Genomic DNA, 492782 nt, shown 5'->3' with positions numbered 1-492782 from the left:
CACTGTCCTTAGGATTGTTTATATGAGTGTGGCTCAGGGCAATGAGCTTCAAGAGCAGTTGGCTGAGGGGGCTCTTCTCTCTGGGCTCAGCTCTTGGCTCAGCAGGGCCTTGTGGTGGGAAGAGTTCTGGTTATTGTTTTTTAGGTGTAGCCATTATTTAATCTCTTTGTTCTGTATATTGATTAGCAGTGGGTAATGACCCAATTCAGTCCTGCACACATTTTTTGTATTTTTCTCTGCACATGGAGAATGTTTTTACAGAACATTCTGTAATTCTGGTGTGTGATTGGACTCCACACTTCATTGCCATATAGGGCAATGGGTTGGATTACACTTTAAAATATTTGAAGCTAGATTTCTGAGGGGGTGGGGGTTGGGGGTTGATATTGCAGAGACTCCTTCTTATGGTACACAAAAACCCTGCATGCCTTCTATTTCAAGTATCCTCACTGCCAGGTCAAAACCCTCTGATGATCTGATGTTTGATTAATGAATATCTCTGTCTTCTTCATTATTTTTGTGAACTGATTTCAATAATTAGATCTGAGCAGAGATCTGCATGTAAATAATGTCTCAAGAGTACACGATCAAATGATACCAAGGTAGGGAATGCATAGTATCTGAACACAATGTCAAGATATTTTTAGTAGTGGTGAGACCAGCCAGATGTGTTTCTGCTACTGCAAGAAGCCAAGATTGGTGCTGTCACCTAGAGTACTAGGTGAGAATATGTAATATTCTTGTTTAGAATGGTGGACAAAGAAGAAAACATTTAGAAAATGTAAAGAATTCTGAATTCTCTCAAACGTGCAAATATGTCCTTATAACATTTAGTTCATAGACTAATTATGGATTAGGGGTAAACATGATACAGTATGATAGCTTCTATGTAGGGTCAAGGGGTTTTGGATGTTGAGGTTATCTTGTCTCAAATATTGTCCCAGATATTTCTTTACCTGTAACATTCAAATCTTTATTCCAAAGAGTAAATCTGATGAAAGTTTATATGAATTAGCTATATGAGGTTTATGATCATGGAAGATCTGTGAAAGACACAGACACGCACACGCTCACTCCTAGGACCAATTTTCCCAGAAACCAATTAACTTTCCAGTATGTCCTTGGACTGTTGGAGAAAACCAGAGCAGCAGGAAACCCTTGCAAACACGGGGAGAACATACAAACTCCACACAGATAGCACACCAGGTCTGGAATTGAATCCAGGGCCCCAGTGCTGCAAGACAGCAATGCTAACCATTGTCCCACCATGCTGAAAGTATTAATTTTATTCTTAGCTATTTTAGCTTTTGTACTTCCTTTCAATATTACAATGCCATACATGCTAGTCTAGCTTGAATATTTCAAGTTTTTCTTTGGTTATACATCCACAGTAATTTACATAAAATCATATATTCCTTGGTCATACAAATGCTAGTAGTTAGGTCAATATTCAGAATAATATTGTAACTTAAAATTTTAATTACTAAGGATCTTACAGAGGAATGCTCAGAAACCTTACAGTTTAGTTTTCCCAGCCATCAAAGTTGCAGGCTTTACTACTTACCAAATTCACAAGAAAGATTACGTGGGAGGCAACATTCTGGGTTGTGGTTTCCTTCAGCTTCTGCACATGGCAATAAAACCTGATCCTGAGCAAAAGAATGTCACTTTCAAGTTCTCCAGTAAGAGTGCACTCTACATATCTCTGTCTGGGCCAGTCTCAGCCAATACTTCTTCCTGAAAATGTGATGACATGAAGAGAGACAGGCCTTAGGAAAACTAATCAAAAGAAATCTTAGTCACTCTATTATTACAGTTTTATCCTCTTACCACATGACGAAAAATATGTACATGCCACGTGCAGTTCAAAGTAGCTCTCTGACATAATGTGTCTGTAACACTAAAACAAAACACTATGCAGACTAGCAATAGGAAATCAGAAGTTCAATTATAAATGTCTTAAAAGAAATCCACTTTTCAAAATTTAAAAAACAAAAAGTGGAAAGGGGCAGTCTGGAAAATCAGTAGTGATTATTGTACCCTTGTCAGAAGAAGCTGAAACTGTCTGAAAGCATGTATGCAATACTTTTAATCACAGTCTCATGTGCAACTATTTGCAAGGAGTCAACATGGGAATACACAATAAGTCTAATTGAGAGGCACTAGCCAAAGATAGTTCAGGTGGGTAGCTGCGTCAGCATGTGTAGGTGGCAAAGGAACAAGTAATAGGTTTATTCCAAGTTAAAAAGAGAAGAAAGAAAACAAAACATTTCGGCTGTGGAGCCTACTGTGGAGCTCACACCCGAAGAAGACTTCACAGCCAAAATGTTGTGAACTAGCCAAAGATGTTGCCTTCAGTGAAGAAATAAGTACAAAGTCACATATTGGAGATCTGAATATTACTTAAGGTAAATACATCCATGGGTAAACTTCAGATCTCAAGTTTATTAGTCCACATTAATTTAGACTTCATTTTTAAGTGTGTCTGTGTACATATCAATCCATTTGTTAAATTAAGTAATGTAGGTATATACTGTAAATCTAATTCACAATGTGGTGTTTTAAATTGTGATGACTTAAATTAAACATATCACTAGATTAACCCTACAGTACTTAAACTGTTTTTTTTTTAAAGTCTCACAGCTTTCTGAGATGATCCCAAGTTTTATTTGGTACTGATTGACAGGGGCTGCTCACAGCATGCAAGATAAACCTTTGGAACTCTTTATTAGTTTACTAGAGAGACCCTGGGGGATCCTTCTGATGGCCTGGTGCTGTAGCAATAAGTAAACAGCATCAGTGATGCGCCTGAGTGTTTATTCTCTTTCTCCCACAGCACCCTATGACATAATGAGTGAAGCTTGATACCTACTCTGCTTCTAATTAATGAGCCTGGGAAATTGGTCTAGTTCTTCTCCTCCCTTATACTTACAACCTGGTGGTAAATACAAGAAAGTCTGCATGATGGCATGCAGATGACATCAGAGTGTGTATTTGTGTCTATGCTACATTATATTTCAGTTGTCTAAGAGGAAGCTACCAATTTTACCCACCCTCTTCCATTTCTTTCTTGTTCTCTGTGGGTGTATTCACTTTGAATTCAAATATATATATATATTTATTGAAGACAGTACTGTGAGTAGTAGCGTTTTTATGTGAAAAAATACTGGGTTAGTCAGCTAGTCAAAAAGTATTAATGCCAATTATTTTATTTAAGTTTCATTTTCTCCTCCACAGATGGCAAAGAATTGTAAGGAAACTGTTAGAAACATTGATATTTATGCTTTAGTTTTAAACCTTTTTTGTCACAGTAACCCATGCAATTAATTTGTAATAAACTGTCAAAGTTGTCGACAGCATTTTGACTAACCCTGTATAGGCATACCTATCTGCATACATGACAGGAATGATAATGAGGTACAGACTTACAAGACAAACGCCACTAATAAAACAAAGAAAAAGTAAACTTCAACACAAGACAGTATTAAGTTGTCCAGTTAAGTCTATGGGACTTGTTTAAACATGAGATTTTAAAAGGAACTCTCACATATTGTGCTTCAATTAATAAACAAAAAAATAATAAAATGTGCACTCCTGCACAAAACAATCACCAATCTCAGGTCTAATGGATTAAATAAAGTATTTTAAACATAAATCTAAAACATAATCAAAGAAAATGTGAATAAGAATAAAGATGAAAGCACCATGGCAAGGTTTCAGTATGAAACCTGACACTATCAAAATTAAAACATTACAACATTTCCAGATTGACTTGCGGAAACAGAGTAACTTCTCACTCAAAGACAAATGTGCTCTTGAGCTAAAGGAGATTCTTTCTCACATCATCACAACTGTAACACACAACGAGTTCGATTGAACTATGCAACAGCCACTATAGCACTCACTATTGTCTTATGTCAAATCTGTCAAGGTTAAAACAGCATTTGTCAGTGAATTAAACATACTGTATTTCCACTCTCTGCTGCCATCACACTATACTTGGGGCCACAGAAAATGTTGATTTCATATAATAATTATTTATATATTACTGTTTAACAGAAACCATGCATTCAGATAATTTTCATAATTATTTTGCAACCAACCTGTCTTTGATCATTTGAATAGCAGAAAGGCACTCTTTGTTTCTCATGTGGTACGTGGTCATGTTTTTCATTAATGTTGTGCTAGTTAAAATCACGTCTTTCTTATTGAGTATTTATATAGTCTTATCAACTCATTTGGGCAATTATAACTGAAATTAAATACCAAACAGCAAGCACCGACTCATGAAAGCACATGACATGAGCTCAGGAATTTTATTTCAAGGGACAGTATGACTCAAACAATCAATAAAGTTGTTTGCTCATTATTTTAAAATATAAATAACATTATGTTTGTGCCCAGTGAACTACTGAGGTAAACGTTTGCATTCATTTTGTACCATAAGAACGTAGGAAAAGCCTGCAAATGAGATGGGATCATTGGGATCATAGAATATTAACCAAATTCAGCTTAAGTCCAAAGTGTACAAATGTACATACAACAATTTTCAGTAATGGCTTAAGCCTGGCAGGCACATAGTCACCCTGGACATAAGACCAGTGCATTTCAGGACACACACAAACACACAAACACACAAAAAATAAGGGTGTAACATTGGAAAAGGATATTACACTCACATCTAGTAATCAGAAAATGATCTGATAGATAATGAGTAATTTACACTACAGTGTTTTTGTCATCAGTGCAGAAAAGAGAGAAGCTATTTGATGTGATTATGACTTTACTCTGAACTCAGGTACAGTGTGCAGGAAATTATAAAGTATTTAATACTATGGAAGCATTGGCTTCATCAGCCATTTGTGATTAAGGCAATGTCTGAGGGAACTGAGGTGTAGTTTTTGAATTCCATATACTGTTCTGTGTAATGTTAATGTTTTACTCACACATATGAAGAGCAAATGAGAGTGTACAGTTAATCTGTGTCGGTATAAACACACAGCTTGTGTCAAGACTGTGGGTAAAAACATGAGTACCTGGAGAAACATGAACATGTGAAGACATGAAGAACATACAAACTCCACACAGACAGAATCAGATCTGAACTCAGGACCCTGGAGCTGTTTGTACTTAGTAAGCATATATATATACAGTATAATATTGGTGTACTTCGATGCATGACATTTTGCATGATAGACCGAAATATCCACTTTCCAGCAAAAGCAAAATATTTACAAGAGGTACAAAGAACCTTTTGTGTGTCTTGGATGGGACAGGACCTGTAGGAAAAGTACATTTAAATAATAAACAGTTTATTATTGGAATCTGCTTCTGACATTTGATGGAAATTGATTCATGCTGTTGATTTTATTCAACACTCCAGAAACATAATCTAGCCACATGAAATTGGACTGCTGGCATAATACTACTTAGGTCTGATTGTGTAACAGCCAGGAACAGAAGGATATTGTGAAGCTGTGTCTTCTGCATAATAATTCAGTTTTTCTACTTTTTGCACTTTTAAAAATTTTACCTGTTTTGGTAGGGGAAGAAAAAGGAGCAAGACTAGTCACAGCAGGGTAATATAAAACAAGATATAAAATGTTTTATTACACATTACAAATCTCATTGAGCTAACTCGTTGAAATGTGACAGGCTCTTCACTGACTGTGGTCTGCATCTTTTTAGATTCTCATTTCTTTAACCCACTTGAAAACTAAAATGCTGTATTTTTACATTTGGTTTTCGTTACTGTAATATTTGTGTTAACAGAATAATGCAATGCACAGTTTCTAGGCTTTAATATTAATACATCTCACTGCACCCCACAGTCTGTCTATCTATCATAAGTGAGACTTGTGGCTCAGATATAGCAACTCGTGCCATATTCCAAAGTCCAGACCTGGGGGGACATTCATTGCATATTCAAATTATTAATTTGGAGGTGAGAGAAAACCACCAAGACAAGGAGGACTCACAAAAGTCACCTCAGCCCAGAATCAAACCCACAGCCCAGTAAGGTAATAGTGTAAATTACTGTACTACTCTACTCCCACAGTGACATCCTTTAAACCAAATCACACAATAACCACCTAATACAAATTACATACGGTTATAATGCACATGCATGTATAATGCATATACAGTTCATATTTGAGAGTTTTTAAAAGATTATACTGAAACTGATTAAATGTTTTTGGTGTTAATTCCATAGCCAGAGTGATTAGGGACTATAACAAACATTTTTTTTAGGCACCTCTAAGGAAATCTTGGAGACCATCATTTACCTTTCTTAGGGACAACTAAGAAATACAAATAGTATATGTTCCCTGTTGTCTTAATGAATTCACAATACTGTACTGATATCTTAAATAACCTGCAATAATGGGCAATAAATTAATTTAAAAAGTGTTGTTTTCTATAACCTTCCAAAGTAATAAAAAACTGATGATTTGCAGTTTTGTTATATGCTTATATATTCTTATATACAGTATGTTATGCATTGTTAGATATGTCTTACAGTTCATATTTCATAAAGTAACTCAATTATACATTTTTAAAATAAAGAATTCTAATGATGTTTATAGCATTATTTCAAAGATGATCATTTTCCAGACTTTCTTTCCGTCCTGCTTTACATCCCAAAGCAAATTAAATTTGGCTTGACATCTAACTTACCCTACTAGCTTCGGAGTGATCAAAACATCACATTTAAACATCACATTGAACATTTAAGTAAATGATTAGATTAGCAATCAAGCAATGAGGATTGAAATAAAACCATACGATAAAAAGAAGATAAGCCCCTTTAGGACTGGGCTGATCTCTCCTTTAAAAACTGCAGTTAGAGAGCCAAACTAACTTGTCGATGTTATATGCAGTCCTTGCTAAAGTATTCAGCACTTTTGCTGGATGTGATATTCCCATGATATCCCATTTTATTCCCACGATATCCCAATTACAAATGATATATACATATTTTGTAAAGTGAATATTGTTAATTAAAGTGGAAATGCTCAAACTTGACCTTATCTATGTACTGTATACACATATTGCACGTTCTGTGGATGATGATTTTCATTTAAATAATAGAATGACATAAATGTAAAGAAACCATCTGTCCCTTCATTATAAAAAAAAAATATAACACCTGATAAGGGTTTAGGCAACCACATCTATTCTAGAAGCTTAGACTGCAAGGCAGGACTACAAATGGATGAGATGCTACCAAACACACATACTGTGTACACATTTTTAAAGACACCAGCTAATCTAAACATTTCACTAACTACTTACACCACTGTAGCAGCCACTTAAGAAAATAATAATTTACATTTTTCCCTTAGAAATATTATTAAAAAATATTTTAAACCTAGTACATCTTTCGGTTTTCTATAATGGTATGGAAGTAAAACTATTACTTTTTCAATTTTTTTTGTTTTCCCCACTTGCAAAGAAGCAAAGTTTTTAGGCATTTGAATCGGTACCACATTTCATAGGCTCACAACCCATGACCCTGCAGTGCTAACCACAATGCTACCATGTCCCCTTAATAACTAGAATGCAATTAATTAACAAAACATTGCTATTGCATTCTAGTTATTAAGGGGACGTGGTAGCATTGTGGTTAGCACTGCAGGGTCATGGGTTGTGAGCCTATGAAATGTGGTACCGATTCAAATGCCTACAAACTTTGCTTCTTACTTAACCATAAACAGAGAGACTTTGGTGGCTCACTCTGCTCTATGTCCTTACTATACAGGAAGATTGTTTTCTCTTAATAAATGTTTGTATTACTATTTTATATTTTACTGGGGTGTTACTGTTCAAAAACAGTGTATTATAAAAAAACACATCCACATGTAGTTATATAATGAAAGGAATATATGCCGTATGTAGCATCCAGATCTGGGAATACACTCTTCAAGTATACAAATTCACTGAAGCTATGCCTTGTGCCACACACATATTTTATATCACAGTGACATCTGCTGGTTAAAGGTCAGCATGTTTTCAAACCATTTTTGCCTTTACCTCAATTAGAAACTAAATCCTTTAGGCTCAACATGTTGGATATAGCCACTATGCTAAACATTTGCTGGTCTATAATTGTTATGACTGAACGGGTAATACTGATGTGTGTCTTTGCATTTAGGTTTGTTGAAAACACATGCATTTCAGACATTCACACAAGCTGCTGACCTGCCTGTTGGCATCTCCTATCTCCATCATAAATTCAATAATTTATTTGTCTACAGATGAGTCATTGACACCCTCTCCTATGTTTGTGGGACACCCTTTTGTACTACCAAGTGATTTTCTAAAGAGATTACAAATTTAAGATTCAGGATAACAACACTTACATGTGCACTTCACTTCATACTGTATATACAGTAAATATACATATTACATGCATTTGTGTATATATATAGTATATAGTTCAGGGACCAAATAATAGAATTGCTTATTCAAACAATATTGAAAGGTCCTCCATAACATTGAAGCAGAAATGTGTTGACCTGCAAGGTGACTTTACTGAAAAACAAGACAGCAATTCCAGCCTGTGAAGCTAATTTTATGATTCATTAGTTCATTTAGATTATGGAATTTGTCTTATGTGGGTATGCGTATTTTTATAAGTAAAGCTATGAAATTATAAAAATATATGTCCTAACATTATTTTTAGATAATTTTATTTTGGACTGTGTTTTTTTTTTCTGCATAAATAATTCTGTATGCTTTTACTTGTGCCATATAACATAAATGGCATTTAATTTTTTATCAGTGGAGGGGACAATTATATACACTGCTAATGTCATCAAGTCCACAACTACAATTACTTTATCACAAGACCCAGTCTGTCTGTGCCCTATTAGTTTCTCTAGATTCCCCCCAGAACCTTATCCTGGCAAGTAATCACAATGTCGAGTAACAAGTATTTCCTTTTCTTTTAGCCTTTCCAAGGTCGGTTATTACTATAATAATAAGACCTTGATGCAGTACGACAACACATGACACAGTCCTGCCCTCTACTGCTACCTTTCTGTAACATAAAACAGGTACAGTATTCACAAGTTCTGGTTCTGATTGTAATGTCTCATGTTTATAAAATACAATAACACATTCATTCTTCTTCTTTCATTTTGTCTTATCAATGCCAGATAAAAGGTTAATCTCTCACAATACAAAACCTCTTTTCTTGTCATAAATTCTATAATTTACTTTGATTCTGTGTTTTTTTTCTGTTCCAGATTGCTTTTTTTCAGTACTGTGTATGTAATAATGTCCACTATTACTGCAGGGTGAATGCATTATACAAAGCCATGTTTTTAACTAATTTCTCATATGATAAAAATTGGTTCTTCAACTTACAGTACAGTACATGTACATTAGTCACTTACAGTACATGGGCTTATGTCAAGTAGAGTCCTACATGGAATGAAAGTAATATACAACCATACTGGGTATATAATATTACTAACCAAATAGTGCAGATAAAAGGGGGTTATTCCTTTCCTAAGAAAAACCAAGACTGTCCTTGAACTAACATTCCCTGTTACCTGGTAGAGAAGCAATTTTAATGGCCAGTTTTATTTTCCTTTTCCTCAAAGTATCTAAATTCCTAACAATTGCAGCCATCAAAAAGAAAGAGAAACTCACGCTGTTTGCTTCTACTCTTCTTGCCCTTGGCAATACTTTATGTTAATATTTTATTCAATCCATAACGGGTTTTACTAATTTATCATAGAACATAAAGTTCATATTTTGTTATCGATACAACTCTAGTTCTAGGTGTGATATTAAAATGTAATGTTGAAAATTACATTTTTAGAGAATACATTTGCTGAAGGGTAATCCGAAGCAGTCACTGTCTTTTTAAATGTTATATGTTTGTCTACTAAGAACTCTGAAAATCCAAGTCAATGACCTTTAAATATGCAGAGGTTATGACATTTGACTGCAAGCACCACTTGAAATTCCATTAATCCATTTATACAAACAATGTCCTCCAATTGCAGCCCAGGCTGATTTGCAAATTAATTAAGAAACCCCAACAGGATGTTCACCTTATTCACCATTCAACTACCTGATTTGTTTTATAACTGACAACATTAACCCTGGTCTTCTTCAGCCACATTCTAGGAGATGAGTTTAATTCCCTTTGAAAAGCTGTTAAAACTAACCTATTTGTCACCAGCCAGCCTGATTTATACAACTGATATAGAGAATGATCCTTGTTTACTCTCATCTGAAGAGGTCAAAGGTCCTTAGCCGCCTACTCTTAGCTCTAGTGTTTTACATTACCACTCACCCTTACACTCCAGAAATTATACCATAAACATCAGCTAAAATTTCTAGGTATCTTATATAAAACAATGCAATTGAATATTTTCAAAATCTACATTCTACATTCTACAAATCTGCATTCTATAGAACATGGATTATTGATTGTAGTTATAATATTACTTTTGAGATACAGTATACATTTATAAGTTGTATAACTGTCTATAATTATGATTTCCTTGTGATTGTAATTGGACATTATAAATGATTGGCATATCCTGACACTCAAGAACATAAGTTTTGTCTTGCTGAGATGGGTGATTTCAGATATCAGATATCAGATATTTTGTAAGTGATGAGAACAGCTGGAGTGAATTAAAGTGATGACAGTAGATACTGTTGAACTGCTTGTTCTCATTCTCTTGCTGCTTGTAATTAATTTTCAACACTTATGTAACAAAACACTGATTTTATTCAGTAAAAGTATTTTATGAAAATGTCTTGTGATGAAGCAATGGTGTATGAAATCCTGTTATGTACAGATGTATTTTTCCATAGACTAGTAGCTGAGATATTTATCAAAATATACTATATCTGACTTTGCAGTGTGGCAAATCACTTTTAAACCTGAAAAGTAAAATTAAGAGAAAATGTCTGTTGGTTTAAAATATTTTCAACTCAATGGAAGTGAAATGTACAGGTGTGTGGGCTAACAGAAAACATTTATCAAATTTGTTCTTTCCATCTTTGACACATTAAAACAGTGCTGTCCTTTGACAAGAAGAATTACAGTGAATTGTGAATAATGATTGGGGTAAAATGTTTTATCCCAAGCTTTTTATAGCAATTACTTGAAAAGTAATTAAGCAATTATTAAATTAAGAAGTAATTATGGTCATAACAACTTTATAATTCAATTTTTACTCTTTTCTTTCATTTGGGGAATGTTTGGTCCCAGAACATCATCAGTGTAGTTTAGTTTAGTCAGGTTGCCATCAATCACTATAAGTGCTGAAGTGTAGCAACTACACAATTCTGCTCAGACTATCACATTTGAATCGCTGCAACATCTTGTCTGTTGTACAAATCAGTGTTTCATTTTGTGTTTCACAATTGCTGACATCCATTTGGTCTGTACAAAAACCTTGACTCATTGCTAAAGAAGACTTGGTTTCCCTGCTGGTGAGGCCACCTGAGGTAGCTTAGTTCAGCCCCGAATATACCAATAGCATGTCTTGTATTTTTGGCAGGTGGCATATTTCAGCTCCTTTTGTGTTTTGCTTTCTTGCCTTTCACCAGCCAAGTTAAATCACCACATTATCTACAATAATTTATTGTTCTAAAACCATTATCTAGATACATTATTTTTCTATCATACACACATACATATAATGATGGTTTTACTTTGGTTTTCAGCATATATTACCTACTGTAATACATGATTAGACTGTATAACTTAAAAATGTGTCAAAACATTAGAGCTTTGGTATAGGGTTCTGCAAGAAGTACAATATATGTCTTTGTTTGAAAAAACAAAAAAAGTGAGTATTTGTGACACCATCTCAACAACAATAAGAATAACTGATCAGTAAATGTGTCCACATACTACAGTAGAATATAAACAAGCTAAGCAAAAGATTAAACAGAGCTCACATTAAAACATAGCAAAAGCATAGTGTACAGTATGCTTCTGATGTTTTGCAAAGTACATAATTATATGGTTTATTAGTATCTTTGACATTTCTTCCATATCTAATTCAATTTCCGTCCAGTATCTGAAAAAAACTATTTACTATAATTACTCATTTTGACTTTGGTATTCTAGAAAACATACCTTAAAGTGTTATATTAAGAGAAACGCTTCTCTTTATGTTTTTTGATAAGGTTCTAAACTATCTAGACTAATTTAAACAACCTTGTTTCTGCAAGGTATATTGGTATTACTGTAGAATGGATTTACGTATGTGTTCTGAAATGAATGAGTCAGTAAAAGGGAATGTTTGGGGTTTTGAATTCTTTACTGTAAACATCCAAAACCCTTATTAAAAACCCTACCTTTTGTTGTTCTGCAATTGTCAACCCCACTGTTGGAGTAGCCCCTTTCAACAACAGGTGGCAATAAAAAAGAGAATATTCAAACTACCATCTGTTCCTTTCTTTATTCCACTCTTATTCCAGAGTTCTGCTACTGTATAACTGAAGAAACTTTGGCTTACTCAGTGTTTATCTTAACAGCTTCACATTTCTAAGAAATTCAGTAACTGGTTCATCATTGTTTTACAATATTATATTCACTTCTGGCTTAGAGCAACAAGTAAGAAAAAAACTGTTATATCTATAATATTCAGAAATTAAGAAGTAACTCTGGGTGTCTGATTGAAGTATCCATAAAGATGAAGTACAGAGAAGGAATGGTATTTAAGCTTTTCTTTCAAGCAAACAAACTTTCAAGCAAAGAAAGATCACTAATACATAGACCATGCTATTATAACAATAATAATAATAATAATAATAATAATAATAATAATAATAATAATAATAATAATAATAATAATAATAATTAATATTACTACTACAGTATATATAATACTGCACTGTATGAATAATAATAATTATCATCATACAGTACAGTGCCTTTAAAAGTTAGCTTCTAAGAGCATTAAAATATGGTTTAATACAGGTCCTTGAACAATTTGAATGTTACTGCCTCAGAAGCCAGCAGCTGTTAAACTGAAACACTGGTGTGCTTTGTCATGCCCAAAAGGAAGCTTGTAAAAAACGTGTTGCAAGAGAATTGTGACTGACATTACATCAAACAGTTTAAAGTCCTATTGTCCCTAGTGGTTGAGAACCATCTTAATGCTTCATGTGTTCTAAGAAGCGCTAAAAGACATTTTGCAGTTACTTGAGACTTCATTACACTGAAATGTTGACTGTATGTGATTCTAGTCACCAAGGAATTGTTTTATAGATTTATGCTCTATAAAGAAGTCATACTAAATGTAGATATATGCACTGTTCAAAGTATTGAATTAATTATTAATTGCTCAATTTATCTTCTCTTGCTTTCCACTCCTCCACATATCACTTCATCTAGGAGACAAGTGATTGGGAAGGTCAGTTGAGACTCCTTAGAACAGACCTCCATTTGTGTGGGATGATTAGAGGTTTTATTGCTTTGTGAGTACAACTTGATCCTTAAATAAATTCATCAGAAATGAATTTTTCCTAGACAATCTGGAATTTTTTCTCTACATACAATGTTATTTTTCAACCTTGAAAACTAGATTTTTTTACACTATATTCTGATGCATTGAGCAAACCTTTGTGCCTAAAACAGACAGTACATGGAACATCAAATGTTGCCTCAAATGGAAAATCTGATTGCCTCTTTACAACAGTATGACTGTAAATCAAAAAAGTTGCTTTGATGGATTCTTTTTTGATGTAGAAGGTTTGTTGTTTGGTCCTCCTTGTTGTCGAGCTGATATATCTATCACCAGCATAATGCTTCTCTGTACATCACCTATGGATGCCCAATACTATCTTAAATGACAGAGGTACAATACAAGCCTTTCATCAATGGCTTGGTTTCTGTGAGCATTTTTGTACATGAGAAGACATTTTGTACATTTTGTACATTTGAGAGAAAAGCTTGTGCAAGTGTCTAAAAAGCTATGTGTTCAAGTTGCATACTGAACAAACTTGAAAAACAAGGAAAATAATATATATTGTACTTGATACTCACATAGTCATGGAAAAAACAAATCATATGAATATGATTCAATAAGAAACTTGTACTGTATATCTGAAGGCATAAAAGTCACACTTGAATACAGGAGTTAAACAGCTGGTAATTTGTTTTTGGAATTTTCTTTGCAGGTTTAACTTTAGTTGTTGCTAAAATTAGGCTAATATAACTCATTATACTATGAAACACATTTAAAATATGTATTACGCAAATTGATTAAAACAAAAAATAAACCTATCTGACAAACTGCATTGTGGAATATTTCACCACGTACCTGCTTTCCAAATACTTTTCAACAGTTCTTTATTGAAGTACTATGAAGGAGTAATGTAAGGAAGTAGGTGCAGAAATATGCATACTTCAACTGTATTCACTTGACATTTATCCTTGTTTTGACTGAGGAAAAGAGCTGACTCTGTCCAAATAAAGCCCATTGGACTAATAAGAAGACCTGAGCCATAAAAGAGGTTGTAGAGGAACAGGATGTGATAAATAAAGTATATAATCTAATCCAGAGGAACAGAAGTGTATACTGTACAACTCCTGCAAGCCAACATTCAGAGGGATGTGTGGAACAATAATTTCTTGTTACTAAAACAGAGTAATGTAAATAACCACAGACATGTTTGCATTTTTACTACCTAAAGCTTTCATTTTCAACAATACTTTCAGTTTTATATTGCAAATTAGGGTAGGTGCCTCCTTAGAAAAATGTATCCATTGGTTTGAGTTGTATTTTGGTATTTGTTATTTAGCTTGTGATGAGTGCAAGCCTCACCCTGGTAGAAAAACTATAAGATTTTGCCAAATCCTGTAACTTCACCACATAACAGCCTAACCAATAGTAAAAAATGCTGGAGCAGCAACTGTGAATAGTGTCTAGAGAAACTGGGATTCTATTTGCAGAATAGACTTCCTTGGATAAAGAGGTGCACATTTCCAGTAAGTTACAGTATAAACTTCATTTGACAATGTCACTTAAAAACCGAGGTAAGATTTGTAATAAGAGTATGCCATTGATTAATGATCTTTGTGAGAACGTATACACTGGTGGTAGAATTTCTGCTGCACCCTTTAAATTGTGTTTTCCTTCTATTATCTATTTTAATTCTAAGTTCTAAAGGTGGAGACAGGCAAGTCATAGCTTTATGAAGCACCATCTATTCTGAAACTGTATATTGTATGTCATTTTATATTTGTATCTTTGTGTTGGATTGTGTCATGAAACCTGTAATTGTTAAAATGTAAATGTTTTAGTTTCTTTTCTCTTTTTAATTTAGAGTGGTTAGACTAAATGGTGAGGGGAAGGGGTGATCTTCAGGAATTCTCGTGTTTACCTTCTGCCTAAATGCTGGTAAAAGTAGTTGTTCATTATTTTTTTCCTTTTTATTACTAATTGTTACTAATTAATAAATTACTAATTTATTAAATTTAATAAATTATTATTTTTTAAATTTTATTACCCCATTGGCCCTTACCAATTATGGCCTCCTAATAATCCCCATCTATGAATTGGCTTCATTACTCTGCTCTCCTCCCCACTGATAGCTGATGTGTGGTGAGCGTTCTGGCGCACTATGGCTGCCATCATCCAGGTAGATGCTGCACATTGGTGGTGGTGGAGGGGAGTCCCCATTACCCGTAAAGCACTTTGAGTGGAGTGTCCAGAAAAGCGCTATATAAATGTAAGCAATTATTATTATTAATCAACAATATCACTTCTTTTACTCCATTTTCTCCAGAATATACTTTGTTACTCTGTCTAAATGCATTTAGGCAATCGTTCCTTCTGTGTTTTATTTCTTTCCTTTTTCTTCAATGTTTTGGTCTTCATTATAGTTCATAATACGTACCTACTCACTCTGCCATACTGACAGAATAAACCACTCCCATTTTTCCCTGCAAACAGTCACGGCTCCTACTGGGAAGTTTGTGCTAAACACTTTTTTGTGCTTTCATATTTTTTTTGTTAGTGTGAGATTCCCAGAGAAGGCTCACTCAGGTTCAGGTGGGTCTCGAAAACTGGCATGTTCTGGATCGGTTTTTGTTATCGGCACCATAACTTGGTGAATGTGGTGAATAAAGTGAGGATCCAGGTGGAGGAAGCTGCTAAACAGGAGCACAGATGAAGCACAACATCTGCATGCTACAGTGGGAAGTGATGTGAAGTCACCCAATGTGTCCAAGTACAGGAGGTAAACCAAGCCCAGATCTTTTTGCTTGGTGAAAACTATTAAAATATGATTAGTCCAATGATACTGGACAAAAGATGACTAACTTCGAAAGAACTTATACAGCTTGTACATGGCACATGGGGCAGTGGGCCATTAGGCTGACTCCTTTGGTGATTAGAAGAGACTATAACGCATTTGATGTGATGGGTGTGGATATAACCATAGACAAGTGCTGTCCAAGATACAGCCTGCAAACAGATTTTAAGTGGTCTGCCAAATTTGCAGAATGTAATAGGTAAATTAATAAAACGTACAAATTTTGTTTAATAATTCATATATATTTTAATCATAGTTTTTAAGTTTTAAACAAAATATTTCCCCCATTTTAATGAACTTACTATAATAAATAAATGATATGCAGATATAAAGGAATGAGGAAGCTGTTAAAAAGACCCATACATTTATTTTTCATTTTAATATAATATTTCATAAAAAGTAATACATTTTAATTATTACAGTTTCTTACTGTGTTTCAAAAATAGCAAGTGAAGCAAATACAGCAGGCAATTCTGCCGACCCAGCTTATAAACGTCCCAAATACTTGAACAAAGAATGCAAAATTATGTACAGTATAGTGTACTCAAGGACTGTTTGCTAAAGAATAACATAGACATTAAGAAGCTTATTTCAGTTACCACGGATGTTGTACCAGCAATAGTGGGAAGGAAAGCAGGACTCAATGGTTTCTTGATAGCTGATAACGATTTCCCAGATTTCCAAACCTATCATTGCATTATTCACCAGCAAGCCCTTTGCATAAAATGGAAAGGTCATGAACTAATTCCCCAAACCACAGGCAGTTCTGCAATCTGATTCAAGAAGGTAAGCCTTTCCTTGAGGAGAAATGCACGGAAAAGTTGCTCAGTTACCTTGAGGATCCAGTTTCTATCTCTAGACTGGTATTTTTTTACAGATACTACGCACCATCTAACACCATACATGTTAAATTCGAAATTACAAGGGCGGCACTAAATTGTATCCACATTAAAGAACTAAATTAGTATGTCTGAAGCAAAGCTGGACCTGTTAATCGGCTAGTTACAGCAATCAAACTTTACACACTTTCTATCACTTTTTTGTAATCAGAAGAAAAAAGTTTCACACATTGTTAGAGAACCTGAGGAAGCTCATTTGAAAGACAAGTTTTAAGTCCTCTGCTCCTTTTTGTGGACAATCCATTTACTTGTGATATTTCTGTCATAGCTGCAAAGACGTACAGTAGCTGTTGGGAGGAGATGAAAGTGCAGTGCCTTTGGAAATAATTGATATGTAACATAATATGATTATTATTCAAACATTTATGAAAGCAATGCACATGCATACTGACACCGGTTCTAAGCCTTAAACACACAACCAGTAGAGAGTCCACAGAAGTTATATGAAAGAATGAAAGAGCTGTATCAGAAGCAGTTGTAAGCCCTCCCAAAAATATAACTACTGAGGAAGATGGTTAGAGAAGTTCTACTTTTTTTGCTGTTCTAAAGGATGAATGGTGCAGCGCTATTGCATTGATAACTATAGCATGGTCAGTACATGAGTGGATAAACAAAATGTTGTGTTTCCATCGGTGGAAGAAAAAAGTATTTACAAAGCACATGGAATTGGACACAAAGATGCTGTTGCTGTATTACATCAAACTCTAACTTTTAAATACTATTTAAATACCATACTATTTAAATACTTATACTTTTAAAGATTAACATATTAGTTTTAGATTCTAAATTCAATTCTAAATAAGTGTGACTTTAAACTTTGATTATTGGATTTAATTTCACTTTTGATTATGTATTATTTGCACAGTTGCGTGGTGCCAGAACACAAAATTCTCTTTTACAAAAAAAGAAAAAATACAGATGCATTTAGTAAATACAATCTTGCAATATTCCATCAGCCTTTTGAAAATTGAATCATTAAAAGCTGGATTATTGGTTTTAACCATCATACTGTATTTCCTTTATGGCTTTTCATATTAGGGTAAATAAAGATTACTTTTTGTATCACCTTTTTAGGCTCTGAGCATTAAGTAGAGAGGAGTCCCAGGAGCCTCATTTACATTGGTGTTTAGATTTCAAAATTAGCTCATATTCATTCACTTGCATTCCTGTTTTCTTGACCATTAACTGTTGATTCCATTCACAAAATCACAGTTTTACAATTTTAACAAAGACTTTACAATGCAGCAGCACAATAAGACTTTCCTAATGCATACATGGAAATGATTTTCATAATCATCTCATAATACAAATTATAATGTAAGGTATAATATAATAAGATACTGTATAATGTAGTTTAGGTCATTGCTGAATCACAAATAAATGATGACTTTCATTTTAAACAGCAAAGAGAGCTATTTGTAAATATTATGTAATTATCCACAAATTAGGGATACTGCTGACATCACAGATACAATAAATTATGTTCATTAACAGAAGCAGTTCTGAAGTGAACTGTTAGTTATTCAATGTAAACATTTATAATTCTTTTTTAATAATATTATTTTGAAAGTGATTCTGTGTCTTAGCTATGAATTATATGATGAAATACTTTTAAAAATGTTTAATTAATGAGTTTGATGATTACAAATTCAAAGATAGTGTATATTACTGGACAGAGATTTATAATTAAGAAATATGTTAATCTTTGTTAGACTAATCATGCTATGAGTTCATTTCTTCCTTCAACTTTACTCATAAGCAGGTACTCAGAACTTGAAGTTGATAGGACACAAATTAGGTAACCTTTAACAATGAAAGGAAAATGGATTAGGTAAGTTTTGAATGTAAATAAAACATTTAAAACTCAGTTGTTTCCCAAGGGAGAAACTGACAGCTAGCCCCAGAGTGAGTGTTTCTGTATATTTTTATATAGTATATTAAATAGAAATAGGCAAAGTTCTAAATTAAATATTATTAGCATAGACGAGGAAACACTATTGCCCTTAAGAAGGAAAAATCTGAAGGACCTACTGGAAGTCTACAAATTGCATATAAGGTAACAAGTAATGTTATACATACTGTAGGTAGTAAACAGAATATTTTGTATCTTGTTACAGTATATGAATACAGTATAATTTATATTAAAGAATGCAAATGCAAAAATGTACAATGTTTTGTAAGAATATTTATAATTTTGGTGATTACATTACAAAAATATTGCTACTCTAGAATCAGTCCAAAGAGTGACCAGATGCATTACAGGAACTGAAGGAATTTCCTACACTGAAAGGCTGAAAAAGTGAATATTTTTCCTAATGTACAGTGAAGGCCAGAGGAGTTTATTCAATATTCAAAATTTTCAACATTTTCAAAGTCATAGAGAAATTCAACTCACCTGACTTATTTAGAATTGAAAGTTCAATGTATGAACAACAGTACACAGTTGGTTCTCAGCTTTAGGAAATTTAGAACTGTGAAAAAGAGGCACTTTTTATACAAAGGATTGTTTGAGTCTGAAACAAGCTATCCAAACATGTTATTAAAACTGACACCTTGTCTTCTTTAAACAAAAAGAACTAGATGAGATCCATGTGATCTAGTTTGAAGAAAACCAACAAATAAACACCTCTCATTTGTGACTTTTCATATGTGCTCACGAGAATGTACAGTATGTTGGACTTTATTAAAAAATAAAGAATGAACGGAGTCTAACAATCACTATACATATATGCCTCAATTCTAGGGTGCCCACTGGAGGGCACTGTGCATTAATTAAAGATTTAAAAAAAGAAATTAAAGTTATCCCTGTTTTATTTATGTTCAAAGATCACTGTAATAAAATTAGGTTTAATGATTTGTTTGTTCATCTGTCTGTGGTTTTTGACATCACTAATTTTATTTTTAAGACATCTTGATGTCTTTCTGTCTGTTGTGAATTGCAGTGCTTCAGTAGGTAAGCAAGTATACTCAATTTGGAGTTTTGAACAATGCTTGAAATGTTTTAGTAATTATCGTAATTTTTCTTTTGATAGATCCCCAAACACAATGATCATCTAATATTTATAATGTTTACATTTACCTCACATTTAACAGTGGAATCACAATTGTAAATTTCATACAAAGAATTTTAAATCTTTATTTAACCAGGGAATTAGTTGATTTTCTGAAATACTTAGGGAATTCATGAAATCTGTGTTTAAAGCACAATCATACTTTATTGTTATGTACAGTACTGTATGTTGTATTGCAAATGTAGATAATGTAGCTTTACTGTACATATACTGTATAGTAAGCATTTCCACATTTTTTATTTTATGTTCTTAATATCTTTATTTTCATTGTGCTTTGTTTATGTTTATTCAGCTAAACTTAACTTCACTTAAGCACTGTACCTACTCACTTTTTCATGGTTTTAGTCCACTAACTGGAGTGTCGATAAGTTTTTGATCCTTACAAGGCTCCTCAGAGGAGATAACTCCTTAATTCAATTCAAATGGGCAAAGGGGATAAAGGTCTTTCTAACAATGTCCCGGTAATTTTAAACTGATGTTTACTATACATTCTCAGCTACATTTTCTTTTATTTTGTGTGCAATTTTAGCATAATCTTTAGATGACTCAAGAAGCATTTTCAAACATATTTTGAGTCACAAAATTGAACCATATGATAAGTCTAATTAATTTTGCTGGGGAAAAGTGGGAGTATTATTTACTTTGCATTGAAATAATATTAATTTATACTCTTTCACTTTACTTTCACTGTAAAATAAATATGTATAGGATTCGTAGACAGTCTCATTATCATTTAAGAATGATCTATTTACTTAATGACTTGCAGTCTAAAATCATTTATTTCATATTCATTTTCAACAGCCAGAGTCACACTCAGTGTTCTCTGTAGTACTATTGGAGTCAGAGTTTATTTCCTCCATGTGGTTTCTTGATTTTTATCAATGTCCTGCTGCTATTTGTATCCCTCTTATATACTACCAGATACTTCACAGTCCCATTCTTGGTCTTCACTGAGTGTAGCCTTGAGTGCCTTTTGTACTTGCACTGCAATTGTCTAGGCCTTTCTGATGCACTCAGTATTGCACCTGGGTCTGGGACAAAGTCACAAATGGTCACACCTGAAATCTGATTCAATGGCATTTTATTTTATGTAGCATTGCATACTGGAACAAAGAACCAACTTGGATCCTACAAATGCTATTCAATACAATGTAATCCTAAAAATTTTATTCCTTGGACTAAATCCAGAATTGCCAGCTTTCTATATCCATTTCCAATTAGATTATTTTTAATTAATACAACTAAAACTTTCCAATATCATTCTAATTAAAATTTGATGTTTCAATAATGATCACATTCACACAAGAGTTTGCCTTTTCCTCCACATCATCCTATAGTTATCTACAGTAATTACTAACCCTTTTCTAGATAAACCTGTTACTCTCGTTCTTTCTGACAGTCGTTTTCACACACAGTCCTACAACCGCTTGACTTCATTTGTTTTGTCTGTAAGGACATTTTATCTTTATTTTAACTTTTTTACTGTTGTGCATATTAGAATGAATGATAACAAAGAAAGCCTTTCTTCTTTCCCAGCTGGGATGTGTCTCCTGTTCTGTTGAACTGATGCTTTGTTGATATTAATCTATTTTTATTTAAATGAACCTTGTAAAAGGGAAAAGGTATTAATACATATTAATTAATTATTAATCTCATATGGTTGTGCGCATTGGAAACTAATAACTAATAGGAAACACTTTTCTGTGTAGTTCTATGCAATGTGTGCAGGTTTGTGGAGACTGCAACAATAAGTCTGACAGGACAAATATGTTTCACAAAATGATTGCCACACAAACTGGAGCACCTTGGATTAACGCTTATAGAATTGTTTTCATTAATTTAATTGTATATACTTGTTTACAGCAGATTTGTTTTATAATATATATATATATGTGTTAAATTATAATAAATATATATGCACATATTCATAAATAAAGCTGCATTTTACCACAAGCATTCAAATTATGAATTAAACCAAGCATAAAACTAAACATTCCATTTCATGGATTGGCTCCTTACATCAAGTAAATCCTCTGAAAAAAAACCTTGACAGTCAATGAAAACCACATAATGTATGAAAATAAAACATCACTAAATAAAATGACATTCTGAGCCCAGAAATCATGTCCATAACTGCAATAATAGTTGCAAAACCAACATGAAAGATTAAATTCATGGCAAAAAGAGTATTCGTTATTGGAAGAATAGAAGCCATAAACTTGTACCTTTAGTAATGAATCTCATTGCTGGTCCTGAAACACATACATTAGTGTTGCATAGGCTGAAACTGGGGTGCTATTCTGTATTTGTTGAACACAATTTAAAATGTTTGTTTTAATGGTTTTGCTCCTGGAACTTGTTCCTGGTTGCCACATACCCACATCCCAGTGTCTACAAAGCCACTCTACAAAGGTCCCTAAAAATCTAAATCAAATAGCAAAAGATGCATCTCTTGAAATGAAGTATGCCACAGTGTCCCAGACCCATACAGTCTTCTCCTTGATGACCTAAGACACAAGCAGTAGAAAATTCCATTGTCAATATCTAGAAAGGCAAGGTCCATTGACACCAGGGAATTGAATTTGTAATGGTGTCAATGTAGAACTTTTATTCTTTCGGCAGGCGCAAAGCTAGCAAGTCACATTTACCACTGTTGCACAGACAAAATGAGATGAATCACCACTCAACAACAGCACAAGCAGAGAGCAAAGAATACTCGTATCATGAACTACAGATGAAGATGACCTAACCTGCTTGCGAAACAGAGGTGACATCTGAATATACCCATAACATATGAAAAAAATGTTCTTGTTGTTCCCTGGGGGCAAAATCCACACAATAGAATGTCAGAGACATGTGGAACGCTCTCCCTTGTTTGTAACCTTTCTTACGTCCTTGCGAGAAACAGTTATTTATGGAATATTCTAGACAACAGGACCTTCCAACACTCTGCTCTGTAAACATAGAAATGGACACCCAAATTTAAACAAAGGAATTGGAGAGCTGAGATCTCAGGATAACCTTGAGAACATTATGAACAGACCAAAAATTAATACATCCAATCAAAAATACAACAATTTAGAAATCATAAATTAAAAAGGAAATTAGAAATTCATACAGAAGGTCTTAACAATAGTTTTATGCTACAGCCTACAGTACCTACTGCAGACATGGCCACAAGCAGCTTATTATAATGAGACTTAATACAAACTAAATTAGACATTAATAAGAAAAAGGATATGTACTGTAGTAACAGTGGTGTTTGAGTAATAGAAGATTTTGCATTTTTATACATAAATTGGGATATAGTGATAGGCAATACAGAAGCTGCAATTGACATGATTAAACCTTAATTCAGTTTGTAAAAGCCCATTACTAGGAAGATGTTCTTATTCCCAGTCTTTTTTTAAAAATCTGGATATTCATGATATTAACAGAAATAAGGATTATATACAGTAATTACAAGAACGGTTCTGATAAGCCCATGAAATAATGTAATCACACTGTCTCATCTTGGTAATGTTATATTACCTTAATATAACATTAAATCTATGCATTTTATAAATTAAATCTCTAATGGTTTAATCTAAAATTTAGGCTTCTAAAACTTAAGCAGACTATGAATGAATGATAGGTTTTTCAAGATAAGTAGATTTGGTGCCAGAATAAAAATAATGATTATATTTCAAGGAGGTATTTTTTCAGCTGTAGTTTTAGATAATAGGGAATTAATAATGAAAGAAACAAATGAAAAATAATTAATTCATTAATTAATGAAAATGAAGTAGTAAAATGTCTAAATGACATATTTCATATAAGATTACCCATGAAGTAGTTTTAGTATAACACTGTTTATATAGCAACATGATCATCTCAAAACTCATTAATCACTGGAACCTGATACTATTTTTTCTGTTGTAGCTAAATAAATGAGGAATGTTCTGCACAGAACTCTATATAAAGATATCTGAACTCTGTGAATTTGTGCTGTACCTGCACATTGGGGAACTAAAAATATAGCAAATCATAAAATTGGGATAAACTTAAAAGAGGAAACTATAGGCTAATTAGTCTAAAAGAATGTTTGTAAACAGCATATTTCATTTTAAGAGCCAACCAACATGGACTTAGAAGAGAAACATCTTGCTTTTTTAACTTGCTAGACTATACTCTTTGAACAAGCAACTAGGATAGTAGAAATATCTATATAAAAACATATGTCATGATACATTTTCAGAAAGCTTTTGATAAGGCTCCATATCAAAGATTAAGTCTTAAATTCATAGTCCAAAGCACTTGTAATCTTTTCTTTCTGAAAGTTTGTTGAAAGTTGCAATAGACCTGATGCATAGACACATCAAAGATGATGTAACAGAAACTGTAAAAAACTGCATCAACCCTGTTTTCAGAGGGTTTGACTGACATTACAAACTATAAAGAAGTCTTTGAAGTTAGCTCTGGGCCAAGCCAAATTTCAAAGAAAAATATGTTTACAGCAAAAATAGATGCAAAACTTTTCCTAATGTTACGGTGACAAAACTAATTGAAAACGCCCTCACTACCTTTCTCTACTGAAAATATGGAATGGCTGGGCTCAAGGCAGTTAATTTAGGACACTGATGAATTTGAAGACTGCTGAAAAAATCACTGCAGGCGTTAAGAAGTGTTTAGGCAATTCACAGAAAGAAAATGTGATCAAAGACTTCAGGGATTTTGTAATCCTTTCTAGAACCAATGACAATTACCTCCAGTTTGATCAATCCCTCTGAAGACTAGACTATTTTCTCCAGGTCAGGCAAGTAATAAGGGTTGGAACCTCTGGGAGGTAGTGAACAAATCTCTGTAGACAATGGCCCTTCCATTAACAAAACAGGTATTTGAATACATAAAGAAGAAAACTGTTTTTTTCTTAGTGTGTGTTTTGAAGAACATGTGAACCTCTGGGAATATTGTTATCTGTGGATTCAAGAACATTAAATTCGCCAAAGAGCCTTTGCTGTCTGACTCAGCAAGACAGAACCAGTATGTGCTTAACTGAAGAAAAGTACAAACAAAAGGATACTGAAAGAACATAAATCAAAAACTGAACATCAATTCTCTGATGTTGCCTGTGGATGATTCTTCTGAAATGTGTAATCAATGAAATGTCAATGAAAGAGAAGCAGCTGGACCTGAAAGCTATTAAGAAAGCTGAACAGGAAGATGTTTCAGTTGAAAAAAAGTATACGTTTAATGTGTAAATATAAAACAGTTACTTTGTAGATAGTGTAAACAAATGTTTCAGTCAATAAGCAGTTAATTTAATAAGTGTATTGGTTGTTCATGTGTTTCTTACCTGTTGTGGGTCCACACTCGTTTCCTTGTCTGTTTATTCCACCATTTTGTGTCAGTTTACAGATCCTGATTTATCTTTCCACTCTTCTTTGGCTTACCCACATTTTTATTATTTCTGTGACCCTGTACTTACTCACAGGTGATTTAGTCACAATCACCCAATCAAATCAGATTGCTTCCCAATTACAAATCCAGACCACCTCAGGTGAGATTATACATCTCTACCTATGTAATGATGATGCATGGTCCTTTATGTACAGACTTTACCAGAGACACCACTCATATACCCTTTTAAAGAGATTCAATCAAACTATTTGTCTATTTTTTTATTTTTTGTTATTATACAAACACATCAGTGCGGAAAGGAGGTACCCCAAGAGGACTGCAGTGTTTGGAGACCTCGGGTATAATCCATATTCTGCAGTGGCTGAAATAATTATTGATGTGAATCCCAATGAGTTTCAAGCATGCAAAATACAGATCTTTAGTCCTAGAGAAGGGAAAGATGGTGGATGAGTGCTGGATTCACATTGCAAAAATCTTGTCTTCTCAGTTCCTGAGAAATCAGACAAAAGCCTGCATTAGGGAGATTTGACAGTGTGCTACATAGCCTCTATCCAGTCTCCACATGGAGGGTTGTGAAAGAAGAGTCAGTAGCTATTTATGTAGATGGTTGTTTTTTCCCTGAAGCCTAAGAAACTTTGCGCTATATGGTAATAATAGCAAACAGAAGTTTCCCTTCATTTCCTTGAATGAGTAACTCAAGGTATCCTGTAAAAGGGAGATGCTGCAGTCAAGTGACACAAAAATGTCTGTGGGCAGGAGGCTGAGTCTTGACTCTGCCATAGAGAGTTGGTAAGAAGATTGACTTTGGGAAGGGCTTGACTCGGATATATAGTGATTCCACATTATGTTACTTCCAAAGGTAAAGAGGGGCTAAACTGGTTCAAGATGAAATAGTAGGCAGTAATGGAAGAGAAGAGAGCCAGCAAAACAGCAAGTATGAGACTACAGGGAGTTTGGTCAAGATGGGAACAGATGATTGACAGGACAATTTCATGGTCTGACCTATGCCGATCAGAGATTCACTATATCAAGTCCTGAACAAGGCCATCTGTGATGTTCTACATAGTCCATCCAACCTGTTATTGCTGGGATAAAGTTGAGTCATCATTGGGACATTGGAGCACATCCTTAGCACTGTCTAAAAGCACAAGAAGAGGACCAGGTCCTTAAAACCATTGTGAAGACAATCTGAAAAGGAATTGCAGACAACAAGCATTTATGTCCTGCATCATCTTCATTAGAGCTGGAATCCAGTTTAGGCAAATCATCTACAGGTAATCTTGCAACAGCACTTGACTGGCACATGAAGGGAAGGTACTGCAATTGAAGTGATTTAGTAACAAACTGTGAGGCCAGATATTGTACTTGGAGATATCAAAGCAATCATTGTGCTGGATCTGACAGTTCCCTGGGAAGATCCATTGCAGGAAGCCAATGAGGGGAAGAGGAAGACGTACTGTACAAGGGAGTGATCAGTTTTTGGCACAGACCAGGTTGGAAGACTGGAAGATTGATAGTGTACAGTACTGTACCTATTGAAGTAGGCTGTAGGTGATTTGCAGGGCAATCCCTCAACAAATTCTACAGTATGTTAGGCATCACAGGGGACAATAAGAGCCTTCAAGAAGGCAACAAAGGCAGCAGTGAAAAACTTTGGATTGCTCTGGATTGAATAGGTGAATCTGTGTGGGGGTGGGCTTAATGACACTTCTACACAGATAGGGTCAACCTCAGCTAGGTCCACTGGTGCAAAATGTCAAATTTTGAAAGGCCTGAAACACCTTTGGCACAGTCTCGTTATTGAATAGTGTTTGGAAGTGCAGATGTATTGAGCAGTAATGATGGTACAGCCACAATTGCATAGAAGTGCTAAGGTGTTTATTGTGTGGAGATGTGCTCTCAAAGTCCACACAAAAAATAAACTGTGAAAAACACCAATTGACTAAAGAAAAATACAAATATATATATATATAAAAGAATATATACAGTACACTGATAACATTCAAAAGTGAATTGTGGCAGGTAGCTCCTACAAAAAAAACTAGGCCAAGTCCCAGTTCTCACCCAAAGCCCTTCCTCCAAGTCTGCACTTCTGTGATGTAGTGCAGTGTGGACTTCAAGCGCATCGTTATTCACGTCACTCACTGGTTACACAGCTCAGAGTCAAAATACTTTCTGTTGTTGATGCTTCTTTTCCAGTGGCTGTGCATGCAGGCAGATAACTTTTAAAATAATTTTTCATTCTCCGTTCACAGTTTGATTAAATTGAATTTCATCTCATCTATCCCCACACAAAACCTTTTACTATTTACAAAATCTAAAACAAAAAGCTTTGAAATATGAGCCTTCTCCTATACCTATTTTGGAAATACATGCATTGAAGAACTAGTTAATTTAATTATAAGTCTGTGAAAAACAAATAGAGTTTTAATTTTGAAAACAAGTATGAATACAGTTAATTACCAAACAAGGCCAGACTGGCAGAATGAGTTTTCAATTAATTTGTGAGCTAGGAAGCAGAAAATGAAACAGATTGTGGTAAAGTTTATAATAAAACAGATTTATTGTGCTAAAGTTTATATTGAAAATGAAACATTTTAAAGACTCGACTTTCAATTCATGTCCCATTTCCATTTCTGAAGGTACTATCATATCTGATATCTCCCAGAGACAGGAATTAAGACCGGTCTTTACCTTTAAACAGTAGTATTTCCTTGTTTCTAACTATTAGAGCTATGTGTGCTACTAATGAGCAAAAAGTATATTTTTAGTACTAGTTTGCTATATATATTATATCTGAATTATTCAATTTCTGCAGAAGCATGGAACTAATGTACTTAACTGCATGCTCATGTTGAAGAGGATAGGTGCTTTTTTCTGTGATTTAAACTTCAAAAGATTTGGAATGAATGCTATTTATTAATCTTTTCCTGTCCCTTTCAGTAAAAAATATTTTGATATGTTAATAGTATTTAAATTATGATGTATGGGTTGTTTTAACGTCTCTCTGTTTTGCAGCTTGGATGTACTGTAGCACATGCAACAGAAAAGGTGAAAGAAGACGGAGACAAAGACAAAAAAGTTGCAGCAATGAAGCATCTCAATTATTAACACACAGTTTTATAAGCTCAATGTGCAACAAACCTTAAAGGAATGGGTAGCCAAATACTGACTTACACTCTGAAATTTGCTTAAAGTGAATGTTTCCCCATAATTATGGCCACTTAATCATAGGATTGAACATAAAGTAATAAAATATGTTTTTGATTGAATCTGATCAAATGCATCAAAGGAATTAACAAAAATATAATTCTTATTATATTATACATATTGATATTCATCTTATGATAAAATACACAAATTGATTGACTTTCATACAAAAATAACTGCTCAGACTTTGTTTTTCCAATACATTTGGAGGAAATATATATTTACTGCATCAGTAACTGAAGATAAACTGTGCATTTCCCTGAGTTACATGTGTATTTTAAACAAAATATAGTAATTATTAAAAAAATGTTTTTTTTACTATTTTGCATCCATCAAACAGATGGAAATACATCATGAAAAACACATACTGTACTTTTCTCTCCATTGTACAGGGATATTTATAATTTTCTTGTCAATGATGTTGACTGCATTTGAAATTGGTATTTTAATATAAAACTATCAATTTATATTCTTAGCATTTTGTCAGACACAATTGAGCTTTTTAATACAGAATACTTAAAGAGATGTATACCGAGCCCTGTTTATTTGAGACTGTAGAGCATGTGTAGCGCTAATACTGAATGTTCTTCTTTCTCAGTTGTGTCAAATTTTGGGATTTGCATCTACCAGAAACCTACATTTATTACATCAGTTGCTACCCTCTTCTTAGGAGGTCTATAATGGGGAAGTCATTATTAGGATAACTCTTTGTGCTTGAAGTTCTTTATTTTCTTTTTGAATTATTCATTGTGTACAGAATATACTGTGTTAAGAAGGACTGCTAGTCTTAGCTTGCCTAAAAGCTCCTGAGAACCTTCTGAATCTACTAGTTTCATCATAATACTGTACTTACACGACAACTTGAAATAGAAATTACACAATGTAATGAAAACCTATTTGAGACGCGTCTATTTTTGATTCTACCTATCTTTGAGTACCCATAAGTATGCTTAAAGATATTTTTTTCCCACCTTGTTTGGCAAAAACAACTAAATGCAGGAAGACAACATACAGTATTACACAAAGTACAGTTTCCCAAAGATAGGCTTTCCTGAGTTAGAGACATTATGCACAATATTAAAGATTTAGAACATTGATATCTCATGCAATTCACCCATATCCTGGTTCACAGCTTTCTACCACAGTTTACTCATATAATAAGGTGTTTACACAAACACATTTTGTATTCTGTCTCTGCTTCCAATTTCAAAGGTGACCCACTGAATTTAAATATGGGCAATTCACTCTCCAGGTAGGCTAATGCAGTCTGACATGAAAGATCCAATGAAATGCATTTTTTCCATGCTATGTTGTCTCTCTTTATCAAGGATGAAAGTAAAAAAATGACATTAATGAAATTAGACGAGGTTAGGAACAAAGATGTTATTGAAATAGCCCTGGATTATAAGTAAAACCAAAGCAAACATTAGATGCATCTAAAAATCAGTGGACACTGCCTGCATCATAAGTGTTTGGGCACCAGGTGTTGAGTGTTGTACTGGTGTTAAGCCACATTGATGAGCCAGTGGCACCCTAGTGTTGATGCAGTTATGAGACTTATACTTGGACTTCCCTGTCCTTATTAAAAGCCTTCTTAAGAAAAGTGCCGGGCTTACCACATCATTCTGTGATGGACCTACAGTATGACTGAGAAGGGGGCCTAAGAACAGAATGCAAAGAAACAATGCATCATTTCACCTGGGCAGCTCTGTATAGCCATATCCTAAATGAGCCCTGGGCAGCTGGCCCTGCCCACACAAAACTTCCCCTCCCCAGGGAAATAGTCAGGATTCTTTGTTAAGAAAGTTTAAAAAGCCCCGGTTGAGACAGAACTAGGAGCTTCTTGTCCAACAAAGGAGGGTTTGTGGGGCTCTGACTGCAGAGCTGGGAATCGAGAGGAGGCAGGAGCAGGACCCACTAGCACCTCTATGCCTTCTCTATGTCTTCTTTATTTTTCTCATCCAGCAACCAAATCTGATTTTCAAGACACTGATGCCAGCCAACACATTACTACTGCAGCCTTTTTCCATTATGTCTTGGAGATTTACTCTACATCCCTAAGACTAAACATGTGCAGATACAGTATATGGGTATTGTCTGAGGGTACACACCTACTGTATAGTCACAGACAAATGTTGTCACACACTGTATACAATAAAAAACATAAAACAAATAATTATGTATTTTGTCAGTCTCCCTAACATTTTAGTGTTAGTGTTGTTTGCCCAAACTTTACATCCCTTAAAGCCTGCAGTATTTTTGTTGTATTTTGAAACCAGTCCTAGCATCTTTTCAGAGCTGTTTTATCCATTGTCCAAATTGAACAGTACACTGACATTATACTCTTGGCTTCCTTCACATATTGCTTGGCGTTTTTGTTTTGATGATGCTAATATTAATTTAATAGACTATAGTCATAGTGTCTGCTGGCACATTTGTGGTTTTAAAGGAATTCTAAATATTTACCCCATTAAAACATTTAAAACTGTAAGATTTATTTTGTCTTCCCTACCCCACCCCTTGAGAGTCATTCATTTGAAAATTATATTTGGATGAAATACACTGCTTAACAATATTAATTATAATATACAGTATACCATTTGGATATATTGTGGGTGGCATGGTGGTGCAGTAGTTAGCAATGCTGCCTCACAGCCCTATGGCCCTGTGGGTTCAATTCTGGAACTCTGCATGGAGTTTGTATGAACTCCCACACGTCCATGTGCGTTTCCTCTGGGTGATCCAGTTTCCTCCCACAGTCCAAAGACATACTTCGGTAGGCTAATTGGCGTCTGGGAAAACTGGTGCTAGTGTGAGTGTTTGCATGTTTTTGTTTTTATGTTCCCTGCAGTGGACTGGCATCCCATTCTGGGTGTACCCTGCTTTGTGCCCATTGCTTTCTGGGATAGGCTCCGGTTCCCCCACAACCCTGAATTAGATCGAGCAGTTTGAAAATGGGTGGATATTTTCAGATACTGCAAACCTCCAAAAATGGCATCTGTCACACATTTCCCAGTCCTAATCAATTCAAATAAAAACCCTTCACTGCGACAGAGACACACAACAGGTGGCCTGCTTTTTAAACATGAAGGGAAAATGAATTAATTCTAATTTACTTCTATACCAGCAAAGTGCTTTTAGAATTTGTTCTTTAAATTTCATAGTACATTTTTAATTTTAATTTATATAGCAATTTAACATTAATTATTAGGTTAGAATAAAGACAAATATAAAACAACAGATCAGCAGAGCAACTTATGAATGCATAACAAACAATGAAAAACAATGAAAAAAGTTATTTAGCATAGAACAATGAAGTGGTATTTGATGTCTGAAGTGAATCATTCAATTAAATAGTAAACGATCTCTGCTGAATAGAACTGTAATGGTGCACCCTTGTCACATATAATGAATAAAAGATTAACTCTAAATAGTGTATTTTTTCAGACATGTAATAACTAGTGACTGCAAGACATCTTATATACATGAGATGTTGGCACAATTGTGTCTACTTAGCTAGTCCTTTAAATTCCAGGCATACTTAAAGCATATTCATCTTATTAGTAGTACCCAAGTCCTTTGCTTTAGCTAATGATTCAAGAATATGTCAGTTTATATGCAGACCAAGTAATAAATTATTTAACAAAAATGGAAATGACATAATTCTACAAGAACACACTAGCATGAGAAAATGACTTCACCGGCTACAAAGGTATTAAACAGAATAATTGGGTAACTTTCTCAAAGCAACCCTACAATTTTACATTACTGGTAGCACTCAAGCTATAGCACATGCTAAAACAAGACAAATGACCATGGATAATTCCAAATTACATGATACATCAGACGTTTTACAGGTATATTTCTAATTTTTCCATTCTTTTTCTTAGAATTAAAGGTGAATCAGATAATGACTGTTTGAAAAATGCATGGATTAGATGTTGAAATGTACAAGAAGTGAAACAAGAAGTGTTTCTGAAATGAAAGATAAATGACTTATACTTGCTTGAAAGTAAGCAAGGTAAGGTAAAATACAAAATTTAATCCTACGTGTATGGAAGTGGATCATTTCTGATGAAGTCCTAAACGTGTTATGCCATGGAATATCTTCACACTTAACTCTCTTTGAAAAAATATGAATTATCCTCAGCAATCCCTGTAAACTAGAAAAGGATGCATGTAGACCAGGACTGCTGATCTCATCCTTACAATATGTAAGTCTCATCCTGCCTTGCCTGGGGCAAATGACATCAGCACAAAATATAAAGTTTACTCATATTTTGGCAGAACTATGGTTCCAATAAATAGGTATTATTTCTTGACTTGGATTTCTAAAAAAAACATTGCTTTTGTCTCTATATTTCTGATGCATCATGTTGGATAGGCAACTCGAAAAATACAGCAACTATAAATAAGATCAATGTTACAGGGTGATGTTTAAATCTTGTAACCATTATAAACATCGATGCCTTGTGCATCAATTGAAACTTTGTCATATAAAGCATCGAAAACGTTATGAAGTATAAAATTAAGAGCCCGTTCATGAAGCTGAAAATGATGGGATATTCCATTTTAATCTAAAAATGCAATACTGTAGGTGTTATTCAAGATGTCCTGGGATGCCTATCTACCACAGTACACACACACCAAGGCCATGTGGCTTCCTAACTCTCATGACTAAAGGCTGGTTTAGCCAACTACTGTATGTAACCCAGGAGCTGCAGGAAAATGGCTTGCTGAGGAAACTTTGGTTTCAAGCCCCATCAGTGTGAAGCAATAATCAACTGCTACTGCTTGGAGAATTCCAGTCACAGTCAGCTAATGACATGACCTAGACCTGAACTGGTGAAGTATGAGCTACAGATCTCAGCGTGCACTCTGGTTTAAACACTTTAATTGGTTGAGACACTCAGGAGCCCCCTGAACGTCTAATGTTTAAGGACAATTTATACAAAGCAAATTGTTGTATCTTACTTAATTCTTTAAAATATCATTTAAATTTAAATTGAATAATGAATCAAAACAAAAAAATACTGTCCCTTTTGTTTATGATTTACCTTGCTGAATACTTATTGCAAAAAATGCAGCACAGTGATTATAAGTATCATAATCGGGTGATCAGAATCTTTTCTATGTGGAGCATGAGATTCCCACTGTATTCTTGTGCAAATGTAGCATGTTACAGAAACCTAGAGATATTTGACAGATATTTAAAAAACACAGTTTATGTAAAAATACCCTTTTCTGCGTTCTGTGGTTTTACATCTCTTTCCCTAGAATATTAAAAAGAATCATGAACAAAACACATTCAAGCTGAATCGGTATTCAAACTATATTCACTATATATTCTGTATATTCTGTTTTAGTAAGGAAATACTGAATAATTTGATCCTAATACATGCACCTAGGATCTAACCTCCTCTATGAATACATTTTTGTGCAGTGTAATTTCTTACAATATATATCTCCATATTATTCACATATTGTACAAACACAATAATATGTTTGTGTATCAGGTCCAACTTAACCTGTAGCATGGTGTATGAAAACCTTCTCACAATAACTACCAGAACCAGGGCTGATGTCTGGTCAGAACAGGTCAGAATCAGGGCTGAGACCTGACCACCACTGGTGTAATTAAATCAGCTTCCCAACCTAATATGGTCAATAATCCTACCACCTTTTCATTAAACCTTAATGGCGGTTCAATCAGCCAGATGTTACGCCCCACACTCTCTCTCGCAAATGCCATTACATTCCCAAACCCACTGTTTCACAATCTCATTCCTAACTGATCCCATCACATTCTCACAGGCACCAGATTCCACAGATTCTCACTCCTGGACCAATTATCCAACCACATCCCTCTCCCTTCAGTATTTAAAGTTCCCTCACACACCAACCCATGCACACTATTGAGAAGCCTCTTTCAGAGTTCCCTAGTGTGTGTTTTTGGCTTGTTGGATTTCCTGGGTTTTGGACCTAACTTTTCCCCTTTTCAATCTCATCTCTTGGAATTTGCCTTTTGGATTGTCTTGTCGGTTTGTCTCGGATCTATCTGTTTATCTGATTTATAGCTTCTCCTATCAACTTTGCTTCTGGATTACAATTTTGGATTGTTTGCCTCTGCATCCCACAGAATTCACAGCTACGCACTGGATCCTCAGAAAACTACCTGCTGGTTCCCTGACACCAGATCTAGCAGCTGAAGTTTCTTCATCCACTCAGAAGCTCCCAACTTCTTTCCTAATGGAGCAAAAAGATTCCGCATACAGTGAGCTCACTAATGGTAGCTAAACTTATTAATCTTTTCCCTAACCACTGGGAATTACCATTACATATCCATTTTTTTATAGTTACTACTATAATTTACCCACTATAAATTACTTGTCTCACCACAAGACTAATCCAAGAGACTAAACTGATCTGGTTCTCATCTTGAGAATAGACACCTTTTCACATGACTATTTACAGAGAAACCAACTGCAATAGATTCCCCTTTCGTGTGTACCAACACTTTTGTTTCTCAAGGACCCCCTAAACTAAGCTCTTTTCTAAGTGGTGGTTTAAATACCTTATTTAATCAAGATATTTTCTTTTTGTTATTCTTTGTATGTTTTTCCTGGCATTTACCTGTAAGTTCTTTCACCAATAGAAGTTGTTTTAGTAGATCAGTTTGAGCTATCAAGTTGTGATTAAAATATTCAATTAAAATGTTCATTACTTTTAATTTATCAACAAAGAACATCATTGGAAGGTGGTAAGTACTTTTTGAAGGTAATATATAGTATGTAGCTGGGCTAGGGTGTGTCATCTAGTCATCACACATGCACTATATGAAAGCGATATCGTAACCTCCACTTAAGACTAAAATGCAGTATTTATACTGCTGACAGTATGTGAAAAATAGTCATTTTTTATATAATTGGTCTAAAAGGAATATACATTTTAATGATATATAGTACCAAATAAGTGAATAGTACACAGGCCGCATACCCTTTCACAATCCGATAGTTAGATTTCTATATAAAATATCAAAACTGACACTAAAAAAGTTTGACCTTTAGCAAGAATCATGGAGGAAACCTGCTACAGCTCTCCTGCTAGAACATTAACCTTCTCTCTTAACAACATAATAGACTATTGACTTATTCTCCAGCTGACATTTGGGATTAAGAGGCACTTTGGTGCTCATTGACTGACATTCCTATTTATTCTCTTCAGTGAAAAGTCAAGTTCTGGAGTTGATGTTCAATATCCCCAACATTTCAAGTACAAATAAACTTTAAAATAACAAAAAACAATGAATAATAATTTATTCTGTTTTATAATTAAGAAGAATAAGTCCAAATGGTTAATACATACTGATTCCTGGAGTAAGCACATGCCTAAGTGGATTAGTTCAAGTTATAAGGATGTGGACATGAATAAAGACACATGAAAATAATGTTACTTCATTTTTTTTCAAAATTTGCATTCTGAATTATTACATTATAATTATTATTATAGTATGATAGACATAATATTTAAGTAGATGTATTATTATAATTTTCAGGAAAAATACGTACAAATAATAAGTAAGAAATATAATTGAACAGTACAGCATAGTTATTCCTCAGTCAGATAGAGCAAAGCTTTAAAAATACATAATCAGGAAACGATATCAAGAATTCTATCACTTACTGTGTATATGCAACATATTAAAAAATATGTTACGAGACAATATTTTTATAGAAATGCATTCAGGTTGCTATCAGTCACGTGTTAAAAGCTGACATGCCTGATGCAGTGGAACTGGCAGTGAAAAAAAGATAACAACGATAGAGCATGTCTACATGTCAAACCTGGCAAGGTGTGTTGACTTGAGCTCTGCCAGATTTGTCCTGTCATTGATGGAATGTTGTAAGATTTAATGTTGTGATAGATTTGAAAGTGCTGGCTGTGAACACCTTAGACAGTGAGCATCTGTATGTTGGCTTTAACCACAATTCAACATGCCAATGGTTTGAAGGCACCGTTTGCTTGACAAGCAAAACATATTAGTTCCATTCAGTATTTTTTTTTATTTTCACCAGACGTGACATTCAACAAATTAAATCTCCCTTTTGGCTGTCCCCAATCAGCTTTTTAATATAGTGATTTAGTGCTTATACAAGAGTCAATGTCACTTGAGTGTAATATAATAAGTGACAAATAATCAATTTATCAAAACAACCACAAAATTAAATTTATTTCCCGAATTATATACATTATATGTCTAAAAATGTACAGCCATAAATAAAGTGATAAGATTTGTTTGAGGCTTGCTATGTAATTGGGTAAGAACAAAGACATTGATGTGAAAAGAAGGACTGATCATCTTTGAAATTACAGTATGCTGTTGCAGAGCAGGAAGACAAAAGTTAATGATAAGTGGAATCTTGAAAATCTACTTAAGCATCAAGCGAATGCAAACTGCCTTCTTAAATGACAACTGAAACAAAAGAGAAGCATGCAATTACCCTCTCTTCAGAAAATGTTTTCTCTACTTTGAATCTAGTGTGGTGTCCAGACATTTTCAGTCATATCCAGCAATCTACTTACTTCAAGACTTCCCATTTCTGTGTTTGAAAATACATCTCTCAAATGTATTACTGTAAGTATGGGTGTGCGGGATAGACTAGAAAACATTGTGAATTCAAATATTTGCACAGTTATTACTGCTGTAGATGAATGGCCAGATAATGGTTTGAGAAGGACAGTACTTGTCCATCATAGTGCCATTAAGGTAAGATCTCCTCCAAGCTAAGATCATCTCCTTATATTTCACAATATTACTATTTCTTCTCTACAGGTATAAGAATAGAATAAGGTGAAGTTGGTTTCTAGCTTTTGTTTTTCTATCATCTGGTTTTAACTGTATCTCAAACACAATAATAAATATTACTTACATATAAATATTATGTATAAATAGACTTTCAGTTTATCAAAAATCTAACCCCACTAAGAGAATATAATGTGGAATGTGGAATGTGGAATGAAGTAATTCCTGAGCAGCATTAGGGAAAAATAATTTAAAAAGCTATTAAAAGTATATTTTCAAGTTACTTATATAATGGATTAATCTTTAAACTTCCAGTATGGTGGTTAAGTGCTTTAAAGAGGTAATGTATGTAGCAACCATACCCACACTAGAAAACTATACAGTAGGTGATGCATTTTTACAAATGCCCCCAACATTTTTTTAAAAGTTAACCCTTTACTTAAAGAACTTATACACTGTAACTGTCATGGACTACATTTTAAACGGAACTTTCCCTAGAACTGTTCATTAGTGGCATATTCCATGCCACCTAGTGATTTTATAGGACCCTTCTTTCTCACATAGGCTATCAAGACTCACAGATCCACCAGTGTCCACCCACACACTAGGACAGGACAGACATACTACACTTCTACTCTACATGCTACTGTACATGCAATTACAATAAGTGTCCATGTCTCTTGACTTAAAAAAAGGAAAAAAAAGAACAAAAACAAATTACTCACACAGGATCTCCCACATTCAGTGTTTCTAGACCTTACCATTGTCACTTCCGCACCTCATCACCCCTTAGGCTCACCTTTCTTGCATGGCCAGACTCAGCAATCCTGTCTATGTTCACATCCACTAGGCCAGGATGGGAGTCACATGCTTTTTGAACAAGCACCTTTTTAACCTCCTCAACCTCCCCATGGAGAAGACTGGCTCCCTGCACCTGACATGGTATCTGCTCTTTTCTTCTAGTTCTGATGTTGTCACCCCACCCTGGAACTACAGAACAGCAGCAGCATCTTCCTTTCATGTTCCTGCTCTCTCCCTTCTTCCCACCTCTCTATTTCCCAATGTCCACTCATTCCCTGTCTCTCTTCCTTTCTCTCAGTATCTGGTGAAGCAACCTACCCCACTGCACTTACTACCCCAGCTTATGTTCGTGTTTTCCTGCAAAGGCTATTGCTTCAAGACCATTATTTTAATAACATTGCATCGGCTGCTTTTTTTCTTCTTTTGGGGGTTCTGCGCAGAATCACTCCTCCTCTATTGGTTGTAACAGACCAGTCCAGAGAGTTCACATTAAGTTCATCAAGCTTGATTCCAATTATCAACCTGTGCCTCTTTATTTGTATTACTCTCCCCACTTTCATCAGTCATTCAGCCTGCTCACAAACATCAACAAGTGGTTAGTCCGTGGTTATCCTGGATCTGAATTTTACTTCTGTGTCAGTGCAGATGAACAACAGAACTTAAATCTACTGATCTAGGGTTTATTGGCTGTACTGTCACCTGAATGTTGAATTGCATTAGATTTACCTGCATCATCAGTACGTGCTCTCAATCAATCCAATCCACAGCACACTGATTCTCTGATTACTGCGCCTCCAAAACCTTGCATATCTGAACCACCTCGATCAAACAAAGCTTACCCACCAACATCTCAGTTGTATTCCGACTGGATTTCAATTAGACTCTTAAAAGATAAAAACATGAACAAACAGTGAAATAAAAAGATTGCCAATGAATTGTTTTCTCTTAGTGGAGGATGTACACTGGTTGAAGGTATGTTAAACTATAACATTTTTTGGCAGGACATAATACTCTAGTAAGGCATAATGGGATTTTAGGCATTTACAGTTACCAAATAGAACAATCTGTTTCTTTAATGACTTAATTCCAATGTATGGATAATGTTTGGTCCTTAGCTTTCTTTCTTTTATGGAAAATACTCTTTTTCAGGATTGGATTACAAATACCAGTATTCAGTTGTAAATACTGGCAGAACAATAATGTATGCATGAGACAAATCATTGCACATATGTTTCAATTACAGATACAACCACAAAAATAACTAACACTACAGAAAGATTTTAAATGAAGGTTTTTTTCAAATGACAGGTACCATACAATTTTAGATTTACCCTTTTGTGTATTTTTGTGACAATACGATTTCCTCATTCTATCTGTACCTTTTATGTGAAAAGAGGGTTACCTTTATGCAGATTCCTTCACTGTGCTTTTAAAAACAAGTTTTTAGTTCTGTAAAATGAAAGAACTTAATGTATGACAAAACATCCTCCCAATAGCATAAAATATAGGCAAGTATTCCTCTGTATTTTAATACTTTAGGAATTGCTTCTGATGTAAGCCTGGTGAAAGCCTTAGTTAACACATTGCACACTCCTTTGTGCACTTACTGTAAATCGATACACAGATACCAAGAAAAAGAAACAATAAATCCATTATATCAGTTATAAATACCCTTCTTTTTATTATGGAACAATGAACAAATGTTTTGTGTTTAGAAGAACATGTTTCCGAATAAAATAAGGGTTCCTCCAGGAAATTGTTTCAGGTCATGTAAACCAGGAGATCAGGTTTCCTAAACACACTTTAATTAATCTTATTTGTTTTTACATGCTGCCTTCATGTAAGGAATTGCTTATTCTGACTTCCATTTTGCCATGAGGACCTCGATTTTAGAAAAAACAGTAACATTGTAACAAACATGTTCATAACATGAATACATATTGTATCTTGTTAGTATAAGTTGTACTACTTTTTAGTAAGAATTCAAAGTTCCAGTCTCTGCGGTTTCTTGTTTGAATTTCAGAATATAAACCTAGCATCACAAATATGTATGAGAAAGTTGAAAAGGCCATTAAAAAGATAAATGAACTCAGCCTCGTTACCAAGGTGGTATTAATACAAAAGCTTTTATTTCTGGCCCTTGATAAACTTGGCATTTCAACTGATAAAACACACTTTAATTTGGTAATTTATATTGATGCAGATAAAAATAAGCAATCACAGCATTTTGGTTATGATGCTTTCATAAGTTACAAAGAAGGCTACTTCAGTAGGAATGGCAATGGTAATATATAACAATTTTATATCTAAGAAAAACACCAAATCTCCTGTTCACCATTTTGTTTGATGTTCATAATTATTCAGACCTTGATTTTGTGGTCATAGGCTGAGGTATTACATTAGAATTTCAAACTTTTCCTACCAATTCTGTCCCATTTCATTTGTTAGTTGGTATACAAAATATTTACTCTTTTAGAGGTAAGAAAAGACTTTGAGGGAATGATGTTGCTTAAAATCATATAAAAGAGATCTTAATCTTAACCACGTTAGTGCTCTTCATAAACAATCTTAAGAACCATAATGCAGGCATTTTTTTTACTGTGATGCAGTGCCAATGTGTGTTTTCAGACAGATTCATAGATTTTTGTTTTGTTTTGCTTTTTTAGATCAACTTTAAAACAGTTTATTTAAGTGACTGTTGGAGTCTAATACAAGAACTAAATGCTGGTATTGTCTTTTTTCTTTTCTTGGGAACTTTGGCTGACCTCTGCATTACAACAATCTGACCAGACAGTAGACAAAACCATAAAGAACAATGAAGACAATAATTCTTAAACACTTGTTCAGTTGTATGCTTGTTTCCTGTGTTAATATCCCAATATAGATAAAACTCATGAACTATAAATTATTTTATACTGTATATTTTTACATACTTTCAAGACCAAGAGACAAAAATAGTTAAACCATTTCGAAATCTTAAAAATATTATAGGTCATAGGTACAGTATTTTACAGACAAATACTGTTATAAAGATAAAATCAAAATAGCTTTACACTGCATTTATCTAATAGATACTTCACATAGGATAGTAGACCCTATGGTCCCATAATACAATTTCTAATAAAGCACTAAAAAAAGAGTGAAGAAAGCTACTAGAAAGATAATGAGTTTAGAAGTTACTGTATATCATGTACAGACTGACTGAAGAGACTTTGGAAAGGTACTGATACTTATACCAAAGTACTGGTATGATTAAATTCAGAAAGGAACCTACATCTCATATTGTTCCTTAATTAACCTCACACACATGTGGATTGAAGGGCATACTGTAAACTGAAATTTTGCACAGCTGATATTAGTACTGAGACCTTCAGGTTCACACGTACTGTGTACTGTAATATGGAACTTAAAAAGAGAAGACATTTAAACTGCTTTTTGCATCATTATTATCCCAAGTTTTTATACTTGACTTAAGTTTATATATTTTGTAAATATATATTAAATGTATAAAAATGACAGATTTGGCAAAATTCTAATAATACATATACATGATAAATTTGGATCTACAGTATAAGGCTATAATTGTTTCTTTGCAGCTCAGGTGTCATCAACTCTAGATCCTGAGGTTACTGGTCACTTTTTTATCAAGACCTGATTAAAACCAGAAAAATGCAGATGATTTGACTACTTATCCACTCCATTGGTCCAATTAGATATTAAGATATGGCAAGGAATGAATGTGACTGGTGTGCAGGGAACAGATTAATCCTCTAGAATTTTCATATTCTCAAAAACAAGAAAAACACAAAAATACCTCTGGAGGTATTCAAAACCCTTTTCATGCAAAGGCGTCTTTGAGCTCATTTCACAACAATGTCAGATTAAATCTACACTGACCTTTAAAACATAAATGTCAGAATGTGTAACTGTTTTCAACTCCTTGAGTTTTGACATATTTAGCTCATATTTAGCTCATATCCCTTTCTGTCTAGACCCTATGGTCTATGTTGTTAACAGGGCACAAGAAATGAAGGAAAAGCCTCGGGGTCACATTTGTTTTGTTACATTTGATCGCAAAGTCAAATGGAGTTTGTACAGTATGTTCTCCCTGTGTTATTGTGGATTTACTCTTGGTGCTTCATTTTCCTCCCACAGTCCAAAAACATACTGGTAGGTTAATTGGTTTCTTGGAAAATTAGCCCTAGCATGAGTGTGTGTTTGTCTGTGTCTGCCCTGTGATGGACTGGTGTCCTATCCAGGGTATATCCTACCTTGCCCCCATTGTTTGCTGAGCTAGGCTGCAGCTCCTCCACCATTTTGAATTGGAAGAAGCATTTAGAAGATGGATTGGATGAATAGATGGATGGATCATAACACAACTCTTTGTTCCTCTGTCTTAAAAGTTTCTTTTGTTAATTCAACCAACGTCCTTATTATCAGTGCTATAGAAAATAATATAGTATACCTATTTATGTAGTACAGTTAATTATGGTTCTCTTTTAGACATTGACAACAAATAGTAAGGCATCAAGGCGCAACAGTGACAGACTTAGTTAGAATTAAGATATTTTTAAAGATATTTGGATCTGAAATCTGAAAGCACAGCTAGGAACACAGTATATGTAACAGTGATGAAATGTAATATATAACCTCATTTATACATAACCTCCTTTACAAGAAATGTAAGGTTGCTCCTACTGATAGGCCAGCAACATGATTCCTGATAACTCCTAAATCCACAGAAATGTAGGGCTCACAAGGCTTTGTGATAAATAATTTGAAAAGCTTGGTGGCTGTTCTTCTTCATGAAAACAAGATTATTGAAGAAGCCTGTTATTTTGGGTCCTTTTGCATATAATTGACCTGGATAAGTTCCCTTAAGTTTGAGGGCCTTATGAGTGAGTATCTCAAGCAGATATATTGAAACTAAAGGCTACATTGTGAGAAAACTGACCAGTCTTTAGAGAATTAGACAGGTGGTTAGTTCACAGTGAAAACCAAGCATTTTGTCTTAATTTGCATTGATTTAATTTTATGTAATGTGCTGTATTTAAACATAGAGGGTAATTTTGCATGTTACTAATTCATCACAGCACAGTATATACCATTACCTTTATTTTCAAAATAAAGACATTAAAATCCAAACATAACTGAAACAACATTTTTTAATTGCTGTATAATGAGTTGTCTAGCCACATGTCATTGGCATAATTACGTTTTATTCAAACTACATAGCCATAGTGTGCTCCATACATTAAAAACTGTAATAGCACCATTGTTTGCACCAGGCTTCTCATAAACCTGCTTAAAATAAAGTATGGTCAATTATGGTCTTTTAACTTATATACCAAAGATACTGAAAGAAAAATGTTTTGTTTTTATTTCCTCTGACACCTTTGTTACCTTTCTGATGTTTTGAACATTTAAAAGATAAAACTAAAGTTTAGTGAATAACACAAACTGACAGTGTCTCCTGGTATTTGTTTCTTTCCTTGTCTATATTGTAGGAGTAATACAGTAATGTGGTTTATCTGTGATTTATGGTTACAAACAGGAATTTGGAAGATAACGAAAAATAAATTAAATTTTTTACATTATTTGTACTTTTTACTCCTCAAAAAATAATTTTATTTATGTACTTTCTTAACCTAGCCCATGTACTGCAAATGAGAAAGGAAGCATTTGGAATAGCAATGAAGAAAAATAAGGACTATTCTGACATACCCACTCCATGAATTTTCCAGAAGGAATCTAGCTGACTCCTTATTAAAGAGAAAATGATAAAAAAAACACAAAAATCCACTGGGGATTCCATAGACTTTTAGCCAGTTTTTAGGTTTCCCATAGCAAACGAGAATGAAAGCAATAAATACTACCATGGAGGCTAAAATACATAATACGTTTTTTTCTGTACTACAACAGTAAACAAAGAGTTAAAGGTGAAACAGTCTCACATGTGAAAATTTAAGACATGGAAATGGCAAAAATATTTGTATATAGTTAACAACTTTACAATTAATACCCATCGACTGGGAAATTATGAATCTTCCATTATTTCACAAAAAGGTAGACAAAACTGAACTAATTATAAAACAGCACTTATCTTATATGTAGAGTAGTCATCAGACTACAAAAACTGGACACCTTTGGTATCATTAGCCAGAACAGAATTTTTAATTTGGAAAATATTAAGATTTTGTGGCACAACCACATACAGTACAATCAGTTCCTAACACTGCTAATGAAAAGTATTCAAATAAAAGTGGAAAAATATGCTAATCAAAGTGAACTCGCATTTTATTCTTCATTCTTCATTTAGATCTTCTATTCAGATGTTTTTGTATCTAACTTTAAACTCTGGAGAACCAACTACTGACTTGCCAGGATGCCACAAAGTCATTGTGGTCAGAGTTACCAGGGTAGTGGTATTTTGGTTGCATACTTTCTGCATGGAATAAAGGGGGTACACTGTATTTGCTTCTGTAGATTTGGAGGACAATTCAAAAGACTAACTGTTTATTTCTTTTAATGTTCACCATTTATCAAGAATGTTTGTTTTGTTCTTCTCAATTTCTTTCTTCTTTAAACTTAGTTTAAAATCTTTAAACATTTTTATTAATTATAATTGTTGGATTATGAACAACAAAGTTGTATTTTCTATTATTGTATAAATTTGTAAAATAAACTTTTTTTTCTAATTTTTGCTGTTCTTTAATCTGGAACTGATTTAGTATTGCAACAGTACGGTATAGATGAAACATTCGGTTCATTCTTACTTTTTATTTTGTTTGTTCTGTAACATTCTCATTTACATTTATTTTTTGAATAATAGGACTAAGGAATACAAACAACATATGACAAAGAATATAAAAATTTTCAGCAGGCTTATGATAAAGGTATTGTTTTGATAAAGTATTTATTTGGATTGAGAACTGGTTACTGGTTAGAAAACAGAGTAGACATAAATAATGAAGGCTCAAATTGAAGACATACAGTAGTGGCTGTAATGTACAGTATATCCATAATCTAGATTCAGATACAGTTAGCAAAATAGTGAAGATTGACAATCATAGAAAAAAAAGTTAAATTAAATTAAAAAAAAAAGAATTTGACAAAACATTAAATCTGGAAAAGACCTGGCTGATAACATGTAATGTTGACAAGTGCAGAGTGTTGCATACAGACAGTAAAAACTGTAAGATATCATACCAATAAGGTGGGTTAGCTATTTATGAAAAAGGTGGGTTAGCTATTTACTGTATGTTGGCACATTATTTTCCTCCACTTGGCATTATGGACAAACAATACAAAAGACAAACAGAATAAGGCATTAAATTAAGGCATGTTATGGTAAATCTTTGCAATGAATCAGGAAATGAATTACTGTACCATGTATTGCATAACGTAGACTGTTATAAAATTGTAAAGTGCACAACTTATGTTACCACAAAAAATACTGCTCTGGAATCAGTCCAGAAAAGAGCAATCCATACATTTCCATGGTTTAAAAGGCTGACTAAAAGGACCGACCGTTGTCCGCCCTGAGAAGATACTCAAGACAATCCAAAGGATTCTTAACAGTGTAATGTAAATCTGACAACAAGGTGAAACTAAGGGGTAATTCATTTGACAAAGAACAAGAGGCACGTTTTTACACAAAGGACTGAGGCTGGAATATGCAACCCAGCCTTGTTGTCAACACAGATACTCTGGGTTCTATTAAGAAATGTCTATATGTGATCCTTGAATTAGATACTAGCAATCAAAGAAGCTAGATGTGAGTTTGTTACTTTTGTTATTTTGTATAATCTAAAACAGTTTATTAAACACATTAATTTGCTGTTTAATTTAATTTCACTGTTCAGATACACGCACTTCAAAAGAAAAAAAACACACTAAAACCCACCACACTCTCTAAATTAGACCCACTGGCTTCTTAATGTCTTAACATCTATGGGTTTTGCCTTCTAAAGTACCATGTTGTGTAGAATGTTGATTTGAGAATGACAGATACTGTATATCGGTATGTATTTAAGAGAGTAGCAATTACATTTCCAGGTGGACATTCGCAGTAAAATACATTGGATTTCCAGTAAGCAATATTTTTTTTTTGCTTTGTTTTGATCTCAGAAAGTAGCTGTTAAACTGCTTTCCAAAAATATGAACAAAAAACAAGGCCTGACTGTCTTGTTGAACAGAAAATATGAACAAAGGTTGTTGATGTAAGGTGCATCAGATATGACAGGCTTTCTTTAAAAAAAGGAAAGAATAAGATACAAGCTTTCTTATATTCTAGCAGCTGCACCAATTAACACCTTTTTAGTCTTCACACACTCAGAAAATTACTGTAATTGGGCTGAGTGTTTAATGCTCAGCCTTTAGTGCCCCTCTAATAATAACTATTTGGATAAGTCGTGCATTCTTCGTAACACACAGCTGTTTCATTTAATTAACCTAATTACTCAAACCGTACACAGTATAATTGCTATTAAAATATAACCACAGCTTGCTGCTCAAAACGGGCAGTGTCTTACAAGAAAAAGGCTTTACTTACTTATATAACTAGTTTTTGCTTATTTCTCCATGTAAAGGACTTATTTTTTGCCAAGTGCAGTGGCAGGATAGGGACTTACCTGTATTTTAAACAATTACTTAGGATTAATGAGTGCAGCAGTGTTTATTAAAATTGAACATTATAAATGTTGCCCACTGTAACATAGAGGGAATGAATGCATCACAATTTGATTTGTTTTTCCTCCTTAATGTTTTTAGTGTAGAAATACAGTTGTCAATTTCCCCTTTTCCTTGATGTTTTTCATAAGATGAAGGTGACCAATCTGAGTAGAAACCAGAAAGTTTTCCAGAGAGCAAGGTGTTTCCAAACAAGGTTTGTTATTGTGGTTTAGTGTACCTATATTAATACTTGTGTGTTTTATTAGCAAAAAAACAACAAAGATGGCAAACTGGTTTAACTATACAAATTAATTTCTTAAGATATGTGATATATGGAAGATTAGAACTATGTTAAAATAATTAAAATTTCAAGAAACTAAAAATAAGTTCTAATGAAAACTCAAATTTCAAAAATTAAAGTCCATTAATTTGAAGCACTTTACCTGTTATTTTTACTGAAGTAAAGTACAGTACATACGGTAGTTTAAAATCTAAGAACAGAATAAATTCACATGAGTAGCACTTGATATTTACTTCATAGCACCAGTGGCTATATAGACATGATTAATAAGTAGTCTGTGTACCATAAGAAACAAGCAAAATTTTCTCTGCTGACGCAAAGGAAATTCCACAGTGGAACTGACATTGTTTTTTTGTCACTCAGAATGTATTTTATTGTTTTTAAAACACTGTTAACGTATTGTAAAAGGTTATATAAATTGGACTTGTCACAAATTAAGGTACTGAAGTATTACAATACATAATAGTGTCATTACTCTGGATAAATTTAATTTGTTTAGTTCAGGTTTTTTTTTTAAAGGCAGTATATGGATGAGGTTATACTGTATATACTGTATCAGTTATGTGAGGATACTAAGAATAATCTTGCACTTTCACAGACTGAAATGCTTTCTACTGAATTCTCCCCATCACTGGAAAGAAGATCAAAGATAAAAGCTTTGTTTAACTCTGTATAACAGTTATGGCAAGAAACTTTCTTTTCTGTTTTATGTCCCTTTTTCTTTCCTTTCATAATGGCAACAGGAGAAAGGCTCACAAGAGGAAAAGGTAAATCATTTAACCCAGTGTTCATTTTTTACCAGATTTACTGGTCAAGACCTCACACTGGGAATCTTCTGAATCTGAATCCTGCATAACCAGTATAACCACAATAGGAAACAGAATCGGGACTGACCACTAAGCACTAATAATTTATGGTGTGCTAAATCGTTTTTAAACACACCAACTCTGACTCTAACAATTTAAGATAAATACCAGTGTGATGTGAACGTAAACACAACTTTCTACTGCAACAAACTATCACTGCAAGCATTGCCAATACTGAGGCTTAAAAACATCCTTCAAAAGAAAACAAAGATCTACAAATGAGGGGCTCATTTCTTCTTCAGTCAGGTATTGCACATCTTTGCTGCACTCGAGATTCAGTAGCTGCTTGATGGAACAGAGAAAGGGCACAGAACAAGCAGAACCTGAAACATGTCTCTGACTGTAGGGGGTTGGGGGTAATAAAAAGCTCTAATAATGCTCCAGTTCAAAACTCCACTGGCCTCTGTTCTGGCACTTTTCATTCCTGTAAGCAAGAAGGCAGGTGGAACACCTGGTTGGTTTCTTTCTTTGTTTCGGCAAGTCACTTAATTTTAACTTAACTTTCCCTTCTTCAGTGATAGTAATCGAAAGGCCAAAGGGAAATTCTGAGACCACAGTCCAACTCTCTCTTGATCACAGGAAACAGAAAAATACAACAGAACAAAGCAAATTCAACATGTCTCTTTCTTCTCCCCCACAAATTCCCCATACAAGCTATCATAACCTGCTCTAGTTAGTACCTCCACTTAAAGTTTTAAAGACAAATGAGTCTTCAACCAGTAATATCTGAAGTAGATGAGCTAGTGTATATCTGCAAAGCATTAGTAAGATTACAAGCCTACACATCACCTGTGGAAATAAGAAGAGTAAATTACAAACAATACAATAATTCAATATCTAACCACTCAGTAAAAAAAGTCATTTCAGAAGGTCATCCTGTGTCCCTGCCTCCCTTTCTGTGAAACCCTTGAGATGGCAGTGCACTGCCAACTCTCAGCTTTCCTCTTGATTCTTCCTCTTCAGTCTTGTTTTTGCTCAGCTGAAACTGCTCTCCTCATTGTTACTGATTGTGTTCACTCAGCTCAATCTGTCTCCCACAGCTCTGTCTTTATCATTCTGAATCTGTCTGCTGCCTTTGACACTTTGGATCTCTTTATTCTCCCGTCAAAACTCACTGACTTCTTTAATTTTTAGCAGTCTTCCCTCAGTGATAGCACATATCAGGTCTCTTGCACTCACTTTCTGTTCCTTAATCTCATTCCACTGGTGCTTCCAAGATATTGTCCTATTTCACTTACTGTTCTTTCTTTCTAAGTCTGGTCTCTCTATCTGCCTTTCTCTTCCCATAGCTTTTTATATCATTTTATGTTGACAATGCTAAAATCTTCCTTTCTTTTGTTTCCTCTGATAATCTGATTTCTTCCCTACCTCTGCCTGTCATGTACTGTATCTACAATATCTCATCCTGGATGTAATCCTACTATCTTAAACTCAGCCTCCTAAAATCTGTTCTCTTTTTCTCTGCTTCCATTTTTATGCATCTCCACATCTCTTTCTCCTGACTCCATCATCTTCAGTCTCTTCTCTTCTACCAAAAACCTTGACACCACCCTTGACCCTTTCCTACTGCTGAAACACTTAGTCTAAAGTGTGTTTATGCAGTTTTTATCATTGCAGAATCCAACTTTGCATTACCAACTATTCTAGCGGTGGCACTTTGGCTAAGGATCTGTGCCAGTGGCTGGAAGGTTGCAGGTTCAAATCCCATGGCCGGCAGAGGAATCCTACTCCAGTATGCCCCTGAGCAAGGCCCTTAATCCCAGCTGTTCCAGGGGCGCTGTATAAATGGCTGACCTGTGCTCTGACCCCAAGCTTTTCTCTCCCTGTCTGTGTGCCCGTGTGTCTCATGGAGAGCAAACTGGGGTATGGGAAAAGACAAATTCCTAATGCAGGAAATTATATATGGCTAGTAAAGTGATCTTATTTTATACACCTTCTAGCTCATGTCCTGGTACTGTTCCTCTTGGACTATTGTAACTCCTGTTCAGCTACCAAAACAATCTGTCCACTCCAACGCATCCAGAATTCTTCTATTTGCCTTGCTATTTCTCTTCCTTGATCTTCTATGCCTAATACATGTATGCTACTCCAGTCCCTTCAATGCTTATTTTTGCTGCATGCCTTCTGCAAAACCATAGCTAGAGCTGTGTCAACCTCTCTGCTCTAACCTCTCATCACTCTCTTATCTATGTCTATACCTTCTCTCGCGTTTTCTGCTCCTTTCCCACCAGGCTTTCTGTATCTTTTCATCACTCTTCTACTTCCACACTGTGTTAATTCTTCATTCCTGCTCCTCCGTGGCAGAATGACTACCCACAGAAATATGAACTGTTCATTCCCTGACTACAAATTTCACAGCATGCTCAAGACTCATCTGTTTTGGCAGCACATGTAATCTCTCAGCTTGCAGTTGAATGGCGATTTGTTTGAATCACACCTCTTCTGCGCCTAAGTTCAGGGTTGCCTACGTTTCTGAATTATTCTTTCCCGTCGTCTAATGTAAAGATATCTGCTAAGTGAATTAAAACACAATAAAGTAATAAATGTAGATTTGATTTAAATAAAAGCTCCCTTAATAAGTGCAATTAAATTAAATTTATAAACTTGAGCAACCAGCAGTAAAATATACTAGGGTCACACACTAATCACATTCAATAACCCTTTATCAATTCAGGATGACAGTGGGAAACATTAAGTAACATAAGATGGAATACACCCTGGACAGGATACCAGTCCACTGCAGGGTATATACAGTACTACGGTGACATACTGTATGCATTATTAATAGCATCAATTGTTATAAAAATCTGCCTTATATTAATTTGTTATTGAATGTTTGCTGTTAACCTAATTTACTGTATAATTTAATATTTCTACTTTCTATTCTTGGGGATTTAATTATAAGGGCTTTTTTGCCATTGAGGCCTTTTTATATTTAATCACTGTTGGTAGTATAGCAAATGAATATATAGTTGGTCCTTTTTTATTTGTGGTCCTGGAGGGACTGTCATTGCTATCATTTGATCCAACATGCTTTGTGCAGCTGTGTGGAAGACTGTTCTCCCTAAGGCCAAAAGAACCAAGTGGTAGGAAGATTATATCATTGTATTTCTAAGTGGCTGTGACAGGTTTTTGGTGAAAACTAGTGTCATTCACTTGCAATCTTTATAATCATCAAACATCTCTATAGGGTAGCTTTGAGGTCACCTAAACACAGGAAAATACAAAAGACTCTCTCTGCAGTCATAACTTGTATTTGCTTTTAAAAGCAATTAACCTTTGTTGACATTACTCAAGATCATACAATCAGATACATTTTATCATTGTAATACATAGATGTACTTAAACCTTCAGTAGATACATGATGTCTGCTAAGGCTATGTTAATTAGAAATAAAAGGTGCTGATTTTAAATTGCAGAGTATTGTTAAAAGAAAATGAATAAATGATGTTACAGAACACTGCAAAATTATTGCAGCTGCCGTGTGACATGACAATTATATTTTCTGCTCACTATCAGGATTCCTTATTTCTATGTATTCTGGTTTATGCAGTATATACCCTCTTTACAACTACACAGTTTTATTGCTGACAGACATACTGTATATGAAAAATAAACAAATAAAAAAGTTTAATAAAAATAAACATTAAAATATTTGTACAATCAAAACTTGGATGACTTAAAACGTCCTTCACTTAAATTGTGACCAGACTAAAAGCACCTTTAAAGCCAAGGCAGTAACTCCATCTGTGGATGGCACTGTACTTGAATTTCAATCTAAATTGAAGAACTTGTGGGTAATATTTGATCCAGGCTTGATGTTTGACCCAGATGTGCAAAATATTAATATTATTAATATTAATATTAGCATTGGCTACCTATCAGGTTTTATATCAACTTCAAAATCCTCATGGCCACCTACAGTATGTTTTCTTTAAAGTACCGAGACCAGCCATATACTGTATGTTTATGTTCCAAAATTAATATCGTTTATGGCCTTCACATGCGTTACAGTATGCTCCTATTCTTTTTATGCTCAGCTACTAAGATTTCCCTTCAGTGGTAAAATTCCATATAAATATTCAATACTAAAACGGGCAGAGAGAGAGACAGAGAGAGAGAGACACCAAGGGGTGCGGAACCAGGGAACTATTTACATGGAAAATGGGCGATCTCCCCAGACTGTACGCCCGTTTCACTGTTACCTGGATACCTCTTGGGGGATATCCTCTATATACTCTTGGGGGGAATATCCTCTTAGGGGATATTCTAACAACAAGTGATTATAAGACGATCTGTCAAAGTGCAATGAAATACAATATGCTGGACAGTATGCTTCTCAAAGCGCTTTACAGGATAAGAACAATAATAACAACAATTTTACAAGTCCTGGGAAGAAGAATATCATCAATATTAATAATAATAATAAACTTTATTTTATATAGCACCTTTAAAGGTGAATTTTTTTAAAAAAAACTTTTTTTAAATGCATTTGCATTTGCACACAGAGCAGTGTTTACTTGAACATGGAGATGCCAAACTGAATAATTCCTTCACACAACCATTGCAGCGGAATTTGCATCATTTGGCAGGGCTATGATTTATACAAGTGGTGGTGGATTTGGAGACAAAATGTATTTACATTTGGTTGCTGTAAGTGGAGCACTAATAAGCCCAAAGCTCTACTTATTATTTTACAAAAGAATGCACCTGACAAGCTGGACAGTATGCTTCTCAAAGCTCTTTACAGGATAACAACAACAATAACAACAACAATTTACAAGTTCTGGGAGAAAAAATATGATCAATATTAATAATAATATTAATAATAATAATAATAATAATAATAATAATAATAATAATAATAAACTTTATTTTATATAGCGCCTTTAAAGGTGGCTCCTCAAAGCGCTTTACAGGATAACAACCGATGAAACAACATCGGTTAGGGGTTGAAAATACCTGTGAAATTGGTTTGTTCACAATGTACTGTAGACACAGAGTGTTACACCAACGCATTAGCATGTTAAAGTGATTCCATTGAGGAGCCGGGTGTGATAATTGTTTTGTTCCTTGATATAGTATCTGATCTGCAAGGCCATTTGAAACAAAACAAAAACTAAAAATAAGATACAATCTACAGACATTCACAACATAAACATATCTTAAAACATTTACATATATTTTTAAATTATTACTTTAGATATATACTTTAGGTTACTGAAACAGCCATCTTTAACCATTCCGTGTCCGAGTCGCTGCAGGTAGAGACACGTTCGAAAAAAAGTTCATCCCAGCTACAATACATTATTTTTAATATTTTTGTGGTAAGAGGGAGCAAAACATCAGTATTTACTGCTAGTAATTAGTGTACAATCTATAGTTGAAAGTGATTAGGTTTATGAGCAATCTAATTACTTATTCGTTTAAAACGCTATATAAAATAAAGTTTATTATTAATTTGCTGGTGAATATTATTAGAGTGGTGAATATTATTATGCATAAGACAAGGATAACGATTTACGTTAAAAGACATTTAATTAAACACGGGTTTGTGATTTAAATGGGAATGGGGGTGACGGGAACTCTTAATCTAAATAAAAATAAAACAAATAAAACAGGTTTCGATAGTTAATAACCACTTTTTATGCATGAAACATGGGTGATTTTTCTTCCTCCTGATCAGTTTAGAAATCTGTGTACGCTGTAAGGTTTTTACTTCTTAATTAAACTTTTAAAATACACGTTTTTTCTTCCTGGTACAGTATGTATAGCAAACCGGCCATACAGGTGGCTTGTGGGTAGTTTACCATACCGCGGGTTTGTACCATGCATTTTGAATGGCTGCATCTGTACTGTATAAGGCTCTTCGGGGCTTGGAATCTGATTCTGGTCTCCTGTTTGTCTTCCAATTTCGCTTACATTCTGTGGGTGACGGGGCCTTCTCTTGCTATGCTCCAAAGCTCTGGAATTACTGTAAAGCTTTTTCAGAAGTTATTTTATAGATACTATGTAAAAAAGTTAATTTTCCCCTTAAATAAAATTCAATAAAATCTACAATAACATTCTGCTTTTTGGGGCAGTCTGGAACTATGTACAGACTGAGGTATAAAAGGAAGTACTATAATACAAGAAAACATTCAGTAGTAGTATACAGTACATCATCATGGTTAAAGTCAGAGAACTACGTAACGACTGCAGGCAAATGGTGATTGACCTCCATAAGATGGGAGTTGTATATACAGTAAAATAATCCACTAAATGAAAACACAACAAACACACAGAACAATGCTCTCCTGTAGTGTCCCTTTTTGTGAAATTACTAAATGATACATATACATTTTTTCAAGCTTAATATTTTATTACAAAACCGAATCCTGAAACTGAAAACTTCTAAAAATTTAAGATAAGTTGCAGTAAATATCTGCCAAACCTAAAATGCCAAACAACTGAAATGTTGAGAAGTACTCAGACCTGGGAGTTCAATATTTTGTGAAAGGACTTTTTGTCGGTACTGTAAATTAACTTAGCACAACCAACTTTGCTCACAGTCTTGGTACAGTTCTTGCCCATTCATCTTGGCACATTTGCTCAGGTTCACTCAGGTTGCTTGAGGGTTGCTTAGGAAAAGCAGTTTTGAAGCCTTTCCATAGATTCTCAAAAGGACTCAATTCAGGACTTTAACTGGGCTACTCAAGGAAATTCCCTTTTTTTATTATTAAGCCACTCCAGTGTTGTTCTTGCTGATGAGAAGAAGAACTATAAATTAATACTTCAACCATCATGTCTGACAGTATGAAGGGTGCTGATTAAGTATAGCACTGTGTTGGGTATGCATCAGATCTAAGGCTTTGCATTTAGATAAAAAAAGGTCAAATTTTAAAAGAGTAGCGTAGAAGAGTTTATTGCCATATGTACATGTACATTGGAATTCTTATTTGAGCTGATCTCTCGGGATATACACAGTACAACAGACAACACAATGTAGACAGTACTTTATAGTAACATAATAAATAGCAGAACCAGAACAATGAATATGTACTGTAGTAGTTAAAGAAAAAAACATGGAAGACAATGCAAAAAGTTTATAGTGCAGAAATGCATTGAGTCTGAGGCATTACAGTTAGCAGTTAAGGATGCAAAACCTGTTGCCATATGTTTACAGTTGCAGTTAAATACTTTGTTGTAAACTCAGTGTGGGATTTTAGTTGTGTTTTCCATTCTCCAATACAAGCCAGCTGTGTAGAGTGACTGGGATATTTTAGTTTATGCATATTTTCTCCAATCTCTGAAAGCTCATTGGCATGTTAATCCATTTTCTAGTTGCTTTATCCAATACAGGGTTATGGCTGGAGCCAGAGCCTATCATAGCAAGCAATGGGAAGCCAATTAACCTACCAGTACGTCTTTGGACTTTGGGAGGAAACAGAAGCACCTGGAAGAAACCAATATGTTCATACAAACTCTACACAGATACTGTAGTACCCCAGGAATTGAACTCAAGGCCCCAGTGCTGTAAAGCAGTAATCCTAATTCAAACACTCTCTCTATAGCAACAATAAGATGAAGCATGATTCACAATTTTTGTTTTTGCTAATTACCGTTTGGGTAACAGTATAATTCAAAAGGAGGTCTGGTCTATTTAAAAGTCAGTAGGAGTGTTATCCAGTGAATGGGTAAAATTTGAAATAAAAAAGTGAAATTAGAAATATACTGTAAGATATATAATAAACAAATACAGTATAACAATAATTAATACTAGTAGTGATAGTAATAAAAGTTCATGGCTTTACTTCATCCAGTATAGTTATCGTTTGTGTGTCCATATAATGCTTGTCAAGTAGATTTAAGAAATCTCCAAAGACAACATCAGCAGCATAGGTGTATTCATTGTAGTGTGCTCTCTGAAGGCACCAGTTCTGTAGGGTTTGGGCATTTACTGGGACAATTATTAATTGTAGCAGTAAATCACAAAATGATTTTTTTAATGGCTTTAGAATCCAACCTTGCGATATAACTCAAGCAACGCACACACACAGGTACTAATACACGAAGATACATTTATTAACAGATCTTATCATGAGGGTTATCAGAATACAAAAGATATATATTCATACAGTTACGAAGAGTTACATATATCAAGAGGACATATGTTCGGTATATCATTCATTTAGACCGTTTCGTAAATGAACTTGGTTATAACTTCTACATTGGATACTCAAAACAAGTACATAACTCTTAGGAATTAAATTGATATCAACTGGTTGGGATAACAATTGAATTCTCGAGCTGTAATGCATTGAAGTTGAATACTCATCCAATCTCTGGGGATTCAGATCTCCTGCGGGCACAAAGAAACAGTTGCAGGCTGTTGCTGTCCAATCCGCGCTCTCTGGCTCGGTGCCAGGCTGTGCTGTGCAGCTTGCGACGGTGCGCTGCTGATGCTCACTGACCGGCTAGTTAGTGTTCTTCAGGTGAGGAAGAAGACCGGTTCGTTCCTGATGAAGCGCTAGTTCTGAATAGTGATTCAGCTGTCCACAGTTCCAACCTGTTCATGAGGCTTGCTGCTGATTCTAACCTTGGGTGGATCTTTTGGTTACTCTCTGGCAACCTCCGCTCTAGACTCTTAGAACAGAGGAAAGTTCTGGCACTCGGACACACTGGCCATTCCGTGGTTGTCCGGGCTGAGTCTCAGGATGGTCAGGAGGCGTGCTGCGAGAATGTCCTGCCCTTGGGAGCCTTTCTGCTCCTGGGCTGTCCTGCCCTGGAATTGTCTCGCACCCCTGGAATTCTCCTTAGAATTCTCCTACTGGAATTTCTCCTTTTTAGAAAAGTCCTTAGAATAGTCCGAATAGTTCTCGGAGCTCTGTGTTGCCTGTTTTTACCTGGAGGAACTTCAGCTCATTCATTGGCTGAAAGTTCCATGGGCATCAGAGTCCCACATGAGTTACTCGGCCCTACCAGTCCCTGATTGGTTGATCAAGGTGAGATATGAGTCACTTACTCCTGACACTTAGGAATGCAGTCCAGATGTCCATCTGGCACTCCCTAGACAGATAGGCGCCAATGGATGACCATTGATCATGATAGCCAGGCTTAGCTAAGTGCATCCCCATTTGGGAGCTGTCCCTTATCAAAAGAAAACATCTTTAAATCAGCCTGCATGAATAGCTTCTCTGTGGCTGCACCACAGAGCTGAAGAGAGAGATGGGGCCTCATTTGGGAAAGCACAGCAACACTTAATTCTGTCTTATTAACAAGCATTGCCGCTACATCATGATGATGTACTCAGGTTCTGTCATTAGTGCCAGTAGTAGAAAGAAGAAAAATCAAGAATAATTGCATTGTCACAGCCCTTTCAAGGTTATCTGTTCACAACATCACCACTGATGCTTGCTTTCTTCAGTTAATTCATGCACATGCGACTGCCACGGTTCCGCGTGGGCTCCTGCACTCCGCCACCCGTTTCGTCCCGCAACACGTGGGGTGCAAACCCAGGTCTCAGGCATAACGCAAGAGGGAACCAGCCGCATGAGCTAAAGGAGACCTCCCTCAGCCCAGGCAGCTGAGGTCCCTGCTATGCACACTAACTTTAATGAAACAGTCTACATATTTATAATATACAGCCATTCAAATCAATCACTAAAATAAACAATTATTATCATAAAGTTCTTATGATGCTTTGTTGTAGCTAATAATTCTGAGTTTAGTATCTGGTGCTCTCATAATATTATATAGGATAATATATAATATATAGGATATCATAATATCCTGCATTTAATTGCTTGGAAACTCCACTGGGCTGACCACTGTGAAAAAGAAATAATTTTAATTACACTGTGCTATTGCAAATTTCATCAGTTACTCCATGATTATGGAAAAGGCAGTTTTCTTTAAATATAACCTTTAGCTTATAAAGTTGAGGAGAAGTCTAAACAGCTAAAGGGTTCATGGTAAATGACAGGCATCATTTGTGTACTGTAAAAACACACAATTAAATATGAGGCTCTGAGTTAATCACATATCCATGGTTGGAGGGGGCAAAGCCATAAATGCTTGACCCAAAATGGTCTTTATTCTATTTGTTTTTTATTTTCTTTTATCAGTGCCTTAGAGCTTTGACTGCTTCATAATGTAAAGAAAGTTTCTTTAATTTACTCTGTTCTTTCATTCATTTTCATCGATTTCCCTATGGGATTAATAAAGTATTATCTATCTATTTTTGAATACACTAGGAGGATGGCTGGAAGCTAAATATTTGCATTTTTTATCATCACTTACAGTACAAATAGACAAATATATATGTGTTGTTTTTAGTTAACTCCTTCAAAACTTTTATAGACACTAACATAACCTTGTTAGGTCTGGGGGAGGCAATCAAAGTGAACCTAATCTCATTAAGTGATGAACAAATGTCCACAGGCAATTATTGTTTGAAGCTAAATGGGGACCCAAAGAGGTGAGTTTCACAACTGATATGTTCTATTACCTCCCTGTGTCAAGAAAAGGAGCAGCCACTAATGTCTCAGCTAACATGAGCACCCTGGATCAAATATTACCCACAAGTTCTTCAATTTAGATTGAAATTCAAGTACAGTGCCATCCACAGATGGAGTTACTGCCTTGGCTTTGAAGGTGCTTTTAGTCTGGTCACAATTTAAGTGAAGGATGTTTTAAGTCATCCAAGTTTTGATTGTACAAATATTTTAATGTTTATTTTTATTAAAATGTTTTATTTGTTTATTTTATAACAGCTTAAACCAAAATTGTTTTGGTTGCTGCACGTGTATTCATGCTTTCTTTTAAGTAACTAGATCTCACCTCTGGTCCATAAAGGCCACCTTTATCTTCTGATTTGCAATCCATCTAAACTCTTAACTAATTATATTAAACAATCTCTTATTAAATATAAGCAGTGACTGTTACATCTATTGAGCTGCTGCTAAGCCATTGATGGAACTGATGCCCCATAAAATAAGTTTGTAACAGATACAATAGGGATTTTTCACAAATCTGGTAAATGTTTTATGATTTGTAATTGCACAGTGTTAACAGAATATTTGCCACACAGATCCTTTTAACAGAAGGCACAACATACAGTAAGTGTAGAAGGAATGCAGAAAACAACAACTGATTTAACTAATTAATCAAAGCATCTAACCCAGCTATTTCTTGAAGAATCTAAGAAAATCACTTGCAAGATTAGGAGCTAGCTAAAGGCACCAATGACTTACTGCATGAAAAATACAAATACTGCAAAAATGTAATAATAAATCAAATTGTGACTCTGCAACATGTAAACCTCTTTTCAAAATAAAAACAAATGCCAATTTCAAAAGAAAAACTTTATGAGAGCAAACCTTACAAACCTGAATTTAACTAAACTACTATAAAATTTGACCAAAATGTTTGGTTCTGAGCAAATATTGAAAGGTTTTTCTAAACAGCCAGTAGATGACTTACAGTGGCAGTGTGGATTTACAGGTTTACCTTTAGCAGTGGAGTTCACACGTTAGAATCTGCACATCAAAACGTTCTTTTTTATTAAAAATACAAGAGTAATTTAGTCATGCCTTCACTTGTCTGTCTTTTTTTCTAAAATAAGAACATTAATGCCCTAAAGGAGGTAGTAAAATTATATAACTGGAAATAGAAGCAAACTAGACCTGTTTTAGATGTAAACATGAAAAGATCTGATATTCTGAACCAGGTCAAAGGTTTAGCAATCTTTCTTTAAATGTCCGTGTAACTTCATAAAAAATCAAAATGTTATATCAGCAAAGATTATGTCATTTTACAGTCTTCCTTTAATTTTTCATAAATGCATATAAAAGTCTGTGAGTTGTAATTCTCCGCTTTTTAGTTTTGTTTTCAATGATTGAATGATCTTCGTCCGTAACACATAAAGATGTGAAGAAAAATTTCCCCTAAACCAATAGCAACAATCATTTTATGAAAGCTCAAAGTGTAGAACTAAAAACCTTTACATTTATTTTAAAATTAGCAAATAATATTTCTTAAGTCATTTTATTTTCTCCATACTGCAAAATACAAATCCATATTCTTAACATTTTTTATAGTCTGTGATTTTTACATGCTCTACAGAGTGTCCTCTGAAAAAAAAAAATCACTTGTACCTTATGGTGTGACAAGATGTGGTGGAAAGTTTTATGAGGGTTTCCTAAGTGGCTTAGGAGGTTTGGGCCTTGTACCAACAGTACCAGGATCAATCATTTAATCATTGTCTCCTTAGACCTCGTTATCTGCCTATGAAATGGAAATGGCAATTTCTTACCTTGCTGTCCAAGCAGTTCTCAAAGCACATAGAATCATAAGCTGGTGACAGAACTGATACAGCATCTTAACAATCTTAACATCTACCAATTATTATGTAAATTCCTTTAAGGTACAGTAGTTGGTTTTTTGTTTAAGGCTTTTATAACAATCTGAGTAGAAATAGCAAGGGAGACTAATGCAGATCAAACACACAGTAGTAGACCACACATGATGATTAAGTTATAAAAAGAAAATGCTGAAAATATACATTCTGGCTTCAGGTCTTGTATTTAAAGTCATTATATGACCATCTGGTATTTGTTATTTGACTTCTCTACTATTGTGAAGTAACATCCTCTGTCTGAGAAAAGGTGATGAAAGATAAAAAAAATCAGAAATCTGTTTTGTGGTTTTATTTGGCTCTTCGTGCAAACTTCACAAAGGCATTTTTATGACTTGCCATGCTGGTACATGGGAATCCTTGCTCTTTTCTCAAATTGCTAAAGGGGTGGAAGCAATTAGCCTTTGGAAATCCTTTTAGTTTAGATCTGCATAGTCATATCAACTATATAATCAAATCATATGTTCACTTCAACAGATGTTAACAAATATTCTTGCTTTGTGTGTGAAAACAATTAAAAGGATTAACTGATCATCACTAATGAGTTGCAACTGCACTACACTGTGTCACCCAATGTCTTTTAAAATATGAGGACACTTGCATGAGAAAACATTTCTTCAGAAAAAAAATGCAACACTACACTGGATTTTCAGTTCTTGAATAGGATGATCTCATTTAAAAAAAAAATAATTCAGAAATCTATCAGAAATATTTTGTTCTTACACATTCTGCTTATAATAAGAAGCATGGCATGCTTACATTTTGCTGTTGAAAAACTACAGTATTTCAGTTTATACTGTATTCAGATGCCATTTCTTGCCATAAGAACTTAATTAATTGACCCAAGTTTTCATTTTTCTGTATGTAGAGTTCTAATTCTTTGTATGTTTTTGTATTTGATGCATAATTATGAAGATTAAATTTTAAAACATGTTAAAAAAGAAACATCACAACTATTCTGAGATACACATTTGAAAAAAGCCCTTATACAGTTTTGCCTCCAATATCTTAGATTTATTTTATATCTTGATGTGAAAACACAATCAATTTGTCTTAACGGAGATCACAATAATAATCTTAAACACATTTGGAAGAGCGAAATGTTTGGCAATTTTGTTTAGAATATAATTCATATGATTAATATAGTTAAATCCAGAGGCCACAATTCTGGAGAGCTAGTATAAAGTACAGTATCTACAGGTTTTCAGTCCTAAAGATTCCTAAAAATACATACAGACGTCTTGCACTTTCAACTGTTCTGCTAGTACTTTATTATTATAATTTGAATTAATAGTATTTAATATTAGGTTACAACTTACAGAGCAACCACTATCATAAAAGTGCAGCTTAATGTTGAAAATAAGAACACAATGAGTGATGTGTGTAATTAAATTTAAGGTACTGAAATGTATGTTATTTTTCTAATCAGTTTATAATTATAGTTTTATGGATTGTATGGCCTTCCCTTCAAAATCCATTCCCTTTACCAGATACAACTTAAAACAGAAATAATTTTGTAAACACCCACAAGAAAATAAATTATCACTTGTTCAAAGAAATTAAATGAGAGACCTACCTCTACTGTAGTGGTAGCTCATAAAATAATCTGTTTGATGTGGATTTAATATTTACAATATATTTCTATACTGTATGTACCTCCTATATTTCCAAGGTAATGGAGAGAAACAGATAAATTAGACTACAGGTTCACTGCATAGTCTGTCAGAACAGACCTCTTTTCCACCCTCAGGGAAAGAGGGATTGATATGGATCCCAAAGACACTACAGGTAATGACAGATTGGTAAAACTGCAAATAGACCTTTTCCTAGACATAACAAACCACCTTGCAATTTGTCTTCCATGAGGAAGTTCTTAAGAGGATTGCAATTTATTTAGTCGTCATTTTAATTATGTGGTTCACTGTTTGATAATATCCATAAGCAATATAAGTACAGTACATGGATGAACATGTATAAAGCTTTAGATTTATCTGAACTTGTGGAACTAATGTTACATTGCCAAAGAGATAAGACTAAATTGTGTGAGGCTCAATATAAAGGAATTAAAACCTTGACTATGATGGCATACAGTACTATTAAGATAATAAGCAAAGCAAGAGTTGCTGTAACTGGTGCTGCATTGTACTTCTTTGTCATCTATTAAAATTGTAACTTCCTGTTCCAACATTTGTTACACTTTCTGAAGGAGTACAATGTGTCCCCATGTTCCAGTAGTTATAGTATTCAATTATTTTTTTTTGTACAGCCCCTTTGTAGCATATTTATTTAGTTCATTTACTATGATGGTGGACTTCTGCAAACCATTGCTCATGTCCACTTTAAATTACCTTCTGTGGTGATGAAAATATCAATGTTACAGTGTAGAAAGCTTAACACAAAACTACACATTTGTTCTTTTTAAATTATATTATTCTGAGGAATTCTCTTCTTTACAGGAAAATTTGAAAATTGTGTTTCTGTATACTCACTAAAAACAAGGGCTTACCCTTGTTCATAATAGCTTTGTAGAATTGCACTGTTCTTTTCACACAGATATGTAACACACAAACGAGCTGCTCTGCTCAGCAGCAGCACTCAAAAACTGACTTTACAAAGGGTTGAACTCACAATTCACTCTAGGAAATGAATGGGAATTATTTGAAATGACCTACAGTATATTACCTAATACCAATACTAAATAAGACAGCCTGCATAACAGTTCTAAAAAACATCCTCACAATTGTTTCCAGAACAATTGCATAACGCAAAACAAAATGTGAATTTCAGAAAGATGCTTTATTGGTCGCTTGCAACAAACAAAGACTACACGTTCCTAATTGTGTGCTACTCATTCAATTGTTGCAGTAAAATATAATAAATCAACACCTTAAAATATCTATTAGAGATAAACCTAAAATAACCAATTCAGTTGTAGTGATGTGGAAATTTTAATTTATTAAAACAATCTGAATTTTTTTTTACAACTGTTAGGAATCAATAAAATACAATAATTTATAGTCTAATACACAAATTGTAAATAAACAATGTACGATTGCCTGATACAACAAAACATGCATAAGGAGAGAATAAAAATGATAGGGGGTTACAAAGACAATTACTAATGTTAAAATTAAAGTATATTGACTCTAACATTTATAATTATCTAACTTCAAATTGATATCAGTCTCATATACTGTAGTTAATAACATTCATATTCTTAAAGCAAGTAAATATGGATTTACTATTGCGAACTACAGTATACTTTATGAAATGTGTTTGGAATAATCGTTTAACTCTCTAAGATCAATTAGCTAAATGTTTCTTGATGAGTTTTTAACATCCCACTGAAGACAGCCAGGCTTGATTCATTGTGACCCAAATTGTCAGCTGTTTTCAGCTGGAGATGTCCTGATGTGGGACAGAGATGGGGGGAACTTTTGATTAGCGTTTTGTTGAGCACAGCCAGACTGGTGGGAGGAATTTGGTTCATTGGCTATAGCTTTTTATTGAATACTGTATGCCCCAATATTCAAATTGTTGACAAAAAAACCTAACTGTCTTAATTGCATTGATCAGGTGAAGATAATGGGCTTGAAAAAAAAAATTATCCGGCTGCAGAGAGACTCTTGGGCAGAATTCTATTCTTTACAGACTCATTCCATAGTCCTGATGTCCAAAAACAAAGCTTGCAGTCATGTGGTTGATAAAATCAGATTTCTGGGTTAGATGGACAGAAAAGAATAGAGAGCAGGCAAGTGAGCAAAGAAATGGGTTCAGTTGGTGATTGATTATGGTGTTATAGAAACAATATGCTATCTAAACCTACAGATTCCTCATTGGTTGGTCATCTTTTGTATGATGTACAGTAGTACAGAGACCTCTGACCCAATGTCAGGGGTAGAAGGGAATAACAAATTGAAGTCACAGAGAGGTCTAAGATGCCAAATTACAGTGTCATCAAGGCCACACAAGAAAGATTTTTAGAAATCATTAAAAACACTTATCTTAGTGTAATAATGTGCCTTGTCACTTCACAGTACACAGTACAATACATTGCATTAGTTGCTATGTACTGTATCTAGCACAGACATTTGTTTTGTTTTTTTAAACAAAACACAGCCTTAGCATGAAATATACAAGATGATTTGCATTTAATGTTCTTTGTTCTATGGTTTAGCAATCATTTTACTTTTTAAAGTAGTAGAGTTGATTTTCCAAAATAATCTATTCCTTAATTTACTAAAAATCATTTTTTTTAAATGGAAGGCTATTTTTAAAAGTCCCTACACACATTACTGGAGCAAGACAGATTTTGAAACCTTCTATTTGTACAGAAAAATACTATCAGCATTTCTTGATGTATTTATTAATAATGTTTACATTTCACTAAAAAAGAGGAATTTCAATAAAATTCCTGTAGACCCCAGTGTCTGGCACTCGTGCAAGACATAATAAGATTGCAATTGAAGATTGAATGAGGTGCTTAGCAGGATTAAAGAAACTCAAATGTCAACAATACTCCCTATTTAGGCTTAAAACAAAAAACTAGTGCTGTGATTATGGTATCCTCAACTTTTTTACTAGTATCAATTATTTATTCCTAAATCATTACCTGCAAAACTATTTTAAAAAGCTATAATGATTTAATTTGGTAGAGAGTGTGATGAAGCAAGAGACATTGGCGGAGTGAAAGGCAGAGCAAAGCACCCTGAATATCGCATCATAAGTCCAGCAAATGAAAGAGCTCTATCCACATTCTCACAAGGAATTAGGTAGATCACTAACACCCGGGGACCGCAGATTTCCCAGTATGCAAAGCCAGACAGCAACAGTAGGTGGAAGATCGGTAAAGTTACGGGTACAACAATGTATTAGAAATACACAAGAGCAGGGGAATTTTTAGAACTAAAAGGCTAGGCTAGAAGTGACTTTTATCATGTCAGATTGTTGATGAAACTCAGTCTTATCTTTTAATATCTGCACTCTGGCCAAACATTATCTGTCATAGTACTCAGTAGCCAAAGCCAAGCACATAGTTTAAGATTTAGAGTGTTTGAAAATGAAGAGTGAGGATAAGAGCTCTTTTTATAATCTCTTCAGGTAAAGCTTAAACAGTGTAAAGGACCCATTGTAAATGATTCTGAAATGTATTGGTTGAGGCACCAATAAATAGTTGCTGAAGTGCAGTTCATCCTGAAATGGAGTTAATAACATATAAAACACAACATTCAGCTCAACTAGCTCATTAAGTCTTCAGTATCTTATGATCCAAAGAAAGGCAAAGTATTGACTTCAAACATAACTGGAAAGCTTGTTCCAAACTCCCACAATCTTTTGAGTAAAGAAGTGTCTCAAAGATGGAACAAGAGAGAATTTATATAACAATAATATGATGGAGTTTCATTTGCTGGAGTTATGACAATAATTAGCTATTAAATTACATGGATACTAACCATACTCTGAGCAAATCTTGTGTTGTGTCAGTGGCATCTGAATAACAGTTCTCATTTCCTTGAGTACAATTGGTAAGATGTCATTGGACCATGGGAACTGATCATGAGTCATTCTAGTACTTGAAACACTTCTGCTTCTTCTATGCTAATCCTGTTTAATAAAGAACTTGCTTCTGCTGCCTAATACATGCTGTTAGCTTCTTTCTTAATGAATACCTGAGTAAAATACTCATGTAGTCCTTTCATCATCTAGAGGTTCACCTTCATTGTCTCAGATACATTTCAATTCATCCTTCTTTGTGAAGTGTATTTTGCTGTTGTACTGTAGTACTAAAAATTTAGTAATAAAATTTTTTTAGCCTATATTGCAATATTAACTTCTATCTCGCTCATGCTCTGTCTAATATCCTTTTTAATTTGTGCTGTCAGTCCATTATACTTCTTTTCTTTAACTGAATTTTATTTCTTAATAATTAAAAAAAAGTAATTATGTTTTCTTTGATTTGTTGAAACATCTGGAATACTGTTTAGATTTTGATCTGCTTTCTCTTGGAGTAAATCTGTTTTGTGCTTCAAGAAAAGTTTTTTTAAAACTGTTGCCATCCATTTACCACTGATACCATATCTATCCTATCCCATTTTACTTCTCTTAGACAATGTCTTGCCATTCCAATTCTGCTTTCCTGAAATAGTAGATTTCAAACTTGGACTCAAGTTTCAAAACGTAATAGCACACCATATTGTTTTCATAGTTCTCTAATGGTTCTTTAACCTCTGTTTGCCTCAATCTTTCTTGATTGTTTGAAAAGACACAATCAATGCAATACAAGTTCCTGAACCTGAATACTGTAATGCTAAACCTCCTCCACAGCTTTCAGTACCTCCTAATGTTACATTCATCTCCATAATTTTCAGTTAACCATTTTTGTAATCCATAATTACCTGATAATGTGGTACTGTAGCTTCCAGTTACTGTACAGTGATTCGAATGCTCCTAGCATCTAGATATAAACATTTAATTACCTCTTTCTCCTTATATCTCCTTATATCTTTGCTTCCTAGTGAAAATTCCTTTGTACATTCTTTTGTTTTTTCCCCTCCTTTCTAGTTTCAGTGATTCTGGATTTCTTTGTAGATCCTTGTGCAAAGACAACTGTTCATGTTTTTGTTCAGAAATCTGTCAAATCTGCATAGACGGCCTTCGTCATGGAAAGATTTTCAGTGGACGAGAAACCAAAGCTATCTTCTAAACACCATGTTGTCATATTAATCTTTGCAGTTGTAAACCCTTTTTCTAGTGCTGGAAGGATTTGTAAGAAATTTGGTTGGGATGTTAAATATACTGTTTATACCAATGTCTTTCGCTCCTGCACACCATCTACTGGGTCATTGCCTGTCCTGGCTAGAGGCTAGTCAACTCTATGCATGATGTTAATCACCCTGCTGCAAATTTTCTGTCCCCCGTTAATATTGGATACCTGCTAGACATCCCATCATTGTTATAGATGCACCTACCAGAAATCAGATAAGTCTCTGTTCTTTCTTGTTTTCCCTGACTTCTGTCCAGATTTAGACCAAAACTGGCATCCAACCTACAGTACATTCTAAATCATGTCCCGGCTATAGCACCACTACTGGCCACTGATGCAGAAGATGTGCGTCCTGACCACTGCAACAGCAAACTTCCAAAACATGGCCCAAGCACCAGGCCTTCAATATTTGTCATCTCCTCATTTCTCGATTCGACATTCACTCAGGCAGCAAGTAAATGTTTAAAATCCCTTAGTGACTGGAACTCTAACACCATTGCAGTTCTGTCTTCTTCTAAACATTTTTATTTGCTCTTCTCCTCTTGGGAGGTATTATATTCTAAGTCGCATTTTACGAGGTTGTTGTCTGCCAACCTCTTAAACTGGTTCCTGTTGCAGTTGTAATATCCAAACTTCGCCTTTTTCAAACTGGTGTCCAATATGTACTATTCCTTTATTCTTACTGTAGATTGAACAGGCTTATACTGCCTTCCTATCTCTAGTTTACATCTGGGCATTGCAAGGGTAGGTGCCCAACCTATGGCACTGGAAACAAGTGCCCAAACGTTACTTCGTGCTACAGTATATCTCACTTGTCAATATGGACATTGTACACTTTGTTCTTTTTTCCCTTTTAACCTTTAAATCACAAGGCATTCACAAAAATTTTAGTTTTATAATGAGTTATCCCAGCTGTATTTATGATAGTTCTGCATCAGGTGAACATATCTCTGTTCCTGCAATAGCAAGAACCAAACCAAAATGTGTCACTGGCAGAAGGGCTCCTACAGTATATTAGGAGACCTGTTAATTCTAGCACTTACTCAACAAATATACTGTACGCATGCGCAATTCCTTCCTCCTTTCATAGTTTAACTCCTGCCTCTTACCTTCTACATTTATTATCTTGCTTCATTCTCTGTAGCTTGTTTACTATTTTAGCATCTTATGATGATCCCGAGGGCTGGGTGTCATTCATAGTGACTGAGAGTTTTGTAGGTGGGTCCCAAGTAAACAGACAAATACAGCTATAAGGTACAAAACCAGTGCTCTTTATTTACAGTGAACATAAGATAATACCCCCACCAAAACACAACAAAAGCCTAGCTCCTGTTTGAACTTCTTATTAAACTTCTTCAAGCCCCTCTAATATTACAAGGGTAGCTAAGCTGCACACGACTTTAAAAATCAAAACATCTATTGTACTGTATGTCACTCAGACTCACAGCTCTCCATTTCTACCAAGGGTTTGTCTATGGTCCTTTACAAGATTCAGTACAGCCACCATTCCGCACAGGGTTTTCTGTTATTTTATTATTTTTTTTCTATTCTTCAAACAGAGACATTATTCTCTCTCTGACTTGAATCTTCTCCTGTGTGTCAGGGAGCCTCCATTCCCTGGTTTTAAATCACCACCTGACCATCCACCAGATCAGCTGGTTAGGTGACTGAGAATGCCAGCACATTCCTCACAGCTTTCTGGGAAATGTAGCAAAAACCAGGGCTGTAATTTTGCCAGATCCTGCCATGTTATTTTTTTATATTTTGATGTTAGGTTAATTGTATCTATTCTTAAAGGTTCAGGTGTGGTTGGGGCTGAAAATGCACTTTACAGATTTTCCTCCATAAACAAATTTTCTCATTTCTCTTTTCAAGAGCAAAAACCTACTTGCAGTTAACAATTCAACATGATTAAATTACAGAAAACTCATTGGATAATTTTTATTCAAAACAGATTAAATGATTCACTGCCACTCCCTAGCAATCAGCAACACCTGCTGTTATCATCAATTTATACTTGAGCCTTTCCCCAGCTCTCTTTAGCAACACATTTTGTTCCACTATCTACTGTTTCCCACATTCCCTAAAATTTCCTTCTTACTGCTACAGTACAGTAGCAGGGAAACTCCAGCTTTAACCCCCGTTTCACTTCTTTCATACATCTATCCCAATTGCTGTACAATGCAGCACAGGATGAGCAAGCTCATAACTAACTTTCGTCTTCTTTTCCGTGTCATCGGCCTCACACTCTGGCCTTTTCCTTCTGCCTACTGGCTTCCACAGGGCACAATGTTGACTTGCGTTTCCTGCTGCTCATTCCATCCACACTCACACCCAGACCCTGCACCATTAGGTATTCTTAATTTGGCTGCAATGAAAGGTGTCCATCCCAACTGGCGTCCAGATTGCCTGAATGCTGTGCGAGCTTGATTTCATTACTGTTTGTGCATTTCTTAGAAATCTACTGAATCAGAAAATCAGCTCTTATTCATTCAAACCAAACACCAAATTGTTTACATGGTTAATGAGGTATGTTTGTATTTTTCTGTTGCAGTGAATATTGTAAGAGGCCATTAAAACATCACAGATGGTTCACTGTACAACTCATCTATACAAAATAATTTCCTTCTTTAGTATATGCAAATCAGATTCACTTTTCTTCCTCAGGGAAAGAGTTATGAAAGGTTAACAAGTACTGTTGACAAATTCTGTACTGGTGATTAAATTGCTCATTATTAGTTCAAGGCCATTAGATGAATCCACAAGCTCTTATACAGTATATACTGTAAATATGTTATTTCTTTTAAATATTAGTAATAGAAGTATTGCTTATAGTGTTATTTAAACAACATATTCTGTACTGTAGATTTGAAAGTACATAATTAATTTATATACATACTGTACAATGCTATCTTGTTTAGTGATATAAACACTACCAGTTCCCAATCACAGTAAGATGGAGAGCAAAACAATCTTCAGTCTAATTTAAAATTAATACAGTTATTCATACTAATGACCTCCTTGGGAACTGTATAATAATGTTATTAAAGAGCATAGCCTTCCTGAAGGAAGGGAAGCACTGAATGTAAAACCTAATTAAAGTGAAGCTGGTATTTGTTGTTAACATTTTTCAAACCTCTAAGGGTGTTGGTTGCCGGTTCCAAACAATGGAGGGTGTTTCCTGTTAAAATCAAAGCTGCCAGTCTCTCAGCTAATTTATTATACGTTGTGTGGACATAACAGTAGTCATGTGAGGTTTGAAAATTTCCTCCCTATGTTTAGAGATAAGGACTCCACTAATCATGATCTGCAAATGACAGGGTGTGGAACAGATGTACAGTGATGGTTTCTTTATTAAATATGAACTTAAATGAAGAATTTGCTCACTTCCTGTACTTTGATATTTTCCAGAGGCATAAGGTCCTGACTCTGTGATTCCCCTGCTGTATTTTTGCACACATCAGCAGGTGTGCATAATGTTCACTGTGACATCATCTCCTGACATAAAAAAATACCAGTTCCATCATCAGCCAAACTAAACACATTAACTGTGATTGTCTGGAGAAAAAGCTTGTCAAGCTTCACAAAACTTTCACAATCTGACTGCACACACGATCTGTATATATTCAATATCTTCTCTCACCAGTGTAAATGTCTTATACTGTAGTGACTTGTTAGGCTATTTCCTGTGTTGCATTTGTGCCAAGAAAAGCAAGACCTCTAATGGGTATGCTAAAACTTAAATAAAAAGAACATGTATGCTGACTACAACACTCTATAACACTGTATTATAGAGAACTACAGTAGAACATCTGAAATGTTCTGCCTGGGAGTTCCTAAAACTAGTATTCTTTAACTGAGTGAGCTACTGTGATGTCAATGACAGAGAAAAGTCAATGTATCCTGTATAATCTCCCACTACTCTATTCGGTACTTAGCCCTTGAGTAACCATATTGACAAAAACATAACCTATTCGTTTAAGGATAACATTTGTTATTTTTTTTATCATTTTCGACATTAAAAAAAAGTGTAAAAGATTAAGAAATCAGACATTTTTTCTTTCAACATATGATACAGCAAGGATTTGTTTCTGTGGGTTTGATTTGATGAAATTTAAAACGTTCAGTAGTCCAAATGGTCAGAAGCACCATTTTCATGTTTTGTTACTGACATCCATATCCTCTTCGTTGACAAATCATCTGGCTAATCCATCTGCTCATTTTCCACACTCATGCTTCTAGCCAGAACGACATCACTCGTTACCAAATCAGCAGCACAACTAACAGTCTTTTACTGTATGTGCTCTCTTAGTTTCTTAATTTCTGGTTTGTCTTCACAGGTCGGGTTTATCAGAAATTGATCTGGTACTGAACAATGACATCAAGATATTTGACTGGTGGGTAGCTACGTCAGCATGCGCAGGCTGCAAAGGAACAAGTAATAGGTTTATTCCATGCTGAAAAAAAGAAGAAAGAGAACACAACGTTTCGGCCGTGGAGCCTTCTTCAGGTGTGAGAAAGACAGGGCAGTAGGCAAAGGTAAAGTAGTGGGAGAACAAAGGTTGGGAGGGAGGAGGAGTGAGAGGCGGGAGCAGGGGACAGAAAGAGAGGCCAATCAAGAGGTGTGAAGTCAGAATGGGTGCAGAGAGGTGTGAAATGAAACTTCCAATGAATGGAGAAAATTTAAAAGAACAGTAGTCTGTCGTTAAGGGAAGGGAGAATGTGTGATCCTAGCTGCAGAATAATTTTAGTTTCGGTGGTCTTTGACAGTCAAAGATATTTGTAATTGACAGTCAAAGATACTGGATAAATAAAAACATAATTAATCTGTGAAACACTTCACTAAATTTGAATGGTACCGTATGTGCTTAACCAGATTCAGAGCTACTAAAATGGTAATGAATTGTATGTCCACAACAAAGTGAAAAGTTCCCCATTGCAAGAACATAGTGTGGATAGAAGGGTGATGCAACATCATGAAAACATGGCCTTGCTTATTAAAATGAAGAGAAACAAATGCAGGAAGCCACCCAGTGCCAGAATAATGATAGGACTACCAAAGATGCCCCGTTGCTACCAGGGGAATGTGTGCTATTGAGACACAAGAGATGCAAGGGGCCAGGGGAATGTGGCTGATAAGTGGCCCTGTTCCCTCTGTGGTAGTGTTCATTCACTTAGTTCAATTAAATTAAGTGTTCGAATAGGAATGGATCATTTGAGAACTGCACAGCTTTATTTGCTAGCTTGATCTATGGTTACGTGAAACATTTACTTCTTAAATTGTTGTGTGTCTTATAATGTTTGCGTATGGGACCTTCAAGGTTATGTAGTTTTGATTTTCCCCTTTTCACCATAGTTTAAACCCCGTTCCCTGGGGCATCAGCTCCTGAACATTATCTATCTGGTCAATTTGGAAATCTTATAAAAGTTTCCTTTAGACCTTCAATCGCTTACTTGTGTCTTTGGTCTGCTAATCATTATCTGATGAATAAACTATATTTTGTTTTCAATGCTTAAGAATTCTGCATCAGCATTATGGGGTCTCTTGGTTCTAACTGCTCAGTCCTCATACAGTAGATTTGAATTGTACCTTATCTCTGCTATAATTAGGGTTTGACCGAACTAGTAAAATAAGAAATGTATCATATTGAATGTTCAATATACATATTGAATATCAGTTCAATAAACCTTCAGACGATTAATAAGCATTGTTATTTAATGAAGCACGTGAAGCATCTGTGTTTGTACATTTATTACTCACACCTTTGTAAAGCATACTGAATATGTATTATTGTCTGTCCTGAAGTTTTGACAATATTCATGTTCTCAGTAGTCTGTAAAATAGTATACCATTATGACTCTAGCTTGACATTCTTATCAGATATGATACTGAATTAATCTATCTTTCCAAACTTCAACAGCAATACGGAGTGTTTCTGACATAAATTGTTGTATGGCCTATAATGTTTTGCATAGGAGACTATACAGCATTGTTTACAATTTGAAGTGTACTCCAAGTACCAGAGAGCGCAAAAGCTTGTCAGTAGCAAATTGCAAAAACACAAAATGTGTACACAGCACAATCAAAAACACAAAACAAAATACTACAGTAATGGTTATAATGCTGGCAGTATTAATAACATTAATACTAGTCAATTTCACTATAAACAAAATACCACAAACAAAGTGGTAAAAAATTCTCATTAAATCCATTTAAACACATCAATCTTTTGGGAAACATGTTGTAAATAATACATAACAAGCTGAATACCACCTTATTATACTGATATTGTTTCTCTCTAGTAACGTGCTTTTTAGAGGTATCAGAGAAATAGCCAAGATTCTGCAAACTTCTCTACTTTCATTTTTTAAGTATGGTACTGTCTGCCTTCTTCAAAACTCTATCCATTCATTAACAGTAAGTGTGCAGGGCAACACAGGGCCACAGGCAGCAGCAACCTAACCCAGCAGACAATGGGCAATAGGCAGGATACAGCAAGGATGGATTGCTAGTCCATTTGCAGGGTACAAACACACATACAGTATATATAGGGAACATTTGCCAATTAACCTGGAATGCACGGATTTACACTACGGAAACAAACCAGTGCACAGAGAGAAAACTCCTGCAGCCAGAGAAATTACAGACTGAACACAGAAAACATCACCAGAATGATACTCACGATGCATAATCTCACCAATGTTAACAATCATTCCTCCATGACAGCCTTCCTTCAAAAGAGGTTCTTTTTCAATCTACATTGGTGGAAACACAAATATAATTAATTCTATGTGGGTCAAATTTATAATTTACTAATTGTAGCCAAAATGTCAGTGAATATACAGAAAATACAAACAAGTACATGCCCTCGAATCCTTTAAACAGCTAGACAGTCTGTCTCGTTACATTTCAGAGCTGCAGATCGGTAATAGGAAACTAAAATTCATTATTTTAGAACTACACTTTACTATCTCCAAACAAGAAGAGACTTTGTTCTTCTAAAGAAGATATTCCCGACTCTAGTTCTCACTGTATGTCCAGCGGGGTTTCTATGTCTTCTTCGATTAGAAACAGTTCTTAACCTAGGAAAAGTGTTAAATCAATCCAATTAAAATTTAATTTTTAATTTGCCTTAAATTAATTAATTTGCATTGGCCACACCTTGTCCGAACACCAGCACACCATGGACACGCCCCCTGTTTTCATTCCCGACTCCCGCATGCTTTTTTCCCCTTGTTTTCCCTCACTCATCCCCGGATGGTGTTGTCTGCATAGGGTCCGGAAAGAATGCTTTCGTTACACCGTAGTTGGCATTGCTGCTTAGCAGGACTGGGGTCCTGGGTTCCATTCCAGACGTGGGCTGCCATCTATTTGGAGTTTGCATGTTTGTGTGGGTTTCCTTCAGATACCCTGGTTCTCCCAACAGTTCAAAGACATACTGCTAGTTTAATTGGGTTTTGAGAAAATTGGTTGCAGTGTGACTGTTTGTGTCTTCACTATCCTGTGATGGACTGGCATCCCATCTAGGGTGTAACCTGCCTTATACCTATTGTTTGCTGGGATAATCTTCAGCTCCCCTGTGGCCCTGAATTTGATAAAGTCGTTAGCAAATGGATGGGTGGATGGATATGCATAGTCACCTGTGGAACACAGATCTCTAAAATGTAGACATAAAAATGTGCTTGATATTCCATATTATAACAACAGGTAAATCAATTGTGCATAAATCCATAAATGGTCCTCACAGAATTCTGGCACCATGACCAAAATTATTCCATACCTTTACACAAATATTAATGAACACCTCATTCTCTATAGACATGCTCTACTCTCACTACAATACATAGAAGATTCATCAAAGAACACCACCCTCTGACAGTATCCATAAACATACTTAAATGGACATGTTTTATTGCTTTGTCATCTGTGTTGCAAAGTTGAGTCATAACATTTTTGTTTAGGAGTTCTTGCAGTGGATATGGGTCATTCAAAGGCAACTGTTGACTTTATGTGGATTTACATGTCTTCTGTGACGTCTGATTGCATAGGCAGGTAAAAAAGTAATGCCTTAGGTTGTACCCCATGGTGTTTCATGAGAATTACTAGGTTTTTTAGGACTACTGGAGTCTAGCATTGGTGGAAAGCAAGACCCTAATTACCCTTATAAATTTATGAACATGCCCAGAGCATTTTACTGAGCTGGGCAATGTTACTGCATGATTCACAGAATCCATTATTAAAAGTTTATTTTCTATGTTCTATAACAGCTAGGAATTATGTGACTCATACTGCAGTCTTAGGCTATGAACAACTGAGAAAAGAATTGATTATATAGAAGGTAAAATAGATACAATATTAGATGGAAAATAAAATTTCTCATTAACATGTTAGATACAGTACCATATACAGTACATATTCAGAGGTTAAGAAAGGGACAAAACGGACAATCAGCTATAGCAATATAATGGTATCATCACATATTTAAGTTTATTTAAAATTGCTGTTTTATATGAAATGTGCTAATTATTTTCTTCTACTATCATGTAAGCATTTTTGTTTTTGTAAAATATCCCTGTCTGATCATCAGTAGACGGCTGATATGCTTGAACCATTTAGGCACTGGTTATATGAAAAAGCATACAGTACATGTAATATACCGGTAAGTAATATCTTTCTCTAGTCTTCAGCATTAAAGTCAGTTTTAGGCGTTTTTGGGAAGACAGGCTGTGTTTTCTCCTTTTCTCCACTTCATGAATCAGTCTTCTATGCCTGCTAACTGCGTGCACCAGCAGACTTGCATTGAGATGCCTGCATTCTTAATTGATAGCCTCTGGCTGAACCTTATTATTGCCATCTGATCTCTTACTTGAAAAGTCTGCTTCCCCTTCAGTACATAAAACTGAAGTTGTGTTGTGCATTATATCACTATAGAATTTCAGCGGAATAAAGATAATTGCTATGAATGTCTACTTACCTGTAGACATTACCTGTAGATATACAAATGTAGAACTGACTGTATTTATATGTATGCCTTAAATGCAAAGTTTAAAATACACTGCTGCAAAATAAACTGAACCTACCATTATTTTTTCTTGAGGCAAGACGAAATTTAAACTACATAGTTCCTTGTGTCATTTAGTTGTGGAACAGAAAGCTTTATTATGCTTAAAGAAAAGTTATTTTCATTTTATAAATTCTGAGCCAGTTAGATTAGTTTGTTACTGAATAATCATATTTGTCAACACATAAATGTAAGACAACATTTTAAAATGTGTTTGATCACAAAAAAACAGAACTATTCTAACAGTAATATTCTGTTCTTCTAAAAGATACAGTATACTTGATAAATAATATTTTTTTATTTAAATATTAACTTCCACGTCAAAATTGTTCATTTATCATGCATTGATTGCATATATCATGACTTTAACTTTTTAAATCTCATCAGATCTCAGCAGCAAAGCCATACTTCACCTGGGCAGTACTCCTACTGTAGGGGAGAATGATTATAAAGGGTTATGAATGTTGCTATTGCATGATATATAGTCTCTAAGAAAATATTATCCAGACAAAACCTCACATTTACATTCACAATGGATATCTGTTATTCAAAGAATCATAATTAAAGACTCATGATTACTAAAAACTTAACATTTAGTTAATCAAAAAATCTAAGCCTTGCTAAAAACATAAGGTGATTTCATCCGTACTGTATATTTCCAGTAAGTTTTTCACTGAACTAAATAAAGAGTTAATTTAGTATTATACTAAATATAGTTAATATTTGATGTAATCTCAAAGCTTTTGCTAGAAATAGTGTTCTATTTTTTACATTGTTTTATTGTTTATATTGTATATTTGTAGAGCCTCATTTGACCCTTATATATTCTTTTAGCATTCTCACGGCTTATATGAAATGCAGCATTTATCCATTGTCATGTACTGACAGTCTAGCATTGTAGTCCTTTTCAGTCCTCTAGTGTCAGGTTTCCATAAGTGGCTGTTTTCTTCAAAAGTGACAATGTCTTTGCATATTTGGAAGAAAAGCTTGTGAGAAACTTCACCGTGTCTGGAGTAAGGAGCCAAAGGGAAGGAAAGGGCAAAACAGGAAACCCAGCTTCACACAAAAGTACTGGCCAGAAATGCATCGGATTTAATGTATTATAATGACAGCATACAGATGAAAAAATGCTTTTAGAAATTACTAAGCGCACTACTTTATACCTATATAAAGAATGTGCACTCAGCCTTTATTTGGAATATATGGCTAGTGTAAAATAGTTATAACAGTATAGCTTATTGGTGTGATACAAAACGTAATTTGTTATATACTTCTACAATTTATTGTTCTTCTGTAAATTAATAGATACTTCATACTTCATAAACTAAGCAGAAGTATTACATAAGTGAGAAAGCCATTTCGCCCTTCTGGTGAATCTATAGATTTTAATCACTTTGCAGCTAATTTACTCTAAACAGTTTTTCTTCTGTGTTCAGTTGTTTGAAATGATTGAATAAATTTAATAGTTGAGTGCCTCCAGGAAATCCTTCTGCCAAAATGACCATTCATTTTGGAAAGTGGAAATATCAGCTCATTACACAAGAAGGAAGGAGATTCAAGGAAACGTTAAAAATGCATAATTGGTAATTAATGGAGCAGCACAGAGATTTGCCACTATATTGTAACTAGTTAGGAAATGTAGTTTTGTTGGGGGGTAAATTGGGGCTCCTAGCCTGAAACAAAGCACCCTTTGAAAATGCCATCAAAATCTTTAATCTTAGAAATCTTAAATTTCTGACATGATTTACTGTACATGTTTGCCCATAATCACTATTAAACCCAACTTTGCAGTGACTGCCCTGTCTTTCTCACACCTGAAGAAGGCTCCACAGCCGAAATGTTGTTTTCTTTCTTCCTTTTTCAGCATGGAATAAACCTATTATTTGTTCCTTTGCAGCCTACACATGCTGATGCAGCTACCCACCTGCATTTCTAATAAAACTATGTTTTTAAAAATCACCTAATTTTGGAAGTGGAAGAATACATTAAGTTAAGGAAACAAACCTCAATAAAAACTATGTGTCATGGAACTGATCGGTTTGATTTTGAATACAAACAATATTGTGTACACTATTTAGATTTCAGTAGGCTTTTGATAGAGTTCCTCCCTATTCTCATGCGCTGGTCATACACTGAAATTATTTTGTTTTGATTGAAAGATACAGTAGTTAATGTAAAAAACAAAGAGTACAGATAAATATGCAAATGTTCAAATTCAGGAGATGTAATTAGTGCAGTATAACAGCAATAGGAAACTACAGGTCCTAATTGGTATCGGTGATCTGGATTTTCTTATAGTTAGTAAAATAGTCAAATTCACAGATTACAGTATGTCAATGTGAAGATTACTGTAACAAACACTACAGAAGCAGCATAATAGATACACCAAGAATGGCAAAACAGCTTACAGATGATAATATTTAACATCGAAAAAAGTAAAGTATTACAATATGTGCAAATAGCAAAAACATAAACAATAGATAAAAATAGGAAACACTGAGCCTGGAGACTACTGTACTTATGAAAAAGAGATTTTTATGTTGATCATAATCATTACAGCATTTACATCTTCTAGACAAACAACACAATAAACAATAAGACAAACAAAATGTTAGGAAATCTAGAATTGTGAATTCAATCCACTAGTATGATCTCATTTAAACTACAGTATGGTGTTCAACTTTGGTTACCATGTTAAAAGTAATACGTTGTTGCTCTTTAGCCACAGAAGAGCAGATGGCTGCATTCAAAGGTTTGAAGGAATATCCTACACTAACAGACTGGAAGACCTATACCTCTCCAGTCTTGAACAAAAAAATCCTCAACTGGATCTGATCAAATTTTGTATTGCTAAAGTCAGCCCATTGGATACATCAGAATCAACAATAAAACATGAACCTCTGGCCACGAGTGGAAACTACTTGGAGTGCATTTGAAACAGAAACCATGAGGCACTTTATTCAGAGAGTGGGTGGAGTATGAAATAAACTGGCTTAGTGTAAGAAATACTAGGATGAAATCCTCAGATCAATTAGCTAATAACTCTCCATATGGGTTAAATGGACCAAGTGGCTTTGTCTTGTTTGTAAAGTTTCCTTCATTTTTCTTAGGTTTTTTTTTTTGCTAATGTGTAGCTTAATGTTCTTGAAGAAACATAAACTCCTGTATTTCCAACAAGGTTGCTTTCTGTACATGTACACTGAGGAATTAGACAACAGTTTTGGAGAGTCTGAGTTTTCCTTCTCCAACCTATTTCACTATCAGCGCTACCAGAAACACCTTCAGAATACTATATAAAGCACAAAGTGAAAGTTGAAAATTAAGCTGCAACCTGTCATTTTAATGAACAGGCGTCATTAGCTCAAACTTTTATATCTATTCTACAGTTTATTCATGTCAGATTTCCTTCCCAGGAGCCATATTGTTCATTGCAGATTAAAACTCTCAATGGTATCATTGCCTATACTTTTGTAGGCCTAGAGGCAATGTGTCACTTAATTGATGGATATTCTGGCAACCAAGGGCATTGTAGTACACCAGTATCATATTGTATTAGGTAGGCATTACAAAATATATTAATCTGTAATGCATAGTTTGAATTATATATTCACTTTTTCAATCAAATTGATAGAATCAAAAGATACTGTCCGGATGACAAAGGAAATAATTAGAGACCTAACAGAAGGTTTCAGAGTACTACTTATGAGAATCAATATGAAATTATATGTCTACCACTTATACTTATAACTGACTCTGCACAGGAAAAAGTGAAATGATTTCGCCATTACTAGGGATTACAGTATTAGATAAGCACCATCCTTGGTAGGTTCCTTAGATAATCAACTTACACACTTGTAATTACGCACTGCTATCTGAAACATTTCTGTAATAAATGGAGCTCCTTATAATAGTGAACATTTTTATTATTTTTTGATCTCCTACCAATAAGTACCTATTTTATTTTAAACAGTATGAGCTGCCAAACTAAATGAGTTCAGTCATTCAATCTTTTCACGGAGTGAGTTGTAGCAAATTACTTTTAGATTCTATTCCCTATTCCCCAGTTTTATTGTAAAACTTTTAAATTAATTTTTCTGGACCATTTTTCTTAAATCATAAGTCACATGACTGCAGCCATTTTTGTGATCTTGGAACATCTAAAAGCTAACAAAGCATGGTAACAAATACACTGTCTGTAGTGGTGAAGACACAGGCAAAGAGAGTTCAAAGCAGAATAAAGCTTTGTTCAAGAGCAAATTCATCTTTGTAGCTAAAAAGGCAATACAAGTGCACTTTTACATAAATCCAGGATATTGAATCCACCTGGGCTCACAGACTCATAATGTAGATGCATTTACGTAAATGCACGCAAATTAAATAAATTAGAATAAGTAACAACCATTGGGAAGAGCACGCTCCACTAGTACTGTACAGTGGTTATGAATTGGGTTCTGGGTTCAATTGGGAATGGGTACATTTTGTGTTGAGTTTGAATGTTTTGCATGTGTTTATGTTGGTCTTTGAGTATGTGTAGTAGTACCTTAAAAAAAACATGTTGGTTGTGGTGTGTTAATTGGTGTCTCTTAATTATTGCCGCGTGTGTACTCTATGACAGACTCGAGTCCTGCTCTGGATAGCTGTGAAACCTAACAGTAATAAAGAGCTTTCTGATAAGTCATGCTTATTGGCACCCCCCATCAACTTCGTAAAGCCAGTCCTGTAACCCTATCTGCAGATGGTTCTGTACAATCTAAAATGAAAAACCTTGGGGTTATATTCGATTCCGGCTTAACATTCAACCCACATGTGCGTCATACTGTCAAAACATCTTTTTTTCACCTCAGAAATATCGCTAGACTACGCCCTATGCTATCACTAACTGTGGCTGGAAAGCTGATCAACACATTTGTGTTCTCTCGAATTGACTACTGTAATGCTCTACTCGCTGGGGTATCTAAATCTACTTTGAACAAATCCAGCATGTCCAAAATTCAGCAGCCAGAATCCTGATGAGGTCTAGTGCAAATGATCACATTACTACTATCCTGGAGTCCTTGCACTGGCTTCTTGTCAAATTCCGTGTAGACTTTAAAATCCTCATGCTTACCTATAAGGCTCTGCATGGCTTGGCACCTCAGTACCTATCTGAACTATTATCGCCCTATTCCCCACCTCGCAACCTTTCCTCTTCTAATTCTGCTGTCCTTACTGTCCCCCAAGCCCGTCTATATTGTATGGGTGACAGGGCCTTCTCCTGTTATGCCCCCAAGCTCTAGAACTCTCTCCCCAAGGTTATCAGAGAGTTACCTTCTCTAAACTCCTTCAAATCCAGACTCAAAACCCTCTTCTTTAGAAAAGCCTTTACTTAACTGGTTCCATTCTTCACCCCTCTGCTTTTCTTAGTATCACCATCCACGGTCTCCTCTATATATTGTAACTGTGTTTTATCTTGTGTATTTGTTTTATTTATTGTTGTTGTCATTCTGTAAAGCACTTTGAGAAGCCACCTTTAAAGGCACTATATAAAACAAAGTTTATTATTATTATTATTATTATTATTATTATTATTATTATTATTATTGATGCTAAGTATATTAAATATTTATTTGTCTTCTAATATTGCAGATTTTGAACATGGTACTCATATTATATGAGTACAATATCGTGTTTAAAAAACATAAACATATCACTTTTTACAGAAGTATTTATACTCCTTAATGAGATTTGTTTCAACTTGGTAAAGCCTGTAATGATTTGCCATCTACAGTAGCAGTTTCTATTGACTTATTGATCACCTGACCCAAAGAAGCAGACAAATTAAACATCTAATTATTTAAGGAAAATTAGTGCAGACAGTAGTAAGGTTTATAAACTTATAAAAGTGTATAATGTTGCAGGGGTCTTTGTTATCTTGGCTTGCAAAATACAATTATACAGTAACACAATACAGTATATAGTATACTGCATATAACTTACATGTACAGTGCTTGTAGAAAGTCTACACACCCATTACAAAGTAACGCATTTCCTAATTCCTAAGAGCCTGAAATTAAGGAATTTATTTACCTTTATTAACACATTATAACACAAAAAGTAAAGATGAAAATTCTCAAATATTTTGAAATGTAATTACAAATAAAAACATAGAAAAACAGACTCTAAGTATACACACCCATTTCGTGTGTACTTGGTGGAAGTACTTTTTGCTTGAATTACATAATTCTGTTTTGATAGGTACCAATGTAACACACCTAGATTTGGCAATGTTTGCCCATTGCTCTTTAGAGAACTGTACAATTTCAGCAAGACTGTGAGAGGTACTGTTGATGGAGCGCAACCTTTAATTAGACCAAATTTCAATTGAGTCGAAGTTAGGGCTGTGGCTGGTCCACCTGAGAACGTTTACCTTTTTGTTCTTTAGTAATACCATGTTGCTTTGGCTGTGTGCTTAGGGTCTTTCTCATGTTGAAGGGTAAGATCCCTTCCCAATTTCAGCTTCCTTGCAGAAAGTAGCAGGCTTTCTTCAAGAATCCCTCTGTATTTTGCTTCATCCAATTTTCCTTCAACCCTCACTACTGCCCTAGTCCCTGAGGCAGAGAAATACCTCCATAACAGAATGCTGCCTCCAACTTGCTTTACAGTATGGATAGAGTTCTGTGGGTGATGTACTGCATTGGTTTTGTGCTAAACATACCATTTTGCAGGTTTCCATACCTCAAACAGGATTCAATGTGAGTAATATCAATGTGAGTAAAATATAGTAATATTTTTGAGTAATATCTTTCTTCATGCCATCATACAACCCAGGCTTGTGGAAATCTTGAAATATTGTTGTGATATGTACACATCGACCAGTTGTTGACATAAAGGCCTGTAAGTCTTTTAAAGTTCTTGGTGTCCTCTCTGATCAGTTTTCTCCTTACTCAGTCATCCATTTTGGGGAAACGACCTGATCTAGGCAAGGTTTTGGTGGTGTCATACACCTTCCACTTCTGAATGATGGTCTTGACTATGTTCCAAGGGATATTTAAGATCTTTGAAATCTTTTTATATCCATCTCCTACCCTGAGCCCTTTCACAGCTTTACCCTGGAGCTCAATGTTACCCATCATTGATTCTTTAGTTTGAGATGCACTACACTGCAAATGAAGACAAACAAAGGTTTATTAGCTTGTTGTGTGATTTGGAAGGCAATTGGTTATACCAGAACTAATTTATACAGTAATTGCTAGTACTAAAGGGTGTGTACACTTACTGTATACAACCCATTTTTCCAGGTTTTCTTTTTTAATTACTTTAAATATGTTGGAGCATTTGTTTTTCACTTGGAGGTTATGTTACAATGTGCAAAGATAAAATAAATATTTAATTTTATGTGTTGTGATTTCAGGCCATTAGGCCACAAAATAATGTCACATAGGAAAGGGTGTGTAGACTTTCTATAGACAGTGTAGTTACTTAAATTAGCACATGTTGCAAAATACACTCTACTGTATGTGACACACCCATGGGCCTGCTGTAACGAGATCTTCAAAATAAACCATGATCACACCAATGCTGGTGTTTTTGGTCTCTTATTTGTGCGCCTTAGGTTCCTTTTCTCTCCACTGCTACTGTTCTTCTCTGCACACATCATTTAAATAGCATTGGCAAGCACCTCATCTCAGTAACTTTTTTCTAGCCGGACACACTCTAGCCACCTTCTTATTTACTGGCGAGCCAACACGAAAATTACCAAGACTGCTACTCCCTCCAACACTCTTTGAACAGTCACACAGACACGTACTCAGACAGACCTGGTCCCTCTTTCTCTGAACAGTCTGTCTGCAGCATCTATCAGTCCTTTCCAGGATTGCTGCTGGCACCTGCCCCTTCCAGGGTTTTATCTTTATTTTCCTCCAGTGTCTCCTCATGAGAACCAGCTCCTCATTGCTACATCTAGCAGTGAGGGTCTGACTCCCATGTGTGGACCAGGATCACTCACTCACTAGCTTTTACATGGGGAAATTGTCTGCACACTGATGACACCAATGTCCTCATCCATTATAGTATTTGATAATATTATGCTCTCTGATAACTGTTCCATTCTTTTAAGCACATCGACGATAGACTGGAATGGTCTAAGAACATTGAGGCCATCTATAAGAAGGGACAGAGCCGACTTTACTTCTTGAGGAGGCTCAGGTCCTTCAATGTGTGTAGTAAGATGCTACATATGTTCTATCAGTCGGTGGTAGCGAGTGCCATTTTCTACGCGGTGATGTGCTGGGGCTCTGGGATTAGAGCAGTGGATTCTAAAAGGCTGAACAAGCTCATCAGGAGAGCAAGCTCTGTCATTGGGTCTGACCTGGACCCCTTGGAGGTAGTGGCTGAGAGGAGAATGGTGTCCAAACTAGAGGCCATCATGGACAACATCTCCCATCCCCTCTATGACAGGCTTGCAGAAATGAAGAGCACGTTCAGCAATAGACTAATTCATCCAAGGTGCGACAGAGAACGCTACAGGAGGTCATTCTTGCCTTCTGCCATAAGACTGTACAACGCATCCATCTTGCGTCTGGGCAGAGGCAACATTGACAGTGACGTGTTTCTGGACTGAACGCATCTACACATCTACTGCTACATCTGTTCTCTTTCTTTTTCTTTTCCCATTTACAACCATTTTTTGTGCAATATATGCCAGTGACCTGTGCAATACATTTACATCTATATTTATATCTATATCTATATTTACATCTATATTGATATTCATATGTGTGATACGATTTTTCTGTATACTGTTCTGTTCTAGTCTGTTCTTTGTGTGTCCGGACTGTGAGTAACTCTTGTATTGTATTGTATGTATTGCACTATTATTATATAATTTGTTACACTGTGGCTGTGTTGTCTGTGTTAAGCTGCTGTTGCACTGCAGTTTCCCTCACGGGATCAATAAAGTATCTATCTATCTATGTAAAGATTCTAATGAGCATTTAAAAACAGACAGAAGCTTGGTGGACTTAGACTTTCCATTCGTATCTTCAAATCTGTTCTTTGATTCCAAGGACTTCCAAGATTTTAGCAATACAATTCCCCTGCAGTGCAACACCAATCCGATGTACTGTAGGTGTGTGGCATGTGTGTGGCATGTGTGTGTAAATGAGAAGAAGCTCATTAGCTCATTGCACAGTTGCACAGTCTGCCCATACTTTCTATGCTCAATGCATACTCTAACATATGCATCTAAAAAAACAAAAATAATGCTATTTAAAATATATTATTATGAATATAATATATCAAAAATATATAAAAAATACAGCTTAGGAGAAAAACAGATCACCAATATAAAGACAATAATATTAAATATTAAATAATAATAAAGACATTTTATAGAAAGTAACTGGTCAGACTATTGCTAATTCAAAACTAAGAAACCTTTTTTAATTTGTGACCTAAGCATCATTATGGATAAGAATAAAATAGAAGTTACACCCAACTTCCTAAGACAATCACAAAAAAGTTTTCAAACAGGTCAAAGGTACTCTAGGACTACTTTCCCAAGATAGAATGGCAGTAACATACTGTATGCAAGCCACACATTGTATCAAGGGGAAATTGATACACAGCTCCTGTACACTACATGACATAAGCATATACTCTCAGAAAGCCTCCCAGCTCCACCCATGAACCATCCAGTTCTTTGCCACACTGGTCTTCCTCAACAATCCCCTCGACCTTCAAATCCCATTTTGTAACATCAAATCCCATTTTGATAACCTTCCCAATAAGTTGCAATACATGTATGTTCAAAACTCTACAGATAGACTTCTAATTCATACCAGACCTTGGCAGCAAATCACTCCTACGCATATGTCTCAATACTTATTGCCTATTAAGTCTGATGATCACAATTATTATAATTATTATTATTATTATTATTAATAATAATAATAATGATGATGATGATGATAATTAATATCATTATTATTATTGTTATTACTATTATTATACATTGGGAATAATTCAGGCACACATGGTTAAACAAATACTTATCAAACTACACACAACATAAACATACATCTATTTCCCTATTATATATACTTATACAGGAGAGGCTGGTTTTTAATTGAGGGATTCTCTACACAGAAAAAAAAAAAACAGAAAACCAAGCTCTCTTAATAAGGTTCAGGTACTTAAATTCAAATATTTCAATCTGGTCTTTCCCATCTGAACAAGGAGCTCTTGCTTCTTCTTTCACCCCCTCACCCCACTTGTCTCCCCCTTTTCTTCTCTCTTCCACCATTAATTGAGACTTAATCATTTACCAGGAACTTAACTAAGGTAAAACAATGTTTTATTGCTTTGATCACTGAATCCAGACCCCCTACATCTGCCTATCTAACATCACCTTGCTTTGAAGCCGGAAATGTTGACACTAGCCAGGTGTATCCAGATTCTTAAAAACACTACTGTAGTCAACATTTATTTATTTATTTATTTATTAATTATTATTATTATTATTATTATTATTATTATTATTATTATTATTATGAATGCTGGAAAACCAGTTCAAAATGGTTGAAAGGGCTGCTGAAAAAACTGAATAAACAATTTCTCTAAAAACAGAGTGGTTAAATTCTTAGAATCTGATTATTTTGAACAATAAGAAAACCAAAGCAAAGTGCTTCCAAAGCTGGTATCTGTGCAATCTTGATCCCAAAGACATTAAAGGAAAGAGAAGCATTTTAATTCAAAGTGCGTAGCTGGAAATACTGATTATATCAAGAAAACAATAATAATTTCTTAAATTAAATAACTATAAATTAATGCATAATTAGAAAATTAATAATTAAATTAAATAATTAAATAAGCAATAGACTCTCCCAAGTCAAAACTTTTTGTTGTGATACCATAATACAATTCAAAGTATACTATTGCCTGTGATCAGAGAGTATTTAGCAAAATAGTATCATCTATCCATTTTCTAACCCCTTAATCCAATACAGGGTTGTGGGGTAGTTGGAGCCCACACATCAGAATACCCTTAGAGGAAAAACAAAAATGAAGGTAATATATTATTTAGAAAAGGGAAGTAACCTAAATCTAGCTCATATTGTACTTTTTACGTACTGTTACTAACATTAGCAATATGAGATTCATAGTTCAAATAATCACAAATATTAACATACAGTATAAGAAAGAAAGTCACTTTTGAGTCACTTCAAGCATGATAATCTTGTGTCTCTTTTAAAATATGATATTATGATTTCAAAATGCTGGAAACAAATCTACCACTGCTGCACATGGTACTCTTATGTACTAGGTACTGTACTGTACATTCTATTTCAAATCAAAAGGAAGCATTGGAAGTGCTAAGTGCTTCCTGAGAGCTTTAAGGTCTGAGAAAAGACTTTGTTATTTTTCATTTATTTCCACTTCAGTGACTGGCCTTTTGACTGTGAAAAACGACATCCTAGTACTTTAATATTTTGTTATACAATAAGAGCCATACTAAACCTCTGCTGTCATTAAATGTTATCAGGAATATCTAACCATTCTCCCCAGGCCTCTTTAAAGTAATAAAATAATATAATTTCAACAAACTCAAAAAAGTGATAATCAGGAAAATACAAGCCTATAAGCCTAAAAGCTGGAAATCAGTACTATTTTTTAACAGTAATTAGTTTGGACAGTCCCATTAGCCTTGATCATAAACAATTTATTTATTACTACTTGCTCTTGTGTTTAAGTACATGTATGACGATTATGATTATTAATTAGTAAGGAGAGGTTGCACTCCCCAAAGAAAAGTTTACTGTCCTGATTTATTGTAATAGGGTGAGTTTATACTGTACCTGGTGAGGTGTGGTTTACCCTGTCAATACTTATGGAAACTGTAGATGATCTGCAGCTTTCTTATTGAGGGTTGATAAACATGTGTGATGTATTAAATCGTTGTGTTCAGTATTTTACACAGACCTTACTGAGAAAACAAAGGTGGTGGCAGCCTCCATGCTATGCTACGTGAGATAATCCAGATTAAGGTCTGTGTTCTGACCAAGGCCTGATGGGGTTTCTTTACACTAATATATTTTATTGAAGAGAAATGTTGACAACTACAACTGAAAGCCATTTCTCCAAAAAATCTACAACAATTTCTTTATCTCTAAATAGAAGCCCATGAGTCTGATTTTGTTCACTAAGACTTATTGGTCCTTTACAAGTATGTTATGTGTTGTATTCTATTTCATTGTTTAGGACTGAGGTTTCAGAGTTTCTTCCAGCTACATTTTCTTCATAACTGATTGTGAATAAGATTAGTAGGGCCAACCCATTTGTCTACTCTACATACTCCACTGAAATATTAAATAAAAGCTATGAGCATACTGTACATGTTGCAAGTAAAAGCTAAACAATTGATTATACCTTCTAAATTTTATGTTAAAGTGTATTAATTTATTCTATTCTTTCCATATTTATTTTGCCAAATAATTTGTTCAAACATTTTCATCTTGCAGATCAGCAGTGTGCATGTGTGTACAGTTTTAACTTCTCATTTCCATTGGGCTTTGAAAATGATTGGCAAAGCTTCACACACATTTAGTTACCATGGCAACCTGCGGAGTCAATGCAGAAAGAGCTTCTTAGGAAATTACCACCAAATCAGATTAATTTTCCAAACAGATTCAAGCATCAGAGAAACAGGCTTATTAGGAGGTACATCAAGATCAGTAACTGAGTAAACATGCACTTTCAGACTAAGGAAACTGAAGATTGGTTACATGATTTAAGACAGAACAAAGGATGTAGGGATCATAAATGTGTTTTCTAAGGCACAATTTGAATTTCCAGAACCTGTGAAGTGAAACAAATAATCAGTTTTTAGACATTCCTCATGCATACTGCTCAATCCATTCCACACATACTGTACCCTGGACTCAAGCGAATAATTATTTAATATATAGAACTTGTATAATTTACAATCTCCCATTAGACCATTGGTTCTGCATACTTCATGACTTCATTTATCATACAATGTATACAGTATGTTGCATTTAAAATGGTGTTAGATTCTGAGAGAAAGTGTTTGCCCACATTTATTTTAGGAAGCTGTTTTAAATTGAGGGTGCTGCACAATACTTGTTCTATGTTACAAAAGTAAAAAAACATTTGAAAGCATCTACTAAATACTGTAAGTAAGTTAATTGCCATCCTTCATGCAGTCTAATTTAGGTATGATTGTTTTCACCTGAATAGCTTTAGTGTTGTTTATTATAGTACTTTCCTGGAAGTGACAACAGCCTTCATCTTTCTGTCTTGAAGTGTATATGAGTAAATGCACATTAATGACAAAAACAGTTTAAAATTTGTTTTGCAAAGTAAGCTTTCTCTAAGGAAATGTGGTTAGAAATAATTATATATCAAATTCAAAGCAGTATACTGTACATCTGTGTATTCTTTGATGGACTCATAATAATTGCAGATGTTTTTAATTCCTATGTAATGAAAACGTAAACATGTACTTATCTATCTTGTTTTGAATCACTTGGTTTAGGTTGAATTGTCATTGATCTCAAGTATTTTTAATTGAATACCTGCTAATATTTCTTGAGTTATCAGAATAGATAAGAAACGTTAATTCTAACTAAATCTTATCACTTAAGAAGATGAAAAAAATCACATATGTGTTATCACTAAAATAATTAAATCTGACTCAGTGTGGATACAGTGATAAGGACTAGTGTGCAATACAATGGCCATTAATAATCATCAGCTTATTCTAGTAACAGACTGCAATTACCAGACAGTCAATGATGGTCAATACTGAAGTACATATGTGTGGAAAGGTCTGTGGTTCCTTCAAATATATATTTATCTTGTATTAATTCCAGGCAATCACTGGAATTATCTGACTAGTGAAAATAATAAAACAAAAACATAGAAAACTACATAATATTCCACCTCAAAAGTTGAAGTAGCATTAATATTTAACCTGACACAAATAAATGATATCCTAAATGGTAATACTTTCTCATTTTACATATGTGACAATATAAGAAAGATAGAAGCATAATTCTCCTCATACATTGCAAGCAGCAGTGTTAAGGCACAATAAGGTTATCGATGCTTGTAGTTTGCAATTACATATTCACACATAATGATCTAGAATAAATGAAAAACTAATTGTCCTCACAAGATTTTTTCTAATATATCACAATAATAAATTGCTTATAAACCCTAGAATGAATTAAGCTTCACAGTTCAGATTTGTTTTAGCACACCTTTCATTAGGTTACTGATGTCAATTGGAATCTAAGATATTTTCTACAGTAAAGAGCTGTTAGATTATGAAGGATTATAAATGATAGGTTTTGACATTTGGACTCTGCAGTATGCTGAAACAATCACCTTAGAACCATCTAATTTAATTAGGCCGTTTTTCTCGCTGTATCCCACCCTGTTGGAGTTTAAGTGACTTATTTTGTCATTAGTTTGCTTTTGGCATCACTACTGAAAAAAACTACAAAGTCTGTCTTTCTTCAGATAAAAGAAGCTTCATTGTCATCCACCCTATTTGCATACACGTCAAGGTATCTTCATCTCAGAAGTGCTGCCGTCAGTTGCTTCCAGTTTTAATGAGAGACTTGGGAGATTGGTGGGCAGAGGAAAATCAGTGAACACCTGCGGTAAAATAAACTATGAAAAAACCTTTAATGTCTGTCTCTAAATAATTGAGCTATTTTAAGTAGAAATTAAAAGCACCAAACATGATGAAAGATCTTATGTGAAGATTTTATCCAAACTTGATACCCTTCTTTGAGATTTGCTGTAAAGCATTCATGTGGGAGGTGCAGATATAGAAGTTTACTGAATTTAGCTGTGGGATATTTTTTTTATCATAATGATTGGCAGTGTATCTCTTAAAAAAACACATTTCTTTAAGCTGATGGTAGTCTAAACTGATGTAAATATAAATCTCTTTTTTATTGTGCAGCACAATTGAGATCTTATGGGATATGGAAAGATGGAGAGAAAGATAATTTTATACAGTATGTATAGTATGTATAGATTTATTATTTTGTAAATGAATTAACATTATGCTTAGTAAAGCACCTTTGGTTAAGTGAATTAAGAAGCCAGAACAATCTTCACAATTTATCATTCTCTTAGGATATTTCTAGAAAATTTGAACATTTTAATTACACCTTCTCTGAGAAATGACTGTAATGCCTTCTCTACTCTATTTCTTCTTGTTTAAACTGGACTTTTGATGTCTTATCTTTGCTTTCATTATCATATAATTTATAGCTTTTTGAAGCTGTAAAGATAGCAACTAGGTTCGGTAATGACTGAGGCAATTAAGTTGTAATAAGTAAAATGTTCAGACATGCTTTTTGCAACTTTCCATGTGAATGAAAGCAAGACTTGTTTTACAGCTCCAGCAGGTCAAGATGGGTCCTTACTTTGCAGAAACTAAGCAAAGTGAGTTGTGTGACTCGACTTACAACAGCCAAGGCCCAAATCCGTATATTTTTTATTAGAATTATGAATATGTTAAGCAATGTTGTTTCAGTCTGTGTTAACTCTTCATCACATGTTAGAATTCAGAATTGGCTGTGGACAATGATTAGAAATTCAAAATTGTGTATGATATATTAAAATCCACAAAACATGTAATGCAGTATTGTCATGTTTATAGAGCAAGTAAGAAAAATAGAACAACGTAGTCCTAATAAAGTCCTAACAAACAAAATGTTTTCAAAGGGTTGCACATTATGTTATGCATGTTGACATGGGAACAAAAAGAGCAAAATGTCAACAGTACTTTTCTTTTTTTGAATGGATCCATTCTTGAAAGATAAGACCTTGCAGTTCTTAAACGTTTAATGAAATCCATTATTTGCTAAAGGCTTTGGAAGCACATCAAACTGGTTTTGAAGTAAATTATTAGATAAATTATGTTGTTAAGTATGCTCTGTGAAAAAATAAAATGCATTGGCAGCCTAGAGGAGTGGTTTTGGAAAGCCACATTATATATTCTTAACTTTTTTAAATGTTTAATAACGTTTAAATAAATGCAAGGTCTTTGAGAAAGAATGGATCAATTAACTTTATATGGAATTGCATATGATCTGATCATTTCACATTAAAATTGTTACCAAATAAATTAATGACTGCATTTGATGTTTTTGTGAAAAAAAACATGTTCTTAGTATATGTACGTATGTCATATGTATATGTATAACAAAGACATGTTACAAAACATTAGCTTTTCATTTCTCTGAAGAGTTCAAATGTTCATGGTTCAAGGATTTTTAAAATACATTTTGTCTTAAGAATGATGAAAAGAAGAATATGATGATGGAGAAGAAGAATATCAGTTATTTAATGCATGTCCATTTGTGTTATGATATCCCTTCCTTCAAAATTATATCCTCTCATATCTAAACATTTCCTTTCATTTAATGACTTTTAATTTTAAGCATTATCAATTGATTTTACTGTCTAGCTCTGTAGAAGTTTGCTTTTTTAAAATATATCACAACATACCTCTGTGACAAAAAGTTAAGAACTGGTCAAACTGGTAAAGGTGAAACTTGTCAAGCTGGAAAATATAGCATAACTACATACAGTACTACTGTCTACGAAGGGAGATAGAATTATTGTTTTACGTTGTGAGAAAAACAAAGCTGCTAGGAAGCAAGACAAATTGAATGATACCCCCTTATTTGCATGTTTTCTTATTTTCATATGTCCTTAAAAATCTAGTCTTTGTAGAATTACTTTAACTCTGTAGTAAAACAAAATCTCTTACAATATACTGTGGTGAGGAAGCAGGGAGAAATGGAAAAGGAATGGTTACTTTAATACATTAATGTTCATGTTCATAAAATAAAAACATGAACTGAGAGTACTGCATGTCTGGATTAATTTCTCTGGTGACAATGATAAATTTGTTTCAGACAGTAAGGTATGTTAAAGAAAACCAAAAAAATGAAATGAATGTATTTTATGGAATACAATGCCAAACATGAAGATGGCCTGCAATATCAAAAAAGTAAAAAAAATAGCATTGTATTTTGCTAAATATGTGTTGATTTAGAACATTAAGTACCTGTGGAGTCTTGTGGTACTCCTTTTTTGGAAGGAATTATTTTTCACAGCACATTCCATACCATATGCCTATTTAACTTTCAGGAAATAAGACGTATTCATTCATCATCAATTTCACAAAATGTGCTATCTTTGTGTTGATCTATAATTGTATCACCGAATTCTCAATGCTCAGACAATGTTTTGCTATAAAATCAGCTGCTGATATCTCCATCTTGAGACAACAGCTGTCATATTTAAAATTCTAGCTAATTGAATGTTTAAGATTAGAACTGGCTTTTAGTGCTTCCACTAATTCCAAAAAAGATTGTTGCAACATGTAAGATGAGGAACTAAACTGAGGATTTTACTTTTTTGGGCCTGTAGGGTAAACAACCAAATAGTGCAAGACAGATGTCTTTTTACAGGTGTAGGGGAAAGCATTAATCTAATCTCTGCCTTTTTAAAGCAGCTGAATATTTGTAAAATGTGAGCCAATTACCATAGTTATTAAAGAGCATGAAACAAAAAGAATAATCATGTGTATGATAGAGGAAGATAGGAATGTCTACCCAACCCAATATTTATTTTAGAAAGCAAATCACAAAGAAAAGCCATTATTGGTTATTCAGTGCATAAATGAAAATGAAATCAATATGGAGATTAATACTGGATCTTTACTAATATTCAATGAGTCAGCCTAAAGAAAATCTGTGTGTGGCATACAAATCTACAGTGAACATTTTGGATATAATGCTACAAATACTGTACTGTATATACAGGGGACTACGTAAAAACTATGGACCTTTGGGGGATTGGTTTATACAGTATGTGACCTTTTTCTGAGTGGTTTAGTTATGCTGAAAGTGAATAAAATCCACATGGAGATAGAAGCTGTTCCAAGGTTGTTAACCAAAGACTGGCTCGCAATGCCAAGAAAATTAAAGAAGGCCAGGAAATCTATTGCTTGCTAAAACTGTAGGGTTATTAAAACTGTTCATTTTTCTAAGTGGGCAACTCGTAATAGTATAGTATAATATAATAGTGACCTATGTGGAGAAAGTCAAGCAAAGAGCAATGCCTGTTACCCCATCAGTTTTAAAAATTGATCTGTGCAATGTTTAATTGAAAATGAGGTTATATAAATATTGATCCATGCCAGATTCCTCAAACACTCAGAGGGTTTGTTTCTTGTAATCCACTTTGGGAATATCACATGTACTGTATCTATGCACCCCGATGTCGTGACTAGGAACACTTAAAAACTTAAAGATGTTTTATACATGCTCTCTAAATCAAGCATGTAACTTAAGACAGACAAGTGTGTTTTTTTATGCTTTTAATGATACATGCAGTACCTAGATTTCGAATTAGATGCATCCAGCCTGCACCAAATGGGAGAGAAGGGCAGGGCCTGAAAAGAAGCTCTACAACTAAGGAACATTCCTGAACTGAAATCTTTCTTGGAGCTTTTCCAAGAAAGCAGGTAATAAGGAAACCAGGAAAGAAAATCCTATAGAGGATTTAATGTCAAATCAGGAGCAGGTCCACTGGGTTTTGGGTCAAAGGCTCAAAAATGTATTCATGCAAGCTGCACTGCAATTCTCTAGTTTTCTGATGTGCTGGTACTGTACATACTGTAGCAATGGCCACATCTGTTTAAGATGTGTGATTCATCTCCATATGGCTTTGAAAGCGCATTCAAATTCAGATACTAGATACAATATGGTATATGGCATACTCCTTGGTATCAGCTAAAAAAAGTAAATACGGATAGAGAAAGTTATTTTTGGAGATCAGATGTTTAATTCTTATTTTTAGGCAAACACATGCTAAACTCACACAGACCTAGCCAAAGTCTTCTAAATGAATGGAAACCATTTATACTAATGGCTTTGGCTAGAATTCAACACTGAGTCTAGCGTTAGCTGTCTATGACTGCAGCTTCCAGTATAAACTAGGCAAGTGTGAATGCCCTAAGCAGAATGCGTTTACCAGGAGGTAAGAAGCATTCCTTTCATTGGAATAGCTTTCAGCATCACTAATAGATGACAGGCATATTACCATAACAACTGAGAGGAACCCAGGAATTTCCAGGTTGATTACAAATGGGTATTTCAAGATAAAGTTTTTTTTTTCAAAAACACATGCCACTGATACATACAGCATTCTATTGGGGGTTTGACTAGACTAGACCCCTAAATTGAACTTCTTGCAAGATGGAGACCTCTTGAGAAATAGAAGCAAAAGATAATATGAGGATGTTGGCTATGATACACTGATGTCTGTTAAGTGGTTCTAAAACATATATATATATATGTTAAAGGCATCCTGTTTTTGGATGTTTTACAGTTTCCTTCTTAAAGCTGCAATTTTGTATCATTCAGTGTACCCAACATAACTTCAAGTATGCAGTTGAACATGAGTCTGATCCTGGAGAACCCTATTCAGCCAGGCTAGGTGTAGATATAAACTGTAGATATATACTGTATTGTGTACAGTATTTAAAACAAATATTATTTTGCATATACTATATATATGTGTATACAGTATATAGTACATGCAGTATATTTCATTTTAAACCATTTTCTTAAATAATTTAATACTATAGTAAATTATCAATTTCTAAACACCTGAAATAAATTAGCAATGACAAGATTTCTTAAGTCCCACCAACCTTCGAACAACTTATCTTTTAACAACACAGTGCCATACCAAAGGTTGAGCACTGATTGAAAGAGTGATGCATCTCTTACTGACAGGTGGGATCATGGTGTTGCTGAGAACTGAAAGAGCCCTAGCTAATTAATCTCACAGTACCCCCGTCAGTGCTCAACCAATTGTACAATGCAGCTGGGAAATCCCAGTCATAATCAGCTTCTGATATGACCCACACTTGAAGCAATCATCATTGCAGTCATGTCAGCTACTATTGCTATCTGAGTTACTCAGTAAGCCTGTTCTAGATATTTGTGGTATAACAACAAAGACCATGTCAACACATGTAATGTCAGATTCAGCTGGGTAAATGTTACATGGAATAAAGAAAACAGGAAACATATCATCCAGGTAATGAGGAACCATACTATGAGGAGCCTTGAGCATAAGCAGGATTTTAAAATGGACGTGAATTCTGACAACAAGAACGTGCAAGGATAATTGTTCAGTGACAACCTATTAACCACAAGCTTTTAAGTATCTATTATTAACTGCAATGTTAATTATTTTAATATTTTATTTTCAAACAAAAAAGTTGCATATCCAACTTTTCACCTCAGCTATTTCTTTATTTTTGTTTATTTACCATAAGTGTAAAGAGATTATTAAGACAAACCAGATGCATTAAAATCAGGCTTTCAATCAACAATATGCAAACACTAAAAATGTAGTACAATGAACAGTACAGGTTCAAATGTTGGCTTTCTGGATGAGAACACAGATGGCACCTTTTTCCCCTGCAGCTTGTCAGGTAACACAGATTAAAGCCCCTCAAGAACATCCATAGACAGGAGAGTTCAGGTATTATTAGAAAAATGAGGAATGATCACAATTTGTATGACACACATTGTTTTTCTGCGTCAATGAAAGCTAAGAAAGCTACTCCACCTTCATTAGCCTTAAGACAGTTTCATAACTAAAAGCATTGCCTGTTTTCAGCAAAGCTGATGGTATAAAATCAGTGCAGAAATTTGGTATTATTTTAGTATTTCAGTACTTCAGGTCAAAATTTAAAGGTTAGTTCCCAAATGGGGTAGATAGGCTAAATCTCTTCATCGAATGTGTTACCTTTCTTACATTTTTAGGTTTGAAGTGCAGTTACACAAATAATGATCCATGTCCCATGGTTTGCATCTTTGTAAACTTTAATTTGTTACTGTGTAGGAAACCTAGATATAAGAGTTCCTGCTCTTTGCTAATGAATATAACCATTCTACTCAAAGAGCCCACTTCAGCTACATAATACACAGTCCCTATCTGCACACTAAACTTAATCTGCAACAGTCAATCTCATTTCCTTGCTATATTGCACTTATGCTGGAGTATATTACATTTGAAGTCTAGGATGCAATCTACTGAAAGGTTAAAGAAAATATATTCTGAAGATTATTTTACCCCTCAACTTTGATTTGCCAAAAAGCTAAAGTGGTGGCAATGAGTCATGGGTCCAAGCCAATTATACCCTGTCTTCCTTAAAGTTACAGTATGTTCTGTGCTGTTGCAAATGCAGTGGGCATAAGAACATCTGTTTATAGAGTAAAGGTATGTTAAATATTGAATAAGAAATAATAAAATGGTGTTTAATGTTATGTAAGGCTTTAGATTTAACTTTACTGTATATCCTGTAAGAATCAAAGTAGACAATACATTCTGCTCTTTTGAAAAAAAAAAATCTATTATAGCATGAGAAAAATTAAGCAAAAAAAAAAACTCTCTTTAGGTCCATGTGCCCTGAAGTATATGGTGTGGCACATTTTTTACTTTGATTTTACTATATGTTAATCAATGTTCTAAAAATCAGTATCTAGTATGTAATGCAATAATTGCCAGTTGTTTTTTTGCCTACTTCAGGCTAATTGAAAGAAGATATTACATAATAATAAATGTTGTTACACTACATATTAATAACTTATCCAGAGCTGTTTATTGTACAATCATTTTGGCCACTTCATCTGCCATGCCATTCGGAAATTTATCACATATTCCTGATCAAATGATGCACGGCAGGGAGCATAAATGTAAAAAAGTAGAGATTATATTCAGACAAATTTTGTCATAAGTGTTCAGCAGTATTAAAACTAAACACATTCTTACATAATGATTGTTTTCTCAAAATGTTCGAAGAAGTGTCAGTAACTACACTGAATAGGGAATGTCTCCATAAAGTTCTACAACATTCAATCATAGGTTCTTCATAATCAGGTTGCTCAGGATTATAATAATATTCAGGATAACCTGATGGGCTTTAAAAAACATAACAATTATATGGATTATTCAAATGCTCTTGTTGATTAAGAGGTCAATTTACCTATCAAGGGAAGAGTAACCAGATACAGTACATTCCCAGGCTTAAAGAGATGTCCTATACTGACAGGCCAAAATAACTCAAACTTAAACAGAAACCACAATGGCAACTGATCAAGGCTGGTGGAACACAGCCTGCTGGTCTTCAAATTTCCAATTGGCCCTTACTAATCATGGCCTCCTAATAATCCCCCTCTATGAATTGGCTACATTACTCTGCTCTCCTCCCCACTGATAGCTGATGTGTGGTGAGCGTTCTGGCGCACTATGGCTGCCGTCGCATCATCCAGGTGGATGCTGCACATTGGTGGTGGTGGAGGGGAGTCCCCATTACCTGTAAAGCGCTTTGAGTGGAGTGTCCAGAAAAGCGCTATATAAGTGTAAGCAATTATTATTATTATTATTATTATCAAAGTATAACAGATTCTCAAAGTCATTGACAATGACATAGTCAATGACATTATACGGTAAAAAGGTGCCGTCCTTTGGATGAAACATAAAACTGAGGTTATGACACTCTATGGTCATTACAAATCATAGAGCATTTCTCGAAAAGAGTAGGGGTGTAACTCCAGTGTCCTGGCAAATTTCCCATTGGCCCTTACCAATCGTGGCCTCCTAATAATCCCCATCTATGAATTGGCTTTATTACTCTGTTCTCCTCTCCACTGATAGCTGATGTGTGGTGAACGTTCTGGCGTACTATGGCTGCCGTTACATCATGCAGGTGGGTGCTGCACAATGGTGGTGGTGGAGAGGAGTCCCCATTACCTGTAAAGCGCTTTGAGTGGAGTGTCCAGAAAAGCGCTATATAAGTGCAAGCCATTTTTATTTGGATTGGTTAGCAATTTACAACCAATGAAGCTAGACTGACTGACTGAAAGACCTCCACTTATTTGTAACATTTATGTAGATTTTACAATAAGATTAGTAGTTCTTCAGAATGAACTTTGTTACATAATGTATAGGGTCCTTAAACCCTTATTTATCCTTTCTTAAAGCACAACTACTGTGTAGAAAAATGTGAATGTTTTACATCTCACATGAGCAATTACAGCCTTGGTTAACAAGTATACATTAAAGTAGCAAATTAACAGCAAAACATAGACATAGCCTGCCATCAACTTTTCCGTTTTAGAAACATGTATTATACTAAGTGCACTACAAATTAAAATGAAATCAAGAGACTATGAATTCCTTCAATGATTGCCTCTTTGCAACAGCTGAGCACACTGTTTTAAAAACTAAGATTCAGATTGTAAACAGCAAGGACAAAAAAGGTCTTGGTATCATTCAGGAGACATTTGCACAAAGAGGGCTTTCTAGAAAGCTTTGAAGTGTTATGGTTTTATAATAATTTATTCATGAATTCAAGTCAGAAGAGTAGAAGTGGGTGTTAAAAGCAATGGAAATTGAAAATTAATATACTGTCAGGGTTAAGAAAAAAGTTAAGAAGAAAGGTAACTTTGGCTAAGTCATCCATGTACCCAAACTAAACCTAATTGAATTAGTGATCAAATGCTGCTGTATTTAGAACAATTAAAAATTATGGCTGTAATTCAAGAAAAGCTCCATCTGTGAAGTAGTAGTTATACAGGGGTTTGTACATTTATCCAACCAATGTTTCTAGGTAATCATTTTTAGCTACTTTTCAGAACGCTTGAACATGTTTTTCACTTGGAGGTTGTGTGTTACAATGTGAAGTAAGGTAAAATAAATTTATTTAAATGTGTTTTGCTTTCAGCTGTTAGGCCACAAAATGTGTTACTTTGGAAAGGGTGTGTACAGTAGGTGTTCTATGGGCACTGTACTGTATACAGTACACCTGTGATTTGCTTTTGGGGTATATTACATTGATATATACTGTTAAAGTAAGAGATAGTACTGCCAAACATAATTAAATGACTTGAAGAACAAAAGTTAATGAATTTAGAGTTTTCAGAAAATACAATTTAGCAAATAAGTGTAGGTAACCTCCAATACAGTATGTAGGTATATTAGGCATTGCTGATGTAACGTTTTCCATTTTACAGCATGACAGCTGCTGTAGAATCTACTGTATGCATCTAGAGTACATATTTATGTGCTGGATGCATACTTACAGATAGTTATGGTATAGAATAATAAAATATCTCCACATGGAGGAAACTGACATGCATACCAGTACTGACAGCTTTAAATTAAAAAAAATGAAGACTATAGGAACAAGGCCTATTATTTCACTTAGAATTAAATGTTGTTAAACATCTCTAATAATCTTTGTGGGTCTTACCCAGCCTGCTGCTGTCTGTGAGACAGCAGAATAATGTGGCTAGAGAGGCAACATCATAAAACTGTATCAATGGTATACAGTGCAGATGGGCTATTTCAAATCTTCAGGCTGGTTTCTTTCCAAAAACCAAAGGTCAAAGGTCACTATCCATCACCCAAAGGAAAATCCACCAATTATCGATCTATAGGGTGGGTACCAGAACCAAACCTGATAGCATCTCAGCCAATCACCAACAAGTGATATCACCCCACATAAACTTGAACCCAGTTAACTCACTGACTTGAAATCTCTCTCTGTCTTAAGTGGCATACTGACTTTTACAACCATGTGATGGCAAGTAAGCCAGACAGAGAGTGAGTAAGTAAAGTACAGAATTCTGCCCAGGATGTTCATCCTGACAGATGAAATCTTGTGTTTGCAAACCCACTGTTATTTTTGCTTGATCAATGAAATTAGAGTTGGACTCTTTCGTTTTGTGGGCATCTAAAATATCCAATATCCAAGCATATTTTGAAAAGCTATTGCCAGGACTAGCTGAGTTCTCTTGTCTACTTTGTGGTTGAAACTCAAGAAGACAAACTGTGCAGACTGTTTTAAAAGATCAAAGTTAGCAAGATGCTGCTTTGGCAAAGCTGTGTAAGGCCAACTCAAGCTGCTAGGCAAAGCAAGACAAAATTATTTTTTCTCTCTCCACTGTCTGCATCAGGACCCTCCCTGCCACAGACCAACCCAACCCAGCTCAGTCAGTTAGCATGAAGGTCAAATCATCAAGCAGATTTTTTTTAGTAAAATGTCATTATTCACAGCATAATTCTCGAAATATTATTTCAAATGCATGTACATGTTTTGATGTTTAGTTCACAATAGTAAATGCATACAGTATAACTAAATTACATAAATGTGATTTAGTTATATGAGACTTCTTAGAACCTACAAAGCTAGACTGTAACACTTCATAATTGATGCATATTTTAACTCTGAAGTTATTAACTATAACTTTGTAATCCCTGAGTGAACAATCAGCTGTCGTATCCCAATGGATTGTTTCACAGATACTGTATATTCTATTACGTGGCTTTTGTTATGCACGTTTTGGTTACATCAGTAAAATGTATTTTATATATTTAGAATCCATGTGTGAGAATGAATTATCATGTTTGTCTGATTCCTAAACGTCTTCAATACTCTTGCAATTTACTGTTACAATTTCTGATTTTTACAGCACATTAAAGCCTCCAATCTCCTACAGGACTATATATTCCTGAATTGCAGGTACAGTAAATATAATGTAACCCACTTCAAGCAATTGAAAATAGGGTCTAATTTATTTGCTAAAGTTTTTAAAGTTTGTATAACTCAGTATCATATTATTTTATTATTTTAAGCTTCAATATTTTTTAATCCAATAAACATTCATATTCTACAATGAACAGTGGTGCAATGTAGCTTTAGTAGAAAACACAGCCAAGGGTACTTTGATTAACCGACACGCCTTTAATGTTAAAAGTTAGTTCACAGTTCTGATGCCAAAATGCCTTTAGCATGTCAGTAAAATGTATATGCAAACAGTATATAAATACAATAACAAGAAAGGTTACAAACAAGGGATATCATATGTCATTGTAATTTGCTTGAGTGTTAGTACCAAATTTACCCAAGGTTCTCTTCCAGCCTTTTTTTGAAGGAAGTCAAGATATTGTCTTCAACAATATGGTTTGGTCGCATGTCCCATCCTCCCACAAAACTTTGTGAAAAGACCTACCGTACCTTTTCCGAGTTAAAAATGAAAAAGGTTCAGTTCTTTTACCCTATAGGTGCAGGAATTTCCTTTATGTCCAGGAATGCATTTGGTTGCTTTTCTCAAAATAATTCCAGAGCAGCAATACCTTTTTTACCCTAACGAAAACTGTACCTAAAACCTAAAGAGGAACATTGCATGCTGAAACGTTGATGGAAACACTTAAGAGTTCTTTCTTTTTTTCAGAAAGGTATTCATCTTTACTTGTTCCTTTGCAGCCAACAACCTAACACAGCCCCCCACAAGAAACAGTATATTAAATGGTGTCTTTCAATTATGTCTGTCAATTTTAACATAACAATCCTTAATTTAAAGTCTGTAATATTAACTATTTTATTCTAACATTTTCCCTTTTTATTGCTTCTTCACGTCTAACGTAAATGATGTGTACTGTAATCTCCTGAAATATTAATGCCCTCTTATACATTACTATAAGAGGGAAACAGATAGAAAGAACATGGTGGTTCCTCTAAGAACCATTTTCCTCAAAAGCGTGTGGGGAATGACCTGCCATTTTCAGTCACCTGACCAAATTTTAGAGGATAATTAGTAAAGTGACGATTCAAAACTTGGATATACAGTCATCTTCTGCTACCTAGGAAAAGAACATAGCATCTGTTATGTGCTGCACTAGAAGGAGGAGGGAGTGAGGAAGCATTTTAGAAGAATGGAGTCTCTAAACAGCTTAACTGCCTGGTTACTGATAGAGTGAGATTGCCTAATGACAAAGTATAGTAGAAGCTCTGCGAATGCTAGGGTTTTGTTTTACTTTTCAGCTAACAGACAATGTAAATAAAGAGCATTGTTTTCTGCCCTACAGATGCATGTGAGTCTGTTTTCTTGAGACCATCTGTTACTGCTACGGTACCCCGTTCCTGGGAGTGACACATACAGTACTGTCTATAGGTGAACAAGTTTCCATTTGTTTCAATTGTGTATTAAAATCTAAAATCTAAAAAATGATTGTAGACTTTAATGTTAGGCACAAAGTCTGAATTATAATTCAGGAGAGATCACATACTTACAACAGTTTGCATTTGTTCCATATTTTAAAGATTTATTTAAAACTGTTTCAGCAGATTGTATAAGTAGCCAAAAAAGGAATCTTATCTACAAGATGAACATAAAACAGTTCAAAAAGATTTATTTGTCCTTTTTTTCTTGTACACATAGTTATTGAGGACTTCTAAACTTAAATATTGTGTATAACAGCATTTGCTTCTATATTCAAAGCCATTTATAACCAATAATTAATTCTACTGCATGCAGTTAGAAAAACATGCAACATGTAGATTTTCTTTTATTCTGCAGATGAGATTTAGACGATAATGTCTAGTGGTATTTGTTGTTTTTTGGGGACTGTGTTCCACAGTGTGAGGGCTAGCTGAAATTCAGCCCTCAGAAATGGGATAGCACATATGCTCAGGATACCATGTGATTAGTCTTCAATAAAGAATAAAGATGGCTTGTCTATTGGATTCTAGAATTGATACATCCGAGAATGACTAAGGGTATTCAGCCAGGGAACATCATTATTTCACATCCAATACAGTACATATTGTAACACCACTTTTTAATAGAAAATATATATATCTATAAAAATAAGTCACAAACTAAGTATAATACTTCTCCTATGTATAACACAAAGTTCCTGTCACTAACATAGAATTATTATTGGAGGCATAGGTGAATATAAATATTTATAAGTTTGAGTAGTGGGTACAGTACAGCAATTACTGTAAGTACAAAGGAATCTCAGTGAAGCACACTGGTTTAAAAGGCTTAGAAAATGTTACTGGACCCTTCAGTAAGCAGCATTAGATATGAATATAGGGAGCCTTTCTGTCAAAAACTATTTTCTTTAATTTGAAAGTTTTACCTCTATTAAATATTAAGTTGATGTGTGATTCACTATATACTGTATGATTTATAACTGACATTATTTCAAGCATGCAGTTAATCAAAACTGTTCTTGTAGCACAAATAAAGGCAAGATGCAATAGAAAAGAGGTACATTTTAACATTTTCAGAATAATTTAAAATGTATATGACAGAAAGCTTACACAGTGGTGTCTTGAATTACTATGATGGGAGCATGACCTCCCCAGAGGGAGACAATGAGTCCTGGCTATGAGTAGAACTTATCCCTGTGTCTGAATCTGTGTCTGTCATATCTGTTTTGGACAGCTTCTGAGAAAACTTATTCTTCACTGTACTGGTCCTTGTTTGGCTTTTTAAGCCTACAGAACAAATGTATTCCACATTTTCTGCTACATGCAAAGAGCTAAGATGAGCTTCCAAGTTCTCACATTCCTCATTTTTTGAATGCAACAAGAAGTCATTTTGTCTCAGTTCCTTCTGAATTTCAGTCAGTTGCATATTTATTGATAAGCCTTTGCACATACTGCTTTCCAAATCCACCCTCATGCTCTCCAATACAGAAGCAGTTTCTTCATCCTTGAGATCTAAGCCAGTGCTTGTTGTTGCCCTTTCTAGCTCCTCAGTGTCTTGTAACCAAATACTCCTGATCTCCTCCTCGATTTCACTGGATAACTTTTTAATAAGATCTGCATGGTTTTGCAGTTGCTCTTCTAATTGTCCAATCCCATTGCTAATGTACAAGTTGTCCTGTGACAGATTCTCTGTTGGCTGACTTTCTGTTTTTAAGCTGAAGTTTGATAAAAGAGCATCCTCAGCATACCCTTCCTCTTCAGTAGTTCCCTTGTCAAAACTTATCTCAAATTCTGTCTTTTCAATTTCTATATCGAGCTCCCTCATCCTTTGAATCTGATGCCTAATAGTGAGGTCTTGAGATATGATTAATTGAACAAGGGTCTCCATCCTTTCCTGGTCTTTCCTTGTTGTTTCCTTTCTCATCTTTTCTAACTTTCTGAAGGCCTTTCTCACCATCCTTTGCTGCTTGTCTACTGGCAAGGACTTCACATACTGAGCAGGTCCCTGATCCCATCGTTTCTGATTGGCTGGCATTCCTTTGGAATCTGATGTCCTCCAACCTGAATGAGGCATAAAGTCATCAGCTTTAACTAAAATAAACTGGAGATAGGTCTGTTCATCTCCCCAGGCCTTCCAAAGCCTCAAAATCCTAGTTAATGGAGGAAGAGCTCTCTCAAATCCTTTCCATTTTTCCAGGAGGCAATAATCCCTTGAATCTCCAGGAAGAGTTCTCTTGTCTCCAGCTGCACTTTCGTGATCCTCCAGCAAAGCCTGGACAACATCTGCACAGGTTGTGTGTTTTGTAAGTCCTGAAACCACCTTCTCTTCTTGGCAGACCCATACTTGAATTTCATTTTTGCCAGACACTGTTTCTTTACTAGCAGATCTAGGAAAAAAGAACAGTATTAGAAAGAAATATTGCATAACACACATAACGTTACACCGAACAACCTCCTAAAAATGCTAGTTAGTTCTTGCACATTTCTGTTTCCTTTGCACTTTTCTAACTAGTAAGTGCTACATAAATATGATAAATGATAAAATCTTAGACATTAAAAACAAAATCAGTGAATTATATTGCTTTCTTACTTGTGGTTAGCTCTTTTAATCAGTGAATATCTTTTTAAGTACCCTTGTTCAAGCTTACTCAACAGTAAACTATGTAACCTGGTCAGGTTAGAGTGCTTAAAAGAGTGATTTATGATTAAGAAGTCTGTTGGGAAACTTGGAAGAAAAGCAATGCATTGTTTTGGGGGTTTTATTGTTACTCCAAACCAGAAGGCCCATTAAAAGTCTACCACTAAATAGCTATGCCTTTAAAATTTAAAAGACTTGAGTATTTTGTGTTTTATACATGCTATTGTATAAAAAATGTATAAATATATTACGTTGGTAAATCTGCAAATTGTGTGCTAATATCTCATAGTATCTTTCTAGTAACTAGGGAAATTATTCATAAATATTTAGGAGTATAATTTTTATATCTTATTAGTTAATTGACTTTCATGATTGAATAAATCTGGATTATTTTATTCTGCATATTTTATTTTTGAGTATGATCAGCTTTAGCATAAACTATACATACTTTCTGAACTTTATACACTAGTAAAAGTAGATAAAATATACAGCATACACTGGTTGAAAAAAATATTTTTGCTTAGGTTTTTATTTGTTGGTAAAAGTTTTTGTAAATATGCCTGTAACATTTTATTTGAATTTTGCTGCATAATGGCTTCATAATTCCTTCATATTGTAAGTACTACTGTACATGACATAATAACATGTTCAGTATAGCGCTTTATGGGGACATGTGCAAATGACATTATTCATGCAGGTCATGATATTTGTTTTAGCATCATTACAAGCGCTTGGTCAATTCTTCTTGATTATTTTGTATTCGTTATATATATCATTGCATGCATTTCAAGGCATCAAATGCTATAAAGCTGAATCTAATGAAAGAGAAGGTTATTGAGAATCTTGTTGATATGTCCCACAACCAGTTCTAACCTGGTGCAATTTAAAATCAGTGTCCCTGTCTGTGTCTGTTATAGTACTATAATGCTAGATAGTTTAGAACATGGTAGTCCCTTTCAGTAAAATTCTATTACTCATTGGTCCTCAAGCAAGGTCATTCACTACACTTCAAAGCATAGAGCCTAATGAATGAGAGTAAAATATCTCACTTAGGTCTTGCTAGCAGCTTATGATGATATTTATGACAAATGCTGAACCTCTAGCAAATTCAGGTACTGTAGGGTAGATGAAGAGATAACAGCCTGAATGTTATTTTGCTCCAAGAAAACACTGGTACAAAAATATTGACTGAAAACTCAGACTGTACAAGTGTTAGATATTGTCTTTTCTTCTAGATTTATTGTCTGCTAACACAGTGTTTTAATAAAAAACAAGAAAGCACATTGTGGGTATACATTTATTTAAAGTAATAAATGACCTCTCAGGAATGTAATAGATATGCACCTAGGCAACAGGCTAGTTAATGTTTAGGTGTTCCAAGAGCCAAATTCAGCAAAGACAAATAAGTGAACTATGCAAAAGACAAACAAAACAATACCCCTCTTGCAAATAAATAGGAATGTTATAAGGACTTAACCAAAGACTTACAATTACTTCCATTTAGCAACTGCTTCATTTCTGAAGTATACAGTATGTTACGTCTAGGTGACTATAAATATGTCACATATCCAAGGATCACAAGGAAAAAAATTAATAGATTAATAGTGTATTAAGCAAGACCCAGTTTGAGATGGAAAACATAAAAATTAAAAAGGAACTGCAATCTGATTATCTTTGCTAATTACTTTGTAGCCATGTGGTGCTCAACAATAACAAGTGAAAGTAAATGCAAACCAGAAAGTTTTGTTACATGAGTATGAACACTTAAAGGTCAAGTTTAAAATCAGTTTGGCATTTCAAATAATATTTGAACTTTATGTACTGGCAAGAGGAAATGTCCCCTAGAGTTTCAGTAAATGCAAACAGATGCGAGATATACAGAAGTCTAAGCATCACTGACAAAGAACAAACATGACTTTTAAGAAGATGATGTGTCAGGTACATGATGATCTAACGTTGCCATTGCACTAACTCTTGTAATCTAATGATTTGGAACATTGGAAACTATTGCAGAGTCTAAAAAATATTACGCTCCAGCTCACTAGCTGTACAGTATATATTGCAGATATTACAAAATACACTAATTAGGTTCAAAATGTCTAATGTAAATACAAAATGCTGTGTCATTGTAAAACAGCACATAAATCCAAATTAGAAGTAAAAGGCTCCATCATGATCTAATTCATCCATCCATTCATTTTCTAATCACTTCATCCAATTTAAGACCATACAAAGTGGGATGCCATGCCATTACAGGGCAGAAAGACAAAGACAAAGACACATACACACACACTCACACACCTGGACCTATTTTCCCAGAGGCCTATTAACTTATCAGTATGTGTTTCGACTGTGGGAAGAAACTGGAGCACCAAGGAAAAATCCACGCAAACATGAGGAGAACATATAAACTCCACACAGATAGCACCCCAGGTCCGGAATTTAACTCAGGGCTCCAGTGCTGTGAGGCAGTAATGCTAACCACTGTATAACTAATACTAGTTATAAAAGTAGGAATTTAATTTATTTTGCTAAGCAGAAAAAATAAACTGAAGATAAAAAATTATTCAGAATTTTTCCTTATATTTTACTAGTATCTATTGCATGTGATTTATAAATGGTTCTTGTATGAATACAGTACTTTACCTTTTAATACACATCCACTATCATAGTTGTAAAAAACTTGTCATCCATAATAGTTAAGAACTTATTCCTCTGTTCCAGGGAACAAAATGATTAAATGGTTTTTTTTCTGTTATCCTCTTCTCTATAATCAGAAAAGCAATCTCACTCAGCTGTACATCAACATATTTGCAGAGGAAGCACCTGTGTTTGCACTACACAATAATCAACAGGTCACTGGGAACATCCTGTTGCTTTCTCAAATCTTTCCTTATACTGTAGGTAAAACTTCAAAAGGAAAATCTATTGAGTCTAATATTTGCTGTTTTAATTCAGTGAGAAAAACATAACACGGCTCTTAAAGAATGTGTAAAACTAACATTAACCCTCTGTCACCTGTTCTTTAATGAGACACTTGGTTTCAGAAAAAATATCTATATAAATGTATCTATGTTTTTTGTTTTTATATTGCTATCTACATCACTGACACTGACAGGGACTAGTAACAGGGATATTTTAAATGTTACGTTACATTTATGAATTTCAACATTATGTACTGTATAATGACAACACTTCTAATGCTTTCTTTTCCCTAAAAAATACAAATATGAAACACATTACTGTGATTAAGTATCCATCCATCCATTTTCTAACTGCTTCTTCCATTTCAGGGTTGCAAAGGAGCCAGAGCCTATCCCAGCAAGCAAAATTAATTATAATATTTAAATTTAAACGGAGCGGTGGCTCTGTGGCTGGAAGGTAGCTGGTTCAAATCCCGTGGCCGGCAGAGGAATCCTACTCCATTGGGCCCCTGAGCAAAGCCCTTAACCCCAGCTGCTCCAGGGGTGCTGTACAATGGCTAATCCTGCGTTCTGACCCAGGTTCTCTCCCTATTTGTTTGTCTCATGGAGAGCAAGCTGGGGTATGCAAAAAGACAAATTCCTAATGCAAGAAATGAGTCATTCCTAACTACTACATTCTCAGCATTCCCCTTTTATGAACTACAAGGATACCAAATGTACACATTTCTTGTGGCTGACCTAAATGAATCCACTTTATTGCTACTTAGAAACAGAAGTTCTTACTGTTTTGTTTTCCTTAGCACAATACTTGCACTACACTTCAAGCCTGTAATACTCTTAGTCATTTTTTAAAGTATTTTTATCCATGTATCATATGACTTTGGATGCACCAAACTTTGAATACTGTATTTATTTAGTAAACTGCCCTGGATAAACAAATTAACAATACAAATGTAACCTCTGCCCCTATCTCAAATGAACATACTGTACTACAGGAGTTTTTTGGTTGCAATACTAATTACCATACCATCAGCTACTGAATTGATTTTTTTTTTCTGTCTCACATACACAAAGCTTTCTAAATGTCATCCTAATTTTCACTGAAATAGCAATTAGTGTTAGCTAAGCTAAGACTGTGAAAATCTCTATAGTGGTACTATTCTACTTTATAACTATCATTACTTACTGTATGTATGTCAATGATGGAGATCTCTACTAAAGCAACAAGGAACTGTGACACAGCTCCAGGTAAACATAGCTTAAAAAATCACCATTGTCAATTGTTACTCCACCAGGATGATGGATAATCTTTTCAGATTTCCTGAAGTCTTCCATGACATTTATTTGGGGCTTATTGTACTTACAAATCTTGACTTGACAGGGCTACTATCACAAGAAATGATACAACCTATAAGTCAGCTAAGCAAGCTGTTGCAGCAGAATGGAGAATCTTGAAATGACACCAGTCATTACCATTATTTGAATCTGTTCAATAGGGTTGAATTTTCAAACACACAGGTGACGCAAGGAAGTTGATATGGAGCACAGGGACATTTTGAAGGTGTTTTAAGTATGGGTACTGCGTGTATTTAAAAAACTTGCAAGGTAAAATGATTTTTTGACTATGACAAAACTACCAATGTTCTGGACTATCCTGAATTTCTTAATTGGCGATTAAACCTTAAAAAAGACCTTATTGTCACAGCCCTATAAAAATTAGAAAAAATGTGCTTGTATTCTCTTATTTTTTCATTCTTGTTTATAGACTGATGTATTAGGTATTTATATAATAGATAGATATATATAGTAACAAGTATTAGGTTTATTCCATGCTGAAAAAAAGAAGAAAGAAAACACAACGTTTCAGCCGGCTGAAATGTTGTGTTTTCTTTCTTCTTTTTTTCAGCATGGAATAAACCTATTACTTGTTCCTTTGCAGCCTAAGCATGCTGACACAGCTACTCACCTGAACATATATTTATAGTGCTGTCATACAAAATGTTCTACACAAAAAGGATGCAAGGTGAATATAATGCCAAGATTATGATTAAATTTCAAACTGATCAAGGTATTGTTATGTTATGAAAAGAAAGATTCACCATTTCAATACACGTTATTAGAGCTGTCAGTTACATCAATCCTAGACTAGTATGCTATTTAATGGAGAAATAAGCAAACCTGAACTCAAAATGAACTTGTAACTGATCTCATGTTTTGTTTTTGCCTTATGGACAAAGGAGATTAAAGAGCAATATAGCAAGGTGTCATGTTTACATAACACTTGTCTTTGTATCTGTTGCTACAGGTACAGGACACAGCTAAACAGAGGGGAAATACCTATTCACATAGAATGGGCCCATAAGTGCTAATTAAATTGATATACAGTACTGTAGCTAACACCAAAATGTAAAACCTTAACATTCCAGTATAGCAGTTTGCCTTCGAATCTAAGGAGAGGAGCAATTTAATGGCATGCACATGAGAGATAAGTGACAGAGGCAGGAGATCAGAGGTGGAAGAATATTTAATGTAAATCTGAGTATTATCTTGCATAACAATGAAAGTGAAGACCATATTTGCATATAATCTGACTGAGTGGAAACATATAAATTATAAAACATAATGGACCAATGATCGAACCCTGTAGCACACCATGCTTGAATGGTCATGGGAAATTTATGAGGACCAAGGGAAACAAAGTGCTGCCTGCCAGTCAGATATGAGCAGAACCAGTTAAAGACAATTTCAATGATAGACAAGAATGTTTTCAAGCAGTGAATGATTTACTCTATCAAAGGCTGCACTAAGACCAAGGAACACAAGGATACATCTAAAAAGAAATAAACATAAGATACAGTATACTAAAATATGCATAAAGTTTCAAATATATATTTAAAACTGACAAAAAGTTTGTAGTTTTGGTGGATGTACCCAAGATATCTATCCAAACTTGTTAATTAGGGGATTTAGCTGTATTTACTGGGGTACTTATTTAAACTCAAAGGAAGTGACAGTCACTATCTTGTTCAATTTCAAATGAATTCTAAATATATCTGGTGTGGCTCAGTTTGCAGATCAGAAGTTCAAGACTAAAAGAGAAAGTTGTAAGAGAAAGTTATCTGTTTATGCTGCATATATTACTGTCATAAACAGCTGCTAACAAAAATCAAAAACATGGTTTGTTATTAGTATTTGGACATTTCTTTTGCAAAAAAACTTACAGTAAATAACCACTTTATGCAATAGGATTGTCCATCCATCCATTTTCTAACCGCTTCATCCAATTCAGGGTCACAGGGGAGCCAGAGCCTATCCCAGCAAGCCATGTGAAAAAGGTGGGGTATTCCAAGGAAGGGACTCTTATCCATTGCAGCGCACACACAGACAAAGACTCACTCACTCCATGACCAATTCTCCCAGAAGCCAATTACTGTACCAGTATGTCTTTGGACTTTGAGGGAAACCAGAGCAACCAGAGGAAACTCAGGTAAATACAGAATGAACACACAAACCCCATGCACACAGCACCCCAAGGCCTGAACTGAACCCAGGGCCCCTGCACTGTGAGGCAGCAATGCTAACCACTACGCCCCTGTGCCGTCTATATTAAGACTGTAATGAATTGACCTCAAAATATGATGCCAGTAGAAAATAGCGAATATTTAAACAGATATAGAAATTAAGATCATTCTATAAGATCAGCTATAAAGACAAAATAGATTAAGCTCTGGTTGACATCAAATTCCCTGAAGCTAAATAATGACAAAACAGAAATTTTATTGGTGGACAGAAAATGTTAACTGAAAAAGCCGGAGAGTTTCCACGGTAATAGTGGATGGTTCTTCAATTCAGGCATAAGCCATCAAGAATCTGGGAGTCGCACTTGATCCCCCCTTTTTTTCACCTTAAGAGTATTGGCAATTAAAATAATTTCTATCAATGTCCGATGCTGAGTACCCAATTCATGTATTCATAACATCAAGGCTTAATTTCTGCAACTCTTTACTTTATGGGCTTCCTAACACTATTCTTAATTAAGCTGCTATAAGACTTAACTCTGCAGCTACATTTCTAACCCACACCATACCTGAGTAGCATATCGCTTCTACACCTACTGTAAATCCCTATATTGGTTACCTTTAAAGTAATGAAAGTCATAAGTCATTCAATACAAGATCTTGTTACTGTTTTTCAAGGTTTTAAATAATCTGGCTCCCTTATACTGTACATCTCTGAACTCCTCTGTATTTACACTCTCTCCTGCAGGCTCTGTTCAGTTGAGACTGGTCTTTTGCTCACTGTACCCGGGACTAAATCTCAGACTTCTGGTGACTGGACTGTGATTTTTTCTATCGCTGCTCTATTGTTTTGGAATGCCCTTCTTCTGGCTTTTTGAGAAACAAATTCTTTAAAAACTGTTCTTTTACCAGTGTCTAAGGCTGAAATAAACGAAATTATGTAATGTGAAATTCTGTACATGATATCAGGTATGTTGTGGACTGTAGATCCACTTTCTGCTTATCCAATTTAAGGTAACAGAGGCACAGGAAGCAACAAGTGGAAGGTAGGATATAACCTGTCTATCGCAATGCACACAGAAATGCAAACACACACACACACTCACATCAGTGCCAGTTTTTAGAGAAGCTAATTAACCTAGCAGTTTGTCTTTAGACTATGTTAGGAAAACTGGAGCAACCGAAAGAAACCCATGAAATCCATGTGTACAAGGGTAAAACATGCAAACACCACACACATACAGTATCACCTCAGGAACCCAGGGTCCTGACACTGTAATACAGCACTGCTAACCTCTGTGCCACTCTGTCACCCACATTTTGTCTTACTACAGATAAACAGACATCATTTAGCTAGATGCCATTCCCACCAGTGAATGTTTATCATGTCATGTTTTAGAGATGACAGGAATTCAAGAAGATCTCACTTTGTTTAAATGGTTTCCTTTTACACAATATTTAACTTGACAGAATTAATATCCTCTAGCTGATGCCAATAAAGAGGTCAAAACTGAGACTGGCAACTCAGCTTGGCTAGGCTTCAAACTAGATACACTTAGTGCACCTCACAGAACATGCCATCTAAGATCCATTATTGTATTTAAGCTATCTCTAATACTAGAGATATCTTTTTCTGACATTCTTCTAATTATTTTTGGCATATTTCTTCAGCCACAAAATACAATAAACTATAAAGTATTTAAAGAAATGTTGCTCGCAGTCAACAATCATTTAGTATTGCATTTAATTTGATCATGTTATTCTTCTTTCCTATTGATAACACAGGAAATTATCCACAAATGGACTTTGTAAGTGACATGATCACATTTTTTCCTCCTAGAATCCCATTTTATCATAAAGATCAACAAGAATTAATAGCACCCAATACAATGGAAAATTATTAAATCAATTGTTGCACTGCAGTAAATATGTCTAAATATTTTAGAACATCTGCTATTCTTCTTTATAGCACTCCTACCTGGACATATGATTTATTGCACTACAGTAGCTTTGTCTTTGCAGCAGATAAAATTAAATACTTATTTGATAAAAAGTACTTCAGAACTGTATTTTACAATATTACTCAATAGCACATGATCTGAATAATTAAGAATGATAATAATAAAACTATCATAACAATAGCATTTTTTAGTAGAATTTCATAAACTCAAGTTAATGTATTTATAGACTGCCAAATGCTGATAAAAACTAGCTTTAATATGATTTTTGTTAAACCTATTCAATTTAGCTTTATCTTTACGGTTACCTTAATTTAAGCAATTATTTTTTTTAATATTCCATCATTAGTCACGCAATGTTTCATCGTGACAAGATAACTATTCTGTTTGTCTAAGTTACTCTATTACCATTTTGTATGCCCATGATTATAAAATAATTGAAACACGAGACTGGTGAGGGGAATCCCAAAATTCAAAGTCATGACTCGCATTATAGTTCTAGCATAACAACAGTATGACGAATTAGTTTGTCATGAAGTATAATGAGTTTTCAAACTACAGAATTAAACACGCAACACCACGCATCTGTAATTATGTCGCGCTTAAGGGATAAACATTGTATACAATGCTGATCTCTGAAAATCTCTTTTTTTATTTTCAAATTCTGTTCAACAGGCACTTTACAAGCCCTGGGTAATTAATTGGCTACGTCAGCCTCGAAAATTTGGAACAATGACCAAAAACATTTACTTTACTGGATACAACAACAATATTTAAATGTATCGTTATGTAACGCAATCAGTTTACTTACTAAGTTAACAACACATTTCCCTTCATTCTGCATTAAGTAATATCAAATACAAATAGGAATTTAATCAAGGGGTTAGTAGAAATGCGTGCAGTTGTTGAAGTAAAATAAATATTTTAGCTAGAAGTGCAGTATTGCGTTAATGTGAAGGACCATGGGTAACTTAAGTTTCTAAAGTCATTTAAAGTGTTTTGATACACGTTTATTCTAATTGTGGAAATATGGACTCATTCATTTGCTTAAAGCTTGAACATCTTTTCGACGTTAATAGTTTAGTAACACATTTGACTGGGATTTCGTGTCGCAGAGATTTTGATGGAAACGCTTAACCCTTACCTACACACGCACAACTAAAACTAAAATGTTACTAATGATCAGGAAAACTTGCAAAGAAGGGGCAAATCATAATTTGCAAACCTCCTTCGAAAACACGCTTTGTAAGTTCATTGCTAGTATTTGAGTCAAGCACACACAAAGCCTGTCCAGGAATTTACCTTGAACAAGGCACATAAATTAACATTTCAGGAAGAACTTCACGGTTCAGGTTTACGGGTAGCAGTTTGAGAGCGAGAAGTAACGGCGAATAAACCAGCTTTCAAGTTCAATAATTAGCTGCGTTAAAGTACAATAGTGAAGCGGTCAATAGTTCAATAAAGGGAAAAATTCGAAGGAATAAATTACCTATTTTTCAGGCGCGCTTTTAAGAAATTCCTTCCAAAGGGAGCCATGGTAACTTGAAAGACTACAAAAATCCCAGGAGCATGATTTGACTGTAGCCCGTACAGTTCATAGCAGCGAAAGACTAGACTGAAGGTGGGGGAGGACTTGAACTGTTAACTTTGTTCTCTCTTTGGTTTAGTTGTACTTTAGTAGCCCGTCCCATTCCTACACTGAAGGTGGCGTTATGCAAAAAATATATTTCGAATTAGTACACTACAGCCCTCGTACATCCTTGTTTAACCTGTTCTTCAAATGCATAGTCATAAAAAAAGTATTGATCCATAAAAATGGACTGTGGAGACAAGGACTATGTAATAAGGTGGATATCTTTATTAAAAGCCTCAAAGATAATCACATACTGTACAAATAATCACTGCCACGTTGCCACGTTCAAAACAAGGTAGAAATACAGTACTATAAGAAACACAAAGGTATGGATGTATGTAACATCAGCCCATTTTGATAAAGACTTACCAAGGCAAGCGAAATGGATGAGAATATTAGTAAAAACAATCAATTGCTCCTATTGATTTTTAAGAATTTATCATCGTCAAGCATTTGTTATCATTCGCATAATTGGAAAGTAAAATTTTAATATGAGAAATCAAACTTTTACTAAAACTTTAGAATATTCAAATTCAAAGAATTTTGTGAATTTATGTATTGGACTTTGAATAACAATTTACTTTTTTCTTTGCATGGAATTCGGAGGCAGCTGATCTGCAACACTTGAGGACAATCATGTATACATCTTTCATGCATTTATTTACATAAATGATGAAGTCATTATTTATTTATTTGCTTAGCAGACACCCTTATTCATTCAGTGATTTTTTTCAATTTTAAGTTTTAGAGCAAAATCTGAATGACAGAAAATCATCGTCTTCTTCTACGCTGTTCTTTTGAATTCTGCATTCGTATTTGAGTGTTCATGCACGCGTTCGCATGGGTTTTGCTCGGGTAATCCGGTTTCCTTCCACATTCCAAACACACTGTCCCAAGTTAATTATATAATAAACATGATTATGATATAATAATTAGTATTTAGTAATTGCCCTCTGAGCTATGCAATAAGCACTTGTCACGTCCGGTCTGTGCTACGACTTTGCGACCTGTGCCTGCAGGGTTGGCTCTCCTTGTTAGTATTGACAGACTATAATACGTGTAAGAAGACAATATGTTGTTAATATTAGTCAAACGTAACTTATTCTATAAATCTTCTTGAAACTATGTTTTATTATTTGTCTTCATGTGTTATTTTCTGCACCAATACATAATTTTGACATTTATAAGGGTTGGCAAGTTATTTTATCAGAGCCGTGAATTATACTAGCCTAAACAGATTAAATGTGTGATCGTTTATCCAACTATTTACTTTGCATGTAAATACATGAATATTTTCCCTTGGATTTTTAAAATCTTGCATCAGGTGGTGCATACGTAATCGTCTTTTAGTGTTCAACGTGCAGTTTTAGATTTCAACGGCACCTCATACAAGTACAGTATTTAGAAATCCTCAGACATTGACAAAGTCAGTCAAACAAAAGAAACATGGTGGAAGTGCATCACAAATGAAGAATAGAAGGTACATCTTTACCCAAAGAGTTGTAGGAGCATGGCTGAAGCCATGTTGTTAAAGCCAATACCCTGGTTCCTGAAATAGCCGGATGAGATAATTGGATCAATTAAATACCAATGTACCAAACGGTCTAGATGGGCCGTAAGACTACCTTTTCGTTTGTAACCTTTCTTATGATCTTAAGAACGAACAGTATTTGCCGTGGCTCAGGAAGGCCCAACAGACATCTAGAACGCGTGTTCATTTTATTGCGACTGAAATATTTGATCAAGTGTTTTAAAAAATTGCTGGCATTTTTATACTGTACATACTGTATTTCATTTCTGAATGCCAACATTTAGAAAAAACAAACAGTTGCACGGATTTCCAAGTGGGGGCACAAAAGAGTCAAATTCTGTACAACCTTTTGAAACGCTGATCAACATTTTTTAAAAAAACGTCTTTGGTAGTAGTAACCACCCTGAACAGCAAAACACTCCTGTTTTATAACTTAACGTTAACAAGTTCTCTTCACTGCCTCTAATCAGATCAGTACACATGACATATTTTATTGGACAACTGAGAAAAAAATATATCGTGATACGATCGTATGTATTTGATAAAATCGCATTATTAAATTAACAGATTATAATGTAAAACTTTAAATAAGGAAAATTGTCTTTCACTAGCTTGTTCCGATTTTGCAATGATACAATTGGTAGTGTTAATTCATCATCTGAAATTCTAACATACAGAATATAAAGGAACAGATATTGCACAATAGCTTTATCTTCTTTTCCTTATGTTTGAAGTTAATCTAGACATTCACCATCCTCTTAAATCCGTTGCTTTAACGTCAAACTACAGTAGATGAACATGTAAACGTAACCATTTGCTCAAGGGAGATGACCAGTGCGTATCTTGTTACCTGCAATAGTTAATGTCAGGTGTCATATAATTATTTTAAATATGAAACAAATTATTATTTTATCTCGTAGTGTATCTATATCGTACACATTTGTTTATTCTTGGTGACAATTAAAGATACATGTTTTTTTCATTGACAAGTCAGCCCAGATAGTAAGGCTATTCAGAAGTGAATAACCCATAGGGAGTTACTATAATAGCAGTTATGTCTTAATTTATGTAAGTTATTTCAGGTTTTAGCACAATAAAAATATACTAAAAAGAGAAAAATGACACATTTTATTAATCCCAGTAAATAAAATATGCAGTTGCAGTACTTCTGCAGAATCTATTCTTTCATTTAGTTTCACAGTCTGCTCTTAACACAACATGCCCACTACCAGTATGAGAAAACTGGAAGCCTGATATCCTTGGCACCAGATGAATTTGGGCTGAACCTGAGATGGGTTCTCTTGCATACAATTAAACACAATCATGAGTTTTAGAAAGTGGAATACTATTGTTTGATCATTGACAAGGCTGTGTGAAATAGAGTCATCTTGCACTTGCTCTTGGTCTTGTTTTTGGCATACCCTAACTGTACATTTTTTAAATAAAGTTCTGGTCATAAGCACCTTTTTGTAGAGAAATGCTGAAATGTTAGCATTAAATATACTGTATAATAGAAGGGATATATATGGCAAATTATTAAAATTCGCATAAAATATCTTCTGCATTATACATGAAAGATATGAAACTGCTGTCCAATGCCTGCTCTATACATTTTACTGAGATCTTTACTGAGCTTATACAGCATTATACCTCATACAAAGCACTGCACTCTACCAATACTAACCTGTGACAATAAAATAAGTATACTTTCATTCTCTACTATTACATTTGATGTTCATTCTAATATTAGAGCTTTTAGGTTCCCATATTTTGTGACTCTTATCTTAAATATATTAAGAGTATAGAAGTGGCATTTGTTTAAAAACTGTAAATCCTTCAGTACACTCATCCTTAACATTAAAGAATACATTTAGATACAATATACATTTCAAGTAATAGACTTAAAAATACTGTAATTCAGCAACTTACCCAAGACATTCAGTGGAGATTCCACGAAACATAATGCATAGAAATGTAAACTCCATCATAATTTTTGCAACACTGTTGAAAGTTTCTTAAAGGCTTTTAAGACGGCTGATTAAGGCTTGTGGGAATGGAGATTTTAGGGTAGTGAAAAGGGGCTATTCACATATTTCTTACAAGTCCTGTAACACTACCTGTGCTTATACTGTAAGTAGTTTTTTTAATAGTTTTTATCAGTATACAGTAATTATACTATATACAGTATCAGATATTGTGCATATACTGTATAACTATAAACATATAAGATGGCTGAATCATTCTACATTCTGTAGCATACAGTACAGTTAAACACAACCAGGAGCTTGTGGGACATGCAGCCTCTTTATAGAATTCTTTATATTCCCAAATTTGTATTCACCCTTGTGACTGCTTCAGGTATCTCTCTTCTTTTCCGTGCTGTTTTAAACCCTTCTTTCACACAGAACTAACAAGGTGTATATTTCAATGATAATGGCAAGATTTGGGAAGAAGCAAGATGGTGCTTTTCTTGCTTATGTTTCTTAATGACCAGCTAGACAAAATTTATAATCTATCCTTAGCATTGCATGCAAATTGTTGAAATGCTTCCTTTTTGTCAGTCAATAAGATTCTGCCAAATGATTAATGATCTAAGGCAGACATTGATTGAACATTGAGTGAGTAGTGGCTAGCATTGTGTCTTCTCTTTTTCACATTCTTGTGAGAAATTTAAAAAAATGTTGTTACATTTCCACAGAAAGATCACATATAGTCAGATTTAAAAAAAATAATTGATTTAAGTTTCATAATGATATTAATTTCAGTTATCAAAGGGCAGATCTGCCTGCTTATCCAATAGACAATGCGCAATACATTTAATGAATGACGCTTTTCTTGAATTTGGGTAGTACAGTAGAGGGGGTGGAGTGTCTTCATGACATCATGCAGCTGCCTATATACTGAGTGAATGGAATCCTGAGCTCCTTATTCTGCACCCAAGCACAAGGAGAGTGTTTTAGTTCTCTCCTGATTCTTTCCATATGGACTTCATCATTATTTAGACAGAAAATAACTTGGAGTTCACACGATGAGATTTCAACTTATTTGTCTGGTGCTCCTCTTTGCGGCTTCTGATGGGATGTGCTCAGGTGGGTGTTACTAATTTATTTACTGCAGCAGGAAAAGGCTACACAGGCAAGATTTACAGCAGGTGTCTGGTCTGAGATAATATAAAAACAGTGTTTTCTTTTATCAGTGTTAATATTCTGAGATTTTAAGCTTTTAAATGTTTTTTTTTTATTGTGCGTCTTGATGTGTACCATCACTACCACTATTGCTACTGATGCTACTACTTGTGCTTCAAACATCACAAGTAGTTGTGATTGTCATTATCATCTGTGGGAATCTACATTTCACCATAACTTTCCCTATAAATCCTTGGTTATGTAAAACACTTTGTCTTTGGTATTTTCTCTTACTTTTATCAAATATTTATAGTTAATAATAATAAAACACTAGAAACAGATTAGCAAACAAGACTAGGTTCAGTTGCAATGCAATGTAATGTAATGTAAAGCAAATAACTGAAAGAATATTACATTTACGTAAAAAGATTAAGAAAAACATTTGTCTTAAATGACTTTAAAGAACTGTTTTTTCATCTAAACAATGCAGTACATAAAATTACTTTTCCTTAACAAATAGACTCGTCTAGAGTCTATTTGTCTATATTGGTCTATTCATTTAAATAGACCAATATTATTGTTAGCATGTGAGAACAATATTTAATGTTGTACAAATCTAAATACACATCTCTGCTATTAATCAGGTCTCACATTTGCTATATTTATACTTTATATTGCAGGGTAGGATGAACACAGAAGAGAGGGTATTGTTTTTGCACATTAAGTCTCTTTGGATTTTGTATTTATGCTGATATAAAAACTTTGTTATGGAAACTGGTCTTTCCAAAGTATTGAAGAAAGTAACATGGAATAGACATACGGAAACCTTAATAATAAAGGATAAATCCACTAAAGACATATTATAATGGTAGAATTATTTCCCAAGAAATAATTTGAGAAAAATAAAAAAAAGCTGAAAAAATAATTTAAATTGTTGAGTTTTCTGGAAAACTCTTATTTTTAAATTAAATTTAAACACAAAACGTTCAACTCTTAATAAGAAAACAATGTGATGTATGTCGTAGAAGTATGAAAATTATTTTTAACAATGCGACATTAAGAAAAAATACATTGAAATGTATAATGCTGCAAAATAAATAATGAGAAAATGTGCTTATAAAGATGTCAATTAATTCTACTGTTAAATAAAAGTTGTTATTTTTTTCAGTTCAAGTTACATTATGTTATGAAGTGAAATTCATCACATAAATGCTTATCAAAATCCTTCAAATTGTTGCATGATCAAAAGTAGTTTCTGATTTCTGAAGACATGTTTCTACCAAAAAAAAGATAAAAAAGGATTATCACTAGGAGACATATATTCCTGAATTGCCTATTGTAATGTGTAATACATGAATCATTAGAATAATGGTTTTTACATACAGATATCAGTACTGTAAGTGCTGATATCTCAAAATTTGATTGGCTCCCTTTCCATGCTTTCACCTTTCTTGTGAACCTCATATTTGCTGTTTATTTTCTGCTATTTTCAAAACTGAATCAAACCTTCGACATCAACACAACTAAAAATATTCTCAATTACAACAGCTATCCATCCATCCATTCATTTTCTAACCACTTTTTTCAATACAGGGTTGTGAGGGAGCTGGCGCCTATCCTGGCAAGAAATGGAAACAAGGCAGGATACACCCTGGGCAGAACACCAGTCTATGACAGGACAAACACACACACACACACACACACACACACCAGAGCCAATTTTCCCATAAACCAATTAATCTACCAGTATATCTTTGAACTGTGGAAGGAAACTGGAGCACCCAGAGCAAACCCATATAAACACATAGAACATCCCAGGAATTGAACCCAGTACCCCAGCACTGCTAGGCAGCAATGCTAATCACTCCACTACCATGCCACCCACATCAGATATCCTAGAATCCAATTTTAGAACACATATTGGATTGATTTATTAAAAGTACATAACTTGGAACTATAAAAATAATTTAAAATAATGACTACAAGTCACTTTTATAATGAATGAAATAAGGAAGAAACACTATATAATGAATTAAATATATCTGTTAGAAATTATACATATCAAATGATCACTAAATCCCCCAAATTCATAATGAATACTAAGTGAATTGTGTAGTGAACAAAATGTTATATTGAAGTATAAAAGTATTTTATTTCTGTATTACGTTTGTTAAGAAAAAGATATTTGATAGCCAAGTTAAGAGTGCCTCTAATTTGTCTCTCTTAATATTACTTCAAATTCAATCACCAACTGTTAAGAATTCCAAGGGACTAAAGGATGTTTTGGGCTATTTTTATGGCCCTTGCTCAAGCACTTCAAACATTTTTGTTGAAAGCTCTACTTTTTTTATATACTATTTTTTTCTTTGTCCTGTTGTTTCAACATTACATTAAATGGGGCAAAACAATTATGGCATTTCGTTTCCCTTGGATAAGCAGGTAAATTATAATTAAGGGAAAATATTATATTGCTGGAACATTTCACCATTCTTGATAATAAGATCATAAAAAAATCATAAAATTTATTTCTTATCACGGTCTAAATCATGAAGTTTTACTTAGGGTAGGTTTACTAAGTAAACGCATAAAATTAGTGACTAGTGGCTTGTTTGTTTCCTAGTAGCTAATTGATCCAAAGATCTTATCCAGCAGTTTATTGAAAGAAGCCAGGATATCAAGGCTGTGCAGTTTGTTCCTCACTCCCACAGTCCTTATCTGAGTTTCATCTTGCAGTGAATTATCCTGGACATGATGGGGAAAAGACTAATGACATGTACAGTATTAATGATAACATTTGTAAGTTTCAGACCAGTAATATTTTTAGCATGGTTTGTCCCCATCCAGCATTCAATTAGTTGTTTCGAAGGTATCTCACAGTAACACTAAAGCTTCACAACACACAGGCAAGCAAACATATCAAGGGAACCCAAGACTAGTCATGTGACTCAGCAGGTCTGCAACCTCAGTTTGGATGGTAACAGAACCATAATGGCTCACACTTAGACTTATTACATAAGCAGAAAAGTCAAAATTCATTATCTCTTATTTATTGTCACATCATACTATGTTGGCACCATAAGTCTGAAACATTTTTTTTAGTTTTAAGTATAGTTTATTAACCTTTGTCAATGATACGTCTTCTTAGTTTTTTGGGCACTCATGCGTCTCGTGCATTTTAGCAGGTGGTAGATAAGATGCTATTGAGAATTATGTAAATTAATATAAATGGTTATGTACCATTAATCAATATTAAGGCAAAAATATCACAAAAGCTTTACTCATCCATTCAAAGTTCTGGCTTTTAGGTCTGAAGAACCCTCAAATATCAATTCATTTGTAGCCCTATAACACATCTGTTTCAAGCTTCATTATACTTCAGATTAATTTCACAACTATATCCATTTAACAAGCAAATTTCGGGAACATGACTATGAATGCTGTTAATAAGTTTAAACAAACTACCTACTAGGGTCTTAATCAAGTACTGTATGCTTGAAATAAAAAAAAACAACAACATTTAGGTATCTAGATAACTCAATGAAGAACACAATGACATCTGGGGTAAGAGGTTTACACCATGGTAATGCAGACAAACAAAGCAATGAAAACAATAATCAATAAATTATTCTTCTTTAGCAGGAGAATGGCCAAGTGGCTTGTGACTTGTTACTCCTCAGATATAAAGTTCAACACTAATGTAAAACAGAGGCATAAATGTGGCATATGGTTTGTATGACTAGCTGTTTCTAAAGACTGAATGCAATACCTTTGACATACTGTAAGAAATTTATCTTGAGAATGTTTGTTATGTTTGTAGATAATAGTTTATAAGATTAAATCCTAGCTATCTGCATCTACTGAATCTTTACTGCGTGCTCATGAACACAATATAGGGTCTAAATAAAGTTTGTAAAATTATCACATTAGGTATAAACCATTTCACAAGGTTTATAGTATGTTAAACAAGCCCTCGTGCTGCAGGCTTTTAAACTAGATGTGAGATGATTAGAAAATCCTCTTTATCACCAAAGAGCCACACAGGAATAAGAATGATCAATGTTACCGGTATAAAACTAATTAAGTTCTGAGGTTAAGTGGCTCCCCTTTCTATATCATTATGGTACTCTGAATCAGCTTGTTAGACCTGCACTGTGTCAACTGTATGCAGAACTGGATTATTAAAGAACAGGTTTGCCAGGAGGAACATTAGAAGGTAGGAGATCTCCACATGCCTTACAAGCTTGGCATGGATTTGCCTTGTATTATAGAGATGACCTCTCAAATTTGAAACCAGCTGTCCATGCTATGTTAGTATCATTTATTATCAAATTAATCAAATTATTTTGGCAATGCTTGTAAATGGAAGGTTGTGGGATTAAAACCCAGATGAGACAATGTTGTTGCACCCTTAATCTTACTATTACACCGCTAAAAGGGGATAATTAAATGTTTTTCATTTTGTTGCCAATAAAAAGCAAATATTTTTGTTTGTTGTTACTGCAGACTCTGACCAGGAAATGAAAATGATAGAAGAGGAGTTACTGAACAGTCTCTACACTACAAAGGTATGTATCTTTACATTTCCAGATTGAAGCCCAAAACTGCCAAATACAAAGTAGTTTTAGCCACTCCACCCATATTTCAATTCGGTACGGCTCTTTCATGTAATCTCTAAACACTCTTTCCCTTGTAAATACAGTAAATCATCTGCACCTCTTCATTCATTGTATAGTGGTTATATAGTCCATAACAGACATTAAAGAGAAAAATCAATCTTGAAAGTGTAAATGCTTTGTGGTCTGTATTGTTGGTCAGTTTATAAAAGCAAGTGGGCTAAGACAACTTTATGTTAAATTCATTTCCTTCTGGCTGAAAAGGACCTTTTGTAGCAAAACAAAAACCAAACCTTATCATGTCAATCTGTAGACTGAATCATGCAAAATGGAATGAAATTTAAAAAATGCATACCGTTCCTGAGAAAGGTAAAGTGAGAATACAATTTCAAAGGTATTGTAGAACTAATATCACATTTAACATGTTCAATAAGAGATGTGTCAGAATATTTTCTTTTTCAATATATGTAAATTATGACATATTTTCTGTTTGAGACAAAATAAGTTAGCTCTTTATTAAGAGAAAGACCTTATAGCAGTTACTGTACTTAAACAGACCTGAAGAAATTAAATACTCAGACCCCAGGCATTCACAGTGTTCACAATTTAAGGACAGCAAAGGTACTTTTGTTCATTTTTGTCAATAGAATACTGTATCAATGTGCATGTAAGAAAATCCTTAACATTTTGCAAATATGATGTTCTGTACAACAAATAAGATAATTATGTAACAGTGCTTCATGTTAGATTGCATAATTATAACTTTTCCATTCAAAATTTTGTGATATTTATGAGTGAACAGATAATTATAAGCACCATAGGTATTGTAGGTAAAATATTTAGCCATACCAAATACCTAAGATTTTATATTTTTGAGTGATTTGATGATACTATAATGAAACCATTATGAAAAGGGATAATAGGGGTTAAGCCATTTGCTAAATGTGCATGCAGTATTAGCTTTCATGAGGAGAACAAATTTAATAAGATGAACAGTTTCTAAACAAATCCACTTAAAATTTCTGTGGCAGTGCTGTGTTCCTAATTGCTCATGAAGAAATTGACATCTAATGATTTAAAGGAATTATTGGTCTTCACTAGAATGGATATTGTGCCAGAGGGAGAATTTTATGCAGAAGTAATTTTATTGTCTTGGTGATTCTGATGTTAATATAAAGGACCTGTAGTACAATATCTTTAGATTAAAATGTGATTAAAAAGTGATTTAATGCTATAGATTTAGTTTTACGAGAAAGAAGGAAAAAAAAAACACCTTAATAGTACTGTACTGAACTTTTAAAAATAAAGGGTCATATATGAATATTTTCATCTTCTTAATAGAGAGCAGATACTATTGTATATATTATGTATTAGACGTACATGCAACAGAGTTATTATGCTCCACTGTTGTTTTAGATTTTTTTTCTTTTAGAAAAATTAGCATGTGTTAAGTCCTTTGAGCTTTCTATTTCATGCAGAATATTAATTGCTCATTTTTACTCAAGAATTGTGTTATTATATAAATATGGAATTCTGCAGTTTTTAGATAGAGACCCCTTTTCTCATGATCACCTCCTGATCGTGGTATTTGTGGATAATTATTTGCACATAGGTTTCACCATATTATGTAATGAGTTCATGTAGATATTTGAAGTAAAGCAAGCAAGTCTTCCTTATTCTTCATTGCAGAATGTGAAACGTGAGATAAAAAAAGATTTTGGATACTGAAACGCACTATGTTCCAGCTCTGATCACATTTCCGTGACTTGCTGTTGTCCTGTGCAAAGCTTTGTTCCTCGTAACACAAACACAATCCAGTAACTGTAATTAGCATAGTGTAAATTTAATATTCCTATGGTGCTTATCATCATAATAATTACTTCACCATAAGACCTCCATAATGGACCTTCAGTCTTGCACAGTGTAGCCATATTTGAGATGTAACACAGCAGTACTAGTACACTATACACCACTAAAGCCAATAAAACATTTAGTTGTACTCATGACTAAATGTAATCAGTACTACATTAATCTACTTCACCTGCTTTGGTGTTGCTTAGAGCCCCCAAGTCTGCTTAAAAATAGTAAACACAATTTTAAACTTGCATAATTATCCAGTTCATGTGGAGACATTAATGGTGTATTTTTCTGGTTAAGATACATACTGTAGGGCTAGGGAAGAGTACAGCCTAATGTTCCACCAACACTGATTCGGAACCATATACAGTACATTTTCTTAAAAAGGAGGCCCTGTGAATCTCTTTAAATCAAATTAAATCAAAATTTCAACCAACCTGTCAATAGCAAATTCTATTTAGGTACACTTTATAAAACAGAAAGTCAATATTAAGTGATGAGTTTGGATTTTCCTTTTCTCAGGTGGATGAAATATTTTATTTCACCTGAGCATTAAATTCTTCAACCACAGCATGACAGATTAGATTATAAAATACAAAAAAACATACACAATTTTCCTATTACTATATTTTATTACCTAAAAAGACATATTAGTTGATTTATTAGAGGAAGCCTAGATGTGCTACTACAAATTGGTTTATTCCCAGTCGCTATTTATAGGGACTGGGATTATATATAGATACAGTATAGCGTGATCAATATTAATAAATGTGGTAGTGGTAGCACTATTGCAGAAAAAAAAGTAGGAAAATACTTACAGTTCTTGCTTTATTATATATATTATAGAAAATCTTTAGAGGACTACTTCTGATTTGCATAATTGATATTACATCAATAAATGACAATTCTTCTGTCCAAACTGATTTTTTTTTAATCTGAGGTGATTATACTGTATGTTAAATGCTTCTTTCATTAAAAAAAACAAGTATTTATTGGTTTTTTTTAAATTAGTTGCACAAGGTGGTTAGATGAGCAATTGTTGTGTTGAAAGGGATTTTCAGGTTAGTCTGGTCAATTCCAATTAAGTTCTGAAATGTACCGGATCACAATTACACGTACCTCAATCAAATAAAAGTAAGCCACAGATTTACATCTTAATTCTGTCAGACAAATCTTCCAGAATTAATCTACTTACTTAATGGAGTTTATAACAGAATTTTAGGAGAAAGGACATCCCTGGACATCCCATCACGCATCACTCTCACACCCCTCCTGCTACCCCACCTACACCCTTGCAGCAACTTCCTGGCTTAATATTCGCAGTAGTGAGGGGTTCTGTGCAGGTAAACCCTTCTGGGGCCTTTGGTACTGTATGCCAAATACACTCTACGTATCTCATCTCTTTGTCACATTCATTAGGATCCACTCAAACTTCTGAAAAACATTATTCTGAGACTGGACTGCAAAAAATCTACCTAACAAAATTGCTATTTTAATAATTATATGTACATGGTTTTGCCATCAGTTTAATTTAGCTGAAAAAGACCTTGAATTTGTTATGTTGACCTTGAAAACATATTGGAAAATTTAAACATTCTATATTAAAACCCTTATATTTTTTATCATAGTTAAAAATAATAGAAAAGTTATGTTATTATTAGGACAGCTACTGTATGAACTGTATGACTTTGAAGATGCCATATTGACTGAAACCATTGCAGTTTGATGAATAAGCTAATAAGAGATCTATGGTTTATGGCTACAGGTGAATAAACAAAGGCTCCCGTCTTGGAAGTTGTCGTTGCTAAACATGTGCAGGCTTATTAATGATCCAAGTAGACAAGGAGATGATGTGTGGACAAGTGATGAAGAGGGGTTCATCTCAAGGGAACAAATTTCAACATTTCCAGATAGCTTCAGCTTAGAGACATTGGCGGACATTTATCAGCTTCAAAACCTGTGTAGAATACTTCACGGAGGGGAGGTAAGCAAAATGAATTGAGTCCTTATAGTAAACAGAAACAAATAACATTTGTGTCAACTAATTTGTTTTATTTTAAAATTATTTATTTAAGATTTACATTCTTTTGCAATGCATATTATTAATTACGTTCCTCATGCATTCATTGTTTTATAATGATATTTCACAGTATTTTCAGGTACAGTTCTGAAATAGGGCACAAATCATCATGTATTTTGTTGAAATGAACATGAAGATGTTGCTTCCAGTACTTTTTTTTCCAAGTATTATCCATCCATTTTCTAACCACCTTACCTAATTCAGAGTAACAGAGGAACTGGAGCCTAAGAGAGGGTACACTCTGGACAGGACAACAGTCCATCGCAAAGCACATATAGACACAAACACGCACACACTCACACCAGGGCCAATATTCCCAGAAGCCAATTAACCAACTACAGTACAGTATGTCTTTTGACTGCACCTGGAGGAATGCCATACATGGGGAGAACATTCAAAGTCCGAGCAGATAATACCCCAGTGCTACGAGGCAGAAATGCTAACCATTGTGCCACTGTATAATAACAGTATTATACAGTAATTTGGCAATTAATATTATTTTGTTAAAGAACTCTTATGAAAACTGAAGAATTATGAAGAGTAATATTGTGTAAAACCAAACTGCAATTAATTTATATTTTTGTATATTTAATATTAATATATACAGTATATACTATTTTTAATTAATATAAATAACCCAAATTCACATGAGTTCATCAGTACGTTTGTACTGAGATGTGTCACTGTAAGTTCTACCTTTTCAATCAGTTGATTAAATTACTTCAGAGAACAGAAGGACACATATCAGGGGTAAAAAAATGTTTTTTGAACATTTATAAGTGGGTTAAGAAGGTAAATATCCTGAAATGATAAATCTGTAGCAGTGACTAGCGGTACCAGTGCAAGTCTGATTTTTAATGAGGCTTTGAAACAAAAAATTAAAACATATGGCAAATAAATCTGTGATATATTACTTTCCATTGCTGAAAACAGAATCATTAATCATGCTGTTTGTTCATTATTCGTCTAATTTGTCAGGCTAAACATGCAAGGTACTGTATGGCATCACAATATGATGGGCTCTTGTGATCCTCATAGTATGCAGAGACTCATAATCTTTTAAAACGTGATACATCAATGTTTTTGCTTAAAATATAAGTTTATTAAAAAATATGAGATCATATCAATACCAAGACATTTATAGTTGGTTGGCATCTTCGTAATAAATAAAATGAGACCAATTTCCCCTTAGTCTTTAGCCTTTAGGAGAGATCGTCTCCTAGTCTCCTGAGTTGATAGCTCTTTTTTGATGTTATTCCACCTGTGGCCTTAATATGAAAATTAAACAAATTATTAACTCAAATGAATTAACTTAACTCTGAGCCTCAGTCTTGAATTGTCGCTATTTAAATAGACTTATAAAGTGGTCTGAACTGCAGCCCTAGCATTAAGGACACCTGATATTGAGCAAAAGGTTTATTGGTAGAAAGTTTCATTGACCAGAGTTCTAGTAACTAGTGTCTGGGGATATATAATATATGGGATTGCACCCAGGCCTAGCCTTGTTTGGATTTGCATGAAAAATGTGAGGGGGTCCCAGAGCGATCCTGGAAAGTAAAAATGATGTGAAGTGTTGACTCTCTGGGTCCAACATAACCTATACCATGGCCCGGTTAGTGTCTCAAGGGTACTGCAGACAGTCAAGGAAACCTTTACCCTGAAATTACCTTTAGTATAGTTTACAGAGTGATGCCAGAGGGTTAATCAATGTAACATGTATACAGTAGGGGTGTGCAGACCAGATAATGATGTACACAATGCATACATTTACTAAAATGTTTTGAAATAGTTTTTTTTTATATATATTATTTTCTGAAGCATTTTCTCAAGAAAAGGCAGAGAAAAAGGAGTTGATATGTCAAGGGAACAAAACCTTAACTAATGCCTGTTTTCTTATTTTGTTTTTAGTTCAATCAGAAGACTGAAGATTATCTGGATCAAGACTATAAGAATGAGGGGCCACTAAAGAGGAAATCACCATATATTTTGAAAAGACAGTTGCACATTAACAAACCCAGAAGACCATATATCCTGAAACGAAGTACACTTTACTGACCTGCTCACTTCTTAGAAGAGACATTATACATTTGTGAATATGTGGCTGTATTAATTGTACACTTATTTATTATTTGTTTGTGTTAAGTGATGCTGCAATGTTAACCTTGTAAACTCTATGTCTGTTTTGTCAAGGTATTCAGCTTTGATTTTATAAATCTCTATACTTAATTGTTTTATTATGGAGAGATTATATTATCTGAGTTTGTCTTGTTTGTTACAGTATGTTATTTTGCAGCAGAATTTGTCAATAAACATTCCCTGTTGACATGGCTGATTTATTATTTAGCATTCAAACATTTTTGTGTATAAAAATAATGCTATGTAAAATACAGTCTCTGAAGGAGTATGTTTTTTTTATGAATTTCGATCATTACTCAGAGATCGGCAGGATTGTTACTTTTCAAATGAAGCATGCATCTGCAGATTTTTAAAATAGCATAATTGTAAAAATTAGCTGTTTGTGAGAGCATTCTCTGTATACTGTATACATGTACACAAATAATGAAGGGACCCTCAGACCTTCTGATTTTAATTGGAATAGAAAAACAGAAACAGCTTGGTTTGAGGATATTAAATTATTATGCCAGCAGCCATATCACCCTGCAACTCACAACTGGCAACCCACTGAAGCTAAGCAGGTGTGAGCCTGGTCAGTACCTGGATGGGAGACCTCCTGGGAAAAACTAAGGTTGCTGCTGGAAGAGGTGTTAGTGGGGCCAGCAGGGGGCGCCAGTATAGTGACGGGGACACTGTACTGTAAACAGGCGCCGTCCTTCGGATGAGACGTAAAACTGAGGTCCTGACTCTCTGTGGTCATTAAAAATCCCAGGGTGTTTCTCGAAAAGAGTAGGGGTGTAACCCCGGCGTCCTGGCCAAATTTCCCATTGGCCCTTACCAATCATGGCCTCCTAATAATCCCCCTCTATGAATTGGCTTCATTACTCTGCTCTCCTCCCCACTGATAGCTGGTGTGTGGTGAGCGTTCTGGCGCACTATGGCTGCCGTCGCATCATCCAGGTGGATGCTGCACATTGGTGGTGGTGGAGGGGAGACCCCATTACCTGTAAAAGCGCTTTGAGTGGAGTGTCCAGAAAAGCGCCATATAAGTGTAAGCTATTATTATTATTATTAAATGGCCAACATTAAAAACATTGTGTAATGCTCCAAATGAGAGGTGTTATTGAAATTAAGAAAAGGAGAAAATTATAGGTTTTATCAAAATAACACAAACTGCCAAACCTTAATATGCTACAATGTTTTATACATAGGTCAAGGTAATTTACTGTAAATACTGTTACTTTCGCTGAACATGGAGTTTGCACTTGTATACAGATAGAGCAAATTCAACAGGTAAAAATAAACAATTATTGATATACAAAGAGATTTTTGCACAAATGTATTTAGAAATTATTTTTTTCTGTTATATAGCAAAATCTGAGTGGCATAGTGTTGGGATGAAATTCAAAGTTAAAGAACACATCACTGTCCAATTAATAATTTGTTTTTTGGCATTTTAAATGCACACTGGGTGTGTGAATTTATAAGAAGCACTTAATATCCAGCTAAAGCTCATTCAGTTGTGTAGACACGGACACAATTGGGTCCTTAATTCACAGAACACAGAAAGACTGCTGAATGAGATGCACAGAGAGATGGACTCTGAGACACTTGCAATTCAGGCATGGGGGAAGTGAAGGATGTGTTCAAGAGAGCGCACTCTCTCCATATTATTTCCACTTCAGTCCAAGCAAAAATCAAAATAGCTGCTTTACTTAAATTAGCTAAACTACACTACATTGTACTTCTATACTCTCTAAACAAGGCTACAGTACCATACCATTTTTCTGCACTTCTGTTGATCTCTTGACTTCAATAGCACCAAACTGAAAATGATTCCTTTACGTTATTATTATAGCCAGAGAGAATGTTCTAAAGAAAAGAGAGAACTCACTAGTGCTACTGTATGTAAATCAAAGTAAATTAATCCTAATAAAATACAAAACATTAGCTATCTTTACTCCGTTATAACTGTCCCTGAAGACTTGTTCAATAAGTGCACTTAAATTCTGCTAAATACACAAGAAATATGAAAACACTGCTCATTCAGATTTTGACAAAGGTAGCAAACCCTGGTTCTGGAGAGCCAGAATCCTGCAGGTCCTATGGGTAGCCCTTAAACAATCAATTTCTAAACACTTGGAAAATGTTCATTTTGACCACCTAAGCAAGTGACATATGCAATGACGTATTTTAGAAACTATTTAAAGTAAAAATACCAACGCTCTGCAGCTCTCAAGGATTACACAAATTCATTACTTTTTCATTCATTCATTCTCTAGACCATGCAGCTGAAATGTCCTAGGAGAGCTCATGAGTATTCTTCAGCACGGCTTCATGCTGCCACAGTTTCTTTTCAGTCATCACAGTTCATAAATGTTGATGACTAAGTGCTCTCCATAAAAGTCCATATGGCTAATTATTTTGTAGACTCCTCATCAAAAAGAATGATGATCCACTTTTCCTGGGCCCAAATTATATGAACAGCTCACCACTTCCTCTATTTCTTGAATTTCTTGAAAAAGGAAACAAAGATCCATTTATTTTTTGTCACTATGGAACATTCATGAGGCAGCTGCTTGCATGTGATTAAATAGACGTCAAATGAGCTATTTTCACATCTGCTCAAACACTACATGACAGCTATTTATCTGAAAATTTATTTAACTACTGAAAACTTTGCCTTCAACATCCCGGATCCATGTGAATGGCCTGTGTCCATCATATCCATTACTCTCTGCATTTGTCAAGTTAACTCCAAAACTTTCTTAGCACAAGAAAATGCAAGTCTGCTTTCACTGTAAGTAAATGAAAATGAAAACCTGAATATTGGCAAGCCTATTGGAACTGGATGAAACTAAAACAAATATGCCCCCAAAATTGCATTTTTTTCCTATTTATATTATGTTCAATCTTTTTTACACACTGCCAAATATGTTGAACATAAAATCTGTAAATTTAATCCTCTATTTTTCAGACATACAGTATGTTAGTTTCACAAAGGCTCACAGTTTACAGAAGCTTCAAAGCCTGTAGCTTTGAGGCTTCTTTGATTGTCACTGGGTATTCAAAGTGGTTGAACACAGAAATAAAACACTCAGTACAACATTACCATAGGGTACTGCCCTAAAGTCTAAACTAAAATGTTATTGACCTCAATCACTTTTCTGACAGCTCTAAAAATTCCTAAGACTTCCTAGTTTCATCACCAAGAAAAAATGAGCATGTTTAGTTGTGTTCATCAGCGAGAAGTTCAACTCTAATAGGATAAATGCTACTCCACCAGTAAAAGGATGAACTGTAACACTTTTACGGTAAAAGTGTAATTAGAAAAGTGGCTTGGAAGCATAACTCATGACCAGCATTTGAGAATATTCAAAAACCTCTGGCATCTTAGGATACAATATCCATAGGACATTCTAGGCTGACCTCATGAATCTGGAGTCTTTAGCAGTATTCCATGATAATGTAAAAAGAAAACATATGAGCACAAGTGCAATGGGACCTGTGATTTGATTAAACAAGCTGAGCTCTCTGTGGGCCTTTTCAACAGATTGATTAGTACCAAAAAGGGAGTGCATCTTTAAAATTCAAGTCTTCCCGTCTGTGAAGAAGAATAAATGCATCTAGATATACTTTATACTGTATGCTAATACTTGATATTTTATTTAAAAAGACCCTGTAGGATAAGAACTTGAAGCACATCTCCAGATCTATTGTCTCATGATTGTAAAATCAATGCATGAGATTACCAGCACAACCTACAGACCTCAGCCCTTTAGAAAAAATGTGGTATGAACTAAATGAAGCCATTCCCTAGTGAAAATTGTATAATCTGAAAGAGATGGGAAAGTCCTGCATGACAAAATCAACAAAGGCATAAACATATTCAAAGATTGCAGGAAGCACCTCCCTATTTTCTTAAAGCCAACATTGACTTTTTTCATTTTTTTAATTATGTAGCTTTAGTCTGTTTTAGTTGTACTCAGATTTTTGTGATATAATATTGTGATAGTTTTACTTTTCTTGTGTTTTATTTATGCAACAACATCCAGTACATTGACACAGCTATATTTTTCTCTAAAAGCAGCTTTCAGTTATATTATATCAAGCACACAAATCTATTTATGCCAACAACATATATTGCTCAAACAGGTTAAATACTGCTGAGTAAAAGGTATTTACAGCTTTTTATAAATTAGAGTTTTTGCTATCTCTAAATAGCATTTTTAAAATATTTTTTTTTAAAAATATATTTTTCATAAAGTGTTGAAGTATAAATTAATGTAAGTATTAAGATGATAACATCACCATAATTGATATATATATATAATATACACATTATACTCTTTAATCATACATTTAAAGGTAGAATAACTGAATAAACATAAATAGATCTGCAAATGAACAGGCTGGGCACACCGCAACAAGTAATCTTCAAACATGTAACCATGTCACAGACTCTTAAAAATAGACGAACTGGAATGATGTCTTATCTTTCTCTTGTTGACCACACCACTGTTTTTAGTCTTCACAGAGTTATAGAGTATATATTCTTGTGCAGTAGATCATTGATTATTCATTGACCGATACTCATTTGCTCTGGAAGACCTGGTGCCAGTACCCAAAAAAGGGCACCCCAAAGTCTTGAATGACTACAGACCAGTTGCACTGACATCACACCTAATGAAAACTCTGGAAAAGCTTGTACTGGACCACCTCAGAACCCTGGTGAGTACAGCACTGGACCCCATGCAGTTCGCCTACCGGTCACACTTGGGAGTGGAGGATGCAGTCATCTATCTGCTACACAGAGCTAACTCTCACCTGGAGAAGACGGGGAGCATTGTGAGAGTTATGTTCTTTGACTTCTCCAGTGCCTTTAACACCATCCATCCACCTTTACTGAGAGATAAGCTAAGGATGGGGCAGGTGGACACTCCCCTGGTGTCCTGGATTATAGACTATCTAACCTGCAGGCCACAGTATGTACGGCTACAGAGCTGTGAGTCCAAACAGGTTGTTAGCAGTATGGGCTCCACAGGGGACTGTCCTTGCTCCATTCCTGTTCACTTTTTACACCTCTGACTTCAGGTACAACTCTGAGGCATGTCATCTGCAGAAGTTTTCGGATGACTCTGCAATTGTGTTTTGTATTAGAGAGGGGAGGGAGGTGAAATATAGGAGCTTAATTACCAGCTTTGTGGAGTGGTGTCATCTTAACCATCTCCAGCTAAACACCAGCAAGACCAAAGAAATGGTCATGGACTTTCGAAGGAATAAGTCTCCGCTGAACCCTGTTTCCATCCAGGGTGAGGACATAGAGGGGGTGCAGTCCTACAAGTACTTAGGGGTACACCTGGATGATAAACTGGAGTGGTCTGGTAACACTGACGCCCTGTACAAGAAAGGTCAGAGCTGACTCTATTTTCTTAGGAGGCTCAGGTCCTTTGGTGTGTGGAACACTGCTACGCATTTTTTATGAATCAGTGGTGGCAGCGGCCATCTTCTACGCTGTTGTGTGCTGGGGCAGCAGCATCATGACAAGAGATGCAAATACTGTAGGTTCAATAAGCTTATCAAGAAGGATGGCTCTGTGTTGGGGCTGAGCCTTGACCTCCTGGAGGTGGTGGCTGAGAGGAGAATGCTGACCAAACTCACAGCCATCATGAACAACACATCTCATCCGCTATATGGGACTGTTATTAGGCAGCAGGGCACTTTTAGCAACAGACTGCTCCAGCTACGGTGTTCAAGGGAACGTTTCCGCAGGTCTTTCCTCCCGACAGCTGTCAAGGTGTGTAACGCTGCCCTAGGCTAGGTCTGTTAGCCCTTCATTTGCTCGTCTATGGACAGCATGTTGCTCCATTATACTTTTGGACAATCGATCTGTATAAACCTATGCACATTTTGCACATATTCTATTGTTTTTACAGTGACTAAGATCATCATATTTTGCACACACCTATGTATTTATTTGTATTTATTTATTTTGTATAATTTTTCGTCTATTCTGATGTCTGTTTTTGCTTGTCTTGGGCTGGACTGCTGTAACACATCAATTTCCCTTCGGGATCAATAAAGTCTTATCTATCTACTCCAGCTTCCAAAATTCACTGTTGGTCACAAGCCAACCCAGCAAAGGAACATTATGTACTATTTTCAAACAATATTTTATTTCTCATTAAATAGGTATTTTACAAAAAAATCTTAAATAATAGTACACTATACAGCACTTTTTTCTGCAATATCTTACCTTAAACATACTGAATATGTAATGTATTTTTTTTTGTTTGGACTACACACTTTGTTATGCAGTAAACAAATTAAAACAAAAACCCTACATTTAAAACCATAACATTATAAAATAATGTGTAAAATAATTTACTATAATACCCTGTAATTATCCATTAGTTTTGAAAATCAGAAGATCCTTTTCTTCTTAGGGCACTGGATAAATGATCTGCTGTATATTCTTGAATAAATTACACATTCTTTAACAGGTTTCTTTTGATTCACAAGTATCCACCAACACCGAGATAACTGCAGAAATTTCCACTGGTACTTCACAGGCAAGAAAACAGTGGTGTGGCAATAGGGTGAAACTCAATAGATGACTTCTTGCACTGGATAATGTTGAAGAAGATCCCAGAACGTGGCCCTGGAAGGGCTGGAAGGGAACACAAATTCCCTAAGAATTTCAGAGAAATACCAGGATTTTATGATAGGCCTGATTTAGTTCTCAATTGTAGTACATACAGTACATGGGTTGATATATATTTCACACATTCCCAGCTAAAAAAGGTCAGCTCTCTTTCTTTCACCACTTCCTCTTTTTCTCTTTTGCCAGCAAGTGGACCTCTGCTATTGACCACAACCTCGTAGCAACTGGTGGCAGAAGCGTTTCTTGGTCTAAGTTAATAATAATAATAATAATAATTGCTTACACTTATATAGCGCTTTTCTGGACACTCCACTCAAAGCGCTTTACAGGTAATGGGGACTCCCCTCCACCACCACCAATGTGCAGCATCCACCTGGATGATGCGACGGCAGCCATAGTGCGCCAGAACGCTCACCACACATCAGCTATCAGTGGGGAGGAGAGCAGAGTAATGTAGCCAATTCATAGAGGGGGATTATTAGGAGGCCATGATGGGGTAAAGGCCAGGGGGAAATTTGGCCAGGACACCGGGGTTACACCCCTACTCTTTTCGAGAAGCGCCCTGGGATTTTTAATGACCACAGAAAGTCAGGACCTCGGTTTTACGTCTCATCCGAAGGACGGCGCCTGTTTACAGTATAGTGTCCCCGTCACTATACTGGGGCATTAGGACCCACATGGACCGCAGGGTGAGCGCCCCCTGCTGGCCCCACTAACACCTCTTCCAGCAGCAACCTTAGTTTTTCCCAGGAGGTCTCCCATCCAGGTACTGACCAGGCTCACACCTGCTGAGCTTCAGTGGGTTCCCCTGTGAAAGGGGAAAGTTCCCCTTTCACAGCAGCCATCTGTCTCTTTCAACAACTGCTCACTCCTCCAAAGACGTACAGTACCTTCACACAGGTAACTCACATTTCAATTTGGTTTGTCAACAATTTGTGAAGATTGAACTTTCCCTCATATTTTTTTTGCCAGCAGCCATATCACTCTGCAATTCTCAACTGGCAGCACACTGAAGCTAAGCAGGTGTGAGCCTGGACAATACCTGGATGGGAGACCTCCTGGGAAAAACTAAGGTTTCTGCTGGAAGAGGTGTTAGTGGGGCCAGCAGGGGGGGCTCACCATGCAGTCCATGTGGGTCCTAATGCCCCATTATAGTGACGGGGACGCTATACCGTAAACATGGGCCATCCTTCGGATGAGATGTAAAACCGAGGTCCTGACTCTCTGTGGTCATTAAAAATCCCAGGGTGTTTCTCGAAAAGAGTAGGGGTGTAACCCCGGGGTCCTGGCCAAATTTCCCATTGGCCCTTACCAATCATGGCCTCCTAATAATCCCCCTCTATGAATTGGCTTCATTACTCTGCTCTCCTCCCCACTGATAGCTGATGTGTGGTGAGCGTTCTGGCGCACTATGGCTGCTGTCGCATCATCCAGGTTGATGCTGCACATTGGTGGTGGTGGAGGGGAGTCCCCATTACCTCTAAAGCGCTTTGAGTGGAGTATCCAGAAAAGTGCCATATAAGTGTAAGCTATTATTATTATTATTATTATTATTATTATTATTATTATTATTATTATATTGGTCTTGTGCTTTCTAAAGTTTCAAAATAATTCCCTAAATCATGGCAGCAGTTCAGGAAACTGAAAAGTTTTACCTTCAAAGAAGAAAACATCTCTTTCCAAACACTCTTAGTTTCTCAGATGTGCCAGTAATGATATCGGTCCCTTTAAATGCCCTCCATACATTAGCAATCACTGACAATGTGCACCTTTGCCTTGTTGCTGGGCTGAGAATAATTTTTCAAACAGTACAGAAGAAGCACTGAATTTCCATGGCACCAACACAAATAGAAAAATAGGTATCAAGAAAACTAACAAAGCAGAAACAATCAGAATATGGAAACAAAGAAAAAAAGCCAAATGTATTTAATGATAATTATAGATATATCTCCAAAATTATAGTATAAGTGGCAAAGAAAATAAAAACAGAATATAAATATAACAATAATACTGTATATGGTCAAGGCTAATTTATATTCCATGAAAAATTAGGAAATTGCTTTTCAGACCTACTGTACAGTATAGTTAAGTGACATGTACTGCAATCATAACAACTGAATTTAGTTTTTATATATAAGTGTAGGAAACTAGTCATCTAAAGATTTGCAGCATTCACAGCATACATTAATTATAAGAATCAATTATGGTACCCCAAACTTAGATATACTCTTTGTTCTTAAAGTGACTTCATTTTCCATTGCAAATTAAGAGCTGGATTTTAAGATATTTGTATTCAATTAGATCCATTATCCTTTCAGAGAAATACCAGGATTTTATGATAGGCCTGATTTAGTTCTTTACAAGATGATTAATGACTAGATGTAAAGCAGCCAATTAGACGTTCATTTAATAATCAACTCAATATGGCCTGTAAACACATGATAAATATGTTGTCAATATACTGATCAATTCAACTTTCTCTATACAACACATCACAAATTTGAATTTAATTCACAAGGCAACATGTTTAACAGAATACAGTAGCTCTACAAAATAATCCAAATAGAGTAATTTGAACCAGATCAAAACTTTGACACAACAACCATTCAGAAATTCCAAAATGCATTATCAAGGCTGACATCAAAATGATATCTTGTACACACCAAGATAATTGACCTTAGTCTTACTGACCTTCCTGTTCCACAAGGGAGTTCTGTCTGTTGGTGTTACTTTTAATTATGTCTAACAATTCTGTTATAAAGCATTTTCTTGTTCTGTATATTTTTCATAATTGGTGTAATAAACTATTTATGTTACAGTTTTCTATTCATGGATTTGCTTTAATATTGGGGTTAGCTCATTTTGTGCTTCAAGTGGAATATCTGTAAAATGCTGTTATTCTTTCTCACTCACTCATTTCCTCAGAGTCTGCTTTCATGACACTGTAAAGCTTTGTTCTGGACTCTACATGTAAAGTTTCAAAACATCTCAAAAGAAACCAAAGAACACAATATCATAGTTATATTAAATCAAACCTTTAATTTTTCCATTCATCCAGATCTTGGTTTTTAAAACATCAGGAAATGTACTTGCACATGCATTATACACTTTTCAAGTCAAAGGTTTAACAAATGATCAAGGAAAAAAATGTATCATGGTGAGTATGTGCGCTTATTTCAATGTGCATATACTGTAAATGGAGTCTTAAATACAGCGTGCACCAAAGGTAAATCACAGTAATGTGCTAAAACATTTTTTTAGAGTAAGAGAAAGAATGTTATAAACAACATTTCAGAATTTTGGATTGTGTGCCATACATTTGGTTTGATCTCCACCTAGTGGTATGAGTACTTTTGTCTGTAACTTAGAGACATTTTATATATTCAACAGGGATATTTCAGTTTTAATTAGGCTTTTGCATTACAACCATTGATTAGATTTCTTATTTTACATTTTCATTTGGCAGGTAAGTAATTTAGTTCACTGCATTTGAACAAAGACAGAAACCCTGACCTTAACTAAACCACAAACACACATCCACTCTGTGCTTTCATTTCTATTCCAGTTAATCAATGGACTTAATAGAGTATTTCTCATTAAGGTAAACTACCCTCTGCTGTCATTGTTTTGTTAATTAAACATAAAAAATATTGTTTGGCTTCTTTTGCTACAACTTCATTTGATTCAATTTATTGTAAAAGCGAGTTGTTGAGAGTGTCTCAATTGCAGAATGTAAAATAGATCACAAGAATTAAATTCTTAATTTAATCCAATTATTAAACAAACAGGTTTATGTAGTCAGAGAGAATATGATTAATTTCTGTACTTTTATGGTGCAGTACAACATACACTGATGGAAAAAAGAAAGGCAACACCTCCTCCTCCACACTCTACGTGGAACAGGCTGAAGAGTGACTCATCTGTGAAGAGGACCTGATGCCACTGCTGACAAGTCCATTGCAGCCTCTGTCTGGCCCAAGCCTGTTGGGTGTGACGTCTAGGAAGTGTGAGCAGAGGGTCTCTGACAGGCCAGCAGCATGGAGTCTCACTGTCCTGTCAGTGATGCGGGCATTTTGCTGCTGGCATTTTTTAGCAGCAGTACAGGTGGCAGATCTGAAACGATCTCTCAGATGGACCAGTGTGATGTATCGGTCCTGCTCTGGTGTGGTCACTTGAGGGCAACCAGATCTTGGACAGTCATCTGTCCTGCCAGCATGCTGAAACCTCCTCTGCAGTCAGGACACAGTGGAGCAGTTTACTCCATAATGTCTGGCAACGCTGGCACATGACATGCCTGCTTGCAGCATGCCAATGGCCCTCTCCCTTGCTTCTGGTGACATTCAAGGCATTATGGAATGCACAGAAAAATGATTAAGTTTGGCCTTTTTCTTGCAGTGACCTAAACTTCCAATTAAGGCTTTTTTAAAGGTGACCTGATCAGGCATTGATCCACCTGGACCTCATTGGGTATAAGTGCACCTAACAAGCTTCTGTGTGATTGGCAAGTTGCAATGCCTCACTGCACAAGCTGTATTGCTGGTCAGAGGGCTTAAAACAAATTGACCACTTTTTGTGAAAGTAAGCTATAACTATGGTATTCTCATTCCAGAAAATGTTGTGCTTCTTTTTTCCATCAGTATATTTTGTTCAATATTATAGGCCAAAATAGGCTTTGTCTCCCTGGAGCCCTGTATTGGATAAAATGTTTAGAAATTTGATGAATAGATGGAAAAAAACAAGTGACATACAGTTCTGCACTTCAATCCAGCAATCCTTACATTTTTTTTCCTAAATAATAAATGTATACATTTTGAAATGTATAATACATCAGTTGTGATAATTGATATTTCCTTAGCAACTTCTATGTAAAGGAAAAAATAAAAATCAGTAGAAATTCTGTATATACAGTAGTGCTAGTAAGTTTGTGAACCCTTTAGAATCTTCTGAATTTCTGCATAAATGCAACCTAAAATGTGATCAGATCTTCATTAACATAAGAGAAAATAAAACAAATGAACACACAATATGACTTAGATAAAGATCTTATCACATTTTACATCAAATTTATGCAGAAATTCAGAAAATTCTAAAGGGTTCACAAACTTTCTAGCACCACTGTAAAGCAAAGCACACATGATAAAATATGCTAAAATATAAAAAATAGAAATATCAGAAATAAAATATTCTGTGCAGCAATGAAATATTGTTTAATACAATCTTGTGTTGACAATTTGATTTGCTGACTGACTATTAAATTGTGAAAACTTAGCACAAGGACCACATACAGTAGGTAAAGACAGTGATGTTGATTTTATTTGACAATAGCCTGAAAACTGCTACTGTGTAATCAAGATATACTGTAATGGAACATATAAATGATCAAAGCATATATGTTTACTGTACTGTATATACATACAGTATGCTTGTTACAGCCATGTATTTTATGTTGTAAATAGAACCTTACCAAGTGCTTTCTTAACAGACATGACCAAATGTGTGTACACTGTTTTTTGCTTTGTTCTACCTCATGGTTTTTCAGGGAAAGTTCAACTGTTTTTTTGTCAAATCCAAAATAGTGTGCAAATCATTAGACCAATCACCTGTCATGAGCAAACGTATCACAGATACAGCATAAAATAGCACACCAAGTTTTAAACCTCTAAAATGTTTGGTTTCTGAGAATAGCAATTTTGTCACTATTACAGTACATGCATCGGGACAGCCTTATGGATAAAAAAATTATATTAAAATTCACCACAAGAGGGAGCTCAGAGCACACGTAATTTGAATTTGTCATTATTTTTTGGTCTAAAAGTTAAGGGATTGACGTTTCATTTTTTATCTGTTAATATTCAAATGCACCATCTTAAGAAAACAGAGATTCTCCAGTTGCGTATGTACTGTCTCAATAATTCTTTGTAGAGTAGAGTAACAGTATTATTTATGCAGGCTACAAGTTCCAAGAAAATGTAAACTACAGTATGAGCCCGCAAAGCAAATGCTCCCTTTTCTTTAACTGGGATACTCCAGTTATACCCCAGGACTTTTTTTTGTAATCATTTTGATTCAGTTTCTATTAAAATGCAAATTGATTATTTCACTTTGTAATAGGATTCAGAAGCATTCAGAGTAACATAAAAGTAACATAAACATAAATAGAAAGAATTTGTTTGCATGAGCATTACATTAAGTTGCAGGAAGTTGGATCAAGATAATTATGTGTGAAGGAATTAGATTAGTTTGTGAAAAATCTGAGTCTACGAATTAGATGATAGTATAACATACACAATCTAGTTTTCATGTCTGCAAAGTAGATAATTAGCGTGCATATGGCTTTTGTTTCCGATCTTAATACCCAAAGCTGTTGTATGGCTTTGCAGCAAGCAATGTAAATCACAACTGCGAACTATTGCTGCGTTTCCAAAGGAACAAGAATATTTCCAAAGCATTGATATATTTGCTCATCATCCAATCACAGAAGCAAAATGGGTTGTCTTATGTGAATAAAATCATCAATAATGAATAAATTGACAAAATTATACAAAGGTTAAGAGTTATTATTTTTTAATTAAACTATAAATAAAAAATAATGCTGAATGAACTGGAGTTCCTAATTGCTAATTAGTCTATCTGAAATTACAGAAACATAAGTGATAATAATTAGATAATATTAGGAGTTAAAGCACACTATGATACTATTGAAAATGTTCAGGACTTGTAGTAATTTATTAACATAAATACTGAGTGAAAACGAGTATTGTTTTTACTAGCATTATACTGTATCATTAATTTAAATCATTCTGCTTTATTTGAAATGTAGGGTAATTGAGCTTAAAGACCAAAAAGCCTGACAGGTTATCTGTTAGAGAAAAAACAGCATTCAATACAGGAGAAAGCAGTAACTGTATGTTTACAGAACAGACAACAGCTGGTTATACAACTTGTTTTTCACAATTTCTCAAAACAGTCCCTATGCAAGCTCTTCAGACTTATCAACTGACCTACAGTAAATGTGAAAATGATTATGACTTCACTAGGAATGACAACACCCAAGATTAAAGTGTCATGAAAGGATTATGGAGCAAACTTTTAGCTTAGGCCACTTGCCTGAGAGCTGACCTCCTGGCCATAGGACAAGGAGGCAAGGATCCCCATGCACGGTGACCAAGAGGGAAAGGGAGTCACTGGTATTATTAAATCGACTAAAAATGGCGGCGTAATCTGAATGGATAAGGGCCCAAGTTTCCAATTGTGCCCCCCCAAAAAAGCAATGGAAATTGGAGACTCTTTTGCTTTATTTGTACTGTGAATACAATGAAGGACAGAGGTAAATGGCAACATCTTGGCCTTCTATAACTATTGAATTTCATAAGAGTCTCCTGGGCAAACAGAGTGAGTGTGTAATGCTGAGGCATGTAAACCTGTTGAGGTGTTACCCCTTGGTATCCGAGGCCAAGTTAAGGGACTAAGTGCCTGAATTCTTACGGACTCTGGAACAAGACTGAAAGCACTGTTGACCTTTCAGTGCCCATGTGGGCACTGTGAAGAGGAAAACTGGCTCAGTCGTGTAGTACTGTAACTCGGAAGATACTGTACTGACCCAGAAGCAGATGTAGCTTGGAAAGTGAAGCGAGAGCAGAACCAGAGCTGAGAAGTTGGCCTCAATAGCAGTGCAGAATGAGAGGAATGAACCAAAGGCTGAATTGGACGCCGGGGATAGAGACATGAATGAGTCAGGGAGATAAGAAGTAGGACTTAACTGTACAAATATCAAGCTTTGGTAGCAGCAGAGGACCAGAGGGATGGACCTGAGGCCAAACTGGACACCGGAGATCAAGACACAATGAGACGAGGACACGAGACATAAGGGCTGAGTTGGACACCGGGCACAGAAACATGAATGAGACAGGGACATGAGACACAGGACGACTGCTAACTGAAGCAGAGGTAGGACGCCGGACAGACCCTGGGCCGAGGAGATGTCTTCAGTAGCAGAGGAGACTGGAACTCAGGGATGAATTGAATGCCAGGGATAGGGACATGAGACAGGGCAACTGCTGACTGGGCCGGAGGTAGGATGCCGGACAGTTACGGGGCTGAGGAGATGGCCTCAGTAGCAGCAGAGATGGGAACCCGGGGCTGAATTGAATGCTGGTGATAGGGACGAGAGACACAGGACAACAGCTGACTGGGTTGGGGGTAGGATGCCGGACAGACCCGGGGCTGAGGAAATGGCCTCAGTAGCATCGGAGACAGGAGGAATTAACCCGGGGCTGAATCGAATTGAATGCTGGGGACAGGGACACAAGATACAGTTAAATGCGCAGGAGAAAAGCAAGATTAAAAGGACATGGAGGAAGAACAAAGGGGCTTGAAATTCAGAGGAGTGAGTTTACATGGAATGATAAGGAAAACAAATACGGACCACTGAAAGAAGAAACGCAGGGAGATTGCAGAATGGGTGGTCATGGGATTGCAGTGATGGTGGCTCGGAGGTTCTGTCCTGCTGTGAGCTGAGCAGAAGCGTGCTGAAGAGCCATGGTTTGTTTATTACTCGAAGTTTAAAAGCTTTTTTGTAAAAAAAGCTGGGGGAAATTGCATGTTTGCTGCACTTTTCTCCTCTTTGCTCGTGGCTGGAAGCATGGTCCACGCATAGAGAATGAATGCAACTAACGTTGGTAATGCAGGTGGCGAATATGAAATAAGCAGCATTTTTTTTTTAAGTCCAGAGCACGGTTCTATGGATGCGAGGGTTGGCTCAGCAGGCTGGCTTCATTGGCAGCTCAGGGTTTGCCCTGGATTGGAGTATAGCGTTGCTGATGATGTCGTTGGGAGATGCATAAGTTTACTGGGAGCCAGGATACATTAGGAATATATGAGTAATATTCCTAGATGTACATCCTAAACAAAAGCTGTTTTAACAGTTTAGTGACGTTGTGCTGTTCATGTGATAATGGGAAGAAAGGTTTCAAATGGGAGATTTGCAAACATGGCGGCGAATGTGCGTTTGCCGAGAGCAGCCCATTAAAAAAAAACAGTAGAAGTAACTGGATAGTCAAATGCTAGATGTTTCAAAAGGACGGGATGACAACGGCAGATCTCGGTCTTCGGAAAGGCAAGACCTGCAGATGAAGCTGGCAGATGTTGAAAAGTGATGAAGAGTTAGATCAATGGCTAGCTGGTACACGGAGATTGAGGAAATCTGCGGTTCATGGCTGAGATCAAACTGTGCATCGGAGCAGCAAATGGGAATATTGATTGTATGGTGTAGGCAGCGTCGTAATACTGTCTGTGCAAGGACGCACGCGAGACAGCGAGACTTATGCAAGAGAGAGATAGGATCTCGTTTGTATTTATAGCATTTTGGGAGATGAATGGCTTTCAGGAGCTAATTACTGACAGCTGAGTCCAATTGAACTTGGTTGTTGTCATCCCTCCCGAACTTTCGTTACAAACTCGATTCATTTGTTCAACCTGGAGAAAGTATGATAACAAAAGTAGTTCAACTGTATTTTTTTTTCCAGATGTAACTAATTTATATTACATCTAAATAAACACTGATTACATTGATTTACTGTGCTTCATGCTCTTTGATTAAATGTTGTTCCTTTTTGAAATGGTCAGGGCAGATTTAAACACCAGCTCTTTATTAGCTTCAAAAGGCAGTTATAGTAAAACATCAGCTGGCAAAGTTAGTTTTTGGCATTATCTGAAGCAAATAATTTTTCCTTGATGAGTGATTTGCTCTGACAATTTGTGATCCTCAGCAGTAATTTGTAAAGACACTGGAGTCAGTGTGACACCATTTTAAAGGAGAAGCTTTAAAAAGTGTCAGAAAACAGATATGCTAGTAGACTGCTTAGACTTACTGCATCCATCACTACTACAGTACATGGTTCACTCATGTCTTGGAAACTGAATTCACATTGATACTAACGTTTTAGGGCAGAGTGACCTTTGGCAATTGCCCATCCATTTTTCAGTCTATTCCATAATATACAGCATCAGCACATACTGTAGTTATTTCCACATCAAGGATGGATGGAAAAGATGGCTTCTTATTATTTTATCTTGCCAGTTATGTCTGTCAGTGCACACCTGTCAAAGGACAATCTTTTTTTACATTAAAGGAGAATATGCAATCCTCCATTATAATTCTAGGATATTGAAAGTCAGGGAACACAAAGGCTCCCAATATGATCAGAAACCTGCAGGAATAAATTGTATGAATACATTCTTTCATCACAGTTTGCAGCACACAAAGAAGTATCAAATTTGTAAGGGGATGAAAGGGAACATATATTTTGAGATTAACTCTCACATTTAATGCCAAAAGGTTAGTACATACTCTTGTACTAACCTATCAAGAATGATGTCTTAACAGACCCCATGAAGACATTGTCTACTTCCACAAGACAGTTCTGTCACCCATCATTCAGGTGCCCAGATAACTGGAAGAGAGCACCCATCTGCTTCGTATATCCATACCCCTCTTACTTTAACCCTTTCACTATAAAAAGCACATACCCACTTCCATCTAATTTTTAATACTGCCAATGCAGTGCTGACATCTCTGCCTACTAATCAGAATTCAGAAAATAAATGTTATGAGCAATTTCCACAGGTGAATGTATTTGTAATTACATACAGTAACGATTCAATATTATACTTTTGTACAAAATATTGATAAAGCCAGGCCAAACCAGCACCGTACTCCCAAAATGCAAGATTCCTTTGAATAACAAAACTTCAGTACAGTAGCAGTCTTTTGTTAATTATCAGTAGTTGTAGCCAGTTTAATTGGGAACAACTGCTCTAAGGAAACAATCACATTTTTCAGAAATATGATTCTGAACTTAACTTAATTGTTTTTAATTTTTGAATATAATTATAGTTTCCTTACGATAATAATAGGATTGAAGGTAATGACCGAAAATACAATTAATATAGAGGCACCTAGGTATAATGCTGCCTTTTATATTTACAATTTACAGAAGATAGCATAGACTTCTATTACAACTCTAGCAAGGCACAGAAGCAATCCTCCAGCTCAGTCTGCTACAGGACCGGGCTGTTTCTAGATTATTTTATTGAGTCACAGCTGATAAAGGTCATTCTCTAGGAACCCTACAGAGGAATGGCTAGAAGGAGGATAAATTAGAAACTTAGGCTCAGGCAGGGAGCTGTATTGGGTTGCTAGCTGCAAAGAAACAATGAAAGGTTTAGATCTGAAGAAGGTAAAACAGAGACAACTTTGTGTTTATTCTTCATTGCAATTTGTCATTTCTTTACAATTAAAAAATAGGTATATTTATTGGAATGGAATCTGATCCCTCCTATGAATACTGTATATGTCATATAATAGGCTTATTCTAAAGCTTTCTTACTAAATCATTTTTAGGACTAGTAATATAGTTATCTCATGTGCTACTATTACAGAATGCCCTCCTTATGGGCAAAAGTACTTTGTAGAAGGATTGGATTGCTTCTTTTTATTGAGGTTAACATTTACAATATAATTTCTTGGCTATTGCACAGAAAGGAATCAACAGGAGTACACAAAATTCATTATCAATAATACTAAAAACAGTATTTGAAAAATATAGGTCTTATTGCTAATTACTAATCAATCTAATATCAAAATGACAAAATTATATTTAAAAAAATACATCAGTTTAACCCTGTGAGACTATTTTGAAAGCAATTCAGTACATTTTGAGTTATTATTTGAACATTGTTTCCTTGTTCATTGTTTAAAAACCTGGAAGAGATCATCTGAATATGCTGGGTATGATAAAGGACCTGACTAACAGAGAATAACACAGCAGAACTTTAAGTAGAGAGTTACTCATGTGATCCAGATCTCTGTAACCTGATTGTCTGAGAAAGCACACAGACTAGTGTTTCTATCTTTTTTTTGTAATGTTTATTACATTGTCAAGATACATATTATTAAAATATGATTCCTTTTGTAATTTCTTTGTACTATTGAAGTTATCTTATTTCTAATCAAAATCCTCAGTCCTATCGAACAGATCAAATGAAGAAAATTCAGTTCTGTTCATATTCTGCTGTGTAATTTGTATTATTCATCCTATGTATAGACTGTTCTAGACTTTTTCATTTCAGATAATCTTCTGTTTGTCATTCTGTTTTGCCAGGTGTGCTCATTTCTAAGCACCTGATTCTCTAATCTGCCATCTATTTAAAGTCTGTTCTGTTACCATAGCAACCAAATATTGATTTTATGGTTTCTCTTACAGTCCTCTTTCATTATGATGAATTATTAGTTCCCAGGCTACTGTAATGCAATTCTGAAATGTATATAAAGAATCCTTAGCGCAGTGAGGTGGACTCCCTTTGATACATACAGAATCTACAGGAACAGTATGGATCCCTTCCAACCAGCTGTAGCCTTTTCAAGGTATGTTCATATTTCTCAACACTAGCATTGTCTGATGAGCTTCTCTGTGCAATAAGTATTTGCAATCAACAGAGGTGTCAAATCTAATACTTTTTATATTAATTTCTCAGTTCCTGTCATGTAACTGAAATGTCCTCTGTGTAGTTTATAAAAGAAACAGTTGTTAATATCAAAGAAAGTCTACCCTTTCGTGCAATTACTATGATTATAAACTCAAATATCTTATATTTAATGCACAGAAAGCACTTTTGTCTATTTTGTGTAATTACGAATACATGGAATTCTTATCAAACATTCAGGTTGTAAGGGAAATAGTAAGGAATGGACCGTATACAATTCCTTGGAACTCTGGAGTTTGAAAACAGAGTTAAACATGGGGAACCCAAATACAAAGTCCAAACAAGCAGTAGGTTGATAGCCAAAATGTGTTAAAGCAAGAAATACCTGAGGGAGAATCCAAAAGTTGTGGTCAAAAGCAAGGCCCAATTCCGTAGGCCAAAAGGGAAGCAAAGACTGTCCCAAGGTAAGCAAGAATAGTAGCTCTCACAGCAAAAAAAAAAATAAAACAAATAAAAAAAAATAATAATATTGAGCAGGGAAAAGAGAGAGAGCTGGGCTTAAGTAGGCTGGGAAGGGGAGGCGTGGTGGTGAAGAGGTGCTGGGATTGGTTGACGAGGTCTAAGTAGTGTGAATCTTTTCTGAGTAACTGAGGTTGTTGTCTGTGGGTTCGGAGCCCCCTGGTGGTTGGAGGATGGTACTGTAACAGGTTGCATGGCAGCAACCAAGTTTTTCTAATCTCTGCTATTCTAACTCCTAATTCTCCATGATGTCACTTCCTAAAAATATTAAATTAAATTCAATTTATTTTTATATAGCGGGTATCACAACAAGGTTTCCCCAAGGTGCTTAACAATGCAAGTGACCATACATGTGAATACAGAACAGAAAAGACCAGAGACAACGGAGGAGAGGAACCAAAAACTCCTTAGTAAGGAGAAAAAAAACTCTAGCGGTCCAAGGTCAACTGGGTCAACTGGCTGCCCAACCCCCTTGGACATGCTAACATTATACAATTAAAATAAGGGTATTAATCCATCCATCACGTCTTCTGTATGTCAGTACTCCATGCAGATCTCTGTATACCAGCAAAATCCTCCTAAATGATAGCTATTTCCACGATGTCCCTCTTGGATCCTTACGATAAATATAATACAATAAAAATACAATAAATATCATACTAAGCCCCTCTCTAGTGCTCACCGTTGTCTATTTGCATCCCTCCTTCACCCTTTTTCCACCTTCACAGCCACTCCTTGTTTATTTTTTCTCTTTGTATGGGGGTCCTTCCTTCTTTGTCCTGTTGCCGTGTGGTTGGCCGTTACCAGGTGGGTTAATTAAGTAAGAACGTCTTATGCCTGACTTCTCAGTAAACATTCCTAAATCCATCCATTTTCTTACCACTTTATCCAAAACAAGGTCGCAGAAGAGTCCGAACCTATCATCGAGAGCAAAGGGTGCAAGGCAGAATATATCCTGCAAGCTGAGCAAGAGTAAGGATAATCACTGGGGTTGCTTCTGGAAGTGGTGTAGATAGATCATTAGGTAAAATTTCCACTCTAATAGCCCAGAATTAATTCAGGGAACACTCTTCTATAGGAAATACTGGACTTATATGGAGAAGTTAAATTTGTGTTCATTAAAAATCTTATAGCACTGTTAAAAAAAAACTTTCTGCTAAGCTTGCTCAGCCTAGGATGCCTAAAAGTAATCTTTAGTTGAACCTTTGCATATATAGTAATTTGCCGTGTACAGTAGTTGTGGGTGCAACACCTGTGTGTCAGATGAAGTGGGTCTACCTTCATATGTTAACATTGCTGGATGATTCAAATGAAAATGAATAAACCCAAATTAATGGCTGGATCCCAAATAGGAAATAAATATCTCAGTTACAGTATATTTTTCTCTTCTTTATATTATTATTGACTGTTGAGACAAACCTATTTTTCTTGCTGGAGAGAGTTGATAGGAAAACCCACATCTCTGTTAATTTGCATCATTAGTATTTTTAAATGTTTTTTTTTTTCTGTACTTACAGATGCAGCCATTCAAAATGGGTGAGGTATTTTGCGGCATACCCCGGTGGGCGTGTCACAGTATCACGCGGTATCACGCATTTCACGTGTGTCACGTGACTAACTATCCGGCGTCGCCTTGTAAAACCGCCAGGGGGAGCTTAACCTCTCATGTACAGCATTTGAGCCTTTAATTTTGAACTGTGTATTACAGCATGTTAATCATCAGTCATTAAAATGTTGGTATATTTTATGAAAGCAAGATTGCTCAGTTGGACAAAAGTACACAACCTACCTTTATCAGAAATATTTATGCATCAAAGCCTTTACTGAAGATATTACTAATAGTATTAATAATGGATGACTTTGGACAAGCTGTATACTCAAAGTATAATTTCTTTAGCACATTTGTACAAGCACTTGGAATCTGTCCAAGCCATACTTTGTCAGGCATTTTGTTTTACTTCAACGGGGCATAAAAACTCCCTTGCTTTTAACAGGGCGTTTCATAATTTCTAGCTACGAAAATGATTTAAAATGCGACACCTATCATTCAACTAGAGCTTAAAATATCACAAGGAAAAATACACACCGGTATTCCATTTCTCCCTAAACATTGTAAGCTTCGAAGTCTTTAACTAACGTGATACCGGAGTCAACAAGCATACTTTTAGAATTTGATTAAAAGGGAATATAATATGGAATCGCGTATCTAAAGAATTTAATAACGGTATGATTATATCCGTGTACTGCGGCAGGGCTGTGTAGGGCTGTTTCGCTTGCCTGATCATGCGAGCTCTCTTGTAGCCTACTGGTCTAGGTGCGTGACTACCAACTGGCAGGTTGTGTGTTCGAATCCAGCTGGTGCTGGACTTTTATTTTAACAAACATTTCTTCGAAAAAATAGGTAAGCGATATTATGGACAATCAATTGACTTTTATATTTCAAAATATCGCAACATGATCGATATTTGCGATATTTTGAATATATCTTCCCTTCTGACAGCGGTTCCTGCTTCTATTGTGTGTGTGTGTGCAACAGTAAATTTTTATAGAGAAATGGAGGCTGGACAGTATGCGTTACAATATAAACATTTATATTGATTTAAATCGTGTTCTGATTTAAATCGCAAACGCGTGTTTAATTATGTGTTTTTTAATCATGATCAGGCTAATGCATTTCTACATTTTCTGTATGAACCAGCTTAGAGGTTCATACAGAAAGACAGCTTGTGTTTAAATTGAGTGTAAGGTAATTTATGCTTCTAAAGTCATGGTCAGTATTGTTGTACTGTGCTGTACTGTGTCACATTATTTTATAGCGTTTTTATTGCGTTATTAAATCCGGTGGCGCTGTGTTAGTTTCCTGACTCACATTATTTAAACTGCGACACTGATCATTCATCTCTAAATAAACTTTATTTTATATAGCGTTTTAAGCGAATAGGTAATTAGATTGCTCATAAACCTAATCACTTTTTCTACATAAACACAGCGTGATTGCTCTCTGAAAATGCTTTTCCTTTATTTTTAAAGTAGGCTCAGATTTCAACTATAGATCGTATTATTATAAACTTTCTTGGAAAAATGTATTTTATGTAAACCATGTTTGCTATTAATTCATTTAGGGCTAAAATACGTTCATTGTCTTCTAATCGAGTCGAGTTGACATTGGAAGCCTGCCACACCCGGACCGTTAAACCAACGCATTAGCACGTCAAAGCCCATTGAGCCAGTATTGGCTTTAGTATCCCCCCCTTCTCCCCTCAATTCAATTCAATTCAAGGTGTTTTATTTGCATGACAGATGGGTACAAGCAGTGTTGGGTATTGTATGTATATTGTAACGCTTACGGCAGACAGGCACTGTGTAGGAGCCGACGCACCAGAGCAGCGCCTGCAATTTTTATATTTATAACTTAGTTTTTAAAATTAGTCAAGCAATACGAAGCATCTCCTTTTACTTAGTGCCTGAGCATACTGCAACGCGTGTGAAGCCCATAAACGATATTAATTTTGGAACTTAAACATACAGTATATGGCTGGTCTCGGTACTTTAAAGAAAACATACACACCAGTATTCCATTTCTCCCTAAACATTTTAAGCATCGAAGTCTTTAACTAACGCGATACCGGAGTCAACAAGCATACTTTTAGAATTTGATTAAAAGAGAATATAATATGGAATCGCGTATCTCCAGAATTGAAAGACCAGACAATCGCGAACTCGTTTTCAATAAAATTATTTTATTCATTCAGCAGTTTGTGAGAGGGACATCCAGCAGGGAGAGACACACACACCGGTTTTCATTGACAACATTGTTTTTTTTTCAATTCCTCTTGTCTAACAGGAATGTTTTGTTTGTGGACAGACTGTTAGACAAGAGGAAAAGACCGCCTCCTCCTACGAAGCATTTCGTTGATCCGATCACGAATTCTTTTCCAGTCGTACGCAGCAAGGGTTGAGAATCTCCGATTCACCATCGTACTAATGGTTTCCCGGAGATTGCAAGGCAAGGCATTTTTGCCTCTGGACCCATCGAAATTTACAGACGTGGTCCACCCCCAGTAAATTTCAAAAGTCACAAGATTTCGAAACACGAGGGCGGCGTAGCGGTCGGCTCTTGCTTTCCCGTCTATGCCGATGCACTGCAAGTACAACCCCCCCTCCATCTCCTGGGTGATGGGTAGCAGTTGGACATCTGGGAGAATTATTCGTCCCACTGGCATCTGTGAATTCCGCTGTGCTTCCTGGGGGGAGATAGCCGGCGGGGACAGCATCAACAGATTCCTGCGCGGTGGTGAACTGAGAGGCCGGGATGGAGTGTCCTGAGGCGGTGTGTGCTCTGCGGGTGGCAGAGCTTCCGCCAGGCATTGCAGCCTGCGCGGCGGGGAGAGGCACTTTTCGGGAGACAGCTGCTCAACTGTTTGACTGCTGGAACTCTAGCCTCCCAATCCTCCCCAGTAATGCATCGTAATGCTCCCGCTGCTGCCGAAATGTCTCCATACAGGTGCTGCTTCTACAGGTTGGCACCCTGGCCAGTGGCCGAGAGCAGAGATCCACGGCCTGTGGCAAAATAACATAATTCATGTAAGAAATAAAGTCACGCGGTAGTATTCATCAGTCGTGGAACAGAAGTCAAAATAAACTTTTCTTTTTTTCCGTCTTACCGCTTTCTTTTTTACTGTCCTGGTGGTAGATCGTTTCGCCCGTGCGGTGTTTTCTTGAAGAACGGGCTACGAAGAAATAATTATAATTGAATTTAAAATTCAAAACGGCAATAATACCTTGTAATATGCGTTGTAATCGCGTATTTCAGATGAAGTCTGCTGTATTTGCTTACCCTTCGCTCTTTGGAAGCTGGGGCGGCAGAAGCACCCCGTCTCTTCCCGTAAAACGCCTTGGTCTCCATACTGTACTATGGTCGCTGTAGTGCAGGTTCGCAGTTTTTTTTTTGTGATGGGAGCTCACCCAATCCCTTGGTGTCTTTTATGTGTCACACATACTGTATTTCAGCGCCATATATTTCATGGATATTATGGAATATAATGGATGGATATCTTAGTTATCTTTCTAGTTCACAGGTTTGCATGCATAATTTAATTTTGAAAGCCACTGAGACATCAGGTACTACTGTTGTATTTATGAAAAAGAACCAAACAAAAAACATACTAACAACTGTGCCATCCTACTCCTTAGTTAATACATTTTATTATTCATAAACAGTTAACATTGTTCGCAAAATATTTTGAATTATATTTAACCCTATTTTTTCTTTAGTTTTGTATTTAACTTATTATATGATAGTCAGACTTAATGTATATTTGAACAATGAAAATATATTTTTACAAGATTTTACATTAAGCACTTAAAATTAATATGGTTAATAATAGTAAACTGTAACATGCTGTAACAAGATTGGTTAAACTGCGAAGAAAATGCTTTCAGAGAAAATGTTTCAACCAAACCTGTTCCCACACACCCCACCCCCACTACCATTAGAATATACACAAACATTTTAGCGTTTCATTCTGAGCAGAAGACCCTCACACCTGAAATGTGCTGGCTGTGACGAATTAAACCGGTTTTACAGGTTTCAATCACAGACCATGTGACATGGGACTCAGTAAACTACAGTAACACAGTAACATGATCAGGTAGGCGAAACAGCCCTACACAGTCCTGCCGCAGTACACGGATATAATCATACCGTTATTAAATTCTTTAGATACGCGATTCCATATTATATACAGCCCTACACAGCCCTGCCGCAGTACACGGATATAATCATACCGTTATTAATTTCTTGAGATACGCGATTCCATATTATATTCCCTTTTAATCAAATTCTAAAAGTATGCTTGTTGACTCCGGTATCACGTTAGTTAAAGACTTCGAAGCTTACAATGTTTAGGGAGAAATGGAATACTGGTGTGTATTTTTTTCTTTAAAGTACCAAGACCAGCTATATACTGTATGTTTACGTTCCAAAATTAATATCGTTTATGGCCTTCACACGCGTTACAGTATGCTCCTATTCTTTTTATGCTCAGCTACTAAGATTTCCCTTCAGTGGTAAAATTCAATATCTACAACGGGCACAGTAAAGACGTTTACAGTAAGTCTTTCTATGACAGACCAACGGACCACGAGTGCCCCTGTCGGTCAACCAATCACGCACCGCGATATCGCGTGTCATCATACCTGCGGTATCTGTACCGCGGTGTCTGTACCGCGCACTTTGAATGGCTGCATCTGTACATGCCCATTAACTAGCTTTTTAGCTGTCAGCTATGAACATTTTATGGAGAACTTAGTATGAATGAAACACTTGTCAAACACTGATGCTCCTTTTGAGTAGTATCATTATCTGATTAAGGTCTCTTTGTAAATGTAAATCGTGTGTAGCAGGTGCTACAGTACCTTCCACTGAGACATTTTTCAAACAAGAGAAATGATATAGTTGCCCCTTCTCTTTAGTTTGTACATGCACACTACTTCAAAATAAATATTATCCATGTGTTGTTTTTATGTTTAATGTTACACATTTCAAGGAAAAAGAAGACAAAAGCTGAATGTGAATTTTGTACAAATGTCTTGCAAAAATGAAGACAATTCTTGCTACATGCAAAGGGCCAAGTACTGTACATTGCATTCAGTGAGAAATTTTTGTAAAATGTTGAAATTATTAAATTAATTAAATTTGTAAATTTTGTAAAACAGTCACTTCTACGGAAGCTTATTAAAGCTTGTTTATATGAGATAGTATCTTGTTCATGTGAGAAAAGTATCTCATTTATACAAGATAATTGTTGCGTTTATACAGGAAAGTATCTTGTGTAACGCAACGGGGTTCAGGTGGGTGCCCTTGCCGCATTAGGTCGGCCCCGCACCGTCGGGGGCCTGAACCCGGGACTCCCGCGTCACTCAACAGGGACCCAGCTTGTTGAGCTAAAGAGAGATCTCTCTACAGCCCAGTGGCTGTAGTCCTGCTATTACAGGGAAGGGCAGTGATGTCACCGCTCTGGTAAGCCAGCTCTTATACACCACTGACAGCCGTAAGCGTTACACTTGTTTATACAAGAAAATTATTCCATTTAAACATAATAGTTAATTTGTTGCCTATTATATCAATACTGTATATTGCATTTTACAGTAATGTATATGCAATAATATTGTCCCATGCAATATTCCATACACTTCTGTTTATGGTTAACATCTTGTGTTGAGGAGCATAAACCTGGCATAAATTTAAATATCCTGTAGCAGAAGCAAATAACTACTCTTAGAGGAAAACCTTATAAATCCTAAAAGATGGTCATCATTATTTTTTTAGGGAAATGTAACAGAATGTATCAATGATATGAAATAACATTTTAAATCATTTTAAAATTATTTTTTATTATTACAGCAGACACGATGCTGCCATTTTATGACAAACCATATAATTTTTATCTCTTTTTTTTTCAAAACATATCACAAATTCCATGATGTAAACAAAGTGAAAAACATTTAACATATTTTACAAAACTCCAGAATAGACACATCAGTACATTCACAATAAACAATTTGTGCCAAACAAAAGTTACATTTTTACAAGTAAACAGTCCCTTCACAATGTAAGCACAGTACCTGTACACAGTAAAACAGAGGCTAAACAGAAGCAAAATGTTGTACAGGAATCATGCCTTTCAGTTGTAATGATTGTAATATCTGTGGCTGTGAAGGGATTGTGTGTGCAGTAAAAACACTCTAAATATGGCAGTAAATGTGAGGAGCCTTTAACCAGTTCTAACTTAAACTACAGTACATACTGTTTTTTCAAGCTTGTGCATACAAGCTTTTTATATCAGAGACTTCTCTTACTCTTATTTATTTTACTTTTTGGGACATTTGAATTCAAAATATGCAACAATGATCAAACTAAAGCTGCTTATATGCAAAGAAACTATAACAAAAATAAAAAAGAGTACACCCACACCATGGCTCACAGTCCAAATGACTTTAGTTACAAAATGCCATTGTTACAGCATTCTAAATCATTTTTCAGGGTAATCTTCAGAAATAATTTAAAAGATTAAAAAAAGTTTTAAAAAGTTATTTATTTTTAAAAGGGGAGTTACAAGAATACATGTATTCTGGTAAAAAAAATCCTAAACCCTTCTTGGATAAAAAAAAACAACATTTCACAATATTAACATATATATTCACATATCAAAAATACATCTACAGTATAAATCACAGAATCAAACACCAAGAACCAGGTGATGTGTTTTAATCCAGTGGGGTCTTTGAAAAAAAAATGTTTGCAATTCTTTGATTTGTACATGTGGAATTTATGTTTGGATTTTACTCATATACAAATACATTTAAGTTACATGCAGATACATTTAGCATTTTATAATTACAAAAAGTAATATTGAATTGTGAACCACCATATGGATATGCTCTTTTCAAGGATTTAGCAATATTGTATGTTTAGGAGATTTTAATTTAGAAATTATTTTTATATTTTTTTCATCAAAAACACTTCTATCCTTCATTTTTTAGGAGTTTTTTATTACTCCTTTGAAGATGAAGACCTTCTGAAGCACAATCCAATTTTTTTTTTCAAAGCTGTTTAATTAAATGTAACATTAATGAACAAATAAAGGATCCCTGGGATTAACTTCAAAGAATTATGCATAAATATTTCCAAGACTATACTGTTGTGTTCATCTCCTTTTATATACTGTATTAACAGCATATTACTGAAAATAACAAAAGTCGACATTGGCAAAGACCAGAAAATGCTTTTCCATAACTTCATATACTTCCATTATGAAGATAATGGAAGATTTTGAATTATGTTTTATAATATTATGCTTATAAAATATGTTGATGTTGCACTCAATTAGTTAAGCTCTATGTGTGCGCTACAATCACAGATTCAAGCCTTAGTCATCCCAATAGCCAGCTGTGACTGGGATGTCCTAGATATCTGCTCACAATTGGCTGAGGACCACTGAGAGGACAGGGTGGGATTAGTGGCCAGGGCTTACTCAGCTCTCAGACATCCCTACAACAGCTAGGGTGATTGCAGGCATGTGGTGCTACTGGTACAGTAACTCCTCCAGTCAGAACATAATTTCCAGTATGAGACAATGTTGTCCGTGTTAAAATACGAGAGGTTTGAAGGTGGGTGGATCAGAGGAATTTGTCAGTGTTTCCTAATTCTGCCCTGACTGCAGCGGTGGGGTTCGTACTGTAATTATGAAGCAAGACTTCAAATCACAATTTGGCTTTTAAAAAATAAAAAATCTAAATTAATTAAAAATATGGTGATGTAGCCTGGAAGTACTAGTAAAAAATATGCATACAGTAAATAGATAACAACAGATAATACATTTTCAATATTATTTCTATATTGTGACATAAAGTTATGGAAAGCCACTTTCAATCAACAATTTAATATTACTGAAGAATACTTTAAAAACGAATTTGATCTAAACATATGAAAATTAACTTTATTTGCCTAAAGCATGACTAAACATCAACTGTAAACTGCCACAGTCATGTTCTATGTTCTAGGTGAAGAATATTTGTTTTCAGTTTCAAATTAATTCAAATTATCAGTACTTAATGTCTTTTAATTTGACATATTCTACTCTAAAAGTATTGTTATAATTGTCATGAATAGAATTATTTCAGTGTATCATAAATTATTTGTTGGCAAAAAGAGTCCTTTTGGTCTCAAATTAGGCTTGATACTAAAGAATACAAGACAGTTCAAATAGCTTAAGTATGTACAGTATTTTGTACACCCATTAATTAAAGATAACAATTATACAGTATATTAGTTCAGTTCTAGAATGCTTTCAAAACATCCAAGAATCCTTTACCATTTAAAAAATTGCTTTATTTTAATAAATGCATGCCTTAAAGTCTGAAGAACAAACATTAGAGAAAGGTCAACAACACAACACATGGAAAACAGAACAAAAAAAAAAACGTATTAATTTATATCCATCACCAGGGAAATTTATGGAAATTCCATATATTATTAAGTTCTTGATCTCTGGTCGTGTACTGTGTAATTTCCAACACTTCAACAATAGTATGAAACAGTGGATTCAGCTGAGTTCTGCTGACTGACCCAATTATATACATAATTACATCGTTTTACAAGTTATTAAAATAGGGCTGTATTAAGTAAGAATATCTCTTTACTTTCACATTAATTTTGACAATTGTTTGTTGAGGTCTACTGAATATTTTTCCCACACACAGACATTTTGTTTGCCAAAAAGTTTCTACAAAGATTAATGAAATAAACATACACCAAACTGTTAGGCGGTTTACATAATTAATTATATCCCTTGCACTATGGTGATTATGAAATGCAAATATGGACTTAAATGATACACCATTCAAAACATCACATCATGCGAAACTTTACAATTGTCTTAAAATAACTACAGGCTTGTTAGACTAATGTAATTGTATTAGAAGTAATAATATTCATTTGTTCCACTAGATCACTTGTAATCATAGATGATACAAAAATAAATATTTAAAAATGGCTATGTCTGTAAACAAATATCTTTAATAATAACTTATTAATTTTACATTATACTTCACATACTTTGAGAGAACATTTCTCCTTCAAAATCAAAGTGTTTGGTGCTTTGTACTTGTCTTATCACCTCCCCTGTATGTAATGGACTGAGTAAAATGAAAGCAATATCAGACCTTTGAATATGGGTTTTTGTGCAATTAAATGTTAATATAGAATTAGAGATGATCAGAGCAGTTCTTATATTGTTGTATTAAATGTAATGGTGATTTTTCCTAATTTCTACATTTTTCTCTTTATTTTCTAGCATGGAAGCATGAATGATTTGAGCTATGTATTTTCTGGAAGACAATATCCGCTGCAAACTGTATGTTCTTTAAAAAGTATATGGTTATATTATCTTTTTACTTTGGGATTTATTTTTTACAATATCCTGTTTTTTTTCAAATGCTCCCCCGAATTCATGACCCTAGAAATCACTTTTTACCAATATGAAGAAGCTTACAGCAGTGACAATATATTGAAGAGAATTTGGGTCATCATAGAAAATACTTTAATTGCAAAATCTGGATAAAGTAGGGGGACTAAAAAAGATTACATTTATGCAGAAGTTAATTTTTCAGATAGAAATAAGTTATACTCATATACAAAACATAGCATGCAGTAATAGATTATAGTCACTTGCTTGGGGGACACACACTGGTTGTCCTAGTTGCGCCATTCAATAGCGATACAGTACATACAGTAGGAATGTCAATGCGATTGCGATGTCATTCGTAAGGCAAATTGTTAATTTGATCAATTACATAAGTGACATCATCACCCTCTGAAAACTAGACAGTGTAGAACTCTGCAATAGCAGAGCACCAGTCTTTTGGTATAGCTGAGTTATCCACTATGTACAGAGTGTTGTAATGCATACTCGGAGCCCATGAGCAGCTGGGAATGAATTCCAAAAAAGCAGGGAGAGCTTTTCATACTGTAGCATCCAATTGAAAGGATATGTTCATGCTGTCTTTATCTCCCCTTTACAAGTTCTGTATAAGGATAGTATTGGAAGTTAATTAATAAATTAATTAACAATTGCTGATCGTAAACTGGATGGTAGTAAAAAAAAAGCTAATTGTCTATTATACATTTAAAATTAGTATGTTTGATCCTCCTCTAATTACTCCTGTCATCTAGCTACAGAACAAGTACAACAGAAAGAAAAAAACAATTTTTACTGATGTTCAGCAAATACTGTAACTGTGCACTGCACCTGACCGACATGTTCATGTCTGTGGCTGCTAGCACGGCTGTAGACTGCACTTGGGGGAATTGAAATGATGCTTTCAGAGTGTTGTCTCAGTTTTGACAATTGTGAAAATTGACATTTATTCAGAATTCAAATCAATTTTAAACAGCACTTCATTTTTAAATTTGGATCAGAAATAGTTCAGTGTATATACTGTATATAGGAATAGAACTATTTATAAATACACTTAAAATTGAACATCACATTTGGCCTAGATGTTGAGAGACATAATCCGGAGGTTTTATAGTTGACAGTGGCATCAGTACACAGCATTCCTTCAAGCAAAAATTGCAATATTACGGAAGCGCATTGCTGCCACCAAGGAAATAAACCCTCGCCCTTATCTCGTAATTATGAGAACATTAACTGGTCCTCATGCTTATAATGATTCTGTACATTGCTAAAAATTGCAAGATTTCATTATGACTAAACCCCAGTTGAAAGTAAATCCATACAAATTCTGCAGTGCCGGACACTGACCGAAAGTGTCATTAAACCGAAAGTGCCAGCCAAGTTCACGGTGGCTTCTAGATGCGTTCAGTGCACAACGTAACAGGTTGGACATACACTGAAGTAACCATAATTATGAGATAATTCATTCTCATAATTTTAAAATACTTCACTATCTCATAATTACGAGATAAGGGGGCAAATGTTTTTTCCTTTGGTGGCAGCAATGTGCGTCCATACAATATGGATTGGAAGCAAAAACTAAACAATTACCTAAATTATGTTGTTTGAATAATTCAATATTGTATATACTGTTGTTTTGAACCTATCTGGTTTATTATTATGTATTTTATAGTTTTATAGCATGTACTAAGGCCTGAATGAGTCAAAAGTAGTTTTGTTCCGTTCATTCCTTCCATTCCTCCTATGAAAGATTCCTTTCATTCGTTCAGAATAACATATACTGTACTTCCTGTAAATCTTTTGTTTAACAGAGGCATGTTGGTATCATTGGACTTAAAATGTACCTTTTAGTATATCTCTAAGGAGTGAAATAATGTTTTAAGCTCTGTTAAAGAAAAACTTATTTGATATGAAACACATTTGTATTAAATGAAAAAGTGCACCTTTAACTGTTAAAGTAATAATTTAATGAAATTCACAATATTAACACTGACTTTGAAACAATGCAGTTTATTATTTGGCACTGATTTTCTACTTTAATTACTTGTGGTACATTTTACATTGTTATGCTTTGTAGAAATAAATACTCTAATTAGATATAAAATAGTTCCTGGGTGTTATAAGTCATCTAAAGAGATATAAATAAAGTACATTGCATATTTTACACAACTTCCTTTTATATTCAGTTTCAGGTGCCATGTAAAGAAACATGATTTTAAATATTACAATCATATTTACTTAATGAGAGTTTTATTGAACAAGATTATTGAACATTACATTACAAATTGTTTTGATATATCTGAGAAAATAAAATGTAACATTCATTATTGTTATTGTTTAGCAGAGTAATTGAATGTTTAACTTAATCAAAGCCTTCATGAAAATAATTAATATTGTTTATTATGAGTCTACCCTCCTCCATGCTTTCCCATAACAAAGATGAATAACAATTTGTGTTCATCCTTTTTCTAGAGTTTAAATATATATTTTTTTAATTACAGCAAATTATACATGTATAGAATGAGCATTTCTTAGAAAATTCAATGCTCTTTTTTGTGGTTCATGCTGACCTTGAAGTCTAAATGAGGTTAAGATTATTAAATTATTTCTGTCTTCTGACAAATTTTAATTTCTCTAAATTGGATTTAACAATCTAAGTAAAATATATTATATTCCCCTTTGGCTAATGTCAGTGTATTTCAGTATCTTGGTATATTCAAAACCAAACTTAAGCCTAGACAAATTTTATTTCACTTCATGTCATACATGCCATGATGCTCACCGAGAAAAGTCAAATGAAAATTGATAGATGGAAAAATTGTGGATTATCTGTGAGTATTCAAGATAACACTTTGGTTAAGAAGAAGACTCCACACCTGAAACCACAGCTGTGTTTTGTTTCTTCTCTTTTCTACTTCTACCCCATCTCTATTTTTGCAGCTACCCCTTGGTTAACTCCTTTCTCTGAACAGGGGGCCCAAGGTATCTCATCCTATGGCCAGGAAGTTACCCCTTAACCAAGGAGCTTAAGCCAAAATGTATCATACTTAAAAAACTCAATAAACATTCACAAAGCACATGATTCTTGGATGCCATTAATCATTGTGAATCATTCTTAAATCCAAGCTAAGCAAGGCTAGGGCTGTTCAATCCTCGGTTGGGAAATCTCCATGGAAAACCAGGTTGTTTCTGTACTGTGTTTCTGTTCTGTGATGATGGTGAATCAATAGTGAGAACTTTTCCCCATGGACCAAAATGTAAAAAGTAGGTTGGTGAATGGATAAACTTTGTTGTTCCTGATTAGGAGCGAAGTAAATTGAATGAGATGTTAAACTGAAGTCCTAACTACTTGGTTAATTAAGACGGCATGACATTGCACGCACGAGAACAGGAGTGTTAACCTTTGTGTCATGGCTAATTCAATTAATAAAGTAATTCTCTACCTGATCTCTTATGTAGTAGGGCTGACGGCTTATAATGGCAGCCATGTGTTACCTTGGTGGGTGGTGCTCTTCAGTGGTGAATGAAATGGGACTCTTCCTATACTGTATGTATACAGTATGTATGTTTTTGGATCCATTGAGATACAATATTATTATTAAACATTACGTCCCTTGTGCTATGAGGTCAGACTCATCAGTTGCTTAAGTTCTTTTAATGTAAGACAGACATGTAAATTCTTCAATTCAATTCCCAATGAATAGTCCATAAGCAAAAATGACACATCAATGACTGTTCTTTGCTTCACTTGAATTATGTCCTACTCAACAATGGAAAAGTCACCTTTGTATTTAGTTTTCAAAGAAGGTCTCATGGTTTTCATACTTAGATATGACAGGTCATATGCTGTAGCAAACAAAAGGTGTTCTAAATATGTAAATTATTTAACATTCTAAGTAAAAATATGAAAACAATCCATTGTATACAATAAAGGGGCTGAAAACTGTGGACTGAATTAAACTGTTCCTTTGGTTAAGGATAATGAAAGATAATGGTATTTTCTCTAGAAAGAGTGGCCTGTACAGTACTTAAAAGTAAATAATGGACAATTCTCATTGCAAAACAAGTACAGATATTGCTTATGAGGATTTTTCTTTTATCATTATTTCAGTTTTATTTCCCAATCATTTAAAATGAAATCAATAAATAAATAGTAACACATATTGTGTAAATGAAATTCCAGCAGAAAACCTGTATTTATTAATTTGAGGGCTGTGTAGTCCAGAGGCTTATACTTCTTATAATCAGCCACTCCTTTTGACTAGCTGTCACAACAATTCTTACACATTCAATATCAAATGAAATTTTATGTTCCACATCCTGGACTTCAATGTTCCCATTTTTAAATTCACCTAAGGTAATGAAAGCTGAACACTGTTTTCCTTTTTTAGTACCCACAATTTTCTCCCCAACTTCTAAGGCTCCATGATGCAAAATATCATTTTGACGGTCATCTGTGCCGGTGACAATTTTAATTCTGTTAATCTTGGTTGACTTATCAAATACAATTAAAAAGAAGTCTCCTGTAGAAGGTGACTTGCCCCAGAAGTACTCATCTCCACTGCTGTATGCTTTACTGGCATCATAATTTTCAAATACATTAATATTTGTATACAGATTGGCAGATGGATTATCAGGAATATCAATAGAGTCCTCTTCAAAGTCATCATCCTTTAATTTGTTCTCAGCTCCCTTGTAAGAAGAATAGTAACCCATGTGCTGAAACAGAGATGGCTTGAATCGTATGACATCCTTTTGTGCAAGAAGCCCTCTAAAGTGAATGAGAAGCCAATCACATGGCATTTCCTGGTAGAACATCAAGAGAAAGTGAGCCAAACGTGGAAGATCATGCGAGTGGTAGAGTTTCCCAATGTATCCCAACTTGGAAAACTCAAGTGTAACCCAGTAGGATCCTTCCCGTGAGGTAATGACTTTTTTCATAGCAGTTAAGAAGTTTTTTGCGCATCGGACATCATCTTCCAGCATCATATAATAATCCGAGAGATTGCTGCAAAAGCTTAAAAGGAAGGCATAGTCAATGTTTTGTTTAGATCGGAACCTGACCCTGTCTTCAGGGTCATTATAGTTTCTCTTTAATCCATCTAAAGCTGGATAGTACTCTTCAGGAGCATGTATAACCAGTAGTCTCCCAGCTATAATATGGTGGGCAAACTTTCTGGAGATGTCTTGCACTAAACATTCACACCATGCCAAATCAAAGTCTGCAAGATGAACAACAACTACAATCTCTTTTAGTTCTTCATAACTGGACTGGTCAAAAATTGATTTTATTGTTTCTAGTAAATAGTTCCCTCTTTTTCTTTTCACAGATGAAAGTCCAATGGTTAAGTATTCTGCAAAAAGAAAAAAACAAAGATGACCATCACACATGCAGCACATGATAGTACAGTAAGGTAATGGGAAATGCTTTGGTTTATGTCTGTGTGTTTCATTGCTGCATAATTTTGTGAAATTATTCTTGTGAAATTTCCATGGACTTGGTATGTCAGTGCAAATAGGCATTCATTTTCCTGGTAATGCCTATTTTGCTCTGAAAGCTATGCAAATAAGGAACAGTGGGAAGGTGTAATACTTAAATTAGATGATGTATAGCCTTTGTGAATTCTCATAGTTTCACCTGAAAGACCTCATGATACTGTTATTATACACAGATTACTGTTTGTATAATAAACCATGAGTGTGATGACATGCTAAAATAGTGCTGAATATTTTTAATTTACTGATGTATTGTATCTCTTTAAACACTTGGTTGTAGAGTTTTTGCCAACACTAATTTTCAGACATAACTAGTGTGTGTTTGTGTATTGAGGAGTGTTATTTTTTTTTATTGTAAGAAAACTTAAGCAAGAGAAGTATCAAATTACGTCAAACTATATTATTCTCAAAATGGGCAATTAATAAGTTCTTCACAGTGTGAGGACTGGGCAAAATGAGGTATTTTGCTCCCAAGGCAATTAAAAAATCAGGAACATTGATAACAACACTGGTACAAGGTATTTACTCTCATAACTATAATATATGACAATTTAATTCTGAATTAAAAGTTTACTGTAAATATTGATTTATTTGGATTATGATATACTTTAAAACGCTACTCACTTTTTCTAGCTAAAGGTGATCCAGCAAGGTAGCGGAATGTGACATTTATAGTTCCAGTGAAGTTAGATAAGTCTTTAAATGTAGGAACATAGCGTTCAGAATTCAGTTGATGCATTGATGCTTCTCGTAGCTGTCTCTTGTCCTCTTCCTAAAAACAAGTTTACAAGAAAATCATTTAAACATGTGAAATGAAGATGTTCATCTCACTTTTTTTCTCAATTTCACTCAGACATGGTATCACTTGACACTACATATATTTTTAAGACATGCGTCATGTTATTGAAACTATACAGATTTAGCCATTCAAAATGCACAAGGGGTGTTGCGGTAAATTGCAGTGCACGTGCCAAAAGGTACTGCATAATACCATGTGTTTTTTTAAAATTAGGTGAAATACGTTGTAAAACCGCCAGGTGGAGGTGGGAATGCTTAACATCTCATGTGCGGCATTTGGGCTGTCGCCAGAAACCGCCTGGCTTCGAATCCCGGTTAATACTGAGGGATAATCTTTCTCCAATTAAAGAATTTACATTGTAAACTGTTTGATAATTTTAAACTTTGGATTACATCATGTAACACAGTAAACAGTAGGTATATTTTATAAAAGCAAGATTGCTCAGTTGGACACAAGTACACAACCTTCCACCTTCTTCATAAATATTGTAATTATGCATCAAAGTTTTTAACTTGGTAACTTACAGTGGGTTGTGGTTTTAATGTCCTTGATCTAATATTATAAAGCTTAAATGCTGTACTTCACATACGTAGTAAGAACACCACTTTCTCTTATTGTAAAAAAATACAAGTTGTACTGATTTAATACCACTTGATAGTAATATTAATATGGAGTTGTGTAACTAAGCAGCTAAAATTTTACAAGTGGATGTTTTGGAAACATTTTGACATTCGTTTTTTAAACCTTTATTGTCCTTATAGTGATCTTGGGCAATGGATTGTAATGTAGTGCGCTGCACCCAGGCGGTTCAAAGCCCGATCGGAGAATTTCTTTCAGTTTGTTTCTTACATAGATGTGTAGGGGTTTTGTGCATTTACTGGGACAATTATTAATTGTAGCAGTAAGTCTCAAAATGATTCTTTGATGCTATCAGAAAACTGACCTTTCGGGATAACTCAGCAACGCACACACATGGATACTAATACACAACAATACATTTATTAATATATAAAATGTGCATATAAACATAAAAGATCGAGTAAGGGTTAGCAGAATACAAAAGGCATATATTCAATAACTAAGAGTTACAAACCAAGAGAGATATACATTCGGTATACCATTCATTTATACCATTTAGTTAATGAGCTTTGATTACAACTTCTACACTAGATACTCAAAAGCAAGTATGTCACTCGTAGGAATTAAATTGATATCAGCTGGGGTTGAGGTAACAATTGATTTCTCAAGCTGTAATGCAGAATGTTGAATACTCATGCAATCTGTGTGGATTCAGATCTCCCGCTGACACAAGGGAACAGCGACAGGCTGTTGCTGTGTCCAATCGGACACAGAAAGAGGAGAGATTTCTGCTGTGGCGCGGTGGCAGTGGGCTCTCTGAAGACCTGCTAGTTAGTCCTGGCTTAGCTATCAGAGATTGTGCACATGGATAGTGACTGTGGGTCCAAGCAAGTCACACTCTTTAGACGGGAAGAAGACCGGTTCGTTCCCTATGTATCGCTAGTCCTGAATCCTGAGATTCAGCTGTTGACAGTTCCGACCGTAGTTCACTCATTGATCAGGCTAGCGTTTCACGAGGCTTGCTGCTGGGCTAACCTTGGGCAGATCCTTTGGTTACGCGCAGGCGACGTCCGGTCTCAACTCTTAGAACAAAGTAAAGTCTGTAATTGTCAGAGCTGAATCTGAAAATGTCCTGGAGGGGCCCTTTCTGGGCCCTATGCTACCTGTTTTATCTGGAGGAACTATGGTCGCTCATTGTTTGAATGTATCAGCTAGAAAAACACCTTAAATGGAATGGCCTCTCTATGTCCAGCACCACTGAGATGAGGGAGAGAGGGACTGGCAAGGGAGCAGCAAACTTAATACCTGTATTATTAATAAGCCTTGCTGCTACAGACAAATACATAAAAATAGTCCATTATAGCTAGTTGTTGGCTCTGGCGTGAGTATGTATCTGGATGAATTATTATAAGTGATGGTTTCGTGATTAATTTGTGATTTGGATTTCTCTGTGGAATTCTTTTAAGTTAAACAAAGAAGGGAAGAAGTGTAATTTTTACAATTGCTAGTAACCGGAGAACAGCTTATCAATATGTTGAAACCATATCGTGACAGTGAAGACAGACGTGTTACACTGTGACCCAGCCACTGTTGTTTACTACAGTATGTTATAATGATGTTGTGTGGCTCTGCAGGAATTATGCTGTAAACTAAAGATTTATAGAGCAGACATATTGTGTATCGCCTCTTATATTTGTAAAAACGTTCCAATTTAAATGCAATACGGAAATAATAATAATAATAATAATAATAATAATAATAATAATAATAATAATAATAATAATAATTGACCATGGACTTTGTAAACTGAAGAGTTACAAAGAGCCGTCTTTTCAGCTTGGAATTTAACCTTTAGAGCGATCCTTTTGGTTATATTTTTTTACATAGCCAGATAAGTAAAAATAGATTGGATTAATAAATGGATTAAGAAAAATATTTCACACATATTTTGAAACCTTATGGCTTTGGAACAGCGAGAGGCGAGACCCAGCTGGGAGGGGTGTCACGCCCGACATACCTCCCTAGAGGGCGCTCCACTGCTCCCATTATTGTTCGTGTGATTTAGTTCTCCAGGTGTACCCTTTTAGTCTTATTATTTAAAGACCAGCTCCTCCAGTCCTCGGGGCTCATCATTAGGGTTAGATGTTGCGAAGCCCGCCTAGCACCAGGAAACCCTACGTCCGTCTCCTGAGGGCATAGGGCTCATCCCCGACACCTCCCGTTTCCTGAGCCCGGGGTCTGGAGGATCTCGCCCCGTCACCCTTGGACCTCCATGTTTCGTTTGTCCGTGTGCTCCCCCCTCCCGGGGATTTTAACTTTGTCGCGTCCCATGATGGATTTCTAGTTGATGGACTCTCAGACTGTGCTTTGACCTGGCCTTGGACCCGTTTGGATTTGGATGCCGTTTTGTCTTCCCCGTACACTGTCTCACAGACTGTCACTATTATTTTGTGCACTATTAAACCCCTGTGTGTTCCTTTTTACCACGCCTCCTGTTTTCTCCAGCTCCTACCGCATCGCATAGGGTCTTCTACAAGATCTGACACGGATTTCAGTCCGTGTTCGTGACAGGGGGGCGGTATTTTGATTTTCCTACGTGAACCATATTTGCTACAGTACTATTAATGAGTCCCTGAGGCATATCGTATGAGTTTTGGAATGATAAAAAATAAACCTTTGTTGAGTTTGCAGGAGAAACAAAAGGTACCTTTTGAGAAGTCATGCATTGCTTGCAAATTTTGATTTTTGATTTTGACAAACAGCTAATATTGGTTGAGTCCGGTTCCAAAAAGCAATGGGAGGTAGGACCCTGTATTCTGGTGGAGTCTGATCAGGTGGTATATAGAATTCCATAGTGATATGGTGCCAAATCAAGAGACGGTCATGGTCTTGAATGAGAGCTAGGAGTCAAAAGCCTGAAGGGTTCCGAGGAGGTTAAGTACAAAAACGAGAGGCGAAGTCGTGGTCTAGTACGAGAGTGAGGAGTCAATAGCCAGAAGAGTAAAGAGTAACTCTGGGACAAGTAACAAGTTACTGAGCTCAGGGAGGAGACCTCAATAGTGAGCGAGGTAGAAAAGAAGAATGAGGGTTTACAAAGTGTTGGTACGAAATGATAATGTGCTGGCGCGCACCGTGCAATCCCTCCCAAGCTCTTTCAGAACATCTTGGAGATAGTCTGAAGGTCGATTTGCTATTACATTATTACTCACATTATTAATATTACTAATATTATTATTTGCTATATACAATTATAAGAAATGTGATTGTATAACAGTGTACTACTATAATCTTGCAAGTACATTTTTTTTTAATGTTTGTAATCGCAAATTCTTGCAATGCATTTTATAATGTTATTCAGTTTGTGCCTGCGTGTTAGCTGGTAGGCAAACGTTCAAGGTGAAAATTCTTCCATGAGGAAGGTACCTTTAAAGTGGAGAAGCCGGCACCAAAATGTTTTTGCTCTGTATGTCGCTTCAGCCACACAAAGATTCTAAGCTGATCACGACGAATAAAAATCACCCATTTTTCATGCAGAAAAAATGTTAACTACTGTATCTAAACCCATAAATAACTATCTAAACCTGTTTTATTCATGGATTTTAAATTCAAACAATGTCTAATTTAAGGAATGCCAAGCTATTGTTTCTTGTTAGGAATTTCCTTTAACATTAAGAGAATCAGTTGCCCATTGTGCAGCACAATATTGTTATATTTTTATGTTTTGAGAGTCTTCAGAACACTTTGACTGATGAATAAAAATGTAGCATAATGCTAAATAATTTTACACCTGGGATCTGCTTAATTCAAACTAAGGTTTGTAAAAATGCAACCAGGTACTAGATATTTAGATACTAGATATATTAGAGAATTTCACAAATCACAATCTTAAAAATGCCTGTGGTTTGAAGGTTCTGTGTCATTTGTTGGTTGAGTTATTGACATCTGAAAAATCCTGTCTCAAACTTAGGAGTATTAATAAGAAAGTGAAGGTAGTGAAAACAGCAACAAATAACCCTGAACTTATATGTCCTATATAAGTGTAAGCAATTATTATTATTATTATTATTATTATTATTATTATTATTATCATAGTTTGGTTTCAGTGGTATTTTTAATATCGCTTTGTTATTCTCAATTATAATTGTAATATACAGTATACTCTTTCATTTTAAGACTTGTTGTAAAGGCTTGTCTTGAATTGCCCCATTGGGATGCAGTATTTTTTAATTGAACTGAATTAATAAAAACAGTTTTTTACTTCCACTGTTCCACCGGGTGACTTTGATGCATAAAATGTTTATAAAGAAAGTGGAATACTGTCGTGTATTTTTTAATTTAAACTACCAATACCAGCCATATACAGTTTGTATTATATATTTATATTCCTAAATTAATATCGTTTATGACCATCTTATGACCGTTTATGACGTAAGGTTGTAAGGTTCCATTTTTTTATTCCATATTTAGTGGATTTAAACATGCACAGTAAAGAGAAGCAATCGTTTCATTAACAACTAATGCACCACAATTGCCACCTGTCGGTCATTTTGGTCAGACAATCACATACCGCAGTAGGCTGTAGATGTTTTCCCATGGTAGAGGATTTTACCGTGCATTTTGAATGGCTACATCTGTATATCAAGACTATCCAATGAAACTCTTCCATGTCATTTGGCAATGATCTTTTTTCCAAAGACAAATTAAGGGGAAAAATGTATGTTAACCTTTATCTGAAGCAGAAAGGTCTTATTCAATCAGGCATTAATCAGTGCCTGTGCTAACACTACAGTGTACATTGTATGGGTCACAGTTAAGTCTGACAGCCTCTGGAAATGCCAAAAGGTGCTGCAGCCATTAATCAGTTGGCATGTACTGTAGACTGTTGGCATGTACTCTAGCAAGGGTAGAAATAGGAATTAGAGTTTTCTCAGACAGCATGGGGCCAATAATAATGTCCAAGCTACCTACTATTGAGCTACAGGTGTACCGTTTTACTAGTTTCTAGGAGGTTCTCAATCTTTGAAAGAGAAACCCAGTAAACAGTGGGTTAGTTACTGTGCAGAGGCAAACAGGTCCACCTCTGCCCATCTAACATGTTCCTAAATATGTGGCACTACTTCTATTTGTACAGTAGGTGCCATTCTGTATAGTCACAACTCCCCGAGAGAGCAGGTTTGCCACTGTGTTAATCACAACTCTGCTGTGCATAGTCCTGAGAAACAAATATGATTCCTGCACCTTGGGAAGGAGTTCTCATGTCTGAATGAGAAGGTGAAATGATGCTACATCCTCTTGATTATTGAATTACCAAACACTGGAGGTGTTGTCTGTCTAAGTCAGGACATACTTTACTTACATACAGACATTTTTAGATTCTAGTTCTTGGCAAAAATAGCTGTGTAAAAATGGAAAAACAATACCCATTTTTTCAAACCTCCAGTATAAGGTAACTTTGCTGATAATTCTCCAGTCACAATAATATAATCAAATATTCACTTAACTAACAGTTAGGGATTTTCCATATTAGAACATTTTAGTTTTAATACTTGTTTTTTTAATACTTGTTTGTTCAAAACAGGTGTTAGGATGAGGGGCTTTGTACTGTATAAATTAAAAACATAGTAAGTACTTACCAATACATAGCCATCTTCTATATAAAGATTCACAAAAAGAAGGCAAGTGATCAGGGCACCTAAGAAAGGGATAGCTGAACGCTTCCGAAAGCACCTCATTTTGTCCAGATACTTCCGAATCAACCGCATGACAAAAAGGTAGATCCAAAAACCTGCTGTAAACAAAAATGTACATCTAATTAGCAAAACTCAGTATGTCTACATTGTTTTATAGTCTAGTCTCTTCCATTAAGTAATCTAATGTTTACATTTAGATTATCCTTTCCTCCCAAATTTCAACAGTGGTCCCTTCAAAATTATGTCATGTATTTAGCTTATTTACAGTGCAATTAAATTAGATGCTTGCAACTGCAAGGAAAAATAGCTGTTTATTTTAGATTGGCAGAGGACTGTTAAGTAAATGCACACATAACTGAGTTTAGGGAAATATCTTGTGTGAGATTCATTTTTTCAGTAGTGGGAAAAATGATTTCCACATAAGCAGCATGCCAGACACTAAAGCCTTTGCTCAATCAATGAATGATTGCAAGGTCATCTTTGTAGTATTTGTGTAATTAAAAATAGCATGAATGAAAAGTAGGTCATACACTGTAAGAGCGCATGGCCGGGCATGCAGTCCTTGTTAGTGGTAGCTAAAGGGAAAGTCCCCCTCAGAAGCTTTAGATCCAGAAAGCATTTCTTTGCATTATTTTGTTTTTTTCCTTCTTTAGTATGCTGTACTTTACTTGTCTACACTTAATCAAGATATTTTTTTCTGCACAAGAGAACTGTAAATCAGAAGCAACTTTTATTCATAGTTTTTTATTTGTAGGTTTAAGGGTAGGTTTAGTATGCCTTTTTATTTTTAGTCAGTTTGTTTTTTAAAGCAAATGCCTTGCAATGTCAATGTGCAGCTGAATCTGTATCTCTTCCAGTTATCCTATTTTTATCCTATCTAAACAGCTTTATACAATTTTCATTTTATTAAAGATGAATATAAATGCAAACATTTTTCACGTCATATAATTTTTTCTAGACAGTTTGTAACATTTTACAAATAGTACACAATTTGATCTGACAGTTACATTTTCTATCAAAGTTATTTATTGTATGATTTAGATATCTAGCCATCAGATGGCAGTAAAGGTACACATCAATTCAAAATCAATGCTGATCAGATACTAGTGCTAAACTAAGTATTACACCTGTTTACACTATATGTATGATAAGAACAAAGGTATTACTTCTTTGTGCATTGTTCACTTGAAACATGAGGTGTTTACTGCCTCAAGAGTAGTATGTTTACCTATAAAATACATTTTATCTGGTTGCAAACAGTCCATAATATATTTGCATAAGAGTATAGGTCCAACAGGCAGCAGTGTTTTCATCTTTGTAAGTCTATGAAACAGTAGACTACATACATGCCTTAGACAAATCTAACCAGGGAAAAAGTACCTTATATTTCACAGTAGCAGACTGATATACAGTACTCACTGATCCTTAAAAACATATTCTCATTGCACTATTTTGCTCCATTCCAGCAGCCAGGAGAGCACACATGTAGCGAGCTCAAGGGAAAATGCAAGTAAAAACTGATTCTGATTCTCTGATATTTACAAAAAAGTGAATGTATCCCAATACATATGATCAGTTGAAATCACTGGGCTAAATATAAAGTATATTTTTTCTAATATGATTAAACTTATGCATGGGATTACCCTACATAAAACATTACACTGTATTGATCATATATACAGTACATTTATATTAATCTATTGATAAGAAATGTAAATTGCTTGACTAAAGCAAATTTGGGTTTGCTGCCCTAATTATTTTGGATGGCACTTTACAAACTAAAGTCTTTAGTTTTACTTAAGTAAAATATAGTAAAGTATAGTAATATTTACTGAAGTAAATATTTTGCTACAGGCTGTATGGACTTCCAGGAAACACACCTGTATATTTTTTTAACTTCCTATGTATTACTAATTTAATGCTCTATGTTTGAATAATATCAATTTTGCTAATATACAGTGTTTTCTTAGGATTGTTTTCATTAAAGAGTTTGTGATTATCCAATTAAATGTACCATTTGTTTAATCGGAGCAAAGTAACTTTTAGGTATTTAAACAGTAATTCTTCAGAGACCTGCAACGGACGGTTCATGAATATTAGAAATTGATAGCCATCTTGGATTAGACTGTGTCTGGATTAAACTTTTTTTTCTGAAGGATCATTTCTCTTTGCCCATGAAAATATTGATGATGAAAAGTAAACCAAATCCTCCAAAATTTCACTCTCCTATGGTTTATATCCAATAAAACTCTAAACTTTGGCTTTTATTTAATACCAATTCTGTTAAAAATTTTAATAATGCACAATTTGAAATTCTGTTAACTTAAGAGAATAGAGCACATTCATAAGTCAGTTTTCTCTTGGCACTGAAATGTGATGGCATTGGTTATCATTTAACTTAACCGTCTGCTTGGGAAACTATATGTTTCAAGCACTGTATTCGATCTAAACTAAAGATCTGTCTTGGAGACTGTCCAATTTTTCTGTTTATAAAGTTAAAGGAAGTCCAAATATATTTGGTACTTTTAGTTAATAAGTCTGTATTCTACTGCATAGTGCAGTTTTGTTTGGTTGAGTTTGGTCTTGGATGATGACTTTTTCACAATTTTTTGTTTGCTGTTTTTGGTTCATTTGACAACCATTCTAATCCAAGCACTACATTAATAAAATTTTATACTGAGGAGTGTTTCAGAACATGACAGCGGTCTGTTTTATTATACAGATGCAGCCATTCAAAATGCGCGGGCGATACCACATTATTTTGCGGTGCGCTTTACGCAGTCTACCGCGAGTTACCGGTAAATACCGCTAGTTACCGTAAATTCTCCTATAATACCGCAAGCAAAATAATAGTATCCGGAATTTCCGCAAGGTGGAGCTAATAAAGCTCAACCTCTCATGTTTGAGCTGTCGCCATCAAAGTCTTTAACGAATATATTACTAATAGTATTAATAATGAATGACCTTGGACAAGCTGTAAACTCAAAGTATTGCCCTGGTCCACATTATTTTTTTCATTGACCGTCTTTGTAAAAGTAACACCACAGCATTTCGCAATCACGCATTTGTTTCCAATCATGCAAAGTACAGTAATTTTTGAGAATCGATTCACCATGCCTTTCACATGCTCATAAAAGAGATTGATTTAGGAACATACACATATTACTGTATGGAAACTGTACTGTATACAGTATGTATATGTATATTTAATGTCTTAACTGTGCCCGTTTAAGTATTGAATATTTATATGGAATTTTACCACTTTGAAGGGAAATCTTAGTACCATAGCATAAAAAGAATAGAAGCATACTGTAACGCGTGTGAAGGCCATAAACGATATTAATTTTGGAACTTAAACATACAGTATATGGCTGGTCTCGGTACTTTAAAGAAAACATACACACCAGTATTCCATTTCTCCCTAAACATTTTAAGCATCGAAGTCTTTAACTAACGTGATACCGGAGTCAACAAGCATACTTTTAGAATTTGATTAAAAGGGAATATAATATGGAACCGCGTATCTAAAGAAATTAATAACGATATAATTATATTCATGTTGCAAAAAAACTGCAACGGACATAAAAACTCCCTTGCTTTTAACAGAGCGTTCCATAATTTCTAACTGCGAAAATTATTTAAACTGCTACACTTATCATTCAACCAGAGCTCGAAATATCACAAGGATCCTCTAGAGCACAGCAAAGACTGTATTAAAAGAATCGCGTATCTAAAGAAATTGATAAGATATAATTATATTTGTGTACTTCGACAGGGCTGTGTAGGGCTGTTTCACCTCTCTCTGCATGTGACTCTATTCAAAAGCCATTTAGCAAAGAGGGGATGAGAAGAGTGACAAACTAGAATACTTTATATCTTTTTTTTCTGAACCGGGGAAAATCTGATCATGTTTCTCTATAACAATAATAAAAAACATTGCCACACCTGGACTGTTAAACCAACGCATTAGCACGTCAAAGCCCATTGAGGAGCCGGGCGCAATAATTGTTTTGTCCCTTGATTTACTGATCTGCATTAATTACAAAAATCGAGTTCCTGCTCTTTGCAGACGACATGGTCCTGCTGTCGCCCACAGAACAGAGGCTGCAGCAGAACCTGGCACTGCTGGAGCAGCACTGTCAGACCTGAGCGCTGACAGTCAATCTGGACAAGACCAGAGTTATGGTTTTCCAGAAAAAAAGCCAGACCTCCCTTAGTCTTCCTGAAATTGTCGGATTATGAGTGAATAAAAGCATCTTATTTAAAACAGGTTTCGATTCACATTATCTGGCGAGCCTTGTTTTGTCAAAGGACAGCACAAAAAAAACAGACAATACACGGGGGGGGAGGGCAAGCAAGAGAGAGAGTTTTTTACCCTCTGTCAAAAAAAAACAAATCACCCGGGGCAGAGACTCTGGGGGGATCATTGTGTGGTACAGAACGGAGCTCAGTCAATCCAAGCAAGTTCAGCGCTGATTCAGTTTAAAAAAAACTGCAACGGACATAACAACTCCCTTGCTTTTAACAGAGCGTTTCATAATTTCCAACTACGAAATTTATTTAAACTGCGACACTTATCATTCAACCAGAGCTCAAAATATCACAAGGATCCTCTAGAGCACAGCAAAGACTGTATTAAAAGTATACTAGTGACAAACTAGTATACTTTAGATCTTTTTTTCTGAACCGGGGAAAATCTGATCATGTTTCTCTATAACAATATAGAGATATAAAATAATATAAAAAAGATATTATTTTACATATCACCTTTATGTGATATCACCTTAAGGACAGCACATACAAGGGTTAATTGCACAATGGACCGCGCAAAGAAATTTAAAATAGTCTTTTTTAGGTGTGAGGGCAGGAGTGGATCGCAGAAGGCATAATCAGCAAATTAGGAAAACAAAGAACAGGACAGGTGAGACGTTTATCCAGAGAGCGAGTGATCAGAAAAAGGAACAGCTGTTACACCCAGGTTTTACGCTCTCTCTCTGCTGAATGAATAAAAGCATTTTATTAAAAATGCGTTTGCGTTTGTCTGGGTATTTACTTTGTAATCTGTGGTTTACATCTACTGTATTGCTTTGAGATGCCACTTTTAAAGGTGATATGTAAAATAAAGTTTTTTATTATTGTTATAGAGAAACATGATCAGATTTTCCCTGGTTCAGAAAAAAGACGATTAAAATCTGTAATCTTTCCACTTGTATGTCATCAGAAAATACAAGAAGTTTCTGCTTTGTGTAAGGATGGTATCAAAAAGTAATCTAAGTGGTGAGAAAGCTGTGCTCCTCAAAGTGCTTTACAGGATAAAAACAATAACAGCAATAGTGTTAAGCTGGGCAAACGATTTTTTTTTAGAAATACAAAATGAGATATAATGATGTGTTCCGGATAAGACATTAACGAGTACAACCCCCCTCTCTGCGGGAGTGCTGGCTGTGACGAATTAAACTGGTTTCACAGGTATTTTCAAAGTAAAAGGGGGCGAGATTTCCAGCAAAAGACACCTCCCCCCTCCAAAGCCAAGGAAGTACAGTACTTACTAGTTAAGAAAGCTAGGCTCCTCAATAAAATCGCTTTAACATGCTAATGCGTTGGTGTAACAGTCCGGGCGTGGCAAGCTTCTAATGTCAACTCGACTCGATTGGAAGACAATGAACATATTCTAGGCCTAAATGAATTAATAGCAAACATGGTTTACATAAAAGACATTTTTCCAAGAAAGTTTATAATAATATGATCTATAGTTGAAATCTGAGCCTAAATAAAAAGAAAAAGCATTTTCAGAGAGCAATCACACTGTGTTTATGTAGAAAAAGTGATTAGGTTTATGAGCAATCTAATTACTTATTCGTTTAAAACGCTATATAAAACAAAGTTTATTATTAATTTGCTGGACAGAGCTGTGAACATTATTATGGATAAGACAAAGATAACGATCCTGATTAGTTTAGAAATCTGTGTGCGCTGTAAGGTTTTTACTTCTTAAACTTTTAAAATACACGTTTCGAATATAAATAAATCATCTTCCTGGTACAGTATGTAAAGCAAATCAGCACGTCTTTTTTCTCCAATCAGAGGGGTTAGACGCTCGGTTAAAAGCAAAGGAGATTGTCTGTTATAGTGGACATAAAAACAAGAGTTCGCTGGCATTATATCCTAGAAGACACAGACTTCATGCTTAAAACGTTTAGGGAGAAATGGAAGACTGATAATGGAATGGAATGGAATGAATGATAAGTGTCGCAGTTTAAATAATTTTCGTAGTTAGAAATTATGAAATGCTCTGTTAAAAGCAAGGGAGTTTTTATGTCCGTTGCAGTAAAAGAAAATGCCTGACAAAGTAGGGTTTGGACAGATTCCAAGTGCATTTTTGCAATTTACGTTGCATTGTCCATTGTGCTGCTGTAATACAGTTTAAAATAAGTCTAAACTGTATCAGCTTTATTTATGGGTTGCAATTTAGAAAAAGTAAAAAACCGCACTCAAAATGCAATTTAGAGCTTTCTGGCAAGAGGAGACACCCAAATTGCCACTGTTTGTGCATGAACAAAGTTATACTGCTATTTCCTTAGATACACGATTAAAAAAAAATGTTGAATCCCCGGTGGAACACATTCCATAAGAATCAGCGCTTTTATATATCACCTTTAAAGGTGGCTTCTCAAAACGCTTTACAGGATAAAAACAACAATAACAGCAACAACAACATTGTATTTCATTGCACTTTGAAAACCAAGTAATCACTTAACTATATGTGCAAACGTTTTATGATATGTCGCTGTTGTGAATGTCTGTGGAGTGTATCTTATTTGCCTGTCTGTCCTGGCTCTCTCGCTCGCCCTCCCCCCCTCTCTCCCTCAATTCAATTCAATTGAAGGTGCTTTATTAGCATGACAGATGGGTACAATCAGTGTTGGGTATTTACTTTGCTTTGAGATTCCACTTTTAAAGGTGATATATAAAATCAAGGCTTTAACTTGCTTTAACTCCGCAAGTCTGAGTTCTCGTGTCTGTCCTATCCAAACCTGAAAGTATTACAATATGTATCTTTATAGCAGGTGGTGTACAACTTTTTAGCATAGATTACACTTTTATAAAATGTATTTAAAAAATAAAAAGGATTACAATCTAATCTTTCCACGTTTGATCCCAAGATCCCAAGAAAAATAAATCTAAACGGGGAGAAAGTCATGCTGAAAGTTTATTAAGATACTAAGAAGACAAAGATATCTATTTATGTTGCATTTGTCTGATTGTGAATCAAAAAACACATATATTTAAACACGCGTTTACGATTTAAATCAAAACGCGATTCAAATCAATATAAATGTTTATATTGTAACGCATAGGTGACTATTCATTGTTATTAAAATGACTTAAATTCGATCATGTTGTGATATTTAGAAATATAAATTTGTTTGGTGCGAGTGAGGTTTTATTTAATCTCTGACCAAGGGAAACGTTTCATTTTTTCAAAGAAATGTTTGTTAAAAAAAAAGTTATGGCTCCAGTGGGATTCGATCACAGACCGTGTGATGTGTAAGTCTGGAACCTAACCCACAGCGCCACCAGCAAGGTCTCATGCAGAGTGCTGAAAAAGCACTACAAAACATTATCAACAGACAATGTACAGCGTGTACTATTCTTGTGTTGCGGTACATGAATATAATTATAGCATTATTAAATTCTTTAGATACGCGATTCCATATTATATTCCCTTTTAATCAAATTCTAAAAGTATGCTTGTTGACTCCGGTATCTCGTTAGTTAAAGACTTCGATGCTTAAAATGTTTAGGGAGAAATGGAATACTGGTGTGTATTTTTTCTTTAAAGTACCAAGACCAGCCATATACTGTATGTTTAAGTTCCAAAATTAATATCGTTTATGGCCTTCACACGCGTTACAGTATGCTCCTATTCTTTTTATGCTTAGCTACTAAGATTTCCATTCAGTGGTAAAATTCCATATAAATATTCAATACTACAATGGGCACAGTAAAGACGTTTACTGTAAATCTTTCTACGACAGACCAACGGATCACAAGTGCCCCTGTCGATCAACCAATCACGTACCGCGGTACCACGCGTTGTCGTGCGTCACAATGCGCGACGCCGTAGCCAATTACCTCCGGTACGTGTCTGTACCACGCACTTTGAATGGCTGCATCTGTATCTGCTTGTATTATTGCCTGTATGGTTCTACTCCATATCCCCACTGCTGTCTTGATCTGCTTTGAATTGATGTCAATTCAATTCAATGCTTTGAATTGATGTCAGTCCTGTTACCATGCAGTGTGCCGCTGTAATTTTACAAGTTTTGTTAACAAAATGATCTTCATTGGCTATGCACTCTTCGACCAAATTATCACCATTTCATAAATCTTGATATATGAGTAGTTTTGAATATCCTATGAAAATAGTCATTCATACATACATTTTCTAACCTCTTTATCAGACACAGGGTTGCGGGGGAGCTGGAACCTATCCCAGCAAGCAACAGGCACAAGACAGGAAAAAGCCTGAATGGGATCCAATGGCAGGCACAGGCACAGACACAAACACACACACATACTCAGGCCAGGGTCAATTTTACCAGAATCAATTAACTTAACAGTATGTCTTTGGATTGTGGGAGGAAACTGGAGCACCCATGAGAAAACCCATACAAACATAGGGAGAACAGTCAAACTCCACACAGGAACTCCAGGAACTAAACCCAGGGCTCCAGTGCTGCAAGGCAGTAATGCTAGCTACTGCATCATTTAAAAAACAAACAAACTTTGAATACTTAGAATGCTGACAAATGTTTAGACACAGTAACCAAGCAATTTTTTTCATGCTGTATTTTTAACCTTTTTTTTACATACTGTACACAAGAACTAGCACAGCGATTCTCAGTCCTAGTCCTGGAGTATTCATGTGTTTGCTGGTTTTGCCAAGTTCTTAATCACAAGCTAATTTGTTGCAATTATCTATTTGATATATTTTTGTGAATGTGCTTTCAGCTCCTACAAAGCTGAATAAGATTTAGAATTGGTATAAATCTTGTGCTAATTAAGGTTTCAAGACAACCTTCATTCGAATCTGCAAGTTGAAATTTAACCAATTGGACTCAAGCAGAAGGTAAAAAGCACTGAACCGCAGTGGGAGTGTGAGGTACTTTCATTCCCTCAAGTCTGTTCATCATCAAAGATCAGCTCTTAAGAACAGTTTACTCCAAAAAAAGGGAGTACCTTCTTAATTAGTAATTTGAGGAGAGACTTTGAAATGTTCTGTGTGCTGATGTTGTTGGAAATAAGGCTGTATAACTAGGGACTTTTTTGAAATCTGAAATTGGAAAAGACTGAGTGAAAAATGTCTAACCTGAAAAAAACAGATCCGTTACAGGCCCCTATTAGCACTGGAGAAGTAGAACAAAAATCAACAGACACATGATTGAGACCAATGGTTCTATTGAATTAAACATAACTGAAGCAGAATAAAAAACTGAATGCAAGAAATAAAAAAGAAATAAAGTTGTATGGATTAGCTTTCACCCTTCTCAATAGATATTCATAAATAAACATGAATAATTTGCTGTGATGACTCAATATTGAAGAAAGAAATTTCATATAGATTTTTCCCTTGCCCTAAGTGGGACCTTTACTGATCTTTAGGGCTATATTATGCAATCAATAAACATATCTGTCAATTTGGCAATTAGGCCAAGGTTTAGGTTATACACACTTTTTCTGCACCATGATACTTTTCAGGAGATATTTCATAAATAAATGGATAATGAATGTTGACAAAACTACCAGCTACTAAATGAGCCAGATGTTTAGTAGAATGGCCTCTGCTTGTTTGTAACCTTTTTTATGTTCTTATTACGCAGGCCAAATAAAAGTTTATATTTTTGCCTTGTTTCTTTTGTATTTTTTACATTGCAAGGTTCCAATGCATTCCAGTCACAAATTTTATGGAACATTAATAGCTGAAGCCTTAAAGGTAGTAAAAATTCTGATTATTTTCAAAAATTCAAATTATTTTCAAAATTCTGATTCTTTAGTGGTGGACAGATATTTTTTAATAATCAACATGAATAATCACTGCCATAGATCCTGTATATGTTAGAATCACACATTAGCTATCAGTAGGGAGGAGAACAGAGTGATGAAGCCAATTCATAGACGGGGATTATTAGGAGGCCATGATTGGTAAAGGCTAATGGGAATTTTGGCCAGGATGCCAGGGTAACACCCGTACTCTTTTCAAGAAACACCTTGGGATTTTTAATGACCACAGAGAGTCAGAACCTCAGTTTTAAGTCTCATTTGAAGGATGTCACCATTTTACAGTATAGTGTCTCCTTCGCTATACTGGGGCATTTGGACCCACACAGACCACAGGGTGAGTGCCCCCTGCTGGCCCCACCAACACCTCTTCCAGCAGCAACCTTAGTATTTCCCAGGAGGTCTCCCATCCAGGTATTAACCAGGCTCACACCTGCTTGGCTTCAGTGGGTTACCAGTTGTGAGTTGCAGGATGATATGGTTGCTGGCATAAACGTAAAGAGTAAGTATTGCAGTTATTTCTTTCTTCAGATGAATTGTGGAGAGGAAGAATAATACAATCACCAACAGCATCCACTTGGGCAACATTTTACACCCTTCCTTTGTTTTCATATAATTGTGGAATCTGTTTTTCATCAATTCTCCAAATTTTCTTTTATCTTTTACTGTATAACTTTGTGTATTTGAGTATATTAAGTGTACATACTGTATGATTTTTAATTATTCTTGTTTTTGGGTAAAAAAATATAATGGGCGACAATTCTCTGCTTTGTGTAGAGAAGGGTCCTTCCAATTTACTGTAGGTAAAAATTCAGGTTACAGTACATAAAGACTTGTGGAACAGAAACTTTATGTAGGTCAGGGAGTGGGTGTGCAGTAATGTAAAGGCTCAGAAATGGAATATGACATCCACAATCATGAGTACTGTGTTAAGAATAGTCTTACAAGAATTCACGCAATGCGTATGACTGCAGAATCTGAATAATTATTACCATTAGTATTTAGAATGAACTTTTACAGTATACTGTATATGATCTTTCATTCCAAATTTCTTTACATATAGGAGGGAGACCCACTTTTCCCATCAACAAACGTGCAGCAGTTACAGTACTGTGTCCCAGAAACCCCACTACACAGAAGATTAGGTAGAGAACTAATACATTTCTGCTCCAAATAAAATAAGGGGGCACTTGAGGAAGGCCAGATTGTTCAGACTGGAATTTAGCCAGGAAACTGGGGTTAACAATGTAACAGCAATTGCAATGAGATCTTTATTGACCACAGTATAGACTCCAGCTTAATGTCTCATAAATAAACTATACTTCTGATGAATTAACATATCTTTGGATTATATTTTTTGGCTAGTAGCACTTACAAACAGCTCAATCATTTATGAAAAACAACCATCTCTACTTTAATTTTCTTTTTGTCATATGAGATACAGAATCAACCTAAGGTTATTAAGATTTAGTGTGATTGCAACAATTACTGTACAAAATAGCTATAATTGGTCTTCATTATTAGGTTCAGTTATTCTCTAGATTGTTTTTGTGGTTTCTTAATTGATATATTAACATTTTAAACTGAAAACAAAATCTTGTTCTTTCAGGTTCACTTGTGAATCATGCACAGTCACTAACATTAAATACTATTTAAACTTTGTTGAAATTTCAGGATTGTTAGTGTTGTAGTTGTACTATAATCATGCTTATTGTACTGTACATGACTACATTTGCACACAAACATCCATGAATGCATTATCAGTAAGTTGAATATCCCAATAAGGGTCGTAGAAATACAGACTTGACCAGAAGTAATAGACACTAGGCAGGGCTAAGGTAGTGCAGCTTCTCTCCTGCTGTATAGGATGAAATTTCGTCAGAGGGACATGGAAGATAGAAGCAGCCAGAATCACCTGTTAAGCCTTCCCAACAAGTCTTTGGAAGATGGGAGAAAATTACAGAACCCAGAGGAAGGCCATGTTAACACAGGGAGAACTGCAAACTTCACACAGACTGATACATACGTCCAAGGAGTTGTAAGGAAGCAGCTCTAACACTGTGCCAACATGCTGCCTCACATTTCAATCAACACACTAAGACTAATAATGGTGATTTGTCCAATGTTGACAATACAGAGATGATATTAAGCCAATTAAAATCACTATTCACCTTACAGTTAGCATGCTGGAATGACATGAAGTTTAAAAATTTATTCTGACCTGACATTTCAAAACCTTTTACTATGTCTGACTCAGCAGTAAAAACTGCATTCACCATCACTGAAGAACATTGCAGTTTCTTATTTGATGACTCTAGCAGTTTGAACTGGAAAACGAACATTGTCTGCAAATTTCTGAGATCTCTAACCACAACTTAATTTAGTTCTAAGTGCAAAAAAATGGTTAAATGATTAAAGTGTCTTGTTTCTTTTTGAATACCTTTAATTGTAAAGAATTTGTGGTTAGAAATAAAAAAAAAACATACACAGTATATAATACAAGGTCTAAAGCGTATCCATAAACTTTAAGGACATATTATTTTTATTGATCTAACTGTGACTGTTATTACATTGCATAATTTTATTTTGCATGGCTTCTAGAGGAGGGCAAATTCTTTTGTTTCACTAGATGAGTCAATGTACTGTACTGTATATTGTACTAGATTCTCATATGTCACACCATTCTAGGACCCTTAATACATGATTTGTGTAAGAAAATTGCAAGGGAAAATGGCAACAATTTCATTTATATTACTCCATAGAAAGAATAGTAAGTACCTTTTCTCTTTAACAACATGGACGTTTCTCCTGTTGTGCTACTAGGACGTAAGGACATACTGTAGGTAATGACCCATATGACTAGTGGACACAAATAATACCTGGTTATCCATCATATAGGCTAAATGCTGTCAACACATATCATCTACTGTGCAAATGTAGAAAAGCAGTTTCAATCCACAGTATATGCAATGGTTTCTGTTGTTATAACAATTATGAAGAAGAATACTGGTTTATAGCGCCATATAGTTTGTTCATTAATTCAGTTTTCTGAATCTATTTGAAAATCCTTAGCAAAGAGCACTAACTTAAAAAATGAAAAATAGGTAAAAAGTACGATAGATCCAAGTTATGTCTTAAATCCCTCATACAGTATGTCCAAGTCTTTGTCTTTCTCAATTATATTAGTCTTACCCTTTTCAGGGTACCATCTTTAATTTTGTTTTATTTTGTTTAGAAGAATATGTGTTTTCACTTGCAAAATGCAAAATGTACTGCAATGCTGTTTATTCTTCATTCAAATTGAAAGTGGGGCTTGCAAATGCAGTACACAGCTGTGTTCTCTATCTTTTGCTTTTCTCAGTTATTCGTACTCTGTTATCAGGAGACCTACATCAATTTATATATATTAAATGTACTAATAGTTCCGTTGCTTATTTGCCTTGAGTACTTTTCATATCTTCAGGGAAGCTTTCACACTTAGATACAAAGGGACAAAATAATGTGCTCTAAACTGTGAAAATAAAGATAAAACTTTACCTACTAAAAACTGGTGGTCATCTATTATGAGAATTATATATTATAATCAACTCTTGATGTATTACAATGCTGGGGACAGACCCTAAAGAGTCTCGAAAGAGACTTCTGCTTCTGTCTTCTGCATATACAAAAGGGTAAGTAAATAGTCATGGGCAGCTGGTTTACCATCCTCAGTGTTATGAAAATGCCAAGAGCTAGTTAAAATTCACTCCCATTATTCTTAGTGGTTTTATGCTATTAAAACATAAGCAGAGATCGCAAAGCTTTTCCTTGTAAAATAGTTCAATACATCTGTTTCACTCATCTAGTGAGCTACAGTATGTAATGCTGATGAGCCCTAGTAAGGGGAGAAACAGCTACTGTATCTATAGCTTCTAACTATCTTTACAGTATGGAACTAGAAGTCATTTTGGACAGCTCCACTACTGTACATTTAGCACAGTGAAACGAAAATAAGCTTAAACATATTTGTTCAAACATATCTATCTGTTTTTGGGAAGGAGAATACAGTTGAAAACTGAATGCAGTTTACAATAAAAGTTTGGGAGAGATGTTCAATCTCTTTTCAGCTACTCTAACTTGTAGTCATTCTGATGTCATTTATTCAATTTAAAAAAACTGTTTCAATATTTAACTGTATAAATACTGTACATAAGCCTTTGCTTCTTTGCATTTGTCTTTGCATTTCTCCTTCACCCCATCTCTAACTTTGCAGCTACCCATTGGCTAGATCTTCACTCAGAATGGGGGACCCATCCTCCTAGTCCAATAGCCAGGGAGTTGCCTTCATCCAAGCAAGAACTAATTCTTACTATGACTAAACACATAAGGAATTTTTCAATAAATTTAATTTTGGGTGTAACTCTTTGTGAAATGGAAATCTAACTGCATACAGGTTGAATGAACACTTTCACTGAACTCTGTAAAAGACATTGCACACATTTGTAAAAAAAACACAAATTAATCTCCCAGTCCAGAGGAAGCAGAATACACAATTATGCATTTGAATAATTTTTAAATTATCCGGTTCATGCCATTGTGCATTCTGTTGAATATTTGAATACAACACTTATTTCATTATAATAAATATTAACGCTCAGCAGATCATTTTAATAATTCTCCACATGCTCTGATAAAATCCCCCAAATCCCTCGTTGAAACTGTTCAGAGCACATTTATCAAAACCTGCCCACCTCATAATTAGTAATGCAAAGAGACAAGACTCAATCAAAAACAAAAAAAAAATGTTCATAATCGAGCTTGAACTACAGCAAAAAAGAAGAAGAGCCACAATGTGAGAAGGATCCATTATATTCATACATTAAATATAGGAAATAAAATACAACAATATAACAGAAGTGTTCATATTCCCTGATTTGGTTTTTACTTTGGTTTCTTCTGTCTTTTGTTACAGCAAACTTTTTCGTAGTTTTGTTTTTCTATAACTGCTGTACATTTTTTCTGAGAAAATTTGGGGTAAATGATAGTTTGCCAAACCACATTACATAACATAATCAAGTACTGTGTGTCAACGTCTATTAGCAAATAAACTTTCTTAGCTTTATTGACAGAGATTCAATATACATGAAAAACTTACAGAGAATATATATATATATTCTATATATATATTGTTTAAAGGACAACATATGGCTTTATCTAACTTATAAAGTAGAAGTGAAAATTGTCCTCTGAACAGTATAGTCCAGCCCTTTATATACAGTATGAAAATGTGCACATTTATGTTCTTTGGCACAAATCTAAGATTATTTTCTCATGAAAATCTTAAATTGACTAATAAGACTGCTTTCAAAAAATCTGTTTTGTCACAGTATAATATTTGGTACTTTTTCTTTCTAAACTGCAAGTAATCTTCCACTATTTTTTAAAAACTATAGTATGTCCATACTGTATGTATCTAGAGATGCAAGATTTGAATACAATTTCACATCATTCTCCACTTCTGCTTAAAGCGAGTATGAATCTACCGTAGGTAATAAAAAAGACTGTTTTATTTAATGCAGAGAAAAGGAAGACACATAATATATGTACTCAATTTTGTTTGGTACTCATACTGATATTATAAACTATAAATAAACAATAATCTTTGGATTAGAGTAGTGATTTCTCTTCCACAAGGTGGTAGTAGGCTCTGGCATCCTTGAATTTGTCCATTCAAATGACTCTTGGTAAACAAAGAGCTCTTGAAACTTAAACTGGAAATAAAAAAAGTGATTAATCACCTTGCATATCTCAGAGAGAAATGTAAACTCCTGTAGTTATGTTACTCGTCTGCCTTATTTACAGCATACTTACTTGTACTTAAGTACTTGAGGGTGGTGGCTGACATACAACTCCCTATACTAAGTTCAGTTTGTGTTTCTTGTTTATGTCTGCAAGGTGCCTCAGCATTCAATAACACAAATGGAGCTGTACCTTGTGCAGTTGAGTAAAAAAATAAATTGAAATAAAAAAGGAAGTCGTAACCACAAAGTTGAAACACCTCCAAGTGCATCAGGAGCTGGAAATGATGGGATCGTAAATGTAAATGTACTGTAGTTGAAGTTCAAAGTCTTATAAAATGGAAGAAATGTTGCAAATTCAAGACGAGTATTGTAATTTTCTGGAGAGGTGGACAAATAATTACTTCATTGGCAAGGTTCCCGAGGTGCCATAATCACCTTGGTATTAAATAGTCTATGAACTAAAGGGCTGTACTGTATAACGTAGTAATTCTTTTAATCATTTATGTTTTTCAAAGCATGTGGTGTTAAATATTTGTATGTCTTTTCTTGATGTACTGTATACCAAAGGATGCAAAGAATTAAGAATGCAAATGTAAACTGTAAAATGTAACTTTTACATTATTTTTTTGGAAGCACCACCCTATGTAAAAAAAAAAAACTAAAACAGAACACCACTGGAATAGAGCAACTCTGAACTGGTGGACTTGTGCCAACAAACTAAAGGCAAACTGTTAATAGAAACACCCCTGGTATTGTGAAATGTGCTAATGGGACTTCAAAATCTTCTGTGTATAAGACATTCATTTATTATTTAATCTAGAGCACTGCACCCCCAACAGAACATTGCCCACTATTGCTATACATACAATATTTTCTATTGTACCCAGTGTAAAGTGTTCTATTGTATTGCCTTGTTACCAATTTATATATTCTGTATGCACAGAAACACTAACATTTAGGTGATGTCTATTAGAGTAATTTCACTAACAAGTATACAAATTCAACATGTCAAAAATAAAATCATCTTGGAAAATATTTAATATAAATAAAGCAAAATCAAACAATCATGTGGAAACTGTTCTTGAGTTCAATTTTGTGCAGTTTTTGCTGGCAAATTTCAAAACAGGCCTTAAACTCAATGTGAAAGGTCTGGCCCCGGGGTCCTCCACTCTCTCTGTCTGGAGAGTTCCATTAAGAGCTGAGGCCAGGCAGCAGTCAAGCCTTCAAGCACAGAATCAAAGGTTGATGGTCCCCCAGTGAGGAAACACATTTATGTTTAGGAGAAATAAAGCAATTAAGGCTCAGATTGGAAGTATGCAATATATACTGCATGAAAGAAGGTATTATATCACATTTGTATACCCTAGCCATGGTGATACAGTATTCATTTGTACAATAGAAACCACATACTATAGTACAAAAAAAACAACATTTTCAAAGTTTCATAGTAAAGCTTGCTGAAAAGACACAGAAGAGGTGCAAATACCTCTTTCACCTTCAATCCATCACAATTGGCTAAACTAGAATCAATACCAGGAGAAAACTACTGTACTTTACCTTTCACAAATGAGTTGGAAGGTTTTTAGGTAAGACACCTTAAGCAACATGTCATTTTCTGAATGCTAAATTAATACACAGCTATGTTCCATTTATTGAAAAAAAATAGGTTCTGAAGGAACATTGCTGTGAAGTCTGAACTTACTGTGCACTGTACACATTATTTTGAAAACATAATTTGAACAGTGAATGAGGGAATAGGGCTTCAAAATGAGCTAAATATCTGTGGGGTATTTAATTTAAAGTGGTTTTGCAATATCCTGGTGTCGTGTCATCAGTCTGTGCTTAAGATTGATTTAATTATTACAGATGTTATACTGTAGATTTAAGTGTAAAATGATTTTGTTTCTCTGTGTAATATTATTATAATTATTTATTTTGTTCAGATTTTAAATTCCCTGACATTCATCTTCCAGTCCCTGAATACTATTTTTTATAAAAACCATACATGTCTTAAATCTGTTTAACAAAGTCATGTTTGTAATAATATGATATTTTCAAACCTTGTCATACATTATCATCCATTTCTATTTAAAGTATGAATACAGTATCCTTTATTTTTATAATTGTATTGTATTTGATTTCTCAGATAAAATTCATGTTGAGCCTCATCACATAAAACTCAACATTCAAAAGAACACAACTTATTATAAATCTTGGAAACGTCCCATTTTCATTATCTTCTGAAACAATGGATTTTTTCAGTCAATCATTTCTTCAGGTGTCCTTGAACAATGGTTCACCAGATAAATAGCTATATTCGATCCAGAGATTACACCTAAATCCCCTTACATAATTCCTCTAGAGACAACAGCATAAATTGCAAACAATCGCCCAAAAGCCAGTCCTTTGCTTACAAATGATATATTGAAATTTGTTCTTTTAATCTCTTCTTATCTACAAATATTTCTAGTGCAGTCCTAAAGAAAAATAGAAAGTTCTTGCTAATCTATGTAATATAGTATATCAAATATCATATCATAAACATAAAAAGAAATGACAGCATGATTTTACATTATAAATCGTGTTTGCTGTTATTTTACTGATAAATTAATTAAATCCACATTTAAAAATGTCAGATGATAAATACAATACAGTACATGACTTTTCCTGATAAATAGAAACTTTAATTATAATTTTTAGTAAAATGTTAACTATAACACAGTATTTATAATCATATTATTGTAATAAGATGATAAGAATTTACAATGATAAACCTCAAAGCTTTAGCTTTGAGCAAAGAAGACTGAAGACTAAAGGGAATGGATACATGCACTTAAAATCATGAAAGGTATTGACAAAGTGAGTCTAAAGAATTACTTGACAACCAGCAATGAAACAAAGACCCAAAGATACAATTAGGCACCAAAAGGGAGTGCATTTAGGACTGAAAACTGGAGGTATTCTTTACTGAAAGTGCTATGGGCACCTGAGACAAATTGTCCAGCTATGCTGTTGAAGTAGATACTGTACACTGGGACCCTTAAAGTAGTAGCTAGACAAGACCTTAAGATCAATAAGCTACTAGAAAATAGATGAGCGCAATGAGTCAAGTGACCTTCTCTCATGTGCAACCCGTCTTATGTTTGAAGAAGGATATGAGATGTGAAAAAAGGGTTAGCTGATTTCTTGCTGCACAAAGACTTCTTTTGGTACAAAACATTCCATGCTTAAGCTCTTTTGAGTTATGGCAGGGACGGGAGTTAACTGATAAGAGATTCCAAGTGCGAGATGGAGACTCCCTAACTATGGGAAGATAAGATCGGCCATTCAAAATGTTCAAGGTCTTAGGAATGTCCGAACACAGGTGACCTCCCCCCATTACCATGGTAACAATTTGCGTCAGAAACGGCAGAAGTTTGTTATATAAACTGGAGCTTTACAACAATTCTCTGAACAATATATTGTTCCTTGCATGCAATAAACAAAAAAACAATACTGAGCGAGGTGGCTAGGTAAAACTGTGCTTAAGTATACTGGGGGATGGAGGTGTGGTGGAGAGTAAGTGATCTGATAGGTTGACTAATCCTATGCTTTCCCCTGCAGACAAAACGAGAGATCCTCTGTTGTCAGGAAGCGGGTATTGTAACACTGTTGAGTCATTAATAAAGGTTTAAGATCAATACAGTTTAAGATCAATAACATTTGGTAAGTTTATTAATTTATTGAAGATGCACTGATTCAAAAATATTTCAACTTGAGCATCATCAATAACAGAAAGAATCACACAAATAATTCAATAATAGAAAAACTATTCAGTAAAATATATGAGATGTATCTAACATTTAAAAAGATAAATCAATTAATTTTATCAACCTCACACAATCTGCAATCAGTGAAATTAAGGCTTTTACTTTCATTACTTTGAAATAATTGAAAGAATGGACTGGACTACTGTGGTAAACTGAATGTTATATTCAATTGAAATATAAACATAAAAAATACAGTCAAACTATAATGGAAAATTACTCTGTTATTTTTCTAAATTCATTTTGTTTCAGCTTTAAAGGAACAAAAATATTATGCGTAAATAATAATGAACTCTCTTGGGAGAAAAAAAAAGTGTTTTCTTTCTGAAGAACACCAAAAAAGACCTTAATGAACACTTTTCCTTGTCTTCTCTATCACTTTATAAAATCTCTATTAGTGAAGCTTTCTGTAATGATCATGAAGCTATAGGGAGCACCCTTTAATGAGAAACCTTGATGAAAAACCCGTTTTGAAAGAGAAAAAGATTAATAATGCAGCCAACTGAAAGCAATTTTCCCACATTTAATCTTCTTACCTATTTTACATTATTTCCCCAGGGAATTCTGAACTTCACAGATACACAGCTCTGCACAAATAATCAATTAAGCCAGAAGAATCTCGTGATTTCAGCAGTTGCTTTGTGTCAGACCTTCAGCTACTTCAATAGATTTTTTTCTCAACCAAAATGAAAAAAAAAAATACGAGCAGTTTCTATTGATAACAACATAGTAGCATAGAACAGAATGATAAGTCCCTGAATGGGGGGTGGGCTGGGGTGTCTTTTCTTCTTCCATTTTAAGAAAATTAAAAACATTAAGCAATTAAATACCAGAAACTTTGTTTAGTGCAGCATTAAAATCAGCTTATAAAATAAAAATAATCTCATTTGCATTCTTTTGTGCTTTTCCTATCTAGGAAAGCTTAAGAACATATGCAGGATGCATTAAAGAGGGATAAATACAGTATGTACTGTACATTGCAAGTAAATTCTCCTGTCAATACACCCAGAAGGGTTGTGAAACATTTGTAGAAAATGTCAACAATAAAAAAGAAATTGGAACAGATTTAGTGATCTAAGGCTTAAATTTGAACATAAGAAAACACAGACAATAACAAGTAAAAACAGTGTTTTTTCTCTTGTCCTTTTGAAACAGATGACTTGATGTGATACTTCCACTGGGACATTGTATAATAGTTCCTTTTCTTCAAATTACTTCCCATTACATTTAGACAGCTTTCATTTGTCTTAATAATTCAGGTTAAGCAAGTGAGTTTATCACTTTGTTGTCAAGTGTCTCATAATGACCCAGTGTACACTAAACCATTGGCTCAACCACAGAAGTACTGGAATGTGCAGAGCAGCAAGTCTTTAGTAAGCTTTACATACTGTAATTGCATACTGTCTTGAAAGAATACATACTTCAACTTCAGCACATACCTCACTTTAAAAAAACAATTAAAAATGAATAGGATGCTACAACTTTAACCAAGGTTATAATGTTTTTAAGCCGCCCCCCCGTGAAAATAGGCTTATATGGTTTTTCTAATGGTTTAGAAAAAGGATCCCTATGACAAAGTTCATGGGGTTATATCCATTACGTTCTTCAATGAGTACCAGCAAACAATGTTCTGAAACACATCTAATGGCTACAGTACATTCTAACCTTGTCTGGCATGTCATCACTATCTGTTCTGTTCATGTATTGTAAGAACTGGGTTTTTGTGTTGGCACATTATTGTCACCTTATAGACAATGGATTCCCATCACTAGGCAATTATATAACATGATTGCCTAGTGATGGGAATCCGTTTCTTGACATAAACCTATCCATTAACCATCCCAGACTCTCTACTTCAGTCTTTTACAAACCCACGGATTCACACAGCTATCTCCTGTACAGCTCATTTCACCCCCAAAACACTAAAAACTCTCTCCCTTTTTCACAGTTCCTTCATCTACGACGACTCTGCAGTGATGACATGGATTTCCAGAACCAAGCACTCACAATGCACTCCTTTTTCATCAACAGAGGATGTCCCACCCATGTTATTGACAGGGTCCTCATCCGAGCCAAAAACAGCCCCCAGACCATCAATTCGATCAGGAACCCCTGGCCTAACAACCACATTCCTTTGGTGCTTCCCTTCCACCCCAACAAACTTTCTATTCCTAGGACCATTAACAACAACTTTTCCATCCTACAGGATGATCCCTCCATTGGGACCCTCTTTTCTGACCGCCCCATCATCTCATATCGCCGACCACCTAATCTGTGTAACCTTCTTGTTCACAGCTCCCTTGACTGCCCTCAACAATCACCCACACTACTGTAGGTACTTTCCCTTGCAACAGAGCTCGCTGCATCACCTGCAAGTACACATCTAACACCACACTCATTCAAGGCCCCTCAGACCAATTCTGGATCACCCAGGTGACCTCTTGTACCTACAGAAACCTCATATACTGTATCTCTTGTACGAAACGCCCAGCTATCTATGTTGGGGAAACCTGGAAGGAGACTAGGAGACCGCTTCAGAGAACATGTCAGGGCTGTGAAGATTAAAGATTTCTCCAAGCCTATAGTTTTTCATTTCACCTCAGATGGCCATGATCACACTGATCTCTCTGTCTGTGTTGTCAAAGAAGGGTTTCTTAACTCCCATAGCAGAAAGACATCAGAAACAAAAATTATCCTGAAACTTGGTTCACACCTTCCCTCTTCTCTAAATGACAGGCTTGTTTTCATGCAATCTTCTCTATTCTCTTGCAGGTTTCAACTTCACACATCTCTTTACCTCCCTCCACTTCACACCACCTGGCCTCTCTGCCTCTCCCCTGCTCCCACCTCCAACAGTCTCCCAGCTTTTGTTCTTTTGTCTTTTTCACACCCGAAGAAGACTCCACAGCTGGAACATTGTGTTATCTTTCTTGTCTTTTCAGCTCCACATAAACCTATTACTTGTTCAATTATATAACATGTACAACCTCAACTGACAACTTCAATGTTATACATTAATCCTACACTAAAGATACAACTCTATGCTGTTTTTTTGTTTTTTTCTTTTCTCCTCATAGCTAGTACAACAATGAAAGGAGATATAATATAGTATTAGGTAGGCTGATGTCTTTGGACTGACAATTAAACAGAATAAACAGGATATATTTTTTCTTTTAGACCACAAAAAACTAACTAATAAAAAAGCAAAAACAAAAAATATGCTAAGAAAAAGCTAACAAAAATAATGGCAATGAAGATCCCCAAAATATATTACTAAAAATAAATACTAACAGAACTGTAAAATAAGATGTAAATTAATCCCCCATAAATCCAGTATAAAGCCAGGCAGGCAAGACATGTCTGTTTGGCATTGGTAGAATACATTATAAGTACTGTATAGTATTATTTTCACATTCTTACAGTATTTGTCCACGGGGAATAATCCTATTTGACATAGGAATGGCAGTCAAAACTCAATACTAAAACAAGAATTGTATGCAAATTATCCTTCATACAAGTATGTAGCACAAAATGAAAGCACTGAACAAACTCTATGACCTGACAGTACAAAAAATATATATATAAAAAGGGAAAAATCAATCTCGACAGGCTGGAAAATTAAATGTGCTGATTTTAAAGATAGGCCATTTTGTGGTGATAGGTCTGTAATCCAGAATACCTTGTGCCCAAAATGAATGTTTTCACCCTGTTTGAAAATGCTCATTCTGTAAGGTGTGTGCCAAAAGGCTTCCAAAATCATAATAAAAAAAAAATTAATGGTAAATATATCAAAGCTCAGAAATTGACTTTCACAGAGGATCTTGCAAACAGAAAAGAAATCAATACATTCCTAAGTTAGAGGCATTTATTCAGGTCCTGATCTTTGTGTTTCCTTGAATGACATATTGTAAAATGAACAGTGTTTTTTGTAATTTATCGTTTTATTGTTTGTGGCTTTTAATTTACTGACAGTGAGAGAAAATGTAGGTCTGTGATCAAAATCACTATAATATATATATATAACAAATTAAAATTTTGTGTAATAAAAGCATACAGTACATACTGTAAATTTAAATCACTGTAGAGCATGCAGTTGTAAAATAAGTCCTTGCACCTCACCATTCTAAACACCAATGCTAGCCTTTATACACAACACAGTCATTATAGTACATGAATTTAAAACAATATTTACTTTCCAGTTCTAGAGTTAAAATCATCAAGTGTAGTAGGAAAATGAGCCTTCCATGGTAATTTTAGTAATTTTAATTTATAATCTTTAAAGTCTTTATATTAAGAAGACAAAGCAATAATCCCTTTAAAACTATTTTAATTTATCAAATTCAAATCAGGATTTAATTAATAATTTAATCACTTTAGTGCCAGCTATTATTTTTAAATGGATTTCAGATATGATTTTTTAAAATAACAATGCATTATACCCTTCAAGGAAAAATATGGTGCACTGGGTAAAAATAAGAAAAACAGATACAAAATACAGCTTTTTACCATTAATTATTTTCTATTTGTATTGTTTGTTATTTATGTAATCTCTCAATCTACAAAATACTGTACAGTAATTCCAATGTAAATCCCACTCCTTACTCTATGTGATTATGAGCTCAATAATGTACAGATCCAGCCATTCAAAATGCGCAAAGTATGCTGCGTCAAAACGCAGGAAGCGTGACGCATCACAACGCATCATACCACATGTTATTAGAATAGTATCCGGAATCACCTTGTAACACCGCCAGGTGGAGCTAATAAAGCTTAACGTCTCATATACAGCATTTGAGCTGTTGTCAGAAAACGCCCGGTTTCGAATCCCGGTCACTGCAGAGGAAAAATCTTTTTCCAATTAAGAATTTAAGTTGTGTACTCTTTAGATTTTTAATAATTTTAAACTGTGTACCACAGCATGTTAATCATTAAACATTAAAAATTCTGTATGTTTTATAAAAACAGGATTGCTTAGTTGGGAAAAGTACACAACCTTCCACCTTCATCATTAATATTTTAATTATGTATAAATATTTTATGCATCAAAGCCTTTACAGAAGATATTACTAATAGTATTAATAATGAATGACCTTGGACAGGCTGTAAACTCAAAGTATTACCGTGGTCCACTTTCTTTGTAACTGTCTGCAGACTGCATTGTTTTTACATGCTCCTTCTGACTATATTAAGTTTATATACTTTATAAAAAGTTATAATATTTTAACCTTCTCTATGAATACTTGCGCTTGTTATCGCAGTAAAAAAACTAATACTTTTTAGAATCCGCTAAATAGGGAATATGATATTGAATTGCGTATCTAAAGAAATTAATAATGATGTAATTATATTCATATAGCTCAAATTATCATGGTAGTACACTTTCTTTGGAAATGTCTGCATCAGTTTAACTCATTCCCCTGTGATTACGTGTGTGGTGTAATGGCTTAGGTGTGTGCCTTGCATGCTAGTGGTCAGGGGTTTTAACCCAGCTGTTACCATGAGTTTTCTTTTAACAAATAAACATTTCTTTGAAAGCTAAAATAGCAAATATTATGGACACTATATTGACAATTTTTATATTTCTAAATATCACAACACGTTCAAAGCTAAGTGATTTATTAATAACGAATAATTTATTTGGGAAATACATTTATTTGTCCTGCAACAAAGTTTAACTCATTCAGAGCGCCCTACATTGCAAACTCCAAGAGTTTCATTTTGTCTATTGCTACAATATCGACAGCAATGTAGTTAAAAGGAACATGTCAAAATGTTTCCAAAATAAACACAAGTGAACAAGTTGAGGGATAATAATAGAGAAATCATAATAATGACCCTGTGTTGCTAATCATGCATACCCAACTGAAAGAAGGGCACATGATGGTTTTGTGTTAAAGCATTTCTTAATGGAAATCTTTAAGTTAAACAAGGGAGGGGGGAATGGTTTTATATTTTTTACAATTACAGTAATCGGAGAACAGCCTATCAACACGACAGGCAAACTGATTTTTTTATTTTAAAAAAATAAATAAAAAATAACATACAATGACATGTTCCTGCCTAACTCAAACATTTTGTGATTTTAAAAGCTGTATAAATGGATATTTTAAACCACTTTTTAATTAAACGTCCTGGAACTCCTTGTAAAATACCTGCCCAACACCTTCTTCCAGGTGTTGGAAGAATCCAATCAGCCCTCTCCTACTCAGATGTTTTACCCACCATTCAAAGGAACACATTAATCATCACTTCTGCATTACACAATCTAACTCTTATTAATATTCTTAAGAGTTTTGTTTTCCAGCATTTTATATAAAAGGTAGCAACAATATAACGAAAACAATACACATAGCAAATTATTAATTGTCTTTAAAAATAATCCAGTTACTTCCCATGCACACTTCGGCCTAGATTAGTGTGGTATTTCACGTTTGCTAGAGAACATTGGAGATTGTTTTTACTGGCCCCATACATATTAATAGCCTAAAACATAACAATTTTTAAATTACATTTACTAAATGAGATTAGCTTTGGTCATAATCGTACACTATTAATACTACTACAGCTATTAAATTGTCTTGTATTGTATATGCTCTAATAAACCAAAGACAGTATCTGTTAATAAATTGTACTGTACTGCATGTTTCTCTGCACCAGTATCTTACATATGCACTTATTTTCTGAAGTTGTGTAATAATATCTTCACATATTGAACATGACGGTGTAGTGGCAATGCTTAAGACAGAATTAAGTTTTGCTGTGCCTCTTCCAGAGGTCCCGCTTTCTCATCTCTATGGTGCAGGACACACAGAGGACATTCTCATTTTCTTACTGATAAAGAACCATCCCAGAATGGAGATGTGGCCCAACTATCATGATCGATGGCCATTCCTGCCACCTATCTGTCTCTGAGATTCTTAGGAACATCTGGATTGCAGTCCTAGGTTCAGAGTTCATTGTTATTCATCCCTAGAAATAACCAACCAATCAGGAACCTCCAGAGCATCTGAGTCCTGAGTCCTGAATCCCCACCAAACTCGACCAATCAGCAGCCTTGCTCCTCTGTCTTTTCCCATGCTCAACTTGGACAATCACGTGACTGCCAGTGTTGTCTGAGTGCTGGGACTCACACCTGTTCCAAGCGTTAGGCCAGAGGAAGCCCTTACGTATAGACATATCTGCCCAAGAATTTGTCCTCTGACAACTGGATACTCTTATCCAGAAGTAGCCACTACGCTGAAAGCAAACCAAGTTTCTTCCCTCTAAAGAGTGACTCGCATTTGACCGACGCAGTCACCCCTTTGTGCACAGAGAATTCCTAGTTCAGCTCAAGGCTAACTAGCTGGTCCATGAAGAGTAAACCCTTGTCCAGCGCAGCTGACAGACGGACACTCTCTTTCTTTCCCTGCACCTCCAGCTGCACCAGGAGTGGTTGGCCAGGAGCCAGGGAAGGACGGATTGGACGCTGCGACAGAGCCTGCCAGCTGTTCCTTTGTGTCGGTAGGAAATTCACATCCATATCTGGATAAGTAACCCAATATTCTACATTGCATCTTGAGAATTCAGTTGTTATCTCAACACAGGTTGATATCAATTTAATTCATGTCAGTAATGCATTTAGTTATGAGTATCAAATGTAGAATCTGTATTAATGAGACTGATTAACAATATAGTATAGCTGAATGGTATACTAAAGCATATTCCTTGTTTGTACTGTATATCTTGTGATATTCTACAATATCTTGGTAACCCTCACAGTAAGATCTGGCATCTGTATCCAGGCAGACTGATATATTTTTATATGCAGTTTTGTGTATTTATAAATGTATTGTCCATGTATTTAAATCAATGTGTGTGCATTGCTGATTGTTCTGACGATTGATCCTCTAATAGCCAAAAACAAATCACCTTGTGATCTACTGTTACAATTAATAAATTATTGCAGTAAATTAACAAAACACCTACAACTGTCCACTCATTACAACACACTAGAAATTATTTTAATTAATAGATTTTTTTTAAATACTCCTGTGCAACAGGAGTTAAAGCACAGGAAAAAGAGTACAGCACAGCAATAAAAAGTCATTAAATATATTTAAACTATGGCTCCTTACTTACAGGATCATCATTCTATTTATAGGTAAATCAGAACAAGACCACACATATTCTACTGTGGCACCAATTACACTTTAGTTCCATTGTTGGATGTCAATTAAAGCTTCCAAGCTCCTGTCGGAAGTATAAAAAATCTTCAGGATTCAGACATTAAAATATAACTAAACTTTTATTAAAAGTAATAAAACATGTTGAGATCACTTCTTGGTCCCATTAATATAAAGTGAATAGCTTGAGAGCTAGAAAGTGCAAATAATTAATATGTATAAAGTGTACTACTGTATGTGGTACAAAAAAGTGTGTCTTCATAAAAAAGAGAGATTTAAAGGGGGACTGCAGTCCAAATTTCTCAGTCTGGTTATTACATTTCAGTAAGAAAATTAATTAATTGACGCCATTGCAAAATTTGAAGAATTCTGAATTAAGCACAAAATCATGAACTTTGTGAAAGTACTGTAAGTCGCCATGTTTTCACAAACCTCTAATCTTGCCATAGGCAAGAGCGGGGGTTTGTGCAAATTGTGACATAAAATCATTCCTTCCTGCTAACTGTAATGAGCTGGAATCAAGTCACTGTAAAGACTAAGTTAATGTGATGTACAGTATGAGCAAATAAGTACAGATTGTGCACAGATATTTTACCACAAAAATGTTCCAACACGATCTGCTTGCAGAGTTAACAAGTAGTATTTGTCGGCAAAACTGTCTCTAAGTCGTTGATGAATTTAATTCAATTGCATACATTCCAATCTGCAGTCTAGTTAAAGTATGTGTCGGTTTCATAACATTGTATATACATTAATACAGTAGCTATTCTTGCTTGGTCTAGATCATGAGATTTATTGTAACAGAAATATATATATGTTTTCAAATATTATTTGAAGCCTGATAGTTTGCAATATTAAATATATTTTCATTTCAGACTGAACCAAAACTTGTGCTCAAACCAGATGTCATTCCTACCATTTTTGCCTACACAAAGCAACCAATGTAAAGAGAATGCAGTGAGTGGGTGATAATGCAGTGAGCAGTGCTGGATAAAAAAATAGAAATAAAAATATCTTCTCAATTTAAATGATCCTTTTTATCAAAATTATTTTTAAGACCTAAGTTGAGATGTGTATTAGATATGGTTTTAGGACTAAGAGCAATATTTCTATCAGAAAGAGATATATTCACAAGCCTCTTTGTATACAATGTAATAAGACTGCTTCACATCACCAGATGTTTTGCTGCCTTGTTCTGAATTATAGACAATGCTGGCAATATGACACTGAGTATACCTGGTGATTTAGTCTATTTTGTGATGTAAATTGGAAATTTTACATGTTACCGTGTACTTTGTACTTTCATTGTGGTTTGAAATGAATTCATCGATGCCAATTCTTTAGAACCCCAAAATGTTAAAATAGTGTTGCTTTTCTCCTTTAAAAAAAGTCCATGGTTTTAAATCCATTTTTAACATGCAAAGAAAGTAAGTATATAGCATGTGTCACTTAATATAAAAATGGAGGCCCACCAACCACCCCTATGAACTGTAATACTATGATCTTTGCATAGTCGTGTTGATTTAAAGAAATAATAATATATTATTAAAACCCACACCGTGAAATTGTGGAAAGCTTATTGACAATCCTAAAATTGCTATATTTTAGCTTCTTAAAAATCTACAAGATAATGGATCATTACAAAATATTATAAATATTTTTGTATTGTATTTAAATATTGTAAATACAATTTTACAAAATATTGTAAAAATCAGATTATTTACGGTATTACTATTCTGCTTAACAACCTTTTTGTGCTTTTAGTTACATTACACATTTTAAAGATTTCAGAATAAAGATAAATCAATTTGCATTGAAATGTATAAGATAGGTGAAACTGCTACATACTGTATAAGGGCATATACAGTAGTAGTGAAGGATACCTATTTACAGTATATAACTTATATACCTCACTATGAAGTCCATTACAACTACTAAAAATAAGATTCTTCATAGTACAGACCTACTGTATATGCATTTTAGGAATATAAACAGATCATAAATGAATACTGTAAATAAACATGTACCTCTGACCGAATCCCTATTGTAACATGCACTCCACTTTTTGTTAGGATAGATTTATTTTTACAAAGGCATTTATTTTACAGATGTTAAAAATATGCATCTAGTTTGCACAATTATTACTCAGGACTCTTTACAGTTCACAGCATCAACAACTACCAAAGTAACAATTGTTAGAAACATACCAGAACTTCTAGGAACCATTTGTTCAACATTTGTTTTACAGAATAAAACATTTAGACTAATATATTTAACTATAGTGAGAAAGCCATAACAACTTGTTATGAAGTTATGAAGGTAGAAAAAATAGGAAAATTCCATTACCTTTACATTGGAGTTCAGGTGCATTATATAGCAAATTTCCCAGTAAATTGTTTTTTAGCAACCCCGTAAAAGAAAATAGGTTAGAGACTTCTAGAAGCCTTGTTGTTGCAAATACCCTATAGCCAGAGATCCACCCAGTCCCCAAAGCTTTCATCATTAATATTTTATAAAGGTAATATTGGTCTGACCTATCTCAAAGAACAATTTATCTTACATTTAACTAACCAGCCACTGCTTCAGCAGTGTTGAAGAAAGAAAGTGAAAAACATAGACTGGACTGGTTAGGGAGAAAAGCATTCCATTAGATGTGTGTCCTCACCTGAAAAATATAAAACACAGTTACTTGATACCCTTTTTTGTGGTTTTGAAAATAAATCCAAAAGTATTTAAATAATAATAAAGGATCCTTTAAATAATAATGTTATTCAGCATCAATAGGCTTGTACCATTCAAGTATAGGAAGGATGTTAAATATAGCCTGGATTTAAATACCCTATAAATAAATTGATGCATAAAATACATATTATTTTACCTGAACTTTTATTTGCAACTTTAATGCTCAAGGTGACAAATTCTAAGGGTGAGATACAGTAACAGTGATACAATAAATGTCATAAAAAAACAAACAAAAAAAGAAATATGTTGATTTCTGAAGTTTTTAGATTTGAGAACCCAATAACTGGTGGAAGCACAATTAGCAGTCTTTTTGAGCAAGACACTACCACCTTTGCATACTGGGCCGAAGCAATTTTTTTCCAGTTGTTCTTGACAGATTTGTTCAAGCACTCTCAAGTTGTTTAAGGATCATCAATCCTTGAACACAGTTTTCAAGTTAGGGATTTGACCGGGCTCCTCAAGGACATTTACTTTTTTATTCTTAAGCCACTTTTTTGGCCTTGTGGTTTGGGTCATTGACCTGCTGAAAGTTGGATTTTTGTTCCATTTTTAGGTCTGAAGCAGGTTTTCCTTATGATTTTCCAGAACTTTGCTCTGGGTACTCTATGTTGCAGTCAGTTCTGACAAGCTTCCTAGTCCCTGTTGACAAGGAGAACTGCAATATGAAACCACCAAACTTGACGGTAATGACATTAGTAACATTGATGTTGTTGTCTAAATGATATATTATGCAGCACAAAACATTTTGCCACACATTTGCAGTATGACTTAAATGCTTTATTGTAATCCCAAAGCAGGGGATTACATACAACCTGGGTTCCAAACAACCCACCATTTTCTCCCATCTCAGCCATTGATTTCTGTAAATCTTTCCAAATCACCATTGGCCTAATGGTGGCATTATAGATCAGGCTGCTGTTTGGAGGAAGAGCGTGGCTTAGGCAGTGTTCTCCACTTCTTAATGATCAACTTCACCATAGGCAAAGAGATTATTAAGAGCCTTTTAAATATTTTATATATTTCTCTTGTTCTTTTATACAAATTCATACTCATGTTACTTTAAAGGCTTCTTGGTCTTCATGGTTAAATCTTTGCTTGAAATTCACTATCTGACTGAGGGACCTTACAGAGCTACTGTAGCTGTCTTCATTTAGAAATCATGTGAATTACTATTGCATGCAAACAGAGGCCAATCATTTAATAGCATGGTTCTTTAAAGTAATTGTGTGCCCCTAAGTTAATTTATTTTTAGAAAAGCGAAGGATTTGAATGCAGTATGTATTCAGAAGTTTTCCATTTGTCTTTGATTTTAATTATCTTTTTACTTTTTTCTTTTTGTTTTTGGTAATTGCTACTTCGAAGTGTCCTCACTGCAAGCTTTACAGGAACAATATTTAAAAACTCTGCAAGGGTCCTAATACTTTTGTAAGGCACTGTATGCAAACAATATTCCCATTTCAAAACTATTTTATCATTAACATCATATGAAATACAAAACTGTTTCAGGAGTATCTTATTTAAAAAATCAGGTCTGTCACGTTACCTACAGTATAGTAGCTATTGACGCAAAGCTTATTTCAGTGTAAGAGTATGCAGGCAGAAAAGGAAAATAATCTTCTTTGTACTACTGTATATGCAGTACATATCCGACATATTATGAGAATTTGTCAGAGCAAATTAATATAATTCTAATCATTCATAGTGAAACACCACAACACTGACATTTGTAAGACGATAAAAAGATAATGTGAAACTTCAATTCCTTAAATTTAGTAGATTATTATACAAATACAATATAATTGATGCCATTGAAGTTTGCTTGTTCTCCCTCTCTTCACCTTTGCACTGGATGTCCCAGGTTCCTCCCACCTTCCACTGACATGCCGTAAACATTTGATTGACTCTCAGAATAGTCCTGTGCTCTGCAGGCTGTGCCATTTATTTTAAGTATTGGGACAGTGGCGTTTGTGTTGAAGGATCCAAGTACTCGCCTGATGGCCCTGTATACAACTTTGTCACGTTGTCATTCACTGTCACGAAACCGAAATGTCCAATACTTTTCTCGAAGCTGGGTACCCCCGGTCCGGGGTTTGCGTTCAGGTCGCCAAGAACTAGTAATTCATTGTGAAGAGGTGCTGACTGTACGCAAGCCGCTAACTGATTATAAAAGTAATCTTTCTGTGCATCGTCGCTATCTTCTGTCGGAGTAAAGACAACTAATGAGAAATGGGTATCTCTCGATCTACATATCTCATGGCAGAAGTCACAAAACTTAGGTGCTGGTGAACAACCTGAAAACATTGTTAGAGGACAAGAAGTCGAAGCAGTAGAGGAATCGTATATCTCGGAAGCAAGAAATGCTAATGCTAATTGGCTTGGCTGTATCTGTGATGCAAGCACTTCATTGATTTTGGCATCAATACACAATTTTAAACAAAACTAAGGTCCAAATCTATCAAACATGCGTCCTTGCTATCCTACTCTATGGACCAGATCCTGGACCTTGTTGAAGCAAGAACATTCAAAGGCTTGAAGCATTCCATATGATTCTGCTGGTTCAACTTCATACACAACATGGATATCAGTGCTCGGACTGGTCTAGAATGGAGTCTGCTGCCAGGTTGGAAAATGTCCCCAGGTCATCCGAGGCATACTTGGGTGCAGAAAATTGGTAATGGCACTGAATCCAGTATCTAGCGTGAGTGGACTCGGGCCACAGAGCGACGCCATGGCCAACTGTTGCTATGAACCTTAGCTGTCTCAGCGTCATAATGATGATGATCTGATAAACAGATTGAAACAGGTTGTTTGCATAAGTATTCAGAAAAATGAACTCAATATTTGATGGACACACCTTTAGTAGCAATTATAGGCTCATATCTTTCTGGGTTCTGTATGTCTCTCACTCTTTTGCACACTATCTTTGTGCAGGCCTTGCTCATTCATTTTGGCAAATTTGAGCAAACTTACTCAAGTTGCTTTAGGATTGCTTGGACAGCAGAGGTTTTCAAGTAATTCCACAGATTCCCTGAAGGAGGTCTGAAGGAGGTATATCTCTAAGAAATGTTAGTACTTTGCTCCCCCTGTGCACTACGGCAATAATCATGTTTTCTGCAGTATGAATGAGACCACTCACTGAATGCTTGGATGAAATGTTCAGTAGTGCTGACAATAAGACATTAAGTGGCAAGACATATTCACCTAGTATAGATATTTGCATGTCACTTATAGTATATAATCAGTTCCCTGTCAATGTTCAAAACAACACCCCAGGTATAGAAATACAGATGCAGCCATTCAAAATGCGCGGGCGATACCGCATTATTTTGCGGTGCGCTGTACGCAGTCTACCGCGAGTTACCGGTAAATACCGCTCGTTACCGTAAATTCTCTTATAATACCGCAAGCAAAATAATAGTATCCGGAATTTCCGCAAGGTGGAGCTAATAACCTCTCATGTTTGAGCTGTCGCCATCAAAGTCTTTAACGAAGATATTACTAATAGTATTAATAATGAATGACCTTGGACAAGCTGTAAGTGTAAACTCAAAGTATTGCCCTGGTCAACATTCTTTTTTTCATAATATGTTTTTGTAAAAGTAACACCACAGCATTTCGCAATCACGCATTTGTTTCCAATCATGCAAAGTACAGTAATTTTTGAGAATCGATTCACCATGCCTTTCACATGCTCATAAAAGAGATTGATTTAGGTTCCCGCTTACACATCACACGACTTTAAAAGCTAGAAAAACAGGTTTCGATTCACATTATCTGGTGAGCCTTGTTTAGTCAAAGGACAGCACAAAAAAAACAGAAATTGTGTGGTACAGAACGGAGCTCAGTCAATTCAAACAAGTTCAGCGCTGATTCACTTTAAAAAAAACTGCAACGGACATAAAAACTCCCTTGCTTTTAACAGAGCGTTTCATAATTGCCAACTACGAAATTTATTTAAACTGCGACACTTATCATCCAACCAGAGCTCGAAATATCACAAGGATCCTCTAGAGCACAGCAAAGACTGTATTAAAAGTATACTAGTGACAAACTAGTATACTTTAGATATTGTTTTCTGAACCGGGGAAAATCTGATCATGTTTCTCTATAACAATAATAAAAACATTATTTTACATATCACCTTTATGTGATATCACCTTAAGGACAGCACATACAAGGGTTAACTGCACAATGGACAGCGCAAAGAAATTTAATATAATCTTCTTTACGTGTGAGGGCAGGAGTGGATCGCAGAAGGCATAATCAGCAAATTAGGAAAACAAAGACGTTTAGCCAGAGAGCGAGGGATCAGATAAAGGAACAGCTGTTACGCCCAGGTTTTAGCTCTCTTTCTGCTGAATGAATAAAAGCATTTTATTTAAAACGCGTTTGCGTTTGTCTGGGTATTTACTTTGTGATCTGTGGTTTACATCTACTGTATTGCTTTGAGATGCTACTTTTAAAGGTGATATGTTAAATAAAGTTTTTTATTATTGTTATGGAGAAACATGATCAGATTTTCCCTGGTTCAGAAAAAAGACGATTAAAATCTGTAATCTTTCCACTTGTAAGTCATCGGAAAATACAAGAAGTTTCTGCTTTGTGTAAGGATGGTATCAAAAAGTAATCTAAGTGGTGAGAAAGCTGTGCTCCTCAAAGCACTTTACAGGAGAAAAACAACAGCAATAGTGTTAAGCTGGGCAAATGATTTTTTATAGAAATACAAAATGAGATATAATGATGTGTTCCAGCTAAGACATTAACGAGTACAACCCCCCTCTCTGCGGGAGTGCTGGCTGTGATGAATTAAACCGGTTTCACAGGTATTTTCAAAGTAGAAGGGGGCGAGATTTCCAGCAAAAGACACCTCCCCCCCTCAAAAACCCAGTAAGTACAGTACTTACTAGTTAAGAAAGCTAGGCTCCTCAATGAAATCGCTTTAACACGCTAATGCGTTGGTGTAACAGTCCGGGCGTGGCAAGCTTCTAATGTCAACTCGACTCAAATGGAAGACAATGAACATATTCTAGCCCTAAATGAATTAATAGCAAACATGGTTTACATAAAATACATTTTTCCAAGAAAGTTTATAATAATACGATCTATAGTTGAAATCTGAGCCTAAATATAAAGAAAAGGCATTTTCAGAGAGCAATCACGCTGTGTTTATGTAGAAAAAGTGATTAGGTTTATGAGCAATCTAATTACTTATTCGTTTAAAACGCTATATAAAATAAAGTTTATTATTAATTTGCTGGACAGAGCGGTGAACATTATTATGGATAAGACAAAGATAACGATCCTGATCAGTTTAGAAATCTGTGTACACTTTTAGGTTTTTACTTCTTAAACTTTTAAAATACACGTTTCGAATAGAAAGAAATCATCTTCCTGGTACAGTATGTACAGTATAGCAAACCAGCATGTCTTTTTTCTCCAATCAGAGGAGTTAGACGCTCGGTTAAAAGCAAAGGAGATTGTCCGTTATAGTGGACATAAAAACAAGAGTTCGCTGGCATTATATCCTAGAAGACACAGATCGGCGCCAGACCAGGAGAATGCCCACAGCGTAAAAGAAAATGCCTGATGATCTAGGGATTGGACAGTTTCCAAGTGCTTGTACAATCGATGGAAATGTTCAAATAAATGTGCAAAAGAAATAAAATAATAATGTATTTCTTTATCATATTGGCTAGCTAATGTCCTCTCTTTGCTAGTTAATGGCTGTGTTTCTGCGTTGGGTAGCAACGGGTGACTGTTCTCAGGCGGAAGATGTTAACAGCTTAATTTTCGTGTTAAATAATTTTTTAAAATTAAAATTCATTCCATACAGCAATCACATATTTGGGTACCGTTTCATAAAACTTTCATGCTTAAAATTTTTAGTGAGAAATGGAAGACTGATAATGGAATGGAATGGAATGAATGATAAGTGTCACAGTTTAAATAATTTTCGTAGTTAGAAATTATGAAACGCTCTGTTAAAAGCAAGGGAGTTTTTATGTCCGTTGCAGTAAAAGAAAATGCCTGACAAAGTAGGGCTTGGACAGATTCCAAGTGCATTTTTGCAATTTACGTTGCATTGTCCATTGTGCTGCTGTAATACAGTTTAAAGTAAGTCTAAACTGTATCAGCTTTATTTATGGGTTATAAGTCAAAAACCGCACTCAAAATGCAATTTAGAGCTTTCTGGCAAGAGGAGACACCCAAATTAATAATGTAACATACCACTGTTTGTGCATGAACAAAGTTATACTGCTATTTCCTTAGATACGCGATTAAAAAAAATAAATTTTTTGAATCCCCGGCGGAACACATTCCATAAGATTCAGCGCTTTTATATATCATCTTTAAAGGTGGCTTCTCAAAACACCTTACAGGATAAAAACAACAATAACAACAACAACAACAACAATATTGTATTTCATTGCACTTTGAAAACCAAGTAATAACTTAACTATATGTGCAAACGTTTTATGATATGTCGCTGTTGTGAATGGCTGTGGAGTGTATCTTATTTGCCTGTCTGTCCTGGCTCTCTCACTCGCCCTCCCCCCTCTCTCCCTCAGTTCAATTCAATTCAAGGTGCTTTATTAGCATGACAGATGGGTACAATCAGTGTTGGGTATTTACTTTGCTTTGAGATTCCACTTTGAAAGGTGATATATAAAATCAAGGCTTTAACTTGCTTTAACTCCGCAATGTATTTAAAAAAAAAAGATTACAATCTAATCTTTCCACGTTTGATCCCAAGATCCCAAGAAAAATAAATCTAAACGGGGAGAAAGCTATGCTGAAAGTTTATTAAGATACTTAGAAGACAAAGATATCAATTTATGTTGCATTTGTCTGATTGGAATAAAAAAACACATATATTTAAACCCGCGTTTGCGATTTAAATCAAAACGCGATTTAAATCAATATAAATGTTTATATTGTAACGCCTAGGTGACTATTCATTGTTATTAAAATGACTTAAATTCGGTCATGTTGTGATATTTAGAAATATAAATTTGTTTGGTGCGAGTGAGGTTTTATTTAATCTCTGACCAAGGGAAACGTTTCATTTTTTCAAAGAAATGTTTGTTAAAAAAAAAGTAATGGTTTCACAGTGGGATTTGATCACAGACCGTGTGACATGAGAGTCAGGAACCTAACCCACAGAGCCACCGGCAAGGTCACATGCAGAGTGCTGAAAAAGCACTACAGAAACATTATCAACAGACAATGTACAGCGTGTACTATTCTTGTGTTGCGGTACATGAATATTATTATATAGTTATTAATTTCTTTAGATACGCGATTCCATATTATATTCCCTTTTAATCAAATTCTAAAAGTCTGCTTGTTGACTCCGGTATCAGGTTAGTTAAAGACTTCGATGCTTAAAATGTTTAGGGAGAAATGGAATACTGGTGTGTATTTTTTCTTTAAAGTACAAAGACCAGCCATATACTGTATGTTTAAGTTCCAAAATTAATATCGTTTATGGCCTTCACACGCGTTACAATATGCTCCTATTCTTTTTATGCTCAGGTACTAAGATTTCTCTTCAGTGGTAAAATTCCATATAAATATTCAGTACTACAACGGGCACAGTACCGCGCTTCATCGTGCGTCACAATGCGTGACGCCGTAGCCAATTACCTCCGGTACGTGTGTGTACCGCGCACTTTGAATGGCTGCATCTGTATATAGTTTTGATAAGGTGGCATGGTGGAGCAGTGGTTAGCATTGCTGCTTTGTAGTGTTGGGGCCCTGGGTTCAGTTCCTGGGGTGCTGTTTTCATGGAGTTTGTACAGTATGTTCTTCCCATATTGGAGTGAATTTCCTGGGGATGTTCTGGGTTCCTCCCACAGTACAAAGACATACTGGTCAGTTAGTTGGGTTCTGGGAAAACTGGCCCTTGTCATGAATCGCACTCGCACATGTAAGCGCTCCCACATTCCCACGAGCTCTTCTCTCCCTAAGCATTCATGCACCAATCTTCTCAGAACTATTTAAACCATTACTAGTCTTCCTTTCCTTGCTCACGATTGAGGTCTCCTCCCTGAGCTCCGTATTCGTACATTCCCTACCCACAAAACTAGTAATTAGACTCCCGGCATTTCGACTCAACGCTTCCCTTCAACTACGTCTTCTCCTCCCGAATTGGTACCGACAAATCCTCGACTCATTCCTGGATTTTGACCCCAGCACTAGTACTCGACCACGGCTTCGCATCCCGTCTCTACTCCTAACCTTCCTAATTTGAACAGCCTCGCATAGGATCCCAATCCACCAAAGTCCAATCTTCCCTGACAGCCCTGGTGTGAGTGTGTGGTGTTGTTGTCTGTATGTGCCCTGCTATAGACTGGTGTCCTGTCCAGGTGTATTCTGCCTTGCGCCTGTTGCTTGCTGGGATAGGCTACGACTCCCCTGCAATCCTATATTGATAAAGCAGTTAGAAAATGGATGGATCGATAGATACTTTGGATACAACTGCTTTATTATTATTATTAATATTATTACAACCTTTCAAGCACTGAAATGTTTTTTAAAAGCATCCTTTCACCAGATGTATTACTTTTTATTCCAGTCATTGTCTTGTTGGCAACAAGTACTTTTCCTTCAGTATTTATGATGGTAGAGTAGATAACCAACCAAAAATCCACTGGATCTATGATGCACAACTATCAGACTATTATAGTACATTATAAACAAGAATGTACTTCTCTTGTAACACTGTGCTTTAGCTATGTAGGGGTTATGTTCATTTATATAATCACATACCTTATGAATACATCACGTGCAATAAAATAATAATAATATTTTAAATGATTGATTACGTTCAAGTTGTCATACTGCACTGTACAAACAATAAATTAAAATATTCATTTTCCTATACATCTGGATGTTATGAGATAAAAACTATGGTGCAAAAGTCATGATTTAAATAGAGAAACGTTTTTAGTTTGTTGATGCCCCTGGTTTTCTAACATATTAACACAGCCACAGGTCATAAACAATGACAAATAACTTTAATAAGAGCTTTCATTTAAATGCACCTTCAGGGATCTTATACATTGTTGAACCTTTCATTAAAAGTTGTAATTATTCTTAAAGTAAAATTGATAAGCCATTTTAACACCAGTTTAAATAAATGTCATGTACAGCATCACATAGCCTGCAGTTTTAGTATACTTCATGGGCATTTTAAATACATTGTAAATCAGCAAATGTTTTATTTTTTATATTTTGGAAAATCCTAAATAACTCCTCTTCACAATCCCTCCTCACCCATCACTCTTTGTAGCACCTAAAAGTTTATAACTATGGATCCCTAAAATGTGAATATTGTATAAGTAAAATCAAGGTAGGCCAGGATCCAGTGATATCAGGAGAGGGAATCTACAGGGTCCTAAGATTTAGAGGAATATCAACCGAGCCAGTGAAATGGTGAAGACCATTTTCTACTTGATTAAAACTTGTCTACCAGAAAGTAGTTATTGTAATCACTAATTTATCTTTGTTTCCTAAATGCAAGATTGAAATTGTATTGTAGGAGAGGTGTGCATAGGCCAAACAGATTGATGTTCACAGACATGGTTTTCAGAATAAAGTGTCACTGGAGGAACTGAAAAGATGGCAATTGTAATCAGGAAAGATGACAGCATCTAAGCAGTTGTAGAGAAACAGCACAGTATAGCCCTTTCTCTTCTTCTTCAACAAGAACAACAACAACAAAACTCTTTCTTTAATACTTCACAAAAAATAATGTTTAAACCAGTGATCTACACCTTTTCTGACATGTTGTGCATCCTGAAGAAGCAGCCAGACTATATTTTTGGTAACTGCTATAAAATCCAGATACTGATAGAAAAACCAAATGCATTGGGGGAATAATTAAAAAACATAAAACATAGAAAAATGTGTACTTCTTTACCCAAAGGATTGTGAGATTATGGAACAAGCTACCCAACCATTGTGGAAGCTGATAACCTGGCTATTTCCAAGAAAAAAAGTTGGATGAGATCCTTAGATCAATTAGATATTAACTATCAAGCAATCTAGATGGGATGATGACCTCTCGTTGATAAGTGTTATTTTGTTAACAGTGTCAGCAAAAGTTTTAGTTTATTATTGAGCATCTCCAATCTTGTTTTCACATTTTTATGAGAAGTCCTAAGGAAACATGTGCGTGAAAAGTCTCAGGTCAACTAGCCACACATTTTCCACTAATGATCCATGATTATCTGCTTACTTTGACATTCAATAAGACAAATAGTTCTGATATTTAAAATATTTTTTTTATGCTCCACTCATGAGAGTGTTTAAATTTGCAGTTTTCAGGACTTACAGTAGCTGCATATAATTCAATTATTTTTAAAATTCCTGATTACCAAACCATGCTAAAAGCAAATCAAGTCTTGTTTTCCTTTGGTTCTCTAGGGACTAATGAGTAAACAAACTTCATGAAATCCTAAGGGTAATATTTGGAGTGCAGACAGAACAATCTTGGCCTTACTCTGCATCTTTTGACCTATAAGTGACATCTGAGGACTGCAGAGATGATTTAAACTCAAATTGAACTGATAATGTATTCAAAATAACATAACAGATGATTCATTAATTACAAAAATTGAAAATATCTGACACCAAAACATGTTTCACAATACCCTGGACCTGCTGTTTATCAATAATTCTGAATTTTTTAGGAAGTATTCTTTCTGAGTTCACAGAACATTATCTCAGATTAAATTTCCAACTAATTCTCAAAAAGTAAAAAATTACCCCCCCACACACTTGTTACATGAGTTGTACCTTATCTTTTAGGAACATATTACCACGCTAATAGAGAACTACAGGTACCTGTATATAATATTCTACAGTTCTCAGAAGAATCTAATACATGACAAAACTATAGACTAGAAAATCTTCAAAGGAAAATAAAAATCAAGTAAAAAGGAAAAGATTTTGTTTTGACCTAGTCCTTATATGTGCATTTCAAGGGAACACAAAACTTTTCTAATCCAATACATAAAGCTTTTCAATTCTTACATGTCTTAAAATTACTGCATCCTTCATCCCCTGCCTAGCAGAACATACACAATAGCTAAGCTAAGTGATCATTCATACTAATCCCCTTTTCTGTCCTTCACAACCTCTAAGAAATGTTGAATATTCTTAGCAGTATAACACTCTCTTGGCTGCTGGCTGGCTAAAGGATCATAACTACATGACAAATCTGTATCACTGGCTCCCTGCTCACTATGCCATAACTGACACTTCTACCATCCAGAGCATTCTCTGCACACTGAACCCCAGAAGAGCCAGCCCTGTTCACTTTCCAAATTTGTTGTACAGGAATCTGAATGTATTTAAGTTTTTCTCTCATTCTTCCCCCTGTAAAACTATTTTTTAATACATTTCCACTTCTCCGTCACCATTCTCTTGATCCTCAATAATCTCTTCAGGTTCTATCACTGATCTGAGCAAAGTCTCCTACTGTACCTACTGTAAGTATTTTCCCCAGCTGCCCTGTCTACAACATTTCTTCTGAGTTTTCCTTCACATGATGCTTCTAGAAGTCCCAGCTTCTTAGCTGCAGGGCTCAACAGAGCCTGTGCTCCACTTTCTCACTGTTCACCCTGAACAGCAACATTGTGGACTACATTCTCCCAAATTGTTTTATAATTGTTTGCAGTTTGCCCTTTCTGACATAAACATAACACTCCATTACAGTTTTTCTCAATTGCTTACACACAGTTGATGTAATGTAATTTATATTTTCAAAAGTTAACACAAACCTTAAGTAACTTAAAACAACATAATTTGTTAAACAAATCATCATCATCCTCCTCCTCCTCCTCATCATCATCATCATCATCATCATCATCATCATCATAATAGCCAGCAGCCATATCACCCTGCAGCTGTCAACTGACTACCCACTTAAGCTAAGCAGGGTTGATACTGGTCAGTACCTGTATGGGAAACCTCCTGGGAAGCTATGGTTGCTGCTGGAAGTGGTGTTAGTGGGACCAGTAGGGGGCGCCCACCCTGCAGTCTGTGAGGGTCCCAATTCCTTGGTATAGTGGTGGGGACACTATTCTGTATTGGGTGCCATCTTTCATCTTTCTCAATAAGAGTAGGGAGTTATCCCATTATCTGGGCCAAATTTCCCCCCTTGGATTTTACCATGGCCTCCAAATTGTCCCCATATATGATTGGCTTGCACTTGCCCTGCGATGGACTGGTGCCCTGTCCAGGGTGTACCCTGCCCGGCTTCTCGCGACACCATATGGCATAAAGTGGTTTGGTAAATGACATCATCATCATCATCATCATCATCATCATCATAATGATTCATAATGTGGGAATTACTATTCAAAAGCTACATATGTGAAACACCTGGCCATACTGTATAATGCAGAATAACACAAACATAAAATACTCTACAATTATACAGTACATCTTGTTTGAGTATTGGCTTCAACCTTTCTTTAATTTGTGAAACTCTTTCTGTATATTTCTGTTCTTGCTCAGATAATAAACTACATATGCAATTCTTTTAACAGGAGGAAAGATGTTCTATCCTCAATATCTTTTTCACCACAGAATGCATTATGTTAATCTTTTATGCATCAGTCGCAAATGTAACATAAGAAAAATGTAACTTAATACTGTAGGTCCCACTCCTACCTTTACAAAGCCAGTAATAAATTACACAACATGTAGTGGCATGGATATATCCGCAAAATTCAGCACAGAAAGAAAGTTACTGACCCACCAACATTCAGTTGCTAGGCATAACTTTAGTCCCACAAGAAAACACCATATAGTATATAATAATCTACAGTTATGGAATTATGCTTGAAGAACAAAAGCGTCATTATCTTCTTCACAGGTAAAGAATCAATTTTAACAGCGGTAATAAGCTAATGGAATGGATCAGAGGAGCACTTGTTCAGTCATAAAGCAATTACATTTTTAATTAACAAGTACACTTCTGTTCACTGTCGTATGCGTTTGGAATGAAGTCTAAGAAGTTTCTAGTTAGATAATGTTGTCTAATTTGCCATCTATGAGTCCCCTCTCCATCTCTTAGACACTTGCAGTAATTGCTGGGTCAAAATCTCTCCCTAATACAGAATATTCAAACCAATGTAATAAAATAACTATCAAATAACAATATTCTTAAAATAATGACCATGCTTTATGGTTACATCAATTACAAATAAACCATTTTTTTATTCCATTAATTACCTCAGTCCAGTTTAAGTTATTTCCCTTAGTTTACTTAAGTTATCCATCCATCCATACAAAGAATATTGCCTTGGATTTCCACAGCTTTCAATTTATGAATTATTTTAATATCTTATCAAAGGCTTTCTAGAAATTCAAATACACCATGTTTTATACTTCACTTGCATCTGCTACTCCAGATTTGTTGCATTTTCAATCAAATCAATTAAGTTAAACAAGAATTGCCCTTGGTGCAATGATAAATTAATGATTAAGTTAATGATGAATTGTCCTCTATCATAATTTACGAGGAGCTAACACTATAATATCCATTGTTCGAGTGGGAATTAAGCATCAGTCCATTGTGGAAGAGGTAAGCCAGGAGCAGGCGAGTAAAGAACCAAAGCAGTAGGAGATAAGCAAGCTGACGTGAGCAGGCAGCACAGGCATGGGAACTAGCAAGCAAAGTACACAGGCAGGCAAACACAGTCTGAGGGTGAAGTCAGGAACAAATCAAGGTCTGTAGCCAGCAGCAAACACAGTACCAAGGCAACAAGGGAAATCTAAAACACAAAGTAGGAGCAAAGCAGGGTCTGTGGTGAGCAGTAAACACAATAATAAAGTGAGGAAAATCTGAAAGACAAAGTTGATGACATAGGAGTTCAGAAAACTCAAGGCTCAGAGAACAAAGGACCTTGAGTCAAAGCACTGAGAGGCTCCAAGCAAACTCTATACCAGAGCACTGAACTACTGTACGTCCAAGTAACCTGAACCACCTGAGGCCCCAGGTCACTGTCTGATTAAAATTCCATGGCAATCAGCATAACAGACAAGGAGAATAGGTGGGTGCAGTTTCCATGGCAATGCTAGTTTACGCCATTGCACTTCAGTGGGGCAGAGTATAACAGACACATGTGTAATGCATATGTCAACCAAAGATCTTGTATGAGAATTAACTCCACCAAAATAGAATTAAAAGGTATTAAGAGTCTGAAGTGTTCCTTTCCTCCCCATAACCAAATAGAAAATTTGTGACTCAAACATTCTAATAATATATTTTTTTCATTTAATGGCAAGATCATCATTCAAATTGCCATGTTTATCATATTTCATTATACTGTAAAATGGATAAGTGTATTTACCTTGCCTCAATGTACTTGTTTGCTGAAGGTCTGGTAAAACTGCCAGCTATACTTCAGAGTTTATAAGCTAATGTAGGTGTGTTTAGGTAGTCAAGGGAAAGGGAGAGAGATCAGTGATTAGAAGTATTAGAGAGTCGCTTCACTGCGAGATGTACAAACATTTACTGTCTAGCTCTTAAACATTACCTTATCTAAAGAAATAGCAGAGATGAATGTTTTAGAGTATTCAAGAAGTTAAAAACAAAATGCTTTCATTAACATCAAGTGTACAAAAGTACAATAATGTTTTTAATCTTCAGTTTTTACTGCTGAGACTCATATTTGTGAGAGACTTTAATGTTTATACTAAAAGAAATGGCTTATGCCTTTACGTTCACCTCTGCTCTGAAGGATATTATAAAACCTTTTGTCATTTTGAATTTAAACAAATGTTTTGTAGTTCCACAAAGATTGATTAAATCACTTTGAAAGAATACAGCAACAAAAATTGGGGTATTTGTGGAATTAAAAAAAAATATTTGTGACTCCACCCTGTTCCACTGTGTAAAAAAATTAGTACCTATATGATCTGCTAAACGTTCTTATTTTGATTAGGTGTATGCCTGGTTACCCTCCATTTACATTTGATTTATTATTAAAATTCAAGGTTTGAAACAATACTATAATACTTAAAATATTTCTAATATTGCATTTTAACTATCAAATTTCAGACATTTTTAAGTATGCTCATCATTCAGTAATTGCTTGAGACAATTTGTTTCTAAACCTTATTTTATCATGGAAGAGAACAAAAGAAATGCTTCTGTTAAACAAATTGAAGTAACTTTGCAAACAATGCTAGTCTTTTAAGCTGTTTATTCTGCCCTTGGCAAAGAAAACACTTTCTTTGCATTTTAAACTGCACATACACAGGAACCCTGCTGAATCCAGCTGACTAAACTGAAATCAACTTAACATACCATGTCCACATCTTTGCAGAACACCTTATTCCATAACCTGCAATAGCTGAAACAGGCCCTGCAAGCATTCATCTAATTCTCAGAACAGTCAATGATATCTTCTAATTAAATAAAAGTCTTTTTGAAATAACTTTAGAGCAGGTATAATCCATTTAATGGTAGGGAAAAAGATTAGGCAATATGGACTTTACTACGTTGAAGAACATAGGATTAGGGGCCAGTAATATCCGCACTGTTTTCATTATTAATGTTTCCAGAGGAAAATTGTGTCTGTTCTTCAACAATAGACAGCATTTGGGAATAAAGAATCTTACACGAGCATGAGAAAAGCAATAAATAAGCAATAAAAGAAAATACTGGTAATACTATCTTATAAAAGTTCCATTTATTAACACTGGTTATTGATTTTATTACCCTACTGTACAGCTGAGTCTATGAAAGAAAAGTAAAAAGTATTAGAATTTTAATGATGAGTTCAGTAAAAGTTCATATAAATTTGTACTCTTCTGTATGAAAGTACCAGTGTATTCAATTGTCTGCACTGCACTGGATGTAAGCCTGATTTGAGTGACAATTCAATATCCCTTAAACAGCTAAATGTACAGTAGCATCCTACTGTATGTGCACAGCTGTATACAAATATTAGATATCTTAGACACAGTCAAGAGTTACAATACACAAAGGAAGAAGTAAAGGTTTATTCCATGCTGAAAAGAAAAGATACACAATATTTTGGCTGTGGAACCTTCTTTACGTGTTTGGAGGGTGAAGAAGAAAAAGGCCTGAAGAAGGCTCCACAGCCAAAACATTCTGTCTCTTCTCAGTGTGGAATAAACATTTACTTGTTCTTTTGCAGCCTATGCATGCTGACACAGCTATTGTACCTACAGTACTTGAACTGTTCCGATATGCATGCTGTATTGCACGTTATGAGCAACATTTTACTCAAACCCTACATTAGTGTTCTTTACTATTATTAGAACTTTAACTGTTTTTAATATACTGTACCTTACTACTGGTGAGTAGAAACCAATCTTGAAAATCTTTTATTCATATTTGTCAGAATCTTCCAAATTTTTTATCATAACAACATGTAATAAAACCATACACACAAATGCCATCCTGAAGTGTTGTAGAAACTAATCCATCACCTTTATTAGAAATCTAATTGACTCTTTTAAGCTACAAATATTAAGTTTTGTAGTAAAAAACTATTAGGATCAAGTGATAGCTTAGAGCAAAATTTCAGCAGATGATTGCCTTAGAATACTGTATATTTCTCTAAAATGTTCAGTGAGAAGAGTAGAGACAATGCAATATACAGTACAAGCAGTGTACAATATAAAATAAAGTAGTTCAGGTGGGTAGCTGCGTCAGCATGCGTAGTCTCCAAGAAGGCTCCACAGCCGAAATGTTGTGTTTCCTTTCTTCTATTTTCAGCATGAAATAAACTTATTATTTGTGCCTTATTTCTACATGCTTTTACATTAATATTGTAACGCATATGGCCGACAGGTACTGTGTAAGAGCCGGCTTACCAGAGCGGTGACGTCGCCGCCCTTCCCTGTAATAGCAGGACCACAGCCCCTGGGCTGTGGAGAGATCTCTCTTTAGCTCACCGGGCTGGGTCCCTGTTGAGTAACGTGGGAGTCCCGGGTTCAAGCCCCCAATGGTGCGGGGCCGACCTAATGAGGCAAGGGCGCCCACCTGAACCCCTGTTGCATTATAACATGAATGACAGCTCATTAAAAACTTGTAAATAACACGGAAAAATGTGCTTAGAGATAACAACCTATTTAATGTGTGAGTATGCTGGTTTCATTTACAGTCTTTACATCAATAGAATTATGTTTTAAATAGAGGTTTCAAGGATGCAAGAAAATGTAGTAAACCAAGGATATGAGGGAAGAATGAAAGAAAATAATTTGTTTATCCCACTCTCTCTGTATATTATTTGCTTTTAACCTGTGGGTAGATATAATGTATTCATCTCACTATAAAAGAGTAATCCATGCCTAAACTAAAAAGATTAATAGCAAAACAAAAAAAGAAACAAAGTGAAAATTTTATACCATCATTTAAAAAAAAAACATAATGCAGCTGGCAAAGAATATGTTAGTTTTGTTTGTTTTTTTGTGTGGGCCTAGTATGCAAACAGTTAAATTACTACTGTACATTTTAACAAGCAAAGGTAGAAAGAGAAAGACAGATGGGCAGACAAATATGACATCAAATTGCTTTTCTTAAAAAAATGGCAGTGGCAATATTAATAGTGGTGTTATCAGATAATTTAATTGAACAGATATTCAAATCCTTCATTTTGCCATATTAACATCCATGGTTATACTACCTAGATTATTAAACACATGTGGAATGAGTTTATAATGAGGGAACAGGACCTGCCTATCTGCCAAAGATTACAGCATCACTTTCTTTGATTTCATTATTTTTACCACTTCCTCCACTTCACATTGCTCTGTAAACTTATCGTACATTCGGGCTCTGTGCATCTTAAAGGTGCTATTGGCCAACAGGTGGTATAAAAGCTGAGCATAACTTAAACAAAGGAGAAAGCTTTATAAGTCTTTTATAATCTCAAACTCCCTTTCATTATTGAAAAAGGGGTATACTGTATGAGAAATACTTTTCAGAATGTTTTTTTAAAGCATCTTCAGATTTTAATTCATTCAGCTGATGCAAATAGCTAAGCAAATAAACAGCTTGATCTTTTTCTACATGGTTTGCCAAATATCTACAAATTCACCTCAGTATAATTTAGGAAATATATCATGCCGTGGATATCACAGAGTATAGTAAATGCTAAAACACAAGACACACAATGGTGTACTGTGGTCCTGTTTATTGTACAGCTATACCATTTCTACTTAAGCACTATAATATTTTTAAGATCTTTAGTTACATTGCTAGACATAGGCTTTGAGTTTTTGAATATTACTTATGCTCATTGTCAGCTATGAGTCTTCCATGGGCAACATTCCTGATTTCCATGCTCCCAATAAATTAATATGCATTATAATTGCAGTCAATTTATTTACAAGACAGAATAATAATGAAGACAAAATATGCTTTAAAGCATAATTAATCTTATGTATAATGCCTGTTCACTGACTTTAATTCCATGTTTCTTTTTTGTTGTTGTATAACAACACTGCTTGCTGAATTCATTATAATTCATTGTAATGGATGATTTGCGAGATTCTAGTATGGGTTTTTGTTTAGGAAAGGTTATACTAGCAAATTAAAATGCTAGAGAAGATGGGAATACTAATTTTCTTTTAATTTAAAAGAATGTAAATACACATCATATATGTTACCCAACATAATTAAAGTTGTTTTGAAATGTTTACTAAATGTTTACTAATTGAGATGTATAATTAATCTGTATCCAATTATATTTTTTACCTATAGACATGATTTCTTTAAAATGGAGAATAAATGTCAGAAGAGGAGATAAAAATATTAACAATACCCCAATCAGTGAACATGAGCTTTGGGTATATTGTGAGGACTGCTCACATAAAGTTAAAAAAAAAATCATATGCATTTTGTGGAAACTATAGTATTTAAGCAATTTTTAGCATTACACATAATGAAAAGTGATCATTATTTTCCTTCTCATTTGTATCATGGCATTACCAAAAAGCAATTTTAAAAAATAACCTCAGTGCCACCCAAACCATACAAGTGATGCTAGTAAAAATGAAATGATGACTTTTATGAAACTTTAAATTTAAAGTAAAATCTAACACAGGCCCAAACCTACCCCAACTTCTTTTAACCTCACCGAATTCCAGAACTCTGTTCTTTAGACATGTTATTGTACTAGAAGAGCTCAAATGTCACCATTTGCTCTTTTTCATTCTCTTGATGAACTCCTTGATTGCATTAGCTGTATGTTTTTCATACATGGTGAAGCACTGCCCACTAAGTACAGTATATAAGCGTGTTCTTCCATAAAAGCAGATAAAAATGTTTCGGTCAACTTCAGAGTTCATTCTGCCACTGCCATTATTACTTAAATCATCAAGAAAGAGGAGCCAGGTCCAGAGACTGTAATACTGTACATGCAAAGACCATAAAATTACCTCCATGCAGCTTCCCATATGAAGTCGTGTTCTTTGGAGCATCAGCAGCTCCCTTTTTTCTCTATACTTTAACCTGTCCATCACTTCAGCAAAGCCCCATCCATAAAACTTTGTTTAAAAACTCTCGTGTCTCATCTTCATAGTTCCAAGCAAATTGTAATCAAACTATTCTACAGTACTCATAGTGTTAATGAGAGGATTACATTTTGTGGTATCCTTCTGCATAATGTGGACTGTGATATATTTAATCCTTGCATTCTTTAAGTTATTGGAGATTTCAGTTGACAGTTGTTTGCTTTGACAGCTCCGATATTATTTTTTCAGTCATCCACAGTAGCTGTGATTTCTTGTCTGATTCAGTCTTGGCTAATAAGTAAATTTACCTTAGGTTTCTTTTTTTTTCAGTGTATTTAAAATTGTTGGTTTTGGTGCTGTACAGTATGCCTAATGTTTTGCCATTCTGTGTTTTTCAGTTTCAAAATCACCTGCTTTTCTTTAACAGAAAGTTTCATTTTGACTTTTGCCTACAGACCTCAAACACTTTTTAACAAAGTCAAAATGAATGCTTGATGTTAATACTATCAATTTGTTTAATTGTCCAAATAGGTAAGAACTTAATTGAGTTTATAAAAATCAAATAATATAATGATTTATATTTAATTCTTCGTCTCTCATCAGTCACCCAATATAAGTGTCTAAGGAATCAAGATTCAATGTTTACATGATCAAATAGACCTAAAAATAACAGATACTGTATGTTTTCCTGATTGGAGCATACAGTCTACTTTAAAATAACAGAACAAATTCTAACAGAATTAGTTCAAGGAAATGTGACAAATGGGAGTCAAATTAAATTACTGCTTCACAATGATAAACATAGTATCTGATAAAATGACAGTGCATGCTTCTGTTTTGTTTAATCAACACACATTATTATGTGATCTATGTAACCCTTTAAAATGAAAAAAGCTGAATTCCCAAGTGTTCAAAAAGATTAATATATTCACTATAAAGACAGGATATAATTATGTCACTGATTTGCTTAGCTGTGGCGTTCCATCAAATGCAGCTTTGCAGATGATTTCCTGAAGAAGCCATATGGAATCATGTTTCCATATTACTGACATGGCACTTAGTGTCCATTAGGAATTCTTCCTTTGAGAATCTGGTGCTTAGGATTTTGTTTTGTAATGTGTATTTTCATTGCCTGACCTAGCTGTCCTTTGAGATACAGTACAAATTGGAAATGCATGGGAGATATTTTGTTATGGATGAGAGATGATTAAAAGAAGACTGTGCTGTAGTTTTCATACATATATACATATATATTACTTTCTCTTCCTTTCATATAGTGATTTTAAATTGCCCAGACACAGTTAACCTCTTTTACAAATACAGGGTCTCTCTGCCCTGGGGAATACTTGCCAGAGATCTTAATTTAGGAATATTGGAAATCAATGCCTAAATCAATAAGAGCAAAACAGACAAATATTGCAGTGTTAAAATTAAGAAAACATATAAAAACCTTCAGGTTAGGCCTCTGCTTTCCCTGCCACACTGTTAATATTGCATTCAATTATAACAATATCTATATAATTGTTAATTATATTTAGTATAGCACCTCTTCATATATAAACTTATCTTTAGCATTTAATTAATGTTCAGATTATTATATGGTGTTTAGTATGCTATGCTGCCCCCATAATATATGCTGAAATTAATATATTTGGGATTTTTTAAAATACAATCCATTTACTTTGCTCACAAATCAAAATAAAATAAATCAAAACTTATCACAGGCCATTATTAGGTGTTTACAATAATAATAGAAAAAATCCTTAAAAGCAGCTTCCAACGTTCAGTTTAAGATTAATATTTATAAGAAATTAAAATAGTTTGTTGCTGTTTAGGGAACAAATATCCACAGCACTCTAGAAAACACCCTTCAGTATGTTGTAAATACCATGCAGAGTCCCTTTTTTCAGACTGCGGAAGGGGGAAAACCATCCTGGAACAAAATGAATAGTATTGATGCTTTTTTTGCTGGCCTTACTCTTGAAAATGCCAAATCAGGAAGCCATTGAGAAAGTCTAAATTAAGTGGTGAGTTGACATGGCTTTTCCACAGTACAAAATAAAAGGGCTGCAAGAAGTAACCTAAGCAGTTAGATACTTTACTCTAAATTAAAGGGATGTAAATTAATATTATTTCAAGTAGACCTTCATATACCAGTCACATCATTTAAACATGTTTGCTTAAGAATAAAAATAGACTATACTTTGTACAAAAGATATTTTATAATAGCCTGTTTCTATTTCACTGCACTGATGAAAATTTGCATTTCTATGAGGAGTGCAGCATTTTGATCACAAAAGCTACAGCCTGGGGATAGAACTGATAACCAGGGAGTCTTTAGCTTGTTAAGACAATCTTTCCCTCTCAATCACTAGACATAGACTGTAAGAAACAGCTGTGGGTGAACTGCATGAAAAAAATGTCCATAGAAAACTAATATTGAGATAAAGACATATTTAACAAACATTACGAGAATTTTGGGAAAAGATTAATTGTACCAAAATCTGACATGAACCCTTAAGTAAATAACAAACACCATTTTACCTTCGTTCACAAATTAATTTGATATTTTTGTCTTGCAAAAGAAATATGATACCGTCACATCCATCTATTAACCCCTTTTCAGTTCAGGGTTCAGACAAATACAAAACTGAAACAAGTACTGAAACTGCCCTTGTTAAGGCAGAAAATGTTTTGCTGATCTAATGTCCATCACAACATTCCACTGGGGTGCATTGGTGCTTTTCTTTATCAATTTGGCTTCATTCTCGCTAAAAGCAGTAAATTCAAATACCTTTTAAACCTGAAAGTGCCCTCCCCCCACTCAGGGTGATCAACAGGGACTGGTAATTGGACCTTTACTGTGTTGTATGTACAGATGCAGCCATTCAAAATACATGGTAAAACACCGTACTGCGCAAAATTATCTGCAGAACAGCGCAGTACACGATTGGCTGACCAGAATAACATACAGGGGCACTCGTGGTGCATTGGTTGTTAGTGAAATGATTACTTAATTTCATGTCTTTACTGTGCATGTTTAAATCCACTTAATATTGAATATTAATATGGAATTTTACAACTGAAGGGAAATTTTGGTAGCTGAGCATAAAAAGAAGAAGAGTATAATGTGTCTGAAGGTCATAAATTATATTAATTTAAGAATATAAACATATTATGTAAGCTGTATATGGCTGGTATTGATAAATACTACACACCAGTATTCCACTTTCTTCATAAACATTTTAAGCATCAAAGTCTTTCATTTGGTTACATACTGTGGTTATTTTGAAAACGTTTTTACGTTCTCCTTCTGACTTCTGACTCCTTCTCAGTGAAGTTGGTGACTTAATATTGTTGAGCATGGTGCTGAAATTAAAGCTATGATGGAGGTTAGAAACCCCAATGTTGGTTTTGACTTTGTGCAATCAATAACAGCTGTTTTGATTTAGAAACAAAACTAAAAGTGAAGAAAAAGAAAATAAAAATGAAAAGTGCAGTAACTCCCCCATTTAACCGACTAATGGGAGAGAATGGGCATCCTTTAGTACTGAATATCCATTAAATCACAAATGATATTTATTCAGTCCCAAAACACACTATAATATAAGAACATATATGTGTTTTATGAATATGTAAATACATAACTGCATTGTGAATAAATACTATATATTACTGCATTGTAAAGTTTATATACAGTAAATACACTATTGTAAACTGTATTATATTACAGTATAACATATCCACTCTTTGTTGAACTAATTGGGGGAAGGGGGTTCGGCAGTCCCTCAAATTCCCAATGTTTTGAGCTCACAAACAGACTCAAATATGAGAAAAAAATCTGTTAGAAATAAACCAAGCACCTCTGCCTTGCAGCACTGGAGTCCGGGAATCAGTTCTACACCTGGGGTGCTATCTGTGTGGAGTGTGTATGTTCTTCCTGTTTTTGGGGGGGTTTCCTCTGTTTGCTACAGTTTCCTCCCGTGATCCAAAAACATACTGGTAGGATAGTTGGCTTCTGAAAAAAAATGGTGGTTGGAAAACAGATGGATGGTAAACCAAGAATTTTGGGAGTGGTAATACGGTACTAGAAACTTGTTCAGCATATCCTGGAGGACACTCCGTGACATGCTGAAGCTATGGGTGTCAATCTGGGTAAGTTTTTGGCACACAGTAATGCTGAGAGTCTTTAATGTTTTGTCCTGGCATAGAGGTCCTAGTGCTTGTGTGCTTGGGTATTTTCCATGAGTGAATGCCAGAAGAGACCAGTCTCATAGTCATTGTAAAGTTGGGATAATACGACACCTTCGTCTTGGATTAATGTATTATATTTCTTATGGAATGGTTCTAACTCTTCAGAGTTAACACTGGTGCTCTCAGAGCTTTACAATAGATTATTTCACAATATCATGACATTTACAAAATTGCCAAAGTCATCTGTCACTGCATTTAAAACTCAGTTTAATGTATTTTTGCTATTATATGGGCTGGAGATCACAATTCAACACCACTGACGTCCCTTTCTGACTAAAATCCCCTTTACCAGAGTTTGTCCATTAAACCAAGGGTTTACTGTATACTTTTCTATTTTCATAATTAATGTCCTATGCAATGTTGTTATTGTTTTCATAATTATATTAGTAGTATTAATATAAATATCTCTACTACTATTTACTGTGTACTAAAGTGTTAATGATGATTTATTTTCACTGTGAAGAGAGTGGTTTAGTGCGGCACAGTTGCACAGTAGTCTGGTAAAACTCCAGACATGGGGTGTTATCTTCATGGAGTCTATATGTTCTGTCCGTATTTGTGTGGGTTTGCTCCATGTGCTCTGGTTTCCTTCCACAGTCCAACAACATACTGGTTGATTAATTAGCTTCTGGGAAAATTGGCCCTGGTGTGATCGCATGCATGCATGTTTCTTTCTGTGTTTCTGTCTGCCCTACAATGGACTGGCATTCCATCTAGGCTGCATACTGCCTTATGGCCATTAGTTGTCAGGATATGATCCGGCTCCCCTGCAACCCTGAATTGGAAGAAGTGGTTAGAAAATTAATCAATGGATAGATGTTTCAATGGGAATTACCAGTCATTCATGTGTACTCCCATTTAAAAAGGTGTGAAACACCAATTAAAACATACGTGTTAAAAAACGCAAGAACTGAACATTAGGATAATGCCACTTCAGGAATAAAGGGGTCTCAAAGAACATGGTTCTTCTACCTAGTAAATTGCACCATACGATCATTTCTATCTGTCTACCAAATGATGGATAGGAACAGTTCAACCTAAAAACACCAGTGGTTCCATTATGTTGTAAACTCAGTAAAAATCTGCCACAGATCTAAACCAAGGCAGATCTTGAATTGATAGTGATTTTTGGAATCCCAATATAATTCTGACAACAGTTCTCAGCTGCTGAATTGAGTTTTATTCACTGAAAAGCCAAAACTCAATTTTTCTGAACAGTCAAAACTCTCTTTTGCTGTACTACAGGATTATAAATTAAATGAAATTGCTGTTATAGAAACAGAAGAGTGACCAGGCACATCACTGGGTTTAAAGACATTTTATGCTAATAATTAAACATTTTCAGTCTTAAACAAAAAGGTTTATGATTGAAATATTCCAAAGCATTGACAAACCCAATGGAGTACCTTATAATCAAAAGTGAAGCAGCAACCAGGGAACACAATTGGAAACTACTAGGAAGTGCAAATAGGATTAATTTATTTATACAAATTGTAGCGGGAATCTGGAACATACTGTCCAGTGAACTGATGAAATTGTTATTCTGGCTTCTTTCAAGAAACAAGTATTAGTTCCCTGGATAACATAATAACTAGCAACTACACAAGTTACAGTACATGCACAAAATGTCTTTCTCTCATTTGCAACCTTTATTATGTTGTTATATGTACTTGTGCCAGTTATAATAATAGGAATTTACCTGTTGCGCTGTATTCACAGTAAGATTCTCAAACAGAGTCTTGACTGCAGCTTTGGTGACCCCATAAATTGAAATTAATAGTGAAAGGCAGATGAAGTATAATCTCCCACCAAATAGGGACAGTATTTATGCATTGTTTTTGTTTGTGTGCAGGACACAAAGGTTTGTACATAGCACTGACTGAGGATGTGACCAAACATTGGTTAAACACAGCATGTCATCCAAATAGACACAAAGCTATAAACACATTTTGTTATTTATTGACATTTCTGTCAAATATTTCTCTCTTGTTTTGTTATATTGCATAAACTTTTTTCACTTGTTAATTTTATTTTGCTCTTATACAATGCGTGCAGTAATGGACTACTCAGAGTAAACTTTTTACATAATTGATAGTAGCTAAGTTGTGAAATAATTGCTTATGTTGTACAGTCTTATCACAGCTAATGCTAAATATTAATGTCATTCAAATGTTTTGTATGAAATACACTATGAGAGGATCCTCAAACTGCTACTTTTAGTATGAGGTTTTGTATGTAGATATTATCAGACCATGTAATTGGACCAAAGGGTAACATATAATACTAAATACCAAAGGGCTTAGTAAAACCTGCTAAGACACCCGAATAAAACCTGAGACAGCCATCCTAGGAAAATTGTAATGAAAATTTGCAGTAAAAGTACAGTGAAATATATCCTCAGTCTTGAGGTAAATATTTTTTTCATATTTTTTTAATCAATGTATCCTGATTCTTCCCTACTGTTTTAGTAACAATGATTATATTATCCCATAATTTTGACTCACTGTGTCAAACAAGAACATTAATTTGCTTCATTTTTTTCTGTGCAGAGAGCAGAAACACAACTGAATCTTATATGCTAATGGTTTTCACTAGTAAGGTAAAAGTCAAAATCACTTTTTAATGGACCTTAGAGCTTTCTCATCATTAGCGATGTATGAGAAAATCAGATTCTGCAGACCTCCAGGGATGCACTGAACGACAGCAGGAGGTAGAGGATAGGAAGAAAATATTAGTTATTATTGGAAAAAGACCAATATTGCAACACTAGAGCTGTAGTAATACTGTCAAATGCAATATTTTAATGAGAACTGGACTATAAGGAGCAATGAGACAGATGGGCAAATCTACTAGGTTTATATTTACATTCATGAAAACAAATTGATAGTCTGAGACGGAAAATAGTGGGATTCCTTCTCATTATGATTTCTCTAGCAGATACAACTTTGTTAAATTTATCAGAAATATCATTTTGTGCTTCTTATTCTTTTATATTTCTTAGTAGTTTATGGAATGTTATATTTATATACTTTACAGTGGTACAGCATTTGTACTTCCACAGTACACAAAATTTAGAATAATCAGATTTTAGAGTAGAGTTGTTCATAAAACAAGTACACTTCTTGAGACCCCCCAAGGAAATAACTAACACACGGAACACTGTTTGAAATATTTACAGTAGGTACTGTATATTACTGAAAATGCACTCAGAGTCAAAACCCTTTATGACCCGTTTGGAAATTGCATGTTTTGTTTTAGTAGGCTGTCAAAAACTCTGCAACTAGAAATGCGTGCAGATCCAATATAATAAAGCACCAGATTGAACACTGTGAAATAATTCAAATAATTGTAATCCATTGAATCACATACTGTACAGTATATGGTTGTCATGAAGATGGCTGAATTATTTAGTTGTATCTACACCTATTTACTGCTTGTAAAAATAAATCAAATCAATATTTCAATTAAATAAAATAGGATCAGATATCAGAATAGAGATCAGAAATTTTTATTATTATTAGAAAACATAATGTTGGGGGTACGCTATTATTATTTATTTTCACATATATGTTTGACTTGCTTATCTATTATTTTATTAAACCACCTTATAGTAAAGATACTGTGTACACATACAAACATATTTTACAGAATTTACCTGAGATCATTAATTTACAATATAGCTAATCACTGCTCACCTGCAAAGGAGGACTGTCAAACTGCAACCCACCTAAACAGACTGATATAGACTTATTAACAATGTCTTTCCTTTGTTTTCTGACCTCAAAAAATGTCATTTTTCATGTTTCCTCACATCAAATGTGAGGAAAAAGAGGCTTACTCACTTTCTGTATGGACTGCTAAAGAAATATAATAGCTTAAGATATACCCATTACATCCATACAATATGCTTTATGATTAAATTATTTATGCATTTTTTCCCATCAATATAGCAGTTTGTACAGTATTTGTGTCTCTACATACAACTGTAAGCTAACTGGCCAGCATATTTAAGTGGTGGGACTATAGTCAACCATCTGCATTCCTCTATTGAGTCCCCATGTGGATGTTATATTTACAGTACGTATTTATTCCACCAAAAAGACCAAAGGTTTAAGTTGAAGTTGAAAAAAATAACACTTCTTTCCATTAAAATAGGGGATCTATACAGTATATGCAAGTATACATACCGTTACTTGTCAGGTCAGACGTTTATTAGAGATACCTACTGTATATGGATTATTGTATAGCCACTGAGCAATCCGATCACCAGTCAGTTCAATACATGTCGGTTTTTGTGTAGCCTAGATATGGAAACAGTGAGGTATTTGTATAATCCATGAGGCACTAAGTACATTGCATGTTTGTCTCTGATAGTTTGCTTATTTGCTTTTGTTTTAGATCTGTAAAAGGCAGGGCCCAGGTACTCACACTTATTGTAAATATTTATAAACAGTTGTTTTTTGAGTGTGACAGGCCATCAACTCATATAATCTGACAACGGCGGACCTTTCCATGTAAAAGTGTGCTGCCTTCAGTAGATAAAGAACTGAGGAAGACAACCACTAGGGTTCTGCAGGAAAAGCCCAGACTCCAAGGGAAAAAGAGACAATGTGACAGACAAGAAAAACACTGTTTTGATTTTGTTTTTAGAAAACGTGTGCTTTAGCACTCTTTTTTTCACACAGGAAAAAATAACTAAGGTTAGTAACCAGCCAAATAACCAATTAAAATATTTAAAGTAAATATTAGGGGTGCATCTAAAAAGCAGGTAAAAGCAGACATTTTTTTAAAATTACCATTGATCACATGTACTGTACATAACTTTTTAAAGCAATTAAACTACATACCTTTTCCATAAAGGCTTTATGATTTCTGTACTACTTAATCACATCAATTTATACCTTTAACTTCATATTTGTATCAAACCTTAATTCATCACCATCAGACAATCAGTTTTATAACATACTGCAAACTGTCAATAGTAGGAGCAAAGATCCTGCCTTTAATTTGTAATAAGATAATATATTAAAGACATAAACATTTTAGAATACTTCAGCTTTGCTTAGCTTTGTTATATCTCAATGTGCATGTGATTTCATTTAATATCTGTGATATACAGTATACAATAAGATCAAAATTAATACAATTCTTATTTTTTTTTACAGTGAAAATGAAACATTACTGGGAATACAAATAACCACCATGGTATTTTAAGCTTTAAATATCTTTCCCCCCATCCCCAGCCATCACCACCATTGCACGTGCAATTTTATACAGGGCTATTTTTAAAAATAAGATGATATGTCATTTCTTTTGCTTATTAATATTCATAAAGTCCTTAAACGTCCCACATTTTTAGCAGAAAAGTACACAAATGAAGAGATTGGGGAAAATAATAATCTCAGACACAGCTGATAGCTATTGTCCTAGACAATTTCTATTAATATTTGTTTAAGTTTAGAATTTGCAGCCTTATCACTATTTAGCAGTAGGCCACCTTCATTTTCGTGACCTCTGTGGCATTGACAGACAAAATCAGATAAAATGTCATTCCACACTTGGGTAATTGAATTATTTAACCATGCTCTCTTTGACATCTGTAGTAATTCATTTTCTTTTCTGTGTAAATCCCCCAGATTTAAAATTGGATTTAGATATGAGCATTGGGCAGCCACTGAAAAGAACATTGATTTACTTTTGTTTTCTTATAGGAAAGCTTTGCTGCTAGTACATTGGGGATCTTCGTTTGCACCAAATGCAACTTGAAAGAAAATGCACTTAATGTGAAAGTATTCCTCATGCATGTGAAAGATACAATTGAGCAACAAACAGCCATATAAGCTGCAGCACAACTATACTTCTAATTATCCCTTTATCATTGTTAAATTTCTGTCTTTTAACATTTGCTGTTTTTGTCACGTTTTTTCTAACTTAAAAAGTGATAGTGATAGTGAAGATATATAAAGGACTATTAAGGATATTAATCAAATATCTTTGAAAGATACAAAGTATAATTTCAGTTCTGACCTAATTAACTAGGTTTCCATTTAATATTTAAATTGCACAGAAATAGTCAAAATAGTGTCTTCTTTGCTATGATAATACCATTCAAGTCTAAAGTTACAAGACCTAGTAGATTTCACAAACTTGAAACATGCAGCTCATCTCCTTTTCTGAAATATCTCCTTATGAACAGAACGCTTAACTATCGTCTTTCCAGATTATACTATAGCGGCAATGCTTATTAATAAGACAGAATTAAGTGTTTCTGTGCTTTCCCAAATGAGGCCTCATCTCTCTGTTCATCTCTGTGGTGCAGCCACAGAGAAACTATTCATGCAGGCTGATTTAAAGATGTTTTCTTTTGATAAGGGACAGCTCCCAAATGGGGATGCACTTAGCTAAGCCTGGCTATCATGATCAATGATCATCCATTGGTGCCTATCTGTCTAGGGAGTGCCAGATGGACATCTGGACTGCATTCCTAAGTGTCAGGAGTAAGTGACTCATATCTCACCTTGATCAACCAATCAGGGACTGGTAGGGCTGAGTAACCCACGTGGGACTCTGATGCCCATGAAACTTTCAGCCAATGAACGAGCTGAAGTTCCTCCAGGTAAAAACAGGCAACACAGAGGGCCTGAGAGACTTTTTCGGACAATTCTAAAGGGAATTCAAAGGAGAATTCCAGGGCAGGAAGGCCCAGGAGCAGAAGGCTCCCAAGGGCAGGACATTCTCGCAGCGCGCCTCCTGACCATCATGAGACTCAGCCCGGACAACCACGGAACGGCCAGTGTGTCCGAGTGCCAGAACTTTCCTTTGTTCTAAGAGTCTAGAGCGGAGGTTGCCAGAGAGTAACCAGAGGATCTACCCGAGGTTAGCACCAGCAGCAAGCCTCGTGAACAGGTCGGAACTGTGGACAGCTGAATCACTATTCAGAACTAGCTCTTCATCAGGAATGAACCGGTCCTCTTCCTGAGTTGCTGGGACCCACAGTCATCTTTTCTCCTGTGCGCAAACTTTGCTAGTTAAAGCCAACACTAACTAGCCGGTCAGTGAGCATCTGCAGCGCACCGTCGCAAACCGCACAGCACAGCCTGGCACCTAGCCAGACAGCGCGGATCGGACAGCAACAAGCCTGCAACTGCTTCTTTGAGTCCGCAGGAGATCTGAATCCCCAGAGATTGGATGAGTATTCAACTTCAATGCATTACTGCTCGAGAATTCAATTGTTATCCCAACCAGTTGATATCAATTTAATTCCTAAGAGTTATGTACTTGTTTTGAGTATCCAATGTAGAAGTTATAACCAAGTGAATTTACGAAACGGTCTAAATGAATGATATACTGAACGTATGTCCTCTTGATATATGTAACTCTTCGTAACTGACTCAATATATATCTTTTGTATTCTGATAACCCTCACGATAAGATCGGTTAGGTTTATATGCATACTTTATGTATTAATAAAGGTATCCTCGTGTATTAGTACCCTTGTGTGTGTGCGTTGTTTGAGTTATATCGCATGGTTGGATTCTAAGGCCATCAAAAGAATCATTTTGTGATTTACTGCTACAATTAATAATTGTCCCAGTAAATGCCCAAACCCTACAGAACTGGTGCCTTCAGAGAGCACACTACAATACCATTGTAACAAATCATCATTCCTTCATTATTGCATATGTGTGTTTAATTTCCTCTGTATTTGCCTTCTTTCAAAATACATTCTGCAGCTGTTTTCTATTAATTGATGTTACAACAATCTGCAGGAAAAACAAAACTATCCTATTACAGTATGTATACTTTCACTGTAAACCCAATGACAGAAGAAGAAAAAACATGTGGTCAAGTGCTGGCTACTACTAACAGTATAAATCTGAACAGAGAAAAACAAAACAACTGTGGTCTATAAATCTTGAGTCCAGTGAGGCAAAACAATCCACCCTTGATGCCTAAGAACTAAAGTGCTCTCACAAAACAATCCTCCATTGTTTTCAGTCTATTATCTGAGTAAAAAATGTGACCAAGAAAATAAAAATTTTTAGCTATTAAAGAGTGAAATTATGCATGGCAGAATTAAAACCTTAAAATAATGTTAAACATCTAATAACTCTGTCTTACCTCAAGTAACGTCAAGTGCTTTACAGAGAGGAATTTATATGAAGCAGCCGTATTCAAGGGATTACAAAACCATAGCTAGTGCAGACTAATCTGACTTTACGGACAATAAACAAAAACAAAAAGAAAATCTAACCTTCCTTTTTGTGTGTGTGTGTGTGTGTGTCTGCTGTTTGAAGATCAGATGTGTCGCTCTGAAGATAATACCTATTTTTGAGTACACATTCTACAGCCATATCTATGCAGTTGCAACTGAGTTTAGCTTGTTTTATTATTAAGGAATAAACTATTTTGGAATCTGAAACCCTATAATCACTAGAAAGACAAATGCTGCTTCATATATACTGTAGACTCTCATAATCCAACCATTTTACAAAAAAAAAATGCAATTGCTAACCTATTAACTCTGGAGGTGAAAAACAACACGACATTTATTACACTTTTCAATACTGATCTCCAGTGAGAAATACTGAAGCCAGAAAGCAATTAATTTCTAGCTTTAATGCTCTCTAAATATACAGTAAACTAAGCGTTTGATCAGTGAAAATCTGGCTGGAGAAGATAAGCACGACAAACTATTTAAATTTGCTTAATGGAGATTGGTTTGACAACTACTGTACAGTTCCTTTCTTGTTTTGCTCTTGAATAGCATTTTAAGTTATATAACACTGGAATGTGGATCAGATTGGTTTTACTTTTCTTAATGACTTATGTGAAAACCACAGTTGTATTGTTTGTTGGCTTTTATGAGAATTTCTATGACTACTTTTTCCACTGATGCTACCATTCCAATATTCACTAACATGCTGTTCCCACTAAGTTACTACTACACTACTTCTTCTATTAAAATTACTGCTTGTGAGTATTCCTGCATCACACTGCTACTGCAAAAACAACAACAACAATAATAATAGAAATGTGCAGCTTATAAACCAAATAATGGCATGATTGCAATGAATAGTTGATATAAGAGCCTGAAACACTGGCTGGGGAATCAATAAGGTTTTGAGAAGAATACTGATTAAATGTACATACCGTATAAGCCAAAGATGCAGTAGTAGAAAACGATTCAGCATCACACTCAGCACTGACAAGGGGTCAATTGAGCTGATCAAAAAGAAAGGTTAAAGAGTTCAGACATTATAGAAGGCAAAGGCATATTAAAGTTTGGAGGATCAAGCTGACAAAGGTTCTTGATAGTTTAGGGAATAGAGCATATGCAAAAAAAAAACAGTAACTTGGAAACTTGTGCCAAAGTTGGGCAAGCAACTCCAATGATAAAAGAGGAGTCAAGGGAAATGTTATGGACTTGTATATCTGTATAACTCTCTGTGTTTTTATTTTCTGTTTGAGAAGTCTTCCAGGACTTAGCAGAGTAAAGCTGCTGCCGTTGCTCAGATGGCTGTCCAGAGCAATGACCTTGAAAAAGAACAGAATAAAACCAATGGAGCTTTCAGATTAGTATAGCAGACTGAAAAGAGTTATGGGAGTCTTTCATTCTTGGCTTAACTAAAGGTCAATTCAGTAATGTGAAATTACTGAAAGCATCCGAACCTGCTGCATCACTGCCTGGTATGGTAACTGCTCCGCCAGAGAGCACAAGGTACTCCAGAGGGTGGTAAAACTAGCACAAAACACTACCAGCTGCGCGCTACCGAACATCGAGGATATCTATTCTGTTAGATGCCTCAAGAAGGGTGGGTCTATCCAGGGACCCCAGTCACCCTAACCACAACTTGTTCTCCCTACCACCATCCGGAAAACAATACCAAAGTATACAGAGCAAGATCACCAGATTTCATAACAGCTTCTTCCCCCAGGCAGTGAGACCGCTAAACAACCAACCACAGCAGATGCCTGCAATTACTTCCTTGAACTGATAGGTGCACTGGCACCCTCCTGTCACTCGCACTCTCAGGACACATATGAAGAGTGCTAAATACCTCCTATCCTTGTGTTACTTTCGCACAATCTGTAAATTGTATTGTAAATTGCAATTGTGTAATTTATTGTATCCTAATTTCTTTTTCTTTTCGTTAATCTAATTCCTATAAATTCCTGTCCTTCTACTCTTCTATCCCTCTTAACGAGCTCGTGGACAAAGCATGTCATTGCCGACAACACCGCTGTATGCTGTACTGTTAGTGCTTTGATAAATAAACCTTGATTGATTAATAACATTGAATTAAATAAACAAAACCTGAGGACACATACTTTCAATTTTTTGGATATTAGAGCTAAATAAGGAAATTAGGAAATTTGAGAGCAAATGAACACAAGAAATGAAAAATAATTATGAATGGATTCTACTTGATAAAGGGTTAACAAAATATTAATTTATATAAGAATTAGTATGACTATTGACATAATCAGATGGTTCCCTATAGCAATACAGCATTATTTTTATGGTACCATGATAATATTATAAAAATTATATTAAATTTCATTAACAATTAAATACAACAAGCTTAGCTTATTTTATAGTTATCACAAATGCAAAGGACTGAGTCAGATAAGACTTATACTGTAAAAATCTGACTTGCTTATCTAGGCTTTTGCAATTTTGCTTGTATGACAATTTGAAGATTTTGTTCCCTTTTCTGACCTTGGCTTAATTAACAGTGCTGCAAATGTTGAAATTAATACATATTAATATTACAAATGACCATATGGTAATTATGTTCAAGGATTAACAGTGACATAACAAGAGAAAAACAATGTTAGCAAAAACACTCTGAAAGTTGGGGTAGAGGTCAAAATGGGAAACTGTAAATGCAGATTCAGCAACGAGCATAAGAAACATCCACAGAGTATGCTGGGTAATTGGAACTAATGGCAGAGCTGCTTTCATTGAGATACTATGGTCCTTTGAGATAATGGTGGATGGTTTCAGGAAGGAAAGAGAACTCAAAGGACCGCATAACCTTCATTATCTTTGCTTTTCTGTGCTAGTGGTCCACATTTTTTATGTTGGTAGCTAGAATTTAACACGATTAAATGTTGCCTACACAGCATCTGTCAATCATCTGTACTCAGTCTTAAAGTTTTGCAAACTGATAGAAACTAAATGTAGTTACAAATGTGCAGTGTATAAATAGTTCAGTTTTGTACAACAACTAAGGGCTAATGAACACATGTTTGTAATAATACTTCTTGAACATTCATTCAGTTTGGTTTGTTGCTGTATTGCTTTGTGATTCAGGTTTGTACAGTATGTCTGATTAATTGAATCTGTTTCTTTTTTAGCTTTTCTAGCGATAGCTTATATAACATGAAAGTGCAGGGTAGAAAATACATTTTAAATGGAATGTTTCATATCAGGTTTGATTGATTTTAAATTGGCTTCTAAAATACAAAATTGTAGAGTGCCCAGAGGTAAGTCAGAAGCAGTCAATCTCTGTCAAGTGCTCCAATATGATTTATGTGAAGCATGGATTTAATTTATTAAGTGGGCCTGTGATTGGGGTGGTCTGAGTGAAGAAATTACAATCTGCACCATGGAGTTCAAAAAAGAGAACTCAAAAGTCTAAATTTTACCTTAGAAATTGAAGGTTTCATAAATCATGCAGAAGGAGTTACAGTATATCCTCTTTTTGAACAAAATGGTGCAACTACTGAAAGCAAGGATAAGTCCAAAACTGTATCAAGTGACAAGAATAAATGGTATGTAGTCTTACAATTGTATTTCAATAAACACTCTGTCTACAGATGAACAAATGTTAGTACATTTCTCACTTTCCATGAACTTTTTTAAACCATATTGCATTGTTGATATGATGTAGACATTATTTATTGTCACCCTCTTATGTCTCAGTTTCATAGCTTTGAATAATGACATAATGATTGGATTGGAATTATATGAAATAGTGGAAGGAAAATTTGTAAACAATATGCATTGGATGTCCATATTAATTAAAGTTAAAAACACTTCAACTTCCGGTTCCGGTCGAGAGGGAACGCTGGCGCATTTGGCTGCCGCTCCTCTCACCAGTTTTTCATTTCTATCTACTTATTTATGTTTTTTTTCCCTTTTTCTCCTCGATTGCACTGATTTCTAGTTTATCTATTTTCATCCGCTTCACGTTACAAGTTCACGGGTGCGACTTCCACTGCATTGTGAACTTACTCAACTGAAGACTTTCACCTCTTGCTACCGCCTTCTCTGGATTTCCTTCCCGTCTCGTTTCATCAATCATGTCTCTGAGGTACACTGCACTGCAACTTCTTCAACTAAAACAAAGCTACTTCCTGGTCAAAGACACATTCGATTACTGCCGTTTTACTGGGATTTTACGACCGACTCGCTACATCCATCGCAGCACAGGACACCGTTCTCTACGTTCGTCTGCCTGCGGAGTCTCTATCCCTGCCTTTCGCCGCACGTCTGTAAGTCCATCACGTACCGGCGCCGATCTAAAAAATCTCCTCTCACTACCGCACCTGGACCGCACTCCGCTTCCCCCCGCATCCCCGAGACTGGCCAGATCAGCGCTACTCAACACCCGCTCCGTTAACAGCAAGGCTCTTCTTTTATGTGACATTATCAAAGAAAAACAACTGGACCTTCTGTGCTTAACCGAAACATGGCACAAACAAAACGATGGACTCCTGTTCAACCAACTAGTTCCTCCTGGATATGGTTTCTTTGACCTTCCGCGTCTTTCAGGCAGAGGCGGGGGCATCATTGTTATTTACAACCTTTTTTACAGTCTAAGTCCTATAGCTATACCTCCTCCCTCTTCTTTTGAGTGTCTTGTTTTAAATGTTTCTATCCCCCAATCTACTATTATTGCCACAGTTTACAGACCACCCAAACCCAGTGGAGTCTTCTTAGGTGAGTTTGCTGATTTTCTCTCATTCTTATCCCTTACATTTAAAAGGATCCTTATTCTAGGGGACTTTAATATACACATTGATTCAACTTCCTCCAGTCTGGCTAAAGACTTCCTTTCTCTTTTGGGATGCTTTGACCTTGCTCAGTTTGTTTGTACCCCTACACATAACAAAGGACACACCTTAGATCTAATTATTGCAAATGACTCCTTTGTCTCCCACTGCTCCCCCCTTGATCTAGGCCTCTCTGACCACTTAGCCATTCTCTTCAATCTGGAATTACCTGTTTCTAACACTTCCCCCTCACGCTCTGTAAATTTCCGCAACTGGCGATCAATTGATCACCCAAGGTTTGCAAATTCTGTTCTGTCCTCCTTATCCTGTTTCTCTTCCTCTGACCCTCTAGAGGACAAAATACAGTTACTTGACAATGCTCTTTTATCTACCCTCGACACCTTTGCTCCTTTAAAAACTCGAACCATCTCCTTCTCTCGCCCTGCCCCCTGGTACAATGACCATCTGCGTTTCATGAAGGCAGCCTCTCGCAAACTTGAGCGTAGGTGGCGTCTTTCCGGCCTAAATGTACACTATCAGGCCTGGAGAGATTACTTATCTGATTATAAGGTTACTATAGAGTCTGCTAGATCCACCTACTTCTCTCACATCATTGAAAATCACCAAAACAATCCCAGGCATCTTTTCTCCACCATCAACAGACTGCTCAAGCCAAACTGCCCCACCACATTACCTGCCTCATCACAACTTTGCAACACATTCTTAGATTTCTTTAGTTCTAAGATTGACAACATCCGGCATCACATTCTCTCCACTACGGATATAATTTCCACACCTCCTCCCTCCTCATCCAACTTCTCTGGTTCCCGTCTCTCCAGCTTCTCTCTTCTTGACTCAGCATCCCTAAACAAACTAGTTACGCGCATGAAACCCACCACATCTATTTTAGATCCCATTTCCACCACTTTATTCCAGTCCTGTTTCTCTTCTCTCTGTCCCATTGTCCTCAATATAATACATGAATCCTTGAGCACCGGCATTGTACCAACGGTCCTCAAAACTGCTGCTATTACCCCAGTGCCAAAGAAGCCTAACATGGCTCTCGACAATCTTAACAACTTTCGCCCCATCTCCAACTTACCCTTTCTCTCTAAAATTCTAGAACGTGCTGTCACACTTCAGTTACATAACCACCTCATGACAAACAACCTTTTCGAACCCCTCCAATCTGGCTTCCGTCAACTTCACAGCACAGAAACCGCCCTAGTCAAAGTCACCAACGATCTCCTAATAGCTTCTGATTCTGGTTCTCTTTCCATACTCATCCTTCTTGATCTCAGTGCTGCCTTTGACACTGTTGACCATAACATCTTGCTTTCTCGTCTCGAGACTGTGTTTGGAGTCTCTGACACTGCCCTCAAATGGTTTAAGTCTTACCTCACTGATCGCTGTCACTTTGTCTCTCTCAATGGGTACAGGTCTGAAATTGGTCTTGTCAAGTCTGGTGTCCCTCAGGGCTCAATACTGGGCCCCTTGCTCTTCAGCATTTACATGTTCCCACTTGGTCAGCTTTTAAGATCACATGGCCTCAGCTTTCATTTTTACGCTGACGATACTCAAATATACATCCATACCAAACCCGACACTGATGTGGCTGTCTCTATTCTATCTAATTGCATCTCTGACATAAAAATTTGGATGACTCAAAACTTCCTTCATCTTAACTGTGACAAGACTGAAGTCATGCTTATTGGTACCCCCCATCAACTTCGCAAAGCCAGTCCTGTAACCCTGTCTGTAGATGGCTCTGTACTTGAGCTCCAATCAAAATTGAAAAACCTTGGGGTTATATTCGATTCTGGCTTAACATTCGACCCACATGTACAGCATACTGTCAAAACATCTTTTTTTCACCTTAGAAATATCGCAAGACTACGCCCTATGCTATCATTAACTGTGGCTGAAAAGCTGATCAACATATTTGTATTCTCTCGAATTGACTACTGCAATGCTCTGCTCCCTGGGGTATCTAAATCTACTCTGAACAAGCTGCAGTATGTCCAAAATTCAGCAGCCAGAATCCTGACCAGATCTAGTGCAAGTGTTCACATTACTCCTATCCTGGAGTCCTTGCACTGGCTTCCGGTCAAATTCCGCGTAGACTTTAAAATCCTCATGCTCACCTACAAGGCTTTACATGGCTTGGCACCTCAATACCTGTCTGAACTTTTATCGCCCTACTCCCCACCTCGCAACCTCCGCTCTTCAAATTCTGCCCTCCTTACTGTCCCCCAAGCCCGTCTACATTGTATGGGCGACAGGGCCTTCTCCTGCTATGCCCCCAAGCTCTGGAACTCCTTGCCCAAGGATATTAGAGAGTCACCTTCTCTAAACTCCTTCAAATCCAGACTCAAAACCCTCCTTTTCAGAAAAGCCTTTACTTAACTGGTTCCATTCTTCACCCCTCTGCTCTTCTTAATACCATCTTCCACGGTCTCCTCTATTGTTATTGTTGTATTGCTGTAATTATAATTGTGTCCTGTCTTGTGAAATTTTTCTTATTTATTGTTGTAGTCTTCTTATTTATTGTTATTGTCATCCTGTAAAGCGCTTTGAGAAGCCACCTTTAAAGGCGCTATATAAAATAAAGTTTATTATTATTATTATTACTTTTTAAAAATATGTATCCCAGAAACTGGAATTTAAATTTTATGTTAATAATGGTTTATCAAGTTAATAATGGTCCATAATAACTGGTGTAAACTACATGAGTAGTTGTAGTTTACACACGTACTGTACATGAGTACATGAATGGTATACTATGTAGACTTTTAAATGACATTTCCTAAAATTTCATCTAATTTTTCAGAAAACTCAATAATTGGTATATATTTCTTCTCCTATGCCAATGCAGGCAAGAGAGATTTCAAAGGATACTGTGAATGATACAGAATAGAAGTTGCATAATTAGAATGGATATCAGTAGTTCTCGCAATATATTGCCTCTGTATTATGGACAATCATAAAACACTAGTTACACTAGTTTTCAAACATCCAGCTAGTGTCTATATTTAGGAGCTTCAAAACCAAAAAGGATGTGAGGTGTTTGCCAAGTGGAAAAGGGTCTGAAACACACTGATGAAAGGAATCATCTAGTTTACTGTGGTTAAGTTCATGGTAAATGATTTAGAGTGATCAACAGTAGAGAAAGAGAGGTTATAAATAGGCAGGAAGGGGGGCAGATACAGGTTAGAGAGAAGAACCCTGTAGAAATGACAGAAAGACACAAGTGAAGAGGAGTGGAGAAGAGACATTGGCAGCCGGGAGGTTCTTGTTCCAATCAGTCTTGGAACTCTAACAGATTCGAGTTAAGTATCTGAAATTTATTAAAAGAGCTTGCCATTTTTAGGAAACTCTGATTTCATGTATAGAGAATCGCTAGGTTACAAACAGCCACTCCTGGTTAGGGGATGCATTTTTAGAATAGGGCGATAGGTTCCCATTCACTTTGTAGCATCTCTCGGAAAGAGATTTAACTCTAGGTCATATTCTGTTTGGTGCAGATGGCAGGTTTCTCTCTATTTTGGAGTCTGTTAGGTGTTATGTAGAATTCAAATGCTTGGTAGCGGTCTGGGGTTTTTGTGGTTATTCAGGATGTAGGCCTTTGAGATGCCTCGTTTGTAAATTGTATGTTGTATGCTAATGTTGTGTGTTGTTTAGTTTGTGTTGGATCATTATCAACAAATATGTGTTTAACCCAGTGTTCCTGATTTATTACTTTTTTCATAAAGCTGTGCTAGAGAAAAATAACTTATTCTTGGCAAATCTTTACATTTTGGGAGGTTACCATTATTTACTTTAATTATTGGTTAACTCGCTCAGTTTATTTAATTCTCTTTTTTACTAACCTTCTATTTGTATCAAAAATACAAATAAACTGCCAGTTACTTCTTCAAGTCTTGGGTGACGGCAACAACCAGTGTACCCAGAAGGAAAAAAAGAGGAAGGGCATAGAGGGTAATCTGCCTTGTCCTAGCCATTCATCTTTTGAAATTTTACAAACATTAGAGTGAATTATAGGATTAGTGTTGACTGGTAGAGTCCATAAAAGCCTGCAGTTTTCTAGGACATTACAGGAATGCAAAATAGCCCTAGCTGGCATAATAATCAATTATTTATCCTGCTATAATCAATAAATAATAGCTTTCAGTGATAATAACTGTCAATAACTAGAAAATATTTGATTACATCCAAAATATATTTATGATCCAAATGCATCTGTCAAATAATTTTTACATGTTGGTATTAATGTAATTTTATGTAATAAAGTTTTAATGTACTTTCTTTACATCATCAATCCATTTTCTAACCACTTACATCATTGAGGACCCGGAGCTTCTCCCAGCAAGCATCAGGCAAACAAAGACACCTACTGTTCACACCAAGTGTAATTTTCTTAGATGCCAATTAATTGCAGGAGGAAACTGAAGCATCCATAGGAAATCCATAGAAACAGGGGGAGAACATACAGAACAAGCTCCAAACAGACAGCACCCCAGGTCCATAAATGAACCCTGGGCCCCAGCATTGTGAGACAGGAATGCTAACCATTGTGCCGCCTATGTCATTTTAATTTCTAATCAATAAAACAATTAGAATTGTTCTATTAATGGTTTTCTATTTTTTTTTACTATTTGAACATTTATGTCTGATATTGTTCATACCAAACTGTAATTGTAATATGAGTTGGAAATTACTATTATTTGTAATTATAAGTTATAATTTATATAAATTAAATTAAGTATTAGATTCTGTGGTAGGCAGTCAACCAAATCATTTCTTGAGAGGGGGTAGTTGTCACCACTTACAATTCTGATACCTGATAACTGCACTTCTCTCTATTTAAATAGGTTAGACAGAGAGCCCAGCAACTGAGAGGGAATAAGACAGAGTTGCACAATAAAAATTGTTGTTGTGGTGATTTTTTGATTAAGGTACATTAAATTGTGATTTTTTTCTTAAGCCTCTAACAGACTCATAGAGCACTTACTCTACCTTAAAAAATAATTTAATTTAATCTTTGATCTTTAAGTGAAGCATATTCATTTTAAAGAAAAGTACATGCCATCGAGATCTTCTGTAACAAGAATATAATCTTCCCCCCTCTCCTTATCACCAAAAAATAAGGAAAAGCAAAGCTTAATGTTAATGCTGGTGGATTATCAGTTATATTTTCATTCAAAATGGGACTCAATTACATTTAAAAAAAACTTTTTTTAGAAAATATAAAAAGATCAAATGTCTTATTGATCAAATGTTTTCAGTTCACCAAGGCAAAATGATCCTCCAGAATATATTGCCTACAGTATATTCAAAATGAGTGAATATAAAATGATTTAAAATAATTTAGACTCACAAAAACATTACATAGCATACTGTATGTAAATACAGTATACGTAGTACAGTACTGTATATAGATCACTATCACACATAAGCTATTTTCTATTCTGTTCAATTAACATTTCCAGAAATAAAAGAGACTACAAAATATACAAAATATTAAGGTCTAAAGCTGGCAACATGAATCTAAATAATAACCAAAGGATGAATTATTTGGTAAAAAATGGAAACATACACATTATATAAAACATCTGGAGAAATATATAATCAACATATAATCTCCTATCTAAATGAAAAAAAAAATTGAACTAAGAGACCATTTAGACAGGAAACAATCAAGTAACCTAATCCATATGCATATGATCAATGATAAAACCAAGAATATAGTATGTATGTACAGTAGTTTATTCATGTGTGTATTCAAGTGCCAACTAAAAGATAACAAAAATACTCTGCAACATCCACATACTTTACACCTCTGATATATTACAAAAAAATACAATAAAGTTATGGTACAAACAGCCAGTCCCCCCAAGATTTAAATCGGCTATTACATCAATATAAATATTTATGGGCAAATAGTGTGTACCAGACAATCAATCGACTTCTTAATAAAGTTTTCAAAAATAAACAAACACAGGGAACCTCCTGGTAATATTACAGTTTTCTTGTATTTTTAAATATGGAACTTTCTACCTTTGTACAAGATTCTGTGTCCTTGATTCTTCATGTTTTTATTACTAAAATTTCAAATAGCCCAATGTAATTTGTGTGCACAGGATTGAATAAAATCCAGACTACAAAGAGCTATAAACAGCAACTGATTAATCACTGTATTGGAACTCACTATAGGATTATATTAAATAAAATTAATTATTTCAAATTATCCTGTCAAAGGAAATTAAGTTTATTTCTAATTAAGGACATTTTATTAAAGTCTAAATACAAATCATGTTTTGGCTTTGACTTTATTTTATCAAAGAGACAAATTAATAATTTAATGCAAAATGTCATTTAAAAACTATGGGACTGTTATAGTTTTATCATATTAAAAAAGCTATGGTACAAAGTGCATGGTAGAACTCATTGACACATTACAGTGGCTGCCCTTTGCTTTGCTATACAGCAACAAAGATTTCATTATTTTTTTAAATCGACTTAATGTTGAATATTAATATGAGACATGTAACTAAAGGGAAATTTTGGATGCTGAGAATAAAAATAAGATTCCAAACATCATTAATAATATAAATTTATGAATATAAATATAATCTATTAATTTAGACGGTCTTGGTAGGATATTCCACTTTCTTCGAAAACAACGAATTCTTTAACTCCATCACTTGTGGTTATTTTGGAAACATTTTGACTTTGTGCTTATTTTAACCTCATTTTCTGCCATGATTGTCACAATGGAAAAAGAAACTTGGTCCAAACAAGCCATTCAAACTGATTGACGATTTGGTTCTGTAGTAGAATTGTCACCTGTGAGCTAGAAGGTCCCAGGTTTGCAAGTTGTATTTTTAAGAAATATGTATATTTGATACATATATATTTGTATTAATTATATAACATATTTTTCTGCTTTAGTTTTGACATTAATACATCTAGGTCCAATGAATAGAATGCACCAAAATGGACAGAGACAAACCTTTATTTACTGATGTTAAAAAAAGCAATACAGTACATGTATTTAGTCAAATAATTTTAAAAACTATTAGACAAAATTTAAAAAATAGTGTATTGTCAAAGAAAGCAGTAGTTCCATAATGACGTGGATCTGCTTTGGCTTGTCAAAAATGATACTGTTTGATCTGAAGACAAATGCTGTAATGTTCCACTAAACTGATGAGTATTGGTTTTAAACTTGTCAAACAGATGGAATTTCATTAAAATTATTTAGAAGCCCACTGTGACGGAAGCAACATTATAGTTATAGTTTAATCTTAATATCACTAATTCTGATCTTAGTAATACCTGTGTCAACAATCAACAATTTATGTCATGGCAGATCAATTCACATTTACAGATGCAGTCATCTAGAAAGTGAATCAAAACGTACGTCAGCCTAAAGCACAATTTGGACCACAGGCCTGTGTGGCACACTGCCTTCAGTCCTTCACAACTCAAAAGAGATTGCTAGATGGCACTTGTACAGCATTAGATGTTAATGAAACTGATTTTTCTTAGTCTAACAATCATAATTCTTGAGATACAAAATATTTTTTATGTTATATAAATATATAAAATACATAGTCTAGCTCCTGTTTTAAAATGACTGTACAGTTTCTTTTAATGGGATTGCATGCTACAAATGGAGACTGGATCAGACTTTAATTTGTTAATGTGCCTTGTTTTGTGGAAATTCTCAGAAAACATTTTAATTTAATGGAGTGACTACATACTAATCAAAATTTAATTTAAAATACTAATACTAATTTAATCCTTTAATATGAATAATAATTTAATACTAATAAAAAGTTAATTTTGCACCATTCCAGACATTTAATATCTTTTTAATGATTGCTTGTGAAACAGTGAAGTAAAAATGTGCATCTAGATGAATCTGCAACAACGGTGGTGATAGATGATGTGCAGTAAGGATACAGTATCTGCTCATATTACTTTACAGAGGTCTTTAACATGTGTGAGACATTGGGAAGTGTTTTTTTCCCTGTATTTGGCTGACATGCTGAATTAAAAACCATGTGCTGTGCTTCCCATTCCATTTTAAATAGAACCTTTAAAAATTAAAATAATTTTAGAAATGTAAAATCAATAAATGCCACTCAGGAAATCCAAAAGCATTGTACATATTTTTTTGTCTTTGTCCCCTCATGTTAGAGCTAGTAGTCATAATATATATTAAGGCCTGGATGGGACCTGCACAGAGCATAACTGAAAAGCAAATTAATACGTTTTGTGAAATACTACATTACGTGATAATTTCTGGAATTCAGAAAAAAAATGTCCTTGTCACTACCTGCTACCAAAAACCAGATGTGCTGCAGACAACTTGCTTCTGCCAAGTTTATTGAAGCTTTTCACATTAATTGTGCATAACTGTTTGTACTGGGGATGTACAGCAGATTTTAATATCAAATATCAAAATGAGAAGAAAATACTTTTATTAAAATTCATCACATGGAATAAACTGTCATGGTCGACATCCTCTCCTCCAGAGAGCGCTCTAATCCTCTCTAGATAGTCCTTTTAATTATTACTTCCTGGTGTGTGTAGTTAAGTCTCTTAAGTTTTCTTCCCCCAGCCTTTGGGGCTCAGCTTTGGAAAATGGTTGTCTCATGGCCCGCCTACGTCCAGGCTTCACGGGGAAATCTGAGGGCATAGACCAGTAATAGTCACCCTAACCTTCTGAGCCCCATATTCCTGGTTCTTGTTTTTCAAGTGTCTGTTCCTGTTTTGTCTCCAGATGGATTTCCCAATAATGGACATATGGACTGTTTTCTGATTCTTCTGTGGACCTCCCTGGATTTGTTGCAATGGATACCTACCCTTCACTTCTGCATGAACTTCCCTATCATCACTGTGAAGACCAATAAACCTTGTGTGTCTTCCCTACAGTCTGTTCATTATTCCTTTCCGGATTTGCCGCCTCACCTAGGGTCTTAAAATACTCTTTCCACGGGAGCCTCACCCGGCAACCGTTACATAAACTGGGTTTAAAAAGCAAGCCCAAAAGAATGTCCTGATATGTGTCACAGAACATACATGTTCATACTAAGGAGCCAGGAATTGGGAAGTAGAAGAAACAGAACATATAAACGTCACACACAGAGTCACAAAGGGAAACATCCAGTGTTTCAATAGAACTTTTGGTTTGTAGCTACCTAGCTGACCTAATGATTGTTTAATTGAAAATTAGCTCCATTTGCAATGATATAATAATCAATGTTGCAAACTGCTCTAAAGAAATATAGCAAACTTAAGAGCATATAGATTTTTCAGTTTCTGCTTTTTGACATATCAAGGATAATAAAAGGGGTGCAGCTCACTCCCTGTACCCCCGCTGTGAGGAGACAATGAAACTACCAAGGCGCCAGACACTCCTTTGTTAAACAGAAACATTAAACTGAAAGGTGCTGCATGTGAAAACGCTTCTACGTCTTTAGTGTTAAAAGAAGCCAAATCATTCTAAAAATTATAATTATATTAATAAAAATGGCAGCCACAATAAAAATTAAAGCAAGACACTAGGGATCCAAAACATGCAAAATTATTTATACAATATTATAATACATTCTCAGCAATAGTGGATGTCTCAGACAATTTAACAGATTGAAAAAATTAAAATAAGCAATCTTTTAAAAGAGTTAAAAATACAAAATAAAAACATCTCCATGCTCGTCTTGCAAAATTAACAGTTTTCTTTTTAAACCAACAACACATCCCTGAAGCTCTGGCTTATGTAACAGATTATAAAGTACTTTAGATAACTTCCCATTCCAAAAAAGATCAGGCCTGAATGACTATGAACATCAACAAGCCCTGTGACATTTCTAGTCATAAATGACAAGAAAATGAGTAGAAAAATATTTTTTCCTTTGAAGTCAATAAATCTTCTTGAATCCATAAATTGGATAGTGACAGTTCTTAAAATGTCATTAATTAGACTACCATTGCATTTTAGTCCCTTATCTGGTGTTACAAAAAGGAAGAAGGGTACTAGAGCTAGCATATGCGAACCCTGCCATAGGAAGAAGAAAGAAAAACAGGTTTACCACTATCTGGACCTGCCGTGAGACCTACAATCTCAAGGATGCTCGGAGAGAGTAAAGGAATTAAAAATGCCCTTAAACAGAAACCAATTAACATGCAAGTGAAAAACTTGTTAACCACACCTTTACTAAGATTAGTGCTGTTTCACGAATACCGCACACAACAAGCAACCTTTTCACTGCTGCTTCTGGCAGCTGTCTAATCAAAAGAGAACTGTTAAATTGTGGTAAAGTTAGCTCACAGTTTGATATTCACTCAGTTTTAATTTTTTGGAACTTCTTAATGAAATGACATAGAGTTGTCCATCTGTTTTAAATAGGTAATGTAGCACTGCAGGTCCCATACAGGACGTATTATGTATTATATCTACTTTTTCTGACATGAGGAGACTAAAACAAAGGCAAATATTTACAATACTTTTGAGTTGTCCCAGTGTCATTTAATTTATTTTTAAATTTCTAAAAAACCTTTATTTTATGTAGTTTTAAAGGGTTTATTTAAACTAGAATTCAAGTCTATCTCTCACAAGGCACAACATATAGTTTTTAATTGAGCATGTAAGCCAAATATATAGACAAAACTACATTTTCCAATATTCTCACAGATATTAATACTGTACATCATCTATTACCGTCATTCTTGCAGACTGCCTCAATCTAGATAAAATTATTTATACTAACGGATACTAATATACTAACACAACAATATAATTACAATATTAAATTTTTGAAATGTATTGATATAAATATAGTATAGACTTCCCCAAAATGAGCACCTATGTGAGCTACAATGAAACTAACACTACATGACAAAGTCATTTAAAGCATTACTCAAAACTTTTATTTTAAACAGGCATTTTTGTGTGTTTATTTGCTTTTAAATATTATATGTTTTTAAAGCTACTATGTATAGTATTTCTTATAATTAAAATAAAATGATCAGTTTTATAATTATTGTTAATACATTATTACTAATAATTTTATACATTGTATGTAATTAAATAGGTTAAGTCTATTATCGTTATATAGTATTGTGACATACAGTATCTCATCTGGAGTTGTGGTAACAATATGGTCATAACATCCTGTATCACCCTATTAAAGGGTTACTAAACATTTAATACTGTACTGATTTATCCATCAAACACAACTGTGGTACTTTAAGGAATCACTGCACCACAGTTTTACAGAATAGTGCAGTCATGCATCAGATAATTAGAAAAAATAAAAAAGTGATGCCACGCTGTAGTCTGTGTCACTGTAGAGACCTCGCACATTTTAGAAGGCTGCATCTGTATACAGTACAGATGCAGCCATTCAAAGTGCACAGTACAGACACGTACCGGAGGTAATTGGCTACGGCGTCGCGCATCGTGACGCAAGATGACACGGGGTACCGTGGTACGTGATTGGTTGACCGACAGGGGCACTCGTGGTCCGTTGGTCTGTCGTAGAAAGATTTACAGTAAACGTCTTACTGTGCCCGTTGTAGTATTGAATATTCATATGGAATTTTACCACTGAAGGGAAATCTTAGTAGCTGAGCATAAAAAGAATAGGAGCATACTGTAACGCGTGTGAAGGCCATAAACGATATTAATTTTGGAACATAAACATACAGTATATGGCTGGTCTCGGTACTTTAAAGAAAACATACACGAAACATGGTTTCATTATGACCAATATCGGTCTTGAGATATTTTTAACTTTATTTACAGTATTTGAGAGGTATGTCTTGACACTGATACTACGTAAATACTGCTCACGTATATGTTTCTAGGTTTATATTATGCATTTCATACGGTCAAATTACTTTTGAGCAACTGATAAGCGCAAAACAGTATGCCCAGGGTGTTTTAGTTTTCGTTTTGTTTTAATGCAGTGCAGTGGATTGATTAGAGATATCAAGTACATACAAGTCATTTTTTAAATGTAGTTCGTCTTGTAAAAATGTTACGAGTACATCATCTGTCAACAATTACACAGGTTCTGTTTCCATATTGCGGATTTTGGTTACGTAATATTATTTTCTAATTTCACGTTGTGAATATATGATTTGGGCAAACAGAGCCGCAAAGAAGTACATTATGGGTTGTTGTTTTTTTTTGCAGTTTTATCTAGAAAAAGCGATGCTTAAACCTTTGTCTGATTCTTGTGAAACTATCCACACGACAGTTACCTAGGAGTTGACTTCAGTGATGTCACTGATGGGATGTTTCTAAAAATCCATCCACTGTAAAACGTCTTCTCCACGTGTCCTGCATATGTATTCCCTAATGAAGCTGTGTGTTCTGAGCCTGGTTCTCTACAGTTCTACATGAACCAGCTTAGAGGGCTAAAGACAGCTTGTGTTTAAATTGAGTGTAAGGTAATTTATGCTTCTAAAGTCATGGTCAGCATTTATTATTGTACTGTGCTGTAAACTTCTTCTGTGCCTAATTACATTATTTTATAGCTTTATCAAATCTGTACATTGTCTGTCGATAATGTTTCTGTAGTGCTTTTTCAGCACTCACCATGTGACTGTGCCGGTGGCGCTGTGGGTTAGGTTCCTGACTTTCATGTCACACGATCTGTGATCGAATCCCATGGAACTATGACTTTATTTTTTAACAAACATTTCTTTGAAAAAATGAAACGTTTCCCTTGGTCAGAGATTAAATAAAACCTCACTCGCACCAAACAAATTTATATTTCTAAATATCACAACATGATCGAATTTAAGTCTTTTTAATAACAATGAATAGTCACCTATGCGTTACAAAATAAACATTTATATTTATTTGAATCGCGTTTTGATTTAAATCGTAAACACGTGTTTAAATATATGTGTTTAAAGGCGATATACTGTATAAAAGCGCTGATTCTTATGGAATGTGTTTCGCCGGGGATTCAAAAAAAATATTTTTTCTAATCGCGTATCTAAGGAAAATTGCAGTATAACTTTGTTCATGCACATCATTATACAGTATCTCATTTTGTATTTCTATAAAAAAAATCGTTTGCCCAGCCACTATTGTTGTTATTGTTTTTATCCTGTAAAGTGCTTTGAGGAGCACAGCTTTCTCACCACTTAGATTACTTTTTGACACCATCCTTACACAAAGCAGAAACTGATTGTATTTTCCGATGACATACAAGTGCAAAGATTACAGATTTTAATCGTCTTTTTTCTGAACCAGGGAAAATCTGATCATGTTTCTCTATAACAATAATAAAAAACTTTATTTTACATATCACCTTTAAAAGTGGCATCTCAAAACAATACAGTAGATGTAAACCACAGATTACAAAGTAAATACCCAGACAAACGCAAACGCGTTTTTAATAAAATGCTTTCATTCATTCAACAGAGAGAGAGCATAAAACCTGGGTGTAACAGCTGTTCCTTTTTCTGATCACTCGCTCTCTGGATAAACGTCTCGCCTGTCCAGTTCTTTGTTTTCCTAATTTGCCGATTATGCCTGCTGCGATCCACTCCTACCCTCACACCTAAAGAAGACTATTTTAAATTTCTTTGCGCATCCTTAAGGTGATATCACATAAAGGTGATATGTAAAATAATGTTTTTTTATTGTTTTTATAAAGAAACATGATCAGATTTTCCCCGGTCCAGAAAAAAAGATCTAAAGTATACTAGTTAAGAAATATAAATCTAAATGGGTAGAAAGCTATGCTGAATGTTTATTAAGATACTTAGAAGACAAAGATATCAATTTATTTTAGTCAAAATTTTATATATCACCTTTAAAAGTGGAATCTCAAAGCAAAGTAAATACCCAACACTGATTGTACCCATCTGTCATGCTAATAGAACACCTTGAATTTAATTGAATTGAGGGAGAGAGTGGGGGAGGGCGAGCGAGATAACCAGGACGTAAGGCAAATAAGATACACTCCACAGGCATTCACAACAGCGACATATGAAACGTTTGCACATATAGTTAAGTTATTACTTGGTTTTCAAAGTGCAATGAAATACAATATTGTTGTTGTTGCTGTTCTTGTTGTTTTTATCCTGTAAAGCGTTTTGAGAAGCCACCCTTAAAGGCGATATATACTGTAAAAGCGCTGATTCTTATGGAATGTGTTCCGCCGGGGATTCAAAATTTTTTTTTTAATCGCGTATCTAAGGAAATCTCAGTATAACTTTGTTCATGCACAAACAGTGGCATGTTACATTATTAATGTGGGTGTCTTAATTCGCAGTGAACTACTGTAGGTGTAACATAACATTCAGAAATACAATCGAGAATAGTTTTGTGGTGTTTGTTTAGATGAAACGTTCCTAAAACGTATAACGTAACCGGGCATCCATATGAATCAAGTAACAGGTTTATTCCATACTGAAAAAAAGAAGAAAGAAAAACACATTCCATAAGAATTGACTGAGCTCTGTACCACGCAATGATCCCCCCAGAGTCTCTGCCCCGGGTTATTTGGGTTTTTAGACAGAGGGTAAAAAACTCTCTCTCTGGCTTGACCTCCCCCTCCCTGTGTATTGTCTGTTTTTTTGTTAACAAGGCTCGCCAGCTAATGTGAATCGAAACCTGTCTTTCTAGCTTTTAAAGTCGTGCGATGTGAAAGCCACAATTCAAATAGAGAAAAAAGAGCTGGCTGCAAAGATTTAAGATGTGGCTGTCAATGTTGGATTAAAAAAACACATTGCCTGACGTTTGTTGCATTGCTTGAAAAATAACTTTCGAGAGACTGGATAAGTAATTCAAGTGTTTTTTTAACTTCCTGAAAAACAACTAATAATTTAACTATATGTGCAAACGTTTTATGATATGTCGCTGTTGTGAATGTCTGTGGACATGTGCTGGCTGGACAGGAAGCTCTACTGTACACAGAGAGGGGCGGGAGGAGGGGACAAGCCGATACATACTCTTAGAGTTTGATTAATATGGAATATAATACAAAAATATAGTACTAAAAATAAGATACACTCTACAGACATTCACAACGGCAACTGTCAGAAGATAGGACACAGCGGCTCAGGCACCCGCTGAATGGAAAACGGGCACTTTAATGTTCTGTATGGCTAATACTAAAGCCAATACTAATATTCAATAGTGGGTACTGGCCTAATTCGTCCCTGCTCCCGTTGTTAGGTGTTAATGTGTTGTTAAGTGTGAATTTGTACCTGTTTCCCTGAGGTCTGGCTTTTTTTCTGGAAAACCATAACTCTGGTCTTGTCCAGATTGACTGTCGGCGCCCAGGTCTGACAGTGCTGCTCCAGCAGTGCCAGGTTCTGGCACAGCCTCTGTTCTGTGGGCAACAGCGGGACCAGGTCGTCTGCAAAGAGCAGGAACTCGATTTCCATAATTAATGCAGATCAGTAAATCAAGGGACAAAACAAGTATTGCGCCCGGGTCCTCAATGGGCTTTGACATGCTAATGCGTTGGTTTAACAGTCCGGGTGTGGCAAGCCTCTAATGTCTCCCGACTTCGGCAAAAGGCACCCGCCTTTCATTGGAAGACAATGAACATTCTAGCCGTACATGTGAATATAGCATAAATACACCAAGGGATTGGGTGAGCTCCCATCACAAAAAAAACTGCGAACCTGCACTACAGTGACCACAGTACAGTATGGAGACCAAGACCTTTTACGGGAAGAGACGGGGTGCTTCTGCCGCCCCAGCTTCCAAAGAGCGAAGGGTAAGCAAATTCAGCAGACTACATCTGAAATACGGGATTACAGCGCATATTACAAGGTATTATTGCCGTTTTGAATTTTAAATTAAATTATAATTATTTCTTCGTAGCCTGTTCTTCAAGAAAACACTGCATGGGCGAAACGATCTTCGAAATCTACCACCAGAACAGTAAAAAAGAAAGAGGTAAGACGGAAAAAAAGAAAAGTTTATTTTGACGTCTGTCCGCGACTGATGAATACTACTGTGTGACTTTATTTCTTACATGAATTATGTTATTTTGCCACAGGCCGTGGGTCTCTGCTCTCGGCCACTGGCCAGGGTGCCAACCTGTAGAAGCAGCACCTGTGTGGAGACTTTTCGGCAGCAGTGGGAGCAGTACGACGCATTACTGGGGAGGATTGGGAGGCTAGTGACACTCCTGAAAATGCAGAGGAAGGAGACAGTATGTTCCAGCAGTCAAACAGTTGAGCAGCTGTCTCCCGAAAAGTGCCTCTCCCCGCCGCGCAGGTTGCAATGACTGGCGGAAGCTCTGCCCCCCGCAGAGCACACACCGCCTCAGGACACTCCATCCCGGCCTCTCCGCTCACCACCGCGCAGGAATTTGTTGATGCTGTCCCCACCGTCTATCACCCCCCAGAAAGCACCATTTACAGAGCAGAATTCACAGACGCCAGTGGGACGAATAATTCTCCCAGATATCCAACTGTTACCCATCACTCAGGAGATGGAGGGGGGGTTGTACTTGCAGTGCATCGGCATAAACGGGAAAGCAAGAGCCGACCGCTATGCCGCCCTCGTGTTTCAAAATCTTGTGACTTTTGAAATTTACTGGGGGTGGACCACATCTGTAAATTTCGATGGGTCCAGAGGCAAAAGTGCCTTGCCTTGCAATCTCCGGGAAACCATTAGAAGCATGGTGAATCGGAGATTCTCAACCCTTACTTCGTGCGACTGGAAAAGAATTCGTGATCGGATCAACTAAATGCTTCGTAGAAGGAGGCGCTCTTTTCCTCTAGTCTAACAGTCTGTCCACAAACAAAACATTCATGTTAGACAAGAGCAATTGAAAAAAAACAATTACTTTTGTCAATGGAAACCGGTGTGTGTGTCTCTCTCTGCTGGATGTCCCTCTCACTCACTGCTGAATGAATAAAAGCATTTTATTAAAAACGCGTTTGCGTTTGTCTGCTATTTACTTTGGTCCCTTTTAACTGTTTTTCCATCTACTGTATTGCTCTGAGATTCCACTTTTAAAGGTGATATGTAAAATAAAGTTTTTTATTATTGTTATAGAGAAACATGATCAGATTTTCCCTGGTTCAGAAAAAAAGATCTAAAGTGCTAGACCTAACTTTCTTAATTCGATGTATTTAAAGCAGTGAACTACTGTAGGTGTAACATAACATTCAGAAATACAATCGAGAATAGTTTTGTGGTGTTTGTTTAGATGAAACGTTCCTAAAACGTATAACGTAACCGGGCATCCATATGAATCAAGTAACAGGTAAAACGTATAACGTAACAAAATTAAAGACGATTAAAATCTGTAATCTTTCCACTTGTACTGTATGTCATCGGAAAGTTTCTGCTTTGTGTAAGGATGGTATCAAAAAGTAATCTTAAGTGGTGAGAAAGCTGTGCTCAATGTATTTAAGGGACTTAAAAGTAAAAGGAGATGCTTCATATTGCTTGACTAATTTTAAAAACTAAGTTATAAATGCAGACGCTCACTCGGTGCCGCGCCGGGTGTAAATATCAAAATATGCATTCGTCCCAGGCAGAGGCCGAAGAGCGCCCGGCTGCGGTGCGCGGGGAAGAGCAGGACAGGAGTGAAAGGCGGGGTTTAGGAAGGCGTACAGTCTGGGCAGGTATAGATTACACTTTTCTAAAACGTATTTGAAAAATAAAAACGATTACAATCTAATCCTTCCACGTTTGATCTCAAAATCCAATCCCAAGAAAAATAAATCTAAACGGGTAGAAAGCTATGCTGAAAGTTTATTAAGATACTTAGAAGACAAAGATACTTTATCAATTTATGTTGCATTAGCCTGATTATGATTAAAAAAACACATATAATTAAACACGCGTTTGCGATTTAAATCAAAACACGATTTAAATCAATATAAATGTTTATATTGTAACGCATACTGTCCAGCCTCCATTTCTCTATAAAAATTTACTCTATTACACACACACACAATAGAAGCAGGAAGCAGAAGCAGGGACCGTTGTCAGAAGGGAAGAAGGTGACTATTCATTGTTATCAAAATGACTTAGAATCGATCATGTTGTGATATTTTGAAATATAAAAGTCAATTGATTGTCCATAATATTGCTATTCTATTTTTTCAAAGAAATGTTTGTTAAAAGCACTAGCTGGATTTGAACACACAACCCGTGAGTTGGTAATCGGGCACGTAGACCAGTGGGCTACAAGGAAAGTCGCATGAAGAGAGAGGCGAAACAGCCCTACACAGCCCTGTCGCAGTACACGAATATAATCATATTGTTATTAAATTCTTTAAATATGCGATTCCATATTATATTAGCAGAAAAGTTTTAAACTACCACTTTTTCACATGCCATTTCACGTTAGTTTAATACTTCAATGCTTAAAATCGTTAGGGAGAAATGGAATACCGGTGTGTATTTTTCCTTTAAAGTACCGATTCCTGGAATCTGACTGGCTGACACCCTTCTGAAGTGGTTCCATAAAATCTGGTATACGGAAAAGAAAGCGTTGATAAAAAAGCCTGGATTCTCATGTATCTCATACAAGTATCTTTTAATACAGTCTTTGCTGTGCTCTTGAGGATCCTTGTGATATTTTGAGCTCTAGTTGAATGATAAGTGTCGCATTTTAAATCATTTCGTAGTTAGAAATTATGAAACTCCCTGTTAAAAGAAAGGGAGTTTTTATGCCCGTTGAAGTAAAACAAAATGCCTGACAAAGTATGGCTTGGACAGATTCCAAGTGCTTGTACAAATGTGCTAAAGAAATTATACTTTGAGTATACACCTTGTCCAAAGTCATTCATTATTAATACCATTAGTAATATCTTCGGTAAAGGCTTTGATGCATAAATATTTCTATAAATAATTTTGTATCAACACGTAGCATTTTGTATAATTTGAGTCTGTGTGCATTTACCTGCTTAGTGTTTTGGTTTGGGTGATTTTGGAACAGATATCAATGCACTTTTGCAACTAACTGTTCCAATTTATAATTATTTTAATAAATTATAATCCCTCACATCACTACATACAGTATTTATTAATACCTTTTTCTTACAGTGTAATTACAATTCAATTACATTCAATTTTAATCTTCATGACACATTAGTCATTATTTAACTTGGTTTATCCCAAGTGTGACATGTTCTTATGCCTGGTGTAGAACTGTGTAAGTAGAGAGCATGCAAAGCGACAAATTAAAGTCCATTTCAATATTTGTATTAGCTTTTTTGCGTCTCATTCTAAAGTTGGGGCTTGACTTTGCTTTGTCTCTCACATACTGTAGATTATTGATGAACAATTGATCTCTCAATGAATCATGAGATCAAGATAAGTCTCTGCAAAGCTCTGCAGATGGGATTTTCATAGAACATATCCAATCTCTTGACATTCAAGGCTCATAAAATATTCCCATTAATAGAAGAAAATAGGTTTATACAAGGACAATACACAGCAGTTTTTACAAAGAACAGAATTTAGGGACTTATAAAAAAGTAACCTGTGCGCTGTGATAAATTTCAGCTAGAGTTATTTCTTCTCTTGCTTCAATAGCCATACTGCACATCCATCAACACCAACACATAGCACTAATTTGTTTAATAAAAAAGAGCCAAAAACACATCTAGACCTTTCTGCACTTGAAAAAGAATATAATCCATTTCACATTATTGCGTTGCAGCCGCTCACAGGCTGTCAGGCTAAAGAAAATTATATTGTAGGAGGCAGTCACAAAATAAATGTATGCCTGCAGTATTAAAAGGAAACATGCACTAGTCCACCACATGAGGATCACGTTTCAGTGACAAATTATCCTCTTTCAACAAGTCACCAATGTGCTAGAGCACAACATCCGTAATTTATAACACTACACACGTGATTGTATGTGATGTATGGTATTTTTGCGTGTATTTTTGTTTATATATTGTGTTATGAATGAACAGGCCACCTTCGATGATAAGGTCATACTTAGATTTAAGTATATAAAATGAATGCTAGGTTAGGGTGTCATTAATCTCCAGAAAAGGTTTAATAAGAAAAAGAAACCTTTTACAGCTCTCAGAAAAAGATATCAGTTTGGAGGCTTTATAGTTCTTTGTATTAGGCCATGAAATCACATCTGACACAATACATCAAGACATAATAATGAGACTTTCAAAAGCACCTGCTAAAGGCCATTAGATAAACGAAATCTTGAATCCAGTGGAAAATGGTTTTCAATTAACTGGGATGATCTGAAGGTAAGAGTAAGTGGCTTGTTTTTGTTTTAGTAGTCATGGTAACCAATGTTACATTACCTATGACTGGGTGCCACTGAAGGGATCAGAGCTTTTAGTTCAGCGTGATTAACACCAGTCCTAGGTTTTATTATGTAAAGTTACTGGCATGAGTTTATCCCTGCAAGTAACACTGAGCAATTTTTTTCTTTCAGTAAATTCTGTTCTTTTTGCGACAGGTACTGCAGACTGTTACATTTTTTACAGCAGAATTTTCTATTACTGTATCCTGACATAATAACTGTTCAGAGTATTTGAGAAGAGAGAGACAGTGGCTGGACTGGTCGATAGGGTGCCAGCTACTGTAATCCTGCTGGGAGATTTTAAATGCTCACAAGGGGAATGACAGAGAGACCTGAAGGGGCATTCATCTGGAGAGGTGATTGAGAGGAACGGCCTCACTGATGTGAACCCAAGTGATGAGTTGTTATTGGACTTCCGTGCTTGTGATGTACTTTCCATAATGAATACCATGTTCGAACACAAGGGTGCTCATAAGTTTACCAGAGCACCTTGGGTTGTAGGTCAATATTGACTTTGCAGTTGTATCATCAGATGTTAGGCTTTCTATTCTGGAAAATTGGATAAAGAGAGCTGTCAGAGCTGTCAACTGATCACCACTTGGTTCAGAGAGATGGAGACAGAAGGAGACACAAATGGTAGTTAGGGAACACCTGGCAGTTGCCTCCATGGAGGATAAATTCATTCCCACCTCTGTAAGAATCCCTAAAAGAGATCCTCATCTATTCCAGGGGAGTTTGGGGACACCGAGTTTGAATGGATCTTGCTCTAAACTGCAGTCATTGAGTTGGCTGCATTGAGCTGTGGCCAGAAGGTGGTTAACACCTCTTATGATGGGAACCCTGGGACCCACTGTTGGACACCAGTAGTGAGTGAGGCTGTCAACTCAGAGAATGAACTTCCATACATTCTTTGTGCAATGTGGAGGAGTCTCCAGACTTGGCTGAGAAGTAGTGGCAGGCCAAGAGGGCTGCAGCTATGGTGGTCTCTGAAGCTAAAGACTGAGTCTGGGAGGAGTTCGGTGGGGGCATGGTTGATAACTCACAAGGGAAAAACAGGATGATGTCCCAGCTTATAATCCCTACTGTTTCTAGGGGAATGTAGTTCAGAAAAGATCTCTTATCATGGAGAATATACAGTTGGTGTTTTGTGAAAAACAAAAGCAATTACTTCAGCATCTTTATAGAAGAATTTTACTTTTTTTGTTTCAGGATCCCATAAGGTTTCTAAATTTTTACAAAAGTTTACAAGTTTACAAAATACCCATATCAAAATGCATGTCTAGCTTTTGTTTCAGTTTTCTTTGCTTGTTTGGCATACAGATCCATCTATTCAAGTCATAATGAGTCATTATAAACTACAGTACGTACCATGTTTTACCGCAATGGTAATGCAAAACTTTGTAAAACTGGCAGGTACAGATGCAGCCATTCAAAGTGCGCAGTACGGACACGTACCGGAGGTAATTGGCTACGGCGTCGCCCATCGTGACGCAAGATGACACAGGGTACCGCGGTACGTGATTGGTTGACCAACAGAGGCACTCGTGGTCCGTTGGTCTGTCGTAGAAAGATTTACAGTAAACGTCTTTACTGTGCCCGTTGTAGTATTGAATATTTATATGGAATTTTACCACTGAAGGGAAATCTTAGTGCCTGAGCATAAAAAGAATAGGAGCATACTGCAACGCGTGTGAAGTCCATAAACGATATTAATTTTGGAACTTAAACATACAGTATATGGCTGGTCTCGGTACTTTAAAGAAAACATACACACCAGTATTCCATTCCTCCCTAAACATTTTAAGCATCGAAGTCTTTAACTAACGTGATACCAGAGTCAACAAGCATACTTTTAGAATTTGATTAAAAGGGAATATAATATGGAATCACGTATCTCAAGAAATTAATAACGATATAATTATATTCATGTTGCATAAAAACTCCCTTGCTTTTAACAGAGCGTTCCATAATTTCTAACTACGAAAATGAGAAGGATCCTCTAGAGCACAGCAAAAGAATTATTAAAAGAATCACATATCTCAAGAAATTAATAAGATATAATTATATTCTTGTACTGCGACAGGTCTGTGTAGGGCTGTTTCACCTCTGTCTTCATGTGACTCGATTCAAAAGCCATTTAGCAAAGAGGGGATGAGAAGAGTGACAAACTAGTATACGGTACAGTACTTCAGATCCTTTTTTCTGAACCGGGGAAAATCTGATCATGTTTCTCTATAACAATAATAAAAAACATTGCCACACCCGGACTGTTAAACCAACACATTAGCACGTCGAAGCCCATCGAGGAGCCAGGCGCAATAACTGTTTTGTCCCTTGATTTACTGATCTGCATTAATTACAGAAATCGAGTTCCTCCTCTTTGCAGCGGAACTGGTCCTGCTGTCGCCCACAGAACAGAGGCTGGAGCAGCACTGTCAGACCTGGGCGCTGACAGTCAATCTGGACAAGACCAGAGTTATGGTTTTCCAGAAAAAAAGACAGACCCCCATTAGTCTTCCTGAGATCGTCGGATTAAAAACGAATAAAAGCATCTTATTAAAAACGCGTTTGCTTTTGTCTGGGTATTTACTTTGTAATCTGTGGTTTACATATACTGTATTGTTTTGAGATGCCACTTTTAAAGGTGATATGTAAAATAAAGTGTTTTATTATTGTTATAGAGAAACATGATCAGATTTTCCCTGGTTCAGAAAAAAGACGATTAAAATCTGTAATCTTTCCAAGAAGTTTCTGCTTTGTGCTAAGACATTAACGAGTACAACCCCCCTCTCTGCGGGAGGGCTGGCTGTGACGAATTAAACCGGTTTCACAGGTATTTTCAATGTAGGAAGTACAGTAGGACAGCACAAAAAAAAACAGACATTGTGTGGTACAGCACGGAGCTCAGTCAATTCAAACAAGTTCAGTTTCAAAAGAACTGCAACGGACATAAAAACTCCCTTGCTTTTAACAGAGCGTTTCATAATTGCCAACTACAAAATGTATTTAAACTGCGACACTTATCATTCAACCAGAGCTCGAATATCACAAGGATCCTCTAGAGCACAGCAAAGACTGTATTAAAAGAATCGCGTATCTCAAGAAATTAATAAGATATAATTATATTCGTGTAATTCGTATAATTATATAATGCCAGCGAACTCTTGTTTTTATGTCCACTTTAACTACGCTGGGCAAACGTTCCGAGGTCAAATTCTTCCAGCACGGGGGTACCTTTAAAGCGGAGACGACGGCACCGAAATTTTTTGGCGCGCCTTCTCTTTAAAGCCCTGGCCAAATATGAAGACAGTACGTACAGTTAGAATTCAAACGGAATTAAAAACTAGACATCCCAGTTACCATGGTGGTGCTTGTGATCATTGCGTTTAACCAACGAAACAGGGCGAAAAATCAGTCACATGACTTTGGGGCAGAGTTTCGAAAGCTTAACCTATCAGCAACAAAGCGAAATTTACACGATAGGCTACCTCAAACTGTCAGTTACACGACTGTGTATGTCGACATTATGAAAAAATGTTTCAGGCATTGATGTAAAGGACAACAGAGCTTTCACTGGCCGATTATCATTATTATCATTATTATTAATAATGATATTAATTTAAGGGTCTAAATATCTAAACATATGTATCTGTATAGCAGGTAGTATCACTGTATTCCACTTTCTTTGTAAACACGGAAAAACAGATTCACAACGCAAAGCTGTATCGCTGTGTAAAAGAACCCTGTTTGTAATGAGCTGCTGAGCTAAGAATAGGAATGTTCCTGCTGGCAGAGGGGGTGGAAAGTGCCTGCTGTCATTTAATTAGTATTGCAATTCGCACTGATTCCCTTGCGAAGATATGGACTTAAGAATATTCGTGCCTGGTCAAAAAATGACATTAAGCACTTAAAATTAATATGGTTAATAATAGTAAACTGTAACATGCTGTAACAAGATCGGCTAAACTGCGAAGAAAATGCTTTCAGAGAAAATGTTTCAGGTGTGAAGAACATAGATCTCCAATGCAATTTCAACCAAACCTGTTCCCACACACCCTGCCCCCACTACCATTAGAATATACACAAAGCACTCAAATCTTTCGAGCTAATGATCAGGTGACCCGAGAGAGAGCGAGAGAAACACCAAGGGGTGCGGAACCAGGGAACTATTTACATGGAAAACGGGCGAGTTTACAGCACAGTACAATAATAAATGCTGACCATGACTTTAGAAGCATAAATTGCCTTACACTCAATTTAAACACAAGCTGTCTTTAGCCCTCTAAGCTGGTTCATACAGAAATGTAGAGATCCAGGCTCAGAACACACAGCTTCATTAGTGAATACATATGCAGGACAACTAGAGAAGACGTTTTACAGAGGATGGATTTTTAGAAACATTACATCAGTGACCACACTGAAGTCAACTCCTAGGTACTGTAACTGTCGTGTGGATAGTTTCAGAAGAATCAGACAAAGGTTTAAGCATCGCTTGTTCTAGATAAAACTGCAAAAAAAAAAAACAACAACCCATAATGTACTTCTTTGCGGCTCTGTTTGCCCAAATCATATATTCACAACGTGAAATCTAGAAAATAATATTACGTAACCAAAATCCGGAAACAGAACCTGTGTAATTGTTGATAGATGATGTACTCGTAACATTTTTTCAAGACGAACTACAACATTTAAAAAATGACTTGTATGTACTTGATATCTCTAATCAATCCACGGCAACATTGTTAAAAGCAGAGTCCCAGCACAAAACGAAACTAAAACGCATACCGTTTCGCGCTTCTTATTAGTTGCTCAAAAGTAATTTGACCGTATGAAATGCATAATATAAACCTAGAAACATATACGTGAGCAGTATTTACGCACTGTAGTATCGGTGTTAAGACATACCTCTCAAATACTGTTAATCAAGTTAAAAATATCTCAAGACCGATTCTGGTCATAATGAAACCATGTTTCGTGTATGTTTTCTTTAAAGTACCGAGACCAGCCATATACTGTATGTTTATGTTCCAAAATTAATATCGTTTATGGCCTTCACACACGTTATAGTATGCTTCTATTCTTTTTATGCTATGGTACTAAGATTTCCCTTCAGTGGTAAAATTCCATATAAATATTCAATACTTAAACGGGCACAGTTAAGACATTAAATATACATATACATACTGTATACAGTACAGTTTTCATACGGTAATATGTTTATGTTCCTAAATCAATCTCTTTTATGAGCATGTGAAAGGCATGGTGAATCGATTCTCAAAAATTACTGTACTTTGCATGATTGGAAACAAATGCGTGATTGCGAAATGCTGTGGTGTTACTTTTACAAAGACGGTCAATGAAAAAAAGAATGTTGACCAGGGCAATACTTTGAGTTTACACTTACAGCTTGTCCAAGGTCATTCATTATTAATACTATTAGTAATATCTTCGTTAAAGACTTTGATGGCCACAGCTCAAACATGAGAGGTTGAGCTTTATTAGCTCCACCTTGCGGAAATTCCGGATACTATTATTTTGCTTGTCGTATTATAGGAGAATTTACGGTAACTCGCGGTATTTACCGGTAGCTTGCAGTAGACTGCATACAGCGTACCGCAAAATAATGCGGTATCGCCCGCGCATTTTGAATGGCTGCATCTGTATCACAGTGAATGCTTAATGTGGCGTGTAGGAGAATTTGTGCGAATTTATGCGACTCACCTGTGTTTGAATCAATCCCCAGCCCCTTGGAGATAATACATTTTATTTATTTACCATATTGACATTTTAAAATTAATTTCATATACCACGGTATGTTAAATATTAAATTAATATTAAAAATAGAAGTAAAGCTGATTCACAAAGCAAGATTACGCAGCCAGATAAGTAAAAAATAGTTTATTACTATAGGCCATTGTTAACACGATACTTTTTTCAGATTTACAAAAGCATTAAAGAAGGTCCAACTCCATTATTATTATGATATTGTATAGTCTATTTAAAACAGAAAGTATTTCCTTCACAGGATGTACTTTAGTTTTAAAACATCAGCCACATGAATCAAGTATGTGAACAAAGACTACAACACCCGACATGTCACACACAAGAATCACATGAAGTCATATTTACAGTTATGCCAAAATAGTAGTGTACAAGTCAATGAACTGCAGAATGATTGGTATACTGTATACATATATGGTATATGTAGTAAATACAGTATGATATTGTGTGGTTTTAAAGTACTGTTACTAAAGTATAGTATGTATGAAACATATTTTTCCCCGGTTCAGAAAAAAATATCTAAAGTATACTAGTTTGTCACTAGTATACTTTTAATACAGTCTTTGCTGTGCTCTAGAGGATCCTTGTGATATTTCGAGCTCTGGTTGAATGATAAGTGTCGCAGTTTAAATAAATTTCGTAGTTGGCAATTATGAAATGCTCTGTTAAAAGCAAGGGAGTTTTTATGTCCGTTGTAGTTTTTTTTAAACTGAACTTGTTTGAATTGACTGAGCTCCGTTCTGTTCCACACAATGTTTTTTTTTTGTGCTGTCCTTTGACAAAACAAGGCTCACCAGATAATGTGAATCGAAACCTGTTTTTCTAGCTTTTAAAGTCGTGCGATGTGTAAGCGGGAACACATCATTATATCTTACATATGAAAAATACATAATATAGCTCCCAAACAAACGCAAACGTGTTTTTAATAAGATGCTTTTATTCATTCATAATCCGACGATTTCAGGAAGACTACTGGAGGTCTGGCTTTTTTTCTGGAAAACCATAACTCTGGTCTTGTCCAGATTGACTGTCAGCGCTCAGGTCTGACAGTGCTGCTCCAGCAGTGCCAGGTTCTGCCGCAGCCTCTGTTTTGTGGGCGACAGCAGCACCAGGTCATCTGCAAAGAGCAGGAACTTGATTTCTGTAATTAATGCAGATCAGTAAATAAAGGGACAAAACAGTTATTGCGCCCGTCTCCTCAATGGGCTTTGACGTGCTAATGCGTTGGTTTAACGGCCCGGGTGTGGCAATGTTTTTTATTATTGTTTTTATTATTATTATTTTATTAAAGTTTTAAAGTACTGTATACTAGTTTGTCACTCTTCTCATCCCCTCTTTGCTAAATGGCTTTTGAATAGAGTCACATGAAGAGAGAGGTGAAACAGTCCTACACAGCCCTGTCGCAGTACACAAATATAATTATATCTTATTAATTTCTTTAGATACGCGATTCTTTTAATACAGTCTTTGCTGTGCTCTAGAGGATCCTTGTGATATTTCGAGCTCTGGTTGAATGATAAGTGTCGCAGTTTAAATAATTTTCATAGTTAGAAATTATGGAACGCTCTGTTAAAAGCAAGGGAGTTTTTATGTCTGTTGCAGTTTGCGACATGAATATAATTATATCTTTATTAATTTCTTTAGATACGCGATTCCATATTATATTCCCTTTTAATCAAATTCTAAAAGTATGGTTGTTGACTCCGGTATCACGTTAGTTAAAGACTTCAATGCTTAAAATGTTTAGGGAGAAATGGAATACTGGTGTGTATGTTTTCTTTAAAGTACCAAGACCAGCCATATACTGTATGTTTAAGTTACAAAATTAATATCGTTTATGGCCTTCACACGCGTTGCAGTATGCTCCTATTCTTTTTATGCTCAGGTACTAAGATTTCCCTTCAGTGGTAAAATTCCATATAAATATTCAATACTACAACGGGCACAGTAAAGACGTTTACTGTAAATCTTTCTACGACAGACCAACGGACCATGAGTGCCCCTGTCGGTCAACCAATCACGTACCGCGCGTCATCATGCGTCACAATGCGTGACACCGTAGCCAATTACCTCCGGTACGTGTGTGTACCACGCACTTTGAATGGCTGCATCTGTACATGCTGTAGCAGTCTGACATCTGCCCCCCAAAAAGTAAGAAAAAAATGACTGCATAACTGTACAAGTTCAATATGTACTTTTACAATGTAATCTTCATAAATAGGATTCTTGATTAATTCTATGACTTTTACATCACAGAATCTCGAAAGAAGATATTTGTCTTGTACATACAGTGGGTATAGAAAGTCACCACCCCCTTTCAAAATGTTCACCTTTACTTGCCCTAAAGCCCAAAATCAGGTATGTTCTAAACAAAACTGGGCTGGCTTGGAAAATCTTAATCGGAGCTTACAATTTGAAAACTCATGAATGGTTAGAACAATTCACTCTTTTTCACTTTGGACACTGGGTCCCAAGATGATGAAGTTCTATGGCCTTTCGTCTGTTTTCAAGAGTCACAGGAACAATTTATAGACCCCTCATCTACTGTTTCAGACTATTATTCTGCCCATACATAAACCCTCCTGCCATATGATCTTAACTTCATCTCATTTAACAATGAAACTGTTAATTTGTGGATGTACCTGAAAACCCAACTCCTAATGTTAGCTTGTAAACACAATATAATAGTTTGAAAATATGCCTTTTGCAGTTCTAAATTTAAGATGTTTGTAATCCTTGTGATCAGCTGGAATTGGTAACAAATGCACGACAAGAGGCTCTTTTTTAACCCCACAACTTCAGCCAAGGATTGAAATGAATTAATTCTGTACTGTATATTAAACTGTTGCTTTCAAAAGGAATCAAAGAGAGTACTGGTGATGCTACTGATAATATTAATAACTCATTTACCAAATAAAAATTACTCAATTGTATTTTCATCCCTCCCTGACCATTGACACTATTAAATCTTTCAAGTGATTACTGTGCTACACACATTTGGGTTAATGTCTTAAATCTAGAATACTAAAAGTTTATTTTCATCTAAAATGTATAATTATAATATTTTTTCTGGCTTATCTATTTGTAGTATGAAAAACTAGAAAAAATATTTAACAAATGTTTAACAAAGCTTCAATTATTAACATTTTGCTTCCTAAGTTCATACATTTTTTTAATTTAAAAGGTTGACATAGTGCTGAGTTTTGATTTGATTTGAAAGATGAAAATTTCGGGAAGGACTGTATGTTTTCAGTGTGTTGTTTTTTTTTTAAATGGTTTCACTGCTGGGAAAACACATGTAAACTCTAGATTTACAGGATTTTGGAGATCACGTTCATGTGTGGTATTTTGTGAAATGATAAAGAATATGTGGCTTATGGTAATGGAAAGTATAGCTTTAGCTGCAAATTTACACATCAGGTTGGTAGGGGACAAAATGGTGACAAAGTACATTAGATCCCTCAGTTAGGTGGTAAATTTAAGCAGATTCAACCATGAAGACCAGGGACTCAAGGATAGAACAACTCAGGGGTAAATAACCAAGGGATCAAGTTTTAGACAGGCTCAGATCAGTATATATTAAAAAGAGCTTTAAACACACTGATTAATTTATATTTTAAATATTAAATTCATAAACATACTGACCGAAACCAATATAAATTAAATTCTTGTATTCCTTACTCTACTGTATGCTATCCTAACAAGGGTAGATATTAGTCTGATTGGCTGATCTAATCAAATCCATCTAATCTTTGGGAAAGGATTAGAGACATGGTTAAACCGAGATCTGCAAACTTTACATTGTATAACTGGAAGAGGATTTGTTATAGGATGATTGAATAATTTGTGAAACAATAGAAGTAGGTAGGTTCCCTTTTCAGGCCATAAAGGCCCATGGGGAATGGGGGACAAGGGCCACAATTTTTCTCTGACCATCCGACACTGGAGGTCAGCAAGCAGGCTGAGTGGACCTGGAGCTAAATCACTTGCCCCTACCTGGGACTGAATCTGGGACCTTCTGATTAGGTGCTAGATGCCCTTGCTGTCTGAGCTACCACAGCCCCAGGAAGCAATAAAACAAGTTAATTAAACAGAGGAATGTGACATTATTTTTTATATTAACGAAAATTGAATAAAATGTCTTATTTAAATTTCCTTCTGTCCTTTAGATCGCATAATTAGCATTAAGACTAAATATAAATAATTGAATGTCTCCCTCACCAACCAAGCAAAGAATGTATTGTTGATGTATGGAAACTTTAAACGTCTTTTGAATTGCATATTTAGTGCAGTCATATTTAGTGCATATTTAGTGCACTATTGCATTCAGACAGAAGCCACTCAACTAAATGTGTTACTTGTTAAAGTAATTTTGTGCAATGGAACTAATTTAGGTGCCTCATAGCAAAGATTGTGAAAACCTATGAACTCAACAAATTTTCATTTGGATTTTTGTCTTTTTTGGATGACATTTGATTTATTTCAACAGTTATATTATTTATTTTGTGTATTCAAGCTTTGATTGAAATATTAACTTTCAAAAAAGGTATACATCATTTATAATTCAAAATAATTGTATTTTGAGATAATCATCATTGAAAATGTGTGGTAAATGTTTCCAAGATACTGTATGCTCACTCACACTAACAAAATATGTATGCAGAATATGCATATACAGGACTTATGTACAGAGGATTGTCACCTTGCGGGTTAAGTTGCTTCTGTTGAGTATGTTATCATTCATTGATAATGACTGAGAGGCTCAGTGATAGGGCCAACCTCTGTGTATGTGCGTTGTGATGTGGTACTAGCACTGCATTACTTTAATCCTGATCCTCAATGCCACAAAAGCAACAAGCAGTTTCCATCTTCTTGAACTGTTAAAACTGTCAATCTGACTATTCAATAGGCCACTTCGTTTAAAAAGCTCATTTTCTCTCCCTGTGCCCTGCTTTCTAAGTGTCACTTCAGTTTAAATTTCACTACAGCTATAACCTACAAAAGATCTCCCAATGAGAAACTATACTAATGGTACTGGCACTGCTATTTCATCAGTCCACACAGAGGTATTTGCAAAATGCCTTCATCCAAAGCATCTAAAACCTTTTCATTTAAGCACTTGTGATAATTTTATTTTGCATTTCAACATATAGTATATGGTACAGTATATAGGAAGGACAAAATTGCTGTATACTGTAAACCTTAACATGTTTACATTCTCTTTTTTTGTAATCCAATTTTTTATTAGATTTAGACTTTCTAGACACAGAATAAACTAATACAGCTCCACATCCCTGGCCTAACATCAGTGATTCCCACCTCTGATCTTTGATCCAAGGTCCTCCAAAAATCAACCCAGACAACAACAATAGAAGTACCAAGCAACATAGCATTAACTATCCCAAACCAGGAATTAAGAAATAATCTTAAAGTAGGACAGAATACAGTGATTAAGGGGAGGGAATGGAGAGGCATCCACTGTATAACCAATCTTTTTAGCTCCAGATCTGTTTCTGCTGTTGTGAGAGAAAAATAATTAGAATGAAACATGTTTATATTCTCAAATCCAATTGTTGTTTGATAACAATAACATTTTAAGTATATGAGAACAAAAATGGAGACATACTTATTTTCAGATTATTTCTTTTCTCACTGTTTGAGGACTATAAAAAGAAAAATGTTATTGACAGTGAAGCATGTAGCCACATGTAGCTCATCTTGCAAGTGATGTAGAGTTATTTAAACTTGACAGCTGTTTTATGGCTAAAGTGAAATGAGTTCTTGCACTGACAGACTCTTTTTGTTTCACAGTTTCACCAAATGCAATAGCTGCCTTCTAAGGTCAAGAGTAATTGGTACTGCTATTTATACCACAAGTACCCAAGTTACAAAATGTGCTGAACTCCTATTTCACATTTATATATACTGTCTACTGATTGCCTTGCAAAATATTTCAGATCTCCAGCACATTTTCATCATTTTGTTGCCAACAGAGTTTGTAACTCATCACACTTTTAAATGAAACTTTATATTAAGTCCATTTAGGTTTCACAATCAATACAGAAGTTTGACCTTCTGTCATTTTAATTCTTGATAAATTTCACATTTGTAGAAATTTTTGTTCAGCCAAAACCTTTTGCATCTTAAAATTATTTGTCAAAAGCCGGTAAAGATGAGCCATAGTTGATGTCCACTTTTGCTGAAATGCCTGGCCATTCTTTTTTTTTTATTAGGTGCTGGTTTTCTTTCCATCATTAGCTCATTGGTGTATTATTTTCTGTTACTTTCAGCAGTCAAAGTAAGTTCAGATACTGGTATTTGAGAGATGTTTTTGTAGGGATGGTTTTCCAAATCACAAATGCATTCATTGCTAAAATACTAAAATAATGTCTCCTGTTAAGCTCAGTCATTAGCTGCAGCTGTCTCTTGCACACAGTTACTTATGATTACAATCATAATTTATAGTCAGATAAGTTAATTACAGAGCTTGGGACAGGACATATCTAATTTGCTTTGTGTATGCACAATTTTATGGTATCTCTCAAACACAAAGTAAAATGTAGTCACGTTGCTATAGCAATAATATGATCAAAAACATTGGGGATGCTTGAGTTCATATAGCACCAATGGAGCTGGAGCCTATCGTTGCTAAAGCATAGTTTGAAAGGTCTTGAATTTAGTGTAATTGTCTCTGTCTGTGTACAATCAAACTTCAATGTGAGTTCAGAATACATGCATCGGTCAGTGTAACATTTAATGGAAAAAAAATATTGAATTTCAAGCCACAATAAACAAAACATTTCAATAGATTTACCATAAAAAAGTTCCAAACTGAGCAGCCAGAAAAGCAGGAAACCACTACAGTGAAGACAATTATTTTCATTTTGAACATTTGTGAAGATATACAGTATATCTGTTTGTAACTGTACTGTATGTTTGAAGCCTGAAATGTGGCAAAAGGTTGAAAAGTTCAAGGGGGCCGAATACTTTCGCAAGGCACTGTATATCTACAGCATTATGACTCTACACAAAACTGTCCTTTATTAGTGTGTAACAAGAAAGAGCTTTTAACTGCAAAAATCCCATCTTAAATCTCATATGAAATATATTGCTGTCTTGTAGAAGAAAGCTTTATTTTCAGATGAGAGTGATTTTCTTGGTCTGAATTCAAAGTGTTACGTTTTGTGCATTCCCAACACTACAAATCACCCGTTAATCACCATCCCAACTGTCAAGCAACAGCAGAAGCATCTGTAAGTAAGTGGTAGAAAAGTCACAGTAGTAAGAAATAGTAAGCAAACAAATAGAGGAAAACATGCTTGTGTCACCCATGAATCTAAAACGTGGTCGAAAATTTTAATTTTAGCAATGATCTAAACACAAAAGTGGCTTAACAAAAACAGAGTTGAATCCAAGAAAATGCATGACTTGAAGATTCTAGTCCATTATTAATTTTCAACAAACATGACTTCTGCACCAAAGAGAATACAACTTTTAGTTAAATCTCTTTCTCTATAAATCTGGATACTATAAAGGAAATTTGGAAACCTATCCCCTTATTCCAAAAATGCACCCACTAACCTGAGAGGCTGTTTTTAGCCTATGGATTTTCTATCCGGGAAATTATAGGTTCCTAAAAATACAATTAAGTTCTCTTAACGAGGTTCAAATATTCAAATCTGGTCTTAAAGGCTGATTGGAACAAATAACACCGTCTGTAAGTGTCTCTTCTGCTCTTTCTTTGTTTCTTGCTGTCCTTTACTGCATACCTCTTATAAATTTAATAGGACTGTCTTGTTACTCACAGAGTGGCTGTTGAATAATATTGATCTGGATGATCTCGGTACATCTACTGTACATTTAAATATAATGCACACCCCCCCCCAAAAAAAAAAACAAACAAAACAAAACATTGCACATCACACTATTGCACATGTATAACACATAACAACATATATCATTTATAACACATTATAAAACCTATTGCACACAAGTGGATTGTAAAGGTAAAAAATTGTGTTTATCTTTGCCATTTGCATTGACAGCTTTAATGGATAGTGGAACAAAGGAATGTTTGTATCTATTTGACTTACATTTGGGAACCCTAAAATGTTTGCCAGAAGGAACAAGTTGATATTCAGAATTGAGGATGTGGAAAGGATCTGTTATACAGTATTTTTTCTGCCTGTTTGATTATGAATTTTTCAGAGATTGTCTGCAGGGAGGGGTGCTGTTTCACTCCAATGACCTTCAAAGCTGTTTGGATGAGACGGGTAATTTGCGATCTCAATTGAACTGATAAATTACCAAACCACACTGTTATACCATATCCGATAATGCTCTCAATTGCAGTGTGGTAAAAGAGTAGCATTATTTCCCGTCAAAGCCCAAACACTCTTAGTCTTCGCAAGAAATATAAGCGCTGCTGAACTTTGGAGCAAACACTCTAAACATGAGTAGTCCAGCACAGGTTACTGTCTATGTGTACTCCCAAGTACTTAAATGAATCAACCTGAGTGATAGGTTTTTTGTCACTCATACATACAGTATGAGTGATCACCAACTGCTCTGGGATCAAAAACTATTTCTTTTGTTTTATTAACATTCAAAATTAGGCTGTTGTTGATGCATCATTGCACAAACCTTTGGAGTTCCCGTCCGAATGATTTTTGGTGACAATATTGACCTACGTTAGGACCAATAAGTCTGACTTTTATTACATGTAAGATTACGGAAACAATTATCAGAACTAAACTAAAGGATCACCTACCTGTATGTGGAAATAACATCCCAGGGAATAGTCAACGTGGATTTAGAAAATGTAGACTTGCCTAATTAACTTGATGAGCTTTTTGAACAAGCAATTACAGTAACTGACTCCAAAGAAAATATGATGCAGTGTATTTAGATTTTCATGTTTTAGTTTTTTATAAAGTTCCCCTTGAAAGATCAATTATCAAATTGCAGACACATACTGTAGCATTCAGGTTCATTTGGATTGAAAATGAAAAAAGTGTACAGTTAAGGGGTTAATTAGGGGGATGTAATTAGTGGAGTACCACAACAATCTGTACTAGGACAACTGCTCTGCATAATTTATGTCAATGAACTAGATTCTGCTGTAGTCAGGAAATTTAAGTTTGCAGATGATACCAAATTGGAAGTATAAGCTAACACCATAAAAGCACCACATGAAATAGATTTTGATAATGTTCAATATTGGGCAAATAAATAACAGATGGTTTGTAATACATACAAGCTTAGGGTTTAGCATGAATCAGAGAACTACTAGAAAAATGTGAGGGCGTGCAAATGAAACTGAGAACAGGAGAATAGGCACTACTTTATCCCACAACACTTTATCCCACAAAGTGTTGTGGGAGTATGGAACAAGCTACACAGCCATGTGATTCAAGCTAATAATTTGGTTTCCTTCAACAAATGAATGGATAACATCAATTAACTACTAACTACCAAACAAGCCAGATGGACTGAAAGGCATCCTCTTGTTTGTGACCCTTTTCGTGTTCTTAACTGTAATGGTCCATGTAGAGCTATGTTGGGAATCTGTCCCCTGTGAGCTGCAATGTTTACTTACAATTTTGTTTTCATATTGCCACCTGGAACAATAGCTAATCCACTGAAAAACCTTTTAATCTCATACATAATCTATTTGGATGGAATTTTCAAATTAGCACATTGCTGCAAGAGTCTTTTTCAGCAGAAGAGGGTCCCATTTATATCAAATATTTCCTTAATCATCATACATTTTCAGGTTTTTAATCAAAAAGATGTAAATGAGATATTTATTAGACCTTAAATTCTCGGAAGAATTTAGAAAATAAATTCTTGTTTGGATCAGCAGAGCTATTCTCAGCAAACAGAGTCCCTAAACTTTATTGTCTGATATGGTCTCTAGGGAGCTGGAAAGTGTTATCAACAATCATCAAAGGCGTCTCCAAGAACATGCGAAACTTTGGCTTTGTAGGCCTAGCTGCTGCAAATGGTGCATACAAATGAGAAAGGCTTATTAATTCTTCAGACCTTCAAAATCCTTTTTTCCCTAGACTAATTTTGGTGTGTTTAAGGTTCATAAAAGCTCAGTCACCCATAAAAAGGCCTACAAATATATAGTAACATGGCTGTTTTATCTTTACATCTGAGACTTTTCCACAGCAAGATATCAATAAAGCAAACAGTTTGTTTAGTAAAAATATTTTAAATGTGCACACATAACACCAACAGTTTAATCTATGTTTTAGATCTGTCTGCGATTGATATTGATATTTTTCATCTGACAGTATACAAGTTTTTCTTATGTTCCTCTTGATACTGAAAAATCAAACAGCATAATCCACTTTTAATGTTATTATTTTGAGAACTAGCTTCAATGCCCACAAAAGACGTGTGTCTGTTTGTGTTAAATACTGTAGTTAAATACTGACTTGAGATTAGGCAGAATGACTTAGAGGGAAATCAGATCCCAGTTATGGAACAATCAAAACATTAATAGGTACTTTCAGATGTTTAAAAAATGTGACAATTCAGTGGCATGCTGCTCAGATTTTGAACATAAGCCCACATTGTGGTGTCCCCTTAAATAAATTCAATGCAATCCACGTGTCAAAATCCAAATACAACTGAAAGATTGCTACAATTATGGTGAGACACATAATGGTCTTCTGACTATACAGATTACAGATGACATTGATTCAAAGTCCACATACAGTACATAAATAATCAAAGTTACGCAAAAAGAGTTATAAGAGTCCCTGACTTTGTAGCGCATTCTCTTTTTTAAAAACTTTCATGAGTCATTGGGATTCACTGATCTTCATGTTGTGACCATTAAGATGCCTCCTTAATTTTCTCAAGTCAATAAAATTAAAATTGTATCAATTTTGGTACAAAATCACATAAATCAAATATGCAAAGTAGCTTTTTTCTGTATCATGACAGCTTGAATACATTTATTTGGACTTTGTGTCTTTTCTTTAATAATAGTTCAGTTTTTTGTCTCAGATTGCTTTACAATATACCTTAATGTTAAACTATTCAAAATGGATTAAAAAGCTAATAAAATATTACTTTTATTTTTCTATCAAATCTCAATCATTTTTCTGGACCAATTATAATCAAACCAAATACAATATCTTGTATTTCTGTTTTTTTTTTCTCTTTTATTAAGGTAGTTCAGAACCAACTTAAAGTGTATTTCACCGATTTTCCTTAAATGTGAATATTCTGCATTATTAATTGAACTTGTGGTTGAAAATTATTTTTGGTAACATAAATTCCAAACTAACATGTAACATAACAAATAAAGGCAGTATGTTATTAAAATGTGGAATAAAGAAATGAAACCTATTATGTTTATGCATTTCTGGACTAATCTTCACTAATTCTTTATTGAGTGACTAACATTCAAGATACACATCACACTTGCTTGTGTTTTGATAACCTGATTCATTAATTTTGCTCTCTGGCATTTTATGATGATCTATCAGGGTGATTATATAACCTTTGACCTGCTGCCAAGATTTTTACATTTGGGTCATTACGAATGACTGTTTAAGTCAAACTATTTTGTACCAATCAGTTAAATTGAAAATGTAAATACTAAGCTTTGTCAATAAGCAACATAGCTTCTTAAAGTAACAAAGTATTTAATAGCAAAACAGAAAGTAAAGCTTACGTGGAAAACCTGTTTTGTTTTAGGCAAAGCAATTTTGAAAAAAAATAAAGCTATAAAGAAGATACAAGAAAGCTGCAGTATGTACAAGATACAAGGCACTTCAATGTAATATTTCAATCTGGTTATTTTTATCTAAAACCAACATCAAGATAAATAAAGTGGTGATGGAGTGGTTACTGGTGATGGAAAACTAGTGGCAAACTTTTGGAAAATCAATTCAAATCTGTATGTTCAATAAACTTTTAATTCTGTTAGTTCTTTATATACAGTATCTGGACTATGGAAATTACATTGCACTGGGAACATAAAAACACCTACAATTCTAAACTCAACAAATTAATACCCTACAGAAGATGTTTTGATAAATGCAGAGATTTAAATGATTATGATTTTTGACTCTGTCTTAGACTGTGGAAATGTACTATGCAGAACGTTCACAGAATTTCCAACATATGGAATTAATTTTGTAGCTCTCAAAATCACCAATTTAAACTAAAATAAAAAATAATAAGTATCCTTGAGATATCCTTTTTTTCTTATCGTCGGTCAGGTCTATTGTTATTTTTTTATGATTTTACCATGCTGTGATGAAATTGTAACATACTGTACAATAAAATATTAACAGCTGCTAAAGCTTATTCTTATTGTTACTTATTTGTGATAAAGTGTTTAGTATATATGTATATATATCAAAAGATAAAAAAGACCATTATGCTGGAATATTATGCACAGCATGGTACAAACAAAATAACATCTTACATTTGTTGTCTCACATTTTTCAAACATTTTCTAATAAACATGTAATACTGTACTGTGTTTAATGCTGTCTGAGATATCACAGTGCCTACAACAGTATACCAACTGACACCTCATGCATTCTAGATGGCTGCATCTGTATTATGCTGTGTTCTGGACTGCACAGAAGTGCTGCAAGAAAATGTGTAGGTCATGGTACATACTGTAGCAACAGGGAAGAGAAGCTACATGCACAGTGGATAGAATTATAAGTAAGAACATTACCTGCTATTTCATGAAAATCCTGTTTCATAGTATTCACTAATGTGAAAAACCATGCAAGACTGTTTTAGTGCAAACACCACTTTTCTTATTGAACACACCGCTGCTTTACTGAAGTCATCCAAGTCACCAACACAATAAAAACCGCACCAGTCAAAAGTAATCTCAGAACTTGAGTTTCTGTTAATGCTGAGCTATGATGATTGGTATTAACAATACAATATATGGGTTTATGAGATTGCAAATGTATATTATAGTCTGCTGAAATAGTAACTTTCAAACATAACATATTGGTGAACTGAAGGTTTGGTGATTTCTAAACAAAGCTCTAACGGCAACTGGACCTTTTAAGAAAGGTGATGTCATTGATTTGTAGGGTACTGATTGGTTGGTGAGATGTGATTTTAACTGCAAAGTCAGGTTAACTTTGAACTAACCTGCATGGAGCAATCTAGAAATAGAGGATGTGTTGCTATAGTTATTTAACTGATTTTGTTTAATTTAATCTTGGTTCATGAAATGGAAAAGCCAGAGCTTTGTCAACACATGTATTAAAGTAATCTGTCTGAGTAAGTTCGGTCTGTATAAATTTCGGTTTGACTGCATAGCCTGCAGCTGGCAATAAACTCAGCAGTATATTGTTAATTGGTTGTGTATTTGAAAAAGATTAGATTTTCATGTTGACTCTATGTTTGAATTTACTTTTATATTTCATTGATTACCAAGGTGGAAAAGCAAATAATATGCACCTTGCTTTGGTCTCCAGCTTTAAAAATTTAGATAGTATTGAGATAATTAGAATGTGCTTATGGAAAACTGCCATGTGCAAGTTATTTACCAGCACAGGAGTTACTTCTGAGTGAGAAGATACCGTGCAGGTGTACTCAATTATTTTCTCCAGACATCCTCTGTGAAATGGAAGCAAATGTGGCCTGGAACTAAGGTAATTTTCAGTTAAATACAAAATGATGGAACAACCAAAACAGACAAATAAACTGAAACATTACATACTTTTATTAATTACTAATTTGATAGCCATTAAGAATAATGTATTTAGTTATTATGCAACACATTTTGCAATTAATTATCTTATATTACTACTAAATTATGCACATTTAAATACAGTATTGCACATTCTTTTTTTAAACAGTCATGTTTTTTTTCAAATGTTCAAAGAAATTTGAATTATAAACAGAAGAATAATTAAGCTTTGATGTTACAATGATGCTGCTGCCACTCTATAACCAAATGCATATGCAAAATATCTGATAGGATATGAATACGCTTTTACCTGAAATTGTCATTAAGGCATCATTTCAGAGATATTGCCCCTGAATCATGATATTGTAAAGATACGTTACCTGATAGGACTCTTTGAATCTGTTTTAATATGAGGAAAGACTTTTGATGGAGAATATATTTTATAACAAATTTGATCTATGTAAATGACCTTTTCCTAACCAAAAGTACTTTCAAAACCTTGTGTACAAAAACTTTGTTTTATATCAATTACTTTCCATCATATTGGGGCAGTGTTTAGCAGTGCTGGGACCCTGAGTTCACGACTTGGGGTGCTATCTGCGTGGTGTTTTTATGTTCTTTCTGTGTTTGCATGGATTTCTTCCAATACTCCAGTTTCCTCTCACCGTCCAAAGACATACTAAGAGATAAATTGGCTTGTGGAAACTCTGGCACTGGTGTGAGTTAGTGTGTGTTTGGATTGGCATCCCGTCCAGGGTGTACCCTGTCTTGTTCAGGTTGATTGCTAGGATAGGCTCTGGTGCCCCCGTGTCACCATATGGGATAAAATAGTTAACCCATTAATGCTTTCCTGTGCTAACTGTACTGTATGCATATTAATGACAGACAATTTCATTAATACAGTTCTTACATTTTTAAAAGAGGATGCCGGTAACACATTTCTATCACAATTCCAAATGAGATATGTCACAATACTGTATAACACTAATATATATATATTTTTTAATTACATACAGCATATATTATTATAATAGGCTAATTATTAGTCATTAGAATCACCAATAATTTTATTTTAGGTATTATTGATAAAAAAAAATATAGTATTGTGAGTAATTAAGTGTCTTTAAGACTCTAGACACAATGGGTAAGCTTGTGTCAGCATTTCCGGTTCTCGGGAGCTTCGAAGCAAGGAGATGTTTGCTGAGAAGTAGGGGTGTGAGATTCGGTGCTCAAAGAAATTGTAAACTTTACCTTGGTTTATAGTTTAAGTTTAAGTTTTTGTTAAATAATTAGGAGTGTCATAAATAGTCTAGGAATACAATGTAAAACAAGCAAGTACAGAAAGAAACACACAGAGGAGTAGGAAAGAGACTGGAGGGAAGACAACAGACAAAAACACAGAGAGACAAGAGGTTCTTGTCCAGATCATCCTCAAAAACCAGACTTGAGGTAAGAATTTGAACCTTGTTAAGAAAGTCTGCCATTCTGTTGTTGTTAGGAAATCTGATTTCTAGTGTAAAGAATCTCTCTGTTAAAAAGGGCCTCTCCTGGTTAGTGGGTGCATTTTTAGAATAGGGCCTGTGTAGGCATACAGTATATTTAAGGATTTGAATACTTGGAAGTCTGGGGTTTTCTGGGCGTTCAAGATGTAAGCCTTGTAATGCCTTGTTTGTAAATTTGTAAATAGTGTAAGTTGTATGTTTTATGTTTTTGTTGTGTGTTGTCATTGTCATTATTAACTTATATTTGTTTAGCCCAGTGTGTCTGAATTAGTACGCTTTTCAACACAGCTGTGCTGTATTCCCAGACAGGGCGTGTGATATCATTGTTGCATGTGCTGTGCTGCAAAAAAAATGTCATAAATACTTGAATTTGAACTTGAACTTTATTGCCATATGTAACCGGTACTGGTACAATGGAATTCTTACTTACAGAAAGTCTCTCGATTATAAAACAAGTGTAAAAAACAAAACAAAGTGCAAACAGTGCATCAAGACAATGTACAAACAAACAATAGACAATGTGCAAGTAAACATGCAGACAGTTTGAATGTAAACAATACAGACGTGTAAACAATGACTGGAGACGTACAATTAATAAATTACAATGAGGTAGATGGTGATGGTGTAGGTGTGGTCCGAGGGGGATGGCTAAATGTGTTCGCCAGTCTCACTGCTTGTGGATAGAAGCTATTGAAGAATCTAGTGGTAAGTGTCCGTATGCTCTTATATCTCTTGCCTGAGGGCAGTGGGGTGAAGAGCTCATGCCCTGTGTGGTGACTGTCCTCTGTGATGGCCAGAATTCTACCATGGCAGCGGTCCTCATAGAGCTGTTTAATCTCGGTGAGACCGCAGCCGATGATCTTCTGGGCCATATTGACCATTCTCTGCAGTGCCTTTCTTTCTCGCGAAGAGGTGTTGCCATACCACACGGTGATCCCGTTGGTGAGGACGCTCTCGATAGTGCAGCAGTAGAAGTTCACCAACACATGTATTAGCATCCCCCATCGCTTGAGGCACCTCAAGAAATAAAGGCGCTGCTGAGCCTTCTTCATGATAGAGTCAGTGTTCACAGTCCAGGTTAGATCTTTAGAGATGTGAATTCCCAAAAACCTAAAGCTGGTGACTGTTTCCACTTCCGTTCCATCAGTACTGAGTGGGCTGTGAGTGTGTGGCCTGTGTCTCCGAAAGTCCACTGTTAGCTCTTTCGTTTTCTTTATGTTCAAGTCCAGGTTATTGTTATGACACCACCTAAGCAGCTGTACAACTTCATCCCTGTAAGTGGACTCGTCATCATCACTGATCAGTCCTATTATAGTGGTGTCATCGGCAAACTTGATGATGCGGTTATTGCTGTGTCTTGCTGTGCAGTCGTGAGTAAATAGGGAGTACAACCTTGGACTCAGACAGCAGCCTTATGGGGTTCCAGTGCTCAGGGTGAGTGGTGTTGATGTTTTATTGCCTATCCGCACCACCTGTGGTCTCTCGATAAGAAAGTCCAGCAGCCAGTTGCAGACAGAGTTGCACAGACCTAATCCCCTGAGCTTTGTCACCAGTTGACAGGGTATGATGGAATTGAATGCTGAACTGTAGTCCACAAACAGCATTCTCACATACGAGTTCTTAGTGTCCAGGTGTTCCAAGGCTGTATGCAGAGCCAGGGAGACAGCATCATCCACTGATCTGTTGTTCTGGTAGGCGAACTGCAGGGGGTCCAGGGACTCTGTGATGGAGGAGTTGATGTGTGACAACACCAGCTTCTCCAGGCATTTCATCACCACAGATGTTAATGCTACTGGGCGGTAATCATTCAGGCATGTCACTTTTGTCTTTTTGGGGGTTGGAACAATAGTGGTTTTTTTAAAGCAGGTGGGGACCATGGACTGTGACAGGGAGGAGTTAAAGATGTCTGTAAACACTGTGGTCAGCTGGGCTGCACATGTCCTCAGGACGCGAGGTGGTATCCCATCAGGCCCTGCAGCCTTACAGATTTTCACCCTGCTCAGAGTCTTCTGCACGTCCTGCTCTGAGAGTTTCAGAACAAACTCGCCCTGCACGCTTGGGGTCTTCTCAGCAGTGCCCGTGTTCAGAGCATCAAAGCGGGTTCAGCTCGTCAGGCAGGGATGCGTTGTTCGTGTCAATCTCCTGGCTGCAGCCCTTGTAGCCTGTGATTGACTGTAATCCCTGCCACAGCCTCCGGGTGTCAGTGCACTGCATTTCAAGCCGCACTCTGTAGCTCCGTTTGGCGCGTTTTATGGCTTCTTCTAATGCATACCGTGATTTCTTGTACAGCTCTTTGTCCCCCGATTTGAACGCGGTGGATCTATCTTTTATTTTATTGAATGTCGTGGTTGAACCACGGTTTCTGATTGGGAAATGACCTAATTTTCATTTCTGGTACACAAACGTCGGTGCAGTATTTAATATAGCTGGTGACCGCGTCCGTATACTCATTTAAATCTGTGTCGGGAGCTCTGAATGCGTCTATACATCATGGCTGAACATCATAAAATAGTGATTTCTACTAAACGAGATGCTATTCTGTTTCATTATAACAGTTTCTAATTCCAAAACTTTATTTTTATTCTATCTTTAAATTTTTAAACAATACATAATGATTAAAAAAAATCTCCATGTGAAATTCCCACTGGCAACTTGCGAAAACTTGTGTGGCTAAAATATGTAATCACTGAAAAATGAACCATGTTTAAATCCACACCTTCAGTCAATGTGTATAGTATGTACCAGTTATTAAATATAATATGTAGCCTTGTTTGATTTACTTACATTTTTATAACAGAAATAGGGAGATAATGCAATTGGCATACAAGAATTGTAGTCTTTAGATAGAGTTCCCTTTGTGTCCCATCCAACTTGCCATTTTTATTCCACCTTTTGACCTGTTGATTTGTACATTGCTGTCTGAAATGTTAGTGATGCAGTGGAAGGTGAACTCATGCATCACCCAATTCTTTCTCAATTAGAAAAGAAGTAAAATAAATTGGATTGCTGTAACAGCTGGGGTTTTAAAGGTACTGAATGTTAATGCAATGAATCTAGAGAGTTTGGACTTTAAGGTTGCTGAGCTGGAGGACAATTTCCATCACTTAGTGGATCTGCAGAAGATGACAAATCCAGTTGAGTTCTTGGAAGTCAATCTGTATATTGTTGGTACAGCCATGATTACTTTATTTTGTCCTGGGTCAAAAAGTAAAATAGAAATAATAGATATTTGTCTCCTTCATTTTTGTCTTTTATTTTACTGAAAGTAAATTAAAATATCAGAAGTCTTGTAAACATTAACATCAACCAATCTGTCAATCTATCTTATATACTGTACATAAAAATTAAACCCCTTACACAAAGGGTTCAAAGTTTGACTTGCCATATTTTAAAACTTGTTTTTCTTAGGAATCCAAAACTGTCAAATGTATATAGTGTATGGTCCGACTCCATTTATTTAATTGCATTCCATAAAACTATATTACTTATAGATGAAAATCAAACTTCCTTGTATACTTTTCCTCCTCTCAAAATGTATGCATTTTAACCTGGTATGATTGCAATCTTTTATCTATGAAATTGAATGCTGTGTTTGGTGCTGCTTATTTATTAGACTCAGTATTTATATGCATGAAATCTTTTTGAAATGTAAATAACATCAACAGGCTAGAGTTCTACATATTTTATAAACAGTAATAGGCTTGAGCATTGAAATATCCAAAGTGTTGATGGTACTATTTTTGGAAAATAACAACATCAGAAATATTTCAAATCAAAGAAGGACATCCATCTTTTTCCCCCTTGTTTAGTTACTGTTAAAGGGGAACTGTAAAACTATTTTTATGTTTTGGGGTGTGAAAGAATGATGAGTGCATCAAACAAAAATGAAAGCAAAATTTGCACTTTAACATGTAAAACCTCCTATTTACAGTACGTCACATAATTTCCAGGTACATTATGTGCAGGACCATATTGCCATAATTGTCAGCAATTCAGAACAAGGCAACAAAAAATCCGGTGATTGAACAGGCCCTATTACATTGTAAACAAACAGGCTTGTAAATATATCTTTTAATCCAGTAGGAATATTCCTCTTAGTCATAAAATCATATTTAATGCATATATTACGCATTTAATGCATATATTAATGCATATCTTCTCCGGTGCTGGAAAGATGGCGACGGTTTACAGAAAGCTCTCTCGTTGTGTGTCTGTTTATTTATGTTTATTTATACGTTAATACTCTTGTTTTGTGTTGGACGCTCAATGTCTGTGATTACCTATGATAGACGAATGCTTTTAAACCTGAGGACAGACTCCTTAATGTCATCAAACAACTTTTTTCATGTACCGGACCCCACCTGCTGGATCGGACAAAGATGCGGCGAACAACAACAACAGGTGGGCAGACGCCAGGGAGACGAGGCGGTGTACTAGCGCGACTACGAAGGCGTCCGCACAGACCACCGCTGCCGTCTATTTTGTTAGCTAATGTTCAGTCACTGGACAATAAGATAGATGAGCTACATTGTCGGATCAATGCGGAAAGGGACCTGAGGGAATGCTGTGCTTATGCCTTCACTGAAACCTGGCTTAATGCATGCGTCCCAGACACCGCCATCCAGCCAAAGGGGTTCACTGTTTACCGCATGGACAGAAACCACCAAGCAACCGGCAAACACAAAGGCGGAGGCGTTTGCTTCCTGGTCAACAGCAAGGACAGAATAAAGTAATCATGGCTGTACCAACAATATACAGATTGACTTCCAAGAACTCAACTGGATTTGTCCTCTTCTGCAGATCCACTAAGTGATGGAAATTGTCCTCCAGCTCAGCAACCTTAAAGTCCAAACTCTCTAGATTCATTGCATTAACATTCAGTACCTTTAAAACCCCAGCTGTTACAGCAATCCAACAGCAAGTGGTGCACCGACGTGAAGGTAATCTCTAAATCCTGCTCGCCGAATCTAGAACACCTGACCATAAAATGTCGACCCTTTTATTTGCCGAGGGAGTTTTCCGCCACTATTATCACAACCGTTTACATTCAACCTCAAGCCTGCGTGGAAGCAGCACATAGCGAACTCCACGACATTATCAACAAGCACGAAAACTCCCACCCAGAAGCCATCTCAATTGTAGAGCTACAGAGTGCAGCTTGAAACGCAGTGCGCTGACACCCGGATTACAGTCAATCACAGGCTACAAGGGCTGCAGCCAGGAGATTGACACGAACAACGCATCCCTGCCTGATGAGCTGAACCACTTCTATGCCCGCTTTGATGCTCTGAACACGGGCAATGCTGAGAAGACCCCAAGTGTGCAGGGCAGGTTTGTTATGAAACTCTCAGAGCAGGACATGCAGAAGACTCTGAGCAGGGTGAAAATCCGTAAGGCTGCAGGGCCTGATGGGATACCACCTCACGTCCTGAGGACATGTGCAGCCCAGCTGACCACAGTGTTTACGGACATCTTTAACTCCTCCCTGTCACAGTCCATGGTCCCCACCTGCTTTAAAAAAAACACTATTGTTCCAACCCCCAAAAAGTCAAAAGTGACAGGCCTGAATGATTACCGCCCAGTAGCATTAACATCTGTGGTGATGAAATGCCTGGAGAAGCTGGTGTTGTCACACACCAACTTCTCCATCACAGAGTCCCTGGACCCCTTGCAGTTCGCCTACCAGAACAACAGATCAGTGGATGATGCTGTCTCCCTGGCTCTGCATACAGCCTTGGATCACCTGGACACTAAGAACTCGTATGTGAGAATGCTGTTTGTGGACTACAGTTCAGCATTCAATTCCATCATACCCAGTCAACTGGTGACAAAGCTCAGGGGATTAGGTCTGTGCAACTCTGTCTGCAACTGGCTGCTGGACTTTCTTATAGAGAGACCACAGGTGGTGCGGATAGGCAATAACACATCAACACCACTCACCCTGAGCACTGGAACCCCACAAGGCTGCTGTCTGAGTCCAAGGTTGTACTCCCTATTTACTCACGACTGCACAGCAAGACACAGCAATAACCGCATCATCAAGTTTGCCGATGACACCACTATAATAGGACTGATCAGTGATGATGACGAGTCCACTTACAGGGATGAAGTTGTACAGCTGCTTAGGTGGTGTCATAGCAATAAACTGGACTTGAACATAGAGAAAACGAAAGAGCTAATAGTGGACTTTCGGAGACACAGGCCACACACTCACAGCCCACTCAGTATTGATGGAACGGAAGTGGAAACAGTCACCAGCTTTAGGTTTTTGGGAATTCACATCTCTAAAGATCTAACCTGGACTGGGAACACTGACTCTATCATGAAGAAGGCTCAGCAGCGCCTTTATTTCTTGCGGTGCCTCAAGCGATGGGGGATGCCAATACATGTGTTGGTGAACTTCTACCGCTGCACTATCGAGAGCGTCCTCACCAACGGGATCACCGTGTGGTATGGCAACACCTCTTCGCGAGAAAGAAAGGCACTGCAGAGAATGGTCAATATGGCCCAGAAGATCATCGGCTGCGGTCTCACCGAGATTAAACAGCTCTATGAGGACCGCTGCCATGGTAGAATTCTGGCCATCACAGAGGACAGTCACCACCCCGGGCATGAGCTCTTCACCCCACTGCCCTCAGGCAAGAGCATGCGGACACTTACCACTAGATTCTTCAATAGCTTCTATCCACAACCAGTGAGACTGGCGAACACATTTAGCCATCCCCCTCGGACCACACCTACACCATCACCATCTACCTCTTTATGATTTCTTATCTATTGCACATCTCCAGTCATTGTTTACACGTCTGTATTGTTTACATTCAAACTGTCTACATGTTTACTTGCACATTGTCTATTGTTTGTTTGTACATTGTCTTGATGCACTGTTTGCACTTTGTCTTGTTTTTTACACTTGTTTTACAATCGAGAGACTTTCTGTAAGTAAGAATTCCATTGTACCAGTACCGGTTACATATGGCAATAAAGTTCAAGTTCAAGTTCAAGTTCATATTAACTTAGGTCTTTAACATAATTATGATAAAAATGATCACTTAAATCATGAAGATAGCTTTGTCTATTTTTCTATAAACCACTGCTATCACCCTCTTATTGGGCAAAAATAGCAGGAATGGCACCTGGTTTTAGCATAAGTTTTGGTTTATAATCCGAAATGAAAATATATTTCATACTATGAACTGTCAGGCTATCATGTAAACCCCAAAGCAGAGAAAATTGCACTACACATGTCCTATCCCATATTAACAATATTTGAAAACAATCTATTTCTGTTGCAATAAAGCACACGCTTTAGAACATGCCAATTTTGCTACTGTATTAATTCATACATATTGTTATGAAACTGACACATACAAGGTAACATTTTTAGATACTTTAACTGGACTGCTAATTTCTATGAGTGCAATTGAACTGAATTCAACATATCAACTTTGAGAAGGTTTTTCCAACAAATACTCCTTGTTAACTCTACATGCAGATCACATTGGAATATTTCTGTGGTGAAATGTCTACTGCACAACCTGTACTAATTTGCTCATACATCACATTCCATTAGTCATTACAGTAACTAGTGAACACGAAGGGATGGTTTTCTCGCTCCTGTCCGTGGCGAGACCAGCAGTTTAAAAACAACATGACAATACAACACTTGCGGAAAGTTCAAGATTTTGTGCTTAATTTGTAAACTTTGGCAATAAATTCTGTCAATTAATTAATTTGTTACTGAGATTTAATAACATGTTTCAGAAATTTGGAGTAGTGAGATTCTTCATATATAGAATGGTAAATACATTTAAGTGAAACAGAAATTTCCTTCTTTTTAAAAAGAATATAGTAATTAAAGGAAAATAGTTTTCTTTGCATAAACCCAAAGATATTTTATGTAAAAGGATACAAAAAACACTTGCTATAAGGTCTAGAAATATGAAGTTCAGAAATTGGTTTGAAAGAATTGAAGCAGATTCACACTTAAAAAAATGTTAGCATTTGTCCTCTGAAAGACATCCCCCACTTTCAGTAGAAACAATAATACTTATCTATCACTGAGTAGATGTTATGGAGCAACATTTCAAAGAATTGTTTTCCACTTTGATACAGGAGGATCTAAAACTGATCTTTTCTAGTGATAATACTGTATCGCTGAAAACTTGCATTACTAACTACATCCAATGATATTCCTATATTTTATACCAAGGTACTGTATAATGACAAAATGAAAAGAAAGCTATGAGTATAAAAAAATTAAATGTGTACCCCATGAATTCTTATACACAAAACATTATGAAAATAATGATTGCAAAAATTCATAATTGTTTTTAAATACTTAACATTAAAGTCCCTATGTGTAATATATTTTCATAGTTAAAATCTCAAATAAGAAAGTAGTATTAATAAGACAATAAACTACAGTACAAACAGTTAAGATTAGCAATGTTATGTAACACTCTCTCTTCTCCCTTTTTCCCCACTTCAATGACAAGGACGCTGGTTCCCCGTTGCAGAGTGAGAAGTGTGGAAAAGTGGATGAGGCGTGCAACAGGCAAAATGTGAAAAAAGAGGTATTTGATATCACAAGAAATGCAGTGAGACTTATGTTATTTTGTAGTATACTTTAAACTTATTATATTTAGGATATACTTTACCCGACGATCATATTCTCAGCCATGTATATACATTTTCAGATTTATACAGTTTAAACTTGAAGAGCAGGATTAGCTACAAATGGGTCAACAAATAAAAACAGTAAAAACAGGGGGATCTGGAGGTACAGTATGAGTGTAACATGGACAGTGGGAACCCAACCCCTATTTTCATATACTGAAATATTTAATGACTGTGGTTCTGCTAACCACAGGGGTTTTCATCAATGTAACCTCCAGGGTTGGAGAAGGAAATCTGTATATCAAATGTGTTAAGAGGCATGCCAATCGGTGTCTCATTTCTTGTATTCTTCAAGTATTCTCTTGTATTTTTTAAATTAAACTGTTCATTCTTGGCAAAGTTTATCCATTTAAAATAATTATATAAAACAGTGCTCTGTATTAACAGAAGGCCAAATAAAATACTTAAAAGGAAATTGATGAAAACAATGCTGTTTTGATGATGGCCTTGTGCAGTGGTTCTGTGCAAAGCTGTATATGAAAACGAAGCTGAAATAATCTCTGGTAACTGTAATGAAAATTAATTTGAGTTTTTAATGAAGTAATGAATTTAAGAAAAATTTAAGTCAAAATAACCCCCCTATGTAAGACCTTTGTAAGTGGGAGGTGAATAAAACGGAACTCCTAAATTTGTTTCAATTTGTTACACTGTTTCAACTGTGTAAGGTAATTCCTAAGTTTTTTTTTAACTGTATTGGGAAACAATTTCAAATTGTATTGGAATGCATCTTAATACTCTCTAAATTAGAAAGAGTACTCTAAACACTTTTAGCAGTACATTATCAGACATTTAACTCAGAAAAGGTAAATCCTATCCTATTAAAGTCACTGAAAGTTTGTTTTTGCTCTTTTTAAGAGGATTTGGAGCAATTGAGGGGAATTCTATCTTTCCATATAGATACAATTGCAGAGAAAAAGTAATAGCGTCTATGTGTTTCAAAAAGATGTATTTTTTGCTTGACCTTAATCAGACACTTTCCTTCCTCATACTCCATAAATAAAATTTATTCTAGCTTTCTATAATTACTTTTCTAGATTGGGGTGAGAGAGTACATTTGCATTAGATTATGAAGCTCCCAGTCATGTCCCTGTAGATGTCACCAGCAATTTTAAGGTCACTGTAATCTCTGTGAGTAAAAAATAGAATAATCTTCAAGATGTTTCAAAGGATAAAAGTGCTGATCTAGAAAAAAGTCAGTCTGGAATTCAGCTATTTTTGAATACCATTACTTTTGTTCTATAGATTACATTTAAAGTTATAAGTATAGAGAGAAAAAGAAAATTGGAAAAAAGAAATTGCAGTTCAGTTCTGTAAAATAAATTTGCATATCTGCTCAATACCATTCATGTCAATCTGCGGTCATGAGCTCTTCTCGTATCTGTCTTCCCTGTACACCCAATTACAATTCTCAACTTATTACTGTATGTTATTAATTATTACGAGTTATACCATAATTTGCTTAAATGAAATATATTGCATTCTTTTAGTATTCTTCCATGTTGATCAAATAATATGTAAGAACATGAAATAATATGTAAATTAATAAAGCTATGTCAGATGAGGAATTAAAAAATATAATTTTAATTATGTATGTAAGACATCTTGAAAGAGAATGAAACACCCAGTGGGTTTTTAGGACTGTTGTTTTTTTTCTATTTTAATATTGGTTATCCAGGATCACTTTAGTAACTACAATAGTTATGTGATTCATGACTACTGAGCAGCAACACATTGTTTAAATGTCTAGGCCTGGCTGTCAAAGGTGAAAATATAAAGACAAAAAAGTGATAATAACTGTAAAAATTGAAGAACAATTAACCTACATTTTGTACATAGTGAATTGCCTTGCAGACCATTGAGGTTGTTTCATAACTGAATTGTTATTTCTGTGTTTATTTTAATCCATAATCCCACTAAAAAGGTTATTTTTATATCTGAGCCAGTGAAACAAATGAAACTACAAAACAGTTTTTATTTTAAATTTTAAATTTTATTTTTACTTATTTTAAAGTTTAACAAATTAAAACAGTCCCTTGAAAAAGTATTCAGATGTTTCTTGTGGTGTCAAAATTACAAGCCGATGCAAACACATTTTTTATACTTAAAAACTTAATTGAAATGAGAACTCAAATTGAAGACTTATATGGGCATGATGTGTTGTAGTAAATACAAGGAAAAAACTAAAGATAAAGAGACATCTGGTTTCAGTATTCAGATCTGTGAACTCAGTATCTGATGGAAACACTTTTGCTATTACAAAATGCAATTGCATCTGCATAAAGTAGATCTGCAAGACTTTTTATGTAAGTACCTACATTATACACTGGCATGGTGCAATTTCGTCTTGGAAAATATGATCAAATTCTCGCAAATGCTTTCGGCATAGCTTATGGACAGTGGTTTTCAAGTTTCCCACAAAAACTCGGATTCAAGTAGTATCAAGTAGATTCTGATAAACATTTGAAAGGATTTCTTCAATTGCCAGTCTTTTGCTCCATCTACATTCCCATCACTCTGGAGAAAGAGCAAAAAGCCAATTCTTAGTGCAAAAAAGGAAATGTAAGCAAGAACAAATAAATCAAAAATGGTTTGGGTGCTTTCAAGGCGTGGAAGAAGGTAAAGTGGCTACAAATCCAAAGGAGGTTAGCTGGGTGACTGTTTATTCCCCAGGGGAAGGACTATCAAATCTATAAAATACAACACTTTACACTCCTTACCTGAGGGCTCACCTCTAAATAGGAAATCTTGGACGAGGTAATCATTCATAAAATGAGCCATGCCAGTAAAAACAATACAACTGGCAGTATTCAGAATCAAGTAGCAAGATCCTAAAGACATAGAAAATAATGGCCTTTGCAATCCAAGCATCCCTAAAGACTGCAAAGATGGAAATGAATCTATGCTAGGATCATGGCAGGGCAGTACTGTAGTGGAAAAGTTGAAAGCAATGCTTTTTACTAGAATGTGTGGGTTTGACAGCAAAAAAGTGTGATATGGAAAACAAGGAATAGTGGGCAATTCAAAAAGCTAATCAATTTCTGAGCAAGTTCATTAGAAAGAAGGGAATCAGCTATGGAGGAATCAGATGGAAAGCCATAGCTTGGCAGGTAATAAAATGGAAATACTGATGTGAGCAGACAGATGACGCAATATTCCATTGGGAGAATACAGAAAGAGGAAGAGGCAATGATGAATGTTGATTTGAGCAGACAAGGTGAATATGAGTCAACCCACAATATCTGAAAATAAACAAGAACCCAGCAGGAAGCCAGAACACAGCTTGTCGCATGTAGAAATGTGGAATGTGTTAAGTAACAAAGTAAAGCGGAAACTACGTAGGTTCAACTGGCTGAGGATGAAAGGCATAGGAAGGGGGCTGAACTTTGGGGTATCCAAAACAGACAGCAAAATAGATAATTACAGATTATGAAAACTGGGACTGGAAAGTAACGTGGTAAAAAGGGAGCAGGAAAGAGCTCTGACAAGATACAGAATAGGATATAGCTAGTGAGGAAAGTCTGATAGTACAACATTAATGGGGTCTGTAGCAGTCATGACTAAAACAGGGAGTGACAGAAGGGGTGGGGGGGGGTTAGTTACAACATCATAGTAGCATCTTTAGAGTCAGAAGCAGACAGAGGAACAAAAACAGAAGACAAACTTGCTACTGTACTTGCTCTGCAGACAAACCCATGACAGAACTTAGGGGCAAGGGAAAGCAGCCACATGCATAGGCAGCACAGGTAGATCCAGTAGGCAAAGAGACAGTTGAATGCACAAGTCCTTACTGGAGCAGGGCACAGGGGCACAACCATGCCAGAAGTCAATCAGAGGATAGATGCAAAAGCAGGTATCAGGGCCAGCTTGTGGGATTGGGAGAGGGCTGGCTAATATCTGAAAGAGTTCAACACAGGTGAAGACCAATCAGGGAGCAAACAAATCAATGAGGTTATAGGGCAGCTGAAGTGTCGAAGGACTAAAAAATAGTAGACATCAGGGACAGATCAAAGACATGAAACTTGGATCAAACAAATCAGGCAGAGAGCAATCACCAGCAGACGAAGCAACAGCTTCTTGAAAACTGATCACAGGGAATTAAATCATAGTGATGTGGGAATGGGTAATTAGTGGAAAAGTGGATGTTGCCACCTCCCTGATCTTATGATTTCATCTTCTCAATTTATAGGAATTTACATTCTCAGGCTTAATATAATGTAATAATATCCTCTCCTCCCAAACACAACAGGCTATACCCATCATAAATGTTTCAATTCTTCAGCAATTTTAGTGACATTTTAAAGTTTCTAATCCTGCCCAAAGACAGATACTACATATACAGTATATTTCTCCAGATACCTAGTAGAAAGTAAAACTGCAGCTCCAATATCTGCCAATGTTGGCTTTTGATCAGCTGCCAGGTGATGATGGATGGATCTACATTAATCTCTTTGTTTTTCTTTTTCTGTCTGGAGCTCAGCTACTGTACTAAGCTCTTCGGCTGGAAAAGTGGCATGATGTCACATGGGATTACATTTATAGCATTTATAACTCTGACTGACATGTACAGAGAGCATTAAAACATTTGGAAACGAATAAAAACAAATATGTGAGATTCTCACATTGATGATTAGATCTGTTAACTGCTGAAATGTGAATTATGAGCATAATATTAATCATTTATTTCATGGGACTTTGAAGCCAAGAATATGTTGGTTGTCATTTTCGTGCCTTAATTCACTCTGGAAAATTAAGAATTTCAAAAGGGTGTATTTGTTTCCTATGGATATTTTATTAATATTTATCATAAATTGCTAATTTATCCAAATTTTATGAACTATTATTATTGTGGTTGTTGTTTTTATTGTTTACTATCTTAAGACCCTGCTTTATTCTGTTCACATAATCATAAAAGGGTTCCGCACTGTTTTATATCAGACTGGAATTTGAGAGACAGATCTTCATGATATTTATATATTCATGTACATTATATTCATTACATTCAAGGTCATATATCTTAGTCCATCTGAAATTGCTTCTGAAGCACAGTTATAAAGTATAATACATATGCACATTTTGAAATAAAATGCTTCTTGTATATACAGTATCTCTCATAACGTCTGTCTATTTTGTAACTATACTTCATAATAGATGCACACAAAATGTTATCATATAGATTGAAAAACCTAGGTGCACTTTTATAAAATAGTGTTCATTATTTAAAAGTTTAGTTGAGATATTCAATAGCTATTCAATTATTACTACTGTATGTCTTTGCTTATTTTAAGATCTGCTATGGCGAAATAATGCTAGAAAACCTGCAGAAGCATAGAGCAATTTAATGAAGTAATACTGTATATTATTAAAATTATGTCAGAGTAAAGAATGCAGGTTATAAGCATGGTAAAACACAGGAAAGGTGTGGACATCCAGACATGTTTAGAAAATTGTTAAAGATTGAATGTAAGTGGAGATCACTTTCAGATATATGAGATTCATGAGATATATGCATAACTTCAATTATATTTTTTATTATATAATGAATATTACAGACTGTTATACATGTAACACAATTCTCAAGAATAAATATACAGCAAAAATCAGACCCACATTTCAGTGACCCTTTAATAGAAGGATATACTAATCATTAAAAAGATGTGCAGGAAAAATTGCATTTCCTTTCGTGATTAGTTCTGACCTTTACGAAATGCAGACGGGTAACATTTTGTTTGGTATTTTAAACCATGTACTGTATGTGGTGTCCTTATTTAATTTCCACATGTAAGATATTTTAGATTTTTTTAAGCAGTGCATATACCTTTAGATTATAGATCTGCTACCCAATCTATCCACACATCCATTTTCTAACCACTTATTCCAATTCAGGGTCACAGGGGAGCCAGTGCCTATCTCAGCAAGCAACAGGTACAAAAATCCAGGATGGGACGCCAGTTCATCACAAACATTGTAAAAGGAAAAACAAGACTTTAATTTATACAGAAAAGAGAATGGGAAAACCATAGCTTTCCAAAAAACAAAGAGTAATTTATTCAAGAACTATCCAGGGCATAAGAAAGAAAGATTGATCACAATTTCCTTTTCCACTGCCCCTGCAGTACACAAAGAAGCACCACAAATACCGGTCAGAGATAACATCTGTGTTGGTGCTGCTGAGTAACAGTGTATGTATGGTATGTCACACAGATTCAATCTGCCAACAGTCTGAGCATCTGGATTGCTGAAAATCAAGAAAGAAAACAGTATTTTTCATTTTTGGTAATTAGAATTATATTTCTCTTCTTTGGCTGTGACGCCACTTCACTGCATTACACCAGATGTGTCTCAAAATATATTCATTGACGTTGAAGCTAAAGAAAGATTTTTTGCACTGTGTTGTACTGTAAATGAAGGGATGGCTTTGTAGTGTCTCAAGTAGTAGCAATACTTGTCTGAGCTTGTGGTTTTGTCATTAAGATCCACTTTACTTGTTCAATCGACGCTGCCTCACCTGTGGGCAGTGTAGGACTTGCAGTGCAGAAGATGAAAGATGGTTCTGAAAAGTGCATCTAACAAAGGAAAGCATTCATGGTCATCAGCTCCCTTGAAATACTACAGGAGTCTTAGTAGTGAGTTGAGTTGATTAACACTTAGAGGTTCTAAATTGAACGTAATCAGGTTAGTTACAAATTAGAGATAATGGCATAATGGTCAGAATAAAATTATAAATACTGGCATCCATAGTGAAGTAAATCTTGGGCTTCTTTGAAAAACAGAATCGGGTATGCTTTTATGAAAAGTGTCAAACCAATACTAATGTGAAGAAATGATTCCACCCCACTACAGAGATGGTCAATTATTTGTAAATCTAGGCAAGGTACACATGGATTCTGCCAGTGCTTTCCTATACTCCAAAACAAGCACATTCATGTATAATACTTTATAAAACAGAACAAAGAAATTATTAGTACTGGTAGCAGAAATGCATACTGTAGAACAAGAATGGTTACAAACGAGAGGCCTTTCGATTATTCTAGCTCATTTGGATCAGAAACTTTAGTTCTGGGGAGATAGCAAACAATTTTCATCTCAGTCTCATGGAAATCTCAGTTGCTACAAGTGGTATTATTATCATTAATAATAATTATGTTCACAATCATCAAATGTATCAAACCAAATTAGACAATTATAAGAAATAATAGGAAATATAATGTTAATAGTGCAAGTACCGATGTATGATGTGATGTATCACGTTAGTAAAAAGAGTTGTGATTCTCAAACATGACCAAAATGATCTTTTCGGAAGATTTTATTTATAGCACCTATAAATTAGTCAGTCAAATATGGAGTAGTTTTACAAGATACAGACTAGCTCAAAACACAAACATGCACTTTTGAAAACTGATCACAGGGAATTAATTCATGGTGATGTGGGAATGGGTAATTCGTGGAAATGTGTCTGTTACAGTACTTGCAATGTCATCGCAAATAAAAGAAATATCCATTATAGGAATCCAAAAGGCTTCAGACTATTTCCAAACCACATAAATTGATTGTTGAAAATGCATTAATTTTTACTTTTATATATTTCCTAAAAGATCAGCTCATGCTATAAATGGTGGCTCTTGGTTTTATACAGGTATCATACTATACTTTTTAAATTATGTGTGATTCTGTGTTGTTTGTTTTGATTAATTTCATGATTGTTTTTTGTTGCAAGGGATTATGCTAGAGATTGCTTTGCAAGAAAGATCTCTGAATGACTGAATGACATGAAGCTGCTTGGGCAAGGGATTGATTATGTTGAAGATTATAGTACTCAGGGCCACTATTCTATTACAAAATGGCCCTCTACATTATTTACTAGTGAAAAAGTTTTAAAAGCTTACATTCATGAAAAAGAACATAAACATTTTCACTACCCAAATTGTTTATAGAAAATATATGTGTGAAATACTGATTCCAAGCTTTTTATAACTGTTGTTTTGCAGCAATACATACTTCATTTTAATTCTTTTAGTGTTTCAAAATGTTTGAAGTAACATGCATATTTGCTAATGAATTTGAAATTATGGACCATTGTTTCTTGTATCATATACTTCAGAAAACTGAAAATCAAAGATAACACATTTACTTTCCCAATGTAGTAGTACTATATTTGAAGAGAAGGCTTCTTACTTTGTCTAATTTTCTGTTGAGATCTCCTCAGCCTTTGACTGTAAATAGCGCAGAATGTCACAGATTGATTCCTGACCATCTGTTTAAGAATCAGGATCTGTTACTTAATTAAAATTTTTCATAGCTTATTTTATGTGTGTTGCCAAATAGGCAGTTAAAGCCATGACTCTGTCATAGATACACATCTGAACATTTTCTTATGCACAAACAAGCATTGTCAACTATAAACCCCTTCAGAAATGCATTTTAGCTACCAATTTCAATTCAGCCTCAATGTAAATAAGATGTAATGAAGACAAATAGATCCAGCAAGTTTGAAAATTACTTCTGCTGCTGGTTTTTGGTTGCTAAGCTACCAAAACCAGTTTGGTGATCAGCTTGCATTTCTCATTACTGTGTATTACTGTTAATATATGCAAATAGCTGAAGAGAGCATTTCATTCATATGTTTGGAATTCATTATATTTTCTGATAATATCCATTATCAGAAAGCCATTTATTTCTAGAGAGGGTCTCACTAACTCAAGGCCTATTCTGGAAGCATTGGTCAAAAAGTGGGACTACAGAACTATAATATAAATTATATAAATAATAAAATGATGGTGTTTAATTTTCCCCTTAGTATTAAACCTCTGGATGTTTTCATTTACAAAGAGCAAGCTGCAAATGTTACATTTATTTTGGTACGTGTTACCTTCTGTTTTGTTTATCTTCAAATGATAGTTTGAACTTGAAATCCTAACAACTTTCTGTATTCAACTCTAATTATATATTTGGCACATATATATGTATCTATATGAAGCCAAGAATATTTAGAACAGATTTAATTTAGATCACATGTACTTGCTGCCAAATAGTCAATTACAATGGATTTGATAAGTTAATTTTCATGCTTCCACTGCTTGAATTACATTGCATCACCAGAATGGATGCATATTTGGTGGCTTGTATCGTTTAAATGTCCTTCAATTTTCAAATAAAAGCTTGAAAAAAAAACAATCAATGAATTACAGATACTTTGTTTACTACTTTTATATAATTTTTTAATATATAATTTTTTATATTATATATTTAATATGTAATTTTTTACACATTCATTTTATTTTAAAATTACAACTACTTATAAAACGTACTGTATATGTGTAAGAATGGTTCTGGAAACCTAGCAGTTTCTTCTTGTTTATAAACTACATTTTTAAGAAATTGTTGTGCTAAATTAAACTGAGAATGACGTGATATCATTGTATTTTTTTATCCTTGTGATTATCTCATAAACCTTTAGTCATGTGGAGTTTTTTTCCCTATTTTTACACACTGTATGAATTTAATGTAAATTACATTATGGGTCTCAAAGTCTTTCATTTGGTATTTATTTTAAAACCACTTAAATTTCCCTGTTTTTTAATCACTGACATTTCTGCCACTGCACTGAAATGCATTACATCTATTTACTGTATGAAAATCCAGCAGAACAGCTGTTGATTGATTAAGAGTGATGGTTTCTGATGGATTGTTATTATAAAACTATTATAAAAAGTACTGTACAAGCAGCCATTATTCTAACTGGGGTCACTTGATCATTAGTTCAGTTTCCAGCAGGAATTGAAATTGACTTGCTTAGCATTGTTAATATTAAATCTATGACAACAAAAACACAAAAGGTGTACCTGGATAAATTATTTAACTTGACACATTTATATATGCATAATGTATATTTATTTCGATGTTTTTCTTGTTTGTCCAGAAGTAGTTAATTTGCATTTAGTTATCTGTTTGAGAAATGAAAAACAAGAAACTGTGTAAATATACTGTCAGCAAGATGACAGTTTCCACATGGATTGGTGGCAGTGGTAAAGTACACTCAAGTACACTGTCTGCTCATGGGTGAAAACTTGTAAAAGCAAAACTAAATTCCCATAAAATATTGTAAAAGTCTCTGATTCATTCCAAGTGCTCATAACTGGACATAAAACATTTGAGTTTTGATTTGTGTCCAAATTATTTATGGACATTAACCTAAACTCCATACTATATGGTGACAACACAATTTGTATGATCTCGTTATCACATACATAAAATGAAGTGGTCTGGGAGGTACCCTGTGTTTGAGTATTTTAAAATGGAAGTAAAGGGGTATTTGCAGACTATTTCGAAATGCAAAAATATGAAAGAGGTACGGACATTATTTTTATTTAATTTGTTTAATCTTTTTTCATAACTTGAATTTATGTAGTAGTATGTACCCCTGACTATATTTTTGTTTAGAATTGTTATATGTACTCTTGTTTGTATTGTAATTTGTGTTCTTTTGTTAAGCATAACATTTAAAAAAAAAAAATTAAAAAAATTGTATGATCTCCATAGAACACATGAACAAGTATGACATGAACTAATCAAGATAAATTAACAATCACAAATAGTTTATGCTAATAAACCTTTTGCAATCAAATACAGTATAGAACTCATAACTTGAGGTGTCTGGTGATATCAATACTGTGCATAGTGCAGATAATCAAAATGCAAAAAAAAAATCAGTGTATACATTTTACACCCAGGTATTCCAAAGCTGACAGCCTTCAGTCTCCATGGAACTGGCCACATTTGCAGGGAGAGTCAAACACCTCCTGGAGCCACGAGCACTAACTCAAGCTGTTTGCTCCTACCACCTGCCTCCAATATTAATGAATAATTATTTAATTAGTCCAGGACATTTAAACCCTGATCTGTCACTGAACAGTCACTGAGCTACCTTCTGGCAAGGGTAGTGCTTGAAGCACAACGAGCTCTCTTCCCAGAAGGACAACCAGTCTGACTTCAGTCCATGTATTTCTCTGTCTTGAACCTGCTCTGCCTGTCAGCACCCCATCTGTCATCGAATGGTACTATTTGCCTTACAGCCCTGCATGTTGGTGCAGCTATATTGTTCTCCTCAGCCCTTATACAGTAGCTGCGCTCGCCTTCAGTCTAGGATCAGCCCGTCTGCTATCACCTGTCCTGTTCAGCTATCTTTGTCTACCTTCATATTCTGATCTGGTTCAGCTATCTCTGTCAGCTCTCATCATTCTACAAGCCTTACTGGAATCAAGCATTTGGATTCCTCAGCCTGTCAGCAAGATGTGGCTTTCTCCATCTTCTCACTGCCTCATAACAATCAAACATTCAAATTCATGAATGAATACTCTTTTTGCTAATTATATGTTCAAAATATTATTCTACACTATAGCTAGTATAATACCCTTACAATTTCTGATAAGATTATTCTGTTTTATTTTTGACACAGGACTAACTCTCCTGTTCTGTTAGGCATTTTATAGGATTTCTAATGGGTTAGCACTCTGGGTCTTTCTGTTTAGGACGTAGGCCTCTGGAACACCTTGTTTGTAAATGAAATAACTTGCATCCTGCTTAGTATTTATATTTTCTTAACCCCTTATACAGATGCAGCCCTCTAGAAAGTGCAAGGTGTCAGCAGATATACTGTATTGAGGTAGGCTGCAACAATGGACTGCAGTACATCATTATCTTTTTTATTTTTTTGAATATATGATGCAGGACTGCAGTAGTTTGTAAAACTGCCAGGTGTTACGATATCCCCCAACCAGAGGACATCACAGATACAAACTTCTACCTCAGTCAATTTGAGAAGGCATAGACCACATAGAGCCAGATAGCCAATCAGCTTACCTGTTCATCACTACACCTCCGCCCTAGCATACTTTATGGCTGCTCTCAGTAATTTCATTGCTCAGTATTGGGTTTTACCAGTTGAGCTAAACTTCCTGCTTCACGGAAAAACTCTTCTTGTATGTTAAATTCCTGGTTTCTGGACAAGACTTCCCCTTAACTATGGCTTTTGGATTTTGTCTCCAGCACCTCAGTTAGAACCTTCGTTTGGATAAGTACTCACAACTTTGCTGAACAACATAACAACTCTTTTAAAGACTTATACTTCCTCATCAAAACTTTGCATGGGGTCCACCTCTCACTTCAACCATAGCTAACGCTCCGTATCACAGGTAGTGCAGCCTCAGTTGTAAGACAAATCAGTACAGTATTAAAAGTTTATTAACCCATTAGTGCTTTCCTGTGATAATCATACTGTATGCATACTAGTGACAATTCCATTGATTAATCATTCACAAATGATTATATTGTTGATACAGGATGTTGTTACCACGTGGCTACCACAACTCCAAATGAGATATGCCACAATACTGTATAACACTAATAGAATTAGATTTTTTAATAACACACATTACATAGAATTATTAATAATTGTGTAATTAGAAAACAGCAAAGGTTTAGATTTTAATTATAAAACATTATATTATACATACTGGCTTTAAAAATATAATATTTAAAAGCAAATAATCACATAAAAACAGCAAAAAAGAGGCTAGATAAAAATAAAAATTACGAATACGGATTTCAATTACTTTGTCTCATACTCTAAGCTGCATTGTAGCTGATTTAAGTGCTCAGTTTGGTAAGGTCTGCATTGTATCTAGATGAATACATTTATATTTTTAATATTGCAATTTGCCATTACTGTACAGTATATTGTTGAGGTATGCACTAGTCAAAACATAATTTTTATGAATTTGTTTGATATCACTAGGTCATTTTGTTAAAACGCAATCTAAATTCCAAAAAATGAAAATTGAGCAAATATCAACATCATAATTCCCATAAACCCACTGGACCACTTCCCAATCACATCTACATCACAAGTCCCTGTGCTGCCTGGCCATGGTCATGTTCACAGGTCCTTGCAGTAATGGCAGCTTAACTACTGGTTATCTGTTGTCACTGACATACACACAGAAGGAATTCATATATAATCTATTTAAAGGATAATTTTCTAAAACAGTAGAAAATATGGGAGGGTTTCTAGTATTACAGGATGGCACAGGACAGAACGTCAGCTGTGGGTAGCAGAAAACTAACAGCCTTGGTGGTACTCCTGAGTCTTCTATCACCACCTTGTCACCTGGTTACATGAAAAATTATTAAGAAAATGTATAATAATAATAATTATTATTATTATTATTATTATTATTATTATTTTATATAGTGCCTTTAAAAAAAGCATCTCCAAGCGCTTCACATTAGGAGTAAAAAAAATAAAACAAACTAAAAAAAACTTTGGAAGGGCTATTTACAGACTTAATATTATTAATAATTAATAATAATATTAATATTAAAAAATATTTTTATTTGTCACTTTTTCACACAAACATGCTAATCAATCATTCTGTCCTGCAGGTCCCACACAAGCCTTTTCATATATTTTGATTAGTAGCTCTGACATGAGGGGACAAAAAAACAAATATTTACAATACTTCTGGATTTTGCCAGTGTCATTTTTTTATTTTACATTTCTAAAATAATTTTAAATGTTTTTTTAAGGATCTTTTTTAAAATACAACAGAAAGTTTTGCCCTCACCAAGCACAGCATGTACTTTAGCTCTTAATTCGGCCTGAGAGCCAAATACATGGACAAAAAAAAACTACATTTCCCAATATTCCACACATTAAAAAATGTAATGATGGTGTAAAATCAGTCAACGTGTAAAACCCAGTGATTTGTTTTGAGCTGTGAAGGGCTGAAAGTGGTATGGTGAACAGGACTGCAATATACAGCTGTGAGCTTTCTACTGCCATGAGTTTTGATCTGAATTCTTGATGGCTGCATCTATATTTTTAACAGTAATATAACAAAAAAATGTGGTTGGGGGTTTAGCTATTTTTCTTAAATCAGTAAACATGACCAAAGACACAGATAAGCAAAGCCTCTGTATTAATTGTTCCTCAAGTTAAGATAATTGTTAATTCATTGTCAGCCATAAATCACAAATACAGCAAGAGAGTAAGCACAAAGAAAGAGGAATCATCATCATCAGAAGTAGACAAAAAGACTGCAACATAAGAGATCTAAACTCCATTAAGCAGACTGGAAACCATATTTTGTTCAATCTGAACCCTTGGGGCTGTTAAGGACTGCAAGGAGACAAAATACATGAGACCAAGCCCTTACTCTAAAGAAGGCACAAATGTAATGAAAACTGAATGAAAGATTAACTAGCAAGTAAATTTGTAGCAAAAACTATACGGCGTGCCACACCACTGAGTTTCTCTATGGTATAGTTAGGACTAAATATTATTCCTTATGGTTATACTTTTCTTCCACCTTTTATGCAATACCAAGTCTTTATATCATAATTAATGGAATTTTTAATATGCATTTACAGCACTTGAAAAGTGAGACACTTAACTCCTTAAATAACATGTCCTTGACAAAACAAAAGTATGTCAGAGCATCTTTTGTAAACTAATAACAAAAACACTAACAAATAATAGCAAAATATGCTTATGATGCCTCAAGAAATTAAAAGAAAGGTTGTGCAATTAATTTGTTTCATGTTTGATAAAAATAATTCAGTCAAAAGTTTTCCATACTATTATCTGAAGAAAGCCTCCAAATGAACAATTGAGCACACATAAAGTTTGTCAACCCATTGCAATTTTTTTAAATTTAAAAACAGCATTAAAGATAAGTAACTACTTGGATCATCAAGGAAATTACTGAGGCAATTCAATATTGTAACAACCACATTGGGCTATTTGAATGCAGTACACTGCACAAATACAATTTTTATTTCAATAAAAAAGATTGCAAAATATCCTTTAACAGCTGTACTGTAAATCAGAGGTCCATTAAAATTGATTTTGATATTCAGTAATTTCCCCTAAAAAAGATTAAATGTGGTTCTGGAATTCATTTGTAGCATATTCCCAAATGTATACATAATATTGATGTTTGCTTAAATTTATTATTCCTTTTTTATAAACAAATAAGTTTTTATTTGAATGTGGAATGTACCTTATATAAAAGAAAAGTTAAAACAGCACAGGTTCAGTTTTACTAAATTAAAGCATTAAAGTGACACACTGAATAATTTAAGGAAAAATTAAGTCTTAAGTTTACTTATAGCTGTCATTTCAACATTTAGTTCTTCTGTATCTGCATGAATTATCAACATAAAGAATGTACTTCTTGTTCAATTAAGATAAAAAGATTAATCATACACTTTACAGTATGAAGCTTTTCCATCTTAACTGCCAATTGGACTGTCAGTATATTTTGGTAATTAGAACAATATAATGAAAAGGAGAAAAATAATTCTTAGTTCAGTGTCAGAAGTTTCCCTTTTGTCATAAAATTGCCATGAAAACATACAGTACAGGGAAACACAAACAAATGTAATGTTTTTGTTCGGTCCAAACTGTGCCACACATACATTTAAGTTAACCTGATCTGGGTTTGTAACTCAGGCACACTTTAATATGTCATTCTGAAGTGAAATACACAGCATTAAACATATTACAACAAAATACAAAATAAGTACTGGTTGGGGGTTTCTCTAAGTCACGTAAATGTTTAAATATTATACTTATACTTCAATGACTGGACATCAAAAATAAAATTTAAAGCAGACATATTTACTTATATTCTTGGTATGGTCTGCAGTGATTTAGAGCCTATCCCAGAAGGACAGGTTGCAAGGGAAGACTACACCCTTAGCGATACACCAGTATTTTCAAAGACATACACAAGCATAAATATATTTGTATTGGAAAGAAACAAAAAGTTTTGACAATTTATATGTTACACTACAAAAAAAAATATAGGAAAACTTTAATGTTTCTTTTGATAAGCAAGAAAAAACAGTAATATAAGATACAGTATCTTGAGTATTCCAAATTTGTACGATCACCTAAAAATCACACAGAGCATAAATGTAATGGATGCAATGTCATGAAAAAACATACCTTTCTTAAGAAGCTAAAGGTTTTTGAAGAGGGACATCTATTTGTGTTGCATATTGGCACTGAGCAAAGTTGACAACAAATGATCATTTGATTGATCTGAAAAAGAAGAAAAAGAAGCCAGTAAACAAAAATGGAAATTTCATTCAGAAACGTAAGAGATACGGACCTGTCAGTTCATTCACAACTGTTGCCTTGTCCAGTATACATAGCAAGTCAAGTATATTCAAGGCTGAACCATGCAAAGTATTCAGTGCATCTTCCAAAGGGGAAAGGTACAGCACAAAGCAGCCTTACCAGCTACAGAGAAAATGATCCTCACAGGAAGATGGAGCAGTGCTTTCTACACACACTAACAGCAAGAGGGATATTTCAGCCACACACAAAGGCAGCATAATTGGCTCTCAATGAAGAGCTGTAAACATTCATCATCAAGGCACTTGAACACTACAAGATAACTACCTCAGCTGTGCCGTTTTCCCTTTGCAAGTGAGCCCTGGCTAAGACTGTCTGAAATCCTCAAATGCATGTAGACAGTATACTGTAGCTACTTAAGAAAGGAACATTACAAGGGATGCACATACAGTATAATACTACTTTAGATTAGGGGTTGGAAATTGCATTCTGAGTACTTTATAAATGAAAAAAGTACAGTATTAATACATTTGACAGAAATTATGCAGTTGGTAATAAAATTGCAATTCTCATCATATCCCTTAAACCTAACTGGCTAGTGGTATAAAACAGTAACAATTATTTCACCAGTTTATGTTAATAGATTAAATTAATAGATTGTTGATATAATGTTATAGAACACTTAGGCCATGGAAAGAAACATATCATTATGCACATACATGCTGAAGATAATCTGAAAATATGATTGTTTTTAAAACAGAAGTAAATATTTGTTTGAAAATAGTTCTCTTGTATTCAAAAATCACAGGTCCACCTAAAACACACATGGAAAGATGCTTATATGCTGTAACCTCTATATTCACTCCTTTGCACCTCTGAAAAGATAGCATGGCAAAGATGAGTCTTCTCTTAAACAACAATCTGCAAACAATGTGTAATTTTAATGACAGTCTACTGTGTCCTTTATGAACTTGGAAAGCTGTACATCTGGGGATTTTTTCACTCAAAGTGAGTAGTGGAACAAACAAACCTACTCAAACATTTTAATCCAAGGCTTATGTATCATATAGAAATGTGTGCAAAAGTGTCAAGATCAACATTAAGGATAAGGATAAAAGGAAAAAATAACTGTCGAAATTTAACAATATACTGTAGTTGTATTTTTTAAATTGTGGTTCTCTGGTGTCAGCACATACTGACATACACTTTATTCTTCTGTGATACAATTACAATTACAATGTCATACAATTACAAAGGTCAACTACTGTCTGTATATCTTAGTATGCATTTATTGCATAAAGCCATTCAGCAATGTGCAGGCAGTCTATACATAAATTAAACTGATTCATGACTTGTAGTAATGTAACAATGTGAACAATGTGTGCAAAAAAGAAAATAAACAGCCAGTTCAGCATTGTTTGCCTTGTAACATTCTGCATGTACTGTATCTACTACAGGTATTTAAGAGATAAAGCAGTCAAATTTTTAATATCCATAGGCAACATACTGTAGGTAAAGTACTCCCAAAACTGTTTGCTATTGGTAACAATAAGAATAAGAAAACCTGAAATTGAATACATTAACAGCACAAACCTGGATAACTGGAAAGCAGTTAAGTTCCAATAAAACATTGCTGTTGAATTATTTTGATTTCTAAAGTGGAATTACAAACTTTGATTAAAAAATAAAAAGTTTACAATACCTTATAACAACTGAGCTGTTAGAAAGATACCACACAAGACTAATAAGGAATTTGACAGGATAAAAAGTTTAGAAATGTCAAATGTATACATACAATGAATGAGGCTTTTCAGTTTTTAACAAAAACATCTATATTACAGGTAGAAATGTGTACAATTACTTATTCCAGCCATAGTTCATCAATACGTAAACTCTTCTACTGAAAGACAAAAGGTAGTCCAGGTAGGGAAAGTTTTGAAATAATATTGCAGATAGTTTAAACCCAGAAAACCAACTGAGCTTCCTTCTAATCATAGCTTCTTCCTTCTTCCTGGAGTCTACGTATCTCTCAGTGCAGTAAGTAAAAGTCTTCTTAAAATAATCCAATTAGTAACACCATAGGTTCGATAATTTCTAAAAACATCTTGACTGATTTAATTTAGAACATATTTCTTAGTCGGTTCTGCTGAATCCTCTGTAGCTGTTTGTTTACTTTTCTGATGATTCCCTACTCATTTCCTTCAGTGATCTCTCGTTTAAGGCTTTGTCCCAATATGCACACTCGCGGCTTGTACCCTTCATGTGCACGTTCCTGCTCAAGTCTGTCCCATTTCTAATTTGTGTTACACAGCAGTGCTCAAGAGTGCCCCAAATGCCCCCTTTATGCAACCTTCTCTCAAGTCCACATAGGAGCAGACTTTGCTGAAAGGAATTATCCCCAATTCTTTGAAGAATGGTGATGTTTAATTTTCTAACCTATCTAAGCAGAGAGAAGTTGCCATGGAGAAATATTTATGTATTAGTAAAATTTAATTTAAAATTTTAAAATTCACAATAATTTATGTAAAATCAAAATTTCATTAGGCTACTTTAGATTCATATGTATTCTATGTGACAAAGTTTTTATTTAATCACCACTTTTCGACTGATGAATGATAATTACCTACGGTATATTTTGTACACAAAAAGAACACAATACAGGTATGTCACTATTGGACAAACAAGATGAAATTACATTCAATCTAACTGCAAGCGGAAAATAAAGAAATCTTTAAAAAAGTCTTTGCAGATGTGCACTTGGTCAGTGGAAAATAAGAATCAACAACAGAAAGCATTTCGACCGTGAGCTCTATAACCAACGAGTGATGTCGTGCGAGGGTGTTCCATTACCTTCTTTTTAATCGTGCACCCTTGAAGGTTTGCACACTTTAAGTACACACTTGCACTATGACACAGAAATGCAGACCTGAAGGAAGTGCAGAGGGTTTAGTGTGGGATTTGGGACATGGTCTGAGACTAGACCCGACCCTTATCAAGTACAGTAGTTCTCTTACAACAAGCAGGCTATGCCAGATTATGACAAAGCCAATGATTGAAAAAAAACACTTAGCCTGTTTCAGTAAGGAATCATCATTCAATAGGAGTAGCTATGGAAAACAGGGGAATGTTCTGTTAATATTTTATATTCTCCCAGAAAAGTGGAACTGAATATTCTCACAAATAATTAAACATTTTCCACCACACTCTGAGGGTACATTCTGGAGAGCTAGTTTATTGCTGTGTTAACATGAGCGGGTAATATGAATATAACGTATTTAATAAAATTTTTAATAGACCATTTAATCTTTGTTTTTAAAGGCATATATGGGTGGTGTGGTGGCTTTGTAGCTAAGCATCTGTGCCTGTGGCTGCAAAGTTGCCGGTTCATATCCAGCAGCCATATCCAGGGGCGGTGTATAAATGGCTGACCCAGTGCTGGACCCCAAGCTTCTCTCCCTGTCTGTGTCTTTCATGGAGAGCAAGGTGGGGTGTGTGAAAAGACAAATTCCTAATACAAGCAATTGTATATGGCCAATAAAGTGATCTTATCTTAATTTATTTTTTGGTTTAGTCCAAATGTTCCCATGAAGGGCTCTTTTGTTGACCAAATGACTGGGGAAGAAATTTAATCTGATGATTAGAGAATAGCAGCCCATAGGTTACCATTACATAGGTAACCTGGAATGTCATGTGAGTTCTGAATACACTAACACCTGCAACAGGATGTCACCGATGATGATCATTAAAGAAAAATGAACAAAATAAAGAGATGACATAAATACATAAACAGAAATGGCAATTATTTGTCAGTAGAACCATTATGAAAGAGAGGACTTTAAAAACCTTTTTTGTTTCAGTTTGATATGATTCACTGCCAAACACAAAATCATAACTAGATATGGAATAAATAGGGCTAAATAATTGGTTGCCCTCTCATAGAAGCCTTAGAGAAAATTTGGTCTTGTAACCTATGAGGAGTAACTAAACTTGTTTTATGCTGATGATGATGAAATGGTTAAGTTGGATATAAGCCATATCCTGTAGTTGCCAGGTGAAGGACATATGCCCAAAAACTTGTTTAAAAGTTGATAAATGATAAACCTCCATTAGAATTTGTACACAGCAATTTTAAAAACTTAAGATTGGCCATTTGCCCTTACAAAATAATTTAGAAAATAATGAGTTATGTTCCAGTATCTTTACGAGGAGTTAAAAGAATAACAGTTTTTCAGAGGTAGGTACAGTACAGTATAGTCAGCTTAATTGAGCTTGAATTGAATAGGCTTCCAGCCAAACTTCATACTGTAAAATGGAGCTTGGATCAGGCAAGATGGTAGTTCTTTTTTGAAACCATGTACCTCAGACGGCAATGGAGAATGACCTGCTGTCTTGTTACCTGACCAACTGGGGGACGACAAATGGTTGGGTGACACTGAAAACTAGGAAGCTGAGCTCCCGAGGGGATATTGACCTCTGCTTGCTGCAGAGGAAGTAAACAATCAACTGACCAACAAGTTAGTTGGAATGAAATGTGAGTTTCTTTCAGTATCACAGAGAAAGACTTTGTATTGTGTGAGACTAAAAGTTTGAGAAATTTTGGGGGGAAAGTTGCAGAAAGACTATTTTGAAGCCAAAGTAAGCAGCTGAGTAAGCAGCTCAGCTACTGGGATGTTTATAGAGAGGGACACTTAGAAGACGTGAAGTTAGTACCTCAAAAAGGAGATTTAGTTGTGTTTTCTTTGTAGTTTATATTTCCCTGCATTGTAAATAAAGGGCACTTATTTTATTACCTTACAGCGGTGTTGGTCTATTTTCCTGGGATTTGTCTATTAAAAGATCACTACAACAGCACACCGCCCCTGGATGTATCTCAACATCAAAGGTATCATTTTCATTCCAAAATTGTGAGAGAAGGATAAATGTTAACCCCCCAATACTTAAGATATTCAGCTATCGGGATGTTTGGATACAATTTCCGACACGTTAGCAAGCAGTAAAAGCAGATTTAATGCAGAGTATCATAATTTGTTCTGCACCCCTTTGGTTCAAAAAGTATGTTCTCACTTCCCTCATCGAATATTGTTGAAGTAATTTGTGACCCCCAGAGGGTGTGTGCGCCCCATGTTAAGAACTACTGATTTACAGGAAAAAGGGATGATTCGCCCCAGTTAATTCTCTTCATTAGAGAGAATATACAATTTTGTTGGCATAGAGAGTATTAGATGTGTACCTGTAATATTAGGGGACTGGCATAAACTTGTGTGCTGGTTGTACTTACCACAGCACAAATAATACAGACGTGAGAGGACAGACCTGTTTAGCATGTATAGAAGTGCTGAGTTGAAGTGAGCAGTACCTTCAAAATCATGGCTAAAGGGATACAGGAGATACAGGTTGGGATACAGGAGACTTAAAATCCTAATCTATACCCCTGAGATGCAGAACAGCCCATACGTAATCCCACTCTAGACTAAATGAATACCTTCTCTTCATCTAGGGACAACATGGCAGAAACAGTTTAATGTTTTTTCAGTGCAACATTAAGCTCCCACAAGAGTGATCAGAGCCAATCGGAGAGCTTCTCTTTCTGAGAAACAAGGTAGTGAGAAGTTATCTAAGGCAGATGCTTGTGGTTTTTGATCAGGGGACACATTTGAACTCTACAGAGCAGAATAAAAATAGGCAAAGCTCTTTAATTTGGTCTGGGACTGAGTTAATGTCACCGTTTGTGATTTTAATAAATGGTATATTTGCTATTGCTCCATTACGCTGTAAATGGACTGCTAGTAAATGACTAGTGTGATGCATTAAAGGTAATTTCTTTTTGTCATCTGAATAAGAAATTTGACACCCCCTGAGTATAGAATTTACATTCTAGGAACTTCTAAGCCTGTTGTCAAAGATTTTGAGAGAGCGGTTTTTAAAATGTGATTAAAGTATTGTTATTTTACCTTCATATTAAATTTTCCGTCTACAAGACTTCGGAGGCAAAAGATTTGTTAAAGCTTCTGATAAAGCACTTTACATATTAAGCAATAATCAGACACAGAAGCTTGATGTATATTAATGCATTTTGCTCATTTGAGTCTGAAATGTGTACTGAATTTATTTTCTCCAGAGCTGAAGTGCCATTCCTTGACTGTATGCGATATATTGTTATCCATAACACATTATAGCAGTACACTGCGATCTGAAAAGGAAACGGGTAACATTCTGTACACTTTCAAATATGGAATTGAAAGAGGAGGAAACCTCTCTTCTAGAAAGGTCACTATCTAGCTGAAAACAAAAACCTTTGGCAACCACAAAGCAGTACAGTATTTATTAGCCATTCTGCAACATCACCTTTGTGAATGTATCCTAACGAGGCAAATTATTTAATTGAGATAATTCGGAGTCCTATTTCATATCAACCTAGAAACTCAGAATTCTGCTCCTTAAATTCACAAAGAAATTAAATGGGCCAAAGAGGTAAACAACCTACTGTATGTCCTAGTAAAAGTGATTTCTATGCAATTAAATCTTCCTTCATATAACATGGATGCCCAAAAGGGATTGAGAATCAATTTCCTTATTCTTATAAAGCATTGTGAAACTAGGAGACAATATATTTAGTCTGAGGAGTGTACAATACACGAATTCAGAATCGCCCAAAATAAAATTGGTAGATCTCTATAATGTGTAGGTTACCTAACCAAAATCTTATTTTCAAGGCTCCACAAAACAAAGATCGGTTGCATTTCTTGAATTTTTTTGGGGGGAAGAGGAGGCTGATAGATGATGATGATTTTCCTTCTTCCTCTCTCTTTCAATTTCTTCCTCATTTTTACTCTCTATCATGTCTTTCCTGTATTTACACTGTAGTTCCTTTCTAGGAAGGTTGTCTTAATGACTTCCTTTAGAATGGCTAGTAGCTGTAATATTAAATGTTAATGTAAGTCTTTATAATGACATTCCTAATGATTCATTGTGAAGTTATTTAAGTGGAATAAATTATTATTCATAGGAATATTCTTTGATCATCTGTATCTTGCCATGTGTTTACTTTCCTCATACAGCAAAGTAGCAGCTCAAAACCACATCCTTATTCTAAGCTTTCTGAATTGTGTCGATCTGCTGTGTTCACTTCATATGTGAAATGCTTTTTGTTACCAACTAGGGGACACTGTTGGGAATACAAATAGGATTTTAAGGTAACAGGAAGGAAGGAAGAAAAGGAGGAATGTAAGAACCACCTTTTTCAGTAAAGGTTATGTTCTTCATTAGTTGCACTTCTTCATTTCTATACTGATACTTACACAACAATAATGGCGATGAGATGTCTGTTCTCCTACCTCCTGCATACATGTACCTACTGTACCATGCCCAGGTAAGTTTCATTTTCAATTTGGATACAAATGTTTGAAAATTACTTGCTTGCAATACATGTGGAAGGGGATGAATGGCCTGACTCCCGCAAGCATGCAATTCTACTTCATGGTCTGGGAACTGAAGCACAGAGATTTTTTTACACTCTTCCCAATTCTGGTACGACATACAAGTCTGTTCTTAAACGCTTTGCAAATGCACTTTCTACTAAAAGTTAGTCATTGCCGAGACATACATTTTGCCATAGGGAACAAAGACAGGATGAAACAATTACGCAGTATGTGGCTTCATTACGTTGCAATCTTTCATTGTGTGCTTTTGGGGATAAAGAGGATGAAATGCTGAGAGACCAGCTTGTCGAAAAAGCATACAGTAATTGCATTTGTGAACATTTATTGCTCAAGGCTGATTTAACTTTAGAGAAAGCAATACAAATCGCTAGCCAAGTAGAGAATGCTGTGGCAAATGCAAATGAGTTGACAAAAACAGACGAATTCCAAGTCCAAAGAATATTGTGTAAAAAAGAAACCAAAAACCCAAGGATTCCATAAAGGTCCTAATAAACCAGGGAGATCCGAGAGCCACGCTTGCGCAGATGGTGAATGATTCCACTGTTATTCAAGTAATCATTTAGCAAATTCACTGTAGTGTCCACTCTGGAAAAGACTTCAAAAGCACGTGGATAAACTGGACATTTTGCAAGAGTGGCTAAGGATCTGCGCCTGTGGCTAGAATGTTGCCGGTTCAAATCCTGTGGCCAGGAGACGAATCCTACTCCGTTGGGCCCCTGAGCAAGGCCCTTAACCCCAACTGCTCCTGGGGCGCTGTACAATGGCTGACCCTGTGCTCTGACCCCAGGCTTCTCTCTGTCTGTGTGTCTTTGTGTCTCATGGAGAGCAAGCTGGGGTAAGCGAAAAGACAAATTCCTAATGCAAGAAATTGTATATGGCTAATAAAGTGATCTTAACTTAACTTATTCTGCTGTGAAACGTAAAGTTAGAGAAATTTACGTTTCTGCACTTACCATTTTGTACATGACAAATACAGTTCCTGCTTCAAACAAAATTATCTGCACCGTTGAACTGGGCACATCAACAGGTACTCAACCTATCGAATTGATTTTAGATACTGGATCTTCTGTTTCATTGTTACCTGAAGACTTCTACAAACCTTACTTCACTGAAATACCACTGTGGACCTTTTACTTATTCCAAAGAAAATCTACAGATGCAGCCATTCAAAGTGCGCGGTACAGACACCGCAGTACAGATACCGCAGGTAAGATGACACGCGATACCGCGGTGCGTGATTGGTTGACCGACAGGGGCACTCGTGGTCCGTTGGTCTGTCGTAGAAAGACTTACTGTACTGTAAACGTCTTTACTGTGCCCGTTGTAGATATTGAATTTTACCACTGAAGGGAAATCTTAGTAGCTGAGCATAAAAAGAATAGGAGCATACTGTAACGCGTGTGAAGGCCATAAACGATATTAATTTTGGAACGTAAACATACAGTATATGGCTGGTCTTGGTACTTTAAAGAAAAAAATACGCACCAGTATTCCATTTCTCCCTAAACATTGTAAGCTTCGAAGTCTTTAACTAACGTGATACCGGAGTCAACAAGCATACTTTTAGAATTTGATTAAAAGGGAATATAATATGGAATCGCGTATCTAAAGAATTTAATAACGGTATGATTATATCCGTGTACTGCGGCAGAGCTGTGTAGGGCTGTTTCGCCTGCCTGATCATGCAAGCTGTCTTGTAGCCTACTGGTCTAGGTGCGTGACTACCAGCTGGCAGGTTGTGTGTTTGAATCCAGCTGGTGCTGGACTTTTCATTTTTATTTATTTATTTTTTAATCGCGTAACATAAACATATTACCGTATGCAAACTGTACTGTATACAGTATGTATATGTATATTTAATGTCTAAACTGTGCCCGTTTAATTGAATTTAAAAAAAATATTTAACACGAACATTAAGCTGCTTACATCTTCCGCCTGAGAACAGTCACCCGTTGCTACCCAACGCAGAATGGTGATTGGCTGACACCATCTGACACCTCTCTGATTGGAGAAAAAAGACGTGCTGGTGTGCTATACCAGGAAGAGGATTTCTTTCAATTCTAAACGTGTATTTTAAAAGTTTAAGAAGTAAAAACCTTACAGCGTACACAGATTTCTAAACTGATCAGGATCGTTATCTTTGTCTCATGCATAATAATGTTCACCGCTCTGTCCAGCAAATTAATAATAAACTTTATTTTATATAGCTTTTTAAACGAATAAGTAATTAGATTGCTCATAAACCTAATCACTTGCTTTTTCTTTTTATTTAGGCTCAGATTTCAACTATAGATCGTATTATTAATAACCATAATAACAACCAACCAACAAAAACAACCATATAAACATAATGGTGGTGCTGGACCTTCCAGTTTTATTTATTTATTTTTTAATCGCGTAACATAAACATATTACCGTATGCAAACTGTACTGTATACAATATGTATATGTATATTTAATGTCTTAACTGTGCCCGTTTAAGTATTGAATATTCATATCTAATTTTACCACTGAAGGGAAATCTTAACATAAACATACAGTATATGACTGGTCTCGGTACTTTAAAGAAAAAAATACACACCAGTATTCCATTTCTCCCTAAACATTGTAAGCTTCGAATGAAACCACTAAATAAAGACATAAATATAGAAATCTTAAGATTTGTTTTATTTAATGTTGGTAGCAGGATGAACTGTCAGAGTGTATATTTTGTCGCAAAGTTGCTACAAGATGTTAACAGTGAAAAAGGTATTTAGAAATGAGTTATTTCAAGATGAAAAAGAAAACATACACGAAACATGGTTTCATTACGACCAGAATCGGTCTTGAGATATTTTTAACTTGATTTACAGTATTTGAGAGGTATGTCTTAACACCGATACTACAGTGCTTAAGTACTGCTCACGTATATGTTTCTAGGTTTATATTATGCATTTCATACGGTCAAATTACTTTTGAGCAACTAATAAGAAGCGCTAAACGGTATGCGTTTTAGTTTCGTTTTGTGCTGGAACCCGTGGATTGATTAGAGATATCAAGTACATACAAGTCATTTTTTAAATGTTGTAGTTCGTCTTGAAAAAATGTTACGAGTACATCATCTATCAACAATTACACAGGTTCTGTTTCCATATTGCGGATTTTGGTTAGGTACAGTATTATCAAATCCAGTGGCGCTGTGTGTTACTTTACTGAGTCCCAATCTGTGATTGAAACCTGTAAAACCGGTTTAATTCGTCACAGCCAGCACTCTTCAGGTGTGAGGGTCTTCTGCTCAGAATGAAACGCTAAAATGTTTGTGTATATTCTAATGGTAGTGGGGGCAGGGTGTGTGGGAACAGGTTTGTTCTTCACACCTGAAACATTTTCTCTGAAAGGATTTTCTTCGAAGTTTAACCGATCTTGTTACAGCATGTTACAGTTTACTATTATTAACCATATTAATTTTAAGTGCTTAATGTAAAATCTTGTAAAAATATATTTTCATTGTTCAAATATACATTAATATACATTAAGTCTGACTATCATATAATAAGTTAAATACAAAACTAAAGAAAAAATAGGGTTAAATATAATTCAAAATATTTTGCTAACAATGTTAACTGTTTATGAATAATAAAATGTATTAACTAAGGAGTAGGATGGCACAGTTGTTAGTATGTTTTTTGTTTTGTTTCTTTTTCATAAATACAACAGTAGTACCTGATGTCTCAGTGGCTTTCAAAATTAAATTATGCATGCAAACCTGTGAACTAGAAAGATAACTAAGATTTTAATACTAATTAAATGACCGCGGGCACTTCCCACCCCCCCTACATTCTCAGAGTAGAACAGACTAACCTTCTAATGAAAGACGGTCCACCCCCCACGGACATGAAAAGTGCCCACAGGCACTTAAACTTAATATGGTCAGTAACGGTAAACAGTAACATGGTAAGAAGGAGCACGTACAAACGTTTTCGAAATAACCACATGTAAGACTCTGATCCTAAAAATGTTTAGGGAGAAAGTGGAATACTGGTGTGCTTCCAGAAGAATCAGTATGGCTCAGAGATTAAATAAAACTTCACAGACATTAACGAAGAGCATAACGCGTGTACTGTATACACTGCAAGTACAACCCAACTCTCTGCAGGAGTGCTGGCTGTGACGAATTGAACCGGTTTCACGGGTATTTTCAAAGTAGGAGGCGAGATTTCCAGCGAAAGACACCCCCCCCTCAAAAACCCAGTAAATACAGTACTTACTAGTTAAAGGCTAGGCTCTCGACTACGGCGAAAGGAACCCTTCTTTCATTAGAAGACAATGAACATATTTTAGCCCTGAATGAATTAATAGCAAACATAGTTTACATAAAAGACATTTTTCCAAGAAAGTTTAGCCTTTGTCACTAATGAAACCACTAAATAAAGACATAAATAGAAAAATCTTAAGATTTTTAAAATACATGACTTTGCTAAAATTTATTTGAAAATAAAAACGATTACAACCGCCAGGGGAGAGAGAGAACAGGGGAGGGATGTTGGTTTTGCATAAGGGGCGGGGCTATGGAAAGTAGGTATGTTTGGGAATGTGTAGTTACATGTTCTGGCTGTTTGTGAATTATCGTTGTTGAGTATGGAGTGTTGAGGTATTGATTTTGTGTAATGCTTTATGTTGAAAATTGAGGTGGATTTTGTTTATGATAAACAGGATAAACTGGGATGGGAGGAAGGTTTGGTTTTGCATAAGGGGCGGGATTATGATAATTGGAGGACTTTGCGAGTGTAAAATGGTTTGATTATTTGATTTTGTATTGTGGTTGTTATCTATGTTTTTGGTTGGTATTATGTTTATATGGTTGTTTTTGTTGGTTGGTTGTTATTATGGTTATTAATAATACGATCTATAGTTGAAATCTGAGCCTAAATAAAAAGAAAAAGCAAGTGATTAGGTTTATGAGCAATCTAATTACTTATTCGTTTAAAAAGCTATATAAAATAAAGTTTATTATTAATTTGCTGGACAGAGCGGTGAACATTATTATGCATGAGACAAAGATAACGATCCTGATCAGTTTAGAAATCTGTGTACGCTGTAAGGTTTTTACTTCTTAAACTTTTAAAATACACGTTTAGAATTGAAAGAAATCCTCTTCCTGGTATAGCACACCAGCACGTCTTTTTTCTCCAATCAGAGGGGTGTCAGATGGTGTCAGCCAATCACCATTCTGCGTTGGGTAGCAACGGGTGACTGTTCTCAGGCGGAAGATGTAAGCAGCTTAATGTTCGTGTTAAATATTTTTTTTAAATTCAATTAAACGGGCACAGTTAAGACATTAAATATACATATACATACTGTATACAGTACAGTTTGCATACGGTAATATGTTTATGTTACGCGATTAAAAAATAAATAAATAAAAATGAAGAGTCCAGCACCAGCTGGATTCGAACACACAACCTGCCAGCTGGTAGTCACGCACCTAGACCAGTAGGCTACAAGACAGCTCGCATGATCAGGCAGGCGAAACAGCCCTACACAGCTCTGCCGCAGTACACGGATATAATCATACCGTTATTAAATTCTTTAGATACGCGATTCCATATTATATTCCCTTTTAATCAAATTCTAAAAGTATGCTTGTTGACTCCGGTATCACGTTAGTTAAAGACTTCGAAGCTTACAATGTTTAGGGAGAAATGGAATACTGGTGTGTATTTTTCCTTGTGATATTTTAAGCTCTAGTTGAATGATAGGTGTCGCATTTTAAATCATTTTCGTAGCTAGAAATTATGAAACGCCCTGTTAAAAGCAAGGAAGTTTTTATGCCCCGTTGAAGTAAAACAAAATGCCTGACAAAGTATGGCTTGGACAGATTCCAAGTGCTTGTACAAATGTGCTAAAGAAATTAAACTTTGAGTATACAGCTTGTCCAAAGTCATCCATTCATTCATCCATCCATCTTCAGTAAAGGCTTTGATGCATAAATATTTCTGATGAAGGTAGGTTGTGTACTTCTGTCCAACTGAGCAATCTTGCTTTCATAATATATACCAACATTTTAATGACTGATGATTAACATGCTGTAATACACAGTTCAAAATTAAAGGCTCAAATGCTGTACATGAGAGGTTAAGCTCCCCCTGGCGGTTTTACAAGGCGACCCTGGATAGTTAGTCACGTGACACACGTGACACACGTGATACCGCGTGATACTGCGTGATACTGTGACACGCCCACCGCGGTATGCCGCGAAATACCTCACCCATTTTGAATGGCTGCATCTGTACCTGTCCTTGGGTACATGTTTTACATGGGTATAACATGAAGGACATTCAGTATCAGCCACATTTTACATAGTGAAAACAGGGACTCCATTTCTTGGCATGGACCTGATGACTTCACTGAACTTATACAGGTACCATAGATGCACCCCATCTGCACCTGCATTTGGCTTTGCAAAGAACTTTGTGTATCAAGTTAAACTACGAGCTAATACCTCACCTGTTCAACAGAAACTTTGCCATCTGCCTTTTTCAATCAGGGATGCTTTGTCTGCAGAGTTGAACATCCTACTGGAGGCTGACGTAATTGAGAAGGTGGATGCTTCACCCTGGGTGTCAGTGATTGTGGTAACTCAGAAGAAATGTGAGAGTATCAGAATGTGTGTAGATCTCAGGGGGTCTAATAAAGCAATTGTTATGGATGTCTACCCAATTCCACACATTGAAGAACTGTTTTCACAATTGAGAGGTGCTACAATATTTTCTACTATTGAACTTGGAAGTGCCTATCAACAGCTCTCAATACATGAGGACTGCAGAGACCTGACAGCATTCATAACACATGAAGCATTATTCAGGTATAAAAGAGTGTGTTATGGACTCGCCTCTGCACCTTCAGCATTTCAGAAGCCGATGACTACTCTTCTCAAAGACCTCCCAAGTGTACAGTGTTATTTAGATGATAGTGTATGGAAGCTCTGCTCCAGAACACAATGTTCATCTGAAGTCAGTACTTTATAAATTACAGGAGACGGGTTTGCGTTTGAATAAAGAGAAGTACAAGTTTTACTGGGAGAATCTCACATTATTGGGTCACTTTATCTACAAAGATGGTCTGCTGCCAGACGACACGCACATAGAGGTCATATGTGATGCTCCTGCTCCTTCTGCCATTGGAACCTTCAAGTCATTATTGCGTGGTATGCCAATTTATACCTAATGATGCTACAATTGTAAAACCAATAAGAAATGTACTGAGAGCTTCCAATGCCTTCAAATGGACTGATGAAGCACATCACAGTTTCCAAAAATTAAAGCAGCTTATTACAGAGAGCTCTGCGCTGGCTCTATTTGACCCAATACTACCTACTATAGTGTCAACTCATGCTTCAGAGTAATAGGAGATGTTTTGACTTAGCTCCTTCAAATAAAATGGAGTGGACCGTAGCTTTTGCTTCACGAACATTGACAGCCACAGAAAGGGAGTATTCAGTCGTTGAGACAGAAGCCCTTGCATGTGTCTGGACTATGGAATGATGGAAAACATACTTATTGGGCACAGGATTCACATTGAGAACAGACAACTGGGCCCTAACTACACCCCTACCCACTAAGGGAATGGGACACGCTGGTCTGAGAATAGCATGCTGGACTGCTAGACTCCTCTGTTTCAACTGTGACATTGTTTACAGATGTAGCATTTATACCAAAATGCTGATTGCTTTTCCAATCTGCCACTGCCTAACAAGGACGACCTGACCTCGGATGCTGAGCCTAATACTGTGCCTGCTGTCTCCACACTGCTTTCTGCTGTGCCCATGCTCGACTTTGCTGCTGCCTGCAATTTTTGTCCCAAGCTAAGTACACTACACACCTACTGTGCCTTGAAAAATGTTGGCCTGCCACATCTTAAGACTTGCCTGCTGACACGGTTCTATACTTTCGAGCAAGAGCTAAAGTCGTTATTCATGACTCCTATATACTAGGAGGAACTCCTAGGGTACTCGTATTACTGATTCTAAGCTCACACATGGCCAGATTAGCTCATGAAATTCATCAGGGCATTGTACGAACAAAACAAAGACTGAGAGTTCTATACCGGTGGCCAAAAATGGACTCAGACGTACAATCTGCAATTTCACATGCGTGATAAGACTGCTAGGACTGTGCCTGCACCACTGACTGCAGTACTGCATCACAGTACCCAGTTAGTCATTGGCAGAAAATAGCCATAGACATCGTAGGTCCCTTTGAAACTGAGCCTGGTTACTGCAAGTTTGTCATTACACTACTATTCTAAATGGCCAGAGGCTGCTTTTGCAGCACAAATGACAGCCAATACTGTTATTAGTTTTTTGTTGCCATTTTTTGCTTTCAGCCAGATAGGTAACCCTCTAGAGATTGTAAATGACAATGGACCTCAGTTTCTTTCCTCCAAGTTTACTTGATTCTTGCGAGAGAGAGGTGTGAAACACATTTGCTCTTCCATATATTATCCTGAAGGAAACGGCACTGTGAAAAAATTGAACAAAAGTACTTAAGGAAGCGATTCTTGCTGCATAGAAAGAGTGTACTGGAAAACATTTGATTTCAACCAAAACTATAGAGCTACAGTATGCCTCACGTGACTACAGGAACCTTTCCTTTCCAACTTATGTTTGGGAGGAAGATCAGGACTAATCTGAACATTCTTTCCCCTTTTGAATAGAGTCCAGCAACAAAGGAAGTGAAAGAAAGAATCAAGGAAAAAAAAAACAATTTCACCAAATGAAAACATACATGAATGCCAAATGCAATGCTAGGACCCCAAGGTTCAAAGAAGGTGATTTTGTTCGGGTGCGAAAACCAATTCATGTGAAGAAAGGAAAGCCAAAGTATACTGACCCTCTTCAAATCACAAGGAAAAGAGGAACGCACAGATACTGTACTAACCGAGTGATGGACGAACCTAGGATGCTTCACATCTAGCAATGCTGCCTTCAGACTTTAACTGAACTGCTGACAAGAATAGCAGAGCTAATCCAAAATCTCCTAATGTGGCGAATACTAGATCTGAGAGCGAGCGCACTAAAAGACAACCAGCTTGAATGAAAGAATCAGTCACAATCTAACACAGAGAACTTTACTGATACTGATTGACAACTTCAAAGATGACAAAGTTGATGCTGTTCTATATTGAGAAATGCTGTTGCAACATAATGGGTTATGCTCCATTCAAATACTATATATCATATGCAATCATGTACAGGGACATCTCCCCAGAAGAGTTATGTTGAAATGACTAGTTTTGTTTATTTTCAAGTCTATGCAATAAGTGTAATTCTTTTCTGAGAAGGGGAGATATTGTATTCACTTAAAACAAGGGGATGCTGCTGGGAATACAGGATTTAGAGGGAACAGGAGGAAAGTAGGAAAAGGGGGAGTGTTAGAGCCATGTTTTTCAGTAAAGGTTATGTTCTTCATTGTCCTTTATTGCTTCCATCTCCTTTCCAACCTCCATTTATAACAGTCATATTGAACTTTGTATTTCTATTTTGTGTATTCTATTTTTATGATGAGAAACATAAAATGCACTTATGTAATGAGCCATGCATGTTATTTTCCTAACAATAAATAAATAAAGAGCAATCATCAACAGGACCATCATTTTTCTTAATTAACATTTCAAAATCCACATGATGAATAGAGCTGACAATGTCAAAGGACTCAATGCAAACATTGTGGCTCCCAAAGGAAACAATCCCTACAGACTGGATCTTCTTTGGATCAGGGGGTAAAACTGAAGAACAACTTATTATTCACAATGTACTGTAGGCCACAGGGGATGCTCTCCTTCATTTTTCTTTTCAAAACCTGTTATAGTTAATGGAATGTTCGGTAAGAGGTACTTTGTCTGAAATACAGAATAGGTTGTATATTACAAAAAGGCATAGACTACATTTTTACTCAAAATAATGATAATGTTATCTAACATGTAATCAAATAGTCATTGATTTTCGATAACTGTAAGGGGTTTTGAGCACACATTTCACAGAATCACTGTTTTAAACAACACATTTCCATGCGTGTTTGTTATATTAAGAAGGAAGGTGTACATCTGGGAGAAAATAGCAAAATAATGCAATTATTGGCAGAAAAAAGTTATAGAATAGTCTTCTGCTTGAGAATTCAAGGGCAGAATGTCAAAGCCAGGCTTATGTTTACACAAAACTGTTTCCGTAAAACCCACATAGTCAGTTTTAAAAGGTTCATGAAAGCAAACAAAACTTGATTACATCAAGGTAAGGTCCAACCCTGGACCAACAATTGCCTCAAGGACAAGGACTGATGATTTTGTAAAGGGAACCCAGCATCTATCTATTGTTTAACATCAACTATATCTCAAATGCTATAAATGCCCAAAATGTAATGGACAGGCATTGTACGACGCCCTGAGGTGTCTATTAACTCAGCAGCTACATGTGCACATTAGGAACAATATAAGAACATTGAAGCACTGGGCCCACAGCAAAATTCAAACAGCTTCAATTTTGAGTGGTCTTAACACATTAAAGATATCCTGGGATTGCCAGACAACAGTGACTCCCATGACTTGTTGAGTAAAGTGGAATTATTGCAGTCCTCTAATTCATAACTAACTTTGTTTTGAGACTTTGGGAATCTGCAGGATATAAAATGTCAGATGGTTCAACAATGAGTACTTTCAAAGAAAGAGTTATAGTCTTCATTCCTCCATTAAAGGTAAAAAGGATATAGGAGGAAAGCAAGTTAGTTGACAACAGTTTATTTTAAAATGGAGGTCGGTGAAAGGTAAGCAAAAAGGAAAAACCGTCAATTATAAATGAAAAAATACAGACTTTCGTCCAGATTAATGTTCAAGATGTTTTTTTTATTCTAATTGATATTCTGATTTTACTTTCTTTTATTTCCCCATAACTGAATGTACTGTAGTGCTGCAGAAACTATAATTATTTTTATAATTGATCGAATTTAACAGTATTATTTGCAGGACAGCTTGCGTTTTTAAAACTACATACCACTGAAGCACAGATGTTAAAATAAAAGACGGTCTGGATGGTGATTAAGGGTAAATAATCTGTATAATACAGTTCACTGCTATAAATGTGACTGGGACAATGTTGAAGTGCTCTTAAAGCTCACAAATCCAATTAAATTTGCCCTCTGGGGCCAAAGCCCATATGTCGTGAAATCAAAGTACAGCATAAAATCCATACATTATGGGAGAACATGCTGACAGAGTAAGACATGTTTCTGAACCATTTAAATCTCTCATTTTAAACCCTGGAATATATAATCGCAATTTACAGCAGAATATTAATTTCCTGTATTAAAAAGGTAATTAAAGACTTTTTATTAAGACAAAAAAGTCTATAGATTTTTTTATAATCAGGCTGTTAATTAATCATTTAAAATTGTATGCAGTTTTGTAAGAATTTATCACATTTTTTAATTACTGTTGGCCATGGAATCCCCAATGTTTTCTTTAATGATGAATTGGGGAGTTTTACCTGATTTGTAATTGTCATAATATAATTTTGCCATGTAGCGGAATGCCCTTGTCTTCATATTTAAAGAGGATGGTCTAGATTCCTATGAATTTTGGCTGCTAGTATGACCTTTTCTTTTTTAATGTAGGTGTTCTAGCCCAATGCAGAGGAAGTCTACAAATATTAAGTTTGCAGATGACTGCAAATGATCACCTTTGTAGAGACCTAAAGGGATGACCATCCTTGTAGGTTTCATGATGATGATAAGCCAACCTACAGGAGGGAGATGAGTTGATTTGTATCATGGTGTGTTAACATCAGCCTGGAGCTAAATACCCTTAAAACATTGGAAAAGGTAGTTGACTTCCAGAAAAATTATCCAAAACATCTCTCCCTGGTAATCAATGATGTGGCTGTGAGTATGATGGAGTCCTATAAGTTATTGGGAATTATCTCCGATACCCTTAAATTGGACATGAATATCACCAGTATCACAAAGAAAGCACAATAAGGAGTGTATTTTTTGTAGCAACTGAAAAACTTTGGTGTCTCTCAACCAAAGCCATTATTGAGAGCATTCTGTCTGCCTCTATTCCTGTTTAGTTTGGCAATGCATCTGCCCTCTCCAAAGAAAAACTACATACTACTATACGGTATGTATTTTACTTTTCAACTTTGATTAGGGGAGATTTTTATAGTGTCAATAATATATTAAATATGAATTTCAGTCATCCCTTAATTTCTGAGGATAATTTACGATCCCTGCCTCTCGGCAACGAAAGAGGCAGAAGAAGGCGTAGCCTTAGTTCATTAGTCCACCTATCAGTGTACGCTTTCACAACCACACCTCAGTCTCATCTGGTATTTAAGCATTAGTCTTTCCCTACCTCCTCGCTCAGTATTGGTTTTTCCTTTCGAGCTACTTAGTTGCACTACGCCTTCTACCTCTTCGTACTGTTCTGGTTCCGACTTTGGTTTCTCCCCTTTTACCACGTCTTTTGGATTACAGCTCGGCTTCGGTTGCTTTCTCCTAGTTTGGTTCTCTGGCTTCCCCTGGACTCTCGGCTCTCTCCTTCGTCTACGGTTTTGGATTACGGTCTGGCTTTGTCTACTTTCTCCCTGTTTGGATCACTGGCTTCCCCTGGACTCTCGGCTCTCTTTTTCAGCTATGGTATTTGGATCACGACTTGTCTCTATCAGCTCCCGCAAGTGGGTTCACTACTTGGTTTCGGTTACACTGGCCGAATCCGTAACATTTACTCCATGGAAACTCTTCATAAGGTGAGAATTCAGAAATAAAAAATGATTACTATTCCTTTACATGCAAAAACCTCTGTCTGGTTCCCGAGTTGTACTATATTTTTCATATATATTTTAGAATACTAAATGGTAACTACTGTACTGTACAAGGTAAAATCTATTGTGTACATTATAAACATCATAAATTAAGTAAACAAATTAATAAACAATTGTATTTAACAAAAACCTTAATTATTCAATGTAAAACAGTAAAAGAATAATAAGATAAGATTCTAATTTTCTTTAATGGAATGTTAAAATTAAGACTTTAAAGGGTGAAAATTCATAATATGATAGTACAAGTTGACGATGATGCCAGGTTCACTGTCTTACAAATATACAACTATTATTTAATCACTGGCCATCTTAAATTATTTTAATAACTTCTATTTCAATAGCCAAGGTCATTGCTTTCTTTGCTTTTGTCACACAACATAATTAAACTTTTTTCACTTTTGGGGCCCATTATGATAGCTATCACACATGCAATCAAGAGAGGAGATCACACAAACACAATACGTTATGTGAATAAACTGTGAGATATTTGTTAACTGAAACATGCTGCTTTGGATCCAGTTTCACAGACACTCTGTACTTCTCCCTTGTACTACTCTGTACTACTCGCCAAAAGGATATGCTCTAATTAAGGGGATTCTTGTTTGTGGCAAAAATATGTTTTTAAGTTGAAAAATGTTTATTAGTTTACAAGACATAGCTAAAAATTGAAAATTAATCTTTGGAAAATAACAGATGATTTTCAAAGAAAACACATATACCATAATGACTGAGAATGTGGGAAGCAGGAAGTGAAATATCTGACAATTTAAATTGCACTAAAAGTGGTTTAAAATAAGTAATTGCAGCCCCACTTAGATATAATGTATATTTTGGCTTTATAAAAGTGTGTAAGAGCTGGTGTTCTGAAGACCCAGTCTCAGACCTAATTTAAATAGAACACATTCGGTACAGATCCAGCCATTCAGAATGCGCTGGGGATACTGCAGTAGTTTGCAGTTCAGTGTCTGCAGGGTACCGCAGCTGGTTAGAAATACTCAGTAATGGGACTTCACTACTATGTAAAACCACCAGGTGGAGCAGTGAAAGCTTAACATTGCATTTGGAGCATTTGGGTTTTGAATCCCGGTGAAAGCTGAGGGACAAATTTCCAATCATAGAATTTAAGTTGCATATAGTTTAAACTTTTATTAATGTTAAGCATAAATTTTGGTAGTGGAAAATTTAAACAGCAGTATAACATAATACGAGCCCAATGTACACAAGGTAGATGGTTGTGGTAGCTAAATATAAAAAAGTACGCAACCACCTTGTATATTTTGTGCATCAGTCTTTAACTTGATGACTTACAGTGGCTTAAGGTTTTAACACACTTGTTCTAACGTTCTAAAGTTTATATACTGTACTTCATAAAAAAAGTTATAATGTTTTATCCTTTTCTAAGAATATGTAGTAACAACACCACTTGCTGTTATTGTAAAACAAGTTTTACTGATTACCACTTGATATTAATATTAATATGGAATCATGTAACTAGGCAGCTAAAATATAACAAGTGGATGTCTTGGAAACATTTTGACATTTTTTTTTACTTTAATTGTCCTTATAGTAACCATTTGTTCAATAAAGATATGTCAATGTAAAATATTGTGTGTGTTGTTTGTTAAATAAGACTGTCTTTATTTATTATTATGACCTAGATGAAGATCAGATTACATTTTAGGAGCCATTCATGCAGAAATCCAGATAATTCCAAAGGCTTCACAAACTTGTTCTCACTACTGTAAAAAACTGTTCATGCTAGAATAGTTCCTCAAGTTATTACCTATTTCTTAGGTACAAACTTAAAAAGGTGCAAACCACAGAATTTTATAGGTTTCCTAATAAACTGTATTATTAACAAAATCCAAGTTATATATTTTGGAAGGATAAAATGTTAATGAAACTCATATACTCAAATATACAGACTATATATATATAAGACTATATATTTACATTTTACATCATTCCGCAAATCAAATTATGTACAGTACCCTTTTATGAAGCTACTAATGTATAATTTAAGCATCACTAAATTCAGTGTATAATTGTTGTGAAAAATTGTAAATCTTAATTTTGCCACATTCAAACAGATCATTGATGTAAGGTAATTACATTAAATATATACAGGATAAAAAATACAGCAAAGATAAAAAATCGAGTGGTTGTAATTGAATATGCTTCCAATTATGCTCTTAAGTTAATATTGTATTTAGTAGGATGTTGTTAATAATTTAACTAATAAAATTTAAGTGGTTTTAAATTCAGAAATGTTTCCTCTCTAATTTTGTTTAGTATTGCATATCATTCATATTATCAGAATTAAATTACTGCGTTAGGCATTTGATATCCCTAAATTGTTTCATGTTGTGCTTATTGAATTTATCCAAAAGACTGGGGTCACTACTGGTTCCTCAGTAAGGTCATGTACTCCTCCTGTTCTTGACATAGCCCATTGATGTCAAATTCAGCTAGGACTGCACCTCAGAAACCATATAAGTGTGAATAGTGACAGCTGTTTTCATTAGTTTCTGTGTTGGGGGTCACAACCTCACAAATTAGAACTGTCGTTCTCTCACTGAAGTGTTATAATCAAGTGCTGAATAATGCCAATTACCAATGAATATTGGTATGCAGTTTTTAATACAATTGTTTAGAAACAATACATAAATGTCAAATCAAATATGATGATTCCTGAAGTATACAAGTATATGTTTTGTGCCTTGTGTATTTTAATTTTCTTTGACTATTTTAATTCTTACTAATTGTCAACACCAAAAGAAATTATTTCAGCTGACCATTTTAAAATTCTCATTTAAAACACAAATGAATCCTGTTGTGTCATAAACATTCAATTATCCCAAACATCTGATCTAAAATACCACAATAATTAAACTGAAAAGCTAAAGGAAAACTATCTGTTTCAGATGACATCATTCTAAAAATATATCCATTTTCACCAGAAAATTATACCTTAAGTATTATTTACATATTTCTATTTATTTATATTTTGTTTAGCCGTTGCCAAAATGTCTCTGTTTAGTAATATATGGATATATATAATGACATATATACTTAGATGTTCATGTCTTTAAATGTGTGTAAAACATTTTGGGGTAGTTGCTTTTTTATAATAATTGAATCAGTAAATATTGACAAGTACAGTTTTTCACAGCTTAAAGGGACCTGAAACAATAAAGATATTAACAAATTAGCATCATAAACAAAATATATATTCAATATTTCTATGAAATTTCAGTAAGGAAGGAATATAAAGGGATGGCAAATTTAATATGGCATTAACTGACCTGTCTGAGGAAATGAAAGCACTGGCCAATGAACAGTGCTGTCACAAATCCCCAAAAGGACCCTCAAAACATTGACAGATATTGAACCTGGAGCTAAGACTGGGTCAGTCTGGCTAAAAAGTTTTGCAAGAAGTTCCTCAAAATGTGAACATAGCGTGGAATGAAGAATGAATAAGAAGCATGTATAATGCAGGGTTGTTTGATCAAAGTAGAATTGCCTATGTTTCAGAGGAACACTTTTGGAGAATAAAATCAATGAGAAACAAGTATAATTTGGGTGATGGAATGCAAACAAGTGGCAGCATTAGCACTAGCATTGGCTAGCTTTAGACTAGAACTCTGTAATGAGCAGTGGAAGATGCTGCAGCCATCTGGAAGGGCAGCCTCATACAGAAATAAGAAAAGAACTCCAACCGGCTGATATTTGCTAGAGCGGAATGGATGAGAACATATTCCAAGTACAGCCCCCCAAAAAGAAGATATATCAACAATGTTCATGGGTGAAAGTTTGGGGGGGGGGGGCAAGAGTCATGGGCTGACACCATATCAGAGGGACACCAACCAATGGAGGGGGTAATTGGGTGGGGAAAAATTTGCTGCCATAGAAGCCAGGGCTGACAGCGGAAATTGGGAACCAGGAATTATTAATGCTATTAATTATTAAGGGCTATTAATGAAGAGGCCCACAAATGGTACAAATTGATGGTGTGCACTCACACCTACAGGGCAGAGTAGGTTTCAATGACCAAGGGTAGGAAAGGGGGGGCTGCTAGAGATACAACAGTGAATATACTCTGAGGCTTTATTTATATCAACTAGGGAGGAATGAGCGGGATTAGTAGAAAAAGAAGGGGAGGGAAAAGGGCAACAAAGCAGCTACAGCTGTTTTGAGTTCTGGAAAGGGCTGACGACAGGAGAACTGAATGAAAAAAGCAGATATCACAGACAGGAGCAGAGACAGCCAGATGTTCTTTTGTGGATAAATTAAAGTTGAAGAAATGCTTGATTGAGAAGAGGCAAGAAGCAACTCCAATCCATTACTAATAAAGGTAAGGTATTAATAACACCAAGTGTGAAGCACATCTGTCTCCAATGAGACTGAAATACTAAGTACTGAAAAAGATGCTTGCGGAGTTGTGTGCAGCCAGGGCATATTTATACATAAGGGAGTGGAAATTTGACTCTCAAATTGTTTGTTAAATCACATCATTCGTAAAGGAGTATTTATCTCAGGAAAAGCTGAATAGTATTTTTGGAGTTAAATTTGGCTATAACCAAATATATAACCAAACTTTATAACCAAGAAAAGAGTGTACAGTAGAAAAAGTGAATATCTAGTAGTCCAAAGATGCTGAAGGTTTTATTTCAAAAGAGCCAAACATCTTGCAGATGTCTGTATATATCCTGTAACAGACATCCAAGACCCACCATCTACTATTTGCACTGATTGCTGCTCAGTTGGAAACTTTGTTATCATACAGATGCAGCCATTCAAAATGGGTGGGGTATTTCGCGGCATACCCCGGTGGGCGTGTCACGGTAGCCCGCGGTATCACGCAGTATCACGCGGTTAATCGCGTCATTTGACGTCACGCTTGAAACTATCCGGCGTCACCTTGTAAAACCGCCAGGGGGAGCTTAACCTCTCATGTACAGCATTTGAGCTTTTAATTTTGAACTGTGTATTACAGCATGTTAATCATCAGTCATTAAAATGTTGGTATATTTTATGAAAGCAAGATTGCTCTGTTGGACAAAAGTACACAACCTACCTTTATCAGAAATATTTATGCATCAAAGCCTTTACCGAAGATATTACTAATAGTATTAATAATGAATGACTTTGGACAAGCTGTATACTCAAAGTATAATTTCTTTAGCACATTTGTACAAGCACTTGGAATCTGTCCAAGCCATACTTTGTCAGGCATTTTGTTTTACTTCAACGGGCATAAAAACTCCCTTGCTTTTAATAGGGCGTTTCATAATTTCTAACTACGAAAATGATTTAAAATGCGACACTTATCATTCAACTAGAGCTCAAAATATCACAAGGATCCTCAAGAGCACAGCAAAGACTGTATTAAAAGATACTTGTATGAGATACATAAGAATCCAGGCTTTTTTATCAACGCTTTCTTTTCCGTATACCAGATTTTATGGAACCACTTCAGAAGGGTGTCAGCCAGTCAGATTCCAGGAATCAGTACTTTAAAGGAAAAATACACACCGGTATTCCATTTCTCCCTAACGATTTTAAGCATTGAAGTATTTAACTAGCAAGTGAAATAGCGTGTGAAAAAGTGGTAGTTTTCAGCTTTTCTGCTAATATAATATGGAATCGCGTATCTAAAGAATTTAATAATGATATGATTATATTCGTGTACTGCGACAGGGCTGTGTAGGGTTGTTTCGCCTCTCTCTTCATGCGACTTCCCTTGTAGCCTACTGTATGTTCTGTATGGCTAATACTAAAGCCAATACTTCAATACTTTAATATTCTTTTCTGTATGTTTAACAATAGTGGGTACTGGCCTAATTCGTCCCTGCTCCCGTTGTTAGGTGTTAATGTGTTGTTAAGTGTGAATTTGTACCTGTTTCCCTGAGGTCTGGCTTTTTTTCTGGAAAACCATAACTCTGGTCTTGTCCAGATTGACTGTCGGCACCCAGGTCTGACAGTGCTGCTCCAGCACTGCCAGGTTCTGGAGCAGCCTCTGTTCTGTGGGCGACAGCGGGACCAGGTTGTCTGCAAAGAGCAGGAACTCGATTTCCATAATTAATGCAGATCAGTAAATCAAGGGACAAAACAAGTATTGCGCCCGGGTCCTCAATGGGCTTTGACGTGCTAATGCATTGGTTTAACAGTTAACAGGACAGGACTGTTAAGCCAGAACATTAAAGTGCCCCTTTTCCATTCAGCGGGTGCCTGAGCCGCTGTGTCCTATCTTCTGACAGTCGCCGTTGTGAATGTCTGTAGAGTGTATCTTATTTTTAGTACTATATTTTTGCATTATATTCCCTATTAATCAAACTCTAAGAGTATGTATCGGCTTGTCCCCTCCTCCCGCCCCTCTCTGTGTACAGTAGAGCCCCCTGTCCAGTCAGCACATGTCCACAGACATTCACAACAGCGACATATCATAAAACGTTTGCACATATAGATAAATTATTAGTTGTTTTTCAGGAAGTTAAAAAAATACTTGAATTACTTATCCAGTCTCTCGAAATAAAGTTATTTTTCAAGCAATGCAACAAACGTCGGGCAATGTGTTTTTTTTAATCCAACATTGACAGCCACATCTTAAATCTTGTCAGTCAGCTCTTTTTTCTCTATTTGAATTGTGGCTTACACATCGCACAACTTTAAAAGCTAGAAAGACAGGTTTCGATTCACATTAGCTGGCGAGCCTTGTTAACAAAAAAACAGACAATACCCAGGGAGGGGGAGGTCAAGCCAGAGAGAAAGTTTTTTACCCTCTGTCTAGCTCAGTCAATTCTTATGGAATGTGTTTTCTTTCTTCTTTTTTTCAGCATGGAATAAACCTGTTACTTGATTCATATGGATGCCCGGTTCCCCCGGGGATTCAAAACATTTTTTATTTTTTTTTAATCGGGTATCAAAGGGAATAGGCAGTATAACCCTGTTCATGCACAAACTGTGGCATGTTACATTGATTTGGGTGTCTCCTCTTGCCAGAAAGCTCTAAATTGTATTTTGAGCGCGGTTTTTGACTTTTTTTTAATTGCATTTTGAGCGCGGACAGCACATACAAGGGTTAATTGCACAATGAACTGCACCAAGGAATTTAAAATAGTCTTCTTTAGGTGTGAGGGTAGGAGTGGACCGCAGCAGGCATAGTCAGCAAACCAGGAAAACAAAGAACAGGACAGGTGAGACGTGTATCCAGAAAGCGAGTGATCAGAAAAAGGAAATGCTGGAAGTCCCTCTCACTCTCTGCTGAATGAATAAAAGCATTTTATTAAAAACACGTTTGCGTTTGTCTGGTATTTACTTTGGTCCCTTTTAACTGTTTTTCGATCTACTGTATTGCTTTGAGATGCCACTTTTAAAGGTGATATGTAAAATAAAGTTTTTTATTATTGTTATAGAGAAACATGATCAGATTTTCCCTGGTTCAGAAAAAAAGATCTAAAGTGCTACACCTAACTTTCTTAATTCGATGTATTTAAAGCAGTGAACTACTGTAGGTGTAACATAACATTCAGAAATACAATCGAGAATAGTTGTGTGGTGTTTGTTTAGATGAAACGTTCCTAAAACATATAACGTAACAAAATTAAAGACGATTAAAATCTGTAATCTTTCCACTTGTAGTGTATGTCATCGGAAAGTTTCTGCTTTGTGTAAGGATGGTATCACAAAGTAATCTTAAGTGGTGAGAAAGCTGTGCTCAATGTATTTAAGGGACTTAAAAGTAAAAGGAGATGCTTCATATTGCTTGACTAATTTTAAAATCTAAGTTATAAATGCAGACGCTCCCTCGGTGCCGCGCCGGGTGTAAATATCAAAATATACATTCGTCCCGGGCAGAGGCCGAAGAGCGCCCGGCTGGGGTGCGCGGGGAAGAGCAGGACACTAGTGAAAGGCGGGGTATAGGAAGGCGTACAGTCTGGGCAGGTATAGATTACTTTTCTAAAACGTATTTGAAAAATAAAAACGATTACAATCTAATCCTTCCACGTTTGATCCCAAAATCCCAAGAAATATAAATCTAAATGGGTAGAAAGCTATGCTGAAAGTTTATTAAGATACTTAAAAGACAAAGATACTGTATCAATTTATGTTGCATTAGTCTGATTATGATTAAAAAAACACATAATTAAACATGCGTTTGCGATTTAAATCAAAACACGATTTAAATCAATATAAATGTTTATATTGTATCGCATACTGTCCAGCCTCCATTTCTCTATAAAAATTTACTCTATTACACACACACAAACAATAGAAGCAGGAAGCAGAAGCAGGGACCGTTGTCAGAAGGGAAGAAGGTGACTATTCATTGTTTTTAAAAATGACTTAGAATCGATCATGTTGTGATATTTTGAAATATAAAAGTCAATTGATTGTCCATAATATCGCTATTCTATTTTTTCGAAGAAATGTTTGTTAAAAGAAAAGTCCAGCACTAGCTGGATTTGAACACACAACCCATGAGTTGGTAATCAGGCACGTAGACCAGTAGGCTACAAGGGAAGTCGCATGAAGAGGCGAAACAGCCCTACACAGCTCTGTCGCAGTACACTAATATAATCATATCGTTATTAAATTCTTTAGATACGCGATTCCATATTATATTCCCTTTTAATCAAATTCTAAAAGTATGCTTGTTGACTCCGGTATCTCTTTAGTTAAAGACTTTGATGCTTAAAATGTTTAGGGAGAAATGGAATACGGGTGTGTATTATTTCTTTAAAGTACCAAGACCAGCTATATACTGTATGTTTATGTTCCAAACTTAATATCGTTTATGGCCTTCACACGCGTTACAGTATGCTCCTATTCTTTTTATGCTCAGCTACTAAGATTTCCCTTCAGTGGTAAAACTCAATATCTACAACGGGCACAGTAAAGACGTTTACTGTAAGTCTTTCTACGACAGACCAACGGACCACGACTGCCCCTGTCGGTCAACCAATCACGTACCGCGGTACCCCGCGTCATCTTGCGTCACGATGCGCGACGCCGTAGCCAATTACCTCCGGTACGTGTCTGTACCGCGCACTTTGAATGGCTGCATCTGTATGTATTTTCTTACATACTGTAGAACTTTTCCTCCTCTTTCAGTGATGCTACTCCATAGGCACCCAAAAAGACTTAGCACTTAATATGCAAATATTCTAGTTGGAGAATTGTCAGTGTGCAGGCTGGTATAGGTGTATATGCATTCTATTTAATGTAAAAATGCATGCAAATATATAAGTATACAACAAAAAATGTTTTAATGATAAAATATTTTGACAGACTAGTGTAATGACCTAAATGACAATGAAAACATACAACCTTAGCTTTTTATGAGCATAATACTGTTTTAATCCAATTAGCTTTTTATTAAATCAAAAGACAGTGCCCTTCTATTCACACACTCAACATCCTTGCTTTTTTACTGTATATGAATTGATTAAAGTTTTAATTAGAAGAGGATCTTGCTTCTGAGTGAGTCATAAATCTGTACTGATACTTAAGAAGGTAGAAATATCTCTTGCAGAAATACGAAGGGACATTAAGACTACGGGGGAAGCTAAATAATTGAAAAAATGTCTCTATCAGCACCTTGTTTTGTAATAAGAAAATAAGCAAGAACTATATATTCAGTACCTTGTGGTATTCACATGGAAAATAAGACACACGTACAGCTGAAATCAGAAAAGAATAATTGAAATACCATTTAAATAACAAGAAATTTCCCTTAAATATACCTTCAGAGTGTTATGTACTGTATCACCCACAAAGTGTAAATGTTACACCTGTCTTGAACTGAACGGATTAAAATTTATTGCACCTATGGGAATTTATCTTGCACATTAAAAGCTCATTAACATACAGTATAACATATGACAGTAATACAATACAGTTCCATAATATTGTTACAAATATAGGTGACTAGGAAGTGTCGTAAGAATTTAGATAAAGTGTGTAACACCTGGTTGTATAAATATTTCAGCTTCAAAGCAGACGGTATGTTTCCTGGGATTTAAGGGGTCCAGAGTTTGTAATCAAGGCACATCATAAAGTTTACCTTGGTTTACCAAACACATCTATAAGATGAGATCAGAGTAAGGAGGAGACAAGAAAAATAAAGGAAGAAAGTCTGACCACGAGAGAGAGAGGAGGAGTTGGATTTTAAAGCTTCCACCAGTCAAGAGCCCCTACATCACCTGTGGGCAAACTACGGCCCGCAGGCTGGATTCGGCCTGCCAGCCAGTTTTAACCATTCCTTGAGGTAAAAAATAAATGAGTAAATATTTGCTATATTCCACTTTGTTTGGTGCCGTTTTATCTTACATTTCTCAGGTATCGCCAGTCAAAGAAAAATTGTATTACGAGCAAAACCCACTGTTCGTGTGCACAGAATGTATGAATTGTGCGCTACCTAGCAGATTTGAAGGTCCTAGATTGTGTCATATGACACTGGCCACGAGAGTTATCAGTCAGTAAGCAACGTATCAGCATACGGCTTTGGTGTTTTCTGTTTCTATGAGTGGTCATTTTGTGAGTTTTTTGTTTGTTTTTTTGTTTCCCTCTGGAAAACCTCCTTATAAATACAGAAAATTATGTCTCGTATGTTTGTTGAGTTTAGTGTAGTGTTGTATTTTCATTGTTAAGTATTTGTTTAACCAAATGTGCCTGGATTATTACACTTTTCTCCAAAGCTGTGCAAGAGAATAAAGAATTCACATTCCCAACTATACCAACCATTCAGGTATATTCTGGAGAAATTAGTTACAAGTTACAAGTTGGGGAGTTACAAGTTGAGTATGTATTTAACTTATTGACCAAACTGCTTGGTCACTTCTTGATATTTCAATTTTTTTAACCCCTTATTTGTCATAATACAAAACAACATTCAACAAAATCACTCCATCATCCAAAAAGGTTAAGAAAAGATAATTAGCTTATTAAAACAACAACAACAACAACAACAATAATTAGATCCCTACCAGCAACACATTTTTTTTCATTATTCAACAATTGAATGCTTTTAAGAACAAAGAAAGTAGACACACTCTTATACAGGGTATCTGGTACCTCATCCCAGAGAATAAGAAAGTATATTTAAAAAGACTGGGTAAGAGGAGACATCTTAGATTTTTTGTGCAAGATAAATGATTTGTTGCTTCATGTTAAGACCCCAAGTGTCTAGGGGTAAAAGGGTGTAACATTCAGAATAATTTTTGGATGCAGGTGGGTTCTGGTGAGGGACTTAGGAAGCGTGATAACAAGGGTTAGTGCAAAAGTGATTATTTTAAGGTGAATAAGTGACTGGTACGTAATAAGACACGATAACACACAGGGGTAGGGAACTAGAGTGGTGCCAAAGAAAAGAAAACAACAAAAAAAGAGCTGCCTAAGAAAGTGAGGGAAAGCTGACCTAACTACAAAAGAAAACCCAAAACACATGGGCTCCGGCGTCTTCAAACACCTGAGCTAACCTTCACTGACTACCCAAAGCCATACAAGACAAAATAAACTCAACCATACTAAACTAATGTTACTTATACAAAAATCAACTATGTGTGCAGAATGTACCCAACAATCTAAACTAACCCTGTACACAAAAGTTCACACAAATACACAAGTGAACTAGGAATACAAATAAGGGAAAACGAGAGTAGTCAACAGGAACAGGGTACAAAAGAACATAAAGGTTGAACATATAACACGTTAGGGCAAGGTAATGCCAAAACAAGGATAAACACACACATACGAAAGTACAAGGAGACGAACAGAAACCAACAAAAGCCAAAGCTATACGAAAACACACACACGTGACCATCGCATGTTCTGAGTGGGCTCGTGCCCTCTGCCACCCGTTTCATTCTGCAGCCCGTGGGACGCGAACCCGGGTCTCTGGCGTAACGCAACAAGAACCAGCTGCATAAGCTAAAGGAGACCTTACTCAGCCCAGGCAGCCGAGGTGACAGGCGGTGATGTCACTGTATCCGAACTAGCTGTGCTACACACACACAAAGTGAAACGAAGCCTAAGCAAAAAGCAAAGCAAAGCAAAGCAAAGCAAAGCAAAGCAAAGCAAAGCAAAGCAAAGCAAAGCAAAGCAAAGCAGGACCGATGTCAAACAAAAGGCCCTTCTTTCTGAAAACCTCCATGTTATATACTGAATAAAATGAGTTCTGATTGGTTGAGAAGCTGATTGAAGATGATGTCACACGGAAACAATGATATAATGATGGACCAATGGGGAGGGAGAACAATCAAGGTCAGAAAGTGGGGAACAGCAACAAAACACACATGGACCACATACTGGGATGTAACATTCCATTAGACATATCATTGAGTCTAAGGATGCACCTATAATCTTGCCACCACTGCTGATCACTTTGCTTGGCATCTCCCCAGCTCTGAATACAAAAGTTAGAATACTCTAAATTGAAATCTTTAAAAACGTCAGCATTGAGTTTCCTGCTTTAAAACTCTTTGACTTCCTTAAAAAATCCCAACTTTGTTGGACCTTTGAATTCCTTTCCTCCATGTCAGCAGTCCAAGTCAATTTACAATTGACTCTATTACAATAACAGAGCCAAGGTATTTACAGTATATTCATTTACGTTTTCAATATCAGTTCCATAAACAGATACAGGAATCATAAGAATTAAATGTTTATTTCTCAAATTATAATTTCCTCTGTTTTGTTTGTGTTTACAAACAATGAATTATTCAATTCAGAAGTTCAATCAAGGCAACATTATCTGCAAAATTAATCAAACAGTTGTCATGAAAACTTACGCAATTATTAGTGTACAATGTGAAAAACAATGAGAACAGCACACACCTATGGGATACTCCTGTGCTGGTGCTGATGGTGAGAGATGTCCATGAGCTATCTTGCACATACTGTGGCTGACCAGTAAGAAAATTGTACATCATATGTATTGTGGTGTCTCCGGGGGAATAGATAAATGTAATAACCACAAACCTAATAACTGTAGTAACCTCAAACCACAAACTCTTCTTTTATTTTCGTGAGGTTTCTTCCTTTTCTTTCGTTCGTCCATCTTCCAAACCAGTCCGCAATCCATTTTCTCTGTCCTTGTTCTGTCCGTGTTCCAAAAGTTCGTAAAATCTAACAAATCCGCTCCGAGTCCAAGTAACAAGCCGTATACCGTTATCCTTTATTTGTTCCAAAAATCTGTTGTCCTTAAATCTTTATTCACTCCAACCAAACTCCCCTATCTTCTCCAACACGCATTCACCTACTGGCTTCCGCGCCGGTTCACTGTTTCTGGGGCATATATATTTTGTTTCCTGATGAGACCCACCTGCGTCTCGTCTTTCAGCCTGAGCCCTTTCCATCTGCGGGTCAGCTGGTTTCTCTTAGTGGCCATCTTGGTCAGGTCTAAGTCGAGTACAGTGAGCAGATCGTTCCTAAAATACCTGTCCTGAATGACCCTCCCTCTGGTCCTCTTACAGTATGATGTACAAATATTTGGAATTTCACAGTTACAGAAAAAGTGCCATTTGCAGATTTTAGAATGTAGCAGAGTGTAGTGGTAAGTAGTGTAGTGAAAGTAGGCTGGGCAAACGATTTTTAAATTTTTTTAAAAAGAAATAAAAAATGAGATATAATGATGTGTTCCTGCTTAACTTAGACATTGCACGACTTTAAAACCTATAAAAATGGGTTACGAGAGTTAAAAACCACTTTTTATGCGCGAAAAATGGGTGATTTTTCTTCCTCGTGATCAGCTCAGAATCTCTGTGTATGCTGTAAGGTTTTTACTTCTTAATTAAACGTTTAAAATACACGAATTTCATAAAGACAACACACGTTTCGAAGAGAAAAAATCCCATTCTTTTCTCTTCCTGTTGTGTGAAACTCATCAGCAGGTCTTTTTTTCCCAATCAGAGGCTCTGAAAATAGCGTACCGCCCACTGCGCTCCGTCAGAGAGGGGCGCGGCACCGAGAGAGGGAGGAGGCGCGGAGCTCAGCAGTACAGAACGAACGTTCTACTGCCTGGAGCGCTTATGGCAGCGATCGCGTCTGCATTTATAACTTAGTTTTTAAAATTAATCAAGCAATATGAAGCATCTCTTTTTACTTTTAAGTCACTTAATTATCATTAAGCACAGCTTTCTCACCACCTAGACTACTTTTTGATACCATCCTTAGACAAAGCAGAAACTTCTTGTTCTGTCGAATGACATTACAAGTGGAAAGATTACAGAATTTAATCGTCTTTAAATTTGTTACGTTATACATTTTAGAAACGTTTCATCCATACAAACACCACAAAACTATTCTCGATTGTATTTCTGAATGGTATGTTACACTTATTTCACTGTTTTAATTACACCTAATTAAGAAAGTTAGGTGTTAGCATAAACTATTAGCAATCAATATTAAATTTAGCACTGTAATAAGTTGTTGCACTTTCCCCCGCATCTTGTAAAAATATATTTTCATTGTTCAAATATACATTAAATCTGACTAATTAAATATAATTCAAAATATTTTGCTAACAATGTTAAATGTTTATAAATAATAAATTGTATTAACTAAAGAGTAGGATGGCACAGTTGTTAGTATGCTTTTTGTTTTGTTTCTTTTTCATAAATACAACAGTAGTACCTGATGTCTCAGCGCCTTTCAAAATTAAATTATGCATGCAAACCTGTGAACTAGAAAGATAACTAAGATATCCATCCATTTATAATGGTGGCAAAGTGGTTAGCATTGCTATCTTGGAGCACTGGGGTCCTAGATTCAATTCCTGTCATCCTGTGTGTGTGGGGTTTGCATGTTCTCTCTGGGTTATATGGTTTTTCTCCATATGTGTGATATGACTCCCTCTCGCACTCCAAAACATACTGGTAAGTTAATTGGTTTATGGGAAAACTGGCCCTGGTGTGTGTGTGTTTGTGTCTGTCTGTCCTGTGATGGACTGGCGCTATGTCCAGGGTGTATTCTGCCTTGTGTCCGTTGCTTACTGGGATAGGCTCCTAATCCTCTGTACTGGATAGAGATTAGAAATGGATGGAAGTAAAGGCACTGTGTGGATTGAACTATACACAGTGTTAGAAACCCACTATGAAATGGCAGCATCTCACTGAGAATAAAATATTTTATAGTGCTGGCTTAAGTAAACAGCCTTTCCACCTCTCTTGCACATCAGTATCCATACCTAGTTATTTAAACAAATTGCCTCTAATTATAAACATCTTAATATGCTGGCTCTGTGGATCCGCATCAGCGATGTTTGCCCATTCCTTCAATTCATGTGCATCCAACACACAGTTCAATGCTAGCAACTACACAAAATCTAAAATACAATCCTCATTTCAGTATCTATGTAAACATACAGTCTGTTAACTTCATCATCTTCATCAAAAGTATGCCTAACCCCATTAGGAAGTGTTCTTGTTATCAATGTATTCCTCAGCTATCCCAAAATTATCTTCTTACCAACATCTCTAGTTTTTTATCCTGCAATAACTCAGCCAACACTTAAATCTCGAAAAGCTGCTTGTGTTCATTTCTTTAAATCACAATATCATGTGTAAATACTGTCCATATAATACTCTGCATTGTGGAATAATAGTTTATTTTAAAGGGAACTAGAGAAACTAAGAACTAGAGAAATCAAGAAAGGCTTTTTTTCTAGAATTAATAAATGCACATCCTGTTCACTGGGGAAATTAAATCCACACTGAGCAATCTTCAATATGTTCAGAATATGACAGCGAGAATCCTATCAGGGATGCATTACACCTGTTTTTAAGTCCTTGCATTGGTTACCTATCAGGTTTCGAGTCAACTTCAAAATCCTCATCCTCATTCAGTACCTACAGTATATGGCTTATTATCTGTCTACTCCCCACCTTTGTCCGTCTGACTCTGGTCTTCTAGCTGTCCTCAAGAACATCTACATTCTGTGGGTGACAGGGTCTTCTCTAGCTGCACCCCAGAGCTCTCAATTTGTATTCCGAGTGATATCAGTCACGTACCCTGAGTGCATTTAAATCTAACCTCAGAACCTTTCTTTTCAGAAGACTTAGTGTCTGTATCTGCTTCATTTTCTAATTTTGGTAGCACCTCTAACTGCTTGTCTTTCTTATATGTATTTACTTTGTAATCTGTGGTCCTTTTATCTGTTTTTATATCTACTGTATTGCTTTGAGATGCCACTTTTAAAGGTGATATATAAAATAAAGTTTTTTATTATTGTTATAGAGAAACATGATCAGTTTTCCCTGGTCCAGATAAAAAGATCTAAAGCATACTAGTTTGTCACTCTTCTCATTCCCTTTGCTAAATAACTTTTCATACTAATCTGATCAATCTAACTGCCTGTTTTCTGTGCTTTCTCTATCCTGCTAGATTTGCAATTATTCTGAACATTTTCTTCTTGAAATAACTCATTTCTAAATACCTTTTTTCACTGTTATCATCTTGCAGCAAAGCTGCGACAAAATATACACTTAGCACAGTTCATCCTGCTACCAACATTGAATAACAAAATCTTAAGATTTCTATATTTATGTCTTTATTTAGTGGTTTCATTAGTGACAAAGGCTAAACTTTCTTGGAAAAATGTCTTTTATGTGTTGCAGAAAAAACTGACTTGCTTTAACAAAGTATGTTTACAAATCCTTTCACCTGGCAATCTACCTGAATGCCCAACTATCTGAGAAGCCCTCCATGAAACCATGGTTGCTATTAATTCATTTAGGGCTTATTGACAGAATTGCTGTTTTTTATGCATGCTAATTTTCTGATTCCTCACTCTGTTTCATGTTTATAGATAAGACTTTATTGATCGTGAAGGGAAATTGATGTACATGATGAACATGTTTGCATGTTCTTTTGTAACATACACCTTTTTGTGATTTTTTTTTGTATATCTAAGCAAGTGTTCCTGCATCCCTCTTCTGCACTTTAGTCATGGCTTTTTTTCTGTTTGCTTATTTCAAAGCAACACCTGCTCCATTTCTAAAACTTTTTACTCATGTGCATTTTTGTATTTTTTACACCTCTAGCACTTTAACATCCTGAATTTTCATTTGCCTTAATTTGTAGAATGAACTTGAGTTTTAGCCTAAAGAAGTTTTCATTATCTTTTGTTTCTTTTCCTACAACTGTTATTATTGATCAGCGAATTATTGTTCTTAACATGACTTCATTCAGCCTTTCCTGAACGTCTATGACAGGCAGAGAGAGTGCTGTTTCTGGTGCGATCTTTTGCAGCTGACATTTCACCGTTTTAAACGAACAAGAAATTAGATTGCTCATAGATCACTTATCCTATATAAACACAGCGTAATTGCCCTCCGAAAATCCTCTTTTTCTTGTTCGTTTTAGAGACCTTGATCGAAACTGATTTTAGATGTCAGAAAGGATTTCTTTTCTCTGTATTTCCTACATTGCTTTGTCGAGATTTTAACTTTATATCTAACTTTATATCTAGGCTCAGATTTCAACTATAAATCGTACAGTAATTAATAGCAGTAAATACTGATGTTTTGCGCCCTCTTACCACAAAAATATATATGTTTTGTAGCTGGGATGAACTTTATTTCATACGCGTAGCTACTGCGATTCGGACACGGACGGTTAAACATGGCGGCAAATCAGACACCCAGAGAGGGGGGGCGTCTTCTCGCCTCCATAACTAAAATGCCAAATAGGAGTGGCTTAAGCGACATACACAGTCGTGTAACTGACAGTTTGAGGTAGCCTATCGTGTAAATTTCGCTTTGTTGCTGATAGGTTAAGCTTTCGAAACTCTGCCCCAAAGTCATGTGACTGATTTTTCGCCCTGTTTCGTTGGTTAAACGCAATGATCACAAGCACCACCATGGTAACTGGGATGTGTAGTTTTTAATTCCGTTTGAATTATAACTGTACGTACTGTCTTCGTATTTGGCCAGGGCTTTAAAGAGAGGGCGCGCCAAAAATTTTCGGTGCCGTCGTCTCCGCTTTAAAGGTACCCCCGTCGCGGAAGAATTCGATCTCGGGACGTTTGCCCAGCGTAGTGAAAGTTTAGAGACATTCAGTAGTATTTGGGTGACCATAAGGACTATGTGTCCACCATGACATTGGGAGAGAGAAGTATTATAAAATGTCCTTAAATAGAAAATTCTAATTTGTAACTTCAACATTGGGTCTTAGTTGAGATGAAAATTTGCATTTAATGCCTTTGTACAATAAAAGTTTTATTCTGATCGGCAGTTAACTATTTCTTCAACATTTCAGACTGTTTAAACTTCTAAACAATGTCAGTGATTGGTCTGCATGATATCTTATATTATATCTATATTATTTCTGTATAGATTTTATATTGAAATACTAACTGATCTGTATCATTTACAACCGGTAATCACTAACTAGTAGCTTAGCAAAGTTTTAGGACAGAATTGACAAATACACTATAACCCATATCATTTTACCTTTTCATTTACAGATTTCTGCCTTTTATACAGTACATCCCTTAAGATTTACCTCCCATATTTTTATTTCACTGGTCGCTCTTTCTCAACTCATAGAATTCTCACAATTTTTCTTTCTCATACCTGAATACGGCTTCACATCCTTAATGTTTGTTTTCTTTCTTACTTTCTACTTTTAATTAATCTCTACTTGTTCCATATAAGTTACTGTTGTTTCTTTTACATTGGTTAATTGTTTTGAAAACTATAATTCTATTAAAGTCTACAATACTCTCTTAACTACAACTTATCTAAAATAAAAGTTGTTTATTCTACATTTCAAAGTTTTAAGGCACATTTTAAACCTTTGTTTGTAATGCCCACAGTTTGAAGAACTATCCTATTTACCTTTTTATTTTTAGAACTAAATAACATAATTTGAAGTGGCTTGATCAAATGTCTCTGGTGTCATTGTGCAAATTATTATAATAAGCTCTGTTCATCCTGGCTTGAAAGCATGGAACCTGTGCACAGATGTTGTAACATTTGACCTGCTGTGATACCTATGGCTATTCTTAGCACCAAATTTACAGCCCTTCAAAGGAGTGTGAGCTTGGATAATTATTTTCCTTGGCAGAAAAAATTAATGAAGTGTAAAGTAAAAACACTATCATGACTACAAATTAAACACAATTTGCATCAATGCGTAATCAAGGAGCAGAGAGTAAGCCCAAAATCTGGCATATAATAAAATCTTTACTCTTGTATTTCTTTAAAAATCTTTTTTTTAATTATTCAGCAATGAAATGGAAAAATCTGAGATAATGAAAGACTAGATTGTGCCCTGAATCACTTGGCCATTTATTTGGTCTTTTTTATAGTTTCACAGAAACACAGTGTAAAATGGAGCAGTTACATGCAAAGAAGTGAACAGTTTTTGTATTCAATCAAGTTTTTTCTAAAATCTCCAAACATTCACAGATCTTCATTTTGCATATGGGAATTAATAGATTTACCTTGAATGGTCTATGAGCAGGTGCAAATGTTATTTTATGTAGAGAAAGTTAGTAAAAGTTACTATCAACTACTGTCAAGTCTGAATAATAAATGATTAATAATAATAATTGCTTACACTTATATAGCGCTTTTCTGGACACTCCACTCAAAGCGCTTTACAGGTAATGGGAACTCCCCTCCACCACCACCAATGTGCAGCATCCACCTGGATGATGCGACGGCAGCCATAGTGCGCCAGAACGCTCACCACACATCAGCTATCAGTGGGGAGGAGAGCAATTAAATAGATGATATTATTACAAAATGTATTAATGTCTAAAGAAAACAGTGAAGCATACAAAATAAACAAGATTGGTACATTTTAATGTCATATGATTTGAAGAATTCTTAGAAAGCACTGAGCAGCTCATAAAAAAGGCAACTATCACTGGGATTCCATAATGAGGATGAAAGCTAAAAGGAAACTGCCAGGATCGGATGAATATTAGACAGCCAAAGTTTTCTCAGCTTTCTGTAACAGAGCGATATCTGTAATTGACATGGATACATATATATACTGTAAATAATTTTACAGTTTCCGTACTGGTATCCAAGGTTCATAAATGGTCATGTACTATATAGAACACAATAAAAGTTGTGTTGTATATAATACTGTTACAAATGGTGGGTTACAAAAATGTTGAAAATCAGGATTTGACCGAGCAGTTTAATCAATAAGCAAAATATTTATTCATAGCCCCCAACTTGTAAGTGATTTCTAGCAATGTACCCAAGCAGCTGGTACAATAAGAGGCACATGAATTCTTTGTTCTCTGGCACAGCTTTGGTGAGAGGAGTAATAATCCAGGCATACTTGGTTAAACAAATATTTATTACAATGACAAAACAAAAACTACACACAACATACAACACACAAGTTACCTTATGTAGAGTATTTACAAACAGGGCATTTCAGAGGCCTAACATTCTTGTCACCCAGAAAACCCCAGACTGCTACTATACTGCCTACAGAGGCCACATAAGAGATGAGCTGCCTTCGAACTAAATATAAAGCAGCCTGCAGTTAAATCTCTCTCTGCACCCCGGTCACAAAATAAATTGGGAGCCTACATCCATATCCATAAAAATGCACCCTTAGAAAGGAAGACATTTCTAACTGAGATATCTTTTACCCTGGAAACCCACTAACATCACCTGTACATCTATCTCTGGAAGAAATTCTGAATGATACCTGTCATAAACAGCATCAGCAATTCAACATTTCAAAGCTAGTCTGACAGCAACAACACTAAAACTGAAGATAACATTTAGACCCTTTGTGAAGCTGTTTTAGACATCCACCAAAGAGGTGAAGTATTTCATGTGACAGGATCCACATAATTCCCTGCATATGTTTTTTTTTGCCAAAAAAATCAATGCTATTATTTCGTTTGAAAATACAGAAAAGGCATTGAGGTACATTGCATTTTACAAAGCAGGGTAAAGACATTATGAAGAAATGAGAAACCCTGTTACCCTGGGACTCACAAGTGTAGGGCAATTTAATATAGAATTATAGTCAAAGCTAATCTTAACAACTTTAATGAGAGATGTGGTGTGAAAAACAGTTTGAACTTTCATTATATTGTAGGCCCCCTTCTCTAGGTCAAGGTTCGTTCATAATTTGTAGCTGATATTTATTACTGAGTTCTAATCTCACTTAAAGAGCTTAAAACAACCCCATAACTTCTATATCCAATTCTGTGGCATAAGGACATAGAGTGACTTCCTTCTACGTTAAATTCAAAATTCATTAATCTATTCTCAAAAAGCCATGCTTTTATATGTGTGTCATTACGGTAAAAATGTAAGACACAAATAATGTGTATTTCACCACATTTAAAATCTGTTTTTCCATGCACAGGTGACTGAAGGGAAAGTAACAAATCATGAAAAATAATCTAACTGGACAATTGATTGGTTCAAATGTTAACAAAATGTAGACTAAATGTTACAATATGGAAAATGTTCCATACTTCATTGCCTTGAATAAGTATTCAGATGTATCCAATGTTCAAAATCAAGAACTAAAAATATCTACTCCTTTCTCCACATTTCCCTTGTTCTGAAAACACCTTGGTATTCATGCTTGAATCTTTGCTTGTAATTCGCTACCTGACTGAGGGACCACAGAGAAACTGACTTTGTGACTTTTCAACCTGCACAGTTTTTCAGGTACACAGGAACCCAGTTGTGAATTTTTAGGCAACGTTCATAACTGGGCATACTCTTGGCACATGATGTTTAATGTAGACAAATATAAGGTATTACTGTACATGCAGGTACTTAAATGTAAATTATATACAGTACAAGAGCATTCTGTTACATTCCTGGACTTAAGGGAATGTAAGCTGACAGCTTAAAGAACTGAACATTTTAAGTCTTGAAAAGACTGTGAAGGTACAAAAAAGTATTCAAAAACTCAACAGTGCAGATTTGTTGCAGAATTGACAGTGAAACACAAAGCAGTGGACACGAGTGGAAATTGTGTGGAAGTGCACATGAAATGAAAAACAGGAGGCACTACATAAAGGGTTGTGGAACTATGGAGCACTGTTTGCTGACTTAATTTCTAGCATCAATTAAAATGTTCACTTTTAGCAAATTGTGAATACTACTATTCACTTTTTTAAACATGTATATATCATTTGCAAGTCAACAACACCTACTACTAGCAACAACAACAATAATAATAATTTTAGTTTAGTGGGTTATCCTAGACGAATAGTTTTATTGACAAAAGCTTCCACGAAATGATGGCTTCAGTCTCCCTGTACAGTTTCTGCATTCTGAACTAAAGACTATTTCTTAAACTAATTTAATCTCTTATCACTCTGCGCCACATTTTGTCATAATTAATGTATTGTGTAATAAAAAATCCTCTGTTTGCGTATGCCACAAATTTGAATAGAAGACTGAAAGCTTTTCAAAATGACTGTAAAAATATGTAATAACTTCTTGTTATCTTTTGTACGTACTCTTCCAAGATAAATTATCATCAGGAAGTGCTATTAGAGAATTTGAAAGCACTTTCAAGAAATGTGGCAGAATATGGTCCATTCTTCCAAACTGCATAGAAAACATAGTCTTAAAATAGTCACACTATCATTGTACAGTCTTTTTGTGGGGACATATCCATAATGAGTAGCATGTACATATTTCTTATTTTTAATTGCTTAGTTTGCAAAGCAAATATTATAGTTACAGTGAGGTCAGCCCAGAAAATGAGACGTGGGCTGTAAAGCTTCCTGTTTACAACAATATAAACAGAGCCATGATTTTGATTGCTTTTTATAACACCTTGAGAATAAGCTCAAGAAGCCAACTATAGGTTAACTAGTCCTTCTGCAAAAAGGCTTCATATTTACTTTTCCTTTATCCACCAAATACACTATACAGTTTGTAAATACTCATTCATGTTTACTTATACTCTACTTGATAATTTATAAATACCAGTAGTTTATGAACATCTTATGCATTAGGGCTTTTCAATTTCATTAACAACTAGCAAATACATTAATTTAAACCAAATCAAATTACATTGTAATATAGCTGAAGTTAGCAACTGTCTCTTGGTAATACATTCAAAGAAGAAGTCCACCAAAATCAGAATTTAGTGGTACTAAGTGGAGGAAATTCTATTCACATCTAAAGGCAGAATGTTTTTTTGCATTTAAATACATCTTAGAGATTTTCTAGGAGTTCTGTGTATTAATTACCACATCTTGACTACAACTAAGATTAACTACAATCAGCTTTTATTTCATTTCTATTTAGGTCATCACACATGACAGGAATATGAGTGAGGTGATTGCAATTCTACCACTACACTATCTCCCTGAATGGCAGAAACTTAAACACAGAACACCCCACCCTAGACACACCTGACTATTAATATACTCTAAACTAATCCTTTGGAATTTGGAATCCTTAGCCGGACCAATCAAATCAGTTCTTTACCTTCAGTAGCATACTCAGAGCCAGCCTATCACCAGACTATATGCATGGGCTCCTTGGATCAGGTCAGACTTCCCTTTTCCAGACAATTTATATGCCATGCCTCCTTGGACACCATCTAGTGTGCATTAGCTCCTTTAACTATCAGATTTCAATAAAACTACACTAAATTGCCTTTAGAGACTCAGGAGTTTCAAAACAAATTTAAGAGGTCCACTACTAGCAAATCATATCCTTTGGATCCTTGTCATATAAAAAACCAATCAAAAGAAAAAGGAAAGAAAATTCTAACAAAATTTCCTGTAACTTTGTTGAAAACAATCATAAGTACAGGGACTGCTGGCTGGTTTGCTGATGGAATATCATTACACCAATGCTATCTAAGATCATTGCAAATCTACCACTTCCCTCTAATTTGAGGAGAAAATGAATTTAAAAATATATATATTTTAAACATTTTAAAATATTTTAAAATGTGAATAAAATAACAAAAAATATTATTTCAACCCATGTGTGTAGAAGGAGGGAATATGAGTTGTAATTAATTTCCTAATACATCAAATATATTAGACCGCTGTAAATTTCTCACCACATTGTTATTGTGCTCAGCAAAGCTATAATGCTATTGGTCTTTGCACTGTTACTGTAACTCAATTATTGCCATATAGCAGTTATAGCCAGTTAGCATCTTTCAGATTAATACATCCAAATTGTGAGTATCTTTAAGCTTTATTAAAACTTAGCTATGTGGGGCTGTATAATTATGAACTTTTCTTTCTTATCACTGGCCTATGTGAAAGAAATAATTGAGTAAAATATGAGTCTGTCATTTGCTTTGACAATATTGTTATGACTTAAGAGGTCATCAAATTAAAAAAATAAAAAACAATAGGTAAATTAACTGGCTGTTTAGCTATGGGTGTGCTGTGAGAAACAGGATCAAAAGAATCTTCTACTCACGTCAATCAGAATTGAACAATAATCATTTATGACACAGAAAGACATCATAAAAAATAAGAGACATAAAGGTCAGATAACACAGATGAAGAGAGAAATAGGAAAAAAAGAAGGAAACAGAAGTACCAGGTGAGTACACCCTGTTCTGGTATTGGATTTGATGATGCATTTTTAGAATAGGTAGATCATCCCTTTAACTTTTGGTAACGATCCTTTTGGACAGGATTATAGGAAGGAAATTTGTAGCCTCTTCCCTATGAACTAGGAAACAATTATAATGCCCTAATTTTGTTTAAAGAAGGTTGTGTCATTTGCCAAACCACTTTATACCATACGGTGTCGCAGGAAGCCGGAGTCTATCAGGCAAGCAACGAGCACAAGGCAGGGTACACCCTGGACAGGGCACCAGTCCATCGCAGAGCAAGTGCAAGGCCACGGTGAAGTCCGAGGGGGGAAACCGTGATAACTCCCTACTCCCATCGAGAAATGCCCAGGGATCTTTAATGATCACTGAGAGTTAGGACATTGGTTTAACGTCTCATCTGAAAGACAGTACCCACTACAATATAGTGTTCCCACCACTATACCGGGGCATTAGGACCCCCACAGGCTGCAGGGTGGGCGTCCCCCGCTGGTTTTCCTAACATCTCCCAGCAGCAACCATAGCTTCCCAGGAGGTCTCTCATCCAGGTACTGACCAGGCTTAACCCTGCTTAGCTTCAGTGGGTAGCCAGTTGAGAGCTGTAGGGTGAAATGGCTGCTGGCTGTTTAAAGAAGGTAAATGACACAACTCCAACCAAAATCTGAGCTAGGGCACCTTCTGCATTGTATTTGTATGTTCTTCCCATATCCATGTAAGTATTCTCTGGATGCTCTTCTTTAATCCCATTTTCATACTAGTAGGTTTCACTTTCAAACAACTGAATAAGTCTTGCCATAGTGCATCCAATAGACTTGAACAAGCTTTGTTCTGCCAAACAGAAAACTATCACAAACTACCTTGCTTTAGCTGCCATTATAACTGAATCCAAATTTGAAAGAAATAAGAAAACTCTTAAATGAACTTTAAAATGAAAAATCATTTTGTGCTCTTAAAATGATTTTTCTTGCCTTATGTTTAACAGACTCAGACATTAGTTCTTTTAGACCCATGATTCATGTTCTGTTGATGGTGTGTCAATAAGTCCAGCAAGCCGCTCTTGCACCATTGAATTTTTAATCAATGTTAGCTTTGAAAAGCTATACTATCCACTGGCTACAGAAACTAACAAAGTTAAAAGAATGAGTAGATCCATGAAAATGTTTTGAAGATTTTATGGGAGTTTTTGTTTTCTTAAATAAACTTCAGTATTACTCCAGGAGTAGAATGTCCCTAAAGTCACAAATTACACAAATCTGCAGCATCAATGTCTTTTGAATTTCCTTGTGTCAATGCCGACTCCAATTTTCAATATCTGATGTACTTGGATTACATTTTTCATGTTTTTCTATGTATTATATAAACACATTTCCACTATATATCCTTTTGCTTACCAATTGCTTAAATAACACATAAAGTCCATACCTAGTATGAAAATGTAGACAACAGTGAACAAATGTGAACAGTATAATCATCTTTAGAAGGTTGCATATGGTACCGAATAAAGTTTTAAAAAACAGAGAGGGAAGATTCACTGTATAAGCTGCCTGGTTTAGAAAGTAGATCCACTGGAAATGTGCTGCATTCAACAAATAAAGACAAATAATATGCAGACTTAAAATGTTGCAGATTCTCCTTTGAACAACTAGGAAGGCAAAGCAAAAAGGGATCAAAGAAAAAACTAGAGTAAATCTGCAGGATATTTGACTTAGGCTTTGGACTACTGACAAATTTAAATTTTGTGGTTCTGATATCTTTGCTGCCTGGTGAAAATTATAGTTCGATTGAGTCACACTTTTCTTTTCTGTTTTTGGTATTTGCTATGGCATTGTACAGTAAAGGTCACTCTTTTGTATCATATTTGTCATCTCTGCTCGTTTGAGTTGCATTATCTCATCTAATTAAAATAGTCTTACCATTGTACCTCCCTAGGCAGTGTCACACCATCAGAAGTACAGAACCAATGCTTAATTGGACAGCTGCAAGACGATTGGCAAACAAACCTGTCGTCATATGAGGTCTTTGATAAAATGTTTTTGTAAATGGAAACTGAGGTTTTGATTTAATCCACTACTTGCTCTAACCTTTAAATCTCATCATTACCTCCTATGTACTTTCCATGGCTCTTACACATGTATATACAGATGCAGCCATTCAAAATGGGTGAGGTATTTCACGGCATACCGCGACACGCCCACCGGGATATCACGCGGTATCACGTGTGTCACGTGACTAGCTATCCGGCGTCGCCTTGTAAAACCGCCAGGGGGAGCTTAACCTCTCATGTACAGCATTCGAGCCTTTAATTTTGAACTGTGTATTACAGCATGTTAATCATCAGTCATTCAAATGTTGGTATATTTTATGAAAGCAAGATTGCTCAGTTGGACAAAAGTACACAACCTACCTTTATCAGAAATATTTATGCATCAAAGCCTTTACTGAAGATATTACTAATAGTATTAATAATGGATGACTTTGGACAAGCTGTATACTCAAAGTATAATTTCTTTAGCACATTTGTACAAGCACTTGGAATCTGTCCAAGCCATACTTTGTCAGGCATTTTGTTTTACTTCAACGGGGCATAAAAACTTCCTTGCTTTTAACAGGGCGTTTCATAATTTCTAGCTACGAGAATGATTTAAAATGCGACACCTATCATTCAACTAGAGCTTAAAATATCACAAGGAAAAATACACACCGGTATTCCATTTCTCCCTAAACATTGTAAGCTTCGAAGTCTTTAACTAACGTGATACGGGATACATCAACAAGCATACTTTTAGAATTTGATTAAAAGGGAATATAATATGGAATCGCGTATCTCAAGAATTTAATAACGGTATGATTATATCCGTGTACTGCGGCAGAACTGTGTAGGGCTGTTTCGCCTGCCTGATCATGCGAGCTGTCTTGTAGCCTAATGGTCTAGGTGCGTGACTACCAACTGGCAGGTTGTGTGTTCAAATCCAGCTGGTGCTGGACTTTTCATTTTTATTTATTTATTTTTTAATCGCGTAACATAAACATATTACCGTATGCAAACTGTACTGTATACAGTATGTATATGTATATTTAATGTCTTAACTGTGCCCGTTTAATTGAATTAAAAAAAATTTATTTAACACGAACATTAAGCTGTTTACATCTTCCGCCTGAGAACAGTCACCCGTTGCTACCCAACGCAGAATGGTGATTGGCTGACACTATCTGACACCCCTCTGATTGGAGAAAAAAGACGTGCTGGTGTGCTATACCAGGAAGAGGATTTCTTTCTATTCAAAACGTGTATTTTAAAAGTTTAAGAAGTAAAAACCTTACAGCGTACACAGATTTCTAAACTGATCAGGATCGTTATCTTTGTCTTATGCATAATAATGTTCACCGCTCTGTCCAGCAAATTAATAATAAACTTTATTTTATATAGCGTTTTAAACGAATAAGTAATTAGATTGCTCATAAACCTAATCACTTGCTTTTTCTTTTTATTTAGGCTCAGATTTCAACTATAGATCGTATTATTAATAACCATAATAACAACCAACCAACAAAAACAACCATATAAACATAATGGTGGTGCTGGACCTTCCAGTTTTATTTATTTATTTTTTAATCGCGTAACATAAACATATTACCGTATGCAAACTGTACTGTATACAATATGTATATGTATATTTAATGTCTTAACTGTGCCCGTTTAAGTATTGAATATTCATATCTAATTTTACCACTGAAGGGAAATCTTAACATAAACATACAGTATATGGCTGGTCTCGGTACTTTAAAGAAAAAAATACACACCAGTATTCCATTTCTCCCTAAACATTGTAAGCTTCGAATGAAACCACTAAATAAAGACATAAATATAGAAATCTTAAGATTTGTTTTATTTAATGTTGGTAGCAGGATGAACTGTCAGAGTGTATATTTTGTCGCAAAGTTGCTACAAGATGTTAACAGTGAAAAAGGTATTTAGAAATGAGTTATTTCAAGATGAAAAAGAAAACATACACGAAACATGGTTTCATTACGACCAGAATCGGTCTTGAGATATTTTTAACTAGATTTACAGTATTTGAGAGGTATGTCTTAACACCGATACTACAGTGCTTAAGTACTGCTCACGTATATGTTTCTAGGTTTATATTATGCATTTCATACGGTCAAATTACTTTTGAGCAACTAATAAGAAGCGCTAAACGGTATGCGTTTTAGTTTCGTTTTGTGCTGGAACCCGTGGATTGATTAGAGATATCAAGTACATACAAGTCATTTTTTAAATGTTGTAGTTCGTCTTGAAAAAATGTTACGAGTACATCATCTATCAACAATTACACAGGTTCTGTTTCCATATTGCGGATTTTGGTTAGGTACAGTATTATCAAATCCAGTGGCGCTGTGTGTTACTTTACTGAGTCCCATGTCACATGGTCTGTGATTGAAACCTGTAAAACCGGTTTAATTTGTCACAGCCAGCACTCTTCAGGTGTGAGGGTCTTCTGCTCAGAATGAAACGCTAAAATGTTTGTGTATATTCTAATGGTAGTGGGGGCAGGGTGTGTGGGAACAGGTTTGGTTGAAATTGCATTGGAGATCTATGTTCTTCACACCTGAAACATTTTCTCTGAAAGGATTTTCTTCGCAGTTTAACCGATCTTGTTACAGCATGTTACAGTTTACTATTATTAACCATATTAATTTTAAGTGCTTAATGTAAAATCTTGTAAAAATATATTTTCATTGTTCAAATATACATTAAGTCTGACTATCATATAATAAGTTAAATACAAAACTAAAGAAAAAATAGGGTTAAATATAATTCAAAATATTTTGCTAACAATGTTAACTGTTTATGAATAATAAAATGTATTAACTAAGGAGTAGGATGGCACAGTTGTTAGTATGTTTTTTGTTTTGTTTCTTTTTCATAAATACAACAGTAGTACCTGATGTCTCAGTGGCTTTCAAAATTAAATTATGCATGCAAACCTGTGAACTAGAAAGATAACTAAGATTTTAATACTAATTAAATGACCGCGGGCACTTTCCACCCCCTCTACATTCTCAGAGTAGAACAGACTAACCTTCTAATGAAAGACGGTCCACCCCCCACGGACAGGAAAAGTGCCCACAGGCACTTAAACTTAATATGGTCAGTAACAGTAAACAGTAACATGGTAAGAAGGAGCACGTACAAACGTTTTCGAAATAACCACATGTAAGACTCTGATGCTTAAAATGTTTAGGGAGAAAGTGGAATACTGGTGTGTATTTTTTCTTTAAACTACCAATACCAGCCATATAAAGTCTGTAACGTAGGGATTTCTATATGTCTTTATTTAGTGTTTACATTAGTGACAAAGGCTAAACTTTTAGCTTCAGTAACGTGTACATATCTCCCCTTTTTATAAAACGACTTGGTTGAAAACTGTTCCAGAGCCACTGTTGTTTCATCAGTGAAAAGTACATCATGAAATGCCTCTCCCTGTTCAATCCACTGGAAAAAAGAAAAGGAGCATAAAGCTTCTGATGGTCATAAACGATATTCATTTAGGAGCAGCATCAGAGGTATGTTTTTAACTTCACTGCATTGGAGAGAATACCATAGTGTGTTTTTTTTTTTACTCCCTGGCAGAAACTGGCTTCCAGAAGAATCAGTATGGCTCAGAGATTAAATAAAACTTCACAGACATTAACGAAGAGCATAACGCGTGTACTGTATACACTGCAAGTACAACCCAACTCTCTGCAGGAGTGCTGGCTGTGACGAATTGAACCGGTTTCACGGGTATTTTCAAAGTAGGAGGCGAGATTTCCAGCGAAAGACACCCCCCCCCTCAAAAACCCAGTAAATACAGTACTTACTAGTTAAAGGCTAGGCTCCCGACTACGGCGAAAGGAACCCTTCTTTCATTAGAAGACAATGAACATATTTTAGCCCTGAATGAATTAATAGCAAACATGGTTTACATAAAAGACATTTTTCCAAGAAAGTTTAGCCTTTGTCACTAATGAAACCACTAAATAAAGACATAAATATAAAAATCTTAAGATTTTTAAAATACATGACTTTGCTAAAATTTATTTGAAAATAAAAACAATTACAACCGCCAGGGGAGAGAGAGAACAGGGGAGGAATGTTGGTTTTGCATAAGGGGCGGGGCTATGGAAATTAGGTCTGTTTGGGAATGTGTAGTTACATGTTCTGGCTGTTTGTGAATTATCGTTGTTGAGTATGGAGTGTTGAGATATTGATTTTGTGTAATGCTTTATGTTGAAAATTGAGGTGGATTTTGTTTATGATAAACAAGATAAACTGGGATGGGAGGAAGGTTTGGTTTTACATAAGGGGCGGGATTATGATAATTGGAGGACTTTGCGAGTGTAAAATGGTTTGATTATTTGATTTTGTATTGTGGTTGTTATCTATGTTTTTGGTTGGTATTATGTTTATATGGTTGTTTTTGTTGGTTGGTTGTTATTATGGTTATTAATAATACGATCTATAGTTGAAATCTGAGCCTAAATAAAAAGAAAAAGCAAGTGATTAGGTTTATGAGCAATCTAATTACTTATTCGTTTAAAAAGCTATATAAAATAAAGTTTATTATTAATTTGCTGGACAGAGCGGTGAACATTATTATGCATAAGACAAAGATAACGATCCTGATCAGTTTAGAAATCTGTGTACGCTGTAAGGTTTTTACTTCTTAAACTTTTAAAATACACGTTTTGAATAGAAAGAAATCCTCTTCCTGGTATAGCAAACCAGCACGTCTTTTTTCTCCAATCAGAGGGGTGTCAGATGGTGTCAGCCAATCACCATTCTGCGTTGGGTAGCAACGGGTGACTGTTCTCAGGCGGAAGATGTAAACAGCTTAATGTTCGTGTTAAATTTTTTTTTTTTAATTCAATTAAACGGGCACAGTTAAGACATTAAATATACATATACATACTGTATACAGTACAGTTTGCATACGGTAATATGTTTATGTTACGCGATTAAAAAATAAATAAAAATGAAAAGTCCAGCACCAGCTGGATTTGAACACACAACCTGCCAGTTGGTAGTCACGCACCTAGACCAGTAGGCTACAAGACAGCTCGCATGATCAGGCAGGCGAAACAGCCCTACATAGCTCTGCCGCAGTACACGGATATAATCATACCGTTATTAAATTCTTTAGATACGCGATTCCATATTATATTCCCTTTTAATCAAATTCTAAAAGTATGCTTGTTGACTCCGGTATCACGTTAGTTAAAGACTTCGAAGCTTACAATGTTTAGGGAGAAATGGAATACTGGTGTGTATTTTTTTCTTTAAAGTACCAAGACCAGCTATATACTGTATGTTTACGTTCCAAAATTAATATCGTTTATGGCCTTCACACGCGTTACAGTATGCTCCTATTCTTTTTATGCTCAGCTACTAAGATTTCCCTTCAGTGGTAAAATTCAATATCTACAACGGGCACAGTAAAGACGTTTACAGTAAGTCTTTCTACGACAGACCAACGGACCACGAGTGCCCCTGTCGGTCAACCAATCACGCACCGCGGTATCGCGTGTCATCTTACCTGCGGTACGTGTCTGTACCGCTCACTTTGAATGGCTGCATCTGTACTTACATTTTTACAATTACAAATAGTATTTTGAAATTATTGTATTAGACAGAAAGCCTGTATTTTCCCATTTTTGGGAGGCTTAAAATATAGTTCACTATCTGTGCTGCCTATTTTATACAGCTTTGTTTTGTTCAAGGATGCCAATTACTCCTGAGCCCGTTGTAGTTTCATCCTTATCAGAAAAATATGGTTTATTTAAACTATTTTGCATTGCCATTAACGTTCATATGGTTACACTGATTATGTTTTTACATACACAGCCTGCACCACACATTCAAACAAAATCAAAAGGAAATAAGTAAAGTGACAATTAATATGAAAGAATAATGGAATAGTCCATCCATCCATCCATTTTGCTACTACTTCATCCAATTCAGGGTCATGGGGGAGCTGGAGCTTATCCTGGCAAAAAAAAACAGGCTCAAGGTGGGATATACCATGGATGGGACTTCACTATGGAGAGAAATTACAATCTCCATGCAGATAGCACACCAGGTCTGGAATTTAACCAAAGGTCCCAGCATTTCAGGGCAAAAATGCTAACCACTACGCTACCGTACAGGACAATGGAATAGCCATGATTACATGTTCAAGTATTCCAGTTCTTTGCTATGCCAAAAATAAACTTTAGGTACAAGCAATTATTTAACAAGCCACATGACTAGTTGAGTAGTCTCTGGCTGTGTGCAAAAATTGTTATTCTCATGATTTTAGACTAGAAATACATGTCTCTGTGAGGTTCCTTGGTCAAGAAATGAATTTCAAGTGAAGAGTAAAGTGCTTTCAAAGCAAGTCAGAGATAAAATAATTGAAAATCACTAAGCAAAATCAGGAAAAGAATACAAAAATATTGAAAACCTCAGAATATTGATGTTAGCACAGTCTAATCAATTATTAAGAAATGAAATCTGTATTATACTACCCAGACACAGGACTATATCAGGCCATCCCTTTGCATTGAGCAGACAGGCAAACAGAAAACTGTTGAGGGATGCCACTATGAGGCTAATGACAACTTTGAAAAAGCTACAGGGTCCAATGGTTGAATACAGAATACCTAAAAAAATCTAGTCAGTATGGCAGGTTGGCCAACCTATTTCAATTCCTATATGGAGTTTTCAACCAAGCATTTAACTGATCACTTCAAACGTGTGGTGAAAGGTTTTGTGATCTAATGGAACAAAACAGGAACTTTTTGGTTAAGTGTTACTTTTGGCACAGTCACTGTAAATCTCTCAGTCAATACCATCTCTACAGTCAAGCATGATGAACTCAGCATGATGCTATCAGAACTGTTCCCCTCAACAGCAACTGTAAAGTATTGAAAGAAAAGTGTCAGAGTACACAAAAATACTAGGGGAAAACCTGTTTCAAGTCCTGACTTGAATCCACCTGAGAATCTGTGGAAAGTCCATAAGTGATCCCCAAGCAGCTTTTGAGAGCTGGAGCAAATCTGCCAAGGAACATGGGCAGAAATTGCACTAAACCGATGTGTAGAATTTACAGGGACTTTCGCAACCTGACATGCAGCCATAATCACTGTCTAAGGTTTATAGATCTCAATATTTAATCAATCAACATGTTTCACTTTTTTCTCTTTAGTTTGTTAAAGGAATGTATTTGTTTCATTTTGCAGTTTTACAAAAAGGGATTACATACAGTAGGACGGACATGAAAACTTGTAAGGCAATATATATTGTGCTGTAGTCAACAAATTTAAATTCCTTTTCTGAACACTATTGTTTTCACCTGATGCCACCTTAGTGTTGCTGCCTTTGTAGTTCAGAATTTATTGTGCTTTCTACGTGCAGTCAGGATTTGCCAGACCTCTGTGAATAATTAATCAGTTATTAACAGCCTTGTCATCCACACTAATCTTTAAGGCAATGCAAATGAGACAATTGTGGTATTCCCCTACAATCAGTTTCCTTCCTGGGAAACCCTTATTTTTCAGCAGAATAATGGCAGTAGTAAACAAGATATTACAGAATATAAAAAAATATTAATCTTTTCCCAGTGTAAATCTCAGTACCATGATTTAAGGTGATACTGATACAGACTCTTAAAGTAAAAAATACATTGTCATATTGTAATTTGTATTTTTATCTATATTTATTTTTAGATTTATGATTTCATTTAAATAAATTCCATCTCGCCAAAAGATATGGGTTTTTAATTCAAGTCAATGTATACATTTTGTTCAGTTCAAATGGTGTTTTGGTTGAATATATCATATATTTAAGGAATATAATGTTTGATTATAATTAAAATAACAAAAATATATAATTTATTTTATAAACATTTTGTAAAAATTGTAAATGTGGACAATGCTATGTTTTAGTTTAGAGGCATAAGTACGTTTTATAGCTACAGTACAGATTGTACTTGTACAGTACTTGTAATCCATTCATGCCAAGAAACACATGAAGCCTCTGAGCCTTCATTAATCTACTAGGTTTTAAATGTACAAGGGGTTAGTTCATAGCACAACACTACTGGGAGCTTTGACGACTCTTTCTTTGACTTATCGTTCATAATTTGCTTGGCTTTTTGGCTGGAACTACCCAAAACAAAAGCCCGGTATCACAGCTCTCTGTGTGAAGCACAAAAGCCTCCTTACCACCACAAAATAACAGTCCATTGGGGGGAACTAATTATACTAATTTTAAATTTGTTAGATTTTGCAATATAGTTATGGCCAATTGATATAGAATATTATATAAATTTATTTTTACAGAATATTTCAATTTTTTTTGTCACCAAACATGAAGCTTTAAGCTAATCAATCTTATTTAAATTTCAAATAGTAAACAGACATGTTTTTGGGTTTTTTGATAGTAGTATTGTACTCTAAGATAAAATACTGAGCTTTCATGACAAAGCCAGGAGTTTGGTGCTTTGCATTTAAGTTAAAATGTCCCAAATAAGTTATTAATAATCTGAATAAACAGCAACTGTTTTAATTAAAGCAAGAACAGTAAATGATAAGACCTCATTTATACTGTAAGACCATTCTATGACACACTAACCAGGGAATAATATTCTCCTTCATCAATCAGCACAGACTAGTATAGATAAACTAGAATGCCACGTCCTGGAACACAACAAGTCACATATCTGTATAATTATCTTAAGATTGCCGTGACACTTGGAAATCCAAATCCAGCAGAACATCTGTACTGTAGCTTACTGTCTGCATTAACATTTTCATGCTCAGACACTGTTCAGAGGAAACATGTCGACAGCTGAGAGATGAATTCACTGTCTTCTGTAGGTCATATATTATTTGAGAAAAGGTGTTTGGAAGTTTTATTTACTGCTATTTTAGCTTTGGCAGACCTAATGGGAGACAACAATTGCAACAGGCGAGCCAGTGAAAATGTTATGATGTGCACATTGAAAGTAATCTTATGCTCATCGATGCCTAATTCCACAGGTCCACAGCTTTTGCGTTCCTGCAAGCCTGGAAGACAATATAAGCTCTATAGCAAATAGAGCAAGGATTACAATGGTACAACTTCATGATAACAATGTTGGGCTTTGTGGGATGAAATCAACAATGCCATCAGTAGGAGAGAACTGTGATTAACCAAACCGCTGATACACAAGAAGAGTGGTAGTAACATCCAAGTGGCACTCTATTCAGAAGCTGTTTAAAATATTGTTTATACCTTTAACTTTCACTACTGGCAGCACACAGCTTACCAAATACCACAATCTTGGGTGATTCCACTGAGTGTTCTTGATTGCCACATTACATTGCCCCTCCCATCTGTGGATTACTGGGCTAGTATGATAACTGCATCAGTCCTTTGCGGTGTAAGAATGAAAATATGTGGAGGGATCAAAAGTGCATCATCACAAGGACAATGGAAGTTGTCTTCACTCATCTACTGAAGGTACAAGGGTCATTGCAGAGAACTAACTGAAATAAAAATAGGTGATCTAAAAATAGGTGATCTAAATTTTGACCCGATGAAAATAAATGGTCATTGATATCCCTTAGGACACAGCAGTTTTTTTTTCAAATATTGACATTGTTTGTAACCAATATACAGATGCAGCCATTCAAAATGCGCGGTAAAAACCCGCGGTACAGTAACCTACCCACAAGCCACCGCGGGGCACCGGAGGGTACCGCAGGGCAAGTGATTGGCTGGCCAAAATGACCGACAGGGGCACTCGTGGTGCATTGGTTGGTAGTGCAAAGATTTAATCATTTAATGTCTTTACTGTGCACATTTTAATCCGCTTAGTTTTGAATATTTATATGGATTTTACCACTAAAGGGAAATTTTAGTAGCTGAGCATAAAAAGAAGAGGAGCATAACGCATCTGAAGGTCATAAACGATATTAATTTAGGAACATAAACATTACTGTATGTATGTAAACTGTACTGTGTATGGCTGGTCTTGGTAGTTTAAAGAAAAAATACACACCAGTCTTCCATTTCTCCCTAAACATTTTAAGCATGAAAGTTTTATGAAACGGTACCCAAATATGCGATTGCTGTATAGAATGAATTTTAATTAAAAAAAATTATTTAACACGAACATTAAGCTGTTTACATCTTCCGCCTGAGAACAGTCACCCGTTGCTACCCAACGCAGAATGGTGATTGGCTGACACCATCTGACACCCCTCTGATTGGAGAAAAAAGACGTGCTGGTTTGCTATACCAGGAAGAGGATTTCTTTCTATTCAAAACGTGTATTTTAAAAGTTTAAGAAGTAAAAACCTTACAGCGTACACAGATTTCTAAACTAATCAGGATCGTTATCTTTGTCTTATGCATAATAATGTTCACCGCTCTGTCCAGCAAATTAATAATAAACTTTATTTTATATAGCTTTTTAAACGAATAAGTAATTAGATTGCTCATAAACCTAATCACTTGCTTTTTCTTTTTATTTAGACTCAGATTTCAACTATAGATCGTATTATTAATAACCATAATAACAACCAACCAACAAAAACAACCATATAAACATAATACCAACCAAAAACATAGATAACAACCACAATACAAAATCAAATAATCAAACCATTTTACACTCGCAAAGTCCTCCAATTATCATAATCCTGCCCCTTATGCAAAACCAACATTCCTCCCCTGTTCTCTCTCTCCCCTGGCGGTTGTAATTGTTTTTATTTTCAAATAAATTTTAGCAAAGTCATGTATTTTAAAAATCTTAAGATTTTTATATTTATGTCTTTATTTAGTGGTTTCATTAGTGACAAAGGCTAAACTTTCTTGGAAAAATGTCTTTTATGTAAACCATGTTTGCTATTAATTCATTCAGGGCTAAAATATGTTCATTGTCTTCTAATGAAAGAAGGGTTCCTTTCGCCGTAGTCGGGAGCCTAGCCTTTAACTAGTAAGTGCTGTATTTACTGGGTTTTTTTTTGGGGGGGGGGGGGTGTCTTTCGCTGGAAATCTCGCCTCCTACTTTGAAAATACCCGTGAAACCGGTTCAATTCGTCACAGCCAGCACTCCTGCAGAGAGTTGGGTTGTACTTGCAGTGTATACAGTACACGCGTTATGCTCTTCGTTAATGTCTGTGAAGTTTTATTTAATCTCTGAGCCATACTGATTCTTCTGGAAGCCAGTTTCCGCCAGGGAGTAAAAAAAAAAACACACTATGGTATTCTCTCCAATGCAGTGAAGTTAAAAACATACCTCTGATGCTGCTCCTAAATGAATATCGTTTATGACCATCAGAAGCTTTATGCTCCTTTTCTTTTTTCCAGTGGATTGAACAGGGAGAGGCATTTCATGATGTACTTTTCACTGATGAAACAACAGTGGCTCTGGAACAGTTTTCAACCAAGTCGTTTTATAAAAAGGGGAGATATGTACACGTTACTGAAGCTAAAAGTTTAGCCTTTGTCACTAATGTAAACACTAAATAAAGACATATAGAAATCCCTACGTTACAGACTTTATATGGCTGGTATTGGTAGTTTAAAGAAAAAATACACACCAGTATTCCACTTTCTCCCTAAACATTTTAAGCATCAGAGTCTTACATGTGGTTATTTCGAAAACGTTTGTACGTGCTCCTTCTTACCATGTTACTGTTTACTGTTACTGACCATATTAAGTTTAAGTGCCTGTGGGCACTTTTCCTGTCCGTGGGGGGTGGACCGTCTTTCATTAGAAGGTTAGTCTGTTCTACTCTGAGAATGTAGAGGGGGTGGAAAGTGCCCGCGGTCATTTAATTAGTATTAAAATCTTAGTTATCTTTCTAGTTCACAGGTTTGCATGCATAATTTAATTTTGAAAGCCACTGAGACATCAGGTACTACTGTTGTATTTATGAAAAAGAAACAAAACAAAAAACATACTAACAACTGTGCCATCCTACTCCTTAGTTAATACATTTTATTATTCATAAACAGTTAACATTGTTAGCAAAATATTTTGAATTATATTTAACCCTATTTTTTCTTTAGTTTTGTATTTAACTTATTATATGATAGTCAGACTTAATGTATATTTGAACAATGAAAATATATTTTTACAAGATTTTACATTAAGCACTTAAAATTAATATGGTTAATAATAGTAAACTGTAACATGCTGTAACAAGATCGGTTAAACTGCGAAGAAAATCCTTTCAGAGAAAATGTTTCAGGTGTGAAGAACATAGATCTCCAATGCAATTTCAACCAAACCTGTTCCCACACACCCTGCCCCCACTACCATTAGAATATACACAAACATTTTAGCGTTTCATTCTGAGCAGAAGACCCTCACACCTGAAGAGTGCTGGCTGTGACGAATTAAACCAGTTTTACAGGTTTCAATCACAGACCATGTGACATGGGACTCAGTAAAGTAACACACAGCGCCACTGGATTTGATAATACTGTACCTAACCAAAATCCGCAATATGGAAACAGAACCTGTGTAATTGTTGATAGATGATGTACTCGTAACATTTTTTCAAGACGAACTACAACATTTAAAAAATGACTTGTATGTACTTGATATCTCTAATCAATCCACGGGTTCCAGCACAAAACGAAACTAAAACGCATACCGTTTCGCGCTTCTTATTAGTTGCTCAAAAGTAATTTGACCGTATGAAATGCATAATATAAACCTAGAAACATATACGTGAGCAGTACTTAAGCACTGTAGTATCGGTGTTAAGACATACCTCTCAAATACTGTAAATCAAGTTAAAAATATCTCAAGACCGATTCTGGTCGTAATGAAACCATGTTTCGTGTATGTTTTCTTTTTCATCTTGAAATAACTCATTTCTAAATACCTTTTTCACTGTTAACATCTTGTAGCAACTTTGCGACAAAATATACACTCTGACAGTTCATCCTGCTACCAACATTAAATAAAACAAATCTTAAGATTTCTATATTTATGTCTTTATTTAGTGGTTTCATTCGAAGCTTACAATGTTTAGGGAGAAATGGAATACTGGTGTGTATTTTTTTCTTTAAAGTACCGAGACCAGCCATATACTGTATGTTTATGTTAAGATTTCCCTTCAGTGGTAAAATTAGATATGAATATTCAATACTTAAACGGGCACAGTTAAGACATTAAATATACATATACATATTGTATACAGTACAGTTTGCATACGGTAATATGTTTATGTTACGCGATTAAAAAATAAATAAATAAAACTGAAAGGTCCAGCACCAGCTGGATTCAAACACACAACCTGCCAGTTGGTAGTCACGCACCTAGACCAGTAGGCTACAAGACAGCTTGCATAAGCAGGCAGGCGAAACAGCCCTACACAGCCCTGCCGCAGTACACGGATATAATCATACCGTTATTAAATTCTTGAGATACGCGATTCCATATTATATTCCCTTTTAATCAAATTCTAAAAGTATGCTTGTTGACTCCGGTATCACGTTAGTTAAAGACTTCGAAGCTTACAATGTTTAGGGAGAAATGGAATACTAGTGTGTATTTTTTTCTTTTCATGATAGGTGTCGCATTTTAAATCATTTTCATAGTTAGAAATTATGAAACGCCCTGTTAAAAGCAAGGAAGTTTTTATGCCCGTTGAAGTAAAACAAAATGCCTGACAAAGTATGGCTTGGACAGATTCCAAGTGCTTGTACAAATGTGCTAAAGAAATTATACTTTGAGTATACAGCTTGTCCAAAGTCATCCATTATTAATACTATTAGTAATATCTTCAGTAAAGGCTTTGATGCATAAATATTTCTGATAAAGGTAGGTTGTGTACTTTTGTCCAACTAAGCAATCTTGCTTTCATAAAATATACCAACATTTTAATGACTGATGATTAACATGCTGTAATACACAGTTCAAAATTAAAGGCTCAAATGCTGTACATGAGAGGTTAAGCTCCCCCTGGCGGTTTTACAAGGCGACGCCGGATAGTTAGTCACGTGACACACGTGAACCGTGTGATACCCCAGTGGGCGTGTCGCGGTATGCCGCGAAATACCTCACCCATTTTGAATGGCTGCATCTGTATGTCACAATACTACTGGAGCAAGCTAGAAGCTTATGCAGTATGTTAAGATGTACAGATGCAGCCATTCAAAATGGGTGAGGTATTTCGCGGCATACCCCGGTGGGCGTGTCACAGTATCACGCGGTATCACGCATTTCACGTGTGTCACGTGACTAACTATCCGGCGTCGCCTTGTAAAACCGCCAGGGGGAGCTTAACCTCTCATGTACAGCATTTGAGCCTTTAATTTTGAACTGTGTATTACAGCATGTTAATCATCAGTCATTAAAATGTTGGTATATATTATGAAAGCAAGATTGCTCAGTTGGACAGAAGTACACAACCTACCTTTATCAGAAATATTTATGCATCAAAGCCTTTACTGAAGATATTACTAATAGTATTAATAATGGATGACTTTGGACAAGCTGTATACTCAAAGTATAATTTCTTTAGCACATTTGTACAAGCACTTGGAATCTGTCCAAGCCATACTTTGTCAGGCATTTTGTTTTACTTCAACGGGGCATAAAAACTTCCTTGCTTTTAACAGGGCGTTTCATAATTTCTAGCTACGAAAATGATTTAAAATGCGACACCTATCATTCAACTAGAGCTTAAAATATCACAAGGAAAAATACACACCGGTATTCCATTTCTCCCTAAACATTGTAAGCTTCGAAGTCTTTAACTAACGTGATACCGGAGTCAACAAGCATACTTTTAGAATTTGATTAAAAGGGAATATAATATGGAATCGCGTATCTAAAGAATTTAATAACGGTATGATTATATCCGTGTACTGCGGCAGGGCTGTGTAAGGCTGTTTCGCCTACCTGAACATGCGAGCTGTCTTGTAGCCTACTGGTCTAGGTGCGTGACTTTCAACTGGTAGGTTGTGTGTTCGAATCCAGCTGGTGCTGGTCTTTTATTTTAACAAACATTTCTTCGAAAAAATAGGTAAGCGATATTATGGACAATCAATTGACTTTTATATTTCAAAATATCGCAACATGATCGATATTTGCGATATTTTGAATATATCTTCCCTTCTGACAGTGGTTCCTGCTTCTATTGTGTGTGTGTGTGCAACAGTAAATTTTTATAGAGAAATGGAGGCGGGACAGTATGCGTTACAATATAAACATTTATATTGATTTAAATCGTGTTCTGATTTAAATCGCAAACGCGTGTTTAATTATGTGTTTTTTAATCATGATCAGGCTAATGCATTTCTACATTTTCTGTATGAACCAGCTTAGAGGTTCATACAGAAAGACAGCTTGTGTTTAAATTGAGTGTAAGGTAATTTATGCTTCTAAAGTCATGGTCAGTATTGTTGTACTGTGCTGTACTGTGTCACATTATTTTATAGCGTTTTTATTGCGTTATTAAATCCGGTGGCGCTGTGTTAGTTTCCTGACTCACATTATTTAAACTGCGACACTGATCATTCATCTCTAAATAAACTTTATTTTATATAGCATTTTAAGCGAATAGGTAATTAGATTGCTCATAAACCTAATCACTTTTTCTTCATAAACACAGCGTGATTGCTCTCTGAAAATGCTTTTCCTTTATTTTTAAAGTAGGCTCAGATTTCAACTATAGATCGTATTATTATAAACTTTCTTGGAAAAATGTATTTTATGTAAACCATGTTTGCTATTAATTCATTTAGGGCTAAAATACGTTCATTGTCTTCTAATCGAGTCGAGTTGACATTGGAAGCCTGCCACACCCGGACCGTTAACGCATTAGCACGTCAAAGCCCATTGAGCCAGTATTGGCTTTAGTATCCCCCCCTTCTCCCCTCAATTCAATTCAATTCAAGGTGTTTTATTTACATGACAGATGGGTACAAGCAGTGTTGGGTACTGTATGTATATTGTAACGCTTACGGCAGACAGGCACTGTGTAGGAGCCGACGCACCAGAGCAGCGCCTGCAATTTTTATATTTATAACTTAGTTTTTAAAATTAGTCAAGCAATACGAAGCATCTCCTTTTACTTAGTGCCTGAGCATACTGCAACGCGTGTGAAGCCCATAAACGATATTAATTTTGGAACTTAAACATACAGTATATGGCTGGTCTCGGTACTTTAAAGAAAACATACACACCAGTATTCCATTTCTCCCTAAACATTTTAAGCATCGAAGTCTTTAACTAACGCGATACCGGAGTCAACAAGCATACTTTTAGAATTTGATTAAAAGGGAATATAATATGGAATCGCGTATCTACAGAATTTAAAGACCAGACAATCGCAAACTCGTTTTCAATAAAATTATTTTATTCATTCAGCAGTTTGTGAGAGGGACATCCAGCAGGGAGAGACACACACACCGGTTTTCATTGACAACATTGTTTTTTTTTCAATTCCTCTTGTCTAACAGGAATGTTTTGTTTGTGGACAGACTGTTAGACAAGAGGAAAAGACTGCCTCCTCCTACGAAGCATTTCGTTGATCCGATCACGAATTCTTTTCCAGTCGTACGCAGCAAGGGTTGAGAATCTCCGATTCACCATCGTACTAATGGTTTCCCGGAGATTGGGTTAAAAAAAAACAAAAAACATACTAACAACTGTGCCATCCTACTCCTTAGTTAATACATTTTATTATTCATAAACAGTTAACATTGTTAGCAAAATATTTTGAATTATATTTAACCCTATTTTTTCTTTAGTTTTGTATTTAACTTATTATATGATAGTCAGACTTAATGTATATTTGAACAATGAAAATATATTTTTACAAGATTTTACATTAAGCACTTAAAATTAATATGGTTAATAATAGTAAACTGTAACATGCTGTAACAAGATCGGTTACAAGAAGAAAATGCTTTCAGAGAAAATGTTTCAACCAAACTTATTCCCACACACCCCGCCCCCACTACCATTAGAATATACACAAACATTTTAGCGTTTCATTCTGAGCAGAAGACCCTCACACCTGAAGAGTGCTGGCTGTGACGAATTAAACCGGTTTTACAGGTTTCAATCACAGACCATGTGACATGGGACTCAGTAAACTACAGTAACACCGTATTTGATAACGCTTTAAAAACGCTATAAAATAATGTGACTTGGCACAGAACAAGTTTACAACACAGTACAAAGATAAATGCTGACCATGACTTTAGAAGCATAAATTGCCTTACACTCAATTTAAACACAAGCTGTCTTTAGCCCTCTAAGCTGGTTCATACAGAAATGTAGAGATCTAGGCTCAGAACACACAGCTTCATTAGCGAATACATATGCAGGACAACTAGAGAAGACGTTTTACAGAGGGTGGATTTTTAGAAACATCCCATCAGACATCCCATCATATTCACAACGTGAAATCTAGAAAATAATATTACGTAACCAAAATCCGCAATATGGAAACAGAACCTGTGTAATTGTTGATAGATGATGTACTCGTAACATTTTTTCAAGACGAACTACATTTAAAAAATGACTTGTATGTACTTGATATCTCTAATCAATCCACGGGTCCCAGCACAAAACGAAAGTAAAACGCATACCGTTTCTCGCTTCTTATTGCTCAAAAGTAATTTGACCGTATGAAATGCATAATATAAACCTAGAAACATATACGTGAGCAGTACTTAAGCACTGTAGTATCGGTGTTAAGACATACCTCTCAAATACTGTAAATCAAGTTAAAAATATCTCAAGACCGATTCTGGTCGTAATGAAACCATGCAAGGGAGTTTTTATGTCCGTTGCAGTTCTTTTGCAACATGAATATAATTATATCGTTATTAATTTCTTGAGATACGCGATTCCATATTATATTCCCTTTTAATCAAATTCTAAAAGTATGCTTGTTGACTCCGGTATCACGTTAGTTAAAGACTTCGAAGCTTACAATGTTTAGGGAGAAATGGAATACCGGTGTGTATTTTTTTCTTTAAAGTACCGAGACCAGCCATATACTGTATGTTTATGTTAAGATTTCCCTTCAGTGGTAAAATTAGATATGAATATTCAATACTTAAACGGGCACAGTTAAGACATTAAATATACATGTACATATTGTATACAGTACAGTTTGCATACGGTAATATGTTTATGTTACGCGATTAAAAAAGAAATAAATAAAACTGGAAGGTCCAGCACCACCATTATGTTTATATGGTTGTTTTTGTTGGTTGGTTGTTATTATGGTTATTAATAATTCGATCTATAGTTGTAATCTGAGCCTAAATAAAAAGAAAAAGCAAGTGATTAGGTTTATGAGCAATCTAATTACTTATTCGTTTAAAACGCTATATAAAATAAAGTTTATTATTAATTTGCTGGACAGAGCGGTGAACATTATTATGCATAAGACAAAGATAACGATCCTGATCAGTTTAGAAATCTGTGTACGCTGTAAGGTTTTTACTTCTTAAACTTTTAAAATACACGTTTAGAATTGAAAGAAATTCTCTTCCTGGTATAGCAAACCAGCACGTCTTTTTTCTCCAATCAGAGGGGTGTCAGATGGTGTCAGCCAATCACCATTCTGCGTTGGGTAGCAACGGGTGACTGTTCTCAGGCGGAAGATGTAAACAGCTTAATGTTCGTGTTAAATATTTTTTTTTAATTAAAATTCATTCTATACAGCAATCGCATATTTGGGTACCGTTTCATAAAACTTTCATGCTTAAAATGTTTAGGGAGAAATGGAAGACTGGTGTGTATTTTTTCTTTAAACTACCAAGACCAGCCATACACAGTACAGTTTACATACATACAGTAATGTTTTAAATTAATATCGTTTATGACCTTCAGATGCGTTATGCTCCTCTTCTTTTTATGCTCAGCTACTAAAATTTCCCTTTAGTGGTAAAATCCATATAAATATTCAAAACTAAGCGGATTAAAATGTGCACAGTAAAGACATTAAATGATTCAATCTTTGCACTACCAACCAATGCACCACGAGTGCCCCTGTCGGTCATTTTGGCCAGCCAATCACTTGCCCTGCGGTATGCTCCGGTGCCCCGCGGTGGCTTGTGGGTAGGTTACCGTACCGCGGGTTTTTACCGCGCATTTTGAATGGCTGCATCTGTACACAAGGGAAGAAACAGGAGAAATCATTATTTAAAAATTTCTAGGATGATCTTATACTTGTAAAACATTTTTGAAAAACCTTTCTAAAATAATTATATTGATTCAGTAAGAACACAAGTGCATTAAATATGCTCTGCAAGCCCAACAGGAAACAAACTGGAAGACACCATTGTTCAGAAACTGAAAAATATTTTAAAAATAAACAACAGTGTATTATTCACTGTTGTTTGTCTTTTGACAAGAAACTTATGTTTTATATCTCTGGAATTTAACCAATAAACAGATATGAGGAAATAATTGTAAACATATATGGAATGAAAATTTTAAAGTCCCTAGATAAATTTTAATTATTTTTATAACTAAGAAAGGATTAAAAAAAGAGCATAGTTTGAAAATGTATAATTTATTCAACAGGATAATTCCCTATACAGTAAAAAATACCTGACAGTAGCCAGTTCCCATGAAAAGAACATCCATAATCACGGTTATACTTTCTCAAGCCAAGAAAAGTATCTCCACGGAATAACCGACTAATCATTTAGCATCTGCCAGTTGCCCCTCTGAAAACACCAGCTACTCACACCAATTTAGCCTCTTTGACTCAACTGTTTTAGATTTAAAATTGTCTCAGGAAACATAAGACATTCACTATCTTTATGCAATGATCTCCAAGCAATGCAAATCACGTCCAGACACATCCATATCATTACTCTCATCTTATTCATGGAGTGGTTTCAAGGCTCATCTGTTTCTCATATGCACAAATAATTATGAATCATAAATAATTCAAGAATTGAATGGCCTTAAGGATTCTACTTTCAATGTAGCCTGGGATTTGTTTTACAACAGCAGAGTAGTTTGCCTTTTTCTTTTCCTCCCCAGAAATATCTTTTTCACATTATGTAAGCTGTAGAAATATTCAAGGTAGCTCAACCTTTCTAAAGATGACTGGAAAACCCATATTTGAAAACTAGAAGGAATGTCAGAGATTAATCCTAGAGCCAATGTTTTTTTTTCACCTGAAATAAAAGAAAGACCACTCAGCCTGAACCTGGACCCTAGAACTACATACAGAAATACATGGCAAAATGATCATATCTACATCTTTTTAATAGAGGTGGAAATACGCAGCCATTCATTAAAAGAGATGGAAACTGATGATTAAAACAACTGCTTTTACATTATAAATAGATAGCCTCCATAATGTCTATTCTTAGACACTTAAAGGTCAATTTTCAACAATTTGCAAGGTCCATAATGTCTGTGTCTAGAATAGGTATCTAAAAGTACACCTTTCTTATTAAATTACAGTAATGAATCTCACCTACGTTCCCTGAATGTTGTTGCAGCTTTGCATCTTTCCCACAAATGGAGTTTAAGTGCTGCCCATCAAGCCCTAATCTATGGGAATGATGGTAATGACTTTGTTAGTTCAAGGGAAGAAGCAGGGGTAAGTAAAGTAGAAAAGTAGCACCCGGACCGCACAGGGAACTCAAGTGGTCTGTGTGGGTTGGCTGACTCCGCAGCCTCTGAAGCATGAAAACAAAACACCCCTGACTCATGAAGAGTGGCTTGAGAGGCACTGTCTCATGACTGTGAGCTGGGCCCTCAGGGGTAGGGAAGGAAGAGGAAGACTCCTCTGACTCCCTGAGAGTCACTTGCAAGATGCTGCCACGTGTCTGGGATCTTAGCCCTCAGGGGATAGAAAGGGAAGAGGAAGACTCCCCTGACTCCTTGAGAGTCGTTTTGAGAGGCACTGCCTGCCTCAGGTGATAGAAGGGAGGAGATAGCCCCTTGACTCACTGAGAGTTGCATGAAAGACCCTGCCTCACGACTGGGAACGTGTCCCTCAAGGAGAAAGAGAAAGGACCCCTGACTGAAGGAATCACTTTGAGAGGTGCTGCCCAAGGGGTTGAGAAGGAAGAGAAATCTGCTTGAGAAGGAAGTGAAAGAAATCACCTGACTCTTTTGTGGCGCTGCCTCACAACTGGGCTAGGCGAGGCGAGGCCAGGTTACTTCTCAGTCATTATGAAAACGAGTGCCTGGTTACAAGTGATAAAGAGGGTGAGAGAAACAAAGGAGCAGCGGTGTTAGTAAAGGCTCGAAGAGCCAGGTAGTTGGAAAGGGCAGAATAAGGGCACAATGGAGACGGAATTTTGGATAGCTGGATGAAATGTCCATGATGAAGGGGGATGGTTTTAGAATAGTGTAGAAAGAGAATGAAGTGGGAGTCTGGTACACAAGACAGGTCTCAAAGACGAAGACCCGATTCTGGAAACAGGATACAGAGGAACTGGTAAATTCTGTGACTCTTTAGAAACTGAAAAAGGCAGTCAGACACATCACATTCATAAGTGCACCCTCATATGGGGTAAAACAACCTTGCCTCAGGATAAAGGATATAATGAAGAGAATGTCAGAGGAGATAGGCGTCTTGGAAGAGACAATTGGAGGTGCTGTCTTTTGGATTCCATGAAGCGTGAGGCAGATTCCTGGTATAGAGAGCAGGGTAGGACAGTGAATAGACTGGAGCCTGAGGTGGAAATGAATCCCTGAGAGGTAAGATTTTATAGCACTTGGAGAGAGATGAAGAGATGAATAAGCAATAAAGGTGATAACAACAGTAAGGTTGATGGGAGTGGAAGGCAGCTGGAGGAATGCACAGAAAGTGGTGTATGCCGTCCAGGCAGAAGAGTAGGTGGCTTGGGTGGCTGGATCTAAAACAGCAGACACTTAGGACCGTGCAAATTGAAGCGGAATAGAGAGAGTTGATTCGAGTGAAATAGAAGATTGTGGAAGTCCGGAACTTGAAGAGGAGAAGGAACTGCATTGGGCAACAGGTTGCAGATTTTGGGTATCTATAAATGAGAAAGAACATTGGCTGTGGCATTAGAAAGTCCAGGGAGGTGTTCAGCTCTAACAAGGAAGTTATGAGTGAGAGAAATCCAGTTGAGACAGCGAAGGAGGCTTGAAATTGGGGGGGGGGGGGGGGGGGAGATGTTCCTTTATTGATGATGAAAATGGTGGATTTCTTATCACAATTAAATTGAATTTATTTTCCGATCCACTGGTGTCCCCAGATGTGGACGGCAGCTACAACAAGGTAGAGCTCCAGAAGGGCTGAGGATCATACATGGGAAGAGCTCCAAAAGCTACAAAACCATTGAACCTTGAATATATCTGCAAGAACTGACAGCAGAAACATCAGTGAAGAGAGACAGATCGAGTGAAGCAGAGACAGAAAAGGTGGAGAAAGAGGCAGAGGCTGCAGCTCTAGGACAGAATGAGGTTGAATGAGCAGTAGAAGCATAAATCCTGTTGGCTCTGAGGCCACTGAAAGGTTGGTGAAAAAGGAGAGGATCAGTCAAAATATGATTATCTGTAGTGAGAATAGCTGCAGCTTTAGCTGAAAAGGCTTGGTGGTATTTATAAAATAAAGAAACACCATATCGAACAGAAAGATCAGCAATATAGTTTGTGTAGTGGTCCAACTGCTGGCGCCTAAGAGGGTAGGTAGAACAAAAGACATCTCTGAAAATACAGAAAGACAAAATAAATTCGCAGAGGGTTAAATTTTGAGAAGACGTGGGTCCCGGGATTTTGGAGTAACAGCAAGATCTCCACAATCCACTACTCGATGATCAATAAACTCAGAGCTGGGTAGGAGGAGAGAAAGGAGATTGACATCTTTACCTTCAAGAATCTTGTGGTGCAAATGAGGAGCGAGAATATGACGATGGACTGAAGCTACAGCCTAAGAGCCTGAGGCAGTAGCTGTGCTGAGGGTGAAATCTGACATGGTGATGGGCAGAGGGAGACTGGAGACGAGCGGGGCTGAAGCAGGATGCGGAGCTGTATGGAGGGAATTATGAGCAGACAGGAGTTAATGTTGGCTATTTGAGAAACCTGCTGGGAAATCTGAAGAGAAAGGGTATCTACTAGATAGCTCGGTAGCTGTGCAGGAGGAAAAGGAAGAGCCGAGAGAAGGAGGAGGAATTGTCAGTTTTGCAGAATACTGTCCGTTTTTAAGATACTGCAGTGGAGAGAGCAGGGAAAACTGGTTCAGCTGAGACTGAATCGCATAAAAGTAGAAAAGGGCCTTAATGGTCAGACAGGTGGAATAGGAGTATATCTGTTGAACAGTGATTTGAGGAGCTTTAAAAGAGGCCAGTCTTTGTAAAAGAGACGAGTCGGCGTATCCGAGGTGGTGCGGCGGTGTTTTGACCAGCTTAATGCTCAAGGCTGGATGGGAGAAGCAGAAACATTGGCGAAGGGGGAGAGAGGTGGATTAGGTTGAAAACTAGGAGGTTGAAAAGGCGAAACAGCAGAAAACAAACTGGAGGAGAAAAAGGCGATCTGGGGATGGCAGAGAATTAGGAATGCGAGCCATTATTTTTCTGGCGCTCAAGAGACTTGATTTCAAAACTTTAGACGAGTATGTTAGTGTAGTTAGGGTTTAAATAGGAAAGAAAAAATTGAATGATAGAGAAAGGGGTGGAGCACCCCCAGCTTCTCCCCTCGAACCCCACCTATCAGTTTCCATATAAACACAAAACAGGCGAAAAGATTCTATTTTGTATTTCATTTCTAGATTGCACCCAGCTACAAGTTTACTGATTTAATAAAAAGTCAATCAAACATTGAACTGTGTGATTCTGTATGTTTGAACTTCGCAATATGTGTAAAAAAAGACTCACCAACAATGACAAATTGTGAAATCTCAAAAGTAACAGCTGCCATACATTTTTATGTGTAGGTCTTTCCCAGACATCAAAGGGGAATAATCAGGGTCTTTCATAATCTGCTATTTCTAATTCATCACAGAGATGACTGATTATTAAGTACCTTGGAGAATTCATTCACTTCTCTATTTCTGAGGGATGCTAACAGGTAGCAAGAGAAAAAAATGAATTATTTTTAGTTCCTCAAGAGTACTAGACTGCAAACTTGTACCTTTTAAACCATCAGTTGTTAGATAGCTTTCCGAGGCAGGAAACTCTACCAAAACTACCTAAAATGTTCAGGTAATGCAGAATTATCACCATTTTTACCAATCATTCCAAATCATGCATGATGAACTGTATCTGAATGTGATGGGCTCCAGGTCATTATAGGGAAGGACCCTCAGAAAAAAACTAAAAACATTTAAATTAAAATGGAGGGGAGGCTCTGAAGAAAATATGCAAGGGAGCAGCATGAAGAAAAACAAAATGTCAAAAGACAAAGCAATTATATTCTTGTACTGAAATACTAGAAGTAATGGAAACAAAATACAAGAGATTGAAATTATAATGCTTTAGTAGACAATTATAAAGTAATTGTTATCACTGAATAACATTTACAACAACAGTTGAAATGCAACACTCTAAAAGACAATAAAGAAGAGATGGAAGAGATGAAGGTGAAGCCCTCTACATTAAAAAGATCATACAAGCACAGACAATTAGCTTAGATGAATCTAAGTTCTCAGAATCAACATGTTTCAGATTTATAAAAAATATTTTAAATGAATAGTATTTGGAGTATGATATAGACTACCTTATTCAGATATTAACAATACAGCAGGCTTACAGTATATAGTTAAATAAAAAAGTATGCACTGTATATAGGAAAATAAATGGGAGATTTTAACTTAACCTCATATAGATTGGGAAAATCAAAAGTTCTGTTAGCAGTTCAAAAATAAATGTGAGACATGACTAAGAATTATTTTCTTGGTCCTCCTTCCTAGACAGCAGGAAAAACCTGACCTAACAAGAAGAGGTGTGCAGTGGTGATTCACTAAGTATGAGTGTTTTACAGGTGATTTTCACATTGAAATGGCAGACAGGATTTTAACAACAAAGGGTTACTTGTTTTCAGTATTTAATGGTGTCATTTTGGGAGTTTCTGTTTTTAAAATATTCACTAATTAAACAAATTACACAAAATGTTCAAAAGTGGACAAAAATGATTATAGACCAAAGCCATCTTAAAGAATTATTTAGTTGGTAAAATGCACTATATGAATATTTCACTGAGATATTTACTAAGGAAGGATAACATTTCTCAGGCTGAAGAAAAACAAAAGTCTATAGTAAATACTGTTCAAATAGAAGAAGCAGAAATGTTGGAGGTACTAGAAATAAGTAAATGAATCAAAACATCAGGGTCTGATGATTTTCTAACTATTGCACTTAAAGCAGCAAGAGACATATGCCATTAATAAAACTCATTTAACAGTTACTCAAGACAGAGATAATTACCATTGCCTGAAATGTAGCACCCATTCATAAAACCAAACAAGTGACATGACACAACCAAACCAAGGAACTATTAATCTATAAATCTTAGTCTTATTACGTGCAAGGTAATTGAAATAATGATTAGAACTGCACTACAGGATCATTTGTTTGGCAATAGGATTCTAAAAATGGCCACGTGGATTTTAAAAAGGTGAGTCTTTCTGAACTTACTTGCCACAGTTCTTTGATAAAGCAACAGCAATAATGGAATAAGTAAAGGTTTATTCCATGCTGAAAAGAGACTAAAAGAAACACAATGTTTCAAAGAAGAAAACCAACACAAAATTTCAGCTTTAAGCATATTGATGGATATACTGTAAGCTTGCCCAAATTATTTGAAATATGCTTTATCTAACTAGGAAAAGAGCTTTATTAGGTGTTTACCCATATTTTGTTTAACTACATCAAAAGCACTATTTCCAATCTATCATATTGAAAAGTTATACATCTGGATACTAGAAACAGGAATAAAATGAAGAATTAATACAGACTAAACCTGGGGAGAACACTTGAGATATCCAAGCTGTTAAAGGAGTACCATAAGAGATAATATAACACACAACAGAATGTTGAACAGAAGTTACTGAAAACAAATGGACTTAAAAAAGAAACACATATATACTGTAGTATAAGTCATTTATCCAATTCTTGAATAAACTGTATGACTTCTGTCAAATGAATCTTTTGTGATGAGCATTTGTTTTATACATGTCTGCCTGCAAACAACTGATAGAATTCCACACTACATATATTTTGTTCCACAACTCCTCAAGCATGAAATACTTTTTCAACCCATCTCCTTCTATCACAAAAATCACCATCACTGTTAGCTGCAGCTATCTATGTGCCTTGCAGATAGCTTGTGTTAATTTTCACAGTTTTGTGGACTGGATAGCTGCCATGATTGACAATGACATTTGGAGCTTTTCACCTCTGGGTCACCATTCAATTTCAGTCTTCATCAGCAGTAAATAAAAGTCATTTATCTGTCTCAATTCGTAAGTGAAAAAAGACTGTTGGTCTCGTTCAGAGAAGTTTGTACCCTCTGTCGTTACTTTAAAAAAAAACCAAATGTTGCACATAAAATGGACATTTATTGTACAGTAAATCAATATAGTGGTCACACATATATTGTGAATTATGTATCTTTGTGGTGTTACTGGTACTTTAATTGGTATGGTAAAGGTACATGAGCTAAACATGGGAATCTAGTATTTCTTTTGGGATAATAAGAAATCAGCACCAGGCAACAGTCATTGTTGTTTTCCAGTAATATTCCATGCACCAATACTCTTATTTCCTTCACTGCTGGTATTATTATTTTTTAATGTTTAGTTCAATATAAAAATATTCTAGTAGCAGGGGAAACTTAAACTGGAAAAGCAGTTAATTTAAGAATGTTTAATACAAGAATATGCCAATATAGAAACCTACACCTGGTAAATTCACAGGACAGTAATGTATGTTGTGTTTAGCATGAGGCATATCTACTTGAAATAAAATATCTGGAGAACCGCACCAAAGACGTTAATTGTATGGCAGAAATCAGTAGGATTACTGAATATATCTTGCAACACTTACTTATACTGTGTATCCTATACAGCATTATTGATAGATATCTCTTCAAAGGTCAAGCATTTATGCTCCGTCAATCTGAAAGAGAAGAAAAACGTTTTTGTAGATTGGAATGGTGAGAAAATAGAGAGTATATCATGTTCAATTGTTAACATAAAGGAATGAAAAATTCCACTATACATCTTTAATATATAAAGAAAGATGTAATAATAAGGTCACTGAATACTTTTGTGGAACTGAATCAGTCATGGACACTGTGCAGAAGTGAAATTGATTTTCTGAAGAAGTGCCAGTTCATCATGCCATGAGACACTTGCTATTGATTTTTTCCCCTTGTTTGTTTGTAATTTTGTTACCTCTGAGCAGGGTGCTGACTTAGATCCCGTCACATGTTGCATGCTTACATGATGAAGAATTGCTTGATCAAAGAAATAAAAAGTTCAGGTAGCCTAATGTTGAGATTATTTTCAGCTTTGATTAAATGTAACCTGCTGTGTGTGCCTTTGTAACTTAATTACATTCCAACAAGAAAAATCATAACACGAGTTATTTTACTTCCAATGGAACAAATTAACAGACCTGTGTTGTGGTAACCACTCCACACAAGTCACACAAGTACTTTTAACATTTTTCCTGTCGATTAATTGGTAATCATAATTGAATATATTTGTTCCATGATTTCCTTTACAATGAAGCCTTTGTGAGCATTGATTATTTACAGAGTTTTATTTTTCTCATTTGTAATCAACAATAACATGTCAGAAGCTGAGTGTTTCCTTTGATTATATGCATTATATTGATTATATGCATTATATTTATTTCAATACAACCTTGCTGGAAGCACTTAAAGGGCACATTAGGAGGAATTCAAGATATGAGTGAATGAGTAGCAGTTTTTAGTTTCAGTAAACGGTGCCACCTGGTCTTTTCAGATCTCAGACGTTAAACAAGGCTGGGCCTGATAACTGCTGTCTAGAGACTTCAGACCCTAATTAGATTAAAAATATTATTATTATTATTATTATTATTATTGTTGTTGTTGTTGTTGTTGTTGTTGTTGTTAATAATAATAATAATAATAACAAATAATTGCTTACACTTTTATAGCGCTTTTCTGGACTCTCCACTCAAAGCGCTTTACAGGTAATGGGGACTCCCCTCAACCACCATCAATGTGCAACATCCACCTGGATGATGCGATGGCAGCCATAGTGCGCCAGAGTGCTGACCACACATCAGCTATCAGTGGGGAGGAGAGCAGACTAATGAAGCCAATTCATAGATGGGGATTATTAGGAAGCCATGGTTGGTACGGGCCAATGGGAAATTTGACCAGGACGCCGGGGTTACACCCCTACTCTTTTAGAGAAATGCCCTGGGATTTTTAATGACCACAGAGAGTCAGGACCTCGGTTTTACGTCTCATCCGAAGGAGTTAGATTTGCTCAAATAAATACCCATTTTCATTAGGAGATTTAGTCTTTCTAATGAACCAAAAGACGTTTCTGATGAAGTGTAGATGAAAATATTCAGGGTTATAGTATCCCTAAAGTGTTAGATTGTGAATCGTTACAGGTACATCCTGTGAATATCCTCTAAACAAACAATCCTCTATGCTAAAAATTAACTAAGCAAAATCAATAAACTGTAATACTGATACTTTAGCACATTATGATAAATAGTGTGTTATTAAATGTGGATCTTAATCGAGACAGAACACTACATTATACAATAGAGGTGTCATACTGGTTCCTGGATGGTCAAAAGATACATTTGTTTTTTTCATTAAAGCTTTCAATTTGTTAATACGCTAGGTTTACAGTGTTATAGTAGTAACTGTATTATACTTCAAATGTAACTTATTGTCTTCTTTTAGGGACCTTAAAAATTGTTAAATGCTGTCAAAATGAAGCAGCAATTAGATCAATTATTTGTAATTGACAATTAAAGTTGGAACAAAATCTGACAGGCCTTATGCCCTTTTGATATTTAATATTTAGCTGAAACTACAATATTTGTGGCTTATAAATTTAGGCCACTCTTACGTGGTTAATATTAAAATATGTTACATTAAAAAAAAATGTGTGACATTAGAGCAACTTCAAATGTTATGATTTCATGTGTTAATCTGTCATCACAACTCAAGGCTAATAACATAATGAACCAAAGAAACTTGAGTCACTGGAAACATTTCCATGCCAGAAGTTCACTATTTCAATTTTGAAAGCAGACTTGGAAGAAATTATTGCTTAAAATAGATTATAGAATGTATTAAAGTAGAAAGGGACAGCATTCATATATAATCTGTTGGAAATGGCTGGTAACCATATATATATATTATTTAAAATAATTCTACCTGAAGCACAGAACAGATTTACAGCAAGAGTGAGTGAAGGCTGAAAAGCAGTATTCCTGCAGTATGGATTAACAAATAAAAACTAGTATCAAGCTAAAGAAAAAGAATACAGTGAATTGCATGCATAGATAAAAATGCAACTAGAAAGGCTAAGAGATAGATTTAGGACAACATTGTAATGGAGGATAAAATATTTATTTTCTCTCTCTGTTGTTATTTTTATCTGGTTACACAAATAATCACACCAACCAAACAATAGGTGTACACCTTAATTAGGAGTTCCAAAAATAGTTTTTAAAGTACTTGATTATCAGTATTTTATTCATTAAAAAATATTACAAGAAAATAAATCAAGGCTCAATAATAAGACACCAATAATCCCTTACTTGTACTGAGAAATATCCAAAACATTTAAGGCCAGATTAATTTAATGAGGAAATCATATATTGTCTGTCTTACATTTTAGAAGTTTCACATTTAACAGTAAATGAAATCATTTGATAAATTATATGGAGTTTCCGATGATTAAATCTTAAAGTAAATATGACAAGTTTAATACAGAGCTCTGCAACAAGCAACGAGTTCAATTGTTCATTTAATGGCAACAACTTTTTTATACAAATGAAAATGCCTTTGCACACTTAGATAACTACCAATAGTTAATTAATGGAACATTAGATTTGTAGGACAGTCAATGAAAGATGACAAATTATTTTCTATTAAATAATAACAAATGAGAAAAGGGCTTATTAGCCCTTATATTTACCATGCATACAGGATAGCATGATCACATCTTTGATTTTTTTTTTCTTCTTTGAAACTTGAACATTATGGATTAAACCTAAAAAAGTGTATGGCCAGCAGCCATATCACTCTGCAACTCACAACTGGCAACCCACTGAAGCTAAGCAGGTGTGAGCCTGGTCAGTACCTAGATGAGAGACCTCCTGGAAAAAACTAAGGTTGCTGCTGGAAGAGGTGTTAGCGGGCCAGCAGGGGGTGCTCACCCTGCAGTCCATGTGGGTCCTAATGCCCCAGTATAGTGACGGGGACACTATACTGTAAACAGGCGCTGCCCTTTGGATGGGACATAAAACCAAGGTCCTGACTTTCTGTGATCATTAAAAATTGCAGGGCGTTTCTCGAAAAGAGTAGGGGTGTAACCCCGGCATCCTGGCCAAAATTCCCATTGGCCTTTACCAATCATGGCCTCCTAATAATCCCCATCTATGAATTGGCTTCATTACTCTGCTCTCCTCCCCACTGATAGCTGATGTGTGGTAAGCGTTCTGGCGCACTATGGCTGGTGGATGCTGCACATTGGTGGTGGTGGTGGAGGGGAGTCCCCATTACCTGTAAAGCGCTTTGAGTGGAGTGTCCAGAAAAGCACTATATAAGTGTAAGCAATTATTATTATAATTAATTAAAAGTGCTGAAATATGCCATTAAATAAAGTGTTGAAAATTCCATTTCCATACTGAGCAAATTTTAGACTTGTACATTACGACTGGTAGAATCATAAATTAATATGGAAATCATGAGGCTTTTTAGTAATATAAAATAATCATAAAAAGTACAATTATAATTTAACTGAATTAACATTAGATAAAATGTAAATTCATAATATATGCAATCAGAAGGTATCCAATAGAGATCCAAACTTACTAATGTAAAATGGAACCAAGTTCAAAATCACAGCTTCCAAGTGTTTATATAGTCTCCTGTCTTTAGACACCAGTTTTTATTCTTCAGCTTTTCACTGCATATTTCAAGTTTAATGACCAGGCTCATTAACTGCAATTCAAATATGTTTCACTCATTACAAGGTGCATTTGTAGTCAAACCTTTTCTTTTTCTCCAGTTTCAGTATTTCATTGCTGCAATTTTGGGGGGCACATAAACAATGCAGTGTAAATCCACTGAGTAGCTGTTACTATCTTTATCTGCTTAAAATCCCTGTCTGCATTTTTGACAACACTGTGTTATCAGGGCCAAGTGAAACCTTCTTGAAACATCATCCATCATATTGCCAATGAAAAAATAAAGGGACCACATAGACAGCTTTATGCTTCTACACCAATAAAATAATGTATATGTATATGTACTTCATTTTCCAAGTCTTTCTATATACAGTGCCTTGCGAAAGTATTCGGCCCCCTTGAACTTTTCAACCTTTTGCCACATTTCAGGCTTCAAACATAAAGATATAATTTTTGTATTTTATGTGAAGAATCACCAACAAGTGGGACACAATTGTGAAGTGGAACGAAATCTATTGGATTTTTGAAACTTTTTTAACTAATAAAAAAATGAAAAGTGGGGCGTGCAAAATTATTCGGCCCCCTTGCGTTAATACTTTGTAGAGCCACCTTTTGCTGCGATTACAGCTGCAAGTCGCTTGGGGTATGTCTCTATCAGTTTTGCACATCGAGAGACTGAAATTCCTGCCCATTCTTCCTTGCAAAACAGCTCGAGCTCAGTGAGGTTGGATGGAGAGCGTTTGTGAACAGCAGTTTTCAGCTCTTTCCACAGATTCTCGATTGGATTCAGGTTTGGACTTTGACTTGGCCATTCAAACACCTGGATACGTTTATTTGTGAACCATTCCTTTGTACATTTTGCTGTATGTTTGGGATCATTGTCTTGTTGGAAGATAAATCTCCGTCCCAGTTTCAGGTCTTTTGCAGACTCCAACAGGTTTTCATCCAGAATGGTCCTGTATTTGGCTGCATCCATCTTCCCCTCAATTTTAACCATCTTCCCTGTCCCTGCTGAAGAAAAGCAGGCCCAAACCATGATGCTGCCACCACCATGTTTGACAGTGGGGATGGTGTGTTGAGGGTGATGAGCTGTGTTGCTTTTACGCCAAACATATCGTTTTGCATTGTGGCCAAAAAGTTCGATTTTGGTTTCATCTGACCAGAGCACCTTCTTCCACATGTTTGGGGTGTCTCCCAGGTGGCTTGTGGCAAACTTTAGACGAGACTTTTTATGGATATCTTTGAGAAATGGCTTTCTTCTTGCCACTCTTCCATAAAGGCCAGATTTGTGCAGTGTAAGACTGATTGTTGTCCTATGGACAGACTCTCCCACCTCAGCTGTAGTTCTCTGCAGTTCATCCAGAGTGATCATGGGCCTCTTGGCTGCATCTCTGATCAGTCTTCTCCTTGTCTGAGCTGAAAGTTTAGAGGGACGGCCAGGTCTTGGTAGATTTGCAGTGGTCTGATACTCCTTCCATTTCAAGATGATCGCTTGCACAGTGCTCCTTGGGATGTTTGAAGCTTGGGAAATCTTTTTGTATCCAAATCCGGCTTTAAACTTCTCCACAACAGTATTACGGACCTGCCTGGTGTGTTCCTTGGTCTTCATGATGCTCTCTGCGCTTTCAACAGAACCTTGAGACTATCACAGAGCAGGTGCATTTATACAGAGACTTGATTACACACAGGTGGATTCTATTTATCACCATCAGTCATTTAGGACAACATTGGATCATTCAGAGATCCTCGCTGAACTTCTGGAGTGAGTTTGCTGCACTGAAAGTAAAGGGGCCGAATAATTTTGCACGCCCCACTTTTCATTTTTTTATTAGTTAAAAAAGTTTCAAAAATCCAATAGATTTCGTTCCACTTCACAATTGTGTCCCACTTGTTGGTGATTCTTCACATAAAATAAAAAAATTATATCTTTATGTTTGAAGCCTGAAATGTGGCAAAAGGTTGAAAAGTTCAAGGGGGCCGAATACTTTCGCAAGGCACTGTATGTAACAACTTTTTACAACAGTGTAGCATTGCACTGGGAGATTGTTAAAAAAAATCTTATAAATTCTTTTACTTCTGCAGACAAATTTGTTTTGACAAAAAAATCAATGAGTCTGATTAATATTATGTATTAAATATTACACATTGGATACATCATGTTTCTCAAAATAATAAGACATTTCAATATTATATTGATATTCATCATTTACTTTTACAATCTGTCATTCCTGTGTGTTTTAGGAAAACTACAATTATACCAGTGCCAAAGAAAAATACTGCAACCTGTTTTAATGATTACAGACAAGTAGCTATCACATCTACTCTAATGAAATGTTTTGAAAGGCTGGTCATGAGGTATTAACACAATGGTACCTGAGTACTTTGACCTCCAGCATTTTGAATACCAGCATAACAGGTCCACTGACAATGCTATTTCCCTGCCTCTTCATACTGGATGATAAAGACTCATATGTTAGAATGTTATTAATTGATTACAGCTCCGCTTTAATACTATAGTTCCATCCAGACTTGTCAGCAAGCTAAATGATCTGGGTATCTGCTCCTCTCTTTGCAGCTGGATTCTGGATTTCCTGACTGGCAGACCACAGACTGTGAGGGTTCTTCCATGATGACTGTCAATATACAGTAGGTGCCATTCAGGGCTCTGTGCTTAGTCCCCTGCTGTTTTTTGTTTACCCACGATCGCATGGCCAGACACAGCTCCAACTCTATCTACAGATATGCTGATGACACTACCATCATTGGCCACTAGTAAGGATGAGACATCTTACAGGGATGAGGTCAGGAACCTGGTGGAGTGGTGCCATGACAATAATCTCTCTCTCAACATCAGCAAAACCAAAGAGCTTGTTGTTGATTTCAGAAAACAGGGTGGGCACCACAACCCTATTCACATCAATGAGGTAGCTGTAGAGATGGTAAGCAAACTTCTTTCTGCAAGGGGTCAGATTATTGAAATCAACCTCTACCACTGACTCAAACTGTTTTTTTTGTACACCCTTGTGCTGACTTTTATTCAAGTTGTGTATTATTTAACTTTGATGTTGTACACCCTGATGTTTTGTATTTAGGTTTGGTGTTCCTTTGGTGATTGTATTGGACATATTTGCAAATAAGCACTTAATTGCACTTATGGATATGACAAATAAACTGAACTGAATTATATAAAATAAATTAACAATTGGGCAGCATAATGGTGCAGTTGGTAATATTGCTGCCTTGCAGAGATGGGGTCCTGGGTTCAAATCCCAACCTAGGATGTTATCTGTGCTGAATTTGTATGTTCATCCTGTAGTTGTGTGGGTTTCTCTGAGGTGCTCTGGTTTCCTCCCACAGTCCAAAGAAATACTGGTAGGTTAATTGGCTCCTGGGAAAATGTGTCTACGATTATAAAACTGCATTTGTAGTGTTTAATGATAACTAATTCTGAAAAAAACTAACTTGACTACTTGATAAAGCTGTCTTCATGTCATGTCCACTGAAGAACTAGCCACACTTCAAAAAGTTTGTGGGTAACAAATGCACAATATTGGAGGACAAAAACTGCACGTTTGAAAAGGGAAATGAGTGAGCGGAGATAGAGCGCTTCCTGTGGTTGTGGTTACAACACCTGGTATTCTCACATCCAAGTACTAACCAGGCCCGACCCTGCTTAGCTAAGCTATGTTCTTCTCCCATAGCTGAAAAACAACAGAAACAAAACTCATCCTGAAACTAGGTTCACACCATCCCTCTTTTCTCAATGACCAATTTATTTTCGTGTAAACTCTCTATTCTCATGCAGGCTTTGACTTCACACCTTTCTTCACTTTGCACTTTTTGAGTGTCCTCTCTGCCTCTCTGCCCCTCCTGCCTCCTCCCCTCTCTCAGCTTTTGTTCTTCTGTGCTATTTAATCTTTGCTGTCTGCCCTGTCTTTCTCACACCTGAAGAAAGCTTCACAGCTGAAACGTTGTGTTTTCCCTCTTCTCTTTTCAGCATGGAATAAACCTATTACTTGTTCCTTTGTAGACTACGCATGCTGACGCAACTACCCACCTGAACTACTATAATGTATTATAGATGATGATGAAAATAATATATGGTATTTGCTATTTTGTTTTTTGTTCCGGTAATGATGTTTAACCTGATTGTATTTAATTGAGTGATTCATAAAAACATTTATATAAACATTTTGTTATCTTGAAATACTGTGGAAACATAATGTTTTAAGTCCTGAAAAAGACATATGGTTCTTTTATTAGGCATTTATTATTAGAATTATATCATATCATAGAACATGTGGCAATTAATGTTACTGTATCAATCTGATTTACTTTACACTCATTCATGTTCTCAGGAATATTTATTTATTGTAATAAAAATATTTAAATCATCTTGTACTTTCTAATTTGTGTTTTTTTTTAGTCCCCAAAGACAAACTTCTGTTGCAAAATATTGGCATCCTCACAACAGTGGATATCTATAAATTGTAGGAACTAATAATTAAATACCTTAAAAGAAAATCTTCTTTTTCTTTCCTTGCCCTAGTTAACTTGCATGGTGCTAATTGTATTGTGGAATATATTAAAAATTACATACTTTAAAATACATTCTGTGAGGTCTTAATTAAATTCACAAACATCCATCAAATTCTGCATTTCTGCTACTTCATAAAAGAGTAATACTCCAATTTGAAATAATTTTATAGATACCTGTAATATTGATATATCTATAGAAACATAGCTAATACATAGCTAATACTCATTTTTACAGTTTTTAATGCCTATAATTCAATTTATTGCATGTGTAAGCACATGAATGAGATCACTATTATGGTATTATAGCTTACCCTGTATCAGAGTAGTTTTTCCATTGTTAGTGGAGGATATTTTCTTTGCTTTTTACATTGTTTTTATTACTATTATAAATGTAGTACTTCTCCACTGTAATAAAGGTTATTATAGTACAGTAATAACAGAGAAGAAAATAATTTAAGTGTACTTACTCCCTTCCTCTTCAACCAGCTTCTGTTCTTTATTTAATTTTCTACATTTTTTTTGCTATCCTTTCCCATGAAAACTGAGACTGTGATAACCTAGGATGCCAATGAGGTTTTATTTGTTATTTAAAATGCTGCATGACATCACAGGCCTTACTCTCATAGGTCTAAATACAATGTATATCTAATGCTTTCCTCTTGGAAACTGAATAACTAAAACATAACCTATGATGTATGGCTACATAAACATGTTACATCTTTGTTAATAAAGCTATGACTGTAATACAGAGACCAATGGAGAGAAGTACTGTAGATCTGTGAGATTAAGTTATGCAAGTGGGTGCCAGTGTTTAGTCTCCCACTGTGCAGCCTGTAAATAGGTGATTTTTGGCCACAAATGAAGAAAAAGTGTTCACTAATCATTCAAGGCTGTAATGTAATGTCATCACATTTAAAATAAAAAATAACATTTTATATTGTCAGTCTTCAGTGTTTAAGGGTATAGCATTGTTTATTATCATTTGAATGCTTTAATGAAGTCTTTATAGGTCTCTCATATATCATCTCTCTTCTTTTCCATTCCCTTGGTGTCCAGCATGGTCTATACAGCTATTTCTTTTCAACAACAGCCTTGCCAAGCTGGTACTGAAGAATTTCCTCTTGTATACATCTATCCTTCATTTTCATCTCAGTACTGAACATTCTATACGGAAGCTTGATGAAGGAACTCATCTCTTGCCTGACATTTTCCAGCTCTGCCTAGAAATTGTCACTGTTTTTCTAAATCTTTGACTTTTTGCTCACTTCTTCCAGACACCTCAATATGTGGTTGGTCTCAGCCTAGCTGCATTTTCATATCTCTCAAAAGCAAGTACCTCGCTCTCCAACCTATTTCTTGCTGGGAGTAGTCTTTCTTTGCTCTTTTATATAAATTTCTAGGGCCTCTTGTGTCACTGTCATCAGGTCCCTTTTTATTTGTTGTGGATCTGCTTCCAGCTGCGCTTTCTTTATTTTCCCTCTTGTTATTTTGGTCATACTCCATAAAATGTGTACATAATTGGGCAACCTGAAGCGCAAAAAGTTTCCGTCCCTTCTCTAAGGTTCTTGTGGGCATCTCCCAGTGTAAGTCCAACATGGTAATGAGGGCTTTCATTAGGTTTGTATACCATCACTGAATGGCTTCCATACAGTGACTTTTATCTGCTTCCAAAAAGTTCTACATTGAAGGAAGATGTTTCCTACCCTCTCTCTAAAACCACAAAGGAGTTTTGGGATCATTCATTTATTCTTTATCTAAAAGAAAATATTTTTTTCCCAAAAAAGCTTGAGCGTAAAGTTCTTTTTTGAGCTTTTAAATGACTTCTTTAAAAGCTCCAAAACAAGAGCTCTCTTTCTTAAACTTTTTCAACATTCACAAAATTCTTATTTCCACCTGTTACACAGATGGATGCTTTCTTCTCTCTCTCTAGTGCAGTTTACACCTTGTCTTACACCTACAGTTTTCTTGGAAATGTAGTTCAGACAAGAGCTGTCAACTTCTTTAAGTATCAACTCATTAAATCGTTGTGTATCAAAAACAATAGGATGTGTTGTGAGAACAAAATAAGAGAAACATGCCTTTGATATAATCATTTTTCTGAGAGGGTGAGATGGTGCATCAATATTTAATTAATGCACCTTCATTATAAAGTTCAGAAACCATCTCTTCAAGTTAAAAAATACTCTGATGTTATTAATTAATTTATGTGTATTCTTGGGTTTGTTATATGAGTTTAGCTCCATGTTTCCCAGGCGGAGTTCATATTAACAGCTAGTGATTACATGATTTTATTGACACATTTACTGACACAATACATTTTGGTATTTTTATCTGAAATAAAACCAGCAATATGGAATATAAATATGTTGTAATATGTATATGTAAACTAGACAAAAATATGTGGAATGTCTTTCTGAGTAACAGCATTATTGAACATTAAAAAATCATTATTTTCCTTTGTTGAATGTAAAGCATACTTTCCATACTGCCATAAAGGAAACAATTACTCACTTTACCAGATCTGTTGTGTAACCAGGCCACTGAGTGACTGTTGTACATAACCTTGTTGGGTACTGCACTTCAGTGGTGAATGCAGCCAATCTCTTTTGAGATCTTTGAGATGTAAAGTAGTATACAGTCCCCATGCAATGTATAATTAACTAAGACAGTTGTCACTATACATTTTTATCTTGTATTAGACTGGTTTCTAGCATTGCTTTACAACTGCATAATATTAGGCTTAAATAATTTTAAAACTATATTTTTACTTCTGTAGAAAATAAGCTGTCCAATTGTATCCATGCATTACAGTACTGTAGACAGGTGGGGCAAAGGAGATGTTATTTCTTTCATTTACAACATAACATATATGGGTGTATGAATTAAAACATTTTTTGTCTCAGCTTTTGTGTAAATTCTTTCACCATATTTTTGTTTCAATTTGAGCATTCGAGTTTTCTATTAACAACATTCATATTAAAAATGTGTAAACATAATTTACAATTCAACAAATGTGGTGTCATTGGAAAGGGGTGAATACACTTTCAAGCATTCAAAATCCTCAAAGGCATTGACAAAATCAACCCAGTGGAAAATTAATAGTGAAACACACATGGAAACTATATGGAAATGTGTCACAAAATGACCCAAGCGGTGGCAAAAGCAGGTCTTTTTCCCCAAATGATGGTACCGCAATAAAGCACTCAGATATATAAAAGTGCAATTTATTTACAGTGTTTCTGATACTCTTAATCCTTCACTTCAGAACATCCAACAAACCTTCTAGGCTAAGGACCAGCTTATATTGTTTGGAAGCCTGCCCACCCCCCAGAATCAACCATTATCTTAATTTGATTTTACACAAAATATTTCACAATTCAGTCAGTCTGGTCACGGTGATTTCAAAAACAAAAGGAAAGGAAAAAAATGTATCCAAAAATAACATTTAACCACTTCTCTTTTACCCTTTCCCAAAGTAAAAGTAGAAAATGGACTCTTCCCATTGAAACATGCATGTGTTTTTTCTAAAAATATGCCTTTAGAACTAGACGTTAGGTTTGGACTTTTGGAGCCACCATAGGCTGACACTATAACACAACAAGTCTCAAACCGCAATCAAACAAACAGTAAGTACCACACAAATTGAGAGCACTTTCCATTCACACGATAGCAACATAAAAACGTACAATATCTATGTATCTGGCCACCACTGTGCCTCAAATTAACGAATGTACACACAACAGCAGTCACCAGCCAAGCCCTGAGTGTGCACCCTCAGGAGCTAACTAGCAACTGGTTGGTGAAAATTGTGTGTTTGTGTGATTTTCCTGTGCTACCCATGCCTAGTGACAGAGTCCTCTGTCACAAAGTGTATTTAAAATAATGAGCAGGAAGCATTTCTTTAAACAAAGGATTGTGGGAACAAGGTACCCTGCTATGCTGTTGTAAGTGATACTCTGGTTCCTTTAAAGAAATGACTGGTTGAGATTATTGGATCAATTAGCTAATAACTACCGAACAAGACAGGTGGGCTGAATGGTCTTCTTTCATTTGTAACCTTTGTCTTGTACTCATGATTTCCTGTTTAATATGCTGTATGAATACACAAAGCAGTGACTTCATAAACCAACCCACAATAGAAGTCAAGTTTCTGTTATTATTTTATTATTCAGAAATGTACTCTGTAAAACAAACTGCAACAACGGCTAAGCTCAATTCAGGAGTGTGATACAAACATTCTAGAAATATTTAAAGGTATTTTACATATCTTGATACAACCTTATCTTTTTACACTCCTAACAGAATATTTGTATTGCTTTTGTAGCACATAAAAAAATATTAAATAAATGATTGTGAGCTTGAAGACTGACTTGCTAGAAGTGCAAGCTTTAAATGAAAGTTAGGAATGCCATGAATTTAGATTATTCCAGATACTAAAAGGAAAAAGAATAATGTGGGGTAATATTCATTAGTATGAACATTTTCAGAATAAATATGCACTCTCAAATTCTATTTAAATCCAGCATTATTCACTCATAAAAGAACAGTGGTAATCATAATTTCAAATTGTGCATTTACTGTCCCCAATTAATATAAATTAACAAAATATTTTTAATACGTACCTCCCATTAAAACAAAGTTAATTCAAATAACATCAGTGCAGCCATCAAAGTTTTATTTGGGAAAGATTTTAAAAGTAATTCAGAAGCTAAACTAATTCTGGACCTGTGTAAAATTAAAAAAGGTAAAGTGTCACACTTAAATTAGTGTGCTTGTTTCTTCACACCACCACTGGCAAAGTTATAGAAATAAGTCACCATTAAATATCCTTCACAGAATAATAATTATGTGCAGGTACACACGTGTGCTTCCAACTTTGTGAAAAGGAGGAAACAAGGAAAATGAAAAGGTTTGTTTACTAGCAAACGTATAATCAGAGTACAACATATTTCAATAAATGTTATAATAAAAACCAATTAGTAGGGTGTTATGGGATAACAGGGTATTAAAATTTTAATTCCTTAAAGAGTGACATCTACTGGCATGTACAGATGCAGCCATTCAAAGTGCGCGGTACAGACACGTACCGGAGGTAATTGGCTACGGCGTCGTGCATCGTGACGCGCGATGACGCAAAATACCGCGGTGCGTGATTGGTTGACCGACAGGGGCACTCGTGGTCCGTTGGTCTGTCGTAGAAAGACTTACTGTAAACGTCTTTACTGTGCCCGTTGTAGATATTAGTAGAAATCTTAGTAGCTGAGCATAAATAGAATAGGAGCATACTGTAACGCGTGTGAAGGCCATAAACGATATTAATTTTGGAACATAAACATACAGTATATAGCTGGTCTTGGTACTTTAAAGAAAAAAATACACACCAGTATTCCATTTCTCCCTAAACATTGTAAGCTTCGAAGTCTTTAACTAACGTGATACCGGAGTCAACAAGCATACTTTTAGAATTTGATTAAAAGGGAATATAATATGGAATCGCGTATCTCAAGAATTTAATAACGGTATGATTATATCCGTGTACTGCGACAGGGCTGTGTAGGGCTGTTTCGCCTGCCTGTTCATGCGAGCTGTCTTGTAGCCTACTGGTCTAGGTGCGTGACTACCAACTGGCAGGTTGTGTGTTCGAATCCAGCTGGTGCTGGACTTTTCTTTTAACAAACATTTCTTCGAAAAAATAGGTAAGCGATATTATGTATTTTATGTAAACCATGTTTGCTATTAATTCATTTAGGGCTAAAATACGTTCATTGTCTTCCAATCAAGTCGAGTTGACATTGGAAGCCTGCCACACCCGGACTGTTAAACCAACGCATTAGCACGTCAAAGCCCATTGAGCCAGTATTGGCTTTAGTATTCCCCCCCTCTCCCCTCAATTCAATTCAATTCAAGGTGTTTTATTTGCATGACAGATAGGTACAAGCAGTGTTGGGTATGTATATTGTAATGCTTACGGCAGACAGGCACTGTGTAAGAGCCGGCGCACCAGAGCAGCACACCGAGGGAGCGTCTGCATTTATAACTTAGTTTTTAAAATTAGTCAAGCAATATGAAGCATCTCCATTTACTTTTAAGTCCCTTAAATACATTGAGCACAGCTTTCTCACCACTTAAGATTGCTTTTGATACCATCCTTACACAAAGCAGAAGGGAGATCTTAGTGCCTGAGCATAAAAAGAATAGGAGCATACTGCAACGCGTGTGAAGTCCATAAACAATATTAATTTTGGAACTTAAACATACAGTATATGGCTGGTCTCGGTAGTTTAAAGAAAACATACACACCAGTATTCCATTTCTCCCTAAACATTTTAAGCATCGAAGTCTTTAACTAACGCGATACCGGAGTCAACAAGCATACTTTTAGAATTTGATTAAATTTTATAAAGCAGAGTTTTTTTTTTGCTTTCATATTTACTAAAACAATTTATGAGGAATAGCAACATTCAAGATTCAGATATTTGAATATTTTAAGTATATTAAGTTAGGTTAAAACACTTGGTTAGGGGGCAGCCTCCTGACCATAGGAATATGACAAATTTTGTCAAGTTTTATCTCCACTTCACTTTTAGATTGATTTTGTACACTGTTAAGAAAACGTAGACTTTAACTTGGTAATAAAAGCAATAAAATATCTATATATCATACCTTTAAAAAGCTATACTAGTGTTAAAAAAGGTCAGGTAAAGGTAATGCTTAAGACATTAAGCAAATAATTCCTAACTAAATTTCCTTTTTGATTTATTTTCCCTGATTCAGATACATATTCAGTACACTTTCTATCAGAAACTTTTCTGACACATTTAATTTGCAGTTTAGCATTCTGTCACAAATGGAACATACGTATTTCTTCTTTTTTTCAAAATTAAAATTTTTCATGCTTTTAGTATGTCTTTAATCAGTTCTGGACGTTTTTTAATCTTCACATCCACCACCGTTACAAGTAGCACTTTCATGAGATACGCATTAAACTGTTTCTGTATCCTCAATATCATCACTCCCTGGTTCCAGTTTCTTATCTTTCTGATCATTTCTCACAAAGTAATATACCCATTCAGGCTTTGATATGATCTTTAATCCAGAAGTCTACATTTCCCCTCCAAATCTCTTAGCAGCAGTGTTAGCTAAGTAATAACAACAGCTGATAAGTTTGCATCACTATCCTTCTCTTAAGTGTGTTATGCTTTATTAAGTTAATATCTTTACTTTCACTCTCATGTAGTAAATGGACTATATAAAGCATTAATCCTGCCGTGAAAAACCATTCAAATTTGTGAATCATTAGAGATGCAACAGAAATATATGTAGCAAAAAATTACAATAGTTATGGAAGTCTTTGCCTCTTTTGAAACTTCTTTTTATTCAGCTTTATTATTGTTTCATCCTTCATAAGATTTAGGAATTACACTTCAAGTACAAGCACAGGACATATCAAACTGTTTTAGATTACAAATTAAATGTTCATTATGAGGCTCAGCAAACATGGAAGAAAAATTATTTGAACAAAACCAATACAACCTCTGATTTTGCATAATATAAATTCTATGTCAACATTAATGCACCAGACACTATTCAAATAAACCACCCTATTTGCATTTTATATGATTTTTACTCTATTAACATGCAGTATCTTTGTTTTATATATATATATGCATGCATTTGCATTCAAAATATTTACATATTAAACATTAAATCATTTTTGTTTTTATTCGCCACTTACACTTTTGTTTATTCAAAATATTTATTTGCTGCCTTGCAGCTCTGTGGTCCTGGCCTCAATTCTGGACCTGGGTGTTATCTGCATGGAGTTTGTACTTCCTGTGTTTGTATGTGTTTTTGTCTGGGTACTCTGTTTTCCTCCCACAGTCCAAAGACAAACTGGTAGGTTAAATGGCTTCTTGGAAAACTGGCCCTGGTGAGAGTGTGTGCATATTTGTGTCTGTGTGTGCCTTGCAATGCATTGGCTGTCCAGGATGTATCTTGCCTTGTGTCTGTTGCTTGCCAGGATAGGCTCCAGCTCTCCTGTGACCCTGTTTGTGGTTAGAAAATGAATTAACCACATTTTCTCATGACCAGTTTATGCTTTTATTTTTGCATTAGTCTGGTTCCCTTTAATTGTCAGGTTGATGATATTTTGATGAACACTGCGATTTGTTTGTAAATAGGATATGAAGTACAAATGACCTGTTGTAAATTCGCATATTCATAAAGATTTGGCATGTCCTTATTACATGAAGGTTTGGCAAGTCCTTATCACATTTTATCAAAATTTCAAACAAAGAAAAAACACTGCTGCAACTAAGCAGAAACAACCCCATCAGAAGGAATCCTACAATGTTATGATCTATACTACACAATATAGCTGTCAGAAATGCTGAGGCACAAAGAACATTTGATGTTTTTGCTCAGCACTACGTGGGAGCTGGCAACTATATGTCAGCTGCCAAAAAAAAATCGAAGTCTACTTGTAGAATATTGGAGTGCCAGGCAATTAGGAGGAGGTCTTAACATTTTCATTTTATGAAGGATGTTAGTATTATTTTCTTGCATTTTATGCTATTTTAGAATATGCACTTTTTAGGACCTTAAATGATCAGATTAGCTGGACTCTTTGAATATCAAATTGAGGATGTTTTCTTTCCACCTTTCTATATCTCTATCTGTGCATCCACCATGTGGTAGACACCTTAATCTATTATGAAGCCGTGTTGTCCTTTTGTATTTTCAGTCCCCTACAGATTTATCCATACCCTTGACGGAATAGGAGCAAAAAATCCCATATAACCAAATAAGCAATGGATTCGATAACTTATCTTAAAAATGTCTAATAATTTCATACCATAATTATATTGCAGTTGTATTAATCAGAAATAAATAATTAAATTCCCAAAAAAACACAGGGGTAACACTTATACACTCCTTTAAAAGCTCCTTCATTCCTTTCCTTTGGTTTTATGCTGCCACTTTTGGGCGCTTGTATAGTTGCCCCGTCTTTAGTGGTGGCAGATCACCAGAGGTTTTCATTCCTTCCTCCTTCATTCTCAGAGTCACTAGTACAGTGGCAACCCTGACACTTGACACTTGTTAATCCTGCCACCACAAATTGTGATACAAGAGGTTTAAGAGGCAACCACAAACTCAAAGTGAACAGCTGGAGATTTCCAACACGGGATATATATATCAAACACTACCATTTTATGGTTGCTTCATGAATGTGGCTTTCATAGTCTTGGTACGAGGAAGAAGCCTCTTCTAAGGTTGAACCACAATAACAGGTGACTCGAATTTGCTAAACTTAGCCTGATTGAATTGGAACCATGTCCGGTGGTCAGATTCAGAGAAATTTGAGCTCTGTGGACGTACTCATCAATGTTATTTATGGCATTAACAAAAAAGGGTCTGAAGGACCTAGAGAAATCCAGCATGGCTGAATAATCAAATATTTCCTCCCAGAAGTGCAAGAACCGAATAGCACAATACATGAGGCATTTTGTCATTGAAATCCATGCCAAAAGAAGTTATTAAAAATACTAACATTAGGGTTACAAGATATCATTTTCAGATGTAGTTTAACCAAGGCACATTATCTAGTCCATCATTCTGCTTTTTTCATGTTTACATTTCCTGTTTCATTAAGGGTATGCAAACATTTGAAGGTAACCATATACACTATATCTGAATTGTGTGATTATTTTTGGTGTAACTGCATAGAGTGATGTCCATTCAGCTTGCACTATTTTGTCCAGATTATTGTTATTAGGTAAATTAGTCCCAAAAGAATACATTGTAACGCAGAGAAGAATTAACAGATGTTACATGCAAAATATTACATTGTTTCACCACAGTGAACTGTGCTGAACATTTTCAAATGAAATGTAGATTGCATTTATTCAGCCCACTGATCTGGTACAGTAGGCCAATAAAATTACTCCATAAGGAATATGTACTCTGAAATGAAATGTCAAAACGAACATGTACAATAATCTTTAGGATATTTCAAGAACATTTAATGTGTCATAAGGGAGCATAGTCAGTACTAGTGTACTCCTTTTGTCACTGCATTCAACATAATAGTGTTTCAAGCATCTGCAGAGAACCCTGATCAATCACAAAATCAGAATATTTATCCATAGCAAGCAGTTGTGTAGAGAATGATCGTATTGACAGAGTGACACATCCAACAGTTAAAGTGCTTTGAAAAAAAAGAACACTAAGAATACAAGTGTATAAAACTAACCTAATTCAGAAAATGATAATACTGCCATTTTGTAAGAACTGTTAATCTTATTTTTTTTCTCTCTACTACTAGTGTTGGCTTGTCTTTAGACAATGACAGTACTCTCAGATTGCCACTGCAAAGTAATGTTTCACAGGAAACTAGCAATTGGGTCAGAGATGATCTCACACAAACTGCCCAGTATCTACTCTGCATTTTGGAATTAAACATCATGAAATATTAAATGTTAAGTATAGAAATTAAAAAATAGCTAATTAAATATTTTATTTTACACACAGTTAAAGATAAAATAGTAATTTTCAATTTTGGTTTGTTTTTAATTAAATAAAGTGCATGAAAGAATGAAGTGGAATGAAAGTTGTGAGCAAAAATAATTTTAGTGAAGAAGGTTTTAATTTTAGCACAATTTAATGAGGAAGACTGAAAAAGCACACACAAACTGTTCACAGATAGACTATCACAGTAGCAGAAACAAAAGAGAACAGGTCAAAAGAATAATGAATCTTTGCAACACAACCAGTTTTTTTCAAAGCAAAATATACTTACCTATCTCTCCTTACCTAGTTAATTTTACATTAATTTGCTTGAAATATCAACTGTCTTGTTTTCTTGCCTTCTTTCTGTTACAAATTAGAAATGTGATTCAATGCACCATGAGCATTTTTCAAGAATGCCAGATATCTACAGTTGTATATGCATGAAGACCATGTTTTCTGACTGCTTCTAAAAATAGCCAGACCAATTTGTTCAGCACTGTTCCAGGCTTATTTAACCTCAGCACATCGTTTACAGAGGAAAGCACAGAAAAAAATGTCACTGCTTGTTTTCACTTGGTCACTAAATTAAACAGGATATTTTTTTCTATTGGTTGAATTTTGAACAGCTGTCATTTTTAATTTGGAAGTCACAAGAGTGATAAAAATGCATGAAAAGATGGGATCAGCTTGGCACAAGAAACTTGCTTTGTGTAAATGTGTGTAATATTGCAAACCTTTTCAGTTCTTATTTTGCATGTTTCAGAGTGTTGTTTTTTAGTATTTAATTCACTGCATGCATTTTAATAAAGAGTCACTTTAGTTGAAATTTAGTTTAATTGCTAATTGCTGTATACATATTTTGTGTGTTTGGCAGAGGATGATAGTGAGAGAAAAGTGAAGTGTCTTGTGTAGATTATTTTTGTGAGGTGAAGGGTTTGTGATACTAATATGATGGCACAATGGTCCCCTTTACTTAAGCTGCTCTCTTTTTGTTTGTCTGTGGGTTTAATTAGTACCAATATTTTTTAATTACAATAACCACCTGTACAAATGCTCTATGCACATCTGTAGTAAATGGTTGGATCAATACATTATTTTACTGTTGCAAAGTCACAGTAAATGACTGCTATTTTTTAGTAGTTGTTGTAAACTCCTACTGTAGTATCATTCTGAAGAACCCTTCTGGGTAAAAGCAGAATTGTTTTAATTGCTGTAAGTTACTGTAACTATTTTATATAAAATTGATTCACAACGATTTACTGCTCACCAGCAATTAGAATCAAAGGAAAGAGAAAAAAAGAGAATTAATCTATTTCTGATAATGAAATTCACTCATTGTCATAAGGCTTACAAACTGTTTACTATTATTTGAACAACCCACTCCAAGTTCCACTTTCAGATACTGGATGCTATGAATATAACTGGAAAACTTATGCTTAAGCTTGAATGTAGTTAAAAAACCTCTTCCCTCCATATTTGCTATCCCTTTCTGGATTATCTGCCAAAGTAACTGGATTGCCAAACTAAAATTAGACAGATAAATGTAATAGAATCTCTGACTGCATCAGTAGCAGCAGCAGCACTACAAACCTACATTGTTTCCCCACCAGCATCCTGGACCCCCAAGTAGTAGAGAGTTCCATCTAAATGATGTCAACATAGGACAGGATTCAATAATGCCAGAGGAGAGAATCTTTTTAGCTATAGTCACAGCAGCCAAACAAGTCTATTTCTGATATTTTTATGAGGCCAGATGAAAAACAAGTAGAAAAGGGAAAAGAGACCTATTTCCCAAACTTAACCCCATCTGGAAACTCTCAGAACATATGTAAAAACATGTCCACCATACCCATACAGAGGGTTATTTGATGATTAAGATATTTGGCAGTGAATGTTATATCATTCTGAATAGTGTCCCAGGATACAGTTTCATGTGTGGTATTCAAGTCCAAATACTAAATACTCTGCTGCTAAAAGATTGGATGAAGCCTGTGATACAAAAAAAAGTTAAGCTGATTATAGATTGGCTGCATAGACAGTTTCACACATCCAGGGGACACCTCAGGCCTTGAAGGAATAGTATCATATTAATTTTTGCTAGAATTATAAAATATTAATAATTGCTAAAATATTAATACTGTAAGTTACTTAACAGTAGGTTACAGCTACTGTATACTATTGCATTTTGCGTTATATTATTATTTATAAATGAAGTTCGATGTCTAAACTAGATCATTTTGGGGATAATGCAGCTCAGTTCAAATAAAAAAACAGGGATCTTTTACCCCTGGAATAGAAGACTCAGAAGTAGCCACATAATGAGGTCGATACTGGGAAGTTCACAGATATCCGGAATATGAAAGAAGCTTCACAGTTGCATTTACACAAGGTCTTTTAGCAATGGCAATGTAATTATCAGTAAGGGTTAAAAGTTACATTCCCCAGCATTGCTTCCTGTTCCTCGAGAGACAGAGAAAGTGAGAGAGGTGCCTCGAAAGTGCTTTGAATTCTGTGCACATGTGTTGTATTGTTGTTAATATTGTATTGGAAAATATATTTTTGAACTTCCATCTGGCCTCCATTTGATTTATTATGGACCTTGACCTCCAAGGGAAAAGCCTTCTTACAAGCGCTCATTGCAGAACTGAGACATAGATACAAGTAAACAGTAATCAATCCAAGTTCCGGAACAAGGAAAGGCCATCCTCATTAAAAAACACTACATCTGCTAAAATGTAAAACACCTTGGTACTACAAGATAAAAAAAAACTCCTGTAAGGAGTTTAAGATTATGAAAATTAATGAAATGGGCATTACTTGTCATCTGTTATTTTGGGAAGGATTCTGCTGAAGGCTTGATCTTAACGAATTAACTGGATTAATTGAGGAAGTTAAATTACAAACTACAGCTTTGTACAGGTATAAAAATATTAATGAAATCATGAACTCTATATGGACAGTCAGTTGACAGGTAGACATCCTGTGATGATCGTAATCCCTCCTCATAAGGGCGGTCCGGCTCTTTTACATTTTGCTGATTCCTTGCACCGGCCCTCAATCCTGCCCCTCCTTATTTAAGCCTGGCACTCTCGCTACTCTGGGCTCTGCATTGGAAGACGGACACACAGAGGCCTGCCTACTGCCCTGCATCCGCAGCTTGAGGGCATAGGTCTCCTATTGGCATCCTGACCCAGCGGAGTCTGGGGCTCAGAGCGCCTGGCCTCATCATACCATTTTTATTCTCTGTCCCTGCACCGGATCCCGTTCCGGTTTTCAACCTCGTCTTGTTCGTCTTGTTTGAATCACCCAGATTTGGACTTTTGGACTTCACCCCGGATTCCCCTTTTGGACTGTTCTGGGCCTGTTCGCCTGCGCCACACTCCCCGAGCACCAGATCACCACAGTCATGCCCCCTGTCTGCCATCCTATCCTGCTCCTACTGTGTTTCTCTTTAAGTCTTATTCCAGTCACTTCCGGAATATACTGTCTGCACAGGGTCCTAAACTACGCATCATTACACATCCAGGTACAGGAATCTCAGCATTAAACCAAACAAAGGAATGCTAAAAAATAAAATCGAATGTTAGACAAAGTCAAGCTTCCTGCAGTCCTTATATCATGCTGCATAATAGAGAATGTCAGGACTATTATAAATAAAATACAAAAACTAAAAATTATTGTGGTTGCAAATGCACCATTGGTTGATATGCAGCATTTTAAAGAAACGGAAAAGACAGAAGAGGTACTGCAGAGGTGTAGCACTGTATAACTAAAAATAAATTAAACTACATGTAGTTGAAACCATACTCTCAGAATCAGTTAGGTCAAACTATTCAGAGGGCATAGTGATATGGACCTACAGTATACAGACCACTAAATTGAATTTCAAATAGAAATCATTCAGTCGTATATAATAAAACAAGAAAGATATTTATAAAGAATGATGTAATTATCCATGGAGGATTTGACTTTCTTCTAAGAGATTAGGAAAAGTCATCTGGGATGTGAGCAGCTAAAACTGAAGTGGAAGACATTGCTAAAGATTGCTTCCTAATTTTTTCATAAAACCTGCTAGCTAAAGGGAATTTTTATATTGATCTAGTGTTTTCAAAACATCAAGAGAGAGTATGGAAAACAGAGGTGAGAGAACCAGAAGGGAACTGTTATTATTCTATAATATACTTTGAAAAATATTTAGTACAGATGAAGACCAAAATAAAGGTTTTTAATTTTAGGAATCACTTTTATTATCACATAACTTTCAATAACTGCATCTTCAGTCAAGGGACAAAGAGGCCTGGAGTCTATCCTTGGAAGCATTGGGTGCAAGGCAAGATACACCCTTGTGAGGTTTACACAGACACAAACAATCACACATACACAACACAGCCAATTCACAAAAGCCAACAAACCTACCAGTGGGAGGAAACTGGAGCACCCAGAGGAATCCCATATTAACACGGGGAGAACATGCAAAATACTTTCCACTATGCCACTCCAATCTCTGGTATATTATGAAGCAGGGAATGGCATAAAATAGTAAGCCTTAGGGTTTAAACTGGCAGATTGAGGGTTCAGATACAGACTCTGTTAAGTACTGTTGAGCAAAATATTTCACCCCAGTAGCTGTAACCCTCCACATTGTATAAATATGGACAAACATGGCTTTGCAGTTATCCCTGCAATGAACCAGTATCCATTCCATGGTCATATGCTCTTTAGTCCACTTAACACTACAGGAACGAGGATGGGCTCTATCCTCATGAGTTGCTGTGGCTCTAGTCTTTAATACTTCAGAATGAAGGAATAACACAGAGTTAAAAAATAAGTCTAATGGAGCAGGTTAGGTATGGAATCAGTAGAAAAAAGGTAACTAAAGTTTAAAAACATTATGCTCAGAAAGGTTAGAAAGCAGTTGCCCAATCTGTTTAATAAATAAAAATATGAAGTGAATCTGTTTCCAATGGTTTGGAACAAAGTTTCATACCCGAATTAGACCAAGATAAAACCATAACAAAATGATGGAAAGGTTAAAGTGTAGAAAAAGAAAAGACCTGCAAATGCATGGTCATCTGTGGAACTGGCTAGCTCATCTTTATTGATGATGTAACTAATGTAGCCAGTAGCAGAATACATTTTAACATTTACAGGAACACTTTATATAGAAGACAATGTTTTGCATACTTATTGGAGAGTGTTTCACCATGCAGCATGATAATGGCCCAGAATATAGAACCATTGCAACCAAGGACTTTATCAGGAGAAAAAAAACTTGAAAAAAGCTGAAGAAAAATCAGAACACTCCGAAATTACATTAATTTTAATAATTTTCTATAATTAAAGTTAGAATTTTTAAGTTTGTTCTAGGACTTTGGGATCCATTTCAGCTGTTTTACTTAGGTAGAATCTATGGAATTGTGAGGTAAATTTGGTAGTGATCTTTAATGAAGTCTTTGAGTGTGTACCCAAATGCAGACGGTTTCATTTGAGCCAAAGTAAAAATCACGATACTTCTCAAACTTAGCTTGATGTCCAACACATTTTTAATAGTGTGGTATTAAAATACCAGTCTGTGTTCTGCAACAATTTATCAGCTAAAAAACATACAGAGATTTTGGGAGGCTGATTTGTTCAAACAATGGGATGTGGATAAAAGAACTTTGGGAGGCAATACCATAATTTATTCTGGAGTAAGATTTATGTCTATCTGAAAAAATGTCTAACTGAAAAAAAAAATATTTGGATGATAAATTAAACTGCTGACACACACATACACCCATATATAATATATATACTGTATATATATCTTAGGACACATCACACCCAAAGCAGACATTGTTTTGTTATTTCTAACGTAGTTATCAGAGATTGGGCACACATCTATTTTGATTTAATCTGTTGACAATGTGATCTATGACCCCATTTATATTTGCACTCAGAATAATATCAAAGTCAACACATTCCAAAAGTCTCACCAATTCACTACCTGATGACCTCAATATAGAAACGTGAAAATTCCTTTGCAATAAAATTAATATAATTATGTTTTTTTTTATGTGCAGAAGACGGTACATGAACATATTATTATGCAAAGCTTGTTATTTCGAATGTGACTCCTGTATCATTTCTTTTTCACAGAAAATATAGATAGCTACTATGTTTCATGGAAATACAATGGAAAAGATTAGACACAAGCCAAAGTCATGGATATCCTGGATATATGAGCGATCTCCCAGTTTGACATCTTCCATTTCAGACTGTCCAGCTTTGCTTTGCAATGTAGTATCTCTTATATGGGCATTCATTTTTCATTCAAAAGAAAATCCAATTTTCAAATCAATGTGAAATCTGAGTATTTTAAACTCTCAGAGACTGCGCTATCCTGAAAGCTCACCACTGCCACATCACTGTTGGTTTTGTTCTGAGAATCAAACTTTTGACTTTTCCCAAATATTTTAGGCAGACCGGAGGCTGAAACCAAGCTTAAATTAGACACAGGGGCTAAGAAAAACAGCAAAAAAGAGAACTGACAAAAGAATCTCTGTCGTTGGGCTACAATTCTTGACCTATAGACTAGTTTAATCAATATTTCCCAATGATGCCAACATTTCTAAGGTAATCCCAGGTTTAACAACTGTTGTTTTCTGCTATGCATTTGGTATACAGAAATCCAGTTTAGAGGCCTAAAGAAGCAGTAACTGACAAATTTCTACAAAACATTTCTATTTCTCTTCAAGATATTATGGTGTTGTAATGTGTAAAACATTTTTTTTTCTTGACTCTAAAATTAAGTTTAAGTTAATTTTGTTAATGATGTAAATCAAATTGAAAGACCATGCAACAAATATTCCAAAAATATGGCATACTACAGTTAATAATACAATGTATCAAAGAGCTTTTCTATCAAAATAATAAGAAATAAATAATGATCAGAGATTTACAAAAGTATATGCAATTTTAATCAAATGGTATCTAACCACTTAAACAGGTGACACAAGTGAGATGATGAGACTGAATAGTTGCTGAGAATGACTTTCATCCTTGTAATATTCTGTAAATCCCTATATCATTTTAACTATTTAACAGTATTTTAACAACTAGGTGCAATTTGTTACACCAGCTAGTTTGTAACAACATATAGCCTTGAGTTTCAAATAGTCAGTAATGTCTCTCAATAGTGCTTCGTACGCATTTAATATCTGGATGAAATGTGAGTCCAACAAAGGACAGAAGGAGAAATCTTGACTCCTTGTTTGCAGCATGGTGTCTACTCCCAGGTGGTTTATTGAATGACAGCTAATCAGGGACCTACATTTTTAGCACCCTCCTGCCGTTCAATCAGTCAAATGATTTACCTCAGGACATACTTTCACAAAAATCAGTATATATTCAATTGATGAAGACAGCATTCATGCTGTTATATTAGACACTGAAATTAAAATAAAATTAGACAGGAAATATCACCCCTGTGCAGAATGCCTCAATAACTATATTTTAAGGAAGTAATTTACCTACATGATAGCATCTTCAAACAAGCTAGTAGAACTAGACTTTACAATGCTTTATAGATTAAGAAACCTTTGGAACATTAAATAAGAACAATTTTGCGTATAATTTTTATTTTATATTTTTTAATGTTAACTCTAGCATTTTAAGTATTAATTCTCTGATTTACCACTGTGTCAATTGAGAGTCTGATGATGCAATTCATTGGCTGCATTAAATGGCTAATAAATGTAAGTGGATACTATAAACTTTAATTTTAACTCACAAAGCACAAGCAATCAAAAAACACTGGAACGACATTTACTTATGAAATGGAGTTTCAATTACAGTTAATAATTATTACGTTATTTTTAAAGATCAATTTAGGAAGCTTTAACAGATTTACACCACATTGTTTTTATTGTATTTTATATTTCTATGTCTCAAGGGACATTCAGGGATATTTTAAGCCCATGAACATGAGCTAGCTGGTGGCTATTTACAGTAAGAGGTGAATTTGTTATACATTGGCTAATTATAAACTTAATATATAATATAGTAAATTACAAACCTTCTTTCTGAGTCTTCTTGCTGAGTCTTTGATAGGACAAACAATAAGAAATTCTCACTCGTGAAGCTTCTAATAAAAAACCATGAAGTGTTATGTATTGCTGTTTGTAGGGAACTTTAAAATTGATTTCCAATGGGCCTTGAAAGAAATTTGAACTATGTTACAACCTAGAGCATCACATTATTTCTGTAATGGTAACATAGTTTAAGGGGTTAAATCTTAGCATTATAATGCATTCATTAAGAATGTCTTCTAAACTAGCCTAAAATTACAAATAAAATATGATTAATAAAATTACAAATACCACAAGAGCAGGTGTACCAAGTCCCAAACCAGATAGCCTTATATGTCATTAGGGACCTGGTCAGTAAGTTTTTTTATGTGTTCTATCTGTCCATTTTCTAACCACTTCATCAAATTCAGGGTTGAGAGGGAGCTTAAACCTTGGTAAGCAATGCGTCTAAGATGGGGTACACTCTGGATGGGCTGCCAGTCCATCACAGGGCATACACAGACACACGCGTACACAAGCCAAATAACTTGTCAGTATATCTTTGAAATGTGGGAGGAAACAAGAGCACCCAGAGGAAACCTGCATGAACACGAGGTGAACATACAAACTCCGTAGCCCAAAGTTCAACCCAGGCCCCAGCACGGTGAGACAGCAATGCGAACCATTGCACCAACGCATGTGCTAACACACTTTATGGGCTACTAAAATAATTTTAAAATCAGTCTTGTAATGTACTGCAAGCAGTAATATGGTCCCTTTTATTTGTTATATATTAGAACCTAAGCAGCTGCTCAAGATATTGGCCACAAAATAAAGCATCGTAATACTTCATTCAGCAATAATAAAATGGGTGAACTACAGTAAATGCTCAACATCAAAGAATGAAATTATGTAATATCAGCAATCTTTCTTAAATGGTAAAAAGACACTTGAATAATTTGTCGTATCCATCCGTACATGAGGTCTTGGGGGAGCTAGATCTTATCCTGGCAAGTAAAGGGCCCAAGGCAGGATACACCCTGGATAGGACACTAGTCCATTAAAGGACACACAGAGACACAAAAACACACAAACATACATCTGGACCAATTTTTACTATCACAAGGCAGACACACAGACCCAGACATAGTAATACTCACACCTAGGGCCAATTTTCCCAGTACCAATTAACCTCACAGTATGTTTTTTGACCATGTGAGGAAACAGGAGCACCTGGAAGAAACCCACTGACCATGACCATGACCAATGACCATGAGGAGAACATAAATACTCAGCAAGTATAGTACACCAGGTCTGGAACTGAACCCAGGGTCCCGGTGCTTCAAGGCAGTAATGTTACTTACTACATCATCGTGCTGCCCTATTTTGTGTAATATGAGATTCAAAGTTTAATAGGGTTGGGAGTGTATTTTGGTGTTGTACTGTATATAATTTATGTTCAGAAAATTCAGGTTTTTACAGAGAGATTCAATTCATAATTCAGAATCCAATATAGCCTCCATGTTCCAAAATTAACTTTGAAACTGTATCTATTTTAGTCAATTTGTTTCTGAGAATCTATAGATGCCTTAATATAAGTGTGGTTTGATTGTAGACACTTTTGAGACTAAAATGTCTTTTCAGAAAGCCACTCAAAGCCGAAGTAGCTTTGATGTCAACTGATTTAACAAATACAGTCTATAAATTCTACCAGTCGCATAGTGTGCCATCATTTTGCTAACACTGACACAATGAAAATTTAACTCATGTACTGTACAGAATAATCTTACCTAATGAGCTGAATATAACATGGTGATGAAATAACTATATACTGGTGTAGAATATAATGTGTATAGCATTTATACTCATTTTACATTTTATCTAGTACAGGGTTGCAGGGGGAGCTGGAACCTAATTTATACAAACTATGTTTTATAATTTCTGTTTACACAAATAAAGTAGGCCTGCACAGTGGCATATACTGTAGTGGTTAGCAAAGCTGCCTCATAGTGCTGAAGCCCTGCATACATTTCCTGACGTGCTATCTGTATGGAGTTTGTATGTTCTCCCTGTGTTCACTTGGGTTTCCTCTAGGTGCTAATTTCCAATTGACTTCTGGGTAAAACTGGCCCTGATGTGAGTGTGTTTGTGTCTGTGTTTGTACTGCTGTGGATTGGCGCCTTGTCTGTGGTGTACACGGCCTTGCAGTCGTTTCTTGCCAGGACAAGCTCTGGCTTCCCTACGACCCTGAATTGGAAAAAAGTAGTTAGAAAATGGTTTGATGGATAAATATAGAATTTGAATTTACATGTGTAAGTAGATAATTTGCCACTTTGACCAGAGCACTCTCTGTGCTGTGATTGAATTAAAAACTAGACTAGGCATCATCAAGATATCATTCCTATCTGGGAAATATAATTAGTACAAGCAGCTAAACACATCCTTCAAAAATGTAGTCGACACTGGATCTAAAGAAGAAGTAAAAGAGGCATCACTATCATGCTTAACTGTTCTATTTTTAACTGATAAATGAAAGAGACTCCATCATTAATTAAACCTCACAGCCATTTTTTTAAAATCTTAGTTGAATTGGAGCTTAACAGTGATTATTTTCATTTCAATTCAGAAAAAAATAAAAAGTATATAACTATTTCAATACTTAGATGCTTTTCAAGCACACACATTCTAGTGGCTCCTATATTATAGGACTGTCACAAGAAAGTTACAATAAAATCAGAAACAATAATATTGATAATGGAAGAAATATGAATATCTGTTCCTAAAATATGCAGTAACTAAATCTAAAATGTGACCATTAGAATGAGCAAACCCTTTAAAACTCCAGGCACTTAAAACTGAATAATTGGTCTGATAAGATTAACCCAGGTGCATTAATCATTATTATTATTTTTTGGGGAATATAATGCTGGTTAAGTTAAATCATAGTTTAGCAGGACTATTTACAGGTCAGTCATGTGTTGAAAGGCTTTTTCCTATTGTTTTTAATGGACAGAAATTACAAAGTATTTTGTCATAACATATAAAACGAAAACAAAACCTCTAAGGAGAAATTATGGTAGTACTGTAAAATTTCAACAACTTTAAATAATACACTGGATATTGTTCTTTGGAATTCTTGCATTTAATGATTTTAGTTGCTTCAAAAATGTCATTCATCCTACAAATCAGTGCAGTACAGTCTTTGTACAGACAACTGACACCTAAGAAGATACCGTACTAGAACTAAAATATGTATATATTATTCAATATTATACAGTATAAGTTCAAATCAATACTGAATTTTGAATGAAAAAAGGCTGCCAGGATAAACAAATAAATGTGAATAATTTCAATTTGCAATAGAAAAAGGTATTGCATGTTTTCCCGAGTTTATTCTAAATTCAAACTTTTAACTTTTTCCCTTTCAGGAGTAAACATACTGTACAGTTATGTCACAAATTCCAAAAAGTACAACTCTACACTTTCATGAGTTGGCCCTACTTTTGAGAAAGACGGAAGATGCATACTGTATACATTTACTGTATTTTTAAGGCACAAAGTATCAATGAAAATGTCATGGAAACCATCCACATGGATATCATATGCCCAAGGTGCAAGAAAACATACATTAATAATCTGAATATATTAAGAACATAACCCATGAATTTAGACGTGTAAATCAAAAGCTGAAGAATGTAGGGCTCTATATTGAAAACACTACCCCCACTTTAACCAAATCTATATATTTGTACCTTTTTACCTTTCACTGTATGACCTTTTGGATGTGTATGAATTTCAATTTTCCATCTCCACTTTTCTTTAAACTTCACATGTTTGGCCTTTTATCCATCCAATTATCCCTTCCTTCTTTAACAGAAAACTGCTTTGTAAGGGGAAAGGTCAGGGTAACAGATAATCTATCCCTGAAACACAGGATGCAAGAAAGGAATACAACATGGACACACAGCCACACAGGGTAAATGTAGAGAGAAATTACTAGCTAATATTTTTGTGGATGATGGAAGGGAAAACCTACACACAGGGAGAACATGCAAACTCAACACAGAGGGTCCATTAGAATCCATGCTGTGAGGTAGCAGAGTGATCAATATGGCACTCTGCCTCTTTCTATTTATTTCTGTCTTCAAGTAATACACTCCAAGTACTACCAAGCCTACACTGGATTGGAGACCATGAATATCACTTTTGTATTGATTTTAACACTATGTTAGAAATTGTAGTATTTTAAAGTAGGTTTTCATGTACAGTACACAGGGAAAAATCCAAATACCACACAATCTGTTGAACTTTGGTAACCATTGAATACCATCTTACTCTAAAGCTACATGAAGGTCAGCTGAAAAAAGGCCAAACTGTCTCCTGATAAATTGATAAAATACATTTGCCACTTTCAAAGTTGAACCAATAATATGCTGTAATATCTTATATTTATCTTCCTTCTGTCTTCCTTCTCTCTATTAAAACCATGAATTTCAATTACAATGACCATTCATAGCACAGAAATGTATCTGGCTCTAGGTGGATTTTGTGCATTAATAAGCTTCCCAGAATTGTTTACTGGAAAGCTATGACTACACTTACAGTACAACTTCCTTAGAACAGGAAACTGCTCATGCAATCGACACAGGAAAAAAATCAAATTTGAGTGCTTGTTACTGATGTTAAAAAAAAAACAGTTTACTATAAAATGTATAATAAGCTATGTTTTTTAGCAAACACTTTTGCAGTGCTGCCGCTAAAAGTGGTGGGGCCCTTAATTTCTGGGGTGCTATCTGAGTGGGGTTTGTACAGTATGTTCTTCCCAAGTTTGTGTTTGTTTGTGTTTTGTCTGGGTGCTCTGGTTTTCTTCCACAGTCCGAAGGCAAAACTGGTAGGTTCATTGACTTCTGTAAAAATTTTCCCAGATGTATGTCTGTGCTTGTTTGTGTCTGTATATGCCCTTCAATGGACTGCTGGCCCGGCCAGGGTGTACCCTGCCTTGTGCCCGTTGCTTACCAAGAAAGGCTCCCTGTGACCCTGAATTGGATACAGCACTTAGAAAATGGATAGATGGATGGATCACAGTTGCCATACTTGAGGAATTCTATCAAATATCTAAAGCCATATACAGTATATCCTCCTCTGTTGGTTTATTCAGTTGTTATGATGATTCGTTGCATTACGTAGTTTGGATGGAAGGCAATTTCTTTTTCACTCTTTCTTTCTCACTACTTTTAAGATCATCCAAGACAATTTCAGAATAAAGTTAGGATGACCTTGGAAACCAGAGTAATTTTAATTTTTGTCCTTCCTCTTCTAACTTTTGTTTCAGTTCATACAGAGAGTTATTATCATGTTGAAAATAGCTTTGGGTACAGGTTGACTTCTGTACAGATTGGTTCCATGCTGGAAAATAGAACAATACTTTATCTTTTATATATTATACTTTTCAAATGTGGTATTTCCTGTATATATTATACTTTTCAAATGTGCACCAGTAAAATAATTCCAGACCCACTTATGAACATATACAATACATGATTTTTATGTAGTACGCTACACAAGTTCTCTACACATTCTCTACCCTGTTTTTGGTATTATTTTTTTCATCTTTTCATGACATTGTTCTCCATTGCTTTTCTGAGCAGTTTTGAAGGCTTAGTCCACATTCTACACATTGCCATGGGTTTGTTTCAATAAGAGCTTTTAGTGTGCTTCAGCTTTCCTTATCATATCAGCCTCTTACAGTGGCTTTTACTGTTTGCTTTGATCTGGTGGGATTCACTGAGGAACTTAAATTAGAAGTAACCTGCCAAGGTCAGCATAAGTTTTGGATTCTACTACAGTTCTCACAGATCTTTCTTTGGTTTTACTTGTTTTTCTTTCTCAGCTGCAGACACCTTTGTTCTTTGTGCTTCTTGAAATGTTGTTCACTTCTAATCAGATTTACAATAATAACAGTATACGTGTCGAAAATTCACCCAGCTTCATTATTCGACCGTAATCCAGACAGGCTGTCAGAATAAAAATAACAATATATCATTAGCTCATGGTAGATTATTTTCAAAGACTGCTAAGGATGCTCTTGTACTGAATGAGCAATAATTTTCAAAACAATGTCTCCAAACACATATTCTTTCTTCTATTCTATTCAAGTCTTTTAAAACAATGAATAAGTACACTCCATCAGTGTCTTCATTGCCACTCCAGATATCCACTAAAGATTATTTAAATAATCAGGTGTCAAGATGGTTCCATTCATTTGTCTCCACATACAGATGCAGCCATTCAAAATGAGCGGTAAAAACCCGCGGTACAGTAACCAACCCGCAGGGCACCGCGGTAAGTGATTGGCTGGCCAAAATGACCGACAGGGGCACTCGTGGTGCATTGGTTGGTAATGAAAAGATTTAATCATTTAATGTCTTTACTGTGCACATTTCAATCCGCTTAGTTTTGAATATTTATATGGAATTTTACCACTAAAGGGAAATTGTAGTAGCTGAGCATAAAAAGAAGAGGAGCATAACGCATCTGAAGGTCATAAACGATATTAATTTTGGAACATAAACATACAGTATATAGCTGGTCTTGGTACTTTAAAGAAAAAAATACACACCAGTATTCCATTTCTCCCTAAACATTGTAAGCTTCGAAGTCTTTAACTAACGTGATACCGGAGTCAACAAGCATACTTTTAGAATTTGATTAAAAGGGAATATAATATGGAATCGCGTATCTAAAGAATTTAATAACGGTATGATTATATTCGTGTGCTGCAACAGGGTTGTGTAGGGCTGTTTCGCCTGCCTGTTCATGTGAGCTGTCTTGTAGCCTACTGGTCTAGGTGCGTGACTACCAACTGGCAGGTTGTGTGTTCGAATCCAGCTGGTGCTGGACTTTTCTTTTAACAAACATTTCTTCGAAAAAATAGGTAAGCGATATTATGGACAATCAATTGACTTTTATATTTCAAAATATCGCAACATGATCTATATTTGCGATATTTTGAACATATCTTCCCTTCTGACAGCGGTTCCTGCTTCTATTGTGTGTGTGTGTGCAACAGAGTAAATTTTTATAGAGAAATGGAGGCTGGACAGTATGCGTTACAATATAAACATTTATATTAATTTAAATCGTCTTCTGATTTAAATCGCAAACGCGTGTTTAATTATGTGTTTTTTAATCATAATCAGGCTAATGCATTTCTACATTTTCTGTATAAACCAGCTTAGAGGTTCATACAGAAAGACAGCTTGTGTATAAATTGAGTGTAAGGTAATTTATGCTTCTAAAGTCATGGTCAGCATTTATTATTGTACTGTGCTGTAAACTTTTTCTGTGCATAGTCACATTATTTTATAGCGTTTTTATTGCATTATTAAATCCGGTGGCGCTGTGTGTTAGTTTCCTGACTCCCATTATTTAAACTGCGACACTGATCATTCATCTCTAAATAAACTTTATTTTATATAGCGTTTTAGGCGAATAGGTAATTAGATTGCTCATAAACCTAATCGCTTTTTCTACATAAACACAGCGTGATTGCTCTCTGAAAATGCTTTTCCTTTATTTTTAAAGTAGGCTCAGATTTCAACTATAGATCGTTTTATTATTAACTTTCTTGGAAAAATGTATTTTATGTAAACCATGTTTGCTATTAATTCATTTAGGGCTAAAATACATTCATTGTCTTCCAATCGAGTCGAGTTGACATTGGAAGCCTGCCACACCCGGACTGTTAAACCAACGCATTAGCACGTCGCCAGTATTGGCTTTAGTATCCCCCCCCCTCTCCCCTCAATTCAATTCAATTCAAGGTGTTTTATTTGCATGACAGATGGGTACAAGCAGTGTTGGGTATGTATATTGTAACGCTTACGGCAGACAGGCACTGTGTAAGAGCCGGCGCACCAGAGCAGCGCACCGAGGGAGCGTCTGCATTTATAACTTAGTTTTTAAAATTAGTCAAGCAATATGAAGCATCTCCTTTTACTTAGTGCCTGAGCATAAAAAGAATAGGAGCATACTGCAACGCGTGTGAAGTCCATAAACGATATTAATTTTGGAACTTAAACATACATTATATGGCTGGTCTCGGTACTTTAAAGAAAACATACACACCAGTATTTCATTTTTCCCTAAACATTTTAAGCATCGAAGTCTTTAACTAACGCGATACCGGAGTCAACAAGCATACTTTTAGAATTTGATTAAAAGGGAATATAATATGGAATCGCGTATCTCAAGAAATTAATAACGATATAATTATATTCATGTTGCAAAAGAACTGCAACAGACATAAAAACTCCCTTGCTTTTAACAGAGCGTTCCATAATTTCTAACTACGAAAATGCCAGGTGAAAGGATTTGTAAACATATTTTGTTAAAGCAAGTCAGTTTTTTCCGCAACACATAAAAGACATTTTTCCAAGAAAGTTTAGCCTTTGTCACTAATGAAACCACTAAATAAAGACATAAATATAGAAATCTTAAGATTTGTTTTATTTAATGTTGGTAGCAGGGTGAACTGTCAGAGTGTATATTTTGTCGCAGAGTTGCTGCAAGATGTTAACAGTGAAAAAGGTATTTAGAAATGAGTTATTTCAAGATGAAAATTTTCAGAATAATTGCAAATCTAGCAGGATAGAGAAAGCACAGAAAACTGGCAGTTAGATTGATCAGATTAGTATGAAAAGTCATTTAGCAAAGGGAATGAGAAGAGTGACAAACTAGTATACTTTAGATCTTTTTTTCTGAGCCAGGGAAAATCTGATCATGTTTCCCTATAACAATAATAAAAAACTTTATTTGATATATCACCATTAAAGGTGGCATCTCAAAGCAATACAGTAGATGTAAAAACAGATAAAAGGACCACAGATTACAAAGTAAATGCATATAAGAAAGACAAGCAGTTAGAGGTGCTACCAAAATTAGAAAATGAAGCAGATACAGACACTAAGTCTTCTGAAAAGAAAGGTTCTGAGGTTAGATTTAAACTGGCCCTGGTGTGTGTGTGTGTTTGTGTCTGTCTGTCCTGTGATGGACTGGCGCTATGTCCAGGGTGTATTCTGCCTTGTGTCCGTCGCTTACTGGGATAGGCTCCAAATCCTCTGTACTGGATAAAAAGATTAGAAATGGATGGAAGTAAAGGCACTGTGTGGATGGAACTATACACAGTGTTAGAAACCCACTATGAAATGGCAGCATCTCACTGAGAATAAAACATTTTATAGTGCTGGCTTAAGGAAACAGCCTTTCCACCTCTCTTGCACATCAGTATCCATACCTAGTTATTTAAACAAATTGCCTCTAATTATAAACATCTTAATATGCTGGCTCTGTGGAGCCGCATCAGCTATGTTTGCCCATTCCTTCAATTCATGTGCATCCAACACACAGTTCAACGCTAGCAAATACACAAAATCTAAAATATGAACTCTACTTGCCACTTACAATACCAACAGTACCAGCTAACGTTAGTAGTGACATTTTCATGGATCTTTTTAACAATAAAATTTACAACATCAGACTTCAGACACAATTAAACAGGCCTCAAAAAAGTCTGGTACAAACATTTTCAGCATGGAATAAACCGTTACTTTAATGGTATAAACCTTAAATGGATTCATATTCTCAATAAGATTTGGTGCTCAGTAACATGACTTAGAAAATGACAGAAGACATACGTGTCATGCTTATCCTTCTATTTTTCATAATCATAAACTCCTTAAGGCAGTTACATTTTCTCTGTTCTGACCTGGAGTTACAGAGAAATTTAAATTCTAATAAGAGATTTGTAATGAGGAAAGTCATACCAATCACTCATACAGTACCAGGATTTGCAATTACAATACAAATACTTTCTTTCTGTATGTGTTTATTTTGCAGTTTGAGTCTATGGCATTCCTTTGGGGGTCTATACTCCAAGGCATGACTTTTTTATGTATAAACATCAGTATTTACTGCTATTAATTACTGTACGATTTATAGTTGAAATCTGAGCCTAGATATAAAGTTAGATATAAAGTTAAAATCTCGACAAAGCAATGTAGGAAATACAGAGAAAATAAATCCTTTCTGACATCTAAAATCAGTTTCGATCAAGGTCTCTAAAACGAACAAGAAAAAGAGGATTTTCGGAGGGCAATTACGCTGTGTTTATATAGAATAAGTGATTTATGAGCAATCTAATTTCTTGTTCGTTTAAAACAGTGAAATGTCAGCTGCAAAAGATCGCACCAGAAACAGCACTCTCTCTGCCTGTCATAGACGTTCAGGAAAGGCTGAATGAAGTCATGTCAAGTACAATAATTCAGAGATCAATAATAACAGTTGTAGGACAGTATATAAGGAGGATAAGGATTTTGAAGTTGACTCAAAATCTGATAGGTAACCAGTGCAAGGACTTGAAAACAGGTGTAATGCATCCCTGATAGGATTCTTGCTGTCATATTCTGAACATATTGAAGATTGCTCAGTGTGGATTTAATTTCCCCAGTGAACAGGATGTGCATTTATTAATTCTAGAAAAAAAGCCTTTCTTGATTTCTCTAGTTCTTAGTTTCTCAAGTTCCCTTTAAAATAAACTATTATTCCACAATGCAGAGTATTACATGGCCAGTATTTACACATGATATTTGTGATTTAAAGAAATTAACACAAGCAGCTTTTGGAGATTTAAGTGTTGGCTGAGTTATTGCAGGATAAAAGACTAGAGATGTTGGCAAGAAGAAGATAATTTGCGGAAAGCTGAGGAGTACACTTATAACAAGAACACTTCCTAATGGGGTTAGGCATACTTTTGATGAAGATGATGAAGTTAACAGACTATATGTTTACATAGATACTGAAATAAGGATTGTATTTTAGATTATGTGTAGTTGCTGGCATTGAACTGTGTGTTGGATGCACATGAATTGAAGGAATGGGCAAACATAGCTGATGCGGATCCACAGAGCTAGCATATTAAGATGTTTATAATTAGAGGCAATTTGTTTAAATAACTAGGCATGGATACTGATGTGCAAGAGAGGTGGAAAGGCTGTTTCCTTAAGCCAGCACTATAAAATGTTTTATTCTCAGTGAGATGCTGCCATTTCATAGTGGGTTTCTAACACTGTGTATAGTTCCATCCACACAGTGCCTTTACTTTCATTACTAATCTCTTTATCCAGTACAGAGGATTTGGAGCCTATCCCAGTAAGCAACGGACACAAGGCAGAATACACCCTGGACATAGCGCCAGCCCATCACAGGACAGACAGACACAAACACACACACACCAGGGCCAGTTTTCCCATAAACCAATTAACTTACCAGTATGTTTTGGAGTGCGAGAGGGAGTCATATCACAGATATGGAGAAAAACCATGTAACCCAGAGAGAACATGTAAACCCCACACACACAGGATGGCAGGAATTGAACCTAGGACCCCAGTGCTGCAAGATAGCAATGCTAACCACTTTGCCATCATTATAAATGGATGGATATCTTAGTTATCTTTCTAGTTCACAGGTTTGCATGCATAATTTAATTTTGAAAGCCACTGAGACATCAGGTACTACTGTTTTTATGAAAAAGAAACAAAACAAAAAACATACTAACAACTGTGCCATCCTACTCCTTAGTTAATACATTTTATTATTCATAAACAGTTAACATTGTTAGCAAAATATTTTGAATTATATTTAACCCTATTTTTTCTTTAGTTTTGTATTTAGCTTATTATATGATAGTCAGACTTAATGTATATTTGAACAATGAAAATATATTTTTACAAGATTTTACATTAAGCACTTAAAATTAATATGGTTAATAATAGTAAACTGTAACATGCTGTAACAAGATCCGTTAAACTGCGAAGAAAATGCTTTCAGAGAAAATGTTTCAGGTGTGAAGAACATAGATCTCCAATGTAATTTCAACCAAACCTGTTCCCACACACCCTGCCCCCACTACCATTAGAATATACACAAACATTTTAGCGTTTCATTCTGAGCAGAAGACCCTCATACCTGAAGAGTGCTGGCTGTGACGAATTAAACCGGTTTTACAGGTTTCAATCACAGACCATGTGACATGGGAGTCAGGACACTACAGTAACACACAACCAAAATCCGCAATATGGAAACAGAACCTGTGTAATTGTTGATAGATGATGTACTCGTAACATTTTTTCAAGACGAACTACAACATTTAAAAAATGACTTGTATGTACTTGATATCTCTAATCAATCCACGGGTCCCAGCACAAAACGAAACTAAAACGCATACCGTTTCGCGCTTCTTATTAGTTGCTCTAAAGTAATTTGACCGTATGAAATGCATAATATAAACCTAGAAACATATAGGTGAGCAGTACTTAAGCACTGTAGTATCGGTGTTAAGACATACCTCTCAAATACTGTAAATCAAGTTAAAAATATCTCAAGACCGATTCTGGTCATAATGAAACCATGTTTCGTGTATGTTTTCTTTAAAGTACCGAGACCAGCCATATACTGTATGTTTATGTTCCAAAATTAATATCGTTTATGGCCTTCACACGCGTTGCAGTATGCTCCTATTCTTTTTATGCTCAGCTACTAGGATTTCCCTTCAGTGGTAAAATTAGATATGAATATTCAATACTTAAACGGGCACAGTTAAGACATTAAATATACATATACATACTGTATACAGTACAGTTTGCATACGGTAATATGTTTATGTTCCTAAATCAATCTCTTTTATGAGCGTGTGAAAGGCATGGTGAATCACTGTACTTTGCATGATTGGAAACAAATGCGTGATTGCGAAATGCTGTGGTGTTACTTTTACAAAGACGGTCAATGAAAAAAAGAATGTTGACCAGGGCAATACTTTGAGTTTACACTTACAGCTTGTCCAAGGTCATTCATTATTAATCCTATTAGTAATATCTTCGTTAAAGATTTTGATGGCGACAGCTCAAAACATGAGAGGTTGAGCTTTATTAGCTCCACCTTGCGGAAATTCTGGATACTATTATTTTGCTTGCTGTATTATAGGAGAATTTACGGTAACTCGCGGTATTTACCGGTAACTCGCGGTAGACTGCGTAGAGCGTACCGCAAAATAATGCGGTATCACCCGCGCATTTTGAATGGCTGCATCTGTATACAAATAATTTACACTTAGAGCTACAACTCTATTAACATTTGATTGTTTCTCCTTCTGTTTCTCATGAGGTTTCTCATACTGTTTCCACTGTGGTCACTTAATGTTTCCAGAGATGCTTAAAAGTACTTTTCTGTAGGCTTTATGTACTCATTTATTTACATTGCCCTCCAATTAAATTGGAAATGTAGATTAATACAGAAAATAAACACAAAAGCCCTTTTTTGCTTATCAGAACTGAACCTTTTTAATTTTGAACAAGAAGACTAGGAGAGGATCAAATGCAAGTATTAAAATCTTAAATAATTTTCATAAAGTGAAATTCACCAGAATGAACAGTGAAACGTGAACCAGAGGAAACCAGTGGATACTATGTGGAAGAGCTTGTTATACACAGAGGCACTTTTTATGTAAAGGGTTGTTGATGTATGGACCAAGCTACCAATTATGTTGTTGAAGTCAATTACTGGCTACATTCAAGAAACAGTTGGATAGGATTCTTAGATGGGCTAGGTGAGGCTCCTAGTGGACTTCTCTTGTTTTAAACATTTCGTATGTTCTTTTATTTTGGGATTCTGTATATATCCACTTGTATTTTAATATTACAATGCAGCTGTTGAATTTTCATTGTACAGTACATCAGCATATTTCTTCTCTGTTCTGGCAGTGGTGTTGACTCAGCTTGACATACTGTACATAGATGATTCCTCTTCAAGCTTCAATTTAAAAGAATCAGCAACTGGTAATTATTTTATGGAATTTTATGGAAGCAACTGGTATCTTTTTTTAAATGGATAATAACATTTTCAGATAAGCCAGTGGTTTAGCATTTTTTTTTCTTAGTAAGGCTTTAAAAATTTTGCACAGTTGTTCCTATAGATTGACAGCCAATGTACAGTATGTTGCATATCAATTATAATTTGACTGTCAATGTGGATTTACTCCAAAAGTCACATGTACATTTGTAATATATTAATTTGTGTCCCTAACCTCAAAATGTTGAAATAAGTAGGTTTTTTTAAGCAAGTTGATTGATTCTCATTAATCTGTTCATTAACACACCTTCAAGAAATATAAATGTTACACATCTTATCGTGAAATTATTCTAATTTTCATTAGCATACTGTTTTGTATAAACCATTTTGGAGTCTGTAACTTACTAAAGGTCACTGAAGATCTCCTCAAGGCAGTGAAGCTTGTGCTCTTTGACAGATGCCATATTTGTGTATCTACCTGGGGCCTTTTACTCTAGATCACTCTATCCTTCTTGACAAACCATTTTGACAGTGACTGTAAGTGCATTCCAGACTACCAGACACTTTGTGTAACAGGACATCTGTTTATAAATGACCTTGACTTTTAAAGAAATCCAATATAGCTTTTTTTGAGATACTGTAGATGAAAAACTTGGCAATACCTTTTCAGGTATTTATTGTTAGTTTTTTCTTGCTAAAATGTTAAAAATGTTACATTTAAAATGTTAAATTTAGACCTCTTTATAAACATACACATAACGTATTTGAAGAATGTTTAATGTATTTTCATCAACATCATGGAAATATTTTTCAAATTCTACCGTTCACTTCTGCTTTTTGCATGTCTGAATTCTGTAAAAACACACTCCTCTGTGAAAGTTTTCTGAACTCTAGAAAACACATTTCTTGCCAACTGGCTTTTTAGAAACACAAAACATTAGATTACCAAGTGTTATGCTGCAGTCACTATTAAGCTGTATTGCACCTAGATGACAGATCAAGACCCAAGTGCAAGACTTTGGGGAAGTTCAGGAGACTCAGGAGAGACTACGTGGAAGTAAGGCAGTGAGTAGGAAGTAGAAGAGACGTGCAGGCAGTCTTTGACTTGGAGTTAGAAAAAGCTGCTGTTTGCAAATTGTGAATTGTCTTCAATGAGAAGGCAATGAGACAGGTAAAAGAGGGGCTGCCTGCAAAGTAGACAGTAAGGTTGCTGGGGAGAGTTCGCCAGGAATTAACAGACAGAGGATTTTGCAGCAGGTCACACAAAGGACTGAACTTATTGCTGGCAAGAGGATCTCCAGGGGAAGCAGAGTCCCTACTGGATTGGTGCTTTTACAGTTTTAAGAGACACAGCTTTTGTTATTAAGAGGCGTGTAAGCAGTAGTCTAAATGTAGTTAGCTCTAATGTTGGAGGACCGGTCAAGTGGAGAGTCCTGCCTTAAATAGCCTGCTTAATGGGATGATTGAGCAGTGGATTGACTGACTGATTGATAAATAATTGGCCTAATTGAGAAGCGTACCAATCTCGTTCAGAAGGGGCCCTGTGTGAATGTGCTGGTTGCTCCTAACAACACCTCCCAGCCCGGGTGTGACACCAAGCCAGAGAGACTGGAAGATGTTTATGAACATGTTCGAACACGTTTGAAATATACTTCAACGACGTATGCTTTTATGGCTGATAATAATTCCTTGCATTTGTGTGGAACTTCCTATCCTAAAGAATCTTAATGTTCTTTATATATTGGAGGGGACCTAATTCATCAAGTTATTGTTACAGAATATTAATGAGGACCCTATGCAGAATAATCAGGATGAACTTCAAAAGTGTAGTCAATTAAACAGTCCGAGGTCCAAAAGCCGAAGGAAAACAAACCGATGCAAAAGTTAAAAATTCAAAACGGAGCCGTAAGCCGCGAGGAAGCCAAGATTCTAAGCCAGAACAATAATCAAAGTACCAAAACAAAACCAGAAGATGTAGTCAGAGAGCAAACCAGGGTCAGGAAGCCAAAAACCAAGACATAACTAATAGCAAGAAGATGGGGTAGTTCTAACCAGGAAAACTTAATACTAAGCACAGGTGAGAGTGTGAAGCAGCATTAAATAGGCTAGGGTAAAAGGCTAATTGGGAACCGTGTGGGAATGCGAGATGGAATGCCGAGTCCCCTGAGGGCGTGGCGTAAAAGTTATGAGGTGTAGCAGACATTTGTGTGAAGTGTAGCCCCACTACACAGTATGATTCACAGTAGGATGGAAAAGGATTCAGTCAGAATACCAGAGTTAACATCCTATTTTTACAGTAGTGTAGCGGCGAGGCTTATTAATAAGAAAGAATTAAGTGTTCTGAGCTTTCCCAAATGGTCCCATCTCTGTTCATCTCTGTGGTGCAGCCACAGAGAAACTATTCATGTAGGCTGATTTAAGGTTTACTTTGATAAGGTTTCCTAGGACAGCTCCCAAAGGGGGATGCACTTAGCTAAGCCTGGGTATCATGATCAATGGTCATCCATTGGCGCCTATCTGTCTAGGGAATGCCAGATGGACATCTGGACTGCATTCCTAAGTGTCAGGAGTAAGTGACTCATATCTCACCTTGATCAACCAATCAGGGACTGGTAGGGCAGAGTAACCCACGCGGGACTCTGATGCCCATGGAACTTTCAGCCAATCAACGAGCTGAAGTTCCTCCAGGTAAAAACACGCAACACAGAGAGCCGAAGGGATTCAGTGGAGAATTCTGTGGATTTTTCTAAAGGGAATTCAAAGGAGAATTCCAGGGCAGGGCGGCCCAGGAGCAGAAGGCTCCCAAGGGCAGGACATTCTTGCAGCGCGCCTCCTGACCATCCTGAGACTCAGCCCGGACAACCACGGAATGGCCAGTGTGTCCGAGTGCCAGAACTTTCCTTTGTTCTAAGAGTCTAGAGTGGAGGTTGCCAGAGAGTAACCAGAGGATCCACCCGAGGTTAGCAACAGCAGCAGGCCTCATGAACAGGTCAGAACTGTGGACAGCTGAATCACTATTTAGAACTAGCTCTTCATCAGGAACGAACGGGTCCTCTTCCTGACTTGCTGGGACCCACAGTCATCTTTTCTCCTGTGCACAAACTTTGCTAGTTAAAGCCAACACTAACTAGCCGGTCAGTAAGCATCTGCAGCGCACCGTCGCAAGCCGCACAGCACAGCCTGGCATCTAGCCAGAGAGCGCGGATTGGACAGCAACAAGCCCACAACTGTTTCTTTGTGCCCGCAGGAGATCTGAATCCCCAGAGATTGGATGAGTATTCAACTTCACTGCATTACTGCTCGAGAATTCAATTGTTATCCCAACCAGTTGATATCAATTTAATTCCTAAGAGTTATGTACTTGTTTTGAGTATCTAATGTAGAAGTTATAACCAAGTTCATTTACGAAACGGTCTAAATGAATGATATACTGAACGTATGTCCTCTTGATATATGTAACTCTTTGTAACTGAATGAATATATATCTTTTGTATTCTGATAACCCTCACGATAAGATCGGTTAGGTTTACATGCATATTCTATGTATTAATAAATGTATCCTCGTGTATTAGTACCTGTGTGTGTGCGTTGTTTGAGTTATATCGCATGGTTGGATTCTAAAGCCATCAAAAGAATCAATTTTGTGATTTACTGCTACAATTAATAATTGTCCCAGTAAATGCCCAAACCCTACAGAACTGGTGCCTTCAGAGAGCACACTACATTTAATTTGGCGTCCCTGGGCCAGCTATGGCAACGCTACAGTAGCGTGCCGAAGGATCTTTAATAGCCAAATAATCAGGACCTAGATTTAATGTCCTTTCTGTACACCCCCTACAGCACAACCATCCACAAACATAGTAGAAGTTATGTTATTATGAATTATTTTTATTATGCTTTAAAAACAAAGTCTATTTTATGTATTACATTTTCTATAATGCTTTAACTGACCCTCAATGTAGTTTCACCACCTCATAGGTGGTCTCAGAGTTATTCACATTTTCTTCCAAGAGCTCAAGACCAGCTTGGTTGGCTTGTAGAACAAGAAGTCTTCTTTTCTTACAGCAGTGGCATTTTAACTGAGTTTCAGGATACACTGCAGGCACTGGCAAGGCAGCAGTTTCACGTGCAGTGTGAAATATAGCTACAGCTTTGGCAAAGCTTGCTGGAGAATGTCTTTTTAATTGACTCTCATTAGAAGCTGCAAAAACAAACTATTTTTCTGACCCTTGGAATATGTTGAGAATGGCTAGTGGAACTGTTGGTAGTTTTGCAACTGGTAAGTATGACACATTTAACCTGTTTTTATGCTTTTTGTATACTTTAGTTTCACATAAAAAGTTAGATTTCTATAGTGGCAAAAATGTAATGGCTTTTAAAGAACCAGATTTTTATGACATATGTTGTGCTTCTTCCTCCTTTTATATTTTTCTCTGTTTTACTTACCCTTTTAATGCAGGTGTGATGTTGGTCTTCACTGAATGCTTATAAATTCAATAAACTCCCCCAGGTTTATTGATCTGTTCAGTGCATGCTGTAAATATATAATGCCCCTGAGCCTGCATTATGTTTTGTTTGAGCAAAACATGTGCCTGCATACATTTTCAAAAGTTTTCATTCTAATTTTATCTTCTACAAATTTATTGACATACAAAAGCATGCAAAAAAGCATAATCCTGTCAGGTTGTCAAAGCCAGCAATATTAAAGTGAGTACAAATTTGCTGTATATGCATGTGCAGATTTGCTGTATATGCAGTACATAGCAGTAAAAATCAGTGCTGCTGATCTTGCCCTGGATAAGTGTGGCTGCTAAGCAAGTAATAAAAATAATTTCCTCTACTGCAGGCTGAAATCAATGGCATATGGAAGAAAAAAAAATCTCACCATTTGTTGTAACCTTTGGCCAACCACGAAAAGATCAAAACTTAAAACTAATAAATGTTGTCAATAGTAATGTATGTACAGTATGCAGCAAATAGTCACAAGAGAGACTAAAGATAAAAGAGTCTGTACACAGGGACTTCAGCAAAGCATATTCCTGTCACTCAAAACACCCAAGGTGGTGCAAAAATAAAGTGACTACGATCCCAGAGTTGGATATCTTAAATTGTCTGTCCTCCAAAAATAAAAGTAGGACAACAGGTATGTAACAGGTATGCCCACAAAGGGTCTGATAAATACACAGAACCAGCAAAACTGAATAAGATTTAGATGCCCCTGCCTATAACAAATACAATTTCAAGGATGCTACCCCTTTAACAGCACAAGTATCCTTCATGTTTTAAATCTGTTCTGCTCATAATTTCCATATACTTTTGCAAAATAAATAATAGTAATAGCCCTAAACAGCATGTTTTATTATTTTGATGTACAGCAAAGATTCTATATATTGACAAGAGTAGGCAGTGCATGTACAGTATTGTGCACTTACAGTCCCTTGGATGTGTAATTCACTTCATTCTAACACAGACTGTGAAAAGGGATGAGTGGTTGTCTCATACGTGTTCACTGAAAGTCTGTATTTTGGTACACTCAGAGATAAATGCAGTACCTCACATTTGGTTTGAGAAAACCCGATCAATAAAAGTAGGATTCACAGAATGACATGATAGGTAGCACTACTGATTCATGACTTCAGGGTTCTGGGATTAATTTCAGATTAGTTTATTAATTCCGACCTACATGGAGTTTGCATGTTCTCCCTATGTTTTCCTTGCCCATTTGCCAATCACATTTGCTCCAAATTCCCAGAGACATTCAGAAAAAATCTATATAGTCCTGTATTCTGCTTGGTGTATAAATGTCAAAGGCAGCAATCACAGACTGTTGTTACTCCCTTATTGGAGATCATTAGTAAGACATAGCTACTGTATCTATCAGTATGTCTGATCTTACAACGCATGACAGGGTTCAATGTCCATAAAAAACATTTCTTTTTTATACCTACTTGGTCATAATGGTGAAAATGAGTGATTACCAGTTGTGAAGCTGAAATAAGAAATTAGATTTATACTATCATTTTTGTATTGGTTCAACTACTGTATATGCCAAAAGTGTTTTAAAATATTAAATGGTTTTACAGAAGTCTGGTCTCTTTGGACAAAGCCTGCTGTATTCATTAATTGGCTGAAGTGATCTGTAAAGTTCACACTCATGTATAACATGAACAAAAAAGCACAGGACAATCGTAGAAGGTAGAAAATACACTTCCAGTTTTTAAAAATATATCAAGCAATTCTAAGTGATGGGCACACTCACATGTTGAAGATGCTTTAGAATGAGCTTAAGTAAACAATCTAATATTAAACAGTTTTGATCTCCATGAATTTATCCATAAAATATTTAGAATCATAAAATTACATTTTTTAGATTTTGAGGGGGGAATCATAGTAACTATTGTCTATTCTACAATGAAAGAAAAGACCTTTTTATAGGCATGGAAAATAGCACATATTGAACTGTTGGCAGTAACAATATAGAGATTTTAAGGGAAAATAATGTTGTTTTCAGACATTACATACTGATTATTAAGTCAGTAGGACTGGAAAATGACTATGACAGTAGAAAGTCATAGAAAAGATGAATTATTTGAAACAGTACTGCTGTTTACAATGGCTTGCTTCACTTATATAACTTTCACTTACAGTATGTGTCCATCTGGTTGACACAAAACTCAGATCATATCAAATGGAAAAGTGAGAATGTTTGTGCCCAAGGTTGAATTTTGCCAGAGCACAGTACAATCTTAATCTTTTGAGAAGTGTCACGGGAGTTGTCTTACTCATTGGCTCCTAACTGTGGAATGTGTCCACAGTCACCAAATTGGCTATTGGTTTGGGAAATTCTCATTCAGAGGGAATGGTCAATCTGTAGGTCTATCAACACCACTTCAGCAAACTAGCCCCTTGGAGGTCTTCCATCCCGGTACTTACCAGGGTAGGCTTGTAACAGCACTTATGCCACCTCCTTGAAAACGTACACAGTATAGAACTGTCTTGCAGAAGGAGAGTCCATCTTTTGCTGTAGGGGAGCTTAACACTATATAAATGTATCTTGTGTGGTCTAAGCCTGTGAGCTTTCATGATCAAACCCTAGCTGGGGTAGATCTGCACAAATAACATTTAATTTCTGAGGTCTGACAACAAGGTGCTAACACCGCAATAAAAATTATTACATCACTCCTATTTTGGTAGTGCTTTAAAGTAATGGCCGCAAAACCCAAACGAATTCCAACTGAAAAACACAAATTACACATTGATAGCCTTTGTAATTGCTCTGAGTTTCACAATAAATTGTTCGGATTAAAAAAGTTAATATAACTACATATTGATTAAATTGCTCTATGCTCCATTTGAGTGTAAATAACAAATAGGGCTGACTTTTAAACGAAATAATGCAGAGCTTAGGAATTACATAAGATATTCACATTTTATTCTTTTGCTTTTCAGTCAGAATTCAGATGAAATTTGCAGCCATTAGTTAACTGGGGAACGTTACTTTTTTAAAATATTAATTTCCATATCAAACCTCAGGCAGATCAACTGTCATTAAAAATTACAAGGTCATGCATAGCTTTTTGAAATGTGTTATTTTATGTGATGCATTCCCATGTCACATTAACATTTCTTTTAAATTATTTTTGTAACTTCAAAAGTGGTGTATAAATAGAGAACAGCCCATTGAGAACCATACCTTTTCAATGGCCCATTTCTCTCACGATAGCTTCAAAGGATTTTTGAATGATTGTGATGCTACACTTTCTGGAACATCATCTTGGATAAATTTGTATGCATTAAGAAATAAAACACAACAACTTTGAAGTGTTTGGGAAGAGGAACAGTTTCATCCTAGAGGATAATAATGCAAATAAATTCCTCCTGTAAAAGGATATGAAAGAGCTGAATGTTTTGTTTCTTCTTTTTTATCTGCCCTTCAGCATATCTTACAGCAGTGATCCTCATTTAAGGCAAGGGACACTCTTTAAACTACCTTTGAGACTTCAACATCATACAACTTCACTTCGCAGTGGAGCACATGGACAATCTATACAAAACCTCTTACTATGCCCTATACACACAGTGATATTGCCTGACCTTCCTGAACTGTTTTTCTTTAATCCCAACAAAGCTAATAAATTACCTCTTATTTAGAGATGTCTAGACTAAATGAAGGATCTTTTTTATATATGTTTTTAATACAGTGTGGTTAAATTATCTTTTGAAACCAAAGAAAATGGTAATTATAAGGCATACCTAGATACAGTATAGTGTAAACAGTACAGCTGATTTACAGACTTGACTGCACAGTGCTAGCTTTCCATATTTCAGATAGATGCTGTATTTGAAAATAAAAGTAGCAGAAATTATGCATTTATTGCAATAAGGCAATTAATGAGATAGTTGTATGTTGCTACAATAATTCTTCATTGCAAGATAAGATTTAAAGAAAGAAAGAAAGAAAGAAAGAAAGAAAGAAAGACAAACAACCCTGGTGCATCTACAATACCAAATTATCACTTCTTATTAATGCATTTCCATTTTTTATTGATTTGCTTTGAAACAAATCATATTACACCAAACAAATAATAAGTATTATTGCTGTCATGTTGCACGAAAACCTGTTTCTAGGTTGTAGTACTCAACACTCTTGAGTTGTCAGTAGTGTTTCCAGGTTTATCCTATGTTTTATTTTATAAAGGGGTTTCTATGATTGTCAGTGCTGTTGCCTCTAGGGTTCTGGTTTCAGTTCCTGCCTTAGGTGTTTGAGTGGGTGTAGAATTTGTGTGGGTTTGCTGCCTAGGATTAATTGACTATACTAAATTGTCCCTTTCCCCATGTGCCTGTGATTGACTGGTGTCCTGACCAGGGGAAGAGCAGTCATCTGCTTCTGGTCTCTCTTTGTGCTGCTTCTCAAGACATCTGTTGCCTTCAACCCTAACCAGGTTAAGTGGTTTATCGATAATGGATGAATGAATAGTTTTTTTTATAAGTGATTAACATTTTAATCACTTTTGTCGTACATTATAATGCAAGGAGTGACTTTATGTTTAATTACATTTTTATGTTGCTCATTAAAATATGCATGCACTCTTTTGCCACACACTACAAAATGTTTTTTTCCAGACATTTTATTTGTATTTGTATATTCAAAACTAAAATCTTTAAATATTAGCATCATGTTACCATTGTTATTATTAGATATTCAGTATTTTCATTGACATGTTTGTCAATGTAGTATCTGAGCTGGTGTGAAGTATTTTATACATATCGTGCAGTCATTTATATAGTCACATTTATATAGACTTCACTAAATGAAGTACCCACAAACTGCCTTTGCAATACAAAATTATCTCCTTTTTAAAAACAATACAAACTTTTTTAATGTTCTAATTATTATTTTACTAAACCTACCAGCAATATGTATTTAATATGCAAGGAAAATTTGAATTTTCTCTACTTAATGGACCAATGTCATAAGAATTAAAGAAATTAGAGAGGTATAAAAATAATTTCTACTGATTATCTATATCTATGTCACACCATATCCTGCAGCTTGTTTTTATAGGAAGCAATGTATTGTAAATGAGGGAGACAATTGTTATTCTTCTTATAACCTGTTACACTCAGAGGCTGTCTATAGCAGGTTTGATCTGCAAAGAGGTAATATTTTCATCTTCATTTGAAGGCTGGCATCTGACCTTCAGATGTATAATAGTTTGAAATGGTTTGGCATCACCAGATGTAACTACCAATCCTAATTAGGTGGACAATGTCACTTCAAAGATCTCCATAGAAACATTCAGAGAAAATCAAGTATGCTCCATGGAATGGCATTGCTTTGTCGACCCCTGAATGCAACTTGCTCCCAGAGGAAAGCAATTTAATGCTTCGCTGCTCATAGAACAGTATATATGAATCACAAAAACCTTAGATAAATTACAGACAGCTACTTTTGAGCAGGGTTGCACCTAAGCTTCTTATCTACAGCCAAGCAAGCTTGCTTCACCTCAGTATAGATATTAAGCCACATGGCAGGGTGCCTTAGCATGCTGTCGCCAAGCAACAGTCACCAAATTTAACTTGGCAGTGAAAGGTGGGTGGGAGTGCGGGGGACAACCAGCATGCGTGTCTCCAATGTGCTCTGATAAAACTGTATGCTTTGTGTTTCCAGATATTTAAGGCTATGAGGTCTTGTTCGACAATGCAGAGAAACACATGAAAACCCAAAGTTATAAGAAGTGGATGAATAATGAATAAAGAAGATTGTTTTTAAGACTACCATACAATATTCTAAGTTTCTTTCTTCATAAGCTAACATCTTGCAAGCCTTTCCTAGTTGATGCTCTCTTTTCTGTTTATGAGATCCCTGAAGAACGTATGGATACTCAGTCCTTGACTCATGCTCCCCCTTACCTCTGGCATTTAAATCAAAAATACTTTCTGTAAGAAAAAAAAAACACCCTGAAGAATATATTTTTTATTTGGATTGTGTGAAAAGAATATTTTATATAGTAACTACAACAGGCTAACTGATGAAGTAAGACTTTAAAATTATGAGTAATATACTGTTTCATTACATAAATTAATTACAAATCAGCACTCACTATGTGAATGGAAAAACTCTGTGAGTGTTCTTTAGAAGAAAAACATTGGCATAGAAGGTTAGGGAATATTAAATAAGGTGGGTGCTGTGTTGGGTTAGAAGCACACAGACTGCTGCCTCATGACCCATGTTTCCCGACATGAAAATATACCGTCACAGCACATGCAAGATGAATTATTCCTTTATTAAATAACTCCTATGAATCATTGGGATATTGTAGTAAAAGAAACATAACAGTTTTAAAATAAATATCCATTCTTCTATCCATTTTCTAACCAATTTTTCCAATACGGTGTCACGTGGTGCAGGAGCTAGAGGTCTGCACGGGCATGAAATTGAAGCCCGAACCTGACCCGTACCCAAGACCTTGAGACACGACCTGACTGAGCCTGAATGGTGCTGCCAAATATGAAACCCGAACCCGACTCAAACTCAAAATCAGTCACTCTCTTTCCCTCTCACAGCGAGTAGACACACACGCACAAAGGGAGACGGATTCTCACAGATGCGGCTTTGCTTGGCTGCAATGCGCTTCAGCTGATAAACAGAAAATGCCCTTTGTTGAGAAAAACTGGTATATTTTAAATCTGTAATACTTTTGAAAGGAGGGAACCATAATAGCGTGCAAAATGAATTTCTCCTAATAAAATTAAATTTTAAACATAAAATAATAATAATTCACTATCTCTTATTAGAAAACAAACCCAACCCCAGCCTGAGCCCGAAGTTGTATGTGAAAAGCTGACCTGAACCCGGAACAAAACCCAATACTTTGTCGGGCTCGGGTCGGGTAGCAGATCTCTAGCACGAGCATCACCATTAATAAATATGATGAACGTTATTGGAAAACAATCTTTTTCTCCATAAAAAATAATTTCTGCCACACCTGTTAACTTTTGGGATATGATTTCTTTTTTAAATCTGCAGGTTGGACTGCAGACTTCAGACTTGAACTGGAACTTCATCTGTGATGTCATGCTAGGTTAACATGATAGAACCAGTTAATCGTCTTATTATTACATGCGCGATTGCATGTCTTCATGTTTCTGAGGATTATGTATTTAATAGTTACTAAAAACATTGACTGAAAAACATATAGCAACATTTTTTTTTTATTTTATCCAATCCATCATTTATCCAGCAAGGGAATGCATTGTGTTAGTAATTTAATGTAACTTTGTTTGAATTCAAACTGGATTTCTTATGTAAAGCAACATGGTAACAGCACGTGCATTGTCTACAGCATGTGTATTCTTTTTTCAATGCTGTAAGAATTCAATTATAAGCTGAAAGTGGTCCTAACCAGAATTCACTTTTACTTCAATCTGCCTACAGCTATATATTAATAGCCACAAATGCAACACCCGAGTTACCTTACTGTGTACTATACAAGATCAATGAGCCATTCAGAAGCACAGATGAACCATTTGGAGTCAGCCTGGGTACAAGAGTTACACAGACACCTCAGTATTATAAAATGACTTACATATACAGTTTACTATGCCCCAACAAGAAACGTTCCCAGTTCGTGAACAGGAAAAAATGCCATGTGAGAAAATGGACAGTTCATCACATGGATGCAGCTTTCAGACATCAATATTATTGCTATTCCATTACATTGAAATCATATTTGTCTCCAAAATATGTTTTCTTGCATAAAGAAAATTAAGCTTTGGGCCTTGTAGAGGAACTTGGAACAGTAACTGAATAGAATTTAGTGCGGATCAGCTTAGGAATACATGTGAAACTGTAAAATACAAACTGTTTAAAACAAATTCACCACATTCAATATTGAAAACATAAACTGATGAAAGCACATTAGTTTTTTTTACATTACCATATATTTGCATATATTTAAAAAAAGGTTACTGCATTTTCTGTGCTCCCATGGTATTGCTTCAGCTTAAGCTGGCAATTGCCTCGTTAAATATTCCAGTAAAATCAATAATGTCGGTAAATGTAGAGGGCTCATACAGAAGCACTATATCAAGATGTACAGCTCATTGGTGAGAGTTCAGTGAAACAATGAATTTTACAAACATACAATTCCCCTGCTCCTTTCCGTGTTAAATAAAGGAAAATGAAATATAATGGAATATTCCAAACTTATTTTTCACAAGGCGTGTGACACCAGAGCAAATAATTTTAGCAGAAACCAAGAGAAATTATTGTTCAGAAATTATATAAAATAAGGACATAAAATAACATGCATTATTCAGACATTTCAGCAGTCATAAAAAACATCACAAGTCAAAGAATCTTAACAATACAATGTTTGTATTGCACAGTGATATCTAGATTGATTTGACTGCTTAACACCTATATAACTTTGGTATTCATGTTTTTGATGGAATTTGGAATGTGGTGTCTGTGCAAATGACAGGACCTAGAACTGCCTACTACATTGATGTTCCTCTGCTGTTAAGATGTAAGACAGCTCAAGCAGTGATCTGAAATCCCTTGACTGCCCTCATGCTGAAAACAATGGTCACATGTTGTCATGAATGTGCATATTAGCAGGAAACACTGAGAACAAAGGGGACCAGAGCAGTGAGGACCTGTTAATAATCTTGTGACAGCTCTGATCTCTTGTCAAAAAAGGGCAATGTGCAATTCTGATGCAACATTTTAAACACTGACATTAAATGTCTGGAAACAGCAAAGCATGCTGTCACTAAGGAAATGTATACAAGGTTAATGGAACTGAATTGTAAAAAACAAACTGTGCAGTTCACTTAGTAATTAGTGATCAATAACTAATTAGCTGTTTAATAGTGAAATTAAGATTGTAAATAAAGTTTTATAATGCCGTTGCAGCAAATTAATAGCCTTAGTCAATGAATCTAAGATAATTCACCATAAAATATGACCCAGAAGTATCCTGTTAAACCAATCGAATATGGAAAACATTATGTGCTATTCATTAAATCATAGAGCCAAGCTGGCAGAATCCCAGATAAGGAATAGAAGACTAGGTGCGGTCAAGACATTATCCAAGCATTGCTCAGGTTGTTTTGGGATTTTTCAATATCTTTCCACATCAATCAACATGTAAACAAAGTGGAATTCTTAACAAAAAGAATGCCGGCAGCCATATCACCCTGCAACTTACAACTGGCAACCCACTGAAGCTAAGCAGGTGTGAGCCTGGTCAGTACCTGGATGGGAGACCTCCTGGGAAAAACTAAGGTTGCTGCTGGAAGAGGTGTTAGTGGGGCCAGCAGGGGGTGCTCACCCTGCAGTCCATGTGGGTCCTAATGCCCCAGTATAGTGTTGCGGACACTATACCTTAAACAGGTGCCGTCCTTCGGATGATACGTAAAACTGAGGTCCTGACTTTCTGTGGTCATTAAAAATCCCAGGGTGCTTCTTGAAAAGAGTAGGGGTGTAACCCTGGTGTCCTGGCCAAATTTCCAATTGGCCCTTACCAATCATGGCCTCCTAATAATCCCCCTCTATGAATTGGCTACATTACTCTGCTCTCCTCCCCACTGATAGCTGATGTGTGGTGAGCGTTCTGGCGCACTATGGCTGCCGTCGCATCATCCAGGTGGATGCTGCACATTGGTGGTGGTTGGGAGTCCCCATTACCTGTAAAGTGCTTTGAGTGGAGTGTCCAGAAAAGCTATATAAGTGTAAGCAAATTATTATTATTATAAAAATAAAAAGTAGGCAAAGGTTTCATAGAAATGTCATTCTGTCAATTGTTCTTATAATTCTAACATATAAAGCATATGAATGTGATTAGAAAATGATGAACCTAGCATTGATAAAAAAAACTAATATTTTAATCAAAAGAGTACCTGATATACAAAAATATGAAGCCATATGATAAGGAATACTGTTTTCTTGGGGATGGGTGATGATTAAACAGAATACTGTGGTATTTTTTAAACAGGGAGTGTGGGAATGCTTGGGATTTAGAAAGATTATACTGCTGTTACAAGCCAGCTTCCTTCTTATCTGTTATTTTGGAAAGTCATGCAGTTTATCTCTAAGACAGAAGCTTCTTATTTCTTCAAGAACACCCAAACATATCAGTACTTTGATACTGACCTCAAGATGGTCCTCAAGCGCCTTGGATCCCTCAGCCCTGGTATCCTGGGGACTAAAGACAACGCTATGTTAATGGCAACATGCATGCATCACCATTTCAGCTCTCCTAGACAATGGAATAACCATTTCCATCCTATGCCCAGAAGTTGTGCCCATTTTCAGAAGAATCAGAGTGTGTGGTGTACTTGGTCAACCTGCTATTCAGGGTCCTGGATAACCTAAGAAGGATAATGGGCCTCATAAAGGGCCTCATAAGAAAGGTGGATCTCAAAATTTGTCTAAGGAATTTCTATCTCCTAATGCCAAAGCCCCACTTTCTAGGAAACATTATCATGCCAAAAAGGGTTTTTACCAACCTCTAATATGTCACCACAGTAAATATCTCAACACACCAGCTGGTTCATGAAATGAGGAGTTTTATTGGAAAGACCTCATATTACTGTTGCTTTATCTCGGAATTTGTAGATGTTGTTGTTCCTTTGCCCATCTCACGTGTAAACTATTGCATTATGTGATGGGAACTAATAGCTGTGGTGAAAGCTATTTTTCACCCCTTTTCCATATGCTACCAAATGCTAGATTCCAGAGCCTGAAGTTCAGACGGCCTGTTAAGTGGAGATTTTGCAGGGTCTAGAGCACTACGCAGTAAAGTAACAGAAGAATGTAGACACCTTCTCCCACCAGCCAGCTTCTGCAACAATATGGAGAGGAGTCATAACAGCCCTGTCCTTGTCTTGCACAGTAGGTGTCTGTTAGGGCTCAAGAGGAGCAGGTAAAGATTGAGGGGATTGTGTTTACGGTTTATGTCCCTTGAGGAATGTGGGAGCAACAGGCAGCAGATCCTGAGGTGGGGTGGTGACCAAATCCAGAGGAACTGTCCTGCCAGTGGGGCAAGTGGATGCTGTGAGATGGGCTCCATCACTTTTTCCGATGACAAAGGCCTTCTGGCCCATCCAAGACTGAGACTACAGCTCACAGAGGAAGAAGGGATACTGTCTGAAACTCTCACCATGCTGGCTCGCCATCTAAAGGGAGGACCCCCACACTCTGCTTGGTCGTCTTTTGGATGTGGTGTAACAGCTAATGTGTCGAGTTTTATGGCTGAATTGGGGAAACTGCACCAGGACTGGTTGGACTCATGGAGTCAGTGATGGGCCGGATGAGTAAGCCAGGTCCAAGTATGGGACTTACACTAAGTACTAAAACTAAGTCATGTCTGCAGCCCTGGGGGGATGTCTGGCCTTTTGTGGGGACAATGTTACACTTAGTCTCCTTGGAGAGCTATTACAGGTGAGGACGGAATAGTGATTATACAGACCCTGCCCCAAGGGGCTGAAAAAAGACCAACAGACTTGTTAAATTCATGAATGTTGTCATTGTGTTGTTGTTTCTCTTCTGTAGTTCAACTCTTCATTTCGCTTCCATTATCAGGTGTTTGGAACCCCACCATGAGTGAAACCATGAGCTCTCTCTATATGGATGTTCAGTGGTATATGGATGGGTGTTTAAAGTTTAGTAAAACATAGGCAATTTCTTTACACTGTCATCATCCCACATAGTATTTTTCAATTGTGCAAAAAATCGAACTCACAGTATACTTTATAGCTATAATTTTGTAATTGGGTTTAGTATGATGCCTTATGAAATGGACTGTTCATACTATCCTGGTGGTGGACTGTTCTTACTAACATTGTCAATACATTAAGATCAAGTGCATTAATATAGTTGTTTTGCGTTGTTTTGGATAGTTTATTTTAAGAAATTCTCATTGGCTATTTGAAATGAGGATTTTTTTAAAAAAGGATCAATGTTTATTTCAACAATCTTAGATCTAGGCCTGGTTCAAATATGAGTTTCATTTATGTTATTGTTATTCTTTAATTTCTTTCTTTAATTCTTTAATTATAGAAAAATAATTTCTATATTTTCTTTACTATGCAATGTTGTATTATTTTGAGTTGAATAGCAGTAGTCGAAAGTGCTAACAGCTAAGTCTAAAATGCAGTTCAACAAACTATTTCCAAAGATATTGAATTAAATGTACACAGAATTTCTAAACTTCCACATATTCTGGTTTCTTTTAAAGTGTTAATATATTTTCTTATCCCTTAGGGTCCTATGTCTTGAAAGATTGAATTGGCATTTGTCCCAGAGAAGGCCAACTCATTTAACAGACATCTAAGATGTTCCTGGGGGACTGTCCTTTCCTAACTTCAACTTAATTTATTTAGGAGTTGTGTCACTTGAAGATATTGACAGAAAACTAAATGCACACCCCTAACAATGGGCGACATATGATGCAATACATTGTGGCAAGGGTAACATATATCAAAGGTTTTTGTTGCTTGCTTCACTGTCAGTAACAATGCTAAATAGCCACCTTAAATTTTGCAGGCTATTTGTCAAACCTGTGAACTGGGGTTTTAAATTTGCATTGACTGCTTTTGGATACTTAAGTGTCAAAATGATTTATCTGTTATCATTCTACTTCAAAATGCTACTCATAATATATAGTAACTTGCAGTTTTATAATGGATTCAATCGGAGGTCCAGAACAAGATAAAGTGTGCAAAGGATCCAATTGTACAGCTCACTAATGTTACAGGTTAAAAAAATATATAATGAGAAATTAAGACCTCAAACATTATTTTTTCTTGGTAAACATGCGACCTTTAATATTAATAATAAGACATAAGATATAATTATTATTATAATAATAAGACAATACAGAATGCTATCGTGCATTTTTACACATAATTTTAATTAATTCATTTAATGTTATTTGCAAATTTGCAAGGATCAGTGCAAAGATTTTAAAAATCATAACTCACATTTTTAATCTTTCCTTTGGACATGACCTAATTTCGTAACTGTATTTTTTTCAAATTAAACATATCTTGTTTGTTTCTAATTTTGATTTATTAGATGGATTAATCTACCTATAATTTAACACTTTTTTAATTGACTGAGAATGTATTAGACAAGGGGTCAGAAAACTATGGCACCTATGAACTTTTCTGAGTGGCCCTGCAGCTCACTACTGTTTGAATCTCGAGGGTTACTTTTTGCATCGGATATTGAAAATCGTCCGCCAGTGGCCTCTACTTGTTAGCTCTGCTGCTCTCTCTCAGCACTAATGGTCAATTGCAGAACAACACCTATTGCACGATGCATTTTACTTTTAGCCTATCAGACATCAGCTTTAGCCTAGGTTACATATTGAACGCCTGTGGTTCTTACCATAAGTTCATTTGGATTTTTGTTGCCTACCGTGATTGGCTCAGTCACGCAAATTATGTCTAGTGTATGGTATCTTGTTTGAAAGCAGGTAATGATTTCAAACGGTTCTAAAAGTTATAACTGACAAGAAGCTAACTAAGGTATTCCTGCCATGTTGGGGAAAAAAAAGAAAGATCGACTTAGAGGGTAGAAAATTCAAAGACAAATGGTCAGAACAGTACTTTTGTGTCCCTTGGAAAGAAAGGGTAATGTGTCTTATCTGTCAGGGAACAATTGTCATGATTAAAGAATACAACATAAAAAGGCATCACGAGACAAAACATCAGGCTAAGTTTTTGGAATACACAGGAGATGGACGAAGGGAAAAATTGCTTCAGGGGCAGCAAAAATTGATCAAGAGAAAATTCAAAGAAAATATTGTGGCTACCTGAGCTAGTTATCAAGTATCACAGCTTGTATCAGCAGCTGGCAAACCCTTCACGGATGGTGAGTTTATTAAGCAGTATATGCAAGAGGCCGCGGAGGAGATGTGCCCGGAGAAACACGATCTATTCCAGTCGGTGAGTTTATCAGCTAAATAGAGGAATTTACTCAGATGGCCCAGCAAGGTTAGTAAAACATTTTTAGTGGCCCTTGCTCTAAAAAGTTTGCCAACCCCTGTATTAGACTAAAACTTAAACCAAACTACTTATCATAAATTCCTAAAACAGAATGAATAAATTCACAAATTTAAAACACGTTTGTTTTTGGAGAGTTTTCCAAAGCCTAAGCAAATCATAAACCACATATCTGATCCTCAGTCTACTACTTATGTTTTGGTGGTTATAAATGTTTAATTTCACCATTTTATTAAAAATGACATACAGTAGTTTTCCTTTCTTTGTATTTTTTCTCCTTGCGTGATTACTTTATCCTTTTCTACCATGCAATTTCTGTACAACTGGAGTTTGTTTCAAAGTATGAAAGGCCAATTGCTGATAGATTCAGTATTGAGAGAATCAAAAACTATAATTTGGATTTAATAATTTACTTCCTCATACATTTTGCTGAATTAATGTGCTATTTAAAGCATTTTTAATTATAATCAATTATAATTAATCAAAATAAGTCCTTTGTGACCTCCCCATATTACAATTAACTTTAAAAGAATTCCAACAAGTAATTTCTTTCAGAAACCATACTACAATAAACAATGTGAATCCCAAATCAGCACCATACTGTATGAAAGGGGTGAAGGTTTAAATTGGAATCCTTAAAATGTAACTGTACACGAAGGGAATTTTCTTTAAATTGTTGTGGAGTTTACACACTTTTCATTAACATTACATAGACTGAGAATAACAGACATACTATCAGTAACATCTATATATGGTACCACACGCTTACAAAATTTGTGAAAATATAGTTATCACAAGGTTAACTGTTTTGAGTGGAAAAAAAGCACACATCCACTGTTACAATTTCAGGATGTGTTCCATTTATTGGATTCTAGGTTTATGTGTATTAAAACGGTACTTTATTAAAAAAACAATAGTATTTATACATACAATTATTCAGTGTGCTATTTGTAGACAATTATGCATGCCCTTAATTTTTGTGCAAGATATATACTGACTTTTTAGAGCAGTATGATTGTAATTAGACATTGGGTGAGAAAACTCATGTTTATATATGAATTAATTTTTTATGGAGCCGTGGCAAAATAAATAATACTCATTTAAGGTTTCAAAGCCACACACAGTAGCCTTTAGCTGTTTTCTAATATCTTTTACTCTATAACTTTATATCTACTGTTCTTTAGCTACTTATACTGTGTTGGGTATGACAACAAATTAACTTCAAATACAAAATTCTAATGAAGTAATACACACCACTATCAAAAGTGTAGAAATCTTTCATAACCTTAAAGGCCTGTCATAAATGCATGAGAAGTCGACCTCAATGACTTTCTCTGAAAAGGATAGCATTCCAATAAATGTAAGCTCATTACACAATCAGTTCCAAGTGACTGGCTGTCAGCAGAATGATGGATAGACATAATCAACAAAGAATGTGTTTATCGACCAGTGTGTTTGTTTTCTTCATCCCTTTCTACAAAACAGAATTCTGCACTGCCCTAGATGGGAATATATTCCTTATGTGTTTCTGATCAGTACTAAAACCAAAACAGCAAATGCTGTACTCAATAATTTCCTTTGGTCTTTAATTTAGTCAGTCATTAAGCATTTAGCTAACATATGATCAACATCAGAATGGAGCTGACAGCAATAATTAAACACTTATAATGAAGATAAATTTCATACTACTCCAGACCACACATTAAATTTGGTGGTAAAGCACACAAAATGTTGCTAGGCAACAGTCAGCAATGATAGGCAGTATTTCCAGGATATTATCTTTACTGGTTCTGATTCTTGATCTATCTAAGGCTTATAAGGGCCTTCTCCAAATACAGTACAGCAATTTTAATGTGCATTTGTTTCTTTTTTGGACATCACACAGAAAGAAAAAATGACATTTCGACATGGTGGTAGTGAAAACTCAATCATCAAAATAAACATGGAAACAAATTAAAAATGAACTGATGATATGTGATGATAAACAGCCAATTAATTATTTTCTAAAGCAGTTTCAACATTCTAATAGTAAGGTTGTAATGCAATGAAAAATTACAAACACACTTTGTCTTAAAAACATTTTCTATTCAAACAACTAATTATTTCTGCTTTCTTGAAGTTGGTCACGGTGGTGTCATACAGTAAATGGTAACATCACAGTTACTCTTTGTTTCAGGATGGAGGTTCAGAAGCTTGCTTTGTCCTGCCACTGGATGATAGATTTGTTGTAAAAAGACATATGCATGAGCTTAAATTTTATCTTGTGCACATACTTTGACAAAACGAAATCAATCACTGCCATCTTCCCTTGACTTAAGATCACAAAATAAAAGAAGGAAGTTCCTTCAGTATTGAAATACAATCTGCAGACTGCATTAATTCCAGTTTTACCAGCATATACTTGGTTTCAAGCACATTCAATTTCTCTGACACTTGTATTTCAACAATAAAAGCTTTTAAACATTCAAATATTTTATTATTCTATTTAATTTATTTTCTAACACCTACATTTAGGAATTGATTTTTTTTAATTGCAGAGACACATTTTTACCTTTTCAACTAATTAGAGACAACAAGTCTTAAATAATTTAAGATTTAAAAACACTCATTTCTTTTGCACAAAAATTACAGGATATTATTAACTCCATAATCTTTAGCTAGAACTTTCTTCCCTTGAAAACCTAACGTAAAGGCTTTTGCACATGGTGTAGAACAAAGGTGCTCAACTTGTGCTTAATATTTAAAATGAATGTGATAGCATGAGAAAAAATATTCTGTGTATGACCTTTCATACCAAGCAAGCAAATAATTTTGACCTTTTGTAAAACCATAGCAGAGTGGTAGAACCATAATATCTTGTGCTATCCTATTAACTAATTTTGTAGAGATGCTTTAATTATTAAGATCATTACCACTGGGTTAAATATAATTAGCTTGCCTCTGTTAATAAAGAGTTCTAATCAGTCCTTTACAAATTGGATTTTTAAGTCAGTCAGAGAGAAGCCTTTTCTGTATTGACTCCTATATCCTACAGAACATGAATTCTTGAAATCAGATTACTCACTTAGATACTACTGAAATCAGATACTACTGTGTGATAATGATATAGCCAATAGAATTTGGGTAAAAAAAATTTAATCATATATTTAGAGCTGTCAACATAATAGTATAGTTCATTAACAGATACAACATTTATTTGTCCTCATTATATATTTTTTATTTGGCAGTATCAGAAGATTCTGAAGAACACAGATTACCCAAAGGTTGATAATGTCAATTACCAATTATCAAGTATTCAACGGAAATACTATTCCTTCAATGTTCAGTTGTAATTTTTTTTACATTTTACTGTTGAAACGTTATAGAGATCAGAGGTTTGCTAGATACAGGTACTTCTCCCACATCATTGAAAACAACCATAACAATCCTAGATATCTATTCTCCATCATTAATAGACTGGTTAAGCAAAAGTGCCATACTACTTCAACTTCTTTGCATGTGTTTACTTCCAAGACTGACCACATCCAGAGTCAATTTGTTTTCACCATGCATGCTACTACTGCACCGCTTTTCTTTCAATTTCACACTGCATACCTTAGTAAATTGGATTATATATGAAATACTCCATCTGTTTATTATATCCTATTGCTATTGTTTAATTTTAATCCTGGTTTTCTGCCCTATGCTTCAACATAATTAATGAGTCCTTTAGCAATGGAGTGGTACCAATGGCATTTTAAAATGGCTGCAGTTACCCCTGTTCCTGAAAAAAACAAAACTACTTTATCTTGCAAAAATTTTAGAAAGCACTCCTACCATTCAATTAAACAGCCATCTCATCGCAATTACACAGCACTGAAACTGCCCTTGTTAAAGTTAATAATCTTCTTATGGCTGCTGATTCTAATTCTCTATCTATGCTTATTCTCCTTGACCTCAGTGCTGCTTTTGACACTGTTAATCATGACACATCTCACATTCTCATGTTGAAACTGTGTTTGGAGTTCCTGACATTGCTCTCATATGGTTCAGCTTTTATTTTATTTTGAATTCAGCAGCCAGAATGCTGACCATGTCTTGTGCAAGTGATCACATTACTCCTGTGATGGAGTCCTTGTACTGGCTTCTTATTAGTTGACTTAATATTTTTCTACTCCCCTCCTCAAAAACTGTTTGTCTGATTTTGTTCTTCTGTTTGTCCCCCAAACTTTCTGGGTGATAGGGTGTTTGTCTTCTCTTGTTCTGCCCCAGAGCTCTGAAATTCTATCCTCAAGGATATCAGAGAGTCACCCACCCTGAGAGTATTCAGATCCAGACTCAAAACCCTCTCATTCAAAAAGCCTTTTATTTAATTGGTGCCTGTGTTTGCTCCTTTAAAGGTATATACTGTACTACTAATGCTACTACTACTAATAATTATTATTATTTATTATGATTGGTAGTAGTAGTAGTAGCAGTAGCAGTTATTACCTTTAAAGGAGCAAAGAAGGACCAAACAAATATATTTATTCAGGGCGATAATACTGAAAATGAATTAACCACTGATTAAACACTTTGAGGTAAAACATCACATCATAGATGAATATAACATGGAATTTTAAATTTAGTTAATTTTCATCCGATTGAGGGGTATATGCTCCAGTGTATTTCAGATGTAATATATTATATTATATAATATATTATGACTAGGAAGTGTCTCTGAGAGTTTAGATAAAGTGTGTGACACCTGGCAGTGTAAACATGGCTTCAAAGCAGAGGGAATGTTTGCTGAGATGTGTGAGGGTCCAGAGTCTGTGATTGAAGTACTGTACATCATAAAGTTTAACTTTGTTTACCATAGTTAACTAAGTTGTGGGTAAACAATTAGCTGTCAAGAAATTAAGTGCCAGAAAAACACCATATAAGAACAGCTCAGGAGGTAAGAAAAGGAAGAGGAGAAGGACAAGATAGAAGTCAGGAGCAGTTGGAACTTGAAACTTGGGTCAGGTGAGAATCTTTTCTTCATGATCATCCAGACAAAATCCGATTGGAGCTAAGTATTTGAACCTTGCCAAAGAGAGCTTGCTATTCTGTGTTTTAGGGTACCATGAGTAAAAGAAACCTCGGTTAAATGGCTGTTGAAGTTATAAGTATAGAAATGAATAAGCACAAGTAATGAATTACATAACCTTTACTGGAAAAAAAAACTTGCTATTACATTCCCCTTTTCTACTTCCTTCCTGTTCCCTCTATATCCTATCTGTATTCCCAACAGCGTCCCCCAGTTGGTGTTCTAAAGCAAATCAAATACGAAGTGAACAAAACAGACCTTCCTGCATGGGGGTACTTTTTTAGAATAGGGACATGAGCTCCTATTTGTTTTCTGGGATCTGGGGTTGCAGAGAGAGAGATTTAACTGCAGATTGTATTGCATTCTGTTTAATTTAGAAGGCAAGCTTATGTGTTATTTTGGCCTCTGCAGGCACTATTTAAGAGTCAAATACTTGGTAGCATTCTGGGGTTTCTGGGTGACTAGGATATTAGGCCCGCTGGAATGTATAGTCTGTACATACTGAATACATAGAGAAACTTGTGTGTTGTATCTTTATGTTGTGTGTAGCGTATTGTGTCACTGTCATTGTTAATAAATATTTGTTTAACCAAGTGTGCCTGGATTTTCTTTTCACCAAAGCTGTGCAAGAGACCAAACAAATCATGTGGCTCTAACTATACCAACTGGTAAGGTATATTGGTATATGGCAGAAGTTGGGGGTTATGAATAATTATTATACTTATTGATTAAACTGCTCGATCACTTCCTGAAATTCACCATTTTGTAAACTGCCCCCCCTTGTAACAATGTTTTCTTTCCAGCTTTCTTCAAAATCATGCCTAATTTAAATGACATACTGCATATTATTAAGAAAAAGAAACTGCTTAGGTAGCATCAAATTTCACCGATGACAAAAATAGTCCTTGTTAATGAAAATGTTTCAAACCTTTAAGTTTAATTAGTACAGCAGGGTAATCCACATTATAAAAAGATATGAGATGTAATGATGAAATTCAAGACATCGGAATAACATTGTTATTATAACAAATAAAGTTAAATACATGGATTTTGTATATGTACAGTATATTTTACATGATGGGTTAGTATGCCATAATCTTTAGTAAGCTACTCACTTTTTCAATTCATCCTTTTCTTGAATGCTAACCAAAAGATGTCCTGAAATGTCTATATAAAAAATTATTGAAATGTCTATATTAAGAATGTTATGGAATAAAAACTATTGTCTTTTTTTCTTAAACAAAAAGAAGAACGTTTTAATCATCCAATCTCCAGCATTTCACAAGCAAAATGAAATATTAGTAAGAAAATACCATTAATCACCTTCATTTTTTATTTATACCACAGGTTATTATTTATCTGTTTCTGTAGCTTATATAACATCTTAGGAAACGATGTTTGGTACTGTATGCAGATTGTTCTGCATTTCTTCTTCTCCTCCTCCAATGGATCCCTCCAGCAAAGCCTTAATGTATCAAATTTGTCAGTGTCAGCATTACAGCTAATCTCTCCAGCCCACATCAGCCCTCACATCTCACATCCACTAATTCTGTGGTGTCTTTTCTAGTTATGCAGAATAAAAAAGGGTGCAATGATATGATAAAATAATTAAAGGAAATGACTTGATTGTCTGCCCCCATGTACACAATAGATACGATAATCCACTCTGACCAGGGACAAATTTCTTTTTAGCTTTAAAAATGATAGCTTGCGACAAGATGTTTCTAAGCATTAACCTGCATTCAGTCAAGATTAATATCATGTTTCATTATTAACCAGGACTTTTATCCAGAAAAAATACCTTTCAGCATTTGTCATCATTCTTATTTTATTTTAATGCACTACCACAAAATAATGATAGAATGATTGTTTATCCTTCATTAATCTGATAACATCTGTGTTGACAAATTTTTAATACTTGGGTCAGTGGCTGAATAGGAATTCTTTAAAATCGACTGGTTAATGCTTGAATTAGCTGCCTGGTAATTTTGTTGAATACAATACAGAACAACGGATGTTCAGCTAGTTACTGGGAATACGCTAGCATAACATACTGTACATAAACATAAACACACAAGAGGATCATTGGATTCGGTGGACCCGTCTAGAAGATAACTTCTAAACTAGCAAAAATAAAACTGAAGATCACAGAAGTCCCTTTCTCAGACCTACAGTAAACTCCTTTACAGTTGTCAGGTTTCTATACAAAGTACTTTAACTCAAATTAACCAGGGTGACAACCACTTAGATGTTTGTCCATTGCTGTGTTTACTGATGATTTCCAGTTCTGTTTCTTGTTTGGAGATTTAGAGCAGTTGTAAAAACTGGAATTGAAGATTCAAAAGGTTTACTGATGATGTAAATGTTCCTTATATGGAAAGGAGAATTAATTGTTTTAGTGGTAGAAGAATAGTGGTTTGGGAGGCCATTAATGCAAACATCAGGAATCAGTATCCTCTTTTCAATGACAATCTAAGTGTACAGCATTCTGTTAACTTTTATTCTCATAGTCCCTCACTATTTTAACAGAACAGCGTTAACCCTTACATGACATAGGGTTATACATGACTTCTGTATCAATCTGGGATCAACATCATCATGGTCCTCTGTAGTGACAGTGTCATAACCAATAATGGTAACATTATCTTCATGAAGCAATATCAGATCAAAAAGTTCCATCTGATCCTGGCACTGGAGGCTTAACACAGGGGAAAAAATCTGCAATAGATCTTTTGTATGTGTGACATAATAAAATATGAAATAAAGGCAATCATTTCCTGAGTGGTTAAAGGCTTTCCTTCTTCTTCTTGTTTAACATTACATGAAACATCTGTTTTTTAAAAAAATCATTTTTGAATTGCAATAGATGTGACCTACTTTTGTCTGCTTGATTATTCACACCAGAAATTGGTTCAGTGTAATGTGTACTAATCCAGTCTCTAAAACTATATTTAGATCAGTTTGAAGACATGTATAGAAGGAAATTTATATGATATTGCATACATATGCCTGCCAAAAAAACATGATTGTAAATATGACACAAGGGTAAATGCAGAGGCTGATCTCAGGAAAGCAGAGATTAGTGTCATAGTCAGCAAAAAACTGAAGGACTGCTTCCAACCTAAGGCACCTTACAAAACAGTACACTATATTTCAATGATAAATGATTAAAGTAAACTAGGTGTGCCATCAGGTTTAAAATATTCTCAACATATCAATGAATTATATGTTTGGAAACATTTGTATGAATGCTTTTCAAATAGTTCATAGCATTGAAGAACTTGAAGATCTCATCACCTTCATTTCAATTAATTGGTTTTCATAGCCTCTGCGTCATGTTAAAAGGACAGAAAAGGAAAAATAATTTCTTTCTTCCAATGCTGGCTTACTTAGTGTTCCGTTTCTCAAAACCCAATGGGTGATGTTGTCTTTTGGTGTTAGGGCTCAAACCTCTGGAACACCATCCTAGAAAAAATAAGTGTCAAAACACATCTTTCATCTAATCTAAAAAAGTTTTGTTATTGCTTTAATTTCATATCAGGCTTTGAAATGTTAATCTTTCTGAAGCTGATTTGCATTACACCAAAATAAATATTGAACATTAAACATTAAATAATAATGCAAGAATGACATTTAGATAAAACAAGAAATTTAAAACATTTAGGGCAGGTCACTGCTTGTCATCTTAATACACTGTGCAGTATTTATGTGAAAGTATAGTTAAGAATATTGTATACAAAGTCACATAAAACAAATGCAACTTAGTCAATAGTTACCCAATGTATGAAAATGAAAGAATTAAAAACATTTAAGCACATACTACAGTACTAGAAGTATACATTTCAACCAAGTTGAAAAGATGCTTTTAGGAAAATAATGTCCTGCTATCTGCCATTTGAAAGAACTGTTCTTATTTACTCTGAATAACTGGAACAATACCCTCCATACCACTAACTATAGCATCTGAGAGTGCAATATTAACTGGTAATAACAGGGTAGTCTAGAGAATATATTTGCCATTTGTATTCTGCATTGCTCACCAATGGACAATTAAAATTTCTGTGGCATGGGCACAGCCAGTGTGAGTAAGAACTGAACTGTATACAATCAGCATGCAAACAAGCAGACATATGAGTCACAGCTGTTAACTCTTAAGGAACCACTGCAGCACAAAACAGGGATCATCTGTTTTTTCCATATTAATTTTAAGCGTAGTTTCCCTTTTCAACAACATAAATCATATTTCATGAAAGATAAAAAATACAATAAATATGCATTTTATTAAATAAAGTATTATTGGATTTAAACTGGACAAGGTAACCATACAGTTACAAGTGCCAATAAACATTACAAAAATGTAAAATGTGTTACTATTTAATACTGGGAAAAAAACAGAATTAAATGCAAAAATGTCTTTATTATAACCTTTTTCCATCCATCCATTAATTTTCTAACTGCTTTATGCAATACCGGGTCACAGAGAAGACGAAGCCTATTGGCAAGCAATTGGTGCATGGCAGGATACACCCTGGACAGGACACCAGTCCACTGCAGTGCACATACAAACAACAATATGGACACACTCACACCTGGGATAGTTTTCCTAAAAAATCACATCTTTGGACTGTAGGAGAAAACTGGAGCACCAGGAGAAAACCCATGTGGAGGAGAACACACAGACCCCACGCATGCAGCACACCAGATCTGAAAATGACCCCAGAGCCCCAGCACTGAAAGGCAGCAATGTCACCCATGTATACAAATTAAAAAATGATCTACTTACACTATTTTGTTATTCACATAAACATGTTTAATTACTTCTAGATTACTGGCTTGAAAACTGAACATTTGTTACCAATCCAAATTGTTTACCCTCTCTTTGTATTACTAAATATATCAGAAACTGAAGATATCTAAACAAGCAGAGAAGACCACAATGGAATAAATACTGCTGGAATTATCCAAAGAAATTTGATTTCACATACCAAAAATACAACATATTTTTAATTTTTGTGGTGGCTTTGTGTCTCTTGTCAGTTCCTTGTCAGTTTCTTTATATACTAAAATATATTATTTAAGTATATCTTGAAGGATGTATAGTAGGTGTATCACCTAGGTTCTATCTTTGTATTAAAACACTTTCCAGGTGAAAAAAAGAAGTTGTAACAGTGTGACTTTGGTCCTTAAGTGCTGTTCTATAAATCAACATCTACGGCTTCAGATTTATTATATATAAATTAGTAGCCTACTATTATAACTCTTGCTCTTCAGTTCCAGAATAAATCCATCTTTTTCATTGCCTGGTTACTAGAAACAAAAAGAGTATTTCAGCTGGGGTCTAACCAGGGCACAATGCAACTTCATAATTTATCTGGATATGTATGCTACATTTTACAATATCTAGCTGTAGCTCTTGCATTTTATGGCATCTCTGGAAAGCCTAATTTCTGAGAATGGCAAAGACAATACAACAAAGGGTGTTGTTTACTGTACTGTTCCACATACTTTACAATTAAAGGTCACATTTCTTTCCAAAATACAACACTTTGCAGTTATTGAGAAGTGTAATGTTATGTATATCTTTTCATTTAAACATTTATTCAATAAATGATCTTATAAATTTAGTAGCTTGTAATAGCTGGGTGATTGTTCTTCTCTTTATATTCCCAACAAATCTGAAAATACATGTCCAATACAAGATGTTCACATACATTAAAAAGAACAAAGAACCGATTGCACCATTTTACTAGACTTAATTCACCCAGATTACTCTTGTCATTTTGACAAGAAGAGAAGAAAAACTAAACATTCTTTAATCATTTGTTTGTCATAGCTGTTTCTCTAAAGGAGCAGCACTTTCCATATTTTCTTTCCTGGCAAATCCAGTGTTTAGTTAATATATCTCAAAATTATCCATTTTATGGACACTCATGACATTACAGATTTAAGAGGCAACAAATACATGAGGTGAGCAAAATAATGGAAACAGGTAAGATAGGAATATGTATTAACTAATGAGGAGCTGGGACACCCTTTGCTTTACGAACAGCTTCAACCTTTCTGGAAAAACAGTTTAAAAGTTTTTAACTGTTTTTATTGGGATCTAAAATCTCTCTTCAAGAAGGCAAGCCTCCAGTTCATTTAGATGATGGAGGTGGAAATCTACTTCACACTTTACAGTCCAGAACATTCCATAATATTACAATGACATTTAGACCCGGTGATTAGAGAGGACATGAAAGCCGTTTGACTTCATCCTAGGGATCATGGAACCAAACTTGAATCCATTTAGCAGTGTGTATGGGGGTACTATTGGCATGAAATATGGGGTTATCTTGAGAAAACTGTTTGCACTACAGGGTGCATCTGGTTGCCTAAAATGTCTTTGTATTCCTTGGTCATAATTCTACTATGCAGAGTAGCAATCAAACCCAATGACTCCCATGAGACAGCTGTCCAGACCACCACCATAACAGATCCACCACCATGTTTAATAGTTGGCAATAGGCAGTGTGGTTTGAAGGCTTACTTTGGCTTTTTCCAAATATAAACCTCACCATCTGCAGGGAAAAGAGTTAAAGATAGGTATAAGAGTTAAAAGATAGATAACCAGGTTTTGCCAGGTTTGTGCTCATCACACCAGGTTATGCATTGCTGAGCATTGACATTGGTTACAAGTAGTTTTAAAATGACAGCCCTATCATAAATATTAAGATCACTTTATTAGCCATATACAATTTCTTGCATTAGGAATTCATCTTTTTCACATAACCCAGCTTGCTCTCCATGAGACACACAGACACAGACAGGGAGAGAAGCTTGGGGTCAGAGTGCAGGGTCAGCCATTGTACAGGGCCCTTGGAGCAGCTGGGGTTAAGGGAGTGGGATTCCTCTGCTGGCCATGGGATTTGAACCGGCAGCTTTCCAGCCACAGGTTCAGATCCTTAGCCACAGAGCCACCGCTCTGCCCTAAATATATATTATATATAACTTTATTGCGCATTTTTGTCCTTGGCATCACCGTTCAAAACAAAACAAAACATGGAACACTCAACATAAAATCCAAGTTAAAAACAAACTAGCATTAGTACTAGCCATTCAACAATACATATACCGAATATTGCTCTGCCCGTTTTACACAAACATGACTATAAATCCAATAGCTTTATATAGGAAACAGTCACATAGCTACATTTAATATACTGATTGCACAGGGAACAAAAAATGTCTTGTATAGATTTGAGTTATCCACAGGCATTCAAATATTCTCCCATAAGGTAGCACATGAAAATTGGAATGAAGAAGTTGGGAGGGGTCATCAATGATAAGCCAAGCTTTCCTTTGAACTGCAATATAATATAGCTCTTTCAGTTGTTTCTGTGGTCATCCAATAACTGTACTAGCAATATTAACAATTCTGGTCAATTTCCCCCTACTCCTAATACTCAGGCTACTACATAACACTGTGTTAATATAAGGATGCTTTCCACCAACATTCTATAAACCATCTTTTTGTCCCACTATGAACCCTTTCAATTTCCTGATGAAAATATATGCTGATTAGCCTACTTATAAAATGCAGTTTCAATTCTCTGCAAAGCTTAAGTGTTCATCTATTACTGTTCACAGGTATTTGTAACACTGAACAACTTCTACAGATTAATTAATAAGTGAGAGAGGTAGAAAATCTAACTTATGACTGTCACAAGTAGCTAGTACTTACGTTTTATCAATAATAATATGAAGCATGCTTGACTGACAAAACCCTTCCAGTTTACTTATCTGTTGGCAGTAATTCTCCACCCCTTCTCTATCATCCTCAGTAAACAGTTCTACTAGGGTCAGATCATCTCCGTATCTACATTTCATTAGTATAGATGGATAAAAGTAAAGGCGACAATGACGAAACACAGCCCTAGGGAACACCAGTATTTAAAACAAGTTCAGCTAAAATTGAAATACCCATTTTGTGAAGCTCACAACATACAGTTTTAGTTGAGACTGTGTCACGGAGGTGTAGAATAAGTTATATTGTAATTTTTTATGCCTTTGTTTTCCTGTCAAGTGTTCATCTATTCTTGTAAGTGAACTTTGACTTTGGACAACTTCTCCTGATGCTCTTTTTCCTTGTTTTGTCCAGTATTATATTTAACATTGTTCCCCCTTGACACATTAAATAATTTAATCATTTCTGTTACTGACATACCTGCAATTTGGTCAATGACTATTTGACCTCTTTCAAAATCTGTTAGAACACTCATGTTGCTTAAGAAACACACATACAGTTTTAAAGTGTACAGTATATGAAGCAGATATGCTGCTTTTTCTGCAATATAAAATGTTCTCTGAATGAAGAGCTCTGAACAAATAAAAATACAAACACAAAAACTCTAGAGTGCCTAAAGAAATACAGAAGGCTCTGAAAACAAAGATATAGCCATTCTCTAAATGACATTAGAGAGCAAGGACTAACCCTCACACGTCATGTTGAACATATATATGGGTAATGACCATCCCCCTTTCCAGTGCTCATTATTTCTCATCTGTCGGCATCCTACTGATGGCCCCTGTGACAAGCATCCTAACCAAAACTTACAGCCTTACAATATCATTTCTGTTTGATATTTCAGCCTCTGCCAACACCTTTGTCATCATGGTTTGCTGATTCAGCCCCTATGCCTGAAGGCGTCTTATTCACGACACCAGTGACAGGTGTATGAACCCTGCTGGCAAACTTTCCTGCTCCTCTCACAGCACCCTGATCTAGTTCTTTTTCTCTAAAACATTTTTTACCCTTTTTAACTTGTTTTATTTTTACAACTAAAGCTAAGTATATTTAGCTCTACTATTGTGTTGTAGCCAGGACTGCCTGTCATCAGTAGTAATATTTCTAACAAGGTTTACTTGAATGGGTGTGGAAATAATGGAAAAATAAAAATCTTTATGTTAACTGAGTATCAACTACCAGATAGACAAAAACAGATTACTCTCATGTTTACCTTCTGTCCATCTCTTAGCACAAGTCTGAAAAATTAAAAAAGTTAGGCCATGACCTTAAATGGGCATATTCTATTTAAATATTTATTCAAAAGTAATAAATGGTAAAGTAAAGTTAATCTTCATTAGGCAAGTACTATAAATACAGTAACTGCTCTTTATTGTCTCAACATTAGCAGGAAAATTAGTAAATGTATGATTAGCATAAGTGGTGATATAAGCTCACATTTAATCATTTTCAACAGCTAAATAAAAAAAAATCAAAAGCAATGAAAAAAGATTAAGGATGTTTTTTTATCAGACACTGCTTATCAATTATTATAGTTCTAAAAGGGAACCAGAGCTTACATTGTGTCAAACATAAATAAAAGTCATTTTCTGAAGGTTTGATATAATGCTTCCAGTCTTGCCCCTTGTAGGGAATATCTAAAATGACAGTGACTGGCCCTAATTCATAGGTTGCAATATTCTTTGCTCCTTATAGCTACTTCAGCAGAATAAACTCCATTAAACCACTTACAGTGTAAACCTTGTGCTAATAAATGCCATGATTTGCATAATGTCATAAACTGCTAAGCTTTTGAATATGCTTCATAATTGTATAGGTAGTGACACTGTTATTGTGAAGCAGCTATGTTCTTTTAAAATATTAAACATACCTCACCATACACCATTAATAAATATCATTTCAAAATGAAGTGAAAACACTGATTATAAACATTTTTCCATATTATACCATTGTATTGTGTACCATTTGCATCTATGTTGCATTTGCATGCTAGTTATCATCATGTTCTTTTTTTAGTTTTTTTTCTCTTTAAATTATATTTTTCACATTATTTTCCAATAAGATTTCTAGTCGATTTAAGAAAACAAAATTATAATTGTGAATATTATTTTTGTAAAAATGTTTTTTATACTTATTCCTTACTTACTTATGCTTATTATAAAACTTTGCAATAACCCAAATTTGTGCTGTACAATAATGCAGTAAAATGTTTACATAGTTTTATGCAGACACACAATATACTTTCAAATTGACTATTTTTATTAATCTGTATTTTCTGCAATATGTTATCTCCATAAATAATAATAAGAAAACTTTATTTTATATAGACCTTTAAAAGTGGCTTCTCAACGTGCTTTACATAATGAGATATATTTTAATTCATCAAACTAAGCCCTGTGTCTGTACTTTGACTTGATTCCAGAAACAAAAATTCTAAATTAAGTTTACTTAAAGGACTGATTATGCCCTATTGCACCGCTTTTGCTTCTACTAGTCAAAAATGGTTCTGAAACTTGAAAATTACAACTAATATATTTCTCAGAGAGAGATTACAATTCTAGCTTGAAACAGAACAAAAATATAACTCTCTTTAGCATAAGGCTAGACATCTGGCCATCTCTGAAAAGTAAATATGGTAAGCTTTTCAGTTTTGCAAAAAAACCTGAGATGAGTATTCCCCAACACCATAACTGAACTGCAGATACTGCTCACAATTCCACAATTCCAATTACAGTTGCAAATGCTGACCACTCAACCATGTTACGGGCTGCAGGCACTGGTTGTATGGTCAATTGCAAATAAACTAAGAAGACAAGGAACAGAAAATACAAGAACCTTCAGGAACAGATGAATTATGAATATACAGTGTATATATAATGCCTGCAGTATTTAAACAAAACTTTATTTATTTGTAATTTATTATGCAATTACCATATTTGATATCTGTTGTTGGTATATTCATACAGTATGTTTATGGAATATGCAAGAACTTAAAGAAGACTTGAATTGAGGACACCACTCTTCAATGTTTTTCCTATGTTTGATTCCAATTCAGTGCATTACTACAAAGCTGCTGTAGTCCTGACTGGGATACAGTCTGTATTAATATTTTATCTTCCTCTACACATTCAGAACACCTGCTAATTCATTTCAAACAGAATATTTGCCACAACACCAGTGGTTTCCTATGAAGATTACTCCCCACACTTTCTGTAACAGATGCACTCAAGGTGTACCTGGCAAGTACAGGTTGCTATACAACTGTTTGTGCTACAGTACCTGAATATAATTATATCATGATTAATTTCTTTAGATATGTGATTCCATATTATATTCCCTATTAATCAAATTCTAAAAGTATGCTTTTATTTACTGCAATATCGAGCGTATTAGCAGAAAAGCTTAAAACTATCCCTTTTCTAACAAAATACTGTATATAAACGTACAGTAGCATGGTCAGAAGGAGCAAGGAGCACGTAAAAATGTTTCTGAAATAACCACATGTAAGACTTTGATGCTTAAAATGTTTAGGGAGAAATGGAATACTGGTGTGTAATTTTTCTTTAAAATACCAATACCAGCAATATACAGTTTACATAATACAGTTTGTTTATGTTCCTAAATTAATATTGTTAATCCTATTCTTTTTATGCTCAGATACTAACATTTCCCTTTAGTTGTAAAATTCCATTAAATATTAAATATTAAATACTAAGCGGATTAAAATGTGCACAGTAAAGAGATTAAATTCTTAAATCTTTTCACTACCAACCAATGCACCACGAGTGAACTTGTCGGTCATTTTGGCCAGCCAATCACGTACCGCGGTACGGTGCGGTGGTTCGTGCGTAGATGCGTGCGGTATGGGGTTTGTACCGCGAACTTTGAATGGCTGCATCTGTACCTGCTATTGTTTGGGAATGTCCTGTGATAGAACGCTTTTGGGTATACAGTATGTGACTGATGTACTTTTGGATTTAACTGATGACTATGCTGCTGACCCTCATCCAGTCCTTTTCTTTGCCGATTACCAGCTTACAATCAACCTTAAGTTATGGTGTCTTTTGCTGGTGGGTTTATCTGCAGCCAAACCATCTATCTTAAAGCACTCATTCTCAGAAATGGTTCCTTTGAAAAGAAATATGGCTTGGTTTCATTTTTGCTAGTGTAGAGACAGTGACAGCATGTTTGGACATTTTCTCTAATCTGTAAAACCTGTGCCATTTTTTCGTGTGGAAGTTTCCATTTTATCCAGATTTTTGCACATTTTATGTTTATTCTTGGGGGAAAAAATAATAAAATATGCAATCAACCTAGATTATTTAACAGATTCAGCTGCAGGTCCCTGTAACACTATTTGATATGAGCTCTTCCATAATGTATCTTTACTGTTTCCTTTTTACATGCAGAGATCTAATGTAGAAAGGAAATCAGCAGCAAGATGATAGTCTAGTTGGGGAATATACAGAACTGTTTTTCCTATAATTCATTTTCTCTTTCCATCTTGTAAATTTAGCTTGCTTTGCATACCACATTTCTAGAACTTTTGACTGCACTGAACACACCATTATGATATGTCATGAAATTTCTCCATTCCATGAGAAATGAAATCATTGATTATGATCATCATATTAAAATATGATATGTATATTTTATCTCCTTTCTTGGACACATGACAATAAACTTCATTGTAGTGCCAATGGTACTGCACAGACTTAGAAGAGATGCCAAAATTGAGTAGGTTCTGCCAGTTCAATAAGGTGGTATACAACATTTTACTTAGGCAAAGCGTGAACTGTATCACAACAGAAAACATTGGTAGCTTTTTATCTAGACCCTTAAAATGGGATGTAATTATGTTGTGGTTAATTAGCAATGCATAACAATGACTTCATGATCAGAAGTATTATTCCCTAAATAAGACTAATTTAAAAACATTGTACTTTGAGATTATAATGGCGTGTTGTGTAGCCTTTGGGACAAACTGTATAACAAAGTTTTGAGGATTTTTCAATGCATACAATTAAGAAATGACTGAGTGCATTGCAATTCAGTTAGTATTGAACAATTATTTCTTATTCTAACAGTTAACAACTTCTGTTTCAAAGGTAAAATATCCCTTTAAAATGAAAAGAAAAACAGCCTGTGAAGCTGAAGCAGTTTTTTCACCAGGCTCCTTTCTTGAAACTATTGAAATGCTGGAGGACAATGTTAAAAGGTAAACAGATATGAAGAACCCAACCATTGTTCTATTAAAGTTAATCCAGATTTTGTTCACACCCGTAGACAATGATATACATTGACAGATTGAATACACAATATATATTATGATGGTTTTGGCTATGCTGGAAAGTGCTTGAATCTAATTTTTCACATACAGGGTAATTTCTTTAAGTTAGCGATAATAAGAAAACAGGACAAAGTTTATAAATTAGAGAAGCCCATTTGGTTGTTTATAAATAATAAGAACAAGGATATAAATGCATTTCTCTTAACTAATGAGTAGCTTTACTCAAAACCACCTGACTTTATTAGTTTCCAAGATAATTTTGTTTGTTAGTTTTTTATTCATTACTCCAACCTGCTATAAAGAATTAGATGTTTCCTAAAAATCTTATCTTCCCCAATGATGTAGTCCTATAGATTTCTATCTACCTTAGATACAAGAAAAATCAGCTTTGCTTGCCACTGCCTTATTAAACGTGAGGAGAACAATAGTTTTCAGATATGTCTCTAAACCCTTCAGACCTTGTGGTAAGACATTTTTTTTTCTAAGAGATTTTTGGGACATGCAGTTGTAACTGTACTATTAAGAACTATAGTTTGCACTTTTTTTGGTTATTTAAGCCGACGTCACACTACAGGACTCGACATTCAACGACTGCAGTTGTTGAATCTTGCTGCCTTTTCTGTCCTAGAGGGTGTCAAATTATACAAATAGGAATCGCAGGGGATGACTAATTACACGATTCCCAGATGAATTTTCATCACGGTTCCAAATCTCGAATTATGCCACAAAAATACCATGAGGTCCCCTCATTTTGGCAGCCAATCAATGTGGAGCACACCGGAATAAGAGGAGGAGCACCACACGAAAGTATACAAACAACATGGAGAACAAGCACGTAAACATCTTTAAAGACGTAACACAGGCATTGTTTTCCACAAATAAACATCTTCAAAAATATTATTCTTCTTTATAAATATAGAACACATTTACAAAAATAAAACAGTTAAAAATATAATTCACCTGTAAAATAAATATTGTAAACAAATTAGTATTGCACTATAACGTGTAATATAATGGGCACATTATCTCACAAGTACACATCTGGCTCACTGCCCACCCCTAGGACTTGCGACTCGCTACGAAAAAAACAAACCAGTTTAGAGAGTTGTAGAGGCAGTTAACACCGCTATGATTGAGTCACTGGGGGCGTCACACTGCACAACTGATGGTAATGGGCGACTCTCTACAACTCTCTGTGATTTTCTTACGATTATGTAGATAAAGGCTACGACTGAAAATCCTAGGAAAAGTTGTATAGTGTGATGCCGGCCTAAGCCACACTCTTCTCTGGCACCTGCCAGAATATTGTATTTAGTGCCTTTCTAAATATTCATGAGCTTTTATCAGTGTGATGGCTAATAAATGAAACATTTTCATTTGAAAATTGCTGCAGAAAACATATTTAAAAGACATTTTCTACTGAATTTTCTGTTGAACTATTATAGATGATTTTTGGGGTCTTAGTTCTTTTTCTTACTGTATGTCTCCCTAACGTTGAGCACAAATGTATGAGTAAGAGCATGATAAAATCAGTTGTGCATATCAACAATGTAACCTATAAGTTTCATACATTATCTGTTAAATGAACAAAAGCCTCAAGAATGAATTGCATTGATTTATTTTCATAGCAAGTCAAGATTTTTTGATCTGCTATTGCCCACTCTTTGCCTGACCTTGACAACAATCTATCCTTTACACTCCACCACTATGGTTCTAATGATCTTCAAAGGTAAAAACTAAACAAAATAAAAGAGAGGGATTCTGCTGAAGACAACAAATTTTTAAAGAAGTTCTAACAGGTAATCTTTTATTACCAAGGGTAAGTGCAAATTAATAACAGTTACATAGTGCTCCATTGTTTCTTGTATTTAGCATAACTGTTAAGATAAGCCTGTCTGATAAATCTTTCTCTGACCTGATACTTCTAGAGTTTTGTCTGCAACCACAATTAATTCTGTTTAAAAATTCAAAAGATGTTTGTTTTCTTGTAGCCATCTCAGCTTAGTTATAAAACTTCTATAAGATTATACCACAAAACACCACAAAGATAAAACAAATAACTTCCTACTGCAAGGTCAGCAATCAATTACTCTAATCTTAAATTTCTAAGAAATCAAAATAAAAACTTAAATAAATATATTCACAATGTATTTATAGCTTTGATTTATAAAGGTAACCTTCTTAATAAATTATCTTGATTGAAACAACCATTGTAAGCAACATTAATACTATATGAAGTTATCAGACAAGACTTACAGTATATTCACTGTTATTGACAACAGCTCTGTGTAATGGTATGACTCATTATATGGTTACTATTTATACTAGTCTCCAAATGTTAATTATATTTTACAGAATTTAAGGAAAACAAGATTTCTTACAAATTATTATCATAAATCTGCAAAGGTCTCCAAATCTGCAAAAATATGTATAAAATAAGAAAGACTTTATATCAATAACTAAATTGTTGTTCCTGTACAGGTTTTCATAATGGTATAAAAAAAAGTTGAGTGAGTTAAGTGAGTCCTTAATTCTTTAGTCAAGAGGCCAACAATTATACTAGATATTCCATTAACTAAAACATTTTGATTTCCACTAAGATGAAACAATGAGAAAAATAAAATCTTTTAAATAAACCTGACCCAGAATGACCTAATTCTTGCAGATTTAAAGCTTGTAGTTGCACAGAGGATGATACTTTGCTCTAGGAGTCATACATCTCTCATTCAACAGCAAACATTAACAAAAACTTGATTCATTCATGCAGCTTCATATTTTATTTCATTTTTAACTAAATAAAACTGCTATTTCCGTAAAACAAAACACAAGATTAACAGTATATATAATATTGATAGGTCTAGTACATCAATTAAGTATAGATTTACTGAATTATTTTTAACAGTCCACATAAATCCAATTCAATACCTGTGTTTTATAAAGACTTACTATTCCTGCTAGAGCAGCTCCCTACATATAAAGGTAACAAGCCTTCTTCCCTATCTGTAGTGAAACTTCCAGCTTGAAACAGTTATTCAGCTATTACACAGCACAAGCGAAGAGATTCCCTTGCCCTGCTTAACAAAAAGACAATGCAGAGTGAAATTGCAAAGCAGTAGGCATCCTTACCTGCCTAAGATAAAGCATTTCATTCTTTTACATTTTCCACAGCCTTTGTGAAAATGAGAAAGCTCCAGTGTTGCTTTGTGCATGCTACCAGCCTAAATGATCTCCATGACTCACACAGAAGCAGATAATTGGCTCTCAAAAAAGTGCTGTAAACATTCATCATAATGGCACTTGCCTGCTGAAGCTAGCAGCTCTCTCAGCTGACTCTATACCAAGGTGTCACTAACTGTTTCTATACACTCTGGCTCTCATTGGCTTCCCTTTTCTGCTCTCTAGATTTCTGTCTTAAAGAAACAATGCATCCCCTGTGGCTCAGAAACGTACCATGACAAGAGGTGTTCGGTACAACTAATTATAGTTTAGAGCCATGCCTGCAAGACAGCACTAAATAATTCATGAGCTCAATTTAAGACTACGAAATGCAAATTGTATCTCAAGTTTTAGAACCACTACAAATTAGAAGGGCTTTAGGAACAAACTCAATACAAAGCAAATTCAATGTAACCTTTTATTAATATTGTATATTTCAGTTTGAGGTTTTAATTGTTTTAAGAATTATTATGGAAAAAAAAAACATTGCCCCCTTTTATCAGTAAAAAAATACATTAAAAAGACCATTTAAAATAAATCAAATCTTGAAAAAATCTTTAAGATTCGTCACGTTTTTTAAGTCTTTTCTTAATTTTTTATTTCTTCGATATTTCAGCAAAAAAAGACAATCTGCCAGAGACATAAATTGCACTAGGGTGCTTTAAGCTATTGTTGATCCTTTAGTCACACTCTCATCTGTGATTTCAACACAGCACATGCACATCTAAAGCTAAGGTGTGAAGCTTTCTGGCAACAAAACAGCTGAGCCTTATGTTAATGTCAAAATGAATATTTTATTATAATCCCCCTGGTATTAATATGGAAGCAATGATAAATGCAGATAACTTTGCACCTTATGCATTTTCTGTAATCGAAAAAGTGCAACTGTTGCATAGAACAATAGGAACTAATAACCACTTTGAAACATTAAATTATTGTGTCACAACTGTCAACATTTTAATTCACTGTGACTTGGAAAGTTTCAGTTTGTGTGCCAGGAGACTTGGCCCAATAACTACTGTTCAGAGGCTGTGGTTCTATTTCTACTGCTTTTTAAATTATTTTATTTCCTCTTTCTTACTGCATTTGAAGCTTCCACCCTGTAATGCATATGTTTGACTGAGTTAGTCCCTGTGTTGTGGATCTATGCAAGCAGCAGTCTGCCGTATACTTGTATTCTAATATACTAACATTCAGTTACTTACTTCAATTAAACTTTATGATATGATACACCGTATGTGTTTAGAATAATAGCTTAATTCTCTAATATTATTAGAACATTCAATTTTGTATTCAAGCAAAGTAGTGTGCTTGGTCATACCATTCTAAGGAAACTTTAGGAAGTCTCCCTTAGGCATGGGCAAGTCTCCAATTGTCTTGTGTGGCAACCAGCACCACTTCAAAGGTGGTGCCAGCCATTTTCCCCAGGGAGGTTCATTCCATACTGCAGAGCCACATTGTTCTAGAACACCACAGAGCCTGCACACAAATGCAGAAGTGGAATCTGCTAGACGACTGACCCAGGAATAGAACATCAGATAAACAGCAGTCCAGGCTGTGTAGAAAAGAATGACTGCTGCAAGGATCAAGAACTGGATTGTATGGAGTCCACATTCTCAAGAGAGGAGAATCGTGAAGCAGACCTAGAACTGCATGCAGTTCTCTGGTGAAAAGTGGAAAGTGCTCCATAAAGGACAAAATGGGGACTTCTTCAGTTGCGTTGGGGTGCCACAGGAAATCCACTCTGGTGGAGGCTGGGACTTTGAATCTCATATGTTTCAGGCCATGTGTGAGACCAGATACCAGATGTACAGTACCTCCCCCATGGATCCTGGGTGTATTTTACCAGGAACAGACAGCTGTCTGTGGGAGGGGGTGCGTACAACCTCTCCAGAAACATGCCCATATTCTCACCACTCCTATTCTCCTTCTAAGGACGGGGTACAACCTGTTGTTTTTCCAGCAACCGCTGCCACTAATAAAGTTCTCCCATAGCTTCAGGGGGCTTCTGGAAAAGAGTCACTGCTTTTTGCTGCCTATTTGGGCTCTGCCCAGGCCTCCCTTATCACAGCCCACTTGCCTCTATCTACAACAGAGGAAACAATTATTACACCGCACCTTTATCACCCCTATAAAAGGAGGTGGACTCTCCTAAAAACTATTTTAGATTTTTAGTTTATTATACCACAACTGGTGTTAGCGAAGTACTGTATATACTCCATCTCACTCTCCATGACTAGCACACAGTTGTTAAAGATTAATGGCAATAAACGTCTGTGATCATTATAACCTGCCTCTGGCTGCTTCCTTCTCCAATTCACTAACACTCTGAAGGCATACAATATATTTCTATCCTAAAAACTATACAAATATTGATAAAGTTGTTTTAGAAGTATAGGCAAACCTATATAATCACTTTTACTGGGGAAATTGTGTAAGCAGAGATGGTGTGTGGATGAGTAATTTTATATTCTATCTGAAACAAGTGTTATTCAAATGCACTGAATGAGTGGTTGATCTCACTAATTTTAGATCCCACTTAGGTCAGAACGTCCTTTACTGGCACTATTTTTCTATCAGACCTAAGATTATATCAATTTGTTTAGCACAGCCGAAACATTTATTCATTAACTCTTGTTGTAATGTTCTATAGTTTGCCTGGGCTGTTTTGATAATGTACCTTAAATGAATATTTGTTAATAGACACCCCCTACTGGCATCATCTCCATTTAACATTGTCAAAAGGGTAAACAATCAATATGCCAATGAGGCTATGATGACTGCAATTGCTCAAAACCTCTTTGATGTTTGTGATATGATAGACAAGGTATTAGTCAAATGAAGTGCCCACATCACGCTTCATTACATGGTCATATCATTTCCATTGACATTTTTCAATGCAGCATATCTACAAATATTTTGCAAAAGATTAAATGAAAATCCTTCCATTTTAGTATTAAGTATTCATTTTCTAACATTCTGTAAATAGAGCCAAACAATGCTGAGCACTGACTTTGTTATAATCATTTACTTTGCAGATTATGTTAATTACAGATATTTTAAAATATTGTAGCGTTTTGCAGGTTCTTTCTCAGAACTAAAGAACAGTGGAGACGCGATTAACTAAGCACTGGCTTTATTTTACAACCACACCAAAAACCAAACACAGGATCTACACACACATGAGGAGACTGACGAACACGTACACACGTTTAGGGTGGTAATTACCTAACAACACACTCTACTTTTACAGGACTACACAGGGCACTAGAATTACTAGGACATTATTTACACAGGCAGGGTCAGCCGCTGGTCATCGTGCTGACCCTCAGACTCTTCCCGGCTACCACTCCCAGCATGCCCAGCGGTACTACGAGCGCCTAGGGGCGCTTCCTCCTCACCACCAGGCGAGGGCGTTACACTGCCCCCACCTGAAGCGTCTGGCGTCTCGCCGACGTCGAACACCCCCCTCGGGCTGTACTCGTATTCGGTCAACTGCTGCGGAACCCTGCGTGAGCGGCCGCTGCGCCGCGGTGACGGCTGGCGATCCACGGACGCCCCACTATCGGCCGGCTCCGGCTCCGGCCCCGGCTGCTCCTCTGGAGCCTCCCCACACGGCTCCTCCTCCCGGGCCCGGTAGGGGGCCAGGCGGTCTCGGTGCAGGACCACCACTCTCCCCCGTGTTCGCAACCGGACACGGTAGCAGACCTCGCCCACCACCCCGAGTACCTCAGCGGGCCCCTCCCACGACGGCGCCAGCTTAGGACTGAGGCCTTTGCGGCGCCGCGGGTTGTACACCCAAACCGAGTCCCCGGGCTGGAAGGCAGGCCCCCTGCAGCGCAGGTCGTAGTACCGCTTCTGCCGGACCCCTGCCTGTGTCAGGTGGGTCCGTGCAAAGCTGTGCACCCGCTGCATCCGCTGCCGCAGGTCCCACTCGTAGTCCAGTCCAGCCGGCGGTGCCGACCCTCGCTCTGGGGATGCAGCGGGGTGGTCCGCGTCTTAGTAATCCCCAGGCGCTGGCACACTCTGGCGAAGACCTGGGACTCGAAGTTACGCCCCTGGTCACTGTGTAACTCCTCCGGCACCCCCAGCCTGGCAAACATCCCCTCCAGCAGTGCATCGGCCACCGTGGGGGCACTCTGGTCCGGGAGGGCGTAGGCCTCCGGCCACTTCGTAAAGTAATCCATAGCCACCAAGACGTAGCGGCTCCCGGCCTCGGTGCGCGGAAACGGGCCCAAAACGTCCACTCCCACCCGCTCCATAGGAGCCCCCACCTGGTGTTGTTGGAGGGGGGCCCGAGAGCGCTCGGGGGGACCCTTCTGCGCCACGCACACCGCACACGTTCGGCAGTACCGCTCCACGTCCCGGTGGCAAAGACCCCAATAAAAATGGCCTCGGAGACGCTGCAGGGTTTTTTTACCGCCGAAGTGCCCCACACCCGGTTGGCCGTGCACCGCTCGGAGCACCGCCCCGCGGAGCGACCGAGGCACCACCAGCTGCCACCGTACCTCGCCACTGGAGGGTACCCGCCACCCCCGGCGCAGCACCCCGTCCTTTACCTCCAAGGCCTCCCACAGGGCGCAGAGGGCCTTGACGGACTTCGGGTGCGGGGCGAGCTCCTCTCGTGTAGGCCGCACTCCTGCTGCCCTCCAGCGGAGCACCGGGCCCACGTCAGGATCAGCTGCCTGACGCTGCGCCAGGTCTGGCAGGCCCACCCCCAGCGTCCCCTCCCGGGCCGTGGCCGCGGCGCTCACCCCCGCCACGGTGCGGACAGCCTCCTCACGCTGCTCCCGCCGGGCGCAGTGATGGCAGTCCGCGGCCTCGCAGGGGCGCCGTGAGAGAGCGTCGGCATTGAGATGGCGAGACCCCGCACGGTGCACGACAGTGAAGTCGTACTCCTGCAGGATCTCTATCCATCGCGCCATCTGTCCCTCTGGCTCCTTAAAATGAGGAGCCGGTTGAGGGACGCATGGTCGGTCCTCAACCATAACCGGGTCCCGAACAGGTACGGCCTGAAATGGTGGACCGCCGCCATCACCGCCAGCAGCTCGCGACGGGTCACGCAGTAGTTCCGCTCAGGCCTAGTCAGAGCCCGGCTATAGTAAGCCACTACGCGCTCCCCATCCGGCCCCTCCTGCGCCAACACCGCCCCCACCCCCGAGTCACTCGCGTCGGTGTCGAGAATATACGGCAACCGCGGGTCGGGGTAGGCCAGCACGGGGGCCCCCACCAGAGCTTCGCGCAACCGGCCAAAGGCAGTCTCACAGCCCGAGTCCCAGTCAAAACGGCGGCCCTTGTCGGTGAGGCGGTGCAGCGGGGCGGCGATGCTGGCAAAGTCCCGGACGAACCTCTGATAGTACGAGGCCAACCCCAGAAAGCTGCGGAGCTCCGCGACGGTGCGTGGAGTCGGCCAGCCCCTCACTGCGACCCTTACCTGGGTCCGTAGCCACCCCTCGCGGTCCAACAACATGTCCCAGGAAGGTCACCTCCCGCCGCAGGAGCTCGCACTTGCGGGGGTTGAGCCTCAGGCCAGCACGGCGGATGCAGGCCAGCACCGCCTGGAGGTTCGTCAAGGCCTGGTCAAAACTCCGTGCATGAACCAGCAGATCGTCCAGATATAACACGCACTGGTTCCGCGGGACCGATGCCAGCACCCTCTCCATCAGCCTCTCGAACGTCGCCGGGGCATTGCACAGGCCAAAAGGCATGACAGTAAACTGCCAGAGGCCCTGGCCGATGGAAAAGGCCGTCTTCGGGCGAGCATCGGGAGCAAGCGGTACCTGCCAGTAGCCGCAGCGGAGGTCCAGGGAGCTGAACCAGGTCGACCCGGTGATGTAGTCCAGGGCGTCATCTATCCTCGGCAGGGGGTAGGAATCTTTCCGGGTGACCTCATTCAGCTTGCGGTAGTTGACGCAGAACCTCCACGAGCCGTCTTTTTTTTTAACCAGTACGGCTGGCGCCGACCACGGGCTCGCGGAGGGCTCAATCACCCCCGCTGCGGCCATCTCCCGGATCTTTTCCTCGGCGGCGGTCCGCTTGGCGTGGACCATGCGTCCTGGTGGGATGCGGATGGGCCGAGTGTCGCCGGTGTTGATCTCGTGATGGACCAGGGCAGTGCGGGTGCAGTCCTCATCCCTCGCCGCAAAGAGGTCTTCGTTCTGGGCGAGTAGCTGCTGGAGCCGCTGCCGCTGGTCCTGATCGAGGCCCTCGCAGCTCCGCTGGAAGAGGTCCTCAACGGCACGCTTCGCTTCCACGCAACGCTCGGCCCCCGCCGCCGCCTTGTCTGGCCCCCCGGCCGACTCAGGGGCAGGATCCGGCACGCTCGCTCCCCGGCTCGCAGGCCTGGTCTGCCCCGGCGACTGACGCCGCCGCCGCCGCCGCCGCCGCTGCCTCTTGTTCCCCCGGCTCCGGCAAGCCCGCGTCCCTCGGCCTTCGCCGGACCTGCCCTCCACCAGGTGCAGTCGCTCCCCCTGCCACACCAACTCCTGCCGGTCCAAGTCCAACCTGGCCCCCACTCGCTGCAGTAGGTCCAGCCCCAGAATGCAGTCCTCCTGGATGGGTGCAAGGTAGCAGGGGTGGCGCACCGTCGCTGCACCCAGACGGAAGGCAAGCACCCGTTTCCCCCGGACTGCAGCGAGCTGTCCCGTCACGGTCCTCAGCCGCAGGCTGGAGGCCTCCCATCCTGGGGGGTTGGTGCCCTCGGTGTCGGGGAGGACGCCCGGCCGAAGTAGGGTCACTGATGAACCGGTGTCGAGTAGGGCCAGGCAGGGTTGGTCCTCAATCCGGCAGTGGAGGTACAGGCCCCGGCTACAGCCGACTCGCCCCACGGTGGCGTGAGGGGCGCCGGTTTTTACAGCGCTCTCCGGAGCGGGGGTTGAGGTGTTCAAGGGCGGCCTTCCCCGCGCTGAGCCGCCCCGTTCCCGTTTCCCGACGCCGATCGGGGAGAGCGAGGTTCGGGTGCCCGGCAGACCCGGGCTCGGTGTCCTCTTTTCCCGCAGCGGTCGCAAATCAGCGTGCGGGGCTGTTCCGCGGCGGTCGCTGCACGGGCTGGCTCCTCTTCCCCCTCGCTGGATTCCTCCGTCGCCGCCTCGGTCAGCCGGCAGGGCGCACTGCGTCTGCTGGCGCTGCCAGTCACCCCGAACACTACCTCAGCCCGTGTAGCAAGGGCCAAGGCCTGCTCCAGCGATGTTGGCGCGGCCAGCTGCACGTGGCGCCGCAGCTCCTCGGGCGAGAGGGCCTTGAGAAAGGCCTGGAGAGCCATCTCCCGCTGCGCCTCCCGGGGGAAAGTTGGGTATCCTCGGCGGGCGAGGAACATGACATCCGCGGCGACCGGGCCCAGTCGCTCTCCTGGTCGGCGCCGCCGCAGGGCCAGCCTCTCCCGCATCAAGTCCGGCGCCTCCTCTACACCGAAGCGCAGCTGGAGGGCTGCTGCCAGCGCCGTGTAGTCGCCTCTGTCCTCCTCCGGGACGTCCAGGAGCACCTGGCAGGCCGCTCCTTCCAGCGCCGCCGCCAGGTGGCCGGCCATCTCTGCCCGGCTCCAGCCATTCGTCCGGGCCGCGAGCTGGAACTGCGCCTTATAGGTCTCCCAAGGCGCCTCACCATCGTAGCGACCTGGTCGCACCCGCGCCAATGGGTGTGGGAATCGCTGATCGGCTCCGGCAGGGAGGGCATCCTCTCTCCGGGGCGGCCGCCCCAATTCCACTGGCGGGACCACTACTGGGTAGCCCTGGTAAGGGCTGTGGCCACCTGTCGCACCCAGGAGTTGCTCAGGCTCCCTATGTGCGCCGCCGATGGGTTCTGCGTCTTCCAGCGTCAGCCGGCGCTTTATGGAATCGGGTAGTGTCTGCCACGAATTGTTCATTCTGCCCGCTTCTGACACCAATGTAGCGTTTTGCAGGTTCTTTCTCAGAACTAAAGAACAGTGGAGACACGATTAACCAAGCACTGGCTTTATTTTACAACCACACCAAAAACCAAACACAGGATCTACACACACATGAGGAGACTGACGAACACGTACACACGTTTAGGGTGGTAATTACCTAACAACACACTCTACTTTTACAGGACTACACAGGGCACTAGAATTACTAGGACATTATTTACACAGGCAGGGTCAGCCGCTGGTCATCGTGCTGACCCTCAGACTCTTCCCGGCTACCACTCCCAGCATGCCCAGCGGTACTACGAGCGCCTAGGGGCGCTTCCTCCTCACCACCAGGCGAGGGCGTTACAATATTAAGTTACATATCTTTCGGAGTTTATTAAGAATACTCTCAATACTCTCAAAATAAATGTTTCACTACAAGAAGTTGAGACAATTGCAATACACTACTTTTCTTGTTAATATTAAGAGAATTAAGTTTATTCATTTTATTTTACAATTGCAACAATTCTAATTGGATAGGCTTGTAATTGTATGACAACTTTCAACTTACCATGTAAATCAAGAAACAAGTATAAAACAGTTTAGGAAACCTTAGTTGTTACTGTAAGAAAATATTTCACACAGCTGATAACATTCTATCAAAAAGCACGTCTGTTGTACAATCTTGTTATTGATATTGACAGAGAGGTCAAATATTAAATACGGGTAATAATTGTACAATAAATGGTAAATAATAAATAATCTTTTACAGAGACACAGTATAAGCTTTTCCTTATAAGAATCTATTTAGGGACTTTTAATAATAATTCCTTAGTTTTACATAAGGCATTTTTAAATTACTTTTTAAAAGGGACTTTTTTCAAAGTTTCAAAGGCATATTATTAATTAATTCGGTAGAGACCTATGCCAATACTGATATAGTATTATTAATAACTAGTCCTTACTATGTCACATTACATCAGTCTAAAAACTACTATAGTCTTAAAGAAGTCTAAGTGCTAATGATGTCATGATAGCACCATGCTAACACAGTAACGGGCCTGTGCTTCAGGTCTGTACAATGCTTTCACTCCACACCCCACTGTTTATTCTTCTGAAGAAATAAACAGGAATGCAGACATGGGCTATTACGATGTTGGAGCTATGGTAATATTTTCTCAGTTAAATACCCAGCTACACAGTCAAACTAAATGCAATTAAAGAAATTATTTTCTGATGACTATCACATGCAGTGAAATGTACAGTACACAAAAGCATTTAACACACTCACTTTAATGTATTAAAATAAAATACGAACAAAAGAAATGACATTTTGTTTCAGCGACGAGTGCCATTACAAAGCTGAAATGCAGTACACACAGCGTGTTATGACCAACTCTCATATTTAAAAGAGTAACTTACTTTTTAAACACTAATCACTAGCCAAGAAATACAATTTTTAATTTCCTAATATTCAAATTGTAAAACACAGATTACTCTTGCTTAGTTTTCTATTGAATTTGTTGACTAGCTACAATGTAAAAAACAGATGTCTTAATCAATGCAGAGGTGTCTAGGTTCTGTACTGTTGATTCATATGGTGCTTAGAATTTGTTGTAGTTTTTCAACTTATGATGTAGCTACATTCTTTTTCTTTATCTTCAGTAGAATTGTACAAAGCTTTTCCTGGATTGCTCATTGTACAGTATATGAAGTACTGCTAGACTCCAGATCTTTTTCTTCCCGCTGAAAGCATGGAATACTAAGAGAAAGCATTTCTTGAGTCTCTGTGGCTATGTTTTTAGTACCAAGGTGCTCTAATTTTCTTAATCCGATTAGTAATCTCATTGTGGATCTGGGTGCCACTCAATTGACGCAATTAGGATTCATGACATTAGAGTACCTGTATATGTTGTTTATTTTATTTTAATTTGAACTTTGCAAGTGTTCATAGAAAATTAAGTTAAAATAAGCAAATCAGGTCTGAGTTAAATAATTTGAGGGAGAAAATGTTTATGGAGAAGGTGAATACTGGAATACTGTTAGGAACCTTATTTTTTTTATTTGCAGCTACCACTACCAACTGTATAAATATATTTGTAGTCATAAATTAATACTGTTAATGACATTCAGAAACATTATTATACTTTGGTTATTTTTATTTTAAACTATTTCAAGAGAATGTTCTGGGGTGACTCAGTTTGCACTGAAAGGTCCTAAGATAAGTGTAACCACACACAAGGTCTTCCAAAACAGTGATGTTCTTGAACCTATTTGCAGCTGTGAAATAATGATACATTTAAATTTCAGATTTCAGTTGAGTCTCTCCACCACACTGGACTTACAGTAACATGAGTGTTTTGGTTATAAAGTGGTGAACATCCTGTTCCTTTAGAAACTGTTGAATCCTCTTATTGGGAAATTCCGTACCCTTTTTGAAGATTCTTGGAAACTCAGCCATGGTTGAATGTATGCTGAAAAGCATCCTCCATCTCTTCATCCAATTTGTCTCAAAGGCACAGCCCAGGCATACTAGGATAACACATCTACAGTATACCTTTAAGTATGTATTTAAACTTTGTGAACTGACGTATTGTACGTCGACAAGGTGGGCTATTTCTTAAAATGAACACACATCAGTTTATGCACAGAATATGCATACTGGTCCAAGAGCCATTTTTAAATGTCCAGCTGACCCCACCAGAAACCCACTCTATTTAATAACATACAAGTCATTGCTCGGAAAAGTGTGCTATTTCAGCTTTTGGAATGGTTTAATTAGGAATTCTGTTAGTCTGAGTCTTAATGTGACCTGATAGAAATATTGTTGGAAAAAATGTCTTGTTGATCTATTAGAAATTAACTTTACATAGGGTTAGGGTTAGAAGTTGTACTAAAATTGGTTGCTATTGTGCTAATGGGGAAATTTTAGAAAATGTTAATGGCAGAGTTAATTATTTTTTTGAAGCACATATACAGTAAAGGCTCACTGTTATTAAAGAAATATTAAATAAGTGGTAAATATAAAATATAGAAGAAATGCAAAATAGCCATTATATCTATAGTTCTAGTGGTACTTAAAATACATACATAATTATTATAAAGATCCACTTTTACTAATTTTCTAACCTTAACACTAATTTGTTACTGTATATCTAAATGCTATTATATTTTTAATAGTTCAGATTTTGATTAAATTGGTGCTTAATCAAACACCTCAGCATTGATTAAGACATTTGTTTTTTACATCTAGTCAACAAATTAAATAGAAAACTAACTACATTAAGATGCAATAAAAACAACTTTAAATATTCAAGCCCTTTGCTGTTACAATCCTACAGTAAATTAACAATTAGTTGGGTATCTGTTGTCTATGTGCATCTATAATGATTCAAGACTTCACAGCCAAAATGTTGTGTTTTCTCTCTTCTCTTTTCAGCATGGAATAAACCTATTACTTGTTCCTTCATGTGATTTTAGGATGTATACACCTATTTCTGTAAGACATTTCGGTAAAGTAGTGAAATCCAAGCAAAGATCCTACCATGAAGAGCAAAGAACTTTCAAAAGAACTCAGGGATTAAGTTGTATAAAGGCACAGATCAGGATATATCCAAAACCCTTAATATCTTTTTGAGCAAGAGAAGCCCACCATTAACAATTAGAAAGCACCCAGGTTGGATTACAATTGGAAGGCCAATATCAGGCTTTCCTTTCAAACTGAGCAGTAGTGCCACTGTGAGGCCAATGGCATATTTGAAAGATTACAGATTTAAGAGTATCTTGGTCAATCCACAAAGGAAGCTTGTATGGAATTGAAAAATAAATTCAAATCTTGCATGGGGTTCACAACAAACCAAAAATGCAACAAAAGGCACTATGGTCAGATGAGATCAAATTAGAACTTTTTCAATTAAATAACAAGCGCGTTCCAACTGGCACAGACCCAACACAGCACATCTCCCAGTTAGCACCATCTGTGGAGTCAAGCTTGGTGGTGGCAGGATCATGCCATGGGATTGTTCCTTCCCAGCAGGGATAGGAGAGCTTGTAATGGTTGAAAAAAATGGACACAACAAACCAGAGACAAGTACTAAAGGAAAACACGTTTTGTACAGGACAATAATCCAAAATTCATGTTTAAGGATACACTGGAGTGGCATAAGAATAAGAAAGTGACTGTACTTGAGTGACCCTGTCTTGACTACTGAAAATCCAAGGAAGGACTTGAAAAGACTGCTAGCCATAAGCAATCCTACCAATAAAAATGTGCACCAATATTGAATCCACAGGTGTCAATACTTACAAAATCAACATATTTACTGTAATTTTGTCCTCTATAGTTTGTACTGATATTTACTGTAACTTATCTTACTTTTATAAGTCTTTAATTTGGGAATTCTGGTTTTGAATAAAGTTGGGTTTAAAAAAATGTGCATACAACATTTTTCAGTTCACAAAATAGGACACCATAGGAAGAATTTGAATACTTAAATTATGTTTTTTTTTCTCTAATGGCCTTTCTAATATTTGTTTTGCCATAGGCTTTGGTTTACTTTAAAAATAGCTATTATGAGATCAAAGCCAAACATCTTTACAGCACCCATCGATTCTATACATATTCTTTACCTTAATCCATTCAAATATTTTTTTTTTCTTAAATTCATGAAATTGTAAGCCTTTGTTTTGGTATCTACTAACTTAGTTCCTTTATGGTTCGCTTGGCTCTGTTTTACTTGCACTGGCAATGCATATTAATATCTGTTCAATACTCAAACGCAAGACAGTTAGCAAAATATATTATTCTCAAAGGGTAGAAATTAACATTACATGTTTTCTCAAAAGCAATGAAATATTGGAAAAATATAAGGAACATTGTTGTAGGGTTGATTAAGTGCTTCATTATATGGCATGCTTATGCATTATTATGACAGCATTTTTACAACTTGAAAATTAATGTTTATATCTGCTAAATAAAATGTGTGAGTACCTCCCAAAGGCAGTATTAAGCTTCCCTAGTAGAATTAGACCAAACTTTCAGACAGTTTTGAAAATGTGATGGATTTGACTGTAGAAATGATATATATATATATTTAAAAAATTTCTTCCACTCCCAGTCTTTCTATACTTCAGTGATGTTTGAATTTTTGAATCTGTTGGAGTAACTTTGTACATACATTCTCTGTTGTCACTGAAGTACATTATAAGGTGGACATACTAAACTGGTTTGATCTGGAATGGAAGAATGCTGAACACAAGGGCTACTACGTAATTCTATACCTTGTTTACAGGAATGCGTGCTACAGAACGTAGTAACCAATTGTATTAATAATAATAATTGCTAACACTTATATAGCGCTTTCCTGGACACTCCACCCAAAGCACTTTATAAATAATGGGGACTCCCCTCCCCCACCACCAATTATTAAAAGAAGTTATCTTTGGCAAATAGGAAAGAGAAAGATGAGCGTGATTCTGGAATGCTGCCAATCTGATAGGTACAGGAAATTGTGATAGACAACAGAAAAAAATTTAAAGACTGGTCTAATTTAATTACTTTGAACTTGAAATTTATTGCCATATGTAACTGTTACATGTACTGGTATAAAGGAATTCTTACAGAAAGTCTCTCGATTGTTAAAAAATCTGTTAAAACACAAAGTGCAGACAGTGCATCAAGACAATATACAAACAAACAGTAGACAGTGTACAAGTTAACAAGTAAACAGTTCGAATGTAAACAATGCAGACATGTAAACAATGACTGCTGATGTGCAATAAATAAAATTATAATGAGGTAGATGGTGTAGGTGTGGTCAATAAAATTATAATGAGGTAGATGGTGTAGGTGTGGTCCAAGGGGCTTGGTCAAATATGTCCGCCTATCACACTGCTTGTGGGTAGAAGCTATTGAAGAATCTGGTGGTAAGTGTCCGTATGCTCTTGTATCTCTTGCCTAAGGGTAGTGGGGTGAAGAGCTCATGCCCGGGGTGGTGACTATCCTTTGTCATGGCCAGAAACCTGCCACAGCAGCGTCCTCATAGAGCTGTTTAATCTCTGTAAAACTACAGCCGATGATCTTCTGGGCCACATTCACTGTTCTTTGCAGTGCCTTTCTCTCTCAAAAAGAGGTGTTGCCCTACCACAAGTTGATCTCATTGGTGAGGATGCTCTTGATGGTGCAGCGGTAGAAGTTCACCAACACAGGTACTGGCATCCCCTATCAGTTGAGGCACCTCAGGAAATAGAGGTGCTGCTGAGCCTTCTTCAAGATTTCAAGTCATTGTTCACAGTATAGGTTAGGTCATTAGAAATGTGAATTCCCAAAAATCTAAAGCTGGTGACTGTTTCCACTTTGGTCCTGTCAATGTTGAGTGGGCTGTGCATGTGTGGCCTGTGTCTCCAAAAGTCCACTATTAGCTCTTTTGTTTTATTCACATTCAAGTTCAGGTTATTGCCGTGACACAAATATTGTATCAGCAGCTGTACGACTTCATCCCTGTAATTGGACCCGTCATCATTGCTGATCAGGCCTATTATAGTGGTGTTATCTGCAAATTTAATGATGTGGTTGTTGCTGTGACTTGCTGTGCAGACGTGACTGAATAGGGAGTACCACCTTGGACTCAGACAGCAGCCTTGGTGGGTACCAGTGCCCAGGGTGAGCAGTGTTAATGTTTTATTACCTTTCTACACCACCTGTGGTCTCCCGATTAGGACGTCCAGCAGGCAGTTGCAGACAGAGTTGCACAGTCCTAGTCCCCTGAGATTTGTCACCAGTTGGCTGGGTATGATGGAATTGAATGCTGAACTGCAGTCGACAAACAGCATTCTCACATATGAGTTCTTAGTGTCCAGGTATTCCAAGACTATATGTAGAGCTAGGGAGACAGCATCATCCACTAATCTGTTGTTCTGGTAGGCGAACTCCAAGGGGTCCAGGGACTCTGTGATGGATGGAGTTGATGTGTGGCAACACCAGCTTCTCCAGGCATTTCATCACCACAGATGTTAATGCTACTGCGCGGTAATTGTTCAGGCACGTCACTTTTGCCTTTTTTGGGGAGTGGAACAATGGTGTTTTTTTTATGCAGGTGGGGACAATGGACTGCGACAGGAAGGAGTTAAAGATGTCCGTAAACACTGTGGTCAGCTGGGGTGTATGTATCCTGAGGACGTGGGGTTGTACCCCACCAGGCCCTGCAGCCTTACAGATTTTCACCCTACTCAGTTTTCTGCACGTCCTGCTCCGAGAGTTCAAAACAAACTCGTCCTGTACACTTGGGGTCTTCTCAGCAGTGTCCATGTTCATTCAGAGCATCAAAGCGGGAATGCAGTAGAAGCAGTTCAGCTCATCAGGCAGGGATGTGTTATTCATGTCGATCTACTGTCAGTAGCCCTTGTAGCCCAGGATTGACTGTAATCACTCCCACAGCCTCCGGCTATCAGCGAATTGCATTTCAAGCCGCACACTGTAGCTTCGTTTAGCGCATTTTATGGCTTTCACAAATGCATATCGTGATTCCCTGTACAGCTCTTTGTCCCCTGTTTTAAACATGATGGATCTATCTTTAATTTTATTGCAAATGTCGATATTGAACCATGGTTTCTGACTGGGAAATGTGCAGATTTTATTTTCTGGTACACAATTGTTGGTGCAATATTTAATATAGCTTGTTACCGTGTCTGTATACATATTTAAATCTGTCCGGAGCTCTGAACCTGAACCTGTACCTGCTTTTCACCTCCTCAGACCAACAGTGCACTGACCTGTAAGCAATGGGGGAGGTCTGCAGCCTCTGTTTGTAGTCTGGAAGCAACAGGAGAGCGATGTGGTCCGACTTTCCAAAATTCGGTTTGGGAAGTGCTTTGTATGCTCCTTTTAGTGTTGTGTAGCAGTTGTCCAAAATATTGCCTCTTGTCGGTACAGGGACGTGCTGAACGTATTTTTGCAGTACTTTCCTCAGATTGCAGTGGTTGAAGTTCCCGACTACAATTGAGACGGCTTCTGAGTGGAAGTCGTCATGTTTTCTGATAATGCCATGGAGTACGCTATGTGCTGCTTCAATGCAGGCTTGAGGTTGAATGTAAATGGCCGTAATAATGGTGGCGGAAAACTCCCATGGCAAATAAAAGGGTCGACATTTTATGGTGGTCAGGTGTTCTAGATTCGGTGAGAAAGATTAAGAGATTACCTCCAGGTTGGTGAACCATTTGATGTTGACAAGGAGGCAAACAACTCCTCCTTTACGTTTTCCGGTTGCTTGGTGGTTTCTGTCCATGTGGTAAACGGTGAACCCCTTTGGCTGGACGGCGGTGTCCTGGATGCATGCATTCATCCAGGTTTCTGTGAAGGCATATACACAAAATTCCCTCAGGTCCCTTTCCGTGTTGATCTGAAAGTGTAGCTCATCTATATTACTGTCCAGTGACTGAACATTAGCTAACAAAATAGACGGCAATGGTGGTCTGTGCAGACACATCCGTAGACGCGCTAGTACGCCACCTCATCTCCCCCGTTGTCTGCCCACCTGTTGTTGTTGTTTGCTGCATCACTGTCCAGTCCGGCAAATGGGGAAGTACGTGAAAAAGTTGTTTGATGACCCTAAGGAGTCTGTCCTCAGTTTTAAAAGTGTTTGTCTGTCATAAGTAATGACAGCCTTTAAGCGTCCAACACAAAACAAGAGCATTGACGTATAAACAAAAATTTAAACAGTCACACAACGAGAGAGCTTTATGTAAACTGTAGTGTGCTCTCACGAGGCACCAGTTCTGTAGGGTTTGGGCATTTACTGGGACAATTATTAATTGTAGCAGTAAATCACAAAATTGATTCTTTTGATGGCTTTAGAATCCAACCATGCGATATAACTCAAACAACGCACACACACACGGGTACTAATACACGAGGATACATTTATTAATACATAAAATATGCATAAAAACCTAACAGATCTTATCGAGAGTGTTATCAGAATACAAAAGGTATATATTCAGTCAGTTAAGAAGAGTTACATATATCAAGAGGACATACGTTCAGTATATCATTCATTTAGACCTTTTCGTAAATGAACTTGGTTATAACTTCTACATTAGATACTCAAAACAAGTACATAACTCTTAGGAATTAAATTGATATCAACTGGTTGGGATAACAATTGAATTCTCGAGCTGTAATGCATTGAAGTTAAATACTCATCCAATCTCTGGGGATTCAGATCTCCTGAGGGCACAAAGAAACAGTTGCAGGCTTGTTGCTGTCCAATCCGCACTGTCTGGCTAGGTGCCAGGCTGTGCTGTGCGGCTTGAGACGTTGCGCTGCTGATGCTCTCTGAAGACTCGCTAGTTAGTGTTGGCTGAAACTAGCAAGAGTTTGTGCACAGGAGAAAAGATGACTGTGGATCCCAGCAGGTCAGGAAGAGGACCGGTTCGTTCCTGATGAAGTGCTAGTTCTAAATAGTGATTCAGCTGTCCACAGTTCTGACCTGTTCACGAGGCCTGCTGCTGTTGCTAACCTCGGGTGGATCCTCTGGTTACTCTCTGGCAACCTCCACTCTAGACTCTTAGAACAGAGGAAAGTTCTGGCACTCAGACACACTGGCCGTTCCGTGGTTGTCCGGGCTGAGTCTCAGGATGGTCAGGAGGCACGCCGCAAGAATGTCCTGCCCTTGGGAGCCTTTCTGCTCCTGGGCCGTCCAGCCCTTGAATTGTCTCGCACCCCTGGAATTCTCCTTAGAATTCTCCCTTTCAGAAAAGTCTTTAGAATAGTTCACTACAGGCTCTCTGTGTTGCCTGTTTTTACCTGGAGGAACTTCAGCTCGTTCATTGGCTGAAAGTTTTATGGGCATCAGAGTCCCACTTGGGTTACTAGGCCCTACCACTCCCTGATTGGTTGATCAAGGTGAGATATGAGTCACTTACTCCTGACACTTAGGAATGCAGTCCAGATGTCCATCTGGCACTCCCTAGACAGATAGGCGCCAATGGATGACCATTGATCATGATAGCCAGGCTTAGCTAAGTGCATCCCCATTTGGGAGCTGTCCCTTATCAAAAGAAAACATCTTTAAATCAGCCTGCATGAATAGCTTCTCTGTGGCTCCACCATAGAGATGAAGAGAGAGATGGGGCCTCATTTAGGAAAGCACAGCAACACTTAATTCTGCCTTATTAACAAGCATTGCCGCTACAAAACCATCGCCATCTTGCCAGTATACTGAGAAAGGTACACTGAGCATGTCTGTTTCGCTCCCATACGCATGAAATAAGTACTTTCTTTATCTTTTTTGATGGACTCCTGACCATCTTTTAAGGGGAAGTGGACTGTTTCATCAAACAACCACAAATGAAAATCTGTACATCTTTCCATTTATTATTTAATAGCTAAGTGATCTATGAAGCTCACCCACTGTTTTTTAAACTAAGCTATCATTTTTAAAAATATTTTCTTTGTTTTTCTTTGGTATTCTGTCTTCTTTTGGTAGCTTTGGCATATTTGTGGATTTAATTAAAAAATGTTGACAGTCCATTTGCAAGTGTTATCCCGTTGAATATTTATGTGCTTCATTTTAGGATATTCTTCATTCCATGTGAAGTCTGAAAAAATGTAAATATTTTTTTCCTTTAACATAAATTTGGTAATACCACAACTGTTTTTTTTTCAAAATCATTAGGAAGATTGTTTCGAACACATTGCTAACAATCTGTATATGAAATCACTGTCTGCTTTTCACAGATGTTATTTCATGTAAATGATGATAGTACATATCATTATAAATATTTAAACTTAATTTGACAAGATACAACCTTTTTTTACATAATATATTGTACTACTGATAGCTATGCATTTCATTTCTCAAAATGAAAACATTTACAATAAACACTGGAAATGACATGATATACAGCAGCTATAGCTCCAGATTTATTCATACCCCTCATGAAACTGGGAAAAAATCATACTAAAATGAGATACAGATTCTACATTGTGCTTGATATAAAATAGTACTGAAATTTTATACTATAAATAAACAGCATACCACAGAATAAAGTTATATTTGTTGTAAAGGACTAAATGAATTCCAGAAAACACAAGGATCACATTTATTCATACCTCCAACTGTTTTTGAATAATTAAATCTACACTATTGGCTCCGCCATGACCCTGTACTAGATACAGCGGTTAGAAAAAGGATGGACGGAAAATCAAATCCATGGTAATATTTTGGTCTTCTAGAACAGTAGAAATGTCTATGAAGATTTCTTGTGTCCCTAAAGAGGAAAAAGGATGTAATATGTGAAAGTGATTAGTAACATTGGTGTCGACTGCCGAATATAGCCATACAGCATGAATTCATTTTATTGTACTAATGACCATTATGACCAAATCATAGCCATTTAAATGATCAGCTTGTAAATATCTGATTTATCTGTACTCACTGAAGAGGTTGATTAATTGCACTACAGTAAAATTAAAAAAAATATATATAATAAAGCAGATACTGAATAGACTGTACTTAAAATCTCAACGTATAATATAAACCACTCTCTACATCTCGACATCTAAAACTACTTGCTTGATCCTCTGACTTCATTAATGGATTTTTATTCAATATCATAGTATTTCATATGTATGAAACACACACTTCAGAGGGAAATGTCTTTTGAAAACAGCCTTGTCTGGCATAGCATTCTTGTTGAAATGCATGAGAGAAACTATAAACAGGAAAGTGAACATAATCACAGGTACAGTACCTTCTGGTGTACATCTGTCACTTTGACAGTAAGAATGATCATAATCATCTCTAGACATTCCAAGCTTCTGTTCTGCACTTAAAAACAGCTGCTGCTGTAGAGAGTGTTGTTTAATGAATCAGCTTTATTAGTGTAATTCCTGGTTTATTTGACTGCTTTTAGACCATGAATATAAAGTATAGATGCATATTTTAGAAAAATATATTTTTCTTAATACTTATAATTATGTCCAATATTGCTGCATATACTCATTTGTATAATATATATATATAATAAAGAAAAATATCAGTTTCCTGATCATACTTAATTGAATAATTGTAAAGAGCTGTCTCATCTATAATCTATTAGAAAACAACAAAATTTATGATTATTTTCTGATCGATTTATTTTGAGGATTTTTGTGCATTCAATATTCATATCAAGTTGTTATATTTACAAACCTTTTAGTTTGGATTTGAATTATTCTTATTTTGTTTTGTATTGAAAAGCGCCATGTTCCGCTAGAAGGAAGTGCATTTTTGTTTCACAGAAATATAATTCAAGAAATATAAACCAAATAACTGGTGGGATTATCATCTAAAATACAAATATTACATAACAGTTTTGAAACGTATTATAACTATTGTCTAATTGGAGCTTCAGTCAACTGTGGTGTAGTCTGAAGCTTTGTTGCTGTATTCAAGCAATTGTGTGATGGCAACAACCTTGTATCAAACTTTTTTTTTACTAAAATAAGAATGTCCAAACAAGAATGATTATACAATAAACCCTTGCTTTACTAGACTAATAGGGGGAAGGGGTTTGTGTTGTTGCCAAATGTCAGTTAAATCAATTAAATCAAAGTTGTGTTCCAAATCTCATTATTATATGAGGATATATACAGTGCCTTGCAAAAGTATTCACCCCCCCCTTGGACTTATTCACATTTTATTGTGTTACAGCATGGAATACAGCCACTCATCAACACAAAGTACTCTATAATGTCAAAGTGAAAAAAAGTAATCCACTAAATTTAAAATTTAAAATCGAAAATAATTGAATGCATTCATCTCCCCCATATTTAATACTTGGTAGGACCATCTTTGGCAGCACTTACAGCTGTGAGTCTCTTTGGGTAAGTCTCTATCAGCGTTGCACATCTTGGCATTGGAATTTTTTTCCATTGTTCTTGGCACAATTGCTCAAGCTCCATCAAGTTGGATGGGGACCATTTGTGAACAGGAATTTTTATAAGTCATTCCACAGATGCTCAATTGGATTGAGGTCTGGGCTTTGACTGGCTGACTCCAGGACATTAATCTTTTTGGTTTTAAGCAACTCCAGTGTGGATCTTGTTGTACGTTTCAGGTCATTGTCCTGTTGGAAGATGAATCGTCTTCCAACTCCCAGTGCACTTGCAGATTGCAGCACGTTTTCCTCCAAGATTTTTCTGTACTAAGTTCCATCCATTTTTCCTGCTATCTTTATGAGTTTTCCAGTCCCTGCCGCAGAGAGGCATCCTCAAAGCATGATGATGCCACCACCATCCTTCACTGTAGGAATGGTGTTCTCAGTGTGATATGCTGTGTTAGGTTTGCGCTAAACAGAGATCAAATTTGGTCTCTTCAGACCATAGAATCTCACTCCAAATTGCTGAGTCTCTCACATACCTTTGGGCAAACTCTTGGTGGCCTCCCTTACTATTGCTCCTCTTGCCCGGTTACTCAGTTTTGGAGGACGGACAGTTCTGGGCAGATTCACTGTTGTTCCATATTTTCTCACCTTTTTAATGATGGACTTCACTGTCCTTCAAGGTATATTCAATGCCTTGAAAATTTTCTTATATCCTTGCCCTGACTGATAGTTTTCAAGAACCTTGTCTCGGATCTGCTTGGAATGTTCCTTGGTATTCATGGTGTAGTCTTTCGATGGAAATGCACTCTTTCGATGGAAAAGTGGGGAAGCTCCCAGACACAGGTGTATTTATTGTATTCAGGTTGTTTCTGCATGTTAGCTGGTTGGCAAATGTTCGAGGTGAAAATTCTTCCACAAGGAGCGTACCTTTAAAGCAGTGAAGATCGCACCAAACTTAATTAGTCTTTCACACTTTCTTTGTTCATAGAGGTGGGAAGGACCTGTTCCCATTTTTAACCATTCTTTATTTTATTGATTAGTGATAGTTTATGCTAACGTCTGACTTTCTTGTTTAGATGTATATAAAATATTGAACTAAGTGAACTAAGTGTGACATAACATCCAGAAATACAATAAAAAATAATCTATGGTATTTGTGTAGATGAAACTTCTCAAATTTATTTAAAAAATAAAAACGATTAAAATGTATAATCTTTCCACAGGTAATATAATTAGGAAGTACAATAAGCAACTGCTTTGTTTAACGATGGTTTCAAATACATAACTGATTGATGAGAAAGCAATGTTAAATGAGAATTAAAAAGTGTTAAAAGTTAAAAGAAATGATTTACATTCCATTATTACATTTTAAAGTCAGATGGACATGATCAGCGCAAAGCTGCAATACAGGAACTCCATGCCTCCTCTCAGGTCTGCCTCTTTGATAGAGCTCAGCGGGTGGTGTCCTGTTTCCTCAGCAACCGGCTGATTGCTTCACACTTCAGGAAGAGTTGAGAAGAAATGCAATTTTATCTGTATGATATGCGTGTTGCGTTTACAAAATCAAAATGTATTTTTTAACTTTTGAATTAAACATTTTAAACATCTTACACAAAGATTCTAAGATGATCGTGCATAAAACGTGTCAATAACTATCTAAACCCATAAATAACTATCTAACCCCATTTTTTCATGGATTTTAAAGTCATGCAATTTTAGGTAGATACGCACTATTTCTATTTTTTTATTTTCTTTACATTTGAAAGAATTAGCTGCCCATCATGCCATAGAGTGTTACATTTTTATATTTTTGGTATTTATTGAACAAGTTGTGATATATATAAAAATAAAATGTCAATATAATGTACATAATTCAAACCCCACCTTCCAGAATGTGAGTCACGCACTGAAGCCATTATGCCATTAAGCCGCTCAACAGCTTAGGCTATAGCTGAAAAGGGCAGGCAAAATATTTACACGTAATCAGTGAGTGAATGAGTCATTTTAATGCAGAAGTTTACAAAGAAAGTGGACTATGTTAATAATTTGATCTATATTAATATAATTAATTCCTAAAATCTCTTTATTTTCTTTAGATACGCGATTCCATATTATATTCCCTATTAATCAATTTCTAAAAAGTATACGTTTTTTTATTGTGATAACAAGAGCAAGTATTCATAGAAAAGGTTAAAACTGGGAATACAGAGGGAGTGGAACACCCTGTCTCAAAAATAGACGTTTAATAAATTGAAGGCTGTGAAAACAGTGACAAATCACCCCCAAACAAAATTAAATTTTAAAATACAACCAGTTTGAAATTTAGTTATTAATATATCATTTAACTTTGAACATGTTGTGATATTTAGAAATACCAACAAATTCAATACAGTGTCAATAATATTTACTATTTTAGTTTTTCAAAGAAATGTTTGTTAAAAGAAAACTCACACAGAAAGCTGGGCTCAAACTATTTAAATTTACTATTTAAAAATGTTATATTTAAGCCCTTAAATATCATTATTAATTTCTTTATATACGTGATTCCATATTATATTCCCTATTAATCAAATTCTAAAAGTATGCTTTTAATTACTCCAATATCGAGCGTATTAGCAGAAAGCTTAAAACTATCCCTTTTCTAACAAAATACTGTATATAAACGTACAGTAGCATGGTCAGAAGGAGCAAGGAGCACGTAAAAATGTTTCTGAAATAACCACATGTAAGACTTGATGCTTAAAACTGCTTTTTTTACTGCGATTCATACAAAAGGTTAAAACATTATAACTTTTTATGAAGTATATAAACTTAATACAGTAAGAAGGAGCACGTAAAATGTGTATTTTATTTAAACTACCAATACCAGCCATATACAGTTGACATAATATGTTTATATTCCTAAATTAATATCGTTTATGACCTTCAGACACATTATGCTCCCCTTCTTTTTATGCTTAGCTACAAAAATTTCCCTTTAGTTGTAAAATTCCATATTAATATTCAATTTTAAGCGGATTTAAACATGCACAGTAAAGAGATTAAATGAAGCAATCATTTCACTAATGACCAATGCACCACCAGTGCCGCCTGTCACCCTCATGTCACCCTAAAAACATTCATTTTTAGCAATTGGCTAAATAATTTTCACAGCTATGTAGGTGAAATGAGATTACTCAGATTAGGCTGCTTTTTTCATTACACCACAAAGAAGCATTAAACAGTATAATGTATATATATATAAACGGCAATTAAGATTACTTAATCAGGTCACTCACATTTTCACATCTGAGCTCAGTTCAGTTTTTACCATACAGTGATGTGAAAAAGAAAGTAAACCTTTTCAAGAGTCTATGGTTTTACATTGTAGGAGTTTTGTGAATTTACTGGGACAATTTATTAATTGTAGCAGTAAACCACAAGTTGATTCTTTTATGGCTATTAGAAAATCTATCGTCAGGAACAATCAGCAACGTGCACACACAGATTCAAATACACGGAATACATTTATTAATACATAAAACTGTGCATATAAAAATATATCAGTCTACCTGGATACAGATGGCAGATCTTACTGTGAGGGTTACCAAAATGGAAGATAATTAATACAGAAGAGATAAAAACCACATCCTCTGGCTCGCGCTTGGAACGAAGTTGCAAGTCCCACACTCAAACAACAGTGCTGGCAGTCACGTGACTAAGTCTGAAAGAGTGCACGAGTGGATGGAGGAGGAACGTTCTGAGCTTTGCAGTATCTTTTTAACTAGAACAAAGACGGCCGATGATTGGTTGAGAGTTTGGCGGGCATTTGAGACCCACGTGCCCCACAGGTCCATGATTGGTTAATCAAGGTGAGAGACGAGTAACAATGACCTCTGACATCTAGGACTGCAATCCAGATATTCCCAAGAATCTCATATACAGATAGGCGCCAGAAATGGCCATTGATCATGATAGCCAGGCATGGGTGGGTGCATCCCCATTTGGGGGCTGCTCCTTATAAGAAAGAAAACACTTTAAATCAGAAACTACATAAATAGCTTCTCTGTGGTGCAGAGGAAGAGAGGGGCCTCACTTTGGAAAGCACGGCAACACTTAATGCTATCTTATTAATAAGCATTGCCGCTAGAACATACTTAGAAATCTTACTTTCATCTAGTCCTCACCAAGTAGATAAATCTAACCTCAAGTGACACATATCAGTTGTATCAGTTAAAATGCAACTGCAACTCTGTCCTATTTCCTGTTTTTACATTTTTTTTCAATACAATATGTTATTTAAAGCCACTATTGATACATTTTAATGATCAAAATCTAAAATAAAATTGTGTTTTCTAATTCTTAATGGAAATTCATTACTATCATATATCTCATTTAGAGTTGTGGTAGCAACATTCTGTTTAAAAAATGTAATATTTTTTATGAAACTGTATTTTGTTTGTAAGCGTACAATGTGATTAGTGCAGGAAAGCACTAATGGTTGATAAACATTTAAAATTGTACCGATTGGTCTGAACCACACACAGCTACGGTACTTTAAGGTTTCACTATGTCATCTGGCAGTTTTACAGAATAGTGCAGTCCTACTGTACATTAGATTATTTGAAAAAGAAAAAAAAGTGATGGCCACTTTGGAATCTGTGACATTGTGGTGTGTATTGTGGTATACCTATGACACCTCATCTCATCTAGGTCTAGATGGCTGCAACTGTAAATCAAAACTAATTCTAATGTCCTGAAACAAGCATTCCATCATCTTTCAAACTAATCCCCCCAAAAAAGCATAACAATTCAGGCTATTCGTCTCAGAGTATTAGCCCCTTAGGCTTCAAGTTGCTTTCAACCTTAACCAGGGGCTAGCCCTCAGTCAAGCAGTTTAAAGCCAAATATCACTATAGCTAAGCACTCAATAAACATCTTCAAACACTTAATTCTTAGGTGTCATTATTCCCTATGAGGAATAGCATTTACCATGAATTCTAGGAACACATCTAAAGGAATGCTGCATCATGGTCCTATGTTCACCTGCTGCATAATTGTTATGTAAATTTCCACACCACGTTATACCATACAGTGTCACGGGAAGCCGGAGCCGACCCGGCAAGAAAAGAGCACAAGGCAGGGTACACCCTGGATGGGGCACCTGTCCATCGCAGGGCAAGTGCAAGTCAATTAATCATGGGAACAATTTAAAGTAAAGTAACCCCCCACTATAGTGGGGCATTAGGACCCTCACAGACTGCAGGGTGGGCGCCCCCCACTGGTCCCACTAACACCAATTCCAGCAGCAAAAATAGGTTCCCAGGTCTACCATCCAGGTACTAACCAGAATCAACTCTGCTTAGCTTCAGTGGGTAGCCAATTGAGAGCTGCAGGGTGATGTAGCTGTTGGCACTGCATAATTGTGAGTTATTTAAATTAATTGGTTGACAACTAATAACTAATGCATAATTGAGTCTCTCTGAACAAAATAATCTGGAACGTCCTACTTTTTAAAAGCATTATCTGGTTGTTTTCATCCAGTAGTACTATATCTAAAGCACAGCTCTATTAAATTTATATAATAACTTATACAATTGTGTCTTAGGACTTATGGTAAGCTCTAGGCAACAGGTCCAAAATATACATTTTTATTAATTAATTTGTTTAAGACAAACTATTTTTGAGGTTCTTTGCTCAACTATAACTTACATGACTGTAATGCTACTCACCCTCAGAATAATTAAATCTTTCCCAGCACTTAAACATTTCTTTGATTCATATACAGATGCAGCCATTCAAAATGGGTGAGGTATTTCACGGCATACCGCGACACGCCCACCGGGGTATCACGCGGTATCACGTGTGTCACGTGACTAGCTATCCGGCGTCGCCTTGTAAAACCGCCAGGGGGAGCTTAACCTCTCATGTACAGCATTCAAGCCTTTAATTTTGAACTGTGTATTACAGCATGTTAATCATCAGTCATTCAAATGTTGGTATATTTTATGAAAGCAAGATTGCTCAGTTGGACAAAAGTACACAACCTACCTTTATCAGAAATATTTATGCATCAAAGCCTTTACTGAAGATATTACTAATAGTATTAATAATGGATGACTTTGGACAAGCTGTATACTCAAAGTATAATTTCTTTAGCACATTTGTACAAGCACTTGGAATCTGTCCAAGCCATACTTTGTCAGGCATTTTGTTTTACTTCAACGGGGCATAAAAACTTCCTTGCTTTTAACAGGGCGTTTCATAATTTCTAGCTACGAGAATGATTTAAAATGCGACACCTATCATTCAACTAGAGCTTAAAATATCACAAGGAAAAATACACACCGGTATTCCATTTCTCCCTAAACATTGTAAGCTTCGAAGTCTTTAACTAACGTGATACCGGATGCGTCAACAAGCATACTTTTAGAATTTGATTAAAAGGGAATATAATATGGAATCGCGTATCTAAAGAATTTAATAACGGTATGATTATATCCGTGTACTGCGGCAGGGCTGTGTAGGGCTGTTTCGCCTGCCTGATCATGCGAGCTGTCTTGTAGCCTACTGGTCTAGGTGCGTGACTACCAACTGGCAGGTTGTGTGTTCGAATCCAGCTGGTGCTGGACTTCTCATTTTTATTTATTTATTTTTTAATCGCGTAACATAAACATATTACCGTATGCAAACTGTACTGTATACAGTATGTATATGTATATTTAATGTCTTAACTGTGCCCGTTTAATTGAATTAAAAAAAAATATTTAACACGAACATTAAGCTGTTTACATCTTCCGCCTGAGAACAGTCACCCGTTGCTACCCAACGCAGAATGGTGATTGGCTGACACCATCTGACACCCCTCTGATTGGAGAAAAAAGACGTGCTGGTGTGCTATACCAGGAAGAGGATTTCTTTCTATTCAAAACGTGTATTTTAAAAGTTTAAGAAGTAAAAACCTTACAGCGTACACAGATTTCTAAACTGATCAGGATCGTTATCTTTGTCTTATGCATAATAATGTTCACCGCTCTGTCCAGCAAATTAATAATAAACTTTATTTTATATAACGTTTTAAACGAATAAGTAATTAGATTGCTCATAAACCTAATCACTTGCTTTTTCTTTTTATTTAGGCTCAGATTTCAACTATAGATCGTATTATTAATAACCATAATAACAACCAACCAACAAAAACAACCATATAAACATAATGGTGGTGCTGGACCTTCCAGTTTTATTTATTTATTTTTTAATCGCGTAACATAAACATATTACCGTATGCAAACTGTACTGTATACAATATGTATATGTATATTTAATGTCTTAACTGTGCCCGTTTAAGTATTGAATATTCATATCTAATTTTACCACTGAAGGGAAATCTTAACATAAACATACAGTATATGGCTGGTCTCGGTACTTTAAAGAAAAAAATACACACCAGTATTCCATTTGTCCCTAAACATTGTAAGCTTCGAATGAAACCACTAAATAAAGACATAAATATAGAAATCTTAAGATTTGTTTTATTTAATGTTGGTAGCAGGATGAACTGTCAGAGTGTATATTTTGTCGCAAAGTTGCTACAAGATGTTAACAGTGAAAAAGGTATTTAGAAATGAGTTATTTCAAGATGAAAAAGAAAACATACACGAAACATGGTTTCATTACGACCAGAATCGGTCTTGAGATATTTTTAACTTGATTTATAGTATTTGAGAGGTATGTCTTAACACCGATACTACAGTGCTTAAGTACTGCTCACGTATATGTTTCTAGGTTTATATTATGCATTTCATACGGTCAAATTACTTTTGAGCAACTAATAAGAAGCGCTAAACGGTATGCGTTTTAGTTTCGTTTTGTGCTGGAACCCGTGGATTGATTAGAGATATCAAGTACATACAAGTGATTTTTTAAATGTTGTAGTTCGTCTTGAAAAAATGTTACGAGTACATCATCTATCAACAATTAGGTTCTGTTTCCATATTGCGGATTTTGGTTAGGTACAGTATTATCAAATCCAGTGGCGCTGTGTGTTACTTTACTGAGTCCCAATCTGTGATTGAAACCTGTAAAACCGGTTTAATTCGTCACAACCAGCACTCTTCAGGTGTGAGGGTCTTCTGCTCAGAATGAAACGCTAAAATGTTTGTGTATATTCTAATGGTAGTGGGGGCAGGGTGTGTGGGAACAGGTTTGTTCTTCACACCTGAAACATTTTCTCTGAAAGGATTTTCTTCGCAGTTAACCGATCTTGTTACAGCATGTTACAGTTTACTATTATTAACCATATTAATTTTAAGTGCTTAATGTAAAATCTTGTAAAAATATATTTTCATTGTTCAAATATACATTAATATACATTAAGTCTGACTATCATATAATAAGTTAAATACAAAACTAAAGAAAAAATAGGGTTAAATATAATTCAAAATATTTTGCTAACAATGTTAACTGTTTATGAATAATAAAATGTATTAACTAAGGAGTAGGATGGCACAGTTGTTAGTATGTTTTTTGTTTTGTTTCTTTTTCATAAATACAACAGTAGTACCTGATGTCTCAGTGGCTTTCAAAATTAAATTATGCATGCAAACCTGTGAACTAGAAAGATAACTAAGATTTTAATACTAATTAAATGACCGCGGGCACTTCCCACCCCCTCTACATTCTCAGAGTAGAACAGACTAACCTTCTAATGAAAGACGGTCCACCCCCCACGGACAGGAAAAGTGCCCACAGGCACTTAAACTTAATATGGTCAGTAACGGTAAACAGTAACATGGTAAGAAGGAGCACGTACAAACGTTTTCGAAATAACCACATGTAAGACTCTGATCCTAAAAATGAGAAAGTGGAATACTGGTGTGTATTTTTTCTTTAAACTACCAATACCAGCCATATACAGTCTGTAACGTAGGGATTTCTATATGTCTTTATTTAGTGTTTACAT

General features: G+C 35.8%; 3 protein-coding genes and 1 long non-coding RNA gene across 9 annotated transcripts; 2 read left to right on the top strand and 2 right to left on the bottom strand.

The window, feature by feature from the left end:
• Window positions 1-103752: 103752 nt before the first annotated feature.
• On the bottom strand, window positions 103753-116355 carry rassf9 (Ras association domain family member 9). The gene is made up of 2 exons (XM_088647205.1): window positions 116197-116355; window positions 103753-106056 (listed from the first exon to the last, which is right to left on the bottom strand). The coding sequence occupies exons 1-2, from the start codon at window positions 116241-116243 to the stop codon at window positions 104799-104801; spliced, it is 1305 nt and encodes a 434-aa protein (XP_088503331.1). The 5' UTR covers window positions 116244-116355; the 3' UTR covers window positions 103753-104798.
• A 4430-nt stretch (window positions 116356-120785) lies between these two features.
• On the top strand, window positions 120786-131869 carry nts (neurotensin). 2 transcript variants are annotated; one of them, XM_088647204.1, is made up of 4 exons: window positions 120786-120960; window positions 125500-125561; window positions 129232-129450; window positions 131464-131869. In XM_088647204.1, the coding sequence occupies exons 1-4, from the start codon at window positions 120900-120902 to the stop codon at window positions 131599-131601; spliced, it is 480 nt and encodes a 159-aa protein (XP_088503330.1). In that variant the 5' UTR covers window positions 120786-120899; the 3' UTR covers window positions 131602-131869. The 2 variants fall into 2 exon arrangements, with proteins under 2 accessions (XP_088503330.1, XP_088503329.1); XM_088647203.1 differs by having other exon boundaries at window positions 120789-120960; window positions 131455-131869.
• Window positions 131870-150637: 18768 nt separating this feature from the next.
• LOC148654645 (uncharacterized) lies at window positions 150638-251132 on the top strand. 2 transcript variants are annotated; one of them, XR_015941503.1, is made up of 3 exons: window positions 150638-150749; window positions 152226-152299; window positions 167637-168083. It is a non-coding gene; the product is annotated as an uncharacterized LOC148654645 (long non-coding RNA). The 2 variants fall into 2 exon arrangements; XR_015941504.1 differs by lacking the exons at window positions 152226-152299; window positions 167637-168083 and adding an exon at window positions 250982-251132.
• Window positions 165074-463230, bottom strand: mgat4c (mgat4 family member C). 4 transcript variants are annotated; one of them, XM_088647199.1, is made up of 8 exons: window positions 463021-463230; window positions 437912-437963; window positions 382145-382216; window positions 308146-308241; window positions 238339-238410; window positions 174814-174968; window positions 168427-168574; window positions 165074-167660 (listed from the first exon to the last, which is right to left on the bottom strand). In XM_088647199.1, the coding sequence occupies exons 6-8, from the start codon at window positions 174940-174942 to the stop codon at window positions 166507-166509; spliced, it is 1431 nt and encodes a 476-aa protein (XP_088503325.1). In that variant the 5' UTR covers window positions 174943-174968; window positions 238339-238410; window positions 308146-308241; window positions 382145-382216; window positions 437912-437963; window positions 463021-463230; the 3' UTR covers window positions 165074-166506. The 4 variants fall into 4 exon arrangements, with proteins under 4 accessions (XP_088503325.1, XP_088503326.1, XP_088503327.1 ...); XM_088647200.1 differs by lacking the exon at window positions 238339-238410 and adding an exon at window positions 205241-205345; XM_088647201.1 differs by lacking the exon at window positions 238339-238410.
• Between the last annotated feature and the right edge of the window lie 29552 nt (window positions 463231-492782).

This window comes from Lepisosteus platostomus, chromosome 9 (genome assembly GCF_059453375.1).
Source record: "Lepisosteus platostomus isolate fLepPlt1 chromosome 9, fLepPlt1.hap1, whole genome shotgun sequence".
Taxonomy (NCBI): Eukaryota; Metazoa; Chordata; class Actinopteri; order Semionotiformes; family Lepisosteidae; genus Lepisosteus; species Lepisosteus platostomus.
The sequence above is the reverse complement of the archived record's forward strand: the minus strand, read 5'-3'. Positions and strand labels throughout refer to the sequence as shown.

Bases quoted from the DNA above. Each gene is read 5' to 3' on its own strand.
- rassf9 (XM_088647205.1), bottom strand. From the start codon at position 116,243: ATGGCTCCCTTTGGAAGGAATTTCTTAAAAGCGCGCCTGAAAAATAG. The intron at 106,057-116,196 runs GTAATTTATTCC...CTTTTTTCCTAG, and splicing joins AAAGCGCGCCTGAAAAATAG to ATCTGCTAGTAAAGAAACAG.
- nts (XM_088647203.1), top strand. From the start codon at position 120,900: ATGAGATTTCAACTTATTTGTCTGGTGCTCCTCTTTGCGGCTTCTGAT. The intron at 120,961-125,499 runs GTGGGTGTTACT...TTGTTACTGCAG, and splicing joins TTCTGATGGGATGTGCTCAG to ACTCTGACCAGGAAATGAAA. The intron at 125,562-129,231 runs GTATGTATCTTT...TTATGGCTACAG, and splicing joins ACAGTCTCTACACTACAAAG to GTGAATAAACAAAGGCTCCC.
- mgat4c (XM_088647199.1), bottom strand. From the start codon at position 174,942: ATGCGGTTGATTCGGAAGTATCTGGACAAAATGAGGTGCTTTCGGAAG. The intron at 168,575-174,813 runs GTAAGTACTTAC...ACTTGTTTTTAG, and splicing joins TAGAAGATGGCTATGTATTG to GAAGAGGACAAGAGACAGCT. The intron at 167,661-168,426 runs GTGAGTAGCGTT...TTCTTTTTGCAG, and splicing joins ATCACCTTTAGCTAGAAAAA to AATACTTAACCATTGGACTT.